This window comes from Tursiops truncatus, chromosome 12, assembly GCF_011762595.2.
Source record: "Tursiops truncatus isolate mTurTru1 chromosome 12, mTurTru1.mat.Y, whole genome shotgun sequence".
Classification (NCBI taxonomy): Eukaryota; Metazoa; Chordata; class Mammalia; order Artiodactyla; family Delphinidae; genus Tursiops; species Tursiops truncatus.
The window spans coordinates 51,243,428-51,820,143 of NC_047045.1; the positions used below are offsets into that span (position 1 = coordinate 51,243,428).

A 576,716-nucleotide genomic window follows, 5' to 3' on the forward strand; every position below is an offset into this window, starting at 1 on the left:
GCACAGTGCATGATGCATGATATATGATCGATACATATTTGTTGAACGGATTAATAAATGGGAACACTGTGAGCTCTCTCAGTAAGGTAGACCTGGGTTAAAATTTTGATTCACCAACTGGGCTACTTAAATCTTGACAAATGGCGTAACATTTCTGATCTTTAATTTCATCATTTATAAAATGGGTTTTTCATAACTACAGTTGTGAGGACTAACTAGAATAACAAATATAGATTGTTTAGCACAGAGGCTGCTCATGACAAGATGATTTCTTTTCTTAGGGATGGCTCATGGATGTGAGTACCATCTACATTTGTATAATTTCCATGTTTACCGTGGTGGATGTATTTGACCAAATTCACATGTTATATAGAAAGCTTATGTATTTCAGTCTACATATCTGGAAGACATATGAATGTGACTAATGTATGTATATATATGTGTATGTGTATGTGTATGTGTGTGTGTGTGAGTGTGTCAAAGGCTGACGTGTTTTGGTTAAGGGAAGAGAAATGGAAAAGTATACTTCATGGGTCCTTGGCAGGAAGAACAGAGAGCAAGGAAAGGTATTTTGCCACCTGGAGAATGAGGTAAAATGATATTGTATGCAGAGCCCCTTCTCTGCCTCCCACATAAAAACTGTCGAAAAGGAGCTTCTCCCTATTACCAATAAATATTTTAAAAGGAAATGAAACCGAATTTGTTTCTAAGTGCTTTATTCCACAAATGCTAACAGGAAGCGAAATACTTATTATTCATGGTGAATGAATTAATTCTCGATTTTAGTATTATGCTTTTTCCAGGAATAGTTAAGCATTATTTGTAAGTGGACAATTATAGATCGTTTATAGTTCATTACTAAAGGGATAAAATGGAGGTATAAAATAGAAAACCTATGTTCTCCTTAAAAATAATGAATGTTCTTGTTAAAATGATCAGATAAACCCACAGTAGCAAGGAAAAAAAAAAAAGCCACAAGAAGAATCCCAGCGGAAAGAACATTCCAGAATTTATATATATTCAATGCTATGGTCCTTATTTCATTTTTTAAAATTTTATTGTATCTACAATGAAAGCTATTTTATTGTATTGTACATCAGAAGGAGATGAGAATGTGCTTAAGGGAATTTGACCCAATTAGTGTTACATTGCTGACCTTTAGTAAAGAATACACCAAATGAATTCAAGAGTAGGGTTGAAATAGATAGATTATACACCACATGTACTCTAAAGGTTCAAAAGTGTAAAAATTTTTACTTTGTGATTAAAGACTTTACAATCTGAATTGCTCATAGCTGTGAGGCATCATTTCAAAAAGCCATCCTTAGGGGAGAAATATAGTCAAATGAAGCTGAACCATGTAACAAAATTAACAATATGCATTTGGTAAGCAACTTCCTTCTAAATGTATTAATATCATCAGGGCTTATGTCTCTTAATGTCTGAAGAAGGTAAAACCTAGAAGAGTAAATTACTTCCACAGTTTTCCAATTTGCATTATTATAGAACTGGTGAAATTATTTTATAAATCACTAAGAAGATATTATCTTCATAGTCATTAAAATTGTTACTTGGCTATCTGGTGTAATTTTTAAGTGAAATTTTAAGTGTAAAGAAAGGAAAAAATCTAGCTGAAAAATAGAGCTAAACAAAATTCTGGGTTTTTTTCCTCAAGGTCAGGATAATTCAGTTTTTACCCCTTGGGAGTACTGCACTAGAGCTAGGCCATGAAGAATGATTCTGAGTACATAAAATAGAGCTGATTTGGAATTAAGAGATTCAGAGCTTAACACAGGTATACCTTATTCACATAGTAAATTTGTTTCTAAAACTATAGATGCATGTGAACCAAGTGGGAAATGATTTATGCATATAAGTGGTAGTTGAACTGGTAAGTGAATAATATTGCCGTGGAATATTTGTACCCATCTTAGCACCAATTGAGTTGTCCAAATTTATCTTTTAGTCAATGCAAGAAGATGTATCTACAGTGGCCCTTGTTTCACTCACAGTGGGCTTAGAAAATATCTTCGGCTACTCTAAACTACACACTATTTTAGAATCAAACTTATGCGGTAAGTTTCTGAAGTTATTTCTATGGGGTGGCTTATCTGATCCTTAGTTCTGTTTCGGTGGCTTGAAAATGTGACACTTACTCATTCCCCAGTGTCTTTGGATCAGATCATCCACACTCTTAACATCTTTTCATGTCTGCTCGAGATCCTGGCATCTGTTGCCCTACTCAAGGACTTCAGAGGTTTTACTTCTTGCATCATTGTCTTTTCCTCTACTGGACCATTCACATCAGCAAACATATATGCTATAGTTTTCCCCATCTTTAAAGCAAAACAGTCAAAAAACCCTTGACATCATATTCCTTTCATATGCTGCCAATTCTTTACTGTCCTCTCTCACAAATCTTTATACATCTCTTTTTAAATATTTGAATTTTTGTGGGCTCCACTTGTTTAATTATCTCTTGAACTCACCCAGTCTTTTGTCTCCACCTCTCTACTAAAGTTACTTTTGTCAAGGTCACCAATAACCTCCATAGTTATAAATCCAAACTTCAGTCTTCATCTTCCTAGACTTCTCAGCAACGCTTGTAATAGTATCTCTCTCTCTTTTTAATCACTGTCTTGCCTTCTGAAATACCAGTCTTGCTTACTTTCAGTAGCTTTACGTGGATCTGATTCATCTTCTCCACAGCTAAACGTGTGTGTGTTTGTGCACACGTGCGTGCTTTTTATCTGTCCAGGATGGAAAGTAAGCTAAATATATGAAAAATCGTACTATTAGACTTGGCTTTATCAGCACATAATATCTATATTGTAGAATTTCACTGATACTAAGAAAGTTTCCCTGCCCCAAAATACGTACATAAGCATTCATGATAGTGCTAACTTGCACTTCCAGAAATGTTCTTTGGGAATTGAAGATTCTTTTGGTCAGCAAGAATCTTTATAATACTCTTGGGATATGTTACTATTGAACAGTTGATATTTTAAGGGGAATAATCTTGCTTTCTCAATTAGTGACAGTTAAGAGAGCCTGCTCTATGGGGACTAGAAAGAAATATGCCTCAGGTAGAGAGTATAATTATTAGGAAGGAGGGGAAAAGTAGCAAAGCTAACTATCTATTTCACAATTTTGCTTAGGGCTGGCTCTGAAAAATGGTCTGTTATTGACATACTATAATTCTTCAACATTAAACTACAGTTTTAGAGAGAAGACCAGCATCCATCTAAGAAGGCACTACTCCTGTGTTTACATAGCAGAGAGGAGAGCAGGTCCTGTCCTTTATTCTGTAATTGGTCCCAAGGCTCTGACTCTCATATTTCTCATGCTTCTCACAAAAGGCATGATACCCTGGTAAAGGACTACGCTGCCAAGAACCGTGTCATAACTTCTCTAAATTTTGTGTAAGAAAAGGGGATAAATATTAAAGTGCCTGAGAAAGTCAACACTCTCCTTGAATTCAGTAAATTCAACCTGTACTGTAATTTACTTAATACTTTTTTCCTGATTTGATCTTAAATTGACTCAATTTCTTTACATAGTCTTACCCTAAGAATTAAGGACTAAGTGATTTCTATAAAATTATTAATGTGAAAAGCCATATGTAATATATAAGAGGGACAATTAAATACATTAAAATATGTAAACTGATAAATGATCTCCTTTGAAAGCAAAGAATATGTCATACTGCCCTTCAGCAAACATTGTGCTACAATATACTACATTTAAAATATTTTGGGGTTTCCCTGATGGCGCAGTGGTTGGGAATCTGCCTGCCAATGCAGGGGACACGGGTTCGAGCCCTGGTCTGGGAAGATCCCACATGCCGCAGAGCAACTAAGCCCGTCAGCCACAACTACTGAGCCTGCGTGTCTGGAGCCTGTGCTCCGCAACGGGAGAGGCCGCAACAGTGAGAGGCCCGCGCACCGCGATGAAGAGTGGCCCCCGCTCGCCGCAACTGGAGAAAGCCCTCGCACAGAAACGAAGACCTAACACAGCCATAAATAAATAAATAAAAATTAAAAATAAATAAATAAATAAAATAAAATATTTTGAATTTTTTCACACGTTAAACTTTTAGAAGATTAACATTTTCTTCAAAAATCTATGTTCCCTTTGACTGCTATTTATGAGTTATTTAGCTAAAAATCAATTAGCAATGAAGCTGTGCATCCAAGCAATTGGAGTTCCTGGATGTAACCACACCCAATCTCCACCACCATTTTTTTCTTTTTTAAATTTTTATTGGGGTATAATTGCTTTACAGTGGTGCGTTAGTTTCTGCTTTATAACAAAGTGAATCAGTTATACATATACATATGTCCCCATATCTCTTCCCTCTTGCATCTTCTCCCTATCCCACCCCTCTAGGTGGTCACAAAGCACCAAGCAGCTCTCTTTGTACTATGCAGCTGCTTCCCACTAGCTATCTATTTTACATTTGGTAGTGTATATATGTCCATGCCACTCTCTCACTTCTTCCCAGCTTACCCTTCCCCCTCCCCTTGTCCTCAAGTCCATTCTCTATGTCTGCCTCCTTATTCCTCTCCTGCCACTACGTTCTTCAGAACCTTTCTCTTTTTTTAGATTCTATATATATGTGTTAGCATACAGTATTTGTTTTTCTCTTTCTGACTTACTTCACATTCTGTATGACAGACTCTAGGTCCATCCATCTCACTACAAATAACTCAATTTCGTTTCTTTTTTAAGGAACCTCCATACTGTTCTCCATAGCGGCTGTATCAATTTACATTCCCACCAACAGGGCAGGAGGGTTCCTTTTTCTCCACACCCTCTTCAGCATTTATTGTTTGTAGATTTTTTGATGATGGCCATTCTGACCAGTGTGGGGTGATACCTCATTGTAGTTTTGATTTGCTTTCTCTAATGATTAGTGTGATTGTTGGCAATCTGTATATCTTCCTTCATGTGTTTGTTGGCAATCTGTATATCTTCTTTGGAGAAATGTCTACTTAGGACTTCTGCCCATTTTTGGAATGGGCTGTTTGTTATTTTGATGTTGAGCTACATGAGCTGCTTGTAAATTTTGGAGATTAATCCTTTGTCAGTTGCTTCATTTGCAAATATTTTCTCCCATTCTGAGGGTTGTCTTTTCGCCTTGTTTATGATATCCTTTGCTGTGCAAAAGCTTTTAAGTTTCATTAGATCCCATTTGTTTATTTATGTTTTTATTTTCATTTCTCTAGGAGGTGGGTCAAAAAGGATGTTGCTGTGATTTATGTCATAGAGTGTAATGCCTATGTTTTCCTCTAAGAGTTTTAGAGTGTCTGGCCTTACATTTAGGTCTTTAATCCATTGTGAGTTTATTTTTGTGTATGTGTTAGGGAGTGTTCCTATTTCATTCTTTTACATGTAGCTGTCCAGTTTTCCCAGCACAATTTATTGAAGAGGATGTCTTTTCTCGATTTTATATTCTTGCCTCCTTTACCAAAAATAAGGTGACCATATGTGTGTGGGTTTATCTCTGGGCTTTCTATCCTGTTCCATTGATCTATATTTCTCTTTTTGTGCAGGTACCATACTGTCTTGATTACTGTAGCTTTGTATTATAGTCTGAAGTCAGGGAGCCTGATTCCTCCAGCTCCGTTTTTCATTCTCAAGATTGCTTTGGCTATTCGGGGTCTTTTGTTTTACCATACAAATTTTGAAATTTTTTGTTTCAGTTCTCTGAAAAATGTCATTGGTTGTTTGATATGGATTGCATTGAATCCATAGATTGCTTTGGGTAGTATAGTCATTTTCACAATGCTGTTTATTCCAATCCAAGAACATGGTATATCTCTCCATCTGTTTGTATCATCTTTAATTTCTTTTAACAGTGTCTTATAGTTTACTGCATACAGGTCTTTTGTCTGTCTCCTTAGGTAGGTTTATTCCTAGGTATTTTATTCTTTTGGTTGCAGTGGTAAATGGGAGTGTTTTCTTAATCTCACTTTCAGATTTTTCTTCACTAGTGTATAGAAATGCAAGAGATTTCTGTGCATTAATTTTGTATCCTGCTACTTTACCAAATTCATTGATTAGCTCTAGCAGTTTTCTGGTAGCATCTTTAGGATGTATAGTATCATGTCATCTGCAAACAATGACAGCTTTACTTCTTCTATTCCGATTTGGATTCCTTTTATTTCTTTTTCTTCTCTGATTGCTGTGGCTAAAACTTCCAAAACTATGTTGAATAATAGTGGTGAGAGTGGACAACCTTGTCCAGTTCCTCGTCAGGAAATAGTTTCAGTTTTTCACCATTGAGAACGATGCTGGCTGTGGTTTGTCATATATGGCCATTATTATGTAGAGGTAATTTCTCTATGCCTACTTTCTGGAGGGTTTTTGTCATAAATGGGTGTTGAATTTTGTAAAAAGTTTTCTCTGCATCTACTGAGATGATCATATGGCTTTTCTCCTTCAATTTGTTAATATGGTGTATCACATTGATTGATTTCCATATATTGAAGAATCCTTGCATTCCTGGGATAAACCCCACTTGATCATGGTGTATGATCCTTTTAATGTGCTGTTGGATTCTGTTTGCTAGTATTTTGTTGAGGATTTTTGCATCTATGTTCATCAGTGATATTGGCCTCTAGTTTTCTTTCTTTGTGACATCTTTGTCTGGTTTTGGCATCAGGGTGATGGTGGCCTCATAGAATGAGTTTGGGAGTGTTCCTCCCTCTGCTGTATTTTGGAAGAGTTTGAGAAGGATACGTGTTAGCTCTTCTCTAAATGTTTGATAGAATTTGCCTGTGAAGCCATCTGGTCCTGGGTTTTTGTTTGTTGGAAGATTTTTAATCACAGTTTCAATTTCAGTGCTTGTGATTGGTCTGTTCATATTTTCTATTTCTTCCTGGTTCAGTCTCCGAAGGTTATGCATTTCTAAGAATTTGTCCATTTTATTGGCATATAGTTGCCTGTAGTAATCTCTCATGATCCTTTGTATTTCTGCAGTGTCAATTGTTACTTCTCCTTTTTCATTTCTATTGATTTGAGTCTTCTCCCTTTTTTTCTTGATGAGTCTGGCTAATGGTTTATCAATTTTTTATCTTCTCAAAGAACCAGCTTTTAGTTTTATTGATCTTTGCTATAGTTTCCTTCATTTCTTTTTCATTAATTTCTGATCTGATCTTTATGATTTCTTTCCTTCCGCTAACTTTGGGGTTTCTTTGTTTCTTCTTTCTCTAATTGCTTTAGGTGTAAACTTCGGTTGTTTATTTGAGATGTTTCTTGTTTCTTGAGGTAGGATTCTATTGCTATAAACTTCCTTCTTAGAACTGCTGTTGCTGCATCCCATCGGTTTTGGGTCGTCGTGTTTTCATTGTCCTTTGTTTCTAGGTATTTTTTGATTTCCTCTTTGATTTCTTCAGTGATCTCTTGGTTATTTAGTTATTTAGCTTCCATGTATTTGTATTTTTTACAGACTTTTTCCTGTAATTGATATCTAGTCTCATAGCATTGTAGTCGGAAAAGATACTTGATATGATTTCAATTTTCGTAAATTTACCAAGGCTTGATTTGTGACCCAAGATACGATCTATCCTGGAGAATGTTCCATGAGCACTTGAGAAGAACGTGTATTCTGTTGTTTTTGGATGGAATGTCCTACAAATATCAATTAAGTCCACTTTGTTTAATGTATCATTTAAAGCTTGTGTTTCCTTATTTATTTTCATTTTGGATGATCTGTCCATTGGTGAAAGTGGGGTGTTAAAGTCCCCTACTATGATTGTGTTACTGTCGATTTCCCCTTTTATGGCTGTTAGCATTTGCCTTATGTATTGATGTGCTCCTATGTTGGGTGCATAAATATTTACAATTGTTATATCTTCTTGTTGGATTGATCCCTTGATCATTATGTAGTGTCCTTCTTTGTCTCTTGTAATAGTCTTTATTTTAAAGTCTATTTTGTCTGATATGAGAATTGCTACTCCAGCTTTCTTTTGTTTTCCATTTGCATGGAATATCTTTTTCCATTCCCTTACATTCAGTCTGTATGAGTCCCTAGGTCTGAAGTGGGTCTCTTGTAGACAGTATGTATACGGGTCTTGTTTTTGTATCCATTCAGCCGATCTATGTCTTTTGGTTGGAGCATTTAATCCATTTAAACTTAAGGTAGTTATTGATATGTATGTTCCTATTACCATTTTCTTAATTGTTTTGCGTTTGTTATTGTAACTCTTTTCCTTCTCTTGTGTTTCCTGCCTAGAGATGTTCCTTTAGCATTTGTTGTAAAGCTGGTTTTGTGGTGCTGAATTCTCTTAGGTTTTGTTTGTCTGTAAAGGTTTTAATTTCTCCATTGAATCTGAATGAGATCCTTGCTGGGTAGAGTAATCTTGGTTGTAGGTTTTTCCCTTTCCTCACTTTAAATATGTCCTGCCACTCCCTTTTGGCTTGCAGAGTTTCTGCTGAAAGATCATCTGTTAACCTTATGAGGATTCCTTGTATGTTATTTGTTGCTTTTCCCTTGCTACTTTTAATATTTTTTGTTCATATTTAATTTTTGGTAGTTGGATTAATATGTGTCTTGGCGTGTTTCTCCTTGCATTTGTCCTGTATGGGACTCTCTGCAGTTCCTGGTCTTGATTAACTATTTCCTTTCCCATATTAGGGAAGTTTTCAACTATAATCTCTTCAAATATTTTCTCAGTCCCTTTCTTTTACTCTTTTTCTGGGACCCCTATAATTTGAATGTTGGTGCATTTAATGTTGTCCCAGAGCTCTCCAAGACTGTCTTTAATTCTTTTCATTCTTTTTTCTTTATTTTGCGCTGCGGTAGTTATTTCCACTATTTTATCTTCCAGGTCACTTATCCACTCTTCTACTTCAGTTATTCTGCTCTTGATTCCTTCTAGAGAATTTTTAATTTTATTTATTGTGTTGTTCATCATTGTTTGTTTGCACTTTAGTTCTTCTAGGTCCTTGTTAAAGGTTTTTTGTATTTTCTCCATTCTATACCCAAGATTTTGCATCATCTTTAGTATCATTACTATGAACTCTTTTTCAGGTAGACTGCCTATTTCCTCTTCATTTGTTTGGTGTGGTGGGTTTTTTCCTTGCTCTTTCATCTGCTGTGTGTTTCTCTGTCTTCTCATTTTACTTAACTTACCGTGTTTGGGGTCTCCTTTTTGCAGCCTGCATTTTCGTGGTTCCTGGTGTTTTTGGTGTCTGCCCCAGTGGGTAAGGTTGGTTCAGTGGGTTGTGTAGGCTTCTTGTTGGAGGGGACTGGTGCCTGTGTTCTGTTAGATGAGGCTGGATATTGTCTTTCTGGTGGGCAGTACCACGTCTGGACCACTACCATTTTATTCTTACATTTTATTTAGCAGTATGAGCTAGGCACTGTGCGAAACCCTTTAAATGCTTTACTATATTATTTATTACTAAATATTTAATCTGTGCAATAATCCTATGGTATGGGTCATATATCCCTTATTTTAAAGATGAGGAAGATGAGGCCCAGAAAATTGAAGTAAATCGTCCAAAGTCACACAGATAATCAAAAGCAGAGTTATGTTTCTAACCTAGAATTCCAACCTCTTGTTGCAGAGCACGGGTTCTAGGCGCGTGGGCTTCAGTAGTTGTGGCACATGGGCTCAGTAGTTCTGGCTCGCAGGCTCTAGAGCCCAGGCTCAGTAGTTGTGGAGCACGGGGCTTAGTTGCTCTGCAGCCTGTGGGATCTCAAACCCGTGTCCCCTGCATTGGCAGGTGGATTCTTAACCACTGTGCCACCAGGGAAGTCCCACAGCTTGGCTCTTATTTGTAAACTGCTGTAGAATTTGTATTTTGATTGCTTGGTTAGTGCTATGTGGGAAGTCATGAGTTAAAGACTGGGTTGTCAGTGATAAAATGAAAAAAGAAAGAAAAAGGAGAAGAGAGAAGAAGAGAAGAGAAAGGAACGGGAAGGGAGGGAAAGGAAAGGAAAGGAAAGAGAAAACCTGAGCTGGGATCAGTTTTGGGAAACTGAATACAAGCCATGTGTTTAACAATAGGGTAATACATGCAGAGCCTGACTTGGCCCCCTCCTGTCATTTCCTAGATGGAATCTAAGGCAGGGTAGGCTTTGGTGTGGAAATATTGTACCAGACTGTGTGGACACAAACTGAAGTGTATTTTAATTTCAGTGGAGCATAGAATTAAATTAATTGAAAGTTAACTCAGAAGGACAGAGAATTATCCATGAAATAAATACTCTCATGATCACTTGGGCAGGACAGCTTTGGAAGGGTAGGAGGGGATAGCAGTTTGATTCGAAAAATGCATTGTCAAAGAACCCAGTAGTTTTGGGTTTTCCTAAAATATAATAATTCCTTGATAATATATTACATAATAGAATTCCTAAAATGCTATTTTGACAACTGGGCCTAACTAGAGATGGGGCAAGGTGTTACTCAGTTTGAAGGGCAATTATTAAGGATATGTATCTGTAATTAAATTTGTTTTAGGCTAGAGTGAAATTCTTCCTTTATCTCATCTGTGGAGTGGGATGCTGACCCTAAAGAATAGATTTCAGGTGTTCCCAAAAGGGATCAACACTCCTGAAAAATATGTCGTGAAAACCCCTTGAACTGAACATATGTATAAAATAAGCTGCTTTGTCTTATAATACTTTGAATATGAACTGTGTTTTTAGGGGAGGGATGGGTAACGGATCTTTTGAAAACATCATTGCACTGATACCATACACTAAATGTCTACGTGCATGTCATAAAATATGAGTAATATTTACAACATACATTTCAAAGAGTCAATGTCCAAAATGAATAAAAACCTCTTTAAATCAACAAGTAAAACATAAGACACCCCAATCGAAAAAGAGAGAGGATAAAAACAGAAATTTGTGAAAAGAAGTAAACATTCCTAAAAAAAACATGAAAAAGTTATCAGGGAAGTGGAAATTAAAATGTTTTTTTTTTTCTCATAATATTAGGAAAAATAAGAGCTTGTTAATATCTCCTGATGGTCATAGTGAGAGAAAATGGATACTCACATGAATGATTGGTAGAAATTTGTGTGGCTTTATTTGAAGTCAACTGGTAGTATTATTATACAATTGAAATGCACCTATCTTTCAACTCAACATTTAGGATACTGATGTCAAAGAAATACATGAACATAAAGAAACACATACAAAGGTGTTCACTGCTAGAGAGGGTATAAAGTTTTAATACATAGTCTCATCTTCATGGAGTTTATTTGGCTGGAAAGTTAAGACATATATAAGAAAAATGTTAAACCAGCATATTTAAGTGTTCTAATTCAAACAATGTGTAAATGATTAGAAAGAAAGATATAGTATGATCTGGGTTTCTCAGAAAAGATTCTATGAAGAAGGTAAAATTCTGGTTTATAAAGCTGTATATGTAATTATTATTAAAAGGTGAGCCCTTATTAATTAGAATATAAGTTCTATTAAGGCAGGTTTTTTTGGTTTGTTTTATTTATTGCTGTTTCCCAACATTTAGAACAGTGCCTAGCATAAATTGGTCAATGAGTACATGTTTGTTAAAGAAATTAAATTACATAAAACATGTAAAATAATGAAAATTCTCAAATAAAGAAGTTTCCAGATGTAAAACTAAGTATTATAAAATAATAATAAACAGTAGAAAAAAATTGCCTCATTAACCCCATTATATTATAGGCAGTCAAGGAATAACACTACCAGCTGAATACAGTAGAGTATTTTGTTTAATTCTCTGTGAAATATGCCTCTAAAAGAATTTAAAATGACAGAGAATTTTTATCATTTTAAAAACAAAGTAAACTCAAAGTAACTCTCAATGGAATCCTAAAGGCACTATGTCTAAGCTTTAAAATAATATTTATCCCTCTACATTCTAAATTAAATTAATTGCTTGCTCTTTTCATAAGTAGCATTGGTCTAAGCTGTCAGTTTAACTGAGTGAAACACTTCATCATTCTGGCTATATCCAAAATCAAACATTGCTGGAAAATTTAAGTCCACTTTGCTCTGTTAAATAAAAGAAGTGCTTGAGATTTCTGTATTTCTAAAAGTATAGATCAAAAGATGTGTTAGCATATGCTAAATAGAAAGGGAATTATCGAATTCTAATATTGAAATCCTTAGAGATGGTCTACTCCTACACAATTTTATTTATCTTATAAATAAAAGCTTAGATGACTCACCGAGACTTTAAAATCAGAAAGACTTGCATAGGAATCAGTTCTGAATATTAACTGTGAAACACTGAGGAAGTTTATAATCTCTCTTGGTTTCAGTTTTCCCCTCTATAAAGTGGGAATAATAATATCTTCTTGTCAGAGTTTTGGGATAAAATAATATATGTAGCATTCTTAGCACTGTGCTTTAGACATTTAATCCCTCAATAAATGATAACTGTTCTACACAGTGGTAATGTTAATTACTATTGTTAGTAGCAGAAATGCTCAAAGTGACACACCTTTCATTGAGTGACTTGTACAGTTGGAGGTTGACCCTGAGTTAACAACTCAGCAATTCTCAGTCTGTTCATTTATTCATTGATTAATGGTCACAACAAATTATTTACAAGTGGAATAAATGATAGCACATATTAAGCAAAAACAAAACATCTACATTAGTATATAGCACATATTTGTAGGGAAAAATTACAAAATTTTAGTATCGGGTACTTTCTCTAACTGACATAAAAGCTTTTTAAAAAAATTTTTAATTAGAGACATGTCACAAGGAAGAAGGAGCATTAATATGGCTTTATGGTGAGATATCAAATTTGATCTATTACATTAACTCACTTTAGAGGCCAAATACCCATTGAATGGAAAAAGTTTAAGAAAAAAAAGTAACAAGTCATCTACAACAAGTGATAGGAGATTAATTAATGACAGAATGCCCTGAACCATCAGAGCTTAAGTGTTAGCATCCTTGACGAAAAAGAAACCTTCAAAACAGATGGTTCATTGGTATGTAGCCATAATAAGCCCCCACCCCCCAAAGTCAATTGAATGAGGGTATTTTTTTCTTCTAAAATGAGAGTTTACCAGTTATACAGTAGTGTCAACTGAGAGCTACAGAATTGCCTAGCCATACCTTAGGAATAAAAGCTGTTAAATGAGGTGCTGCCAATCCAAGACAGCCTGCCTGTCATTATCAAGCTGGCTTCCTGAAATACCTGGCTGCTTCTAATAAGTCAGTGGTCAGGTAGATAAAGCCATTTTTCAGAGAGGTTGGAGCGCTGCGTCCTAGTACCAAATGTATTATCTGCTAAGGAATTATTCATAATTTTGAACAAATTCCAGTTTTCTTTTGTATGTGGCAAAGTGAAGACATATTTGTGGAAGTGTTTTGGAAGTCTTTTGTGCTAATCACTACCCTGTTAGATGTTTATATTTCTTAAATTATTTTAAGGAAAACTTTCACCATTGTCCTTCAAAAAACCCCTTTTCAACAGCCAAAAGAAAACCAGTCCTGTTAGCTTTTGCCTTTTTTCTTATCAAGTTCACACTCTGATATATGGAGTAATAAATAATGATATGCACAAAAGTCAAAAGAAAAATGAAGACAAGCAGAAGTTTTAAATTTTCCACGAATTAGATCCCTTTGAAATTGGTATTAATAGAATAAACAGTTAATAACTGTTAATAATAACAGTTATAATAATAGTAATATCACAGACTAGATGCTGGAACAACATTGCCTTATTGCAGAGGTCATCACAGTCAATAGTCATTTCTTACAAAATCTTAAGCAGTAGGTCAGCAATCACAATTTAATTTTCTAGCAGAATCTGAAACTCACAGACACAGAGCAATAAAGGATCAGATTAACATCATAACTCTTAGTCTTACACTGGGCTCACTGGATTTCCGGGGAAGGTCCTTCTTCATTCTCTCTCCATCACCACCTAGAGTAAGCCTACTTTGTCACACATAAGAACTGTGCAGCTAAATTTTCAACCTCTTCGCAAAATGTCAAAGCTTTCTATGTCTGTATGTTTCCTAGTCTCCTTTGTTTATTTAGGTTTCTATGCCTCCCAGCAGAGCTGCCAGAAGAAGTCAGTTTTTAAAAGATTACACAGAAATGGGAAAGCATGAAGTCAGAGCAATCAAGTTACCATCATTTTTTATTCAGCCACACAAGGGACTGATACTGTTAAGGATCTTAGAATATACTGAGTAGAAAAAGGGAGAAAAGCAGTAGATTCTGCTGAATAGCTATTAAAAAAGGAGGCATTCCCTCTTCTTCCAGCTAAGGGATTCATCTACAGGTATATATTTTATAACTAAAGCTTATCTTCCAATGACAGATTTTTTTTTCAGGTTTTGCATGTCTTGAAGTTTTCATAATTTGGGAACCTCTCTTTTTTTTCTTTTTTTATTGGATAAATTTGACTTATAATATTTATATATAGATAGATATACATATATCTATATATATATTACTTATCCACCTATGAATGAACACTTAGGTTGCTTCCATGTCTTGGCCATTGTAAATAGTGTTGCAATAAACATTGGAGTGCATGTATCTTTTTGAATTAGTGTTTTTGTATTCTTCAGTTAAATATCCAGAAGTGAAATTGCTGGATCATGTGGCAGCTCTACTTTTAGTTTTTTGAGGAAGCTCCATACTGTTTGCTATAGTGGCTGCTTCTACAGTGGCTGCACCAATTTACACCTATGGTGCATGAGGGTTCCCTTTTCTTCACATCCTCACCGACACTTGTTATTTGTCTTTTTGATGATAGCCAGTCTGACCAGCGTGAGGTAGTATCTCATTGTGGTTTTGATTTGCATTTCTCTAATGATTAGTGACGTTGAGCGTCTTCTTATGTGTCTGTTGACCATTTTTATATCTTCTTTAGAAAAATGTCTGTTCAGGTCCTCTACCCATGTTTTAATTGTGTTGTTTGTTTTTTCTATGTTGAGTTGTATGCGTATTTTAAATATTAACACCTTATCAAATATATGGTTTGCAAATATCTTTTCCCATTCAATGGCTGCCACCCAACCCCCAACCTCCCACCCTGAGCAACTGAGTGAATGGAGGTGGCACTTATTATAATGGGGAGTGCTGAGAAAATAGGAGTTTGGTTACTTTCTGGTTAAGTCTGAGATGACTATTAGACATCATGGTAGAGATGTTGAGTAGGAAGTTGACTATGAGACTGGAGTTAAAAGTTTAAAGATCTGGCCTGGAGATCTTTAACCAGCCAAAACAATAGCTGGAGGACTCACACTTCCTGATTTAAAAACTTACTACTGGGCTTCCCTGGTGGCGCAGTGGTTGAGAGTCTGCCTGCTGATGCAGGGGACACGGGTTCGTGCCCCGGTCTGGGAAGATCCCACATGTCGTGGAGCGGCTGGGCCCGTGAGCCATGGCCGCTGAGCCTGCACGTCCAGAGCCTGTGCTCCGCAACGGGAGAGGCCACAACGGTGAGAGGCCCCCGTACCGCAAAAAAAAAAAAAAACAAAAAAAACCACAAAAACTTACTACAAAGCTAAAGTAATCAAAAGAGTGTAATACTGGCATAAAGATAAACACATAGACAAATGGAATAAAATAGGGTACAGAAACAAATCCTCACATCTACAGGTCAAAATATTTCTGACAAGGGAATCAAGACCATTGAAGGGAAAAAGGACAGTCTTCAAAAATGGTACTTAGAAAACTGGATATCCATATGCAGAAGAATCAAGTTGGATCTACCTAATACCATATAAAAACATTAACTCAAAATAGATTTATGACCTAAATGTGAAGCCTAAACTATAAAGTGCTTAGGAGAAAACATAAGGCAGAAGCTTCATGACACTGGATTTGGCAATAATTTCTTGGATATACACCAAAGGCACAGGCCACAAAAGAAAAAATAGACAAATTGGACTTCATAAAAAATTTTTTTAAATTGTGCATCAAATGACACTATTAGAATAAAAAGGCAACCCACAGAATGGGAGAAAATATTTGCATACTTTAATATTTAGAACATATAGAGAACTCCTAAAACTCAACTACAAAAACAACCCAATTCAAAACTGGGCAAAGGACTTGAATAGGCATTTCTCCAAAGGACATATAGTGGGTCCTCTGTTATCCACAGGTTCCACATCTGTGAATTCAACCAAGCACAGATCAAAACTATTTGATGAAAAGAAATTCCAGGATGTCCCAAAAAGCAAAACTTGAATTTGCTTCATGTGGGCAACTATTTACATAGCATTTACATTGTATTTACAACTGTTTACCTTGTACTACGTATTATAAGTAATCTAGAGATGATTTAAAGTACACAGGAGGATATGTATATGTTACATGCAATGACAAACCCACTTTATTTAAGGGATTTGAACATCCATGGATTTTGGTATCTGCTGGGGTCTTAGAAACAATCCTCCTACAGACACCAGATGACAGATGTTTACAAATGGTCAATAAGCACATGAATATATGCTCAATATCATTAGTAATCAGGAAATGTAAATCAAAACTACAATGACGTACCACCTATTAGGATGGCTACTAATCAAAAAAATACAGAAAATGGCAAGTGTTGGTGAGGAAGTGGAGAAATTGGAACTCTTGCATACTGTTGGAGTGTAGAATGGTACAGCAGCTGTGCAAAACAGTATGACAGTTCCTCAAAAAATTAAAGATAGAATTACCATGTGATCCAGCTATTTCACTTTTTGGTATATACTCAAAATAATTGAAAGCAGGGTCTTTAAGAGGTATTTGCACACTCATGTTCATAGCAACATCATTCACAATAGCTAAAATGTAGAACCCAAGTGTTCATTGAAGGATGAATGGAGAAGCCAAATGTGGTATATACATACTATTAAATACTATTCATCCTTAAAAAAAGAAAATATGGGACTTCCCTGGTGGCCCAGTGGTTAAGACTCCACACTCCCTGCAGGGGGCCTGGGTTTGATCCCTGGTCGGGGAACTGGATCCCACATGCATGTCACAGCTGAGAGTCCACATGCCACAACAAAGATCCCGCATGCCACAACTAAGACCTGGAGCAGCCAAATAAATATTAAAAAAAGAAAAGAAAATGTGACACATGTTACAACATGGATGAATGTTGAGGACATTATGCTAAGTGAAATAAGCCAGTCACAAAGCAACAAACACTGTGTGATTCTACTTATATGAGGTGCTTAGAAGTAGTTAAAATCATAGGGACAGAAAGTAGAACGGTGGTTGCCAGGGGCTAAGGGAGGGGAATGGGGAATTATGTTTAACGGTTATAGCATTTCAGTTTGGCAAGATGCAAGGAGTTCTGGAGATGGATGGTGGCAATGGTTGCACAACAAAAACGAATGTGTTTAAATCACTGAACTGTACACTTGAAAATGGTTAAGATAGTAAATTTTATGTTACATGTAGTTTACCAAAATAAAAAAAAAAAGGAAAAACTATGCAGATTGGGCTAGAATTTGGGCATGATTTGGAAACAGGGAGAATTCAGTTTTACATTTTTAAATCTTCATTTTAAATAGCTTTTGTAAGCTTTAAACCTGGGATTTGCTGTTGGATTGTATGTGCGGTGTGAAAGAAAGAAAAACACATTCCCTAAATTGTTCAACCATGAGTATTCACTAAATGCAAAAGAAGGCTTCAGTTTAAAAAGTGGTGGAGGAGAGTTATTGAAGTTAACTTAGTTTTTGGACACTGATGTATTTATCCTAATGATCTTCTGGTTTCTATATTACAGCCGCCTTATTTTAACAATCTACGTCATTTATACTTCTCCCTAATTTTAAAGATTCTAGAAATCTTACAGTATTCCTCAGTGGTATATAAAAATACGACATACCTCATGCCATTAAACTGTAAATAATTCAAGTACGTACTCATATTTGCCTATGATCAAGTAATCCTTTTAAAATGACATTTATATCTGCTCTCCTCAGAAATGTCTCTTACTACCCACTGCTTATGAATAAAGATTCAGCATCTGAGCCTGGATTTGAGGCCCTTCACAATCTGAATTGTGCTCCAGTCTTTCCTTCCACATTAATTTCTCACTATTCCCAAACATAAACGATTTAAACCTCACAAGAACAGACACATCCTATTTTTACCCAAACACAATGCTCCCAAACCTTACTCTGTACTTTTACTCATGCTAATCCCTCTGCCTAGAATTCCTTTCTTTCTCAAATTCAAATTCCCAAACCCTCTAGGATGAAAATTATGAAGTTATTCTCATTCATTTCCTCTTGTATCTGTGTCTCCAGTCACTAAACTACCACAGGATTTGGTGTTTTAATGACTGTGTTTATTCATTCCATGCATATTTATTGTCCTCTCCAATTCAATTCAAAATTTGTTGACTATCTTTTGTGGGCAAGATGTTATTTATAGGCACTTTGAAAATAAGAATCACATCTTATTTTTCCCTCACAACTTCCATAGCATTTGTTTAATGCTCTCAATAAATACTTGTTGAATGAATGGACTAATTAACACACATTTATAGATTTTATTCTGACTCAGATGAGTGCAGTGGATATCATTAGTACCCTGACCAGTAACCCATTACTCACTGCAGCCAGTGCCTAGATGGCGGCTAACATCTGACACATGTGATCTCTTCCTAGACTGGCCCTTGATTGATGGGTGCAACCTGATGTGGAGAAGCCTGGAGAGTAACCATCACCTCATCTAGCTGGTGATTATATGATAAGGGGGCACAAAATACCTTCTCTAAATTGGGACAGTTATAAAGCAACTTACAGTCTAGAGCTTTTTTGTGCCACTCTGCTGCTCACCATCAGGTTGAGTCAAGCCTTTACTTGGGACTACATCTTTACTTGGCTCTTCCCCCTCACTTTTTGCTGCTTTATCCTGAAGTGCACTTCCTCAGTAAATCATGTACATGCAAATCCCTGCCTCAGGCTCCGCTCTGAAAAGTCCAAATAAAATTTCTGGGTGACCCAGGGAAATTGTTACAGTTTAGACCCTTTTGCTTGTGTTTCAGAGGCCTAATTGGGGGGTGATGCTAAGAATTAAACTGAGGCAATATGGTCTAGAGAACACTAACGTTTTGTTTATCTTGCTTTTATTTGCTTATTTTAGATAACATAGCTGTTGAAAAATTTTAAGGTGGATGAGGTTTAGCTACTTCTTTAAAAACCTCATTGTTAAGTTATAATTAGCTCAAGTCTCAATCTAAATTCTACCACATATCAGATATGTATTAACTAAATATTGACTAGTAAGCACACATATAACATGAAAAAATAAAATTAACTATTTGTGAAAACTTTAAAAGTATTCTATAACTTTACAAATGATAAAATAAATAAGGAGTAAAAATACTGACTTATTTTGATTACATGAAGAGTAATATCTTCTCGCCTACCAGGATAAAAGTGACAATACTTAATAAATTTGGATACATGGACAGAGAAACAGTATTAGGGAAATATGGTGAGTTTAATAGTGTATCTTTGGACTTTCCAGAATATAACTGGAAAAATACATGCTTAGCTCAGGCAAGGATTATGAAAGTGGTGAATGTTTCTGGACTAAAATATTTTCTCCCAACTTGAATCTCTGTGAGTGAGCTCAGCTAGGTAAAGTGTGTGAAATGAGAAAGGAAGATTAAACCCTGGGAAATATTAATATTATGGGGCTGGGTGAACCTGAGGAGCCCAAAAGAAGATTGATAAAGAGCAGGTTCTTATGCCAGGTGGAAGATATGTAGAGAAAAGTGAGGCAGGAATCAACAGAGAAAAGATTTCAATGAAAAGATGTTTAATAAATTTAAATTCTCCAATGAGATCCTGATAAGAGTATAAAAGTGTCTACACGAATGGATAAGAGTAGAAGGTGTCTGTTGGATTTGGTAGTTAGGAGTTTTCAGTAATCTTTCCTGGGGTGGACTGAGCCGTGAAAGGGAGATGATGTAATGGAGCAGGGCGTCCATACTCTGACTTTAACAAGCTTGACACAAGCTTCATTCATTCATTCATTCATTCTTCAAAGTGAAGAGTAAATTTAAGATGGTAAAACTCATTCAAAGTTGGGTGGGGAGGCAAATGTTCCCAGATTTAGTGAGAGATAAATTAATAAAACCCAGTATTAGATAAATACCTAAGTGACAAACTTGAAATGGGATTATTAATAAGAATGTGGACTATACAGTAGGCATATCTCCACCCTGTTAAAAGTGGCATTATGTGAAAATCGCTTACCTTTTAAATAGCCCCTGTGTCAATTAGAAAGTGCACTCGAGCACACTGAATAAACAAATGAGGCTACATGCCAGTTTTTATGTTCATATAGTCACTTTTCTACATTAGCACTTTTCAACATGGCTCTGTGTTCTCTTCCTACCCTGGGATCCAAGCTCTTCTCAGAGACATATTAAGGGGAATGAAGAATGATCCAGGTAGCAGGCTGCTTTAAGTGCTCTGACCTTAGGACCATCTCCACAGGGCACCTGCACCTAGAGAGCAAGAATCTCCCTTTACGCCTTAAAAAAAATAATATCTTATTTATTAATATCTGTATGTAGGAAGGAAATGAAAGCAGCTCTCGTCCTTCATACTTCTGTCTCTCTATTTTTTTCTATTTACTTTTTTTCAATTTTTTTTTTTTTTTTTTTTGCGGTACACGGGCCTCTCACTGTTGTGGCCTCTCCCGTTGCGGAGCACAGGCTCCGGACAACAGGCTCAGCGGCCATGGCTCACGGGCCCAGCCGCTCCGCGGCACGTGGGATCTTCCCGGACCGGGGCACGAACCCATGTCCCCTGCATCGGCAGGCGGACTCTCAACCACTGCGCCACCAGGGAAGCTCCAATTATTTTTATTGTGATAAAATACACATAGCATAAAATTTACCATCTTAAACCTTTTTAAGTGTACAGGTCACTGTTATTTAATACATCCAAAGTGTTGTGCAGCCATCACCACCATCCATCTGCATAGCTCTTTTCATCTTTCAAAACTGAAACTGTGTGTCCATTAAACACTAATTTCCCCCTCTCCTGAGCCCCTGGCAACCACCATTCTACTTTCTGTCTCTATAATTTTGACTATTCTAGTATCTCATGTAAGTAGAATCATACAGTATTTGTCTGGCTTATTTACTTAGCAAAAGTCGTCGAGATTCATCCAAGTTGTAGCACGTGTCAGAATTTTCTTTCCCTTTCTACCTTTTTAAAGGTGTATCTCAAGCAGTGACATATAGGATAATGTGACAGTCCGTCTACACATTGATTCTAAGTATATTTGACCAGGCAGTAGACGATATCGTAAGTTCTCTGGAATTTGCCATCTCAGAATAAGTTTTCTTTATTTAATTCTTTTTCTCATGATGTTACCTTTTGTCTGTGGTACAGATTCTTCCCAAACTCCTCTCCAATTCTTTCCCCAACATAGAGTTAAGTAGACCATTTGTGATGTCATATTTACTTTATTTTGTGCATTTTTCCCATTGTAATCCCATTATGATAAGGTGGGGGCCCCGCTGAGGGAATAACCTTAAAAGGTTTATGTGTCATTTCAACCTTCTAAAACCTTACCATCATCTGGTTAAAATCCCAGTGTATTCTTGGCTTACTTCACTTCCCACATTTTACTGATAGTAGCTAACCCAGATAATTTCTCCATCAACCTACAATGGCCATTCAACAACACCATCATTATAAACTAACTTGCTCAGGGATCATCTATAGTAGAAAGTGATGCCAGGGAGCTCTTATAGCTTACCATTTTATTGCATTGCCTTAAGAGTCTGTCTTAACATGCAATATAGTGAGAAAGCCTTTGTCTAAGGCTCAGAGGCCCCAGATTTTAGTTCCACTTCTGTCACATACCTACTATATGCCCTTGTAGAGGTCTTATGATTAAGTTTCTTCATCTTTAAAGGATCAGAATAATACTTGTCCTACTGAACTGATAAGGTTGAGTGGAGACTACCTAAAATAATGTGAAAAGACTTCAAAAACTCTAAAATACAGTAAAAAGTTATGTTGTTGTCATATGTGAAAACAGAAAGGAAGCAAGCGGAGCCTGAACCTCCTATTGAAATTGCAGATATGCCCAAATATATACGATAAGGAGCTGAAGTAAACTGAGGAAAAACTTTTCTTTTTAAATTTACCAACTGTATTTTCAAGCCCCCAGACTTTGGAAAATGGTGTTCTATTTCAACTGCTAAGTAATACCAGCTTTTCAAATACCACATACTTTGGGGGCTCATCCTAATACTCTTTCTGAGTCTTGCAATTCCTGTTTTGGCAAACTCACTAATACGGGCAACATTAAAAAATGAATATAAAGGGAAATGCAGAGCAGGAAAAAAAATGATAAAATATTAAAGTCCAACATATGTTTGCCCGAGGGCAGGAAAGCTTAAATATATAAAATCTAAGACGGCTGTAAGGTTCAACTGTATTTTGTAGAATCACAGATCAATAGCTCTAATATGCATTTTATTCTGTACTCAAAAAAAAATAGCCTGATTTATCCACTGCTGGTCAAACTTATCGAGGAAGCAAAATAAATTCATTAATTATTTACAGCAAAATGTCAGATCTAATACTAAGGGACTTTGTGAGGTCACCTCACCCCTCCCCTACTTACTGGCAGAAAATGCCCAAATATATTCAAAGTACCATGATTTATTTGCTGACTGGTGTTTCTATTCCTAGTTCAAAATATTCCCACAGATGTACATTCCACAGTCTTCCCCTGTAACATAACTCACATTCTGAGATCACTAAAAGTGTAACGGCCTACCTTGATTATTTTATTGAATTTACAATTATTATTGTTAACAAATCGGTAATTTGGTGTAGTAACAACCAACTATGCCTTGTCTCTTCACATAATTACCAATAATTTTGTTACATACACTATATAATTAACATTTGTATGATGTAATTTCATGCCTGTAATTACCTTGTATTTAGTCAAATTTAAAGTGCCATAGATAGGTATAAAGGTCAATAAATCATTTACAAAAATTTGCATTTGAAAATATTTTGATAAAAATTCTTTAAATAAAATATAATATTTAATGTTTAATATTTAATACTTGTTTTGTGTTATGTAGCCTCATGTACTCTAAGATTTATAAATATCTGTCTCTATCACCAGATTGTGATCCCCTTGAAGTTGGAGACTCTCTCATTCAGTTTTGCATTTTTTTTCTGACTAACCATGCTTGGCACATAGCAGGTGCCACCTAAAAGTGTATTGAATGAATGAAGGAATCTTAGATGTTGTAGCAGATCTTCCCACACAACAGATACTGCAATCAGAACCTAATTTTGTTTGAATGCCCATTTTCCCTGTACCTAATCTATACCAAATATGGCAATAAATTTCCCTTTTGACATTGATTGTTCTAGCAATGACTATGTGATCCAGTCCGAGTCAGTAAGTTATAACGAGACTCCACTAGGATTCTTCTGGGAAAGATTTTCTTTCCTAGTGAAAGAGGTAGACATCCAAGTAGAAAGCTATTTGTTCTGCTTGGCCTTTCCTTCGTGGGAAAATAAGTGAAAATGTGAAACTATGGCAACCCCGAGGGCAAGACCTCCCTGTTAGTATGAGGAGGACAGTGCAGCAAGCAGAGGGCTGGGTGTTGGGAAGACAACGCTCCATGAATATTTTCACCTTTTTGCAGAGGCTGGACTTCACGACTGAATGGCAAAGAAACTAGAGATTGGGGATTGCTCCAGGGAGATTTAGACACTCATCTTCCCTGCACTCAGTTGTTTACATTTTAAGGATAATAAAATCTTGGAACCCTCCCCTCCTCTTCCCTGAGAGGATCTGTTTACATTCCAGAGCAAAAGATAAGGGCCCTCTGTCTCTCCAGAGAGGAGAAGGGACAAAGGAACCATCTGTCCTATATAAACTTTGAGACATAATTTCCGTTTCCTCTCCTGTGGTGCAAACACTCCCTTGTATGCACAGGTGGCAGCAGGCTTCATAGTGTGTTGCCTTATGAACAATTGGGAGATGGGGAACCTGTGCAAGATGCTCTGTGAAGCAGCAGTGTGTTCTCTGATCTAGAAGCCCTCATATTTCCTGTCGGGGTGAATAAATACATATACACATAGACTGCCTAATACTGGGTATTTTAGAACATTTTGGGTTAGTATATCAGTCCTGGAATCTCTTATGTGAGAGAATTAAATGTCATTATTTTTAAAAACATTTTTATACAGGTGTTCTGTTACATATAGTTAAAGACATCCTAACTGAAACAGAATTAATCTACTTCTTACTCAGAATCATGTGGTGTAGAAGTTTTCTCTTGAACTCGTTTTAGGATTACTTTGAAAGGACCTCTATCTAATGTATGCCTGGTTTCCTAATTAGGAAATCCATAATATTCAGCCAAATTGTACCCTCTGTTTACCCTATCTATAGCATCATGTTTAAAAATATAAAGTTTGTATTCAGATAGATCCAGGTTTTCATCCTAATTCTAGAATTTATTGGCTATATGATACTTAATCTCTGTTTTAAGCTTCAGTATCACCATTTGTAAAGTAAGCCAAACAATATTTATATCATAGCATTTTATAAGGGTTAAATGAGGTAATTTATGTAAAGTGCTAAATAGAATGCTTGGCGTAGAGTAAGTGCTTAAAGCAGGTAATCTCAATAAGCCAAGTAGAAATTCAACCACCACTACAATCACTGAGAAGTGTGTCAATGTATAATCTAGTTGTATTTTTCAAATCGTAAATGCTTAGCCCCCACTCCTATCGCTCCCACAAAGGGAGACGCTAAATTAAACCTTCAGGGGATAATCCCTACCAGCAGAAGTCTCCCTTACTGGTGGAAGTGTGTCATATAGCTCCAGTATACAGAACCAAAACAAATGGCAGACAATCATGACATTAGCAAATCTGCATTTTTTTTTTTTTTTAGGTCCTCGTCAGCAGGATGATCTTTATACGTTTGTTGACAAGCATCATGCTTCCTCATGTTTCTTCTTCTTCCCATATCTTTCCCATTTGCCTTGGTTTCTAGACTGGTCTTCCTGTACCCTAACTGTGAATGCCTTCTAGTTTGTTAATATCTTTTTGAAATATAGTACAGAGAAATAACACCAATAGTTCCTCTCTAGGTAGCATAAACAATGAAGATCATAAATCCTAGTATTTTTCTTCATCTGAATGTTTTGTTTCTGGAAGTATGCCTACAACTTCACATACTCTTTTAGCACTGCTATAGTAGCCACCATTGGCTCATACTATGCTTGTATCCAAGTTATTTTTCTTATAGGTCTTCTTTAAGCCAAGATCCTATAATGCACATTAGGAATAAATGTAGGCATTTATCTTAATTTTCGTCATATTTAATCTTACTAGTTTTAATTCATTACTCCATCTTATTGAGAAATCTTGTTCATGTTTGTTTATATTTTCAAAAATATATTTCTGATTATATAAATACTACTACTGTAGGAGAAAATCTGTTGGAAATACAAATATAGTAAAATATTACCAAATTTTTTTCTCAAAACACATCAATAAAATTTACATTGCCTAGCTATACATCTTGCCATGTTTCTATGCTCATATATTTATGCAATTGCCTTAATAGGTCACATAGTTTTATTATCCTTTATTTTAAATGTAACTGTTTGAAATATATGTTGGTACTTTGCATGGCTATGTTCCAGCTCTGTGTTATAATCAGCCCTTGCTTTAAAGACAAATCATCCTTAATTTACCAAGTTCAAGTTAAGAAATATTGAGAGGCCAGAATCAGATATAGTGACTTTAACACACACTAGAGCACTCTCTTCCAGACTGTCATCACTCTATTAATCACAGTGTTTGAACACAGATGTGTTTTCACATAATTAAGCTGTCTTTCAAAATATACATCTCCATCATGTCCACAACAAAGGTTTTCATTCAATCACTTATTCATTGATTAAATTAGCTTATGAAAATGGAACACGAGAAAAGTCTATGTATTATGTCAAACATTACACTCAGGTCTACAGGTACAAATTGAATAAAAACATTCTATATCTTGAAAATACAGTTCCCTGGGAAAGAGGGATATTTATACAAATATCTCCGAAGTATGCCAAATGCCGAATGTATAAAAAGTTATGGGAGTTAAGAGGAAAGAAAATTATTATTCCAAAGGGGATTAGGAAAGGCTTCATGTTATTTCAGATACTTTGATCAAATTTCAAATTGCATTCTGGATATAGCTTGGGAGCAGAAGATGGCTGAGTAAAGGATTTTAAACTATTATTACCTTTGAGCAGGAAGAAAATGAAACATAAAGATGAAAAACTCCATCTTTATTATAACCCTAACCCTAACCTTTGAAGAATAGCTGCCCAAAATTCAAATTTGGATCAAACTTAGGACACTACAGTCTGCATATATGTGACTATATCTGCAAATCCTGATCAACGAGTAGAGTCTCCAAAGTCAAACAGTAAGCCCTAGGTTGCGAGATCAATGATGATTGATTTCAGATGTCAAGGTCTGAGGTGTAGGTAGGCTAAAAAGTATATCTGAGATCCCTTAGCTGGTCAGGCAGGGCTGAATAATAGTCACATGGATAAACGATTTTGCAAATCGTGGGCTTTTATTTTGACAGCGTGAAGGATATATGTGTTTGCTAATCACCTATGCAGATGTTGATGACTATCAATGGAAGAGAAGTTTATGTTAATTTGTTCAGAACTCTATTATGAATCTAGTAGAATTTCTCAGACTCTGGAGATGAGATATACCTGCAAGTAAGAATTCTGTTAAGGAGTTTTTGAGACAAAGTAATCACAACCAGGCTGATAGGATTCTTTCCTACTCACAGTTTCAGCAATAGATAGCTTAAACAGAATTGCCTTCATTCAAAGATAATCATCAGAGAGCAGATAATATAGGGATTTTACAAAAGTATTTTAAGAAAAATGGTAGAAATGAACTTTAAAATCCAGAGTAAAAGGGACATGAGAAAACTTCTAAGAGGTATAGAAAAGTTATGAATCTTATTTGTAGTGGTGGTGACTTCAGGTGGGTGTACATCTGTCAAAACCCACTTCCTACTTACACAGTGTCAAGGTCAGTCAGTAGAAAGTGCTTAGCATTTTCTTATTTCCTGAGCTCACAACCCTGGGCATATGCAGTGAGGTAACTGATATTGGAAACTTACTCTTGAGGAAACTAACATGTATAATGAAGAAGTTACTTGCCCATTGCCACATAGCTATAAGCTGTAAGAGACAGATTTGGGATTCAAAGCCAGCCTCTATAACAATGGTGAGTACCTCCTATATATGACACACAATCACCCTGTAGTTCTTAAAGGACACATTAAAACGAGGAACTGTCTGAACTCCCTGAGGAAAGAGACAATCTAAGCCTTGATCATATGTATTTTGTGCTATATTATCACAAAAATACTTATACAGTTATTATTTTCTCTGACATTACACTTGAGAACTCCTGTGTGGATTAATTCTTGGTTTTATATCTAGGGTCTTGAGTTGTTTGGAAATTAAAAAAAAAATAACTTTTCTCAGTAGGTTTTCTAGAAGCCTGGGGGTCATGTATAATACATTCATCATTTCTAGAGCCTTCAGTGCCTGGTCATTCTCTGCTAAAATATTTGCAGCTCAGATGCAACTTTGAATGGACATTTAGGCAAACAGAACCTGCTGAATGTTGGCATAAATCTCACCGCTTGGCACTGTCATGGGGACTGAGAGATACGCCAAGACTGTTAAATACATTTATTTGAAGAGAGTGCTTGGTTTTTGATCAATTGTTGTAGGAATAGAAGAGAAAACAGCCATGGTGTTTTGAAAAGGGAAGAGCTGTAATCTCCTCCTTTGGGAAAAGTGACTAAGTTTCTTGTGGGAGAGGTATCAGATCGAGGAGTCCAGAGAACAACTGCTTATTTTTTTATTTTTTTATTTTTTTCGGTACGCGGGCCTCTCACTGTTGTGGCCTCTCCCGTTGCGGAGCACAGGCTCCGGACGCGCAGGCTCAGCGGCCATGGCTCACGGGAGCAGCCGCTCCACGGCAGGTGGGATCTTAGCGGACCGGGGCATGAACCCGTGTCCCCTGCATCGGCAGGCGGACTCTCAACCACTGCGCCACCAGGGAAGCCCAACAACTGCTTTTAACATGCAGGCTTTTTGGCAGCGGTGACAACAGACCACCTTGCAGAAACAGACAAAAAATCAAATTTAGATGGTCTCTCCTGAGACAGAATTGGATCATATAGACAACAACAAATAGCAGACTTCTTTTTAAGGAGGAAGCACCTCGGTGTTTGAACAAATAGGGCACCCAGCACTGCAAGGCATGAGTTCAAACCTAATTCTCCTGTCTCAACAGCCTTATGACCATGAAAAAGTGGCATACACATTCTGAGCCTCAGTGTGGTCATCTGTACAATGATAATAACTTCCCTACTTCACATCATCTAGTGAGGTAAGATACATGAAAACAAAGGGCAGTAAATGATTATACAAATGTTAATTGTCACTATATTTAAGATGGGTATCTATGATGGAATGATAATATATTTCATTGCTCTTTCACATATATGAATTGGATTTTGGATTCTGGACCAGTATCTAAATTTACAAGCTGAAAACCAGATTTTATTCTTCAATATGTTTTTGTCATCCTATTTAAAATTTTACAAAATTGCATCAAATACCTGCATATATTATAGTTTGTGGAGATAGAGTGTAATGACAAAACTAGAAGGTTTTTTCTACTCACTATTACAAGTAAATTAGAACTTGCTAATGATCATCGGATTCTGTATTGAGCACACTGATGACCAAAGATCAGTTCTGTTGCATAATTAATACTCAATTTTTATTATAGTTCTAACAAACACAATCTTTGAGAATTTAAAAATGTAGTAAGGCATTTCTGGTACTTCCCTGATGGCGCAGTGGTTAAGAATCCACCTGCTAACGCAGGGGACACTGGTTCGCACCCTGGTCCAGGAAGATCCCACATGCCGTGGAACAACTAAGCCTGTGTGCCACAACTACTGAAGCCCGCGTGCTCTAGGGCTCACGTGCCGCAACTACTGAGCCCGCGTTCTGCAACTACTGAAATCCGCGTGCCTAGAGCCCATGCTCCACAACGAGAGAAGCCACCGCAATGAGAAGCCCACGGACTGCAATGAAGAGTAGCCCCCGCTCGCCGCAACTAGAGAAAGTCCGCACGCAGCAATGAAGACCCAATGCAGTCAAAATAAATAAATACATAAATAACTTTTGAAAAAAAATAAAGATGTATTAAAGCATTTCTAAAACTCGGTTTTGTATATATAAATTGAAGATCAGGAAAACTGGTTTCCCTATCTCAAAGAAATTCATGTACAACATTTAAGAATGAATCACAAACAAGTGTCTAAACTAAAACTTGGAGCTCTTCTCTCATTATTCAAAGAACATTTACTTTTTCCTATGTAACAGGCCCTAGAATTTTTCTTTATTATTAAAAAGTTTGGCTTTGTTGATGGTCACTAATCTTTTTACAACTAATTTTCTTTTCCCTCAGAAATTGGAAAACTTATAATCTTTATGTCAAATTTGAATTACCTAGTTTTACCAAATTTAGTCTTGTAAAACAGTACTAAAAATCAAAGTTCTGCACCTTTAGATCTCCTACCTTGATCTGTTGTTAACAGCAATAATACTAATAACAAAAAACTAATAAATAACAATTATAGCTTTTAGAAACATATGAATTCTTCAAAAACAGATGGAATCGTGCTGTATAAATTGTGAAATTAAATCTATGATTCTATTCATACTGAGATTACTTATAACGTCTATGAAGACAGAAAAGAAAAAAAAATCTATGAGTGTTTTGGTAAATTCAGATAACAATACACCTATCAGGACTCCTCTCCCAGGTGGTACTCTGCAGAGCCAATTGTATTCAGTCAACAGAATCATCAGATACTCAGGAAACATCAACTCCCTGCCAGGAACTCTCCAGGTACTGGGAATGCAGCAAGAAACCTAGAGGAAAATATTCTTACCCTCATGGATATTATATTCTAGGAGGATAAGGTGGACAATAAACTAATACTAGCAATTTGTTCAGGTTTTAATTATTCAATAAAATCAGCCAGTTTGGGGGCAGTTATGTGAACACTAATAACATGCAAACAACATCTTTTTCTTTTTTTCTGCCTGGAAATTTCTCAGTGGCTATCTGATTTTGAAAGCCCCTCCCCATTTATCTTTTCTTTGTTTCTTTCATGCCACGTTTTTCTCTTATGTTTTCCAGAATAGCTAGAAGATATTAACTACCTCTGAAGTATGAAGAGGACAAATAACTTGTCAAGGCAACACAGACACAGCCATGTCCCCATATCTGAGCACTCTTACAGCTATGTACGGATTGGCTTCCTAACAAGAAGTGGGTGCACACCTGACAGGGTGACCAAGGAGATTTGTGTGGTGTCGAGTAGGAAAGAAAAGCTTTCCTCCTACATGAGGAAGTTTCATGCTGCAAAGTTATGTGGCTCCAGGTAACGCACCCACTTGATAAAGTAGAGGTGATAAACAAGTAGGCATGGAATGAACAGCCCTCCAGTGAGAAAAAGCAGTAAAATGATTGTATAACAAATAAATTAATTGAAACTTTACTGATTATTTAATCTGTGCTCGTACTGTGCTTTACATACATTTCTAATTTAATCCCAACAGCAATCTCATAAAATGGTTTTTATCATCATCTTGTTCAGATGAGGAAATGAAGAGTGAAGTTAAGCATCTCACTCTTTTTTTTTTTTTCCAGGACCTAAACATTTATTTGACCTTAGGATGACATAGAAAAAGTTTTAGCATTATCTGTGTCATACGGAGACATAAAAACTTTTTATACATTCAAACCTGTTCACTTTTTTCCTTTATTATTTCCAGGTTTACAAAATGTCTTAAAATTTTTTTCCCAACTCTGAAATTATATGAATATTCTACTAACTTTTCTCCTAATATTTTAATATTTTTACATTTAAGTCATTGGAGTGAGAGATTATTTCTATACATGATGTAAGAAAGGAATATGACTTTTTGTCCCATATAAAGCATCTCACTCTTATTTACAAGCTGGAAAGTGGTATAACTCAGCCCCTGAGCTTCTGACCTAATCATTGCCAAACTGTTATATCAGTTAGCATACTGACTATCTCAAATGATAGGCAACTTATTTACATGTGTTTAATCCTATTATTTTTTAATGTCAGATATTATTTTAAAAAATCAAATTTGAGGGCTTCCCTGGTGGCGCAGTGGTTGAGAGTCCACCTGCCGATACAGGGGACACGGGTTCGTACCCCGGTCCGGGAGGACCCTACATGCCGCGGAGCGGCTGGGCCCATGAGCCATGGCCGCTGAGCCTGTGTGTCCGGAGCCTGTGCTCCGCAACGGGAGAGGCCACAGCAGTGAGAGGGCCGCGTACCGCAAAAAAAAAAAAAAAAAAAAAAAATCAAATTTGAATCTGATTTATGTCCTGTCTCGAATATATCCTAATATACCCTAATATGTCTGCCTTCCTATAGCTAATATGACTAAAGGACAGCATCCAGCCCAGCTTCTTTGTGTAAAAATGTTTTTTCTATGTTTGGAATGAATGACTCAGTCAAGTTCTCATTCAAGAAAACTTTATTGAGTGCATATTATGTGTATAGAAATATAAGATAAAAAGTGAACTAGACACAGATCAGCCCTGCAGAATCTTTCACTCTAATAATGGAGATGGCAGAAATACAGCCAACATCACCACTCCAAATGAAATAAAAGACCAGGCTTAGCAGTGAGGATGTAATTAGAATGATTACCTGCCTTTCCCTAAGAGACCATCAGGAACAATGTCACCTTGCCTTACATGGCTCTTGACCACAGTCTCCTTCATCTATCATCATCAGGCTTTTTATCCACACAAACTCCTGTACATTTTCTAATCTCCTCTTCCCTGATCTCCTACACCCAAGATTTGTGACCCTCTAGAACTCTCATCAGCCCTCCAGGAATTCCTCCATAAATTCACCCTCTTTTCTTCACAGATTTTCCCCTGGGACTTATCTACTCTCTGTCCACTAACAACACTGCTTGTCCAGAAGCCTCTCCGGACAAGCGATCTGTGTCAACTTTTTCTCCCATATTCTATGTACCAGAGATCCTAAGAGTAGAATAAAGCCCCCTGAATAATCCTTGCTTCTAAAAGCCCTCATCTATTTTGATGTATAGGCTACCAGGAGATATTACCTGCTACCACTCCTCTGCCAACCTCCCTGACACTCCCACTTACTAATTGAAAAGCTGGGGATCTGGGTCGCTGTCTTGTTATTCCATCATTTCTCCTGTCATCATTCTTGATGAATTAAAAATTATAAACACATATAGAATATTACATATGTATGTATGTGTACACATTCGTATGTGTGTGTGCACATATACCCCCGCATTCCATTTCAGCTTCCTTCTCTCCTGGTCATTATCAATAACAAACATACCACATTCAAACTTGTGATTTCAAACATCTCTCACTCAGACTTCCACTGAGATTTTCAGTTATCTTACTCTTGTGCCCACTTTGACAATGCTTCACTCCTATCAGGACCTCTCATTCATTGCTGTTACCAAGTTCTAATTTTCTATCACCACACTTGTGTCATCATTTCCCCCCACTTTTTTGTCTTAGATTCTATTAACTCAGTCATTCAACAAATATCTGTGGAGCGTCCAAAACTGGCCAGCAGTAAATAGCCTAAGTAAAATCCATGACCTCCAGAAGCCCATGATTTAGTGATAAGAGTCCATCACTGGAATCATTCACCTGTCTCCACTTATTTTTTCTCTCTCCATCACAATTCTCTGACAAAATACCAATCATAGTTTTATCCAATTATTTGCTGGAGCAAATTTCCATGATTGAAAAAAAAAAACAAAAAAACCTAGGGGACCACTCCCAATTTAAACGTATAACCACAGATTTCAGGTAGCCCTTGGCACTGAAATCCTACAGTTTCCTAGTTAGTTCAGTTTGCTACTTTCTGACATAATAATTTTACCATTTCTCCTCTAACTTCTAATACTTAATTCTCTCTCTCCATTTGTAGTTGGTGATCTCACCTTATCTGAAAAGGACAGTAGAAATAACAAGAGACAAAGTATCTCAAGGGATAAACTCTTCCTGCAACTTTCTACACCTAACCCTCCACTTGGTTGTAGGTCCCATCCCTTCTCACTCATTTAAAGACATTGCTTTTGAAGTTTTATTCTCTCTTCTTACTTTGTTTCCTCCCTATTAAATAATTCCAAAAGCATACCAATAAACCAAAATTTATCTTAAATAATGTGAAAACACATGTACAGATAAATAGATCTCTCTCTGTCTTTTTGTCTCTGTCTCTGTCTCTCTACCTATGTCATCTATATCTATAGATACATCTATGTCTATCTATATATAAAATGTCGAATATATAACATATATAATGTTGAATAAATAGCATATAGATATAAAATGTTGAATTAGAATGGAGTTTTTTGCATGGAAAGAAAGTAATTTAAGGGACTAAATCACTCAAAAGTTATCAGCATCTCATCTATCTAGATAAAATGTAAGGTAATTTAATCAGCAGGTGTCACTTTCTGCTCCCTTGCAATTCATTGCCTCTGATGTCATCTCCTAAAAACACCTTTCCCCCCCCCCCCCATTTGGTTCAATTTCTACAGAGCTGTGGGGAAACTCTATTATGCTAATGATGAGACAGATAAGTGGTTTACTTAAATTAGCAAACACATCCAATTACTCTGCGAACTTAACAAGAAAAATCATTATCAACACAGAAGAGATAAGCCCTGTTGTGTGTGTGTGTGTGTGTGTGTGTTTTATCCTTCTTTGGAGATAAAAAAAATCAGTAGGAAAATGCTTCACCATGGCACCTGCTTTAGAAAGGGCAGCACAGACAAGAGAATGTAGTATCTCCAGAAGTTGAGAGAAAAAGTTAAGGTGCAATAGAGTCTCTAAGATTGAAAGGATAGATGGATGGAACTTCTAGAGAAGAATGGGAATATTGATTCTAACCTAAATTTAAAGTTGATTATTATACATAGCTGAAAAAGTTAAAGTCCAAGTAGGAGAGCATCGAAGGAAGATATCTTGGAATACTTACTTTTTTGGAAAACAGTCTATAAGGCCCAAGAAGCATGTGTATTTTTTTTTTAACATCTTTATTGGGGTATAATTGCTTTACAATGGTGTGTTAGTTTCTGCTTTATAACAAAGTGAATCAGTCATACATAAACATATGTTCCCATATGTCTTCCCTCTTGCGTCTCCCTCCCTAGCATGTGTATTTTTGCTGCTCCCTTTCTACATTCCTTTGGTCTTTCACATTAGAGGTTCTCTCTGCTGCCAAAGCTTAAATGCTCTTGAGCACTGTATTGGAAAGGGTTGCTAGATTCTCTGACCTGCTTCCTTGTGACAAGGTCACTTCAGGAGGATGCTGAGTGGGAACTGCCAAGACAACATTATTTTTGGAACAGGTAAGTTGCCTTCTTTAAAATAATTTATTGTTTCTGGACTTAATTCTTGGCAGAGTTTTTGATTCCTTAGCTCCGGGAAAAAAAAATACAAATTATCTCTGAAAGAAAATGTCCTTACCATTTTCCTCTTTCAAGTTTGCTGAAGTCGAAGCAATAATGGTGGAAGACAGAAGCAGGAAAGGAAGGTGGGCTTGAGAGCATGAAGATGTGGCTGTGAGAGTAGAGGAGTGGGCAGGCATAAGCCTTGGCCCGTGCCCAAGAAAACTAAAAGGTGATGCTGGATGTTGGGAAACTCATGACCAGCTAAAGCCTCATACATAGATTCTGATCTGACAAAAACTTCTGGATAATTCTTCAAATCATTTTCCCCCCGGGCACCTTCTGTTTAGTATGCAACCATAAAAGCGTTTTATTACTTAATTTATTATCTCAGGGTTAAAATTACAGTGAAATTATTGAAAAAATAGCACCATTTAGAAAGTTTTTTCACAAAATTTCATATTTAAACCAATTACTTTTAATTTCTATTATACAATAAAATATAATAAAAGCCATTATACTTTTCTTCAGCATTCTAATTTTTATAAATTTGCTAATTATGCTATTCCCATTAAGTGGATATGTTTTTAATAAACAATAAATTCATCTCAGGGCACAGATAGTTATCACCAAGTGACTTTATCTCTAAATTTCTTTTTCTCTTATAAAGCAAATTTTAATATTTACTTTGAGTTTTGTTTCTAGCCCCACTCCTACCCCACAGGAAAACTGGGGGTGTTGTATGAATGAGAATCCATTTTTATCTCATCTCATTCTTATACCTTAATGATTTGCATAGGCTTAGCCTGAAAAACAGCATAGCTTGGCTGTTCCCCCAGCCCTCATATCTTCTTATACCCAATCCTCATAACACTTTCCTTCTGTGATCCTGTTAACCAAGTCATTTCCCTCCTGAGATGGTTTCATAGGGCTATGATGAAAGAAATTTAGGCCTACAGAGGCTGGGCTGGTGATGCTGACAGACATTCTGTAAAAAATGTGAAAGGGTTTTTGGTATTTCCACTTCCAAACTTATTGGGGTAACTGTATGATGTAACTGTCTTTGGAAATTGGAGAACAAGCTTAGCAGAACACTGATTCGTGACAGGAAGGAAGCAAATGATATAAGAACAGTGATCACCACATTATTCTGTTTGGAGGAATTTTCTGAGCAATGGTGAATGAGGGGGAACCCAAGGAGAACATGGCAGGTTTGCTGCATTAAGGAAAAGAGAACAGGTTCAGGTAGACTGAAATGACAGGTCTTTGCACAGTAGACTATCAGAGAGGAGGAGGTACAAAGGAAAAGAGTTTCAATAAATACGTATGGAGTCAGTTCCTGAATACTAATGTATGCTTACATAGAATGGAGTTCTATAATCGGGGTAAATAACATCTGGAGCATTGTAACCTGAGCAATTCCCTGAGCGTTCTCAGTGCATTCTGACCAGCTAGAGTGGAGACTGATCACTGAACACCCAGAACATTTAGTGGAGACTACAAACAGTAGAAGACTAAAATAATGGATCATGAAAGTTAAGAATAAGCCTTAAGGGAAAAAGCTGACCCAATTTGATTGATTGATTTCCAGAAAAAACTTGAACCTTTTTTAAAAGAAGGCAAAAATTCTAGAACTCAACAAGGCAAAAAATATCCAGCATTAATTGAATTTACTAGACATGAAAAGAATCAAAAAAATGTGCCCCATATCAGAAGATCAGTCAACAGAAAAAGACCCAGAAATGACAAGAAATGATAGAATTAGCAGAAAAAGACTTTAAAATAGCTATACTAAATATGCTAAAGGATTTTTAAAATTAGTATAATGATAAAGAAAATGTGAAAGATAAAAATAACAAAAAGGGGGCTTCCCTGGTGGCGCAGTGGTTGAGAGTCTGCCTGCCGATGCAGGGGACACGGGTTCGTGTCCCGGTGCGGGAGGATCCCACATGCCGCGGAGCGGCAGGGCCCGAGAGCCATGGCTGCTGAGCCTGCGCGTCCGGAGCCTGTGCTCCGCAACGGGAGAGGCCACAACAGTGAGAGGCCCGCATACTGCAAAAAAAAAAAAAAAAAAAAAAAGGAATACTTAAAGAAGAATTATAAAATATGTGAAATGAAATATCACTGTGTGTTTATCAGCACATACATATTGCAGAAGAAAAGATCAGTGAACTTGTAAGGACAGCAATAGAAAATTTCTGAGTGGAAGCATAGAAAGAAAATACCTAAAAGTGATGAGCAGAGTGGCAGTGATGTGTGGGACAAAATCAAGTGGTCTAATGAATCTGTAATTGGAGTCTCAGAAGGATGAAGGGCAGTAAAATATTGGCAAGAGCTAATGACTAAAATTTTCAGAATTGATCAAAAGCATAAACTCCTAGAGGGAAACATAGGGAGAACACTCTGAGAAAAATCACAGCAATATCATTTTGGATCCATCTCCTAGAGTAATGAAAATAAAAATAAAAATAAATAAATGGGACCTAATTAAACTTAAAAGCTTTTGCACAGCAAAGGAAACCATGAACAAAATGAAAAGACAATCCTCAGAATGGGAGAAAATATTTGCAAACAATGTGGCCAACTGAAAAGGGATTAATCTCCAAAATATATAAACAGTTCATGCAGCTTAATATCAAAAAAACAAGCAGCCCAATCAAAAAATGGGCAGAAGACCTAAATGGACATTTCTCCAAAGAAGACATACAGATGGCCAAGGGGCACAGGAAAAAATACTCAATATCGCTAATTACTATAGAAATGCAAATCAAAACTACAATGAGGTATTACCTCACACTGGTTAGAATGGGCATCATCAGAAAATCTACAAACAATAAATGCTGGAGAGGGTGTGGAGAAAAGAGAACCCTCTTGCACTGTTGGTGGGAATGTAAATTGATACAGCCACTATGGAGAACAGTATGGAGGTTCCTTAAAAAACTAAAAATAGAAAGACCATATGACCCAGCAATCCCATTACTGGGCATATGCCCAGAGAAAACCATAATTCAAAACGAATCATGTACCACAGTGTTCATTGCAGCACTATTTACAACAGCCAGGACATGGAAGCAACCTAAATGCCCATCAACAGACGAATGGATAAAGATGTGGTACATATATACAATGGAATGTTACTCAGCCATTAAAAGGAACAAAACTGGGTCATTTGTAGAAATGTGGATGGACCTAGAGACTGTCATACAGAGTGAAGTAAGTCAGAAAGAGAGAAGCAAATATCGTATATTAACGCATATATGTGGAATCTAGAAAAACGGTACAGATGAACCGGTTTGCAAGGCTGAAATAGAGACACACATGTAGAGAACAAATGTATGGACAACAAGGGGGGAAAGTAGTGGGATGGGGGGTGAATTGGGAGATTGGGATTGACATATAGATACTAATATGTATACAATAGATAACTAATAAGAACCTGCTGTGTAGCACAGGGAACTCCACTTTGCTGTACAGTGGAAACAAACACAACATTGTGAAACAACTATACCCCAATTAAAAAAAATTTTTTTAATTGGCATTATTGACAGTGGGGGGGAAAATCCTTTGAGGAGTTTGATATGGATTACTTTGAATTGATAGATTTATTTTGATGTAATTAATTTTAATAAAATTTTAATTTGAGAATAGTTTTATATTTACAGAAAATTTCAAAGATAATAGAATTCCCATATAGCACATACCCAGTTTTCCCTACTATTAATATTAACAGCTTACATTAATGTGCACATTGTCAGAATTAATGAATCAATATTGATACATTATTATCTACTGTTATCCATCTTTTATTCAGATTTCCTTCATTTTTGCTAATCTCCTTTTTCTATTCCAGGATCCCAATAATAAAAAAAAAAAGAACAATGAAATAATGCCATCTGCAGCAACATGGATGGACCTGGAGATTATCATACTAAGTGAAGTAAGTCAGACAGAGAAAGACAAATATCATATGATATCACTTATATGTGGAATCTAAAACAAAATGATACAAATGAACGTATTTACAAAACAGAAACAGACTCACAGACATAGAAAACAAACTTATAGTTACCAAAGGGGAAAGGTGGGAGGGGAATAAATGGGAAGTTTGAGAATGACATATACACATTACTATATTTAAAATAGATAAACCAATAGGACCTACTGTACAGCACAGGGAGCTCTGCTCAGTATTCTGTATTAAACTAAATGGGAAAAGAACTTGAAAAAGAATTAGATACATGTATAAGTGAATCACTTTGCTGTACACCTGAAACTAACACAGCATTGTTAATCAACTATACTCCAAAATAAAATAAAAATTAGAAAAAAAGAAGGCTCCAAAAAGACAAAAATAATAAAAAAAGAATACTTATCTTCCAAATGTTGACGTAACATTTCCTGATTTTGGAGTGAGTTTCAGCGGAACTTGAAGTTTCATCACAAGTGGGTTATTAGATAGGCATGGCTATCATGCTCATACTCACTCTACTGCAAAATACTCCTTGACTGAGGGCTCCTATCTGCAAGATTATTTAAGAAAAATGCACAATTGTGACCAATAAAAAAACACTACAGTGGTCCTTGTCTTAAAGTTTAAAATAAAGAACATATCATTTAATTATTTAACAGAAGGGAACAGTAAATGTAACAGAAGAAACTGAAGAAATTTTATTTATTTATTTATTTGGCTGCCTGGTGTGGCATGTGGGATGCAGGATCTTAGTTCCCCGACCAGGTATCGAACCCCGGCAGTGAGAGCGCTGAGTCCTACCCACTGGACTTCCAGGGAATTCCCAGCAGTGAACATCTTAAACACAGTATAAATAATTGGTTTTAATAACAAATTTTATAAAATATAGCAAATCTTTAATCATACTCATATCGTTAAGTTAATATTATTGTGGAAAGTAAAATTAGGTAGATCACTTGATTTTCATTTTGCTAGCTATATGCTATCAAAAATCGCTTCACGGGGCTTCCCAGGTGGCGCAGTGGTTGAGAGTCCGCCTGCCGATGCAGGGGACACGGGTTCGTGCCCCGGTCCGGGAAGATCCACATGCCGCGGAGCAGCTAGGCCGGTGAGCCATGGCCGCTGAGCCTGCACGTCTGGAGCCTGTGCTCCAAAACGGGAGAGGCCACAACAGTGAGAGGCCCGCATATCGCAAAAAAAAAAAAAAAAAAAAAAAAAAAAATTCACATCACATTTCAGTTCTGCTTGGAACAAGCTTGTGATCTTAGGCAAATCAATAAACTGTTGTGAACTTTATCCTGTTTGTCAAATTACTGATTTATCTCTTCAAACCCAAAGTTTCTATACTCATAATATTTTTCTCTAGGCATTTAAAGCTATTCATAACTACTTTATTGTTTTTCAAATCAATATTATTTTATAAGTAAGAAATACAGGGACTTCCCTGGTGGCACAGTGGATAAGAGTCCAAGCTCCCAATGCAAGGGGCCCAGGTTCGATCCCTGGTCAGGGAACTAGATCCCACATGTATGCTGCAACTAAGAGTTCACATGCCACAACTAAGAAGCTGGTGAGCCACAACTAAAGAGCCCTGGAGCCACAAATAAGGAGCCCACCTGACACAACTAAGACCCAGCACAACCAAACAAATAAGTATTTATAAAAAAAGAAATGCATAATAAGCAAGTTTCTTAAACATACATTTTTTAAAAATTTAAGGTAACCAATCATTTCTGAAAGACAAAGTTACTTGTTCCTGTCATTATCAAGTTGATGTTTCATTTACAAAACAATCTCCTCATTAACTATCAGCTAGTATCTTGATTCTTTTGATTATTAATTTAATTTCTAATATATTCTATTATTAATCTACTATGGAAATATTGTGATTATTTTAATCTGGTTTGAGTTTTACCCTCTTAGATACATGAAAAGTATCTTTATATACAAAAAAATTGGCCTGGTAATCAAAGAATAAAAATCTTTCACTCTGTTTCAAAATTATTTTCTCTATTTCAAAAGGCTATTCATTACTTGACTAAAGGTGGTACCACTGAAATTAAATTACAGAAAATGTAACTATGTTGTGGTCCCATTTTCTACTGTAGACATTCCATTTTATATAAAATATGCTATTTTTGGCCATTTTACACAAAATGTAAAGCACGATTTCTATATTATTTCTCAAAATGTGCTCTAAGCAATCATCACACTAAATATGCTTTATTTTTATTCTGTTTTAGCATAATGTTGTAGGAGGAAGTAATAGGAAATAACCAATGAGACAAATAACATTTACCAATTCCCACTCAACAGATGAAAAAATACTCTGTAATTGGATTTATAATTGCAAATTTCAGTAAGATGTATATTAACAACATGGATTTAAGTCATTTTCAGCCTTTTCATTTTGAAGAGCTTTAGCAGAGGTAAGCAGTCTAGCTAAGTCATTTTAGGCATACATGTGATAAGTTCTTTCCTCACTAGACAAGGGGTTAGTTACAAGCTCTAATGGGACTGAATAAAATGAAATGTGAATGGGATTTATCATCAATTTCAAGCAAAGATTCCTTTGAACTAAGAAGAACTAAAGACTGCTTTACATCAAAGGTGCAGTTTTAAAGCTGAGGGTGTTAATGATGTGAATCATGACCTTTTGATTTCTTTAAAATATTTTATATGACTCATAATGAGATTAAAAGTGGGCATTATTTCCAGATATCTGAAATGTAGACACCAGACTCTTGTTACTCAAAATGACCCATTGAAAACTCTTTGCCTAACCATCCTCAGAATTAAAGAAAGTAACAGTTACAAATTAAAATTTCTTCATCTCTCAAAAAAGTTTAATTTCCTCATCCACACCAAATGAAACTTAACTTGAAAAGAAACAAATGATTATTAATTATAAAAGTCTGTGCAGGGGCTTTCCTGGTGGTGCAGTGGTTGAGAGTCCGCCAGCTGATGCACGGGACACGGGTTCGTGCCCCGGTCTGGGAAGATCCCACATGCCGCGGAGCAGCTGGGCCCGTGAGCCATGGCCGCTGAGCCTGCGCGTCTGGAGCCTGTGCTCCGCAACGGAAGAGGCCACAACAGTGACAGGCCAGCGTACCGCAAAAAAAAAAAAAAAAAAAAAGTCTGTGCATTATATTTCAGTCATCAAAAAACTTAACACTATTCTGGCATTAGCAATAGAGTACTGCCATTTAGAACTGTCAATTTAATTCAATTTATTTTCTAGTTTCAAAAATAATTTTATTTTCTTTAAATGAATGTTATTCTGGTTCTAATAGAAACATGGTGTATGCTGAGTTCCCAATCTTGACACTTCATGGAAACTACATGGAACAACTACAAAAACAAAATAAATGAACAAACTAAAAAGGTCCAAAATCTTGTATCTTCAGCAAAACGTGGAAACAAAGAAAATATGAAAACTCAAAACTAGATCTATGTGAAGCCAAACGTATTCCTTTAAAAAAAAAAGACAAAAATCTACTTAACAAAAGTCCACACAATTTAAGCAAGTTTTATATAAAAGAGGATTTCCAAATGATCAATAAATATATTAAAAGTTCTCAACATCATTGGTCATCAGGGAAATCCAATTTACAAGAGTGATGAAGTTTGACTACATACCCACTAGAAGTTAAAATGAACAAAATGACAATAGGAAGTATAAGCAAGGATTGAGGCAGCTGGAAATTTCGTACTCTGTTGTTGGAGTGCAAACTGTTACAACCAGTTAGAAAACTGTTTGGAATTATCTACTAAAAATGAACATTCACATACTCTATAAGGCAACAATTCACCTCTGAGCTATAACACCCCCCCGACCCATGTACATATGTATGCAATATAAGAAACTAACAAGAATATTTATAGCAGTGCTATTACACTGGACAGAAACTGGAGATGTCCAAATACCCACCCACAATAGAATGTATAAATAAATTCTTTGGTATATACATACGTGAACACTATAAAACAATGAAAATGAATAAACTACTTCTTTAGAATGTAAACAATATGAATGAGTCTGACCTGTGTAATGATAATTACATAGAATAGAAACTGGATATAAAGATGAATAATTTATGATTTCATTTATATGAAGGTCAAAACAGTCAAGACAGTTCTTTGATGATAAAGTCAGAATAGTGGTTATCCGGGGATATTAACTTGATGAGATATGAATGAGGCTTCTGCGGCACTGTTAAGGTTCTATATCTTGACCTGAGTGGTGGTTTAATACATGCCTCCAGCTCTCCACTCAAGATGTGCGTAAAAAATACATCTATCTATACTTGTCTATATTAATAAGGAAGCTCTGTATATACTGACATAAACAAATAATTGAAGATACATTAGATGAAGAAAGGAAGGTACAGAACAATGTTTATGATATGTACTGTTTGTGTAAGAGAAGTATCAAAATGAGAACATGTATTAGTTTACCTTTGTATTTTCATAGGATGAATACACAAGAATCTGTCAATGTGATTAGCTGTGGGAAGTAAAGGAGTGGATGGGAAACTGAAGCAACGAGGATGGGGTGAGATGATACTTTCGATGTATACCTTTAATACCATTTTGACTTTGAGCAACATTAATGTATTCCCAATTTTAAAAATATTTTTTCATGAGTAGATGTTCCAAAGATGAAAAAATGGAATTGTTTGCTACATTTGTCCCTCAAAATTGCTGGAATTCACAGCTGTCTTGTCTTTCCTATAAAACAGTGCCTCCTTTTTAAAGAATGTACTTTCCTTTCAGATCATCCCAACTCTGTCCATGATGGCATCAAATATATACAAATATACAAATGATTTGCCATTGAATTCTGAATATGAGAGGGAGAGAGAGAGTTATTTTCTAAGCCAAGACGTAGGCTACTTGTTTTAAGATGCAGTAGTATTTATTTTGACACCGCCTTCACTAACTTACATTGCTGAAACACCTTCAGACCTTCTAACAAATGTTCGATTCTGTGGCAGTGTCTAGGGTGCAAGAGTCAGTTGGTGTTCTGTCTCAGCTTTACATTCAGAGCACTACCTTTTCACAGATATCTTACAAGCTCCGTGGGTTCTGACTCAATGGTTTGAAGGATATTCTGCTGCCACTGATTTATAGTAGCTCCATGAAAAGAACACAAAACAGTGAATTTTTTTAAAGCAAACATTTTTTTGCCAGTGGTGATGTTCCCATTTTTGCGTTTGGCTCATGCCGGTCTGGCTTTCATTTGCTGTTTTAGCTCATGACACTTAGCAATGCTAGGTCTCCAGTTCAGAGCATAGCTGGACCGTTTAATAACAAAACCAGAAGGAGTTTGAAAGGTCTTACCAATATTACTTTCCAAGGTACTTTCCTGTAACTTTCCTCACCAAAGATGAATGGCCTTGTGTGGCAGGAACATTTGTTTTCGTTTCGAGATGAAGAGCTGAGGAACAGAGGAGATGAATGACCAGAGTTACTCTAGAATTAGAATCTGACCTCAAGTTTGAGGACCTTAGGCCACAGGGCTCTCTACCACAGCAGACTTGTTCTGAAAACACATCTGACCTGGAAACTCTACTCAGAGAGATCCTGAGGGATCCCTCCTACTCAGAGGGATCCCAACCTCTTATTAACTTATTTAAGAGAGCTTTGGATGTAATGGGGAAAAAAAGTAAAATGCCCTAATGACCTAATGCAAGCAGTTAGTTCTTGCTAAAATTTCAACATGGAGAATTGACTCAGAAATTGATGATCTTGAAGAGGGCACATGGCCTGGAACTGAACATGGCTGTGTGAGAAACCAATGTTTTTTTCTGCTATTACCACTTTATTAACGTGCACTTCTTCTGAAATTTGTATGACTCTAATTATTAATATGCACTAATTCATCATTTATTTGGAGCTTTCCTTTAGAGTCTAAATGTGTTTTTGTTAGCATCTGTTTTTCTTACTTATTTTGTTAACCTGCATCTTTGGATGCATTGAGATTAATTTAAAGAGAGTTGTTTTCTTTTTATTTGGGGTCTTTCAGTGACTTTTGACTTTTTTACAGTTAAACTGTGTGGAAAAATAAAACTATTTTTATACACACAGGGAAGCATCCACAGGAATTTCTAAATGTTTTATGGTCATATATGATTATTGAAGGGGAACAGGTACAGGGTAGCAGCAGTATTGGCCTGAAAGGAGTAGGGCAAAGAGTGCTGTCTGAAAGCCTGTTCCTGGAAAATTGTGCTGTTTCCACATCTTAATGAGTGTGTAAATTACATAGGAAGTTGATGATGGTGGAGACTTATATGGAGTGACACCGGGTGGGTTATATGCAGCGGATTAGAAAACAGAAGATTCCGGTTCTCAATCTAGTTCTGTTACTAGTTAGCAATCCCTTTGGCACGTCACCTAACATCTTTGAGATTCAGTTTATCTCTAAAGCAAATGAATGCAACTTAAGGTCCTTTTAGGCTCTCACGTAGAAAAAAGTAAGTCTTTGCACACAGGATTACATTTCTAACACCGATTATAATTTAAAAATAAATGTTGAGATGCTGGATAAAGTAGCCAAGATTTGTAATAGCACCCTGAGTACAAAGTTAAAGGCATTTGGGAGCTAGCAGACTAATATTCTAGGCCTGGCTTTGACGCAGTTGGTGACTGGGCAAATTTATGCATTTCTATAGGGACTAGGTTTGTTTTCTGTACTGCCAGTTGGGCTAGATGGTCTCTGAGTTTTCAATCAGCAATAATATTGGCTATTCTCTCTGATTTTTCCAGTAAAATAACTCAAAGAAATAATATGAGTCCCTCAATATACAGTTTTAGTTTCCACAATATTTCCATGAGGAGTTTTGACAGGGATGTACCAGAAGGAAACAATATACCAGCACTTTTCATGGGAATTATTTCGAAAAAGCTTTGCCCCATTATCAGGCTTTATGAAAACTAAATGTAAATTTAAAACCTTAGGTAGTTATTTTCTATAGACCTTCATCTATTAATAAGAGGTAAAGTGTGGGGCAGAGTAAAGAGTTGGGATGGGTAGCTCATACCAATTAGACAAAATGAAGAACTGAAACAGTTATTAACTACTTACATGTTCATGACCAATATGACATGAATTATAGGTGAACTACTAAAGACAATGACTTTTAACCAACGATTTATCTTTTCCTTTTAAAATGTAAAGCACAAACATGAAAGGACTAGAAATACTTTATTTGATGGACTCATACGAACAGATGAGTTTAGTTAATATTTTTCATGTGCTCTTATCATTGTAACTTTAAGCAGATAAACCTTAACAATTATTATTAATATCGTTAACATCATAATTCATTTGTCTAATTCTAATTACAAGAAATTGTCATATTTAACTTTTTTATCAAATAGTTTTCATAATGAGCGTGAAAGAAACAATAAAATAATATAGAAATGCACTCAGAGGGAAAAGTACTGCCACATCCAAAAGTATTATTTCAGAAAATGTTTTTTATGTCATATCTGTATTAAGATATTTTGTCAGTCTCCACAGTACATCTGTGAGGTATAAGGTTGTTTGTCCTGAAATCCCTATTTTACACACAGGGAAACAAGCGCAGTATGTTTAGCAAATTTTCCAAGGCCACATATTGTGTCAGGATAGCGCTGGGAAAAGAATTTATCGCTGATATTTTTCTTATATAGTCCAGTGCCTAACACAGTGCCCTAGAAAGAGTAAATGCTCAATAGTCACTGAAGGAAAAGAATGAAACCATTCTTCTCTATGAAATTGAGAAAACTGTCATATTTGCTCTCTATTCCTTTAGTCATTAAACTGGACAAGCTAGGGCAGCAGTTGAGCAATAAACTTCATCCACTGTCCTTTCCACAAGTTTTCATTATTACATGAAGAGGCTTTACAAGATGGTACCATCTGGTCAGTACTGAAGTTACACACTTCTAGGCACCCCACGTAAGGAGTGTCATTAATCTTGGTTCATTGTACCATTGGCTTTTGTGGTGTAAGTTAGGTCCACCAGCCTGTGGCCAAGATCAACTTTTCACAAAATTCATTATTAATAATTAACATGTTAATTAATAATTAACATGTTACTAATGTCCTACCCTAATGATAGTCTAGTAAAACAGAGTTCTACATCTTGGAGCTAAAAAACTTAGTTGCAGTCCTTGAAAATAAATGACTTGGCTAGTGTCGGCTCTGTCTACTTCAGACTTCGCTGAAGATAATTATAAAGCCAGAAAGAATAACTCAATTTATTTCCTGAGTTAATGTGTCATAAGTTGAATTGCAACTGTAAACATGATAAAGGTCACAGTGGCATGACTTCTACTTTTATTTATTTAATTATTTTGGCCACGCCACACAGCATGAGGGATCATAGTTCCCCGACCAGGGATGGAACCCTTCCCCCTTGCAGTGGAAGTACAGAGTCGTAACCGCTGGACCACCAGGGAATTCCCTGGCATGACTTTTAGAGTTGATAGAAAAATGTGGTAAAAAACACAAGTGTTGATATCACTGGGAGACAAAAGGATGGCAAAACTATAGTAGTTATTCCCAATGATGCATCATCAAAATAAGTTAAAGATTGTCATTCATTTCACTGACACTGGTAACCAATTACCTAAAAAATAAGTAAGACATCTCGTGAAGCACTTATGGTTAAAACGTATTCCTTCACCTCTAATGACATTCATATTTTTCTCTTTTGAGAAATAAAACCTGTTTAACTCCATAGAATGATCCTATTAAAGTGAAATGAAAATACTCTTGTATCTGTCACCCCAATTTAGTGATTGATCTAAAATTTCACCCAGGTGACATTTTCATTAGGGCACAGTCTGCAGAAATCTGACAATTCTACATCTCATTTGCTTATACTTAAACAAATGATTCACCAGACTTGCCTAACTGGATGGTGTATTTCCACTGGAGTGAATGTCCTAATAGTAATTCAAGACAAATCTTAGAGATAAGATTCATCAAACATTTCTACTCCATCTTATCATGTCTAAAGGTCAGAGATATTTTGAGCTCTAAAAGAGCATCATAAGGAACTTAAAGCATTCTTTGGTGCAACTGTTACTCATTTTTAGAGCATAGTCACAACTAAAATAGAGATAGACAGAAATCAAATCAAACTATTAAACATCTAAAAAAAAATGGTTCTGAAGAACCTAGGGGCAGGACAGGAATAAAGACGCAGACGTAGAGAATGGACTTGAGGACACGGGGAGGGGGCAGGGTAAGCTGGGATGAAGTGAGAGAGTGGCATGGACATATATACACTACCAAAAGTAAAACTGATAACTAGTGAGAAGCAGTTGCATAGCACAGGGAGATCAGCTCAGTGCTTTGTGTCCACCTAGAGGGGTGGGATAGGGAGGGTGGGAGGGAGGCTCAAGAGGGAGGGGATATGGGGATATATGTATAGCTGATTCATTTTGTTATACAGCAGAAACTAACACACCATTGTAAAGCAATTGTAATCCAATAAAGATGTTAAAACAAACTATTAAACATCAGCTTACTGGGTAAATTGAGTTTAGACACCTACATGATGCAAAAGAGCAGCCTTTGTATGAGCTCCTACACCCTTTAAACTTGAAGCATAGTCCGTGTTTTCACTTCAAAGTAAATATCTAACTGAAGCCAGAAATTTCATTTTGTCATTGTGTCAATTATGTTTAAAAGACCATTATTAAGTAAAATGTAACCTAATTTGTGAACAACCCTACAGCGAGTGGAAATAGAAAAATATAAGTACCCACACCCAGCAACAAACAAATGACAGATTCTTGAGCGCCAGACCCTCCAACTCGTCTACTTATCATTCGATCCCTTTGCTCACTCTTTCTTTCTACACCAGGCAGGAGGGTAAAATATTTTCAGAGAAATTCCCTGGACTATATGATTTCAATTGCACGTGCCACTCTGGACAAACAGAAGATCCTATTTTCAAAGTCTTAAAGCACTTGTAAGGGCTGTGTATATGTGTCTTATCGTCCTTGTTGCTTCTGTTCTGGAGTACTTGGTTGGCCAGAGCTCTCTCCAGGGCGGTGTGCAGGAGTGACAGGAAACTGAAATCCATAGCCATTGTATCCATCCAAGTAGACACATTGGAAGAAGCTGATGGGGCCTAAAGAATAGAGGATGATGATTTATTAAAACAAGCAGAATGTGATTAGGAACAGAGGTAAAACACTGTGAGGCAGTCTAATACAATACATATGGACATGGGTTCTCCAGCCAGATAGCCTTGGCAACAACCAGCAAGTTCCTCACATGTAAAATCAAGACAACAACAAAAAACCTCACAGAAATATTGTGGAAATTAAATAAGTTCATATATGTGAACCACTTGAAATCCTTCCTGGCACATAATAAGCCATTATTAAAATGATAATAAGAAAAGCCTGGCATAGAAAGTCAAAGTGTTTAGTTTATAGGAATCTAGATGTGCACAGTATTTGGAAAAACTGGTATGTAGTAACAGGTTTCAAAACATGAGCTTATCAATATGCAAAGTAACCAACTCGTGTGTGTGTGTGTGTGTGTGTGTGTGTGTGTGTGTGTGTGCGCGCGTGCGCGTGCGTGTGTTAATAACACCACAGAGAGTCTTGTGATTTGTAAAGTCTTGAGGTTTTCCACTTGCCCTTACTCTGGAGGCAAGCACTCTCCTGAGATGGCACAGTTACTCTCTAGGGCAGTGCCTCCAGATAGCAGCTCTGTTGTCAGAGTAGAAAACAACACAGGAAAGGAGTTAAAGCCCAGCGAGGCAGTGTGCGCATTGGATACGGCATGAGCTCTGGGCCCAGTGAGCCGAGGCTTCCAGGTAGCAGTTTTGTTAAGAGATGGTGAGTTTAGCCCCTCCTCACCATGATGGACCCCTACTGACTCTTCAGTGTGGTCCATTGTATCCATTTGCATTCTGTCAACCAACCACAGACTTCTTGCACATGGCCAGGAAAGAGAATGACAATTGCAGCTAGCGGTATGTGGGATATGGGGGTGAGGGGCGTGCTGGCCAAATCCATGTGAGCCTAAGGGTTTACGAAGTAGAATAAAGCAAAGTGTGTGTAGAAAGAAGCCAAGGAAAGCAACAAGGGATTATTCTGATTTCATCATCCATGATGTCAGCTGACTTTAATCATTGGGTTTTTAGTGATGAAAAGTTTGGAGAAATCTTGAGTTTAGTCCTTCTCCTTTCCACTCTATCTCATCCAGAATTGTTTTCTATTTTGTTCTAGCCTCAGACAGAGGCAGGAACACAACCCCCCTCACCCCTGGGTGTTGGACGGTTACACAGAAGGATGGCAGAAAACGGCAGCACCAGTACCAAAAGGCGAAGAGTCCATCAACAACAGGCTACTTTCCAGCTGAACCTTCTGATCCGTAGGCACTGTTCTGACATTTATTTTATTGATGTCAAATAGTTATTAGTGAAAATACCATCATAGCTGCCTATTCTAGATCTTATATAAAAGGCTCATGAATATCAAACTATAGAATTGCTTCATGGTAAGATGAAAATAGAAAATATTGTTTTGCTACAAGTAAATCCCAAAATGAACTTAAAGTACTTGATACCTTGGTGCTTTTTTTACTAAAATAATGGAATTATTTTATTTATTTACTTCTTTTTAATTAAACCTTTTACTTTGAGATCATTTACTTTGAGATACAGTTGTAAGAAATAATGCAGAGAGAGTCCACGTATCCTTCACCTAGTTTTCCCCAATGGTTAACATCTTTTCAAAATTATACTATAATATCACAACCATGAAACTGACATTAATATAATCCACCTATCTCATTATGTTTTAATATTTATTTATGAAATAAGAGATTTTGAGTGTTATGTGATAAAGCCACAATTTGTTATGAGTAGGTTAACAACTGGGAAAGCATTGCTATATAAGTCAGAAACATGCCCAGATTGACTTTATGGATTTTGCAACCATATCTGAAAGTATTAAAACTGCTTATTTCTTTATATTCCACACAACCTGATTATATGAAGGGTTATAATGAGTATCCCTCTTATCTGTTGCAGAAGCCCCAGCATCTAAATGGTGCCTAGAACATAGTAGGCACTTAATATTTGTTCAATAATTCAAGTATTAATACAGAACAGGAGGCATTTTCTATTATAGAGGACATTTTTCTAATTTCCTTCAGAAATACATCTAAGAAACATTGTAAAACCCAGAGAACATGATTGACATCATTTCCTCAGATAAATGTCTATTCTTTACTTTAAAAGCATTATGTGAAGCAAACTTAGGTTACACCTATTTTAAAAATTGCTTCCTTTAGTCTGTCCAGCAATGATTCTTATGCATATGTGAATTCAAGATGTATTGCTTTACCATCTGAAGAAAAATATCTAATTTAGAAGTACTGAAATAATGAGAATCTTGGACATTGAATTTTGTAACTGCATATGAATACTGATTGCATTCTAAAATCAACGATCCCAAAGATTGAACATTAAGAGCCTGCCATATATCGAGAACAATCCAAAAGAACTTTCATTCTTAGAATGAGTCTCTAAGCAATTGAATTGCTGAGACCTATTTCTACATTTTCTTCTTTTTGATATAAAAAATTTCAGCATATCACTTCAGCTGTCTTTTTACAAAGCAGACAGTAGCACGCATTTAAGCACAGATTCGGTTGGAGTGCTCAGGGTCAGAGCTGTGTAGAACGGTTTGCAATAAGTGCCACTTCCATCATTGCTTTGTAATTCCTCCAAATATGTGCCACTTGCCTGACGCAAAAAATGCAGAACTTCTCTTTGAAATGTAAGAGACCTACTGTAATGTTATTCTTCATGTCTGTGCTAAAAATCTTCTTCTTTTTCTTCTTAAGGGAGTCTAAAGTTTCAATTTATATATACCATCTACAGAATGCCTCAGTAGTTTTAATCTTTTTAAAAAAACTTACTTTTTTGCTTCTTTGTGGAAGACACATCTTCAGCTTCTTCTAGTAGATACAAAAATATGAAAGTAAATAACTTGTACATTCACAGCTATTATACAAATATGTAGGGAACTGAAAAATGCCAAAAAATGCACAGTATGAAAGAAACAGGAGCCACTTGCCCTCCTTAGAATATACTCTAGGTTCTTATTCAGATTCTGTTCAGCCTTTAACTACAAAATTTAGTAGGTAAGATCCAGGAGTAGAAGAGGAGGCAATGAAAGAAAAGAATGGGAAATGTTACAGGCGATTGTTCAGATAGAAACTGGTCCTGATGTTAATGGAGGGCTAGCTGACACCCATTCCTTTCTCAGAAGAGGTTTTTGATGCTCAGAGTTATAATATGGTAAGGATGGAATCTGGCTATGAAACAAACATTTTAGTCAAAATAATTTTAAATTTGTGAGAGACATAAGTTTTAATGATCATCCTTGTCCTGAAAGAATAGCAGCAGGCTAGTATTCTGTATCCTTTCCTTCTCTCATGTGATTCAAGGACTCTTTTGCTTGAGTGACATGCACCATGTGTATATCTAACAAAGGATAATTTGACACTATCCATTTGAACCCCCTTTCCCAGGTTAGAAGTTCTTAACTGGTGTCCACAGATGAACTTTTGCGAGTTTCCTGTAAAACTATGAAATGTTAAGATATGAGTGTGTGTGTGTGTTTCATCTAAAGCAGGTTTTAGATTTCATCAAATTCTAAATGAGTTCAAAAAACTTCCTTCTCAAAGTGTGATCCATGTGCCAGCAGTTTCAGCATCACTTGGGAAACTGATATAAACACAGTTCTTGGTCCCCAACCTCAACTTATTTCATTTTAACAAGATTTCCAAATGATTTGTGTATAAAATTGTTTGAGAAGCTATGGTCTAGAAATTTAAAAAATATATTAAAAGTTATAGTTCTTAATAATTCAATTTTTAAAAAATCTAAAAATTTTAGTATTCAAAAATATCTTAAGACGAGTGTAAATCATTTCATAAGAATCAGAAAACTATTCTCTTGTGTCTTTTCTCAAAGTGCTATTTTCCACACTGTCAATTAATTCCAGACACTGCCACAACACTTATATTTTGATGACAAGAACACCTCTTAGGCAAACTCTTATTGTCCACAGGCAAGTCTTGAAGTAGAACAGCAAATATCTATCATATAACAAGCCAAACTAGGAAGCCAGGAAACCCTTCAGGAAAAAAATGCATTAAATTAAATTAGTTGAAAACCTTACAATACAGATGAGGAAATTTAGTCCTGGAAATACTCGCCTAAGGTCATGTATCTGGTTGTAGCAAATTTTTCTGAGGTTTGAGATCTGTCTTCCTCCCTCCTTTCCTTCCTTCCTTCCTTGCTTCCATCTTTCCTCTATGCTATTGTTGCCAGCATAGGCAAGTTATCTTAGTTTTTCTTAATAAACACATCAATCTCATATTTGAACATTTATGTGAACCTCCTGCTGTCAAATAACATCTCCCCAATCCTTGGTGAAATGATAATTTTGAAATATTGCTATTGTAAGCAGATTGGCCAACTAATTATTCAATAATTACTTGTAAATATATCAGTGTCCACTTAGGCTTCAATATATGGAGATATATATATATATATATATATGTTTTCCAAATAACGTACAAAAACTGTTTGTTTACAAATAAGTCTACCTCTAAACATTGCCTAGGTAAAGCTGAAAACCAGATCAAGAATAGTTAAATAAAACAGACAGAAAAAATATTGCAGACTTAAGAGAAAACTCATAGTGAACTGAAGATAACAATCTTACCTTTAGCTTTCGTTGAAGCTGGTACATCTTCAGAATCTTCTCCTAGAGAGTAAAGAAAGACATATCAATTCATGATCTATTTCTCAGATTTCCCAAAGAGGAAATATTGTATTTAAAGGTTTTTAAGAGCTAGAGGGTCTCTTAATCTATAAACTCAGCATGAAGTGTCTCTATGAATAAGAACTTTGTGACAAATAAGGCAACTTCTCTGACTTGGGCAGAGGGTGGGGAGGAAATAGATGCTGTGCCAGGACTGTGGTCAGCAGGCCAGCGAAGTCTGGCTAGGGCAAGGAGAGCTTGCAGTGACCCTCCCAAACATGCTTGTCCTCCTCTGACTCCTAAAACTGCTTCCCGAAACCACAATCACTTTTGGAATTTCGGGAATTTGAGGTAAATAAATTCATACACGTATGGCAGATCAAGAGGAAAATCTCTGCCCATGTATTTTATTAGCTGACTGACTTCTGACAATCGTAAAGGCAATGAAAAGGCATTAAAAGCTGAACAAAACTCAAATATATAAATGATGACTCTTCAGGTGCATTAGGTGTATCGCTTGGTCTTTTGTGTAGTCTACTTAAAAGGTACATAGTGGAATAATGCAGGAGTAATTTTAAGTCGGAGATCATTCTAATACAATATAATTAAATGATCTTTAAATTTTTATATCAATTTTTTAGCACTTGTCATGATTGGAAAGAGGGTCATTTTTGTATTGTTTATTCAGATTTTGCATACCAGCTGTCCACAAATACAAAAGGGGTAAAATAAGTTAGTATACAAATTTTCTCTAATAGGGAAGAAATGTGACCTTCAGGAAGAGATGTTACTATGTAAAAGAACAAAATGGGAAAAAGAAACAAAATTGCTAGCATTTTTTATGGTGAATTATTAAAGTTTCAACCTGATTAGTTTTTAAAATATTTAAATACAGGCTTAACTCAATTAAATACTGAATTAAGTGACCTAAAACTGTCCTATCAACAATTATAAATCAGGGAATGATTAAACGATATTTTTAAGTAAAATAATACTTATTTTTTAAAGATATCAGTTCTTAGATGAATCAAGTAATAACTATATTTAATTGTGTAGTCAAAATCTGCTAATTTCTATGAAGGATGTTTACAAAATTAAAATGTTACAAGGTACTTGTACAAGAAATATAGATTTTACTTTTGTAGGTAATAGCACACTTAAAACTAAGGCACCTATTCTCTGGATCTATTTGTTACTCATGGGGAAATAAATATGGATAGAATAACAACCTAAGCTTCCTCTCTTTTGCAAAATCAGTATTCTGAACCAGAGTAAACTAGCTACAGGTGATAAAATCTGGCAAGAATGGAGTCACACGTCAATCACTCAGGCTAACCAGGAGAACAGAGGCACAAGGTAAACTGTAAGCCTAGGGCAATTGCCGTAGACATGCAATCTCTGTGTAAGCAACTTAACAGTAACAGTTTACTGATCTAGGAATACTTCATGCGATTGTCACTACTCAGAATACAAAAAATGGAGAAAAGCACTAAATACGTTTACTCTTGTAACTTGTGCCTTGATTGGGCAAGTGGTGGTTTGGACAAAATACTTGACTCTGAATGGATACAGTCATTATTATAAAAGAAGTATAAAATGTGCCAGGGGAATTTTGAGTGACTTGCTTTTGGCAGAGGGGTAGTTAGAAAGACTATGAAGAAAGACTAGATCCAGCAAAGGACAGAGGATAGTTGAGAAGCACGGTAAACGCTGAGGACGGTAGGAGAACCACATCTGGAAAGGTTGGATAAGATCGTCATGTGCAAGGTGTTTACAGATCAGGCTGAGTTGTCTCTATTTAATGTCACGGCAAATGAAGGTTGTTCAAGAGAGAAATAATATTTTAGATGTACTTAGTAAAAACAAGGCTAGAACATAAGAGAATGGATTCAGAGAAAGAAATTGGGAATGCATTTTAATAGTCAACCTAGAAACCATGATTTCTGCAACTAGGAGTCTCTGAAGGAGCTGAGAGTAAATGAGGCTTTCTATGCAGAGTTAAATAGAATTGGGCATGTGTGAGTGAAAGTGATGAATACAATAAGGGATAGCACCATCCACTATTTGAGCTTGGAGGAAGGTAGTGTTGCCATTCCCAGCAAGGAGGGAAACCTAAGAGGCACTTATTAGCTGGGGATCATGAAAAGTTTCGTTTTCTTTGAGTTCAGTTGTGGTGTTGGCCAGTCATGAAATTGCAAATGTCTAGAAAGAAGCAAGACAGAGAAGGCAAGATGTCTGGAAAAGTTTAGAATTGATGTGTATTGAGTTAATGGACAAAACTGGGAGAGTTGAGGCATCACTTTCTTTTTTTTTTGGCTGCGTTGGGTCTTCATGGCTGTGCATGGGCTTTCTCTAGTTGTGGAGAGCAGGGGCTAGTCTTCATTGCGGTGTGCGGGCTTCTCATTGTGGTGGCTTCTCTTGTTGCGGAGCATGGGCTCTAGGCGTGCGGGCTTCAGTAGTTGTGGCTCGCGGGCTCTAGAGCGCAGGCTCAGTAGTTGCGGCGCACAGGCTTAGTTGCTCTGTGGCATGTGGGATCTTCCCAGGCTTGAACCCATGTCCCCTGCATTGGCAGGTGGAGTCTTAAACACTGCGCCAACAGGGAAGTCCTGAGACAACATCACTTTTAATGATAGCAATAATAGTATTTCCTAACACTTACCGCATGCTGGGTCCTATTAAGTAATTTCACATGTATAGCACATTCAATCCCTACAACACCTCTCTGAGGTAGGTGCTCTTATTTTAAATCTCCTGTATAGATAGAGCAGAGAGGGGTTAAGTGCTGCCCAAGGTCATAAAATGAGTGAGTGGCAGGGCTAGAGCATGAATCCCAACTTGCCTGAGTCAGATCCACTTGAATGAGGATTTACATTTATGGCCCAGAGAGAGCACCTATAATGTCCCATCAGTTGTACTAAGCACAAATAGTAACACATTTCACCTCCTCAGCAAATCTGTGAGGAGGGCACTATTATTATTCCCATTTTACAGAAGGGATAATTGAAGGATAGAAAGTCAAGGTCCCAGAGCTAGTAAGTGGGGAAATCAGGATTCATACGCAAGCATTTGGGTTCCAGAGACTGTGTTGTTAACCACTATGCCATTCTACCTTTTGAGAATGGCCTTCTAAACTCAGTACTCTCTGATTCCAGAACCTATGCATTATATTGCTCAACAAGTATCTGCCAACATGCTCAGACAGAGTCAAAGTTACACGTGAGCCATGCACTTGTACAGAGCAGAGATAAAACAGTGTTCCTCTAAGCGTGGCCCTCTGCTCTTCCAACAATCTGTTTTCCTTAAGTGTGGACGAATACACGAGTTACCCTGTTGCCTTTGGAAATGGTAATGACGATGAAGAGGAAAGTATAATATCTGTTCTGTTTGCCTAGCCACTATAAGTAATGTAGGCAATCATATTCCAAATAATGAAGAATAAAAATGTATTATCTTGAGTTTCAAATTGTAGACTCCATCCTATACTTACATAGAAACTTAGATTCCAAAGGAACCATAAATATCAGGAAATCCAACTGTCCATCTAAAGCAGATGTGTCCACTGTAGCAGAGTCATTGAACAAATGGGAGTTCTTGTCTGTGTGGCTACGATTTTGATCTTCTGAACATGTTGGTATTACGGGCTGGCATTTGTATAGCTCTTTATACTCACTGAATTGGAGCTATAGACACAAGTTTTTAAGAGCTATTAGTTTGGGGAGACCTTCAAGATGGCGGTGGAGTAAGACGTGGAGATCGCCTTCCTCCCCACAAACACATCAGAAATACATCTACATGTGGAACAACTCCTACAGAACACCTATTGAATGCTGGCAGAAGACTTCCTGAAATGCAAGAAACTCCCCACGTACCTGGCTAGGGCAAAAGAAAAAAGAAAAAACAGAGACAAAAGAATAGGGACGGGACCTGCACCAGTGGGAGGGAGCTGTGAAGGAGGAAAGGTTTCCACACACTAGAAGCCCCTTCGCGGGCAGAGACTGCGGGTGGCGGAGGGGGGAAGGTTCGGAGCCGCAGAGGAGAGCGCAGCAACAGGGGTGCGGAGGGCAAAGCAGAGAGATTCCTGCACAGAGGATTGGTGCCAACCAGCACTCACCAGCCCGAGGCTTGTCTGCTCACCCGCCGGGGAGTGCGGGGGCTGGGAGAGGCTCGGGCTTCGGAGGTCGGATCGCAGGGAGAGGACTGGGGCTGGCGGCATGAACACAGCCTAAAGGGGGCTAGTGCACCACAGCTAGCCAGGAGGGAGTCCGGGAAAAACTCTGGACCTGCCTAAGAGGCAAGAGACCATTGTTTTGGGGTGCTCGAGGAGAGGGGATTAAGAGTGCCGCCTAAACGAGCTCCAGGGACGGTGCGAGCCGTGGCTATCAGCACGGACCCCAGAGACGGGCATGAGACGCTAAGGCCGCTGCTGCCGCCACCAAGAAGCCTGTGTGCGAGCACAGGTCACTATCCACACCTCCTCTCCCAGGAGCCTGTGCAGCCCGCCACTGCCAGGGTCCCGTGATCCAGGGACAACCTCCCCAGGAGAACGCACGGCGCGCCTCAGGCTGGTGCAACGTCACGCCGGCCTCTGCCGCCGCAGGCTCGCCCTGCATCCATACTCCTCCCTCCCCCTGCCCAGCCTGAGTGAGCCAGAGACCCCGAAGCAGCTGCTCCTTTAACCCCCTCCTGTCTCAGCGGGAACAGACGCCCTCAGGCAACCTACACACAGTGGCGAGGCCAAATCCAAAGCTGAACCCCAGGAGCTGTGCGAACAAAGAAGAGAAAGTGAAATCTCTCCAGCAGTCTCAGAAGCAGAGGATTAAATCTCCACAATCAACTTGCTGTACCCTGCATCTCTGGAATACCGGAATAGACAATGAATCATCCCAAAATTGAGGCGGTGGAATTTGGGAGCAACTGTAGACGTATGTGCATGCTTCTTTGTGTGAGTTTGTCTGTATAGCTTTTCTTTTACCATTTGTCCTAGGGTTCTGTCTGTCTGTCTGTTTGTTTCTGGTTTTGCTTTTTTTTAGTATAGCTTTTAGCACATGTTATCATTGGTGGATTTGTTTTTTGATTTGGTAGCTCTCTTCTTTCTTTCTTTTTTATTTGTTACATTTAAACTTTTAACAATTTTTTAATAACTTTATTATTTTTCTTTCTTTCTTTCCTCCTTCCTCCCTCCCTCCCCCCCTCTTTCCTTCTTTCTTTCTTTCTTTTCTTTTCTTTTCTTTCTTATTTCCTCCCTTTTTTCTGACCTGTGTGGCTGACAGGGTCTTGGTGCTCCAGCCGGGTGTCACGCCTGTGCCTCTGAGGTGGAACAGCCTAGTTCACGACATTGGTCCACCAGACACCTCCCAGCTCCACGTAATATCAAACAGCGAAAGCTCTACCAGAGATCTCCATCTCAACGCTAAGACCCAGCTCCACTCAATGACCAGCAAGCTACAGTGCTGGACACCCTATGCCAAACAACTAGCAAGACAGGATCATAACCCCACCCATTAGCAGAGAGGCTGCCTAAAATCATAATAAGGTCACGAACACCCCAAAACACACCACCTGATGTGGTGCTGCCCACAAGAAAGACAAGATCCAGCCTTATCCACCAGAACACAGGCACTAGTCTCCTCCACCAGGAAGCCTACACAACCCACAGAACCAACCTTACCCACTGGGGGCAGACACCAAAACAATGGGAACTATAAACCTGCAGCCTGTGAAAAGGAAACCCCAAACACAGTAAGTTATGCAAAATGAGAAGACAGAGAAAAACACAGCAGATGAAGCAGCAAGGTAAAACCCCGGCAGACCAAACAAATGAAGAGGAAATAAGCAGTCTACCTGAAAAAGAATTCAGAGTAACGATAGTAAAGATGATACAAAATCTTGGAAAAAGAATGGAGAAAACACAAGAAACGTTTAACAAGGATCTAGAAGAACTAAAGTGCAAACAAACAATGATGAACAACACAATAAATAAAATTAAAAATTCTCAAGAAGGAATCAATAGCAGAATAACTGAGACAGAAGAATGGATAAGTGACCTGGAAGAAAAAGTAGTGGAAATAACTACTGCAGAGCAGAATAAAGAAAAAAGAATGAAAAGAACTGAGGACAGTCTAGGAGACCTCTGGGACAACATTAAATGCACCAACATTCTAATGATAGGGGTCCCAGAAGAAGCAGAGTATAAGAAAGGGACTGAGAAAATATTTGAAGAGATTATAGTTGAAAACTTCCCTAATATGAGAAAGGAAATAGTTAATCAAGTCCAGGAAGCACAGAGAGTCCCATACAGGATAAATCCAAGGAGAAACAGGACAAACACATATTAATCAAATTATCAAAAATTAAATACAAAGAAAAAATATTAAAAGCAGCAAGGGAAAAACAACAAATAACACAAAAGGGAATCCTCATAAGGTTAACAGCTGATCTTTCAACAGAAACCTTGCAAGCCAGAAGGGAGTGGCAGGACATATTTAAAGTGATGAAGGAGAAAAACCTACAACCAAAATTACTCTACCCAGGAAGGATCTCATTCAGATTTGATGGAGAAATTAAAACCTTTACAGACAAGCAAAAGCTAAGAGAATTTAGCACCACCAAACCAGCTTTAAAACAATTGCTAAAGGAACTTCTCTGGGCAGGAAACACAAGAGAAGGAAAAGGTCTACAATAACAAACCCAAAACAATTAAGAAAATGGTAATAGCAACATACATATCGGTAACTACCTTAAATGTAAACGGACTAAATGCTCCAACCAAAAGACATAGACCAGCTGAATGGATACAAAAACAAGACCCATATATATGCTGTCTACAAGAGACCCACTTCACACCTACGGACACATACAGACTGAAAGTGAGGGGATGGAAAAAGATATTCCATGCAAATGGAAATCAAAAGAAAGCTGGAGCAGCAATTCTCATATCAGCCAAAATAGACTTTAAAACAAAGAGTATTACAAGAGGGACACTACAGAATGATCAAGGGATCAATCCAACAAGAAGATATAACAATTGTAAATATTTATGCACCCAACATAGGAGCACATCAATACATAAGGCAAATGCGAACAGCCATAAAAGGGGAAATCGATAGTAACACAACCATAGTAGGGGACTTTAACACCCCACTTTCACCAATGGACAGATCATCCAAAATGAAAATAAATAAGGAAACACAAGCTTTAAATGATACATTAAACTACATGGACTCAATTGATATTTATAGGACATTCCATCCAAAAACAACAGCATACACATTCTTCTCAAGTGCTCATGGAACATTCTCCAGGATAGATCATATCTTGGGTCACAAATCAAGCCTTGGTAAATTTACGAAAATTGAAATCGTATCAAGTATCTTTTCTGACCACAGTGCTATGAGACTACATATCAATTACAGGAAAAAAATCTGTAAAAAAATACAAACAGATGAAGGCTAAACAATACACTACTAAATAATCAAGAGATCACTGAAGAAATCAAAGACGAAATCAAAAAATACCTAGAAAAAAAGGATGAAAACACGACGACCCAAAACCAATGGGATGCAGCAAAGCAGTTCTAAGAGGGAAGTTTACAGCAATACAATCCTACATTAAGAAAGAAGAAACATCTCAAATAAAGAACCTAAACTTACACCTAAAGCAATTAGAGAAAGAAGAAACAAAAAAAAAAAACCCCAAAGTTAGCAGAAGGAAAGAAATCATAAAGATCAGATCAGAAATTAATGAAAAAGAAATGAAAGAAACTATAGCAAAGATCAATAAAACTAAAAGCTGGTTCTTTGAGAACATAAACAAAATTGATAAACCATTAGCCAGACTCATCAAGAAAAACAAAGACTGAAATCAATAGAATTAGAAATGAAAAACGAGAAGTAACAATTGACAGTGCAGAAATACAAAGGATCATGAGAGATTACTACAAGCAACTATATGCCAATAAAATGGACAACCAGGAAGAAATGGACAAATTCTTAGAAATGCACAAACTTCCGCGACTGAACCAAGAAGAAATAGAAAATATGAACAGACCAATCACAAGCACTGAAATTGAAACTGTGATTTAAAATCTTCCAACAAACAAAAGCCCATGACCAGATGGCTTCACAGGCAAATTCTATCAAACATTTAGAGAAAAGCTAACACCTATCCTTCTCAAACTCTTCCAAAATATAGCAAAGGTAGGAACACTCCTAAACTCATTCTATGAGGCCACGATCACCCTGATACCAAAACCACAAAGATGTCACAAGGAAAGAAAACTACAGACCAATATCACTGATGGACACAGATGCAAAAATCCTCAACAAAATACTAGGAAATAGAATCCAGCAGCACATTAAAAGGATCATACACCATGATCAAGTGGGATTTATCCCAGGAATGCAAGGATTCTTCAATATATGCAAATCAATCAATGTGATACACCATATTAACAAATCAAAGGAGAAAAACCATATGATCATCTCAAAAGATGCAGAGAAAGCTTTCGACAAACTTCAACACCCATTTATGATAAAAACCCTCCAGAAAGTAGGCATAGAGGGAACTTTCCTCAACATAATAAAGGCCATATATGACAAAGCCACAGCCAACATCGTCCTCAATGGTGAAAAACTGAAAGCATTTCCACTAATATCAGGAACAAGACAAGGTTTCCCACTCTCACTAGTATTATTCAACATAGTTTTGTAAGTTTTAGCCACAGCAATCAGAGAAGAAAAAGAAATAAGAGGAATCCAAATTGGAAAAGAGGAAGTAAAGCTGTCACTGCTTGCAGATGACATGATACTATACATAGAGAATCCTAAAGATGCTACCAGAAAACTACTAGAGCTAATCAATGAATTTGGTCAAGTAGCACAATCAAAAATTAATGCACAGAAATCTCTTGCATTCCTATACACTAATGATGAAATATCTGAACGTGAGATTAAGAAAACACTCCCATTTACCACTGCAACAGAAAGAATAAAATATCTAGGAATAAACCTACCTCAGGAGACAAAAGACGTTTATGCAGAAATTTATGACACTGATGAAAGAAAGTAAAGATGATACGAATAGATGGAGAGATATACCATGTTCTTGGATTGGAAGAATCAACATTGTGAAAATGACTCTACTACCCAAAGCAATCTACAGATTCAATGCAATTCCTACCAAACTACCACTGGAATTTTTCACAGAACTAGAACAAAAAATTTCACAATTTGTATGGAAATACAAAAGACCCCGAATAGCCAAAGCAATCTTGAGAAAGAAAAATGGAGCTGGAGGAATCAGGCTCCCTGACTTCAGACTATATTACAAAGCTACAGTAATCAAGACAGTATTGTACTGGCACAAAAACAGAAATATAGCTCAATGGAACAGGATAGAAAGCCCAGAGATAAACCCACGCACCTATGGTCACCTTATCTTCGATAAAGGAGGCAAGAATATACAATGGAGAAAGACAGCCTTTTCAATAAGTGGTGCTGGGAAAACAGGACAGCTACATGTAAAAGAATGAAATTAGAACACTCCCTAAAACCATACACAAAAATAAACTCACAATGGATTAAAGACCTAAATGTAAGGCCAGACACTCTAATAGTCTTAGGGGAAAACACAGGCAGAACACCCTATGACATAAATCACAGCAAGATCCTTTTTGACCCACCTCCTAGAGAAATGGAAATAAAAACAAAAATAAACAAATGCAACCTAATGAAATTTCAAAGCTTTTGCACAGCAAAGGAAACCATAAACAAGACGAAAAGACAACCCTCAGAATGGGAGAAAATATTTACAAGTGAAGCAACTGACAAAGGATTAATCTCCAATATTTACAAGCAGCTCATGCAGCTCAATGTCAAAAAAAACAAAAAACCCAATCCAAAAGTGGCAGAACACCTAAATAGGCCTTTCTCCAAAGAAGATATACAAATTGCCAACAAACACATGGAAGAATGCTCAACATCATTAATCATTAGAGAAATGCAAATCAATACAAAATGAGATATCGTCTCACACCAGTCAGAATGGCCATCATCAAAAAATCTACGAACAATAAATGCTGGAGAGGGTGTGGAGAAAAGGGAACCCTCTTGCACTGTTGGTGGGAATGTAAATTGATACAGCCACTATGGAGAACAGTATGGAGGTTCCTTGAAAAACTAAAAATAGAACTACCATATGACCCAGCTATCCCACTACTGGGCATATACCCTGAGAAAACCATAATTCAAAAAGAATCGTGGGCTTCCCTGGTGGCGCAGTGGTTGGAAGTCCGCCTGCCAGTGCAGGGGATGCGGGTTCGTGCCCCGGTCCAGGAGGATCCCACATGCCACAGAGCGGCTGGGCCTGTGAGCCACGGCCGCTTAAGCCTGCGCGTCCAGAGCCTGTGCTCCGCAATGGGAGAGGCCACAGCAGTGAGAGGCCCATGTACCGCAAAATAAATAAATAAAAAGAGTCGTGTACCAAAATATTCATTGCAGCTCTATTTACAATAGCCAGGACATGGAAGCAACCTAAGTGTCCATCAACAGATGAATGGATAAAGAAGATGTGGTACATATGTACAATGGAATATTACTCAGCCATAAAGAGAAACAAAAGTGAGTTATTTGTAGTGAGGTGGATGGACTTAGAGTCTGTCATACAGAGTGAAGTAAGTCAGAAAGAGAAAAACAAGTACCGTATGCTAACTCATATATATCGAATCTAAAAAGAAAAAATAGTGGTCATGAAGAACCTAGGGACAAGACAGGAATGAAGACACAGACCTATTAGAGAATGGACTTGAGGATATGGGGAGGGGGAAGGGTAAGCTGGGACAAAGTGAGAGAGTGGCATGGACATATATACACTACCAAACGTGAAGTGGATGGCTGGTGGGAAGCAGCCGCATAGCACAGGGAGATCAGGTTGGTGCTTTGTGACCTCCTAGAGGGGTGGATTAAGGAGGGTGGGAGGGAGGGAGACGCAAGAAGGAAGAGATATGGGAACATATAAAGAAAGAAAAATTTAAAAAAATTAAAAAGAGCACTATTTCTGGAAATTGTTAGGGTTAATTTTCAGATTTCATGGAATTAAAGACTGAAGGGGTGGTGAAGAATTGGTGGGAAACTTAGTTCAGAAGTGTGGGTGTAAATGGAAGCAGAACCAAAGCACAAGAGCTTCAGTAATTGAAATGGTAAGAGACATTTTATACAAGGGAATCATCTGAAGATATTTGTCAGCAGGGGGAAGAGGATCTCTTAGAGTGAGAACTGAAGATGTGGGATTGAGGGAGCAGGGGAAGCAAGAAAGGATGGAGTCAAGGAGGAACATGGAGTGATAAATCTTGGGAGAAGCAATGCTTCTTCACCTGAGCATGAGAGGGTAGTGGTGGGTAAAAAAGGGAAAAGATTAAAAGAGATTGTAATTTGGAGAGAAGGACAATTTTAAAGAATCCACATTGATAGCATAGACTGTTAAATTTATTTTTCTTATTTTTACAGATAACATTTTCCTGTGTAGTGCCCAGTTTGCTCTGCATTCTCTTAGCAAACAGGATAAATAAATAAAAACTACCTAAATAATGCATGTGTATGTACCAGCAGTTACTGCATGTTTATTTCTACTGGCAGTCTATTCTGATTTGTGCAGAGTTTCAGGAAGTACTCATAGGTAAGCACCTAGGATCCTTAGGCACAGACACAAAAGTAACTTAGCCTGGATTTTTGTATTCTTCCTCACTCTTCTTACTTTATCTAATTCACAGCATCATCTTGTGTCTGCAGAAATATTGAAAGCTCCAAATTATTTTCTCAGCTGATTTTTTGATAGATTATCTGTAAATAGCCTGATAGAATATTATAGTCTAAGAGTTTATGTTTTTTCAAGACATCCTAAGAATCTATAGTAGTTCAAGGCAACACTTGACAGCTAGTCTATTTTAGCTGTCAGGTGTGAAATGCTCCTTCTATACATTCTATTATTTAAAATGATCATGAGTTTTAAAGAAAATTAACTGCTACACTGAGCAATCTCCACAGATTCTTGGAATTGCCCGCAGGGAGTAATAAAGTATGCAGAAACAATTCACATTTGGACTTTTGCATACAGTGAAGCCAAGGGTATTCAATGAAGTATGCAATCCTTTCTGAGTGTCTGTCCCGTCACTCTAGGGATAAGACACAACTGTTTTGAGGGTAATGTCAGAACAACTTACCATCACCAGTAAATGAACGTGGCCACATTTCTGGTACCCGAAGACTAATAATGGACAGTGACAAACATTTCACCAACTATGCCTTATACACAGACTTTCTCTGGGATCTAGAAGGTGTGAGCACTGCAGCTAGTGCCTATTTAGAAGGCTTCGGCCAAAAGTAAGTGCGCCATTATTTTTTCTCCTGGAACAAAATCTCCATGAATTTAAGCACCCATTTTCTAAAAAAGTAGGATTGTTTTAAGTTCACCCCAAAATAAGTGAGATTTTTAAATTATTATTTTATCTCATTGTTTCATCCATTTTGACACAAAATCTTATAAGCAAAGCCTATCTCTAACAAGGGAAGTAACCTATTTTCATCATTATCATCATCATCCTCACAGATAGCAATTAATGATCACTTACTATGCACCAGTCACTTATGCACTCTTTTTTATCTTACTTCATCTTCCCCAAATTTCAATTAGGTAATTTTATTATCACTATTCACATTGAAAAAAATAAGACTACTAAGCACAAAGATGTTAAGCAATTTACCCAAGCTTTTAAGTCATGATGGGAACCCAGTCCATCTGAAATCAGTTTCCCTGTTATCAGCCACTACCCTGTGAGGACTTTCGTAATTCTACCATGTATTCATTGCTAATTTGTTTTTAACAAAAACTACACTGATGTTAGTATCCATCAACATTCCATTGCAGCAAGTGATATCCAATAAGATTCCATTTCACCAAGGGGCCTCCAATAAAAAAGGGAGTCAATCATTTTATCCTGAATTAAGTTTTCATATATATACCACAAGAAGGCATGTTTTCCTTTTTCAAAGGTTTGTGTCTTTATGTATTAACTGAGGATGAGGATGGTTTGGTTTGAAAGAAGATTAAATTGAGGATTCTATGATTAAGATTGTCTAAAGTTTTAATAACAAATTTAATTTTATACAGCTGTTTGGAACGAGGCTATCAGATATTTTACTTTTTAATTTAGAAAAGTAAGGCATGAACCTTGGTTAAAACAAGATTTGTGGGGCTTCCCTGGTGGCGCAGTGGTTGAGGGTCCGCCTGCCGACGCAGGGGACGCGGGTTCGTGCCCCAGTCCGGGAGGATCCCACATGCCGCGGAGCGGCTGGGCCCGTGGGCCATGGACACTGAGCCTGCGCGTCCGGAGCCTGTGCTCCGCAGTGGGAGGGGCCACAACGGTGAGAGGCCCGTGTACCGCAAAAAAAAACCAAAAAACAAAAAAGATTTGTGGGTGACATTAAAAAAACTCTTAGGCACTATTACTTCTGATACTATGGTAGACAATAACGACAACTACAAAATCACATCTTTTGTTGTAGTGCTGCATTCAGAGGAAGTAAAGGAATCTCCAAACAGAATCCTCCCTCCTGCTCCAGGAAGGGGACAAAACCCTGCTGATACACGAAAAGTGAAGTCATCCTGAGGACAAGTGATTATATTAAAACTGGAACACAAAAACTAAGTGTACAAGGAGCAAAGTGGGGGTGCAGGGGCTAAGCGCCCTTATTAGGTCAGAGACAGTGGGATGAACATATGACTGTCCCAGGGGCTCCTGAGAAGACAGCAGTTTTCAGATCTCCTCCAAATCCCACCATAAAAACAGATAGCAAAGGCCATGGACAATATTTATTACAAAATGGAGTGAACCCTAAAGTACTTGTGATTGGGGACAACTGGCCAGTCAAACACCCACCAGGTATCAGTGTTTGCAGAAGAGGAAGCAGGAAGAAACAATGGGGATTCTGAGATACCTGAAAATAGGGAACCCTACTAGAGCCAACAGATATTTTCTGAAAAGTGAGTCAGAACAACTTGAGATCATCAGTTGAAACTGGGAGGGACTTTGCCCAGTCATTAGCAGGTGAGCATAAAGTGTTCACCGTGAGGTCTGAGTGCTGATGCCATCAGGTACCCTATGACCTTGAGAAACTGATGAGCCAGTGTTGACTTTCAAGGCAGGACCCCTCAAATGGTAAGAAGCTGCTAGGAGTGGAATAAAAGTTGAGCAGGACAGGGACAATAGAGACAAAGAAAGATAAGGTCAGATAAAAATGAGGGAAAGAAAAATAAATAGGACCTCATAATCAAAGTCCCAAACACAAAAAGACCATCATGAGTAACAGTCTGAAAAAGCAACAAACAACAAATTTATATCACAAAGTACTTCAAATACTGAGATTTTCTAATTCAAAATTTAATATATATGAAATGTTTTAAGAAATAGAATATAAATTTATAAGGACAAGCAATAGGAGATTGTGAAAATAACAAATAAGATTTGAAAAGTAATTTATAATAAAAATATAACATATAAAAGCTCATTGGATTAGTTAAAATAATATAGAGCTCAAGATATAATTAGTGAATATATATATTAGAACTGATTAAATTCTAATCAGAATAAATATGGCATCGAGACACAAGGAGATGAAAAATCTGAAAGAGATGTTAAGAGAGAACAAATAATATACATATATAACAGATTCCTAATCAGCAGTAGGAAATAAATTAAGACACCATATTTGAAGAAATAATGGCTATGAATCCCCCACATTGGTAAAAGAGAAAAAAATTGTGTCCTGGAAGCACTTCACAATAAAAAGAAGCTCTTGTTCCAATAAACTACAGTGAAACTGTAGCAGATAAAAGGCAAAGAGAAAATATATTTAAAGAAGCCAACTCTGTTTACAATAGCCCGGAGATGGAAACAACCTAAGTGTCCATCATCGGATGAATAGATAAAGAAGATGTGGCACATATATACAATGGAATATTACTCAGCCATAAAAAGAAACGAAATTGAGCTATTTGTAATGAGGTGGATGGACCTAGAGTCTGTCATACAGAGTGAAGTAAGTCAGAAAGAGAAAGACAAATACCGTATGCTAACACATATATATGGAATTTAAGAAAAAAAATGTCATGAAGAACCTAGGGGTAAGACAGGAATAAAGACACAGACCTACTAGAGAATGGACTTGAGGAAATGCAGAGGGGGAAGGGTAAGCTGTGACAAAACGAGAGAGTGGCATGGACATATATACACTACCAAACGTAAAATAGATAGCTAGTGGGAAGCAGCCGCATAGCACAGGGAGATCAGCTTGGTGGTTTGTGACCACCTAGAGGGGTGGGATAGGGAGGGTGGGAGGGAGGGAGACGCAAGAGGGAAGAGATATGGGAACATATGTATATGTATAACTGATTCACTTTGTTATAAAGCAGAAACTAACACACCATTGTAAAGCAATTATACTCCAATAAAGATGTAAAAAAAAGTTCTGATAAAATACTAACCAAAAGAAATCTGGAATAATTATAATATCAGACATACTACACTTAAAAAAAGATCCCTATAAGGAATACAGAAGTTATCATATAAAGATGAATGTTCAGTTCACCGGAAAGATATAATTAAACTAGTATAAAACTTACAAAACAGTTTTTAACATAAAAATTGAAAAAACTATAGGCATAAGCTGATAACTTTCCATCATAGTAGGGGATTTCAATACAGTTTATTCAACTATTGATACTTCAAATATTCAAAAAATTAATGAAGATACAGAGTATCTTCACACACAAACTTGACTCAACGGATATAGAATTGTGCTTCCAACTATTAGAAAATGCACATTATTCTCAATAATATATGGAATATTTACTAAAGCAGACAATATATTAGTTCATAAGATAAGAGCTCAACACATTTCAAAGAATACACCATTTTCTCTGACCAATACACAATTAAGTTAGAAGTTGATTAAAAGAGGATTATCTTTATAATTCCCATAGGTTTGGAAATTTTAAAGTATTTAAAATTCTAAAACTTCCATGTAATATAATAATTAAAAAATTACAATGGAATTAAAGAATGCTTAAAACTGAATGATAATACTATATATATACAAGCTTGGGAGATGCTGTTGAAGTAGCACTTAAAGGAAAATTTATTGCTTGCCATGTGTGTAGAAAGGGTAGAGACTAATAAAATAAGCATACATATTAAGATGTTTAAAAATGAACACAAAAATCTTAAATAAATCAGAATCAAAGCAAATATACATTAATAGAATAGATTAAAATGTATTTATTCACAAAGTACTATACTCTACAGCAGTGAAAATGAATGAACTATAACTACACAGAAACAATGATGAATCTGAGAAGCATAACATTAAGTAAAAAATCTCAGAATATGTCTTATAATATGAAATATATATGAACCGGTGATAAAATTAAGAAAAAAAATCAAAAGAATTGAAAAAAACACACCAAAATTCAGTGTTTTAGTTACCTCTGCCAGGAATCAAGAGATGGGATGGGGAGAGTCCAAAGGTAGAGTCACATTATTTTTAGTGTCTAGTTTTTAAATATACACATATATGTTATTTTGTTTATGTACAATATCAAATAATAAAATACTTTTAAAGAACAAACACTCATGGAACAATTTGAGTTTGTGGAGGAGAAAAGTAAATTCAAATTCTAACATTAATCTGTATGCAAAGTTAAATTACAGAAAAGGATAATCATCTCTCTTGTTAAATCTTCATTTCCTGAGGAATTATTTTAGAAATGGGAAGGTCCTTTTTTTTCTCTTTCTGTTTTTAAGTATATAATCAATCTCTTGGCTTAAACAATGAAAAAGGCAATTATAAAAATAATAATTTATTTAAATCAATGAAGATGTCTTTTTAAAAAAATGGTCAAACAATTTTTATAGACCACAGGGAGAGATTTAATAGTCTTAAAATTTAAGTGTCTGAAATTTAGTTTATTTGGGGGAAAATATTTTGGTCAACATTAGGCAAATCAATTCAATATATAACTGGCATGATTAACACTATTTAAACTAATTTTTAAAACTAAGCAAATAATGTTTCAAGACTTTTTCTACAGCTGCATCTTAATCAGACTATTACGTTTTCTCATGCACTGCTAGAAATGTGACTGGCATATGTTGTGTAGTAACAAAATTGATTCACTTATTTGAAAGTTAAAGTGTTGATATGCCACCATTAGTTAATTGCATATTATTTTTTATTAGCAACTTAAGTAGCCTGAGATAACATAAATAATATGATTTAGTCATGAATTAACTCTTATGGGACTTTTAGGTTGGATTTGATCTCTTTAGAAAAGATCATTATTTTAATTGTTTATAAAAGGAAATTATAGATAATATCAACATAAAGCAAAGCATACTCTTCCTGTGTTTAAGAATTTAAGAGAATTCATTCTTTTTGCCACTAGGTTATCATTTTATAATTCACTGACTCATTAATAGTTTCATGATTGTCTGAAAAAGTGAAATCTTCTTTCAAATGGCAAGAACATGCTTATTAGGAAATTCTGGCTTTCTAAAATTCTTAAAAAGTTTCACTCCTTGGACATACAATCAATAAAAAACAGGTTACGCTTTTTTTGTTGTTTTTTGTTTTTGCAGTACGCGGGCCTCTCACTGTTGTGGCCTCTCCCGTTGCGAAGCACAGGCTCTGGACACGCAGGCTCAGTGGCCATGGCTCACGGGCCCAGCCACTCCGCGGCATGTGGGATCTTCCCGGACCGGGGCACGAACCCGTAACCCCTCCATTGGCAGGCGAACTCTCAACCACTGCGCCACCAGGGAAGCCCAGGTTACGCTTTTATTAATGACAGGTGGTATACTTCGGTTATGTTTAATTATAATCTTTTAAAAGAAGTCCTTAACCTAAGATATACCAAACATGTAAATTAGGAAAAAGACTATTAGCCTTTACATCCATAGACACTTTAATTTTACCTGTGCTTATTTAAATTTTCAGACAAATTTCCAAGGTAGCTGAATTTGATATCTAAAATATCCATCATACTTTAATATTGATGCAAATTACTTATTAATTTACCGTATTTATACAAGAAAAAAATGCAGAACCAAAAAAAATGAATGAGCATTTTAAAAGTTAGAAAGTATTAAAAAACAAATTGCAAATGTAAGCTACAAGGAAGTTGTCTAAAACATGGAAATCCTGACTAGTTCTCTGCTGGGTCTGTTTGAAGTTTTATTAAAAAGTAATTAATTTCTATAACAGATTAAATTTATCAGTATAGCCTTAAAAAGTTAAATTCATTATTTTAATAGCAAAATTAGATCTCAGGGAATTTATAATGATCCAAACCTGTCTATGCAGATAATTTTGGTGAGGTGCTAACAGTAAAATCCTCACTATTTGCTATCAGAGAAAAATATTACAGAAAAAGATGTCAAAGTTAAATTTCAGCACAGAATCATCTCAAGAAATGTTCTTACTACATCACTCGTTTTAAAATACTCATTTTGAGGGGCAAGCCAACCTAGCTTTACTTAAATGTTGACTATTAGATACTAAGAACAAAAGAACTATGGATTCCTATAAAATCTTTTTCCTTGATACCCCAACACCCACTACGATAAATATATTGTCAGTGTCACAGCTACGTCAAGAGCCTTGAAAATCTTCTAGGTGCAAACCTTCCCTTGGCACCATTTGCTTTTTAATAATGTATTTTCTCATTTCTTTGTTTTATTTCATGTATTCCCTTTGGGCAAGTTCCTGGGGAATGATGTTTTAGGATGTACAAGGGTTTTTTTTTTCAAAGAAAAAGTTTTCCAAAGACTTAAAATATTAATATCAATAAGAAATGGTTGCACTGTTTAAAATTCAAAAATATGAATATTTCTTTTGCTTTTAATTTTTAAGGTAATAGATCTTAAATATAATACAATCTCATGCCTCTTGATGTCTTCCTGCAAACTCCATGGAAAGGTAATTATTCATTATATATTTACCATATATACAAAGAAAAAATATAGAATGAAAATTAAATGACTATTTAGAAATAAAAAAGCTACATTCTTTGAAAAAGTAAATTCTACAAAAACAGGCATTGATTAATCCATAATAGTCTGTGAATCATGAAAAATTTGATTTTGCAATGTAATTTTCACTGATGTAATAGAGAAATGTTATTGCATTGCTGATTCTTTTTTATTCCTATAATAAAACTCTAGGTATTTGAGAATCCAGTCCCATGGGATGGTTTCAAGAATCTCAATCAGAGCAAGCCACGAGAATTCAGAAAGAGATACTGCCCCTCTCTTTTACATCAGTCTTTTCCCACATATTAACAACCTCACCCACCCCCACCAAAAAATCTGGTAATGAATTACATTCTCGTGCATTCAGCACCAAAGCAGAAAAAATGACCTATCAGAGGTGGAGGACCTGGTCCTGTTCAGAAGACAAGAGATACAGGCACTAGAGTAGAGAATGTGGTTGGAAGGAAGCAATAGGCTCAAAGCAGGAACTATTTCTTGAGCCTCCTTTAGCTAAAGACAATAAGTAACTGAAAAATAAATAAGAGGTCTGACAAAAGAAAAATTATATAATGTTGGAAAAGGTTCAGGAAAAGAACAATGGTTCTTTAGTTTAAATGATCTTTAGTATGTTCGATTTAATAAGTACCTGAGGCAGTTTTTGATAGTTGCCTCTAAAAAGGCATGTCAAAAAATATGTGCTATAAAAATATAATTTTCATATACTTAGAAACCAACTTATTAAAATGTATCATTCCATGATGCCCTGGACATTTATATCTTATTATCCATAAGAAGCAATATACTTTCTTCCTCACACCTTTCTCTTTTCAGTTACTACTCTTATTCTTACTACTTCTATTACTACTATTCTTGTGAGATTAGACTTTCTGACAATTCCTTCACATTTCACTCCTTTATATAAAATAAGCCACTGCCTTCTGTGGCAATAAGTCTAAAGTTTTTTGGCTTGCAGGTTCTCTACCTCATAGTTTCACCCTACATGTCCTTACTTTTCACTACTTTCTAACACAAGCCAAAGCAATCTTAAGAAAGAAAAACTGAACTGGAGGAATCAGGCTCCCTGACTTCAGACTATACTACAAAGATACAGTAATCAAAAAAGTATGGTACCAGCACAAAAACAGAAATAGAGATGAATGGAACAAGATAGGAAGCCCAGAAATAAACCCACACACAAATGGTCAATTAATCTATGACAAAGGAAGCAAGAATATACAATGGAGAAAAGATAGTCCCTTCAATAAGTGGTGCTGGCAAAACTGGACAGCTACATGTAAAAGAATTAAATTAGAACACTCCCTAACACCATACACAAAAATAAACTCACAATGGATTAAAGACTTAAATGTAAAACCAGACACTCTAAAACTCTTAGAGGAAAACATACGCAGAACACCCTATGACATAAATCACAAGTTCCTTTTTGACCCATCTCCTAGAGAAATGGAAATAAAAACAAAAATAAACAAATGGGACCTAATGAAACTTAAAAGTTTTTGTACAGCAAAGGAGACCATAAACAAGATGAAAAGACAACCCTCAGAATGGGAGAAAATATTTGCTAATGAAGCAACTGACAAAGGATTAATCTGCAAAATTTACAAGCAGTTCATGCAGCTCAATATCAAAAAAACAAACAACCCAATCCAAAAATGGGCAGAAGACCTAACTAGACATTTCTCCAAAGAAGATATACAGATAGCCAACAAACACATGAAAGAATGCTCAACATCACTAATCATTAGAGAAATGCAAATCAAAACTACCTCACACTGGTCAGAATGGCCATCATCAAAAAGTCTACAAATAATAAATGATGGAAAGGGTGTGGAGAAAAGGGAACCCTCCTACACTGTTGGTAGGAATGTAAATTGATACAGCCACTATGGAGAACAGTATGGAGGTTCCTTAAAAAACTAAAAATAGAGCTACCATATGACCCAGCAATCCTACTCCTTGTCATATATCTGGAGAAAAACATAATTCAAAAAGACACATGCACTCCAACGTTTATAGCAGCACTATTTACAATAGCCAAGACACTGAAAAAACCTAAGGGTCCATCGACAGAAAAATGGATAAAGAAGATGTGGTATATATATATATACAATGGAATATTACTCAACCATAAAAAAGAATGAAATAATGCCATCTGCAGCAACATGGATGAACCCAGAGATTATCATACTAAGTGAAGTAAGCCAGACAGAGAAAGACAAATATCATACAATATTGCTTATATGTGGAATCTAAAAAAAGGATACAAATTAACTTATTTACAAAACAGAAATAGACTCACAGACATAGAAAACAAACTTATGGTTACCAAAGGAGAAAGAGGGAGGAGGAATAAATTAGGAGTTTGGTATTAAAATATACACACTACTATATATAAAATAGATAACCAACAAGGACCTACCGTATAGCACAGGGAACTCTACTCAATATTTTGAAATAACATATAATGGAAGAGAATGTAAAAAAAAAGTATATATATATATATGTGTTGAAGTGAATCACATTACTGTACACCTGAAACTAACACAGCATTGTTAATCAACTATATTTCAAGAAAAATTTTTAAAAAACACAAGCCCCCAACTCCAGCCAACTCTTCCTTTGATTGCCTCTATATACTATGCTTGTTTGCCCACTGTGAAATAATAGAAAAATATATATATTAGTCTTTGCTCCTAGTTCCTGGTATAAAGCTCGTAAATCCCTTGGAATTTCCTGGGTGACAGGAGAGTCTTTTGTTCTAATTTGGCAATGCTTGGTGGGCCTCTAGATAGGGGTTTGTCATCAGAAAGACCAAGCCAGATTAGAAATGTGGCACTTTCAGCCTCACACCCCACCCTCCAGGAAGGGGAGAGTGCTAGAGATTGAGTTAAGGATCCATCATGCCTATGTGATGAAGCCTCCATAAAAGTCCCAGAAGTACGAGGTTCAAGAATCTTCTGAGTTGCTGAAGACATCTACATGCCAGAAGGATGGTGCACCCCAACTCCATAGGGACAGAAGCTCCTGTGCTCGGACCCTTCCAGGTGTCGTCCTGCGTATCTCTTCATCAGGCTGTTCATTTGTATCCTTTATCATATCTTTTATTATATAATAAACTGGTACACCTAAGTAAGCTTTCCCCTGAGTTCTGTGATCTGTTCTACCAAATAATTTAATACAAGGGAGGGATGTCATGGGAGAGTCTAACTTGTAGCCAAGTAGGACAGAAGTTGTGGATAACCAGGGGACCTACTATTTTTGACTGGCATCTGAATTTGAGGAGCAATCTCATGGGACTGAGTCCTTAACCTATGATATGCTAACTCCAGTTAGTATCAGAAATGAATTGAATTGTAGGACATCTAGCTGGTGTCACAGAGAATTACTTGGTGTGAAAACAATCCTACTTGCATGGTGTCAGAAGTGTTAGGAGTGTGGTAGTAGCGTGAGAGTAATGGAGAAACACACAGGAGCAGTGAGTTTCTTTATACCCTCTTTTTCCAATTATCCAATCCTAACCATTTTTAAATACAAATCCTGGAGTTACCTCCTATATGAAGTCTGTCCTGACTACCTTTGGCTGTAGGGTAAGAGTACGGAGTGGGATAGTTTCAGAGGGCTTTCCTGAGCATGAAATATAAGCTTTGCTCTTGAATCAGTGAGACAATTCTGTACCCTTGTAATTATTTTCCTTTTTATAAACGCCTGAAGCAAGTCCATGTGGGGCTCTATTACTTGCAGTCAAAAAAATTTGAACGAGATATATGGCAAGTACCACCTTTACCAATTGTCTTGTATTGTCCTCAGTACTCACTAAATGTTGAACATAGCAGAAGCACTCAAGAAACACTGAGATCTGCTCTGCCCAATGCAGTAGCCACCGACCACCTGGGCTATAGGGAATTGAAATGTGACTAGTACAAATTGAAATGTGACTTAAGTGTAAAATACACACACAATTTCAAAGGCTCAATTAAAATTATGTAAATTATCAATATACTTCTATATTGATTACATTTTGAAATAATATTTGTATATAGACAAATAAAATTATTAAAATTGTTTTCGCCTGTTTCTTTTTACCCTTTAAATGTGTCTACTTGAAAATTTAAAACTATGCATGTGGCTCACATGACGTTACATTATATAGCACTGATTTAAAATGATTTGTCTTCTTAAATCCAGAAACATGGGAAGGAAATTTGCTATTTCCCAGAATTTTAGAATTTATAGGGAAATTTATAGTTGTATCCTGTATAATTTGAGCTATCCATACCCAGATTGTGGCATTTCAGAGAGTATTTTCTGAGAGTTTGGTCTCTTTATGTTATATACAAGATTAGATCCATTCCTTACTATGTATTCTTCTCAGATATATAATTATAATTAAGCTAATGAGCATTAGAAAACAACAGCAAAGGAAACATTATTGCTCAACTATATATGCTCTGTAGCAAATTTTTAGTGACTGAGGGCTTAAGGCAGAAGCAGGATTATTTATTCCATTCTACCTCAATCACTGAAAAGACATGTATTGAATGCAAGTCACTTTAATCTTCAGGTTCAAGAACATGTATTTCTGCTACAAGTTATTTCAAATAATGTAGTTTAGTTTTTTGAGTTTCAACATAAATAAGATGAAATAAGATCAAATTCCTGTCAGAGGGTTTAGTACGAAATGACTCAATCTCTGAACACGTTAAAAAATAAATATTTCATGAATTTCAGCTTGAAATTCATACTGTGTGCCAAAGAGAATTTATCATCAATACAAGCAGTACTTACTTGATACTCTTGCAGGTTTTTCTGCTAAAAATAAAGAAAAAAAGTCTTGCTTAACTCAGGTAAAATGCAAAGAAATTATACATCAATAGGCTATATAAATGTATCTAATATCTTTAGACTTTCTTCCTTATTGTTCAGGAGTTGGTGAAGAAATGTAACTCTATTGCCTGATAACATGGATCTTTGTAAGCTGTGACAAAGTGAGAGAGTGGCAGGGACATATATACACTACCAAACGTAAAATAGCTAGCTAGTGGGAAGCAGCCGCATAGCACAGGGAGATCAGCTCAGTGCTTTGTGACCACCTAGAGGGGTGGGATAGGGAGGATGGGAGGGAGGCAGACACAAGAGGGAAGAGATATGGGGACGTATGTGTATGTATAACTGATTCACTTTGTTATAAAGCAGAAACTAACACACCATTGTAAAGCAATTATACTCCAATAAAGATGTTAAAAAAATGGATCTTTGAATAACTTAATTGCTTTTATGTGTTTCACAGCATATTTATGCTTTTTAAACACTCATTAAAATCAGCAGGATCTTTTTTAAATTGCTTTGGTTTAACTATAATTATACCTAACTCCAGTGAAATTGCTTTGTATGATGTAATTAATCTAAATATTTGCTATACAGTTTCCAAATTCCATAAAATATATTATTGAGAATTATTTTCCTTTCACAGATGAATAAAGACAAATAACTACCCATTAGACTATAAAATATAAATCTTAAAAAGCGACATGCAAAATCAGCTTAATTTTTCATAATCATTTATTTATTAGTTTCAATGAGGGATTATAATTCTTCAAATATGTTTTTCCATTAAACTGTATGAATGTAGGACAAAGATATAAAGTGGAATGATTGTCCCAAATAGTATAGCAGACATTCTAACTTTCTGAAACAAAGAGGATTGGTAACATCTATATTCCATTAACATTAGTCTCATTTAGAGGGCTAGGTTTGAAAATATAATTTTTAAGGAATCTGCATAACATGTTTTACTTTGAGACTTGTAGAGTTTCTGATATAAACCTAAGAATTACAAATTTAGAAAAGTTAGGTTAATGCCAACAGAAGAGTTTATTTTTGTGGGGGGGATACTTATGTTTTCGGTGATATTATAGCAGCACATGTATAAAATTGCAAAACAAACAAAATAATTCAGAAAAATGCTTTAGTAAAGCTAATGTTATAATTTTTCCTTTAAAAATACTAGCGTTGGCTAAAGAGACAGGAACTTAGAAAGGAATAAAATAAACATTTATTGAGATGCAATGAACCATTCGTTGAGTGAAGGAATGAATAAGAATGTGCCTGTATTCTCAACCAGCTCTAGGTTGGACTTGTGCTTTCACATGTAACAATTTTTCCCTTCTGTGTATTCATAATATGAAGATCTTAGAAATAATGGACTCACAGAATAGAGTAAGAAAGGAGTATCCATCCAATGTCCAAATCCCTAGAATCCCTTGTGCAGCCCTCTAGTCTTAGCACTAATAGACCACTTCCTTGGGGACAAAGTGGGGTACATTTTATCTTTGGGCTGCTCTGATTGGTAGAAAGCTTTCCCTTATATTTGCCACAGTGTGGTAGGATAGTGAAATGTAATTGAATGGGCTTAAGTCTTTGATGTCACATCCACTTGGAGGCAATTCCTGTCTCTATTATGTAAACACTGAGATGTTAGACTTCCCTTCATCTAGCATTAACTCGGCTTTAAACTGGGAATGATAATTGGTCCTGTACTAAGGAGGAAATTGAGCTAATAATAGGAAAGGATATAGCTACAGGTATTCAAAATAATCCATTTCTTTTCATTCTTCTGGCTAAATATCTTAAAAGGTATCAAGTTTTGCAGAAAGTTCCAATATAAAAATTGTGTTCCTGTATCTTTGTACAAATTTGATATTTCTCTTATTCTAAATGTTACCCCTTAATATTACTGATAATTGTGTCTAGATATGCCCTGCCATTGCAAGTATACATACTACAGTAAGAAACAACAGGGAACCAGTGAAAAACAAGATTCCTCCCCAACACCTGCACCCCACCCCCGGTACACACACACACTAGAGATCTATGTATTTACTATGAATGAAAATTCTTGCTCAATTATGGTATGTTTATTTAGCACTTTAAAATTTAAGGCATTTACGTTTTGTTACATTTTGGATTAATTAGATTCGCCTAAAATTTTATGACCCAGACTACATAATTCAGCTGTACTCTTATAGTTTTATGATAATATCACCAAAATAGGTCATTTTCATTTTAGGTAAAGAACATCTACCTGACATGTGCATGCTGGCATCTGCCTTCTACTACCCACTTTGCATCTACATTGAATTAATTTCAAAGACCAGTATATAAATAATAAAAATATATACATGATATTAGCTACATTTTATGTAGTCATAGATAAAATGAATCTCGGCATCTCGGCTTCCTCTTTTTACTACTCTCTCATTCTTGACTGTAGTCATGCTGTGAAAATCTTTTGCAATAAAAGAGATTTTTCTTCTGGTATGTACTCAAATATCTTATGAAGGTTTAGGTTGTTAATAGTTTCTATTTCTCCACATTTCCTAGTTTTCCACTGAAATGTAAGCTTTCTGCTAGATTTCCTACCTGTCCACTTCCTCTGCTGTTAGCAGTAGTGTATACCTGCTAGACTTCCTTGCTTTAAAAAAATTTAGTGTTAATATTAAACACCAACATAATTCAGGCACCTCCACATCAACATAGCATTTGAATCTTTACAAAGTTCAAGATTACCTTTTGTCACATTGTGTAATTGAAGACTTTCTTTTCTAGTTGGCACTGTATATAAAGAAAATGTAAATTAAAATATGAATTTTTAAAGATGTTCATAAAATTTTGGTTCACTTCATCTCTAAGCTTTAGCAACGTGAGAATAATTTAAATGTTGTAAATATTTTCTTGAGGCTTTAAAAAAATTTCCTTTCTACTAACACCTAACAAAAATAAATGACTGTTTTGTTTGCATAAACAAAGATATAACATAATCAGTGATTTCAGGGTACTAAAATGAATTAGAGCCCATGGACAATGGGTCATTACGATTAACTGAATTTAGGTATAAACCAGAAAAAAAGTGTCGTCTTTTGTTGCTAACAATCTTTTTGGTATGGCTAAAAATGCTTTCCTCATGACTCGATAGAGTATTTCTCTGATGATTAAGGCCTTTTCAAGTTTTTTAGATAACTACATGGAAATCAGTGATTATCATATTATATTATGTAGTTTACTAAATAAATAAACCTAATGTTAAGGAAAAAAGCAACTTACAATACAGCCTCTAACTAGCTGCTCACCAATGACCCAACACATGACTGCATACTGAAGGAGTGGCCTGCCATCCACTGCTCCTTTGACACTGCCATTACCACATAGCCAGGATTATTGACCACATTTCTTTTTTTAATCAGACCAGCAATCATCACATACATAAACAAAAGTTTTATTTAAAATTGAAATAAATTTTGACTCAAAATATTTTGACTTCAGGGCCTTTCAATCTTTTAAAAATTACCTTTTTCTTCTTTAAGATGTTTCATTTCTGCTTTTTCTATAGAGATAAAATGGTAATTAGAATCATATACATATTTATTCATAAGTTTTCCTAAGGTTTGGAATTACATATTTTGTAGTCAATATTTACAATTCAGGAGTTATATGAAAAGAACTTTATGGTGCTAGTTTAGCAATAATAGGTGGAGTTTGCTTTTAGATCTGAATTTCTGTTCCCTTTAGATATCAAATAATAATGCAATTCATACACCCGTTGCATGGGTAACACCAAAATGAGCTGCGATTCTGACACATGCTTTAAAATCAGCATCCGTATTTTCATGAATTGCTTTTAAGTAGTATAATTTGTGTAATTACATATTTTTGAATTCCTGTGTTTTGTTTTGTTTTTGTTGTGTTTTATTTTGGTACGCCGCAGGCCTCTCACTGTTGTGGCCTCTCCCGTTGCGGAGCACAGGCTCCGGACGCTCAGGCTCAGCGGCCATGGCTCACGGGCCCAGCCGCTCCGCGGCATGTGGGATCTTCCCGGACCAGGGCACGAACCCGTGTCCCCTGCCTCGGCAGGCGGACTCTCAACCACTGTGCCACCAGGGAAGCCCAATTCCTGTGTTTTTGTCACTAATTTGATATACATGTCTTAAGACGTCTTTACCTTTACTTTCCTTTTCAGATTTTTCAATTTTCTTCTTCACTAGAGGGTAAAATAACAAGAAACCATTGGTTTATAAAACATAATTTTCTTACTCAATCTTGGAGTAAATATTTGGAGTTGAAATTTAATCCCATAAGTGAAAGGGGGTCAAGGCTCTACTTTTTCAAGATGTGAAGAGAAAGTCTCCCTCCCATGTGTGAGAACATACGTATTTTTGTTACCCTTGGTTACTTGGCTTTGTAAGGCAGAGCCCCCTCCTTTTGTTTTTGTTTTTTACATGCTTTGAAGTAAAGCTAGAGGAAGCCATGCATTTATTAATAAGTTTAAATGAGTAACAGAAAAAACTCTAAACTTTTTATTGTTATCTGTAGGAAATGGGAATTTGATCGGTGCTATGGATGCTCGGTAAATAAACTGTTGAGTAAAAAAAATGTAAGAATCACAATATATCTCTGGGCAAAATGTGGACACATACTTTTTAAAACAGAGTTTTGGTTGATGCTTTTCTTCAACTATATTTATCAGACAAGAGTAAGAAGGAAACCAATATTTAATGATGACAACAACATATGTAGTGGGAATGTTATATATGTTATTTCATTTAATACTTATAACAAGTCTTTTGGGAAGTCATTATGCCTGGTCTAATAGATGAGAAAACTGGGAATCTGAGCTGTTAAGGTATTTTCCCAAATGTTACACAGCCAGACAGAGACTCAAATTTAAATACTGTTCCCACAAATCTATGTTACCTCCTCTTGGAAAGTAAATATTTACCTGATGCTGTTACTTCTGATGTTTCCTCTTTAGAAAAAAAAAAATAGAAAAAAGGAAGAAAAATAAAAGGAAAGAATAGTTTTGTTTTTCAGTAGCGGACAACTGAACTTCATCTGCATGTATTTCCTATTAAATTCCAATAATAATGACAACAAACACATACACAAAATGGCAAATAGACATACTGGTAACTAATATTTCTGAAAACTAACTGGAATCTATTCTGGAAATAGAACCACTCTACAAATTAATCTTAAACAGTCGATTCATATATGGTAGAAAGAATCAATTTGAAGATCTTTGGGTGGTTTTCTCAATTACAATTATAAATCTCCATTACATAATTTTTTTTTTTTTTTTTGGCAGTATGCGGGCCTCTCACTGTTGTGGCCTCTCCCGTTGCGAAGCACAGGCTCCAGACGCGCAGGCTCAGCAGCCATGGCTCACGGGCCCAGCCGCTTCGCGGCATGTGGGATCTTCCCGGACCAGGGCACGAACCCCTGTCCCCTGCCTCGGCAGGCGGACTCTCAACCACTGCGCCACCAGGGAAGCCCCTCCATTACATAAATTTTTAACACGATCTGCACATGTGCATGCATGCATTTATTAAATATTTATAAAGCAACTTCATGTATAAGATGTATTGAGTGCAATGGGTGGTGTTGAGAGATGAGATTTTAAAATATCACAGAAGTAAACTCAACTCATGATGACTACAGTCAGAGTAGTGAGACAAAACATAAAAATGTTATTTGTCTTAGCCTATGATAATGTAGAACCAACCCTTCATTTTGCTCTTTTAGTAAATTCATAGAACAATTATTTTTAAAAATATAACATGGCAGGCTTTAAAAATATAGCTTTCCTCACAAATCAGTTCAAATGATAATATTTTCTATAAAACCGATACATTTAATTATCAGTCTAATATAACTTTTTTGGAAGCTATTTTCAAAGTTCAAGGAAAACTAGTTAAAACATTTTATAAAAATGAAGATGTAAAATAATGTTTCATAAACTAAACAGTATTTGCCAATAATTATGCTGATATTTCATATTAGTATTCTAGTTTTGACTTTCAGCCCTTAATTTTTTAATACCCTTCATATTAGTAGCAATTACACAAACTAAATATACTAGAGATTTTTGCCAACCCAAAGAAAAACTTTAGGCATAACTTCTAGATACACTCTCGATTGATATGCAAATATTTCCCCCCAGGATAATGTCTGGGTCTTAATTTAATAGTACTAAATAAACAGTTTCATAAATTGCATAAAATTTCATAAATTTTCAAAAATTTCATAAATTGTTGCATTCTTACTACCATTTGAAATGCCAAAATAAAACAGTGATTCTGAAATACTAAAACAACTCACCTTCAGCTTTTGAAAAAATATGAAAATAAAAAGCTAATGTGTTAAGATTAAATAATTGAAGACAAGTATTCTGTGTTCTGAACTTTTTTTTTTTTTTTTTTTTTTTGCAATACGTGGGCCTCTCACTGTTGTGGCCTCTCCTGTTGCGGAGCGCAGGCTCAGCGGCCATGGCTCACGGGCCCAGCCGCTACGCGGCATATGGGATCTTCCCGGACCGGGGCACGAACCCGTGTCCCCCGCATCAGCAGGCGGACTCTCAACCACTGCGCCACCAGGGAAGCCCTTCTGAACGTTTTTTTAACCCAGCAGTGACAATAAGAGGAATCTCCACACTGTGTTTACTCAATAACCCCTAACAAAAAACTGACAGTACATAAAAGAGAGATGCAACCACCTTTTTTTTTTTTTTTTTTTTGCACAGGTATTAGTTATGGTAACTCTGTTAATTACACAGATAATGACAACACAAGTCATTTTAGGCATTTCTTCACATACCCTGGTATAGAGTAATGTGTCTAATAGGCACTCAATAAATACATGTTCAAGGATTAATGAATACAATACACACAAATATTCTTTGTCAGTAAGAATCATTTATATAGGTAATGGTGTAATATCTATTGCATTAACGAAATACCATACTAATTTTTACTGCATGTACAATTTAAAGAAACTATAAAATTAAAATTAATTAAATAGAAAATTCTTAAAATTTTAGAATAGTACACTTACGTGGAGTTGGTTTTGGTTTGTCTAAAAAGTAAAGAAGAAAAGAGAGAAAAGAAAAGAAAAAGTCAGTGATCATTTTCTAGCTATAGCTAAAATACCAGCCCTTTATATTTCCTAATTCTGTTTGTTTGACTTAAAATAGGAAAAGACTAAACTTATATTAAAATGAGCAGTAGGCAATGCATTTTGAGTAATTTTTAAGTCATATTGCAATGAATTCCTCAAAGAAGTTGTAAAGCTTGAAAGTATAGGGTCTTCTTGGTCTCTTCTTATCCCTGTAAAGCCTCATATTTCATTTTATGAAAAATGAATGCTCAGGATAAATCTGAACTCCTTACTGTTTCTGAATGGCATAAAAGGTATATTCTGCCATGTCTTTTCAGAATACATATTAATATCAACTATTTAAACTCTTCCAATCCAGTATTTTGAATAAAGAAGCTGACTTTATAAAATCTCAGGAAAGATAAGTGAATGGTGGGTGAAAAACACAAAGCTATACTATCTAAATACATGATTTTTTTCTCCAAAATACCTTGTCTTCTGAAATTATTAACTAAAAGCATTAGTTATGCAGTTTTACATGTAAATATTCATAAAAAAACTAGACAACATTTCATCATGATTGCGAAGAATTTGAATCATCTAAAATTAGGTCAACTAATTCATTAATGGTGGGAATACAAATTAATATAATTTTTTAAAGAATTAGGGATGTCTATAAAAATTACATTGAATGTATCATTGCACTAAAAAAATTTACTAATTTTACCCCAAAGATAAATTTACAAAACTAGACAGGTAGGTATATTTTTTATTGTATATCATTAAAGAAAGCTTGTTAGATAACTTAAACATAGGTCAATCAGAAACTAGTTAAGTAAACTGTATACAACTATACAATAGAATACTATTAATGAAGAAATGCTTTATGTACTGATATAAAAAAATCTTCAAAAATACATTCTTAAATAGAAAAACCTAGGGACAAAGCTGTTTATAGTATGTCATGATTTGTGTAAAAAAAGTGGGAATATATATAATTTGTATATACATATGTGTATATGTCTTTTACATATATTGCTAGAAGGAGACATTAAAAAATAACAATGATTACCTATCAGACATTTTTGGATATTTTGGGAATGAGAATTGGTAGAATAGGAAAAAAGATGAGAGGGAGGGATATTTTCACAGTTAGCCTCCTATATGCCTTAGTGTTGAACCATGTCAAGTATTATATATTTTTTAAATTGAATAATAGTTGTAAAAGTATTAAGCTATTATAGAATGGGATAACTTCTATTTTAAGCAATTAAACCAAGTTGAAATTCATGATTAGTTTTCAGTGAAATATTATATGTGCAATTTGATAGGCTATTTTACAGTATATAAACAGTGAGTCAACATTACCAGTATGATAAATGATATTAATATTGACATCAGTGAAATACTGAATATTTTGGAAGGGTCTTATGAACCATGAAGGCAAATACTATTTTGTTAATACTGCTGTATTATAATAGAATGCTTAGCAATCCATATATATTGGTTATAATATTTAGCCTTATATTAGATAAACTAGATTCTACCACAAAACCACAAGACTAAACATTACGAAGAAATAAAATGAAAGGTATTTATATGTTTTGCTTTAATTTTCAAATTTAATAAAAATAGTGAATTAGGACAGAATATAAACCAGAAAGGCAAAAACACCTGTTTTTATAGATGGAGATTCTTTTTCTTGATGTTCAGTTTTTTCTAGAGAGAGAAATCAAAATTAACTGACACTCTGTAGATTGTTTGCATAGCAAGCAATTTAGTATTTACATATTTGCAGGTGATCCTCAGCATGCCTCCAAAGTCATTTGCATGTAACTTGGAATACAGAAAACATATTGCCATAGAAACACATCATAAACAAGGTCAGGTTCATTCTCAGGACATCCTGTAAGATACTTCGAAGGCGCTAGCCCTCTTAGGGCCATGTGGTGTAAGAAGAAGATAGAATATGACAAAAAGGAGAATAATAATAAGAGGATTTTTCTTTCTTTGCTGAAGGTTGAATCATTCTTTGAGGGTATTTCAAACCAGATGACATTTGCCTTTGGCATTTTACAAGCTCCCTTTTTACCTCTCTGACTCCTACTTCCTTTCTTGCCACATCAGAAGCAATTTGGTGCTGGTCAGAAGCAATTTGGTGCTAGTCATTGGTTTCTTGTTGAAAATGTAACCTAGACTTGCCTTATTCCAGAAAGTGCAACACTTTGTATTTTCATTTTTCTGGAACACCCTCTCTTTTCAGGTTCAGTTAGAACTCTCACAGATGAATCTCAAGTAAATCAAGGACATGACAGCTGTAATCAAAATGTAGAATTGATATTCTTCTCAGCCCTTTGAAAAATATTTGAATTAAAGTACATTTTAGATCTCTCTCTTTCACCAAAAGTGGAATTTCAAATAAAGCTATGTAGGGTAGGATATTTTGAATGGAATTGAGAAGATTTGGAAATATAGCAGATCACTGCCAAGTGTTAGTTCTTACTAATCACTTCCAGGTTTAGTCCTCCTGAACTGTTCTGGTTTACCTGTCCTTTCCTTCCCTCATCCTGAATTTGGAGATTCTCTGAAATCACTACTATTTCCTCCCCATCATCTTGCATCAACAATGAAGTAAGTGGGGAGATGTGGGACCTATGTTGTCATAAGGTTTAATTGGATATTTGTAAATTAGGGATTGATAGCATTCAAGAATGAACTTCCATGAACTTAAGTTGTATAAATTTTAGTGGTAAATAAGCATGCACAATAAAAGAAGCCAATATTCAAGTTATTAAACTGTCATAATAACACTGCAAAAGTATAATAAATTAAAGTAAAAATAATATAAAATATATATTCAAAATACATGCAGTAGGTTCTGGGAGGTGATTATGTTCTTTTTGGGCTCCTTATATTTTGCCGTATCTCCTGAATCACTAATATGACCTCCTAACTGGTCTCACCAAATTCATCTTTGGACCTTGTCAATTCATTTTTCATACATGAACCAGAGAATATTTGACAAAAGCCACTCATATCTTCATCCAAGCCTCTGTTTCACACATATATGTATGAACCAATATCATAATTTTGACACAATTTTGGACATACTTACTACCTGTGACAATGGGCAAATATTCACACTTTTCTGAGCCCAATAGTCACCTTTTAAACTCTACACCAGTAACATCTGTATGACTCCTGACCAATAAAATGGACAACCTTTAAAATCTATACTCTTGAGGAAATTCCATGATTTTAATAAACAAATGGCAAACGTTTATAATTCATAAAATTATGAATAACATCAATACCAAAAACTACCATATAATTAATGCTGCTTATAGGAAACAGATTAAAAACAGTATGTGGTTCATAACACCAAAAATTGTATATCATTTCATTTTCCTTTGTTATTCATTATGTATGTTTAAAAGATTGCCCATTTACCCTAACTTCTTAGTGTTATTTTATAGCCTGTATGGACTCATTCTTTTAGTATTAATAATAGTGATACAACGTCCAAAGATTTCTTCTGTATAATTATACTGAATTATTAATTAGTAGTGAAAGATAAAGATGTTAAATCAAAGCTGCAGCAATAACGTTAATTTATCACCTATAGAGGTACTTTAGCCTTGGGCAATGCTAAAAATAACAATTGGGGAAAAAAACCGAGCAAATTGTTAAAGTTAAAATGGCCAAGCAATACTTTCCAGATTTTATTTTCGTCTCTTACTTGTTGGTTTGGGTTTGACTGTGGAGAATGAAAGAAAGCAAATGACATATGATGAATACAAACCATGGGAAAAAATAACTCTTTAGCATTTGTATTTATTCCTTCTTCATTTTAAGTTCTCATCTTATCTTAAGATTAATCCATTCTCTCTGAACACTATTATTTCACTGTCAGCAAATACATTAAACACACTGCTTATTGAAAAACTAAGATGCACAAAATTTTATGTAAAATTTGAAACAATCTATATATTTGGGACACAAATACATTGGGCTAGTTTCTTCATAATCTTCAAATACCCATATAACTAAGTGAGATGCTTAACACTTTAGGGTGAAAATTAGAGGAATGTTAACTAAAATTATGAGCTAAGGCAATGACTGGAATAGAGTACAATGGTTGTATGGGGTAATGTGAAAATAGGGTTTCTTTCTCATGAAATACAGTCTATAATTTCTATAAATAATTAGTTATCTCCTGAAATCTATTATATTTTCCTCTGAGAACTGTATTCAAATCCCAATTATCATGACTATCTCAGTTAAAAGAAAGAAATTATTTCACAGGCCTTTTCCTTTGGAATTATTTTTAGTAAGAAATGGGACTCCATTCATGGCGGAGGTAGGTAGGATTTCCATCTTGGGATCGAAGGGAGGAGATACAGTGTTTCAAGATGTCAGTTGAGAAGGAGACTTAATTTTGTTCATCGTTTTAGGAAAGAACTTCAGAATTTCAAGAGTGTATACACTCCTTTTTTTTTTTCTCACATGAAATGATGCTTTGATATTTTTGCTTTGATATTATATGTTCTATTGATCATTCTTCAAGGCAGATTTTTAAAAGTTACACAATCATATAAGTCTCTGCGGAGCTCTCGTGAATGGAAATTATTCCATCTATACATGAACAGCAGACGGTTTCAAATTTCTGTGATTTTAAAATTTGAGGAAATGTGTTTTGAAAATGAGATTAAACACCTAAAAATAGTACATGATAATCAATGCATGACATAAATTTCCTTGTGAATTATCTGTAAGCTTAGGTCAATCACACTTAAAAAACTAAAGTATGTCACTCTAGTTTTCCACTGTTACTTTTGATTGAGTATAACTTTTAGTTATTTACAAGAATCAAGAATCTTAGAATTTATGGCACTAAGAGTGCACATACTTCAGTAAAGATGTGTGTGTCTGTGTTTGTGCACATGTGGGTGTGTGCCAACATAACATAGAACAGATACATAGAAGAAAAATCTAAAATAGCTCATTTACCTGTTTTTTCTATTGTGATAACTTTTGCCTGCTTGATAACTTTTTCATCTGTGATAAGAAAAAATATTAACACAAGTGGAAATTTTAAATGTATCAGTACAAAACAGTGACACATTTCAACCTTGATATTTTGTATTTTCTTTGAAATAACACCAATACTGAGACACACTTAGCTGTTTTCCCAATAAAACAGCAAGTGGTATCTTTTATTCAAATTGGATGGAAGCAAAAAAAAAATTTGTCCAGCTGCATATGTCCTTTGCAGCTTTCTTGCCATAAAGGTTTTCCTAAGTCAAATGGTCCCCTAACCCCTAACCAAAGTATATTCTATCCTTTGCCTTCACTGTATTTCAGTGTATTTATCTACACTGAAGTACACATAAAACATGTATTCCCTTTTCATTATTGAATAAGAATAGGAAGAAACAATTTTTTATCTTTCTTGAGCAAGATACCTCCCTGAGAACCCAGGATTAGCCTGGGAACCCAAGTTTTTATGTTGCAAAGCTGGGGAAGGGCAACGGTGGTGCGTTTATGGGATGTCTTCTGTGCTGTATGTTTTTGTAGACATAGTCAAATAGATTTGGGTCAAAGCAGAGGGATTAGTAAAATGATTCTATATAAAATTAAACTTTTCAAGTATTCAGCAGTGAGAATGAATCAGTTAGTCAAATATCCTGATTAGAAAGTTTCACTGGGAAACAGAATTTAGAGTATGAATGTGATCACTGAAATAAAAGAAAGATGTGGCTAGAGGGCAATGCCTTTGTTATACACTCAGAGACTAAACTCTCTCCTTCTCTCAGTATCTCACCTCAAAAATGGTTGCTATTTAGCACAGAAAAGAAAGTAACGGGGTTTACTATTCATTATATCAGGAGGTTCTAAAAGTTGTTTCTAAAGGTTTGCTTATGTCTATACAGACTGCTTTTCTCACCTCCCCATAGTCTGCTTCCGCTTTATTTATTTCTATGGTTTCTGTTGTTGGTGTCTCATATTCTTTAAAGCATAAACAAGTAAAATCAAACTGACTCAAATCCATTGAAAACAGATTGTATAAAGTAAAATTTTAAAAATATAAGCAAAAAGTTTCCTAAGATACGTTTAAAGAAAGTATGCTTTTACCTTTGTAAAGATTCTGGCCTAACTATATTCACAACATCAGGGAAACAATAAAGGACAATATTCTACAGAATAACTGAGGCTTGACACAACTTCAAATTTAAATTCATATTTAATTGGTTTAAATTAAAATTTAAATAAAGTTTCTATTCTTAAATAAAAACTAATTATTAAGCTAGTCTTGGTAATTTCTCTATTTCTCCTTATGGGCAAAGCCCATTGGCTTACCTCTACTTTCTACAAAATGTAGTACCAAGAATAAGAAGATGAAGGAAAGAAGGAAGGATGAAGGGAAGCAGGAGGAAATATTGATTTCCTTTTCTTGGGATTTTTGGAATTCAAGATGATCATGTTTGAATGAGCCATTCTGAATTATAAGTTTTCTAGTGATGTCTTGCCCCAAACAGAACAAAACAAAACGAAATATAGAGACCATTCATCTGAATGCTGGCAAAGATGGTCTTTGTGCTAAGCTAAGTCTGATGGGAAGGGATCACGAGCTATGTAGTTATATCTGGCAGGTCAAGTTCTCAGCATGAACTATTAACCATCCCTAATAACTTTAGATTTGACTCTAAGCTCATCATCCTGTTAAAACTAGAACATTGAGAGACAATTTGATACTACTGTACAAATAACACCTGCAAAATACCTGGTTTACCATGAGAAACAGTCTTTTCTTGTTCTGAAAATAATAAAAAGAAAATCTTTTCAGATATTTAGAAGCTTTATAAATTAACATATGGCGAATTTTCTCTGTGACTGTGGTCCAGTGATTTGTTTAGTAGAAAAAAACTGACAGATTTTAACAAATGTGTCCATGGAGGAAAACTGTTCCTTAATTTTCATGTCATTTCATGTAGTTTAAATAAAAAACTTAAAGGTTTTGGTTGCGTGAAAACAATATACAAAGAATTCTTATTTACATTTAAGCACCTATAATTTCCAAAGCATAGGCTGTAATAAAGTATAAATACTGAGGTATAGATTGCAAATATGTATTATTAAAGATATTTAAGTTTTTTGTAAAAATTCTGTATCAACTTTATAGATAAAATTAAGATACATACTGTGTATTTGAGCTTTTTCGGATGAAGCTAGAAAATAAACATTCATAATTATAAAAATTTCAATTAAATCACCTGCAAAATTGTAGTATTTAATAATAATAAATGAAAGTTTTAAATATTACTAGGCCTAAATAGAAGTTTTAAATGGTATTGGGTTTCTGATTAAAAAAAAAAAGAGGTAAAATGCAAAGTGTTCATATCTGGTAACACATACTCATCTGCAGCAAATAAATGTACTCGGGAAAATAAATAATAAGATAGTAGTTAGGCATTTTTAAGCCTTGATACATTAAAAAGATACATTATTTACAAGAAAAACTAGACTCAAGCTTATGATCAGTTGTCAGGTAAGCTCTGGTAAGAATTAAAGGAATAAGATAGTATTGTATATACATCTAGACTTGGATTCTTTTTTAAATTTTTTTTTGCGGTACGCGGGCCTCTCAGTGCTGGGGCCCCTCCCGTTGCGGAGCACAGGCTCCGGACGCGCAGGCTCAGCGGCCATGGCTCACGGGCCCAGCCACTCCGCGGCATGTGGGATCTTCCCGGACCGGGGCATGAACCCGCGTCCCCCGCATCGGCAGGCGGACTCTCAACCACTGCGCCACCAGGGAAGCCCTAGACTTGGATTCTTGAATTTGTTTTTATTTAAGAATCCTGCTACATAATTTTTTTTTTTTCTCGGTACGCAGGCCTCTCACCGTTGTGGCCTCTCCTGCCGCGGAGCACAGGCTCCGAACGCGCAGGCTCAGCGGCCATGGCTCACGGGCCCAGCCGCTCCGCGGCATGTGGGATCCTCCCGGACCGGGGCACGAACCCGTGACCCCTGCATTGGCAGGCAGACTCTCAACCACTGCGCCACCAGGGAAGCCCTACATAATTTTTTATAATGAAGAAATAGCATCCATAGAGCCTGAGAGTTTTGTTGACTTGCCTCAGGTGAGTAATTAGATGGTACCAGAACTAGGACTTACACATTAAATAGCAGAGTAAACTTGGAAAGATTGCCCTTATTTTAGATCAATGTTGCCTCTTAATAAAATGATTGTTAGTCTGGGACAATCTCCTAGTGATATCACCCAGGGTTTTGAGTAAACCAGACTTGGACACAATTCTAGCTCCAATATTTATTAACGTGAAAATCTTGGAAAAATAACTTTCTAAACTTTGTCTATTGAACTGTTTCCACAGATATGAAACATGGGTAATAATTGTCATGTTGCATGTCTCTCCTAGTGATGGGATGAAAATGGAATCTTATGCTATTCCTCAGCTCTAGCAGATGCTTGGTAAGCTCTTGTCCTCTTTCCCTTCAAATCTCAGTAGCCTATGATTTCATGATTTTATAACTCTGGTGTGTTATCAGAAATAAACTCACAGATTAAACATGATTATAGTAGGCTTTGAAGAACTCCAAGAAATGTCTCCTGAAACCTGGAATCTCTGCTGAGGTTCCCTTAAAGCCATATTCCAGATGTTTTTGCCTATGGAATATCCCCATTCTCACCTAATCCAGTAGTGTGAAACCATATTGAGCAATGGAGTAGGGAAAATAATGAGGATTTGGGAGACTCTGTGTAACTCCCCATTGGTGGGTAGTAAGCCTTTTTTAGTACTAAACTAACAGCAACATTAGCTCTGTAACTAAGAATAAAAATATTGTTACCTGGTTTTGCTTCCTTTTTAACTTGTGACTCTGAAGGGGAAAACAAAAGATAGAAATTTTTAAATCTGAAAAAATAAACTACAGCACAAATTCATTTTTGGACACTATTTTATTTCATTTACCATAATTTGAAAAAGCAGAATTTTAGTAAAAATTATTTTAGTTTCCTACTGGCTTGTCAGTACTGGACTATTGAACACACAGTAGTTAAAATCATGATATGTACTTGTCTGTCACTAAGTTATTGCTACTGCTAATGGATTTCAACCTGAATTTTCTGTTTTCTCAAGATTATTGTTGTGGAGAATAGTCCTAATGTCCACATAAGATAAATGACTTGATGATAGGAGTTGGAAGAGTTTTTCTTAAATATATGTAATTGTGATTCAGAAATTTAGACCGTGTTATGGCTTGAATTGTGTGCCACAAAAAAATATTTGAAGCCCTAATAGAAAATAACTCAGAATGTGACCTTATTTGGAAATAGGATTATTTGCAGATGTGATTAGTTAAGGTAAAATGAGGCCACGCTGGAGTAGGGTGGGCCCTTAATCCAATCTGACTGGTGTCCTTATAAGAAGAAGAAAAAAGACACAGATAGAGACACACCAGAGCAGATGGCTGTGTAATGATGGAGGCAGAGATTGGAGTGAGCCAACTACAGGCCAAGGAACACCAAGGACTGCTGACAAACACCAGAAGCTAGAAGAGATAAGGAAACATTGTCCTCTACAGGTTTCAAAGGGAGTGTGGCTCTGCTTCTATCTTGACTTTGGACTTCCATCCTCTAGAACTGTGAAAAAATCAATTTTTGTTGTTTTAAGCTATAATAATTAGTTAAGGTGTGGTTATATGGGGGTAGAGAGGATCCTTAATTCAGTAGGACTGGTATCCTTGAAGAAGAAGAGAAAAGATACAGAGATAAAGACAATGGGAGAAGAGGTTCATGTGATGACAGAGGCTGAGATTAGAGAGATGCCTCTTCAAGCCTAGGAATACCAAGGATTGCTCACAAAAACCAGAAGCCAAAAGAGGCAAGGAAGGATTCTTCCCTACACCTTACAAGGGAAACATGCCCTGCTGACACTTTGATTTCGAATGTCTAGTTTCCAGGACTGTGAAAGAATAAATTTCTGTTGTTTTTAGCCACCTAGTTTCTGGTATTTTATTACAGCAGCCCCATAACACCAATACAGTTGGGAGACATGAATCAAAATTTTAACTGTTTTGAAAATCATTGCTGTGTTTTCTTTTAAAAAACTGTTTGCTGCCTGCTATAGCCCTCAGAAATGTTCATCTGACTCAGGAGCCCCCACAAAATAGAAGAGCGTGGGCAGCTTTTTTTCTGACAGGATGTCTGTGTTCTATAGTAATCAGCAAAAAATAGTCATTTGTTTCTTCTGAACTATATAAATTTCTCAGCGGTTTCACTTTGTAAATAGGGTTTTTTCCTAGGAACAGGTAGTATAGCTAAGCATATGTTATGTTTGTTTTATTTTAAAAAGTTGTTCAAGAATAAAATTTTAGTATAATATTTGCACTAGAACACATTTGCAAAAAACTATGCTATTCATTATAAATATGGAATGAAATGTACATACCTGGCTTATCTTCTTTTTTTACTTGTGGCTCTAAAAATGAGTAAACATTAGTAATAACGATTATATAAAAATATTTATTTCCTGTACTCATGCATATTTCTTTTACATATTATTGTTCTTTAATCTTCCATATTAATTTTCTTCTTATGATTGCAGCAGATTAATACACACACAAGTAAAGGTTCCTCATTATTAATCACAATAAGAATTTTTGAGAAAAATTGGAAACATGAACTAAGATTTTTAATGAAAAGTTAATGAAATCATACCCAGTGAATGAAGTATAAAGGAAAGTATCAGCATAGCAAATTCTCAGAAACACAAGTAAGACAACCAGCACATTATCTGCACAAAATAGTTAAGCCTTTGACTTTATGCAAAACACACTCAACAACAGAATCAGAGGATGAGTAAAGCAGGCATTTAAGATTTGTTTTTTGTTTTTGGCATGTATAACATACGTGGAGACTTGGGCTTGACTTCTTTGCCTAGAAAAAGTTTAAAAATTATTAAAAACTGAGTCATTCCATTGTTATTGGATCAACATTGTATATGGTAGAATATTATATATTTGAAAATCAAACACTATAGACCCCAACTATCTTTCTTTATTGAAATTTTTACAGGATATGTAATTTAATGTCCCAGCCAAGTTACTAATTGAAAAATCATTTAAAACAATAACAGTTTAATTTCATTGCACCATTAAAATTTTGCTCACCAACTCGTGTGCAATGTTAACTGTTTAATCTAATGTTAAGATGGAAGATACAATTTTATTTTGAGAATTACTTTTAGCCTTTCATTATCCAAGATGAAAAATTCAAGACTACTGCTTTCATTTCCATTATCAATATGTTATCTGTTCCAGTATAATATATTAAATAGCGACTGCTGCTGAATCTGGAATTCTTGATGACCCAAAATATACCATATGCTTCTATTGCATATTGGATTCCTAGTTCAGGGGTTGGCAAATTTTCTGTGAAAGTTCAGATATATATATTTTTTGACTTTGGAGCCATATGATCTCTGTCGCAATTATTCAGCTCTGTTGTTGTAGCACAGAGCAGCCATAAGCATTATGTGAATGAATAGAAATGGCTGTGTTCTAATAAACCTTTACTTACAGAAGCTGGTGGCCAGTCTGCAGGCCATGGTTTGCCAACATCTGCCCTATCCACAGGAAATTTTAACTTTCTTTCTTTTTTATCTCAACAAAGATTTTAACAGTAAACAAAGCACCTTTCTTTGATTCTGAATTCCTAGATTAACAACATCCAATACCTTTCCATAACTGCTCTACTAAACTTCTTAAGAATGCTACCTTTACTTGTTTTTTCCATTTATTGACTCCCATTTAATCATTAATTCACTATCATCTAGCTTCTATTCCCAACATTATATTTATCAGGCATCTCTGATCACTAACTAATTCCCCCTTACTTTCCAGTATCAACGAACATATGTAACTATGTTGATCACTTTCTTCTTTTTAAATTCCTATTCATTTGGCTTCTGGGAAGGATGTACATAACATACTCTACTGTAATAAGATAAACATTTATACCATCCTCTTCATTGTCAAAAGTGTCCTAGTGACTTCCACTTTTAGCTAAATAAAATAGCAAGCACCTGATTAGTTTTCGCACTTGAAACTACAGGAAATAGAAAAAACTATATAAAACATGGTTTTAAAGATATTGGACATCAGACAATAAAGGACAGTGATTTTTAAGTAACGAAAAACAAATGAGGTGTGCTCTATGATTATCCCAGCTTAATGCCTTGAGAAAACTGCAGGCTGTTAGTGCAGGAATAGAGCTGATTTGATGAGATCGAACTGGGTGTCTTGAGAGACCAAGACAGCGAGAGATCAGTGGTCAGAGTAATATAAAGTAGGAAGCTAAAGAGATTAGAAAGAGGGAGAAAAAAAGATTTTAAAAAGTTTGGAGAATTTGTGGAAGGCTCCCTCAAGTCTTCAGATGAGCACTGCCAGCCTATGCGCACAACGAAACTACTTAAGGTAGAGAAAGAAATAGTAATAATACTGTAGCAGTTTATAGTAAGTGTTGAAGCTGGGTAGTGTCAGTCCTTCAGCTTTGTTCTTTTTTTTTTTTTCAGTTTTGTGTTGGCTATTCTGGGTGTTTTCCCAATCCATGTAAACTTTAGAACCACTTAGTCAACATCCACAAAATAACTTGCTGAGATTTTGATGGAAATTACATTGTATCTATAGATCAAGTTGGGAAGAACTGACATCTTAATGTTGAATCTTCTACTTCACAAACATAGAATATCTCACCATTTATGTAGAGATTTTTATTCCTTGATTCTTTTTTTTAATCAGAGTTTTCTTCCCTTCACTTTTTATTTGGCTAATTTCTATTTAGGGCTCAGCCATCTCTTCCTCAGAAAGCATTTTCTGATATGGTTGGACAACTTTTCCCCTTTATGTGCCAACATTATTTTTTTGATATCTTGATCATTGTTTTTTGATATCTTATTCACAATATACTGTAAATATTAACTTAAGTGAATACCTTCCCTTCTAGACTGTGAGATATTTGAGAACAGAGATCATGTTTATTCATCATTGAATCCAGAGAGCTGGTGCAATACATGGTTATGTGATAGGCACTCAATTATTGTTTGTTCATTAGATAAATAAATGAAATAATTAATGAAAACAAGAGAAGGTAAATAAATGGAGAAGTTGAGTCAATGAATGTAGGAGAATATGTGAATTCAGAAATTACATTAGAACACAAAAAAATGTTAAAATTACTACAGGCTTTCTTTGACTTGACATGACTATTCACCTCTCAGCTTTCTGGTACCCAGACAAAGATAAAATGTGCAATCAGTTATACAATTCACACTGTTTTAAGTTGTAAGCAAATAAGTTGTTTAAGAGAAGCACAACAATTCTTGGTAATATTACCTGAGATAAATTTGTTTTATGGGTTCTCAGGAAAAAAAAAACTATAATGCAGTATAATGTAGCAGATAACATCTTCGACAATATCCCCACCCTAATTATGTAACAGTTTTCATAGGACTCTGCCTACTGCTCTCAACATGGACCAAGCACAGTTCAATAAGAGAACATATACACACACAAATTGTGTACAAATATAAGGATGTTCAATTATGCTCTTCAAACCCAACCAGGTTAAGAAAATCTTGACTTAAAAGTTCTGCTAATTCGTACAATCAGGTTGTGACAGATACTGGATAACTATCTATTCCCACAAAGCTGTTCAATAATGAAATCTGGGTTTCAGAGCTGGTTCTTCATGTGCCCTCCCATATATACTTATTTCCAAGTTTAATTTCAATTGCAGTCCTCTAACAACTAATTATTCTGCTGTTCTCCTGTATTCTGTGCTATGGTTTTAATGTGTCCCCCTATAAGAAATGTTGCAGGGCTTCCCTGGTGGCGCAGTGGTTGAGAGTCCGCCTGCAGATGCAGGAGACACGGGTTCGTGCCCCGGTCTGGGAAGATCCCACATGCCGCGGAGCGGCTGGGCCCGTGAGCCATGGCCGCTGAGCCTGCGCGTCCGGAACCTGTGCTCTGCAACGGGAGAGGCCACAACAGTGAGAGGCCCGCGTACCGCAAAAAAAAAAAAAAAAGAAATGTTGCAGTCTTAATACTCAGTACCGCATAAATGTAACCTTATTTGGAAATAGGGTCTTTGCAGATATAATTAGGTTACATGAAGTCATTAGGCTGGGCCCTAACCCCGTATGACTGGTGTCCCTATAAAAGGAGGAGAAGAGACACAGAAATGGACATGCATAGAGGGAAGATGATATGAAGATACAGGGAGAATACCATGTGATGACAAAGAGATTGGAATGATTCACCTAGAAGCCAAGGAGCACCAAGAATTTCCAGCAAGACCAGAAGCTGAGAGAAAGGCATGGAACAGATTCTCTTCCAGAACCCTCAAAGAGAACACAGTCCTGCCTACCTTGATTTTGGACTTCTGGTGTAAGGAACTGTGAGAGAAGAATTTTCTGTTTTAAGCCACTCATTTTCTGGCATAGTTATCACAGCCCTAGGAAACAATACAATTCTTTAATCCAATCCACCACTGTTTCTCTTTGTAATTACCAAGAACATCCACACTGGTCACGCAAACACAGGCTTTTTTCCATTGTTCTTTCAATTCTGAAGCCAGAGAGATTTTCTAGGATGCCTGTCTGGTTATGTCAGATATCACATCTCAGTGTAAACCACGTACTGCCTTTATTAACTCCAGCTGCCTCTGCCTGCTCTATAAGGCTACTGATGAATCTAATTGTTGCATATCTCATCACCCTCTTCTGTACTATTTTGTACTCTATGTTCAAGTTATACTGAAGTATTGTATTTCTAAAAACCATCTTAAGGTCTCTTTTTCTTCTGGGATGTCTTAACTGTTTATCTCTCTGGCTAGAACATTCTTCCTCCTTCTTCATCTGGCTAAATCCCATTTAGTATTCAGACTAGCTCTGGGGTCTGTGGTGAAGTTGGGTGCTCACTTCACTCTCCTTCTCCCATGAGGATGGTGTCTTTTTCTGAGCTGGGCTGCCTTGGGGAAGGGGAATGGCGGGAATGCGGATCTATTTTTCCTACTCTCGTCAGTGTGTCTTTACTTATTTCTTTTCTTCACCCAGGTGTTTTAAGACCTCACCTGGAATCCCTGACTCTTGTGAAGGTATTTTCATGCACAAAGAGTTGTTCAAATTGATGTGTCCTGGGAGGAAATGAACATTGGAAATTCCTATATCACCGTCTTGCTAATGTCAGTCCTAAATATTCTTTAGCTCTTTTATATTCCTAGTTTCATGATCTCATACATTCAGTTATAAGAGTATATAATATCAGTTTAAAATCTGATGAAACTTCACAGGCAAACATATCTGCAGATATATGAATGAATAAAGTGCATGTAAATGTCTGTTTATACATAGTCTAAGACTATATATTTCCTAAGGTCCATATTTAGGCTGCAATAAGCATAAGGACAAGTGTAGAATGTTTGTTGGAGGAGAATTCTGTAAAGGCAGTAGTTCTCAAACAGCAGCATCACCTGGGAACTTAAAAATGTAAATTCTTAGCCCCATCCCTGACCTTCAGAATCATAAACTCTAGGCATGGGCCAGCCCACCAGGTATATCTGACACATGTTGAAATTTGAGAACCATTGTTTGATAACCATGACATTTGTTAACAGCATTCATTTAACAAAAAACTATGGTTATTTTTTACAATTCTGAATTCCATCTAATCGTGTATGTCGTATTTCAGCAAATACGGCTTAATTAAAATCAGAGAAAGCCTTCAATCTACTGAGACATAAATGGATAAAGCTAAAAACAGAACATGCTTATGCTGATTATAGGGTGTCAACTTTTCAATATAGATGACAGTAATAGTATATTCAGATGTTTGTGATTGAGATCTGTAAAGTATGTGATGTGAAATCTACTTTATATAACACAAGAATATTTTATTTTTACAAAGGAAACCAAATCATTGTAACATTGATGTTCTCATGGAAGTGATAATTGGCTCCACATTCAAAGAATACAGTTCAATAGTAAGTAGCAATATAATAAGTATATACATACATAAATATATTTGTTCATTTTAGTTATGGAGATTTTAGTATTTTCTGTTTCTATTATAGCTTTTGTATTTTCTAAATATTTTGAATTGTATTAAAACAAAATGTCAATGCAGTATTTCCCATTTCTACCCTTACACTGCATAGACTTAAAAGAATAAATGGTCATAGTCAACAAATAAAAAAAGAAAGTAAAAGGAAAAAAATTAAGAGCCAAAATATTCTAAAATATTAGACACATGAATGATAAAAATCATAGCAGTTTAAAATTACATACATAAAAGAATAAATAGCCTATCTACATCTATATATATTAAGGAATTTTGAAAGTAATGTCAGACAAAATTAATAAAATTTTGACTTATACAATCAGAAACTACTTATTTCGTAGTACACTGCAACAAGCAGTAGATAAAGATATCTTAAGTGTTGGGTCAAATTCTCATTCAGACACTCATTTACTGTGGAAACTTGACATGGCCATTTAACTTGTTTGGTTCTCATCTTCCAAAATGAAAATAATAATGTAAGAAGAAAATAATAATAATGTAAGAAGTTAGATTAGGTGATTTTTAAGATCTCATCCAGGTCTAAAATAATATATTTACACTAAATATTAATTTAAATCTAAATAGTAAATCATTTAAAAGGGAGATTTACTTCATATTATAATAGAGAGAAATGCAGTCTGAAAGATAAGAAGTAAAAAATATTGTTCACGGCATCCTTTAAATTTAAAAGCAGCAATACTTTGGCAGTATATTGAGATAGTGTTTGGAAAGTTCTTCAGGGTCTATGGTGGTTATGCAGCTTCCTGGTTACATGAACCCAGTGAAATTTATACACAGAAATGATTTTTTTCAGCCTCATTGGCTTTGCATTGTACTAAGTTTTCTAGGCACCAATTATTTTGTTAACTTTCTTGAGGCTGTACTAACAATAAATTTCTATGGAATCTTTTTAGTTATTCAAGCATACTAGCATTGACAATTCTGTTCTCACAATGCCTCCCAGACAGCTATCATACTTTGCCTCAACTGTGTGGTGAGGGACCCTTTGGGTCCTACTTCTTGATGCTCAAAAAGGATTAAAGTGATGCTGATGAAACTGTTAGGCAGCAAGTGCTTTGTTTGCACCATGACCAGGTATAAGAGATTAAAGTTAAGTTAAGAGAGAAGCAGTAGAAAGAGGAGGTTAATCAGAAACATTACTTTGAAGTCTTTTTTTTAATATAGAATTTAATATAGTGCTGATATCACACCATAATTATTCAACTATTCAATCATTCATTCAGCAAGTGTTGACTCAGCATTTAGTACATGCTAAGCACTTCACTCTCCCAAGAATATTTAGTCTATAAGGCTTACCTATTAATTGAGACTGAATTATTATGGACGAGTTTAATTCTGGTGACAGTCATAGAAATTAGATTTGGTTGAAATGCCATGCTACGTTCATCTCTTTCAAAGGGCATAGAAAATTATATCAATTCCAGATATGACATATATCCTTTGAAAAGTTGGAGAAGACTATAAAGAGATAAATGGACTCATTCCAACTATCTTTCTAAGAAAAATGTATATACCACAGTAAATTCAAACTTAATAAATTCAAAATTGAATCATGATCTATTATTCTCTCTTGTAACCAAGTACTCTATCTTGGTAAATGGTACTACCTTCCACCTACATTTCCAACCAGGAGGCTAGAAGCCATCCAACATTCTTCTCCATGCTTTGCCACCCCTATTCAGAGTCCTGTTCATTCCATTTCCTAAGTATACCTTGAGTGTACTTCCATTCGTTCATTTCCTCCTCAGTTTCTGCCTCCATTATAGCCTCAAATATATCATTTTCACCCTCCAGTTTCCTTTCTCACCTGATGTCCTTTCCCTTCTTATCACCTTTCACTGTACCACACTCATTTATTAAGACAGCTCAGCTGTTGTCTCTCTTATGAAGACTTTCTTGACCTCTTTCCATGATGGGTTAAATGCCCCTAATCTGTACTCTCCCTATCCAATGTAAATTATTATCCCTGTATATCGTAATTATTTGCAATACTCTTTAATTATTTACTCATTTGCCTTCCCCAAATAAATTGGTAAGTTCACTAGTCAGGGACTGCAACTATCACCTTAGTATCCTTTGCACTTGTTCACTGTCCACACATAGTCAATAATAATGAACAAGTGATAACTCTGTATCAATGGAAGGTTGCTCTCTTGAGTAATGCGTACACTAAATACATTCTCACTGATGACCCATCGAAGATGCTGCTAAAATATTTGGGAAGGGGTTGCAAAAAAGAGAGAGCTCTTTTAACTCTGTGACCCTTCAATAAAACATATTATCAACAGAAATCTTCCATTTTTTCTCTACAGAGGATATTTTTCACAATTGTATTGTGATCACCTTGCTTTGGGATACATGAAAATAAAACACGGGAAAGTCTGTGCATGGGATTTATTATTAATGTTGTGATCATTTCATCTAAGAAAAGGAGGAAATTATACTATGTTTAGCTGTGACTATTGTGTAGTTTTCGCCTGGAATATAAAATGCATTGGGGAGCATTTTAAATTGATTAGCACCACCAGGCACAAGCATGTTTTAATTATTAAGATTTACTATATTACCCTAAACACCTCCCCATCACATCCTGATCCTTTAAGTGGGTCTTAGGAAAAAATGAGGCAATAAGAAATGAGCCCCCACTATGATGTAGGCTCAGTGAGATTCAATCCTTAGTTTAAAGGTCAGGGCTTTGATTAGGGCATGATTTAGTGGTGGAGGGTTTGTGAGGAGGAGAGCACAGTAAAATGTCTGAGTTTGGATTGGCCTCTTTAAAGTAGGGAGGCATGACCCCAAAGGAACCATTATTTTTGCCATGTTAGGTATTGGTCACATTAATCTCAGTTCCGGAGCTCTAGGATATTCTGTTCTGAAATCAGGGATGTGAGAATAGAAGAGATAGTAGTTAATATTATTTCTTTTCATTTCTACTACACCCACATAAACAGTCTCATTTTCCTTTCTTAAGATGTTTTGTGTCATTGGGAGCTAAATTTGAACAGCGTATGAAAGAAAAGAGAAGATTCCTTATGTTTGTCCACAAGAGAGATCTGAAATATTTTCCTCTGGAATATGATTCAGTTATTAAATATACACCCTCTTTTAAGCATTCCACAAGTGTGGAACATTTCATCACTGGCTTGAGAAATATTTCTATATATAAATATCACTGTGTTAATCTACGAAATCAAAAAACAAAACAAAAATTAGCTAAAAGCATTGTTTTTAAAACTGTACGATATATTGTGTTACAAATAGTATAAGAGCATGTTTATTCATAGAAGAAAGAAAAAAGGAGATTGAGAATAGGTTCAAGTAATTAATAAAACTATAATTAATTAATTATAATTAATATAGCTAATATAAAGCTATAGTTTAGAATAGCAAAAAAGATATAAAAACTAAGCAATACATTAACATGGGGAAAAACTGAATTTTTGTAAATTTTGTAATATCAGAATAACTCACAAATTAGCCTGGAGACAGAAACCATTCTAATCGAGCTGTCTTCTTAAAGGCAAGTGTCTAAAAAGCTCTGGAGCTCTGTTTTTGTTGTTGTTTTTTTTTATTTTAGAATAATCAGATCATCAGCTTCCTCTATGGCAAGTAATAAAGTCTTGGTTAGTGAGTTGCTTTTGCCACACTGAAAGCTCTTCCTCAGTTAGTTTTTAGAGTGAGTTGAAATTGGGAAGGAGAATTTTCAATGACAATTTTATATAAAGGGCAAAAAGAAAACATTTTTTATTCCCATAAATTAGAGAAAGAAGAAAATCTTTCTGTAAAAAACCTAAAAACTAAAAATTATGTCTTTTGAAGGAGTCTAAAATGCATACCATTGAAGAAATATCTAAAGGAGATGAAATATCTAATTATTGGCTCTTTGTTTACACTCATGCATAAGTAGTGTTTAGTAATTTTAAATGACGCTATCGTTATTCCTCCTTTTTCTCTGGATAGAGAGGACTTTCCTAGGATTCATAGACCATGCATCTCTCCTTTAAGCCAGCTGAGAAAAATTGTACCTATCACAGGTTGATTCATAAGCTACTAATGGGACTGTGCTTGACTGATTGAATTGGCTAAGAAATATTTCATCTCTAGAAGATACATTTGACCAGAAAAACTTAAGGCTACAGTACTCAAGGCATTATTATAAATAAAACGAGAAGATTTTAGTACGGAAGTGGTCTACATTCAAAGGTCAAGCAGGAAAAGGGTTATATCTTTTTTCCACAAAATAAAATTTTTTTCCACAAAATAAAAATTGCTTAAATGAAAGCCAATGATTTCATCTCTTTCAGATTTTGAAAAACTGTACCAAATTTTAATTCTGAAAAATTGTCTCATGAACCTATTAGCATAATTTATAGCTAACACACTAAAAGTTTATTTTGTGCCCAGAACCAGACTAAGCATTTTTTTTTTTTTTTTTTTTTTTTTAGTATGCGGGCCTCTCACTGCTGTGGCCTCTCCCATTGCGGAGCACAGGCTCCGGACGCGCAGGCTCAGCGGCATGGCTCACGGGCCCAGCCGCTCCGCGGCATGTGGGATCCTCCCGGACCGGGGCACGAACCCGTGTCCCCTGCATCGGCAGGCGGGCTCTCAACCACTGCGCCACCAGGGAAGCCCCAGACTAAGCATTTTAAATAGAATACTTTAACATTTATAGTAACCCTCATGAGCTCAATTTCTCATTTTAACAAATTATTAGACAGGCTTCCAGGTCCATTAGCTCCATTAAGCTCTTACTACATTTGTTTGTTCAAAAACATTTACTGAGCTCTTACTATGTGCTAGAAACTATTTTAGGCACAAGTAAGAATGAAATAAACCAACAAAAATCCTGCCCTAAGGAACATATGGTCTACTGCTCTGATTTGTTATTCGTATCATCCAGATTTATCTAAGGATTACTTAGATAATCAGTTCAGTTCAAAATAGGTGTATCACCACTCCAACATTTTTTTCCCACCACTGCCCCCATCTCTATTTATATTTTTCTGAGAATAGAATGATAATATTATATTTGAGGTTCTAAATTTGGCAGTAAACTATATCCATGATACATTGGCAAAAGGAAGGTACACTCATTTTATGTTACCTTGAAGTCAAAGAGGACAACTTGTGACATTGTAAGTCATTTGCTCACTGCCTTAGAAATCAAGTTGAGTATACGAGTGTGGTCATTGATATGTTGAAAGAAGCTAGGTCATCCCACCTATGAATTCTGTAACCTGGGAATTCATTTCATCTTTATTTCAGCTTCCTTGCCTGTAACTTGGGCAAAATAATGAAACCTAAATCACAAGATTTTATGAGATCCAATTATGTATGTATGTGAATAAATCCTCTTGATTAATTGATTAATTGCTCCACCAATATTAGTTATTTTTTTCATTTTCCAGGATTTGGATTAGTTGGCATTCAATAAATGCCCTTGGACTTACATAATAAAAATTATTTCAATTTTCTTGATTTACTGTAAGTTTCTTCGTGGTAATAATCCTTCTCAGCATATTATAATGACACATACCTAGTGACTAATCAGCAAACACTAGTTTATAATAGAAACAATGGTTGACCTACTGCATTTACATGGCTATCTGCAGGGATACTTATGAAGTATTTAACACCAATGCCACTTGCTAGCAATTACTCAATTTTCCATGTCAACATAATTTTAATAAATTTTTTATCCCAAAAGAGAATGACTGCTTCCTCCCCCAAGAATTTACAGTACAATTTTTTGTCTTCTTGTTTATGGGAAAAAAAATAAAAGGAAATTTTGAGATAGCAATGCCTGGGCATAAATTTATTATTCATGTTAGCATATCTTCATCGTTCTAATTGCAACACAATCAAACATTGCTTCCAGTCTTCCTTATTTAGTTTTTCTTCTTTTCTAAAATATATGTTGTTATTAATTTAAAAAATTCTATCATCTTTGCTCTATTGCTTCCCCAATCTTTTAAGTAAGTAAATGTGTAAGACATCATTTTTCAAAGTGTGTTCAGCTGAACACCACTATTATATCACAGAAAAGATAACATGGTTGAATAAATATGAGAAACATTGGCTGGAAAAATGTTCAGCAGGTTTTTTACTATCAGATTTTCATAATGTGTTCATATCTATGATGAACTCCAAGAGGTTTTCCCAGACTTATTTAATCTCAAAACTCTTTCATGTATCAATAATTATGGCTAGTCTTCTATGCAAAACACTTTTCAAACTACAAGTGTAAGAAATAACTTATACTGCAGTAACACTTCTCCCTTTACAGTTAGAAAGAAAAACTCTATAACAATAACGTTATTGATTTTTACTCTTAGCTGAACTGTATAAAATTATATGGTCTTTAAAGGCAGAAGGATTTAGTTCAAGGTTTTAAAATTAAAAGTGGTATTATTACACAAGTAGGGAAATAGTACACAAGTAAACTTAAGTAACAAATGAGAGATCTATATTGAAAAGGAAATTGTTTGATTTCCATGGTAATTAAACAAAATGAAATGCTTTAGCTGTTATGAACATAAATTCCCTTATCTCTCAGGTGTTTAACACTGGAATTAGTGTATGCCTTAGTTTTTAGCATTTTTCCATGTATTATTGCCTTTATAGATACTGTAACCCTGTAAAGTTGTAAAGACAGTAGCTGTGAAATCTCTGTTTGATAGATTAGGAACCAAACTACAGTTTCCCTGATGTCACAGCTCCCATTCTTTTTACTCTGCCCAGCTGTTTTCCTAACTAAATGCACTCTCTTTTCCCTTTTTCAGACAAGATTTTAAACTAATAGTCTACAATGTATACAAAATATACAATGTATATTTTCTAGCCCCAATTTCTGACTTCCAACCAAAGGCCTCAAAATATAGTAATTTGGTTTTCCACCCATTGAGCTCCACCAAAATTGCTCATAAGATCATCAGTGACTCCATATTATATATTCCAAAGAATACTTTTCAGTCTTTATCTTACTGCAAATTTCTGCTATGTTTGACATTTTGACAGTTTCCTCCTCCTTGAAATTCTTTCCTCCATGGTTTCTGAGACAATGTCTCGAGCTTCTAAGAGAATTCTCCTCTTTCTCTTTTTTAACTCCTTCAGAGTCTCCCTCTCCCCCTCCATTCACTCTTTACATATCAGTGTCCTTCCTGGTTGCTTCCTCAGTCCTTGCTCCTCCCCAACACACTCCCCTCGGTAGATGTCAATAACTCTCATCATTTAAGCCAGCACACCTTTGCTGGAAACTTCCGAATTAACTACTGTGTTTTCTCCCCAGCTGCCTGCTAAACACACTTCAATGCACATCCCACAGGTACCTCTAATTCGACATGTCTCTCCCACACCTCTACCCCAATTAGATTATAAGTTCTAGGAGGACAGGAACTTGACTGTGTTTACCAATGGGTGTCTGCACTTACCAAATTGTTACCGAACCCAGGTCTGGCTGCTTGCCACTCTAGAGCCAGTTCTCTAGAGAACATTGTTGGTAGGAAAGGAAAGCTTGCTTTATTTCGGAGGCTAGCAACCTGGGGAGAGGGTGGACTCTCCTGTCCTAGAACCAACTCCCGACTGCTGTTCAGGGGACAGGGGATTTTATTTATTTATTTATTTATTTATTTTATTATTATTTTTTTTATGGTACGCGGGTCTCTCACTGTTGTGGCCTCTCCCGTTGCGGAGCACAGGCTCCAGACGCGCAGGCTCAGCGGCCATGGCTCACGGGCCCAGCCGCTCCGCGGCATGTGAGGGGATCTTCCCGGACCGGGGCAAGAACCTGTATTCCTTGCATCGGCAGGCGAACTCTCAACTACTGTGCCACCAGGGAAGCCCCGGGACAGGGGATTTTAAAGGGGAGTTTCAGGCTTGTATTGGCGGAGGGAGGGAGCAGAACAGCACAGGTAGTTCTGACAGCCATCTTGCAATCAGTAATGGGGTGGTCTGATCGGAGTCATCTTGGTTGTTTTAAGTACAGTTAGTCTTTAGTTCCAGGGTTTGTTCCCATTTCTCTGAGGCCAGTTCTTGGAATTGTGGCAGCTTATGTCATGGCTACAGCCTGGTCATCATGTAGTTAACTTCTTCCTCCTGGTAGGGGTGTCAGTATCTATAAGACAGCTCACGGGATATGGCTCAGAATATTATCTGTAGTCCTTAAGGAGGAACTAAAGGTCCTTGACTTTGCTTAATGATTAAACTGTTATTAGTTGGTCTCCTTTGACTGTTTTCCTTTGTTTCTGCATTTTCTCACTTCTCTAATTAAACTTATTCTTTGGCTAAAGTTTTTCCACAGACAAAAGGCAGGCTGAGGACATGGGGCCCAGGACCATAGGGTCCTGCTCCATTTCAATATCCCCTATAATATAATAACTGCTCGACAAAAATTTGTATAATAAATATGTCAAAACTTTACATAACACATATAGCTTCCTTTTGCTAAATCTGCACTTCTCTTGAAAATTCCAATCCCAGAAAATGACATTACTGTCCACACACTATCCCAAGAGAGAAACCTGGGAGTTATCCTGAAGTTTTCTCCACTCCACTCCCTTTTCCATAGTATGGCAATTTTACTTCCTAAATACTTCTGTAACAGCTCTCTTCTTTTCCTTCCTACCAGTGCTCTATGAGAATCTAATAACTCTAGAGGCATTGGTGCAATAGTCTCCTGCCCCCAACAGACTTCCTGAAACTATTGACATCCTCTGTATCATCAGTCTCTGTAATTAACCAGACTGAGCAATTTGAAATTCTAATTTAAGTTGTATCTCATTTTGCTTAAACTCTTGTAGTTGTTCCCAATTTCCCTTAGGAAGAAGGACACAACCCTTACTCGGGACACAGCTGTTCCTCTCAAGCCTCACCTACTCCTATCCTCCACGCAGACCTTTTGCTGAAGTGAAGGTGAAACACTGGTGGCTCTAAATGTTCCTCACTGCTTCCCTCCTCTAGCTGAGGCTTCTGCTACTCTCTCTTGTCTGCAATATCCTCCCCAGGCTTTCTTCACCTGGCTAATCTTCACCCATACTTTGAGACTACTCTTCTATTCTCTGCTTTGGGAATTTTTCTCTGAACCAATAGGCTGGAAAAATAAAACTTTCCTCTGTTTACAGAATTCACTCTGAACAACTTTTTCTTGTTTGTTTGATTTTAATTACTTAGTCCTTTTTTTTGCTAGCATTAGCTCTTTATTTACTGATCTCTGCCTAGATAAAATATATTTCTTGAGAGTTTAAAACCTAGCAAAGTATTTAATGCATGGTAGAAATTCTATAAATACTTATTAAACTAAACTTAGCCATTGATCCTACTATAACTTAGTTTAGTTAATGAAACTGAGATTTAATTATCTCTACAATTTATAGGAGCCCTGCATATTCAAATATCCAATGCTTTCTGGTTAACTTAAAGATGTACATAAAGTATTGTGTGTGTGTGTGCGTGCACACATGAACATGTATGTGTGTGTGTGTGAGAGAGAGAAATAGGGAGAGAGAGAGAGGAGGGAGGGAGAGAAAGAGAATGTAAATTCTCTCTATAATCTATTAAGATCCAGTTAATAAGGTTAATACATATTTCTCTTGCAGGATCACTATGGTAAATTTTAAATAGATATTGAACTGTATTTATTTTATACTATGATAGATGTAAATTAAATAGAATAACCAATTGGAACTAAGTTCTTTAAAAGATATAGGCTAGAGATACTTTGATGACTGATAGGTGTAAGGGCATCCTGTTTTCTTTCACTAAGTCATTCACCTTTGTATCAATATCTCAGCCAGCTGGTAAAATAAAAAGACAGTTTACCCTTGACATACAGGTACTTCAAGCAATATACGTGGATTTATTCCTTTTAAGCTCAAATGAACACACAGGTACAAGCAGTGCCTGTTTGCCTGTGCTGTGTCACAAGAAAGGAAGGGTTGATTCCTCAGTCATTTCATGGATGACCAAAGTTCAGAAATCATCCAAATGAGACAGTGGATGGACAATGTCAACCAGTGCTTAGTTATTGTGAGGACCTTGCTTCTAGTTAGAAAGCAACCATTCAAAAACACATGTACACTTTGCATTAGCTAAATGTATAGAGAGAAGCTTGACATATTTTTCTTCCCTGGAGATAAGGGCAATCTTAGATGTCTACGAATTCTATAATTTTCTTTCTCAAATTTTAACCTAAGAGTCTACGTATCTAACAAGCAACCAGGTGATGCTGATGCTGTTTTGTGGACCACCCTTGGAATAGCAAGGATATGGATGATAGCCTTTTAATTTTTTCTGCTTTCATAGCTCTTGAAGGCACTTTCACATATGTTATATCATGTGATTTCACAATAAGTCTGTTAGATTAGCATGGAATACATTGTTGATGGGAACTCTATTTCATAGGTAAAGAATGAAGGACTCAGAACTTAAGTTTTGTTGTAAATCACTCCATACCTATTGTCCTAGGGTTCCTCTCTCTAAACCATCCTGCCTCTGTTGGTCTTTTACATTTAAAAAACTATCTCTGCATGTGCTATACTGCAAATGCAAGACACATGTCAAAAATAGATTTTTTAAAATAATCATTAACCAATGTCTCCCTTTCTATGAGGATAATTTTGTTGATCTGCTGTGGCTATGGTGGCTTTTGAGTGATTTTCTGTCTCCTCTGAGAAGGAAAAGGCTGCACAGCTCACAGCAGAGATAATATAGGAGCTGAGACACAAAGTTAGAAGAAACCCATTCAACAAACATTGCTATCACACGATATGCTAGAGGAAAAGATGTGCAAACAGACCAAGGCTGGATAATTCATGTTGTGTATTTAAAGACAGAGAAAAGGGGTGGGTGGGAAAGTAAGTTGCCAAGAATGGAGGGAAGATAATTCAAAAAGAGTCATGTACCAAAATGCTCATTGCAGCTCTATTTACAATAGCCCAGAGACGGAAACAACCTAAGTGTCCATCATCGGATGAATGGATAAAGAAGATGTGGCACATATATACAATGGAATATTACTCAGCCATAGAAAGAAACGAAACTGAGCTATTTGTAATGAGGTGGATAGACCTAGAGTCTGTCATACAGAGTGAAGTAAGTCAGAAAGAGAAAGACAAATACTGTATGCTAACACATATATATGGAATTTAAGGGAAAAAATGTCATGAAGAACCTAAGGATAAGACAGGAATAAAGACACAGACCTACTAGAGAATGGACTTGAGGATATGGGGAGGGGGAAGGGTAAGCTGTGACAAAGCGAGAGACAGGCTTGGACATATATATACTACCAAACGTAAGGTAGATAGCTAGTGGGAAGCAGCCGCATAGCACAGGGAGATCAGCTCGGTGCTTTGTGACTGCCTGGAAGGGTGGGATAGGGAGGGTGGGAGGGAGGGAGACCCAAGAGGGAAGAGATAAGGGAACATATGTATATGTATAACTGATTCACTTTGTTATAAAGCAGTAACTAACACACCATTGTAAAGCAATTATACTCCAATAAAGATGTAAAAAAAAAAAAAAGAATGAGGGAAGTTAAACAGGTAAGATGTTTTTGATATGGACCTGACATGAAAGGAAAATATTGAAAAGTCACTGAATAGACGAAAATCCACAGAATTGGTGATCTTTTTAAAATGTCTTTGTGGTGGTGGATTAGACAAATGGAAGCCACATGAAGAAATACGCTGGGGGCAGTATAATGCAGTGGCAATATAATGCAGTGGCAATGAACCTAACACTGTGCCCCTACACATACCCAATTAGAAAATGTAACTAGCATAGGCTTCGGTAGATCTTTGAAGAGGAGATGGAAACAAGATGATTAAGTCATGGGTTTGTATATTTATTCAGGCAAGAGATGATGAGAACTAGACTAGGGTCTTTTTACCGAGAGAGAAAAAAAGGAAAGACCAAATTTGGGAAACATATAACTTAGTACGTACTTGGATGTTGGGTTCTGAAAGAGAAGGGAAAGCTGCAAATGACTCGGACGTTTAAGTCAGTGTAACTGAATTCTGAGTCATGAGTTCCATTTTTTGGGATAAGAAACAAAAGGAAAAGAGAATGTTAAGGGATATTGAGTTCAATTTTAAAACAAAGTGGTGTCCAGGCAGATTAACGATGTGAAGATTTTGATGAGGCAGTTAGAAATGCAGTTACAGAACTCTGAAGATTTTGTTTATGAATATCAGTTTTCTTGATAAATAAGGAAAGTGAATTATTGCTTATTACTTATGCAAGTCTTTTTTGGTTTTAATTACATTACTACTTATAATTAATGTCCATTGCTTCCCGAAAAGAACACTTAGCTATTCTCCAATTACCTAATGAAATGCATGCCCTGTTTGCCATCGTTTTCATTAGGGGGTAAAAAACAAAGAATTTAGAGGCTAATAATATGCCATGTCAAAAATAACTAATTGCTACAATGTTGCTTCAGTTTTTTAAATTGTAGTCATCTTTTGTTGTTTTATTTTTAACTCTGTGGGTTAAATGTTTTCGTTTCTGTCAAAGAAAAAAACTTTTTTTTTTTTTTGAGGAGTAAGAGATGACGAACATGGTCAGATATTATCTAGAGGTCAGTGTAATATGAAGCAAGAAAACTATCCTCTGGGTTTGGCAACATGTTAGTGGTCACCTTTGCAGAAGAGATTTTAGGAGAAAAGATTGCTCACCAGAAGCGTCCTCATGTACACTCAGCTTTAATTTAATCTATCCTTTCATTGTTTTTACAAAGCTCAGGGGAGGATTTTTTCTTCCTCATAATTAAGCTAATGTCCTCCACCTATAGTGTGTATACCAACACTTGTCATATCTGGGGCAGTTCTCTCCAAATTAATATCTCCCTACGGATTTCATGCTCCTCCTCTCCCTGGAATGCTCCACCCTATCATAAACGTGGAAACCACAAACCTAGTTCATTGATTCCACCTGCTGGAATACAGTATTTTGTCTCCTTTTTTTTTTTTTTTTTTTTTTTTTTTTTGCAGTACGCGGGCCTCTCACTGTTGTGGCCTCTCCTGTTGCGGAGCACAGGCTCCGGACGTGCAGGCTCAGCGGCCATGGCTCATGGGCCCAGGCGCTTCGCGGCATGTGGGATCTTCCCGGACCGGGTCACGAACCCGGGTCCCCTGCACCGGCAGGCGGACTCTCAACCACTGCGCCACCAGGGAAGCCCTTGTCTCCTTTTAACAGCAAACTGCTGAAAAAAGTAATTGCTGTTCTGCATCCACTTATTACTGATAAATTCTCTTATTAATTCCTCTAAGCTTCTTTCTACTTCCACCACTTTACTAAAAATGCTCTCCACTTGGTCACAAAATGACAGATTTTTGTCAAATATAATGGCTGTTTCGCAGTCATCATGCCCCTTGACTTTCCTGAGACATTGAGACTGCTGATTTTTCTACTTTTTCTTGAAAGTGTCCAGGCTTTGGGATACTGATACACTGTGTGTCCCGATCTTTCAGGTAACACACTTTCCTTTTTACAAGTTCTTTTACTTTCCAAAGAAGCTGCCTTTCATTCCCTTCTCTTTTCTATCTTTCTGTTTATTGAAGAAACCCTTTTCTCCTTTGGCTTGTAACTCTAAACCTCTAAGCCCATAGATACAAAACCTTGTGTGAGGATTCAGAGTGAATATTCCCGATTTCCTAGTGTCTCTAGGACACCTCTGTCCACACCACTTGCATTTCCTTTGCAACTTCTACATTTCATCACCTTCTTCATCTTTTCGTGCTTGAGACCTTAGAGTCATATATAGCTAATGTCATCAGTTTCCAGCCTTTTCCTGTGAAACAGCTTGATGATTACAAAAGCAGTGATACCACAGTACAGAGAGTATGATTGTGATTGTTGTATTCATATAACTGAAAGGGTATATAACAAGATGCTGTTAATATTTTTCAATGGGTTGCTAGGTCCTGTGATATTTAAAAAACTTAATTCCTAATAATTCCACACAGAATATTAGTCATGGCTATAAATAATATTTAAAGTAAACAGAATTCACTTCCTTAATGCTGCCTCTCTACCTCTCCCTATCAATTTCTCCCACCTTTATAACTCTTAGATTACTATAAAAGTAAGCTTTTACTCATATGGGCAGACGTCATTGCTGCAGTCCTGCCATTTTCTGTTCCTCATGTAGCCCCTGGAATCTCCTTTGGTCCTTGATCCTCTCCTCACTGTCTCCTGCTTATGCCATGCTCATCCTTGCCTCCGGGCTAACTCCTAAATAGAGCTCCCTTTTATTGAATCTGAACCAAATGGCAAACATCAACTGGATTTCTTATAACAACCCTACCAGGTGAGTATTCAATAGACAAAAAAATTAAAACTCAGAAACGTTAAGGAATTTAGGTCACACCCCCAGCAAGTGGCAAAGAGAGTGAAATTCATGTTTTTCTACTATAAAGCTGACTTCTGCCATGCTTTATAATCACCTTCCTGCCTCAGACGCTCTTGCATATTCCTAAAATCCCAGCTTAATCCATCATCTCCCTGAAGTTTTCACTGATTGACACAGACTACAGGAATGTCCCCTCTCTCTAGACTCCTAGAGCACTCTTCACAAATGTAACTAATTATTTGGTAGCCATCTTTCAATAGTTCATGTCTATGTCCTTGAGCATATTCTCTTGGGATGGAAACAATATCTTATCACTTGTTTCTAAACTTTGTATCAACAAGCACAATTCTTGACATATGGCAGTGATATTAGTATAATATATGTTGTTAATAAATTGTTAATTGATTATGTTTTATAATAAAATAGCCCTTAGTGCTGATTTCTCTTTCCTTTTAGGAAGAGAAAAATAAATATAACATAAAAACAGGCATAATTATTTAATGTCAACCAATAATAGGGAATTTATAGTGCATATATTACTATTTTCCATTATATACCAAAAGTAAAATAAAGCATAAAACACAATGCTATGCTTACAGGAAGGGGTGACATCATGCACCTTTTATCTGGCGAGCGATTTTTCGCTGACCCCAGTAAGGGTGCTAACAGCAGTAAAGTAATTTATATACATAGTTTTTCCTTTTCTTCAGATATATCTAAAGTTCAATTATAACTTTTGATGTTAAGACTCAATGTATCATTTTGTCTTTATCATGCATTTTTCTTACTGTTTAAAATTGTTGATTTTTCCATTTATCTTCCAGAGAATGCATATTTTCAGATTTTATAAAGTCACTTAAAATGATTATTTCATTCACTAAAAATACAAAAACACTTAAACAATCCCTTTTGATATGCTGACAATACTTTTCGTAGAAGTGACAATAATTTGGGTTACTATTTAACCTATACACAGAAGGATGAAGCAAGAATTACTTAAATGTAGGTTAAAATTTGTGAAAATTAGTATATGCAAATATTTTAACACCAACGATATGAATGCATGTACATAGTATCACTTTCACTATAGGGAGAGATATAGATATAACCTTTTGCGTATGTAGATACAGACATGTAAATATGTTCATATAGATATAAAATATTTGGTATAGGGTTAGCCCTAGAAAGACTGTAATTAATTGGAGTTTTCCTCAGGAATTTTAGTCTTTTTTTTCCCCTGAACTTTATTCTATGATGTTTCTTCTTCTAACTTTCAACACCTGTCTTAAAAGTGACCAGCTAATCTCTTGTCTTCCTTTCTCGCAGAAACTGTTTGCAGGAAGTCTCTTGTAAAAGTATTCCAATTTTCAAATTAATGGTCAGTAAGGCAATGGATTACTCCTCCAAAGAGTATTTGGATATTTAATTAGCGGGAAAGAAAATAGTTGAATCTGTTATGTTGAACTGTATGAAACTACTGTTTTTGAGGTAAAAGATGTTCGAGTACAGGTGATTCCATAAGGTTCAACCAATTATAAGAATAAGATTTAGGCATTTGTCACAATCCGGCTAAATTCTCTGAAAGTGAAATTGTCCCCTTAGCACTTTGTAAACAATGTTCAGTTGCCCAGTAGATAAATGAGGAGCAGCATATGTTAACAGTTCCAATGCTTTGACAAACGTATCTGAAATTTGCTAACAGAAAACAGAAGCTATATTAATTTTAGCATACTTTTGTGTATGGCTTATTACAATTAAAATATTTGGGGTACACAAGTATTTTTTCAATGTTTTCAGCATTTCAAGGCCTTACACAGCCGGATTGTAACACTGGCCTTGTTCATTATAAACAGAATATATACTTATATGTAAATCTTACAAAGTGTCCTTACCTGCTTTGGACATCTTTTCATCTTTTTTAATTTCAGGTTCTGGGGTGAGACAAACACATACACACACACAAACAAACAAATTGGAAAAAATAAGCATTTAAAAAAATCCGTACTAAATAGAATAATAGGCAGGTTTAATAGATTTTTCTCATTTGTCCTCAGTTTCAATTATAGTTACATACTTTTATCAGTATACAATGGAATATGTATTTATAGTAAACTATAAAGTAACTTAAGCAAACAACATTGGTTTAAATTCCAGTTTGCTAAAAAGTTTTATACTAATCAAGTAATTTGGGATTTTGTCTTTAATAAGAGCCCATCTCTTATAATTCATAAATTCTCTAAGCATTGCAAATAAGGAAATTAGCCAAAATGGCTCAGAAAAAAAATGTGTTGTAATTTTTCCTAATTTGACCAATTTAAGTGATTTTCTACTTCTGACTACATACGTTGAATTCATGGAGCTCCACCTGGTGGTTAACTTAATCATTTCAAACTGGTATAATTATTGTTTTCCGTAGTATTTGTTATTAATTTTATAAAATAAATTGGATTAACTTCAGTATAATAGTATAAACACATTAAAATAAAGGATTGTGCTTTCTTATTTCCTAGGACAATGGCTTTTGTCTAGAAACTCTGCATTCTAACTTAATATCAGTATAGGATAAATACATAGTTTTTTGAGCTATCCAAGTAAAACTCATGACACTACCCCAACAACTGCAATAACTGATATTTTCATGCTCCCCAGTCCTTTCTCTTATTTAAACAATTTTGCCTTGGCCTCATTGTTCTCCTCTCTCGGCATAAAGTCTTGTTTTGATTAATAGAAGGGCTCTGGTACATTACAATTTTTCCTCCCTTCAAACCGCAGAAAAAGTGAGCTTGTGGTTGGGATATTACTGAGTACAGACTTTGTGTCAGGGGTAGTGCTAACCAGCTTTATTTGGGTCTTAGCCTAATGGAGTCTATTTCCTAGAGTTACAGGTTTTTATAAAGCTCATTTGCTTAACTGAAGAATTTTATGTAATAGAGAATTCCATAGCCATTCACACCCTACTTCCTGTACCACTTGAATGCACATCCTGTAAAAAGTGGTATCAGTGCTATTATTGCACTTCCACACTCCCTGGCACATATTTCTCTCTTTTTAGTTGACGCGTTCACTTAACCAGGTAGGACATACATTATTTTAATATTTTCTATGTGCCTTAATGTGGTATAAAATTTCGTCATACGATTTTTAATTAATTTTTGTTTATTGTCTGTATCCCCTCTTTCGATTTTAAGTTCCATAGGGCAAGAGTTGTGCCTTGTTTACTACTCAAATATCAGCATTTGGTCAAATATCTAACACGTGGTGTATGATCAATAAATATTGTTGAATGAATGACTGAACAAAACAAATATAGACAATGAAATATAGAGCAAAAAATATAGAGAAATATGAAATGCTCCCTTCTGTGTATCTGTAGTCCTAGAAAAACTAATTCATGCTTCTAGAGTTAGAGATAAACATTCAATGTCCTAGGACAGGATCCATAGGCATTTTGCTCATCATGTAGAGCTGTCTAATTTGAAAGAGTTTTGCTTCTCACTCTACGCCTGGTTCTCTCCCCTGTCAATCACATTGCCATGTAATCTTGAAGTGGAATCATTTTAGACTTAATGTTTGTCAAAAGACCTTCTGTAAAAAATAAAAGTTGTGGGGAATACTTTTATCAGCTATGAGCACAATACAATCAGAACCAACTTCTACCTTGTTCATGAAATTTTATAACCACTCTTATGATCATTCAGCATGCATGTGGCTGTGGACCCTCTCACGATGTGAGAACTACTGACTTTTGGTGTTATGTAAACAACACTAACATGATAACCACACATGTTATGAATTCTTGGGAAGCGTGGAAAGGAGGCTCTTGGATCTATAATCTGGCTTTTTTAAGCAAGCTCATTTACTTAGTTTTGTGACCTTGGGCATTACTTAAATCCTCAAGTCTCAATTTTGTCATTGCTGCAATGGAGAAAATAATGTTGTAAAATAGATGTGAGAATTAAGAGTGATGTGTGGAAAAAGCTTACTTATTTTAAAATTATGCTCATGAACTTAAATTACATGATCTCTCAAGGTAATTTTCTTTTGTTCTTACAGAACGGGAACTTTACTGTTGAATATGCAAAGCAGGAATTGATAGGTGAGGATTTCTAAGGTGGACATCTCTTTTATTAGCCTACTTGGTCACTAAGAACTTGGTGCCCTCGTTTTGTAGACAGCATTTCTACTGAAGTGTGTCTTTAGTTTTTGAGTCACATATGGATGCCTGTTCTTAGTCTTATAAAAATGACTATATATATATATATATAGACATATTTCATGTATATATGTATATATAGTCAAATAACAACAACAATATATATGTCTATATATATATATATATTTTTTTAAGTTTAGTCAAAAGTCTTCATTGAGGGCTTCCCTGGTGGCGCAGTGGTTGAGAGTCCGCCTGCCGATGCAGGGGACACAGGTTCATGCCCCGGTCGGGGCCTGTGCTCCACGACGGGAGAGGCCACAACAGTGAGAGGCCCGCGTACCGCAAAAAAAAAAAAAAAAAAAAAAAAAAAAAAAAAGTCTTCATTGAGAAGTTTCAGGAAACTAAGGGCAGTATTTGATGCTGAAGACAGATCTGGAAGCCGGGGAAAAAGAACAGGAACTTTTATTTTCACCCCGTCTATACTGCTAAATATTTTTAACCATTGATTATTATTGTATAATAAAATATCTGGTTTCCATAAACATTTTTCACTTGAGCCCTTCTTTCTGGGCTCAACTCACAAGCACTGCAGAAACATAGAATCAAGCAATCCCCAAGCTGAGTGTTTGAAGCAGACAGCCTGCCATTTCATATGCAGCACTGACTTTTCCAGGCAGTTGATTTTACTTATGAAATGTTAATTGCTGGTGGGTCTGGGGAGGAGAGCTTCATTAATGATTTTTCAGTGTCATCAACACTGTGTTCTCAAGTAAAGCAGGCCAACCAAAACTTCAACATGCATGTGCTTGAATTAGAGAAGGGCAGCAGTGGGGATCAACTTTGTTTAGGAGTCTCTGTTCTGTCTTTATAAATTGAAAAGAAAGAAATCTATGCAATATATAAATCCCAAGAATGTGCATTCTTTTAAGAATATCTCCACTATAAATACTTTGCAAGTTAGAAGGTGAATGCCACTGATTTTTCTTTTCCCAATCTTTTTTGTTATCATTATCAAATTGCTTCTTCAGCACGTAGAAGCCTTATATATGTAATAAAATATAATAATAATAATTCTTGGTTTTGCAACTAATGATGTTTTGTATTTTATATATGGCATTAAGTAAGTGTATTATATGCATTATCTATAATTTATTTATATAATATTAAATATTCATTGTTATTAGCTCTCTAACCCCAGTAGAATACAAATTTCATGAGTCCTGGGGTGAATTTTCATTTTCTCTGCTGTATGATAGTGTCTAGATCAGTGCTCTGCACAGACTAGGGATCAATAAATATCTGTTGCACAAAATTTGTTACACGAATGAACAATTATATAATCCTCACCACTTCTATGAAGTAAATACTATTATTACACCCACTTTACAGATAATAATACTGAGGTTTAATACTTGTCTAAGTATGTACTCCCTAATAAGTGGAAAAACTGGTCTTTGAATATTGATTTATTCCAACTCCAAAGCCTTAAACACTTGTACGCACACTGCTATAACTACTATTGATACAGACAGAATGAAAGTTTTAAAATATTTCATGCATAAAAACTACATAGTAAGACACGTGCTACATCTTATAGGTACAAATTACTAACAGAGTCATTAAGATTGTAATTAGCATGAACGATAAAGCCACTGAGGTTTCTATTTTTTTCCAGTCAGTCATTAAATCATGAATCGTATAAACAGTTTCCTAAATTAATCTGGTTAAACTAGGTAAATATACTGAACATGGATAGAAAATTGATAGCTATCTCACTCACTGCTGGAGTAGTATTCAATATTTAGTGGCGTGGCAAGATTTTACATTTAAAAGCAGGTCACCAAACCTATTTATATAAAATATACAAAGGAACTTCAGCATTGTTTTCCCTAGGCAATTGTATGTGAGTTCTGGTCTGAGGGAATCTGGAAAGCCTGCTGGCAAAGGAGGCAGGTCATATTGCCAGGCATGACTCCCAAATCTACCTCAGGTGGCTGTGTGACCTGGGCAATTCACTTCCAGTGCTTCAATTTTCACATTAATAAAAAAAAGGACTGCTGTGAAAATGAAATTGAACACTACGTGTGAAACACTTAGCATCAGAAACAAAGCCAACAGTGGATGTTAGTCTCTTTACTGATATTTGAAATGATTTTTCTTATATTTTTCTACCAAGATGTTCAATAAAATATAAATATATTTAAATAAAGCAATTAAAGTTGTATTAAATGAAGTAATATTCATAAATTTATTCTAAACCCATGATTTTTATATCATTTGAGTAATCATTTGCATTTTTTGATGAAAATCCACTACTATTATAATTACATACATATATACATTTACATTTTACTGTGTCCTCATTGTATTATTTAACAACAAATGGTTTGCAAAACTCACACACACACACACACACACACACACACACACACTTTCATATTTTGTTCTCTGCATGAGGCTTTATTGGATGGGGTAGAGCACTACTGTCACTCCAATCAGCTCGCTACACAATTTGGGATTTGGAAGAACCGTCAGGGAACACATGTTTCTTCTTAACTATGTCTTAAGAGAAAGTGTTTTGCAAATAAGAGGTCTGTTTTAATAGGTAGCATTTGATTTCATCTGCTGTGGACACATTATTTTGTGACAATGGTAAACACAACTGTGAGAAAGACAAGCTTATCTTTCAGTTTGATTTGAAATGTCTTCAGTTCACAGCTTTCCAAAAGACAAAACTGTCCTGAGTTTGGGTGAAGTTACACAGAGAACCAACACCCGACAGCCTCTACCCCACAACTTTTCATCTTATCTCTGCCTACATTTCTTTCCTTCAATATTCCATGGACTGTTTAATATTCTCCTTCCTCTTATTGAACCATGTTCATATGTTTATGAAACCTCATGCATTCTCTATGCTCCTATTTTTCCTGCTTGAGTTTCTAAATTGATGTTATCTTTGGTTGTAAACTGAGGAATCCTTTCATGCATAATAAAGGGGCAAGGTGATGATGTTCTCAAGTAATTGCCCAACTTCATCCAAAGCAAGAGATCATTTTTTGCACTGCAGCTGGAGAAAAACAGACACAAACCAAATGAACAAAAAAACTCTCAGTTTAAAATTTATTTCCCTATTTAAAAACCAAATGGTCTAATGTGAGGCATCTAAAACACTCTAAATTTTAATTTTCTCACCTTCTGAAATGGGAGAAATGACACTTAGCTGATGTATCTGTGGCTGAGATTAGACTGAATAACTGAATAAATATTTCCTGAGCGCTCATGTACTAATACCTATATCATAGATATCCATTGATTGGATGAAGACTTTGGTTTGCTTTGTCTAAGTCACCACTGGAGGCCACTTCACTTTTACTCTTTCCCAGCTCTCCTCCCCAAGTACTGTGAGATCTTTGAGGACAGGGATCTTGTCTTGTTCATCTTTGGAGCCTCAGTGACTAAGATATCCCCAGAATATTATACTAACACTCAAAAATTGTTATTGACACATCGGGACTTCCCTGGTGGTCCAGTGGTAAAGAATCTGCCTTCCAATGCAGGGGACGTGGGTTCAATCCATGGTCAGGGAACTAAGATCCCACATGCTGCGGGGCATCTAGGCCTGCGTGCCACAACTACTGAGCCCACGTGCCTCAATGAGAGTGCCCTTGTGCCACAAACTACAGAGCCCACATGCCCTGGAGCACCACAACTACAGAGAGAAAACCCACTTGCCACAACTAGAGAGAAGCCCGTGTGCTGCAATGAAGACCTGACGCAGCCAAAAAAATAAAATAAATAAATATTTTTTAAAAAAATTGTTATTGACACAAAACAATTTAAGATGTGGTTTCAAAATGCCAAGAAAATCAAATTTATAAGTTTCAGTTTTAGATGATTTAGACCAAAATGTAAAGTGGAATCCCTGTCCCATTAACTAAAACCTTACATGGGTGGAAAAGTCATTTAGAATGGACCCACCAGATACACAACATTGGGGTACATTATCCTCAGATAATTATCTGGTAATTTCACACCCGTTCTCTCTTTGTGTTTATATCTGTGTCTATCTGTCCCTCTCTCACCTCTTATTCCCTTTAGGTCAACAAGAAAAGCAATTATGCTTTATAAGCTTCTATAGGTATAGTTTTAAAATAGCTGTAGTTCGCAATACAAACACTAATGCATGACTCAATGCTTTATGACTAAGTCCTGATTCTGCAACCCTTCCTTGGCAAGATTCCCATAGGACTTTGATGCTCACAAAGAAAGTTTGCTGAGTGGACAGTAAAAACACAAAATGAGCCAGAGGGCATTCTCTCTTTGCAGCACAGAATAAATGCATACATATTCTGTGCCTCATTCTGTCATCATTTCATTTTCGTGATCCTTTGTCTTTTGTATATGCTAAATACAATGTCCCACATTCCTGATAGTGTCACTCTGTCTTTATCTAATCTTTCTTTTATGCCTTGCTATGTGTGCCTCATTATTCTGTCCTTCCCTGAAGCTTCCCAACATGAAGAGTCTGCACTGAAAGAAGTAAGAAATAATTGGAGGAGGCTGAACATATTGTAGGTCACACAGAGAATAGTCAGTCAGAACAAGGTCCTGTGATGTTATTTGAAGATGGCAGGAGAGCTGGTTGGATATATTTCAGGTAATGAACCAGTTGACTTTACAGCATTCAAATGGTTCAAAAAGTTGTGCAAAAATCACTTGCCAAGGTAAATAAGCAGACATTCTTTGTTTTTTTCCCTTATCGAGAGAGTCACCTTTTCCTACTTATGTTTCTGAGCACCAGAATTCATTTTCTTTAACTTGAAGTGAGAATAATCAATTACGTGAATAAAAGGTCAGAGGTCATAGGTATGGCTCATCCTCCAACTGGTTAAATATATAAAAATAATAGATGACCTTATATGAAAAACTTTTTAAATTTAAAGATTTAAACATTTAAATCTTTTTAAAAATGGTACAAGAAAAATAAAATAACAATTTTATTTAAATTTACTTAAACTAGTTATTTATTTAATAAATAAAATACTATGACATTTTAAAAAATTTCCCCTGAAGGAGAGCAGCACATTAGAATATTTGCATAATGTGGCTTGGAGTGACAAGAAAAATGAACATGCAGAGTGAAAGTGAGTCATCCTCTTGAGGGCTTAAATGGAGAGAATACCAAGGAGGGAATATGGGGCTTTACATTTATAATTATCCATATATTTTACATGCATATAGTTGCACATATATTACTGCTGTACATTAACTTTTTGGATGAAGGAAATAAAATTCACAGTACTTGGATACATTAATTTTGGAAAGCCAATTATTAAGGGAAAATTCTGGCAGTCTCAACTACTTTTCTTTCCAAAATGTAACCCCTTTCCATTCATGCTATCAACTTGGCATTTTGGCCTGATGGGCACAACCGGAAAAGTGTTAGACTGTCAGTTGCTACGTAGAGTAAAAGTGCTACTATTACTGGTATAATTTTTATTTCGACAATTCTTCAGGAAAAGAATTGTCAATAATTCTTCTTCAAATGTTTGGTAGAATTCACCATGAAGCCTTCTGGTCCTGGACTTTCTTTGTTAGGAGGTTTTCGATTATGTTCTTACTTGTTATTAGTCTGTTCAAATTTCCTGTTTCTTCATGATTCAGTCTTGGCTATCATATGTTCTAGATATTTATTCAGATTTTCTAGGTTGTCCAAGTTGTTGGCATATAAACATTTGTAGTAGTCTTTTATGATCCTTTTTTTATTTCTGTAGCACCAGTTATAATGTCTCCTCTTTCAACTCTGATTTTATTTATTTGGCTCTTCACTCTTTTTTTTTTAATCTAACCAAAGTTTTGTCATTTTTGTCTATTTTTTCAAAAGACAACTCGGTTTTGTTGATTTTTCTATTCTCTATTTTGTTTAAATCTGCACTAATCTTTATTATTTCCTTCCTTCTAACTTTGGGCTTAGTTTGTTCTTTTTTTTCTCTAGTTCCTTGGAGTATGAAGTTAGGCTGTTTATTTGAAATCTTTCATCTTCTTTTTTAATGTAGATATTTATTGCTATGAACTTCTCTCTTAGAACTGCTTTTGCTGCATTCCGTAAGTTTTGGTATGTTGTGTTTTCATTTTCATTTGTCTAAAGATATTTTCTAATTTCCTTTTTAATTTCTTCTTTGACCTATTGGATTTTCAAGAATATGTTGTTCAATTTCTATGTATTTGTGAATTTTATCATTTAAGTGTGCATGATGTTATCGCTCTGTTTGACGCTCTTTGACTGGATATTAAATAACGACTTTTAAGACTCCCTCTGTTTACTAAAAGAAGATATGCTAAACTTTTAATCTAACAAGACTTCTGTTAAAATTAATTTCTTTTTTAGTAAGAATTTTTTGAATTGTAGCTCTCCTGATATATGTGAGATGACAGTGACCCCCTTTAAGGAAAGAAAGCCTAATGTGACACCACCTCTCAGAGGTGAAAGTGAAAGTCTGCATGTCATGTTACACTTTCTGTCAAAATGTCCTAGGACTGTCATTTACATTCAGCACCACAGGCCTGAATTTTGGTTGTTCGGTGGAAAACAAATGATGAAATTCAATGCATAAAATTGCAAAGCACTAATAATATTCCAGCACATTACTAAGAGAGATCATTGTTGCTTTAAATGGTAAAAGAAAAACCACATTAAATATACTCAAGTGGTTATTTGAAACCTATAGTAAAGTAGAAAATTCAATATTAATGAAATGAGAATATAACTTTAAAAAATGCATCTTTTCCACATGCTGCCTTCCCCACCACCATTATCTGTGGCCACACACTGGCTGGTGCTACACTGACCATGTGGAATGGGATGATGAAAAAACAATACCTGGAAGGACGAAAGAAGAGAGAGGAAACTCTTAAGTAGATATTTCCAGTGTTCAAAGACTCAAATTATCATCACGTGTTTTTAGTGGAAACCTAGATTGTTTTTCATTCATATATACATTCCACACACATTTCTACTGGGGAAAATTTTGCACCGCACTTCCTAATAAAAATGTGGAAATTTATAATATTCCTGTCTGTCCCTCATTTTTGATATTTCTATCTTAGTTTGGCAAAAGAACTGTAACATCATTGAATGATTGAATTACTTGATGGCATCCAATCTTTTCAATTTAGATATTTATATAAATGTCCCTTGCAATCAACAGTCAGATCATGTTGAAGAAATCTACAGTTCTTTTAAAGAAATAAATCAGTTTCGCTAAATCCAAAGGAATGTCATTAGTCTTCACAATTAATTCATTCTTCAAATAATACAATGTAACAACATTTTGCTGCCTATTGAACATTTAACATAACCGTAAAAATTCTCTTGCAAGCAACATATCCTAATTTACATATTATGCCTGAAAAACATAAAATTGTATATAGCACCAAAATAACTACCTAGGTGACAATAAAAATAAAGTTTTGGATATGATGATATTTTTCTGAAGTGAAACATAAATGCCTTAATAGGTTTGGAGTCCATGTTGCTTGAAATACTTTCTTAAAAAAATTAAGTACATACATGGCTGAGAAAAAAATCATGCCATGCTCTCATGTTTCACTAAATAACAATTTTGTTTAATTTAAATTTAATTGCAAAGTTAGAAAAATATGACTTTAGGGTATTTTTTCATACATTGCTACACTGACTAATGGAGCTTCTCCTTGAGTCCTTCATTGCTCTCACTGAGTCTCCTGTCAGCTTTCCCCTCCTACTACTCTCCCACATCTCCTCCAACTCCAGTGCATGCTTATAAAAGTTCACCCAAAAGTTTTTTTTCTCTTTAATAAAAAATTCCAGTAAATTGGAATTTTTACCACTAAGTGTCTGTATATTTGTCAATAGTTCACGTAGATCTTCTCTTCTGGGTAAATGTAGAAACAGGCTCTATTTGAACATTCAACATAGCAGGTATACTTCATGGTTTTACTGCTTCACTAATATGTTCATTTTGACAACAAGAAATATTAGACAGTTTGGAGAATGACACCACACCCATAGAATGTCTTGGGATAATTAGAAACTAAATGTATTACATTGGACTTAACATATTTACTTATGTTTTAGGGAACATAACTTGTTGCATGGCATATCAGAATCCACATTCCTCTGAGCCTAGTATAGTAGGAAGGCCAGAGGTGCAATAAGATGCACCTTAGCAAGATCACAGTGCTTGATTTGGAGATCAGCGTTCTCAGGCTGGCTCTGGGGCAAATTACAATAACTGAAAAGTTTCTTACTATTTCAGTTTTATTTACCTACAAGATGATGGTTTTGGACTATAGTTTATCGCTAAGTTACTCTTAGCTATAAAATTTGTTAGGATTTTACTGTATCTGAACTTACAGAATGGCAAGCTATCACTGAGAAATTTTAAGTATTTTTTTGTATCTTAAATCTTTGGTTTCCCATGGCTATTTCTAATAGGATCTACCCTGGGATATTTACAAAATGTAGATTTTCCACTATAGACTCACGGAATCAGAATAGCATAGGCATTTTTCAAAGTTTTCTTAGTATTTGTGACACGGCCACTCTTTCCTTTGTTGTTTCATAGTACAATTTAGAATTTTTCCTTTGCTCAAAAACAGAGGAGGGCATATAAAAGTTAGAGTTTTGAGAATATGAAAAATAATGATATACTACTTTATTTCAAATAACTGAATATGCAATAGGCAGATCAATGTGTTTTCACATTTCATTATAGAGTAATACCTTTTTCCTTTAGGGAAGCTGGAACCTTCACTTCTTTTCCCTTAATAGGCTCTGGAAAGAAACATTGAACATTTATTTGAAACCAGTATCAAAAGATGTAAGAAGACACATACAATGGAGTCAATGAGCTAGCGGTAAGGTGAACCTGGATGGAAATGATATGATGTTTTCTTTCAAAAATAATTTTAATCATAGACAAAGAAACAACAGTATAGAGTACAACGAGCTGTTCTCTAATCACTTCTATTTAAAATAAATGTAAATTGTTGAATGAGGTACAATCTATTTGTTCATTTAAGGGGATGTGTATTTGGATGAATAGGAACTTGCTTTATCTGTAATTTTAAAAAACACATGACTTCAGCATCTAGAAGTCTTCCAAAACTGTTATAATCAGCACTAACTTAGTTTATTTCTTTCAGGCTATGTTTTTTCAAAAAAATAAACAATCAAATGGAAAACTCTGCATATATCATGTTAATGTGGTATTTTAGTCATCAGACTCAAGTCAAACAAATTTCAAGAATAAGATTTAAAATAAACTTTGAGACAGTTTCATCTGTGAACTCCCAATGTCTTAAACATGTGGTCCTTAGTTAAAGCAAATCAAGTAAAACCTCATTTATCCTACCAGGTTCAAATACAAAATGAGTCTAATCATATCATGCCTTCCAGACATATATATGGGTCTGGAAGACATGATAAATATGATAGATTTATCATATTTATGATAAATTTGATAAAATATATGATGAACTATAAAATATATTTTTAACCTATTAAAAATAAAAGCTAAAACCAGTTTTCTGCCTTTTCTGCAACATTAAATCTCAGTATCTATTTTACTGACAAAAATGATTAATAATGCAGTGAGGAAGGAAGCAAAGAAAGAAATCTATCCTTCCAGCCCTTTTTTCTTTTCTCATCTGAGGTTTGGGGTGGAAGGCAAAAAATACGGTGGTGGTGCTTGTGAATGGACATGCCACTCCAAGCAATCGCTTAGAATCCACTGAGTTCGGGTGGATTTGGATTGTGTCAAGAATGTATTCTGGTGTTCCACTGAAAATGCTGTGTCCCTCAGAGCAAGATTTTCTTGATAGATAAACTAGATCCTTAAATATCCATAGGCTTGTAGACTTTTTAAAAGTGGCTTTGGTGGCAAAGGAGTGTCCCTGTTGCTACTTATTGTGTTAAGAATAAATAACATCAATTTTTTCTGTGTATTTCAGCATGTGAAGATGATATCAAGAACTATGAATTGAATAGACACACGGAGAAGCTTCATTAACTTTTTTTTTTTTCAGGCTGACAGGGGTAATTTACTGCTTTGCATTGGCTAAACCAAAAGAATTAATGTATCGTGAAATGAGAAGTGGTGGTGGGGACAGATTCCTGGTGGAGTGGGAGAGCACAACGCCTGGAACTTCACATTTCAAGATACAGCATGTTGATTTAAATGGGTGTCTGTACATGACTGTGTGAGATTAAAGTAGTTATAAAGAACAAGACCTAAAGAGAGGGCCTGTAGACTGCTTCGATTTTGGTGGAAAAAGAAGGAAGGGGCGGAAAAACAGATATACTTTTATAGGGTATATGAAGGTTGTAAATCCAGCACCTTAAATTTGAAGAAAGTCCTCAGAAAATAGAAATAATTTTTATTTCCTAGTTTGCTAATAGGAAGATACCTTTGCTCCCAGGCTGGGTCATCTCCTGCACCAACTTTCCTGCATCTCATTTCTTCTCAGTGTCCTTTTGACTTCAAGGGGTTTTGACCTGATTTAAGAAGTCCACAGACTGGTCTGAGTGTCCCTAACTACCCAGGGATACCAAATATGACCAAAAATGTGGAGACAGTGTTATATGGGAATTCTGCACTAGTAAGGATTGAAACATTGTTGATTTAGGTCAGCTATTAAGGCCTTTTTCAATGCATCTATCTTGTTTGTCAGGAACAAAGCATTGGAGAGCACATTTTTTGTGTGTGTTGTTTTTACAAATATGGTAGTTTCTTTGCATTTGACCAACAGCCTACAGGGAGGCTTATGAATCTTGATTATCAGGATCTAGAATATGTTTAAAGGTGCTGGGATATTTCTTGGAACTCTCAAAATAATCTGGTAGGAGGTTGTAATGGAGAAAATGTTTACAAAGAAATAGGCAGATCATTTCAGGTTTTACACCACTCCCAGACACAAAGGTAATAATGAACTAGGGTGAGTGTTCGTGATGAATAAATCATTGGGGATCAGTTTCAAAGTCATCAGCCAACTTACCCTATTCTTAGCTCTAGCTTTTGTTTGATGAGTGGGAACGGCCAAGAAAAAGTATGGTGAAGACAAAGAGAAGCTGGGGGAATCATCAGGTGCATGGTCCTGAGCATCAGAATATGAAAGAAGATAAGCTCTGCTCTGAATTCTCTGGCACTAGATCCAAACATATGCAAGCCTGAGTCACAAAGCTAGTCAATAATTCTAATGTCCATCATATTACGCCGATGCCAGAGGAACCTAAGGGTGCTACTATTGCATTCTCAATAGAAGGTAATTAGTTAACCTCCTTGTTGCCTGGTTATGATTTGGTTTGCAGTTTCTTGGACCATGGGTGAATCTTGCAACCTCAGATAAGTCAGACTAATAAGAAGCAAGTAGCGAGAGGATAGTGGTGGATGCCAGAAGGAATATAACCAATAATAGGGCTAACTAATAGGGTTGCCTGGTTTCTGGATGGTCAGGGCTGCATAAGCAGGGCTCTGCCCTCTTGAGTGTGTACAGAGGGCTTACATGAGTCCACTAGCCCAGGAAAGTCAGTAGCTGAATCAGCAGCAAAAGGCAACAAGATGTGTCTTTCTCTTGCTCTTTGACTTTGGAATAATCATCCTTAGCCCTCTCTATACCTCCTTAAATAAAGACACAAGCCTAATGATGTTTCTTTAAATGTCTAATTTACTCATGGTTATCACATCCCCAGTAAATATAGCCCCAAAGGATTTCCGTGTAATAATTCTGATTTTTGAAATGTAGCATTGCTTCAGTATGGGTTCTAATATATACATGCAGGTGGAGTCTATAAGAGACCAGCAAAGGTAGGCAATCTTTAAGTTGCTCCAGTGAAATAAGAGGCTATGTAGCAAGTGGAATTGCTGCATTCTGATTCTGCCACAGTTCAGCAGCAAGCTTCAATAATCCTCTCCAGAAACAATAACACTGCAGAGGTTAAGGTCACTGAAATTTTATAGGTAATACTACAATTTTTTCTTTGATTTTTGTATATAATGAAAATTATATTCAGAAAATAAAGGAAAAGTGACAATATAATTCTTCTAAAATTGTACCCAACTTGTATATAACAAAGATATTTGAGGGCATTAACACAGCTTGAATAAAAAACGAGGTTCATTTTAAATAGTTCCAAATCAATAATGATATGTAGTAGACCTTTATATACATGATTTTCTAGTGACTGTGGAGACATCTTGCAAATAGTAGAGAATTTAACGTTGAGGAAAAAGTGTTCCCTAGGAAATTGTCTGCAATTGTACATTAATAACAACAACAACAACAACAACAATAATAGAAATTACAGGAGCCTACTCAGTAAAGTGGTCAGTGTGGATATAAATTCTCCCAGATAGGGACTTCCCTGATGGTGCAGTGGTTAAGAATCTGTCTGCCAGTGCAGGGGACACGGGTTTGATCCCTGGTCTGGGAAGTTCCCACATGCCACAGAGCAACTAAGCCTGTGCTCCACAACTACGGAGCCTGTGCTCTAGAGCCCGCAAGCCACAACTACTGAGCCCATGTGCCAAAAAATAAATAAATTCTCCCAGATAATGTTTTCTGGGACAGATGTTTACAAGTACCATTTCCAATTAGTTTAGGCTTCAGCACAAGTGAAGTCTTTAAGTAGTAGTTTAAATTTTTGATAATCATCATTGCCTGAAAGGTCATTTTAGAGGTAAGACCCAAATTTCTGTTGAGTTGTTTTCATAGTGGACAATAATATATGGTTCAAGTATTCCTGTGAAATAAGTGCTCACCAAAATAAGTATATTTCATACTGCATTGGAAGGAGGGAAGGTTTAGATTTTGCATGTATATATGGATTTTCCTGGTAGTGTGTTTCAATAATACCTTTAGTTCTCACACAAACAAGGACAATGTTTTTGTTAATTGTCAGATAAAATGAGAATGGAGGTGAGAAGGAGTCTTTCTCAAAGAACAAGTAATCACTGGTGAAAAAAGGGACTGAGCTCCTCTGTGGGAATTAAGGAAAGTCACCCCAATAGTAAAAGGACTAAGACTATTTTCCACATCGCATATCCAGTTTGTCTATAGATTTTCTAACTTACGTAATGAGCTCTGCACTCAAAGCAAAGGTGCTTTGAAGAATACAAATACAGGGCTTCCCTGGTGGCGCAGTGGTTGGGAGTCCGCCTGCCGATGCAGGGTATGCGGGTTCGTGCCCCGGTCTGGGAGAATCCCATATGCCGTGGAGCGGCTGGGCCCATGAGCCACGGCCGCTGAGCCTGCGCATCCGGAGCCTGTGCTCCGCAACGGGAGAGGCCATAACAGTGAGAGGCCCGCGTACCGCAAAAAAATAAAAAATAAAAAAAAAATACAAGGGCCCTATTTTAAGGAGCAAGCAGTATCTGTGTTAAAATGAAATAAATGGGTGTTAAAATCCAACAGACTTGACTTTGATTATTGCCTTTGCCTCTTACCCATAGTGTGACACTGAGTAATTTAAATTACATGTACCTCAGCTTCCTCCTTTACTGAAATGGTGATATCAAGCACAACTTGCAGAAACAAAATATATAAAGTAGATTGCAATGTGTCTGGCAAAGAGCAGATGCCCTGCTTCTGTGCTTCTCCCAAACAATCCTCACACCTTTGTCTGGCTACCTCTTCATGCATCATACTTGAATTTAATATAACTCTTCAGGAAAGCCTTCTCTGATTCCCCAGACTTGATTAGGAAGTCGATAGAGATGGCTTGATGCTTTATGTGGACATTATTCTTAGAAAGAGGTCTGGGATTTGAATGGTACTTAAATAGGAATGTCATGCTCTTTCATAGCAATAAGGAACCTGATAAGACAAAAGCAGACAGAGCATGACTAGGAGTCTTTGAAGACAGCAGAATTCAGAACTCCAATTTCCAAGTCTTCCTCTCTATTCCTAGCTTTGCCATCTTTGTTTTGCCAATGATTAGCAAGTGTTTGGAAAGATTATGCACTAAATATATAGTTAATGAAGGACAGAAAGGAGAGAACCAGAAGGCGTGGAAGCAAACCCTTCTTATACTCTATTTTCTTTCTAATCTTTTTTTATCCCTTCCATTCTTTTTAAAAAATCATTTTTCTGTTTTTTTCTTTCAGAAATTGTAATCAGAGCACTTTAAGTCACAGTGAACTGAAGGAAAGTATTTAACAGACAGGTAAATAAATAAAAGTTTTCAAATATATGAGGGTGTCCTGTGCAATTCTGACCCACAAACCTGCAAAGAAGTTGACTAATGTACTGTGGACACATTCAGATATTTTTGCTAATAAATTTCTTGTGTTATGTTAACTTGACTCTATTACCTTTATCCTTCAGAACTGAAGACGTCTTTCCGGATTTTTCTTTTCTAATTTCTGCAAGAAGAATCATAGGGAGGAAAGGTTACAAGGAATAATGAAGAAAAAATGGCAAGTTCTTTATGTGTTATGTTTACTGAGGCTTAAAGAACCAGAGGGGCTCTGCTTTGGTATTCAAGATACAGGTGTCTACTGGGATAAATTGCTTGTAACATATTGAACTAAATATACGGAAGATAAAAATAAGCCCTGAAATTATTACAAGGGGCAGACTATGGTAGATACAAGAATGTACAAATAAAATACCACGGGCTTTGGAAAAAGAAGGTATGATAAGAGTTATAGCTAACACTGTCTACTTACTATGTGTCACAGGCAATGTTCTCTACTGTTTAGTCATTCAACGTTCACAATAACCCTCTAAGGTTGGTAGGTCTTGTTATTATTGCTACTTTTCACATAAAGGGATTAAATAACTTTCCCAAGGTCATGTAGCCCTTAAACGGGAAATCTGGGATTTGAACTAATGTCTCTCTGAACTCAAACACAAATATATTGGCTCTGGTAGCTCAATGATGGAATCAGGAAAGGCTTTGGCAGGTGGTACTGAAGAAGAGCTTGAAAGCTGGAAAGGAATTAGACCAAAAGAAATGAAGCTGAAAAGACATTTTACGACAGAAGAGAGAATGGGGAGGCATGGGCTGGACAGTCTGTCAGTTTGGGTGTGTGAGTCACTTGTAACCAAAAGAATACAGTAGAAGTGTTGCTGCGTGACTTCCTAGGCTAAATCAGGAAAAACCATGTAGTTTCTATCTGCTTCTCTAGCTCTGGGGGAAGCCGGCTGCCATATAAGTACTCCAACTGACACCGCCAGGTTGGCAAGACCAAATACAGGCAATCCAGTCAGCAGCCACAGCTGAGCTCCCAGCCAACAGCTAGCATCAACTACCAGCCATCTAAGTGAGCCATCTTGGACATCCAGATGTCAGTTACTTTAGATGTCTGCAGCCCAAGCCGACATCTGATTGTAATCACATGAGGTATCCAAGTGAAAAACTGCTCAGTTGATCCCTCCTGAACTCCTGATTCTCTAAATCATGAGCAAAGTAAAATCAGCTGTTGTTTTATATCACTAAGTTTTGAAGTGGTCTGTAAGCAGAAACAGCACATGAAACAGCTAATAAACAACAAAATACTGTACCATGCACAATATAAGTTCTCCAGTACAGCTATACAGAAAACAGAGAAATGATTAATTCTACTTTTAAAACTGGGGAAGGATTTTACTGCATTTGGGTTTAGGTTCCTCAGCTGACTAGAATTTCACTGGTCAGGAAATAACAATTTAACAGTATATCAGGGTGCAGGATGTAAGTCAGGTGTTTTTAAAAGCTGAGGATCTTACAAAAAAAGAACTCCTGGAGTTCTTACTTGGTTCACAGAAAGATAATCTACCACCAATTGACATATGGAATATAGGTAACAGAGTTCTTTGAGGAAGACATTATCTTTGTTTTGAATAAATTGTGCTTCATGTGTCAACAAGATACCCAAAAAGGAAATGTCTTGCAAACAGTTGGAAATACGGGCGAAGTACACATTACATGCAAGTGTTGCAGAAGCAAATCAGCTTGAAGTCTCATTTACAAATGGAAGCTATCAATACAACCAGTAACATGATTTTTTTGAATGCCCCAAACAAATCTTATTTGCTTTGATCACGTAAACTTGATTTAGTGAATAAACTAAGTATACAAAGGCAAAATAAATCCGAAAGTTAAAAATTGTTTTCTTAATAACATATGAAATTAAAAGAAAAACTGATGTCCTGTGTTACTTTTTACCTGCATGTTTTAAATCCAATCTCATATAATTTGCCTATATTGATATATATTCATATATTGGTAATATAAATTTTATCAATTTTGCTATTGCCAGATGTTTAAAAATGAATACCACACACAAAGTGTGATCAAAAGAGCTATAAATAGCAAGCTAAATTTTAAATAATTTACTAGATAAAAACTATTCATTTAAAGAGAAAAATATTCAATTTCAATAAATCCAGGTTTTTTTTTTAAAGTTAGGAACCTGAATATCTAACCAATAAAAAGAAATAGAAAATAGCATTTACTTTTTCTTCTAACATTATCCTCTAAAAGATAAAATGTATATATAATAATAGTGTTTCCTTCTACAAGGTTTTTGTAAAAGGCCTATGAAACAGACAAAATAAAAAACTGAAATAATGGACAATCTTGTAACAAAAGAAATCAGCACTGGAGTTCCTCCTCAGCACATAAATATTTTGAACCCCAAAAACAATGTGTTTAAAGGAAAGGGTATTGATTAATAATATCTTTGATCTAGCTATTAGTTATTACTCATTGCTCTGAATGATCAAATTCAATATCAATTTATTATTAGAGACATTAGGATATTAAAAAAAATATTTCTGTTGAAGTGTTTTGGCTTGATGTCAATGTCAAGTGTAGCTAGATTGTAAAAAAGAAACTGAAATTGGAGGGTGTAAAAGATCCTAACAGAATCATCAGGCAGCCCAGATTTCCTGGCTGTGTGAAGAATCAAACTCAAAATTCTTAACCTTTCTTTCCCAGCTAGCTCTACTGAAGTGTTCAAAAGTATCACTTCAAAAACTGTGGTTCTTTCCTCTTTCTGAAGATATGTAATTTGCCTGCTGATATGAGATATTGTTTCATGAGTATAATGAATAAGATCAAAGTATCAATTTTTTTTTGGATTTTTCTTCTGATGGAAAGAGTAGCTTTAAAGAACCATATGGAGAGCTCTATCCGTAAGTTCAATGACAGATAATTCCTCAGACCATGACTACTAATGTACATCACACAGCACCAAAAATGTCAAAATTGTTTCATAACATCTCTGTTGCATCCTAAAGTGATACTACCTTGTTCCTAGAGTGGTTCAATTGTGATTAGTTGCATGATTTTTAAATATTTAATATGTGAATGCCCTACATGCCTCTGTCATTGTTTTATGTTCATTTGGACATAATTTTGACAATCAGGGATATTTTAGAAAAGGTATTTTATAGCATTTTTGTATCTTTTTCAAACTCCAAAATATGTTTCATAAATAAATACAGAGAAAAGAATTTTCAAGTAGTCTAAATGGTTTAGCATTCTATGTTTATAATCCCCATGAGAAAAAATAAAATATTTTGATATTTTATGCAATACTAACTTTGAATGCTCCTGAAAAGATGTTGTCAGGGTTTAATTTTACTCAGGACATTGTCCATTAACTTTGTAATTAAGTATGACTTGGTCGGGACGCCATTTTTAACTTCCTTTTTGCCTTAGTGATGCATTTAATCATTTCCTGGTCTATAGACTAAATAACCTGGCACACATATTTTTAACATTTTAAAATATTTTTCTCTAAAAATCTGTTTAAAAATTCTCAATTTAAAACAACTCCAATTCAATTATATTTATATGTTGGTGTCTTTTTTTTAAAAAAACTTGGAACTTCATTGTATTTCTTAGTCTTTATTTTTTAATTTAAAAAAAGAATATAATTTTGCAACCTGTCTTATCCTCTAACAGGACATTCTAATTAAAGAGTACAATATAAAATTTCTTTGAATGACATGTTAACAGTGTTGTTAGTACTTGAAGACTATGGTAAGGTATTTCTCAAGAAACTGTAAATAAGGGAATTCAGAATGTTTTCTGAAAGTTAAGCTAATAATCAATACAGAATGTGGAGAGTTGTGGAGTTCTGAAAGCACCAATTATATAATACTATATAACACTTTGTATATGCATCTCTGAGAAGCTTCCTTCAATTACTCAAGCACTGTGTTGTTCTAGGCAAGCTGGGCTGTGTTAACATGTTAAGACTGTGACATGGAGCATGGCATAGGAATTCAAAACAACTAACAGATATAGAACTTGTCTAATGTGTATCTTGCAATCACCACGGAGATGGAAGTTTTGTCCAATGGACTAAGTATTCTAGTCCTTTTGACAAACTCTTTCCTATAGTAATATAGGTCTTCAAATTACCTTAGCTGAGGTACTTCCTGAAATCATCTAAATACTCTTTTCCTTTGACTGAATTCTGATAAAACTTTATAATTATGATGCTTTTACTCTGTGTAGCTTGGCTGCAAGAAGAGAATACTTTTCAGAATTCTGGACTGTACCTCAGTGGGGTATATTTTACTTTATCTGTAATCGGCTCTTTTAGAAAGATCAGCAATATGCAATTATTTAAAAAATAAATTAAGCACTCCTTTATATATTTGGGAGCTGAGATAAACTAGGACACCCTAGGCAAATAATTTGCTTTCTAAGCCCTAAAGAATTTGTTTTTCAAAGAAAACTTCATTAGCTATGAATTTTTCTCATATAATCACGTTCAACTTAAGATATCAAAGTTCCCATGTTTTCTTCAAGAAAAAAATCTTTTTAACAAGACTGTAATTTCCTTGAGGGCAGGCAAAGCTAGGTCGTGGTCATTCCTGTATTTACATATAATGATGAAGTGTTGTTTTGTATGGTTAGACACTTTTACATAAAATCTTGCTATGAATGGGATGTTTGTTTCACCCTGATATTCATATGTTAAAGACTAATTTAAGATTTCCATACCATTTTTTAAAATTAATGAACTATAATAATTTTTAGAGTAGATTAAGGTTTATAGTAAATTGAATGGAAAGTTCGGAGGGTTCCCACATATGTCTTCCCCTAATACACCCCACCTTCTCCATCATCAAATCCCTAATTAATGTTGTATGTCTGTTACAGTTGATGAACCAATATTGATACATCATTATCAACCAAAATCCACAGTTTACATTAGGGTTCATTCTTAGTTTTGTTCATTCTGTGGATTTTGACAAATGTATAATGACATACATATACCATTATAGTAGGATATAAAATAGCTTCACTGCCCTAAGAATTCCCTGTGCACTACCTATTCATTCCTCCCTCCCCCCAAACCCCTGGCTACCACTGAACTTTTTACTATCTCCATAGTTTTGCCTTTTCCAAAGAGTCATGTAGTTGGAGTTATATAATATGTAAACTTTTCAGATTGGCTTCTTTCACTTAGAAATAGAAATTAATGTTCCTCAATGGCTTGATAGCTCATGGCTTTTTATCACTGGAGAAAATTCTTTTGTATGGACATACCAGAATTTATTTATCCATTCACCTATTGAAGAAATATTTGTTGGTTTCAAGTTTAGCAACCATGATTAAAGCTGGAATATTTGTGTACATTAGTTTTCAACTCATGTGGATAAATACCAAAGAGTATGACTGCAGGATCGTATGATAAGAGTACATTTAGTTTCATAAGAAACCACTAAACAATCTTCCAAAGTGGCTGTACCATTTTGCATTCCCTCCAGCAAAGCGTGAGAGTTCTTGTTTCTCCACGTCCTCCCCAACATTTGATGTTTCAGTGTTTTGGATTTGAGCCATTCTAATAGGTGTGTAGTGGTATCTCATTGTTTTAATTTGCAATTTCCTAATGATGTATGATGTTGAGCATTTTTTCATATGCTTATTTCCCACCTGTATATCTTCTTTGGTGAGGTATCTGTTCAGACCTTTTGCCAATTTTTAAAATGATTTGTTCATTTTCCTATTGTTGAGTTTTAAGAGTTCTTTGTGTATTTTGGATAACAGTCCTTTATCAGATATGTATTTTACAAATATTTTCTCTTATTCTGTGTTTTGTCTTTAAATATTCTTGACAGTATATTTTGCAGAAGTTTTTAATTTTAAAAGAGCCCAACATATCAACTTTTCATTTAAGGGTTGTGTCTTTGGTGTTGTATCTAAAGAGTAATCTCCAAAGATAAACTAGATTTTCTCTTATGTTTTCTTCTAGGAGTTTTATAGTTTTATGTTTTACATTTAGGTCTATGATCCACTTTGAATTAATATTTTGAAAAGGATGTAGGATTCGCATCTAGATTCTTTTTTTTCCTTTTTGCTTGTGAGTGTCCTAGTACCACTTGCTGAGAAGACTATGCTTTCTCCATTGAATTGCTTTTGCTCCTTTGTCAAAGATCAGTTGAATATTTTTGTGGATCTATTTCTGGGCTCTTCATCTTGTTCCATTGATCTATTTGTTGATTCTTTCACCAACATCACAGTGTGATGACTAATGTAGCTTTATAATAAGTCTTGGGTGTCAGTCCTCAGACTTTGTTCTTCTCCTTTAATGTTGTCTTGGCTATTCTGGGCCTTTTATTTTTCCGTATAAACTTTAGGATCAGTTTGTTGATATTCATAATATCTGTTTGTCAATATCCATTGGAATTTTTATAATGATTGCATTGAATCTATAGATAACTTTGTAAAGAACTTACATCTTAACAATTTTGAGTCTGCTTACCCATGAATATAGAATAGATTATTCTTAGATTTATATCTAAGTTTTTCCTTTTTTTGGCACTAATGTAAATGGTCTTGCATTTTTTATTTTGTTCATTCCAATTTTTCATTGCTGGTACATTCGAGAACAATTGACTTTTGCAGATTAACCTTGTGTCCTGCAACCTTGCTATAATCACTGATTAGTTCTATGAGATTTTTATTGATTCTTTAGAATTTTCTAAATAGATGATCATATCATTCAAGACAGTTTTATTTCTTTCTTCCCAACTGGTATGTCTTTTCTTTCCTTTTCTTGTCTTACTTCATTAACTAGTACTTCCAGTACAATGTTGAATAAGTGTGCTGAGAGGGGACATCCTTGCCTTGTTTTTTATCTTAGTGGGAAATTTTCTAGTGCCTCATCATTAAGTATGATGTTAGCAGTAGGTTTTATTGCAGATGTTCTTTTTTTTTTTTTTTTTTTTTTTTGCGGTATGCGGGCCTCTCCCGTTGCGGAGCACAGGCTCCGGACGCACAGCCCCAGCGGCCATGGCTCACGGGCCCAGCCGCTTCACGGCATGTGGGATCTTCCTGGACCGGGGCACGAACCCGTGTCCCCTGCATCAGCAGGCGGACTCTCAACCACTGCGCCACCAGGGAAGCCCAATTGCAGATGTTCTTTATCAAGTTGAGGAAGTTTCTCTCTGTTCCTAGTTTGCTGAGAGTTTTTATCATACATGGATGTTGGATTTTGTCAAATGATTTTCTGTATCTATTGAGATGATTTTGTTTCTTGTTTATCTGGTTGATGTAATGAATTACATCAATTTATTTTCAAATGTTAATCCAGTTTTGCTTACCTAGAATGAATCCTACTTGGTCATGGTATATAATTCTTTATATACACTATTTAATTTGATTTACTAATATATTAGACTTCAATGAAATTTTTTGAAATCTTTAACAGCACTTTAAACTTTGTGATGGATATGTGCATATAAAAGAAAGTTGAGGTCTGAGACTCTCAAAGAGGCTTTGGTTAGAGTAAAAGCAAAAGCCAATGCCATTTTAACAAACTAGAAACTGTCCTTCCTACAGTGCTTAGCAGTGTGACAAAGTGATCCCCCTGCAGAACAAGAACCCCAGGTCTATTTAAGTTTCTTCACTTGGGAGCAATATGTTAGAAGAAGAATACATTTTTTTTGTATTTTGAAAAGGTAAACTTGATTCATTCAATAAATATTTATTCAATGTCTCTTTTGGGCTCAGAGCTGAGAAAAATAAGAAAAGAGGGTTTCATGGAGTTCAGTCTATGCTGAAAGGCATCCACGTAGACAGATTAAGTACAATGATAGAGACACATACACAGGGCTCTGAGCTCATAGCAGAAGGACTGACAAACTACCTGATGCAATAAGAAAAGACCTCACAGAGGTACTGGAATCTGTGATCAATCCTGAAACTGGATATAAAATTTGTCATCAAAGAAGAATTGGAAAGACATCTCCAACATAAGGAACAACATAAGGAAAAATGGAGTGTGAAAGTTCATGTGGCTGCCTCACTGGATGTACAAAGTCGGGGAGAAGTATGTGAGCCAAGGCTGGAAAGTCACAGTGAGGGATGGTGATAAAGAAACCAGCAGTACCCTGCTAGAGAATTTGAATTTATATCCTGCCAATGATAAGGAGTCCTTAAACATCCTTAGTCCAAACATTTTTTTCAGTCATTGTGTCAATGAAATTAAACTTTTGCTCTTAAGAGTATATTATATATACTGAACTGACTGACAATACTTAGAAAGTCATTGTTATTTTGTTTGGAAATATGCCAAAACTGAAACCATAATTCAACCACAGTTTGTTATCCACATTCTCCTGTCTCCTGAGACAATATCTTCTTCTGTTTCATTTTTTATAAATTCTTTTGTACATATGTGTCATGGGCATAATTTCTGCATCCTGTGTTCCATTATTAGTGATCCTTGTAGCTAAATTAATATTTAGAGAAACTTCATGTCATTTCATTGGATATTCAATAGTATGCTTTGCTCCAGCAATGTACTTTTTGAAACTTAAGTATAATTTAAGTGTATATATTGAAATTCAAGTGAAGTAAATACTTCAAATATTAGAATTCTATTTAGTAGATTTATATAATACTTAGAAATATTTTCATTTTAGAATCTGAATCTGACATTTCTGTTTATACTTTGGTACAGATTGTACTTGCAATCAGAAAAGTAAGTTTATTCTTCAGCATTTGGGTCAAAGTTGGAAACGTCTCAGGCAAGGGAGACATTTCTTACAAATGAGAATTAGACAATATTAGGACTGGAAAGTTCTGTAGAGAATGCTTAGTAAAACAATCTTGGCTTACAAAAGGAGATTTACGAAAAAAGTAAATACCCTAATGTCACAGAATAAATTACTGGAAGAGATAGACCAAGCCTTAAGTTTTATTTTCAGATAACTGTACTATATTATTCAAGCAGATTAATATTTCTAATCATTATTAGTTTTTATCAGTTATTTCTTTTCAAGGACCAGCAATACAAGTGCTAACTCCAAGCTAAGAATTGTTGACCATGATTTTTATTGCCAAGACTTTTAACGAGACTACAGATGCTCTTTATGAGTTATCTGACCTAGTATCTCTCTTTCTTATATAAAAATCAAGTGAAATAAAACCCAAAATTTGCAAGTCAAAATGATGAAGAAATTTTCTAACTTATATTTTGTCATTTCATAATTCTAAAGGAGTATCTGAATTGAATTTTCAGGTTTTAAGAATTGCTTTTTATTTAGCATATAATACATCATCATTCTATGAAAAACTGGGGCAGTAATAATCAATAAGGTGCAAGTAAATTTTATGTAGAATGATGAAAAATTTTTTCATGTTTATGCCTGAAATTATTTGACCTATAATGTGTACTTTAATTTACAATTAGAACAAAGTAACAATGCATTTTTATGTAGGGCTAATGATTTAAGATAATATCTGCAATTTGATTTTTAGAGACTGTAGCTTAAACTCCATTAATTTATTCCAGGATATGACATGGCAATTGATTTTAAGCAATTTTATTCAAGATAGTGTGTATTGTATTCCAACTCTTTTTTTTTCCCTAAATAGGCCTTTAGCAGAAAATCAATTTATAAATGAAAGAAAAAAGTCAGTAAAAAAGGGATAAAAAAATTCTCCCAAAACAATCTTTGTTCTGGCCACTTAGCTTTGTAACAGAGCAGCTTATAATATACTTTCTATTAAAAATCCCTAAGGGAAAAAAGAGAATAAACCCATATGTGGTTTCAGAATAAAAGCAGGAGTGAAAGTAAATATTAATAGAAAAAAGAGACATAATTAGCAGTTTAATGTCCTTGAACTTGCAAAGAGGTGTTTTCTTGGTGTGTTATGTGGTAAACACTACAATGCATTTCTGCAGTCTTTTATATAATCTAGCGTAGAGTGTCAAAGGAACAAACAAAAGTCAATTTTCTCTCTGGAGAACAAAATCGTAATCTTCAAATATCTATACTGAGTAATTAAAATAGTTTTTACTTGCCAAATCCTGGTTTTGGTGATCAAAATTCTCTATGAGGAAAAATAAGGTTTGTAAGAGTTTTCATTATAAAGAGGATGAAAATGGTCTTTTGCAGATTTAAGGATTTCTTAAAGAACCATCAATCTAATATTAAGATGTAGACAATGATCAAAAATACACTTTATCTGAAGTGCATTGTCATTAAATTCAGAAATCATATGACAACTTTTCTTCATATTTACAATTTGGGCTTTAGGAAATGGTTTATAACTGCATTCCATTAGTTTACATAAAGATTGTTAGACATTATATCAAGACAAAGTTTTAGAATTATAAGATAGATGAAGCAAGAGCACATGCATGATGTAAAAAGTTTGTTGCTTTTAAGAACCTAAAAGATGGATACAATTGCCATTAAGAAATTACTTTGATGAATCATGGAAGGGATAGAATATAAACAGAGTAGGAGTGACACACTACCCCTATGTAAATTGTGTGTTCTGGCAACGTCAGGTAACTTAATTTAGCTCATCTAACAGCCAGTTCCTCTGACTCCAGAGTTTAAAAGGTAACCTGGTGGTAAAAGTAGTGACCCCAGTATGAAACGCAGGGGGAGGTTCCTGGGGTAATGTTATAGTTTTACTGTTCTTCTCCATGAAATGGCCACAGTCTCTAAGGAAAGGAAAGGAAAAGATAGGCACAGAGGTCACATTAAGCAGAGGAGTGGTTCAGTTTCATGATAACTGAAAAGCAGAATTATGCATGACGGAAACTGGAATGTGGGCATTACAATTATCTCTCTGTGTGACTTGTGCTTGCCTATAGTATATCCTGCATAAAATAAGAGTGATCAAGTTACACATTAGTTTATTAGAGAAAATGGATCATTAATACAAGAACCATTAATTTCTGAGGGAAAGGTACAGCATGAATGCATCTTTTAGCATTGCCTCCAAATCTTGCCAACCTCACTGGCACACATTGCTCCTTTACCGGGCTGAAATTCTCTTTAGCATTCAATGACATTCCTACCAATAAATGAATCACATGAACCAAATATTGCATGGCAGGAGGTGGTACCCTGTAGGAGATCAATGCAACAATACAAACTTTTTGAGTGTGTTGTGAATCAGCTGTGATAGGGAGGATTTATACCTGTCTATTTATTAAAGTGATGAAAGGAATGGGGAGGAACATGGTGAAAAAGAAGGGACTAGAAAGAAATTTCCATACATGAGATCATATGATTATGAGAACATTCTAAAATTATTAAATGAAATAAAAGTAAGAAGTAGCAGTGAAATGTGTTATGTGAGCAAGTGAGATAGTGGAAAATTGCAAAAAGTTCTCTTGAAAATATATAAAATATGTAAGCAAGCAGAGTACACTCATTTTTACAAGCGTTGCATGAGCTCTGTATGTAGACCATCTTCTCTCCAAAGCCCACTTGATACTCCTCACACCCATTCCCAGCGCCTAGTCTGTTGTGGGCGCTCAATAAATATTAAACAACCAGAGCACAAACTATTGTCAAAAGTTTGGAATTCACAGGAATCAATACTATTGTTATTATACTTTAACATTTATTGAGGGTCAACAGCATGACTTAGTCCACATGTGCAAATAGGTTATTTTATAGTCACATATTAAGCAAATAATTAAATACAATATGTATCAACTACACCTTCAGTTTTACTACATTGATCTTAAATGTAAAATTGTTTCTCTCTTTTTTTATAGTGTTGACACATCATGAAGTATAAACATTTATTATTTAAATAAATACGTTTCTCTCAGAGAAATCATTACTCTTAGATATTATTAATGTTCACTTGAAAGTATGGGATCAATCTACAATAAATACACATCGCAGATTCTAAATAGACCAGTACATGTACAAAGAATAGAAGAATCTGAAAAGTGTCTGAGGACAATGACAAACACACAAACCATGTAATATCAGTTGGGTTTCACTTGTTGTGACAATTTAAAACACTAATACAATTATGTAGGGTACCATTGTTTACAAAATAGCAACAAAGGCAAAGAAAAACAGAAAGTCTTCAAGTGGACACAAATTACGGCACTTACGAATTTTAAAAGATTTCTTAATTTAAAGCAAAATATAAGTTTTATTACAGGAAATGAACTGCATTTGATACATTTATGATCCATATGCTCCAATTTTACCCTTAATAAAGTGATTACTAATTGTGTTCAAATTTATTCTTGGTGGTTAATAGGTACTCAAATTCTATTTAATCATTTTTCATGAATATTTTTGTCATGTTTGTACTTAAGTGGATTTTGAAGTGATTTTTAATTGTTAAGAGGATGGAAGACTATAACTAATGTTTCTGTAATGAAATTTTCAGTTTAATTTTGGGATACTAAAATATCCAAGTTTATAAAGTGTGTTTTCCCTTAACATTTGAGTCTTAGAATCCTAGAAATAAAAGTCTTTCTAGACCAGCCTTCTCCTATAGCAGGAAGAGCCTTTATATTCTGATATAAGGGACATACTACTTAAAAACTTTGTTGAACATAAATTTTTTTGATTCAAAGGAATAGAAGATCATCTAATTCAGTTCTATAATGTAAAACCAAGAAAAGTGAGGATAAGCCCTTATGTTTCTATATTTAGACATACATTGGCCTAATTGGGCAATTATTAAATTTTCTCTCATTTTAAGATTTTTTTAAATTTACAATATAGAAGGTGCAATTGCTAAATTTAATTTATTCGATGTCTTTATCCATATGATGGTTCACCACATGCTGTTCTGTTATGTAAGAGTACCATCTACAAAGATCATAATAATGATATAATTAATGAATAATGCATATTTAGTTATTAATTGCTCTACTTTTTTTACTTTAAAATGAGAGTAGTTAGATGATTTAATCACTTATCCTGGTTTCTGAAATATCTGGCAATCTTTGCTATCAGAAATCACATTTGATTTACTAATATATCTTAATTGTACAGTACTTAGAGGCACAGATCATCGATATCTGGATCACCTAGTATTCTTTTCTTCAACAATTCCTCTATGTTTTCATTCAACCCACAAGTATTTTTTGAACACTTCCTACATGCCAGCACTGTTACAGGCCCTTAGAACAAACTCTTAAAGAAAGCTTTAAGTAATATCATGCACAGGTGTGAATGAAAGAAAAAGAAAGATGATATGCGAATGATTTGATTTACTACTATTTTCTTCACCTTTTCATTGTTAGATTGAAATCACTTTGAAGGAAAAATATTAGAAACAAGGAGATGCTGGGACTCCAATCTACAACTCATATCATTAAAGTTAGTTGTCTTGACTGGTCTCCTTCCCTACCACAGTAAGTAAGAAGTCACTTCCCTAGAGTGACTGCTTTGATCCTCTGGCTAGTAACAAGCAAATACTATGAAAAATTTTCTTCTGAGAGAAAACAAGATTGAAAAAGAGAGAGGGAAATTGGATTTAGGGGGACAGGTCAATTTTGAAAAGTAATACTGAGGAAAAAGTACACTAAAAATGAGAAATTAAATATCAAACAATAAATAAACCAAGCTTAATGAAATGTGATGTACTCTTTCTAGATATAATACAAATATATAAAGACAAATCTTCATACAGTAGCACGTGTTGTGATGTTTTATCTTTGGCATTCCTTGGCTCTCACTATAAGGAGAGCAACATGTATTGTGGAAAATATTTGTGTCTCCTGATGCTTCTAGGTAACTGCTTTCTAAACAAGAGAAATCGTTAATGGTGTCTGTGGTGTGTGTGGGTGTGTATGTGTGTGTGTGTGTGTGTGTGGCTTTAGTGTGGGAAAATTTATAAAGAGTTTCTTAATACTCAAAATTCTGGTCTAGCCAATTTAAGATCTTTATGAGAAGAATAACTAAAAACCACATGATCCATCATGAATTAAAGATAAAATAGAGATACTTTTTTGGACTTTTGCAGAGGTTAGATTAACTAAATTTCAATTTTTAAACGATATGAGGTCTAGTTCACTAAATTACATAAACATAACATTTATTTCACCTTTCACTATATGAATTTTCCATAATGTAAAGTTTAGCTTAATTGATGTTTCCCAAGTACAATTATAATGCAGACTAAGTTCAGAGTTTCAGTGTACACAGTTTTACATAGATCACTCAGTGTATTTGAAATCTATTAAGAATTATGAGTGTCATAGTTTTTCCCTAGTACAAGTCCATAGCTTAAACCTTAAATGAAAATAACTCTTTATAAACTATTTAACTGTACTTCAAAGAATTATGAACTAGTTTTAGATTATTTATACTTCTGAAAATAACTAAAAACTATATAAGGAAGAGAAATACACAATAGTCAAAGCATCATCTTATGTATAAATATTAGAATATTATGATGAAATCTGTAGAATGTAATTGATTTATTATCACATAAATTCCTTGATTTATTAAAATCACAAAATATATATTTTCATATAAATTATTAGTCATAGATATACCATCGCAAAAGTATGCAAGTTATCCAAATACCTTATTTCTTATGATTTAAAAAGAATGAATTATAAAATAATCTGAAGGAGTAAATTCACATCCCTCAGAGCCATTTCCAGTCTCAAAACTATTTGAGGCAACATTATAGAATTAACGAAACTGACACCAACATGAAGGTAAGAACACATAAACAATCTGAGCTTAATCAGTTATATGTTAGGTACTATTACTAATGTGGACATTTTATATTCTAGTCAGTCTTCTCTTAATTTGCTGTGGCTATAAAAACAATCTGCAAATGCTGTAAGATGAGTAACCAATGCCTGTATACTAGAGGGGAGAAAAACTATGAAGCTTAATGAAAGCAAAAGGTTTTGATTCTCATTTATATTGAAGCTGATTTTATAAGGAAAAATGCCTAAGTAAATACTATATACTTGACTAGGAGTTTATATTTTTTCATATCCTTTTACATACGTTTTCTTGTTTGAACTCCACATCTTGTCAGACAGGTAGGTCGGGTATAATTAACTCTATTTTTTAGAGAAGAAATTTAGGCTCAGAACCTTGTCTAGGTCAACAAGTTGAAACTGGGATCTGTGCTCCTAGAGCTCTACTTTATATTTCAGAGACTGAAGTATCCACCTCAAAAAGAAGTTGACAGAAACATTTTATTGAATTCTAAAAGTCCAGGTAGTCCACAGAAGCCAAAATGAATTTGAAAACTTATTCAGTGTGATTTAATGTGATTTTTCTTTTGAAAAACCAAAGGAAATAAATGCTTAATGAATTTTTTAACCTTAGTTTACTTATCTGAAATGTGAGGGTTTGAAGGATTTTCTTGATATATATATGTAAAAATATCTAATTTCTGATATTAGGAATTTGTCTCAAATTTAAGAGGAGAAATGATTTTGATTTCATTCTTGACAAAATTATTTCTAGTTCCGATTTCATCTATTTATTATAATAAATAATACATATTATAATATTATAATACATTAAAAGCCAAAGAGTGGGGGGAACAAAAATTAAAATTATTAGCACTATGAGCTCTGACAGAAGGCCCAACATCACTTCAAACACTTTTATTCTACTCTGCTGTAGCATTTTTCTCAAGCATATTCTAAAATGATATATTTATTATATAGCTGCATTAAAAAAAAGAAAATGCATTATTTATGGCATTATGGTTTGTAACACTGAAATTTTAGACCTCTTGGGAGAATCAACTGCTGAAGTTGTAATATAAACGCAAGTAATTTACCTGTATTGCTGGTTTTTTGCTTTAACATACTACTTTTCAAGCAGTAGAAATTGTTTTTGCATAAACAGAATTGTGTCACCTCTATTCTTTAAACTATGATCAGTCAGGTGGTGTTAAAACCACAAATCAAACAGAAAAAAATGTCTACCAATTGCCCTGGAAGATTTCCTTATTCCCAACAATCTTCAGCATTTCTCTTGATGTAATTAAGCAGTCTGTGGAGCTTCCCTGTTCTGAACTTACACTCAAAGTTTAGTTATACAAAAGAACAAAAACCCAGATTGCCACCTCACATTCTCCCTGGCACAGAAAAACATGCAAGGACAGTGAAAGAGAGCAATCGATTTAAAGGTTATTGTCGTCCGCCTGTCTGAATCCAGTGCTTTCCTCCTCATGTTGTTGTCTTTCTAAAGATAATGTCAACCTCCTTCATTTTTTTTTACCTTGCTCCACTGTCTTGGTTGTTTTCTCTTCCTTCTTTCCAGGTACAGCTGCAAAGCAGAGATAAGGTTTAAATAAAATTCCAGATGTAAATGCTGCTTCTGCTCAAAAAGGCATTTTGTAACTCATTCAAGGCCAAAATTTTCTTCTAAACAACCTATTTTAAAGCTTTTTCAATATTTCTCACTTCTTTAAAATCCAACTGAAACCTACTATTATAAATCTATTCTTAAAGAATTAGAGAAAAAAAATAATCCCTTGCCCTCTTCTTACTAGTCTTTGCACACTGTTTTCTATCTTATTCTTTTATACTCTGCTTTGATAAACAAGCTTTATGAAGAATTCCGCTTGACAGGATTATGATTAATCGATTTACATTCCAGGTAATTGCTGGAGCCACTTAGCGTCTTGAAAATGTCAACTAGATGCTCCTTAAATTCAAGCTTAATGTTGCTTAATCAACTCAAAGGACAGTGTAGTCATGCTTGAGATTTGCTTAAATATTAAATGAAGTCATTCCAAATCACAAGTAACCAAAAAAGAAATAAGAATTTATCACTTAGGTGCTGTTTCCCATGAACTACTGAGATTTTACTACTCTCGGTGGAGTATTATCTGCTTACCTTGTTATACATCCAAGAAATAGAAATGATTCATACAAAATCAGTGTACTGAAATAACTGATTCAAGTAAGGATCTTCAGAGGACATTAGCAACTATTAGATGAAGGATGAATGGGGAGCTGGATATTGCCGTCATACCCAGGTATCACCCCCAAGAGTTGTATGGGGAAAACTGCAACTTGGAAATGAAGAAATGTGATTGTCACCAGCTTAACCCACTGAGGAAACTTAAAGCCACTCATTCACAATAGGACATCCAGACATTCTGTGCTTCCTCATGACATGCAGTGTAATGTACAACTGTATCACCTCTGAAGTATTCTTGCCAAAGGAGCCAACTGGAATCAAGTTAAGCCAAAGATTAAGCTTTCAGGTTAATCAAATATATGATATAGAGAACATATTAAATAATATTCTGAAGAAACAATTACATAAATCAAGTGTCTACAGAGTAAATTATCATGATCTTTTCAAAAAGTTAATGACATGAACTAGAGACAGAGTAAGGGAAAAAATGACTTTTTGATATAAAACTTGCTAAATTCACTCAGTTGTAATAGTTCAACTGTATATTCTTTTGAATTTTTCAAGCAGATAATTTCACCTGTGAATAGTTTTATTTTTTACTTTTTTATTCTTGTACTGATTAATTCTATTTCTCACCTTATTGCACTGGTTAGAATATCCAGTACAATGCATAATAGAAGTGCTGATAGCAGACATCCTTGTCTTGTTCCAATTCTCAGGGAGAAATCTTTCCATTTTTCTCCATTGAGTATAATATTTGCTAATGGTTTTTGTATATATCTTATCAGAATAGGGAAGTTTCTTTCTACTATAATATGAAATATATCAAATGCATCTTCTATGATAAGTATAATTTCCCTTTATTCTATTATTCTGATTAATTACATTGAATTTTGAAATTGCAGTCTAGAAATAAAACCAACTTGGTTCCATTTTGTCTTTCTCATATAATATCAGACTAGATCTGCTAATATTTTGTTTAGATCTGTGCCCTTATGTTCACAAGAGAAGTTAACCTGTATGTTTCCTTTCTTTTTTGTTCCTTGCTAGGTTTTTGTATCAAGGTTATTCTAGCTCCATAAAATGAGCTCCATAAAATGTTTCCTCTTTTTCTGTTCCTGGAAGGTTTGGTACAAGATTGGTGTTAATTTTTCCTTAAATGTTTGAAAAACATTCACCGGTGAAGCCACCTGGCTAGACTTTTCTTTGGTGACAAAATATAATTAAAGATTCAAAATGTCAATTGTATTAAAATTTTCAAACTCACTGGGAAATATTTCTATTTTTTAATTATCTGCAGAATCTGTAATGATGATTCCTTTTAATTTTCTGATATTAATGTTTTGTGTCTTCTCTTTTTTTCTTAATAAGTTTACATAAGGGTCTATCAGTTTTTTCAGTTTTTATAGAGAATCTAATTCGGATTTATTGCTTTTTCTATTGTACTATTTAATTTCTATTTCTTTAGCTTCTGCATTTACATTTTTTATTTCTCTTTCTTCTTTCTTTGGGTTTCATGAAAATTCTAACATAAATTAAAAATTATTTTCTTCCTAAATGTTTGCTTTTCAGCCTTTCTTCTTTTCTAATGAATATTTTTAATGAGTATAAATTTCAGGTAAACACTGTTTAGGAGCATCTCCAGTTTCAGTGTGATATTTTCATCATAGATTAATTCAACATATTTCCAAAATCACTGTCATTTTTTCTTTGGCCCATGGGATATTCAGGGATGATTGCTTATATTTCTTACAGCATCTAGCATTGTTTCGGACCTAGCAAGTGATCGATATATATTTGCTTGGTGATTAGGTGTATTAATTGAAAAATGAGATTTGATAATAAATATTCTGAGTTAGATCAGTTTTGGTATTAGTATATTTCCTGAAAGAGGAGAGATATTAGGTGTAGCCAATGAAACATGAAAAAGGCAAAGAAGCAGGAAAGCCTTGTGTGTGCCTAGAGGAAGTGAACAAGTGTAGCTGGAGCAGCGGGTTCCCATAGAAGAGATATGAAATAATCTAAAAATAGATGAGGTCAATTGCATAAGCCCCTGAATTCCAAACTAAAGAGTTAGACTTTATTATAATTACTTTAAGGAGCTAGTAAGGTGTGTGGTACATTAGTCTCCTCTATGAATGCTCTCTCTCAAATCAATGTGAAAATCAAACACTGATCATTTTTAATTATAATAGAGCCCTGGGCATATAGCCTTATTCATAATTCTTTTATTCTGAAAACTCAGTATGAATATTGTATAGGAAATATGTATTTTTCAATTATTTTGTTTTAATCTTCTGAAGAGTAAATATCTTTCAGAAAACACTGGATTGTGACTTACACACAAAGACCAAGTTTTTCTACAACAAAGACCAAGTTTTTCTTTTCCAGTGGTGAGTTATTAACTCCTTGCACTTGTATTAAGTAGAGGAGGCTAGTCCCCTAAACCAGTTTTTTTTTAAATTCAGAAAAGGTCACTGAAAATACCAATTATCTATACAGAAAACATTTTACGTGAAACGACCCTTTCATTTCTGATTCTGATATAAAATTCATCAAGCCTAATTCTATGGAGAGTAAGTATTAGGAATAAACAGTTCATCTAAGTTGGATTTTCTAATTGCCTGTAATCAAAGGAAGACCTTAATCAAATTCTCCTTCTATGCTATAGGGTACATGAAACCTCCTTTCATGCTGGAAATAAGAAATTTCCATTTGTTCTACATTTGGAGGTGTTTATTTTAGAAAAAAATGTAGATTTGTGCTGCACTCCTTCAGTGACCGCAACTAATATTAAGGAAGCAAAGTAGCTAACATTCTTATAAAATGATGCCTGGATTATGGATAGCCCTGAGATAAACTGTAAGGTGGATAAATTGGTTTTCTATAATTCCAGGGTTTTTTTTTAATTTCTTTATCGCTGTTTAATTTACCTGCAAAGTTCCAGCTTATACCAAACTTCAATCTCACTTTTATTACAAGGATACCAAAAAGACGCTTTCTCAAATTAAAATTATTGGTTTTAGTATTTATATCTTACCATAATATTATTGAGGTAACACTGATTAATAACGTTATATAAGTTCCATATGTACAAGATTATATTTCTACTTCTATATACACTACAGTATGATCGCCACCAAAAATTTAGTTTCTATCCATCACTATCTCTTTTATTCATTTCACCCTCCCCTGCCCTTTCCCACTACTCTGATCTCTGTATCTACATGTTGGGTTTTGCTTGGTTTGGTTTGTTCATTTATTCTGGTTTTCTGTTTGTTTTTTTATATTCTACATATGAGTGAAATCATAAGATACTTGTCTTTGTCTGACTTAATTCACTTAGCCTAATATTCTCAAGATCCATTGATGTTGTCATAAATGGCAAGATTTCATTTTTTATGACTGAGTATTATTCCATTGTGTGTGTGTGTGTGTGTGTGTGTGTACCACATCTTCTTTATCCACTCATCTGTTGATGGGGACTTAGGTTGTTTCCACATCTTGGCTATTGTAAATAATGCTGTGATGAATATTGGGGTCCATGTATCTTCAAATTGGTGTTTCATATTCTTTGTATAAATACCCAGAAGTGGGATAACTGGATCATAGGGTAGCACTAGTTTTCAATTTTTTGAGGAATCTTCATACTGTTTTCCATAGTGGCTACACAGTTACATTCCCATCAGCAGTGCATGAGGGTTCCCCTTTCTCCACATCCTCACCAATACTTGTTATTTCTTGCTTTTTTGATAATAGCTATTCTAACAGGCATGAGGTGATATCTCATCGGGGTTTTAATTTTAATTTCCCTAATAATTAGTGATGTTGAACATCTTTTCAAGTACCTGTTGGCCTTCTATATGCCTTCTTTGGAAAATTTCTATTCAGCTCCTCTGCCCATTTATTAATCTGGGTTTTCTGGTTTTTTGTTGTTGAGGTGTATGAGTTCTTTATATTTTTTTGATATTAACCCCTAACTGGATATATGATCTGCAAATATCTTCTCACACTCGGTGGTAGGGCAGGTTGCATTTTCATTTTGTTGATGGTTTCCTTTGCTGTTCAGGAGCTTTCTAGTTTGATGAGTCCCATTTATTTGTTTTTTCTTTTGTTTCCCTTGCCTGAGGAGACACATCCTGAAAGATACTGCTATGACTGATATCAAAGAGCATACTGCCTATATTTTCTTCTAAGAGTTTTATGGTTTCTGGTCTTACATTCAAGGCTTTAATCCACTTTGGGTTCAATTTTTTGAGGAAGGTATGAGGTAATGATCTAGTTTCATTTTTTTTGCATGTGGCTCTCCAGGTTTCTTTGCTCCTTTTTTGTAAAAATTTCCACATATGCGTGGGTTTATTTCTCGGCTCTCAATTACATTGCACTGATCTATGTATCTGTTTTTCTGCCCATACCATGCTGTTTTAATTACTATAACTTTGTAATATAGTTTGAAACCAGTGCATGTGATACCTCCAGCTTTATTCTTTTTTCTTAGGATTGCTTCAGCCATTCAGAATCTTTTGTAGTTCATATACATTTTAGAATTTTTTGTTCTGTCTCTGTGAGAAACATCCTTGGGATTTTGGTTGGGATTGCATTGAATCTGTAAATTGATTTAGATAATATGGACATTTTAGCAATGTTCATTCTTCCAATCCATAAGCACAGAATATACTCACTTTTTTTGACTGTCATTTGCTTGGAGTATCATCTTCCATCCCTTTACTTTAGCCTATGTTTATATTTAGAGCTGAGGTGAGTCTCCCAGGGGTAGGATATAGCTAGGTCTTGTTTTTTAATTCATCCATCCACTCTGTGTGTTTGACTGGTGAATTCAATCCATTGACATTTAGGGTAATTATTTACAGAGGAGGACTTAGTTCTGCCATTTTATCTTTTGTTTTCTGGGTTCCCGCTTTTCCTTGTGTTTCTGTCTGCCATGTGGCTTTGATGGTTTTCTATGATGTTTTGTATCTTCTTTGGATTTCTATCTTTGAGTTTGCTAATTCTCTCTTCCATATCATATTCTCTTTCCCAATGCTTTCTGATGCATTCTTCATCTCATTTATTCAATTCTTCAGCTCCAGAATTTCTGTTTGGCTCCTTTTTAGAGTTTCAATTACTTAAAGTATTCCTTCTGTTCATTAATTTTATTCCTAAGCTCATTGAACTGCCTTTCTGAGCTTTTTTGTAGTTCATTCAGTTTCTTCAATCAGTTAGATTGCAATATTCTGTGACTTTAAGTTTGGTTTCTGGAGAATTATCATTTTCTTTTTGTGATACTGTGTTACTGTGGTTCTTCATGGTGCTTGATGTGTTGTTCCTCTGCCAGTGCGTTTGAAGTACTGAATACCATTTTTGTTTGGGTAAAGCTTTTTTTTTTTTTTTTTTTTTTAATTCTAAGGATTCTACAGGTTAGAAATTAGAAGGCTTTCTTTTGTTTTCCAGTAGGTGGCACTATAGAACAAGTTTTTGGTTTCTCTCACCTGTGCTGCCTCTGGTTTTATTTGAGAGTCAGCATTTTCTGCCCTCCACCACCTGTATCAGAGGTGTCACCCAGTGCCCTTGTTACTGTTGCTTGTGCCTCTGGGGTAATTGGTACCTTGCTGCTGTTGGTATTGCTGGCACCACCACCTGGGGCATCAGGATGGTGGGTGCTTCTGCCACATCTGGGCTGTCCTGATTTGCAGGCTCCAAGGGGTGGGTGGGGTGCAGTTGGAGTTGCAAGTGCCTCTATATCAGGTATTGTCAGATTTGTGGGCTTCACCACTGCAGGCAGGGAACAGGGGGCTGGAGTCGTGGATGGCTCTGTGGCTGGAGGAACTGGGTCCCAGTTATCTATCAGGAGGCTAGAGTCCTATGTATTGCTTCCCTTGCTGCTTTTGGGTTCTCTGGGGCTGCAGGCTTTGCTGCCACAGCCAGGGGGCCACGATTGCAGGGACTGCCTCCACTGTTTCCCCAGTTCTACCTCCTCGATGTGTTCCAGTCCATCCACCTTTAGATGTGCAGATATGTGGAATTCTCTGGCATTCTGATGGGTTGGGCGGAGGCTTATTGTTGAGTTGTTAATATTTCACAGGTTGCAGATTGAAGGGGAGAGACAAGGAAGCATCTTATCTGCTGTGATGCTGACATCGCTTGCTTCATTCTAGGCTCTTATTTCACTATGTTTCCCTCAATTTTCCTTGAGGACTCAATTCTTTCTTTCCCCTTAACACCACTCAACATATGCCCATTAGTTATAGGGGCTTGCCTGGGTAGTGAGGCTTCCATGGAATTGGGGTATGTTAGAATTCTGGTAAAGAGTGGAGAGTGGTAAGGAAATATTGTGCAGTTTGAAATATCACCCATATGACACATACATTACTTCTGGTATATACATCTATAGGATTAGCATGACAAACTATTATTTCCAAGGATGTAAGAATGTAATGTTACCTGCCCAAGGGTTATTGCCTGGGGATGTCAATGACTGAAACAATGGAATAAATCACTGATTGTGGAAGACAAAGTCTTAAATCTTGGATACATATTCAGGTGGAGAGACAGGAAAGAGAGGCTTCTCATCATTTCTCAGACAATGCTAACAACTCAATCTATTCACAAGGCCATCCTTTCCGGCTATCATTTTCCCTGAATCTTACTTGTAGTAAATTTGGAATTATAAACAATATGGTATTATTGTAGCATACAAAGTATCTGAAGATGAAACTGGAAAAGGATATAGGAGCCAGATCTTGGAGGACTCTTACATCATTTTAACAAGTTTGGACTTTATTTTATAAAAAACTGGGAAAAAATAGAGTTTTAAATTAAGTGTGGTTTATTCAGTTTTATGACTTTGATAATATATGTTGAGGGGTTTCTGCTAGGATGAATATTAGTGAAATAAAAATAAATATGTGAGGACAGTGTTTAGATCATTACAGTGGTTCAAGAAAAAGATAATGAAGACTTGAATTAACATGGAAGTCATAGTTATGAATAGGAGGAAGTAAACTCAAGAAATATTTAGGAAACAAAATCAGCAGAACTTGAAGATTCTCTGAATAATCACCTGAAGGCTAGAAAGAGAAAATTAATCACCCTCAGATTTCTAGGGAAGTGGAGGGTGGATTGTGGTTTCACCAATGATAATTAAAAGGAAGCTGGGAAAAGGAAATGAAGAGTATAAGTTAAGACACATTGAATTTAAAGGTGTTTATTTGACATTTGAATATACAAGCCTGAAATTTTCAGGGAAAAGCTCTTTGCCAGAGAAGTCCTGAAATGAAGACATAGAATTGGAGATCTTCAGGATAAAAGGCAGAGTTTTAACCTTGAGAGTGTGCATATCTCACGAAGAGAGGCTATAGAATAAGAAGTTCAGAGGATTAATGATGGAATCTGGGGAACACCAATAATTAAGGGGAAGCAAAGAAAAACACACAAAGAAGTCAGAAATTAAGCTCAGAGAATATGGTGAGAACTAGGAGACTGTTGTCATGCTCACCCAACAGGAGAGACGCTTAGAGAAAAGACAAAGTGGTAAATGCCACTGAGACATCCAGTGTGAGGACTGGAATGGTTCCATTGGTTCAGCAATGATAATGTCTTCAGCATTGGCCGTATTATCGGAAGCACAGTAGGAACAGAAGCCTCATCTTTGTGGGAGATAAGAAGCAGTGTTAACACTCCAACATCCAGAAGACCAGCTAAGATACAGAGGAGAGAAAATAGTAGACAGAGATATGGGAATCTAGAAAAAAGTAATTTTAAACTGAGAATAATATTTCCAAAATTAGGAATAAAGTCAATAAGGAGAGGGCTTCCCTGGTGGCACAGTGGTTGAGAGTCCGCCTGCCGATGCAGGGGACACGGGTTCGTGCCCCGGTCCGGGAAGATCCCACATGCCGCGGAGCGGCTGGGCCCATGAGCCATGGCCGCTGAGCCTGCGCGTCCAGAGCCTGTGCTCCGCAAAGGGAGAGGCCACAACAGTGAGAGGCCCGCGTACCACAAAAAAAAAAAAAAAAAAAAAGTCAATAAGGAGAAAGAACATAATGCCACCAAAGAGCATGAATGACTGATCAAGAAGGACCCAAATGGAGAGACTGGTCTTGAGGAGGAGGATAAACACTTTACCTCGGAGATTAAAACAGAAATTGATATAGACTAAACAAGAACCTCAAGCTACTATCCTATTTATCATTTTATTCCTAACCAATATTCTTCAGCATCAGTGTCTGTATCTTTCACTTCATCATCCCTCAATCAATTTGTCATCATTTAGCTTTTAGTTGTGCCACTCCCCAGAAAATTCTCTTTTGAACATCATTAATAATTATCTAGTTGACAAATCCAGTGACTTGGTGACAACCACTTTGTCATTGAAAGCGTTTATTTTCCTTGGTTACTATGAAATTATAACAATTACATTTTTTTAACCTCTGATCTTTCTAGTCACTATTTTCTGCTTTTTCTCTTTGACTCTCCTTGCTTTTCTTCCTGCAAATGTTCTCTAGCATTCCATCCCAGACCTGTCCTCTCTCGAGAACAGAGAACATCCCAGACCTGTCCTCTCTCGAGAACAGAATCCATGAAAAGCTCATGGATTCTTACCGTTTCCACCATTAACCCACGCAGAGGACACCCACAGATATATCTCCAGTTCTGTCACTCTCTGGAGCTCTAGTCTGACATTTAGAGCCACCTACTTGCTACTTGCATGTGCCACAGTACTATAATTTAAATATGTCTAAAATTAATCTTGTCTTCTCTCACCAAACTATTTTTATCCTTCTTCTTCATTTTTATGATAAATACCAACAATATTCTTCTAGCACCCAGTCTGAAAACTTATTATTGTCATTAAATACTTTCTGACTTTTCCTCTTCCAAAGCTGGTCGATTGTCAAATTCCACTGAATCTACTTTATAACCGTGCTTATAAAATATCCCTTCTTTCCAATCTCATAACTAATATCAGGTCCTAATGCACGTTGCCTACATTATTGCCAAAGCTTCCTAACTATCCTGCCCTTTCCTAAAGCAAATACCTGAGTGTTATTTCCTATACTTACAATTTTTCATTGACTCCCTATTGTCCATGCAGTAGAGTCCAATTTAAAAATCAGGCCCCTTTACTGAATTATTAGCACAGGTTGTACTAATTCATACTGTGTTTTGAGACTCTTGTTATTCCTCATACACATCCTGCAATTTCCCACCACTTTGCCTTCCTCTGTTACCTATGCCCAAGATACCCTTCCAACTAATTATTACATAACAAAATTCTATCTGTTATTTAAGGCTTGACTCTAAAGTCACCTTGTATAATAAATGTTTTGCTTTTCCTCAGGTAAGAATAATTTTTAAACTCCTACGGCTCTTTATCTGTATTTATCTCTTTACCCTGTTGGCTTTCAAACATGAACTATGATAATATGGAAAACCTTTAGCTGATAGCAAAAACTAAGGTCCAAACAACTCAGGGACTCAATAAAGATTCATATTTTTCCCTATCTTTAATTGCTCAAGAATAGTATTAACATCTGAATATTTCCTTAAGTTTTCACATAGTATGTGATCCATAAATACATGTTGAATGAAAGTGAAAATGATTTGAAAGCTGCAAACCAAATATAAAACAGTAAGAGGATTATCATATTGATGATTAAATACTATATATCTCCAAAGAAAATACGACTTAAAAGCAGGCTTAAGATCAAATAATTATACTAGATATAAATTGGCACACTGTAATTAATTTAAAATATTATCTTTTAACTTTGAAAATTTTAAAACAATCAGAAAATCAGTAATTTCCACTTAACATTGCACACATGGTCCCTAATTCAAGCCTCAGTGTAGAACAACAATTTCCAGTATCTTAAAAACAAATAAAGAAAACCCAAATCACTATCTTATTCTACTTACTTAAAAGGGACTAAAAGGTGGACATCTTGTAACATATACGGAGTTTTGTGGAGATTAGGGACTGGTTACTAAATGTATGATGAAGTAATATATATTTTCATGTGTGATTGATTGTCAGTGAGGAGGAGGAGAAATGAAAACTACTTGACCAATGAGAAGCATCTCCTTTGACTTTTATATGTAACTTGTCAAATTGGTAAAGCTCTACCTGAGTTTCAAAATATTTATGATGGCTTTGGAAGGAACACTTGTTTCTGTTCATTCTACAGTTGAGAGGAAATCTAATATGCAGTCATATTTAAATTAATGATTGAGGTATGAGATCTAAGACAAACTAGAGTCAGAGTAATTAATGCCAATAGTTTAATTTCATAAAACGTTATTTCTCTCCTTATATTTCACTCTAAGCCTAGCAATCAGGTCTACTTAATCCCAACCAATATGTCTGGCCTCACTCTAAACTCAGAGACCATTCTTGGTTGAATATTCCAGTGAATTCACTAACTGATGGTTCAATATCAATTCAGTATCTCTGCTCACTCCTATTTGACTTGATTAAACTCCAATTTATGTGTGCTTGTATTTCTGCCCTAATATCTAGGCTCCAAGTGATTCAGAGTCTGTGCATGGGTCACTTACTGGTTATTGAATTTTTCCTTTTTAACTCTGTCTCCAGACCGTCTTCACAATCAAGGATTCCCTGAGGCTCAGTATCTGAAATCTAATTCCAGATGAAACCCATATACTGCTATTTGGACATCCACTGGTCTCACCCATGGCTGAAGATCTTGAACACAATTTTGTCTCACTTTTGTTCTTGCTTTCAACACATATAGATGTCCTGACCTTACATTCACTTACTGGATCCATATACCCTGTATCCATGCCTAGATTGTGACTTCCTCTGAATCTATATTTAGACTCTTAGTCTTGTCATTGATACCATGGCATTATCCATCCTGAAGCACCCAAGTTTTACCCACACATTCCATTTAGTGTTGACAAGAAAAATTGATTTCAAAATAAGACACCATAAAAGAATGAGATATATTAATAGGGACTTCTGATAAATTCATGGCTCTGCTACTTATGGAAAAACTGATACCTAGTAAAAGATGTCAATGAAACATGTATCGTGATACCTTACCTCAAAAATGACATCACACATATATTACATTACTAAGAAAAGAACTATCTAGGAGACAGATTTTATTCCTATCTACTATAAATTCAGAATAATAAATAGAGCTGTATTTGAAAAAGGGAAGCAATTAATCTCAATAATTCAATTGCTTCTAATTAAGTATTATCTTATAGTAGTTTATATTTTCCTTTAAGTATCATTTAATTTTTTGTCTTTCATTAGACATACATGTGTACTAATTTATGCATTAATTTATATAACTAATATATATTAATTTATATTTTAATTTATTAACTAATATATAAACTTATATCCATGTATTCATTTATATCCATATATATGTTGCTTGGGATTGAGAATGTGGATATGTCTCATATATATTTTATAACTCCCTATAGTCCTGATATATATTCTCTTATAGAGCAAATGCAATAAAAGATTTTTTAAGGAGAAAAATGTGATGCCATTTTAGTGGCATGTATGTGAAAGGGTACTCCTGTTGTGTGTGTGTGTGTGTGTGTGTGTGTGTGTGTATGAGTGCATGTTGAGGATAGGGTTGTTAAACTGTGTCTTGAGATTCCTCCAAAGACATTGAATACATTACTGATTTCATTTCTATGTGTAAAACAGAATCACAAATTTCAAAATTGTTCCAGTTTGTTTTGAATAGAGAATATGTAAATGTTTCATCATATTGAATATTTTTAACATGTATTAATGTTCTTAAAGATATTCTTTAGAGTGTCTACTGAGAGGAGTCAATATTCACGTAATAGTTGCTTCTGATTAGACACGACAAGAGGCATAGCTTTGAAAACTTAAATTTAAACTTAAATTTGATACTATTCTTGCACAAAGCAAACACTGTTCATGTAAGTTCTACTAGTCAAAGTTTCGTTTGCTCAAACGCTAACCTTATAGATCAGTATATTGAATATGATGCTCTCCAGATGACTGGGATCCCATTGAGCTTACACAGCAGCATTTCTTCAATTTTTCAAAACTAAAAGTGGGTTTCCATATCAGTGAAATAGTAAAATCAATAAACAGAGCTCTTCTTAAGCACTAAACAATACATTGAGTTAGCATAAAGAAGTTATAGTCATGACATCTTTTTCTTTAAGCTGCACTTACCTTTTTTAGTTGAGGCAGCACCAACCTCTTCTTTGGCTCGTTCAGTTTCTGTAAATTCAGAGATTGAAAATGAGAAACGGATATCAGACATGTGAGGTCAATATCTTATAGTATTCTAAGTCAGACAAGACTAAAACTGCCCAAAGGATAAAACGTATGTGGCACCTGAGAGCAAAGCAAGCAGCAGAGAAAACCACGCTAGAATAAGCTTGAATTTTTTTGTAACTAATGAACTTCCTTAAATAAAAATGCAGAAATTCTCTTTCAAGATACAATTCTGGTGGTACTAAATTTTATGCTTATATAAGTAGTGACCATAAAAAAGGTGGCTTATTCCACAGAATTACACTGGAATACTAATTTATTAGTTTATAGTCAAATCTTAAATAATGCATAAATTGTGGGGAAGAGCACTTGAAAAGACTTCTTTGTTTAGCCTTTAACTATGGGGAGGGCAAGCCATAATTGACCTCAATCAATTTGCTTTATAATATAAAATATTAGCCATAATGTTACAGAAAATTCCATTTGCATATTGCTTTGAAGAGAGAGAAAAAGAAAAAAATTGAAAAAGGCCAAAATGGCTTCTGGAGTTTCTCTGAATATCTAGTGTGGAAGACAGGAAGATAGGAGAGCTCTTCCAAAAATATAATCTGAAATGCTGGTCCTAGTGCAAAATGTTAGACCTCAAATCAAGGCTAATTAAAGTGGAAGTTTCTTTGATCCATACGAAAATTAGAAAATGACAATGAGCTGGTAAATTTTTACAAAGTTTATTTACTCATTTTATTAGCTTTTGATTATTCAAGGCTGTTGCCCTTGGACACCTGTATTTGTATTTTTAGTTTTATTCTTACTAGTACATGTGTATAGTCCCTGTTACTCATATGCACTCACTCAGCAGCTGAGGCTCTAGGAACAACCAGTAAACAGGGGTCTTCATGCCCCCTTGTCCTCCCTGTGCCATAGACCTTGGGCTGTGAGAGAGATCAGATGTCAGGAGACCTTCACATCACTTTCAGGTTTTAATTTCACAATATTAGATACCACAAGCTTCACTATTTGAGCTCAGGCAAGAAGTCATGTAAATAAGACTTCTTCAGGCTGTTTCAAGACCTGGAGCTCCAGGACTAAGCAGATCCCTGGCTGTTATATAGCTTTGAGGAAAGACTTTAGACCAGTGGTTCTCAAAATTGGCATGCATCAGAGTCACTCAGGAGGGCTGTTAAAACACAGATACGGGCCTGATTCAGTAGGTCTGGGGCACGTCCTAAGAATTTACATTTCTAGCCAGTTCCCAGGTGACGCTTATGCTGCTGGTCTTGGCCATATTTTGGAAACTAATTACCACACTTCCCCTAATACACAATCAGGACTAATGTCCCTGAAATCCCCAACCTTGTTAGCCTCAGGTACTACCATGAGCCTAGGCTTCCAGCAGAAAACAGTCTATATGGCTTCGTATTTCTCCTAAAAACAGACTCTTTTCCAAAGTCCTTCCACTGAGTCATCTCTATCATAGCACACATCCCTAAATGCTCAGCCTCTTCTCAAAATGTGCACTTGACTTTCTTCCTTTAACCAAACTAGTTCCCTAAGGACACTACATCCCTTACAAATGGTTTTCCAAAATAGAGACAGTTCATTTTTCCCCTATATACCAAAGGGTCTGGAAGTGATGTATATTTACTTCTTCTTTTTAACTAAATTAATAAATGATGTTTATGACTTCTCCTTACTTCTTATTACTTCTGATGGATTGTTATCTCCTTGCTTCCTCCAAATCTCAGTTCTTTTGAAGTCCACAGTATCAGGTTGCACCGGCTCTGTCTTGCTCTATTGCTGACATTAACCAGCATTATGCCTGTGTCCCATTAATTATTGAATATTTCTATACATAGTTATCTGCTCCACTATTACTACTGTGATTTTTCATTAGGAACCACTCTCAACCCAGGCTTCACACTAGACCAAGCTGGGGAGTTTTTATAAGCCTGTGAGATTCAGACGTAGTAGATCTGGGGAGGACTACAGAGCTTTGAGATTCTGAGTTAATGAGTCTGGGATAAGGTAGGCCTGGCTATCTGTCTATTTGTAAGCTTGTCAAGATACTCTATTATTTAACCAGGATTGGGAGTCACTTATAGACACAATCCATACAACCATGGGATCTCTCATTTCCTTGACCTTCTCACTTTTGAAAACTGGAGACCCCACTTCTCTGATCACTACCAAAAGTATCTTGGACTTTTTCTTTGCTGCCAAGACTTTGATTTCAAAATTCCTATTCCCTGCCACCACTCTTCCTGTTATAGTTCACTTACTCACGAACCTTCTCTAAGTAGTTTCTGACCCCATCAATACTTTCATTCCTTTGACCTTACCAGTTTCTCAATGCTCCAGATCTCCCTTATGTCCTCACTTTTCTTCTTTCAAGCTTATATTTAAATAAACCATGGTTAAATCATTCACTTATTGTTTGTTTCCATAGTCATCTGGTATATTAAGTTTCTAGGGCAGCCTTTAAGTTATTAGGTGGCTAAAAACAACAGAAATTTATTCTTTCACAGTTCTGGAGGCTAGAAGTCCAGCACTAAAGTGTTGCCAAGGCCCTCTGAAACTTGCTCTGAAGGCTCTTGGGAAGAATCCTTCCTTGCCTCTTCCTAGCTTCTGTTGGTTGCCAGCAATCTTCGGCATTCCTTGACTGTAGCCGCATCACTCCAATTTCTCCCATTACGTTCATACGGCTGCCTTCCTTCTGAATGCGTCTGTGTCTCTAAATCTCCCTCTCTTTAAAAGGGCATCAGTCATTGGATTTAGGGCCCATTCTAATCCAGTATAGCCTCATCTTACCATGATTACACCACTAAAGACCATTTTTTGAAATAAGCTTGCATTCACAGGTACTGTACTAGTTAGGATTTCAACATATCTTTTGAGGGGATGCAATTCTATCCACTACATGTGCCAAAACAGCAAACCTACTCTATGCCTGCCACCTGAGCCGCCATCCAAACTGCAGGAAGGCCCCCATCTGCTGCAGATCTGACTTCAAATGTCTAGTCACAGTGTGTAACAGAGTGCCCAGCACTGATCAGCAATACTACCACAGACCTAGTGAAGTTACTTTCTCATTTTTCTAGTCAAGTGGTTCATGAATACCCCTCCTTTCTCAAACTTCCAACATCCTGTAACATAAAAGCAAGTTGCTGTTGGGATCTTCATAGAGAAAGTAGAAGCAGACTAAGCTATCTCATCTTTTCACCACCTCACCAGCACATACCAGCACCATTCGTCTTCTTTCCAGACCCATAGGATCATCATTCCCTATTTAATACCAATTCCTCCAAATTTGCCCTGCATCCCAACTCCTTTTGCATAGACAATGACGTTACTCTTGCAAGTACTGCCTCTCTCTGCTACTTCATCTGCTTTCCACTTCACTGATGCTTTCACATCAGCTCAGAAACACAAAATGTCACCGTTTATAACTTCAGACCACCACGGCCTTCGCTCCTACGTGTCCCCTACCTCAACTACCTCATCTCTCTGTGGTCCACCATGGTCTCCAGAGAGCTGCTATACTCCGTGTCACCACTTCTATCTTCTCATTCTCTATTTTTTAAGATTGTTTCATTGTGAAAGATATAATATAAATGAAAGCTATAAAGATGTATAACATATGTGATAACATATGTACATATTTTAATGAATGGCAATAAAAAATGCACATCTTTGTAACCCCCTATAAACTTAAGTAATAAAATATCACCAAAGACTTTGAAACCTCTTACTTGTCCTATTACCACTGCATACCTCTCTCTTCATCTCAGAATTATCACTGTCCTATATTTTGTATTAATAATTTCTTTATTTTCCTGTACATTTTTTATTACATGAATTTACCTCTAAACAAAGCTAAGGACATTTTTTACAGATTGAATTATATTGTTTAGTGATATAACTATATAAATTGACTTATACTTTTTAATTCTTATAATTTGCTTCCTTTAAAACGTGTGCTGAGACTCAGTGTTAAAACTGTTTAACAAGATGGCCATTAGACTTGGGTAGCTTTAGTGCCTTTGGTGGTCTACCTAAACAAACCAAAGCCAGAGTCAACTAGATTTATCTCAAATCTGAGTGATACTCAAAAGCAATTATCATAAGCTAAACAAACTAAATTATTTAGTTATTTAGCCAAATGACTAATTTTCCCAAATAAGACAATATATGTTATAGTCAGTTAAATATATATTTTTGCTTTGCTTCCATGTATTCTCTATAAAAACCTTTGCCCTACCCCCCAATGGTGGAGTGCCCCTCATCATTTATCGGTTTTGTTACTGCCCTATTTGATTCATTGTTTACTTAAATAAATTGTTTAACTTTTTATACAAGCCACGTTGATATGAGGAACTGTAGTTGATTGATTTAACTGCTGTATAGTATTCCACTTGTACGTATTCTACAAATTATGTATCCATTTTCCTGCCAATGGACACTAGGTCATGTCCTGTATGTGTTATAAAATAACGCTGCTATGAATATTCCTGTATATGAATCCTGGTGTAATGTGCAAGAATTTTCTTAGAAGTGAAATTGCTAGGACATAGCATGTGTCTCTGTTTAACTTCACTAGATAAAAGCCATATTTTTCCCCAAAATTTTACACTAACACTGTATGTGAGAGTTTCTATTGCTTCATATCATCACCATCACCAGAATGAACATTTTTCTCCATTTTTGGTCAATTTGATATATGTAAAATAGTATTGTGGTTTTAAGTACATTTTCATTATTACTAAGAGGTTAAATATTTTTGATATGTCTATAGGCAATTTGTGTCTTGTTTTGTTTTCTTTTTGATCCTAACATATCTTTTGCTCATTTTTTCTATGCATTAGTCTATCAAGTTCTTTCTCTTTTTGTTTTTTATTTTTAGAGTTACTTATTTTTCATTACTAACCTCTAGTTACTTATATATGCTACAAATACCTTTTCCAAAATTGTAACTTGTCTTTTATCTCTTTATGGCATCTATTGATGAGTTTTAAATTTTACTGTAATCATTTTAGTACATTAGATTTTTTGTTTACAGCTTGAGTTTATATATATAATTTTTATGATCCAACCATACTTCAAGAAAATATATACATATATCTTCCTATACTTTTTTCTTTAAATTAATGGCTTGTTTTATTTTTACCATTTAAGTCCCTGAACCATCTGGAGTTGATATTTTGGAATTGTACAAAGTAGGAATAAATTACATTTTTTTTTATTTTGGCAATGAATACCAACTACATCAGCAACATTTTAAGATAATCTCTCTATTCTCTAATTATTGAAATGGCTGCTTTTTCTTATATCAGATTTTTGCTCAAGTGGAATCATTTTAGGTCTCTTTTTGTTCCTGTTTGTCCTTTGGAAAACTTGTTTAGATCTGCACCAATACCATGCTCCCTTGAAAACACAGTATCATGACACTGTTTTATTAATAAGACTCAGGTCACAAAGTACTTGTCTCAATAGTCATACTTCATACTTATTTTGCTGTACTCATTATTATATTTTCACAATATTAAAATTTATTCCTGATTTTCTATTTGAAATTCTCTCTTCCTCCTCTCTACTTCCTAATGTCTAAACTGAACTCAGATTCTACTTCTGCAAGTTCTCATCTATATAGCTTGGATCTCTTTGAACCAAACTTGATAAATGTTCTTAAGCTCCAAACCATGACATTTTTCCAATTTTGTGCTGGCACTCAGTACACCAACCTTGGCTCTATACGTGGGATTGAACAAGAAGCACATCTTGGCCTAACATCTAAGTCAGTCCCAGGTTTCTCACAGTCTAGTTTTCCTGGCACTTAAACCTCCCCAAACCATCCCCTGGCATTGTATCAGTACTATTTTGAGTTCATTCAGTCAGCATCATCTGTGATTTGGGTAGTGATCATATAATTTATTATCCAAACTAAGCAGGTGAAAGAAGGTGTTAGTAATAATTATTCCAGAATAATATGAATAAACCCAGATTTCCCTAAACAACTGAGATACCTGTCATATATGTCATCCAACCTGTGGTCTAGACACACACCCCTGATATCAGATCTACTAGTTCAGGCCCATAGATCTTTCCCCCCAGCAATTTCCATGACAGAATATTTAAACTATGTCGAAAAAGCCATGCCACTTTCTAACTAACATAAGCTGTCCCCAAATAGTCTTCTAACATCATAAAACTAAATAAATCCAAAGGGGTTTTATTTTTAAATTCTGCATACTGGCTTCTCCTGAATGATCTGACATATATTACTAGATCAAGAGATAGATATGTGACTCACAAATTTAGGTATTGAAATGTAGTTAAGGTGATAAGCAGAGTCAGGCCTGGTGGCTGAGCGTACCACAAAAATCTAGTGTAGTGTTAAAACCAAGGAATGAAAAATGCCTGACCATTGTCATTTAATTCAAATTTAGGCCCACAATTAAAAATAACTAGACTTTGGCCCCTGACCTGGTCTTTGGTGTCTTTTTCACTCAGAATTCAAACTGACCACAGGTTGGTCAAACATGCACATGGAATGCATGATCAAAGCCCTATGGTCCTCGATATGAGGAACGAAGTAATGTATGGTAGTGCTTCCCAAGGTTTTGAGGAATACTGGTCCTTGAAGTGTTCTTTGGAAAAAAGAGGGTGATGTGGTCAAATATATTTGCTAAGCACTGTCTACTACATTCCCTCTTGATTCACCAAGAGGAGTGTTAAAGATCTGAAATGCCTGTGAGTCTTGGTCCTCCTCCTCCTTGGAAATGACTAATCATATCATCAACCCCTCTGTCTCTATCCAATGTGGCGGTGGGGGTGAGGGAGTGTGTGTGCAGTGGACTGCAGGGAGAACTGGGTGTGTTGAGGCATTTCTGTACACAGGATGATAAAGGAATCTGTGTTGACTTGCGGAAATAGTAAATCTAGATTTGGCATCTCTATTGGTCAAAGGCACTCTTCCTCCATCCCCATAATCCCTGACAAATAACTTTACAAGTGGAGTCATTAAGTGCCCTCTGTAGTGCTTGCTACATCATTGAACATGAAGGGCTTCCCTTTTCTTCAAGCTCATGGTACCATGAGAACATCCACCCTGTACTGATACAGTTCCCAAACTAGTCTGTGTCCTCTAGTGTTTTTCTTACAGTGATTTTGGTTTCTTAAGACCTAGAGCAAACAGTTCCACACCACAAATTCAATTCACATTCTTGTTATCTCTTTAACTGAGTGCTAAAGACAAATTACCTTTTACTTTTTCCATGGGCTTGCTCTAGTCCTGTCAATTTCACCTATCCTTTTTAATTCAATACCATGAAATTGTATCACATAAATACTTAATTTATGTTAATTAAACTATACATCTCACTCTCTCATTTGCTCTCATAATTTAAGATAATGTAAAATCATATCCTAAATATTCAGGTTATACACACAAAACTATGTGTCCTTACTATGTGGGTGACAGAAGGAATTTTCAAGAGCATTTGTAATGATATGCCTTAGGCATTAACTTTATAAATAGCTCACTGTATATAAAAGCTATGTAAATATTCTTCTGTTGTATGATTTCAAGACCAAAAAAAACCAGTTCTTATTTGGGGAAATGGATGGTCACATTGCTAGCAGAGATTTTAAACAATTTATGAATTATCTCTAACTTTTGTACTGGGAGATAATGCCCATGTCAAGTCCAAATCGTTCAACCATACAAGGGATTGAATATTAATTCTTTTGAAACCTTTATACTGGGTCTAAGATGATTTGGCAACCTAAATTTGTTAATTTCCTGCAAAAGATGCTGATCTCTTCAAAACTTGATTGGAGAGTGTTTCATAGATAGCAGAACTTACAGGGTTTTTTTTTTTTATTGCAAATGAATATTTTTATCTAAATGTCACATTTTTCTAGGAAGAAAATTTTCATTTTCAGAGTAATCTTCAATCTAGAGTCCTCTACCAGTTCTGCAAAATTATCGGTTTTGTTTTATATATTTTCTTGATTATGCATTTCTACAGACTAAGTATTAGCATACTAAATGCTCTGTAATATGAAGTTCTAATCAGCTTATATTCAACTAAAAATTGTCATGAAAATATAACTGGAATTTTAGATTCATGTTACACCTTTCCTTAAGGTCTACAATGTCTACGTAAACATTTCCAACTGCAATTTTTTTTAAAAGACACCAAGCTACTCAATATTATATTTTCCAATTTTTTTCTGATATATTCACCAATGATATACCCTGTCTCAAAAATCTGACAATAAATAAAACATGCATTTGTTTTTTGTATTAGTACCATCATTAATACTTATGCAACTCTAAATCAAAAGGAAAATGTAAACATATTTACATAATGCACAGAAATGAGGTTTGATCTTAAATCTTATATACAAAGCTTAGAGAAGCTAAAAGAATATTTTTTCTAAACTCAAATATACGCCATTATGCCTAAATTTTCATGAATGGCCATCTGTTAGATACTTCATTGAATTGAGAAATACCAACAAAGAAAAAAGCATTTATCCTTTAACGTATTGTCAAAGCCACTAATGATGCAAATGCCATGGTATACTATAGTTGTCAGTCAATATTTATTCTAAATCTGAGGATAGAAGTCTTAAAAGAAAATTGTGATATTGCAAGAGCAGTACTTAAAATTGTTGGGGCTTTCCTTTTCATTAAAGACACAATAACTTTCATAGTAGACAAATTATGTTGCCTCCTGGTTTGATCAAGTGATTAATCACTAGGAAAATTTTCTAATGTGTTTAAGAAACTGAAAACATCACTTATCATTCTGCAAAATGGGAAACAAAAATATAAACAACTCAAAAAAGAGGTTATGACCTGGACAAATTAACATTTACAAGTGAAAGCTCTATAGATAAATTTTAATAAGAATTGATTCACAGAAAAGACAAGGTTGAATAATTATGCATATCTGTTTAACACAACAAATAATCAGAGCAAGAAACATTTGATAAGTCAGCCTAAAATATTAGCATTAGCACTGTCTATAGCAGAAGTTAAATGAGTAAGCTGCTGAAATATGCTTTTTGTTTTCTCAAGTTTTAGTCATCATACTTGCTTTAACTTGTTTTTCACTTGGAGCTGTTAAGGACAAGAAATAATAAGGTCTAAGTCAGTTACAAGTCTCCTTGGGTCTCTCTCTAAAATAGTTTTCTAAAATAGTTTTTTTTTTTTTCAAAAAAACTATATTATAACCTTGGAAACTAAAGAAAAATGTAGGTCTCAGGAAGAAAAAATACAACGCTGTGCCATTTTCTTTGATAAACTTTAAATATATGCCATGAACCATAGATTTCTTTTCTGATATTCATATAACTTCTCCCAACACAGAATGCTCATTCACGACTCATTCATTTTGTTTTCCATTTTAAATTATTTAAGAATCTGATTGGTTTTATATATATGCCAATGCAGTTTCCTTAAAGTCTACAAAATGGTATGAAAGGAAGGAAGTGAATCGATAAATTATCCAATTGTTTCAATTTTAAAAACATAGTGAATTACAGCTAAGTTGCTACACTGTAATCACACCATGAAATGAACAGATAATGATTTCAAGAAATTTAAATTATTGTATTTTGTCAAATTTAATATTGGATAATAATGTTTAGCTATTAAAACTCTTAAAACTATTCTATCAAACATTTAGAGAGGAGCTAACAGCCATCCTTCGCAAACTCCTCCAAAAATTGCAGACAAAGGAACACTCCCAAACTCATTCTACGAGGCCACCATCACCCTGATACCAAAACCAGACAAAGATGTCACAAAGAAAGAAAATTACAGACCAATATCACTGTGGAATATAGATGCAAAAATCCTCAAAAAAGACTAGCAAACAGAATCCAACAACACATTAAAAGGATTATACACAAAGATCAAGTAGGAGTTATCCCAGGGATGGAAGGATTCTTCAATATACACAAATAAATCAAAGTGATACACCATATTAACAAACTGAAGAATAAAAACCATATGATCATCTCAATAGATGCATAAAAAGCTTTTGAAAAAATTCAACACCCATTTATGATAAAAACTCTCCAGAAAGTGGGCATAGAAGGAACCTACCTCAACATAATAAAGGCCATATACGACAAACCCACAGCAAAACATCATTCTCAATGGTGAAAAACTGAAAGCATTTCCTCTAAGATCAGGAACAAGACAAGGTTGCCCACTCTCACCACTATTATTCAACATAGTTTTGGAAGTCCTAGCCACGGCAATCAGAGAAGAAAAAGAAATAAAAGGAATACAAATTGGAAAAGAAGTAAAACTGTCACTGTTTGCAGATGACATGATATAATAGGTAGATAATCCTAAGGATGCCATCAGAAAACTACTAGAGCTAATCAATGAATTTGGTTAACGCTGCAGGATACAAAATTAATGCACAGAAATGTCTTGCAATCGTATACACTAACAATGAAAGATCAGAAAGAGAAATTAAGGAAACAAACCCATTCACCATTGCAACAAAAAGAATAAAATACCTAGGAATAAACCTACCTAAGGAGGTAAAAGACCTGTACTCAGAAAACTATAAGTCAGTGATGAAAGAAATCAAAGATGACACAAACAGATGGAGAGATATACCATATTATTGGATTGGAAGAATCAATATTGTGAAAATGACTATACTACCCAAAGCAATCTACAGATTCAATGCAATCCCTATTAAATTACCAATGGCATTTTTTACGGAACTAGAACAAATCATCTTAAAATTTGTATGGAGACACAAAGACCCTGAATAGCCAAAGCAATCTTGAGAAAGAAAAACGGGGCTGGAGGAATCAGACTCCCTGACTTCATACTACAGTAATCAAGACAATATGGTACTGGCACAAAAACAGAAATATAGATCAATGGAACAGGATAGAAAGCCCAACGATAAACTCACGCACCTATGGTCAACTAATCTATGACAAAGGAGGCAAGGATATACAATGGAGAAAAGACAGTTTCTTCAATAAGTGGTGCTGGGAAAACTAGACAGCCACATGTAAAAGAATAAAATTAGAACACTCCCTAACACCATACACAAAAATACACTCAAAATGGATTAAAGACCTAAATGGAAGACCAGACATTATAATAAAACTCTTAGAGGAAAACATAGGAAGAACACTCTTGGACATAAATCACAGCAAGATCTTTTTTGACCCACCTCTTAGAGTAATGGAAATAAAAACAAAACTAAACAAATGGGATCTAATGAAACTTAAAAGCTTTTGCACAGCAAAGGAAACTATAAACAAGGCAAAAAGACAACACTCAGAATGGTAGAAAATATTTGCAAACAAATCAGTGGACAAAGGGTTAATCTCCAAAATATATAAATAGCTCATGCAGCTCAATATTAAAAAAACAAAAACAACCCAATCAAAAAATGGGTGGAAGACCTAAATAGACATTTCTCCAAAGAAGACATACAGATAGCCAAGAGGCATATGAAAAGTTGCTCAACATCACTAATTATTAGAGAAATGCAAATCAAAACTACAATGAGGTATCACCTCACACCGGTAAGAATAGGCATCATAAGAAAATCTACAAACAATAAATGCTGGAGCGGGTGTGGAGAAATGGGAACCCTCTTGCACTGTTGGTGGGAATGTAAATTGATACAGCCACTATGGAGAACAGTACGGAGGTTCCTTAAAAAACTAAAAATATAATTACCATATGACCTAGCAATCCCACTACTGGGCATATACCCAGAGGAAACCACAATTCAAAAAGAAACATGCACCCCAATGCTCATTGCAGCTCTATTTACAATAGCCAGGTCATGGAGCAACCTAAATGCCCATCGACAGATGAATGGATAAAGAAGATGTGGTACATATATACAAAGAAGTATTACTCAACCATAAAAAGGAATGAAATTGGGTCATTTGTAGAGATGTGGATGGACCTAGAGACTGTCATATAAAGTGAAATAAGTCAGAAAGAGAAAACAAATATCGTATATTAACGCATATATGTGGAATCTAGAAAAATGGTACAGATGAACCAGTTTTCAAGGCAGAAATAGAGACACAGATATAGAGAACAGACGTATGAACAGCAATGGGGGAAAGTGGAAGGGGGCGGCGGATGGGATGAATTGGGAGATTGAGATTGACATATATACACTAATATGTATAAAATGGATAACTAATAAGAACATGCTGTATAGCACAGGGAACTCTACTTTACTTTGCTGTACAGTAGAAACTAACACAACATTGTAAAACAACAATATCGCAATAAAAAAATTTTTTTTTAATAAAAATAAAATCATTTAACCAAAAAAAAAAAACACTCTTAAAACTGATTAGACCCATAGTCATTCTTTATGTCTCCCCATTATACGTTTCTCTGATTATGTTCTGTTTCAGCTTTCTGCGTATGTACGTAAGTGAGAATATGTGTTATGGCTCAGTTATGGGAATGTTACCCCCAAACACATAATCTGTTCTCTGTTCTCTGTAAGGTAGACAAAAACATTCGTTCCTTCCCATAGGTGAGTAATATCAATGTTAATGTGAAGTGTGTGATTATTTCATATTGCAAATTATTTAAAAGTCATTCATATTTATATGTTTTTAAAAATATGATTATCCTATTTGATATTTCTCTTTTCATCCACTCAAACATTTTCAAGTTCCTAAAATGTTCCTGACATTATGATAGGCACTCTTGGATAAAGATATAAAAAACAATTTTCATATTCTAATTTCTGACTGTTTAAAGTGGAAAAAAGAAAAGGTAATATGATTATAAGAGTATGTTAAGTGTTTTTATATAGAAAAGAAAATGATGCTATGGGAACTAGCTGGAGAAACTCCTAAATGGATTAGGGTTTTCTGAGGAAGTTTTACAAACCTGGAAGAAGAATAAGAAATGTGGTTTCGAATCTGCAGTTTGCTGTGGTCTGTGACAGGGGTGGGAGTATAGTTGAGCTAGATTTGCATGGGTATTTACATAATATTGTAATTGCTATTTTAATGTATTGCCAAGGTAAATGCTATTTCCATTTAAATATAATATGATGGGAGGGGTGACTAATGGACATTATATGAGGTTATGACAGCTTACACACACACACACACACACACACACACACACACACAATCAGTACAGTTCCTTGAGCAGGAGTTGCATTTATTTTCATTTGAAACAACAAATAGGGCAAGTTAAATCCAGACACCTTTAAGAAAATCATTTGGTATCTACACCTACTGCATTCTTAGTTTCTGTTTGTTTGTATATGTGTTTTTCTGCTTGTCTGATTGTCAGTTCACTTTTTTCCCCTCATTCGAATGTAAATTGACTGAAGACAAAATCTACTTCTACTCTCATTGCAACTCCCCTGAGTACTCAAGATGTGTCATTAAATAACATTTTGAATAGAGAGAGAATATTTGCTGGAATTGAATATTTCATATTTTCAAAACAAAGCAATGTCAGATGCACTTATAATAGAAAGGGTTTTGTTTTTATTTTGGTTTCTGTTTTCTACCCTAAACTGTAAAATAGTGCTTCTCAAACACTGCTTTGACTAATGAACTGGGGATCTTAGGAAGTTGCAGATGCTGATTCAGTAGATCTGGGGTGGGACCAGAGATTCTGTATTTCTAACAACCTCTCAGGTGCTCCTAATGCTGCTGGTTCACAGAACACACAGTGAGTAGCAAGAGTGTAATGTACTATTTGGCCCCCATTTTCTAACATGGCATTGGTGTTAACCGTATGACAAGAACTTGGAAAAGAGACATCTCATAAGATGGAAGGGTTTCCTGCCCTTTCCAGTCATGGCCCTTACCCCCGTCTGAGGGTACATCATTAATAAACCTTGGACATCAGGTAGAAAGACCCCAGCAACCCCAGTCTGACTCACCTGAATGTTCCTTCTTTGGTGGCTTTGCTGTATCAAACAAGAAAAGAAAAAAATTCAACATTTTATACCATTTGATCACATTTCATTATTCAATTGCAAGTTTTATATCTTGAAATTAAGAGGATAGAGGAATTTTAAAAGTTACCTGGTTCTATATGTTTTTCTTTCTTTTCCTGTTCTGAAACATATTATTTTTGTTATTATTATTCTTCCAATTTTATGTGTCACAACTTAATTGTCCTAACACAAAGAAACATATATGTCTAGTGCTGTATTGCACCGATAGTAGCTGCCATGAAAAGACTAATATCCGACGTGTATTTAAAAAGAGTTTTCCCAATCTTCCTCTGTTTTCCCTCACAGAGCAGCAATAAAAATTATTCTGGATATTAGAGGAATTAAAATTTTTCATGGATAATAAACTAGAAAGATAAAGTAGGGTCTATAAAGGATGGAAAAATTTTTAATTTCCTTTCTTACTAGACCAACATGAAATAAATTTGGGATAAAAAGTAAGCATAAAGGATAATTATTACATCTGTTTTAAAATAATTCTCAGATAAGGATGAACAGATTTCCTCTGGACTTTCTCTTCTAAGGTGAACTTTTCTTATATTGAAAAGGTATATGTTTAGCTAAGACAAAGTCTTTGCTGAGGCAGATTTACGACGCTAAAAATAGACTAAGAATTTTCAGGGGGAAGCAAAACACACTTCCCTTGTTTTTAGGACAAATGCTCCTTATAGAGTATTTTTCATATAGTGTTCCTTTTTAAGAACCCACTTTTGCCAATGTTATATGAGATGAAGAATCATTCTGGCCTCAAAATTAAGCTGACATTTGTATTATAATAAGCACTAATTTTATATGAAGTGTAGGTACTAATTTTATATGAAGTGCTATTTTCTACATTTCTATTCTTACTTATTTTGCCTTGACAAGCAAAATTTGACAAGCTTGTCAAATTAATTTAAATGATTTTCAAGAAATACTTTAACATAGACACATTATTATCTGATTTTTTAAAGAAAAAGAGATTTCTTCAAGTTTCATTTAATGAATATATTTTGGAGACTAGAAGATGTTTATGCTGAAAGAATTCTAAGAACTATATTTTAGAAACATAGAGTGTCATCGAATTTCCTATGGTTATCTCATCAGTCTCTCAAGTGTACAATTTTGTTTACCACGCTTGTACTTGTGAAGGTATAATGAGCAATTTATTCACTCCCAAGATAGCAGGCAGGCAATAAAACAAATAAAACGAATGGCCTGACCAAGTGTTACAAGTCAAAGGGAAGAAGCATACGTGACTTAGCTAAAATTAAACACAGGTAAGAACATTAAAAACTGTCTGGAAAACATGGAGTAATTAAATGCATTGCTTAATTTATTGCTGAACTGAACCACCAATTATCAAAACATTTCTAAGAAATTTGTAAAGTAATAACAATCAAAAAAATACTGGAAGTAGCTTTGGGTATGCACCAAAATCAATTACCAACTATCTGTGAGATTTCAAAGTTAAAATAAGGGTCTTCCAATCATATCAGAAAGGAACTGTATAAGCAGAAAAATACCCGTGCTAATTTGGGATGATGTGCAAGAAAAGGCTGTCAAGTCCATTTATTTTATGGGATAATTCAAGATGTAATTATTGAATTATCTTAATAAATACAAATTAATTCATGCTTATACCTACAGGGACTGCCAAATCATACTTATAATTGATTTTTTTATTTGGAAAAAATTATAGCTCACTAGAGTTAGCAAAAATATATACAGGAAGAGTACATGTATACATAAATACATGTACTCTTCTCCCTCTTTTCCCTACCATGATTTTAGACTGCAAAAAAAAAAACCAAAAACACAAAAACAACCAACTTTTAAGTTGTGGTAACTAGAAAAGAAAAAGCAAAATAAGAATATAGGGTTGGAGATGTATAATTGAATAAAGCAATCTTAAAGTAAAAACAACAACAACTGAATCCAGCAAATTCAAAGATGCGACAATAACAACAAAAGCAGGTCCAGATGATAAACTAGAGCAAATAAGTTAATTTGAAAAGAATTAGTAGTTGTTTAGAGGAAAATTCTTTTTCTTGTCCTTATTACTGCCCAAGTCAATCCACAGGACTTCCCAAGGAGGGAAGCAGTTGGAATGTTAAATGAATGCCTGGGAAGGCATGTTTATTTATTAAATATATCAATACTCTGAAGATTGTCAAGGAGCTGCAGTGTGTCTGTGGGAAATTTTAATCATATAGACTGTAATAAAGCAAGGGCCTTGAGGTTACATATATATTATTTAAATACCATTTTTCAAATCTCCAGTTGTCCTCCATTTCCCTGCTGGTGCAATGGTTTATAGAGTGGTTTCTGTATCAGTGTGCCAGTGCCCATATCAGCAGCTGTGCACACACATGAATCTGGTAGCGAAATACCACATAGTTCTCTATAGACAGATTGCTCCCCTTGGCTGAGTTGTAGTGTACCTTCATGATTCTCTCCATAGGACATTTTAGAGCACTTTTATGACATAAAAGGTCAAATGTCCTGACCTTTGCAGGACCAAAATGCATGTAAATCTTTTTTTTTTTAATTGGTATATATTTTAAAACATGTTTTTAATTTCACTAGGATTTTTTAAAGCTCTGCATACCTGGAAATGGAATGATTATTAATGGCTAATTGAATAAGGTTAAGTTGACATTATTTGTTTCTGTTTGTTTTTCTTCAGAGAAGAGTACACATTTGCAAAAGACTCAACCTCAAAGCATCAAGCTTTACTGAATCATTAGCAAGCAAGCTTTAATAATGTGTTATAGCAACAGTGGATGCTGCCTATGTTATGCATCCCAAGCAATGCAGTTTCACAGAGCTCATAGTGTTTGTAGGGAAAAAGGACACTGTTATGGACAAAATGTCATATATCATGTGAATATGCCAAAATATTTATGGATTACAAGAACAAAGAAAACAGAAAAGAGATTGTAAAACTAACCTGAAAAAGAACTTCTGTTCTATATTCTAGCTACAGAACTAACCAGATTACAGAGACTAAATTTCCACTAACATAATACAGTTTTGGTTAATGGAATGAAGTTATATTTTTTGGTTAAGGCTGTGGACAATGTTATTAGACGATTGCACGAATTTGAAAAAGGACTCTAAGGAAGAGTGCCATGCTTTTCAGTCCACTCTGATCACCCCCTCCCCAGGTTGTATATTCTTTCATTCTGACAAAAAAAAATAGAGTTCACATGCATAAAATATAGAAAAGGGAGATTCAAAACCGCAAGGCTAGGTATTTCAGCAGGACAGTAGTAGCAGTAAATAGAAAAAATATATAATTTGCATGCCTTTCCTTACTTTTTCCCTTGGGTAGTTCTGTTGAAAGAAATATAAACAGAAAGCCATTGCTCATGAAACTTTCAAAGATAAAGTATAGTCCCTCAACACATTGATTACACTGTAACGTTTCCTACGCCTCCCCCCATTCTCTCCCCTTAAATTTCTCAGTGTTGCTCAGAGGTATTGCTGATTATCATAGGTGTTTCCATTAGTTAATTGTAAAACATTATTTGACAATGAACCTAGGATTATACTGTTTAACTATTTTAAATGACTTATATCTTGTAGTCTTCTTAAATGTATATGAACACATAAACACCCTGTACACATAAACCCTTATGAGCAAATACAAAAGACACAGGTATACTTGCCACATGATTTATGATTTTATTCAAGACTTAAAGGAACTACTCAGTTCCATCGATGCTGGTATATCCAAGATTAATTAAATTTATGCTTTTTAGCAAAGTAAATGCTTGTTACTGAACATCGTTCAATTTCTTGTCCAGCAAACATTTCTTTGAAAATAATTACTGTGAAAGGTAAACATAGGCAGTATTTATTTTTATCACTGCCAAATATTTCTCATAGCATTATTGTCAGGAAAGATTTGACTCTCTCTCTTTTTCTTTCTTTCTCAATATTCTCTCTCTCTCTTTTATCCCATATTAAGTTTTTTCTTTGGTGTGACTCCTTTAAAAAGGAATGCTGCTTGGGGGTTCATTAAATACAAGACAGAAAAAGGAAATATTCCCAATACCTTCTGCAGTTGTTCTTGTTTTCTTGGAATCTGAAAATACAAATATAAATTACTGACAAAGCAGATAAGAAAAATCAACAACTGATAAGCTCACAACAAAATGTCCATACACTCTGAAATCATTTTCAATGAAATGGATTGATTGCATGTTGTATTTCTAGAATATGGGGCTTAAAGATAAATTATTCTGTTTTTGAGAGGAGGAGTATTAGATTAAGGCAAGAAGTGAGAAACTTTTGATGTATAAAATATAGAAAAAATACAAAGGAAAATATCCACATCTAATTTGCATAGAAATTACATTGTGTCTATAGCAGCTAATGACCTTTTAATAAAATGTCAAACTGGGCAGATATACTGTCTGTTTCTATAGAGATGGGTTGGAATCCATGAATTTAGTTGGCAATTTCTTCATTTGTTCAACCTATAGCAATCCTGGTGAAATGTATTGTACTCTCCTTGAATAATTGATGCATTTCCAGTACAAACATTAACTTATTCATATTGTAATGAAAAAGAAACAGGTGATGATGGCTCATGGGTTACTGACGAACATATCATTTATTTAGTAACTGCTATGTAGTAACACGCATTCAGTGGTCAAAAGCCATCTATTCAATTTTTAGTCTTTTGGGTGTTCAGCCTATATCTGAGAAATTTATTATTTCCAGTATTTTTATACCATGAAACTCTCTGTTCCTATCACTTGAAATTAAAAACAAGTGTTTTTTTAACTTGTTTATTTTAGAATGGAGGCATCTTAAATTTTTGCTTAGAATATTTCATTCTGTATATTCTGTTTTCTTTCTTTTACCTCTTCTGTAACTTAGTTTTGAAATTATCTGAATATTGCTGAAATTAGAATCAAAATAATGAACTATGAATTTATGCTTGCAAAACATAAACTGTTCTCTGGCTGACAATTATATGGCTTAGAACCTAGAGCAATAGATATTCACTAACAATTTGGAAGTTAATGAATCTGTGTGCCTTATAGTGATGTAGATGGATCATGATTATAGTTCCACAATGAAGTAATGGACCTAAAATGTTTGAAGATGACAGTGAGTAGGAGACTGTTCACAACAGGCAGTTAGATACTCAACTGAATTGTTTTATGAGAAAATGATAATCAGTAACAGTAATAGTGTGGTGAAAGTAATAACCTACTTCCACAGAAGTAGAAGCTGAAAACACATTTTAGGAGAGCAACTTGGGGAAAAACATCTAGAAAGTCATTTAAATGAGCATACTTTTTGACACAGTAGTTCAACTTCTAGATTTCCAAGGAGAAACATGCAAAATTGTCATAAGAAAATCTTATACGAAGATGCTTTGTGACATTGTTTTATACCTCTAAATAAGGGGAATATTAACCAGTACCCTCCGTACAGTAGGGGAACTCTTCATGGGATTCACAGTATATCCACATAATAGAAAAACATAGTCATTAAAATGATGTTTTGCAACGTCTTCTTTCTGAATTTCTATTTTTTCTGTAATTGGGTTTTGTTTCACGTTTAAGAGAAAAAACAAACCTTATTTTTTAAAATAATATATCCTTGAAACTGAACACTTATTGAGTAAACATTTATTAAACACTATTATGTCCAGTATGCCTTAGTAAGAAGAATTTTTGACTAAATTTTTCTTAATACCTGTCACCTCACCCCAAAAACCCAATCTTTTTCTTGCTATTCATTTTCTCATCAAGAACTGTAATGAAGTGGACCAAATTCATGATCTAAAACAAATGTGCTTTGCAAGCAATTTCTCATTTGTTTCCTTGATGAGTAATTATCCTAATTAGGTAAGCAGGTAATTCAAATATTAGAAAAATATTATATAAAACAATTCCATATAAGAATGTGATAAATGTCATCTATCATCTTACTCATATGTCTAGCTATTTATTAATAATATGCAGTGGCCACTCTTTTGGAGATACAGATTCTCCTACCACGACAGATGAAAGTCTGAAGTGTATAGTTCAATGGCTAGCACGACTTATCAATTAGTTTGGCTGCAGTATACTGGGATAGGATTTCTGCCTGTCCAAGAGGTTCTGTGATCCTTGCTGAGCAATCTTTTGAGCCCAGAGTACAGCCAATATGCAAAACACAGACATATTATGGTGGGCACCTACAGTTGAAATACAACTGAAGGTAACGCTTGGGAAGAATGTTTGAACAGACAGAGGCTAAAATGTGTCATATTAGGACAAGATTATTTCCAGCCCCCCTATTTTTCAACTAGATGCTGGCATGGGGTAGGGGCAAAAAGCTTAATACAATATATGTAAGTCTGGAATGCCTGTTGTTTTTAATCTGTTTTTCTTTTCCCTGGTAATAAGAATTGATAAATATTGTATTAGATATCCATTGTTCTGTAATAAAAGAATAAAAATAATATGAAGTCCAGGGTCAGGTAAAGTACATCACTTACTGAGATAAAGAAAAGTATTTCATAAAGTAGAAATGTAAAAAAATAAGTCATGATCTAATCAAGCAGGTCTTTAAAGTTCAATATATTTGCTGTAAGAACTGGGAGCTGTAGTGAAATGCACTTAAAATGTCATCATAATTTCACGACTTTTGGTTAGGAGTCAACAGAGTAGCAGACTTACACAAGTAAATACCTGAGAAACCAAAATATATAATGCTTAAAATTGAAAGATCACATACTGACCCTAAAGAGCTATTAGTCCCAACACTTAATACTCATGCTATTAAAATTCATTACGTGCTCCCAGCACTCTGCTGAAATGGCTTGAAAATATTATAAAGCCTTACTTGGTGAATATACCTCCCTAAAGGCCATCTGCCCAATAATCTGAACAACAGTCTTCTATTAAGAACATTGAGACCCACAGCAGCTGATTGAAAAGCAGTGATGTGTTTGCAATCTGTTCAATTCATCACTCACTCAACTTTAGCGATGTATCAGGTATGGTCTATTATGTTCATGAATGATGCCAGAGGAAAATGAAATACCAATTCATATTGAAGGGAAAAATTAACTCTCTGATAGTCTAATAAATCAGGTAATGAAGTATGCCGTGTGTGTGTGTGTGTGTGTGTGTGTGACTTGCCAATTGGCATCCTTATTCAATTACAACAGAAACTTTGCATTGTTCTTCAGCATGATTCCTCTTCAGATCTCAATGATGAAGTCCTAGAACTTAGGACTAATTCTCACATGCATTCAACTCTACTTGGCCTTGCCCTAAGTTACAGTAAATAATAAATCTCATCTGGCTAGTTCTCAATGGAGCTGTATCCTTCAGAAGATAACCTGTGTTGAAAAACCCACAGGCTTGAGGACTTCCCTGGTGGTGCAGTGGTTAAGAATCCACCTGCCAATGCAGGGGACATGCGTTCAATCCCTGGTCCGGGAAGATGCCACATGCCACAGAGCAACTAAGCCCACGCACCACAACTATTGAACCTGAGCTCTAGAGCCCGCGAGCCACAACTACTGAAGGCCACGTGCCTAGAGCCCGTGCTCTGCAACAAGAGAAGCCACCGCAATGAGAAACCCATGCAAGGCAATGTAGAGTAGGCCCCGCTCGCCGCAACTAGAGAAAGCCCGGGTGCAGGAACAAAGACCCAATGCAGCCAAATATAAATAAATAAAATAAATAAGTTTATTTAAAAAAAAACCCCACAGGCTTTCCAACCCCTAGGATTTCATCAACAAAGCTGAGGTTAGTTGAATGAGATCTACCTAGATCTGCTAGTGCAACTCAAGTAGCAGCTAACGATCATATACACTTAAGATAAAATTGTTAGTAACTGACTATAAATTCCCAGACCTAAAAAGCTCACTATAATACAACTCCCAATTTGAAAAAAAAATCGTTTCTTGCCTGGGATATGAAAATTTGAGTGCCTACTCTTACTTCTTGTGGCTATAATATTTATCTTAAGAGTCCTAGATATTACTGATTCATTCACAGAATAAATATTTGTTGAGCAATGTACAAACTAAGGAAATGTGTTAGTTCCTGTAAGGGATGAAAGTGAATTAGACATGGTCCCTTCAGTCAAAAGTCTTAAAGTCAAGTAGAATAGAAGGAAAATGATGCAAGTAATATGAAGTACAAGGGGCATGAAATAAACAATACTAAGGAAGTACACAAAAACTCTGAAGGGAGATTATAAATGAAAGAGAAATTTTTTTTTTTTTTTGCAGTACGCGGACCTCTCACTGTTGTGGCCTCTCCCATTGCGGAGCACAGGCTCCGGACGCGCAGGCTCAGCGGCCATGGCTCACGGGCCCAGCCGCTCCGCGGCATGTGGGATCCCCCCGGACCAGGGCACGAACCCGTGTCCCCTGCATCGGCAGGCAAACTCTCAACCACTGTGCCACCAGGGAAGCCCCGAGAAAAAATATTTAATTGGGAGGTTCAGACAGACATCCTAGAACAGTGGTCCCCAACCTTTTTGGCACCAGGGACGGGTTTCATGGAAGACAATTTTTCCATGGACGAGGTGGGTGGGGGATGGCTCAGGCAGTAATGCAAGTAATGGGGAGCGGTGGGGAGCAATGGGGAGCGGCAGATAAAGCTTCCCTCACTCACTCGCTGCTCACCTCCTGCTGTGCGGCCTGGTTCCCCGGGGGGTTGGGGACCCTTGTCCTAGAGGGAAGAGAATTTATCTTGAGCCCTAAGAACACTGAGTATTCATAGAAGGAAAAGGAAAGGGTAAGATCTATTATGATAATAGAAGGGACAATGGCTAGACAGCATATTGTATCTGTAAAATTGAAAGTGACTTAGTATGGATGAAACACATAATATACAAAGGAAGAAACTGGGTGGGAGAGTAGGGTACAGGTTCCACCACGGTGCCCTGGTGGCTTTGCACTAGCTATATATGCCATTCAGGCAAAGATCTGAACCACAGCTAATTCTGAGTCTGGCAGGATGTCTTGTGATCCTTCAAGAACGTTAAGGGGATGGGAGGCCTATGAGGACTTTCTATGAGGTCATCTTCCACATGCCTCTCTGTCTCTCCTGGAGGTTGTCATAAGACAACTTCTCATCACCTCCTGGGTTCTCCTGCCTAGAACCCTTTGAGAACAGACCTGGAGACCACTGGCTGCAGTCCAGATTTGAGTCCTCAGCAAAAAGCTGTCCCTAACTTGTGCTGAATTATCTGGTGTGTTGAATTTTTGGTGTGTGGGACAAGGACAATGAAGAGCTGGCACCTTTAGATACCCTTGCTTTTGCTGGCCATGAAAGTAATAAACTGTCTCAATTTCAAAAGAGATCATTGTATTTTTACTGGTGGAATTTGTCAGTCCTTGGCTTTGACTTTGCCTTGATATGTGCTTGACAGGAGGTCAGGAAACACTCTGTGGGGACTTAAGTTACAGATTAAGGCTTGTAGACTATGTTCTGTGGTCAGTGTGGTGCCACTGACTATTTTAAATAGGTAATGACATAAAGTGTTTCATGAAGTCAGTTCAGTATTTTGGAAGAAAATATTTAGGGAAAACATTACAGGCAGAATGATTATTTAGGTCAGAGATACTCAAACGTTTTTATCTCAGGACTCCTATAAAAATCTTAACAATTGTAAAGGACCCCAAACAGCTTTTATTCTATCTATGACATTTATAATTTTAAAAAATAAAGCTGATAATATTTTTAAATATATATTTATTAATCAAAAAATTTTAAACCTGTTACCTGTTACCATAAATATACTTTTTATGACAAATATATTTTCCAATACCAAAAAAATGATGAGATGAAGGACTTTGTTTTACACTTTTGTGAATCTCCTTAATGTCTGGCAAAGATAGTTGGATTCGCATATCTCCTTAAGCATTCATTCTGTTGCAATATCACACACTGTGTAGCTTCTGGAAAACTCTAGTGCACACTCATAAGAGAATGAGAGTGAGAAGGAAATGATAAATCCATATTTTTATCAATATAGTTTTGATCTTGCAGAACCACTGAAAAGGCCTCAGGTACTTCCAGTAGTCCTTGACCACATCTTGAGAACCTCTGATTTTCAAGACTGTTTCCCTGGTTCACGCAAAAGGTTAGTAAGACCAACATGAGGTCACAAATGAGGATGTGAGGTCGCAACTGAAGGAATGGAGGCTGTGAGTGAAGATTAGCTTTTCTGATTACTTTAGGATGGATTAGACAAGAGAGTTTAGTCAAATTAAAAATTCCGGAGGACTAAATTTTAGTGGCAAAGGAAACACAGGAGTCAAAGTTTACACTACAATTTGAGTCCTGGTGTCTGCAAAGAGAATGGGATGACTCTATAAGAAGAAATAAAGGAATAAGCATATGTTTATAAAGAAAAATATAATTTGATTAGGACTTTGACTTTGGGAACCTGATGGACAGTAGGAACGTGTGTTAATAAATCACAAGGAAAGTGTCTGCCGAGGGAGAAAGAGTGGCAACTTCAGTAGAAAAAGGCTTCTCATAGAAGGACCTCAGCTGAACATTTATTCAGAAACGTTACTCTACTTAGGCTAAGATATGCTTGCTCTGACACCAAAACCGCTAACGACAGTGAACTTGATGGGCAAAGCTCAATGGAGCCAAGGGTCTCTCTTGCTAAGTTTTGCGAAAGAGATTTGATGAGACATGCTGTAATAAGATCTTAATATGAACAGCAAATCTTCAGAGTTCACTAATGCAAGAAGTTCTTTGTGGCCTGATGCCTGCTTATCATAAAGAAGTTCATATGCACTTTGATTTCTGTATTTTAAAATTCACCACAAAAACTTCTCAAGAGCATTCTAATTAAATCCCTGAAACCCCCCTTATTCTCTTTTTTTTCAGGAAAGTTGTCAACCTTTAGTATCTTTGACTATATCCAAAAAGGTTGAACGTGAATAAACTTTGTGTAAAATAAAATACTGAAAATCCAAATTGTATGCCACCTGATGATTTGTATTAAACTTGCCTCATTTGAGGAAAAATGTGCTTCCTGCCTCTACGGAAAAGATTTCTATAATCTTTACTGAGATCATTGAAAATAAGAAACAAGAGCCAAGAAGCTTAAGTCCATATACCTCCTCTGCTTTGCTTAACAGAAGATACAGAGAGGGAAATACGAACTCGTGAAATGTAAAATCAAGCCACTGCCTAGAATAGCTGGCCATTAAGCCTATTCTCCTGCTATACATTGAGAGCAATGAAAATTACGCTGAATAGTTTTTACGTTAAATATCATCATCTTACCAATTTAAAAAGTTTTCCAGGGCTTCCCTGGTGGCGCAGTGGTTGAGAGTCCGCCTGCCGATGCAGGGAACACGGGTTCGTGCCCCGGTCCGGGAAGATCCCACATGCCGCGGAGCGGCTGGGCCCGTGAGCCATGGCCGCTGAGCCTGCGCGTCCGGAGCCTGTGCTCCGCGACGGGAGAGGCCACAACAGTGAGAGGCCCGCGTACCGCAAAAAAAAAAAAAGTTTTCCAAACAAGAGATGAGAGATAATCCATAAAACCCTTTGGAAATGACAATTTAATAATAATGATGATGATAGTGATGACAATATTAAGAAATAGTCAGGAGTATATGTTTTATGTATTTCACAGCTGGTGATGTACACTGGATTACTTGAGTCTCCAAAGGCAAAGCTCTGCTTGGGCTCCCCAGGCTCTTCCAAAACTTGTCCATCGCATATGGACAATTTTTCAGAAAAGTGAAAAAAGCCACATAATTCAGGAAAAACAGAACCAATCATAGCAACGAGGGGAAAAAAATACGTATAAAGCTTATAGCTGTGAATTGTGATTGGCTACGGCTACTGTTTCATATACCCAGAAGTCTTCTAATACTTTGGTTTGAATGCCAATGAGTGGAAAAATAACTGTTCCTATTACTCCTTTACCTAAATCAAATGGTAAATTGTTCTTTATTCAGAAGAAGGAAGGATGGAGGGAAGATAAACATCTTTGAGCACTTACTATCTGTCAAAAGCTGTATCAGGAACTTACTATCTCTTTTTTCTTGTAAGGTCTCTGTATACACACCACAATGTTGATCATATAAATGAGATAATTTCCAAAATGCACTGAAATATTTGCTATGTGTATATGGGGAATTAATACTGATTTCTATGCCTTTACAATAAACACAGTGATATGTATTAGTTGACTTTTATGATACTATGTTTTTCTCTCCTAGGTAAGTAATAACCAACTAAAATATTTTCTCCTTCTCAGATCTATTGACTCTTAGATTCTTGTTTAACAGAAGCAGAATGTGACTCCCAAGCTATCAGGACTATGTAAAATTCTGATGATACTAAATATAAAATATAACACTTGTTTTCTTATTTTTTCTCAGATCATATGAACACTAATTTAGAATATAATTGTCATTTTCAAAGTCATAAGTGATTGCTTATATCTACATGCCATTGCCTAGATTAATAAACAGTAGTGATAGCTAGAGACCCTATCTAAGAGTAGTCAGGCTGTGCATTAGAAACATCTCTAAATAGAGTGACAGTGACTTAGAAGGCCTTAACATTCCCATCAACTTGAATAAAGTTTAGACAGTTTTCTTCTTGACTATAGGCCCCTGACCACCCTTTTAGCAGAGCATTTACTTTAGAAAACTTGCAGTTGTAAATTCTTTCTCTGTCCCTTTGAAACATAAATCTTCTACAACCAGAAATATCTTTCTCAAGATCTGCAAGACATCACTTTGAAACATAATCATCAAAGGAGATAGCAGTCCTATATCCCAGTCTCTGTGGAAGGGTAGGAGCCTAATTTCATAGGAAATTAAAAAACCCAGATGGCCTCATCACATTGACCAGCTCCCACTCCAAACCCACCAACATCTTCCAGTGCTTTTCTACGAGCTCATACCAGAACTTTAAAACTCTCATTTTTGTTTCAGCGGAGTTGAGCTCAATTTCTCCTATTGTAAACAGACTTGACCCCTATCGCAATAGTCTTGAATAAAGTCTCTCTTGCCTGTATAAGTCCATCAGGTGCAGTCTCTTTTTGACAGCAGGGAATAAATGGCTCCGTATCAAGACATCCTGACAAAAGGACGTGGAGTGCAAGTGATGGACTATGATTTATTTTCAACATAATAGAACAAAATAACACCAGTTGCTTGTCAGTGTCAGAGATATAAGTAGTCAATATGAGAAAATTGGTCTGTATTTTATGTATTTTTGAAATTCGATAAAATTGCTAATGAAATAGGAGGCCCAGGATTTTGAGAGGTTGTGTTTTACCCCCTGTATATTGAGAAATATTAGATTAAAATTACTTTTTAAAAAAGTAGTTCACCCTTTAGTGTGAAGTGATGTTCTAGAAAAAACACAGTCACACAAAATGTATGCACATAATAGCTCCAAAGTAAACACAGACAAGCTGGCAGTCAAAATTCAACTCTGATTATTGGTAAATTGTTCACACAAAAAGCACAGTGGAACTTTGCATAAAACATACCTTCCTTCTTTTCATCTTTTTTAGTTGTTGCTGAAATAAGGGAAAGAAAATAGTGTTAAAACATATTAAATAGCCATTCCTCAGAAAACTGAGAATATGAGGATGTAGTGCATATATTCATAAACTTAGTGGTTATCAATGCACAAATTAATTCATCCAAATCTGAAATAAGAGAATTGAAAATATTATTTCATATAAAGTTTTTCTTTTAATTCAGATATAAACATAAAACCAATAAAGGAGAATAAAAATATATTGTTACACAGACAAGAAGTTAAAATAATAAGTATGTGTTTAGCATAATTACATTTTAGGTTTGTAATTGTTATATCCGACCAAACCACAATTACTTCTAAAATAAAAGGAATAGATCTACGCAAAAAATAGAGTCCATAAATTATCTGTGCCTAGTTACTGAAGAATTATATACCAGTTTATAATTGAAGGTTGATGGGTGGTTGAAGGTTGGTGGGTTTTACTCACTGTCATCTGGAAAGCCCTGTGATCTGTCAAGCTGGATTCTGGCCCAGAAGTTAATCAAAACCAGGGTTTCAGGGTCCAACTGTTTCCATAATGGTTTTGTAATTTTTGTTCATGTGTCCCACTGCTGGCACTCAATTCAGCTCACCTGACTCTAATCTATTTAACTGGATTACAATGGCTGGATGACTGATTTACTGAGTGGGAGTGATTCTTAACTATTTAGCTCTTGTTTTTCACATTGTAATGAGACTGTAATGAACCCTGAAATCTCCACCAAAAAACTATTAGAACTAATAAGTCAGTTTAGTAAAGTTGCAGGATACAGGATTAATATACAGAAATCTGTTGCTTTTCTATGCACTAATAATGAACTATCAGAAAGAGAAAGCAAGAAAACAATCCTGTTTAAAATTGCATCAAAAAGAATAAAATACTTAGGAATAAGCTTAACCAAGGAGGTGAAAGACCTATACTCTGAAAACTAGAAAACACTGATAAAGCAATATGAAAATGATACAAAGAAATGGAAAGATACCCCATGTTCTTGAACTGGAAAAATTAATATTGTAAAAATGTCCATACTACACAAAGCAATATACAGATTTGATGCAAACCCTATCAAAATGCCAATGACATTTTTTATAGAACTAGAACAAATAATCCTAAAATTTATATGGAACCACAAAAGACCTCGAATTTCCAAAGCAATCTTGAGACTGCAATGGCTAATATTTTAGTTATTTTGTTCTTTTTGTTCTCTAATAGATGGGATACTTTTATGTTTGCTTTGAGACCAAAAGGAAAAAAAATACACCGAAATACACTAACACAGATGCATATAGACCCATCTTTTTTTAAAATGAGAAATAAGTTTACTGTTTAAGCCACGCATGATATTGTTATAGCAGCCCAAACTAAGATAACATGTGAATCTACAATCATCTCAGTAGTTGAAAGGAAATAGAAATACCATCTTCCTGGCTCAGTGTACTGTCCCCCTTTCCAAATGTACACCCACCCACCCACAGGACTCCACAGGCACATCCCTAGATTTATGCACAGAGTAAGATCCAATACCCTGGTACATCATGAGAGATAAGTGGCAGCACCACACCAGAGCATCAACTACAGTATCTTGAGATGGGGATTTAGGAAATATTTGATGTAGACCCATCTTTTAAGGCGAGTTCCATTATGGTTCCTGTCCTCACTGGAGCATTTCATTCTCAACAGGTGTCTTCCTAGCTGTTACAACTAACTGATTAAAAAATGATTCCTGGGCTTCCCTGGTGGTGCAGTGGTTGAGAGTCCGCCTGCCGGTGCAGGGGACACGGGTTCGTGCCCCGGTCCGGGAAGATCCCACATGCCGCGGAGCGGCTAGGCGCGTGAGCCATGGCCGCTGAGCCTGCACGTCCGGAGGCTGTGCTCCGCAATGGGAGAGGCCCCACAGCAGTGAGAGGCCCGCGTACCGAAAAAAAAAAAAAGATGATTCCTTATTTCTCTCCTTCCTTCCTCCATTTTGGTCTATATTCCATTCCTGCACCACAACTTATTGTGTAATATCTATTAACTAGATTGATATCCCATCTAAGTTCTAACTGGCTACAGAAAAATCATTGCCTGGATAACATTCCGTCTGCTCAACATAAACCTGCCCAAAAGTGAATCCTCTTCTTTTCCCTGAAGCTCCTTCCTTCCCCTGGGACTTATCACTATGACAATTATAATGATCCTATTCACCAACACTCGAAAGCTCAGTACCATTTTTATTTTTTCTTTGTTTCATCTGTACAGTTTATCAAATATTATGTCTTCAAAATGTTCACCTTACTTGCATTTCTCTAAAGTCATCTGCGCCATCCTAGTTGAGGTTATTGTCTCATGTCTTGATGATGACAACAACCTTTCATAATTATCGCTCTTTATATCTACTTAAGTCATTCACTTACTAGCAATGCTTTTTTTTCTTCCAGTTTATTTTTTAGTCATGCTACAAACTCAAGTCACCCCTCATCCATGAGGAATCCCTCTTACTGAAAATCACTTTGTCTTAATTCTTTGGCATTTATTATCTCTACAATTCAATTCAGCACTACAAGATATTCAATTTGTGTTGTTACTTAAATTTCTCATATCTCCAAATTGTAATCTCCTGTAGTATAAAGACATTTATGTCATTGTCTTCTCAGTGCCTCCAAACTCTTTGTTAAAATAATTTTTTAAGTACTTCCAAAAAAGAATGCTATATCTGAATTATAATTAATATGTACATATATACATAATTTATATAAAATTAGGGTTTAAATAGTTCCTTTGTTATAAAAGTAAAAAAATAAATAAATGAAGAGATATACTCTAACTTTTATCCCACTATAAACATCACTGTCAATTCTGTCACTGTATCTATCAAAATTATCAGTCTCTGCTATAGCAGTATTGCCATTGTGTTTAAGCTGTCTCCACATGGAGTACTTGCAAATATTAATTACTTCTATGCATAATTTAATTACGCAGCTGTGGTGTTATAAAACCTGTCTACGAAAGGTCTACTGAGTATGTGCACAACACAAGTGACATTTATCCCTGTTTGGTGTGTCCCTGCTTTGATGTGTCATTACAATTTAAATTGTGAACATATATATATATAGCCCCTAACTCTTGCCTTGTACACTGTTCTCAATCAGCACTTTCATCTAATCTCATAAAAGGATAGTTTTACAAGTCTTCGAAACTCTACCTGATTATTCACTCAACAATAAATGCTTTATTCGGAAAGCATTAAGTTCTGAGTCTGCCTAATCCAATGTACTTGGAATGTAAAAGCCCATGGCCCCGAGCTCAAATCTGAAGCAGATTTCCAAATGCCTCTTCAATTCTCTCCCCTGAACTCCTCTAATAGGAGGCTGAAGTAACACTAAGTGCCTGCCTCGAGTCATAGTTCCACACCTACCATGACCTTCAGAAGCCTCAGTTAAAACAGACTGTGCCAGGCTATTGTGCTTTTTTATGAGAACATATATGCATTAACTGCAATAATTCTTGAACCAGGTAGTCATTCACTTAAGGAATCCGCTCTGAGCTGCATTTTCATGAATAGAAAACACAAGAGTGATGATAATATTTGCCCTGCTTTTCTACCTCCCATAATATTAATGACATTCCTGATGAGAACTCTTCTAAAGAAGAATCAGTTTTGTTGATCAACCCAATGATCAAATGAAAACTAAAACCTTGTATCGTAGTTCTTAACCATTCTAGCACATATACTTTATAAACAACATGACTGGGTCAAATGGCTAGTCAACCCACTTTACCAATATTTACTAGGATGATTCTGTATGTTGTTGGGTCCAGGATTAAATGTAACAGAAAATTTTGGATCAGATGGAATCATGTCATGTGCTCACCAGACTTCTCAAAGTCTGCTACAAGGGGCTTCTGCACAGAAACAAATGTACCACCACCTAAATGCATCTCCTTTATTGGTCAATGCTGTATAATGTGGCAAAGGAGAAAAAATAAAGATTTTCTCCAGTAAATATTTTACTTTTTCTTTCCTAAGAGTGTTCTATAAAGTGGAAAATGGAGTTAGAGTAGCTTTCTCAAAGGATGTGATTTCAGGTGATAGTTTAAAAATAACATTACAGGAAAATTATTTTAAAGAAGTACTTTTCCCAAATCGATGATTTAAAGAATCAATATACTTTCTAAAGTTCTCTTAAACAAAACCACTTTTGATGTCCCAAAGATATTAGTGAGTGATAAAACAAATTTTCTCAGATGGCTCATAAAAGCTAGGATAATTACTTTGTAGTCATATCTGATTTTTGCAGTCTCGATATACAGATGAAGTAGTATTAATTTAATAACATTCTGACTGAATTTTCTAGTATGACACAAATTTAAATGCATAACTAAAAACATTGGAAATTTTATATATTTGTGTATCTCTATCTGTCCATCATATTATCTTCTATGTATCAATTAATCTATGGTTTATTTTTGGATGTACAAGTAAAAGCTCAATGACAAACCTGGAGTCGAGATACGAATTCTTGGGTCATTCAGTGTCTCCTCTGCAAATGTGGCATTACTCTCAGTTGCACTTTCTCCAATAACTAAATAAATTCTTGAAATGTGCATCTTCATGCAACAACAAAATGTTTTCTATAATAACCCAGCAGATGGTGCTATTCTGCAATAAACAGCTTTGGCTATTGTCAATAAAGTGCTACTATAAGTTTTTTTTTAAAAGCAATAGAATTTTTAAGTGTTTTGTTGCCTACCTTGTGCTGCAACTTTTATTGTCCCTTGTTTGGCTTCTGGGACTTTGCCAGGATCTTATGGAAAAAAAAAAAGAGAGACATAAATAAATTACCATGAAGTACTATTTCAGAAGGATATATAACAACAAAAAAAGGAAAAATTATAAAAACACAAACATAAAAACACTGCCCTTGGCACTCAGAATTTTTGTTAAGAAATGAACACAATTATTAGGAGAACCACTGAGAATTAGGCTTACCGAGACAGAAATAAAGTAACTGAACCAAATAAAATCATAAAATAAAGTTTCCCAAAACTATTTTGCTTCACTGTTAACTGACCATGGAATACTTTGCATTCATTAAGCACCTGAATTTGATTTTTAAATTTTATTTATTTATTTATTTTTGGCTGCATTGGGCCTTTGTTGCTGCGCGTGGGCTTTCTCTACTTGGGGTGACCTGGGGCTACTCTTCATTGCGACGTGTGGGCTTCTCATTGCGGTGGCTTCTCTTGTTACTGAGCACGGGCTCTAGGTGTGCAGGCTTCAGTAGTTGTGGCAGGTGGGCTCGGTAGTTGTGGCTTGCAGGTTCTAGAGTGCAGGCTCAGGAGTTGTGGCGCATGGGCTTAGATGCTCTGTGGCATGTGGGATCTTCCTGGACCAGGGCTCAAACCCCTGTCCCCTGCATTGGCAGGCAGATTCTCAACCACTGCACCACCAAGGAAGCCCTTAGCACCTGAATTTGAAAATCTCAGAATTCTTTGTATATTATTTCTGTATGATTAGCCCTTTGAAATGCATGGAGCATTAAGACATAAATAAAGTGGCTCACTGAAGGTCACTGAGTAACTAATAAGAGAACAAAGCCCAGAACAACCAAATTCCAGGATAAGCTTTTGACCTAAAATGTCATTCCCTACACTGCTGTGGTGCCCATCAACTATAACCATGGCCCTGGACAACAATATGTGTTGTGAGAGTATGAGCAAGTTTCATTTTGAATCTTTCTTCCCTCTTGCCTTAGGGGGGTTGTGTTGGCTTTTTTTTTTTTCTTTGTTCAGAATGTTCTCTTCAAAGAAACGGGGTACCAAAAAAACCTCACTTATACCATAGACATTTAAATATATTATTTGATTAATTAGCATGAAAATAAAGGAGAAATAAAGATTTTTAAAGCAATGGATCATTTCACATTTCACTAAATAATTGTTCATGATTGTCTTTACTAAGTTTTCAATAATTGAATTATCATTTAACAACATGGGAAGGAAGATTTGCTCATTTGTTTTAGGTATTAATCTTTATTTGCTCATTTATCACATATTTATTTAGGACCTATTATTTGTATGTACTAAGCTAGGTGTAAATGTAGTAGTTGATACACACATATATTATAATCTTTCATTTAATTATCATCAAATGTTGATTACAGGTTAATATTATAATCCTAGTTAGAATTATAAAATAACAAGATTGCATCAGAATAACTTGGCCAAGAATCATAAGCAAAGAATCAATGTTTCATTGGCCAAACACCAGAGGTTTAATTTCTAATTCATGCTTTACCTCTTGTTGGTGAGATAATTATTCATTTGTATTATAATCATGATACAAAAATAGTAATTTTTCATTCTGTTTTTGTATAAAAGAAATATTATTTATCCACATATATGGTTTACTTTATTCCTAAATTTATTTCTTAAGACAAAATATCTTTTGTCAAAATTAAATTGAGTCCATTCTACCTATGATCTTTTTATTATTAATTTCTTTTATTCCTGGAGGAACATGCAACTATCATGTTAGTGCTACCTTTGTCACATCTAGAATAGTTGGTCTCAAATCAGAATTAATCAAGATTTATACATAGTGAATTCTAACTAATATATTTCTAAGTATTACTCTACCCTATAACTAGCATTTAGTGGGTATTTAATAAATAATTGGTGAATGAAAAGGTGGATGAAAGGATACAAGAATACATAGGAAAGATCATCAAAAGTACCCTAAACTGCCTAGGTGTTTTACTACTTAAAGATCTCAACATATCAGAGAACTGTAGAGTAGTTCTGATTTAAAAAAAAAAAAAAATTAAAAATAGTTGTCAGTAAAGTACCTTAGCATTTTTATACTCAAATTTCCCCCATCTTTTCTTTTTTTTTTTTTTTAATGTCTTCTTAGACCACTGATTCTTTTTTTTTTTTTTTTTGCGGTACACGGGCCTCTCACTGCTGTGGCTTCTCCCATTGTGGAGCACAGGCTCCGGACGCATAGGCTCAGTGGCCATTGCTCAAGGGCCTAGCCGCTCCGTGACATGTGGGATCTTCCCGGATCAGGGCACGAACCCGTGTCCCCTGCATCGGCAGGCGGACTCTCAACCACTGCGCCACCAGGGAATCCCTAGACCACTGATTCTAAATGAGTTCTCCATGCCTACGATTCTGTTGGACCACCCGGTATACCCAATTGTGAATTATGGAGAGCTTTTCTTAGGGCCTTATTAATAACTTCTCCCATTGATCATTCTGTTCCTCTGTCAGCCTCTAATCTATTGAGGACACATGCAGAGGTGATCAGATTTGACATCTGCTAGTGTACAGTATTTCCATTTTCAAAACCAACGCTTTAAGAAGGAAGCAACTCTGAGACCATAAATGTACATTAAGAAGGCCAGACAGGGCTTCCCTGGTGGCGCAGCGGTTGAGAGTCCGCCTGCCGATGCAGGGTACACGGGTTCGTGCCTCGGTCTGGGAAGATCCCCACATGCCGCAGAGCGGCTGGGCCCGTGGGCCATGGCTGCTAAGCCTGCGTGTCCGGAACCTGTGCTCCGCAACGGGAGAGGCCACAGCAGTGAGCGGTAAAAAAACACTACACAAGAGTGAAAACACATTAAATCTTTACAAACAAGTTTTCAGTATACATAATTTTCTCTCTCCTTTTGATTACTGCCAACTGAAAATGAAACCAACCTTTTACTAGGAAAATTTTCAAATATATAACAAAATAACGAATGTATAATAAGCTCCAACCTCATTGGTGCTCTCAACACCCATTCAAAAATTATCAAGTGATGGCCAGTCTTATTTCCTCTGTATTACTCACTGCCTCTACTACACGCAGCCCAAATGAAAATTTTATTATATCAAATAATTTTTCCTTTTTTCAATTTTTTATTAGATAATTTTTATAGTTACATTTTTGAAATAAAATAGTGATTTAAATAAGAACAGAGGACAATAAGAAAATTCAGCTGAAGTTTATAATAATTCTGAAATCCATAAATAATATTTTGGAGCTCAAAATCAGAGACAGGATGGACCTAGATTTAAGTGTCAGTATATGTCTCCTGGGAATGTTTTAGCAGGAAATTATCAGAATAGTTAGTATTCTTAGCTTCCTGAAACATGTTGTATTTATATAAACAAATTGTCATGAATCAGATTAGCCAAATGTTTTAGTGTCTTCTGATTCCTTAGGCATGAAACAGTCTGACTTAACAAACTGAAAATATATTGAGTCTGCAACTACTTTGTTAAGAAATCAATTTTTGCATATAGGTTTAAATATTAGTTTAATATCATGAACTTTTCATCTACAGGACTCTGTTTATACTCTGACTTCTTTTAATGTGAAGTGTGAATCCACTGAGTTTTCAAATGTAGGGTTCACATAACTTTAACAGCAAGTAGATTGCTGCACTGCGAGTCTAGTATTGGTCTTTGACTAACGGACAGCAGATGAACAATAATAGCATTGTAGAGAACCACACTTACATTTTAAATATTTTCTAAGAAATCTTACAGTTCTTCCCAACCCCAAATCACTGAATTTAAAATATTTTCCAGAAACATTTCTTTAAAAGCCATCTCTTGCTAATTCTGCAATGGTACAAGGCATTTAGACTGTTCTTAGGTGAGAAAACTAAATATAGAAAAGCTGAATGACTTTTACACAAACCGGAAGAAAAACTAATATTTATTGATTCAGCAGTAAACTTTGAACCAGCAATATAAAAACCTCCTTGATTGTTCAAAAGTATACATCCTTTTTAAATAAGATACTAGAAACTAATGACAAATTATCCTGCAATCCAATGAGCTGCTAAATCAAGCTCTAAATTATTGTTTTCTAGTCTTGTAAAATCCAGTATTATTTTTAGGTGTACATACTCCCCAAATAGAGAAAGGTTAACAATTAAGCTAAAACTTACTATACGGTTAAAAGCTCTTAAACTAACTAAGCCTCTTGTGCCTGTAGCTCCAGGAAAGCATATTTCAGGGGCATTGCTAATTTCAGGATGATAATAACCCCACTGAGATGAAATTAATCATGAAGCAGCCTTCGGCCATCCTGTCTGACCAAGAGGACTGAAGCCTGAAAGGAGAGCCTATTTGCTGCCAGATATGCAAATTGCAAAAGGTGCACAGTGCAGAAATATGAATAATTTATCAAAATAATCTGTTATTGCTAGAGGTTAAGAATCTAAATAAGCTGGCAGCATTGCTTACAATAGGTAGCATAATTTAGCTAGACTATTTTTTTCCAGAAAATCTTCTGATCGAGGAATGTATTTTGTACACTATTTGCTTTAGAATCTAAATAGCCTTTAACTTAGTATCATAGCATTATAGAGTTTAATTCAGAAAAAAAAAAGATTCTTCAAGGTTTGCTAAAATATTCTCCTGATTTTTTTCTTAATCTTTAAGAGCACAGACTATGTTTTCCATAAAAACTATTCTAAATATTTCTTAATTTGAAAAAAATAATTTTGATGTTTTAATTAAATATAAGTCAAAATCTACCTACAGTTTCTACACATGTAATCACATTTTTCCTATATTATTTGAAGAGAAGTAAGCTTAGGGAGAAAAGAAACTGGAAAACATTAGTGAGAATATTTACAATTAGAGTAACGGGCATTTCCCCTCATGGCATCATCTAGCTCTCTGAATGTCTAAGAATGGCAGGTTTCTTAAACATTTAACAATTTAGAATTTAGAGTTGAAGATCAAGGTATAGATTTATTTAAACAATTAAAAGAAGAAAACTTTTTTTTTTTAATAAGAAGAAAAGTCTGAATGAGACATGATTTGGCCTTTCACTTTAAAAAATATTTGGCATGAGGCAGAACACTCTATGACATAAATCACAGCAAGATCCTTTCTGACCCACCTCCTAGAGTAATGGAAATAAAAACAAAAATAAACAAATGGGACCTAATGAAACTCCAAAGCTTTTGCACAGCAAAGGAAACCATAAACAAGACCAAAAGACAACCCTCAGAATGGGAGAAAATATTTGCAAATGAAGCAACCGACAAAGGATTAATCTCCAAAATTTACAAGCAGCTCATGCAGCTCAATAACAAGAAAACAAACAACCCAATCCAAAAATGGGCAGAAGACCTAAATAGACATTTCTCCAAAGAAGATATACAGACTGCCAACAAACACATGAAAGAATGCTCAACATCATTAATCATTAGAGAAATGCAAATCAAAACTACAATGAGATATCATCTCACACCAGTCAGAATGGCCATCATCAAAAAATCTAGAAACAATAAATGCTGGAGAGGGTGTGGAGAAAAGGGAACACTCTTGCACTGCTGGTGGGAATGTGAATTGGTTCAGCCACTATGGAGAACAGTATGGAGGTTCCTTAAAAAACTACAAATAGAAGTACCATATGACCCAGCAATCCCACTACTGGGCATATACCCTGAGAAAACCAGAATTCAAAAAGAGTCATGTACCAAAATGTTCATTGCAGCTCTATTTACAATAGCCCGGAGATGGAAACAACCTAAGTGCCCGTCATCGGATGAATGGATAAAGAAGATGTGGCACATATATACAATGGAATATTACTCAGCCATAAAAAGAAACGAAACTGAACTATTTGTAATGAGGTGGATAGACCTAGAGTCTGTCATACAGAGTGAAGTAAGTCAGAAAGAAAAAGACAAATACCGTATGCTAACACATATATATGGAATTTAAGAAAAAAAAATGTCATGAAGAACCTAGGGGTAGAGCAGGAATAAAGACACAGACCTCCTAGAGAACGGACTTGAGGTTATGGGGAGGGGGAAGGGTGAGCTGTGACAGGGCAAGAGAGAGTCATGGGCATATACACACTAACAAACGTAGTAAGGTAGATAGCTAGTGGGAAGCAGCCGCATGGCACAGGGATATTGGCTCGGTGCTTTGTGACAGCCTGGAGGGGTGGGATAGGGAGGGTGGGAGGGAGGGAGACGCAACAGGGAAGATATATGGGAACATATGTTTATGTATGACTGATTCACTTTGTTATAAAGCAGAAACTAACACACCATTGTAAAGCAATTATACTCCAATAAAGATGTTAAAAAAAATATTTGGCATGTTAAACGGAAGGCTGATTCCAGTCAGATTAAGAAAAAGCCTTCTGCCATACAGCTAATAAAACAATGTAATGTGATACCATGGGAAGATGTGAGGTCCCATTCCTGGGGTTGCCAGATAGATATCTGTTTTCGAGGGGTCCTCAATGTATCTGCTTAAAGCAAAGAGGCAGCCCCAGATGATCACTTCAGGTCCCTTTCTACTTCTGTAACACCTTTCCAAAATCCGTGACTATGAACAAAGATACGCGAAAAAAAATACCTATGTTTTGATGGAAAATTTCTTGATTATTTAGTTTTATTATTGAGGCTTACCTTGGTAGTCCTCCCTTACCATAAAATAATTACCCCCTTTTCTTTGATCATGTTTTAAAAGCAAGCATTTTAACCACCAAACTGGATGGATTCTCTTAGGAGAAACATGCTTCCTAGAAGAATTAGGACTCAAGTAGAAACTTGACTTTTTATTGAAATAAATGTTATGATTTGGAAAAATTATTGCATTCCCAATATGAGTGATTTATTTCCTTATCTAAGATCGATTTGGGCTCTTTAAGTGAAACAAAATAAAATTTAAAGAGTCAAGAGTTTATTTTAGAAAACAAGCTATTTTATTATGTATATTATGCATACATATCAAAAAAACAAAATTTCTGGCTGTTCAGCCATATTTTTCAAGTAAAATTTCAGTCTTAAAAATTAAGTGATATGCTGTTGGTAGGTCCCTTAACTCACAACTTATACATACTATGAGGAGTGATTTCCTCACTAAATGATACCATAGAGCATCATGATCTAATTCAGCCCTTAAAAACCACCAGCCCCTATTGTTCTAACATTAGTAAACAGTGTCTGTGAATATTACCATTCTGGTTTTCACTTTTCTAGACAATAAGAAACACACACATGCCCCCTTTTATCTCATTACCCAATTTGGGAATGTTATAAACAAACAGAATTGTTAAGCATAAAAGTAACCGTATAAAAATGTAAAAAAAAAAAAAAAATGAGGATAGTGGAAGCAAAAACTGAGAGCAAAGCATGGTTTATTTTCATTCTCTCACACAATTCTTGGCACTAAGAAGGCATCCAGTCAATGTTTTTGCATGGGTACATGAATAATGATTAGGAGAATGTTTAAAAAAGTCATTGTTATCTGCCTGAAATTCTAAACCAAATAGGTAGCGATTATCCTCATAAAACTGTTCAGACTCACTGAGTCTTTTTTTTCTCTATAATACTGCACATGCCAAAATCTGAAGATGTTATAATCAGCTTCAAAGAGAATCTACATTTCTTGAAAAAATGGCTAGGTTTATAAAATGCAGATCTATTACACTGGAAAATTAGCATGATTTCCAAAAAGAAGGAATCCTTAACAGAGAGTCCTAAATCAAAGCAATCTAAGGAAGAATTCAGGGTTATATTTTTTAAGAAACGCTTTCAGCTAAACTTTGTCCTCAGGTTTAACAGACAATTTAAGGTTGCACAACTCAATTTTATTAAATGAGAAAATACTTCTCCAAATAATTACTGAGTTCTATCACTCACTCTTGCTTCTGTATTGTTTGCATTCATGCTTACTGGGGGCAGGCACAATACTTAAATGTAAGGACTATTTCCACACACAGTCTGGTTAGGGACACTACAGGAAAAATGCCAAATGAAGGGCACAGTAATCTGAGTTTTGGATTTTGGCAATTTTAAAGGAGGCAGGTAAGGCTTGAAGGAGAGTACAGAGCCACAAAGGGGTGAGGGAAAGAAAGTTACAAAGTGAATGACTGGTTAAGTATTCCCGTGGATTATGGATCTATCTGGCTGGGGAGCAAGAGTCCCCTTTGTGTTAATGAGAAGTAAAAATGAAAAATTTTAAATTGTTTAAAGTAAATTATGGGCAAAAAAACTAACCTTGAAATCTCAGTGAATGAGATGTACTTTTTTCTTAGAACATTAAGAGCCATTACACTTTTGAGCAAGGGAGTTACACAGCAATGTTTCGAAGAGATAAACTTTCCGTGATTGTCAAGAGAAAGGGCTTATTCTGGGAGCATAGAAACCAGGTAAATTGTCACTGAAATACTCTAGTTGTAAAATGATAATGTGTAAAACTAGGCAGGTGTTCATGGAATGGAAAGTGGAAAGAAAATAATTAGTTAGACATTTAACAGCTTTCTTTTTCCTCCTCTGTAGATGTGTTTGACATGTACAGAGGAGGAAAAAGAAGGCTGTTTATTCAAATATGACAGGTTTAGGACCTGATAAACAGAATTTGTTTTAACATAATTTATTTGAAGTTTATAACAGAAATACATATTGCGTTTGAGACAATGGTGTAACTTCAAGTGAAAATATTAAGTAGACATTGGGAAAAAAATATGGCCTTTGAAGACATATGGAGATTCTCACATCATCCACATAGAGGTTAAGTTAACATTATGAGAGGAAGAAGGAACAGTTTTTCCAAGGGACAAACAGAAGTTGGCTTTCTCAAGTTGGCTTGAGAAAAATATTGGTTGAAAATGTATAAGAAAAATTCAGATGTTAATTTCAGCAAAGGTCAAGGAAAGAGGATGTTTAAAAAATGAAGAAATAAACCTCAGGATTAAACACAAAGAGAGTTTGTTTTTATATCTAGAGAGTCCCTGGCAACATTTTTGAACACGATTTTGGAATTGGGATGCAAATAGTAGGAAGCCTATTGTTCTGTGCTGGTCTCAGCCTATCAATAACCTATGTTGTATCTGGACAGGGCCTTGTATTCTTATTATGATTGCAAGACACCCTCAGCAATAAAAACAAAAGAGGTTACTTACAGGTCCTGGAAATTACATGGCACACCTGGAGGCCACAAAGCAAGTTCTTGAGGGGAGACAGAGAGAAAGAGAGAGCTAGCAGGCCTGGAGTTCTGCCTTTGTTGGGGTCAAGGGTTGGGCCTAGGGTTTTGCAGACTCACTACTGGTGAATGAAAAACGTAAGAGTGGGAGTTTAAAGCCTGGGAAGAGAAAAAGCAAGCGGTCCAAGCGGTCGGTTATCAAAATAAACCAAGATCTCTAAAAAAAAAAAAAAAGCCTGGACTATGGAAGGTGGGGGGCTGGGGCAAGATGCCTATCTGAGACAGCCATCTAGGAAGTGGTCTAGGTGCCTATCTGAGACAGCCATCTGGGAAGTGGTCAAGGTGCCTATCCGAGACCGCCATCGGGGAAGTGGTCAAGGTGCCTATCCGAGACCGCCATCTGGGAAGTGGTCAAGGTGCCTATCTGAGACAGCCATCTAGGAAGTGGTTTGAAGTGGATGACTCTGAAACCAAAGCTTAAGTCAGGCACTGGCATTTAAAAAAAAAAAAAAAGCCAACTGTCAGGGTTTACACTACATCTGTCTTTAGGGGCTTAAGGTGGGCGGTGACTAAATCGAGGTGGAGGGTGTTAAGTCATTTATTTGACAAGTGTTGTAAAAGGCACTAGAAACAATGTGGCTTGAAGGTAGCAGGAGAATCAAGCAAACGCTGTTTTCAAAATAGGAAACTCCATTTTATTTGAAGAGAGCAGAAAAATACCTGATGGAGAGAAAAATATTAAAAAGTCCGGGAGGTGCGAAAGCTATTAAGGTAGAAAGATCCCAAGATGGTGGAGAGAAAGGCATCTCTTCCTCTGGAAATCAAAATTATCCTATTGAAATGCCAACAACGCCCAACTATTTCCTGTAAGGGTAATATTGTGATCAATGACGAGTACAAGGAAGACGTCCAAATTCAAAATACATTCAATTTAGCTGAAAATGGAATTTTATTAAAAAGGAAAAATATGAGAGAGAAAAGGATAAAGAGAAAAAAACTACTGGAGAGAAGAATTGAAAAAAATGTGAATACAAGCAGTAAATTGTGATAAAAAACAATGACAGTTGAGGGAAAAATGGGAAAAGATATTAGAAATGAAATTTATTATTGAAATGACTCAGGTTTTCTAATGCATAAAATTGTGCTATTAAATATTATATGTAGGTATTCTGATATATCAAGATTATAGGGCAACCTTTTTTATCTCTAAAGCTAAAGAGGACCATTTGGCAAATAGTTAACAGATCTAATAAAGCCAGAGAGCAATATTTGATTATTTTCTTCTATCTGATATGAAGATTTCAACCTTCTTGGGTGTTTACTAACATTCATGAAGAACAAAATACTTGGATGAAGTGATCTAATTTTTGAAGCTATGTACTATAATAGCTGCCACATGTTTGAGGTTTTTTCCCCTAATCTAATATGTAAAGTATGCAGTTGTTTGTTTAAACATGAAGGTGATATTATTTGCTGTTTGTTCCCTCTGGGATGTACGGGAAAATATGCACTACATATTTGAGATGAAATGTCACTGAATGAGTCATAGATAACAGTCCCTATTTATTCTAATTTTAGGGATTGTGGACTTATTGTAATGTGTGATCATCTGTTTTTTAGCACAAATTTGTGTCACAGCTCTAAGAGTTCAAATGCTTTAACTGTCAGTTCGCACATAATCGATCTAGAGAAATAAATGAGCTTCACAATGTTGTCCTCCCAAGAAGGATATTTCACCACGTCGTGCTCTCCTTTCCATCAATGTTAAAAGAAATTATGCACACCTCTCAGGAACAGTAGTCCCCAATGTCAAGCATGCAGACTTAAACTTAAATTGATATTTAGCAGGAAGCCTAGAGGTTCTCTTAACAGCAAAATGACAAGCTGAGGTTACTAAGGACTGACATTGCTCTGAAGCCCACACTTTCACATATTGCGCAAATGCACTGCTTTCCCTGGGACCATACAATGAAGCATAATAGGTCACTTTAGCAGCCAGTCTCTACCTTTGAATATTCAAAATCCACGCTCATATGCACAAATAAGGGAGTTAATATTTCAATTACTGGAGCCATGTACACAGAAGTATTTGAGAGCAAATGAGTGAGTGCTAGTACATGAAAACACCTTCCCACATACTTTGGTAAAAGGCAAGGTATTAATCTTCTTCCAACAAATGACTGAACTGAAATCCACTCTTAGAACTATAAGGTTTCCAAGTAGCCCATCCCCAGCATCTCACAGATGGACTGGATTCCACATGACCCATGTGAAGGCAATGAAAATTTTACAAATATGAACTACTGTACATATCTGAGTTCAGAAACCAAAGAACAGTTTGAAAAATCTATGTTAAGAATGAAATTACAATTGACTATGGAGCATGAAATATTTTTGAGAGGGCTTCCCTGGTGGCGCAGTGGTTGAGAGTCCGCCTGCCGATGCAGGGGACACGGGTTTGTGCCCCGGTCCGGGAAGGTCCCACATGCCGCGGAGCGGCTAGGCCTGTGAGCCACGGCCGCTGAGCCTACGCGTCCGGAGCCTGTGCTCCGCAATGGAAGAGGCCACAACAGTGAGAGGCCCGCGTAATGCAAAATATATATATATATATATATATATATATATTTTTTTTTTTTTTTTTTTGAGAACTTTAACATTGACAAGAAATCTCAAAAGCAGACAGAATGAGTTCCGGTACTATACGATGAGGCTGGAGGGAGGAGGCCAAAAGTAAGGATGCAATAGAGGTTACCATGGTAAATCCTCAGACCAGAGACTAGCAAATAATCAAATATCTCTCAAACAAGCTCACATGATGATGGGAAATTTTAAAAGTCAATTTAGTTTCAAAAACACACTGATATCATGGCAAACTACTGCAAAACGCTATCACAGGAAGGTTGATCATTCCACCAATGGTCCCATACTAATTGCAATCTAACCCAAGTATTCAAGCACTAGAACCAGAGAACACTCATTAGATGACTAATACCAAGAAGGATGTTCTATCTCTTGAACAGTAAGCAGAAACTTAGTGGTGGTGCCTCAGTATTTTGTGCTGAAATGTTTAAAATACTGATTTATCTTGTGACCATACTTGACTTTTTCCATCAGTCCTTGGAATATATATGTCTACTCAAATTTCTAAAAATTTTATTGATTCCTCATCCTTCATTTATTGAATTTTCTAGAAAATCAGATAACTTCAAATGTACAGATTAAAATTTTAATCAGAAAATTTTTAAAACCAAGCAAAAAGCCAACATCGAATAATGGAAGACCAAAAAAAACAAAACCTATGAATATTCTGCATAAATATTCAACAAAACTGTATTTCACAGACATCAAGATTGTATAACACATTAAGTTCTAGAAAGTCCTCACCAACATACTGAAAATCTTACTCTGAACTATTCTGTATTTGAATGAAATTTTTAATTTGTATGCATCCTTAGAATTTCCAAAGTCCTTTGCATAAATTATTTCACTAGATCTATGTCATAACCCTATCAGACAGGCAGGCAGGCCTAGGCTAAGTCATAAATATTCGGATTCCTAGTCCAGCATGTTTCCAACATAGAAAGCCTTTTCAACTCTTTTCAAAATAATGTCATTTTTTTCTTGATAGCCATATGTAAACATAAGCAAATCTTTTTATACAAACGGTTCTGAGTTTTAAAAAAATAACAACAATGGCAGTACTAACAGCTAATTTCTATAGAGTAATGTATAGAAAATCCTATATTATTTGACTTAAACAAGAAAGAAATGCATTATTTCATATAACAAGAAGACCAGAAAAGAAGGATTCCAAGGCTGCCCTTTAATTACTTATCTCGGGCACAGAAATAGTGTTAATATTGCAGTATCATGGTAAATTAGTATATTGTATTACAAGAATATTAATTATAAACAAAAACAATGATATTGATAGAGAATATATTTACCCCAAAATTCTTCAAATATTTAAAATATCAACCCTTATAAAATATTCAAATAATAGTAACAAGTATATTAACCAAAAATAGAAGAATAAAATCTAGTTCTACTCTTTTTTTTTTTAGTTAACTTTGGATTTATAATTTATTTACTTTTATTGAGTTTGGTTGCCTTTATGTGAATTTAATCTTTGAATTGTTCTCAGAATTTTTCTTTTTAAATATTTGAAGTCTTTAATGTATTTTAGTAATTTTGGAATCAGATCATTTAAAGACAATTTTTTAAAAATCTAGATTTTGTTATATGTTAGAAGACTGTCAAAGTACTGAAACAAATTAATTTGGTCTAAGAAAAATCATTCCATGTCATTTACATTCAGTGTTATAAATTACTGTCTCAGTTAAAAGGAACTTGCTGGGCTCAAAAACAGGAACAGAATCTTTCAGAGTCTCTCCTGAGAGCTAACACTTTAGGAATAACTGAAAACAGAGAATGAGTTTCTCTTGTGTATTGATAAGGACAATGGTACCTATGAATTCAACAAATGGCAAATAGCAAAGAAATGCATGCAGAACACAGCATGCTACACACACAAATGTTCATAAGTTATCCTACAATTGGGGCCATGTAGTTGATTTTAAATTAAGATTTTTTTTAAAACAGGTTAGATATGAAACAGATCTAAAGGTAGTAATACATATATTTGATGTTCAAAGAATTTAAACTGTGGCATTCCCAATCCCATTCGAGCAGGCCTTGGCATTCTTTTCTAAAAATTAAATTACATGATGGTTTCAGGTGGTAGTTAACCCCTATGTCCCTGATTCCTAAAGTTAAAATGTGTATATTCCTTTACACAAAAAAGATAAAATGAAAAAGGCACAGTCCTAAAAATAACATGCATTTGTTTCAATTACATGAAAATTTTATAGTAAGCATTTTAGAATTATTAAATTAACTTGTCAATGGTATAACTTATCTTTGGTGTGCAAATCAGTTTTGGACATCTGACACTAGGACAGAAGGCACCAAACTCAGGTAATACTTGAGCCAGTCAAGTTAGATTGTATCCCTCATCCCTGCTCCCTCCCCTTTGCTCTTACCCTGGAGGTTATGGCAATCAGCTGCCTGGGAACAGAGTGAGGAGAAGGGACAGGAAGCCCAGGACACCCCACCCACTTACAGGCTTCCAAGCTCAGGGCAAGCTCAAGCTGAACAATGGGAAACTTTTTAACTGGGATGGGTGTTGGGAGCTTTGATATTACATTGGATTTGGAAGTTTTAAATGCTTGGGGGAAAAGATCATTGTTTTATTATCTGAGCATGACCAGGAAAAATATAGGGTCTTTTTCGGATTTCATCCAAGGGGTAGAGAAAAGCAGGTCTAAAGAGAGGTTTGCAGTGGTAGTCACTGAAAGAACAAAGTTGCTTTCTGCTTACACCCAACTGAATACAGCACGTTTTAGTAACTCTGGACATGAAATTAGCACTGGGGCTCTCCCCATGCCTTTATTTGTGCTTGTCTGCTTCTCTCTTTATCTTCGCATCCAACTGCGTACTCTTTTTCATCCAACCTCAAATACCATCATTTTCTGGAAACTTCCCTGATCCCCCAAGTGCAAGTCCTCTCTCTGTCCTTTGAGCCAGCATGGCACCTCACCAGGACTTTTCTTAAGGCATCTATACCTTCTATGTGTGCTTTCATTGTTCACATACATTTCTGTCTCTCTCCGGAATCTACACATGCCGTGAGGACAGACTTTCCAAATGCATCATTTTTCTTCCCTCATGCCATCCCCTCTCTGTGGATATGCATAATATACCCCCCACAAGCTAAATGATGGACTAAAATAGTAAATCTGTTGAATAAAAACATGTTATTTTAAAGGATGAAAGAACATGGGAGAAGCATGGTAAAGTATTAATTATTTGGTAAAAATGAATTGTAAGAAGGGTAAAAGACTGCTACCTTTTGTGATTACTTCATTCAAAACTGCTGTAAATCTTGAAAACTATAGTAATACAAGTACACTTTTGTACAAAGAAATTATTTTTTCCACAAAGACTTCACCATCAGAAATCAATAAGGAAGTGGCAATATTGTATCACACAGGGGTTAATAACATAAGCCCTAGAGGCACACAGCCTATTTACAAATCCAATCCCAACCGATTTTTAGTTGTGTGACATTGGGAAATAATTCAATAGCTCTCTTGCTTGGTCTCCTCATCTTTAAAATGTATTAAAAATGGTACCTGGTTTCACATTAGGACAGGAGCTAATACTCTGAAAATGCTTAGAAGACGGCAGATAGTAAGTATGTAATTCCCATGTGCTCTGTGCTGTTCATCTGGTTCATCACAACACTGTATGCACAATATTCAATCATCAAAGTTTCTGAATTTAATTGAAGCATCTCAGTATGCATAATACTAATTAAGCACACGAATAAGAAGTCATATTTTATATCATCTAATATAAAGTGGGAAACTCTCATATCTATTTCTTAGAGGGGTAACTTAATGAGTTATTTTGCAACCCACATATATAAATTAACTTCCATACTTACCATCTCAGAAATAGCCATCCACAATCCTTGTCTGAATTTACATGGCAGAACACATTTTTAAGAGTAACATTCTCTGATGAGTAATTTTACAACTAATTTACAAGTGGGATCCATAGAATACTAGTTCTGACAGATGCTCTTACCCACAGAAAGAGTTCAGGGTCAAGAACTCTGAAAAGCATGCAGACAAGATGTTACCTTTCTAAGATTTTAAAATGACAACATATTCCACACTGAAATTCTACAGTAGAGAAACCAATTTAATCTCATTGTTTCCTAAACATATTTGATGATAGAACTCTTCTCTAATATAACATTCCCCTGTATCCCAGAGGAATACACACTGGGCAATGTTACTCTTAGAAATAAAAAGAATAAATATTTTTTGCTTCTCTCTAACACTAATGACACTATTAATACTGCAGAGTCACTTAGTTATGTATTTAAGAGATGCTTAAGGAATACCCATAGCTCCTTGTACGTGTGTAGAATATTTACAGTTTACAAAGCTCTTTAATAAATATTCCTCAATTCAGCCAACAAGATGGATAGTAGTCAGCAATTCAGCTTTCATAGACCCTCAAAAGTAATGCGAATTGGTAAAAAGAACATAAATATTGTATTCAGAAAGGTCAAGCTTTGAATCCCAGCTTTGCCAATTAGTATTTTATACCCTTGGGCATGCTTAGGTTTTCAAAGGCTCAAATGCTGTGAGGATTAAATGAGGTGACATATGTAAAGTACTGAGCACAATACTTTGAACATAATGGATACTTGCAAATGTATGCTTTCTTCCTAGTCACTTTTGAATACCAGCTGAGAAACAAAATCTCCTAGTTATGGATAGCATTTATTAATTCTCCTTAATTTTGAATAGAGGCATGATATTCATTTTACATTGTACCCAGCTCTGTCAGTTAAAATAGAGAAACCTACTTAAAAAAACAGGACTCTGATCTGGTGAGATACGATTAAATACCCAGTGCTGTGCACTATGTTCCATTGTAAGAGATGGAGACTTAGTGGGAACTCTTGGAACAAAATACCTTCCTATCCAGAGGGGCAGGAAGGGATGATATTTTACGGAAATAATAACTGGATACTTTAATATGAATAAAAGTTATTCAAAACATAAGCGACAGAGAGGTGAAGATAAGGTTTTCAACAAAGAAAGAAGCCTCTGAAAGAACAGAAAGTGTAACAGAGAATGGAATGCCTTTAAATGACTGGAGAGAATTTTGTGTGGTGAAGCAGTTATCAAGAGATGAAACTAGACACAGAGCAGGAGAGGCACTGACACCCTTAAATTTGAACTTTATCCTAAGGACAAAGTAAAGCTTCAGCAGGTTTAAAGTGGAAAGTAAAATAACCAGATGTGTAGGCTATGAATCCACGCACTGCAAAATATGTGGTGCAAATTACAGGCTATGCAGAGCCAGTCAAGAAGGATAAAACAGTGTTCCAGACTAAAGGTAATGGCAGCCTGGACTAGGACAGAGGCTGCGGAGGCCTAAAACAGTGGGAAGGTGTGAGAGACAGGGTGGATGAGCAAGCGTATTAACACAGGACACTGTATATATCCTCTTCTGCCACAAGCATCTAGCATCGGGGCAATAAAATATTGCCCAATGTACTTGCAAAATTTACCAAATAATATTAGAGTAAAAGCTGAAAGAATGATCAAAGAAAAAAAATAAGCCAAAATATATTATTAAGCATGACTACGGCACTTACTGTATTTTTCATTTATTGTAGTTTCTCATTCATTGAAACCAAAAGTGTTTTCAGTGCATATTTACTGTGTACCCACAATGTACAGCTAGCAAATTTATAGCAGAAGCAACAACAACAAACAAATACAGGTCAATGGAAAGATATGCTTGTATTAATTAAAAATGCACAACTTTGCTACAATGATAGTGGATTATATCATTGTCTCTATACATCTGAGGGTCATAAATATGACTGAAAAGGCTTTGGGGTGGAATAGGATGTGTAATTATGGGGAATAGATGAAATAAAGAAATGAAAAGCTTAATATTTCTGATGATCACATCCTCTATTTCTTTCCCTTAATGTTTCTAAATAATTCTAAATTTTGCTTAAAATATATATAATAACATGATATCTATTGAATGCAAACATATTTCAGCACTGTGCTAGGCATTTTGACAATGATTACACTCACTACTAATGTAATAGAGGGCCAGATTTGATATTTACAACCAGAAGAGTGCCTGGCACATTATCAGTATTCAATAAATAACTGTTGAATTTATGAATAACTGCTTTATAAGGAAGGTTGATCCTGGGGCCCTTTAAGCAAAGTGATGAGTTTGGATGCTAAAAGGAGAGTCTAGGAGACTGGAAAGACCTAAACTGCTTTTAATGACAATGAGAATTTTAGAATTCCTGGGGGCAATCCAAAAGTAAGGGGGTGAGGACAAGTGAGGAAAAAAAGTCAGAAAGGAGTCAGAGAGATGACCTGAGGCTAGTGAATACCTGGGAAAGGACAACAGACAATATCCAGAGAGCATTAAATAGCAAAGATAGCCAATATTCAGTCTGTATTTGTTACCACTGATTATACACACACACACATATACACACACACACACACACACACACACACATGCTCTACCATCCGTAAACTCCTTTTTTTAAAATTCAACTCTTTACATAAATAGTTTGTGTGAATGGATTTTGTGCAAATTAAAGACAAGTGGTGGTGAGAATAAAGGACAGAATCAAGAGGATTAACAAGCCAACCTACTAACTGAACCAATTAAGTAAGAGCAGGGCTCACAGCCAGAGGTGGTCTTGAGCATACAAAGCTCTGGGATTTTGAAGCAAAGGTGGGAGGGCTTTGGACTTTCACAGGGCATAAGTACATTAGAGCCAGTTCGTACAAGCTTGTGAGAGCCACTAGTCAAATTTTTAGAAATTTCTCCAGCTGGGTGATTTCATGTTGGTAGCTTCAAAATGGTCATGGTGGGATTGTTTACACCATGGAAATGAACAAATGCTAATTCAGTGCTATACTTTTTTCCCCAAGAGTGAGATTACCAGCACTCCATGGAAACTTACCCAGCTCTTAGGAAGCACAGGAATCCTAACTGACCCCTGTGTTAAGTAAAACTACAATTTATTTTCTGTGTCTGGGTTCTCAGATAAATAAAGGAGTGGGGAGCGGGTAAAGGAAGGATCTAGTAAACTAAAAGAGTAAGCTGTGCTGGCCAACAGGGCACCATTAGCCACATTTGGCTATTCAAATATAAAACTAAATAAAATTTAAAATTACGCTTCTCAGTAGCACCAGTCATACTTCAAGAGTTAGAAAACGCATGTGGCTAGTAGCTACCATTTTCAACAATGTGGATATGGAACATTTCTATCAATACAGAATGTTTAGCTGAACAGTGCTCATAGACTATCTAATTTGAGAAACGTCACATTTTTCTTTCTAGGTTTCAAAATCCCCCAGTCATTGTGGTAAGGCTTCCTGGTGAGGCTGTAAACATCCTTCTTGGTCTCCTAATATTTGAGCAAAATATCTGATCATTATTGATTACATCTCTTTACTAACAGATCATGTGCTGTTTTTAAAAGGCTTCAGCCAGAAACTAACAAAACTCTAACATAAACCTTTCAATAACTTCCATGAATGGGAATTTTGTGGTAAAAATTTTAGGAGTTTAAGTAAAATAATACCATTTTTTAAAAAATTAAATTATAACGATAAATCAGAAAAAAAATTTAAAGTTTATATAATGTGAAAAACCATAAGAAGAAATAAAGGGCTTCCCTAGTGGCTCAGCGATTAAGAATCCGCCTGCCAATGCAGGGGACACGGGTTCGAGCACTGGTCCGGGAAGATCCCACATGCCGTGGAGCAACTAAGCCCGTGTGCCACAACTACTGAGCCTGCTCTCTAGAGCCCATGAGCCACAACTACTGAAGCCCGCGTGCCACAACTACTGAAGCCCATGCAACCACTGAAGCCCACGCACCTAGAGCCTGTGCTCCACAAGAGAAGCCACTGCAGTGAGAAGCCTGCACACCGCAAGGAAGAGTAGCCGCCGCTCGCCACAACTAGAGAAAGCCCGCACACAGCAACGAGGACCCAGCGCAGCCAAAAACAAATTAAAAAAAAATAAGAAATAAAGAAAAAATAATAATTGTGATATTAGTAACTAGCTAATTTAAAATTTGACTGCTTCCAGTAGGCTAGAATGCAAAAAATGTCTAAAATGTTTACTAATTCTCTGAGTTAAAACATATCACTGTGTATGTTTATTTGACAGGGGATGGGGTTGGGGGATAAAAAAATCACATTACATAGAAAGTAGCACAGAAAAAAAGAGTAAAAGAGTTAAGAAATCAAGAGATAATAAATAGTATTTCATGGAGGAATGTGTTTTAAAAAATAAAAATCTTTACAAAGTTTGCAATCTATGCAATGAGACTCTGAAAACATCATTTTAAGGGTTTTATCACATAGTGTTCAACAAATTCTCAGTGCTAAGGGTGCTGGTGGAAGTAATGGCAATAACATAAGCACCCCAGGCTGCTAAATCAGGGGTCTTGGAGCAAGAGCTGAGGGAGGGGACAGTGTGCTGAGTTGAAGCTTTGACACACCACCCTGCATTTGTTCCTAAAGGGATTATCAGAAGTGCTTCAAGTGCAGAGACCTGTATATACCTGTACTTTCTGACATCAAAACATCAAACTATGGGCACCACTTTAATTGAGACTATATCTGAAATAATAACTTGGTGACGTACCAGACAATATTGATTACAAGAAAAAGAGAGAGAATTTTCTTTTAAGAGTACAATGCTGTGACTTGAGATTACTTAGGAGTAACTAAAGCACTGAGAAAGAAGCATTAGTTCTTTCTGATACGACTGAATTGATGACTTCACAGACTTGAAAAAAGTAACTTCTGCAAGAATAACTAGGGCACTGTACGGAAAGCACTCAACAACAGACAGAGTAGTGTTTGATATAGCCAGCTGGCAAGTGAATATAGGTCCCAGCAAGCATTCTTCCACATAAAATCGTTATAAATGTTATTGACTTTGAAGATGTCCTGGCCTATTGTGATAGCAAATGTATCATAAAACATTGATGAGTCATGAATGAGCCTTCTACAAATAAAGAAATACGTAATAGTGCCACAATTCGATCTTTTTTATCAAGGATTAACTAAATCCAGAAACTCCCAAGTAATGGTGCAGGTCTCTACACATCCCTAGAGATCTCTGCCGGTGAAGAGTTGTTTATTATTGAGTTGGTAAGTAGAAGTCCAAAGGATTACTAGCTGTCCCTTGTATTCAGTCCATTCTCTCCCTTTTAATCACATATCACAAGGCACCTTTTCAAAAGATTTGCTACACATTCACCAAGTGTACATAATCTCTCTAATCTTCCAGTTCACTATCAGATAAAGAATTAAGGTTAATTTTACATGCCTTATTTGATTTTGGTGAACCCATGCTGGGTCTTTGTGATTAGCACTTCCCCTAGGTCACAATAAATAATCCTTTCCTAATACTTTCTGAAATATTGATCAAGGTTAACATTAAGGTTACAAGATCCTTTTTATTCAGAGTTTTAAAAAATTCTAGACCACTGAAGCATGATTAAAATGCAGAATAAGTACTATATAAGAAACCACTGTACAGGATCTGCAGGAGTACTTGGAAAATATGTGAGTTAAAGTATAAAAATTTTCACATTGCTCTGATAGTCTGAAGTTCACTGTTTAAAAGGGTACTTCCATGGACATATGTTGAATATTAGCAAGTAGTTGATGCTTTCCTGAGATTATTAATAGATAGTAAATGTATATGCAAATATCAGCTTTTCTTAAGTCTCAGAAAAATGAATCCTTGAGCACATATGCTGCGGAGATGAGTTTTGGCTGGATAGGAAATAAGAAAGTATACATGTGAGTTACATTTTAATACACATGTACATATTAGGGAAAAAGTCAACATAAACAAATTGAGTAATCTGCATAATAGTTGTACCAAAATTCCTCTCTTTAAGGATCCTTCTCCCAATTAGTAATGCAAGAATCTTTTGATCACTGCTGAAAAACCAGTACCTCAGGATAGCATTAATACTGATATCCTTCTCCTAAGCAAAAATATAATGACAATAATATAATTTTGCGCACATTCCAGTTTTGTATACATCTACGTACAAGAAACCTTAATTTATATCAAGTTCCTTTTTCAATAGTTACACGACTAAGAAGTAAAACTAGAGAGTTTTAATATCTATGGAGTTCTTTTTCATTCATTCATTCAGCAAATATGTACTGAGCATGTACTCTGTGCCAGATGCCACTCTAGACTCTGGAAACATAGTGATTAAACCCCCAGAAGCTTGCCGTCATGGAGTTTTCAATTCTTCTTAGTAAAGCCCATGTTTGTTGGACATGCCAGAACAGTGCTTACTACAAAGAAGGTATTCAATCAAATGCGTATTGAATGATCCAACTAAACCATCTTTAGGAGCTACTTACTTTTTTCATACGTAACTTTTCCATGAAACAGAATCTGACCTTCAGAATGTCAAGCAGAATAAATAAGACTCATAATAATGATAAATACAGGAACTATGTATTGACTGCTTATAATATACCAGATACTGCACTAGGCATCTGACCTACATTTTCTCATTTAATTTTCACAAAAACCTCATGAAGTGAGAACTGTTAGTGTCTTTCCAGATGAGGAAACCAAGTTTTACCCATAAGGTCATATGGATGACCTTTATCCAGGCAGCCTGAGTCCACAACCCTTGAGATAAACTTCTATGTAACATTAAAACATAGTTATTTCTTTCCTATAAATTTAGTTATATTTATTTACATTTATTAGGTGAACACTATGTAAAAAAATCCATGTGCTAGCCAAATAATCACACTCCAACAATAACTACTACAATAAATAGAACACGATATGGTCTCTCGCTGGATTCAAGGGGATTATAGTCATATACTTAGGAAAGGGAGATGGCATGTCACTGATGAATATACATTAGATTCATTTCAACTGAATAAGAATTTGTCTAATACCCACTATGTGAATGGAATTACATATATAGACAAAAATAACTATCAGTTGGACTCAACTAAAAGATTGCAGGTAGCGCAGAATAGCATCAGCCACTATTTTAGCAGAGTTTCTAAATTCGTTCTAGTTTTATATGTACTCAGTAGATACCTTTACCTAGGGTGATGAGTATTACTGAAAGCTTCCTTACCCTTAGTCCTGAATGCTTTCATTTTTGCAAATACTCTGAGACTGATGTTCACAAGTGTGGCCATCAGATGGCACTAGCCTTTTCCTTTTCTGAAGAGAAGAATTTTGTATGCAAAATTCAGGGACTACAGTGTCACTAGAGGCAAGGGGACAGAGCAAGAGGCAAATTAAACGACTTTTCTAGCCAACAGAGGACATGACTAGTATGTTTATCATTCCTTCTCATTTTTTTTTTCACTTTTGTAATTGCTTAAACTGATCTGTACTCAGACCTTTTGAAAGCTCCCCACTGGACTTGGGATTAAAAACCTTTACAATCCAGGGCTTCCCTGGTGGCGCAGTGGTTGGGAGTCCGCCTGCCAATGCAGGGGACGTGGGTTTGTGCCCCGGTCCGGGAGGATCCCACATGCCGCGGAGCGGCTGGGCCCGTGAGCCGTGGCCGCTGAGCCTGCGGGTCCGGAGCCTGTGCTCCGCAACGGGAGAAGCCACGACAGTGAGAGGCCCGCGTACCGCAAAAAACAAAACAAAACAAAAAAAACTTTACAATCCAGATCTCCACAGCTTGGTGATTTTACCTCTTATCACTCCCTCCTTGCTCATGCCATTCCAGCCGCACTGCATCTTTTACAGTCCCTTGATCTCTGGGACATTTTCAGTTACTCTTTCTTTCACATGGAACTTTTTCCACTGCCTTGTGCTCAGCTCACTCTTTCACTTCATTCAAATCTCTGCTCTGATAGCAGCTCCCTAGAGAGGGCTTCCAAACCACCCTGTGGAAATAGCACCTTCCTCTCTATTCCCTTACCCTCATAATTCTTCCTAGCACTTATCACTCAAAGATGTTATAACACGTACCACTTATTGTCTGTTTCCTTCACTAGACTGGGAAGTTCTATAAGGGCAACACCTTGGTCTTTTCACTGTTACTGCCTAGCATCTAGAAGATTGACTATCATGGTAAGACTCAATAAATGAACACATAAACGAATGAATGAGTGAACGAACATCTAGAAAGAATTACAGAAATCATTTGTCAAGAGTGCAGATTTGCCTTGCACCAATGCCATCAACAGGTTTACTTTCTTTTATACCTGTTTCATTTTGATCTCTTAAAATTTGAAAATTTCTAAATTAACCTGAGGTAAGCAGGTTAAGCATACATTTCAGATGCAAGTATTGTTGGCCTAAACTCCTATATATGCAATTGTGGTTTTATTTTTACACATTTTTACAGATATTAAATTTTTTGACCCCATCACCAGCATCACCGAATCCAATTTGATTTTACTTTCAGCTGAGTCAGGAATGGCTGTCTTTAGGGATGAAAATTAGGCTTTATATTCTAATGCATGAAGGCTAGGAGGAGCAGTGTATATAAATAACATTGCATGAGGAGTTATTTTTGTGATTGTTTTGAAGATTGGAAATATGGTCATAGGGGTTCTTTTAATGTCTATATAAAGCAGAACCAAAAGGTCAACCAATGGGAAGAGAGAAGATTTTTTCCCTCATTCCCCCATGTATCTTTGCCCTTTTGTACTGTAAATTGCATAGGCTGGCATTTAAATGTGCAATGTCAAAGGCAAAGCGCTCGCCTTCAACCTATGCTAAAGGACAGCTGACAAGGGGCAGAAAGAAAAATCCTGCCAAGAGCTTTCAATGCTGAACTTGCCTATCGCACATACTGCCTCTCCAGTTTCTCATATTACAGTATTTACCTTCTGGACAAAAGTCGCCAGAGGAGCGAATTTTCTTCCAACAGAGCAACAGCTATATTCCACCTCTGAGACCAATAACCCCTCCTAGCCACCTCTGTTAAACAAAGACACCAAGGATGATGATCTGAACCATTTCGGCCCTTAAATCACGTTTGTAACAGCAGCTATTTTTGTCCAAGGCTATTTCTACATTCTGCTTATTTGGCTCTCACAAGTAAAATTACTCATCCAGGACTGGGTAGGTGTAATGCACAAATACAAGTGGAGTTCAGACACTAATAAGGACATGCTGTAATAATTTCGACCAGAGGCAACTTGTCATAATGGGTAGGGTAATTGTGGCAGTTATTTTCCTGGTCTAGGAATACAAGCCAGCTGGCAAGGAAGGGTGGATGCTCACACTATTGTCTTCCAGCAGCTCAGTAGGAAAGGGACTAAAAAAATCAGTTTGTGCTCACATCATCAAATATGTCTTCAGCTATTGTTCCACATATTGTGTGTGTTGTTTGTCTGTGGGTAGTCAAACCAAGCAGCTGACAGACAAGTTATTTAATCAAGAAGTTGCTAAATCCAATCATAAAGTTTAAAAAAACGTTTAGCTTTAGAAAGAGAAATTAAGGATTATCTACCCAAGTTTTCAAATTTTTCTTTTTCCAGCTTCAAGGTAAGTGATGATGATGACATTCTTCCATCACCAACACTGACACTCTAAAAGCAGTGATGGTCAAAGAGAAACCTCTTCATGCATGCCCAACGTCCACGGAGGTGCCTACTGAAATCTCGTGTCATTTGACAGAGTGTCCTCTCCCAAGATACTCCTTTCCCCAGGCTGACCCCCAATCTCAACCAAGAGCCATGGATGCTATTCCAACTCCTTGGTTTAAAAAGAAAAAGCAGAAGCCTGGAATGATGAGGGACTTGTTCAAGGTCATGCAGCCAATGGCAGGAGTAGACCTCACATTTAGTCTTCCAACTGCCAGGAGAGTATTGTTTCATTGCTCATGGCTACTTCCTTCATGGGCCTTAATGAGTGCTTTCTTTATTTGGTGTTATGGACTGATGCTTATGCCTCCCCCCACCAAATTCATTATGTTGAAGCTCTAACCCCCAAAATGTTGATATTTGGAAATGGGGCTTTTGGGAGGTAATCAGGGTTAGATGAGGCCATGAGGTTAGGACCCTGATCTGAAGGGGTTAGTGCTCTTATGAGAAGAGACACCAGAGAGCATTCTCTCTCCATGTATATGCACTAAGGAAAGGCCATGTTGAGCACACAGTGAGATGGTGGCTGCCTGCAAGCCAGGAGAAGACTCAGAATGAAATCTACATTGCTGGCACCTTCATCTTACCTCATCACCTCCAGCACTGTGAGAAATAAATTTATATTGTTAAAGCCATCCAGTCTATGGTATTTTGTTACGGTAGCCCGAGCAGACTAATAGATACGGCAGCACAGAATCACCCTAGAATCACCTATGGGCCCCATACCAAGCCAGCTGAATCATAATTTCTCAGGGGGTGATAGAGTCTGGGGCTCAACATATCTAAATCTCTGGGAAAGTATGATTTAAAAACCTGCCTAGATGGGGATGCAATTGTCTATACTGAATATTTCTGAGAATGAAAGGGAGTGTGATTAATAACTATACCATTACAACAGATGCAAACTGATATGTATGTCTCCTTGCTCTTGAGTGATCCTGAAGCACCCCCTTGCTCCCAGTTGCTGACGATCACTGAAGCTTTGACCCCGGTTTTGAAATCAGAACAGAGTTCAAGTTCTGATCCCTTCTTGTATAAGCAGTAGGATCTTTTACTCTTGAAAAAAAAAAAAGAATATGTGATTCTCTTTGCTCATCTGTAAAACGTGGGTGGTAATTTTCGTCCGTTTGTCTTTAGTACCTGAGTGGTTAAAACATTATAATAGAAATGAATGTTGATGTGAATGGGCCAATCTCATATATAAAGGGGAATCCTGAAGTTTTAAGGCAATAATGCAAGCAATAACAATGTGTGGATATCAATGTTAATTTCTCTTCTCTTATGGCTTTAATATATAAAATTACAACTATCTCAAGCAACCTAATTTCTGTTGTGCTGCTTTTGGACAAATCATTTTTAAAGTCAGTTTTTATAGTTGTAAGAAAACAAATGGTTTCCATAAAGTTTAGAAGTGACTCTCCTTCTGTCATGTAATGATGGCAAAGGGTAGCAGCTCAGATACGAGTATCCTTTCAAGTCTTCTTTCCGGTTCTACTGTTTTTCTAGAGGAGATGCCATGACTTTTCTAACAGCAAAACTGTCTATTATTCTCTCAAAACAATTAACACAAAAACTTTTGAATTCAGTGAAGGTCAGAGGATTAATAGACTTTATCTGCAATGTGTTTGAGAAGCTAATTAAGACTCCACATACAGCAGAGGAGACTGGGAATACAATATTTAGCTTTTCTCTACATGACCACTGTGGGCAAAAGTGAATAGAGAAAGACAAAGTGATTTGCCTCACTGACAGAAGGCAAATCCTTTTTAAAGGAAATAAAACTAAAAATACTTCTCTTTGACAGAAGATGCTTCCTTTATTTATTGAACAAATGTATTCAGCATCTGCTTTATACTGGCATTATTCTAGGTTCTGCATGTTCAGTATTGAACAAAACAGATATGGTCTCTATTCTTTTTTTTTTTTTTTTCTTTTCTTTTTTTAGCTTAGAGGCAACCTGATTAACAAAGAAATCACATTAAAAATTAATGAAAAGAACTTTAATTGTGGTCAACAAACGAGAAAAGGGAAATATTCTTTGTTTCCCCAAAACATTATTTAACAAAATTGACTTAAACAGCCAACTTATTGACATGAAAACAAGCGTGTTATTTAAAGTCATCATAACGAGAAGAAATCCATTTCCCTGTAATTATTTTATATTCATCTACTACAATATTCTTCTTCCAGTTAAAAGAGAGGAAATAACAGAGATCTCAAAATTCTCTGGGGAAGATTATCTGCTAAAATAATGTTTTAGCAGATACGGCTTTTTTGTCTTGCTCTGAACCTTGGTTGCCATACAGTGTGTCATTTTTCTTTATAGTGTTTTGAATGGCTATCTTCTCTGAATACATCATGTTGGGTCAGGTTCCCCCTTATCTCTCACCAGCACTATTTTAATAGATTTGAACTCTATAGTATTTATTAAGATCGTTTTCCAACTAGTATTTCTCTTGGTCTTTCCCACCTGACAGGTTAATATTTGTATGCTATGTATACACACATACACATACATCATCATGTCAATCCCTTGTTTTTACACTTTCAGTGGCTCTCCATTATCTGCTAAATGAAGTGTCAGTTAGGTATGCCCTCAAAGCTAATAATCAGCTTCCTTTTTAATCAGTACCTGGCTTCCCAATTTTACTTCTCTTTCTTCCCCATTCTGCTCTCTCTCCATGCTTTATATGGACTTTTCTCCATCTTCTTTCCACCTAACCTATATTGCCCCTTTCAGGGGAACTCAGCCACCAGAGGGAAACACATAACCCAGTTCTGCCCACACATCTAGCATGTGACCCAAGTTTTGCCAAACAGTATATTCCCTGGGAATTTTGAGTTACATGATTTTCCTTGGGATTCAGTGTTTAAAGCCTTAAGCTTACAAAAAATAATCTTGCAACAAGGTGTAGAGAGATTACATGAGACTATAGGTAAGCTATAAGCTGCTGAGAGACGGAAAAAAAGAGATCAAGAGAGAAAGCCATGATAATATCCTTTATTCCTCCTCTTGGACTCCCAAGGAAAGTAATCCAATAAATTATAAACTAGTTTGAATTCATGATGAATCAAAATTAAAATTAAAATATTCCCCACAAAATAGTGGGTACTCCAAATATTTTTTAAATAATTAAATAATTCAAGTCCCCATGATCTTCACATGAAGATTGTAATGGCAAATCATTATTGCTCACAGTTTACACAAGAGTAATTTAAGATAAAATAGTTGAATAAAATTGTGCAAGGTTATGTAACAAAACTTAGACCTAACAAAAGAAGCATTTGATGTTTTCAGTACTTACTCCCTAAGGCTAAATTCTAGATTACAAACCCCTCTAATTTCCTTTGTTTACCTCAGTAATGCCAATCATCATAGGTTTTAACACCTCCTGGATCTATAATAGATAGTGCAAATTATAACAGAGAAGATATGTGTTTTCAAGGGGCTTCCAGGAAAAAAAAAATAGCAAAAAGACGTAACAGGAATCAAGTACAGATTATTATGTAACAGAAAGGATAGTGAACTCTTTCTAACTGCAGTTACTTGAGAAGCTAATACACGTGAAAGCATTATGGGATGTTGTATTATCTCTAATTTGTCTTGGGCTGACTCACTGTGTTTATTTATAGTTTGGAGAGAGAAACATGTTGTTAATTTTATATTCCAGCTATAAAATGACATCTTTTCAAGTTGAAAATCAAAAAGAAAGGCAGGTTTAAACTCATAATAAAATTAAAAGAATCATTTGGGTTTGTTTTCTATTTTATTTATAAAATAAAACAAATGAGAGTCACCCCTACTTTTAAAAAGAAACAATTTAAATTACATCAACACGATGTTTTCTGGCAAGCAAGTGCTGAATAGACAAATATAGTTTCCTTTCTAAGTCTGGTTAAGTATATACATATTGTTTTCCACTCTCTAAAGCAGACTACCATAAAACAAGCACTTAAGAAATATCAGAGAAAAATTATTTTCCTCTTATAAGAATTCATGCAGCAACCTGAGATCCATCAAACACAAAATCCTTGATACAATTTATCTACCTGCTTGATTTGATAGCTTTTATAATGCTATACCTATTCTAAATCTGTATGGAAATTTCATTTGGTAATGAACATATAGGTTGGAAATAACAGAATCCCAGCATAAACTAACTCGGACAAACAGAGGAATTAACTAAATGATATAACCTAATGGCAGGAGGTCAGGGGATGGTAGTTTCCAGGGACACATGGATCATAGGGTTGAAATACCATTAAAATTCTACCTTCATCCTTTGCTTCTATGTGTCAGCATTATTTTCAAGATGGGCTGTCACAACAAGGGTGTAAACATAACCAATGACATTTCCTGGACTCACACTACCTAAGCTGACCACCTTAAAAGAAGAGCCCATCTTTCTTTTGTCCTTTGTAAAATGTCCATGGACAAGACTCTGGTTCAGCTTGGATCATGCATCCACACTCATGGGTAGAGTGGCAGGTACATCAGTGATGATGATATGAACCCTCATTTGAGCTATGTGATCAAAATTAAAGGGGAGAATCATTCACCAAATGAGCAGGGTGAGAAGAAAAGGTTTAAAATCGTGGCTTTTTTCATCTGCATTATATTTTTACAGGCTCTCTACAAGTAAGGAAGAATAACTCATACATTAACTGGCTTTCTGTCTGTGATTGTATTAAAACCACTTGCTAGCTAAAAGACATCACATGTTGATTGTAGCTGTCTTTTTGACAAAAACTTGAGTGAAGCTAAAATTCAATTGAAACCACAAATTAAAATTTGCACATACTTATAAAACCAAAATGCTGAAACTGTTGGAAATGAAAGAAATTTATTCAAAAAGCAAATGATTAGAAATGGCAAGAACATGTGGTTAGAACCTCAAGTTAATGACCTTGCTGCACAAAAGGGCTGCCCTGGAGTTATCAGCAGCCATCAGTTCATGAAGCCTTTTACAGCACTGTGGAGACTTTAGATTTTACTCTGAGTGAGATGGAAGCCTCAATAAAGCTTGAAGCAGAGGGAGGTAGGATCTCCATTGGCCTGCGTGCCTCCACAGCTATAACGTGTTCAGCCCCTTTTGACCATGTAGTATGAACAAGAAATAAACTTTGTCAAAGTTGCTGAAAATTTTAGGTTTTCTGTTGTTGTTGTTATTGTTGTTACAGTATGACCTTGCCTACAGAAATAAGAGATGATGGTAACTGAATGAGTGTAGTTCTTAAAGATAGTGAGAAAGGGTCCTCTATGTCAAAGGTGAAGGTGACAGGATTTAATAGTAGGGTGAGGAAGAGAAATAAAGGAGTCACTAGTGATTAGAGACATTTGTGCCTAAGCAGAAAAAAGAATGATATGGTCATTTATGGATAAGAGGAAGATAGCTGAGTGTAGGGAACACATTCTAGGGTATGTGTATATGAAAATTTGAGTTTGTTTTTTATAAACCATATTAATTTGGGGATGTCTAATAGATATTTAAATGGGGATGTGGAATATGAAAGTGGATAGATGAGTGTAGAGTTTAGGGAGATATCAGAACTGGAGACATACATTGGAGACTCATTATCTTAAAGATGGTATCAAAACCATGGGACTGTATGAGGTTACATAGGAAGTGAATACAGAGAAAGAGACATAGGATTGAGCCCTGGGTTGCTTCCATTTTTAGATGCCAGAAAGAAAGGGAGGAAACAAGCAAAGAAGACCAAGAAAGAGTGACCAGAATGTTAAAAGGAGAAAGTATTGTCCAAGAGGCTGAGTAAAGAAAGAGGGATCAACTGTCAAATGCTCTTGAGTACTGAGAATTCACATTTGGATATGGTATTGTGCAGGTCAGTAGCACCCTTGACAAGAATTGTGTGGGTTCAAAAGCCTAAATACAGTGAGTACATGAAAGACTGGAAGAAGAGTGTAGAAAACCCATAAAGAGTTTAGCTCTAAAGGGGATTTGAGAAATGGGACAATAATCTGAGACAAACTGCCATCAACAGGATGCGTGTTTTAATATATAAGAGATGTTATAGGGCTTCCCTGGTGGCGCAGTGGTTGAGAGTCCGCCTGCCAATGCAGGGGACACGCGTTCGTGCCCCGGTCTGGGAAGATCCCACATGCCGCAGAGCGGCTGGGCCCGTGAGCCATGGCCGCTGGGCCTGCGCGTCCGGAGCCTGTGCTCCGCAACAGGAGAGGCCACAACAGTGAGAGGCCCGCGTACCGCAAAAAAAAAAAAAAAAAAAGAGAGATGTTATAGCATGTTGTAGGCTACTGGGAATGACCAGTAGAAGAAGTCAAAATGAATTTGCAGAGGAAAGAATTGCTGGAGACACATCCCTGAGTTAGCAGACGGAAATAGCATATTGTGCACAAGTGAAAAAATTGTTCCTGTAAGTATGAACATTTTAATATATTGTATTGTATTGTATTGTATTGTATTGTATTCAGCCAAGAAGGCAGAGGCCATAAGGAGATGAATGAAGAATGTCAGTGGATTCCATGGTCAGAGCTCATGAGATCTGTCTTCTAATTTTTATTTTCTAAGGGAACGAGGAAGCAAGGTATTCAGCTGATAGAGAAGGGTGAAAAGGTGAAGAACAATTGTAAAAAGGGGAACAGGGAAATAGTAGCCTCAGAAAGGAGAGAGTGAACTCTTAGGTTTCTATTCCTAAAAAGTAACAGAATCACTTGGCAGCGCCATTTCAGAAGACTCTATTTACTTGAAAAATGTCCACCAAGGCACTGTATATGAGGAATAGTAGAGCAATAATAACAAGTAATATAAATTCCTAGTAATATAAATGTAAATGTAAATTTAGTGAATATACTTATTTTTAGGGAGAAGAGGGCCTATTTCATCTATTCTTTGATAAACTTATTTCACATGTTCAATGCCATGTTTGGTTTTTTTTAATTTGTCCTTTGATTTGTATAACTTGAGTACCTACCCACCTCTACATCACCATAGTATCTTTCAGGACAATTATTTTTATCTGCCTCTGCTTCTGATGTATTTTAGCATTAGTTTTTTCATTCGTTCATCTTTTTGACTTTATGTTCTAAGATTAATAGAGCTAACAGGACTATAATTGACTAAGATAATTGCTCCACTTTTTTCCTGAAACTGAAATCATTTCTGGAACAAAAAAAAGCTTCTTTTGATTACAGAAGTATTATATATGCTCCTCCATGCCTCCTTCATAAGTAACAGACAAACTTCCTAAAACATAATCACAATTCTTATTTTCCAGCCTGAAAACTTTTGCTGTCTGAAAGCTTTTTTCCCTGACTTTTGCATCATAAGTAATTGTTGTACTGTCTCTTCTACTTTAAGCTCATTGTCATTGGAGTTTTCCTTCTGAGATGTTTCAAGGTATTTCTTTACCCTGAGGGCAATTAATCATTTTTCAATATATGTTATATATTTTATTTCCTTTTCTCATAGTGTCCTGGGTTTATTCAGACATTAATAAAACATGCTCTGATTAGATTCAGAATAATGTTTTATGCTACAGTAGATAGACAGTAGAAAGAGTGTGAATTAGGTTATATACAATTAAAGACAGTGAACATTTACTCTGGAATCAACTCTTGACAAGTCTTTTTTTTTTTTTTTTAATCAGCTAGGAGTTTGACAAATGGCCAAATTAAAATCACAATAATAAAAAGACTTCATTTCAAAAGTTAATCCAGACATCAGTTTCATTTAGCCTGATATTTAATTTTGGAAAAATACAGTCTTATAAGTCTCCTTAAATTTAATATAATTATTCTTCTTATAGGATTAAATCTCAGAGAGATACCCACTCTTCTGCTTGAACACTTGGAATAGTAGACTTCACTGACTGAAAAGATTCCCTATATAATCTTGAACATTCCATAGTGTCTTTTAATTTCAACTATTAAGTCCCAAGCCTCAGGGATAATAAAGAGTAAGTACACCTAAATAAGAGGGTACATCAAAGTTATAAACATGTTGATGCCCACCCTGGTTTCTCATTTCCATATTACATATCTACATATCCAAAGTACTCCCTTCTGAATATAATCTGGTTTATTTAAAAAAATCTTTGCTTAAATTAAAGACTCTCACCCAAGTGAGAGTCTAAAACTACAAGGTATAGTGGAAAAGATTTCACTCTTCACTCTAGTCCATAATTTTTTTTTTTTGCAGTACGCGGGCCTCTCACTGTTGTGGCCTCTCCCGTTGCAGAGCACAGGCTCCAGACGCGCAGGCTCAGCGGCCATGGCTCACAGGCCCAGCCGCTCCGCGGCATGTGGGATCCTCCCGGACCGGGGCACGAACCCACATCCCCTGCATCGGCAGGCGGACTCCCAACCACTGCGCCACCAGGGAAGCCCCAGGACCATAATATTTTGATTAATGAAATCTGCAATTTCATTTGCTTTTGGGGGGCCTACATTATATTACATTATCCTATGTTGAGTTGCTTTTCTAAAATGCTTTTGAGTTGCTTTTCTAAAATGCTTTTCACCATGGATGGTAGCTAAAAAAGTTGTCCCTTATACTATTCTGTAAATAAATTTTTAAAAAATGACTACTTGAAAAGAACTCTTACGTTGTTGGGGTTTTTTCCCATGTAGTAACAACTCCATTTTATTGTGATTTTATTATACTAATTTAACTTTGAGGGAATCAACTTCACCCTTCCAATTTCAGTCCAAATATGTTGGACAAAGTTTATTTAATTGTTCTGCTTAAAAGATAGGACCTATGGCCTAAGCTAAGACAATCAGATTATTCCTTTACTCTCACCACAAACGTTAGCTCAGGAACCGGTCCACAAGGACCAATATGACTCAATTCAGGTTTTCTGTTTGAGCTCTCAGGAAGCCAATCTATTCTTTTTCTCATAGGACATGAATAAGAGAGGATGTAGGGCAGGCAGTATCTGATATGGCCAATTTGCAATCACATGGGCCAATATCAAGGAAACAGAGCCTAAAAGTGAGGAGAGATAAATCTCATCCTAATGATATCATTTGACCCCTGAGTCAAATGAACTCGAAGACACTTTACTCTAGAACTGTATTTGGATAAACCAACAAATTCCTTATTTTAGATGGTCTGCCATTTGTGAAAGCAAATATCTTCAGTGATAAAGCACTGTTAAAATTTTATGAGTTCCAGTTTCCAGCCTGTTTAAAACTATGTTAAATGCATCTAGGTCAAATACCTTATTACATAAGTCTGTAGCATCCCTGTTCTAAATTTCTAACAGATACCAATCCACCAAAAGAGACACAATTTCTAGACTCATGCCGTGATCTTAGTGTGAGCCCTTGTACATGCTCTATTGTGATAGTGGACATGGTATATTATAAATGTCTATTTGCCTCTTTTCTAAGGTCTTTGAGAGCAAGTGCCATGTCTTTTATACTGACCTATCTCCAATATTTAGCAGATTTACTTGCAAATGTTATGCACTTATTAAATATTTGTTGAGTGAAAGAAGGAAAGCATAATTTCTACAAGAAAAAAGAGAATCAGACTTATAGTATATGTTCTTTATTTCCTCCTTTCTTATCCCTGTCTGCAATATGATCTCAAAGGAATTAGGAAAAAAAAAAGAAAAAAGAAAAGAAAAGAAAAGAAAAAGACACTAAGGCAATCTACAATCGGCGTTTCCTAGAGTTGGAAAAAAAAAAACGTTTGCAGGTTGCTAAAGACAGCGAGCTTTATTTGGTGAACTTCGTACTGACTTTGCTCCATCACTAACTGGTAAGCATGGCCAAGATACTTAACTGCTCCAATCCTGAGTTTCCCTTTCTATAAAATGGGCATTATAATACCTACCTCAAGAGTTGTTGTAAGTATTAAATGAGAACACAGTGGATAAATTTAACTGTTATTACTATGACTTTAAAATATCTTGATAAAAAGAATTCATATTGGCACGATTTGCTAAATTATTTTTAAAATACGCTTTTGGAATCCCAGGAGAGGCTGGAATTGAAGGAGATATTATTTGGAAATTTTTTAAGCTTTACTTTTACTGAAAGAAAAATCTTGTAGGCTTTTAGGATACAGAATACAAAAAAATTACTGGATATTTTGCTTCTATATGCTTAAATGTATATCTCAGGCCACAAGGGAAACTCAGGCTATGTAATTCCCCAACAAATTGGTCAAAATCCTCCCATCTATTAAAATTTTAAAAAAAGAAAAACTTGTTTCTAATATCTCACTTCCTGTACCACTCTGTGTAATCTTCTCATTAAAATTTAATTTATGGTGTTTGCAAAAGACCACTTTGCTTTAACGTTAAATTATTTTGTTTCTTTTTTTTTTCAGAAAATACTTCATTCTGAATATAAACTGCAATTAAAATAATTTATCTAATACGGGTACAGGAAATACTTAAATATCATTATGGATGCATACAGGGAAGAAATAGTCATAGTCTATTTACTCATTCTTCCTCATATGTATTTCAATCCTCCTTGTTGAAAATACTTCACAAATCATAACACAACTCCCTCATACTCAAGTATGAGGGCTGATTTTGTTTCTGTCTTCAGTGAGAGGGCAGTCTGGATTCTCCATAATAAGCATCAAAAAGACTATTAAAATAGTCACTTTGTATACTAGTTTACTTTTTCCAGGCCTGAATAACTTTTAATATGAACATTTTCCCTTTCTGAATTTTAAAATGTATTTAAAAATTCTTTTTTAAACCAAATGCCTTTATGTCCTTTCTGCATTGAGCCCAAACACACTTTTTCATTGTTCAAACCCAAAGCTAGAACATGGGGGATTATCTCAGAGATCCCACAGCACATTATGACATTAAATCCCTTTTACTATCTCTGAAGCATTTTAGCTTCTATCCGGCTAATCCAGATGTGATATAAGAGGTAATCAAGGATCACAGTAAGTAACAAGTCAGCCGACTTTGCTGTATTGTTTCATTACAAAATCACTTACCCTCAAAAGAATAAGCAACTATTGTCTTACATGATTTCTATGACTAAAAAACACTTGAAAATGGATTCTCTTGCCTTCAAAGAAATTCAAGCATTGTAAATGTTTTTAATATAGTCAAGCTGCCATCATCTGAACTCTGACTTGCAGTCTAGTCTACCTGGGAACTAAAAGCTAACTTGAAAGTAATCTACCGTTGCCCTGTAATTTTGGAGCGCCCCGAAATCAAGGCTTGGAATTACTAAGTAGATTAGGTCCTATTTGTGCCAAATTCCCGACTATTTACCTGTTGAACAATTTTTTAAATAATTTCATCTAGAATATACATTAATATAATTGCCCAATATCAGTAAAAAGTGTGTGAAATACCTGTATATTATAATTGATATTAACTGGGAGATTACCACAGAATATGTAGAATCCCCCCCAAAATTATTCTAGATTTCAAAGTGTCTAACAAATAATGACAAGCTGATGCATTTGTCAAATCTTGCCCAAATGCTTATGTACAAAATTCAAATACAAGATAACTTTCTACAATCAAGTGCTTTTCAAATAGAAAAAGATGGAATGAGCATAAAAAGCTATAATCTTCTCAAAATACAAGTTTGGAAAACAGAATTTTACTCTTTTAAACTGAAACTTAACCATGAACACATATGAAAGATACTATATATTATCTTGCCAATTATATCTGTACATATAAATATTTCAAAAAGTTACTTTTAAATACAAATCAATGTATTTTCATGGTCTGTAATCTGCCATGTAAATTACTTTGAGCTCTAGTAGCTAGAACAACTTATTACAAAAGTTTTATAAAGTAAAACAGATGATAGTCTATGTCTGGTAGGCATAGAATTTAATGATATGTTCAAAGCTATAAGCCTCTATAAAGGATTTTTTGCAATTTCTCAATGACAAAAGAAGATCCTATATAGAGGAATCAAGTAGCTAAAGGTTTCAGTTTGTTCAGGATTTAATAGTATCTGCCCCATACAGTAACTGAAATATTCTATGGTAATAGATATGATTGTGTCATTTAAACAGCACAAGCTTCATGAGCTTTATGCTGGATTAATCTGATCTGGTTAACTTAACGCCACAAAAATATTTTAATGTAAAGTTCTCATGGGGTATTTTAACTGAATGAATGATTCTTTAAACACATTGCTACAATACATTCACAAACTTACCTTTTGCCTTTAAGTGAACATCAACAACACTTAGATATATCTTTTTCTAAAACTGAGCCTTTCAATTCAGAATGTATTTAGTATTGGAGTTTTAGTTTTATCACAACAGCCTCTTAATCTTATATTGTATATCCTTCTAAGATGATCTAGACGAATTCCTCTTCATAACTGGAAAACACCAACTTTTTATTGTTGGAGTGTCTGTGGTGTTATCTCAGAAAAATGCAGATTATTTTTTTCCCCCATGAGCTCATCAAACAATGAATTCTAAATTATCTCTTACATTTCCACTTATACTTCATCCCTTTAAGCATCAATCTCTCACATTCTGTTTATGTTTATCATAAATTCACCTTCCAAAGCAAAACTAAACAAAAAAGACTCTTTATTCCTTATACAGCCACACACACACCAAAAAAGAAAGAAATTCACTACTTTCTTCTCATTTTTGGATTTCCATTCCAATCTGGCTTTATCTCTTCTCTGTGCTTGTCTTTTCTGCCCTCACATTACAACTTCTAAGTAATATTCACCAAGTTGATAACTTCTTGCTTCTTGAAACATACATTTCTGAAATCTCTATTACCAAACTCCTTTGCTTTTCCTTTAACCTCTCTAGCAATTCCTTTCAGCCCCTCTTACTTGATTTTCCATTATCTAATGTCTAGATGTTGGAATTCCCCAGGTCTTGATTCTGTATTCTATTCTCTTCTTCTTCTGACACAATCTCTCTGGGTGATCTCATCTACTCCCAGAACAATAACTGTGATCTATATGGATAACTCTCTCTATGGATTCACTTCAGAATCTCCTCTGAGTTCCAGACCCATATCTCTAATTGACTGTTCAGAGTATGTGGCTGTGGATTAATGTCCTGGCCCTGACATTTACTACCTCTCAATTTTATAATGAGGGTTACAATAGTTTATTTCCTGATTTATCATAAAGATTGAATGAGTTAGTATGTGTAAAGCACCTAAAATAGTTCCTGATACAAAGTTTGGACGATTCATCACATACACCTGAAACAACACACTCAAAAGGAAGCTCTGAATTTTTTCCATCACAGCTGTTCCTATATAGGCTTCCCTATTTCAATAAATGACACCACCTTTTCATTGGTGCACCTATTCTCTTTTCTCCCTCTAACCTATTATCTAAATGAGAACATACTTGTATTAAACACAAATCAAAATATTTTCTCCACTGCTGATACCCTTCAAGAGTTTCCCATTACAATTTTAATAAATTCAAACACCTGCACATGTCCCTGCATATCCTGACCCCTTGTATGTCTTCTCATACAAATCACACATATACACATACCACACACACATGCACATACCATATTCACACATCACACAAAGATGTCCCCACCAATGGCTGGATCCTTCCAATACATCCAATTCCAATTTAAATGTCTCTGAGAGAGCCTGCTGTAACAAGCTTTCTATCTAAATAGCTCGCCGTCCCCACCTATTGTTTCCATTGTCGTTGCCCCAAATTTGTTTCCTCCATGTCCCTTACCCCGAGTTGTCGACATTATGTCTTCTTAGTCACTGTGTGCCTCCCGTATCAAACTGCAGGTCTCGTTAGAGTAGGGCTTATGTTGGTTTATCGACCTTTAAGTGTACTCACCCCCTAGCACAATATAATAGGCATTTAGTGACTATTTCCCGTAGGAAAGCATGCAAGAATAAATGAATGAGTGAATTAGTCCTTTTCTAGCAGCTTATTTCAGAAAAGCTAGTCTGGTTTTTCAGGATCCTTCTTATCATTTATACTTTTATTTAGCTAATTCTTGGGGGAAAAATCATGCTGCTACAGTTTAGGTAAAGAACAACATAAACTACATTTGTGTGTCTTTTGAGCACTTTAAATTGCCAAATTGTATCATGTTGCTTGATTGAGCCATCTTTTTCAACTTTTCGGGGAACTCAAAGATAGGTTTAGTCATTGTACAATTCAGGTCTTCAAAACCATTTCGGATATGAATTTTATCTTCTAAAACGTTTCTGAAAGTGTCTTTATTATAGATACCTTGGATAGCCTCTTTCTACTTCCATTCTACCCTCCCTCCAGTTGGAAAAATTGCAATGCCAAAAACCTGTCTTCTAGACTCCCAGCATGTTTAATTTCATCATTTAGATGCACCTATAGGAGACTGAAAAGCAGGAATGCTTTAGCAAACAAGGTCGCTTTGATGGGAGTAAGTGGCTGAGGCTGGCCTCAACATTTTCAGTATCTAGTCTGTGGGTGCAAAGAGGCAGGTGTGGAGGCAGCTTTAAAGAACAAAGCAGCTTCCTGGCCAATGGATAGTCCTGGGTGCTCAATAATCCAGTGTAGTCCCCTGACATCAATCCTTCTAGTCCTTTCAACAACTGTGTGTGCATCCAGTTCCCTGTACAGAAGTCTCTCTGCTTATATCATCTAGAGTGGTTTGTATATCTAGCACGGAAGTCTGATACAAACATAGGAACATGTTTTTTAAAAGTTTTTATTTCCTTTCTTGTTTGCTTTTTTTTTTTCATAGCATTTCTTCAGGGTAAAACATACCTCATAACATTGTAAAAATATCTTGGTGATTTTTTTTTTTTCATTTCTCTCAATGTTTTTAAACGAAATATTTGGGCTTTTTTTTTCACCATGGACAATTTCAAATATATACAAACAAGAAATTATTATAATGAATCTCAGTGTACCACTTACCCAATTTCAATTCATGGACTGGCGATTTTATATCCTATAAAACCCCACCCACATTTTCCCTAACAGATCACTACCAAAGTGTGATTTACAAGTTTCATGCAGCAGAGGCTCTTTTATCAAATCTTAGAACTTAAGCCTTAGATTCATTTGCACCTATATAATAATAAAATATAAATATAGTAAAATAAAATAATAATATAACATATAAATACATTATATATTCTATAATCATAAATAATATGAAAGTTATTATAAATGTAATAAAATGCCATGATAAAACCCATATATTAAATAAGCATCTAGGCATATTTTACATCTTGTAAATTTGCTACTATTTGGGACTACAGTAATGATATCAGATGTTCTGCCATATTCCTCTGACTACTTTAGGAAGAAATAACATATGTATCACGGCTCTTCAAGATTTCAGGTAATTCTCAATTTTCTCGCGTAACCTTTAGAAATTTTTACTACTTTCATAATAAGTTTCAAACTGGCTATTTCTAAAGCATATTGCTCTCACATGAAAATATAGTTGGAGAATTATTAAACTCTAAAAAGAAACATGAGTTAGAAATCAACACTAATTGAATCTCTCTGTCTCTCTCTCACACACACACATACACACACACACACACACAATTTTGAGTATTTGGAAATTAAGAGCTTGCAAACTAATAATTTATGCATATTTTAATCAGGGATTTGAACTGATTTGTAAGAGCCAATGGTTTTGTGTATTTAAAAGTAAAAATGACATATAAACAAACTGAAAACTGATTCCAAGAAGGACAAGCTTGTTTTTCAACACTTGCTGAGCAGCCCTCCCCTGATGTGCTGTGCAATCACCCAGTTCAGTCTCTGCTTCAATGGCTAAGCACTGGCCTTGCAGGAAGGGATATCGGCATAATCATTCCTCTTGCCAGTGGTGCACAATCTCACTCTGACATGACTGCTGGGCTAATATCACAGGTCTCCCAGTAGCAGAGAAGTATCAGATTTTCCCATCACTCTCTGAACAGAAAAGTGTTGTGCCCTTCCCCTCAAAAACAAAATTCAAATCAAAACCACCACCACACACACACCATTGTGTTTTGCCAAAAGCATTTTTCATGATTTTGCATTTTCACACCTATGATAAATACTTTGACAATTACAATTCAAAACTTTCCTCTGCAAATACTTTAGTAAAACTGATGGCCCAGGAAAAACTTGTTTCTCTTTAGCACTCAATCATATAGCTGTCACAGATACAATGACCCAAGCAACCAGTTTCTCAGCATGATCACGTGGTCAGAATTGTGTTTTCACTTTCTTATGATAAGATACATATTTCACCAGGAGAATAAAGAATGTTTTAAATAAACAAAATAAATGAATGTTCAATAATAAAATTAATAATAATTCCAATGCAAAGTAATCAGTAATCAAGTCTCAAACTCAAGAGAACACATGGCTGTCTCTTCCTGGATATTTTATGAGCCATGCAATCATGTAACTCTCAGTATTTTACAATATTTTTACCCCACTAATAGCATGATGTAGGGATTTCCTGTAATTCCTATTTGCTACTTACTAAGAGTAATCAAGGTCTAGTTTGCCATCTTATAACCTTCTTATTCAGCGTCCTTCACCACATTCTTTTTCCAACGTATGCTATTACTTCCTAGGAAGGGAAGTTTTCACTAATGGCATCCAGCCCAGTCTGCTCTCTCCACACCATGTCCTACCATGAAGCTCTCTTCAACTTCACCTTCATTTAAGCTTACCTATTGACTCAGTTTCTATGACAATGTTTTCAGCTTATTATCACACAGGGAAGATCTAGAAGTCTCATTCACTTTAAGTGTTAACAGCTGAGAGGAATTCATTTGTTACCCCATGCACACAGGCCCTAAGAGATTTGCATTTTAATAGAGGACAATTCTTTCATAACTCAAAGGAATGGAATATCTCTAATGGTGGAATTTCAAGCATCACTGACACTAATGGAGGAAATATTTGGGGTGAAAATACTTATCACCAAACCGTAATACTTGAGACAACTACATATCTTTTCACCTAGATTTAAGCTTAACTTGAATAAAAGCAGATATTCATGCTTGAACAAGAGTAAAAGCAGAACTAAATTTAAGGCAAAAATCTAAGCTGTTTCTTAATAGAATGCATTATTATCTTTGCATTCTTTGCTTCTTATCTTTGCAAAGTGAAGTTATACCATGTATAACTCAATTTCATTATGTCTTGAAAAAGATGGCCTTAAAGTTCTCTTCACCTTCACCAAACTTAGACAGGCATCTTCTTGTCCTTTGGCTCCTGATCTCCCTTTTCTTAGAGCATTTACTTTAGAAAACTTGTACTTGTAAATTCTCTCTCTGATCTTTCAAGATATAAATTTTCTTAAAAGCCTCCTGCCAGTTTTACAACCCATGTGTGCCTTTCTCAGAGGCCTGGGAGCCGCCCCTTTGAAATGTAATCATCAAGAAAGAGAGTACTTCTATCTCCCAGTTTCTGTGGGAGGGTAGGAACCTAACTCCCTTGGGTGCCTTGCTCCAAGTTGTAAAACTACACTCTTGACATGAAAATAAGAGAAAGTTTTCTCTTCTTTTGAGTAAGGCCAATCAGCAAACACAGATGGCCTACAATCCTCCCACCCCTTTCCAGATCTTAAAAACTCTTCTGCTTTTTGTTTCAGTGAAATTGAGTTCAGAATGAGTTCTGGTCTCTCTCCCCTATTGCAATAGCCTTGAATAAAGTCTGCCTTGCGTGTTTAACTTTGTCTAGTGCAAGTTTTGCTTTGACAGACTGGACATGGACAGACTTAAGTACCTATATTCAATTTGTTTACATTGCCCCAAGATTCCTTTATTAACAAACATCCTGAACATAATCTGACTAAGGAAGCAAAGAAAGTACAATACCTTTTTTCTTTACATCCATGGCAGTTTCCTTCTCAGTTTTCATTTTGACATCATCTTTTTCTGGTAGTAAAATGAGAAAATTATAAACATCTGTTTAATTATCATATATTTCAGGGCACATTTTACTGCCATTAACATCCAATTCACCTTGTATAGAGTGATTCTACATTAGAGTCATAGTCATGTCAAATATGAGTGAACTAGCACCTTTGTAGCAGAACATTGGTTTTGGTGTGCTATCCCTTCAGGGAAGGAGCAAATTTTTGCTAAGGTAAAAAAAAAAAAAAAAAAAAAATTCATGACAGTATGAACATTAGATGGCATTGTTAATTATGATACAATTCAATAGTTTTTCTAAAGGACATTAAAAGGAATATATTGAATGTTCCCTGGGCTATCAGGCCACTGCAAGCATGTCAGAAGCTGAGAAATCTCTTGGGCTCATTTGGGACTTCAGATGTGCTATTTGAAAATAACCATTCAAAAAAGAACAAAACATAGCAAACCAACTAACTACTTTCTTTCCCATACATTCAATAATTTTATTTATTTATTTATTTATTTATTTTTTGTGGTACGCGGGGCTCTCACTGTTGTGGCCTCTCCCGTTGCGGAGCACAGGCTCCGGACGCGCAGGCTCAGCGGCCATGGCTCACGCGCCCAGCCGCTCCGCGGCATGTGGGATCTTCCCGGACCGGGGCACGAATCCGTGTCCCCTGCATCAGCAGGCGGACTCTCAACCACTGTGCCACCAGGGAAGCCCAATAATTTGCTCTTTTGATAGACAATTTTATTAAACTAAATTAATTGGATAGTAAACTTCATATTCATATATGTAATCAAGTAAAGTAATGAAGTAGAATTGAGCACCACTCCTAAGAAAGAAAAAAAATAATCAGTAACAAATTTTTAAAGTGTTTAGGCTTGAATCTTCTTTTAAAAATTTATCAATCTCTACTTTTTTGGAATACTAACAAACAAATTAAATATATAAATATAATATATTTATAAATATAAATTTGTTAGTAACAATGACAATAAAATTGTTAAGGGGATTTCTTTCCTAGAAAACAGTAGCTTTACCAGTAATATTACAAATGGATACTAATTAATTTATGTGTTAGCTTTTAAATTCCTTACCTTTCTTTTTTGTTTCAGAAGTCACTTTATTCTCAGCTTTCTTCTTTTCTTCTTCTTTTTCTAGAGAAGAAATTTAAAATATTTCCTTTAGGAAAATTTAGTACAAAAGGAAAATGAAGTTTTGAATGAAGGATTACCATTAAAGTCAATTCTGCCTCCAGATAGTTTTGTGACTTTGAGCAAGTGATTTAATCTCACTAAGCCTTATTTTCTTCATTTGTAAAGTAACAGTACTTCCTTCAAAGTTAGATATGTTTTCAAAGCATTCTGCACAGTGCCTGGCTCACAGTAAGTGCATAAAATTGTGGGCTGCTAATACTGTTTACAAAAAATGAACAAGATAGTTCGAGCTTTCTGAACCAAACGTTTGTCTAAAGTAAGATATTAATGTTGAAAATTAAAATATAATTTCTGAGAAACAATGCTGCAGGTAAGCTAAAAGAATTATTTTTTGTTTCCTTTTCATATGTTCAGTTTCATTAGAAATAATACATTAGGCCATTAACAATATCTATTTTGATTTAACTGTTTTTCAGATCTGCCTCTTGTCGACAGACATTTGGATTCTGGTGACATTTATCTGGCACCATATTGGGGACATAACTTCCACTGCCCTTTCTGAGTGGCCATATCAACCAGCGTGCTCAGACTATATTTGCACCCAGAGGTTGCTGTTAAGTCTGGATGACACATAGAACAGTTTGACAGTTTGTGGTACCTCTAGACTTCTTTATGGATGATTTCTGTTTCAGAGATCTAAGAAAACCTTGGTCTGAGGGGCAGAGGGAACTTCAAATGCTGCCCAGCAATAGCCATGTAACAACTAGACATCCCCGGACATTTTTCTGGTAAGTGTTCTCATTTTAAATAACAAAGTCACGTAGAAGTACACAGTTGTTGAAATGGAATATTCAGTACTGTTAGGTTTGAGGCAGCTACAAGCACAGTTAATGTTGGAAACTGACTGATATTTATCTTCAGTTAGTAATGCGATTTACCTTATATATGAAATACTTTTCTCTTTGCCATTTGTCTCTCCCACTCAAGTATAAAATGCCAGGCATTCAAAGATGTTCATTACCCAGAACTATTATGAGATTGTTACTATGCTGAAGAAATTCAATGTGTACTTCTAGTATCAATGTTTAAGTTGCCTACTAACGATGGCATCTTATTAAATATAGGAATTAATTCATTCCCTTAGGTATAGAGATTTTTTACCTATGAGATCAAAGCCACCACTTTCTTGCAGTGTCAGAAGTATAATTTACAAAGAACCTCTTTTCATGACTCCTAGAGATAAGTTAGTGTTGTAGGGAGAAATATATTCACACTCTGTCCTTTACCTTTCACACTCTGTGTACCTTTACAGCTCATCCAGTCAGAAATAGAAAGTCAAGAAGTCAGATTTTGATAGTTCTAGAGTTAGAAATAAACAAATGGAATTCTACTTTGCCTTTTCCTAAAGGTTTATACATATTAAATATGGAAAACGTCTTTAAAATTCTGAATAAAGATACTTTTGATTTAAGTATCATTACTTTCAGCTTCTGTGGGAGAAATTTTATGTAGCAAGGACTTTTCCATCTTATCTAAATAAATGCATATGCCAGACAGTTGAATTGGCATTTGCTAAACATCACCATCTGATGTCATGTGCTAGGAAAGGAGTTAATTAAAATACAGATTAATTGTAAATATTTCTTAGCCTATATTAAAAATCAATGCCATAGCCACGATAAGATCACAACTTAGTATCCAACTTAGTATCCGAGTCTCTAAGTTTCATAATGTAGATGAATAAATATTTCATTTAAAAGTTCGTGCCAATTAGTTAATCTTATATTAAACTTCAGAAGGAAAGTAGGTATTTGAGGCCAGAAGATGGAAGACATTCTTTTCATTTTTTTAAAAGAGAATTGTCTTGTGTAATAAATTCTACCCTTTATATTAATATAGCTGGGACTTTATTGTGGTGATACAGTATTCTTGCCTTAGTTCAGACTGATTAATGCTTCCATTATACACTCTGCCTGTGATTATGGCCATACACTGAAGGAGTCATGAATAAGAACAGAAATCCACAAAAAGCAGGTATAAATAATGTACTTTAATAACATTTTTATGAATTAGACTTTTAAGCCGTCATTATGGGACTTACTTTATTCGTGGTTAATTCATTTTAAAACATCAACTTCTGAAGATTCATGCATTTCTTCAAGCACGACTGTCTATTCTTTAGGTGATTTGGCAGCAGTGAAATTAAGCTTTTCATTTATATAAGGCACAACAATTTAATTATATCCTACTTGGATATAAAAGTAACCCATGTTTCTTATATGAAAACTCTCCTTCCCTTGACTTTTTTCTCCTTCAACAGTCAACAATACTCCTCCCTTTCCACTTGACTGTGCACCCACATATCCAATTTCCTCCTCATCCTCTCCTCCAATTTGTTTGCTGTTTTGTTAGTAACAGCTAGAGAAGAGTTAGGACATTTTATATCATTGATTTTCAGAGGGTTCACAATTAAGTGTGTCTATAGAGTGTGAACTTATCAGCATACTGCCTTTCTCTGAGAAAAGTGTCATAAGCCCGGAAATGACGGCTCTATCTGGCAGGGATCACAGGAAGGGCTGGCTGAGAGAGAAATCCTCTCCACAATGAGCAGCTCTGAGCCACAAATATGTTATTAGCTTCTGCATAAATTAACATCAGATGAAAGAAAAATTAAATGACTTACTTTTTACTTTCTAAGCCCTTACAATGGGCTTTTCTCTTGCTTTTAAATGTTTTTATGCCATCTCAAAGCCAGAGAATCCACAATAGTTAATTATAATTGTTAAGCTTTTGAAGATGCCTGTTCCTAGCAAACCGAGCAAACAAATGCAAATGCTTCATTTTCATCTTATGTTTGTTCCTTCCCTTTTTGCCTTTCTACTGTACAGATTATCCAAAATTTACATGCTTTTCTTCTAACTCACTCTGGCCAGGGTTGATGTATTCTTGGTCCCAGTCAGGTTCCCTTCATAACAACTCATTCTAGCACACCGCCTCACTGTCACCTTGTTTGTAAAGAGTGGCAGAAGCTGGCCTGGAACCCCAGTCACAGTATGATCATGGAAAATTTCACATAAACAGATAAGTTCAACTACACCAATGATTATCAGAGTTCTCCATTGTTATCTACAGAGGGGAATGGAGCAAGAGAGAAAGCACTGGTGCTAGCATGGATGACCTTGGTCTGAATTCTGTCTCTAACCCCTTCTGGTTGTGACATTGGCAATGTGCTGTGACACACTGAATTTCATTTACCTCTTTAAAAAAATGCAATAGTAAAATCTACCTTGCCGGCTTATTGAGAAGAAACTGAGCAGAAGTCCCCGGACCAAAGTGGATGTTCAAAAAAAAAATGATAGCAATAACTAGCTATTACTATATTTTAGAAACAATCAAAATCTGCCTACATGTATTCTTCAGTAATTTTTCTAAGTGTGACATTTATTAATCTGAGTAAATGCACATTAATTCTTATTTTTCTGTGTTGAGGGAGGCTGTATCAGGAATATTTTATATTGTGAAACTTTAAGAAAAAAATACTCAAGTAGGAATTAACATGTTTATGAAGGGGCACTGTGCTGGAATGAAGTGGATTCCAGTTTCAGTTTTGCTATAATTAGTAGTTTTTGCCTAATGCAACTGTAAGGGAATCTTCTGTCTTCAACCACAAAAGTCAGGGGAATGAGTAGAATGTAGTTAAGTCCCTCTTCACCTGTCTATGCCTTTATTCCCCAAATGAAGTATTTTTTTTCTGAGAACAGTTTTTTTTCTGAGATTTATTGCCTAATTTTTCTGAGAACAGTTAACGTAACAGTTAACGTAAGTGAAGTATTTATTTCCTAATTTTTCTGAGAACAGTTTTCTGAGAACAGTTAACAGTTAAAGAACAGCTTTAAATGTGTAAATAGCTGTTGTACACTCTCTGGCTTTGCTATGGCTTAAAGAATTTTAAAGCTAGAGAAAAGTCCATTTTTAAGCCTTAAAAATGAATATGTTTATATGCATGCATGGATATATGAATACATATATATGTGTATATAATGTCAAGTGATAATAAGGGTCAGAAAAAATAAAGCTTGGTTTAGTGGATTAGAGCATGCGGGAGCAGATCAGAAGTGGCTTTTTCTTTTAAGGTGGAACGGGGGTAAGCCTTTCTGAATGAGTACCATTTGAAAAGCTTCTTGAAAAAAAGTAGAAGAGTTTTGGCTATTGAGGAAAAGACTTCTCCTGCAGAGGAAAAATATCTGCCAGGACCTTGAAAGAGAAGCGTTCGAGCTATATTCAAAGAAGAGCATGGAGACCAGAGTGGCTGGAGCGGAGGATGCAGGAGGAGAGTGAGAAGAGGGGTGGCCAGTGATGTAGCAGGGGCCAATCACACAAGCTCTTGTTCATGATATGAATTTTCCATTTTGTTGTGAGTAAGGTAGGAGGCTGCTGAGAGGTTTCAAGCAGAGTAACTATACTGTGATAAATTACGTTTTAAGAGGAACTTTGGCTGTTGCTGACTGGTTGGAGCCAAGTACCCCACTGGATTTTTTGACCACACTGCGATGAAGAAGACTAAGAAAGTAAAAGGATTCAGTACCAATATCCTTCTTCATGTTTTCCTCTTTTTTCCCAAAAATTTCCTCTAAATTTTATTTGGGACTCTTGAAAGAATGTAACATTATAGAAACATGGTGGGAGTACCTCAGTTTACATTGTGCTTACGTTGCTACAACAGCAAAGCTCTTCAAGGACTTCACTTGAGTTATCTGGCATAACTAAACTGGTTTTTCAGAACCTGAATCCAGTCTTTGCCTTGACTTTTCCTTTAGGGAATGCTGAATTATTCTTAGAAGTCAGCTCTTCTCATTATCAGCTACTAACAACAAAAAATTCACAACCAGAACTTGTAGAGCATCTTCCACTGACTTCCCAGAGACTTTTACATAAACAATTTATTCACTTAATCAACACATGTTTATTTAACCTTATGTCAAACCCTTTGCCAGGGTCTAGAGTTTTAAACTATTCCTTCCAGGAATTTTAGGTATGAGACTAAGAAGGGATAAAGTTTACAATTACAATATGGACTTAGGGACATTAAAGTCAGAGTCTAAGGGAGACAGCAGAGGCCCAAACCCAAGAGCAAAAAGTGTGAGAGCTGCTCCAGGGAAAAATGGTATGTGAATTCTGAACTGAGTATGGCAAGTGTTACTATCAATGCTGGCTGGAGGGACTGAGGTGCCTGCTGAGTGCCCAGTCCTGTCCTGCAGATAAAGGCTGACAACTCTTAGTGATACAATACCATTCATGAAGTAAACGTCCCAAAGAACTCCAGAGCTAATCAGTGTAAATCCAAACGTTTTCAAGATACCAGACTACATACAGTTCTTTAAGTTTCAAAAAAGATTGTGGGGAAGTGATCTCAATAGTTATTTTATGTGATCAGAGCAAGGTAGAAAAAAAATGTATTAGTTTTGGTTTAATCACACTGATTTTAAGGTGATAGGAAATTATACTGTAATAGAATGTTATTAACAGAATACAGCACATGACCTTACAAGCATTAGTATATACTTAGTTCTGAGATAAAAGTCAACACATCCTTCAACCCATGAGAAAATGGGCTCAGGAAAGATGAGTAACTTGCCCAACTTCACAAATCACATAAGTGACAGACAAGGATTTAAAACTAAGGATCACTGCAAACTCTGATCTTTCCTCTACAACATGGAATAAGAAGTTTGAGGTAGACTTATTCTAACAAAAAATTGCAAACGAACTGAGGCACAGACAGAAAAGTGCCATTTTCTACCCTCTCTTTGTGGCACTTATCTTTCAGCTCTCTCAAGCCAAAGTTCTCTGATATAACGACAATTTTTTTCTGTTTCTGAATTTAGTATGCAAAAGGGAATGCAAAGAGAAAGATTATTTGATACACTTCAAATTGCAAAAAAAGTTTCTTATGTTAATTAAACTTCATATTTAAAGTGGATAAGGTAGATTTCTCCCAAACCTTTCAAAAATGATAAAAGCTTTTTAGATAAGTGACTGCATTACTTTTGAATGGATTAAGTTTATATAAATGAAAGTGGCCACAGCTCTTCTTTTTCTTTCTGGTATTTATTTTTCCTCTCAGTGCTTTTACATTTCAGAAAGCAAATGCTCAATTAAAGTTTATTGACCTTTACGCTCAAGTGAGAAGCTCTCAATCCACACAACTCATCTCTGCATAGCTCCAAAGAGAGCATTTTGTATTTTGTTTTTCTTGGATTTTTTCTTTTTTGGGTGCTGCAGCCATTTGGAGATTTTCTAAAAACTCTTCTAACCCTAGTAAAATTTACTTTTTATGCAGAACCATTGCTTGCTCAAGATCTTTTATTGTAAACTTTTCTAATGCGTCTTTCTACAAGGGTAAGGAAAATATAAATATAAGATTCATTTCTAATAGCTGTTCATTTTCAAAATCATATTATTTACATATAATTACTTTTTTCATATTTTTATCTATATGCTTTTTCTACATTTCTCTGTAGTTGGAAATGAATTGCAAAAGTACTTTGTTGCATTTAAAATGTCAAGAATGAATAGAAACATCAGAAAATTGAGCTTTTCCTTTTTGTGACTAAATTATTGATATTTAGGGAAAAAGTTGGTTATCATTCAAAATCAAAATATACATTACTCTAAACTATCATTTCAAAGATATGGCTATTTTTATAACAGGTCTTTGAGAATTTAGGGTTTGAGTTACTAAACAAATTAGAAAGACTCAATTACCCAAAGTTACTGGTACAACTTTTCTAGTTGTAATTGTTTTAATATATTGAATTCAGGTTTATTTCAAATGATGGACTACATAAATTCCCTCATCTTTCATAAATTATACCAAACCATTAACACAATTTTTGTCTTCTTCCTAGTATAAGGTCTATTCTAGTAGATTAAAAATTTTTACACAAAATTCTCACATAATTGAAACAAATATCTGTCACTGTTTATTATGTGAACAATTGCCAAGACCCCTTACTCCATTTGGATAAAACAGATCTGGCTTTAAAGATGTAGCCACTTTTCTCATCGGTTCTAGAGAGGATGAATAATTTCATTGGGAATTCTAATAAACTTATATAATAGAAACATTTAGGTCAAGCTGACACAAATAGCAAATAAATGTTTTATAAAGAAAAACTGGTACTTGTAAACTAGAGCTTTGGAGGGACCTGGTTCTTTCTTATAAAATACTTCAGGAGAAAAGTTTGCTGGCACAAGAGGGTTCCAACTAGAATTTCATAATAAGAAAGCTATTAAAAATCACATTCACTCTTATTCACAAAACTTCTCATCCCTAACTTTCTCTTTTGTCAAAATGTAGGGGAAAAAAACCCTAATTTTTAATACCAGCATGAAAGTTATGAAAGATCTCTTAAGAAGGAAGCTGGCCCTGATCAACAAAAAGCTCCTTACCCTTCCCTGATTCTTGGTTGTCATTCCTTGATCTCCAGAATAAAAATTTATTGCTACTAGACAGTCAAATCAGACAGACATCCCTCGCCATATTGTCAGATGTATAGGAGAAGAAAAACAAACTTCTTTCTCTTATTATGGGAAAAAGCTAATGATTTCCCCCAAAACTATTTTTAATCAATAATGGAAAATCGAGACTATTATAACAAGAGAGAAAAGTTCTAAGTTTGGAGATGCAAGTTTCTAATGAAATATATTTAATGTCTACTAAAATGCATTTATATTTCATAATCTGTGGAATGTATTTCTTTACATTTTCCTTTTTCTTGACACTTTTCCACCTTTTTGTCTTTGTTTCTTTTTTCCCCCTAATTTCTCAACAGTCAGTTGTTAAGACTTATCTACTTTTCCATGATTCTAAGCTGAATTACCCTTGTTCTAACATATTTATTACCCCCAACAGAGCTGAGTTACCTCATGCCTAGCTCTGCACATTGCTGCAATCAAAAGAAATGAGAGTCTAAAATTCCAGGGAGGTTTGAAGATAAGTTTAAATCTTTTTTGAAGTCTCTCAAATAGCTAATGTTGTATGACCCAAAGCAAAATGTTCTAAAGGTTCTCTCCTTACTGGAGCTTCCCAATCCATCACAGCATTTCCTCCCAAAAGCTTCTCTCTCCCAAGGGCACGCTAAAAACTTACTTCAGCCCATGCTGACTCTCCTATTCCCTTCTCTTGACCTTTTTTCTCACTGTCTAAATCTTATATTTTCTTCTGGGTAATAACCCTTCCTATTCAAACATGAATTAATTAATTATTTGAGCCCCTTCCAATTTTTTGGCTCACCCAGCATATCCCGAGTCCTGAGCAGAACATAAACACTCAGGAGCTGACCAGGCATACCTAGAATATTCCTTAGGCAATAAAGTGGAGGAGAAAAGCTGTGAATATTTATGTTAATATTTGTGTCCTCATCACACATGTAAGAAATAATTAAAAAAACACTTTTACAAATCACTGAAAGGTGAAAGTTAAATACAGTTTGTAGTTTAGTTACTAGTGTACCAAAGTTAATCTCTTAGTCTTGGTAGGTGAATCATGGTTTTATAAAATCCTAACATTAGAGGAAGCTTGCTGAAGAGTGTATTAGAACTCTATATATTATCTTTACAACTCTTCTGTAAATCTAAAATTATTTGAAAATAAAAAGTTTAAAAACAACAAAATATTGGAAATATTTCAAGACTCTAAAATAGAGGATTCATTTTTCCCCTAGAAGTAGTGATTAGCCCCAAAGGAAATGAAATAAATATGTAGAGGGGAAAAATGAGTGAAATAAAAGCCTCGAGCATGATAAAATTTTGGAGGTGGAACAAAGTTTTGAGATCATTTATTTCAAAAAATATAACTTCACAGTTGAAGAAGCTGAGTCTCAGAGAGGTTAAAAAACTAATATGAACAATTGAATCTTTAGTTCAGAACTCCTGATCGCTATACCCTCATTTATATGTGGCAGAGAGAAAACTTAGAGGCAGAAGTAGGTCACCATGATCTTCTAATTGACAAGCCGAAAGGTTTCTGGCCAGTTTTGTCTTATCCTTCTCCCTGGGGCTCTTGGCCCTGTTGTTCCCTTTCCTCCCTCATCTTTTCATCCTTGGTTTTCTAGTCTGTCTTCTGATGGTGTTTGTGACGGTTAATTTGACTAGGCCATAGTAACAGTCACTTGGTCAAAGACCAGTCTAGATGTTGCTATAAGGTAGTTTTTAGATGTGATTAACATTTAAATCAGTAGACTCTGACTAAAGTAGATTACCAATCAGTTGAAGGCATTAAGAAAAAAGACTGAGGTCCTCTAAGGAACAAGGAATTCTGCCTCTAGCCTGCCTTTGGACTTGAGAATACAGTATCAACTCTTCCCTGAGTCTCCAGCCTCTGGCACGCCCTATAGATTTCAGACTTGCCAGCCCTCAAAATCACATGATCATGTGAACCAATTCCTTAAAATAACTCTCTCTCTCTCTCTGCCCCCTCCTCCCCTCCCCGCTGTGTGTGTGTGTGTGTGTGCATGCGCGTGTATGTGTGTGTGTACATACATCATATTGGCTCTGTTCCTCTGGAGAACTCTGACTAAAACAATGTTGTTCCCCACATTTTCCTTCTTGGAGGCACTAAACCTCACTCACACTTATGACTGACCTGCCATTCAGTTATATCCAAAACTAAGATTTGTATGATACAGGGTATTTTTAAGATCAATTGTTCCTTGGGAGCTCAATAAGTATTACTGGGAAAAGAAATGTTTCTGTGACCACTGAGTTTAAAAAGAATTAAACAGTTTTCTGACAAGAATTTCACGGCTCTTTTAACATACTTGTGTACATTGTGACTGTCCAAAAAGAAAATATGATGTGGACCCAAAGTATTATGTTATAAATTTTTTTCACTAACAATATCATAGAACTAGAATTCCCCATAACATACTTCAGGAAATGCTATGCTTGGAATAAGCTTATGACTTCAGCCTCTGCATCTCTCTCATTTGTGAACTCCAGACTTCTATCTTCAGTTGTCTGCTGGAGACGACCACTTGGGTGAATCCCACTCAACATGCTGCCTGACATGTGGCAGGGTCTTCATTTTCTCTCCAGGTCCAATATCCACCCTGACCTTTATGGATTGTGTTAACCAAGGATTAACACAACCTCTGGATTCAGGTTAGTTTGGCCAATGGGAGCAACATCAAGAGATAATAGAGCAGGAAAAAAAGAGAGAGTTGGGCATGTATTCTCCAATTACCCACCCTGGCTCACTGAGAATATTATATATATCATTTTACAGATTGTTCATGATGTGTTCTTCTACTAAAGGACATAGTTTTGATTGGGCATCTCTCTCCTAGAGTTACAAGGTTTGGGGGTTTATAAACCACTCTATTCCCCTGCCTCCTCAGGCCTAGGGCTGGTAAAGGCTTCCTGCATTGGCTAGCCTTGGGGTGCTTCACCATAACTCTGCTCAAACCATTATAAATACTACATTCATTAAATACTCTTAATCACCCATTTTGAATGGTCCAGGGACCCTGATGCACCTAGCAAGTCTGAACTCATTATCATCTCCCCAAACCTGTTCTTATTCTTAAGTGCCATTCATTTATCCAGGTCAGATAAGACTTTAGCAATTATGCTCAGCCCTAACTTTTATTGCTGGTCTACGATAATGGAATAGACTGATCCTGGGAGTGACACACCTGGATTCCAATTTCAGTTATACCACTGTTAGGACTGTGTTATCTTGGGCAATTTACTTGATTCCTCTGATCTTCTCTGTAAAATGATATAAATCATATTCACTGCTTGGAATTGTTTTGAGGGTTAAATATGATTGTTTAAGAGAAAAGTCACATAATTTTCCCCCATGAGCAGTAGCCTCCTAAGTTTTTCTTGTCTCCAAACCCCCAAGCCCCACCCCTCACCATCCACACTTTCTATAGCTGACACAATGATCTAAAATGCAAATCTAATCATACTACCCCTCTGCTCAGTTGTTTTAGCAGGCTCACGCAGTCTCTGAGGAAGTGTAAATGATTCAGTTGTGTGTACAAAATTCTTTAGGATATGACTGGGGTCCTATATTAAGAAATTATATAGAGTTTCACGTTTACTGACTAATGTCATAAATGAAATTACCATATTATCTTTACAGATACCAATAAAGAATTAACATAAAAATTAATGATTTACTATATATACAAGAGAAATTTCCTGATTAAAAAAATGATAATGATAATAATAGTAGCTAATGGCTGAGTACCTAATTGTGCTAAGTTGCTATATACCTTGTTTCATTCACTCCTCATAGCAACTTTCTAAGTAAAATAGGTACTAAAAGTAGTATGGTTTATCTGTATTATCAAAATTTATAACTAAAGGTCAATCCCATTAAAAATTGCCCAAAGATATGAGTTTATTTCACCTCAAAACAAAGAAAAATATTGCATTGCCCTAAAGTTCAAGATTAACTGTGTCATAGAGTTAATGGAATAAGAACCTGGGCCAAAATTCAATTTTATTATTTTATGCTTTTTGCTTCTCAGGATATGTCTCAATGAAGAGCTAAGACAATAAAGTTCTCAGTTTAATAGAACTGTAAATAAAACGTTACTAGCTCCTGTAGTACACTGTCCTCGAATGCACCCTATGGTAAGAAATCATCTTGTAGTAAGTTTCCTATATTGCTCCTTTCTCCTCTGCACAAATCCTACCAACTTACTCTTTATGGCCCAATGCAAATCTTGTGATTTCACCTCACAGCCTTGCTTCACACGTATATCATCTTCCTCCTAACTTTTATAGCCCTTATTATCTGTACCATGCACTTTTGAACTCCAGAAAATAATGCTTCATAGTATTATCCATTTCATAGGGACATGCCTGGTTGGCCCAAGTGGGACATCTCTATCTAAGCCACGGCCATACCTTCCTCACACACCTGTGGTAGCTATTTAAACACTGTGCCAAGCCATGGAGTCTTCACTCTGCTCTTAATGTAGCTTACTACTAATGCACCAACCTGAAAAAAATAAGCTTGAAATATCTGGGTGTGAAAGCAGAAAAGACCATTTAAATTCAGTCCCCACAGTTGACAGGTGAAGAAGTGGAGGCCCTAAAAAGTGAATCGATTTGTCAAAGATAATACAACTGATTAGTGTCAAAGTTGCAGTTGGAAGCTGGGATTTTAGTCTTCTCTCTAGAGGTCTCTTGCCCACTGTTGGGTGATGGCATTTATATTATTCACGACTGCAATACTAAGTTAGTACCAGTTACATGTTTATTCAAGAAGATGATAGGGTATACAGTATTCATTCACCTTACTTTATTTGGCTCCATTAATGCCAACTATATGTTTGTAATGGAATATTAAAAGTAATTAAGTATAAGATATATAACTAATAAGAGATCACATAACCTCTTCTTTCCACATCTTTGCCACAATAGATGAGGTGTGGCCATTTTACATTAAACGTCCAGTAATTACATGTGGATGGAAGTCTTTAATTCTTCAGGAATCAACAACATAAAATGTGGTGTTTGGTAGTGGGGGAGAGGGTTGTGTTGACTAGGAGGAAAGAAAAGTTTTCCAGCGTTGTTGATTACAGGACAACAGGATGATATCCAGTAATCGTACTTATACAAAGATTTAATGAAGCAGCTTTTTTGATGATTGGGGAGGGGATGGAAAATGTTGCCTGAAGCTGTCTTGTTTAATCACTGAGGACTCTCGGAGAGCAGTCAGGAACTAATCTCTCCTAAGAAATACAGTTCTGACAAACATTTGCTGATAAACGGGCTCTCACGCTAAGGGTTGAAACCACCTGTGATGTGAATATAATAAGGCACCATTTGATGAAGGGGGCATAGATCTGTCTCATTTGTGGAATATATGGATAACTATAGTGGCCTTTGGAACTTGCAAGCCTTTCAAGACCAGTGAGAGCTCACAATAGACAGAAGAATTAATTCGTCACAAAATTTAACACTGTTGTGAAAGATCGTAAGAATTACTATTATATTGAAGGTGGCTCTCTATTTAAGTTAGTTCCAGTTAAGTTATGTCCATAATAAAATGCAAATTGATAACAATGACCAAAATGATTGCCTGGGGTGGTCATTATACAAGATCTTTTCAATGCTATTGTAGCCAATTTCCCTGGCCAAACGCCAAACATATTCTAAAACATACAGTAGTAGGAGTCAAAGAAAACAACTGATTTAATATACAATTAGTCTTTATACCCAAAGATTCAAAGCAATAGAATTTCATTACAGTGTACAAAGTGTCTGGTATGCGGAGAGGAGTGAAATTCTAGGAAGGCCAGACACAACTTCCAGGCATTAGATAAGTGACCCAAGATAAGAAGTGCACAGATACTTAACAGAATGAAGCCAGTGTTGTGAGAAACTTATTGTTTTAAGTGCTATGAAAGCACAAAGGAAGCTTTTAAGGGCTTCAGAGATGTGTAGAATGCTTTCACCCATAACAAAGTCCATGTTTTTTTTAGATTTATGCTGATAAAATCCTAAATTGTTTCCAATCTCCTGTGAGCAAACTTAATAATCTAGTCCATATATAAGCCCTCCTTTTCTTCAAAACATTAAAATGCAAAATACATTTAAGTTCCCACATTTTGACCTGTTATAACTGTATTCCTCAAATCAAAGGGCATAAGTTAGTGCCACATGTAAGTTCCTTTTTACATAATGCCATTTTCTTGCAACTTGGTCCTAAGGAAGTTCCAGACTGAAATAGTGCATCAAGGACTGTGCATAATCAGCCTCACTAAAAACAGCTTGATTAATACTAAATATGTCCTAGTTCCTAATCAATTATGCTAATGAAGGCACAGGCAGCACATCTGCAAGCCCTGACAAAGCCCATGATCTCAGCATCGCCTGATAACGTGGACTCCTTGGGAAGCTGCTTAGTACCAGCACTCTCAGGGCAGACTGTGTCTTTCTGCAGATAAAAAGTGGATACTACTGACAAAAGCCTTGTAATCCTGCAACACTGTTAGGTTATTTACTTAAACTGTAGTGTTGGGCTCCAGGATGAAATGTAAATAAAACTGCTCTTTAAATATTAACAATAGAACCTAAGGGTCCCACTTAACAAATGACACATTCTTTTCCAAGTGACAGACTGATAGGCAAAACATTTGCTACAGGGTGCTTTATGAATCTCTTCCAGGAGGTAAACTAGGGTCAAATATTTGAATAATCTATCAAAATCTGCCTCAAATTGGGGAATTGGAGCTCCCTGATTTATGTCTGTCTCACAACAACAACAGAATTAAAATCTGATGAAACTTAAAGGTGACACTATTATTTATAGGCTATCTCTTGTTCTGTGAATATTTGGGCAGTGAGATGGTCACTTGTCAGTTTTTTGTCTAATTATCTCAAGTCACATAAGCTATTATAGTCCAAATGCTAAAAGAAATATAACTCTGATCTCTCCCTCTCTCTCTCCGACTATAAAGTTTTTCCAAGTCATTTACTTACTAGCTAGATAAATGATACACGTCGGTAGTCAATAATGAGAGTACTTAGAGTTTTTGAAGCTTATTACCTTCAGTATAAGCTCAGTGATATGTGAGTTCAGTTAAGAAAAATAGGTAACTAATACTAAAATTTTTTAAATATTTAACTCATCAATTATAAGCATGTACAGAAGATGATGCAAGTTGGGAATTTATGGTGTTGGAAAATCAGGTATCACAGAAATGAAAAAGGCAAAATCATTGATTACTGGAAAAGAAATATTTAAACAGCTTATTAAACTAAACAAATTATATGAGGTAAATATTTAAGTTGCTTTACTTATACATTAACTAAGCTTAGAGGTTACCAAGTGCTATGGACTGAATTGTGTCCTTCCAAAATTCATATGTTGAAGCCCTAACCCCCATGTAACTGGATTAGAAGATGATTAAACTTAAATGAGATCATAAGGGTGGAGTCCCGATCCAATAGAACTGGTGTTCTACTGAGAAGAGGAAGAGACACCAGAGTGCTCTCTCTGCTATACGAGGACACAGCAAGAAGGTGGCCATATACAAGCCAGGAAATGATCTCACTAGAACCTAATCATGTTGGCACCCTGAGCTGAGACTCCCAGCCTCCAGAACTGTAAGAAAATCAACTTCTGTTGTTCAAGCCATCCAGTCTGTAGTATTTTACTATGGCAGCCCTTGCAGACTAAGACACCAAGGTTGATCAGGAATTTAAGAAATTATTATGTTAAGAAGAAACTGTCTTTACATAATTGTCACACACACGAAGTAAGTCTGGACCCAAGTGAGTGAATGGGAGAAGGAGGGGTGAAAGCCAATGGAGACAGTGGGAAGCTCACCCTATCTAAGATGATCACATTCAAAAATCAATAAATAAAAGACCCCTGTGGGGCAAATAAATGTGTCTTTAGCTGACTCGGATGGGAGACGAAAGTTTCAAACCTTGGACTATATCTGGACTGTTCTTTAAATATTCAAGAAGCATTGTTGATTTGGACTCTTGGAGCGAGACATTACGTGAACTTTTCATTAAATCATGGTCTCTAATAACCAAACAAATTCTTTTCTTCACATTGGTATTGACACAGTACTAACTTGCAGATTGTATGGGATTTTTATTTGAAACTTGCAACTGCTAATTCATTCAATTTGTAGCTGACCAAATCAAAATATTTTACATACTACATAATAGGTTATTACAATTTACAAGTATAATGTAACCTTTCCCCCAATTCCCAGTGGTATTTCTCTTGCTCTCTTTTGAGCCTTTCTACAATGCTTAGTTAGGTATGTGGCTTGAAACCTTTTGCTTTTTCCCAGACAACTAGCAGTCAGAATTTCTCCATGTGTGTCATTCCAGTCATTCTGAAGGACATTTGGCCAACAATAGGTCATTTAGGTAACTAATACTAAATTGAAAGTATTTTTAGGATTATTCAATTGCTCTCCACCTTCCTCCTAAATCACTAGGGATTTACTATACAGATGAGTTCCTGGACCAGTAGCAGCAGCAACACTTGGGAACTGGGTAAAAATGAAGAATCTAAGGCCCTACCCTTGACCAACCAAATCAGAATCTGCATTGTCAGAGATCCCCAGGTTATTTGTGTGCACATTAGATTTTGATAAACATTGCTAGCGTACTCTTGACTGACATCAGAACACGATATTTCTATCACAGAACTGCATGGAATCTAAAGCACAAAATGTCATGTCTTCATTTTACCAAAGTTGCTGATGTCTCAGAAGACATGAAGTTAGAATCCTCTAACTCCAAAGTCTGCACAGTAATATGATAGAAGGATCTCTGGGTATAGAACTAGAAATTCAGGGCTAGAATCCCAGTCCTGCTGTTCACTAATTTAGCAAAAAAAACCTGCAAGCTTAGATTTTCTAATCATTAATAATGTCTACTTCAAAGCGTTTTGAAATGTCAAATGTGAAATGCATATAAGTAAAGCCAACATAATAATATTCTAAATAAATGTGAGTTGAAGAGAGCACAGCCACAGGCATAATTTGGTCAGGATCTGGCCAGAAAAGTAGATAGAACATGCTGGTATTATAACATAAACTTAGAAAAACTTCACCTGCTCAGCTTCTAAAATCCTTCCCTGGCTGCTGACTGTAATATAAATAAATGTATTGCCCAAAATATAAACGTATAGCCAATCAATTGTTGGGTCTGTGGTCAATGAGACAATGCATCTCTTACCAAGGCATTCAGATTTAATTTATAAATAAATAAACTATTTGAAGCAGGCTACCAAATTCAGATGTTTGGTGTAAAACGGTTGGATTTGTAATAATTTTTACACATAAATATAAATCAAAGTTTCTTAACATTTAATGTGTACAAGGGTCAACTAAAGAGTTTGTTAAAAATATAAATTTTCCTCTCTGAATTGCCAGATCTGATTCACTAGATCTAAGATGTGGCAGGAATATGCATTTTCTAAACAAGCTTTACAATTGATTTTAATGCTGGTGATCTACAAACTATTCTTTGGGGACAGTTGTGTTAAGCCAATAAAATACATTTAAGAAATTCTAAGTTCATCAATATCAAATATAATAATAAAAATTGCAATTGTTATAGTTTTATTCTACATTTACAGCACCTCTCTGTGGTAGTATTATGAGTATCAGTATTTCACTAATAAAGAGCCTGAAAGTTTAGGTATCACATTAAGGTCATCCAGGTAGAAAAGGGTAGAACCAGAATTTGGACCCAGATCTGTTTGATTGTAGAACACAGGCTGTTAATCACTATATTATTTCCAAGGCACAGAGTTACCACCATCTTTCTAAGAAACAAGAAATTATCAACAGGGCTTGGGTCATCTTTATAGGAGGGGTTTGGAGGATATATGAGATGAACTGAAAATCTCAGCCGTTTTCTCGTAGTTATTGGAGATTCATTTGGGAGTGGGTTTAGGGGAGAGAAGATAAATAAGGTATAGAGGAGAGAATAGGTTACATGAGTGTATGATTCCCGATAATGATCATATGATATTTTCTTGAGTTCTATGTACAGGAATTGCAAGGCATATCCTTGTCCATTTGTCCCTATACTTTCTGGCTTGATTTCCAGGGTATGAAGCAGGTCATCCTTCTGGAAGGTGATGGTCACCAATATAAAATCTTAGGAGGAAATTTTTGGTGTTCTAAAAAGGAGCAAATTGTAATTTTTTGGAAGAGTAAACTGTAGCTTAGACATACTAAAACTATTTGAGAAAATATGGATTTTGTGGTTGCTGCTACTGCTATTTTGCTTTGTTTCTCTATATTCTATTTTATCTACAATAGAGACGATCTTTCGAAAAATAAAATAAAATACTTGCCTTCAAGAGCTGGTGATGCCAAAGTGGGTCCAGAAGCTTGCTGTGTTGGTAATGGAGGTGGTATGGCTGGGCTTTGTCCTGTGCACACAATGCAGGAGTAGGTATTGAACAAAAAGTGTTAATAAATTTAATATGCACAACTAAAATAGCTCTAGATCTGTCCCCAACATGCATAATTCATAATCCAAAGTATAATTCATATTATTATGCAATAAGAAAATTGTTATTAGGTGAGATCTTTAAGTGGATACATACAAAGATTCAGTTATCTTCAGAGCCATTTCTGAAAATATTTCTTTTCTTAGATGTATACACAATGTCAAATACATCTACTGGACTTCACTAATGGAAAACCTACATGCAATCAAATAAAGCAATTTATTTTCAATATGCACTTCAAGTTATGGAAACTAAAATCACAGAAGCTAAGAGGAATCCTAATATATAGAAAAATCACCATTTTTTTCATTTAGCTAAAAATTCTCAAATGATATAATAAAGGAATGAAAGAAGGTTAAAATTCATAGGCCTTTTGATATTGAACAGGTACATTTTCTCCTGCCGAAATAAATGACCTGCAGTTAAGTAAATAATGGGCCAAAGGGAAAATATATTCAGTTTTATAGAAACTTGAAAGCTGCCTCAAGTCTCTGGGCTTATTATGCACCATAAAAACCCACAATCGTTTCTGAGTACTTCCTTATCCCAAGTGATTTCTTTAATTAACCAAAAACATCCCAGCCATGAACTGTAAACATTAACTAACATATGATCTCATATGAAATGCTTACAAAATGTTTTATCATTCATTTTCATTCCATAAACTCCTGCTCTGTGTTTCTTTTAAGTCCAAGAATCAACGCGGGCATATGCACCTTCTAAAATCTCACTGACAACTAGATATTATCAAATGTCAGCAGACCTGCCTACTTACTGGAAGTCTTCCTTTTTTATAATTTGTCAAAATTAGTTTGCTTTGGTGAATTGTGCATTAGCAACCTGAGTTACACACACACCACCGTCTGTGGTGGCGAGAAGGGAGGAATCCCAGGCCGTCAAGCTGAGTAGAAGAGGTTAGTCTCCACTCATCATAGGACTTTCTTCTAGCTGTTAGACCCATCCAGGTTGATTCTTGAGCATGTTCAAGTATGCACAAAAGCAAAGCATATTGTTCCATGACATGCAGGCCATATACCTAGAAAAGTATCCATCCATATTAGTATTAATTATTTTCCTCATGAAAGCAAAGATTTGATGGAAACATAATGCAACATGGAATTTCCTTTTTCAGTAAGCAAAGGTAAGGATGGGCAAACTAAAAAAGGAGTTTGAGCCACATTGTTTTTCCCTGGATAACATTTATATACTGCTTACTATGTGCCTAGAACGATCCCAAACAGTTTTGATGTATTGTCATTTAATTTTTACAAGATGCTTAGGATGTAGGTTTAATTTTCCTTTTGCAGTTTTAAACTGAAGTGAACAGGGATTCAGGTGCTCAGCTCCTAAGAAGTGGATTTGAGGTGCCGAAAGCTCCTCTCAGACTTCCTAAGGCAGGCAAAGGGTCATCACATGTAAGGGGTCATCACATATAAGGGGTTCTGCAGCTGGAGAGAGACAGAGGCATGGAGCTTCCACCCTGAGTTTCCACCGTCTTTGTAAGTCAAATGGATGTATACTTGGGGAAATTCACTCCCAAATCTTTCTTGAGAGCTGTTCTTGAAAAACTGTTTCTAAAATAGGATGGTATTTTGTAGTTTGCAAAACCTAGGGAGAATCTATCAAAAGATTGAGGAAGGAGTCAATTAAATAACTAAAGCTTAAAATACAAGTGACCATGAATATATATAAATCGTTTCTGAATACTAAGGCTTTCAAAAGTATCTTCATGGAATCCTGCCTGTTCAAACTAAACTGCTTTCTCTCTTGTCAAATACTTTCTTGAACAGTAGTGATGTATAATCATAGTCTTCATAAGCAATATAGGAATTTATTTTTAAATGTATTCAATTCTTTCCCCAGGGAATAATTCATAATTTAGACTACAAAATATTCTTATATTTTCCTGGAGGAACTATGAGGTCATTATTTTATATTTTTTTTAAATTTAGTGAGCACTTATTATATCCCAGCACTGAAGAACCATTAAACCCCAACTCTGCCTATAAGAAGTTCCCAATATAATGGCTAAAATAGACTTACAGACAGATCATTATAATACAGTGTGAAGATGGGAAATAATATACACAGAGGGGATGTCACAGAAAGATTCTCGCATTTAAAGGCCTAAAAGGAGATTCCCAGGTAAAGAATGGAGGAATAGAGGGAGGGATTCCGGACAGAGAGTATCTGGTGAAAAAAAGGCCTGGATGCCAAAATACATAGAACTATTAAAACGATCAAACTGGTGCTTCTGCAGCATAAAGTAAAATATCCAGTTTATATCAGAAATTCTCTACGACTGTAATCAGTCGTAGAGAAATTCTCTCGCTGTAATCAGCGATATTACGCTCCCTAAAATGGCTAACTGCATGATGGTGACGCAGTGGATGAAGTCGGGAAGTAACACCACAAGAAAAAGAAAAAGCCAGATGTCCATTTGCCTCCATAGTGACAGTGCTAGGTAGCCCTGGCAGGGGAATTACTAGCTCAGGAAAAGTTATTGTTTTGCTAGGGGTCACCAAAACAAATCAGGCATGTCATACTTGAGAATGACACATGACTCTCCAGTACTGACTTACAGAAAAGCCTTCCTTTAGAGAATGCTATTGAAATCAGAGACCATTTTGATATATGAATGAATATATACAATATTATATGAATATAATAATTTATGAATTTATATGAATATAATGTTACATTAATAAGAGAATTTTATAATGATAGCAATGTTGTTTAGTATAAAGACTACATGGTTGTAGTCAAATAGATAAATATGAGAGTTTCAGCTCCAACACTTACAATCTGTGTGAATTTGAAAATTTCATGAAGTACCCAAGCCTTATGGGCCTTTATAAAATAAGGAGAGTTTTCAGGGCTGTTGTGAGGATTAAGTGATGAAGCATCTAACACATAGTAAATACTCAGAATATTCTTTTTCCTACAATGTATTTACAATTTATATTCCATCTAATTATACAAGAGGACTTGAAACAGACTTTTGAAGTAAGAAAATAAAGACATAACAACAGATAAAATTAAACATGACAGAAATAGCAGAACTCATTTACAGGAAAGAGGCTTATCATTTTATTAGGAACATATTTCTTTGGAATTCCTGAAGCTTGTTACTCTCTGAAGGGAGAATTCAGGTTGTTGAAACTTACATTGGAACTCTAAAGGTGCCCTTCATTTTACAAGCTATTACCCGAAAACCCCTCTGACATTCAAACATAGTGAATGGCTTTTTGTTCCTTGACTGATTTTGGTTGGCTTATTTCCATAATACCTGAATTGCATGTTTGTAAGCTGCCAATATTTTACTGTTCTGAGTTTTTTGTCACCCAAGTTGTTATGATTGTTTAGTCAAATTCCACTGGGGATAGTATACAGTGTGCATTCCTTCTAATATTCTAAGTTACAGATGTTTTCTTTACTTTGCTAGAAAAGATGAATGGAATGACTCAGAATCTCAAGTCAAGAAGGAGGCTGTGAGCAGAATTCAGGTAATGTGAAGGAAAAAGCAATTCACTAAAGTTTAATTTACCCAGTTTTTTATCAAAGGAGATTTCCTCGTTCTAAACCATTTCTAGGCAACTAAAGTCTAGCAACTAAATCTTGAAACAAATGTTGAGGAGTTTTTTTATGCTAATGCATGAGAGTTATTTTACCTTGGGCCTCCACTGCATTTTCCTAGAGGTACTGAGTTCACCCAGAAGACTACAAACTCTTTGAAAGGCCTCCTGTGTTGCAAACAATGAATGGCCATAGATCTCGTGACAGAGAAGGTGTCACTCTAGTAAATGACTGCTGAGTTAAAATTCATTTACATCTTGAAAAATTAAAAAGTATGAATAATTACAAATTCCTATCCCAATTCATTCTGTCAGCATCATTAAATCATTTGTGAATCTGTGACTGAACATAAAATGGGAAGATCTGAATTTAGTAAGAAAATTATTGTCAAGTGTGTTAAAGCAATAGTATTACTTTTATTTATTGGCACAAGGTTCCTAGACTGACATTTTTTGTAACATATAGAATAATATTTTCAAAGTTTAGCATTGAACAAATACTAAAATAAAATGAAAATACGGTTTATATTTTAGGCTGATACATGTAATTGTGCTAGCGTCCTTATTAAAATAGGGACACGTTGATCTTCAAGTTTCCTTACTGAGTGTCTCTTTCTCTCCCTTGGATTTTTGGACCACTTACAAAATGGAGAGAAGGGACCGGAGGAATTTAGAGTGTCAACCACTCCTCCCTTTCCCACCCTATTTATTTAAAACAAAACTAAGACACCACTAATATAATAATCCCAGACTCGCGAATCTGACTATGAAATGAGGAATTAGGAATCTGAAGTTCAGGAGTTTGTATGGGGTGGATGGATCAAGGTTTTTACTCCAGTCATAGGCATCTTTATACCTCCCACTTTGCATTCCTTGTACTCAATCTTGTGAAGGGTATACGTAAACAGGCAATCATCACTTAACTGAGGTCTCAGTTGTTTCAAGGTAAAACAAGAACCGTAATGTCTCTTCCAGCTGGGTTGTTGTGAGTGTTCCTGGGCATAACTGTACAAATGACATCAGTGAGGGACCACAGGGAAGACAAAGAAGGACCCTGTTGTTATGGAGCTTACATTAAAGATGAAGGGAGACAGGCGATAAACAAGCAAGACAGATAATTTCTGACCTCAGAAAGGTAGGGACATCAAAACAGAGTGGTGAGGCAGACAATGACTGTGGGAAAGAGATGACACTAAATTGGTTAGAAAAGGAAGAATGGGGTCAGTACTGAGCAGGACTCCACTAACCTATGAAGATTTGTGCGAATTAGAAAAAGTCTCCTTTCTGGGTATGTGCTGTCCAAGGTGGCAAAGTCTGAACAGGAGGGCTTGCTTAGTGCAAAATTAAGAGGCAGCTCTTACCCTGGTCAGTTGCAGCTCCAGTCCGAGTCTTGAGGAGGAGAGAAGAGCAGGGGGCCTTTGTGTAAGTATACAAACTGCAGGACAAGTGCGTAATGTATGAAGTGGTTCTGTCTCCAAGGGGGAAACACTTGAGTTCTGACTTGAACACAGAGAAGCAAACCTCAGAAGAGGTCCGATAGAAAGATTCTTGGCAGGGAAAGGCAAGTCAAAATGCCCAAGTTAGGAGCCAGCCTGGCTTGCTTAAAGGTCATTGGTGCTGGAAAGCAGAGGCAAGCTCATATTAGAGCACTCTCGGCTGTTCCAGTGAGTTTGGATTTGTTCTAAGGGCAGCAGTAAGCTTTTGAAGTGTTTTAGTACGACATGTAGGTTTTTAAAAGATCATCGGCTGCTGTGTGAAGAGACACAATGTTTGCAGAGGAAAGCTTGTGAGAGGCAGCAGAAGATCAATTGGTGACTATTGAAATAACCCAGGTGAGAGATGACATGAGCTTGGTCTAGGTGGTTGCAGTGGAGATTCAGTTGTTTGCGCAAAAAATGTACATGAGTACCTACTCAGTACTAGGCACTTTCCTAGGATATGGAGTTATAGCAGTGACCAATATAGACAAAATCACCTATTTTGTGGAGCTGAGATTCTACTGGGCAGAGAGAAAAAATATCAACGAAATAAGTAAAATGGAAATCAGTATCCTATTAAAAATGTATCAAGGAAGGGTAATAAGGAATGCTATTTAGAGTAACGGGTGGCAGTTTTAAAGATATGGGCAATGAAAAACATAGAAATTATAGATAAGTGGATGGACTCAGAGTACATTTTGACACAAACCCAATAGGATTTTTAAATGAATTTGATATGGTAAGTGAGGGAAAGAAATCAAGGATGACTGACAATTTGGCTTGAGCATCTGGGAATGAATGAGAAAAGTAATACTCAGATAAGGGCAGGAAATTTCCTGTTTACTCAGCTAGATGCTGTTTATGGACTAATTACTTAGTCATTGTTGTCACTTGAATTATGTAGTTTTCAATTTTGCCAGAGGACTTATATAGAAGACACTGAAGTTGAAGCCATAGTTACTTTGTTGGATTATTGCAAAAATATATCATATTGGTAATTAATTTTCAAGATGTTTTTCATGATTTTAGAAAAATTTTAAGCAAATGGATTCTTTAGTATAAACTGGCTATGCAACCCTACTATAGGGTGTTTAAAACACCATAAGCTTCAAGTTCTTAGATCAAAGAGCATCCTCCAGGCCAAAATGTTTCTACTGGAAAGGTTTCTTGGCATCCTGATAAAAAGCTTCCCTAATATTTCCATGTGTTATTATATATTTGCATATTTGCTTTGATGAAAAGCAAGGAATAGTTGCCAAATACATATTTCATTTTTTTTTTTTTTTCCTGCGGTACACGGGCCTCTCACTGCTGTGGCCTCTCCCGTTGCGGAGCACAGGCTCCGGACGCGCAGGCTCAGCGGCCATGGCCCACGGGCCCAGCCGCTCCGCAGCATGTGGGATCCTCCCGGACCGGGGCACGAACCCGTGTCCCTTGCATCGGCAGGCGGACCCTCAACCACTGCGCCACCAGGGAAGGCCCATACATTCTCTTGATTAAAAGTGATAAAGGTAGTATTAGTATGTTTTCTTCTTCATCTCCAATTTATAAGGTAGAAATAATTCTTCCATGGAAAAGCCAACTAAAGAAAGGAAATAAGATTGATTCAAGATCATATCATTGTTCCATTTATCCTTGTACCTTGATTATGACAGAATACCTGATGTCTGGGACTTAACAAAAATAAATGCACAGAATCACACCCATAGAGTTTTGGGGTGTGGAAGAGATCTTTGAAATCAGCTATTCCAACACCCTAATGTTTCAGGTGGAAAAAAATGGTCTCTAGAAGGACAGGTGGCCTAACCAAGGTCATGCTTCAAGAGCATTTAAGATAAAGGTTTTTCACTCCATTTCATTTTTCTATTTATTGAATATTTATTTGGAAGGTGAAGATAAATGCTAATTATTTTATCTATTGGCATAAATGACTCATAACTCTTAGAAGATCTTTAAATATTCACTTCCTAAGATGAAAAGTCTCATAGTTTTCTTCAGTGGTCAAGTTCTATTTAATTAGGTACTAAATTGACCTCAAGTAGCACATTTAGTTACCTGACCTCATTTTGACAATTCTAGATAGACTGTCTAGTGGAAGGTTTTCAAGACTTTCAGAATTACTATTTCTTCACTTTTCCTAAATAGTCCCTTCTAGCTATCCAAATTATATCTCTGTCAACCCCAGAGCAAATCATATTTATACATAAGGTGAGGCAACAGGCAGACAGTAAAGATGGGAGAAACAGACAAATAGGTAATATGAATTGTATGTTTTTCTTTTAGTACAAAGGCCAAAGCTGATAGGAAAAGAGATTAATGAGGCATATCAGATGGACTGCAGTCTCAATTTATAAAAATAAAAACTGTCTCATGTACTTAGGATGCAAATATCCTACTTGCCATGGAGTCATCCAATGAAATGTCTTTCATCTCTTCTTTGATTCCCTCTACCCACTCCCTTCACAACCTTTATGCTCCCAGAGTACCCAGTGTACACTTTATTGTCTGATTCTCAATACATTTGTTTATTTACAAGTCTGTGCTGGGATTTTTTGTTATTGTTGCTGTTTTTGTTTTTTTTATCCTCATTCGACTACAGCAACTTGAGAACAGAATCTGGAATGACAATACATATTTGGTAAAGGAAAATGAATAAAGGAGAAAATGAATGATTATATGAATGAATGAATAAATGAATGTTGCTAAATGCTACTCTGTTATACTGTTTCTAGAGTGTTTGAATATGAACAGAGCAAATCACAGTATTTTTAGTTCTTGGTAGAGTACAAAATAGTTTCAACAAAATATTAAAAATAATAAAATTTTACTTATTTATTTTTTGGTTTTCTATTTTTCAATTATTTATAGTTCCAGACCAAAGTATTCATTTTCTTTCTGTGAGACTCTTTACCAAGTTGTTTATGAGTACCAATCTTTCAATGAAAGTGAAACATTAACACTTTTATCCACGATTAGTGGGAAAAACTGAGCTGAAAGTTCAAAGATTTAGAAAGGTAGCTTCATTAGTTAAACAGCTCAATCAAAATATAACACTTGCAATATATTCTGAATCTACAGTTACCCTCAAGTGGAAAGACTATGAAATTACCCATTGTGGTATATACTTCAAGCTTAAAGAATTATGTCCCTACATATGTAACCTGAATAGGATTTTAGTGCCAGAAGAAACAAGAATTTACTGAGAACACTGAAACCCAAAGAAAATGAACAACTTGCTAAATTCACCTAAGTGACACATAAGTAGGATCCATGAGTGCGGATTCCCAATGTAGTGCTCTGCACAGCAGCATGTTGTCTTTCTGTCTGCATTTATTTTAGAGATAGCAAAGAAGGACAAGCAATGAACAAAATATATGATGAAATCTAGAATAATGTTAAACAATTTCAATTCAGTACAAATGTTATGTTGTTATATTATGCTTTAGAATTCTATAGTCAATGACATTCATAATAATTAAAAGAAAACAGATCTTAAGTGCAGTATCCTATATTATGGCGTAATGATATTTTTAATGGATGTTTTAATCCTTGTTTCATTTGAAGATGATTTGAAATACAAATTAACACATGTTTTCGACCATCAGTTATGTCAATTCAATTTTCAAAGTTACAATTAATTCAAATTAGGTCTCTGAGATGCTGTTCTCCAATGTCAAACATGTTTAACATTCTTTATCAAAATGGAGATGCCTATTCTCTAAGTGAGTTGAGTGACAGAAGTATAACAGTGGCTTATCTTATTAGAAATCAATTTTTCCATGACATATATTCAAAATATTATGTTTAAAATTTTAAGGACATAATTGAATAGAATTAAAAATGGATAATTTTTAAGAAAAATTACAAAATTTCAATAAAATTTTGAGTTGAAAATCTCAAGTTTTATTTATATCCCTAAGCATGCCCCTACCCCCATCACATGCTAACTTTCTGACTAATGAATAATGAGCTATTATTCACTTAATTTAATTGATCATTGCTACTAAAACAAAAGTATCAGTTCTAAGAAGGTTGTTGTCTACCAACCAGGTCATTATAACATGTCATATCCCTAAATATGAGTACATTCAATATATCATAGCTCTCAAGTCAAAATTTAATACTTCAGGTTTTATATTTGGTTTTACTTTTCAGAGATCCAACACACTTTATTGATTTATTCAAAGACTGCAAATCAAGTCACAACAAATTATTGATCATTGGGACTGTGAGTAGCAAACAGAAAGTTGAGAAAATAAGAGAAAAGATGGCTCCCAAGACAAAATCATTACATTTACAAAATGCATTAAAATAACTTTCAAGTAGAATAACAAATTCACTTCTTAAGAGGTAGAAGGCTTGACATTTTTGTAAACTATCTAAACATGGAAAATAAATAATGTCTCCTTCCGTCTCATATCTTTTATGGTTGTTTGACTTGAGGATTCTACCAAAGATGTTACTGACAGAGAATAGCTGGCACAGTCAATTGCTAACTCAATTCCGAAACTACTAGAATCTGTTGTTTTCATTCTCAATAACATCAGGACCTACCAACAACCTTAGAGATAAATCTACTCTATGTTCTCTTCCATCTCAATTTGCTGTCACTCTAACCACTAAGAATAAAATTCACCTAAAAATGTAATGCTGGAATTGGATGATATTTTTTCAGGCCTTATGGCCAACTTAATAGACACCCAGGAAATTTAAAAGTAAACCATAATCCAAGATTCCTCCAGTAATTCTGGTGAGAAGCCATCTGATCTCTTGAGTATGGAGTCACAGTCCACTCTGCTTACACTTTCTATACCAGATTCCCTTCACTGACAAATCAACAAAGGCAGCTAATAGTTAGCAGCAGATTGCCTGCTTTCTTTGGCAGTTGTATTGGCAAAATTTAGGAGTACATGTCAAATTTACACTATAATGGAAATAGAAATTGTGAGTTTGTTTTAAATTACAGAGTAGAGAAAAGGAAGGGAAAAAGAAAACCTAAGAAGCAGTGACCCCCCCTTTTCAAAAAATATTTATAATTCTCCCTATAGTGCTAGAGACAATAAGCATCTATCCGAACAAATTCTGCAACTTCCTCTAGGTTCAATTTCCTCATCTATGAGGTGGGAAACTTAAACCCACCTCCTAGGTTCTGGTGAGAATTCAGTGAATTCCATGTGCAGCACTTAGCACAGTGCCTGGTACACTGTTAACTCTCAGTAAGTGGTAAATCTTTTCTATCGTCAATGTTGTCATCACCATCTCTAATAGTCCCCCAAACTCTTTTAAGGTTAGACACAGAATAATGTCTGGATGACTTCCTGAGTTTTTCTTCAGTTCTAGGCAAGCCATGTTTTTCAAGGTTCATTGTGTATTTCCTTATCTTCAAATACAGGGAGGTACTTTTTAAAGCTATTGTATGGCATTTGAAAAACAGTGTTGCTTCTCTTTTATACAGAGATCTCATACATACAAAATAGAATCAGTATGATACCTTTCAACCACCCCCTATAGCTATTTCCACACCACACAGAACTTGGCAAAGGGACGGAATGCTGCCATTGTCCTATTCTTTATGTACACCTGTAGGAAAATTTCTTTCCTTTTTTTCCCCCATATTGTCTCTAACACATGAAAGTAGTCCATGGTTACAAGCATTTCAAAGAGATATGAAAAGCCTAAGGAAGAACCTAGAGTCAATTAATAAAGAATCTTCTGGTTTTGGAATTTACCTCAGGAAGAGAAAAAAGGGGTTGACATTTTGTTTTAGTGGAGAATTTTCTACTGGGTGCTTTAATAAAGATGATAAAACTCCGTATCTTTTCAACTACAGGCAGGTAACATAAGTTTAAATACTTCAATGCTTGTGCTTAATAGATAAAGGATAAAATGGAGACATGTTAATAATTATTATGTAATAGGCTTAACACCACAATTAAATTCACAAATACATTCTCAACTGAATGACATATCTGGAAATCATCCAACTTCTCTTCCTGTTTTAAATTGTGTATAATTGATATTATTTTGTCATTTAAAAAAATACACACTGCTTATCCAGTGTCTGCCAGGAGGCTATTTATAATTTACACAAAAAATATTCCTCTGGGAAAAAATCATTATTAATGTAATCATTGTCATGAATAATAGAAAATGGAAAAGGTTTACATCTTATGTAACCTCATATAAGACAAGATTAAATCATCAGTTTGGTTTTCACCGGATGTTTCAATATGAGAGTGTTGGTGCTTTTTCTATGTCTATTTCTAAGAGATTCCAGTTGTTACAAACCTTGTCTACCAAACACGTGCTCATTACCTAAACAATGTGAGTGGTTGGAAAGAAAATGGTTTATAGGTGACAGTTTTTTCTTCAGGAGAGCACCATGTCAACCACAAAGCAGAAATATTGAATAAAAGAGAGTAGTGGGGATTTGAGAAATGTAATATAAATAATTAAGTGTGCATGACAAAGGACAGACACTAAAGTATAATGGGGTCTAATCTGGAAGGACACAGTGCGGTATAGATAACAACTACATGAGACATTACTTTGTTCAGTTCTTCTCCTGTATTTATTTCTCACTAGGTATTGTAAATAAAAAAAGTATACCTAATTATATCACTACCTTTTCCCTCTTGGGTTGAAAAAATTGACCACCTAAATAAGGATAAATACTAAACTCATCGTAAACAACTAATAATAACAATCAGAATAAAGCTGAAGATAAACATTGATGAAATACTAGGACCTCACCTTTATCAAGCCTGTTCCAGCCTCTGCGGCTCTTTCTCCTCTAGGTGTTTATAAGTGAGTATAATCTGCATCATATCGTTTAGTCTTTTTTTTTTTTTTGGTTTAGTCTTTAATTAGTACCTTCTTCCACTTTTCTCCCCAAGCTTCTTTACACTGTTCATTGTTTTATTTGTAATAACTTCTGACTAGATCGTTACCTCCTTCTACTTTGAAACTCATGTTACGACCACCAGCAATGAGTACATACGAGGGGTTCAGTAACTGCTGGGAGACTGACAGGACGACTTTCAGCATATCAACTTGGATGCTGAGGAGGTGATAAAGAGGCAAAACATACTATCTTCAAATGTGGAATAATTATTACTACTATGTGGGAATAAACAGTATTAGTGCCTCAACATAGAATATTTTAGAAAACCAAAACATAAAATACATTAGGCTAGAATAGCAGTCATAGAACTGATCAAAAAATCCTGAGTGACTGGTTGAACAGTCTTCAGCCTATAACGTTAATGTTAATATTGCAAAATTCATTATTGTCTTCATCTTGCACAAACATCCTATACGGGAATAAAAGCTATGGACAAGGAATATTTGTTTACCAAATTAGGTCTCTCTGAAAGTAGCTATATCAAACTACTTAGTTTATAATTAGTTATATCAAAATAGGCATGGGGCATACTTATTTCTATGTTTAAAATAGGGCTGCTTTTAAAACTAAAAAATAAAATAAGACTTGCTTAAGAAAAGGGTTAAGAACTATGTATTTAGTTGAATGGTTAGAAAGCCCTAAATTCCTTATTCTTTATCTTCTGGGCCACCCAAATGAACCTTAGAATAGCACTAGGGGAATATATTTACATAATCACTAGAATGCTTTTTTAATCTGCGCTCTTGCATATAAACGACAGATAAGATTATTAAAAGACATGACACATTAATAAATAACACCTAATTAGTTTGATAATTCTTTGATTAAGCCCTAACTTTCCTTGCTTCTCATTCAGCAATTCAAATTATTCTGTATTATTTGTTCCTTTTCAGACTATTTTAGAACAAGCTTTGAATAGTCCCGGTAGGCTACCTGAGAAGGAATTTATTCTTATCTGACAGCAGGTCCATGCCATTAATAGTGACAAGGCCAGACCAAAACGACACTGTAATGCAAGTTCCCCCACAGCAAAGACATTCCTCTAGAATCTGACACCTCTTTCAAAAGGGCTGGAGACAAATTCTGAGAAAGCAAGAAAAATGAAATGTTAGGTCTTCAGTTTGTTCTCCTTACATGTACAAAGAGAAAGTAAAGTGATATGAACATTATACTGTGGGGAGAGAATTCTTCTTATTTACTGGCCTTCTCCCCAAACCTAATGCCCTTTATCACAATGAAGCTGACTGAGAGAGTAGTAGCAGCATCAGAGAAATCATGGCCACTCGGAAGTGCTTGTATCTATTTCTGCACATTCTAGCTATTTATAATGACTAGAATGTTTAATGGATTGATTGAGACAACTATGAAAATTGGATACATTTATCTTAAATAGATTCCCCATACTTCAAATAATCAGAAGGCACCTTTCATGGGGCCAAGTCCAGGAACTATGCACGCCTATAATGAAGGGTAGGCTCTCTCTCTTTTTTTCTCACTTCTGTGTAATTCTATATGCTGCCTGCAGTTTACTGACACACACAGCAAACCCAGCTTTGTTAATTCTGAGCCTCCGTCTCTAGAGATACTACCAATAACTCCTTTAAGAATCTTTACACAAGGCCTATTTGCAATGCTTAGAAACCTGTCATCTTTCTAAATAACAAGATTATTTCTAGGAATGAATAAAGAGGGCTGCTCTGGGATGATCATCAGTAATTTTTTTTAGTGACATAAATATTATACATCATGAATTCAATTCAATAAACATAGCATGTATCTGGCAAGGTATGAGGCAACAAGGATTTCAAGGAAAATGTTTCTTGAAGGTGTATATAGGGCAGTAAAGGAAGACTTGCTAGGGAGAGGATGATAATAATATACGATAAATCGGAAAGATAATAAGAAGTGGTGGGTAGAAAACCGTAATTTTGCTGTATTTGAGCACCACTGCTACCACTATACATCTAAATAGTACATATTATAGTCAGGTAGTGTTCTAAGTATATGTGTCTATGCATGAATTATTCCATTATTACCCTATAAAGTAATATCTATTATCCTATTTTAAAGGAGAAGTAGGCATCACGCATACTTGTTCACTGCTATATCTACAGAATCTAACGTGGTTCGTAGAACTCATCTAGATGACACTTAAACCAAACTCATTAATGCATATAATGCAGGAATTTTTCATATGAACCTCAATATAACACTATAAATTATGTATTATTACCCACATTATATAGATAGTAGAACCAAGGATAGAAGACATCAGATGACTAGAATGGGCAAAATTGGTGTAGTATGCTGTTGATGTGGTTCTAAAAAACTAAGCACTTGGAAAGCTTTGGCCTTTCCGTGCACTTTGACCATCTGCTCATGTATTCTGCAACAATCCCATTATCCACCTCATTGACAGGGGAGGAAATGGAGACTTAAAGAGATTGATTAACTTGACTAAAGTTATAATTTCAAGCAAGTGTCAGGGCCTAGATTTGAAACCATGCAGTCTGGCTCTGGAGTCTGTATGCCTAACCACCTGTTCTCACTGCCTGTAATGTTCATGCATTAAATGGCTACTTCTGAAGAACCAAAATAAAACAATGCAAAACAACAGAAATCAGCCAAAGAAGAAAAGGAAGCAATTACTGTCTGTTAGGTTATAAACAGGTCTGGTTCTAGCACTTTCCTTCATACACTGTGGTTTTGACCAACAGTCACACATATTTCACTTTTCCTATTTATATCTAGACCTCATTTAAGTTTCTACCTCTTGCGTGAACTTAAATTGTCAAGATAGTTTGCAGTATTTTGAGTTGCAATATTAATTTCTTAAGTCACTTACACACAGTTCCCATCACCACCCCCATGAAAAAATGGCTTGTGAAATATGCCCCAACTTCCTTCCAAACCATGTTTCAGACTCAACACTTTAGCACTATTGCACAAATTTTCTTGTTTTCAATACCTTAAGCAGAGGGCTGCCTGATCACTCTCTCTCAAATACTGGTTTTGTGTCATTGTTCTACTTTAAATCTTTCAAAGATTCTCTTCCATGCCAGATATCAGCCGTGCCTGATTGACCAAGTGTCTGTAATCTGTCACCACAAACATCACTTTTTATGCCCCAATGGTTTCTAATCTTAATTTATCCCCTATCCAGTCTGATATCATCATTGTCATATAAACATATCAATTTCACATGCCCTATGTCCTCATTCATTTTCTCTTTCATTCATACACAAAGCAAGCCCTATGTATTCTTCAGCAGTTAGTCAAATAATATCCATTTTTCAAGTTCTAGATGCACATTATCTCTCCTGACACCAGAAATCACGGATGTCTCTCCTCTGAAACTTGTAACATTTAGTGCCTGTATTATGCAATCTCTCAAGTTTAAACTTTTTTCTACTAATTAGTTCCTTTCTTCTCTTTCATCCACACCACTTGTTAAAAGAGAGATCATCTTTAGTATTCTTATGTCCTTTATTGTGCTCAGTTTGGGACTGCTGAGCACGCAGAAGATACTCAGTGCTTGTACTTTGCCTTATTTCACTCTGTCTCCAGGCAACCTCATCTCCACCACTGACCTCTCCCCGAAGCTCCACACTTGATTCTCTAACTGCCTACTTCAGAGCTTTCTGTGAGAATTAAATGAATAAAGTATGTGAAAGTATACAGAATGAACCTTAGTATTTAGCAGATGCTTATCAAATGACATCTGGATTGGAATTTTCACTTATTCCCCTTTTGCAACTGAATACCACATGTGGCTTTAAGAATAAGTGAGGGCTTCCCTGGTGGCGCAGTGGTTGGGAGTCCGCCTGCCGATGCGGGGGACGCAGGTTCGTGCCTGGGTCCGGGGGGATCCCACATGCCGCGGAGCGGCTGGGCCCGTGAGCCATGGCGCTAAGCCTGCGCGTCCGGAGCCTGTGCTCCGCAACGGGAGAGGCCACAACAGTGAGAGGCCCGCGTACCGCAAAAAAAAAAGAATAAGTGAATTCAGTCTCCTACTTCTCCAGCTCTGCCCACTCTAGAGGGCACTCTCTTCCTTTACTTCCTATTTAGGGCATCTTTTTGGGTTTTCAGGCCAACAATCTCTGAATAAGCTTTTACTTTACTTTTCTATGGTATCAATATTAATAAATCCCATATGTCTACTTTTGTGATATTTCTAAAATCAACTTAGTTACCTTCATACTACCTCCCAAGGTCAAGCTTTACTTCCTCTCCTCGGACTTACCCTAATTGGTCCTTCCTATTTCATTCTCTGAACCATCTTGCACAACATTTCCAATCTTGTTTCTCTTTCTAGGTCCCTAAGTGCCAATCAGAGTGAACCACTGACAGTTCCCTAAGTCTTGGAAGCTGAGAGATTTCATCTTAATCCTGAGGGCCTTAGAATTAGGCAGACCTGGGTTTAAATTCTTTGTCCACACAGTGTATGACCTGGACAAAACACTTGAACTCTCTGCCTCAGTTCTCTCATCTGTAAAACAAGGATGATAACACACGACTCTCAAAGTTTTATAAGGATTAAATAAGATTTAGCAAAAAGTAAATACTCAAGAATTGACAATCACAAAACAACATTTCAATATATTGTGATTCTGTGCCTTAATTATTATCGCTTTAGCCTTAAATGTCTTTATCCTTAACTTGATATAGGCATATCCTACCAATTTCTCAAGGTCCATTTCAATTTTTACCTCTTCCACAAGATTTTCTCTGAACTTTCACACTAGGAGCACTATCATTTTGCAGTAAATTTCCATAGTAAAAGAGAAAGCAAAAAAATTTGGGGAAGGACATGTACATACATTATCATTTTAAGAATCTTAAGAAATGAATTTTACAAAGAAATTCTCCAGACTAAAGACCCAAAACAAAACTCCACAGCAAAGTATTTAAATCCTGGCTTGTGTGGCCCCCACCTTTACATTCTCTCCATTGGGTCCCAGTGTACTGTCTGGGTCCACTGAAGCCAATCTTAGTTTTTTTGTTTCTTTTTTGAGCTATTCTCACTATTTGTAGAGACTAATATTCCTTGTCTTATTTTTTCTTATAGAGCTTCCAAAGAAGATCTATAATTAATTATTTTTAAACAATAATTAAAATTAATTAATTTTTTATTTTATTTTTTTAAGAAGATGTTGGGGGTAGGAGTTTATTAATTAATTTATTTATTTTTGCTGTGTTGTGTCTTCGTTTCTGTGTGAGGGCTTTCTCTAGCTGTGGCAAGCGGGGGCCACTCTGCATCGCGGTGCGCGGGCCTCTCACTATTGCAGCCTCTCTTGTTGCAGAGCACAGGCTCCAGACGTGCAGGCTCAGTAGTTGTGGCTCATGGGCCTAGCTGCTCCACGGCACGTGGGATCCTCCCAGACCAGGGCACGAACCCATGTCCCTGCATTACCAGGCAGATTCTCAACCACTGCGCCACCAGGGAAGCCTTAAAATTAATAATTTTTAAACAATAAAACTCATTCTATCTTGTAATTATCATGTAGCACCATTGGACAGTTTAAAAATCACACATTATGGGATACTCATGATCTTATTTTTCTCATATCTTGAACATTTTCTATTTCATCAACTAAGGAATTATTTCATCATTACTCGTCAATTATTCCCAACAATGCTAAGGAGAAAAAATTTAAGAAAATAGAATAATGATGGAATTGTCCAGAAGGATGATGTAGTTGTAAGATAAATCATCATTATCTCATCATTCAGTTTTTTCATTGTGTTGACTAAAGTTTTGCATCATCATTCAAGACGGTATAAAAGCCTGGAGACATTTTTATGGTCTACTTTTAGTTTCATTTAATACAGTTTAGAATTTAGAGTTTTTATTTTCCATCCATTACTGCAAAGAGAAGAATATTGACACACAAAGCTTTTTATTGGGTGAATCAGAAGATGAATGCAAAAAGACAGACAACAATACACTAAACCTTAATGATTAGGGTGAAATTGAAATTGACTGTTCAAGTGAAATTTTAAACTATGAATCTTCACATGACAATGAATTTTCTCAAACCCAACAATCAATGAGTGAACAATATATTTCAAAGGACAAAAAGGGAATATGGTATTCTCATCTGGTTAGTTCTTCAACTGGGACTTTATCATGCAATATTTTGTGGCAAGAACATGAAACATCTCATTTCGTTAAAAGGTTATGTTATAGTACTCATTCATCTTTTATAAAATCTGAGTGCCAAAATTTATGTTTTTTAAGTGTACAAATGCTAAGGAAGTCAGAAGGATTAATAATGTATAAATTTTTCAATTATTGGATTTATCATTCCAATTAATGTTTATAAATCTAATAATAAAAATGTTTTAGAATTATGGAATCAAGATGACATCTTCTTTTCAACAAAATTATGAGCCATCAAAAATTTCAAAAATTCAGCTGTTGCATTTTGGTGATGCAAGTTCTGAAAGAATTTGAAGTAATAGCATCCTAGAGTCTATTAAAGATGTGTTTGAAATCTGGAACTGGTATCTACAAGGTGGATAAATTGTAGGTTTATGCATGATAGTTGACGAGTGGCTTTAGTTCCTTTTGGAAGATGTTTCCAATTCGGAGTGTACACACCTTCAAAACCAGGTAATTGATCAAATAAACATTTAACTTTGCTATGTTTAAATTTTTATCACAATTTTCACCATTCCTTTAATCTTACTTCTGTGAACAATCTTTAAATGATTTAAACTATTAAAAACATTAAGAGGTCCAAATGATAAGTGGAGATAACTATTTGTTGTAGTATCCTGAGATTAGCTTGTACATTTTCTGAACCTCTATTGCATACCTATCAAGTTTTCCTTAGTTATAAAATTATTTGTACTATGTCTTATCTCTTTTCTGGATTATCAGCTTATAGAGAGGATTCAACAAATGCTTACTGAGTAAACATCAAAACTCCCAAAGCTTTTGTTCTGTGAAAATAATTAGATGTTTGGAACTAAAGTGAGTATGTTTTTTAGTAGCAGGATTTTTTGGAGAAGAGCAGAGCAAGGCTAAATTTTACCTACTCTTCTCCAATACAGCCAATTGAGCTCTGAAATACACTACATTAAACCATTGAATAACAGTGACTATAACGCAATTACATTTGACCTCTTCTCAGCAGGATCAAACCAAAAATGCAGTTAAGCACCACTGAAGTTCAAGAAAAGGATCTTAATAAAATGAGAGTACTAACTTATTCCTTGAGGCTCTTTCTAGCTATGGACTTAAAACCCATAGAATTGGAATGTGGGCTGCCAAAGAATACCTTATTATAGTCAGAAAAGATTTTGATAGGTGAATACCTTCAATTTTAAGAGAATAAATGACACAGAAAGTAGAATAAATTACCTTGACATAAATTCTTGGCTCAAGTAAAAGTCAGACAGTAGCTGGAATTTCAATAGTTGGATAATTTTTAAGGGATAAACTTTAGCTTGTATTGAACTTTAATCATAATGGCTACAGAGATGAAAAGCTGAAAAAAAGTGTTAAAATTACTAAGCGAAAGCACACTAGCCCTGGTCCTTGTACTGGACATTTAAATTGATTTCTTTATCTATAGTAAGTATAAAGGGGTCTGTGAGCCATGTGATTTCTTACTCATAGAAATGTGTCTCTTGTTTAATTTGGTTGACTCTGTCCGGTAATGCATGCAATTTATTTGGCCCAAGTGGAAGCTGATGAAGAGGGAGTATGAAAATGCCTAGCAAAATCATGATGTCTCTTTTTAAGAGTCTACCTATAATGAATGAAACTATCAGTAAGCTGTCGCTTAAGAAAAATGTGCTTAGCCACAAAGTACGGAAAAGGAAATTGGAGTTACTGGAAAGTTGATAAAGATTAATAAATCTAAAGGCTTCTATCTTGACCATCTGTACTATAAATTTATAAAAATAAACAAAAAGACAAAAGACACTGTAAATTGAGTCTCAGAGTTGCCACCAAAGTCTGCTTTGACCAGTTTTAATAGTTCTCTTATAAGACTATTAATTTGTGAAGATGTATGCACCCCTATGTTCACTGCAGCACTATTTACAACAGCCAAGATATGAAAGCAACCTAAGTATCCATCAATAGATGAATGGATAAAGAAGATGTGGTGTATATATATATATATATTTTTTTCAATGGAATATTACCCAGACATAAAAAAAAGTATGAGATCTTTCCATGTGAGGCAACATGGATGGACCTGGAGGTTATCATACTAAGTCAAATAAATCAGAAAGAGAAAAACAAATACCACATGATTTCACTTATATGTGGAATATAAAAAACAAAACAAATGAACAAACAAAATAAAACAGAAACAAACTCATAGATACAGAGAACAAACTGGTGGTTGCCAGAGAGGAGGGGTTTGGGGGATGGACGAAATAGGTGAAGGAGATTAAGAGGTACAAATTTCCAGCCATAAAATAAGCAAGTCATGGGGATGTAATGTACACACAGGGAATATAGTCAAAAGTGTTGCAAAAACTTTGTATGGTGATGGATGCTAACTGGACTTATTGTGGTGATCATTTCATAATGTATAAAAATACTCTCAAACTCTAAGGTGCACACCTGAAACTAATATAATAATATTGTGGGTTAATCATAACTCAATAGAAATTGAAAAATAAAAAATAAATTAAAAGAAAGAAAATGACAACTAGACACTTTAGCCCTAGAGGAAAAGTGGGGGTCATCAGCTTCAGGACAGCCCCCATGTGAAGACGGGATCTGTCTCTTTCTCCTTCTCTCTCAGTCTCTCCCTCTCTTCCTCTTCCCCTCCCTCCTCCCTAAAGTAGGTTAGGGGCTATTCAAAATGCATCCTATTACATTGAACATCTACACATTCAGGAGATCTAATGGTGGGGTTGTTAGTTATTGAAGGGCAGCAGAGAAAGTATTTCTTGAAGGAGCTCTTCAATGTCCATAATATCCCTAAAATTACACATTGTAGACATATGTCTACTCTAGTTGCTCATAGTTTTGGCCTTAGTAGCATACACTAATTTTCCAGGTTTAAACAGAATTTTCTTAATTTTTCAACTTAATATAGAGTGTGACACTATAAGAGAATTTTAACTAGATACAACAAAATGATCTGATCCCTATAGTTCATTCTGCCTAATTAAGATGGTCCCTGTAATTGAGGTGGGGATTGTTTCTGGCCATAGAATACTGCATATTTACTGTAGAGAAAGAGCAATTCAGTTCATCTTCAGATAGCTAAAAAATTTTAAGACAATATTAGTCAGAAGTATTTTATTTGATGAGATAAAAAAGCAACATGTGAGGGCTTCCCTGGTGGCGCAGTGGTTAAGAATCCGCCTGCCAATGCAGGGGACACGGGTTCGAGCCCTGGCCTGGGAAGATCCCACATGCCGCGGAGCAACTAGGCCCGTCAGCCACAACTACTGAGCCTGCGCGTCTGGAGCCTGTGCTCCGCAACAAGGCCGCGATAGTGAGAGGCCCGCGCACTGTGATGAAGAGCGGCCCCCGCTCACCGCAACTGGAGAAAGCCCTCACACAGAAACGAAGACCCAACGCAGCCAAAAATAAATTAATTAATTAATTAATTTTTTTAAAAAGCGACATGTGAGACATCATGGCATTAGCACATTTAACAAGGTTTTTCAAATCTGAACTGTAATTTGGGCTACTTTTGAGGGTGGGACAATATTATCCAAAAAAAAGGAAACTTCATCCCAGAGGGTAAAATCAAGTTGTAGTTTAAAAACTCATTACCAATAATTAATAATGAACTCTAACTAAATAATAACAGGTATTCCACTAATCCCAAACAGAAGCAGATGGCAGCACAAATGTTTTATAAATACTGGATACATGCAGAGCAATAAACTTGGCAGGAATTGTTTTATTCTGTAATTGTCAGTCAAAGTCTATCACTTGCATTTTCTCTAAATTAACATGCCCAGATTAAATCTTGTTTCTGATTCCTTATTTTCCAAAATGCAAGCCATATTTAGTGCTTTCTCACTTCATCTTATGTATTGTCTCACCAACAAAAATAATATTATTAATTTTCCTTCTGTACACTTATGAAGCTTTATCTAATTTTTTATATGAAACAATGGGCATACCATACAGGTTTCCATTCTCTAACTTCTTCCATTCCACCCTCCCAGATAAGATATACCGATTTACACATTCTTTTTCTTTGTTTTTTGCATCTTAATGATTACATATTCTTTAATTTCTTATACATTATGGCAACAAACCTTCAAAATCATGAATGTAGGTAGATGAAATAAATTATGAAGGCAACTAGAAAGTCAATAAATGGTATCAAGAAATCTAAAACCATGGCACTTGGGAATTATTTTCAAGAGTTTGAATATTACATAGTGCTAGAGATTTGAACTCATGACTGTTTAAAGAATGTTTACATATGACTTTAGAAGAGAACTTTCTGTATGGCTAGTAGTGTGGAGGCTCAGAACAGACCTCCCCAAGATGTGCCCCTTTGACATGTGGATTATTTTGAGCTAGGGCAACAGAGATCCTATAGGCTCAAGAGGAAACTACTGCCCCTCCCTTAACAACCTATAGGGATTTAAATTGGGATTTTTTCCCCAGAAAAAGAGTTATTTATAGGAGATCATTTTTATCTAAGTGTCCTTATCTGTATGGTAGGACAAACATCTAATTACCTAATACCTGCTTTTCTTTTTATTGTGCTGTGAATTACCCTCCTGTCCTTGAGCGCCCCAGGCCCCTATCCCATTCCCTAGCTCAGGATGGCAATATATTGCTCATTTTACCTTTCTGTCTGTGAACTCTCTGGTATGTGAGGTCTCTGAGCCTCTTGTGTGAGTGTGTGTGGCAGGGCAGGTAATTCCTGTATGTATGAAATTAAATTTGATGTTTCCCTGTTAATCTGTCTCATGTCAATTTAATTTTTAGAACCTAGAAGACTAGAGGGAAGTTTTCTTCTTCCCAGTTGGTTTAGTTGGTAACATAAACTTCCCTTGCTGGACTCTGCTTGCTCCAAGGCTGCTGCAGCTGAGAGATCCTGAAACATCTAACAAATGGTAAGACTCTTTTTAAAAAAAAAAAAAAATTAATTAGCAGGAGAAAATATTTGTAGAGCTAGTTCCTTGTACTTGGTGACCAGTAAATTTGGCAGAGAACTCTTGACTTTATTGATCCATTTCCTCCCAAAGACGGGCGCTGTTTTAATTTGTATCTGTCTCCTTTTGTCTTGTTCTCGGTCCTGAGAGCTCATTTGGCTTTATGACCAGTGAGAATAGTCTCTCTGGGTTCTGCCATCTATCAATATAAGGTGGATGTGCCTACATGCATTTGCCAGTCAGTCAAACAGACTAGGATTTAGAGCAGCTGTAGCCAGTTGGTCCTAAGTACAGGTATCAACCTTGGCTTTGACTAGCATCTCTTTGTCCAGGCATGCCACTTCTCAGGGGAGCTTATCATAAGGGTCCCAGTCCATAAGGAGCCATTTTCATCTCAACCTTTGTTGCTTTGTTAGTGCAGGCCTTACATCATCCTTACTGCCTGTGCAACAAAGATCTTTGCTTTCTTAGATGATTTTTGGGAGTGAACTTTTTGGATCTTATGAGGGCTGCATCTCTTTGCACTCTCCTTTGGGGACACCTCTTGCATCTATGGTTAAACCATAGAAAGACTTATTGGTTTCAATCACTATTAAGATACTACTTGCCAATTATGGGTCCTCTGAATTGGAAAAACTTCTAAATTGGTAAATTTTTAGAGAGCTGTCATCATAAACAGATGTTTTATTGGTACCTATGGGAAGACCAAATTAAAAAGTGAATACAAAGAAATATAATGGCTAGCCTTAAGAACTACCCTAATTAAAAAAAAAAAAAGTCTCAAGAAGCCGTCTCAGCTTTCCCTCATGGATCTTACAGATGCTAATAAAAATATTATGTTAATTAACAAGATAATGAAAAGAGGTTGAGGGGAGAGTCAGGGGACTCTTCCCAACAAGGTGAAATTTTTTAAAGAGTTATTAAGAAATAAAGTAAATAAAGCAAGTATTGAAAGAGATGGAACAAAGAGAAATCAGAAAGAGAAGCGTCACAGGACTCATCCCTGCAACGTGGAAATCTTTAGATAGTTATTAAAACTGAGATTGAGGCAGGAAAGATAGGACTGGGCCCAAGGACAGGCTCCTCATGTTAGAGAAGGCAGATAGCTACATGTGAACAGAGAAAGGGGGACATGGGCCAAATGGCAGGAAACCATACATCTTGTAAATAATAAACAGTGGGGGTCCTTGAGCAGACAAAGAAAAGCAGGAACCTTCAGACTGACAGGAAACCACACATTTTGGGGTGATAAGTGTCCTGGAGGCACACAAAGAAATGTGGGAAAAGGTGGGACTCTCTGGCATCCCAAGGTAACCTTTTGCTTAGTATGTTCTCATCACAATAAAATTAGCCTTGCCGATAAGAAGTTCCCATCATGCACCAATGCCATAACACGCCCCACCAAGATTAAATAAGGAAAAAAATCCCTCCTCCCCTCAGGAATGAAAATCAGGGAATAAGACCCCCAAACCCTCCCTCCCCAATGAATATTCTGCCCCTTCATTTCTACACCCCACATAACCGGCTTGCCAAAAGCAGCTCAGAGAAGCTACTCATCTGATACTGCCAGCTCTCCCTTTGAGAGCATCTTAAGCATCCTACCACTTAAATAAAGCCTTGCTTTGTTTTCTTGACCTCCCTGTCACCTCTGAATTCTTTCTGTGATGAGACAAAACCTACCCTCCAGTAACATCTCTGGCGAGGAACAGCCAGGAGAATTCGGTAAGCCTCAGCCTCTTGCCTCCCTTGCGCTTGAGAGGCTCTGCCTGACTTCCCGCCATTTCTCTCTCTGTCGCATTTTCAGACCAATTGCTGCCATGATGTGCGCGTAGGTCCAACTGTAAAAGCCACTAGGACAGTCACCACGAGAACTCTCCCGCAAGAGGATGAGTCAGACGTGGAACGGACTGCAGAGAGGATAGGTCTGTCCGCCCACCTCGAGGCAATTGCCACGCAAGGGTTTTCGGCACACAGGTAAAGGCATAACACCGCCCCCTCCCCGCGGCTCCCGTTACAGGATTACTATCGGTCCACCTACGCCTATCGTCTCTGCCTCCCTATCTCACTCTTTCCTTTTTTCCTTCTGCGCCATACTCGGCCGGAAATGGGGGGAAAGAAATCTGCCAGGCACTTTCCAACCTCACCGCTAGGTCTTGCACTTCTCATTGTGCAGGGCAAGTCAGGAAAAGTTTCCGGGCCTTCTCACAGGCAGCTAGCGACCCGAACCACAGGAGCTTTGCCCCCTGGGTTTGCCTTATCCACCATTTAACTAACGGTCCTCGGGTTCAATTGTGTGGCGATATAAAATGCAGCCTCACTCACACTGCAGGAGAGTTTTCGCACCGAGGCGGTGCCGCAGTCCCCTTGGGAGCTCCCTCGGCCACAGGCGGTCTGGGTGTCACAGGCGGCGCTTACGGGAGCACGTCCAGGTGGCCAGCATTCGCCGCCGCCTCAGTGCGCGCTCCCGGGGCTCCGCCCCCTCCCCTAAACTGGGCCTGTCCCTGCCCCCGCTCCCCGCCTCGCCCTGGGAGGCAGGGGCCTCGCCCAGGGGTGGGTAGCGCACATGGCCACGCCCAGGGCATACGGTGTCCCCATTGCGCTTGCCTCCTCTGGGTTGATGGACTGGGAGCGTCCTCACAGGGCCGCCGGGCCCTCTGTCCCCTTAAGTGCAGATATAGTGCCTCTGCCTGGTGCCACCGAATCCCACCCTGCACCACTCCGCCCTGGCCCACTGGATGGAGGGGGCGGGGGGACTGAGCCCCAGGGGCGCTGCCCACAAAAGGGAAGGGAAGGGCTTCCCTGGTGGCGCAGTGGTTGAGAGTCCGGCTGCCGATGCAGGGAACGCGGGTTCCTGCCCCAGTCCGGGAAGATCCCACATACCGCGGAGTGGCTGGGCCCGTGAGCCGTGGCCACTGAGCCTGCGCGTCCGGAACCTGTGCTCCGCAAAGGGAGAGGCCACAACAGTGAGAGGCCCAAGTACCGCAAAAAAAAAAAAAAAAGGAAGAAAAAAGAGAAGCTTTTTCACACACCACCTCCCTTAAGGCCCAGGGCCTATTTTCATAAACTTACCACGCTTTGAGAGAAAGGATTGTTCCCTGACTAAATAGGTCCTAGAACAATGAGGCTGTCTGTTCCAGGAGAACGTACCCTGGAACACAGGGATTAATCATTGTACTTAAAATCTATAAAGAAGGGGTTTCCCTGGTGGCGCAGTGGTTGAGAGTCCGCCTGCCGATGCTAGGGGCCATGGGTTCGTGCCCCGGTCGGGGAAGATCCCACATGCTGTGGAGCGGCTGGGCCCATGAGCCATGGCCGCTGAGCCTGCGCGTCCGGAGCCTGTGCTTCGCAACGGGAGAGGCCACAACAGTGAGAGGCCCAAGTACCGCAAAAAAATATATATAGAGAGAGAGAGAAGCCTTCGAGGAAGGCTTACTCATCCTGGGTACCAAGGATGCCAGGATAGGACACAGGCCCCATTAGGACTGCCATAATGGGGGTAGCTAATCCCCATTTTGGCTAGGGTCCATGGACTGCGTGGGCTGGGAGGCCTGGAACCAGCCCTATCTTAGGGAGCCCCCACGGGACCTCCTAAGGCTAGTGCTCCTCTTTGTTACAGGAGCGCTCTCTCCCTGAAGGAACTATGGGAAACACCTCCATCCCCAAGGACTCACCCCTCAGGTGCATTCTGAGTCACTGGGGCAAGTTTCCTCTAGATGCTTTAAAAGAAAAAAAGCACATTTTCTTTTGTAACACAGCTTTGCCCCATTGAGGACGATGAGGCCTGGCCAGAGAATGGAAGCCTCAACTATAATACCATCTTACAGTTAGACATTGTTGCAAAAGGCAGGGAAAATGGGTAGAAGTTCCTTAGGTTCAGGCTTTTATGGCCCTAAGAGAGAACCTGGAGCTATGCAAGTCCTACGTTAGGGAACCTTGCCAGCTGGGAGCCTTTCAGGCTGTACAAATGCCCTCTCTAGTGGCACCCCTGGAGGAACACAAGCCCCAGACAGACGACCCAAGCCCCAGCACTCTTTTACCATCTTCAGCCCCTCACCTGCCCTATAAGCTTCTTGACCTTTCTGTACCAGAAGTGCAGCCAGAGCTGCTTTGCCCCCTTCAGGAAGCAGTAGGCAGGCCTCAGGGAATTACCAGAGTCTACACCTCTTTTTCTTTGACCTCAACCAGTGCCTCACTCACTTGGGCAGATTCTAGGAGGACCCCAGCCGGTGCACCAAAGAATTCCAGGGACTGACTCTCTCCTTTGATCTTACCTGGAAGGACCTAAATATTGTCCTTTCCCACTGCTGCCACACTGAGGAAAAGACCCTGTATTTGGGCACACGGTCAAACATGCTGATGGATTATACGTTGCCCAACTTCATCAGCACCCTGTGAGCATGACAGCAGTACCTCTAATGGATCCCAACTGGGAACCCAATTGGAACTATCAGCCGGGTCAGCCTGGTATCACTAGAAGGGACCACATAATCCTTTGCCTTACTGAAGGGATGAATTGATGCATAATTAAACCTGTTAACTATTGTAAGGTTAAGGAGATAACCCAAGGCCAAGATGAAAATCCAGCCCTATTTCAGACCCGATTGGTAGACGCCCTCAGAGGGTATATGAATGTAGACCCAAACCCTTTTGAGGGACACATTGTATTTACAACCCACTTCACCAGCCAATCAGCCCCTGACATCCATCAGAAGCTTCAAAAGCTTGCCATGGGGCCGCAAACCCTCTCAACCTTCTTATTGATATGGCCTTCAGTGTCTTTAACAATAGAGACCAGGCTGAGGAAGAAAGGAAGGAACAGCATGACTTAAGAAGGGAAGGACAGCAAGCCAGGCTTTTGGCAGCTCTCATGACAAGACCTAACCACCTCCTGGTCACCCCAAAAGTACCAGAAGACCTCTGCCAGGAAAGGGAGCCTGTTTTAGCTATGGGAGCCTCAAACACTGGAGCAAGGAATACCCGGGAAACAGTTCCCAGCCTCCACCCAAGATGCCATGCCCACTCTGTAAGAAGATGGGCCACTGGAAGAGGGAATGCCCCCAGCTCCGAAGGGAGCGAGGAAATTCCCCTATGCTGGTCATGGCAGTGGTTGATTGACGGGACCTGGGACCTCCCAAGGCTCCCGAGAAGACAGTCATCATCGCACGGGAGGAACCACGGGTGACCACTGACGTGGCAGGTCAGTTTGTCCAGTTTCTAGTGGACACGAGAGCCACTTACTCTGTCCTGACTTCTCACACTGGGCCCCTTGCCCCCAAAACCTGCTTTTCTGTTGGGGTAGAAGGTAGGCCAAGGCTAAAACACTTCACCACCCCTCTCACTTGCACCTGGGGAAGGACCCTTGGAACTCACAAGTTTCTTGTCATGCCTAAATGCCCCAGCCTATTTATTGGGAAGGGATTTTCTCTCAGTCTTATTTGCCCTAAAAATTAAAACCAAGGCCTATTAAAGGCTGGATTATGCCTTATGGACAGTCCAGCCCAAAATATTTCCCACAAATTAAAAAACAAAAAACAACTTATAGATCCACAGGTCTGGGCTCAGGGAACCCCAGGGAAAACAAAGTTTGTCAGTCCTGTAAAAATCACCTTAAAAGAGGCTAATAACTTCCCTTCCAGGTGTCAATACCCTCCCTGTCCAGTAAACTCTCTTTTTCTCTGCTCTTTTGCTTCTCAGGAAGTCATGACTCTATCCTAACGGTCCTCCTTGTTATCCACATCGTCACAGCTCCAGCTTACAAACACCCACTATCTGACACCATGAATGTCCCTGCTAAAGGAACTAACTCATCTGACTGCTGGATCTGCCCCACGACCACACCTCCCCAGAGGACCTACGTACGTCTCTTTTAGGACTCCCCACCTCTTGAGGGACCTGATGGGGCTGACAGCAAAATACGCTGGGTTCTCATTTACCACCCAGTGTGGTAAGGAAGGAAGGACTGGGGCAGGAACCAACTGGAAGCCAAACTCTCTGGAACAGATAACCCTCCTCCAAATCGGACGGAAGGATATTTCAGCTTTTAGGCAAAGCTAGCCTCTGTTTTACTGGTATTAGCATCCAGGGACAAGAATTACGATGGCTGAATGAAACATACTACAATCAAACTCTAGTTTTCAGTAATCACAGTTGGGTAACAGACACCAACCAGACTGCCAATATCCAATATGTAGGGAATGTCACTGTCTGGTGGAAGAACCTAGTGACTGGAATAAAGAAAACTAAAACTCACAATAAAAGCATAATATCAATAATAGTTAACAATACACAAGAGAAAGCCAGCATAGGGATTAGACAATATTCAGGACTAATGTTTAATATAACTAATAACTATACTCAGATATACTCCAGTTTCTCCCTGTTAACACTGCTGTATCGAAACCTGAGGTGCCAAGGGAAAAAAACCCATGGCTTCAGAAAACTCCACTTCAAATGATGATGCAACAAGGATTCCAACCCATCCCACCTGAAGATGAGGACTATCAACATCCACTGCACAAGGGTGCTGCCTCCTTCTACTCCCCACTCTATCTCCACCACTGTAAAATCCCCAAGACCCCTATCTCTGACCGACAGCAAGGAGATCTGCACCCACAGGCAGCAGGGACAACGCCCATGCTCAGGTTGAAGCAGTTACAGAAGATGGACCAACGCTTTACCCCTTAAAAGATTTTAAGGGGGCTTCCCTGGTGGCGCAGTGGTTGAGAGTCCGCCTGCCGATGCAGGGGACATGGGTTCGTGCCCCGGTCTGGGAGGATCCCACGTGCCGCGGAGCAGCTGGGCCTGTGAGCCATGGCCGCTGAGCCTGCGCGTCCGGAGCCTGTGCTCTGCAACGGGAGAGGCCACAACAGTGAGAGGCCCGTGTACCGCCAAAAAAAAAAAAAAAAAAGATTTTAAGGGTCCAGACTCCTTGAAGGGGTAATGTTAGAGAAGGCAGATAGCTAGATATAAACAGAGAAAGCAGACAGGGGCCAAATGACAGGAAGCCATACATCTTGTAAACCGCACAGCTACTCAACTGATACTGTCTGCTCTTCCTTTGAGAGCATCCTATCGCTTAAATAAATCCTAGCTTTGCTTTCTGGACTTTCCTGTCTCCTCTCTGAATACTTTCTGTGATGAGACAAGAACCTACTCTCCGGTGACACTCATGTACAGGCATTAGGCAAAAAGGCAAAGCCACTTCATTGTCTTGCACTTAATGAGATCATGAAACATGGAAGAATGGCATCAGCCCCAAGAACATAAATTAGATTCTGATTAAGCTTTATGACATCTGAATAGGGAACCTTGATCACAAAACCCGCAGAGCAAGACCGAGCATGTGCAGTAAAAATGTCCAGGCTTCAAATGACCACTATACAACGTTCCAGGGTGGCGCTCAACTGGTAAGGGAAACCTTAAGGGAAAATAGCTCTCAGGATGCACGTGTGGTGGCTTCAGGAGCCCAGTGCACAAGAATGGATGGATGTGATCATCGCCCCGCCTCAACTTTCTCATCAATGAATATTCTGCACCTAATAGAAAAAACTCATGCCTATTCAAAGGTTAAGATGAAATAAAAAGGGAAATCAGAAAACCCGCGGGGCACTCCTCACTTGCGAGGACACCCACATTCTTCTCGGAGTGCATACTTTCGCCTCTTAATAAACTGCTTCTTTGTTTTTCTTTATGCTTCAGTCTCTGTGTGTTTTCCATTGCATTCCTTGTCCAAAATTCTTTTTGGACAGGTAGAGCAAGACCCTGAACCTTTAATAAAGCCATCCAGCATCAGGATGAATAAAACAGACATTTGATGGGGTTACCATAAAGGTGTTTTTTTTTTTTGCGGTACACGGGCCTCTCTCACTGTTGTGGCCTCTCCCGTTGCGGAGCACAGGCTCCGGACGCGCAGCCTCAGCGGCCATGGCTCACAGGCCCAGCCGCTCCACGGCATGTGGGATCTTCCTGGACCGGGACACGAACCCGTGTCCCTTGCATCGGCAGGCGGACTCTCAACCACTGCGCCACCAGGGAAGCCCTACCATAAAGGTTTTAATATAGCGCTACCAAAGGCTGGGTGGCCAAGGCAGCCCCCTGTTCATCCAGCAACATTAAAGAAATCCAAATAAGTTCGTCTATTTATCCCAGTTTGGAGAAATCTGAAAAGCTGAAAGACATCGATTACTATGAGAATTGTGATCAGCAATCACTAGAGGCAACAGGCCAGTTAATTAAGTTAAAGATCGACAGAGGAGCCAGGATTCCTTGGCTTAACCCCTCATTGGGGGCCCAAAGCCTTTTGCAGAAGAGTGACTAAAATGGTCTGGGGATAGAAAATAGAAGTTTCCAGGAACCCCTTGACACGGTAACCCTACGAACTGGTACCAATACCCACTGATGAAGTTCTGACTCAGGCTACATTTAGATTGAAAGAATATAGAAATGTAAGAGTTGACAGGATTATAAAAAATTGAATCTTTAAAAAAGCTTTATGTAAAGAAATTATGCCAACTTTACCTGAATGCTTTATGGGAATAGTATTATGCCTGGCTGGGAAAATTTCCCCCACCCAATATTGTAAAACCAAAACTTACTCATGAAATCTTAATGGAGGCTATAATTAGTAATGTAAGAGTTAATGGAATTAAGATAAAATTTTACAGGAGAATTGATATATTTGAACAGGCTTTATACAAAACAATTGCATCTCTTTTACCTGATTGTATTATGGGGATGGTCATTTTATCTTACTGGGGAATGTTTCCCCTACCTAGTTTTGTAAAACAATCTACCCTTCAAGCAATATTAATTGGACATGCCAACAAAATTGCCTGAGCAGAGCATAAAAATTTTTTGATTTAAATCATAGTCAGAAGTCTTCCTGATATAAAGAAGCAAATTGAGGACGATGTAGTTGGATGGTTGATCAGCCTACAATCTTACAAATCTTTGCAAAACTGGAAATTCCGTTCTAGAGGAAGTTCACATTCCACCCATTCCTTTCCATAGATCCCAAAAACCTCCGCTATTTAACTCAAAAGGCTAATAATCTCTCTAGGAACTCTTATCTAGATCATCTCCAATTCTTTTTTATTTTTTTCCATCTCCAATTCTTAATACTGAATTTTTTAAAAAATGGGAAGGGGGCTTTTAAAATACAAATTGCTGTATAAGCACCCTTGCCCAAAATTCTGGTTCAAAAAACACTTTTAATGAAAACTATAAGGTATCTCTTTTATGTCTATTTATATATATTTATGTATGTATATTATAGACACGGTATTTTTCTGCCTCTGAGTGGTATTACCAAAATTAATTATAAAAGAGCTCAATTTAACTGGCTTAAAAACACACAAGCGCTATTTAAGAATAGTTTCAAAGATATAGTAGAAACTAAGCCAAATGTTTTTCAGGTTCACGAGAGCTATGATAATTTTTGGTAAATAAAAGCTAGTTTAAGCTTGTTCATTTAATTAATACAGACATGCCTTTAGAGTTATCAGCGTTAAGCACAGTATTATACGTTTGTTCTACTGAGGTTTACTAAAAGTCAAATAAGGTCATATTACCTCTGTACTAAATTTGCCAGACAAACAACTTCAACAGAAACAACTGAAGATGATGGCTAATTGCTTTAATGTTTCCTAAAATTTTCATGAGTAATCTAAGTATGATTGTTAAGAACAAAAGTATTGAATGGATATAAATGAATAAGAATTTTTAGATAACTTTTAAACAATGATTGTTTTACGGTACATCTACTTAAAATAGTTTCCCAAATCTCTCTGGTGACTTGAAACCTTAGAGTTTTGCTAAATTAAGTTAAATAATGGAAATTCACTGAATACCTAGATCATTTCCAAATAAGATAAAATATTGAGCATTAATTACTCAACATAGTTTTATCTACTTTTGTCTTTTTATAATGTAGAAACTAAAGATGTTTGGGTTTCTTAGTAAACATGTCTTCTGCTTTATCTAAGGATTTACTATAAAGTAGCATACGTCTTTAGAAATTATGAAATATATTCATAAATTTGCCAATCCACAGAATGTTAATGTAAAAAAAAGACCTCTTTTTGCCAGAATTTTGCCATTCCAATGTCCTTGTACATGCTAATAGTTGCTCCTGAATCAGAGAAGTAAAAATGGGTAAACAATAGCTGTAAATTATATAAACATTTAGGGCTACGGGAAACTCAGAATGGCCACTTGGTACTTTGTGGCTCTGTGGCAAACCCCATTTTTTGGTTTCTGTATTCCTTCACCCACCACAGTGCGTTTAATATTACTCAAATTGTAAATACACATTGCTTGGGAGACTTCTATGAAATTGTGAAAACAGTCTACCAGCAATGTCTGACCTGTCAGAGGCCTCAGACCTCCTCACACTGAACCCTTTAAACATCTGCAGCTGGACTTCATTCAACTGCAACTTAGTATGGGTTATCAGTGTATTATTGTTATTGTATAATGTTTTCAGGATGGGTTGAAGCCTTCCCTTGGTACAAGGCTGATGCCTTCACAGTGGCAAAGAAACCGTTAGAAAATGTGTTTCTCACTTGGGGTATACCTTTCACAGTCTCTGGTGATCAAGTGATTTGTCCACTTTACTGGGCAAATCATTTGAGCCTTAGGGAAAATCTTGTAAACTTCTCGGAATTATCACCATCCCTGTCACCCTCAATCATCAAGCAAGGTTGACAGAGCTAATGGAACAACTAGACTCAAGCAGAGCATGAATTAATTACATAAGACTGAATGAGCTGACGAATATGATTATAATTTTTATGATTTTTTGTCCAAAGTGTTACTGTTTTTTAATCATTTGTCTTCCAGATATAAAGAATTTTTTAACTTCGCTACTTATGACTTACAGCAAGTTGGTAAATCATAAACAGAATTAAAACATTTATCTTTTTCTCCCTACCTAATCCCTCCAGAACTTGGGAACTCTTAGCATTTTAAGGATTTTTTTTTAATGGCAGTATAGTTATTTGCATAACTTCAATAAGAATCTTTTCTCTTTCTAACAGGACGAAATTGAAAACATTGGTTATATTACCAGGGCTTTGATTGGAGTCTCATATTTGAGGAATACATGCATAGACTCAGATAGGACCAGGCCACTTGAAGGAGCTAAGATTTGCTTTAGGGAACCAGTAAAGCTCCTGGGAACAGCCTGGTGCTTTACTTACAGGGTTGTCAGCAGCCTCACCGGGTGAGTGAGGAAGGTCACTTCCTGGCAAGTGCAGGAATCTCAAGATATTTTGGGGACCTTGAGAAGAGAGGAGTTCACCCAAATCTATATTTGATTTCAGGCGAAGGCTGATGACAATTTCCTGGCTTGACTATCCTGGCTTCAAGAGGCCTTTAAAAGTTCAATCTAGAGATTTCTCATGAAAAGTTCCAACAAAGCAGTTTAAAAGAGTCTATATGACCACTCACTATTCTTACTGTACTTACGTAAATAATCAGACCAAGTTTATTGAAACTAGACTTATTTTGCAAACAGATTAGTCTTAATTTGTCTATATTTGATAGATATGAGGGTGATTTTTAGAGAGGAAAATTATGTTTCAGTGACACACTTTTGTGGTTATTAGATTCTATTGCTGTCCATTGTCTTTTAAAGTTTTGTTTTCTACCTGTAAACTTGACTGCTCCTGAATTCTTCTAGTTTTCACCAATATTTGGCTACAATTCTCCAAACTAAGGTTTCCAATTTTTCTCCCACCCTTTTGATTTGGAATCATTGAGTACTAAAACTGCCCTTTTCCCAAAGCCATGCAAACTAAAGTTGGGCAACTTGATATGAACTTCACAGAAATCACCATAACGGCTCATGCACTGACAATCTTCATGCCTGTTGCTATGGCCAATCAGAAAGATCGCTAGACATATTCAAACTGCAAACCTGAAAAAAATCTATCAGATTGTCACTACCTGCCCCCACTCCATCTGAAGATGTCTCAAGTTGGATGCTTAGAAACTTTCTCAACTGCTTGCATTCAGAAACTGGGCTGATAGTCTACTCCAATCACTATTATTTTTCTTTTGTTTCTATATACTTGTCTCTTATTAAATATCTGATTGCTTTCACAATAGGCCTAACTTTAGAAGCCTCATGAAATGAGACACAACTGTCTCACTGAGATGACCTATTCTCAGGACCAAGAGAGTGGTTCAATGAGATAGAGCAATCTATCAACTCAAATTCTGAACTGTGAAACTTCTTGGGGAAGTTCCAAAGGAGGGAACCCTGGGGGTTCAGAACAGACCTCTCCAAGATGTGCCACTTTGGCACATGGATTATTTTGAGCTAGGGCAACAGAGATCCTACAGGTTCAAGAGAAACTACGTCTCCTCCCTTAACTACCTACAAGGACTTAAATTGGAGATTTTTCCCAGAAAATAAAGTTATTACCAGAACTTTATGTAAGTGGCCCCATCTGTATGGCAGGGCAAACACCTAAGTGACCAATATCTGCTCCTTTTAAAATTGTCCTGTGAATTACGCTCCTGCCCTCGAAAGCCTCGGGCCCCTAACTCATTTCTTAGTTCAGGATAGCAATGTATACCTCATTGTACCTTTCTGTCTCTGACCATCTCGTGTAGGGTTCCTATGTTTATGAAATAATTTGATTTTCTCCTGTTAAGCTCTCTCATGTCAATTCAATTCTTACAGCAGCTAGAAGAACCTAGGAGGGTAAAGGAAAGTTTCCTTCCTCCCCAACAACAGCAAAATTCTCCTTAACTCATGCAGAGGTGTTTTTTCTGGTCCTTCTGACCTGAATCCATTGTTGAATTTTCGGAAAGAAACGAATGGCATTGTGACTCCAAAACTGTGAACATAATTCACTGCCTGTGATAACGCACGGTTATCTGTGCCCTGTGGTTCTCTTAGAAACCGTATTGTATAATCAATTAGTAGCTACTATGAATAATTTAAGTGGAACAAAGAACACATTATTTTCTTCTTCAGATGATGGAATTTAAAAACTCATGCTCATCAAGAACATAGATTCATCTTGTGTGTAAGTAAATAGTTAATTGATATCTTCAAGTTTGGTCTCTTAAAAAAGCAAAATATGTGTAGAGTATGAATTTCTTAAACCATCACAGCTGAAAAAATGGGCAACAACCTGCTACCTAAAACTGAGTTAATGGTATATAGAGATAGGGACTTGTCAATGTTGATACGTTCACTTTATGTGGGATGCTCGCCCAGATGGGCTGTGGTGAAATAAATGAATTAGAGAATAAAGCTATAATAGCACTTTGTTGTGCATCTATTAGATGCTTTATCAACAACTTTGTAAGTTTATTACTGTAATCCCAATGTATGAACGCTGAAGATCAGATGGAGTTCAATGATTTGCTGAAGGTCCAATGCTAGAAAGGGACGGGGTCAAGAATTATATCTGTATTTGTGTCCAAAGCCCTCTCTTTTCACTATATTAAACTACCTTCCTCAATGCTTCCATCTAATTTTATTATGATACTATACACATACGTTAATATTAATCATTTCTACCAAATGAGTAATTTTATTTTTCAGTGTTTTTCTCCTCATTTCAGTTTCTAACCCAATAAGAAAGTTAAAAAAGAAGGATAAGAAAGTAAAAAAAGAAGTAGAGGAAGAGGAGGAAATTAACTTGAATGAGTTACTAAAATTAAGTTTTCCTGAGAGCCAAAGTTCTCACGATCTTCTAATTTTCCAGGACCTAGATGTGTCATATATATATTTTAGATATAACATGCCCTTTTGCCATTATATGCATGAATTATAATTGTACATTTTAGAACGATTTCCATAAAAATAGTTAAGAAAACAAAATATAGTTTGCTTTAAACAATCAGCTTCAATTATTCTAATGTAAATTAGTTCCTACCTTAACAATACCATCTTCCTAGAAATGTTTCCCCAAACATGAACATAGACTATCAGTTTTTAAATCTGAAAAAGGCAGAGTACAAGCAATCAAATTAATTCTTAATTAAGATGTTAGTAAAGAATCCCCTGTTACACTCTAGGCACCACGTAAAGACAGGAGAGATGATAGATAAATTCCTTTAAGTAAAAATACTTCCCCACTGTGTTGACTATTAACACCAGGGTTGACTATCTCCATCAATAGTAGTTCTCTGGAGTGGTTAACCCAAGATCATATGCAAGTGAGAAAATCAAAAAAGATTAAATATTTGAAATATGATGGATTTTAATACGAATTGTGTTCACTACCAAAAAAAGAATGCTTTCATTGTCACATGTCTTTTATTCTAAGTTTACCAAGAATAAAATAAGATGATTCACCTCTTCACTCTAAGATATTATTAAAGATATTAGCATTTTTTGTATATAGAGATATTAGCACGTTTTGCTTTCAACCGACTTTATTTGCAACAGGCCATGCAGTCATAGCAAGTAATATTAAAGGCCCTAATGCCAGTTATTACTTCTGGTTTTCATTGGTTTTATTCTAGATCTGCACATGCATTATGCAACGTTTTTTAAAAATGAGCATAACAGTTTAGTACATAAAAAACAGACAACCTTAGAAACAGACTATTAAAAGAGACAAATAAAAGGACTGTTTGAATACCTGGTTTTAAATCCCCATGGGCAAATATGTCAATCATATATCGACAGAATGCATACTGATCTGACAAAAGTAGAAAGAAAAAAAAGCAGTGAAAAAAATGTCATTGACACCTTTCCTTTTTCCTAGGGAAAGATGTTAAGAAAACAAACAAAGTAGCATAATTCTATTTTAATTACTACAATATTTTCTGTGAAGGAATAATTTGCACATATATGAACACACGGGAAAAATAATAAATTTAAGTTTCCATTTATTCCATACAAAAAGAATAACCTTAAAAATTGAAACAGACTAGTTCAGAGTCATATTATAGTGTTTTTAAAAATCAAAACCTTTTTCATCAAATTTATTATTAGTCATCATATTTAAGCAATTTTTCTCATTGTCTGTATATATACTTCCAGTAATGAAACAGAAGTTTCACAAGAGGAAATTGTTTCCAACTTGGAATGTTTTACCAAATATTCACTCCCAACCCTTCACCTCATTGTCTAAATGAAGCCACAGAATATTTCTTGAAAAGGCAAGCAGGAGGGCTAACCCCTTTGCAACCTGTCAGGGGTCTTCTACGTGGAGATTCTCTTCAATTAGAAGAGGAAATCCAGAAGAACAGACTTACAGCACTAAATAACATGATTCTTAAGGTAATTGATTGGGTAATCTTTATTAGAAGATCATCTTATGATCTTGATTAGTATATGGTCCATGGAAAAAGTAAAAAAAAAAAAAAGAGAGAAACAGCATAGGATTTGAGCTTTTGAGGCAGACTTTGTCAAAAATTATTTCAGGAGTTCGTTTTTTCATTTCCTTCTAAATTAAAGACATTGTACTGAACTTTAAATTTTCATATAACTTTAGATTCTGCCGAGGCCATTCCAATCCAAATTTCAGTTGATGAATCATTCTATAAGCTTTACCGTATCTTCTTTAAAGCTTGCAGATTATTAAATGAATCTTGTTCAAAATGATTTACAGTTAAATGTTTCTAAATAGGCATCTTATTAATTCAATAAATCCGAAGGCAGCTTTAGGATCAAGAGAGTTTATTGAATTTATACAACATGACATACCCTTAAGTGCTTTAAATTATGTATATCAAACCTATGAAATAACAAAACCTGTTATTATATAAATACACACACAAGGATTTTTGTAAACCTCATTGTTTTTAGAGTATTTACAATATTTTTAGAGTAATCCATTTTATTATGAGACTCCGCCTTTGAAAAAAATGTACTTATTGCAGAAGGTGTAAAAATATAATTCTTTTCATTAGTACCTAAATGAGTAGGCCAAAACTCATTAATTTCAAAAATTTGCATGGATTTTGATTGTTGAATTGGGTCTCACTTCCCCACGTGTGAGGTGGGGAGTGGGAGGGAGTTAGCTCTCAGATCAGCCCAAGAATTTATTTGCTCCTCAGTGTACTGGCAGTTATAACAGGGGTTTCTGATCCCAGGACCTGGGAATCCTATGATACAGGAGAGAAGATGAAGGTAGAGAGTATTTTCTCTTTTCTGGGCATAAACCTTTTCCTTAGCAAAATTGTAGAATGAGCCATTTGACTCTAAGATGAAAAACTGTATTTCCCTTAAATGGCAAACTTGAGGTTGGGCAAGGAGGACTTCCTAAAATCAGCAGGCTTTCTCCTTTGTTTCAGTAGTTAATGTGACTGATCATTTTAGATGTGCCCTTCCTACAACTCTAGAAGTAGTTCTCAAAGGGCAATTTAAATATCAAAAAGATGAGGAATTTGTTAAAATGCAGATTTTTTGGCCTAGTCATGCAAAAAAAAACCTTACAATTCGATGGGTCTGGACCCTAGGAATATGCATTTTTGACCAACTCCCCAGAGGAATCAGATTAGACCACACTTTCAGAATCATTGATCTAAAATTGCTCAAAATTTCTTTTCTCACAACGTTTCTAGTGGTATCATAGCCCTCAGCAACAGCAATGGAGAAAGTATGTACCTTAGAAGTTTAGAATGCAGGGACTTCTTGAAATTTGAAGGGTTTGGACTATCCCCCAAAATGAAATATTGTGCTCTGCCCCACGCTGTGATAGAATGTTTATATACATAACATGTGGAATAGTTTATTGAATTAATTAAAATCTTCATGCTTCAGAGATTCTTCTTTAACTGAATGCTAAGAGTGTAATGATGCTATTACCAAATTATTACCAAAGTAAAATGCTTATATTTCTTGTACCAATATTTTCTGGATCCAAAGTCATTTGTTTAATTAATGCACCAGTAGTCCTACAAGTTTCCAATTTAAAAAAGAAAATCTCTTAAGAACTCAAAGAAGGTTAATATTTTTAATCTAGAAAATTGAGTTACACCACGTAGGAGGTTTCTTTTATATTTAAATAATGCTGTGAAGTTGCATTCTAATGGCACCAACATATCAATAGGAAGATAGAGAGTATTTTTACAAAATTTAAAGTTAAGAATTTTCTTTTTTGGCTGCACCACAGGCATGCAGGATCTTAATTCTCCCACCAGGGATAGTACCCGTGCCTCTTGCACTGGACCACCAGGGAATTCCCAAAGTTAAGAATTTTTAAATATTTTAAATTAGGATGTCCATTTCCACCTGTCTTGTGTGTTGACCTTAACAATGTGTAAGAACTCTAGGCAGGTATGTGTTGGGCAGTCCCCAGTGTGTCTGCTTCATCTGTCTAAGGATAAAGCAAAACCAAGTCTTCCTGATTCTGGAAAGTTCATTTTAAAGAAATGCTTCTTTAAATCCAACTCAAATATTCAAACAGGACATTTTTTTCCTAAAGAAAATCTGAACTGTTCTATCATTCTTTCATTGTTATGTGACAATAATTCACATAAGGTAATTTCATATCTCGTCACCACTTCTTATTACTTTTTTCCCCTAATGAACATCTTTCTAGGAATACCACATGCTGTCCATCTCTCCCCTTCCTGATCCTCAGGGACCAGTGATGGATGTCATTCAGCTGCTGCCTTATTGGTATTCCCTGTGGAGTAGCAGCTGAGAGAAAATGCATTCAGGGTGTAGAATGTTAACAGAAAATAAATTTTAAAAAACCTCTAATGAGAATGGGGCATATGTGGTCTGGTGCTCTATGGCAGATTCACATTAGCTACAATTTCTCTGCTTGCCACAAACAGTTTTTAAAAAAAATAAGAAGGAAGAAAAGAAAGAATGAGCATAGCAGTGGGGAGGTTTGATTTTTTTCCTTCCCCACAAATTTGCCAGAGACCATCAGAAAATCAGAGAGCAATGCTTGATCGTGCTGACCCTTCTTACCCTAATTTAAACAGATTAAGAATGGTCCATAAAAACCAGATTAGGTAATATATTAGAGTGTGTTTAAGTTTACAGTAGGCACGTACAAATATATGAATCTTATTCCTGATGCTTTAGTAGAAATAGTGTTTATATATACAATGTTAAAAATAACCATATATGAATGTATATGCATGTATACTATATAATAAAATAATTGCCAATAAGTGTATTGCTGCATGTAAAAATCTGTGTCCAGTGAATAAAAGACCTATAGAAGCAATTTATTTAAGAAGAACTATTAGAAATCTATAGGAAAAGAATGTCAAATTCTTTAGGTCTAACTTAAGCTAAGCAAATAAATAATCCCTTGCCTAAAGGAGAACCAACTCAACAATTTTACTAAATCATCAATACAAGAGTCTCAAAATCAAAGTCACCTCACAAGTAGATTATTTAGAAAGCACTATGTCTTTATCATGTTTGAGTTAAAACTATAATGCAATTAGGTTTTTTTATAAACAAATGCTGTTAAATCATAGCTTAAATTTTTTAAAATGACATATTTATGTGTCTGATCAGCTATTTGAGGTAACATTTTCATTATTTACCTAATAATACATTTATCTAATTGATGGTAGATCTCAATAGAGAGCCTTAATTTAGCAAATGCATTTGTTTAGCTGATAAAATCACATTTGTGCTTTTATTTAACTCTAAGTGATATCTGAATGTCTTTTAATAGATAAATAGCTCTTGATATGAAAATGAAAACAGTAGATTGAAAATGGAAAGGTAATATAATGCTATCTTCAATACTGATTACTGATAGGAATAAAATATAGTATATGTGACCCAGACATATTATTTGGAAATACTTTAGTGATGTGTCTTCATCAATAAAATATGGCCCCCAAATAACTAAGATACTAAAAATGAACATCCAAAAGTGTACTCATATTCCTAGTTGCTAGACAAGTATTTTGGTACTCCCATATATAACTGGAATGAATTTTTACGTACTGTATTTATGGACAAAAAATAAAATATGCTTGGTACGTTTAATCTGGTTTCATGTGATTATTTTCTTTTTTGTGTGATTATTTTCTTTCTTAAAAGGCAATCTAAAATGCAAAGTATTTTAGGATCTTGATAATAATTTTAAATAAGCATATAAGTGAATCAGAAGATTAATTTTCCTGTCTTCTATCACAATAAAATAGTCCATTCAAAATATTTTCTCTTTATTTACTATATTTTTCCTACCCAAATTATTGCATAAATAACATACAGCTTTGTTAGAGATGATAATTAATATTTTTAATTGATTCAAGGCAATATAATCATCTTTAAAATTGAAGAAAGGTTTTTGGGCTCCAAAGATTTAATCACTCATATGCTTTAAATATCAGTATTACTTTAAAATAAAAGAAAATTAGTTAAATTAAAATTTTTGTGGATTACTACAAAAAAAATCTCTTCCTTTCTTCTTTCCTTCCTTCTTTTCCTTTTTAAAATAATTTTCAAAAAATACACCTTTTCCCTCATATAAATAAATGTTTCCAAATATTACTTGTGAATTCAGGGGAAAAAGTGATTCAAAGATAATATACAAGAGTGAATTGCAAAGACAAATGCCATATAATTTCACCTGTATGTAGAATCTTAAACAAAAAGAGTATAGATTGCAAATTTCATATCTTGTTTGTACCTTATAGTGGGGAAAATTATCAGTTTCACTGTCCAAATAGCTTACTCAGTAACAATATTTTTAATTTCTTTAATGCAAATCTTATGGAAACAATTCCTTAATTTTAGCCCTCAAATAAAATTATTAAAACTCTCAGAATAAGGACAAATTTTATTTTGCAACACCCCTAAAAAACATTTATAGGAATAGTCTATACAGAGCAAATCCCACATTCTGTGTGGGGAAGCTCAGGACTGTAGCAACTTGGAACCAGGAGTGGATTTAGGGAAGGAAAGATTCAACAAGGGCCAGAGATGTGTGACAATACAGCCCTCAGCTGACCTCTTAAAACTCCACCCTTTTATGCTTACAAGTACCTTTCTTTAAAGAATATCAGGTTTACATTCCACCTCCATGTAAATGCTCTATTTCTATGAAGTACGGATGTTAAGTTTTACATCACTCTTATTGAAAAGCAGCACAATATGTAAGATACAGAGCTTTCTATGGTGATAAATTTAGTCACTGGACAAACTGGATTTAATAATTCAATGTATATTCTAAATTATATGCTCTTGCAGAGCTACAGGAATGTGTGGATACTTTTTATGATACTTATTCTATATGATTTGAACATACACCCCTTAATAAACTCCTTGAGAATTGTCAGTTTCCTGCATTGCTGTTCTTCAAAGAGTACACAAAGGACAGAGTATGTGTCCTTTAAATAACTTCAGATACTAACTCAAATCCTCTTTTAAAAATGTTTCAAAATGCATCTTTAGATATGTGAACACAGTTTAGTATTTCTATAAACAAATTTTAATTCCCAAATTATTGTATTTCCTTTCAGGTATATTCACTTATACAAGTCTTTTACTCCCACGTGAAGTCTGATCTTGGTCTTTTTTCAGTTTTTAATTTCACTGCATCTGTTTCTTGCCCAATACTCTCCTAGAACCTCTGGCCACCTCCTCTGAATGTTTACCTTTCTGTTCATGCTTGGACACCACTGCAGCATCTTTCTTGTCCTTCTCTTTGGGCTTAGGTGATGTTTTCTGTGCTTCTTTTACTTTTGCAGCTGTTTGCTTCACCTTCTCCTGTTTTGCACCTTTCACTTCCTTTTTAATCTTTTCTTCAGTCTTTTCTCTAGTCTTAGCTTTCTTCTCTTCTGTATGAGTTAAAGAAAAGTTGAATTATATATATATATATATATATATATATATATATATATATATATATTTAACCAATGCATTTCATCTTTCATTGGTTGTTAAGAACACTTTTAAAAGAAAGAGAACAGAAAAACAAAACAATTGTGTCACTGACATAAATACTTGTGACTATCATTTGATTTTTATATAGTTTATGAAGTGGCATGTTAGATTACTAAAAAAATGTAACTAACTTGAAAGTTGGACTCTTTCTTAATTTGTACATGAAAACATTACTTTTTAGGTAGTCAGGAACTAAGTATATCAACAAGGAAGCATTTGGATTCTGGAGGGAAGTATATATATAGACATGTTCAGTGAAAAGCCATGTCCATACCAAAGAGCCCAATAAGAGACCTTTTAAAACGATATGATCATTTTTGTCCACAACTGAAATATCTTAAAAGTCATTCAAGAAACTGAATTGTCAACACAATATTTTTTAAAGGTAACTATTATGAAGGTAAATGTAAAATTATTTGCACTGGTAATGACTAATAGAAACAAAACAATAAAATCCATTAAGGGATAACTCAGACATTCAGTCTCTAATGATGTGACTTTAAAGCGATGGAAAGAGAGCAAAATTAAGATGTTGGCTCCTGCTTATCTTAATTGAAAAATAATAATTCAGGTGACTTTTAAAGCCCTTAAATATATCCTAGAAAACAGAAAGTGCTATAAATTAGCATATATGTGAATATATATGAATTATGATACATATACATATATTCTATACATTCATTTTTTATTCTGATATTATTACATGTATTGGGGGGAAGGGAACTGGGAATATGAACTAATCAGTCTGCGAATCTTTCAATTATTTTAAAAAAGCAATAATAATATAGTACACATTGGTGGAAAGTGTTTGTAATAGAAGTTGCATATTGGACATTATTTATTCTATGGGATCACACATAATCACTAGACTTCATAGTAAGTCTACTATAGTGTTGGACCCTCTAATGTCATTTGCCCATGTAATGGGTAGCCTTTATTGTGACTCATGTTGAAGAATCTGATGAAAATATTATAATCAAGTCTCTTGACTTTAGTACACTAAGCTAGGATTTGAGACTAAGAAAAGATAATATTATGAAGTCCTGCAAAGAGAAGAATGAAAATGCTAATGCTTGATGCTTGTGAAACCACAATATCACCTGTGGTGCTGCATTTAACTGAATGGACTCACACCTCCCAAAGCACTGTTAAACTTCACAGGGAAATCTTGATGCTGTGTTAGGGGTAGGGGATATTTCTATCAAAATAAATTGGGAAACACTTAAGCTAAACTGGTTTCTTTACTATGGAATTTCTCAAAGCTAAAGTGCATTAAGAATCTTCAAGGAGGGAGATTATGCTACACACTGTTTCCCAAAGTTACTGACCATAAAACTCTCATAGAAGCATCACCCAATTACTCCACAAACTTCCAACATCTTTGTGGCTTCTGTGACTACAGTCAACTGGGGATTTTCTTCTACTCCCTTTAAACCTTTTCTAAGTTTCCTTTACTGCTTTCTGCTCCTTCCTACAGCAGACACATACATTTCTATGACTGAAACCATCAGCTCTGTGCAAATGACTTTAAATCAACATCATTCCAGGACCCCACACCAAAATATTTATTCATTTCTGCTTGGAGAGAAAGTTCCTCTGAGATGGCCAACAGCACCTCAGAGTCATACAATCCACATATGTTCACCTAACAAACCCCTCCAGAGAGCCTAGCATGACCTAGGCTCAGAGCCTGCTGCCAGTGGTCTGAAGATTGGCGGGACAATGTTCCTATCGGAGGAGAGCTGACTAAAAGCCTGTGATACCCAATTAAAAAAATATGAAAACAAAACAAAACCACAAAACCCTCTGATATCTGGCTTCATCGTTTCTCCTCTCATAGCATCTTTCCAAAAGTTTCTTCCTCCAGTAGGCTACTTTCTTTCTTAAAAAATATCTCATGTATTTTCCACATGTCAAATATTACCAAGCTATACTGTCTATGTTTTTCATATTTTACACACATATAAAATCCCTTTGTGCTCAATTCATATGCAGCAAATGACTCTGCCATTGGAATTAATCATTTCTTCACCCGAGATTAAATTTGTCTCAACTTTTTTTTAGGTACACGTTATTCCCTACTATTTATCTTGTATTACAGATGGCTGTTCACATATCTGTCTTCCCTACCATACTGAGAGCAACTTGAGGATAGGAACTATATTATTCATTTTTGTAGCAACATAATGTCTAACTAACACAGTGCTTTTTTCAGAGAAAACAAAGAATAAATGTTTATGAATGAACAATTTTGTTCATGTTTATGAATGAACAATCAAGAAGAGAAAACAGTAATTGTTTCACTATGTTCAGATCATGTGTACAACATACTGACATATAGATTACATATGTAAATATGTGTTTAGAAATGGGCTTGAAACAACCTGGAAAATTTGCCAACTGTTTTTTTGCTTATACTTTTTATATGTGAAATTATTATTTTGGTTACCCTAAATGGCACCTAGCTACTTCTTGTAGGTAGCAGTTGATTTAACCTTAGCTTTGTACTATGAAATTAAAGATATGTGAAATTAAGATCTACTTTTAGTGCCATTATAATTTATAAATGAGTAAAGGTAATTTTCTTAAACACAAGACTACATCTAAAACAAATTCTTTTTTTAAAAAACAAATTCATTTTTATCAGTGCGTTTAAGTATAAAAATAACAAATTTTTCTCTATCTATTTTAGACATTTTTAGTGATCTTCATCTTTGAAACAGATAATGTTGCCTCACATTTAAACAAAAATGGGTGAGAACTCAACAATGATGTGGATATAATGTGGAAAATACCATAAAATTAAAGCAACACCCAACTTATATTTATTTTTATCAAACTGGGTAGGTGTTCTTAAATTTTGTACCAAATACTTTTCCTGATTTTTCTCAAAAAGAATTTAAGTGACATCTGCACTTAGGAGTTCATTTAGGAACAAAAAAGCAAAAAGAATTGTCATGTTCAAATCACCCAGCTCAGTTTAGGAAGACACTTAATTTAAGACTTTTATCAAATGGAAAACAAATGGTCTAACCAAAAGAATGACATCAGCATATTTGATCCAACTTTGGAATTAGTAATAACTGTTAGCATCTGAACCAGAATCAAAATGTCTTAAAGTAGGGAAACCGCATTACCCAATAAACATACTAACATACTATACATTTTGGGAGTTAGGAAATAACCCATTTCAACTCTCATTCATTAAGGAACTACCAGTTGCTTAACTTTCTCTCTCTCACTCTCTCTCTCTCCCTCTCTCACTTATATTCTTATTAAAGTATTTGTGATTTTCAGCAGGCCGGGATGACTCATGATGGCCCTTAACGATTCCCACCTTCTGGTATGCATACCCTTGTATAATCCTCTCCCCTTGAATATGGCCTGGCTTATGAATTTGCTGCTAACCCACAGTATGTGGCTTCCATGATTACTTTACATAAGATTGTTATTTCTGTCTTGCTAGCTAATTTGCTCTCTTGCTAGCTGATTCGCTCTTGCTGGGTTTGATGAAGCCAGCAATATTGGTGAGACTCATGTGGCAAGAAATGAGGATGGTCTCCTGCCAAAAGCCAGGAAGAACTGAGACTCTCATGCAACAGGCCTTGAGGTGAATCTTGCCAACAGTCATTTAAATGAACTTGGAAATAGTTCTTCCCCAGCTGAGACTTCAGATGGGACTGCAGCCCTGTCTAACACATTGATCTCAGTTTTGTGAGACATTGTAAAGCAGAAGACTGAGTTGAGCCATGTCCAGATTCTTGGCCCACAGAAACTGTGAGATAATATATGTGTGTTGATTTCAGCCACTAAATTTGTGGTAATTTTTTACACATAAAGAAATAATTAATACAGTATTAAGTAAATATTTGTTAAAGGAATAATGGATGCTTGAAGGACTTTATTTAATTATCTTTGGAAAGAATACTTGATTTATACTCACTTGGGGTTTTGTCTTAGTTCAATTACATACTAGCTTTATAATCTGGACAAATTGTTTTCTCTCCCCAGAAGTAAATTTGTTCATCTGTTAAGTTAGGTAATTAATTGGGATAATCTCTAACATCCCTACTAGCTTTAAGTTTCAATTCATCCATCTTAACTTCAATAAAATGATGTTTGGTTACCTCACGGAAACATTTAGTAAAAAATATATCTGCCTCAAATATCTAATTATTTTACATTGTGTAGATAAACACATTACATTTTGAAAATACATTCCAATTTTTATCTACATGCTTAGACCCTTGAAAATATACTAGATTTCTAAAATATACTGATCACATAAAACCTATATTTTAAAATACGAGGAGGGAGCAGGAGATAAAATGGCCAAGTAGGAGGACACAGAGCTCACCTGCCCCCATGAACACAACAAAAGTACATCTACATGTGGAGCAATTCTCACTGAAAACAAACTGGAGACTGGCAGAAAGACTTTTTTACAACCAGGCCTCTAAGAAAGATACACACAAAATCAGGTAGGAAGAGAAGCAATTAGGTTGTGACCTGTACCTCTAGAAGGGGACACAGAAGAGGAGAAGGATTAACTAGGCTTGCAGATTACCCCCTGGGGAGCGAGCAGTTCGAAACACATATCAGTCACCGCAGTCCTCGGGTCCGACACCAGGAGTACCAGTCCCCTTAGCTGGTTTGAAAACCAGAGGGACTGACAGCAGGGCTGTAAGAAACCTAGACTCTGCTCTGGAAGAGTACACACATGCTCACTTACTCCTGAAACAAAGCAGAGGAAGCAAACTGAACTGTCTGAGATTCTAGCTGGTTTCCAGCGACTACCCCAGCTCATGCCCCAGCCTAAGCTGAGCACCCACCCACTCTAGCCAAGTTTGCTCTGTGGTGCAGTTCTACCCTAGGGCAAAGGCTGCCACAGCTGAGGAGAGTGCATGGTTATAAAGGATAGAGCCGGCTCATCTTAATTGGGTGACAGCAGTCATTCCTGGCACTTATGGAGGCAGCAGATGGGGAGTGGACCAGAATTCTGACTGGGGTGCTGGGGCCACCCCAGCCTGCACCCTGAATAATGCTGAGTTCACACTCCAGCCCCTCTTGCTGCAGCATTGCTCCGCTCTGTGCTGAAGGTGCCAATGCCCAGAGCAGGGAGAGCACACACTTAGAGGGAACAGAGCCAGCTTGGTCCCAAACATCAGGGCTTCTCCTCCAGCAACTTGGGACCTGATCCAGTCTCCAATAGGGCGGTGCTAGCCTCTGAACAGAGGAGAAGTCCAGGCTCACACCTGGCTCTGGCCCTAGACCCTCCATCTCCAGCTCCACATCCTACCACGGTGAGAGCTGCCTGCACAACATGGGGGAAGATGAGACTCATGCTCATGTCAGATTCAGCCCTCCCACCAAAGCCACTTGGCACATGCAGACTATAGGGGCACTCCGACATAAAGACACCCCTTCAAGACTGGGATAGGTTACTGTTTCACCTAATTTCATAGAGATAGTTCAGAAGAGAGAGGAATTTGTTTTAAATGAAGGAACAAGAAAAAAACTCTGAAAAAACATCAAATGAATCAGAGATAAATATTTACCAGATAAAGAGTTCAAAGCATTAGTAATAAGAATGCTAACTGAATTAGTGAAAAGAATAGATGAACACCATGATAATTTTAGCAAGGAACTAGAAAATATAAAAAAGAACCAATCAGAACTGAAGAATATAATAACTGAAATGAAAAACACAATAGAAGGAATTAACAGCTGACTAGGTGATACAGAAGAATGCATAAGAGATCTGGAAAATAAAATAATGGAAATCACCCAATCAGAACAGCAAAAAGAAAAACAATTTAAAAAAATGAGAACAGTTTAAGGGACCTCTGAGACAACATTGAACAACCCAGTGTTCACATCATAGGGGTCCCAGGAGAAGAGAGAAAGGGGTCGAAAATGTATTTGAGGACATTATGGCTGAAAACTTCCTGAACCTGAAGAAGGAAACAGATATCCAGGTACAGGAAGCACAGAGGGTCCCAAAGAAGATGAACATCCAAACATATCATAATTAAAATGGAAAATATTAAAGATAGAGAATTCTAAAAGAGCAAGAAAAAAACAGAGTCGTACAAGGGAATCCCTATAAGGCTATCAGATGATTTTTCTGCAGAAACTTTGCAGGCCGGAAGAGAATGACCTGATATATTTAAAGTGCTGAAAGTAAAAAACCTACAACCTAGGATATTCTATCCAGCAAGACTATCACTTACAACTGAAGGAAGATAAAGAACTTCTCAGAAAAGCAAAAACTAAAATAGTCCATCAAGACTAAATAGGCCCTAAAAGAAACACTGAAGGGTCTTCTCTAAGCAGAAAAGAAAAAGCTACAAGAAATAATAATCTATAGGAAAAGAAAAATCCCACTAGTAAAGGCAAATGTATAGTAAAGGCTGTGGATCAACCACTTAAATAAGCTAGTACAAAGATTAAAAGACAAAAAACTCATAAATTCATCTATAACTGCAATAAATGGTTAAGGTATAAGCATGAAAATGTAAAACATGACATTAAAAACACGAAATGTGGGGCACTCACAGATATAGAGAACAAGTTAGTAGTTTACCAGTTGGGAGAGTGAAGGGAAAAGGGGCAAGATAGGAGTAGGGGAGTAAGAGGTACAACCCATTACATGTAAAGTAAATAAGGTACATGGATACAATACAGGAATATAGCCAATATTTTATAATAATTTTAAATGGAATATAATCTATGAAAATTTTGAATCATTATGTTGTATACCTGAAACTAATATAACATTGTAAATCAACTATACTTCTATAAAAAACATTAAATTTTTTAATTAAAATTAAAACATAAAAATATTAAAAAGACAAATATTGTATGACATTTATATATGGAATCTAAAAAATAATACAAATGAACTTATTTATAAAACAGAAAACAGACTCAGTCATAGAAAACAAACTTATAGTTACTAAAGGGCAAGTTGGGGAGGGATAAATTAGGAGTATGGATTTAATAGATATACTTTTCTATATAAAAACTAGATAAACAAGGATTTACAGTATAGCACAGGGAACTATAGTCAATATCTTATAATAACCTATAATGGAAAAGAATCAGAAAAATATATTTATATATTTATGACTGAATTGCTTTGCTGTATATCTGAAACTAATACAATATTATAAATCAACTATACTTCAATAAAATATATATATAAATAAAATATGAGGAAGCAATTTGAATTTAGTAGATAAGACTGAACTATCAGAACCTGTATTTTTCTAACATCAAACGATTTGTAGACAAACTTAGAATAAAAACTAGTTGATGTAATCTTCCAAAGTTTATAACATTACATTGATATTCTAACTGATTTTTTCTTTGGTGTATTATCAAGACAGTTAAGGCCCTCAATGCTTAAAATATTGATCAGGTTGATGCATTATCCTTCTTGGAAAAAGAAATCCTTAATTTTAGTGTTCTAAAATTAAATTCAAGGTGTAATACTGATCCAAACTGTAAACCAGATATGTTGCACTGGTTTCCTCTTGTTATAGTAACTACCACAAATTTAGCTGCTTAACCCAGCAACCATTTAATATCTTCTGGTTTCCACGGTTCAAAAGTCTTGCCATAATGTGGCTCAAATAGGTTTTCTGCTTAGGGTCCACAGTGCTAAAATCAAGTTGTCAGCTGGGCTGCATTTCTTACTGGATACTCTGGGGAAGAGTTGGCTTCCACACTTACTCAACATGTTGGCAGAATTCATTCCCTTCTCACACTTTCCATGTACCTCCCTCAATTTCCAAGCCAGTAGTGAGGGCCCAAGTCCTTCTGACACTTCAAATCTTTCTCTTCTGCCCCATCTCTATGTTTTTAAAGGTTCGCGAGATTACACTGAGCCCTGGATAATTCAGGATAATCCCCGTATTTTAGTTCCACCTTAACTACTTCTGCAAACTCCTTTTACCATGTAATGTAACCTAGCTCAGGGGATGCCACCAAGGGATGAAGGTAATGGGGACCAAAATTCTGCCCCCCACATATGGGAAAGCTCTTCATTTTCTTCTCACATTTGGAGATGCTCTATTATTTTAAGTATTCAGTTTTATTATTCTTTTAGATATTAAATTTTAAGTGTAAGGCCAAATTAAATTTTATGTAAAGGAAATGGTGAATGCGTACCATCATCCAGCTACCTGCTACTCAAAATGTAATCTTTTAAAGTAAAAAGTATAATTTACCTTTTGCCACTGTCTTTGTTTCTGGTTTTTCTTTTTTCTCAATTTTTTCCTTGTGAATTGCTTTAACAGAAAATTTTATATTAGTATACACTCTTAATAGATTTCAAGCATTTTCTTTACTTCAGTATTATAGCCACCAAAATCATAAGCTAGTTTGAAGATTGATGACATTAATGGGCCCAATTCAGGAATAAAATATTATTAATTTAATAAAAACTGTATAAAACTTAATTTAAAAGACTTGGCATTAAGACTTAGAAAGCATTTTGAAAGCTAGTCTCACCCTCCTGTTTAAAGTTATCATTCTAAGTAGAATTTTAGAATAACAGCTTTCAGGAAAGACAAACAGAGAGAGTAATTTTATAAGAATTTGTTGAAAGATACATCATTTTATCAGTTGGAAGCACTGTCTTTACAATTAAAAGAAATAACTATCAGGACTACAGCTTTGATTAAGAACACTGTGTCTCAACAAGGACACAATTGACTTTTAGGGAACAATTTCTCAGTATGAGGGATTGTCTTATGCACTGAAAAAATGCTTAGCTTCCCTGGTCCCCACTTACCAAATGCCCGTCATTCCAATGACATTTTAACAACCAAAATGTTTCCAAATACTTCCTAAGGGAAGCACCTATGGTTGAGAACCACTAATGGGTTATAAGGTAACCATCAAAGATTACTGATTGAGTGCAACTTCTTAACTGAATGGTACTTCACATGATACCTGAAACATTATACCTTCTAGTTGTTTATGTAATAGATTAATAACAATAATCGATAATTGTTTATAAAACAATATAAATTTATTTTATCAACTTCTATTTTACTTATATAGACTAGTAAAATCTTGTGTCTCTTAATGGTTTAAGTAAAGGAGTTCTGAGAAGTACAACAGTATGAGCAGGTTATCCTCATATTTCAAATGTATTAAACTGCGCGGTTTAGTAGTTTCCCAAATCACCATACATATTTCAACATTTACATAGTATTTATTAGAGAATAATAATGAGAGTTAAAGAAATTATGGAAAATTAAATGATAAGAGATTTTAATTAAAATAGTTGGGTTAAGGAAAGAGCCAAATTATTAGAGTGAAAAATTGGAGCCCTAATTATTTTCATTTCTCTAACTATATAATACAAATACTAATGTCAATCAGTTTTACTTGTATTATAAAAGGAAAATGATGTGCTTAAAATATGTATTTAAATAATTATTCTTTTAAAATACAGTCTATGAATGGTTTCCCCAGAATTTTGGAAAGATGATGTAAGCCTCATAGAAAGCTTAGGGCACAATATCCAGTTGAAGTCCATGAGATCATGGCGGCTGCAGAGTTACCAAGACAGCAGTTTCCTTCCCCTCCAGGGTTTCAGCCTTTCCACCTCTCAGCCTGGCCCATAGTCATCTCCACTACCATTTGGGGTTATGAGTAACAGTTTGGACAATATTCGCTGAAGGAGGGCACAATTCACTCAAGGTCATTGGGCTACAGTATAACTTAGCTCATAAAAAGCAAACTCCTTTAATTGGTATACAGTAAATAAAAGGACACAAGTGTTTTGTTTCTGCTTTTGAATTTGGACAAATTTCCTTCAAATGTATAATTTAGGGGCAACAAATTCTCAATTATTTTTCAATGAAAAGTATTTAGCCATTGTAAAGATGGAAAGAAATCACAAGAAATATCAGATTATTTCATTTAGTCAGAGTACACAGAACCTGATGCTGATAATTCTATATAAGTCAATAGCAGGTAGGAAATGGACACCTGTTTCTAGAACAAAGAAGATGGCTGTATTGAAATTCATGGATATTATCACAAAATAAACATTAATAAAAGAACAACTATGTAATTCATATTTTCAAATGTGAGTTTAGAATAAGGAAGAATGAAGCATGTTTCAACTCATCTGATTCCTAAGCATTGTAAAACATTCTAGCTAAGTGGAATGTTTCACAAAATAAAATTTCTCAGTAGGTTATGTGTATTGTGGATACATAAATCAGCTGAAATTTAGCCTAAATATCCTAGATGTGATCCATTCTAAAACAAGAGCAATCAAATTAAGTTAGAACTTTATTTTACATCATATGTTAAAATAGATTTTTGATGAATTAAAGTTAAATGTGAAATATAAGCCTAATTTTTTAAACTTGAGGAATATTAGTAATTACTGAATTAATCCTTGGATGAAGACTCAAGAGCAGAAAATACCAAAAGAAAATATAAACATATCTAGCCCCATAAAAACTTAAGAACTTAAAACACATACATATATCACACATATGCACTCACACATGTTTATTCACACAGATAGAAACCCTTACATTAACTACAAAACTAACTATATAAGAAATATATTTGTAGGGCTTCCCTGGTGGCGCAGTGGTTGAGAGTCCGCCTGCTGATACAGGGGAAGTGGGTTCGTGCCCCGGTCTGGGAAGATCCCACATGCCGCGGAGCGGCTGGGCCCGTGAGCCATGGCTGCTGAGCCTGCGCGTCCGCAGCCTGTGCTCCACAACGAGAGAGGCCACAACAGTGAGAGGCCCACATACCGCAAAAAAAAAAAAAAAAAAAAAAGAAATATATTTGTAAACGTAACAGATCAGTGATGTACACCCAAATGACACATACATGTATCATCAGGAGAAATGGGCAGTGAGTGTGAAGAGTTATACAAGAAATATGTATCACTAAAAATCACATTCAGATCCCTCAATCTACAAATAACAAGCAATTAAAAGATATAGTGGAAGAAAATATCTCTATTTAAATACTATGCAGCTTTTTAAAAAGAATGAGGGAAATATCTATTTACTGATATGGAAAGATCTCTAGGGTACATTGTTATAAAGACAGAACATAGGACTAAATTTTGTGTAAAAATAGGGAGAGACAATAATGTATATTGTCTTCTAAATGCATAATGAATTTCTGAAAAGATGCACATAGAGCTCATAAAAGCGGTTTACTGTGTGTATGTGTCGGTAGATAAGGAATGGGATCAGAGTGTGTGGGCAAGGCAGGAGAAAGCTTTTTGCAAGGTACCTTTATGTGTTAAACAATGAGTGTGCATTGCTTATTCTAAACAAATAAAAACTAAAACAGTTTTAAGTCCAGTCTAATATATAATCACAGAATGCAAGTTAAGGTAATAAAGTACACTTCCTTACCTATCAAATAGGCAATTATTTTCTGAAATAATATCCTCATTGTTGGCTAAAGCAATCTCAGAATTGCCAGGGGAAAAACTGATACATTTCCAGAAAGTAAATTGGTAACAGTTTGAGAGTCTTAAGTATTTTATTTCCTTCAACCAAGAAATTGTTCTTTTCACATTCAATTCTAAGGAAAATTATCATAATACAATTTTTAAAAATTAATTCATGGTCATCTAAGTTTGGACACAAAGAAGAAATGGTCAAACGGTGACAGACCAATGAGTAAAAACCACAATAAGAACAACTCCATACCTTTCTTTTCAGGTTTTCCTTTTTCTTTGTCTTTCTCTTTGTGTGTAACTGGAAAGAAATACACAATATTTTTCATTTAAATAAAAAGAATAAAAGATAAGATGATTGAATGGCAGTGTTTGATGTCAAAAACTTATCTACTGCCTTTGGAAATCTTTCTTTAACTAGCATGAGGTTTTACACAGGTTTAAATGTTAAAATAATTATAGATATTTTAAATTTCTATTTTTATTTCATAACCAAGGACAAACTCATACCAAAACCAGGTCTGATTGCAAAGACTACCCCTCAACTTTTCCAAATCTTTAACTTCAATTTAATGAATTGGAAAAGTTTTAAAATGTATTATGCTATCTGCCAAAGAAGCCCAGCTCAATACTGGAGGAACACCAAAACTGTGAAGACAAAAATACAGAAAGAATCTTCTGAACCTGAGGCAAAGAACACTCAACCTAGATAGTATATGTTTATCTTCTACAGGAGATTTCCATGCAAGTAGGTTTTGAAAATATACTGGAATGAAACTGGAATGACACCAAACCCTTTCAAAGAAAACAAAATTTAATTCAATATGAGCTATGATTCAATTAATTAATATAGTAGGGCTCAAATTTAAGTTATAATCTTCCCCCATAATTCAGTCATAGCTCTTATCAATGGTACCTCCAATTATCCAAACTAGAAACTTGGGACTCATCCAGGATTCATCTTTTATTTTTCATTTTTGTCCACTTGCCAAGCTTTTGCAATCCTACCTATTAAATATTCCTTTTACCCATCTTCTTCTATCCAATATTACACTCCCTACTTATCATTTATTTACATGAAAATATAGAAAGAGCACCAGCTATGTGCTAAAGACTTCACTAGGCAAGACAGACTTCATCCCTATCATTATGATGTCAACAAGCTAATGGACGATGGATACTAAACAAATAATCCCACAGGTAGTTAATTGCAGTTAGAATAACTGCTGTGAAGAAAATATTCAGGGTAGCATATCAATGTATAAAATGAGACCCAATCTAGTCTGTGTGCTTGGGGAAGGTCTGCTGGTAGAAATGATATTTAAGGATGTGAAAGATGAGAAGAAATTAACCTAGTAGGGGAGTAGGAAGGAGAAAGGGGAAAGAGACCATTTCAAAAGTGGGACTATGATGTCCTTCTTGGGCATATTATTATTATAAATATTATTACACTAATATCCTGAATAGTGTCTTGAACACTTATATTTTGAGTTTTCTGAGTCTCAGAGTAGCCTTTCTAACATGAAAATCTGATCATACCATTGATCTGATACAAGTGTTAGTATCTCCCTCATTGCTTAGCATGGTAATCTGTCACATGGTAGGTGCTATATCAAATATAAAAATATTTCATTGTTTCAGTGATCTGACATTTGCTTATCAATCCAATCTTACCTACCAGGAATTTCCCCTTGAACTTTACATTCCAGTTATAACAAAATGTTTGGGAATCCATAAACATGCCACATGCCCTCCTAATGCCTTTGCATCTCTGCTTGTGCCTTCACTTAGATTTCCCACACCCACATTTCCTCTGTTCCATGTACCCTTTCAGTCCTGGCTCAAATGTCTCTTCCTCTGCAGAGGGTTGGTTGATATCTACTTATTCCATATGCCAACTGCACCATGTGCATAATTCTATCTTTTCCATTAAGTAATAATACAGCAATTGTTCATAAATCTGACTCCCAAGAAGGTGAACTCTCTTTAGGGGCTCTGCCATATTGTTTTATTTTTGTATCCTGGCTCATCACATGGTGTCTGACTCACAGTGGACTCTTAATAGATATTCTTGAACAAGGGAAATTCTAAAATATTATAAGAAGAGCTATTTTCATCTTCTAGTACAATTCTGTTTACTGATGATTTGTATGGATATAATACGCACTGCTTGCTTCCAATCATTTAAATATTTTACAATTTGTTAAAACTTCTTTAAACCCAGTGAGAAACAGAAGAGAAAAAAAAAATCGTAGATCATCTAGACATTATTTTTCCTTTCCGCATTCAACGGTTCTTCTGGGTTTTCTAAGTTTCTAAGTTCAATATAAAAATCTCACAAAATAGGAGCAGGACATCAGCACTCACACATGGCCACAGATAGCTTACTTCGGTTCCTTTGGATCACTATTAATTAAGCTGAAAAGCAAAAGAAAATCTTGGCAAAAACAAAGCCTCTTTTAAAGTTTCTCTAGGGGAAAGGAAGTTTGCATGAGATAAGCTGTGCTTTCGAAACGCTGATTGGCAAGACCCCCAGGAGAAAACCTAATCTGTGTTTCTGCCTCTGTGAAGGACCAGACCTCAGCCACCGCCAACAGCTGGTTGTCCATTCCACTAAAGGATTTTCCGATTGACGCGTGCATGGGTATAAATGGGAGAATTAATACAAAATCAAAAGAGCAAGGGGTCTGAATTCAGGCTCAAATTAGCATATTAATGCCTTATTCCTGTTACCCTGGGGAAAAATCCAGTTCCTCGCAGTCGAAGTTTTGATTTACAGACACAGTGGTGTATGCTGGAATTTCATTATCCTCCTCAGAAATGGTACCATAATACTGCTTAGTGAAGCAGCTGGAACCACATGCTCTAGGGAGCTGTTCAACATGGCAGGGGGCCACTGAAGCTTCTTGGATGGAAACTTCAAACTTTGGCAAGACTGAGCTCAAACACTAAGCTTTGAAATTGCTTTTATCAAAATAGTGCCACCATCAATAACTGCCTTAATAATCCCTCTAAAACAAAAATAATTTGCTGCAACAATTACATTTGCTCATGCATCTCTTTGCTTAGAATTCACAGAAGTTTTCATATGAAAGAAGAAAAAAGTACCTTCCTCGTCACCAGCTCTGTTTGGTAAGTTACATCTTAGCTAGGATAGTTTTAGCTCAGGACAAAATAAGCTTGTTGCACCTGCTAGAGCTTACTTTGTTTGTCATCCTTATTTACAAAAAACAAAATTCCCTTCGGCATGCTGATAATTAAAAACAAATGGAGTACACAAGTTGGAATGGCCCTGATGTTTGCCATCTGAGTTGGCATGGCCCTGCTATTCCTGCACTTGCCCAGACTCTGACCTTTCCCTGGCCAGAACACTCAGCTCAGCTCAACTCTGAAGCACGTCTCTCACCCTCCCCATATGTTCTCTCTCCAGTACTCTGCCAGCTGTGCTCTGTGCTTTCACAGCTCTTGGCCCTGGCAACCCCCCAGGCGGGCTCTGTGTCCTTTTCTGAAGTGTATCAGAGCTCAGAGTGCGCCTGACCCTGGGTTCCTAACGGGCAAAACACGCTCAAGGGGCCAAGCAGCAGGCATTAGGGGCCAGGTTGTCAGAATCCTTTGCAGATCTCTCTGCTCTGAGTTCAAAACTCAAAAGTGTTGGCATCAAAAGTTTTAAAGTACTGATTTGTATAGGCTACTCTATTCTTCAATTGATGGTTAGCAAGAAAATTTAATTTAGTCAAACTCGTATTTGACTTCAGAGCTATTGGACTGGACTAAGCTTGAGTGTCTGAAGCAAAAGGAATTGGATAGATAAGCACGTAACAACTACACCTTTGCATTAGAAAACACTTTGGGGAGCACAGCTACCTGTAATAGATTTTGCTGATTTTTCCTTTAATTAATTTCTCTATTTCTCAGATTTCTGGCACTGCTGTTGAGAGAGGTATTAGCCCTGAAGCGGTCTATAAATTTTAAATAGGTCAACATTTTAAACAGTTTCATAAAATTCATATACACACGTTTCAATTCATCATTTTTTATGAAAGAGCAAGATACATATTCATTTTAAACCATTTAAAATAATTATCCTTTAGCCACCACTAAACAAAAATGCCAGATGTACTCTTGGTTAGTGTATACCTCTGTGTTTCTTTTTTCTTTTTTTGTCGAATTTCCATTCTGTGCTAAGACAAAATGATCTACACACTTTATATGATAATGATGAACTCAGTAGAAAAGCATTCTTGAGTAGAGAAAATTCTCAAAGATTGTATTATTCATTCTTCTTAAAGGAAGAATTTATCATTTTTACTTTAATATAAGTACACAATTTTAGAGCTGATAGGAACCTAAGAGATCTATTAGCCTGAAGTTCTTTGTCCATTGATAAGAAAATACAGCCGCATAAGTGTCCATGGCAGAGTAGAAGAAGAATTCAGTTATTATGTTGCTAAACTAGTACCCTCCCCACAAGATTATGCTGCCTTGTCCATCCCACATCCTGGGCAGACTTGTTCTTATGAGCCGAAGTGTACTGACTAGATTCTCCAAGCATATTATCTACAATCTATCCTACAATAATGCACACACTTCTTTTTCATAATAAAATTACATTTGTTTATGTATTAAAGTGAAGATTAGGCAAATTACCTAAAGTTACAAAGCTCATCTGATACATATGCTTTCAATCACAAAATAGATTTTTTTAATTCTAAAGGATTAGTTTTACTTTCAAGTCTGATTTAATTGTATGGGTAATTGCCCCTTCACCTGGGGCTCCATGGCCATAGTCAGAACCATAATGATTTCCTCATAAGCAAACAATCGCTATGCAGAAGGAGATACATAGCTTTGTATAGGGCCTTCCGTTCTCGTTTTACAGGTTTATCATTCACAGCAGCCAAAGAAGAAAATAAAATATATTTTGTACTTTAAGGAGAAAATTAAGTACAGCTGAGAGAAGGCAAAAGTAAATTTATACAACACAGGCTAACTAAATTAACCTGTGGGCTCTGAGAGCATTTTCACGAAGGGCTCCAGGATATTTAGATACATTTTAACGTCCTGCCCTCTTTGGCTTTTGAGCCTCATCTTCAGCCCTATGCCTTTGCCAGCCTATGATTCCGGTCCTATAATTGTCTCTCAGAAAGGATCCTAAACCAGTCAATCAGGATGACTGTTCTCTATTAACCCTTTTGAAAAATGTTCCACTGACTTTGTGCATGTGATACTGTTATGGGTTTAATTACGTTAGTGAGAAAAGATATGCCGACGTCCTAACCTCCTGTACCTCAGAATGTGATCTTATTTGGAAATAGGGTCTTTACAAGAGGTAATCACGTTAAAATCAGGTCAGTAGGGTGGCTCCTAATCCAATATGACTGGTGTCCTTATGAAAAGGGGAAATTTGGACACAGAGACAAATATGCACAGCAAGAAGGGACAGAGATGCAGGGAGAGCACCATTTGAAGGGAAAGGCAGAGACTGGAGAGATTCATCTACAAGCCAGGGAATGCCTGCAAACGCCCCTGAAGCTGGGAAAAGCCGCAGATTCTCCCTCACAGCCCTCTGAAGGGACTAAAACCTTGACTTTGGACTTCGAGCCTCTCTAACTGTGAGACAATACATTTCTGTTATTTTAAGCCTCCCAGTTTTTGGTACTTAGTTACAACAGCCCTAGGAAACGAACACTAACACTAGTCACTGGGCTTCTCTTGTGCTCCTTTAACCAAGTTCCCACCTGGTTCCTTGAGGACTGACCCCTGACCTAGCCATCTGAGTTGGCATCTTAGTTCCCAGTATGGTGTTTGGAACAAAGTAAGTGCAATAAATAAATTAACGTGTATTATTGCCTAACAGCTATAGCAAGTTTTTCTATTTACACCATCTGTCTGCCAGGACACTCCCCCGTTCCCACCAACTGGCCCACTCAGATGTTAACTACATGCCATTCATCAGCACACACTCTGCTGTGTAAATTTCCTCACTGTGCCTGAGGGGTCAGCTCTTCAGCGAAACACCTGATAACCTAGGTGGATGTAGCAGACACCTATTGCTCTGAATGCCTAAAAGGCCCTACTTTTGGCTAGGAGCCATCCTAGAGAGAAAAAATTCTCTCATCTAGTTATATGTTTATCACCAGGTTCTAGTCTTTTCTGGTTTACTCTGTTCTATGAGTATACTGACAAGTTTAATAGTTAAATAGAAGCCTAAACGGTGTCCGAAGCCAACAATAAAATTTGCAATTGAAAAAGAAACAAGACAATATGCAATAAAAGAGTAACCACATGGAGGGAAAAAGCAGAGGAAAGTAAAAAAATAAATTACTATTTTTCTCTGGAGAACTGAGTTTTGCTTGTATCTTTCTTTTTTTGCACTTTCCAAATTGTCCAAATTAATCTGTGTTACTTTAACCTATACTATTATACATTTATTGTGGGTGTTTATGATTACATGTTACAGATAGTTTTTGTTTTAATATGGAGCTCACTGCCAAATTCTTCAATTGCCTCTGACCAAATAAATTTGACGTTACAATGGCCCAATTAAAGCCACATAATTGTATACACTTGAAAATAAACACAGATTGTCAAAGGAAGAGTTCTCCATAGAAATCAAGTAAATATTAACAAAATAGAGAAAACGAATGCTTTATTAATTCATTCATTAATTATTTCAACATGCATTGAATGTGTTTCATCTGTTTGGCACTTTGCTAGATATTAGAATGATTTTTAATTTAATATAAGGACACAAATTCAGAGCTGATAGAAAGCTGAGAGACCACCGAGCCTGAATCTCTTTGTTCACGAATAAGGAAACACACAATCGTAAATGTCAACATCAACCTAGAACATATAAAAAGACAAACACAGTTCCTGCCCTCAGTGAGCTTGATCAATATACTCACAATTAAAATTTGGTGTCAAAATGCTTTAAAGGCTGAAAGCAAGGATGTAACTGTAGCAAGGAGGGAGTACCTGAATGCCCACAGAGTGAGGGACAGCAAAGGAGGCCTACTGAAGGAACAGATGTTCCATCTGAGAATCAAAGAAATGAGCAGAAGCCTGCCAAGTGGCCGATGGTCAGAGAGAATAGGTATATAAAAGCACAGAGTTATGAGACAGCAGCAGTGCTGGCTTAGGAATTGCCCAAAAGTTCAGCCTGCCTATGGCATGGGAGGTGTTGGTGGGATGTGGAGTGAGGTGGTGAGGGGAGCAGGGGGAGAGCTGGGAATGCAGGGGGTGGATGAGCTTGCAGAGTAGGGAAGGTAAGTGGCAAAGTGGACAAAGCTGACCACTGGCTATCTATCAGTGATCATATGATGAGGGCCTTTTATGTCATGACAGTGTGGCTTTTATCTCTAAAGCACTGTGACGACAACAAATGGATTTAAGCCCGTGAGCGTGATTAGCATGGCTTTCAGGGGTTAATGCAGGGAAATCAGTTAAGAAGTAACTGTCATAACCTAATTGGGAGATGACTGTAGAGGGGATAGTAATGGGAGAGGAGAGGTGAGAATAGACTAAATTATAATTAAAAGAGAGGATGACAAAGGGCCATGCAGGATTGGACTTTGGTATTGAAAGAGACCAACAAGTCTATGGCAGGGATTGGAACTCAAATGCCTTCAGAGATAAAGCAGATAAATAAATGTCTACTCCAGTAGTGATGAGAGTGGAGGAGATTGGTGCAGGTCCCACCTAAAGACATCCAGGTATAAGTTATGTTAACATACTGGTTGGTCAAAGAGAACCTCTGTGGGATATACTTGAACTCCAGGCTAGGTGCTTAATTGAGAATATTAATGAGATGGCTACTCATCTGAAGAGGTTGACTTGAATTCTAGCCTTACCTCCCAAACATTAATGGAACCAGGATGGAGTCTGCACATGAATATATATATATATTTTTAAACCTATCCAGATGATTCTAAAGTCCAGTCAGGATTGAGTACCACTACTGGCCAAAATGACTCCTGGCTTTTTAGCTTGAATAACTTGGGTGAATCGTGATGTTAATTTTCAGGACAAAGAATATGGAAGGATGAAGACATTTTGTGTGATAGAAGTTAATACATCAGCTTCTGCATAATAGATCTCTTTATACTCTGATATTTGCTGGCTTCTCTATAATCATTTCGGTTTACTATTACCTTGGATATAATGCATCTTTTCTTATAAGAGTTCAAAATGCTTTGATAACAACTTAAATTCCTAACTATCCATCATATATAACCATAACTGACAGAATGTGGCATAGAGAAAACATGTGTTTATCTAGACATAGGAACAGCTATGAAACCACATTTATTTTCACTGAACTACTTGGGAATAGAAAGCAGGCATTATTCTATTCTACCTGTATGAGGAAACTAAGCAGTAAAATGAAATTTTTGTTCATATGCACACAAAAAATTGTGGAAAAAAGTATCTCTGAAGCCCATTTCACTGTTGAACAGCTGAAGCTCCATTTTCTCTTTCTTGGGAAACATTCACTTTCCCAAACTATATTTGATCTATTCAGGAAATATATTCAGGTACCAATCTCTAGCCCAGCCTTTGAGGAATTTATTTTAAACTTCAGCCAAATGCACTGTTTTAATTATGCAACACTCACTAGTTTAAAAAACCCTCTCTACAGCCCACTGCTCAGTCTTTTAACAGCAGGATTCTCATAGAGCCAAGTCCAAAACGCAAATGGTACCATCTGCATCACAACATCCACTCCAGGAGCATTGCTATTAAATTAGTAGTACAGTCTGCAAGATAAAACAGCAGACTCCCCAATCATGTGGAACCAATTGAATTTCTGTTTAACCTCCAGCAGATAGAAACACATAACCAGTTCAGTGATGGCTAGCTTAGTCAATCCGTACCCAAGAGCTGTGTCCAATTTCCCTGACCAAAGGAATTAAGAACGAAAAAAAAGGGAAAAGGAACAGAAATAAGACATTAGTTCCCTGAGTACAAATATAAATAGGTTTCAGTTGAGTAAACTTCATTGTCCCTGGTTGTATAAGGATTGGCTGACCAATCTGGAACTAATTCAAATATTAGGATTAAAGACATAATATCTGCAGAATGATTTGAGCTCTTCACAAAAAGGAAGTTCATGAAGTATATTAAAAAAGAAAACATGGTATTTTAATGTAGATTCACATATTGGTATAATTTCAGGTTAATTAGAACTTCTATTATTTGAAACTATTACTGGCAACTTTGATGTTTGTGCAGGTAATTTTGTACTAGTCAGTTTTTGACATAATAAATATTAGACAACATTCAATTTTTATCCTAGGAAAATTCTTTCATTTTCAGCTCTATCACACAAATACAGTAATAATGAGATTTTAATTTTTGTCTTAACTCACCCAGTATCATGTGAGACTGACCATTGGGGAAACTTGGGCATATTTAGAAACATGTCCTATCGAATGTTTGTGCTTCCTGTGAGTTTTCTTTTTAAGTTTTATGGGTCACTCTTAGAAAAGTGATGCTTGTAAGATGAGCAAGACATTGCTGGCCATTAGTAATATCCCTCTAATGCAAGATTTCAGTTACTAGATTTAGTTGAGTTGAAAAGGATATTAATCATAATGTTGTCACTGTCCATCTACCCCTTGAGTCTGAGTAAGCAAGCTCTGGGGCCATAGCAGTCTTCAGTGAGATAGTATAATGACTGCATTTCTATGACAAAGATTTTAAAGGTATAGCATGGCATAAAAAAATTCCAGTTAAAAAAAATTGAGCTCTGATCTATTATATTAACTGATTAAAGAAGGAAAAATGTTTGCTAATAAGTCAAAAAATATGTTTGTGGTACTATCTCAGTAAGCAAAAGCCAACTGTATCAATAAATAACTGAAAGATTGTAACACATTTTGAAGTTATTTTGATTCCAGTAATTAAATATTATATATTTATACCTGCGGTTTACTTAGAAGTAAACTTACTTAAACACTATCAACAATTAAAGCAAAAGAGCACAAAATATGAAAACTTTCCATTCTCTCATGTAAATATACAAAATATATATCCTGAATAAGAATAAGAATAAACACAAAATTTAACACTTACCTTTAGTTTGTATTTTCCTTTCAGTTTTTTCCTGCTTCTCAGTCTTTTCTTTGTGTATTTCTAGGAAAAAATAGGATATACTTTTAAAAACTCTTTTTGAAAATGTGCAAAATATAAATCATAGCTATGACCTAACCATTATAATTCCAGCATGAAGTCTAAATTATTTTAGCCAACAAATTTAAAGGTATCTAAAAGGAAAGAGTCATTGTAACATATTGCCACATAAATCCCTCATTTACTGAAACAAGGAAAAAATTGGAGTTACCTAAAATTTAGTTATTGAAAAAGCTTAAAAACATAAATCAATAAATGTTGCCACTGTTTTCAGTGCTAAATCTGATCACAAATTATAATTATGTTCTATTTCAATTACTCTCAATGCATATTAAGACTCCTTAGTAAAAAATATCATTTAGATTTAGGACGATTTAGGTTTTACATATTAAATTAAGAATTTGTGAAATGAACTGTAACAACTATCTAATAGGAAATATATCTCAGAAGTATTGACTCTAAGCTAAGTTTATAATCAAAATTTGGCATTGCATTTAACCAATAATTACTGCATGAAGATATGACACATTTCATAGAATGTTAGTTGTTACATTTTTTCTAAATATCAGGTTTTAACAAATATATTCAATCTGCTGCCAGTTTCAGTAAACATACATTGCCAAGGCTTAGAAAATAAAGTTAATTCTGAAGTTGCAGTTAATTTGGATAGAAGTAAATTTGAGATTAGAGTTTACAAATATGATTACTACCTCTGAAAAGTGACTTAATCTTAAATACCATGGTTTTTCTTAGAAAAATGCTAATGAGTTTTACTTATTTATTTATCACAACTTTATTCCACAGATGGTCTGAGATGGTGCTAATTACTGTATATATTCTAAATTCTCCATTTGTAGATTTGAATTTGCATTTTTATAATTTTTCTAGAAGTCTAAAATCAAGACCAACTATAGGAAAATCCTAAATATCTTCAGAAAAGACAGTTACTGACTTTCATTCACCAGTTAAAGAGATAATCACCACTGTGAAGATTTCCTCCCCTCCTTTTCCCCATTAATCAGTCATACTATTTATAAGGCCACTCCTCTACCCTTATCTCATCCTTGACCTTGAAAATGGCAATAGAGATACAAAAGAGTTAAGATATTCAATTACATTTGTGAAAAAAAGGCTTCAAGGTACCAGGAAAGATATCCCAAGGGCTTAGAAACATCCAGCTTCCAGCTTCTCTCCTTCTCCTCATTATTATTAGTAGTAATCTCCTCCCTATGTCTCCAAATCCTACTCCAAAGCATGGTTCTTCATCTTAGCATTATTGACTTTTTAGATTGGGGAAATTGTTATTTGGAGGTGGAGTGGGGCTACTGTAGAGTATTTAGCAGCATCCCTACTTACTAGATGCTTCTAGCCCCCATCCCCATCCCCAGTCATGACTATAAAAAATGTCTTTAGATATTGTGAAATGACTCCTGTTGGGAACTTGTATCTTTAGAGCAACAGTCCAATCACTCTTTGTCACTGTCTAGACCTACATTTTCCAATGCAGTGTCCACTAGACATGTGTACATATTAAGGACATGATATGTGGTTAGTCCAAATTGAGATGTGCTATAAGTGTAAGTACATAATGAATTATGATGACTTAATATTAAAAAGAATGTAAAATACCTCATTAATAATTTTTATATTAATTACATATAGAACGATATTATTTTGGACATATTGAGTGTGATGGTTTTATTTATATGTCAACTTGGCTAGGCTACTATCCCAAATCATTCAAATGAACACTAATCTAGAAGTTGCTGTGAAGGTATTTTGCATATGTAATTAAAATGCCTAGTTCATTAACCTTAAATAAGGTGGTTCTGGATCATCTGGGTGGGCCTGTCTGATTCCACTGGAAGGTCTCAAAAACAAGTTTGAGGTTTCCTGGGAGAGGGAAGAAATTCTTTGGGTGGATGACAGCGTTGGTCCATGCCCGTGGGCTCCAGCTCACCCATGATCTTCATTTCTTGACTGCCTGTCCTATGGGTTCTCATTGGCTCAGCCAGTCCCCACAACCACACAGGCCAATTCCTTGTAATAAATGTCTTAATATACCTGTATAATTTCCTACTTTTGCTTCTTTGGTTAAGCCCTGACTGATATTTGGGGTTAAATAATACATGTTATTAAAATTAATTTTGTATTTTTCTTTTTACATTTTTTTAATGTGGCTACTCAAAAAATTTTAAATACATATGTGGCTCACATTATACTAGTTTTAGACAGTACTTGTCTGGTCCTAGGGGTGGGCAAATGACCTTTTCAGGTCATCTACAGGGTTAAATCTTCTACAAGTTAATTTAAAAAAACCCTCAGAATTCTCCCCTGCCAATACCATTCTGCTTCCTCCCTCCTATTTAAACAAACAGAAGCTATGGAGAAGATTGGGGCCTTGTATAACTCAGCCTGATAAAGTAAGTAAAATGCCAAAGATTTAGAGTAGTCTTTGCATGTGCTAAGGGAATCATCCTTAAGAAATAATTTCTTACTCCTGTTAGGGATTAATTTGAATATAGAAATGGGATGAAATTTTCTAAATTAAAAATTTATATGAAATGTTACATCTATTGTGATTGAAAAAGGCCTTAAATATGTCATTGAGAATAATATTTTTCCTTTAGAGGTGTGTGTGTGTGTGTGTGTGTGTGTGTGTGTTTATATTCCACAGATATCCACTGGGTACTCAGAGGAATAAAAGAGAGATTCTAGAACTCATACAGGAAGATCAGACACGAGTTAGAATCTTCTGAAGGATTAGGTTCAAAAGGCCATTCTGCCTGGGTAATCCTGTCAGAGCCTCGTAGCCTAACTTAACTGGGGAAATACACTGTTTAGACAAGGTGGTGGTTTATGGAATTAGACAATCCATGTTGGTTCATGATGGGGTTTCCTGCAAGGTAAGTGAAAGCTTGCACATCAGAGAACAGAAAAAATAACAGTAGTAGAAGAAACCTCGGTTCCCCTTAGCCTTAGCTCTTGTGCACCCAGCAGCAGCCGACCAAAAGGGAATGAGCTCTAGATTATGACCAGAATTGTAATGAGCAGGGATCCATCCTGGAGGGGAAAAACATAAAGTGAAAGAAGACACATCTCAAAAAGATTGGGATGCAGATCACCACTCAGGAAAAGGCAGGAGGGAAACATATTCCCTCCACTTCTTCCCAAATACACGAAAGGGAGGTAACCTTAAAGTGGGAGGTAAGTCCAGGAATGTTGGTTACACTTCATAATAAGTTTCACTTAAGCAAAAATAAAAATAGATGAAAGTAAAGGAGAATTAGACTTTAAAAAATGATGATAATTTTTATGTTCATTGGTGACATTGGCCTGTAATTTTCTTTTTTGTGGTATCTTTGTCTGGTTTTGGTATCAGGGTGATGATGGCCTCACAGAATGAGTTTGGAAGTATTCCTTCCTCTGCAATTTTTTGGAATAGTTTCAACAGGGAAGGTGTTAACTCTTCTCAAAATGTTTGATAGAATTCGCCTGTGAAGCCATCTGGTCCTGGGCTTTTTTTTGTTGGGAGTTTTTAAATCACAGATTCAATTTCAGTACTTGTAATTGGTCTGTTCATATTTTCTATTTCTTCCTGGTTCAGTCTTGGGAGATTGCACCATTCTAAGAATTTGTCCATTTCTTCTAGGTTGTCCATTTTATTGGCATATAGTTGTTTACAGTAGTGTCTTATGGTCCTCTGTATTTCTGTGGTGTCGGTCGTAACTTCTCCTTTCTCATTTCTGATTTTACTGATTCGGGCCCTATCCCTTTTTTTCTTGATGAGTTTGGCTAAAGGTTTATCAATTTTGTCTTTTCAAAGAACCAGTTTTTCTATTGTTTTCCTCGTCTCAATTTATTTCTGCTCTGATATTTATGATTTCTTTCCTACTACTAACTTTAGGTTTTGTTTGTTCTTCTTTCTCTAGCTGTTTCAGGTGTAAGGTTAGGTTGTTTATTAGAGATTTTTCTTGTGGGATTAACAATATACACACTACTATATATAAAATAGATAACCAACAAGGACCTACTACTGTATAGCATGGGGAACTATACTCAATAGTTTATAAAACCTGTAAGGAAAAAGAATCTGAAAAAGAACATGTATATATATATATATATAAAACTGAATCACTGCTGTATTCCTGAAACTAACACAACATTGTAAATCAATTATACTTCAATAAAAATAAATAAAAAATGATGACAATATATTTCAGAGTGTTTATTTTTTTGTTATAACAAAATTCTTTAATAAGTTTTATAAAAATGAATATTTAAGAATAATTTTTTCACCTTGAATTGTTTTCCTTTTCCACTCCCAATGAAAATACAAAATTATCAGCACCCACACACATATACACCCAAAACTACAGTGACATTCTCTACACAGAACTATATTATAGTTTAAATTGCTGAAAAATCAAGACAGTTCTAAGAAGTGGTTGCAGGGATGGGTTTTTCTTCCAAAAACAGCTGATATATAGGGAAGCAATTTACATAAAGTTCTGGTCAATGGTTGTCAAAAGTTTCTTAAAGGTTGCATTTCAACTAAAAGAGGATCCAAATTAAGGTTCTCCCTACCCTCACCTTCCTTTGCTAACACCGTTTCAAGGAATATTTTCTTCCTGCTCCTAAGAGAAAATAAATTTGAACTTTTAAAATATTCTGAAGTTTTCATGCACAGTTGGAATTTGGGGCAAATGTGTCCAGACCAGCCAGCATTTTCTATAGACATCAACAAAAGCAGGCACTGGGGATTCTGTGCTTTGGGGACAAACCACGGTACAAGGATCCTGGCAGGAAACACGTGCTGAGATTCCTCTACTCTTTCAGAATTTTGGGGGCTGGGGCTTTTGTACCTCGAAAGTTCCCCCAGGGTCCTACTCAATTTCACAGTCTCAAGAATAGTCCCAACTTTCTATTTTCCTGATTCTGCACTTCAGCTTTATGTAAACTAAGACAGCCCCACTGCTCTGGGCAGATCCACTCAGATCTCTTATAAGTGGGAGTTGTGGATTAAAAAACACACACACACACAGACACACACACACACAGACACAAATCTCTACAGCTCATGATGAAATATAATGACTTACATAGACGTTGTTTTGCAGGAACATCATCAACTATTTTTAACTGATGATCACTTGAAGACTGTTAGTATCTCTGTACAGGAAGTGCAGACAAGCACAGCTAACCTTGTAAAGTCATACACACATACATTTCTTTGCTTACAGAAGACAAAAGAAATTTATTTCTGATGATTCTGAAAGGGAGCAGATTTCACTACCTCAAAATATATCTCTTTGGCATAAGGATTATTTTTCAGCTAAATGCAATCAAAGCCCAGCAGGGGCTTCCCTGGTGGCGCAGTGGTTGAGAGTCCGCCTGCCGATGCAGGGGACACGGGTTCGTGCCCCTGTTTGGGAAGATCCCACATGCCGCGGAGCGGCTAGGCCCGTGAGCCATGGCCGCTGAGCCTGCGCGTCCGGAGCCTGTGCTCCCCAATGGGAGAAACCACAACTGTGAGAGGCCCGCGTACCGAAAAAAAAAAAAAAAAAAAAAAAAAAGCCCAGCAGGAAAAGCTGTTAACCTTCCCCTCAACTGCCTAAATTTACATTGGAAAGGGGTCCTGTACCAAGGAGAGAGCTATTACCAGAGATACCAAGAAACTTATCTGCATAACATGGCACTCTGTTTTCCAACCGCCTACTCTCCCTTCCTGTGAATAGCCTTCCTTCCATTTGTATACTCAGACCCCTCCTATTTTCCTTAGCTCAGGATGTTATTTATATATGTCTCAATTACCTGGCTGCCCTTTGAGTCTCATATTTTTATGGGGCTCCCGTATGTATGAACAACGTTTATTTTTCTCCCGTTAATCTGTCTTATATCAATTTAATTATTAGACCAGCCATAGAACCTAGACAGGAAGAAGGAAAAATTTTCTGCGCCTACAATTCAAACTTAAGGATAAATTAAATGTCTCTGCATGTTTTATTGCAACATTACATTTTCTTTGGGGATTGTATTACATCACTATGGTCACTGTCTCTGGCTAACAGATGCCCAAAGAATCCAATGTAGCCTCTACACAGTGTGCTAGTTCTGTCTCCTTACACTTTAGCCAGGAAATGATGACCATTCAGGCTCCTGCCCAATTGAGTAACAGCATGATACCAATTTAGACTTCAGAAGGATATTTTTCTCATAAGCAGATGATGCCTAATTTTTTACCCTCAATTATTCTTGCCCACAAAGAACTATTCGTGTAAGAATGGAAAATTAAATGTAAAAGTCAAGTCAGTAAGTGGAAATTTATTGCCCTATGGTTTTCGGCAAACTTCAAAGAAAAATAAAATTTCTTATATTAATACTATCTTCTAGTTATTCAATAATTTCTATAGACAGGTAAATGCCTCTACCTTATGCAACATAACAGTAATGTATAGTAGGTTAAATTTCATTTAACCTTTTGCATTCTTTAAGAACAGTTCACTTAAACTGAACCAATTCTGGATACAAGGGACAAAGAAGGTCAAAGTGGTCATTATTTACCTCCAAATGTATGTGCTTTGCCAATAGGTTAGAGTCCAACCTGAGAACATGATAAGTCTCAGCAACAGATTCTAGTTGGAATGATAAGCCATTTTGGTAACAGTAAACCTCAAAGATTGTTTTGTGGCTTAGAAAGCACAGAGGTCAAAGTATCTCAATCCAAGTGTGAGACTGTCCAAGGTCCTTAAAGGTACAATGGTCAATTTGAATTTTGATAACTGGAGAAGGGAAAAATAAATGAAGAGTGACAGCTCAATGTGTCAGGAAGCAATGAAAAGGATCCCTTTGTTTTCCTGAGTTATTGGTAACCTTACCTAATGTATCAGTTCTCCACTAGTGTTTACTCTGTCCATTATGATATGAGGGGCACTCAAGAGAAGGGGCAAGTTACTTCCAAAGAAGATGGGAAGTGTATTCTGACTTCTTTCACTAGTCCTGGTTTTCCCCTATCCCCTTTCTCATTATCTGTAGGGAAGTATATGTGAATATGAGAAGTGGAGAAAAGAGTAGAAGTCTCCTTTTAGATACTTATTGTTATTATTCATCTCCCATTCTAAAACCAATACTTCATCATGCTAGGCTTTATTTTATTTTATTATTTTTTTGAACATCTTTATTGAAGTGTAATTGCTTTACATTGTTGTGTTAGTTTCTGCTGTATAACAAAGTGAATCAGCTATACGTATACTTATATCCCCATATCCTCTCCCTCTTGCATCTCCCTCCCACCCTCCCTACCCCACCCCTCTAGGTGGTCACAAAGCACCGAGTTGATCTCCCTGTGCTATGCCCCTGCTTCCTACTAGCTATCTGTTTTACATTTGGTAGTGTATACATGTCAGTGCCACTCTCTCACTTCATCCCAGCTAACACTTCCCCCTCTCCATGTCCTCAAGTCCATTCTCTACGTCTGCGTCTTTATTCCCATCCTGCCCCTAGGTCCTTCAGAACCATTTTTTTTTTTTAGATTCCATATATATGTGTTAGTATACCGTATTTATTTTTCTCTTCCTGACTTTCTTCACTCTGTATGACAGACTCTAGGTCCATCCACCTCACTACAAATAACTCAATTTAATGCATTTTTTTAATTAAAGGAACTCAAAGAATTTAAACTCTGGTTTTCATGCTTTATAACTCAACGGTGATAACCAAAAAATATACCCTCCTAAATCAGGCTGTTTTTCTAAAGTCTAATGCCAAATAAGCAATTGGGTTAGAGTCCAATGTTTCTGAAGAGGTATTAATCTCAGCACCAGACTTGTGAAGTGCTGGGAAACAAGAGAAGCAGATATAATAATGTATTCTTTTGCTGAGAAAAAATAAAAAATTAGTATTATTTAGAGTATTCATTATTTCTGGATTGCAATGGTCATTAAATGATTATTTGAATAATTGTCGTACAAAAGATGGCATAAATCAGTAGTATTCTAGTGTAATTAAAAATGCATTTCGTGGGCTTCCCTGGTGGCGCAGTGGTTGAGAGTCCGCCTGCCGATGCAGGGGACATGGGTTCGTGCCCCGGTCTGGGAAGATCCAGTCTGGGAAGATCCCACATGCTGCGGAGTGGCTGGGCCCATGAGCCATGGCCGCTGAGCCTGCGTGTCCGGAGCCTGTGCTCTGCAACGGGAGAGGCCACAACAGTGAGAGGCCCACGTACCGCCAAAAAAAAAAAAAAATGCATTTCATTCAGAAAATCTAGACATACATAAGCTATTAAAAGATCTATACAAAAATATTGTCATTGCTGGCATGTATTAAAATGCAGCTTAGTGTTTAAGATAACTAATGCTTGAGTCAATCTGCTTCATTCAAATTTAATTCTCATACCTACTAGTTGTGTGAACTTCACTTCCTCATCTGTAAAATGAGGTTAATAATAGTACCTACCACATAGATTTACATGCGGATTAAAATAAGTTAAAATGTAAAGGATTTAGAGCAGCACCTGATATCTGATAAGCATCATATAAAATATTGGCTATTATTATTATTACTTGTCTCCCTCACTAAATTCTAAATTTGATGAGGGCAAAAACTATGTCTATTTTGTTCCACAGTAAATTTTCAATAATAATTGGTATATACTAACCACTCGATAAATATATACTGAATTAAAAAATAAATGTTTAAGCAAGATTATAAGCTATCAACTCTTGCACAATATAGAAAGTTGTGGTAGATAGTATCTCACCAGTTCTTTAAGACACGACGCACAAATGATTCAAACACTAAAATGAGTGTGGTTGAAAATTTGGGACAGTAAAATGTTGCATTTCTTAACCTTTTTACTTTCTATTAGAAATGTTGGAGAAAGTTGCAGAATTTTACTATTTGTGGAAATTTAAAAATGTATGTGAAAGGTATTGTAAACTGCAACACTTGTACAAAAGGTAGTAGGGTTTTTTGTTTGTTTTTTTGTTTGTTTAAAGTAACTTTATTCATAATTGCTAAAACTTGGAAGTAACCGAGGTGTCCTTCAGTAGGTGAATGAAGAAATACATTGTGGTACCTCCAGACAATGGAATATTACTCAGCACTAAAAAGAAATACACTATCAAGCCATGAAAAGACATGGAGGAAACTTAAAAGCATGTTACCAATGCATTTTTAAAGCATTTCTTCCTACAGTGATCAATATGGGTGCCAATAAGTTAGGGTTTTTTAATATTGTTTTTCTGGAACACTGTAAAGCTAAATAATAATAAAATTTAAAACACTGTGCATTTTTAATACTTTGCCTTAACTTATCCACAGATGTTTATATAAAATATATCCACTATAAATTGACATTATATAATTGACCATTATGCCTATAATAAAATATTGACAGTCAAATATCATGTTCACTTCAACAGAAAAATATTGGGACAGGAGTTAAAAGTGGGATATGCTATTCCACCTAACTTGAAAGGGTTCAAAATTTCTATTTCTTTTGTTCTACATGTTAGGTAGTTAAAACAAAACAAAACAAAACAAAACAAAGATTACCAGTGATTCTCAACTCCGTGCATCAGATTCAAATGATGTCTTAACTGGACTTACTTTTTTCCACAAGAGACCAAACTCTCGTGATTTTGAAAAACGGAACGTACAGAGTTGAAAAGAATCTGGAATACATATAAACCTAACAGTTTCTCATTCACAGGCTTCTCAATTACACACCCAATCTTATTTCCAGATAGGAATGCAGCAACCCTGAGATTATTCTTGCTCCAACAGGAGCTACTTAAAATGGTTGGGCCTGAGTCGAGCTGTCTCAGCCTTTCTTTTTTTTTAAATTTATTTTATTTTTGGCTGTGCTGGGTCTTTGTTGCTGCACGTGGGCTCTCTCTAGTTGCGGAGAGCGGGGGACTACTCTTTGTTGCGGTGCATGTGCTTCTCATCGTGGCGGCTTCTCTTATTGCGGAGCATGGGCACTAGGCACGCCAGGCTTCAGTAGTTGTGGCACGCGGGCTCAATAGTCGTGGCACACAGGCTTAGTTGCTCCACGGCATGTGGGATCTTCCTGGACGAGGGCTCCAACCCGCGTCCCCTACGTTAGCAGGCGGATTCTTAACCACTGTGCCACCAGGGAAGTCCTGTCTCAGCCTTTTTATTCTCCATGATGTTGGCACCAAAATTTAATCCCTTGCTTTCATCGGCTTGCTCCTTCAGGCTCCAGTGTTACCAGTGTCATTTCCATCACTGTGGTTCCAGTTTGCTTGCCTTGATAGAAATGAGCTCTTTTGGGCCCAGGGTTCACTACAGCTGCAACTCCTTAGAGAAGTAAGTCTCTGGATCATTCATCATATCTCTCCTCAGCCTTTTTCATTCTGATCCCATCACCAAGCCTCACTGTCTGCTCTCTCTGCGTTTTGCCCCTTGTCCTCACAGGTCTGATCAATATTGGGAAAGACAACCAGAAGATAAAGCAGTGAGTTCCTTGAGCAGCCTGAGGGCAATATGCAGCAGTGCAGTTATGGAGCTGAGTTTTAATCTAGACTTATTTAGAGGAGTAGTCCAAAGATTAATGTATCTACTTAACAGTGTTACTAGGGCCAACCTGGTAACCAGTATTCTGAGGCTACGAATTTTAACAAGTTTAGTCACCTTTCCATTCTCCCTCCTTTTTTCACTCACAGTATTTTTCAGACACTTAAAGTTCTGCCTGGGGTAAGGCACCGAAGCTGCCAACAAAGATGGATGTAATGAAATCTCTGGCACAGAAACATGTCCATCTATCTTACTCCCAGTGACGTGATACAACCTTCTGAATGGCCTAATCCTAAAGTCTTGAATATTTATGAAGCTCAGATTCCCTGGTTCTTCCTTATTCACCCTGACTGCAAAGAGCTAATGTGGATTTCAATAAAGTGAGAAAAATACACAATGAAAGAACTGAGTTTAAATTTACTGGGCTCTTTTCAACCCCAGGAGCTTTAGGGAAATCTTAAAGCACGATTATAAGGAGAATGTAATTTGTTTTGCTCTAAGTAAAGAAGAGCTTCTTCCTCTGCCATTGGCATGCATCAGGAACAATTTCACAGAATATCAGCCTTCATATTTGGGTCCTGTTCAAACTTTAAGATGGTTCCTTAGTTCAAAGAGCAAGTAGTTGGAAAGCAAGGAAATTCAACATAAAGTACAGGGGATTTTGGCTCTTTCCACAAAGGCAAGTGATAATTTAGCTCATAAGGACACCATGTCCCCAAAATTGAAGATCAATTTTTCCTTCCCAAAAAAATGAGTATGTATGGGTCCGAAGGACTAAAAGTATTCTTTCTTAACTTTAAAGCTAGATGTCAGAAAGTGACATTATAAATGTAATTTCTTGTTAAGAGACTATTATTGTCTCCTAAAATTACATATTTCAAAGAACATAAATGCTGTAATGATTATTCTTACATACAGACTTATTATAGACTAAGGTTTAAGTAAGAATAAACTGTAAAAAGAGATAAGTATATCCATTACGTTGCACTTAGAAATGTTAGTACAAAAAATTAAAAAGCTCTATCCCCAGTAAAAATTATACTTTTATGAATGTTTACATAATCTGGAAAGTCCACATCACATGAATGTTAATACAGAACTATGAAAGAAAAATCGTATTAGGTTTGTGAGAAACCAGTATCTTTTTTTTGAAAAAGAAATAGAAAAATGCTAAGCTGCCTATGCTGAATAGACATATATTTTTAACTTTGTTTTAAAATACACTGTTTATTTAGCTCCTCTGCCCATTTTTTAATTTGGTTACTTGTTTTTTGTTGTTGCTGCTTTGTTTTGTTTGTTTATTTTTTAGATTCCAAGAGATACAGAGAACAAACTGGTGATTACTGGGGGGGTGCGAGGAGAGGGACAGACGAAATAGATGAAAGGGATTAAGAAGTGTAAACTTCCAGCCATAAAACAAAAAATCACAGGAATGTAATGTACACATAGGGAATATAGTCCATAATTTTGTAGCAACTGTGTATAGTGATGGATGGTAATTGGTTTTACTGCAGTGAACATTTCATAATGCATAAAAATACTGAATCACTATTTTGTACACCTGAAACTAATATAATATTGTATGTTAATTATAACTCAATAAAAATTGTATAATGTAATAATTTAGGATAAAATGATATTGCTTTATGTTTCAATTGTAATTCTTGCTTTAGGTATATTTCATCTAAACTTCGGTGCTGCCGCTCACTTACTTTGAAAATGTTTGCTATGTTAACTAATGGGCAAAGCCAGCCTTTGTTTTCAAATTTTTTACGTAAATCAAACTTACCCTTTTTCAAAAAAATATAATTTTGCTTTTCAGTTTAAAAAAAATTTTAGTGTGTATTTTGAGGAAATTATTATGAAAGTAATAAATTTTGCAACATATTTAAATTATTTGGATTTAATATAATACGTTTATTTTACAATAAGTTATAAAACAAGACAAACCAATATTCTGCTGCACATTATTTTACTTGAACTAATGTCAGGTACCATATAAGTAAAATTTTTAGTTGTTTATGGAGCTAGGAGTATTTTTAAAAATTTGATATTCCTGAAATATACATGTTAGGGGGATACCAAATTTTGATGTTTTACTTTTGGGAATAATTTTTAAAGTTGCAAATATAAAAGAAATAACTCCAATAATTTTGTTAGATATCATGATAAAATTTTATAATTTATAGGCAAAGTAGAATATATATTAAATGTATACATTTACATATATATATTTATTGAGCAGCCAGCTGGCATATAGTGGGGTTTTTTTTGTTAGTAGGAGGTAGAAAATACATATAATAAAAAACGTATAACGAATAAATGATACATAATATATTATGTATATATATACATACAAACATCTATATATATATACACATACACATAGTGTAATGGTTCTGCAAATAGTATATAATTTAATTTTTTGTCAATAGGAGGTACAAAATATTAAACATTTTATATTAAATGATATATGATAAGGTTTGACATCAGTTAGATAAGTATTTCATAATATAATTAATTACATAAGGTAAGTTTTACATTTCTTTTTGAACAATACAGAATTATTCTGAAATGCATCAGAAATGTGACATCCATGGGTTTATTCAATGCATCGTTAACAGTCTGGTTGCCTTAGAAATATTCAGTTATATTTAAAAGAATTAGTGTCACTAACCTACACTGCTTTGATTGTTTCAAAGTAGTTTCAAACCAGTGACACTTCCTAGGAACAAATATTGAGAATAACTGAAAAGAACTGCTTACATTTAAATTTTTAAAAGCCATTTTTAGCTTTCAGTATTTCCTATGGATGTTCTTTCTGTTTTGCTCTCAAGGGAGTCTCCCTCAAGAGCAATGCACTCTTTCACATTATTCAGCTAAATAAAAGGCAAAACCATTAAATGAAACTTGCCATTGTTCCCATCTCCCCGCTCTACCTTATCTCTGACTTCAGAACATCCCATCATGACACAGAACACCTGAGTATCAGCACCATGCCTCTCCTTTAGCAGATATATGCAAGATAGGACAGGAAGGCCTATTGGTCTCTTTGGTTGGCATTCTAGCAATGTGAAGATGTGTGAAAGACACTTCTTTATCTCATAACATAGAAGAATTACTATGATAACCTTGGATATCTTCTCAGGCAGATCAATTTTAGGAAAGAATACAAATGTAATTTGATTCCTTTGATGCTATCCTCACTCGTTTATCCGTTGGAAAGTGTGGTGTTAACATGTCCGTGATAGGTACCCTGGTGTGAAGAATGCTACTCAACAGGCTGATTCTAGGTAAACAAAGCACACCCACCCTACATAGCAAAGAATTGTTCCAGAATATATAATTTACAATGGTATTGGTTTTCATAGTTATGTTTTAAGTAATTATACAATAAAAATGTAATATTTTACAATGATTCAGTGCCTTCAGCCTGCATCATGGAGTATTTGAAATAGAATTTAATATTTAAAAATTTTGACAAGCTGAAAAGTAAATATGCATGAAGAATGTAAAGACACTAGGTACTACACTTAATACCCTAAAGCTATATTTATATATAACAACATAAGCCACAGAAGAGCAGATTCAAAAATTTCAACCATATTAATAATCTGTTTAATAATCAACCAGGCAACCCTGAGATTATTTGACTGTACTGTTATTCCATATCAAATTAAAACTGCAAACTCCACCCATAAATAACAAGGTAGCTAAATTTTTATTTTGGTAAAAATAGCAATAACTGGACAAATGAAACCAACATTTTAAGCACATTTAAATAAAATGCTTCATATAGATACAGAACAGTCGAATAAACAATGTCACAGCCTGATAATTAGGTAATATAAAATGGCTAAATATCATTGAATGTGTCTGAATGGGAAAGAGTACTAATGAAGAGACTAATAAAGACTCATTTAGACAGGTGAAAATCAAATATTTTAAGAGGATATAATTCTAGATTATCAAAAAAAACCTAAAAACTTCTTAAACCACAATTTTAAAATATAGAATTTATAAAATAATTCATCATAAGATAGAGATAAGCTCATGGAGTCTCTTCCCTAATAATAACATTAAAAATATACTTTTAAAAGCAGAATATGTATTAGAAATGCTTTGTAAAATATCACATACTGATTTAAAATTCATTGTTTCTATGACTCTACAAAAGAAAAGGTTTTAAATAAAAAATAATTGTAATTAAATATATTTCTTTTATAACTAATGTTTATTACAGCCTCTGTACCCAAGGTAGGATGTATAAGATGTTGCTTTAAATGTCCACTTTCTCATGTAACTCTGTAAATAATAATATTAAGAAAATATATTCAGGTGATTTTAGTCAATTCTCCTTTTAGACATTAGTGTACATGGTTTTAAATATATATATCCTTTAGGCTGCTTTAACTAATGATCATTACTGACATTTTTTAAAAGTATCTTAAACAACTATTTAATAGTTTTTCTGTTGATTTGGTAAAGCAATACAATAATTTAAAAACAATAATTAAACAGTTTTGCGTGTATTTGCAATTTATGCTAATCATTTCATAAAACTTAATTTTAAAATAATCCCACCAGAAAATTCAAATAAAAAGCAATGAACAGATTCTATATTAAATACTAGATATTGATTTATGGAGAATATGATCTTATATGATATTCTTGTAGAATTTATTTTATAAATAAGAAAATATTTGTTTTTCACTCTTCCATATCCAAATGGAATAAATATATATACAAGTTATAATTTCCAGACCATCACTGGTAACTCATTAGCTTAAACTTTGACTATGTTCTGGGCAGTATCCATTGGAGATCAGCTATAAAAAGACTCTGCTTTTTACCTCAAGAAGTTTATAAACTAATCTAGATTCTCCATACCTGGATTTGATGACTTAAGAATGTCTTGAGTTCTTGGGTTCTCACCATGGATTTGTGAGTAGGGCAACCCATCCTTTCTGCTCTCAATAGCTTCATAAACACTTTCATTTCTGAATGGCGGTTCCACACTTGAGTTTCACTACTTTACCTTTTACTGGGCAAGTTACAGATACAAATTTTCCAAATTAACATACACTAAGTAGATTTTATCCCAAACAGTGAGGTTATCATCATCGGTCAGGCAAGCCCGAAGCTCCAAATTTGGATGCTATTGCTTGCTCACAGTAGGTCTAGGGAGATAGCAACAGAGGCCAGCAAGTTCTCCTCTGTAATAAATACTCCCAAGAGCTATTGCCCAACATGTGCAGCAATAACTAACTGTATTAAGTCTGGCTTTTATGTTTCTATCTCATACCAAATATACCTCAGGATGGTATCCTTTGCTCCCTATTATTCCTTCTAGACATAATTCCTACCCCTTCCTGTAAAAATCTCTGAGGCTTTTGCCCCACAGTTATAACCCCTTTTTCCCAGTCATATTGCTCCCATCTTTTGGATTTATGATCATTCCATTCAGTGACTGACGACGTTGCTTATTCCTTCAAGGAATCCCTGTAAACCACAGCCAAGCACACCCAGATGACTCTGCTGCTTTGGGATGACACATAGCACATACCGACTGCATATGCCTGTGCCTTCAAGATTATTATCCTCCACACTATCTCAGCTCCCTGTCCAATAGATATCACCTAAAATTGAAAAATAATACTGACAATAACATAAGAAAAAGAATAAAAATTTAAAATCTATATATTTGGCCACAGTGAGAATAATAAAGATCATGGGCATCCTCATCTTCTGGGCCATTTAGAAAACTATAGAACTCACCCCTCATTCCTGCAATTCAAATTCACATTGATCAGTGTGTAGATTGATTTGCACATCTACTGAAGAAGGTATTTATTAAATAATCAACTTAAAAATGATGGGATTAGCTTCATTGGAAAGAATCGAGTATTTCTTTTCTTAACTATAAACCTTAATCTAACCATTAGACAAAAACTCTACATTAAAAATAAATTGTCTGTAACAAAGTAAAATCTATTTAAGTTATGGTGAAAATCAACATTACCATAAAAGAAAAATACTTTTTTTCAAAGGTCAACACAACTAACCTTTTTTTTTCAAGGGAGGCTCCTCTATTTCTCCTAAACCAAGGCAAAAACAGTAAATTAGAAAAACTTTCAGCAGAGCATAATATTGCCTATTTTCCCATTTTCTTTCATTCATTTTTAAAAAACCATCTATTAGTTTTGATAATAGTAGTTCATATATTACTTTGCCTTCCAAATTCCAATTTTTAAGTATACACTTTGCCTATGTACATTTATTTGAGATAGTTTCACTTTTATGAGTTCAATAAAATTGTGGCAGTGATCCAAATTATACATTATAGTTCGTATATCATGTTCATTTCAGTCCTCTATTGTTCGTCTCGACCTTTCACAGGAGCCAAAGAATACAAATTCAGACAAAGTCAGAAAGGACTAAAATAATAAGAGCTTTCCTGGTAGTCAAGGCTGAATATGTAATTTCTGATGAGTAAGGCTGATCTTAAAAATGCCATCTAAAAAGCAGAATTACAACGCTTTGTTCTTTTCACATCCACTCAATAGCAGTTTACATGTGGTTTAAGTTTGTTATTTCCTTTTGATCATCAATACATTCTAGAGAGTAAATAGTTTAGTTGCATAATTGTTGTGACATTTAGAATGTGTCCCTCCATTCTACACCTCCATTTGATTCAATTAATTAACTTTCATTGTGATTTTAGTAGGATTGCCTTCTCTATTTGACTGTAAATATGAATTATATGTATAACGTATTTATACGTATATTTAGTTTTCAAACTTGGGAAATAGCAGCAATTTTTTGTTCCTGAAGAAGCATATAAATGTGTTTCTATTGTGGTTCTGTAGGATCATATAATAAGTCCCTCTCTACAATAATGCTACTCTAATGCAGCATTTGACATCTTTGACATAATGGCAGATAAGCTATAAGATGAAAGCCATATAGAGACCAATTTACTGAGTTTGGCAGCCTGTTGATAGGCTATTTGCACTCTGAAGTGTATTCATTTTGGTTTAGCCTGACCCAAGTGCTCATGTGTGCTTAAACTTAAGCAAACTATTGTAATGCGTATCAATCATCGGTCCTAGCAGTTAGATATATTTTTATGCTCTTTGTACCTTTATCAGTGTCCTTGTCTCCATCATCATCTTCTTCATCACCCTCAGACGAGATGATGTCAGACAACAAAGAAAAGAAGCCATAGACCCAGTCCGTGGTTTCCTCCACAGCATCATGTACAAGTTTTAGAGGATCTGAGCCAATCTTGGAAATAGAGCTTGCTAAAAGTAATTAAAAACAAAGAGAAGTTTTGTAATCATTCCCAAAGAAACTAAGAAAAGCTGCTTTTCCTGATTTATTCTTTTAACACATTTGAGTTACTTCTAGTAACTTCAATGGATAGAATTAGGAAAAACTGAAGTCTGTAAATCTTCCCTTTCTTATATCCTAGGAGATATAAACTGTTTGTGAAATAAAAGATTAAATAATAAAAATGCAAGCAAGAAAACAGACACATTAGGGATTTCCAATATGTTGTTATTCTCATTCTAGTTACATGAAAGTTGCTCTGAAGGGTTAAGGGTAGCCTTTAAGATCTGATTGAAGAGGTGATATATCTAGAAATATGGTTTAAGTTGCACCTGATTTTTCATCAATCTGTAATTAAATTTTTAGATTTATGTTTTCCTTAATTTTAAAAACTAAGCTTTTCAGGGATTCTTCTCCCTTTGACATCTTAAGGGACTAGAATTATATCAACATATTATACTTTCTAAGGGTTAAGTATGCCAAAATTAGGTTTTTACTCTGATTGAGATAGGAAGTCATTGGAAGGTCTGAGCAGAGGAAAAAGTGATTTGATTTATGTAACATTTGCCATGTTGAAGATTGAAAGAATGCCTGGTTGGAAACAGGGAGATCAGTAAGAAGCCAAATGAAATAACCCATAATCCAAGGGAAAGAAGATGGTGATTTCTATATGGGTGGTACCAGTTTGTGTGGTGAGGTGTGATCAGATTCTGAGTGTATCTAAAAGATAGAATTAATGTATAGACTGACAGTATGGCTGTTGGATGTGAGAGAAAGAGAGGGGTGTGGAATAACTTCAAGGTTTTTGGTTTGAGAAACTGGAAGGATGAAAATACCATTTACTGAAATGGGGAGGACTGGAGAGAAACAGGGTTTGTTGCCCAGAATATTTAAGTAGCTGAGTTTTAAACTTGTTAAACTTGAGTTGTCTATTGGAACTCTATGTGGAGATGTAGACATTTGTATAGCTCAATATGTTCTACAAAAATGAAGTTCTAGCTGAAGACGGAAACTTGGAAATTCAATAAAGAATAGAAAGCATTCAAAGCTATGACACTGAATGTGATCACTAAGGGAGTGGACCTAGGAACACACCAACATTTACAAGACAGTGAGATAAGTCAGAGAGATGAGGAAGAACCAGCAATGGCTTCTGAGGAGAGAAGAGAGACAGACAGAGACAAAGAGACACAGAGGGAGATTAATTGAGAGGCAGAAAAAAAGACAGTATAATGTACTAGATATCAAGTCAAGAAATTGTTTCTGTGAGGATAAAGTGAGCAGTTGGCAAATGTTGCTGATAGGTCAAGAAAGATGAAGACTGAGAACAGAGCTTTAGATTTAATGATGAAGATGTCACTGGTGACCTTCAAAGGGCAATTTCAGTGAAATACATTCAAGACTAAATGGGAAGAATTTAGAGGTAGTAAGTATATTTTACTGTAAAATGACAGAGATTGGGCAATAGTTGAAGGACTAGAATCATAGTGGGGTTTCCATTGCTTATGTTGTTCAAGTGGGAAGAACGTTCCATTTTTATGTTGATGGGTAAGATGCCATAGAGAGGGACAAATAATATTAGAGATAAGATTTCTGGGGAAATTTTTAATTTCAGAGGATTCACGACCCATCACAAGGATGCCAAGTTACAACTGGTCTCAGGGAAACCTACCTCCATGATTCAGTGACAACATAACTTTACTCTTTGGACCTTATTTCACTGCATTCTGGAGAGTGTCATGTGAGCAAGATACGGTAGTCTGAAAGGTGAGATTAAACCTTAGAGAAAGGAAATGAAGTGGAATTTTATAATTGCATTTGAGAATTTTAAAAGAATTATGTGTAAGGAACTGGACTGGACTGGTACCATTAAAGGCATTTTTAGCACTAGTATATTTTATATCTAATGGAAGAATATTGCAAATGGGATTTTTATGATCTGAATAGATTGAGACCATTTCCCCATTCCTCTTCTTTCTAAGTGTTCACTGAGGAACTTAACAATAAAATCCAACAAAATAGATATCAGTTTAATTATCCTTATGCTTAAATGCACTATATATACACTTTGCAGACATGTATATTGCCTGGTTCTAAGATAGTCAAACCAGGTTATTTTCATGAAAAAAATATTTTGCTACCTTGAGACCAGCTTCTGATTTTCAGGCACATGGAAAACAACTTTAAAAACACATATAGATATGGATATAGATATATCTTTAAAAAGATAGTAGTCCTCAAGTTAATTCTTATTCCTTCTCTAAGACATCACATCCAAATTATAACAGTGGGGATAATATTATACAATGCAACTAAACCTTTTATAGATGTTTTCTTTTTTAATCGTACTTCTCTACCTTTCATGTTTCCATGAGTTAAATTACATACATTAAAACAAGGATCATCATAAAAATGGTAGTAGCTAACACTTTTAGGGTCTATATTACCTGCCAGGTACCATTCTAAGAACTTTATGTATACTAACTCACTTTTTCCTTTCAAAAACCCAATGAGGTAGACATCTCTATTTTAAATATAAGAAAACTGAGACAGAGGGAAGTTAAATAAAATACCTAAGGCTGCATAGCTAGTAAGTAACGGAGCCAGATTTTGCACCATCCAGGGTATGACTCAACTACTATGCAATACTGCAATCAAAAAGCAAACAAACAAACAAAACCATGAATTTGCAATTGGTTCTGTAGTAAGATGTTGAATGAGAGATTCTGGGAGGGCTTTTCTTGCTTTTAAAAGGGGGAACAAGGACTTTGCTGCATGAGAATATAAAGCCTGGAACTGCTATAGCAGCTTATAACCATGAGGACTGACTCACTGAGGAAGGCAAAGGCTAAAAATGAAAGAACTTGAGTCAAGTGCAGCTCTCCTACCTAGCGCTGAACTATGCCATACTGAAGCCAGAGACAAAAGGAAAAATCAGTAACAATGCTTCTGTCTTTAGTTAAAATTTTGATATTTCGTTCATCCCAGATTTTTGCATTAGTTTTTTTGGGGTTTTTTTTGCGGTACGCGGGCCTCTCACTGTTGTGGCCTCTCCCGTTGTGGAGCACAGGCTCTGGATGCGCAGGCTCAGCGGCCATGGCTCACGGGCCCAGCCGCTCCGCAGCATGTGGGATCTTCCCAAACCAGGGCACGAACCCGTGTCCCCTGCATCGGCAGGCGGACTCTCAACCACTGCGCCACCTGGGAAGTCCTCATTTTGCTATGTTTAAATGCCTTCTTTTATAAATGAGTGAGTACCAGGATATTGCCATACTCAATAACAGATATTATATTTTAAAAGTATAAAAACTTAAAAAGTAGTTGTATGTAATCACCTGCCCTGAATTACATAAATGAGTTAACTTCAAAATCAAGCGTCTCTGCATAGATTTTCCTTCCACTAGATTTTTAACATAGACCATATACAGAAGTTGAAATTCCCTGTAACCTTTTATCCTTACCCTCAGTGAACACTCCTCAGAATATGGCAAAATAAAAAGCTGGATTCATAAAATTCCCATGGTACTTCTAATATTCATCACACTATGAAAGATTTTTACTTATGTCTGTGGTGTTGGGGCCTGAGGACAAAATAAGAGGTACTCAGGAAGAAAAAATGAGCGAAAAGTAAAAGAAGCAGTGGAATCTGGCGCCTGTGAGGGTTGAGAGAACACACTGGAAACTGCATCAGTCCTAAGACCTCCAAACCCTTCTCATGGAGTTAAATATGTACCTAGGCCAGGAGTGAAGAAGCCAAAGGAAGCTCTGGGAGGTGCTGGGGTCGCTTCAGGAGCAGCTGCTGTCCCATGCCAACAAGGTGAGTCAAGGGATCAGTGACAACCGGCGTGTGCAACTGCCCCTGGTCCCCTGCAATGACCTCCCTGGTCATGCTTGCCTCTGCCTCTCAAATCTCTCACACAATGATCCTTCTGGCTCACACAAACCCACAACCATGCAGGGGAGGGAATTCTAGAAAACATGGTTTTATCCTAGCCAAAATGACACAATACAAATCCATGACACCTAGCTTCAATAGTTACCATTTTACCAGTTTTATTTATATTTCTTCTCTCCCACATTTATCTTTTCTTTTTTCTAGTTTAGTAAATATTTTAAAGCAAATCCTAGATAACTAAATTCTTAATCCCAGATCCATAAATACTTCAACATGCATGTCTGTTCCATAATTTGTTTGATAGTTTCTTGTTTGAGGCACAAAAAAATGTCCAAAGTAAGTTTTGTATCTTTCTTTTGCCAAGTATGGAATCAGCCACTTCTTGGAGGAATCACAGTTCCTTTTATTGGGAAATGGTATTTTGAGACCAAAATTTGGTCAGCAGGGGTGCTCATTGAGTTGGATTTGGCCAAGGAATATGAAATTTCAGTCATGTGTTTACACTGACATTTCCAAGTAAAATCTGGAATTTTCACACACCATTTTTGCTATTAAACTCACATTTCTTCTCTTCTGTTGAAAATCTGATTTCTTAATGATATCAACTTAATTAATTACTTCATTTTTTCCTACAGTATACCAATAACAATTTCAAATAAAATGACGGCAATACTACTAATAACAATAAAAACAGTGAATAGAGTTTTAGATCTCTTTTCATTTCTTTTCCTCATTGAACTATATCATACTAAGGACAGAGAGTCAGAATTGTATGTTTTAAAGTTATTTAAAGTAATTATTTTCTCTGGTTATGCAAATAACTTGATATAGATTTAGGTTCATTTGCTTCAGTGCGTTTTCAAATTTTAGTGATTAATTTTAATTATTTAAAATTTTTTAAATTATAAAATGACATTTACAAGTTCCCTAAGTCAAAACCATTTAAGAGCACATATTAAGAAAAGTTTTGTTGCCATCCTAATCCCTTGCTATACTGTCCTCTTCTTTTGACAGCTACCTAATTTTGTTAATTTTGGCTTATACTTTCATTATTTCATATATTTATTTCATATACATATTTATATTTAAAGGAAGACATCTAAAATTTTAAATAGGGGAATAATAAAATGAGATTTGCCATTTACAGTAATCTGGCCACAGAATGAGAAAAGAGGAAGAGGCAAGATTAGAGGCAAAGAGTAAATATATGGCTAGTGTAACAATTTTGGGGAAACCAAGGCAAGAGTTCTAGAGACAAGGTACAGAGTATAGAACAGAATCAACAGATGTTTGGAAAGTAGAATGAGTTCTTTTTGATCACTGAACGTTCATGCGTAGTGGGGAAAGAGGAAAGTATGTGAGGAGTCCCCCTTTTCTGACTTAGGAAACTGGTTTTGTAATCTAGGAGGCTGACCTGGAAAGAAATATTGGGCTGGCCAAAAAGTTCGTTCGGGTTTTTGTACCATTGTATGGAAAAACCCGAACGAACTTTTTGGCCAACCCAATATAACCAGCTCAGTTAGGAATTTTGAGTTTGATGTTCCAAATGAATGTCAACGCAATTAGAAAAATGGAGAGAGATTAGGGTTAAAGATATGGACTGGGAAGTCATTATGTGTGAAAGTCAGTTATAAGCAAACTTCTGGGTGAGTAGGTCACCCTGCATCGGCAGGCGGACTCTCAACCACTGCGCCACCAGGGAAGCCCCCACATATTTCTTTAAGAGTGATAAGCCCTTTTATAAAACAAGATCTTCCTGAAGCAATAACTTGTACTTCTCTGTTAAATTAATTAAACAAGGAGGCCATTAGACTGAGGTGGCTCTAATACCTTAGCAGCCTTTGACAGCAAACAAAACCTAAGCCTTTAAGCGTCTCAAGGTTAAGAAATCAAACCTAGGACAACAAGTCACAAAGAGCCAGCTAGCCTTTCCCAAATAAGGCAAACACTTAAGCTGTAGCCAATCAAATGATTTCCTTGCTTTGCTTCCGCCTCTTCTCTGTAAAAGTTTTTCCTGAACTCCTGTCAGCAGAGTGCTCCCTAAGCATTTTGGGTTTGGTGCTGCCTGATACAAATCAATTTTTGCTTATATTCTTAAAATTCTGGATATGCCTCAGTTTATCTTTTAATATCCCAGATAAACACAGATTCCCAAAACATTGTCATTTTCTCTTTCTCTCCCTTTCTCTCTCCATCTCTCTTATCTTCTTCCCCTCTCTCTCCTACCTCTGATCTCCGGATACTGCCCATATTAGATTGCAATGATCAGGCTTCTCCATCCTTTAGTGAGAATCATACAAAAAATAAAATAAAATGAAGGGTGAACACAAAGCTCTTGAAATGCATCAGATTCTAAAAGATAAAACCCATTTGAATTACAATTTTGAAAAAAATAAAATCCTTGCAGATGTTAGATATTTAGATGAATTTAAAGAAAAGAAAAACTAGGATCCTGATTTAAAAGCAGTTTTGGTGAGCTAATTGTTTTATTGACTGCACAAGGAAATGACTGTCAGTTTTCTAATCTACATTTGAATAGTCATAGTGTAGCTCCAATCCTTGCCATTCAACATCTGAGGCATGAGCATTTTCCTTCTGATTTTTAACATTTTCTCAATTGAAATTTTCCCATACTCATCTTTACTATTAACTAACTTCAGTATTTTAGAAATGTGCACTTGTGTGGAACCCTAATGAAATTAAACACAAGCATCTTTAGTTTTAATTGTGTGACTATTTCAATATTTAAAAGTTTCAAAATATGTTTCTAAGTTGTCCTTTGCTGTTCCTCAACTGCTACTTTTTGAGGCAATAAGAAGCATTAATGCAAATAGATGTACATTTCACCTCTCTTTCTCAATATGACCCCAATCAACCAATTTTTTGCTGGCAAAACTGTGTTGCAGGTGTTTAAGCCTGGAATATTTCCAGCTAGCTGGAGCTAGACCCATGTCAAATAAAGGGCATTTTACATTCTGAAACAAAAATCACAAACAACTTTTGGCTTCTTTTATTCATGTCAAGCATCTGTATAAAAATGGAAGAGTCTTACTATAATTTTATTAATAATCATGGTGTGGATGTTATATTAATTGAAAAATTAACTTTCCTTCCTCCTCTTAAAAATGTATATCTTAAGTATAAATACAATCCCAGTGTTACATGTATTAACAAGGAACGAGAAAGCAAGTTTTCTGTAGATTTATAGATTTCTATAGATTTGTTTCCAAGCTAATAGGATTAATTTCCTGGTAGCACAAGAACAGTCAAAATATCATACTACTCCAGTTAGATGACTTACTTGGATCATTATGTTATCAATTTAGCAGACCAGTGAAAAAGAAAGATATTAGATTTGGGATTCATACAGCAGTTAGCATATCCTGACTACGTACTGAATAAACATGTATTTCATCAAGTCAAGGATGGGTTTTGGAAACTCTTGACTATATTATATATTCTCTTTAGTTATTCTATTGCTCAGTGTTAGCCAAAAAATAATTTTTTAAAAATAAATTTATTTATTTTTTATTTTTGGCTGTGTTGGGTCTTCGTTGCTGTGCACGCGCTCTCTCTAGTTGCGGAGAGCAGGGGCTAATCTTCATTGTGGTGCGAGGGCTTCTCATTGCAGTGGTTTCTCTTGTTGCAGAGCATGGGCTCCAGGCACAGGCTTCAGTAGTTATGGCACGTGGGCTCAGTAGTTGTGGCGCATGGGCTTAGTTGCTCCGGGGCATATGGGATCTTCCTGGACCAGGGGTCGAACCCTTGTGCCCTGCATTGGCAGGCGGATTCTTAACCCCTGTGCCACCAGGGAAGTCCTCAAAGAAATAATTTTAAAGTTTTTTTAACCACGTTAAAATGGAGCATGTAGGGCCATGAATTATGTTCTTACTATATCATATAAAAATAATAAGCCATTTCAGAATGGCTAGAACATTCCCTCAATGTGAAAATAAAATAGAATACTTTAATCATTGGATTACTATTGTGTAATTGGTAGAATCTATGTATATTCAAATGATATTTAAAATTGGAAATCATGTAGTCAATTCATCTTTTTGAAATATGACTATTCATCTTTCTGAAACATTGAATAAGCTTAAAGTCATGAAGAATAAATTAAAATAATACTAACTACAATTTATCTAACAATTACTATGTGCCATTCAAAATTCCAAATGTTTTGTATATATTAACTCATTCAATGCTCACAGAACCATATGAAACAGATACTCTTATTGCCTACAGAGAAAGAAACTGAGGCACAGGGAAGTCATGTTCCCAAGGTTACACAGCTACTAATTGGAGTCAGGACTTCAACCCAGTACTTTAGCCCCCAGCGCCTGCATTCAACTAATTCACTTGGGTCTTGAAGTCCACGTGTTCTTTTATTATTACTGTTGTGTAGTTTTGCTTGTTTGCTTGCTGTATATGCTTAGCAAATAACTCCTGTTAAGCTCATACAAATTTTACTAAACAATGTGTGCCAGGCAATAAGCAGGTTAACAGGAATATTAAGATAAATGAGACAATCCTACCTTTGAGACGCTTAAGGTTCAATCAGAGAAATAGAGGTTTAAAAAGTAAATCTTAACACTATCAAAATCATCATAAACTATAAAGAACGACTGCTCATTACTTAGCATTCAGAGTGTAAAAAACACTACCACCTTTTCCTTTATTTATTTACTTATTTATTCATTCTTTCATCTCAACATTCATTCAAATGTTTATTGAGCTCACAGTGCTAAACACTTCTAAGCACTAGAAAAATCAAGCAAATAAAATAGACAGTCATTTTCTTTGCAAACCTAACAGATCAGTAGAGAAGAAAGATATTAAGTAAGTAACCACACACAATCAAATGTATGTAACTTGTAATAAGTGCTGTGTGTAAAGAGTAAATGATATAATGGGGAATTAGGATAGAGTGACTTGATTTACACTGAAAGTTCAGGAAAGGTTTCTCTAAGGAAGTGAATCCAAACACAGCACTAAAAGATGTTTAATAGCTGGACCATCAAAAAGTGGGGTATTAACGTACGGTATGATTTATAATTGTATCCATCTAGATACATGTATAAATATAAAGTCTCCTTTGCTAAGGTTCAAAGGAGTGGTATAGAGCATTGGTATCAAAGTTGGATTTCTTGACCTTGAAATCTGCCACCAGCAAAAACCTGGAGCCCAACATCGAATTACCAACTTTTTATTTTGTAAGAAAATGTCATTTAAAAACTGTAACAGAAGAAATATCTGTCATTAGCATCATTTCAAAAGAGAATTTTACGACCAAAAATGTAGGAACAATAGAATTAAGGACACATCTTTAAAGTGGATATATTTTTCTTTATCTTTTTCTTCATTTCATGAAGAATCAACAAACTCTGATTAGGATCTGGGAACCATTGGACTATAAAAACTTCTCTTTCCTTGAGGTGTTTATAAGCAGATTGGAATTAGGTAATGAAATGCATCCTTATAGATGTAGTGACCAAGAAGACCAAATAGGCCTGGGACATTGAACAGAAAATGTAGGATTTGAGATAAGACTTGAATCAGAATAAGAAGCACAAAAATATCAGCTATTCTTGAAAACTCAGTACACATGAGAACTGATAAAGTCTAAAATGTTGCATTTAGTGTCCCAGTTTTCCAAGTCTCCTAAAATGTAATAACATATTCACACATATGCAGTCACACAGGCATTTCTATATACACACACACACACACAGACACATATACATATATATATATAACATTAAATGTTAAATTTAAACATTCTGATTGACTTTGGGTCTTCCCTGAATCACTTTGCTCCTCTAAACTCATAGCCTGACAAACAGTACACCTGTTTTACTGGGCTAAGTGCCAGGGGAAAAAAAATATCAGGGAAATTAATTTTTAAGAGCAGTAGATAAATGGCACACCTCATTAGAAAGTCTATTTAAAAGGCACATCAGGAGATGTCTGCAAGACTTTCATAAGAAATTGATGCTTCCGACCATCATATTCTTGCTGCTCTCTTCTCAGATTACTGATCTTACTTCCTGGTAATAAGACTCAAATTCAAGTTGCATTTAATGAGTGCCTCCTATGTGCCAGGCAGGTATGTTTTACATAGATTATCTTATCTAATTCTTTCAAAATTGTTTTGAAATAAGTATATTTTGCGGAATGCCTGCAAGAATTACTAAACGTGCTTTGAGACCCCCTGGTACAGCCATATAATGATCTTCCCTTCTTATGGATGAAGATGCTAATAAATTATGACCCTTGTTTTTAGGTAAGAAAAGCCACAAATTACTACAATTTATTCACGTACATTCTGACCTAGAGGAAAATCATTAACACGCACCAATAACTAAGTTTGTAGTCATTTCTTTAGAAATCCTACTTGCTCGCATTTATTGTTTAGAGAGAAAGTTGTCTCTTTGTAAATAAGGCAAAGAAGTCTGTAAGGAATGTCAACAAAAGATCACGAATTCTGACCCTGAAAGAATCATTAAACTATCACAGCACCCCACCGTTTTCTGGAAGGACTTCCTGGCTGAGTCTACAGAAGCTTGGGGGCGATGCCTCTAGCAGCCTTTGTGACCGCCTAGGCTCAGTTATTAAGGAATGAACATTACTCTGCCCCTCCACCCCAACTTGGGGTTTCGGAAGACATAGTATCCAGGTGATCAGACACCTTGGTTTTTGCCTACTGTCCTGAGGTAAATATTCATAGCTTTCCATTTCACACTCACAAGTGTCCTGTTTTGGATGATAAATTATATAGTCATCCTATGGGGTGGTTTTGTGTGCTGTCAAGTCACTAAACTTGAATTACATTTCCCAGAATTCCCTTACATGAATGTTCCAGGTAACAGTTGGGTACAAGAGAAATTTGCACAAGCTTTGGAAGGCAAAATAGAAGTAATAGCCATTGTTTACTCTCTGAAGGTTGATATAGGGCAGGTGCTGTCACCTCTCATGCACATTATGGCAGGTATGCTGGCTGGTCTTGACGTGTGACAGCAGCAGGCTGCATCTCTTCCAGTTCCCACTGACTGGCCCTCCTCCTTCAGCATCTCCTTCAGCAGGTGGAGGGCACCAGCTTATATTGCAGCTCGCCCACGTCATCGTAATTTGAGGTGGTGAGAGTCAAATGAGGGTTCCAGGTTGTCCTTTGTCTCCCCTATTCTTTTTCCATCTGCCTTTTTCAGTGATGGGGTTCAGGACATGCTACCCCAAAATGTGGCACCTTAGCATATTGAATATTTTCAGCTGAAGGAATGGAAGAAATAGCATGTGCAAGAAGAACCTTCTGACCCTCCCCTAAAGCAGGTCATAAAGCCCTCCTGTGACAGAGGCCCTCCCTACACCCAGAGGAAAGGAATGTCCTTATCCTCAAATGCACAGAGGAATCTGAATGAACAGGACTTACTGTGTCCCCCAATCTGCTACACTTAGCTCAGACCCTTTTTCGTCGTGTCACATTTTTTCACCGCTTTCCACTTATCACCAAACCTAGCATAAAAATGCTCAGGTTTAACTGCCTCTTAAGGGCTTCACTTCCTTATGAAGAAAGGCTCCTATGTCCCATAAAGCTTATATTAAATAAACATGAGCTCTTTTCTCTCATTAATTTGTCTTTTGTTAGAGGGGCCCCAGCCTAGAATTTAGAAGGGGAGAGGAAAAAGATATTTTTTCTCCTCTACACTATCTTCCACTCTGCTGACTTCTGACCCTGTACCAGATAAACTGCAACAGCCTCACCTAGACTGCTTAATCAGCTCCCATGAATGCATAAGCCATACAAAATAAATTCCCTATTTTACATCACTTACAGTGACTCTACTCTCATCAAAGTCTGACAGATAGACCATAGCATTGTTCGAATAGTATTTTAACATTATGTTTAGTAAGAAATGAAGGGTAGGTGGAATCTCTTTCCTAGTATCTGATTTTTGTGTCCTAAAATTTGTCTTATTTGAAAAGATGAAGTAAAGTCACAAATTTTGCAGACCAGAAACCAAGCTGCCATCCCCATTTTACAGACAAGAAAATATAATTTCTTAGTCATGCTAATTTGTAGGTTATAGAGATATCAGTGAATCCAAGTCTTCTGAAATAAGCATATGAGTGAACCCAAGTCTTTTGAAATAAGCCAGTTCTATTAGTGCTTCACAAGTAGATTGTATACAGATCAACCAGATCAAATTCAGAAAATAGGGAATTGTGAAGATTGGCTAGAGGAGAATCATTCTTCTCAATCCCATATAGTACTTGCTTATGAAAATAGGTTTTCATTTCTATGTAAACATTTTTTAATATCTTGGAAGCATTCACCTACTTTTCTCAAGTGTCAGAGCCCAAGGACAGGTGCTCTCTCTGGCTTTCAGAGCAACTATTTCTAGTATGTTTTCTTGTACCACCAACCTTGTTTTTTAAACATTAACGATACATTTTTCGAAGACTACTATGTGGTACAAAAGGCTCATCATGGTAATAATATTAATCCCTGGTAAATGTTTGAAATGTATCAGTTAAAAATAGCATTAGAAACACAAGAGGATCATTTACATTTTGAAACTCTTAATGAAGCAAATGGTATTTTTTCTGTGAAAAAAACATTAAAAAGGCAAGTTAAAACTTAATAAATGGAGAAAAGAAATCAGAATTTTAATACAAGTGGATGTATCCCATTCAACCAGTGGTTAATACAGGTTTTATGCTATAATTATATAATGTCCTTGAATTTATTATACTCTTTTGGTTCTAGAAGTTGATCATTCAAATTTTAATTTGAATTTCTTATTTGAAGAATCAATATATATGTCTGGAAGAATTTTAGCTTTGAGACTTTTTAAAATTTCAAATCCATTGGAGAATATTTGTCTTCTGAAATATGGCTTCAGGTTGCCAGCCATCCCAACACACCATCTTTCTCTTTGCACCTGTTGTAATTACAATCTTTCTTTGTCAATTAGAGTACTGAATGGTACTTCCTTAGATCTAAGTATTTATCTTAAGATACATAACTTGGCAATATAACTTTCTGAGAGTAAAATATGTGGTAGCCAGCCATCACAGTGGCCCCCAGTGATTCTTGCCTGTGGGCATTCCTACCATTGTATAGTCTCATCCAACACTGAATAGGGTTGACCTGTTATGACCTAAAGGATTTTGCAGAAATGGCAGTGTGGGATTTAAAAGTGTAGGTCATAAGGGGCATTGTGGCTTCTGCCTTGCTCTTTCTCGAGCCACTCAGTCTAGGCGATGCCAGTTGCCATGATGTGAGCAGACACCAGCATTAACTTAAAAGCTGAATGAGTGAGACATCTTGCCAACTGGTCTGCAACCCCAGAAAAAAAATTTCAGATGTCTGCAGCCCCAACCGAGGTCTTCACTGCAACATCAAGATATACCCTAAGCCAGAACCACCGACATAAGCCATTCCCAAATTCCTAAGCCACAGAAACTGTGTGGAGTGATAGATGTTTATTATTTTTTTAAACCTCTTACTTTTCTGGTAATTTACTACGCAGCCATAGATGACCATTACAAAATATGACAAGTATCATTTTTTTTTTTTTTTTTTTGCGGTACGCGGGCCTCTCACTGTTGTGGCCTCTCCCGTTGCGGAGCACAGGCTCCAGATGCTCAGGCTCAGTGGCCATGGCTCACAGGCCCAGCCGCTCCACGGCATGTGGGATCTTCCCGGACCGGGGCACAAACCCGTGTCCCCTGCATCGGCAGGTGGACTCTCAACCACTGCGTCACCAGGGAAGCCCGACAAGTATCATTTCATAAACATATTTTTTTTCATTCTAATTTTATTAAATGTACTTATTAGTTTTTAAAGTGGGTCAAAACCTGTTTGACTGGATGAAATAAAAATTTTATGATAAATATTTCTTTCTTCCTAAGGTAAGGAATTGTTTCAAAATCAAAATATCACCATTATTCATTCCTTTAAGCAATATATAGCAGAAAACTTGCTATGTGACAGACACTCATGTACAGAGATGAATAAGAGAATTTCTTCCTTGAATAAGGTTAAGTTTTTGAGTGAGATGGACAAGTAAACAGATATTAACAATACAATGTGTTAACTGCTGATAATACAGGTGCCTGTAAGGGACTAAGAAAATGAAAGCATGGTACAGTGAATTTTTCTTAGGAAATCTGGAATTCTTTCACAAAAAAGGGATGAATTCATCCTTCAAGAAAACTGAGGAATGAATCTCTTACTAGTGATATTAAAATGTATACAGGGGAGACCTTCAAGATGGCAGAGGAGTAAGACGTGGAGATCATCTTCCTCCCTACAAATACATCAAAAATACATCTACATGTGGAACAACACCTACAGAACACCTACTGAACGCTGGCAGAAGACCTCAGACCTCCCAAAAGGCAAGAAACTCCCCACGTACCTGGGTAGGGCAAAAGAAAAAAGAAAAGACAGACACAAAAGAATAGGGACAGGACCTGCAGCTCTGGGAGGGATCTGTGAAGGAGGAAAGGTTTCCACACACTAGGAAGGCCCTTCACTGGTGGAGACAGGGGGTGGGTGGCAGGGGGAAAGCTTCAGAGCCACAGAGGAGAGAGCAGCAACAGGGGTGCAGAGGGCAAAGCGGAGAGATTCCCGCACAGAGGATTGGTGCCAACTAGCACTCACCAGCCCGAGAGGCTTGTCTGCTCACCCGCCGGGATGGGTGGGGGCTGGGAGCTGAGGCACGGGCTTTGGAGGTCGGATCCCAGGGAGAGGACTTGGGTTGGCTGCATGAATACGGCCTGAAGGGGATACTGCACCACAGCTAGCTGGGAGAGAGTCCAGGAAAAATTCTGGAACTGCCTAAGAGACCACTGTTTCGGGGTGCACGAGGAGACTGGATTGAGAGTACCGCCTAAACGAGCTCGAGATGGGCGTGAGCCGCGGCTATCAGCACAGACACCAGAGCTGGGAATGAAATGCTAAGGCTGCTGCTGCAGCCACCAAGAAGGCTGTGTGCAAACGCAGGTAACTATCCACACCTCCTCTCCCTCGAGCCTGAGCAGCCCGCCACTGCCAGGGTCCCGTGATCCAGGGACAACTTCCCTGGGAGAAGACACGGCACACCTCAGGATGGTGCAACATCATTCCAGCCTCTGCTGCCACAGGCTCGCCCCGCATTCCATACCCCTCCCTCCCCCCGGCCCGAGTGAGCCAGAGCCCCCCAATCAGCTGCTACTTTAACCCTGTCCTGTCTGGGAGGGAACGGATGTCCTCAGGTGACCTACACACAGAGGCGGGGCCAAATCCAGAGCTGAACCCCGGGAGCTGTGCGAACAAAGAAGAGAAAGGGAAATCTCTCCCAGTAGCCTCTGGAGCAGCAGATTAAATCTCCACACTAACTTGATGCACGTTGCATCTGTGGAATACCTGAAGAGACAACGAATCATCCCAAAATTGAGGCAGTGGACTTTGGGAGCAATTGTACACTTGGGGTTTGCTTTCTGCATCTAATTTGTTTCTGGTCTTACGTTTATCTTAGTTTAGTATTTAGAGTTTATTATCATTGGTAAATTTGTTTATTGATTTGGTTGCTCTCTTCCTTTTTTTTAATATATACATATATTATTTTTTCCTTTTTTTCTGAGTGTGTATGTGCATGCTTCTTTGTGTGATTTTGTCTGTATAGCTTTGATTTTACCATTTGCCCTAGGGTTCTGTTTTTTTTCATCCTTTTTTTTTTCAGTATAGTTCTTAGCGCTTGTTATCATTGGTGAATTTGTTTTTTGGTTTGCCTGCTCTCTTCCTTCTTACTTTCTTTTCTTTTATTACTTTTGAATTTTTTTATTTTTAATAATTTTTTTATTTTAATAACTTTATTTTATTTATTTATTTTTTCTTTCTTTTTTTTCCCTTTTCTGAGCTTTGTGGCTGACAGGGTCTTGGTGCTCCAGCGGGGTGTCAGGCCTGTGCTTCTGAGGTGGGAGAGCAAAGTTCAGGACATTGGTCCACCAGAGACCTCCCAGATCCACATAACATCAAACAGCAAAAGCTCTACCAGAGATCTCTGTCTCAATGCTAAGACCCAGCTCCACTCAATGACCAGCATGCTCCAGTGCTAGACACCCTATGCCAAACAACTAGCAAGACAGGAACACAGCCCCACCAATTAGCAGAGAGGCCACCTAAAATCATAATAAGGTCACAGACACCCCAAAACTCACCACCAGATGTGGATCTGCCCACCAGAAAGACAAGATCCAGCCTCATCCACCAGAACACAGGCACTAGTCCCCTCCACAAGGAAGCCTACACAACCCACTGAACCAACCTTACCCACTGGGGGAAGACACCGAAAACAATGGGAATTACGAACTTGCAGCCTGCGAAAAGGAGAACCCAAACACAATAATTTAAGCAAAATGAGAAGACAGAGAGAAACACACAGAAGATGAAGGAGCAAGGTAAAAATCCACCAGACCAAACAAATGAAGAGAAAATAGGCAGTCAACCTGAAAAAGAATTCAGAGTAATGATAGTAAAGATTATCCAAAATCTTGGAAACAGAATGGAGACAATACAAGAAAAGTTTAACAAGGACCTAGAAGAACTAAAGAGCAAACAAACAATGATGAACAACACAATAAATGAAATTAAAAGTTCTCTAGAAGGAGTCAACAGCAGAATAAATGAGACAGAAGAATGGATAAGTGACCTGGAATATAAAATAGTAGAAATAAATACCGCAGAGCAGAATAAAGAAAAAAGAATGAAAAGAAATGAGGACAGTCTCGGAGACTTCTTGGGCAACACTAAACACAACCAACATTCGAATTATATGGGCCCTAGAAGACGAAGAGAAAAAGAAAGGGACTGAGAAAATATTTGATGAGATTATAGTTGAAAACTTCCTAACATGGGAAAGGAAAGAGTCAGTCAAGTGCAGGAAGTGCAGAGAGTCCCATACAGGATAAATCCAATGAGAAACACTCCAAGACACATATTAATCAAATATCAAAAATTAAATACAAAGAAAAAATATTAAAAGCAGCAAGGGAAAAACAACAAATAACACAAAAGGGAATCCCCATAAGGTTAACAGCTGATCTTTCAGCAGAAACTCTGCCAGCCAGAAGGGACTGGCAAGAATATTTAAAGTGATGAAAGGGAAAAACCTACAAAGAAGATTACTCTACCCAGCAAGGATCTCATTCAGATTCGATGGAGAAATTAAAACCTTTACAGACAAGCAAGAGCCAAGAGAATTCAGCACCACCAAACCAGCTTTACAACAAATGCTAAAGGAACTTCTTTAGGCAGGAAACACAAGAGAAAGAAAAGGTCTACAATAACAAACCCAAGACAATTAAGAAAATGGTAATAGGAACATACATATCGATAACTACCTTAAATTTCAATGGATTAAATGCTCCAACCAAAAGACATAGATCGGCTGAATGGATACAAAAACAAGACCTGTATGTATGCTGTCTATAAGAGACCCACTTCAGACCTAGGGACACATACAGACTGAAAGTGAGGGGATGGAAAAAGATATTCTATGCAAATGGAAATCTAAAGAAAGCTGGAGTAGCAACTATCATATCAGACAAAATAGACTTTAAAAAAAGACTATTACAAGAGACAAAGAAGGACACTATATAATAATCAAGGGATCCATCCAAGAAGAAGATATAACAATTGTAAATATTTATGCACCCAACATAGCAGCACCTCAATAAATAAGGCAAATGCTAACAGCCATAAAAGGGGAAATTGACAGTGACACAATCATATTAGGGGATTTAACACCCCACTTTTACCAATGGACAGATCATCCAAAATGAAAATAAATAAGGAAACACAAGCTTTAAATGATACATTAAACAAGAACTTAATTGATATTTATAGGACATTCCATCCAAAAACAACAGAATACACTTTCTTCTCAAGTGCTCATGGAACATTCTCCAGGATAGACCAGATCTTGGGTCACAAATCAAGCCTTGGTAAAATTAAGAAAATTGAAATTGTATCAAGTAACTTTGCTGACCACAACGCTATGAGACTACATATCAAGTACAGGAAAAAAATCTGTAAAAAATACAAACACATGGAGGTTAAAGAATACACTACTAAATAACCAAGAGATCACTGAAGAAATCAAAGATGAAATCAAAAAATACCTAGAAACAAATGGCAATGAAAATACGACAACCCAAAACTTATGGGATGCAGCAAAAGCAGTTCTAAGAGGGAAGTTTATAGCAATAAAATCCTACCTCAACAAACAAGTAACATCTCAAAGAAACAACCTAAACTTACACCTAAAGCAATTAGACAGAGAAGAACAAAAAAAGCCCCAAAGTTAGCAGAAGGAAAGAATTCATAAAGATCAGATCAGAAATAAATGAAAAAGAAATGAAGGAAACAATAGCAAAGATCAATAAAACTAAAAGCTGGTTCTTTGAGAAGATAAATGAAATTGATAAACCTGTAGCCAGACTCATCAAGAAAAAAAAGGAGAAGACTCATATCAATAGAATTAGAAATGAAAAAGGAGAAGTAACAACTGACACTGCAGAAATACAAAGGATCATGAGAGATTACCACAAGCAACTATATGCCAAGAAAATGGACAACCTGGAAGAAATGGACCAATTCTTACAAAAAAAGCACAACCTTCCACGACTGAACCAGGAAGAAATAGAAAATATAAACAGACCAATCACAAGCACTGAAATTGAGCCTGTGATTAAAAATCTTCCAACAGGGCTTCCCTGGTGGCACAGTGGTTGGGAGTCCGCCTGCCGATGCAGGGGACGCGGGTTCGTGCCCCGGTCCGGGAGGATCCCGCGTGCTGCGGAGAGGCTGGGCCCGTGAGCCATGGCCGCTGAGCCTGCGCGTCCGGAGCCTGTGCTCCGCAGTGGGAGAGGCCACAGGGGTGAGAGGCCCACATACCGCAAAGAGAAAAAAGAAAAAAATCTTCCAACAAACAAAAGTCCAGGACCAAATGGCTTCACAGACAAATTCTATCAAACATTGAGAGAAGAGCTAACGCCTATCCTTCTCAAACTCTTCCAAAATATAGCAGAGGGAGGAACACTCCCCAACTCTTTCTATGAGGCCACATCACCCTCATACCAAAACCAGACAAAGATGTCACAAGGAAAGAAAACTACAGGCCAATATCACTGATGAACATAAATGCAAAAATCCTCAACAAAATACTAGCAAACAGAATCCAACAGCACATTAAAAGGATCATACACCATGATCAAGTGGGGGTGTATCCCAGGAATGCAAGGATTCTTCAATATACGCAAATCAATCAATGTAATAAACCATATTAACAAACTGAAGGATAAAAACCATATGATCATCACAATAGATGCAGAAAAAGGTTTGACAAAATTCAACACCCATTTATGATTAAAAACCCTCCAAAAAGTACACAGAGAGGGAACTTACTTCAACATAATAAAGGCCACATATGACAAACCCACAGCCAACAACGTTCTCAATGGTGAAAAACTGAAACCATTTCCACTAAGATCAGGAACAAGACAAGGTCGTCCACTCTCATCACTATTATTCAACATAGTTTTGGAAGTTTTAACCACAGCAATCAGAGAAGAAAAAGAAATAAAAGGAATTCAAATCAGAAAAGAAGATGTAAAGATGGTACTGTTTGCAGACGACATGATACTATACATAGTGAATCCTAAAGATGCTACAGAATACTACTAGAGCTAATCAATGAATTTGGGAAAGTATCAGGATACAAAATTAATATACAGAAATCTCTTGCATTCTTATACACTCATGATAGAAAATCTGAAAGAGAAATTAATGAAACACTCCCATTTACCATTACAACACAAAGAATAAAATACTTAGGAATAAACCTACCAAAGGAGACAAAAGACATGTATGCAGAAAACTATAAGACACTGACGAAAGAAAGTAAAGATGATACAAACAGATGGAGAGATATACCATGTTCTTGGATTGGAGGAATCAACATTGTGAAAATGACTATATTACCCAAAGCAATCTACAGATTCAGTGCAATCACTATCAAACTACCAATGGCATTTTTCACAGAACTAAAACAAAAAAATTCACAATTTGTATGGAAACACAAAAGACCCCAAATAGCCAAAGTAATATTGAGAAAGAAAAACAGAGCTGGAGGAATCAGGCTCCCGGATTTCAGAGTATACTATAAAGCTACAGTAATCAAGACAGTATGGTACTAGCACAAAAACAGAAATATAGATCAACGGAATAGAATAGTAAGCCCAGAGCTTAACCCACACACATATGGTCACCTTATCTTTGAAAAAGGAAGCAAGAATATACAATGGAGAAAAGACAGCCTCTTCAATAAGTGGTGCTGAGAAAACTGGACAGCTACATGTAAAAGAATGAAATTAGAACACTCTTTAACACCATACACAAGAATAAACTCACAATGGATTAAAGACCTAAATGTAAGGCCAGACACTATAAAACTCTTAGAGGAAAACATAGGTAAAACACTCTATGACATAAATCACAGCAAGATCCTTTTTGACCCACCTCCTAGAGAAATGGAAATAAAACCAAACATAAACAAATGGGACCTAATGAAACTTAAAAGCTTTTGCACAGCAAAGGAAACCATAAACAAGACTAAAAGACAACCCTCAGAATGAGAGAAAATATTTGCAAACGAAGCAACTGACAAAGGATTAATTTCCAAAATTTACAAGCAGCTCATGCAGCTCAATATCAAAAAAACAAACAACCCAATCCAAAAATGGCAGAAGACCTAAACAGACATTTCTCCAAAGAAGATATACAGATTGCCAACAAACACATGAAAGGATGCTCAACATCACTAACCATTAGAGAAATGCAAATCAAAAGTACAGTGAGGTATCACCTCACACCGTCAGAATGGTCATCGTCAAAAAATCTACAAACAATAAATGCTGGAGAGGGTGTGGACAAAAGGGAACCCTCTTGCACTGTTGGTGGGAATGTAAATTGATACAGCCACTATGGAGAACAGTATGGATGTTCCTTAAAAAACTAAAAATAGAACTACCATACGACCCAGCAATCCAACTACTGGGCATATACCCTGAGAAAACCATAATTCAAAAAGAGTCATGTATCACAATGTTCATTGCAGCTCTATTTACAATAGCCAGGACATGGAAGCAACCTAAGTGTCCATCAACAGATGAATGGATAAAGAAGATGTGGCACATATATACAATGGAATACTACTCAGCCATAAAAAGAAACGAAATTGAGTTATTTGTAGTGAGGTGGATGGACCTAGAGTCTGTCATACAGAGTGAAGTAAGTCAGAAAGAGAAAAACAAATACCATATGCTAACACACATATATGGAATCTAAAAAAAAAAAAAGGTCTGAAGAACCTAGGGGCAGGACAGGAATAAAGACACAGACGTAGAGAATGGCCTTGAAGACACTGGGAGGGGGAAGGGTAAGCTGGGATGAAGTGAGAGCGTGGCGTTGACATATATACACTACCAAATGTAAAACAGATAGCTAGTGGGAAGAAGCTGCATAGCATAGGGAGATCAGCTCGGTGCTTTGTGACCACTTAGAAGGGTGGGAGGGAGACGCAAGAGGGAGGGGATACGGGGATATATGTATATGTATGGCTGATTCACTTTATTATAAAGCAGAAACTAATACTCCATTGTAAAGCAATTACAGTCCAATAAAGATGTTTCAAAAATTAATAAATAAATAAAATTTTAAAAATAAAATGTATACAGTACTTGTGATAAACCAGGTTCTGTCCTAAACACTCCAAATATATTCATTTGTATAATTCTCTTAATCTTATTACATATGTACTATTGTATAGATGATGAAACTGAAGCAAAGAGAGACTAAGTGACTTTTCTGATATCACAAGGGCTATAAAGTTGCAAGATGTGGATTTAATAGCAAGGAAATGCAGCACCAGAGTTCACATTCTTAACTACTTTTTTACACTTTCTGCTATACTGGATCAGGGAACGAGGGAAGGATGGTATGAGCAGAGGCAGGGAGGAGTGAGAGTGTATGTTTTCCCAGGCAAAGAAAACAGGTGAGAGCAATAGGAAGTATGGCTGGAAAACGGGGTGCATGAGCGGAATTACAAGATGAAAATAAAGGGCTAAGCCAAGGATTTGAATTTCATGCCAAGGAATTTGTACTTGGCAGAAATACTCAATGAAATTTATGTTTTATGAAGATACCTTGGGGGCAATGTTAAAGGGGAGAGGCCTGGATGAGGCAGACAAGAAGAAACTGCATTAGCCCCCTCAAAAGAGAATCAAGGTCTGAAGTGTAGTAATGGAGACTGTGGTAATAAGAGGAGGGAGCAAATTTATGAGGCATAAGAGGGTTGGCTGGCATACAGTGTGGTAACTGATCAGGTGCCCAGCAGATTTAACAGATGACTTGCAGGTTTCTTTTTGCAGGAAATGGATAGATGGTTAGGTCATTAATAAATATATAGAACTGGAGGAGGAGTCTTCACAAAGACGATGTACTTAGCAAACACTTCTTGAAAGAAGAAGTGAAGTAGTAGTAATACAGAGGTTATTTTTCCCCTATCAAATGAAATGCCAGGAACATATGCATTATCCATAGTAACTAATTACAATGGTCCAAGGAAGCTCTACTGTGGACTATGTGCCTTACATTTAAGTAATCTAATCTGAAAATTTAATTATAGGTAGCTGCTCATTTCATCAAATAATTAAGAACAAATTCATCAGTAATTTATTTAGTATACTTATTAAAATATTAACTTTACAAATATTAGATTTACACACAATTCTTAAAATACATCTACTGTAAAAATTGAAGAACTATATTATATGACCATATTTGGTTCTAAAATTTGAATGAATAGAATTCTAAAAAAGAACAGATGAAAAATATCAGTCAATATAGGCTCAAGGGAAATGAAATTTCCTGGAGCAATGTAAACAACTGTTTTTCACTTAAAATTCTAGGTCATATTTTATATTATAGGCATTTCAACTGTATATTCTTTTAAGAGTCTGCATTACACAACATACCAAAACTATTGCCTACTTAAAGCAGAGGTTTATGGCTCTGGATAAATAGCCCTTTTGCTTTGGTTGACATCATGAGACTTAGCTCTACCTGTTAGATGATGCTCACTTTAACCCAGCTACCAACAGTACAGGGGGCAGAGTTATCTCAGTCACACCTCCATATCAATAAACCCAAACTATACAGTTTTTTGACTTTGTGTTATTCATACTTGCATTTCTTTTAACATAGCCATTTCCTGGCATATGTAGTAGATACTTGACAATAATTGTTGAATGAGTAAAATACCATAATGGGAAGTAGAGGATCTCTCAGTATATAGAATGCAACTTACAGTATTTATAGTTTCTGAGTTCTACCGATTCCACTCTTACTGAAGAAAGAACAGGTAGGTTGCAGGGTGCACAGGGCAAATATGAACGAGCACATTAAGAAGCTAATAAAATGTTTTTGCTTATGATACAAAGGCATAAGCATAAACTCATTCATCTATTCATTTAATAATTATTGAGCACCTGACCGATTCTTTCCCTCAAGGAACTCACATGCTCAATAGAGCATGTCAGATGTGGAAATAGACAAATATAATTTTAAAAAAACAGAAAGACCTTGAACAAAGAGATGAACAATATACTCAGAGATTGGATAGGCCATAATGAAAATCTAAATTTCCTCACTTGTGATATTCCTATTTCACTCCGAATCTATAAGAACACATGGCTGGCTGTAGTATCGCATTACAAGTAATTCCTCGAAATTCCTTTTAACATTCTTTATTTTTAGGAAATCAAAATAGGATGTTTTAATGGGAGGAGCAAAGAGAATGTCTGGGAAGGAAACTTGGAGCCAGATAGTGGGGGACTTAAAAATACACAATTTTCCATTTGTCCAAAAGTGTTTTATTTGGGTTGGGTTTGGTTTTATATAGCCGAGTGTAAAATCCACAAATTATCCTTTATTAATGATTGATAAAGTCCCTATTCCCAAACCAAATATCCACCAAGCTTTGGAATTGTTATCCTCATGAAACTATAACATTGAGCTTTTGTTCAGCTCTTCAAATCAGGTTTCATTTGAAGTCTATGAGAACAGACAAAGATTAGAAGGAAATGTGAAGATGGGAACTAGCCCTTAGTGGCCCTCAAGCATGTTTGTGGGATGCTTTGTTTATCTGCAGGGTGAAGAGAAACAAAGCCAGAGCTGGAGAGAACTCTGTTTCTTTCCATTTAAAAGCCAAACTTCTGCGGTACGGCAGACACTAACACAACATTGCAAAGTAGCTATACTCCAATAAAAATTAATTAAAAAAAAAAAAGAAAAGCCAAACTCCATGGATCTTACCTGAAAAGTTTCTGTAATCCACTAAGTCAAACATAACAATGGCCACAGCTGACCACGTGATGATCAGAGCAATGACCAGAAGCCAGGCTGCTGGGGAGCTGAATGTTGTCACTATATCTTCTGTGACTGTCCTCTTTATCACTTTTCCAGGGGATTTGGGCACAGATCCATTCTTGCTGTCTATCACAGTTGTGGTCGTAGATGCATTTCCTAATCGAACATTGGAAAAGGAGAATTACAATTTGGAATTTCATGTCAAATATTGATGACAAAAACCCCTTCCCCACAAAACACAGACTGTATAGGTATATATAGCTCTTTTATAGCATTTTCTGTGGCAGAATACACCTCTTTAGTGGTAGAGCCAAACTCCCTGCCCGCTACCACATTTCACTTTCTCAGCATTTACCCTCCACCCTGATACACATAGGCCCTCATAATCAGCATTCCTCGCCTCCCAAGTTCCATAAGTACTGCCAGCCAGGCCACAAACTATGTCATAATCTTCAATCATTTTTGCATGTCCCTTACTGCCTCATATACCCAATACCATCAAGGGCAATGGCTTTTTTGGTCAAGTTGCTTTTTAACCTTTTTCTTTTATTTAGGTTCATATGTCAGGTCTAAATACAAGCAAAAATATCCCCTCTGGGAGAGAAACAAAATCAGTGATAAAATAGTTCAAATGGATGAAATTTCTTTTGGATTCTGGTTTAACAGCATAATTGACCCTCTATTAAAGCCATTAATTTTTATTTGTGAAAGGGGCATAGAAGATCTAAGAGATTAATGTTGGAAAATCTTATTATATCCAGAAACTTTTTATTTCTGCTTACAAAAGTCTACACTTTCAGTTCATGACTGAAAATTCAAAAAATATAAAAAATAGCAAAATAAATAAATAGATAATTATTTGGGTTTTTTATTAAACAATAGATTGACCATCGATAATTATTTGTATTCTCACCATGCAAAAAGAACTGTTGACATATTTTTCTATTTATACCTACTTTTCTGTACAGGCAAGTAAATACATAAATATGTTTTATTTATTTCTGACAAGTCATCAACACACTCTCCGTTAGTTTTTTTTACTAGGCAATATATAATAAACATGATTTCTTGCTGTACATATTCCATAAAATACCACTTAAGTGGCTGCATGGCATGTCATTCCATGGCTACGCATAATTTAGTTGAACAGCTTTCTACCCTGGGACATGGCAGAAGTTTTCTCAGCACATATTAATGATTTTTGTATAAGGAGAATTTCCTAAATATAGAATTTCTGGGCAAATAATATAATCACTTTTATATCTTTTGAGAATATATGTATATATTTGAAAATTAGTTTATTTTTGAAAATAAAAATAATTTGTTTCCTTATCCTTGACAACCCTGGGTACTACCAGTATTCAAAGTATGTTCAATCACACAGGAGGAAAATTCTACTTCATTTGCAATTCTTTGATTGCTAGAGATAAGCTTTTTTATATGTTTATTTTTCATTTATATTTCTTATCCTGTGAAGTTTTTTGTTCATTTTTCTATAAACCTCCTTCTGGTGGTTTATAAAGTTTTGTACACATATACATATATACATAATGTATATGTATATATTTTGTATATGTGCATATACATATATGAGTGTGTCTACGTGTAAATGTACTTACATGTATGCATGTGTGTATACATATATGCTTATAAATAAACACACACATATAGGATAGTACCACTTTATCTAAACTTATGTTGCACTTTTTTCCTTCAACTGTTTACTTTTTCTTTCTATGACTTTTTTTTTTTTTTTTTGCGGTACGTCGGCTTCTCACTGTTGTGGCCTCTCCCGTTGCGGAGCACAGGCTCCGGTCGTGCAGGCTCAGCGGCCATGGCTCATGGGCCCAGCCGCTCCGCAGCATGTGGGATCTTCCCGGACCGGGGAACGAACCCGTGTCCCCTGCATCGGCAGGCGGACTCTCAACCACTGTGCCACCACGGAAGCCCTTTTTATGATATTTTTATGTATAGAGTAAACATTTAAAAATTTTGTAACTCATTTTTCTTCTGTAAAGTTGCTGCCTTTGCATAACTAGAAAACGTCCCCTCAATGGAGAGCAGGCATATATGACTATATTGACAAGCCTTGACTCATAGAAAGTTATCTCTAGAGGAAACTTAGAGATTATTTGGAACAAATATATCATGTGTCATTTAAGAACAATTGAAGACCAACCAGAAATTACACAGATGTGGAGTAAATAACTGAGTACTAAAGAGAAAAAATACCCCTAACAATCCAAATATTTTTGCCAAAATTACAGCTTAACAATATATTTCATATACTTTAAATATGAGCTACTTTGTCTACAACAATTAAAGAATTACATATCAGGGAAGAGAAAATTTTGATTAATCACATTCTAATATACATAAGTAAATATTTTCAATTTTATCTCTAAATTACATTCCTAAATTTTTTTTAAAAAGCAAATTTTCAAACTTCTTTGACATTAAAAATTAAAAACAAATTTTTCCACTCCCAACCGGAAACTTCTTTGACATTTTTTACAAAATGAATTTCACCTAAATGGAGTTACTCTTAGAATAATCTTCGCCATTATCATCATCACTATCATCGTTACTTTGGCCACTACTTCTACAGGTAGGACTACAACCACTACTATCATGATAAGGAAGGGCTAGAAGTGCAAGATTAACCTTAGAAACAAAGGCTGAGGGACTAACTCCTCGATAAATGCAGACATTTATTTCCACTTAATAGCATAGACATTAGGCTAAGACAGTTTCAGGGAACCAAAAAAAGAATGCTATGACTTCCTCCATGTCTTTCCTAATCAATTTATTTATTGTAATACAGGAAAACAGGGACACATACTGTAATTTATTCATATTAATGGATCCTGTTTTGCCCCATTAACAAAATTAAGAGAGATGATTGATAACAAACTTATTTTGTTATTGTACAAATGTTATCAGATATGTAACTGAATTCTTTAAAGTACAAAAATAGTTTGAACCCTCAAACAGATGTGTGCACTGCGTACTTAAAGTATAAATTCAGTTCATAAGACAATTTTTAGTTGTTGACAGAAGAAATTAAAATACCACATGCAAAATTAAGTACTCTAGTTAATAAAGTTTGCTTCATTTCTTTACCCATAAAATGGTACTTTCCTCCCCTATATAGAAATAAAATAAATGACATAAAATTCTAGACTGACTAGGGAAAAGAAAATCAAATGCATTCTAGTGTATATATTAGTAGGTATTAATAATAACCAAACATAACTAATACAACTATTTTTAGATGACAATGGTAAATCTAGGCATGTATTTTTAAGAGTAAAAAGCTGATGAGAAACATCAGTGGTAAAATCATTTAATTAAAATTTTAAAACAACTTTAGGTATAAATTAATAATAGTAACAATGAATCTCCTTTCTTCTCTGAAAATCTATGTGAATACATATCCCAAGCTCTAAAATTCAATTTAGTTGAAATGATACCAAGATGGAAAAATAACTGTAAAAAACAGATTTCAGTTTGTACCTGAGGTGGTGCTCAAAGAAAGAAAAATTAGAAAGAACTCATATCATATCCTCTCACTGAATTTCGTGCCAAATTCCCATCACTTCTAATGGCAGTTCTGAAAATGGATGAATGATAGAAATACTTTGAAATGCGATTCAAGACTCAAGTGGGGCTACAAGTGAATCAAATGATTCGCAGGACAGTAAGTGAATTATAAGTGTGTAGGAGAGGCCCACGTGAAAGCTGATATGTTGCTAAACTCCAGTTTTTTAACTTCTGGAAGGCTTCCTACTATCGCTATATAGAGAACATGGGAAGAATTGCTTTTGCTCTTTAGATTCACTTCAGTGAACTGTGTGTAAGAGAGTATTTCTGCAGACAATAACATACACACCTGCTTGGTATCTTGAAACTGAATAAATAAACTTACTGAGATTTGATACAAAATTAGTTGAATTCTGGTCCCATTTTTAAAAGAAAAATTTTTATGGGATAAGAATTTCTACATTTTTTCCCTTTTTTATCAGGAAATTGAGAGAGTATATAAATTCAGGAAGTAATGCAAGTTCAGAGTTAAAATATGACTTTTAATTTTTTAAAGAACTGATTTTAATATAAATTCTAAATTTTATTTCACCTTACAGTCCTGCCAAAACAATTATGGTACAATATTTTAAACAAATAAAAATGACAAAGTTAACACTAAACAATTTTTAAATCTTTTCTATTTTTTTTTCATCCTCACATTCTCAAAAATTCCACTTAAGAATTAATCAAGATTCCAAGGTGATGAAAACATTCTGAGTATCCAACAGCAAAACCATAAGCAATTTGAAAGTAACCTGAAGGTTACCCTGCTTAAGGAAAATTATGTGTTGCCTTTGTTATGGAAACACACTAGGTTGTAACTTTCAATTTCCATTCAGATTTACTTATAGAAGCCACACAGTGCCAAGAAGAATAAAATTGAGGGGAAATAAATTGCCTTCTCTGACAGCTGGTCAAGATATATGTAAAGAATAGAGTGTGTAATCTGAGATTATTTTATGTTTGAGAAGCACTTTGGAGATGAAAACAGCTAGTTATTGATATGGTGGAAAAATGAGAGGTAAATATTACCGAGAAATTTGATATGGGTGATGTTTATTTTTTATAAATTTATTTATTCATTTATTTAATTTTTGGCTGCATTGGGTCTTCGCTGCTGCACACAGGCCCTCTCTAGGTGCAGTGAGCGGGGGCCACTCCTCATTGCGGGGCGCAGGCTTCTCATTGTGGTGGCTTCTCTTATTGCAGAGCACAGGCTCCAGGCACGTGGGCTTCAGTAGTTGTGGCACATGGGCTTCAGTAGTTGTGGCTCACGGGCTCTAGAGCGCAGGCTCAGTAGTTGTGGTGCACGGGCTTAGTTGCTCCACGGCATGTGGGATCTTCCGGGACCAGGGCTCGAACCCGTGTCCCCTGCATTGGCAGGCGGATTCCCAACCACTGCGCCACCAGGGAAGCCCTGGGTGATGTTTCTTGAAAGTTGGTGTCTCACAACTGGAGCAGAGCAGCGAGGATATGTGACAGTACTTTCCATGCCTACTTTTTCATTCCATTCGTTTTGATTTCATACAAATTATTTTGATTGCCAGGTAGCCAGAATCAGCTTCAAAAGAAGTGGGGATCTGCACTGCTATATTTAACATGGATAACCAACAAAGACATACTGTAGAGCACAGGGAACTCTGTTTAATGTTATGTGGCAGCCTGGATGAGAGGGGAGTTTGGGGGAGAATGGATACCTGCATATGTATGGTTGCAGGTATGTATAGGTACCATATGTATGGTTGAGTCGCTTTGCTGTGCAGCTGAAACTATCACAACGTTGTTAATCGGCTATACTCCAATATAAAATAAGAAGTTAAAAACAAATAGTTCAAAACAAAAAAGAAGTGGGGATCTGGCTGAAGGGCCAAGAGACTCTGCTCCATAAAGTAAAATTACGGCTGCTTATGTAGTAGCTCCAAAGACCACAGCCAGGTTATGCATTGGAGAATAAATCATAAGTCTCCTGAAAGAATTCACTTAACCTCATCATGCCTTATTAATCAGATGAGGAAAGTGCCATGCCCACTTGCCCATTATTATTCCTATGGGAATAATACAATACAGTCTTTTCTAGGATGCTCAAGGAAGACACCTATATTCTAGAATGGTATAAATAAAATATTGCATATTCATTTCATAAAAGCATTAATTTGAATTTCACAGTTAACTGTGCGATGTGGTTTGTAGAATACTCTAACACTAAATTTTTTCTTCAAAAATTAGAGAGCAAAGGAGAGCAGGGCAGTATATACTATCAGTGAAAAAAAAAGTTATTTCAAAATTATATTAAGAATGTAATTCCCAGTCACAAGAATGACCTTTGCTATATTTTTAAGTGTTCCAGAAAACATGCATATAAGTAAGAATTTTGGAGAAACTCTACTGAAAAGATCTTTAAGCAAATAAAGTTGAAAAGTGAAGAATCCATCTTTTAAATTGCATATTTTATTAATCCTAGTGTTTGAAGAATGTCTGTGTATCAATAGCAAAAACAAACTTATAGTTACCAAAGGGGAAACGTGGCAGGGAGGGATGAATCAGAAGCTTGGGATGAACACACACACACTACTATATTTAAGATAGATAGTGAGAAGATAGCACAGCTGTTACAATAGCTGTTTGCTTAGATTGCCAACACCATTTTTATCAGATAAATTATAGGTAGCAAGTTATAAGATTATCAGTGAGGAATGAAATTTTCTTTATACAGTTTTTTATCTCAGCCACTAAAATATTTTTATTTTACAGGAAAGACATGAACCTATTGATATGATGCAATCCTTACTTGTAGTGAACTATGCAGAATAAACAGGTAATAGGATGCTTCTGCTACATTTTAGGATCACATACTCTTTTGCCATTGCTGTATTTCCCCTGACAGATGTGATGAATCCATGCTGGCAAAACAGTAGTTTACAGACTTAAAAAAATTAGTTTCATTTTGAGAATTTTTCAAGTGCTCTTTTCTTGTTGTACGAGAAAACCTAAACGACTAAACTTGATTTTAGGAAGTCAACCTCTGTAAGGACAAATAAACTTTATGAAAATAAATGATAAAAAAAAGATAGATAACCAACAAGGATCTACTGTATAGCACAGGGAAATCTACTCAATATTATGTGATAACCTATATGAGAAAAGAATCTAAAAAGATGATATAGGTATATGTATAACTGAATCACTTTGCTGTACACCTGAAACTCACACAACATTGTAAATCAACTACACTACAATAAAGAAAAAGAATGTCTATGTATCATATACATAGAAATCTGTGACAACTAAATTATGCTTTTATAGTATAAACTGAATGAAAATAGATTTTGAGAGGCAAGTTAAATCATGACAACTCACAAAAACAATCTTTATCAAAATAATCCTAGACATTCTAATTGATATGTATCTAATATTGGTAAACCATAGGAAGTAACCTAGAGAAATTTTTAGAAGAATCCAGATTCTAAGCACTTAAAGAAAAGCTATTCACTCTCTTTCAAGGTAAAAATTGCTTTTGTCTTAAACCGGAAACGGACCCCCTGCCAATTTCAATCATGAAAGCCCTAAACTGCCATCTCTTTCCCCAGATTTAGGGTATGTGATTATTGTAATATTTCAGAGGATGATTTGGCCACCTAATCTACCTGCAAAGATGAAGAGATATACACCTATATTTTGCGTTATCTAGCACTCCTTGCTACCCACTCGCTCCCTCTACCCTTCCAGGAAGTGAATTTCTTTTTCCAGTAGTGGGATAGAAAGTGAACACTCCCCTAACCCCCAACCATAGGGATGGGTCTTTAAGACAAGCCTGACCACTTAGAACATTCCCTCTTGCCTAAGACTGTGAAGGGATGGGGCAATCAGAGTCCTCCTCAGTTTTCTAGGAACTACTGGAGTTATACTCTCTTTCTGCTTGGTTTACCAAGCTGGTGGGGTCTACCAGTAGCCCTCTAGCCCACCAGTTGAAGAATCTGCTGCAAGATAGAAAGAGGTAGAGTCCAGATACCACTGTGTGGGTTCATGGAGCCAGCTGTGTTTACAGTCAGATTTATCTCTGGACTTCCAGTTATATGAGAATATAAAAACTCCTTTAATTTGGTTGTGTTTGCATTACCAGCCATCAGAAGTTCTGACTGATGCTCTTGCTTCTGCTAGGAATGTAAATAATTATTTTCCTTCATCTCTGTCATGAGGGGTGATCAGTCAGAATGATCTAAATATCCAGATTCCTTTTTATAAAAAAAATTATTTTCATTTTTGAAAGAAAATCTCAGATCTCACTCTTATTTTTTGAGTGGCTGTGTTGTCTTGGTCGTAAACGAAATGAGTTTTTTTGGGGGTTTTCAAGGTCAAATTCTAATATTGAAGTACTCCTTCTAGGAAGAGCTCACTTGTGTTCTGGTTGAGTGAGAGGCAGGATATCTCCCTCCCTGGGCAGTGGGCCCTCGCTGTGACCTGCTAGCCACTTCCCAGTACTCCTTACTGCCAAGTAATAGATGTCTCTTCTTGTATTAGTTCCGGTAAGCCTAGGTTTCCCCTACCTTTTGAACTTTTCATTTTCAACTTAGCAGTTACTCCCCATTCAGGATAATTGTTTTCCTACAAATAGTAATCTGAATTTAAAGGTGAAAAGCAATGGTAAGTGCATAACTAGAATTCACTTTTTGAAACAATATGTATTGAACTCTTAACACATTACAGGTAAAATACATTGGGTTTTACTAATCTAACTTGGGCAAGGATTTCTGATGAATTCCTTTTTTTTCTTTAAAAAAAAAAATGGTCTTACTGAAACTCCACTTTTAAAAGCCAACTTTTCTTTCAAGAATTGCCTCAAATGCCTCACTTCTTTTGAAGTGAACACTACTGTTCTTCCCTATGATTCTATAACATTTTTTGATTAATACAATGATATGGGTGAAATTATCCCAACTCTTGTATAGTTCTTTGGTTTTCAACAAAGCCCCAGGTTGGAAGCAAGTCATTTACCCTTTCATAGAACTTAGCACAGCACTTTTTTATACAGCGAGGCCCCAACAAACACTTATTAAATGTGAAAAACTTCATAAGTTTTGCTAAGGGAATCAGCTAAAGAAAGTGTCATGTTAAATAACATCTATTTCTACATATAGAAGGATGTGTGGTAGGCAGTGATTTCTATCCAGAAAAATAAATACAAATGAAAAAATATTTTTATGACATGATAAAATGTTGAATTGAGATGTACGTTTACTGATAGAAGTAAAAGCATATCTGTTCAGAAATTTTGCCATTTGCAGCAACATGGATGGACTTGGAGGGCATTATGCTAAGTGAAATAGTCAGACAGAGAAAGATAAATACTGTATGATATAACTTATATGTGGAATCTAAAAAATACAACAAACTAGTGAATATAGCATAAAAGAAGAAGACTTGCAGATATAGAGAAGAAACTAGTCGTCATCAGTGGGAAGAAGGGGGAGAGGGGCAATGTAGGGATAGGGGAGTGGAAGGCACAGACTATTGGGTGTAAGATAGGCTCAAGGTTGTTTTGTTCAACACAGGGAATACAGCAATATTTTGTAATAACTATAAATGGAGTACAATCTTTAAAAATTGTATAAAAATTAAAGTTAAAAAAACACACCTGTTCAGGTACATCTCATAAGAAGTGGGAAGTTTAGCTGGTCAACAAAATTAAGTCTTCCACAGAGGACAAAAGACTAGTGGGGCACAGAAAAAGATGTGCAATCTCTTTGACTAAAAAAAAGCATGTATCTACTAAATAATGTCAATAATTAAGCAGAGACGTTCCTTTCTAATGAGGCAATTAAAACTAGCATCTTGAACATTATTAAGGTTGATAAATCTCCAAAAGATGCAACAACCGGGAGAGGTTTCTACAACCAGATTAGGCAGAATAAATGTGCAGATGAATAAAAATGCTGAGGATCAATTTACACGTGACGGTGCATTTTCTTAGTCAGCTGGGGCTGCCGTCAAAAAATACCACAGACCACAGATGGGGTGTCTTAAACAACAGAAATTTATTTTCTCACAGTTTTGGAGGCTGGAAGTCTTAGTCAGGGTGCCAGCATGGTCAGATTCTAGTGAGGACTCTCTTCCTGACTTGCAGATGGCTGTCTTCTCACTGTGTCCTCACATGGCAGGGAGAGCACAGTAAGCTCTCTACTGTCTCGTGGTATAAGGGAACTAATTCTATAAGGAGGGCTCTACCCCCATGACCTAACCTAAACCTAATTACCTCCCAAAGACCTCATCTCCAAATACCATCACACTGAGGAACAGGGCTTTGACATGTGACTTTGGGGGGGGGGAACACAATTCAGTCCGTAGCATGCATGTTTCCATCTGATTATTTAAAAACTACTCAAAAGAATATTAATATATTTAAGCGTAATAACCATAGTTATTTTAATAGAGCTATATCTTTCATACTAAATTAAAGGAAATCATGGCTATGGAGCCGTACTACCAGTACATGCCCAAGTAGCCCAAATCAAAATGTCAGTGTGTACTACACATAGTGGGATAGTTTAGGGATGGAAATTAATTAACAAGACCCATGATGTGACTTTTTTTATGACAATGGTTTTGACATATTCAATCAGATTCATTTTAGGAAAATAATCCATCCTGACGTCATGAACCCAGAAAGTCTCATGCAAGAAGATAAATCATTTTAGGGCCTGATTTTCTGAGTTTGAAGTTTGGGTATGGAATTGACAGAAAATCTCCCAAATTCTGTGGATTCAGTTTTAGGCAAAGAAAAGTTAGACACTGGTTCCTAGCAAATATGATTTGAACAGGACAGACATAAGATCCATGAACTATATTCAGTTCTTTTGAGAAATTAACTTTCTAGTATTTTACATTTGGGTTGACACATTTTCTTCCCGCGCTAAATATACATAACTGAAATGCTTTTACCTAGCCCCAGCAGTCTTCCTGCTAAATTGCCCCATTGTCATTGAATTACAAACCCAGTGAAATAGAAAAGGACTGAGTAGTGACCTGCTATTTCAATTTGGAAAAAAATTCTAAATTCAGTGCTTCAAAATCATTAGCTTTCCATGATTTGTTGGCTCTAATGTGTGTTTTTTTGTTTGTTTTGTTTTTTTGTTTGTTTTTTGCGGTACGGGGGCCTCTCACTGCTGTGGCCTCTCCTGTTGCGAGCACAGGCTCCGGACGCGCAGGCTCAGCGGCCATGGCTCACGGGCCCAGCCGCTCCCGCGGCACGTGGGATCTTCCCAGACCGCGGCACGAACCCGTGTCCCCTGCATCGGCAGGCGGACTCTCAACCACTGTGCCACCAGGGAAGCCCTAATGTGTGTTTTTTACTTTCTTTTCCTTACAGACATTTTCATGGAAATTAACTCTTCCTTGAGAATTAATCATCTGCTGCTTTTACCCCACAAGGAGTAGTAATCCTGTCATTCTGGTGTCATAGTAGCTTCTACTTTATTTCCATTAAGAGAGTGTGACAGTCCCCCCAAACCAAAAAGAGCACACTGCATATTCATACTCTTTCATATAAATGTACTCGGTAATAATAATAAGGACTTCATGTATTGTTTCTGCTTAAAACTATAGTCATATAAAATGATTGGTTTCTCATGTTGTATCAGCTACTTTCTGGAAATTTAAGGAAACACAAGAACTAAGACCTAAATTTCTTTCAAGTTTACTTCTCTGGGTGAGTTTTTAGGCATTTGTTTCATGAATCAACCTGCTTTATTTTTGATATACTTAAATATAAATAAAACTAGATTTGTGCTTTCTAGTTATAAGGAAATTTGTATCCATTGGATGGAAAAGTAGTGATAATTCAATAATATTTTCATAATATTCAGTAATATTTTCATATGTACATGTATATGAACAAGGATATTTTAGAGTATATAACCATTAAGTAGGGACATAACTGATTTCATTGAGTACCCCAGGGGTTTTTAAAATAAAACTTATAATGAAATACCTTTATTTTCATTAGTAATATAAATTGACACTTTCTATAGTCACTCCAGAATTAATGCTATTGCCATAATTGGATTAAAAGCAGACACATAGTTTTTTTTTTTTTTTTTTTTTTTTTTGCGGTACGCGGGCCTCTCACTGCTGTGGCCTCTCCCGTTGAGGAGCGCAGGTTCCGGACCCGCAGGCTCAGCGGCCATGGCTCATGGGCCCAGCCGCTCCACAGCATGTGGGATCTTCCCAGACCGGGGCATGAACCTGCGTCCCCTGCATCGGCAGGCAGACTCTCAACCACTGCGCCACCAGGGAAGCCCAGACACATAGATTTTTAAAAAAATTTTATTGCAGTATAGTTGATTTAAAATGTTAGTTTCTGCTGTACAGCAAAGTGAATCAGTTATATATATACATATATCCACTCTTTTTTAAGATTCTTTCCCATATAGGTCATTACAGAGTATTGAGAAGTGTTCCCTGTGCTATACAGTAGGTCCTTATTAGTTATCTATTTTATATATAGTAGTGTGTATGTGTCATTCCCAATCTCCCAACTTATCCCTCCCTCCCTGCCCTTTCTCCCCCGTAACCATAAGTTTGTTCTCTACATCTGTGACTCTATTTCTGTTTTGTAAATAAGTTCATTTGTACCATTTTTTAGATATGTGATATCATATGATATTTGTCTTTCTCTGACTTACTTCACTCATTATGACAATCTCTAGGTCCATCCATGTTGCTGCAAATGACATTATTTTGTTCTTTTTTTATAGCTGAGTAATATTCCATTATATATATGTACCACATCTTCTTTATCCATTCTTCTGTCTAGAATTTTTAAATATCTAATAAAGTAAAATATTTAAGAATTTTTGTGAGAAAAAATATATGCTTAGAATTGGAGACCATTATAATAGGATATTACTATATTTTGTTTAACTTGAACCCAAATCTTCATTAAGCTATTTGAAAGGTTTAGACAGATCAGAATAATCTAGCTCAAACCCTCATCTTTCTGAACAAAGTCTGTATATCTCATGAAGAAAATACACATATTGCATGAAGAAAATGCAGCCTGAAAATTTAGAGAGAGAAGATTTGCTGTGTGGTTTTTTTTTTAAATCATCTAATCTATAGGGGAAAAAAAGCAGCTTCCTGTGCCTTTCAAAAGACTTCCAAATGAGCTTGAAGCTCTTTTATGTATTTCTGAAAAGAACATTAAGGTATCCATGCCCATATTTCAAAAATGCAAGCAATTAGGTAAACACAAATAATACTTTATACAAATCTTTCTTCTAAGGAGCACATAGGGTTTTTGAAACAGCTGATAAAGCTGCACACATGACATGAAAGGAAACTGAAACAGAGGCGTTAAAGAGAACCAGTTTTCTGAAGTCTACTCATTATTGGAGTTTTCAAAGTATTATGTATTGCTTAGTCCCTAACATCTTCATCCTCTGAATTGTTTGTCCAAATAGACCTAAAATTGATCTTAAATTGTATGTGAAGAAGATGCCACTCATTGGCAACTAATTTCTCTGGGAAATTAAAGTTCTGATACAAAACAATTTGAAAAAGCAAACAGATAAACAAAATGATGAATGGTTGAACTTTTTCCTTCTAGCTCCTTCACACCCATCAACATTTCAGTTTTTATTGAGCAGAAGAGCAGTCACTTTGTCGAGTATTCTGGAGATAAAATTATATCCTCAGTACCTCAAGGAGTAAGAAATAAATGGAAAATTAGGTCACTGTCCTCTAAGAAGCTACTTGGTATTTACTGTCAGGTGCACTTGACTTTGGTTTTGGTGTTAAGCACTAGGAGAGTGGAGCCACTTCCCTCAGAGTCAATCCAGGGTCAACTCTAGGTGTTGGAACTGTCAGTATTACATGGAACAGTGAAATTCCCTAACCTATCATTTGAAAAGCTTATCCAAATAGGATTTTACTATTGACAGACACATATTTCTGACCTTAGATCACCCAGAGCAGTTATTTCGGTGGAGTGAGCATTTTTATAGGCTTTATTTGACTAAGCTTATTCAAGCATTACAGCTGCATTAGTATTACCAAGTCATAGCGAATTTGGTAAAATAAGCTTTATAAAATTGTGTTTGCCCTATAGCATGCGTTTTTAGAAACTACTAAGCAGCTTTCCCTTGAGTAACATAGCTCTACAGTTATGCTCTACAAGATGCTTGCCATCCAATGTCTCCCTCCGTTGTAGAAGAGAAGAGAGGTGAGAAACAATTTAGGGATCATTTTTCTTGCATAAAAAACTCACTTTCCTCTTTAATTTTATAACAAAAAGCATTAAATATTCAAATATGAATATTAAACCCTTTGATTCAGTATTAAAGGAGGTTCTTCAAAGATGGCATCAATTCTATTCTGCATCTTACTTCTGAGGAAGTGTGCCTCCTAAAAAGACTCCACAGATTGTAAAAAGAATCAGATCACAAAAAAATTTGCTAAGGCAATTTTCAGGAGAAAATCATAATGGTTAATACCCTAGTCCTAAAACTGATCATAATTATGTTGCTTTAGGCATATATAGCATCTCTGCTCCAGGGAAATTAAAGATATTCTAGATCAAAATAAGTCTAGAATAATAAAGATAAAATTAAAGACACTCACACAAGCCAGATTTTCTGGATATACATATGTATGTGTGTGTATATATATATATGTATATATATATATAATTTTATTTATATATAAAATTTCCTGTGGAAAACTCAGTCATTTCAGAAGCCACAGTGACTCAAAAAGAGCACTTATGTTCCAAAGTTCCAAAGGTCACTGTGAAATTGTTCAAGTGATGGCTTCTGGTAGTAATGTTCTTGATTGTTTTTCTTCTGTTATAGAAATGTTAGATTAAAAAATATGTGTATGTGTATGTATTTTGAAATTTGTATGCACAACTAAGCACGCACACACACACACACACACACACACAAATATGGTAGGTTAGGCAAGCATATGCCATCTACATATTTTAATGAAATGATAGACCATCAAAACCCAAAGTAACTGCAATTAGGTCAGATACTTAATTACTTGTCCAAATTATTCATTTTTCACTAACTTGAAATATTAGATCCTTTTAATCAGATATTTAACTGTTAAATAATTCTATCCTCTATGCCTTAATCCATAAACTATAATGTAAATAAAGACTACACATTTTATTTTTTGCCAAAAGAATCAACATGTATGAATGTTACGCTTTCAGAGAAAACTTTCTCGTAGATTATGGGCTTTGTATGATTTAATTATAACATGTCATAAAAAACTTAATGATTGCTAAATTAAAATATTTACAGTAAAAATGTTTCTTCAAAGAATAACCCCTTCCTTCACCAATCCCAGAAAAAGAAAACATTCGCTCCAATAATTTAAAAATGCCGGAAGCATAAATGCAATTAAGCAGAATAAAATCCTGGCTGTAATATTTGCTGATTGATCCTAAGAAAATTTACTCAACAAAATCTACCACCCTCAGTACTCACAATGTGGGGAATCCTTTCAGGTTAATAAACAGCTTAAAAGTCATACAGTGAAAGGTCAAAAAATAGATTTGAACCTTTTTTAGTATTATTTAGATAACATATCTTTAGTATTAAAAAAAAAAAGCTTTTCAATTTATCACTCAATCGTGAAGAATTCTCAGTTGCCAAATGATCAGATCCCATTCTCTAACAAGAAGGCCTAAAAATTGCAAAACCCAAAACAAACAAACAAGAAAAGTAAGTCTAGAATATGATCCCAGCCCAGAATATGCCTCTGTAATACAGAAAGCGTTAAGGTACACAGTCTGTGAGAACCACCATTCCTTATTTATAAAAATGACAATTTTTGAACCCATAGACTCCATAGTACTACCAAAATGTTTATAGCAAAATAGCAACATTTCCTGGTGTCCTACAAATTGTTTCTCATGAAATTGAAAATAATCTATAAAGTTTGTCTTAATTATGTAAAGCAAAACATTTTAATGAAATCACTTATTAATTTATTCAGTTGTTCATTTGTACTTCTCACAGACCTTATGAATAAAAGTCTTTTTTAAAACTCATTATTCTGGTGCCTCTTATGAAATAGTATTTTATTATTTTTCATATGGCCCTTTCTATAGTCACATAATCCTCAGATTCTATGACCTGTAAAGCAAGCCATTAGTGAATGGGACAAAAGCAATTTGCCCTGCAATGGATCGTGATGAAAGACTGAATAGCTGCTAAGGAGACTTTCCATAAATAGATTTGCAAACCTAAATGAGAAATTAAAAAGCACTTAAGTATTCTTTTTGTCTTTTTTTTTTTCAATTTTTTTTCTTTTTGTCTTTTTTTAAAGATGGCGTTTGTTCTTCTGAAAGGAGAGAGTAATCAGAAAAGGACTTGTCAGATTATTATCTTTTTAAAGACATAAAGAATATACCACAGGTCAATAGCAAAAGGTTGGGGATGGAGCATGAACTGGGCACTGGAGCAGAGGTGACTGAGGGACCTCTTGGACCTCTTCACTCCACCTGTCTACAAGGCAGTCAGTCTCTGCAAATGTAAATCAGGGACCACCCTTCCCTTCCTACAATGAACAAGACCAGCTGAGAGTGAAAAAGTGATACTCTTAACTGTAGTGCTCAGTAAGTGCCATGAAGGGAACGTGACCTATAGCGTAGTCCTAAGTGGAATAAAAGGGCTTTTATGCAGGTGACACAAAACCAACAGATCATATCACTGTCACCTCTACCTTTGAGGCTCTGTTATCTACCCTAACCCTAATAATGACAAAAAGCATGAGTACAAAGAATCGCACACACCAAGTCTCAGGCAACTCTGTCTCCCATCACTCATCCCTTCAATTTATATACTATGGCCAACCCAAAGTTTCTGTGATTCCTGGGACACACTGTGTCTGTTCTTTCCTCTGTGAATGTGAGTAGTCTGCAGCCTAAGACAGAAATGACTTTATCCAGTTGTCCACCTTACCCCCTACTCCCTCTGCAGGACTCAATTTTATTGGAACACAACCACACCCATTTGTTTGTGTGTTGTCTTTTGTCTATTTCTATGATTTCCTGCTAAGGTAGCAGAGTGGAGTAGTTGTACCCTAGACCATTTGGCCCACCAAATCTAAAATATTTATTATCTGGCCCTTTATGGAAAAAGTTCGCCAATTCCCTCTCTTTGAGGAGAGTAACTGACAAAGTAAGAACTTAAAAATATATGTTAAGTGGTTTTAAAATCAGGAAGCAATTTAAGCTAGCATTTAAAAAATACTAATCAGGCATAGGGGAGGCATATGACATAGTGACATAAAAGTAGGGTGTAGATGGAACAGTGCTGGCTTTGAATCCTGGCTTTGGTCTTTACCGGCAACTGTACTTTAGGGTTCACCTATAAAACCAAAATCATTAAAACTACCTCACAGGATTGTCATGAAGAATGGAGTTTTTAGCACAGTGTCAGGCACAATAGCTTACTCTTTTCCCTCTATAACTAACCTTCCTTACTTTATTGTTGATAATAGTGATAAATATGTTTCCATAGAAATACGGCTTCTTAAAATGTCTCTCTTAGGAGGAAAATTACTTCAGCTCCATCACTCTTTTAGCTCTGTACATGGCATTCTGAAGTACTGAGATTAAACCGCTTTTTCATGTATATGGTAATCGGGGTTATATAACTGAGAATGTAAGCCCTGGAGGCTTAGAGGTTCATTTCTTTGAAGAGACTTTGCATTGCAAAGTATACAACTGATGTTCAACTCATTCATAGCTACCATTATAATAAAGCCAAGAGATGTAAACAATTCAGAAAAGTATTTCTCCAATGAATGTTCAGAATGCATAATGGATAAAATCATGCATTTTCATTCATATGAAAAACCCATAATGTTTTTAATGCATTCACCACCAATTACAAAAAGCACAGTATTGCAGTTTTTGTTTATCTCTGCTATAATTTGGTGCTATTCTTTATTCTAAACAGGCATTAGGTCCCAAAGGATTTTTTCATAAGGTGGTTATTTGGAGCACAAATGTGTTTCCCCATTTTAATTAAAGAATATTATGAAGGTTGGTTATGGTCTCAGTATGCCAATCAAAACCTTTTTAATATTATGCAGCTGAACTGTTGTACAAATAAAACCGTAGACATCCTCATGCTTTTTAACATGTTTATATATTACCTACATGAGGGCCTAGTCAGTTTAAGCCTCAGATCTTTCAGAAAGCCTTAGATATCAACTTCCAGGGTGACTTAAATGTCCCTCCTGGATGCTTTCAGACCACCCTCTTTGTACATTTATCTAAGACCTACCTATGTTATATTACAGTTGCCTGTTTATGCTTCTGAGTCTCCAACTAGAAATGTAAGCTCCTTGAAGCTTCTCATATTCATTTGTCTACTTCTAGTGCCCAGAGCAATGACCAGCCCTGGGTAAGTATTAGTGAATTGATGTGCCGACCTGAATATCAAATGCCTCACGGTGCTTCTTACGTTGGAGATGCTCCAAACTCGTGTGCTGTGTGAGAGAATGAACCCCTCTGTGCCCTTTGTGTTCTCAGGCCCAGGCCGTTGCTCCCAGGGCACATTTTGCATCTGCTCCTTTACCACCAGATTATCACAGTGTCTGAAGCCTTGTTGCCACGTCAAGAAACAATGCCTTCCCTTCCCCCTGAACCCACAAGGGGTCTGCAGGATGAACACAGATGAACCTCAGCCACTGCCTGCAGCTCTCCAGGAGGAGGGACCCCAGAACAGTGGAGTGCTTTACTGGAAAGGGCACCAGTGGGGGTGAGGAGGGGGACAGGGAAGGGATTTAGGATCAGACAAAGAGGGCCAACAATGGGTCAACAATGGAGTGAATGGGTGGAGAGTCCTAGCAGTGGGGGCTAAGGAGAGGGCAAGGAGGCTTTGTTATGGGAAAATGAGGCAGGGGTGGAAACAAAGTTTGGGGGGACAGGAGGGTGGTAGCTGTTCTCAGCTCTTTTGCATCCTGAGTCTTGTTTAGGTGGAGACATACATATGGGGATGGGAAGAAAATTCAGAGTTTTGTGTAAAAAATATTAACAAGTCTGGTGGTGAAGAAGATGGCTGAGGAAAGAGAGCAACTACCATCATGTTCACAGATAATTATAAGTATTGTTGGGAGGTGTTCATAAGTACAGAACTAACTCTAGTGCCCCTTTTTTGCTTTCTAAATATAAACTCTGGAGAGCAGAATTTTCAGTTCAGCACAATTTTTTCTACTAAATATTATTATATGCATTTATGGCTCTTTATAAATTTTTTAAGACTAAAATAATTTATTATTTGTACTACACTTATCAGTTGAATAAAACGAACACAACTGAAAAATTCCAAATATGAAAATATTTTTTAAAAACTGTGCTACATCCACTTGATTCCTTATCCTTTCCTCACTCTCTTTGCTAACCATACTTGAAAAGTTTATTTGCATTAGTATACAAGGCTGGCTATGAAAGGCTATTTGAAGTATAGCATAATCAAATTTGAGATGATGAATATTAAATATTTGCATATAGACTTTTAATAAAGACCTTAGTACTAAAATTATATATTTCCTGGATGTACAACATAGACAGAATTCTCATTTTGTAAGTAAAAACATGCATTGCCATTGGCAATTCTGACTTCTAAGGGCCAAAATCGATCAGCTCTTTAAGAACAACATAATGCTTTGTTACACCATCGTTGACACTTCTGCTTACTCTTGCTGCATGCATGCCTAGCCACAAGGATTTAAGAATAAAGTTGCAGCCCTTTCTGTACCTTCGAAAGCAGGTTTCATCATGACAGGGACTACGTTTCTTCAACATTAAATCAAGTGTAACAGAATCAAAGAATGGTGGTCTTGGCCAGGGCCCCAGCTACTCTAAATGACACATTTGTGCTAATCAATAGAAGTGTCACTTCTAAGCATTCGCAACTGCTACACCAGAGCTCAGGGCACACTGAATAGAGAACACGCTAGATTTATACTGTGAAAGGAAAATCCAAATGGAGTTGGTATTGGTAAGAGAGCTCTTTAAAAAGGAGCCAGGGGCTTCCCTGGTGGCGCAGTGGTTGGGAGTCCGCCTGCCGATGCAGGGGACGCGGGTTCGTGCCCGGTCCGGGAGGATCCCACCTGCCGCAGGAGCGGCTAGGCCCGTGAGCCATGGCCGCTGGCGTCCGGAGCCTGTGCTCCGCAACGGGAGGGGCCACAGCAGTGAGAGGCCCGCGTACCGCAAAAAAAAAAAAAAAGGAGCCAGGAGGCCACTGAGGAAGTGTATGACTTATGCACTTCTCAGCCTGGATGGAATCTGAGCTTTGTCCACTTATGGTCTTAAAGCAAGCATCCAGAACATCTGCCCAGTGTTCCAGATACTTATGGACACTTACCCTAAATCACTCATCATAATCTATCACTTAAAGACAAATATGTCCTCTCTTGCATCAGAGTCAATCGTAATTCTTGTCAGACAACTTTCACAACCTTGTGGCTTTTGCCTTTATGAGCCCCTCACTCTTTCTTCCCCAGAACTCTCTTGGTTTTACCTGATCTGTATTTCCCAAATCGCAATTCCTAAGACTATCAAATAACTCTTTTCTTATTTGCAGCCTTATGCGTTCCTTGGTTGATAACACCCTTTCTTGCTTCTTCGACCTGGTGTTCGTCTGCAGGGCATAACTTGTGGCAGTCCCAGTCTTGGTCAATATGGACAGGGGAACTGTAGGTCAGAAGGTAATAAATAACCATTCAAAAAGTTTTTGTTTGTTGGGCTAACAATATCATATTTTGTGCAACACTTCAGAATTTGTAATGCCAAATTCACATGTATTATTATCAACTGATCTTCCTGAGGGAGACTGGGAAGCTAACCCCATTCTCAGTTGAGAGAAGAGAAAACTGTTGCTCAGAGAGATTATGTGATAAGTACTGCAAAACAGTGGTGTCAAGACTAGAACCCAGATAGTTAGACTTAGTTCTATCAGCTTGAACTAGAGTATCAACAATAATAGCAAATATCTACCGAGGTAACTATATGTCAGGCACTGGTTCTAAGGGCTGGGAATACAGTCCCTACTCTCATGCTGTCTATATTCTAGTGAAGTGAAAGTACATTTGCATATGTTTTCAAGGTCAGTATGAATAAAAAGAAAAGGTCCAAGTTTAACTAAACCTATTGCCCTTCCCCAACACAGCTAACTCCAGGAGTTACCCTGCGTCAATCTATTGCCAAATGAAGGAAAAGGAATGAAGATGCTGTTGGCAACAAAGAGAAACTGAGCTCCATAAAGTCGTAATACTTACTATAAACTTCCCCCACCCAGCACTTATGAAGGTAGACTTTGGAAAGGGCAGCTTTCAAAACAAGACTCTCATGATTTCCATATGCCCTATGGACTGGCGACCACAGTCCAGGGTAAAAGCCTCAAAACAGCAACAAAGGCAAAACTTAGTCATTATATTATTTCTCCCATAACAATGACTTCAGACTATTACTTTAGCCAAAGGACAGTGATTATATTTAAAATAAGCATGCAATTTAAATTTATAAAACTGTACAGTAATACAAAATTAAAATTTGGCTTTAGGATGTATTATTCAATTTAGCATCACTTCTTATTTAAATTTCAGATATCTAGAACTCACATCTTTGTTATTCGAAAGGCTAATGTATAACAAAATTGATAGCTCATGGGGCTATTGAAATCCAGTCACAACCATAATCCTATGCATTTTGACTTTTTTTTTTCTTGTATGGTGAGTCAGCCCAAAAGAAATTAGAAAGGTATTATAGAAAAGAAGCATGCTTGTGTTTCTGTCCAAATTTGATTTTTCATGAATTGTAAACATAATCTAAACTAAGATCACAGACACACATCTGGAACTAGGAATGAACAGCCTTATTTAGTCTTATCTGTGAGGCCGTTAGGAAAAAGGTAACCACTTGATTTTGTCTTTCAGACCAAATTCAATCCACATCTTATCTTCTACTAACATTTTAGTATAATAAACTATGTTTAAAGCTATTTCCCTCCTTCCAAAATTTCTTTGTTTTTATACTTGTTTCTTTCTGTATTAAGGTCTGTCATGATTTGTCAAGCTGTCTTACTTTGATATTATATTTGGTTTATTTTACCTCATAGCTTAATATTATAATATGAGCTTAGTTCACTCATTTATTAAATTATTCCCCCAATATTCTGTGTTTATTCATTCGTACATTCATCCATCAAATGTCTGTTTAGCACTTAACTTTGTTCCAGGCATTGTTCTATGTTACGAGAATACAAAAGATGGATCTAGACTCTGCTCTCCCTAATTTGTAAAGATTTGACATTTTTTACACTTTTCTTATTGCCATTGTCCATCTTCCACAGATTCTGAACTCCTTGCTGAGATGGTAACTGGAAACTCCCTTGTGTATCTACTTTGCAACTTTGTTTAAAAATTTGGATCTTTTCAGAAATATTTACCTTGAAGCACACATTTCTGAAAGTAACATTGGGAATGAACTGAAGTTATCAATTCAAATGTATCCGGTATTAATTTTCTTAAATTCATCAACTGCAATAATGTATCCACCCTACTGATATTCTTCTATATCTTATTAAAGAAAATGAGACTAGAGTTAATGCTTTTATCAAAAGAGTAAACACTGCATCTATCTGAAATAAATTGCTGAGTTCTCAGAACATTGCTAAACAAAGTTAACTGTTGAGCAGTTATCATAATTTCCTCCTCTTTCATTTTTTTGATAAATGTATATTGAGCATTTACCATGAGAATCAAGTGTTAGAGATAAAATCAGACAAGACCCAGTCCTGTCCTCCGTTGCTTAGACAGTGTTGAGGAAAACAGACAAGGAACCACAATCACAGCTCTGCTTTCTAACTGTGGGAAGGTGTCTTACACAAGCCACTGTGAGAACTTAGTGTGAGAAGGACACCTAAGCCAGGCAAAGGGACAGCATGTGTAAAGCTTAGAGGATGAAAGGAGGCTATACTTAAGAAACTGCAGCTCTATTCGTGTAGCTGGAGGCAAAGGCACTCATAGCAAAATGAAGAGAGAAGAAGACAGAGATAGGAAGGCAAAAAATACATTTACAATGTCTGACTGCCCAAATAAGGAAGCTGTACTTTATAACAAATAACACTGTAGGTCAGAGCTGAATTTTACACAAAAGGCTCTTGATCATATTGGCATTCTGCAAAGTTTATGTTAGCAGGGCACAGGATTTGAGGCAAGCCCCAGAAACTGAATGAAAAATTTTGTAGAAATCCAGGTTTCTTTGAAAAGAGGCTGAACTCTGGGGATGGTATGAGGAATGGAGAGAAAGGGAAGGAATTCAGAAATATTCCGGAAATAGTATCTGCATGATTTGACTGCTTTGGTGGTTAGAGTCGTGGGGAGGGGAGGATTAGAGGGGAGGGAAGGCCAATGATTTGGTTATTAGAGTTCTAGCTCTAGAAAGTAGGTAGATGGTGTCAGTCACCAAGACAGAATATTGAGGAAAAGAAGCAGGTTTCCTGGGGGAAATGATGCATTAACAGTCACAAGAATAGCTTGATAACTATTTGGAGAAAATAATGGTCATACCTTAGCTTTTAGCGTTTTATAATTATTAATGAATATGCCAAACATTTACACACATACACATATATTTCAGTGCTCGTATAAGGGGATGCAATGTATATATCATTGTTGACTAGATTTGTTTACAACAGGGTTCCCCTATCCCTGGTCCACGGACTGCTACGAGTCTGCGGCCTGTTAGGAACCGGGCCGCACTGCAGGAGGCGAGTGGCGGGCAAGTGAGCGAAGCTTCATCTGCTGCTCCCCGTCTTTCCCCAGCGCTCGCATTACCGCCTGAACCAACCATTACCCCCACCCCGCAGCACCCCATCCGTGGAAAAACTGTCTTCCATGAAACCGGTGCCTGGCGCCAGAAAGGTTGGGGACCGCTGGTTTACAAAGTTTTAAATTTGAGCAGTAAGATGCCATCACTGTGACTCGTAACCAAGTAGCCAGATAGTATGCTGCTTTCTATTCCAGTTTCATTCTAAAAGACCCTTTATCAAAATAAAGATTTTAATCACTATTTCTATTAAAGTCATGCAAAAAATATGTATGTATATATAAACTCTTTTCAAGGCTGTACAAAACTCCTTTGAACATATTGGAGAGGAATAAGCTGATATTTTAGAAAAGAGCATGGAATGATTGACATAATACTTTAGACTATTAATATGCTTCAAAACCATTTAATGCTGGCAGTAAAAATAAAACCTACTTAATAAAAAAGAAAAAAGATTGCATTCTAAAGAAATAAGTAATTGTAAATTCTGACCTTAGTTTAAATAAACTTTTATGCCACAATATGTTTTAAGCCTCCTATTTTATTTTTGATGGTTAATGTCATTGAGTAAAACTTTCAATTTTAACTTTCGGTGACACAGGGAGAATGGGCTAATTATCACTGTGAAAGACAAAGCCCAGTAAAAGCTCATTAACGGAAAATAGATCCTTTCAAAGGTCATGGTCATAGGTCAATGTGAGCAAACTGAAGTTTATGTCCAAGTTTTCCATGAATAAGCAATTTGCTGAATATATTTATAATGTAAGCAAGATAAAAAGGGGACATTTAAAAAAGAAATCATTTAGTGTTAACAGAAAAAGAAATATTTTAATAATTTAAATATAAGCTTTATTATTTTAAACATAATCAAATACTACTTATTATATATCTGAAAAATATTTTAATTTAATTGTATAACCCATCCACACATAAACATGAGTTTTACACAAATGCATACACACATCTGACCAAATCTAGACTTTTATTAAATACAGTATGTTTTTCTCTTTGCTTTTGTTTTCCTTTTTACTTTGTTTGTGGTATTATTTATTGTCTCATAGATTTATATATATATGAATATGACTATGTCCAACTTTTTAAAAAATAAATTTTAGATTTTCAGTCTTAGTTAGGAAGTTCCTCACCACTAGGCTTTACATATAGTGTTCTAGGTTTTCGATCAAGCCTTTTTTGTTTTATTTTTTATATTTAAGTCTTTAGTTATTCTGAAATTTACTCTTGCATATAATATAAACAGAGGGTTCACTGATATTCTGCTGGATATATAACCAGCTCCATGCACTATGTATTAAATAATATATTTTTATCTTTATTGAAATATTATCTCTGTAATATGTATAATCTATAATATTATTTACAAATATTTTTATGTGCGTAACCCAATTTTTCAAAGAATATAGCTTCATCTAGCCAATCACGTCTATAAAATATGAGTTAGATGTACTAGCCACATTGGTTCTAATAAGTATTGTAATAAGTGTATGACTATTAAAATAGACATGTTAATCTTTATGTAATGTAAAATCATCTTGTGTACCATTAGTGGTACATGTGCCACATACTGCGAAATACTAGACCAGACACTAAGATGCACTAGAACCCTGGGGTCTCTGGGAGTGCCCCAGGCAGCACTGGATAAGCTTGTGCTCTGCCTCTGCCTCCACTGAAAGGGTCTGGAGAATTCTCTTCTTATAAAATAATTTCAAACATCACAAAGTTTTTAGAAACAGCCACCAGTGGCTTCTTAAAAACAAACTATTTCAGTTATAGTACTATTGGATTATTATATTAATTAGAAATTACTTAACTGATTCATTCTCATGAATTTTTCTTTAATGTAGTTCTGCTTCTGTTGTAAGGTATGTGGTTCCAAATCCTGCTAATTTGGAAATCAGAAAGTAAATATGGTTGACAGACTAACTCAACTGGACTTATAAAAGGAGCATCCATGCTAGATGGATATAAACTCCCTATTGTTGGTAAAAGATAAATTAGGTTGTCAACGTTGATATATGCCTATGGAGAAAATCAGAAGGACCTCAAAAAGGACTCAAAACTGCTATCATATTCTTGCTCTCCACACACAAATTATATTAATTTATAAAATATTATGTCAACATATACGGAATGTAGTTTCAGGATAAGGCCACCTGCTATGACAGGCAAGCATCAGTGGTCTCCCACAGAGCCTACAATCTCTCTTTACAGGAATTGTGTTTGAATTCACAAATATCCTATTATATTTGTCTTGTTTCAGCAAGATTCTCAAAAATATCACATGCTTCCCATATAGGAATGATATCTTATGAATGATATTTATACACCAATATCATAAATTCTGATTTACAACCTGAAAATATTTTTATTTTTTAAGAAAATATTGAATCCTATTTCTTGTTTACTGATAAGTTGCTCGACAACTTCACAGCCTATTATTGAGTTGGCCAAAAAGTTCGTCCAAGTTTTTCTGTAAGATGTTACAGAAAAGCCTGGAGGAACTTTTTGGCCAACCCAATATGTTCTAAACATCTAACTTCATTAGGGACATATTCAGGTCCATGCTTTCAAAATAGCTTTTACTAAAGAGGTAAGTGCCAATAAGATGCCAAAATATACCCCCAAATTTACTGACTGCAAGTGAAAATAATGACGGCCTGAGATAAATGTAGTATTTAAGAGCACAAGCTTTTACCATTTAGGCAAATCATCACACCTCTTCAACATTCATGCTTCTGGTGTGTAAATCATGACAATAATAGTAGCTATCTTATGGAGCTGTTACAAGGATTAAATGAGACAATATCTAGCAAGTTGTTAGCACAGCATCAAGTACATCATAAATGCTCAAAATAGGATTATTATCATTATCATCATTATTTACTGAATCAGACATTTAACTAATCTGAGCTTCAGTTTTGTCTGTAAAAAAAGTCAACATAAAAATACCCATTCTATCTTACTAGTTCATTGCAAGTACTATCAAAAAGGGCCTTATATGAAAATGTCAGGGAAAGCCCTTAAGTGACATATAAATACTTTCACCATTAGGTTATTGTCACTAAATACCAGTGAATCCATGGGAGAGTATCGTCCAGTGGTGAATCACTAGGTCAGGCCTTCAGGACTTCATTGTTTTCATGTTTCAAGCATTTAGTAAATGGTGATTTCCCTATACTTACATTTTTCCAATTCTAACTAGTGTAAACATTATCTATGGACTGGTGTTCAGAAATACGTGAAGAGTTATTTCTTATATTCTGTCTTCCTTAACACAACTTATATTTAGTGTACTGGATTATCACAGAATAATGAAGAATCAAAGTATGTTTTTTAAAACATGCAAATTCGAGGGCTTCCCTGGTGGCGCAGTGGTTGGGAATCCGCCTGCCAATGCAGGGGACACAGGTTCAAGCCCTGGTCCAGGAAGATCCCACATGCCGCAGAGCAACTAAGCCTGTGTGCCACAACTACTGAGCCTGTCCTCTAGAGCCGATGGGCCACAACTACTGAAGCCTGCGCGCCTAGAGCCCGTGCACTGCAGCAAGAGAAGCCACGGCAATGAGAAGCCCATGCACCCAAGGAAGAGTAGCCCCCACTCGCTGCAACTAAAGAAAGCCCATGCGCAGCAACGAAGACCCAACACAGCCAAAAATAAAATAAATAAATTTATATTAAAATAAAACTTTAAAACATGCAAATTTGAAAAGCTTTAGAAAACTTCTCAGAAAAAGTTCCAGGGTAGAAAGCTTAGAGAAAAAATTATATTTTAAAAATTGTTCTTTTAAAGACCTAAATATAAGACCTGAAACCATAAAATTCCCAGAAGAGAACATAGGCAGAACACTCTTTGACATAAACTCTAGCAATATTTTCTTGGCTCTGTCTCCTAAGACAAAAGAAATATGAGCAAAAATAAACAAATGGGACATAATTAAACTTAAAATCTTTCACGGCAAAGAAAACCATTGACAAAACAAGAAGACAACTTATGGAATGGGAGAAAATATTTGCAAATGATATGACCAACAAGGAGTTAATATCCAAAATATATAAACAGCTCATATAACTCAATATCAAAAAAACATACAACTCAATAAAAAAATCGGCAGAAGACCCGGTTAGACATTTTTTCAAAGAAGACATACAGATGGCTAACAGGCACATGAAAAGATGGAAATCAAATCAACAAGTTAACACCTCACACCAGTCAGAATGGATATCATCAAAAAGTCTACAAATAACAAATGCTGGAGAGGGTGTGGAGAAAAGGGAACACTTGTACACTGTTGGTGGGAATGTAAATTGGTACAGCCACTATGGAAAACAATATGGTGGTTCCTCAAAAAACTAAAAATAAAATTACCACATGATCTAGCAATTCCACTCCTAGGTCTATATCTGGAAAAAATGAAAACACTAATTTGAAAAGATACATGCACCCAAATGTTCATAGCAGCACTATTTACAATAGCTAAGACATGGAAGCAATCCAAGTGCCCATCAACAAATGAATGGATAAAGAAGATGTTGTATACACACACACACACACACACACACACACACACACACACAATGGAATATTACTCAGCCATAAAAAATGAAATTCTGCCACGTGCAACAACAAGGATGGACCTAGAGCGCATTACGCTTAGTGAAATAAGTCAGACAGAGAAAGACAGATACTGTATGTTATCACTCATATGTGAAATCTAAAAAATAAAACAAACAAATGATTATAACAAAACAGAAATGAACTCACATATATAGAAAACAAGCTAGTGGTTACCAGAGGGGAGAGGGAACGAGGTGCAACTTAGGGGTATGGGATTAAGAGATACAAACTACTATGTTTAAAATAGATAAGCAACAAGAATATATTTTATGGCACAGGGAATTATAGTCATAATCTGGCAATAACTTTTAATGGAGTATGAGCTGTAAAAATACTAAATCACTGTGCTGTATACCTGAAACTAATAGAATATTGTAAATCAACTATACTTCAATTAAAAACCTGGAAAATATTAGAACAAAATGGGATAAGAAATAAATCTATAATACAATAGTTTCCCTCAAAAAATTAGAATAAAATAAAGTTGGGTTAAATGAGGAAAATGTGTCAATATACATCAAAAGCTTAAAATCACATACCTTTGAACCAGTAATTTAAATATTAACAAAGGGATTAATTATGAATTATGCTGAGCAAAGATATGACTATTTCCATATTGTTTATAATAATGAAAAAAATGTAAGCAATTTAAATACCCAACATAAAAGGACTGGCTAAATAAACAATGTAATGAAACACAATACAGCCAAGCAAATGCTGATGAAAATATTTACTGCAAGAAAAAGATGCTCAATACATTTTTATGAAAGAAATCAAATTACAAAACATTACTCAAAATATTACCTTTATTTCCTTACTTTTATACCTAAAAATATATTACTCGTATATTTAAAAAAGAAGAAATTTACCCTGCCAATGTCAAAGTATTATTTCAAAATAATTAAAGTGTTTGACACTTTATTAATTACATTAGAGGATTAAAAAATTGATAAGACACAGATGAGGCAAAATTGGGAAATCAATCACTTCCCCCTTTGTTCTTCTCCCAGCTGACTTGTAATTGGTTCTTTATGATTTTCCTCAAGCATCTCCTCTAAACGGAATCCTTTCCTGGCAATGTTCCCACTCTGGTCTCTGGCTATACTATGGGCTGGTATCTCATTTATATGCTATCATGGTATGATATGCAGAAATCTTAATCGTTCTTACATAAAGTTCATATTTCTCATTATACTACATTAAAATTCCTGTTTGTTCTCCCCATTAATCTCTATCACTATCACATTCTACAATATCTAGTTTTAAAAGAGGTGCTCAATACATGATTGTTCAAAGGCTAAATGAAATATAAGAAACTTTGAAATAAAAGAGCAAAATTCATACTAGAAATCATGAAAAAAACTTCTTTCAATAAGTTAAAGTCACAAAATCAATTATTCAATTAATTAATGTTGCAAACCGGAGAATAAAGTGTTAAGTGAAAACTGTAAATGCTCTTACACACAGCTTTAAGTTTTATTTGTCTAGTTGATTCTATTAACAGAATGATTCCTTACATGTAATAGTTATTAAAGGTATCCAAAAATATACTAAAGTTTAACAAGTGCCATTTCTAACAACACCTTGGTAAATGCCAAGGTATTTAAAATGTTAAATAAGAAAGAGTTGAAAATGAGCACATCAAAGAGCACCATAGCTAAGTCATAGCCAGGAGCCCATTGTCACTGTGAATTCTTTTTCCTTAACACAGGTTTCAGCTTCAAATCAGGGCCCCTCTGTTGCTTCCTGCAGCTTGATAACATCACTCACGTGGAATAGGGAGAGCTTTCAGTCTGATAACTGTCGTTCAAGATGCCCACATATGCACTCACTCTGCAATGATTTATTGACACACAGTAGCCACACTACGTGTCAAGCATTTTGCCAGGTACTTGGGATCAAAAAGTGAGCAAATTTCCTTACGGTCTCTGCCTTCATTGGGCCAAGACTAGTGAGTAACAGAGGCATCTATTAAATAACCATACAAATGGAAAATTGCAACTGTGATAAATGCTACAGAGGAGATATATGAATGCTGTAAGACCCTATAATGTAGACATAATCACAGACAGGGACAACTGAGATAAAATCTGAGGGATGAGTAGAACTTAATTCATAACAAGGACACAAAATCCTACTTTTTCTTTTTGCCCAAGTATGGGGACTTTCTGGGAACAAGGTTAAAAATCTAGTCGCTAAGGCTTTTCACAGTATATGACAAAAGAAAAACTGTCACCCTCCCCTGACCATCCAGGTGGGACTCCTGGAGTCCAAATACACCTAGGAAATCAGATTTCAACTTGAAAATGTTTTGAAATAAAAATGTTGATGAAATGACCCACGAAACATTTGATGTGGTAACCAGAAAAAGTAGAGCAAGAAAACAATTTTCCTAGTTAATTCAGCACTACATAATCGTACAGAACTGGCCAATCCTCACAATTAGGTCACTGTAGAAACTGTATTTTAGTGGTACAAGTCCTAATCCATGAGAATCTCACATTTCCAGAGTGAAACATCCCTCGGAACTGTGAAAATTCCTTTGTCCTGTTTCTAGCACTAAAGTTTCTTTTAATTAAATTTTCCATGTACCTAAATGTTGGAAGGGACTGAAATGAACTGAATCCAAATATTATGGTCCCTGGAAAAGCAAAACCATTTATAGATAATTAAACAAAAGCATATTTCACGTCTTAACTCAGCCTCATAAGATTTAAGTCTTTCAACTAAGCCTGATTAATAAACAGGTTTCTGACTTGTTCAACTGAAGAGCAGATCCTGAACTGCAGAGGCTGTGGCAGACAGATTCTAAGATGGCCTGTGTAATATCCATCTCCAGATAGTCATGCCCTTGCATAATCTCCTGTGGAGTGTGAACATGACCTGGAACTAACTTCTAACCAACAGGAGGCAGCAAAGTGAAGGGATGTGTACATTACTACCTTACATAAGATTGTGACACCTGACTTGCCTAGGAGACTGTCTTTCTTGCTGGTGGTCATGTTGTGAGTCCTATGTGGCAAGGATAATAAAAACAGCACCTAGGAATTGACAGCAACTTCCAGACAACAGGTTCTTCCAGGAACCAGCAAGAAACTGAGGCCAGTCCTGCAGTCATAAGGAATGAATTCTGCCAATAACCTTGTGAGTTTAGAAGTAGATCCTTCCCCCATTTAACCCTCAAATGAGACCTCAGCTATTGTTGACACTTTTATTGCATGTTTGAGAGACCTTGAAGTAGAAGATCCAACTAAATCATGCCCAGACTCCTAACACAGAAACTATGAGATAATAAATATATGATAATTTAAGCCACTTTGTGGTAATATTGTTACACAGCAGCAGAAAAGTCAAGGGCCTGCTAAGCTGAATTAAACCTAGAAAGATGCAATTTACCTTAGTTATTTGTACAAGTTCTTAGAGCTGGAAGAATTAAATTATTTTAGGAATTTCATAATTCTTGTGAAATATGAAAATGAGATTAGTATGTGAAAGAAAATTGAAATGTCAAAACTTTATGTATAATTGTAGGTTTTACTGTAAATTTTAAGTCTGAAAAGAATGCCAATAATTTTAAAATTGTCAAGAAAACCAGACTGAGAAGAACAAAAGTTACACTATATTCACAAGATGTGAGGGGGGAAGAAAAGAACAATGAAACAACTGTCCCTACTGCAATCTGTATAAGTTAGAGGAATATTATAATCTTTATTATCTGAGTAAAGTGAAACAAAATAATTTTTATATATTACTGATTGCATGTGTGTATGATTCATACATACACCAACACAGATGTATGACTCTTTGGAGCTCCCATAAAGTTGCTTGATCGATACAAGAGAAAATAAATTAGTGTTTATATTGTCCTAGTATGTGTCAGGCAGTGTTGGGCACTTTCACATACAGGCATATCTCAGAGATATTGAAGGTTCAGTTCCAGACCACTGCAATAAAGCAAGTCACATGAATTTTTTGGTTTCCCAGTGTCTATAAAATTTATGTTTACACTAAGTCTATTAAATATGCAACAGCATTATGTCTGAAAAAACGACGTACATACCTTAATTTAAAAAGACTTTATTGCTAAAAAATGTTAACCATCATCTGAGCCTTCAGCGAGTCATAATATTTTTGATGGTGGAAGGTCTTGGCTCAATGTTGATGGCTGTTGATGGATCAGGGTGGTAGTTGCTGGAGATTGGAATGGCTGTGGCAATTTCTCAAAATACACAACAATGAAATTTGACCAATCTCTTAGTGCTATCTTTCACAAATGATTTCTCTGTAGCATGCAGTGCTATTTGATAAATTTACCCACAGAACTTCTTTCAAAATTGGAGTTAATTCTCTCAAACCCTGCCACTGCTCTATCAACTAAGTTTGTGTAACACTCTAAATCCTGCGTTGTCATTTCAAGAATCTTCATAGCATCTTCACCAGGAGCAGATTCTATCTCAAAAGACCACTTTCTTTGCTCATCCATAAGAAGAAACTCCTTTCATTCAACTTTTATCACGAGATGGCAGCAACTCAGTCCCATCTTCAGGCTCCACTTCTAATTCCAATTCTCTTGCTATTTTCACCACATCTGTAGTTACTTTATCCACTCAAGTCCTGAACCCCTCAAAGTCATCCATGAAGGTTGGAATCAATTCTTCCAAACTCCTGTTAATGTTAATATTTTGACCTATTTCCATGAATCACAAATACTCTTAATTGCATTTAGAATGGTCCATCCCTTCCAGAAGGTTTTCAGTTTAGTTTGCCCAGATCCATCAGAGGAATAAATATCTGTGGCACCTATAGCCTTATGAAATGTATTTCTTAAATCATAAGATTTGAAAGAATGACTCCCTGATCCATGGGCTTCAGAACGGATGTTGTGTCAGCAGGCATGAAAACAACATTAATCTCCTCCATCTCTCTACACTTGGGTGAACAGGTGCATTGTCAATGAACAGTAATATTTTGAAAGGATTTTTTTCTTTTTTCTGAGCAGTAGTTCTCAACAGTGGGCTTAAAATATCCAGTAAACCATGTTGTAACAGATGTGCTGTCATCCAGGCTTTGTCGTTCCATTTATAGAGCACAGGTAGAGTAGAGGTAGCATAATTATTAAGGGACCTAGGGTTTTCAAAATGGTAAATGACCATTGGGTTCAACTTAAAGTTACCAGCTGCATTAGCCCCTAATAAGAGAGTCAGCCAGTCCTTTGAAGATTTGAAGCCAGGCATTAACTTAATCCTCTCTAGCTATGAAAGTTCTAGATGGCATCTTTCTCCAATAGAAGGCTGTTTAGTCTACACTGAGAATCTGTTGTTTAGTGTAGCCACCTTCATGAATTTATCTTAACTAGATCTTCTGGACAACAGCAGCAGTACTTCTACACTTGCTGCTTCACCTTGCACTTTCGTGTTATGGAGATGGCTTCTTCCCTTAAACCTCATGAATAACCTCTGCTAGTTTCAGACTTCTGCAGCTTCCTTACCTCTCTCACCCTTCATAGAATTGAAGAAAGTTAGCGCCTTGGTCTGGACTAGGCTTTGGCTTAATAGAATGTTGTGGCTAGTTTGATCTTCTATCCAGACCACTAAAACTTTCTCCATATCAGCAGTAAGGCTGTTTTGCTTTCCAATCATTCATGTGTTCACTGGAGTAGCACTTTTAATTTCCTTCCAGAACTTTTCCTTTGCATTCACAACTTGGCTGTTTGGTGCAAGAGGCCTAGATTTCCACTTGTCTTGGAATTTAATATGCCTTCCTCACTAAGCTTAATCATTTCTAGCTTTTGTTTTAATGTGAGAGACATTCCTTTCACTTGAACACTTAGAGGCCACTGTAGCATTATTAATTGGCATAATTTCAATATTGTTATGTCTCAGAGACTGGGGCACAGCTGATCAGTGGAGCAGTCTGAACACATATTTATCAATTAAGTTCGCCATCTTAAATAGGTGCTATTTGTGGTGCCCCACAATAATTACAATAGTAACATCAAAGATTATTGATCACAGATCACCATAACAAATATATTAATAATGAAAAAATTTGAAATATTGTGAGAGTTACCAAAATGTGACACAGAGACAAGACATGAGAAAAGGCTGTTGGTAAAATGGTGCTGATAAGACTTGCTTGATGCAGGGATGCCAGAAACCTTCAATTTGTAAAAAAATGCAAATTTGCAAAGGGCAATAAAGTGAAGCTCAATAAAATGAGTTATGCTTGTATACACCCTATAAACTGTCATTATTATCTTTCTGTTGTAGATAAGAAAACTGCACTTCAGAAACATGAGTCACATTGTGAGTACAAGGGAGAGTAAGAGTTTAAATCTATGACTCTCTGATCTTATACAGTGTTTTCACCAAACATTCTCAATACACAGAGTTGGTAGTTAGTAAGCACAAACACATCATCAAGGCTGACATTCCTTCTGATTGGCTTGGGGTGTTCATTTTTATGTCAGTGCCTTTGCTTTGTCTGTAAATACATGTTTGAAATATCACATCTACACCTTCTCAAAAAATAGTTTTATTTGAAATTTACAGGTTAGAAATTAATATGACTAAAAGGCTGAAAAATAGTGTACAGCATATGGAGAAACATCTTTTTCTCTTCTTGGCTCTTCCAACTTAAGTAAAAAGCCGAGAACAATGTAAAATTAGTGTTCTAAAAGACAAAGGGTCACTATAAAGAGAATGGTGACCTGCTATTTTCAAGTTCAAAAATAGAAGAGGAAATTGTGTTAAATCTTAATAGGAGAGATTTAGGTGAGGACATCTTGACACAAGTATTATTATAAAAATAGCTAAGGAAAATGTTGAGTACCCTTGCATGAAAATATTTAACTATAAGACAGATATTCATTTTCTTTGACATTTCTTATAGTATATTTCTGCTTAGGGACAGGAGAAAGACTTGAAGTAGTTTCCAGGCACATAATTTTATAACAAGAATAACTCTTGTATTTTAACATGAAATTGCTTGAAATGACCTTAAAAACTGTTTCAATTCTACTTTCTTACAATTCTATTTTATCATAATGGTATTTCTTTCTCATCATAGAAATAAAATCAATAACTGAATCCAGGATAAGGGTAAAATTAGATGCACTGAATAACAAGGAAAAGTGGTACATTTGGTGAATAATGACCTAAAACAACTATGAAAGGCAATAGCATCATTCTTCACTTACGGAGGTATTAGAAAATGTCAGACACTGAACAAATCTAAGGCTCATATGGTGCCAACACATGTGTCCTAGAAAAAAGACTCATGATTTGAGGATGGGCAAGTGATGCCAGAATTTACATGAAGAAAGTCCCAATCTACATTTATATCAGGAACATTTTTAGTTCCAATTGAAATAAACTTAGAGATTTCCTAGCATTCATTTAAATAAATGTATTTAAATATATATTTGCAAGTTTTATGTTTCCTAATTATTATAAGGAATTCAAAACTTATCATCTTAAAGAGAAAACATAATCTCTTTCAGCACTAATCAATTAATGTCATCAACATTATTAATCAACTATTTTATCTGCTTAATAACCTCATTTATTCAGTTTGATTGAAACGCTTTTAAAAAAGGTAAGCATAGAGACAGCTTACAGTGTATTATAAAGAGATACATGTCTAATCTTTTTAAAAGTGTGAAACCTAAAGCCAAACACCCAGTGATATTCAATAAATATAAATTGGTAATAATTATTAATTTTTAAGTGTTAAAAAGCATCTAAATAAACGTTTGTATCCCTTTGTAAAATCTAAATCATCATTAACAACATAGAAATATCATTAAAGGGTGAAACAATTCTTTTTAAGATTTGTCGGGTTTGAAACTATTTGGCACTATATACAGATAATAAATATGAGTTGTACGGCACACAAGTAACCCAGCATTATGAACCTTTCTTCTTATAAAGATTCATATGCACTCTTTAAAGAGTCAAAGAAAAAATAAATTTAAAAAAATTCTTTCTCCTTCTGGTCTTCTCTCACAGGATATCCATTGGTTTATTCACTTCAGCTGAAAATTAGATGCTAAAACCAAAAGCGTAGTTTTTCTCTAATCATCCCTTAAAATACTCTAGATCTTCTTATGCAAATGGAGGTCCATGTACAAGCAGCATCCTCATCATCTGGAGCATGTTAGAAATGCATATTCTTAGGCCTCACCGCAGCCCTACTGAGTCAGAATTAGCCTTTTAATAAGATCCTCAAGTGACTCATACACACATTGAAGTTTGGGAGGCACTGGCTTAAGTGTGTATAAATCACTTCAAACTCTCCACCATTCAAAGAACATACGAATGTTACCATGGGACAATACCTAGATATTTTTTTAAATAACCTCAAGTTGACCCTTTTAATATTAATTCAGAGATAAATGAAAAATTTAGAAAAATGAGGTGTATTTACAAAATTATTCTAAAATAAAAATATTATGACTTGCTTCTGAACTTAAGCTACTATTATATTTAAAATAAATGTTTTAAATACATTTATCAAAGAACATCTATCATGAAATAATAATTTTTTATGACACAGTTACCAAATACTTTCTCTTACTGCTTCATGCACAGTGTCTCATGAGACACTAGGAACTCAATATTAATTAAAATTAAAACTTTAAATTCACATTTTATTCTCTGCATCATAAGATAAATACATGTACACTTTGTATTTATTCATATGAATTTATACTGTATAAATTCTGTATAAATATTATGTATTTATGGTTTCTCACAACTTTGCTTTGCTGTTGCTTTCTTTACTTTCTAAAATTTGTCCTTTAATATTTATCAACAAAGATACAACCACCAGCATTCTGCCCTTTAATGGACATTCAGGTCAAACTAAGGAAAACTTCATTTTCATGCAAATCTAACTTTTGTTTACTTAGTTCCAAATTTTATTTTTCTAACTTTTACAACTTCAAGAACTTTAATTACATCATTTTTAATATCTGCTTGAATCCCACCATGTGATCGCCTTTTTTTCTTTAATGGGTTTTATTTGGAAGATGTTTCAGCACAAAGATTGTGTCAGTAGTTTAAAATCTGCAGAAACTTTATGCAAGGATACATTAGAAGTCTCAAACGAAAGAAGGAAAGTTTTAAAATCCGAATATAAAAGGAAGGCATGTTTATTTTAGTTTGGACAGCAAGCGGAGTAATCTCACATCTTTCACCTACCTCAAACAGATCATGTTTAGCTGACATGACTGTGGGTTCCATGAAATTAATCTCTGACCTGATTCTTTTTTTACTGCAGCAGTGTCAGCTTTCTATCCAGTGGAAAATGTAGCTTCCTAGTGTGTGCAAACCTGGAAAGGTGAAGAATACCCATTCCAAAAAGGGCAAAGTGTCCTGATTTAAGAACCAAGAGAACTTTTTAAAGAAGTTTACTTTATAATTTTCAAGGCAGTGTGGACAATATGTCTTACATATTGTGTATAGGTAATTAAATATACATACATGCAAATGCTACTGATTATAGAAAAAGCCATATTTTGTGTTTCATAAATGGCATAGAATTGAATGGAAGCAGACTAACTGTAGAGATTTTAAGAAGAAATAAATATTGCACAAACTATAACCCTCTTTCCTAAGATTTTCAATTATCCATTTCTGAAAAATATGAACCAAAATGAAGTGCCTCTCTATATTTGCTGATTATTAGAGGGAAAATATTACTTACTAGAAAACTCCATTTATTGGAAGGAAAGTCAGCATACATTTCTACAGAAAGAATAAGCCAGTTAGTCATTATCAGAAATAAGCCAGTTAGTCATTAACAATTGTTAATTGTCCCAATAATGAGTTCTGTAACCTTGGAAAGAGGGCTCCTTTTTAGCCTCAGGTTTCTTATACAAAAGGGAGACCTATTTTTTTAATTTAAAAAGGGACTTTTATAAAAAATTCTTGTGGAAAAAATTTGCGGTTATTCTATGTCAGTTTTTTATAAGCCTTCTGAAAATGTGTCTCTTAGTGCATAAGAGAGAGTTGCAGTAATCAGATAAACACAGTATATTAGGTTTCTACTGCTGCCATAATAAATGACCATAAACTCAGTGGCTTAAAATAACACAACTTTATTATCTTAGGGTTTTGTGTCACAGAAGTCCATCATGAGCCTCCAGGGGCTAAAGTCCAGGTATTTGCAGGGCTACACTCCTTTGTGGAGGCTCTCAGGAAGAATTCATCTCCTTACACTCTCTGGCTTCTACAGGCTACCATATTCCTTGGCTCATGGCCTCTTCCTCCATCTTGAAAGCCAACAGTGGCTGGTCAAGTCTTAACATCACATATGCCTCTGACCACAACCAGGAAAGATTCTCCACTTTCAAGGACTCATATGATTAGATTAGACCCGCCCAGCTAATACAGGATAATCTCTTTATCTCCAGGTCCCTAATTTAATCACACCTGCAAATTCCCTTTTGCCCCGTTAAATACACGTTCACAAGTTCTGGGGATTAGGGCATGGATATCTTTGAGGGCCATTATTTTGCATACCATAACTAATATTCTCTCTACTCTTTATCAGTAGACATTTTGTGAGCATTTCTCAATACAAAGTGTCGCTTAGGCCTGCTTAGTAGAGCAAAGTATTGTGTGGGGATCTTAAACATTGAAAGTTGCTTAAATTCCCTGGCCACAACCAGTACACTTTTAAAGCATTTTTGAGAGTTTCAGATGACAAAATGAACATGAAATGGATAAAATTAAATCTCTGAAGCAGACTACCTTTAAAGACAGGAGGTCCTGATCTAAAAGCAGGAAGAGTAGAACTGGAAACTTAAGTCTTGCCTGAATGTGAAAAATAGCAATATCTGAATAAATGTCATTAAAGACTTACTAAAGCTTGAGTCCATGAATAGGAATGTACCAGGAATCCTAGAAAAAGGGAGCCCGACCAGCAAGAATTTCGTCATCCTCACCAGTGCCAGCAAGGAGATCAACATGCAGAACCTGGTGAGGATGAGTATTCTGGTCATCAGACATAAGTTTTCTACGTCAGCATAAACTCTGGGAAAACAGGGACTATTTTTTGTTGTTACTGGCCCAGCTCCAAGCACAACGATTGGCAATGAGGAGACATAATATTCAATAAATATTTTTGAATATTTTTTATGCCAGGTTATGCCAGGTCTAAATGATAATTCTTGAGTTGCTGCTTATACAGCCTCAGATACATTGGGGATTAGTTCTTTTTTAAATTTTAATTTATTTTTTATTGAAGTATAGTTGAACTACAATGTTGTGTTAATTACTGCTGTACAGCAAAGTGACTCAGTTATACATATATATACAGTCTTTTGCATATTCTTTTCCATTATAGCTTATCACAGGATGTTGAATATAGTTCCCTGTTCTATACAGTAAGACTTTGTTGTTTATCCATTCTATATATACCAGCTTGCATTTGCTAATCCCAAACTCCCACTCCTACCCTCTCCCACCCCCCTCCCCCTTGGCAACCACCGGTCTATTCTCTACATCCCTGATTCTATTTGTTTCATAGATAGGTTCACTTGTGTCATCTTTTAGATTCCACATATAAGTGATATCATATGGTATTTGTCTTTCTCTTTCTGACTTACTTCACTTTGTATGATAATCTCTAGTTGCATTCATGTTGCTGCAGATGGAATTATTTCATTCTTTTTTATGGTTGAGTAGTATTCCATTGTAAATATGTACCACATCATCTTTAGGGGATTACTTCTTTATCTCTCAGAAGTCCTTATATTCTACTTATTCTCTCCGTGCTCCTCCAAATACCCATCATATATATCTCATAGGACTAGGTCAATTTCTACAGAAAAACAAGCTGGGACATTTCTAGTAGATGCTCATTGAGGTCATCCTTTCTCCATGTTTTTCAATTAGATAATAATAGAATTTGATAAGCTAAATGATAATACACATGCTACACAATTTGAGTGAACAAGGTATCTTCTTCATGCCTAATTCACCTTTTCATCACAGAGCATAGTGCCATGAAATAAATATACATTGTCAGTAGAGCCATAGCATAATAAAACTAAAAAAAGAGAAATGATCATAGCAGTATTGCTCATAAAAGCACCAAATTTAAAAAATTCCAACGGATAAATAAATTATGACATTCATACAATGGAATACTGTGCAGCAAGAATAACATAAAGTACAGCCACATACAACAAAACAGATGAGTCATACAAACAGTGTTGAATTAAGGCAGCAAGACACAGAATAACACATGCTGTGGGGTTTCATTTATGCAAAGAACAAACATGGCAGAAGTAAATTGCATTGTTTATAGATGTGGAGGTTATAAAACTATAAAGCAAAGCAAGAAGATTTTTATTAAAAGAGTAAGAATAGTTTTTCCTTATGGGAGAAGGGCTGGAGAAATAGATGTCTCGACTGGGAAGCAAAGCCAGTGAGAGTCAGTCTATTGGTGGGCAGATTGGACTATGCTTCAGAGGTGATGGCAGTATTGTTTTCTGATCTGGGTGTTGGTTTTGTGGATGTCAACTCCATTAATGTTTAGTAAATGTTATATAAACATATATGATTTATGCAGCTTTCCATGTCTATATTTTACAAAAGAATTTTAAAGAAAAAATTAAAAACATTTAAAAAACTGTGATGACTCATGTTATTTCTTTTCACACTGAATGGATGAGATGGCGTGTCTTTTGAAAACCAAGTGGAACAATATTTTTCAAAAAATTAAGTCAGAAAGAGAAAAACAAATACCGTATGCCAACACATATATATGGAATCTAAAGGAAAAAAAATGGTTCTGAAGAATGTAGGGGCAGGACAGGAATAAAGACGCAGATGTAGAGAATGGACTTGAGGACACGGGGAGGGGGAAGGGGAAGCTGGGACGAAGTGAGAGAGTGGCATGGACAAATACACACTACCAAATGTAAAATAGATAGTTAGTGGGAAACAACTGCATAGCACAGGGAGATCAGCTCTGTGCTTTGTGACCACCTAGAGAGGTGGGATAGGGAGGGTGGGAGGGAGTCGCAAGAGGGAGGAGATATGGGGATATATGTATATGTATAGCTGATTCACTTTGTTATAAAGCAGAAACTAACACACCATTGTAAAGCAATTATACTCTAATAAAGGTGTTTAAAAAAAATTGCCACAGTTACCTAATTATTTATTCACCTGTAGATAGTGCTCTTGTGTATTTTGGCTTCTAGATCAGTGTTACGTAACAACATAATTTTAAGTAAGTTCCTACATGATTAGAAGACACATTTGCCCTTTTGGTAGTGTAGCAAAGGATTAAAAACACATCGGAGGTCCCTAAGTAGACTCAGAATTCAATATGCCACGATGTAGGGTGACTATCAGGTAAAAAAATGCAATCCACCCTCAAGTTTATAATTTAGCTTCTGTTAAACTATATGAGGCAATTTGCAAAGTACTGACTTTCAGTTTACCCATTAGAGCTGCTTCCACCTGTGCCTCTCCTCAAATTATGCTGTCATTTCTCAACTCATTAGCTCAAGGACATACAAAATAAGCCATCACCTTTCACTGATTTTTCTCAAGGGGAAATTGTGTTATTGCATTTAGTTTGTGAATCTCTTTGCCCCACACTTCCTTAAAATTATCCTGTTTTTATCTTTCTACTATAGAATTACAAATAGCAAATCAAGGCAACCAAACATAATTCCTTTTCAGAAAGGATTTCATCCTATTCCAAATAACTTTCTAATCATTGAACAAGATGGCTATCTTTAATATTCATATAATAACTCTTAGTTGGTAACTGATTAAAGACTATTAAGAAAACATTCCTAGCAATGCAAATTCTTTATATTGACCTAAAAAGAATCTTCTGTATAAAACTGGAAGATAACTAAGCCAGGAATTTCTCATAATTGAGTACTCTGATGCTAGCTCCTTCACAACTATTAGCACCTTTGCTCACTTTGTCTTAGATTCTTGTTTGTTGTTAACTGGGGTGTGGTTTAGCATCTCTGTTGGAAAATGTTTGGGATTGTTTGTTCAGTCAAAATTATGGTGAGGGGTGCTACTGTATGGTAATTGTCCTGCAGTGTCTGGGAGAGGCTTTTCCTGCCCCAAATGTCAGTAGAGTGTGTCTTCTCCAGCTTTGATTCCCCAGCATAGATCATGAGGGCAAGATGTTTATTTAATGAAAATATATCAAATAATTGTTTGTTAAATAAATGAAACTGGGGCTATTAGCATCTAGGGATTTTGGTGAAAAACTTCATTATTTGCTTTTCTTTTATGTTCCTGTCCTTTCATTTAGAAAGATCTTTCAAGTTTTAAGTTAAATTCTACTTCTTTTTAACAGTTCCTGGTCAACCAAGTCCATCTATTCTCTTGCTTCTCAGATTTCCCTGATAATCATATCTCATAACCCTAATTTGTTTATTTGTTATCTATTAATTTATTCTCTAGCTGTTTCATATATGTAAATATTGTCTACTTTAAATTTGAAGAAGAAACCAAAAAATCTATCTCACAATTTTTATATTTATAATTTTATCTGTACTTCCTTTAGGCAACTTAGAACTTCCGAACTTGTATCATATAGTTACTTATACAATTATTTCATCTTTCCTTGAGCACTAGATTTATATATATTTCACATTTCACCCTCAGACCTAACAAAGATATCCCAAATATATACAAGTAAGTACTTCTTAAATGAATGAACATCCTTCAAGATATCAGAAGTTTTGCCCCTCTGCATCCACAGTTGAATAACAGAGTGATGGGACAAAGATAAAATATCCTGTTCCAACTCTATGACATAAATCACAGCAAGATTCTTTCTGACCCACCTCCTAGAGTAATGGAAATAAAAACAAGAGTAAACAAATGGGACCTAATGAAACTTAAAAGCTTTTGCGCAGCAAAGGAAACCATAAAGAAGACCAAAAGACAACCCTCAGAATGGGAGAAAATATTTGCAAATGAAGCAACTGACAAAGGATTGATCTCCAAAATTTATAAGCAGCTCATGCAGCTTAATAACAAAAAAACAAACAACCCAATCCAAAAATGGGCAGAAGACCTAAATAGACATTTCTCCAAAGAAGATATACAGAGTGCCAACAAACACATGAAAGAATGCTCAACATCACTAATCATTAGAGAAATGCAAATCAAAGCTACAATGAGGTATCACCTCACACCAGTCAGAATGGCTATCATCAAAAAATCTAGAAACAATAAATGCTGGAGAGGGTGTGGAGAAAAGGGAACCCTCTTACACTGTTGGTGGGAATGTAAATTGATACAGCCACTGTGGAGAACAGTATGGAGGTTCCTTAAAAAGCTACAAATAGAACTACCATATGACCCAGCAATCCCACTACTGGGCATATACCCTGAGAAAACCATAATTCAAAAAGAGTCATGTACCAAAATGTTCATTGCAGCTCTATTTACAATAGCCCAGAGATGGAAACAACCTAAGTGTCCATCATCGGATGAATGGATAAAGAAGATGTGGCACATATATACAATGGAATATTACTCAGCCATAAAAAGAGACGAAATTGAGCTATTTGTAATGAGGTGGATAGACCTAGAGTCTGTCATACAGAGTGAAGTAAGTCAGAAAGAGAGAGACAAACACCGTATGCTAACACATATATATGGAATTTAAAAAAAAAATGTCATGAAGAACCTAGGGGTGAAACAGGAATAAAGACACAGACTTACTAGAGAATGGACTTGAGGCTATGGGGAGGGGGAAGTGTAAACGGTGACAAAGCGATAAAGAGGCATGGACATATATACACTACCAAACGTAAGGTAGATAGCTGGTGGGAAGCAGCCACATGGCACAGGGAGATCAGCTCGGTGCTTTGTGACCGCCTGGAGGGGTGGGATAGGGAGGGTGGGAGGGAGGGAGACGCAAGCGGGAGGAGATATGGGAATGTATGTATATATATAGCTGATTCATTTTGTTGTGAAGCTGAAAGTAACATACCATTGTAAAGCAATTATACTCCAATAAACATGTTAAAAAAAAAAAAATATCCTGTTCCAAAACACCTGGGTACTGACAGCCTGTGTCACTCAAAGATAGGGACCCATGCTAGAATCATTCTAGCCAAGACCTACAAGACATTTCAAATCTAGAGAGACTGGGCAGAAACTTAATAGTTAAACCTGTCTACCTAATTCAAGAGATAGCCGAAATGATCTGGCAACTTTCAAAACTATATTATTATTTCTAATACAACTCTTCCAGTCACTATGAACAAAGTCTCTAAAGGGTTCTGTGAATTTATTGCTTCAATCTAGTTATATCTAGATTAAAAATTCCTGGTCACAGCTTCTGAACCTCGGACTAAGGATCATGTCTCTTTATCCTTTCCTTGAAAAAAGCTTTTCCCTAGCATCTTTAAAACCCTCTTGCCTCGCTTCAGTGTTTAATTCATTGGCCGTATAATACACCTTGACAAGACCACCGGCCTATTAACACTAGTTCTTATAGTACTTAGAACAACACTGATCATAGAATTAATTCTTTGCAGCTGATTTCTCATTATTACCCTGAAGAAACTTATTTAGTGAATACCTGTCTCACAGTTAGCATTATCTCATTATTTCTTCGTGAACTGGAAATAGGGATCCATAAATACAAACTAAGCTCAAAGTGGAGTGTTTGAGGATCAAAAGCAACAATGGAAATACAAACAGTGGGAGACCACTTAAATAGGTGAGAAAAAACCCAAAAAAACAGGGATCAAAATAAACAACTAGTTTAAAATAAATCAGGCACGTGAGACATCCAACTTTTTCAATACTATAGCAATAGGGTCCCTTAACAAAAACAGGGGATTTTTACCAAATTTCTTAGCCAGGTAACTCCACACCTTGGTCACCCTAGGGTTTCATCCCGCAAACCACTAATTCTCAACTACCACCCATTTCTTTTTTTCTTCACCTCTACATTGAGCAAACCTACTCCTGATCTCCTTACCTCTTGGCCAGCCATTTCACCTTCCCAACAACGGCATGTGCACTGTAAATGATCAGAGTCAAGAACAGGACACTATCATTCTAAAGTTATTTTCAGCAAGTTTCAATGTGTGCTCACTGATCATAAGATATATGAACAATAGCATGACTTTGTTAAACCAAATTAAACACTCATCATTCATAAATCCTTACTGAAGTCATATGTTTTTAAATCTGTCTACTCTTAGTTTTTCTCTTTCCTGCTTGTTTTTTAATCTACCATATTAGAGTCAGCGACCTTGTGTTATTCTTCTTCATGTCCCCATTGTCTGGCATTCAGCCTGGTATGTAATATGTGCTAAAATATCAACTACAACTGAGCTTTCGATATGACCTACTGCTTTATACATCTACTTATAGGTTGATAGTTAATACCACGGAGTCTAAAATTTTGTTATATTTCAAATGGATGTACTTTGTTTGCTTTTCTCTAAATGCAACCCCTAATACTTCTACAGATTTAAATTCATAAGCATGGAGTTTTACCATCCTATGGTAACTTATAGATTTTATAGTACACTCTTTTTCCCCCAGGCAATTATACATAAGTTAAATAAGAATAACCACAGACAAAAATAATAGCTCTAGCGCTGAATGTCAAAGTGTCACTTAATATTTGCCATTTTTGTTGTGACATTGTATCAAATGTCTACCACAAACAGAAAATTCTCTTAATCACATGATGATTTTATTTTAAAAGGCAACAATAAATTTTCCAAGGAAACCTTGCTAAAAATGTATTTTGAAAGTAGTATAAATAAGCGGAAACTGATTCTTTCACATCCGCAAGCTCACTAATGCCCTCGAACATTTTTAAAACAAAATTTTAAATATTAAGAGCTCTTTCTTTCTTTAATTTTTTTCAACGTTTCAGTAACCTGTGTCATGGAGAGGAAATGATGCAACAAATGAGTAGCAAGGATAAAACAGGTCTATCACAGTGAGTTCTAGCCTCATGCTGTGTGAAAAACAAACCAAGTTTCCCCTGTACAAAGCAGGTTGCCAAACAATAATTATCTTTGTTCTTCTAGGTTAAAAGATTGTATCTTTAAGTTGTTTAAGGAAAGACCACATGCCGCAGCCCCTGTCACAGAAACTAAGTTAGAAACTATCTAAACGATATATATTTAAATGTAACATTCAACTACTTTATAAGAGAGACAGACTCTGTGGTTTATGAGGAAACAGCTCATTTACATCCCAAAGGATCTCTCAAAATCATAAATTCCATGAGCCTTTGACAGCTTGACTTCGGGCACGGAGATGTGGAGATGTTTGATCTTTAGAGAGCATAACTTGTAGAAAGAGAAGCAGGACTTTATTCATTACACATTTGCCAAGGATATTCTTTTCAACTTCCTTTGAAGATGGAAAATACTATCATTTTGGACGAGCAAGTTCATCTATTTCTGCATAACCCTCACTTGGGGCAATACATTTTTATGTGACATTCAAATAAGTGCTTTCTATCAGAAATTATGCATGGTATTCATATTATCCAGAGAAAATAGGAACTGGGGAGAGCAAAAAACTTAACTTTGATGGATCTTCCTAGAACTTTTAAGTTGAATAGAACCTAAACTCCATAAACTTGGAATTATTGTATGATGTTAATGCATAGTCACCAGATGAAGTTTTCCCCCTAATTTGCTCTTTCTAAATGTGTTACTTTAGATAACATACATTTTTAAAATACATTAAGCATGTCCCCAAAGCGTTTCTTTTTATTTGAAGGAAGAAAAGAAAATAATAATGCTTTAAACTCTGTAAATATAAAACCAAAAACTTAGCTGGAAAATCTAAACTATCTATGCATTTTCTTTCAAACTGATATATTCAACCCAAAGGTCAATGTAGATGATTTTAAAATTGCTTAGTTGTACCATTTTAGGTTTCTCTCATCTTTAACATTGTTAACTGATTAAAAATGCAAACAGCATTGGAGGCTTTAACTCTCTAAGGATTCCTAAGCCTTTAGAATAATAGCTGGAATAGCCTCAATTCATTTTTGTATTGTAAAAGTAGAATGATTTTTAAATTACAGTCCCAGTGATGACCAAAAATAAATAGGAAAAAAATTAAGAAGTATTTAAGCTAACAGAACATTTTCCATGGGTACTGTGTGCTTAGAGATGGGCTGGGGGGAGGGTGAAAGAGTCAATATTACAAATAATAACAAAAGGAAGGAAAGGAAAAGCTATACGGAAAAGCTTCGTAATGAAACCCGACTAGAGCTAACACTACAAAGATATACTTTCTGTCCACTTTCACTACCTATTTTGCATCATGGATGCTTTGAACAGCTAAAAAAATATATATAATTTGCCAATTAGCACGACCATGTAAAAGTTGGAAAATTTCCTCTGGTCATATTATTCACTATTAACCGAGGTTAGCCAACTAGTGTATGTCCCTCCGCCCCAGACCACCTATGGTTAAGTAGTGAAGCTAGTGCTTAAACAGGATTTCTGACTTGAAACTCCACACACTTCCTACTTTATCACACTGCCTTTAATTATTTTAATGCTGACTTCCCTCAGTTCCACACTACTTTTTCTCTCTGATTTTTAATTAACTATATAAGTCACTGTTTTTCACACTTTCTTCTCTTTTCTAAATTCAACTTGACCAGTAAAGAAGATGATGTTTAGAGTCGGTCTGATCAGTTTTATGTAATATCTGCCTTTCAGCCTTTCAGAATTTCTGTGATATTTAAAAGACATATTTTTGCAAGACGTTGGCACTTAATAAACATGATGTTCCTGACCATAGCAATTTTTAGGATTATTTTTCTTGCATCATGTTGACTCCTTAGGTTTTTAATTTTTCCTCAGGTTTTCACATGGACCATCTCAAAAATGATCTGTTGCTCACTAATTTCTCTAATTAATGTCACTAATAATATTGAGAAATGTTATGAAACTAAGCAACAGATTCCCACATTATAATGAACATATTTGAAAATCATTATTTCCTGGTCTGTTGTTAGAAATGTAGATTTCTGGACCCCTCTGTCTAATATGAGCATTTTTTGGTTTCCATTTCAGTAACTACAGACTGTTCAATTAGGGGGTAATTTGCACTTATGAATAAATTTGGTGGCCAGTAGAGTCACTGACCTTACATGCATTACAAAAATTATTTTTCTTAAAGTTATTTACTTCACTACATCAGCTCTGTTCTTTTCCTTTCTAATTATTATGGAGAAGCTTGAATATTTGCAGAAGTAGACAGAAAATTATAATGAAACTCCATGTACCCATCATCAGTCCCAATGTAATCAATTCCTGGCCAATCCTACCCCACCCACACCTCATCTACTTTATTCTCTGGCATACTCTGTAGAAGCAAATTTCAAGCATATCATCTCATCCATATTTGAGTACGTGTATGTCCAAATAATAAGCAGTTTTAAAATATAACCACATATATACACTAGTATGTATAAAATGGATAACTAATAAGAACCTGCTGTATAAAAAAAATAAATAGAATAAAATTCAAAAAAAAAAAGAATATAAGAATCTGGCTAAAATCCTTCTTTTGACATTATTTGAACTTATTCTGCCAAATAAGAAGTCTTGTCAAATCTTGACAAAATATGAATAAACTGAAAATGTGTTTGCTTGTTAGAAACATATATGCTCATTTTGGAACATGTTGGTATTTTTCAAAAAGATAATAAATCATTCTATTAAAAAATAAAATAAAATATAACCACAAGATTATTATCCCACCATAAATATGATAATTTATTAATATCATCTAACATCCAGAGTCTATTAAATTTCCAATTATTTCATAGATTTTTTTTGTTTTTTGCAGTACGCAGGACTCTCACTGTTGTGGCCTCTCCTGTTGTGGAGCACAGGCTCCGGACGTGCAGGCTCAGCAGCCATGGCTCACGGGCCCAGCTGCTCTGCAGCATGTGGGATCTTCCTGGACCGGGGCACGAACCGGTGTCCCCTGCATCGGCAGGTGGACTCTCAACCACTGCGCCACCAGGGAAGCCCCCTTTTCATAGATTTTTTAAAGTTTGTTTGAATCATGATCTAACAATTCTATACCTTGTAATGGGTTGCTCTGTTCTTACGTTTCTTTTCATCCACAGGATTCCTTGGCATCTCCTTATGTTCCTAGTAACTTATTTGAAGGAACTGGGTTGTTAGTGCTGTAGAGGTTACCATAGCCTGGATTTTGCTGACTGCATAATATGGTGTAATTTGTAACACAGTCCTCATCCTTCTATTGCTTGAAAATCCAAGGCGGTGTTATTTTTCTTTCATTGGTTTTCTTTTCTATTTTTCTTTTGCTTTTTTCCCTGTTTTGTTTTGAGTCAGAAGAGTCAGTTCTAGATATTTCTTTTTTCTTTTAAATAAATTTATTTATTTTATTTTTGGCTGCGTTGGGTCTTCATTGCTGTGTGTGGGCTTTCTCTAGTGGTGGCAAAAGGGGGCTACTCTTCATTGCGGAGCATGGACTCAAGACGCGCGGGCTTCAGTAACTGTGGAGTGCAGGCTTCAGTAGCTGTGGCACGCGGGCTTAGTTCCTCCGCGCCATGTGGGATCTTCCCGGACCAGGGCTCGAATCCATGTGCCCTGCATTGCCAAGAGGATTCTTAACCACTGCACCACCAGGGAAGCCCTAGATATCATTTCAATGGTTGGTTATGTTTTGCCTTATATTTCACCAACATTTTGCCTTTTTGTGGCTTCCAGACTTTTACCCATGGGTCTTTGCATTGCCCTCTATCGCTACATAATGAGAAAATCCAATCTTAAAGGACCTGAGCACAAGTCTTTTCATTTCACTGTGCCTCTTACCATCATGGTTCTCCTCTTCTGAATGTACTGGCTTGTCAATACCAATTTTAAAATGTGTTCCTGGGACTAAAAATGATATTCTGTCTGTGGTCATTGCTTCTCTTGATCAGGAGAACATAACCCAGAAGTGATTAAGCTTTGAATCTAGTGCTTCATCCTCTTCCTCCTCCCCTACCCCCAAGTCATCTCCACTTAGGCCAGAGTAGCCACTTCTGGTTTTGGCAAGATAAACACAGATATGGAGGTTGCATCTTCTCCTGGTCTTAATTTCATCATCTGTTGCTCTGGGTTATCTAACTTGTGTGCATAGTTATTAAACATTCTGGCTGTGAATTTAAAAATTTTTTTTTTCTTGAGAGCAACGATGGGTATTCTTACGCAAAGCAGAGCAGTGCATAAACTAAATGACCATTTTTGCTCTAAATTTTGAACGTCAAACCCTCTCAAATGTTTGTGACAGAAGCAGTAAAATGTGGTTAAACTAATAGGAAAGAATTCCTTACATAGTACAATAACCCTTCTGAATCCTGAGGTTGTATAACAGCTTAGAAGTTGAGAGTTTGACATCACTTCTCTAACTTGAAAAAAAAAGAATTTCCTTTAACTACGTATTCTAGTAAATGCTAATTTAATTGTATATAGGCTCTCTACCAACTTGAACCTATTGCAGAAAAATTTGTATTTTCCTATATTCTGGAGGTAGTTGGACCCAGAGAACACAATTATATGAATGTTATTGTAAAACATAATTTGACTGTGTGTTAGTTAATTGGCAATTTGAAAACATTATCTATTTTACCAACTTTTTAAAAAGTCTCCATGTTTTTCACAAAGCTATTAAGAATTAACTAAACTTTACTGTCATCAAAATTACTCAAAAAGTATTTTTACACAGTGATATATTCTATCAAATAGTTGATGAAATTGGTAGTCGAAAGTTCATATGAACCTCAGAAGGGGAAGCTAACTATGGCATTTGTCTAGGAATAACTGGGCCTCTGGAAAGAAGGCAGAAGGCTATTTATAACTCTAAACCTTAGCACTGTTTGAGTCAGATCCAGTCTGGGGCCTGATCTAACCTACCCAATGTAGCAGGGGCCAAACCAGAACAGGGGTCTAGTACAGGTCCCTCCCAACCTCTGAATTAACACCAGGCTGACTATTAGTCTCACGCAGCAAAAGGAAGTATTTAACATGCCTCTGGAGTCAGAGATCTGAGTGTGAATCCTAGCTACACCATAAATAGCTGTGTGAATTCAGGCAAATTTCTAACCTCTCTAAACCTCAGCTTCCTATTCCATAAATAGCAATAATAAAAGTATCTATCTCATTTTGCTGTCCTGAGGATTAAATGGTCATGTTACATTTGACATATAACGTCTTCTGAATAAATATCAGTGGTTATTATCATTATAATTATTAATTTATCATAGCTAGAATCAAAGATATTGTTTCCCTAAAGTCCTTTGGGGTTCAACTTTGTTCTAATTTTAGTTCATCTGTTACTCTGTACCTGAAACACAATTCCATATCTAACATTACTTCCTTTCTTCTGTCAGATGAAGTAAGCCAGCTTGGAATATGCACTGAAAATCTATGTGAGGAACTCAGGAAGGTTTACAGATATGCCGTGCATTATAGTTGAGTAAGCACCACAAGAAACATGAACTCTATCCTCAGACCTCCCCCAATTATCAGTGACCACGAGAGAGTTGTATAATCTCCATGACCTTCAGTTTTATAAAAATTGAGGTGAGGACAGTGGACTTAAGCTTTCTAAGGGGCTACTCCAGCTCTGTCTTAAGTACTACAAGGTGTCTGCTTGCTTTGTGATCAATGGATGAGAAGAATCATCAGTATATGTCTAAGGCTACTGACGCAGTGCTTACATTTCAATAATGGGGCAGCAAAAGAAATATAACAGATGAGAGGAAAGAATATTCCAGGTTGATGGAACAACTTGTACCGAGGCTCTGCACACAAGTACACCTCTTATAAAAGACTGAAAGAAGGCTATTGTAGCTGGCGCACAAAAAGTAAGAGTCACGAAGACAAAATGAAAGGTGTGTAGTAGAGCAGCATGCAAGAAACTTTGGATGAACACAGAGAATGACTGTGGTACTAACCTTAAAAGGTAAGCTCATCTGAGTTGTCAGTCTAATTATCATTTGAGAAATATGATTAATAAATCATTCCAGAAAAGGAAAAAAGTACATAACTAATGCGATGTTCAGATGACAAATATCCTATGAACTGTTAAGGCCAGGGAGTAGGAAATGCCCATCACCTAGGAACTAGATGGCGTTTTTACATTTTTAATTCATTACTAATTCAATGATTTTTTTTTAGAGGTGACAACAAGAGGTCTTCCAAGTACCCTTTAAACTCTCCACGGGGAGAAGACAGAAACATAAGTTCTATTCCATAATCTGGAATTTTCCTGTAAAAACATTTATGAATCAAGTGCGAAGGTCTACAGAGCATAACCCACAGGCAAGTGAAAAATGTTTTGGCCAAGTGACCCGAATCAGCTGGCAGTTCATGCCCCATGCAGAGGCAGGGAACATATTCACAGGTATCTTAATAACTTGTGCAGGGCTAAGTGAGACATTTTTACAGATAGCTATCTTTAAGACCATCTAAAGGTCACACGATGCAGCATATCTAAGGAATAAGAAAAAATGCTATTTATATTTAGCTAGCAAATTCTGAACTAAAATTGGTAAAGAGGAAACCTGATATCCTCTTAGAGAAATGAAAAAACACAAACTAGATTTAAGGGAGCTGGCTTCTAATCTTGGCAATACTGTGGTTTTGAGCAAGTCTCCAAATAAGAGAGTTACAGTTTCTATTTCTGCAAAATGGAGATAATAATGCTAACTTAATTGAATTCTGTGAGGTTTCAATAAGTACACACACATAAAGTCCTGAGCAAAATACCTGATACATAGAAATCTCTCAGTAATTATTTCTATTAATTTGGGGGTACTAGACTAAATTTCTTAGTGGAAGATGCAAGTAAGACAATTCTCTTTGTAAGTAGTGACTGAAAATCTTAAATTGTGAAATGACCATATGCCCATACTAATGTCTACCCAAAGAGCCAAAACCACACATTCTCTTTTTTCAGTTGTCTGATTAAAAACAAACCAGCTCAGCATTAGACTTGGAAGCTGTGGAGAGCACCACCTGTCTGATTTGCTTACAGCTGTCAGAAGCAAATTTTAGATCCACCTCCCAAATTTTTACCCCAGCTAGAAATGGATTGTGCCCGTATTCAAAACTCTTTAGTTGTCTTAAAGATAGCAAAAAATATATATATAATTATATATGTACATATATTTTGCATATATTATATTTGGGCAAAATGATTGCTATCATGGTCGAATAATAAAAATGTTTTAAGGTGTGGTACATACCTTTTCAGAATAAGCTTTAAAACAGAAAAGCATACAGCTTTTCAGAATAAGCATGAAAACAGAAAATATTTAATATAGATTCATCATGTAGAGGTAAAAGACATGAGTGCATGAAAAGAATCAGAATCAAAAGCTTAATTACTCTATTTTTAAAACCATACTGATTTAAAGTGATTTTGTGCAATTCCAAACCTTGTCTCTGAATACCCACCAACATACATACAAAATTTTTAGGTATATAAATCTTATATGTGTGTGTGTGCATATTTATATACTCGAGTTAGAAAGGAAAACAAATTTAAGATCTCCAATTTGATATGTCATAAAGCAAAATGCTCAAAATCAGTTCTCTAAGTTTCAACATTAAATGCAACATTTTAAGTTCATCGTGGTCTCCAGCCTTGCGTGCAAACCTTGTAATTTTTGCTAGGTAAGATACCAGCCCTAACACTGCATGACCATAGCTATTTATAGAGGTATGGGTGACAACTGTTAACTAGTTGGGCCTTTGGCATCACAAATAGCAGTTTCCACATGCAAAATTTCAGAGAAACTTCTTTTCACTCCCCAACACACACATCTGACAGCCTCTCAGCTCCCAAACCCATTTCTTTGATCCCATATAGAATCATCCACCAAGAAAACTATCTAAAAGCAACATTTTAAGAGGACATATTGACCATCAATGGGACTGTCAATTTCCACCTTTTTCTTTTCTGTTTTCCTAGTTGATACTATTGGAAAATGCTAGCAATACCTTCAGCCGTGATCTCAGTCATGGTGGTTGGAGAAAGGAAAAGGCAGGCAAAAGTTCCGGTCAAGTGGCCCTTTGCAGAATAATTTAGGTTTGGAGAACTCTGATAGGGGGCTCTGTGTGAAAGCGTGAGGGCTCTTCCTTTTCCTGGCTGTTTCTGCTGCTCCTTTGTTGTCCTGTTGAACTTTGTCTCTTCTCTGCAGAGTTCTCCCCCCCTGGAAACAACCTGAGCCCTTTCCAAGCAGCACTTGTGGCTCAGGCAGAAGTATCAGCTTCGAACAAAAATAGCTTCATCTCCCTAGGACTCTTCAGCACTTTTTTTTTTTTGGCACTCTAAGGGAAACACACACACACCAGCTCTCCAGCCCCAAAGAGAGATAGGCCAAGAAAAGGCAAAGGAACCAGAAAGTACCGTCTAAGCCCCTACAGTTTCCCTAAGATAATTACAGATTTGGGGGTCTATGTCAGAAAACATGAAATAAAGAGTTGAAAGTAATCTTATCCGTGATAGCTCAGATTTATTCTTAGTGCCCTTAAAGCTCAGAACATTCCTCATCCCCTTATTTGGTGTGGGGAGGATCCTGTAATGTCTACCCAAGGCAAAGGGGAGGGTAGTCTTGTCATTTTCTCCAAGTTGACTCCCTATTGGTCTAAATCCCTTTGGCAAGTGCAGTTATTTATATTGGGCTACACTTAAAGTGGCAACTATTAAATCCTAAGGCTTTCCTGTAGGAGATTAAGATCGTCCAAACACTGGCTAATAAGAAATATGCAATGTGAAGTTATATTGACACTTGAGAACTGATGAATTACTAGATTCTTCATTCTTTTTAATACTTTCATGAAAACAAAGTACCTGAATTTATCTATGTAAGTAAAAGAAAGGGAAGGTGGCATAAAGTTTGGAAGCCTACAGCTCATATTTTAGTAAAAGATTTCAACTTTTCTCTATTTCAACTTCCAAAAAATAAAATAAAAAGGATCATAGCAGCTAACAATTAGCCAAATTGGCTGATTAGCATTTCACCTTCCCACTACTAGACAGGTGTTAATGAGCAGAGAAATATTCAATAGCTGGCAGTCAGAAGGAGGAGTATCAAAGGGCATTGATAATCACACACTCTAGCCAATCTGTGAATAATCAGGGGTTGACTACACTTACCTTTTATTTTACTCTCATATTCAACCTAACAAATGTTTGTGGTTTAAACTTTTAGCCTTAACTTTCTGGCTTTGATTGTCAGAACCTCTTGAATTTGCATGGTACTTCAGAATCAGAAAACAAAGTCACACATGTTGTTTTAATATTTGAGACTCAGGAGAGTGCTACAACAGCTATTTCCTTTGCCTACGTGTTGGCAGCTCTGTATCTGCTTCCACAATTCCTACAACAGGAAGTGCTCATATACCAGCTGAATAAATGGGTTAGGAAGTAAGCAATCTTAATTCACAAAAGAGGAAATAATTCCGGGTAACTCTCATGATTTATACAAGATTCTACACCTAGGGCTGGGCTTGGGGCTTTTGACTACAAGTCTGATATCTTTCCAGAGAAGTGAGACTTTGTTGCAGACAATGCCATTTGTAGGCAAAGGGAGGACCACGAAAAATTAGGTCCACCAATGGATGGAAAGATGCAAACTCCTAGCAGCAACCCCCTGGAGCCCTGGGTTGGTGCCTACTTTTTAAGGTGGGGATGAGGAGCCCCCAAAAGCAGAGCTCTCCTCACTTTGCCCCCAAAGGCATCTCCTTTCAATATCACCACAGTGCTTCCAATTTGAAGAAAACATTGTGCTTTGAATCTCCATTTGGCAGTCACTTTCATAGTCTTTCACTGTAGTTAACTGATGAAATAGTAATTCCTTATGTAACTCATTAAGAACTTAAATTAAAAAGTTGAAACAAGACTAGAGAGCAAGACCAGTGATTGATGTTACTCTTAAATTCCCAAACACTAATTTCATGTCATACAGACTAGAAGGAAAACGAAGAGTAAAAACATTCTAGCTAAACATGTTTATAGGATAACAAGTTTTAACCCATTTATTGGATGAGTTTATGAATTTTCTTAGACATTAAGAAATCAGTATATTTCTCATTTAGAAAAGTTACTAGAACTCTTTCAAATTATTTGAAACCCAATTCATAAACTGTCTTTGCGTTTCAAATGGAACTCTGAGAAGCTTTCCGAAGTGAAGCAACTGACATTCTTCTAAGACTACACATCTCATTCTTCAGGACAAAGAACAAAATATTACAAATAATACATTTGCCTTTCTTCATTTTTTTGGTCTTCTTCATTTTAAACAGGTATTCACTTTAAAGGAACACCAGTTCACTGGAATCTTTCAACATGACCTAAAAGTGGTGGTTCTCTCTTCTCAGTGATAGCTTCTGATGTACTTTTACATTGCTGTAGGATCAGCACAGATAGGCTTATCCTGGTTTTGCATATAGGGACACTTGTTCCTGTGTGCATTATTAACTGGCCTGGTCTTTATAAGTCAATGGCAAACCATGAAAGCTTGTTCTCCTAGAAAATGTTTCATTTTGTCCAAGCCGCTTCTCCAACCTGATTATACTGATCATTACGTCTTGTGATTTTCTCTAGATATTCTAAATATTCAAGTTAGCAGCCAAACACATTCATTCTTAGAGCATTAAAAAAAAAAAATCTGGCTGCTCTGTCAACTATTATCATAAACTAACAATCAGTAAGACATATTCTATATTTGACTATGAACAAGATATTTTCATCCAAACTGAATTTCAGAATGTAAAAATATTCAGGAGGCAAGGAGAGAAGTTTTTTGATGATTTTTGGTTTCCACCAAAAAAAATCATAAAATAAAACAAAATTAAAGAAAAATTATTTTAAGACCATACTACATTGTTTTGTTCAGTGCCAATTTGTGTTTTTTATAGAGCAGTGAGGAGAGATATAAATAGAGGTAAATAGCTATTTATCATCAGTCACCTGTTTTTCAAGGACTAGGGATTTTTGAAAGAAAGTGAAGTTTTAGGGTTACTTCTCAAGATCTTCTGTTTATTAATTTACAAACATAAACAGCTTATACTTGAAAAGCCTATACCTAAACTGGTGTTAAACAGAAATAAAACAGTAAGAAATGTGTACAATATTATATGTTTAAACTGAGTGGGAGTAAATTTATGGATATTTAATTAGGATAGAAAGTGCTCATTCCTTGGATCTTAAAATAGTGATAGGTATAACTTTTATGTGTGTCTAAGTTTTCAGGTTCATTTTAATAGAAGACAAAAATAAATAACCAACTAGAATGCTTTTGGGAAAAAAGGGGGGCAGCTACTGTTATACTGCTTTGGTTGAAGTACCTTACAGGGGAAATATACAAAAGAGAAATCCTTTCTTTTAACTTTGTAGGCGAAGAAAAACAGCGAAAACTAGGTATGGAAAGAATAAATACTGGATTAAACTTTAGAATGAACAAATATAGAAGAAACTAGGATCATTGAAAGTGAACTTAGGGACCACTGGATTGTATTTACTTTCATCTGACCTTGAAATCCCATCACATGACCTAGAAATTCCTCTGAAGCTCACTTGATAAACAGTCTTCAGAATCACAAGAAAAGCCTCAATTGAACTATTAGTTCATTAATCTTACTTGATCTCAGCTTTGCTGTTCACTTTATTTTAAATTGTTTTGTGTTCTGTTTGTGTCATGGAAAATCTCCTTCTGTCCTCATTACTTTCTCTAACTGGCCTGTGCTCGCTGCTTTAACCAAAGGCTGAAAGCCATTCCATAGGTTTGGCTTTACCAACTGATTATTTAGGAACTGTGTAATCCAGCTCGTTTCAAATGACAAAAGGCCTTCCAGTGCAATTAAAAAACTTTCCTCTCTTTAACCCTGACTCATGAATAGCTGAGTCTCCGATATCAGGCTTCACACACATTTGGCTCTGTCAAACATTTCTCTCATAAATTTGCCTACGTCAATCCAGTCTTCAATTGAGAAAGGCAATGGATGCTCCTTTGTTCTTAAAGACTCCTTTCTCTGAAGAGCTGGCTTCTGTCCACTACCACTGCCCTCTTTATGAGGACTGACAACATCCCGCAGTAGGTGGCCCCTGTGGAGTCCATAATTCAGACTACTGCTCGCTGCTCTGTAGTCTATCACACATGACCTTCACTCTGTGGTCCTGGTTGCTATTCAAAAGCAATTTATGATTTATGTTTTTTTTGTTTTCTTATAAAAGCATCAATACTTTTCTTATAAAAGATAAATTATTTGCTGATCAGTTCTTAGATACAAATTTTTCTCTAAAAATAATATAAATGGATATTTCTATTAGCTAATTTTGAAAAAATTCACAATATCATCATCTCGTTCTTTACATTTTGATGTTTTGCATTATCAATGATATAATCTGTTATACCTGTATATCACAACTGAATACCAACTAGAGTCACTAACTTTGCGAGCTTACTTATAAGTAAGGAAATAACAAACTCATTACTTCCATTGTGCACTCTCTCTCTCTCTCTCTCTCCACACACACACACACTCTTTACTGTGTCCTCAGCACTAGGCTAGGTTCTAGTGATATCAAGATAAGCAATACAAGGTTTTGTCTTCAAGGAACTCACAGTCTAGTAGGAGAGTAAAAACGGTATACCAAAAATTATGATGAGACTGGTAAGTTCTAAGTACAGTAAACACTGCATTGGATGACAGAAAAGGAGTTTCAATGCAACAGGAAAGGCTTTAAGAGTAAGAAATACTAGAATTGGGTCTTAAAGTGTAAGAAATTATTTAAATAAATGATCAATTGAGGATATATCAATACTTTCCAAGAAGAGGGAACAACTCCAAAAATATTATAAAGGTTTAAACATAATGAACTTTAAATACTTCAGTAATCCCTTCACAGGGTACTTAGAAGGGAGCTCCACAAGAAAAAACAAGAGAATAAAAAAGAGCCAGATACTTAAGTGTCTTATAAGCCATACTAAGATTTTTGGACTTAACTCTAATTTAGTATGACACTGAAGTATTTGAAGCAAGAACATGAAATAATCAAATTTACCTTTTAGAAATACTGGTCAACAACAGTGATGATTACAGCTTCCTTAAGACCATTTCAAACGAGCCTTAGAAATAGAAGCCAGATTACAGAATGTGGGGCAAATGAGAAACCATAAAATGAAAAGAGAATCTAGAATATACTTCAAAGAAGCTTATATAAAAAGCAAAGGAGTGAAATGGATTAGGAATTAGAGGGGGACACTAGGTACAGTAGGAGTTTTTTTTTAACATCAAAAAGCTTCAATCATATTTTCCTTTAAAGGAAGGAATACAGGAATGAGGGAGGAGTGATTAATGATCTAGGAGAGAGGGAAGATAAGGAATACAGAAAAATCTTCAAGCAAATGGGAGTGTAAAGTTAAAGCTAATGTGGACAGTACTTTTGAAAAGAAATAAAATTCTTGGTAAAGTAAAAATAATTAAAATGGGATAAATGTGGATAATGTTTGACATATGAAAGGGGAAAAATGAAAGGAATTCATGCCTGATGGCATTATTTTCTCTGTGAGCCAATGTCATCTGCTGAGAAACAAAGGGTTAGAGGTTAGAATGACATCTTGAAGAAAGTTCTAAAGGTTTCAAAAGGCTGCAGAAGTAAAGAGAGAGGCAGCTTCTTAAGAAGTGCAGCGTTCTACTGAGAGGCCAGCGAGGTTTATAGACCATAGTTTGCAGTAACAAATCCATTTATATTAGTTAGTGTAATCAAAAAGGGAAAAACAAAAAGAGTTCCAAATACACCTCCTCTAAAATAAAAACGTATTCCTCTCAGGTTAACAGTTCCAGGTTAGGGGGCATCTATAATGGCAGCTCTGTCATCTTTATGTGGCTTCCATAATTGTTCTGGTTCTTGATACTCCAGCTGGCAAAGGCTTGCAAGGCTATATGGGTTAAGGCTGGAAGTAGCATGGAGCACTGTTGCTTCTACTCCATGGTGAGAACCTGATTCTTGGTCATACCTAACTGCAAGGGGGTAGAACTGAGGCTGGCCATGACATCCTTCTAAAACCCTATTCCTTGGATTGGATCTCCACCACAGGACTATTTTTGAGTTCTCTGGAGCCATGTCAATAGTTGAGCATTGGAGCAGAGAAGTAGGTAGTTGGACTGAAATCTGTGGGCAAGTGTGGCCTTTAAGGAAAATTTTAGCTACAGTTAAGCCAAGGCAAGGATATGGGGAGTGCAGTACAGAGATGACAGTTTGGGAGAAAATACATGATTGAAAAGGCTTTTATTTTAAGTAGTATCTAAGGATTACAGTACATGTTTATAAATCAATCTTTTTGCATTCAGAATGTGTATTACCCTTAACTGCTAAATACATGAAGAGTTGTGACATACTATGAATATTCATGTGAATGAATTACAAAGACATACCTACCAAGATTAAATCATTTCAAAAGATTGTATATCAGGGCATTTGACTTCCATTTTGATAAGCAGTTTTTAAGCATTTGTTTATCCGAATCTCTTCTCTCTCTCTCTCTTTTTATTTGGGGAAGGGAGAGTACTACCATCCAAATGTGCCCCTGCAGAGTATTTCATCAATTCAAATTAAAGATGTATTTTACAGTTGTCACTGATATATGACTTTGAGAATATGAACTGCTGTATAAATGTTAAATGTTCCCATCCTCATGAAAATCACATTTCACCTCAGAGCCATGTCTGGTTTTGCTATTCATTATTCATTTGAAGTCAGAGTTTTCCATTTCCAATATTATAATTAATCTGAATATTATTAAATGTTGTCACAACAGCAGATTGTCAGCTTTCCTTGACCTAACGTGCATTCACTCTCATTTTAAACATTTTATTTTTATTCTTAATCTCCTTCAAAACAAAACAGAACCATTTGCTCTGTGTCTCTAATAATTCCATTTAACAAAATAGATCCGTTCCTCTTTCTTCACTCCATACCCTTTTATTTAACAGGAGTTACTTTCTGTCTTACACGCCCCCAACAGTGTCAGCCTGACTACCTGAAAACCAAGACATGTAGGATTTGCATTAGGAAGAAAGTACGTGTTTTGTCAACTTTACACCCCACACAGAAATCGTGGGCTCTAAGTTTAGAATAGAATTTCAAACCAATATAAGCGGTATTTCATGCTGGGAACAAACTGGAGTTGTGAAAGACACCGGGGGTATAAATTCATGCTGTCTTGGCATAGTCAGTAAGTTGAACATATGGCTGGATATAAAGAATAACATAGGGGCTTCCCTGGTGCCGCAGTGGTTGAGAATCTGCCTGCTAATGCAGGGGACACTGGTTCGAGCCCTGGTCTGGGAAGATCGCACATGCCGCGGAGCAACTAGGCCCGTGAGCCACAACTACTGAGCCTGCGCGTCTGGAGCCTGTGCTGCGCAACAAGAGAGGCCGCGATAGTGAGAGGCCCGCACACCGCGATGAAGAGTGGCCCCCGCTTGCCACAACTAGAGAAAGCCCTCGCACAGAAACGAAGACCCAACACAGCAAAAAATAAATTAATTAATTAATAAACTCCTACCCCCAACATCTTCCTAAAAAAAAAAAATAACATAGAAAGTATCCTGGTCCCAAAATGTATCACCCAGTAGGGAAGCCTGTTATATACAAATCAAAGGTTCAGTCCTATCATTTAAAATTGAATTTAAAGTTTTCTATTAAAAGGCAAATAACATTTGGAATACAAAATCAAGTTAGCAATTGGAAGACACATATCCATCATAGTCAGAAAAGCCACATTTTTTGACAATTGTGCCATTTTGCAGCACTGCTTATTTATCAGAGCATCTTTTCCCACAAGCCTGGATACAGTCTTGTAACCCTCTCCAATACAGCATTCCATGTAGCCACTACAGTTTAGCCTAGTTGGCCCCGCTTATGAACTTAATAGCCATGCCATGAGCTTGGCAAGGGATTCAGAGGGATGGACTGAGAGGGTTAAGACCCCACTGGAAGGACAAACAGGGGCATTTCCAATGCCAAACTTCAAGAACCTCTAAATTTGGTTTAGGGGCTTCTGTACATAAGTGTTCAGCATTATAATCTGCAGAGACAATCAATTCTGACAATTCACTATTTCATTGGAACTATAAAAATCAGCAGTTACTTCAGCTGGTTCAAATTAGAAGGATATATAATTTTGTTTTTGCTTTGGAAATGTTGTGGACTACAGACACGTTTGATTTAGTCACTGATTGCATTTACATTCCACTGGATTAATCTAGTAGCATCATACTTTTTATTTTTAACAGAAAGCTTAAAAGCAAAGGAATGGAAAAGAAAAAAATGTTATTATAAGAAAAAAATTATTAAGCAGCTATTCACAGGCAGGGCACTTATTTCAAAATGTGATTAGTTTAGTGGTGTGTAGGACATGCAAGTTTGTAGTTTTAAGGATCTTAGAAATAGCTGAAGCTAATTTTATCATTTTACAGGGGAGAGAACTGAGTGTTGGAAAGACTAAATAACTTGTTTACATTCACATATTTTATTACTGAAAACCTGAACTAGGATCCAGTTGTCCTCTCAGCCCAGAGCTACCTACATATTCCTTATCCAGGTTTTTTTCCATATCTAGCCTTTTGGGATTTGAACTAGAGCCCCATTTACCATAAATCCTAATTTCCTCTGTCTATTCTGAATCCAGAAAAAGAGGTGGATGGTCTTACATATCTTTGAATCCAGGAATGTAACAGTATCACCAATACTTTCTCCATTTTTCAGTTCTGTTCTTAAATACATATTTACTTCACTCTCATGTGATTGAAGGGGCATTTTCCACATGGGCATGGCTGCAAATAGTCCCCACTTCACTCAGGTCAATCAAGATTATGACCCCAGAAGAGAGATAGTTGTCTTTTCCCAATGTGTGTACATAAATATTATAGGGAAGGGCTCTTATTGGTCTGGCTTAATCACATCCTCAATTAATCTTTGTGACCAGGAGAACGGGACACTTTGATTGCCCCAAAGCAATCTTTTGTGGTTGGAGTGGCTCAGTACAATAATTGGCAGCCTCATCAGAAGCCTCCAGGATATGGGAGGGGTGGGGACACAGAGGAGCAGTTGCCCAAGGAGGAAGATGCTATTGTCAGAAGACAGTGAGGAATACTAAGCTGAACAAAATAAATGTCTCCTCTTGCTCATGACTATGACTGCAAACACACACACACACACACACACACACACACACACACAGAGTCATACATACTTCTTCCCAGATATGTATACCAATACAACAATCCCATGTACAAGTAAAAATACACCCACCTCTTCCTCTAAACAAAAAAAAGCATGTCACTTGATTCATCTCCAGGTGATGAGAAATATCTTAACCTGGTCTATATATGTTTTTTAATAATTATGAGTCTAAAGTTAAATAATAAATTTAAATAATCTATACTCACTATATAATGATGGGAAGAGAATAACCTCCTTAAAATGAAAAGAAGTAACATAGTTTGTCCCTGGTCCAGAATATCTTGCATACTTTGGAAGGGAAGAAGGACTAATTTGTTGTTTCCATTTTCCTTGAAAATAACACACTAATGGTGCCATCATACCATCTTAGGATTGTAGTCTCTCCTTAGCAAAATCCTCAACCTCTTCTCTGTATTCCCTTTACCTTTGTGCTTTCTCAAGGATTGGTTTTCCTTTGAAGATAGCTTTTCTCACACAGCCTGTCAAGTAGGCGCAGGATCTTCTCTTGGACCTCAAGGCCTGGAGGAGTTTTGGGTGTCCTTCTTACTTCTCATTATTTTTTCCAAAAGTTTTCTCCTCCTTACTCCAAAATGCATGCTTTTACTATCCCTTTTCTTGTCATTACCATCATTTTATGTCCCAGTAAGCTTCCTCAAGAAAACAGGACTATTGGGCTTCCCTGGTAGTGCAGTGGTTGAGAGTCCGCCTGCCGACGCAGAGGACACGGGTTCGTGCCCCGGTCTGGGAAGATCCCACATGCCGCAGAGGACCTGGGCCCGTGAACCATGGCCGCTGAGCCTGCGCGACCAGAGCCTGTGCTCCGCAACGGGAGAGGCCACAACAGTGAGAAGCCCACGTAAAAAAAACAAAACAAAACAAAACAAAAAAACCCAGGACTATCTATAAAGCCCCCACTGCCTCATCTATTTGCACACCATTGCTTACCCCAAAAATTCCACCCAGTAGGAGATGCCCACAGAGGCCTAGGAACTGCAGGTTGTTGGGAAAAGACTGTGTGTATTAATAGAAATAGTATTTGAACATGTATTATACAGCAAGAATTGTGCTGAGTGCTTTTCACAGATTACCTCATTTTATCCTAGGTGTCTTCTCCACTTTTCTCTAAGGTTCATTAGAGCAAGGGCTCTGTCTATCTTGCTCACATAGTCATATCGTATCTCTAATACCTAGCATAGTGTCAGGGCCTTGATATGAGTAATAATGGAAATAATAAAAGGATTGAAATAGAACTGAAAATGAACTTGGGTTAAAAATATAAAATGACATCTCTTTCCCAATATTTAGTTGAACCTTTTAAGCTTGGATTATTTTGAATGGTTTTATGTTTGTCAAAAGGCTTCCCTAATTGAACTAGAATATTACTGTTAAACAAACATGCCTCAAGAAATTGGATTCAGTTTCAGTGGTTTTCTTCCTTATCTGGTATAATGGGTTTATATATGAAAAGTAATTCCACTTCTAGTAATGTCAGATGAGGTAATTTGTACCAATTCTCCCACCAAGACAACAAGAAAAGCTGGACGAAGTATTTTTAAAAGCTTATATTTTAGAACTAATAAAACAATGAAGATTGGTATAATACAGTGAGGATGGAGGCTCAGCTTATGAGCGTCTCTTTCCTTGAGGTTATGTGTTATTTCAGAAGGGGTAACTGAAGCTTAGGCTGAGCTCCACTTTTGACAGTCTTCAGGCACTAGGAAAACGGAGATTTGGAGCACAGGCTCTCACGAAAGAAAATAGACTTGATGAACAGCCCTCACTGAAAGGCAGTACCTGTGAATCCAAAATTCACCAAAGGGTGAATCCAAAATAGTCTTCCACAGGGACTGCAGCTCAGCCTCATATAATATTAAATCTAAAAATTATATTAAGATAATTCTGAAAAGCTATTTCCCCAAGATACCTGGCCAAAGTAATAATAAGTAATAAATCCTTTCTGGAAGAAAGTAATATCCTAGGGCATAGATTATTTCTACCAAGTGTTTGCAAAGATAGTTGGAAGACACAGTTAAAAATATCCAGGCAAAGAGACAGAAGACAGCACGAACCAGCAGAAGCAGAAACAACAGGCATCAGTAAAAGTCTACAAAATCCTCTGATATTAGAGATATCAGATATTGATTTTAAGATAATTGTGTTTACTATTTTCAAGGAGATAAAAGACAAGATGGAGAATTTTGAAAGAGAACAAATAACTATAAAAATGGAAATCATAGAACTGAAAAAACACAGTAACTGAAACTAAGGACTAATTTGATAGGTTTTAGAGCAGATTAGGCACAGCCAAAGGCTGAAGTCTGGAGAAAAGACTGGAAAACATAAATGATGGTGTATAAGACAATGATGATTGAGAGAATGTCTATCAGGTGTACAAATGGAATTCTCAAAAGACAGATAATATTATAAAAGATAATGACTGATAACTTTCCAAATTTGAAGAATGTCATCAAGCCATAAATTCAAGAAGCTTGAAGAACCTCAGGCAGAATGAATGCAAATAAACCACTCTCTTTAATGGCTGAGTAATAGGACCTAGTATATAGCACAGGGAACTCTGCTCAATATTATGTAACTACCTAAATGGGAAAAGAATTTGAAAAAGAATAGATACATGTATATGTAACTGAATCACTTTGCTGTACACCTGAAACTAACGCCACATTGTTAATCAACTATACTTCAATATGAAATAAAAAGTTATTTCCTGAAAAAAAAGTAAATAAACCACTCTCAGGCACATCAGTAAAACCAGAGATAAAAATGGAAAAATAGTTTTAAATATAGCAACAGAAGACTAGAAAGTTTACCTTAAAAGATGCATCAGCTGAGACTAACAGGTGACTTTTATGTATAAAAAAATTTCATGATAACCATGATATCAAACCAGACATGAACATTACAAGAAAGAAAAATTACAAGTTAGCCAATTTCTTTATAAATATAGATGTGAAAATTCTAAACAAAAATTAATAAACCATCCCAGCAATATATAAAAGGATAATACATCTATATCCCATTTGGATTGATTCCAGGAATATAAATTTGGTTTAACATTTGAAAATCATTGATATAATTTGTAACCAAATAAAGGAGAAAAAGTATATGACCATCTCAATAAATATAGAAAAATTATTTTATGTAATACAATATTCTTTCATGTATGTGTGGGTGTTTATAATAAGAATCTTCTTTAATCTAACAAATGACCATTACACAAAACCTACAGCAACCAACTCATCTAACTGTGAAATGTTGAAAGTTTTCCTTGCAAAAGTGGGAATAAAACACAGACATTTCTATTTAATATTGTACTGGAGCATATAATAAATAATAAGGAAATAAATAATATAATGTTAAAAGATTTGAAAGGAAGAAATATAGCTGTCATTAATCATCACTGACATGATTGTGCACATAGAAAATATACAATAGTCTGCAGATAAACTATTAGAATTAACAAGTGAGTTTAATAGCTAAAAACCTATAAAGTCACTTTGGCAAAGCAGTATTATTACTAATTCTACTCTGAAGCACATACCCAATATAAATGCAAACACATGCACCATATGTGCCACAAGAGATTTCTATAAAAGTGGTCCTAGCAGTATTGTTAGTAATAGCCAAACACTGAAAACAAACCCAATACTCATGAACAGTAGAATGGAAAAATTGTGGTATATTTATACACTGGATTACTGTTCAGTAAAGAAACTGAACAAACTACAACTATGTGCAACAACATGAATAAATTTCATAGCCTAACGTTGAGTAAAAGAAGCCAAACAGGAAAGACTACATAGCATATGGGCATCATTCTATTTGTATAAATTTAAAAAATAGGCAAGTGTAAATTATAACACTTGAGAATGCATGCTTAGGTGGACAACTATCAAATAAATCAAGGAAGCAATTGCCATTTAGAAGGAGTCTATCTTTTAGAAAGAGAAAAGGATTACTATGGACAACGAGGGGTGGGGTATGAGATGCTGAAAATGCTCTATTTTTTGATCTGGGTGATCACTGCATGAGCATTTATTTGCTTTGTGTTAAATCACATATATATTTTTTCTACATGTACTATGTATTTTATAATTAAAATATTTTTATTAATTTTATTGGAGTATAGTTGCTTTACAATGTTGTGTTGGTTTCTACTGTATAGCAAAATGAATCAGCTATACATATACATATATCCCTCTCTTTTGGATTTCCTTCCCATTTAGGTCTCCACAGTGCATTAAGTAGAGTTCCCTGTGCTATACAGTATATTCTCATTAGTTGTCTATTTTATACATAGTATCAATAGTGTATATATGTCAACCCCATCTCCCAATTCCTCCCAGCCCTTCCTTCCCCCTTGGTATCCATACATTTGTTCTCTACGTCTGTGTCTCTATTTCTGCTTTGCAAATAACATCATCATCTATACCATTTTTCTAGATTCCACATATATGCATTAATATACAATGTTTTGTTTTTCTTTCTGACTTACTTCACTCTGTATGACACTCTCTAGGTCCATCCACGTCTCTACAAATGACCCAATTTCATTCCTTTTTAGGGCTGAGTAATATTCCTTTGTATACATGTACACACACCTTTTTTTTTTTTTGCGGTACGCGGGCCTCTCACTGTTGTGGCATCTCCCGTTGCAGAGCACAGGCTCTGGACGTGCAGGCTCAGTGGCCATGTCTCACGGGCCCAGCTGCTCCACGGCATGTGGGATCTTCCCGGACCAGGGCACGAACCCGTGTCCCCTGCATCGGCAGGCAGACTCTCAACCACTGCACCACGAGGGAAGCCCCACACACCTTCTTTACCCATTCCTCTGTCGATGGACATTTAGGTTGCTTCCATGCCCTGGCTATTGTAAACAGTGCTGCAATGAACATTGGGGTGCATGTGTCTTTTTGAATTATGCTTTTCTCAGGGTATATGCCCACTAGTGGGATTGCTGGGTCATATGGTAGTTCTATTTTTAGTTTCTTAAGGAAACTCCATACTGTTTTCCATAGTGGTTGTATAATAATTACAATATTTAAAACAAAATAAATGAGAATTTTTCAAACTGGACCAGGGGCATCAAGAAAGCTAGTAATGGTAATGATTTAAGGACAGGACCAGGATTAGGATGAGATGAGCAAGGCACTCACCTTGGGTGCAAACTTTAAGGGAGGGCAAAAAACTCACTAACTGTAAGTAAATAATCTTTTAATGTATTAAAGAAGTAGTATCAATGCAAAAAATTCAGGATGAATGAAATATCAAAAGGATCAATAGGGCTTCCCTGGTGGCGCAGTGGTTGAGAGTCCACCTGCCGATGCAGGGGACACGGGTTCATGCCCCGGTCCGGGAAGATCCCACATGCCGCGGAGCGGCTGGGCCCGTGAGCCATGGCCGCTGAGCCTGCGTGTCCGGAGCCTGTGCTCCGCAACGGGAGACGCCACAACAGTGAGAGGCCCGCGTACCGCAAAAAAAAAAAAAAAAAAAAAGATCAATAACAAATATGAAGACAGGATCAATACAGACCAGGCACTGTTTTGTGCTTTGACCTATATTAACTGATCTAGTCCACACAGAACTCTATGAGGGGGCTTCCCTGGTGGCGCAGTGGTTGAGAATCCGCCTGCTCATGTAGGGGACACGGGTTCGAGCCCTGGTCCGGGAAGATCCCACATGCCATGGAGCAACTAAGCCCGTGCACCACAACCACTGAGACTGCGCTCTAGAGCCCACGAGCCACAACTACTGAGCCCGTGTGCCACGACTACTGAAGCCTGTGTGCCTAGAGCCCGTGCTCTTCAACAAGAGAAGCCACCGCAATGAGAAGTCCGTGCACCGCAACAAGAGTAGACCCCCGCTCGCTGCCCGCGCGCAGCAACAAAGACCCAACGCAGCCAAAAATAAATAAATAAATAAAATAATTTAAAAAAAAAACTCTATGAGGTAGACTCCATAATTATCCCTTATTTTACTAAGAAGGAACCTGTGGCACAGAGGAAAGTATTTATTTTCCCAAGGTCATCCAGGCAACCTATGGTAAAGCCTGAGTTCGAACCCAGTTCAAACTCAGAAGCCATGCTCTTAGAGACAGAACTACACTCCACCTGCCGGTTTGCAAGAGTAAGCGAAGGCAGTCAGATCGTGACAGCCGGTGATCTCCCATGGGTGATATTAGCTCTGACTCCTTCTACTGAGCATATGCCCTCCACATAATTGTGATTATTGTGTTCAGAGGACAGATATAATTAAAGGTAGAAGATTAGGGAAATCAGTATAATTGGGGACCTTACAAAATTGTCATGAAACCTCTCTTTTCTTAAGTGTGATTCCTGTTGTGTGGGATATGCCAAGCAGCCAATAAAACCTCCTAGAGTTCTTGCACTCAAATGATTCCGTCTCACTACTGTAATTCACGCTACTCTAGGACTCCTGTGAGGGTCAGATCAAGTAAACTTAATATCTGATAAACATAGTTGAATTAAAAATACAGATTTATATCAATTAATTTGAAAATTATACCACAGTACGTTGCTACACTTTAAAAGCAGCTTAGAACTGTACAATTCTTCAGGCTCTTTTTTATAAGAATGAGGGCCAGTGTGGGGAGCACGTGGTGTCAGGTTTTATTTACCTTCTGAAATGCTAACTCATTAAACAAATGTCATCATTTAGACTGTTGTTTTCTGTTGAAGTAAGCTCAGTTTGAGCCAATAAAAAACAAGTCACAGAATCAGTTTGGGGAAAGTGCACAAAGCAGCTTAAATTTCAAAGGTAGCTCAAAAATTAATGACTCTTAGTTCCCTCAAGGTGCAACAGTATGCTTTGAGAACAGAGAAAGAAATAGAAAAAAAAATTAGGGAACTAAATAATTCCAATGAATATTAATGAAAGATGGGCACTTTTCAGGCAGAGCTTTGTAGGTAGAAAGGAAATAGAATTTGTAAGAGAGTAGATTTCAATAAACAGTTATTTATAGATATGGGGAAATGAGTTCTGCTGAATTTCAATCCTTAAGCTGTGACAATGTCCATTTTTTTCAAACAAGTCAAACTTTTTGAGAAACAAAGCTTGCTATAGGCTACCAATATATCTCACTGGAACATAAAAAATTCCATTAAATAACCACTTTTAAAAATCTTTTCTAAATAGTCAGTTTGATGGTTTCACAGAACTATAACTCTGAGCCTACATCCAGAATCTTAAAAATTGCCGTTAAGTCTTTAGCCATCCTGCTTTCTGTTTTAATCAAACTATGGCATAAAGTATCACTGCAAAAAAATGAGAGTTCTGTTGCAGAAATACTCTCTCTATGACAATGATGGGAGTAGAGTTGAGAAAGTGAACTGAAAAGCTGATTTGAAACTCTCTGCACTCCATCTAGAAAGGTGGTGACAGAGTTAAGGTAAGACTCAGGGTATCAATCACAGCAGGAAAAATTATAATTAAATGTTTTAAAGTACCATTGTGAAAAAGTCACAGTTTTCTATTCTAAACTTAAATTAGCAATCTGTGAAGCAAATTTCTCTGAGGCTCATTTTGAAAAATTTTAGAATGAAAATTAGTAGACAAAATGTCAGGTCCAAAACTTTAGAAAAATCTTGGTGATACTCAGTTGGGCCCCAGAGCCTTTTAATTCATCTCTTCCTCATTATTTTTCTGTAACAAAAGGAGTTATCTTTGACTGTTAGTGTTTCCATGCAACCATCTTTGACTGTTAAAGCCAGAGATGGGTCTGTCAGAGCTGTCAATATCTTTCTGTGTTTGGGATTTCAGCCTTTCATCCATCTGAACATATAAATGTAGAGCTTTTGTGCTTTGCAGTTCTGATTTTTCATAAGCATGAATGCAAAAGAAACTGAGCTAAGAATGGCAGCTACAACTCTTCTTACAAAAAAAGATAATGCAAAAAGGGCCAATTTTTAAAAGAAGGAAAACGTTTGGGACATAAGAGGTTTTGTGACTCTAGCAATATGTTTCTCTTTTCCGAATTGTTACTCATTACTGTCAATCATCATCCTATCCTATAACACTAGATCCTGTCACTCGCTTTTCTAAATGCAAATGAAAAAACATCCAATCTTGAAAAACATCCAATCTTCAAGTTCATTTTAATTAGTTCTAGGTTTGGTGTTTTTTTTTTCTTCCCTGCAATGAGATCTAAGGACATACAAACAAAAGCAAGTAGTTACCTAGTTTTCGTTCAGAAAATGAAAGCTCAAATCTTCCAAGGAGATATGGTAATTTGTCCTGAATGTTGGGAGACTGTAATGAGCTGTGACCACTCTTTCCAGGAAATGGGTGATGGTCACTGGGGCGTACAAATATGAACCAGCATGAAGATCCAAGAGTCCTATGGAGAGACATTAAAATTTCCCACCATTCTACTTCCATAGATTCTCCTTCCTTCAGCAAAGAGTAGTTTAGTCCTATTCAGGTACTGTGCTAGGCCTGGGGATAAAATGTTGAACAAGTCACAGTTCCAGCTTCAAAGCGATGAGGGCCTGTGAAGAAGCACTAGACTAACACGGGTGAAACCTGTGAGGTTCCCTGTGTCTTTACCCCACATTCACTCCTAGAGGGCAGGAGTCCATTAACATATAACAAAAAAAGAGTCCGTTTTTTTTTTTTTTTAAACATCTTTATTGGAGTATAATTGCTTTACAATGGTATATTAGTTTCAGCTTCACAACAAAATGAATCAGTTATATATATACATATGTTCCCATATCTCTTCCCGCTTGCGTCTCCCTCCCTCCCACCCTCCCTATCCCACCCCTCCAGGCGGTCACAAAGCACCGAGCTGACCTCCCTGTGCTATGCGGCTGCTTCCCACTGGCTATCTACCTTACGTGTCCGTTTTTGAGAAGTGATTAGAAATTCAAAGTCTTTCAGCTGTTTCATTTTGAAGGCTCACAAAGACTTAGAGTTTTACCCACACATTGACTATATGGGAGAGGTTAGTGTGTGAGAACATGGGGTTCCCCTTACCCCACAGAAACTAATGAACTGGATCAAACTAGATCGCTGTCCAGCCCAAAGCCCCTGATGGTTTCTCACTGCAACCAGAATAAAGTCCAAATTCTTTCCCTGACTGTAAGTCTCTGCATGACAGGGCCTGAATACCTCTCTGTACACCTCTTTTTTACCCCTATGACTAATGCTGCTGTCATGAGAGTTTCCTTTCTGCCTTCAAATATGCCTGCCTTGTTCTCATGCCAAGATACTAGTGTGTTCTTTTGGCTTGGAATACTCTTCCTCCAAATCATTGTATGGTTGCCCTCTCCTCACCATTCAGGCTTCAATTCACAATACCCTAAACTAAAATAACACCCTCTCATTTTCTTGTTTGACTGCTCTTAGCATTCAGCTGTACCTGAAATTATGCACGTCTGTGTGCTTATTGAGTGTCCCATAATCCTGTAGGCATTCCATTTTCTTCACTTCTCTATTCCTAGAGCTTCAAGTATTGCCTGTTCTCACAGTGGGTCTTCCAAAAAATATTTGCTGATTGATGCACTGACTCATTTATGAGAGAAGAATGAGCAGGAGAGTTTCTATGGGTACAAGTGTTGGGCAGAAACAAGAAATGTATATTAATGTTACTGTAACTTCATTGTAAACAGCCTAAAGAAACTCATCATATATGAGTTACGCAATTCACTATGATACATGCTACAAAGGGAATAAATTCAAATTTTGAGAAGTGAGAAATACCCAGGAAATAATGACATCTTAGCTAATATTTCAAAGATAAGTAAGATATAGCCAGATTCTGGAAGAATAAGAGATGAAGGGGAAAAGCCAATCCCAGCCCCTCCCCCCAATTAAACTGAATATATAAAGCTCAAAGAGGTTTGACATTTATCAAGAAAAAAATGAAAGACAGTGAAACACAGAGTAATGGCATCATATTTGCATGACAAATAAGTGGGAAGGTTGAGACTGAAAGCCGGGAATTGAGTTAGAGAGCTGTTGAAGAAATCCAGGGGAGAGATAACAGCATTCTTCAACTGGGGTAGATCCACAGGGGATGGGTGGAATTGGATAAAGCAGGAGATTCAAAGTTGTTATAGAAACAATAGGACTTGGTTAAATAGGCGTGAGAATGAACAATGGGAGTATTTTTTACCCAATTTTCCTTACTAAGCATTTGGATGCATGGTGGCTTCAGTAAATGACAGAGGACCTTGGAGGAGAGGCAGGTTTCAATGTTCTTGTTGAGCTTAATTTGTCAGAGCAACAGCCAAGTGGAGCCAAGGGGGCTATTGGATGTACATGTCTGGGAAGATGCATTTGTGAGGTGGCCTAGAAGTGATAAAGTCATGGGAGTTGCTGAGGTCATATAGCAATAGTAAACAAAGGGATAAAAGAAGGCAAACTCAGGTGGAACCCTATAAAACACCAATATGTAATACATTTTTTTTTTTAAAGGAGAAAGGGCCAGTTATGATGTCTAGTTAGAGCAGTCAGAAAGATAGGCAGAAAACAAACTGTGTGAATTACAAGAGCCAATGAAGGAGAACATTTCACTAAGAGTAACTATTCAACAGTGTCAAGTGGTAGGGAAGATCTCAAATTAGATTAGGTTTCCAAAGTGCCCATGGTATTTAGTAAAGTTGCTGGTTACAATCACAAGAACGTTTTAATGGAGTGGTGAAAATGAAAGTGGGTTCCAGGAAGTGATTCCAGAAACCTGACTAGGAAATGGGAGGCAAAATACGGCCATAATGAGTGGAGAAAATAATGAGTGGAGAAAATACTTTAAAGAAATTTAGCCATTGTTGTGAGGCAAGTGAAAGATTGGAGTAGAAAGAGAGATGGTGAAATATTTCGTTTATGTTGGAAAGTAACTTAGAATATTTAGATGCTGATAGAAGAGAACCAGTGAGGAGAGTGGTTTTGAAGATATAGGCAAAAGCTAATTAATGGGGCAAGATTATTGAGGAGGTGGAAGGAATGGCTATGTAAGACTGAGACAGATGAATTATGAGAAGGGACACTTGTTTCTCATGAGAGGATTATAAAAGGAAAGAATATGTGTAGACCAAGTAAATTATACATGTGTGGAATAGGAGAGAAAAATAACCAGAAGAACACAGGGAGAATGATGGTATTGATGATATGAATTTTTCAAGGCACCAGCGTATGTTAAGTCTGTGGCTTCCTTCAGTAGGGCTCATCTGCCTGAATATAGAAATAAAAAATGGTAGTTATATTGGACAAGATTTGGGGGTTTTTGAGGATTCAAATGAAAACGCAAGATAGCAAGCTAATTAAAACTGGTTGGAAACTGTGATCATATGGTGGACTGAAAGTAAAGTAAGGAATAAAGTAAATGTTAATGTAAAGTAGAAGGCAGTTAACAGGCTGGCAAAATTCCAAAGAGTTGAATATTCTGACTTATCTTACTTCTCATTCTCTCTTTTTAATTCCTTCCAATAAGGTTTCATCCTCACCACTCCATAAAAATTTTCCCTGTGAAAACACTCATGATTTACACCTTGCCAAGTATCAATGAATAATTCTCAGTCCTCATTTTCCTTGATCCCTCTGCAGCATTTGACACATGTTGATCATTCTCTCTTTCTCGAAATTCTTTTTTTTACTTGCATTCCAGAACTCCACACATCTTTAGATTTGCTCCTACCTTATCAGCATCAATTTCCCACTCTATCACCTCTATTTGAATGAGAATTTTGGAAGCATCCAGAGCTGAATGATTAAACTTCTCTTTTCTTATTCCTTAAGTGATGTCAACAAATCTTAAGGGTTTAGATACCACCTATTTTCTGATAGCTCCCAAATTTACATCTTTAGCACCAATTTATTTTATTCTCACTCTCCCAACACTTGAACCTATTTAGACGTTTAAAAAGCATCTCAAACTTAAGCCATGTAAAACAAATTCTCAATCCTTACCACCAACCCCATTCCTCCTTCAGTTTTTCCAATTTAATAAATAGCACACCAATTACCAAGTTGCTCACACTAAAAACTTAGCATGTCATCTTTGAATCTTCTCTTTCTCTCACATCTCATATCCAAACCATCATCATATAATATTGGTCTTTCCAGCAATATGTATTAAGAAACATGTGGTGCCCATCCAAGGTGTCAGGCATTATTCAATGAGTTCATTTTTATATGGTTAAACTGTTCCCAACATAAAGGGGCTTTGGTATTTAGATGTCCATAACCCAGAGTTAACCATATGAACTTGCCTTATATTGGGGAATGGTATCCCCTAAAATATAAAACATGACATTTTTCAATTCTGGTTTAGTTCTTCCCTGAGATTGGACCTTGGTAACCCTAAGAGAAAACAAATACCGATGTCCAGAGTCATTTAAGGTTTGGTTGATGGGCCATTCATGTGGGTTCCAAAGTGATAGCTCCAGTTTCTGAAGTTCCACTGGCATTTCTTTCCTCTAAAATGAAATATCCTAAAGCTCATCAGTTGCATCCTTATAGTGGAGACACTAACCAAGGTAGCCCAGAAGTACTGAACAAGAGCAATTGTCCACAAATCCAACAGTTGGATTCATTTTCTAAATTCGAATATGACTGTGCCCATAGGAGAAAAACATTCGAATCAAAAGCATTGGTATGTGGAAAGAGGGAAATAAAAAGAAGGCTTATACAGTCCTAGTCCCAAATCTTGGGAAAGCTATCCACAACAGATATCATCTGCTTCATTATCCTGGCTTTTGTCTGGTTAATTTTAGTTTCAGGCCTCTAGATGACTGTGAAGTCCAAGTAGGAGGTGGCACCTTCTTTAAATGAAAAACATGAATCTATGAGTCAAGGTCCCTTGGTTTAGTGGTGCAAGAGTTAGTTAACAATACCTGGTAAAGTCCCTTCCAACAAGGTTGGAGGGCATCTTTATGAAGATGTCATTTCCAATAGATATAGCCTCCAGGTTGGAGACCATGAAGCTGTATGTCTTTATCTCCCAGGAGCACAGTGTGGAAAGATTGCTCTATAAGCTGTGAGTTAACTTTAAGGTCTTGATAAGTTCCATATAGTAGGGTAACAGGTTTCCTTTTAACAAATTCATACACACCTTCATCTAATCTCATGGGTCTGCCAGTAAAGGTTTCAAATGGTGTTAACCTAATTTTCCCAAAGGGAATATATCTCAGGTTAAGTAAAACTAAAGGCAGTGCTCGAGGCCAAGACAGCTTAAATGACTCAACAAATTTGGCTAACTGAACTTTTATAATTCCATTAGGGTGTTCCACCAGTCCTGACAACTGGAGATGGTAGGCACATGGAAATGTTGTAAAGAAGGCAAAATTTTACAAACTGATTGACTCACTTTTCCAGTAAAATTGGAACCTCTTTCACTGTGGAGTTCAGAGGGTATTCCTCAAGTGGGAATAACTTTTCCCAGTAAGACTTTAATTACTGCTGTGGCCATGGCTTTGTGACAAGGAAAATCTTCCATCCAATGAGAAAACATACAAATCATTACCAATACATATTTATAACCCTGAGATGGTGGCAACTGGATAAAATCCATTTGTCACACCTCAAAAGGTCTGGAGGGTAAGGAAAAATAACCCATGGAAGTTGGATGGGTTTTCCTGGGTTACGTTTGGGACAAACTTGACAACTTTGGTATATGTGGCAAGCCCTTTTAAGAGATGGTTTACAGTGGTTTCTCTCTCTGTACTGGGAACCAAGGTGAGGTGTTTTATTTTTTGTGAAAATATAAAACTATGTTCTTTCGACTGGAAAAAAAAATGTTTTCCCCATTGAACCATCATATTAGTGTTCCAGTGAATCAGATTAGGAATATATTCTAGGATAAATTTTTACAAACATTTATGGAGAACAGGTCTACCATTTGGTCCTAACCAAAGGTTTCTCTTGGAGTCATGTGTAAAATCTTGTTTGATCCAATTTTTTCAATCTTTCCAAATGGAGAGTTGTTTTGCTTCTAATATTTTAGTAATTAATTCATATTCTGAATTTACAGGTAAACAAGTTATGATTTTGGACTTTTGGAGGAATGCCATTTTGGCAGCAGTGTCAGCCAAATGGCTTCCTTTACTTTCCTCCATGTCTGTTGAGTTTTAATTTTTAAAACTGTCCATGAGTTTTAATTACTGCCAAGGATTTAGGCAGTTGCATGGCATCTAAGAGTCTTACCACATAAGAACTGTTGTGAGTTTCTGTCCTCAGGAGGTAGAAACCTCTTTGTTTCCAAAGTGTGCCAAAATCATGGGCAACACCAAAAGTATACCTACTGTCAGTATATATATTAATAGTTTTATCTTTTGCTATAAATAAAACTCAAATTAATGCATAAGGTTCTACATGTTGTGCAGAAGTAGCTTCTGGTGTGGTGTCAGCCTCAGTGACTTCAGTTAAAAATACTATAGAATAGCTGGCTCAGCAGCAACCAGACTCATCTTTTATTTTTTATTTTTTAAAATATTTTATTTGTGTACGTTATTGTTTTAAAAGCTTTTCTACACATTATTTAGGTTGGCCTTCAAAATAGTCTTAAAGAGGCAGGTAGCACTGTTATCTGATGTCATTTCAGAGGCCCATATATAAGAAGTCATTTGCACAAGGCCATGCCACTATTTGAAGTAGAGAATCTCTGACTCCTGATAAGTCTCTTTCAATTCAACTCTGTTTTTCTGATTTATATAAAAAGTTACACAGGCACAAGAAACTTCAACAAAGTCATGTCAAAGAAGAAAGGAATTGATAGTCCTATAAAGGATGTGAGTAGTAAGAAATAAACTGGAAATTTAATTCATAGGAGTCAAATTGGTAAACCATTTATGCACATATTTTCTCATTTATTTCTTTTTTTTAAATTGGGTTACAGTTGTTTTAAAATGTTGTGTTAGTTTCTATTGTACAGTGGAGTTCCCTATGTGCTATACAGCAGGTTCTCATTGGTTATCTATTTTATACATATTAGTGTATATATATGTCAGTCCCAATCTCCTAATTCATCCTTCCTCCCCTTCCCCCACTTGGTGTCCATAAGTTTGTTCCGTATATCTGTGTCTCTATTACTGCCTTGCAAACCAGTTCATCTGTACCATTTTTCTAGATTCCACATACATGCGTTAATATATGATTTTGTTTTTCTCTTTCTGACTTACTTCACTCTGTATGACAGTCTCTAGGTCCATTCACATCTCTACAAATGACCCAATTTTGTTCCTTTTTATGGCTGAGTAATATTCCATTGTATATATGTGCCACATCTTCTTTATCCATTTGTCTGTCGATGGACATTTAAGGTTGTTTCCATGTCTTGGCTATTTTAAACAGAGCTACAGTGAACATTGGGATGCATGTATCCTTTTGAACCATGTTTTTCCCCAGATATATACCCAGGAGTGGGATTGCTGGATAATATGGTAATTCTATTTTTAGTTTTTTGAGGAACCTTCATACTGTTCTCCATAGTGGCTGTATCAATTTACATTCCTACCAACAGTGCAAGAGGGTCCCCTTTTCTCCACACCCTCTCCAGCATTTATTGTTTGTAGATTTTCTGATGATGCCCATTCTAACCAGTGTGAGGTGATACATCATTGTAGTTTTGATTTGCATTTCTCTAATAATTAGTGATGTTGAGCAGCTTTTCATGTACTTTTGGCCATCTGTATGTTTTCTTTGGAGAAATGGCTATTTAGGTCTTCTGTCCATTTTTTGATTGGGTTGTTTCTTTTTTTTTTTATATTGAGCTGCATAAGCTGTTTATATATTTTGGAGATTAGTCCTTTGTCTGTTGTTTCATTTGCAAATATTTTCTCCCATTCTGAGGGTTGTCTTTTCATCTTGTTTATGGTTTCCTTTGCTGTGCAAAAGCTTTTAAGTTTCATTAGGTCCCATTTGTTTATTTTTGTTTTTATTTCCATTACTCTAGGAAATGGGTCAAAAAAGATCTTGCTGTGATTTATGTCAAACAGTGTTCTTCCTATGTTTTCCTCTAAGAGTTTCACAGTGTCTGGCCTTACATTTAGGTTTTTAATCCATTTTGAGTTTATTTTTGTGTATGGTGTTAGGAAGTGTTCTAATTTCATTCTTTTACATATAGCTGTCCAGTTTTCCCAGCACCACTTTTTTTTTTTGTGTGTGGTACGCGGGCCTCTCACTGTTGTGGCTTCTCCCGTTGTGGAGCACAGGCTCCGGACGCGTAGGCTCAGAGGCCATGGCTCACGGGCCCAGCCGCTCTGTGGCACATGGGATCTTCCCGGACCCGGGCACGAATCTGTGTCCCCTGCATTGACAGGCGGACTCTCAACCACTGCGCCACCAGGGAAGCCCCAGCACCACTTACTGAAGAGGCTGTTCTTTCTCCATTGTATATTCTTGCCTCCTTTGTCAAATATAAGGTGACCAGATGTGGGTGGGTTTATCTCCGGGCTTTCTATCTTGTTCCATTGATCTATATTTCTGTGTTTGTCCCAGTACCATAGTCTTGACTACTACCTTTTAAATAGGAACCATGAGTAAACTAGATCAGTTCAGTGTTTTCAAGAGGCTTCTCCTGCATATCATCAGGAGTTGGTCAATCAGCATCAGCCATGAGGGGCTTCATCCACTGGAGAGTGTAGAAGGGTAGTGGGATTCAGGGTATTGCAGTGGGGCATAGTCACATTAAAAGGAAACAGTAGAAGAATTCACAGGAGGTTAGTCTGCTAGTGGAAAGATGCTGAGTGTGGTAAGAATTAAGCAAGACTTCCATGCAATAAGGTACATAAATGGTCAGTGGAGACCCCATTACAATTTCTTCTACATGTTGCAATAAATTGGCAGTGGCCACAATGGCTCTCATGCAAGACAGAAGACCTTTAGCTACTGGGTTTATTTGTTGACTGTAATATCCTATAGGTTTATGGTGGTCCCCATGGCATTGAGTAAGTACACTGAGGGTATTTCCTTTTCTTTCATGGACAAAAAAGAAAAAAGGGCAGTTGTTAATTAGGGTGACCTAAGGCAGATGGGTAATGAAGGCTGCCTTTAATAAGGTAGAAGCTCCTTGAATTTCTTTTGTCCAAATAAGAGGTTTGGTCTGATCAGCCATAAGGAGGGAGTATAAGGGCTGAGCCATGGCAGAAAAATTGGAGATGCAGTTTCTACAGTGTCCTGCCAGTCCTAAAAATACTCTGAGTTATCTTTTGGTTTTGGGGCAAGGAAAAGTTCAAATACTCTGAATCATATCTGGATCTAAAAGGAGATCTTGCTCAGTAATTAAATGGCCTAAATATTTGACTTTATGTTTACAAAAGTGGAGTTTTTTCTTTGACAACTTCTGTCCTTTTTTGCTAGTTCTCAGAGATAATGGAGGCTATCCTCCAAGGATGCTTCCTCTGAAGGAGAGCAGAGAAGAAGATCATCCACATATTATAAAAGGGAAGATTTTTGAGGGATGGTGACATCAGCAGTATCAGCCTTTAAAATTTGCAAAAAATAAGTTGGGCTTTCAGTGTAGCCTTGAGGTATAACATTCCAAGTGAATTGTTGGTTTTCCCAGGTAAAGGCAAACAAGTATTGACTCTCAGGGTCAACAGGGATGCTAAAGAAGGCACTATGGAGGTCTATCACTGTAAAGGTTGTGCTCTTTGGAGGTATGGCTGAAAGTAGGATATGAGGATTTGACACAACTGGGCATTGGGGTATAACTGTGTTAATGGCTCTTAAGTCCTGAACAAACTTAAGAGAGGATGAGAGTGGTAAAACAGCTTGTACGTGGAACAATCAAACCTTGTTTAATATATTCTTTAATCATGGGTTTGAATCCTTGAATAGCTTCTGCATTCATGGGATACTCGTGAATATTTAGCAGAGGCTTTCTTTCATCTACCTGAATCTTTATGGGTGTTACAGAGTAAATGTAACCAATGTCAATAGCATTCTTAGACCAGATCATCAAGGATGGTATCTATGAGAGGGTTAGAATCAGCCATAGAGACTAAGAAAACTGGAATTTTAATAGATGAGTCTCCTGGAGAATTGTGAGAATCGGGGTCTCCTTCAATATGTAAAAATATTTCCCCCTTTTGGAAGAAGGAAATGTAGGCTTTATGAGCCTCTAAGAAATCTCTCTCCAATAGGTGGATGGGGATAGAAGGGAATAAGAGAAATGGATGAGTCCCTTCAATAGTCTCTAATTGAAAAGGGACTGGAAGAGACTTGAAAACAGTCACTGGTTTGTTAGATACTGCCACCACTTTCACAGCTTCAGTATTCCAAGGAAGGGGAACAGACAGGTTGATGGGGTTAAGAACTGACAAGGTGGCCCCTGTATTTACTAAGGTCTTAGTAACCTCATTCCCAATGGTTAAGTCAATTTTTCCCAAAGAATTTGTTAGGAGCATGGGGAAACTCCCCCTTGTCCTGGGAGAAGCCCTATTGTTGAGAACAGCCAGGCAGGAACTTGTGAGAATGCCTGTCATTTTTAGGGTATTGATTTTCCAGTAATTGTTTAAGTTTAAAACAGTCTTTTTTCCATTGGCTGAGACTTCTACAGTAATTGCAAACCTCCTTTATTTGTCATTTATTTTGGGGACAATGAGGGTTTGATTTAGCAGCAAGTTGTAGTTGTAAATGCATTATTTGGGTTGCCTGAACTTGAGCATTTCAAGCTTTTTCAGCTTTCTTTTTTGTATCATTCTGAATAGCTCAGGAGAGCAGTTCAATCGCTTCTTGGCCTTTTGGCTAAGATCAAGTGTAGCAGAGCAGTTCAACATAGTTTACTAAATCATGAGGTTGCATGGTGGCCCAATTAAGGTATAATTTTCTAATTTGTTGTCCAAGATCTTCCTATAAACATTCAAGGGCAGAATTTAAAAGTGTTGAGGTTTTATCATTAATTTTATCTATGCCAGAATAGTGTTTAAAGCCTTTCTCAATTGTATTATAATAAAGACGGATTCATCAGGTTTTTGGATAACTTTTGGATTTTTTTTCAGTCAATAATTTGAGAGAAGGCTTCGGAAATTTTATCATGAAGCTGTTTTGTTAATTTAGAGGCTCATGCATAGCAGTTTGTCCCTTACAGGTAAAAATATTTGGTTCATCCCCACCACCTAACAAAATCCATTTTTTAGCAAGACCTTCCCTACTAATATGTGGATAAGTTGATAAAGATCAGAAAATCCTGGCTCATAAGTCCGAACCGTAAGAAGGAATTCCTGTGCAAAAACCCACTGGATCTTCCTTGGGGCTTAGGAAGTCCTTAACAATTACATGGAGTTCAGCTTTAGTCCAGGCAATGTAAGAAACAAGTTGGTGACTCTGGTTAGGGCTGTAGACTGGCTTGGTTAGGGCAGGAGAGTCTAGACTGGCTTCAGAATCATCTGGATAGGAGTTATAAAAGGGAAGTCTGGCAAGAGAAGGTCAGAGGGGGAAGGGGCTTAGAGGAGCAAGGCAGGTGCAGCACTGGCAGGAGTAGAAAGTAGCAGCAGGGGGGCATTAGGAGAACATTTAGAAGTTTCTTTTAGTTTAGTCAGTCACTGAGACGATTCAGAATTAGCCTCAGATCATCTGGAATTAATATACTGGAGGGAAGCAATTTTGGAATTGCAACTTGTTTTGAGGGCTCAAAATGCCAACTGAAATAAGCTTCCCATTCAGGTTGCTTTGTCTTACACTTTTTTCTAATTGTCTATGCAGATAAACTAATTAAGGAATTTCAAGGAGGCCTAACTTGGCCAATTTAATTGTAAATCATTCTGGATACTACAGTACAGTGAGACAAATACTCGTAGGACAAGGGCCCATAGTGTTTATAGGTAAAACCAGCAGGAGTTCCAGAAGGAGGCTGCTCCACAGCCCTACCCTTAGAGAGTGAACTTTCCTTTTTCCAAGAGTAATTAATCACCAGACCAAAATGGGAAACAAAGTTCCAAAAACAGAAGCCAGCACAGAGGACACCCAAATAAAGTAGAGCCTCTACCAAGACAGAGGGTTCATTCCACAATCTGGGGCCACCAAGGAAATGACAGGGAACAATGGATTATTGTAGATACCTTACTTGAATCCGTGGAGTTGTCAGAGGTTGGAGGCAGGGTTGGGAGGGAGGCAGAGACTACACAGGTTGTTTTGTATCCCACTTCTGACACCATGTATTGTCAACTAAAAATACAGAAAACTGCTAATAAGAAAAAAGAATTTATTTGGGGTCTTAAGAATTGCAATTAAGATGGGACCATTCAAAAAGCACCTCAAATATGCTCTGAAGGGTGTAGAAAATGACAGAGGTTTATAAAGACAACAGACAAAAACATTCAGGAGAAATTACATAGGAGGTTACATTTACAGAACTACAATTGGTGCTGGCAGGCATACTCTCACTTGTCAGTAGCAGACTGGTTGCTAAGCTGCAGTTTCTAGGCAGTAAAGAAAATGAGTTCCAGATGGCCTGAGGATGACCAGGTCAAAAGTTTATATTGCATCCACTGGTGGATGTGTGTAGGCTCCGTCTCCCTAATGGCCTTCTAGCTTCATTTTTGATCCCTTTGACATAAGTGACTCCACTTTGTTGTTCATAGTCCACAATAGGCAGAAAAAATGTTTTCAAAGTATTAAAGATACCACAAATAGCTAGCTAACATAATAGATAAGTTGGGGAATTATTTTAGAAGAGAAAAGGAACACTTGAAACTATAAGAATCATACAAAAATTATTTGAATCTGTCCATTAATGTTAATAAGTAATCTGAGTGAGTAAAATTTCCTCTTCTTACCTATTAACTTTTTACAAAGTTACCAGCTCAGAACATCTGCTTGCATAATGGGTCTTTCCAGTGTTCTTGAACTAAAATGTCAATTGGCAGGAAATATTTAACATTTTTAAATGCCTTGAAACTAGGGACTTGTTAATCATGTCTCCATTTTTCTGTGTTGTTACTATTTTCTTCTTTGAATAGTTCATTTTCCTGAAGGCTACCTAATTAACAGTCAGGCATTGAATGCACGCTTAGTATTAGAGTGATATAAAATCTATAATTCTGACAGTAACTCCCTAACATCTTTATGCCAGTGCTATTGAAAGTCAGCTTCCTGAACTCTGACTGTGGTTAGAATGAATGCGCTCTGACTTCTTTTCATATGCTTATGTCTCTCCAATCAAAAGTTGAAGTCACAGAACACAAGTGCCATTTGTCCAGGCTTTGGTTAGTTGTCTGCCATGCTTGGAAAGAACAGGGCACAGACTGCTTACAATAAAGACCCCAAAATTATATGGGGATGCAGCTCCTGATAAAAGGGAGAAGGCCATTGCATGATCAAAAACAATGAATGTTCACCATTCTCATGGAACTCACAGTTCTTGTTAATGAGTCAATTGCCATAATATAGCACTCTTCACAATTTGCAGCTTAACAAGTATTGCTTGCTCTGGACATTGGAATCTTGATTTTCTCACTAAGGTGGGTTTCAAGCAGCTCAACTCTCAGATATAACAAGGCTTGGAATATTTCCTTAACTTGTAGTTTTTATGAAAATGACAAATAAATCTTGATAATGAGTGAAACAAAACTCTGGTTTTATACATTCCACGTTTTTTAGCAAAGTAAATTACGGAGCTGCGTATGTGTGTGTATACACACTTGCACACATATAATTCTGTATATAAATATTTTACAAAATTATGCATCTACAAATCAGCATAAATATTCTTTAATGGAATTCTGATATAAACTTCTATTCTCCTTTACTAATAACTAGATGATAGTTGTTAACCAAAGTGCATCAGGGCTTGCTACTCTGGTTCAATTTGGACTCCTAGTCCTTTTTCTTTGCCTTTGTTTGCTGGTCATTTTCAGTATATTATCAACATTGAGTTCCCTTTTGTTTTGCAATTGGATATCATTCTCTTCTGAGGCCAGTTGCTAAGATCATAGTCTTTCACCAAAATTTATTTTAAATACTGGATCATTATGAATTGAAGTGCATGAAAAGATTTTCTTCTTTCCAGTCCATTATGAATTGCTAGGTACTTGCTTTATTTCTTAACAAAAATGGATATGCGATGCTACAGCTCTTTTTTTCTAGCCTGAGCAACCTAAGATCAATAATTTAGCATACCCAGTAGTATGGGTAAATCATTTAACAATCTTTGTTTTAGTAGAACATTCGTTTCCATTTTTGAGTTCCAGGTTTAAAAGTAAATGTATCACTTGCCAATACCATAGCACTTCCAACAAGTGCCACTGAATACTTTCCTGATCAAAGTACTCAATGGTAGTATAGGTAACTTAATTCATTCCCTGTACTGAATGTCCTATAGATTGTCTATTATCATCAAATACTACTTAAATTATTTAAAATATAAAGGTATGTCAGGCACCTCTCAGATTCTCTCCAATTTTGCTCATGCAACTTTCCCTTTGATAGTCCATAAGACTATCAATTAAACTCAAGACATTCAGTTTATAGCTACACAATAAAACTTATCTGACTGAATCATCTTTTCCAAGAAACAAAAAGGAAGAGGTAAGCCAAACTTAGGCACTAGGGTTCTAATATCAATTTAATTTTTCACATGCAATAGTTTATTTTGTTATCATACACAGTCCCAATGTTTCATATATAAAATGCAACTGAATGGATTAGATGCGTTGTGATTTTCCATATGTTTTAGCCTATTTTTAAAGTAATCTGATACTTATAAAAGATTCATTTTAATTGTAGACTATGGTTAATCTTATCTTTTTACTTTGCAAACATTAGGGTATCTGGTCAGGAGGATCTTAAAGCCTACCATAAATTGTACCAGATGACAGCATTTGACACTTACTGGTAAGGGAATAAACATATTTTTAAATATAAAAATAAATAGAAACCCATGCCAAATTTTGTAAATGTTCATTATGGCATGATTTTCAGGAAAATATTAAACATTACAGTGGTCTAAAATAGGTATGAATTTTTCTAGGATTAGATGATATAAGACAAAGGATTCTGATATACACATTCCTAATCTTTAGCAAAACAAAACTTGCCAAAACAACAACAAAAATTACAGTGGAAGCAGTTAAAAGCAAAGTATCTTATGTTGATGGTTCTTCATATATAGTGATGTTAATTGAAGCATTAATACCAGTTTTGGACCAAATAAATGTTCAAAACTATATGCATTTGTAGAATTGAATCTTTAAGAAGTTTTAATAACATATGTGGTACAGGAAAAAATAATAATATGAGAAAGCATTCACAATTATATTAAGTGAAAAAGAAGCATGATTAAAACAATTTCTACAATACCAGTATTTATTAAATAGATTACACATTTACTTAGGAATAAAGGCTGATGGGAAATACATTAAATAACTAAAATAATAATTATTTAAAATAAACACATCTCTCTGTGAATGGGATATATATGACTTTCATTTTATTTCTAATATTTTCCTAATTTTCTATATGAATGTAATTTTCTGATGTGAAAACTACAGAGGACATTATAAAGCAAATAAATTCTTTCAATTTTAATTCCTAAATGTTATACCTCTATAATAAGGTTTATATATAGTACATAAAAATGTATTAAACTACTTCTCAAATAACCTTAGGTCTAAAAAACAAAATCTATCTTTTAAATCAGGTTTCCCTTATGACACAAAACCTTTCATTACACTCAAAAATAACATCAATGAAAGCACTTCTAAATCCACCCCCTCTCAAAAAAATGTGTGAAAATACCATTCATTATCTGTTACATACATGTTAAAATGTACTAAAAACAAAACATATACCTATGACTTTCCTTAATAAGAACTAGCCAACAGAAAACCCCTCTAAGGTATCTTTAGACATATTATTTAATTTTTTGTTAAAACAGTTTAAAACAGAATGTAGAATTCTCAAGATTGCTGGCAAGACAGAATTATTTCAAATTCTTTTTATAGTTCTTTAAAATAAACATTTCTTATCCAAAATATAATTGTTTCAATCTGGGATCATTTAGATGCAAGCAACGAGAACGCCACACAGCTTGAAAGAGCAGTATTTATCCGAAAGATTTTAAGTCACTTTCTGAGAGTCTAGAGCAGAAAGCAGAGGTCTGTTTAAGGTGGAGGGAGAGGGCAAGTTTGGAGGAATTGGCAGTGCAGAACTCTCAGCCCATCTGCTTCCCAAAAGCCTCTGATATCTGGTTCTCTGCACACTCACATCTTGATTCTTTCTCTGCCAGCAGATTGATGGTATCTGGTTTTCTAAGTACAGTAGCCTCAAAAGGCCCAACATGTTCTTAGATTTTAAATTCTCATGTATACTGAGTTCCAATCTCAAATTCTTAGGTCCTCTTGCACTGTTGGTGGGAATGTAAATTGATACAGCCACTAAGGAGAACAGTATGGCGGTTCCTTAAAAAACTAACAATAGAATTACCATATGACCCAGCAATCCCACTACTCGGCATATACCCAGAGAAGACCATAATTCAAAAAGACACATGCACCCCAATGGTCACTGCAGCACTATTTACAATAGCAAGGTCATGGAAGCAACCTAAATGTCCATCGACAGACGAATGGATAAAGAAGATGTGGTACATATATACAATGGAATATTATTCAGCCATAAAAAGGAATGAAATTGGGTCATTTGTAGAGACGTGGGATGGACCTAGAGACTGTCATACAGAGTGAAGTAAGTCAGAAAGAGAAAAACAAATATCGTATATTAATGCATATATGTGGAATCTAGAAAAATGGTACAGATGAACCGGTTTGCAAGGCAGAAATAGAGACACAGATGTAGAGAACAAACCTATGGACACCAAGGGGGGAAAGCAGGGGGGCAGGTGGTGGGATGAGTTGGGAGACTGGGATTGATATATATACACTAATATCTATAAAAGAGATAACTAATAAGAACCTGTTGTATAAAAATAAATAAAAATTAAAAAAAAAAGATTGCTTTTGCTTTAGCTTAGCTCAGAACCAGCAACTCAGCCATGCAGAGAATATTCTCAAGATCAAAGACACAGAGTGAAGCATCCCCACTGTCTAGGGGCCAATGAAGCCCACACAGACTGGACAGTCCATCAAGACAGAGGAGTCAGAACCAAGAACCACCCTCCAGCTGTGATGATCTGGGGGCAGAGCCTCAAGTGCATTTCCAGCTCGTTCTGTGTCTTATCTATTATGGGACCTCAGCTAGGTCCAAAGGCATCTTTTAAGATAAAGCTTTTTCAAAAAAAAAAAAAAAATTCTTGGGCTGAGAAACTGATTTGCACTGCATGGGTAAAGTTGCCCCAGGGACACACTCATGTACAGAATTAGTTCACAAAACAGGTGGAGCTTGCAGGATATTTCTACCTCTGCAGAATATTTGTGCATGCAGAATATTTTTATGACATTTGCTATGAAATGATGACCAATAGCCAAAAGCAGATACAATAAATGTATTATGTGTATGTTTGTATGTATGTACATATAAAATATGTATATAGGATTTATATAATTTATTACTGACAAGAACAAAACCAACTCTTGTACAATTCTTATATACTTTATATGCAAACAAAAGCACCAAAAATTAATGTACATCATAAAATTTCATAATTGAAAAAAAATATTTTTCTAAATTTTTGCTCTAAATTGTATTTGCAAAGATTTTAGAGTTAAGAGGTACGGGCGGTTAAAATGCATCTCTACAGTTACATTGCCAGAGTTTGAATCCTGACTCTATCATTAATGTGCTGTATAAACCTTCAATAAATTACTTAACCTCTCTGCCCCTCAATTTCCTCATTTGCTAAATAAGGGTAGTGACAGTTATAGGATTGTCCGAAGGATTAAACAAGTGACTATATGAAATACTTAAACTCTACCATCTGGCACACAGGAATTTAGTACATTTTAATTATTAAAATTTTGCTGTATACTTTCTTTTCAGATGCCTGTGATCTCAACTTTCTTTAGATATGGACTACTAACATGTCCATTGTTTGTGGCTATAAAGTTGATTACATGGAAATTGTTTAATAAAATGAATTTTGGGGCTTCCCTGGTGGAGCAGTGGTTGAGAGTCCGCCTGCCGATGCAGGGGACACGGGTTCGTGCCCCACTCTGGGAAGATCCCACATGCCACGGAGCGACTAGGCCTGTGAACCATGGCCACTAAGCCTGTGCGTCCGGAGCCTGTGCTCCGCAACGGGAGAGGCCACAACAGTGAGAGGCCCGCGTACCGCAAAAAAATAAAAAATTTAAAAAAAAAAGTAAATAAAATAAAATAAAATAAATTCTGTAATTATCTTCAGTCTCAATATAAATATTAATTGTAAAGCAAGTATATATATAGAAATTTGCAGCACAAATTAAAGTAAATTATTTTTTAAATGCTTTACTGAATCATAATTTCTGACTCTTAAAACTCATACTAATTTTAGATAATGTGAGAAATAGTACATAATTAGGGAGCAAAGCAGGTCACTGATAATCTCAATCCTCAGAGAGAATTACTGTTACATTTTCCATTTAGTCTTTCATCTATACATGTTTATAATTTAGTTGAGATCATTTGTACATATAATTTTGTCTCTTGCATTTTCACTTAATGTTAATAATGATTTAATAAAGTAGAATAATGATTTATATAATTACCTTATAATCATATTTTTCATGGATTTGTAAACAGTCCAATTAATGAATTGTTTAGTTTCTAGGCACTTTCTAGGCTATTTGAGGGCTCATGAAAGTAATGAAAATATTTATACATTTTAAGCAGTTATTTATTCAATACCTAATCCAGAAAGCCTACAAGAGTACTTTATGCTACTAGACTTAGCTTATTCACATTCTCAGAGGTTCCCCAAAGACTTCTATACAAGATATCCCTCACGCTTCCTACTGCTTCCTGACTTTCTAAGACATTATTACACATATTTTGTAAACAGAATACTGATGATCTCCCCAAAGAATTCTTTAAAAAAATATTAATTTTACACATACTCAGTTATCCCAGGATATTCCTGTGTGAGAGGAGAGATGGTCAGAAGAGTAGAAATCTTCATATTTAAGACTTCACTGACATGCTTGGGTATATGTTGTATTAGTTTCCTATTATTCCTATAACAAATTACTACAAACTTGGAGGCTTAAAACAACAAAAATTATTTTTCTACAGTTCTGGGGGACAGAATTCCAAAATCAGTTCTTAGGGGTTAAAGTCAAGAAGTCAGTAGAGCTGCTCCTTCCAGAAGTTTTGAGAGGAGAATTTGTTTCCTTGCCTTTATCAGTTTTTAGGGGCTTTTTCCCTGGACTTGGGGGTCCTCCTCCATCTCCAAAGCACATCATTCTAAACATTTTTTTCTGTGATCCTGTATCTTCTTCTCTGTGACTCCTTTCACATCCCTCTTATAATGACCTCTGTGATTAGACTGGTCCTTCTGCATAATCCAAGATAACCCCCCACCTCAAGATCCTTAATCACATCTGCAAAGAACCTTTTGCCATAAAGGTAATTTCCACAGGTTCTGGGAATTAGGAAGTGAACCTATTAGGAAGGGGGCCTTTCTTTAACCAACTACATATTTTAGTGACTTATTCTCTTAGCTAATTCCTATAGTACATTTATGGACTCTTTCTGCTGTTATACATTGATTTCTCTTTTGGTAATATCCATATCTTTACCCCAACTATTCATTTTGTTCTACCAAATGCAAATTTTAATTCATACACCACACCCAACAACTACCAAAAAAAGAAAAAAAAAAAAAGAATGTGATATACTATACCTATCTCCCTGTTTAGAACACATAAAACTATTTCCACAGTTCAAATATTTCAAATAATGCTGTGATGAATGTCTTTGAGCAAAAAGCATCTACATTTTAAATTATTCTCTTAGGAGAGATTTCTAGAATTATTGGGTCAAAGGATATAAATATTTTATTATTCTTAAGAACTATTGCCAAATAACTTTCCAAATATGTTGTTCTAAATGATATTCCCATAAGTAGAGTATGTTCTAAATGATATTCCCATAAGTATCTCATGACACACTTGCTGTCACTGAGTCTTTGCAATTAAAAGGCAAAAATTATAGCTAACTTGCTAGGATAAATTAGAAGAGATGTTGTTTTAGTTGATATTTTCTTGAAGAATAATTATAGTGATTATTCCTTTCATTTTTTAACTGTTTCTTTTTTCCCCAAAGTTGTATATTTATGGTTTTTAACTTTCATTTATTTCTTAACATTTTTTTCTCATTTAGAATGAAATCATCTGAGAATTTCTAGCAAAATATTTTGTTCATGTATAATTATTCTTGTAATAAACCAATTAATCCCATTTAGTAGTACTTTATTTTGAAGTCTCTGTATTTGTGAATGCAGTAAATATTCTGGTATGATAATGAATTTTGTATTTTTTTTCTCACCCCATCATTTCATATCAATCAAATCTTCAATATATTAAAACATGGTCTGAGCCAAAGCAAAGATTTATATCCAAAATTCTTAAAACTATTAAAGATTAGGTTTGATAAAAGCTGAATGGAATTTTATTCTAGTGTTATTTATTCAGTTTCACAATTCTACTGTAACTGATATTTTTCTTTAAATATTTTAATAATTATTATCAACTTACCTCACCAAATATTATTTTGTGTAACATCTTTCAAAAAATGATGTATACGCTATAAATGTTTTTAAAATTTGTACATTTATAAATAAAATTCTCATTATCTTTCTGCCAGATCTCTTTTTTTTTGCGGTACGCGGGCCTCTCACTGTTGTGGCCTCTCCCGTTGCGGAGCACAGGCTCCGGACGCGCAGGCTCAGCGGCCATGGCTCACTGGCCCAGCCGCTCCGCGGCATGTGGGATCTTCCGGGACCGGGGCACGAACCCGTGTCCCCTGCATCGGCAGGCAGACTCTCAACCACTGCGCCACCAGCAGATCTCTTTTAAAGAAACTATAAAGTTATTTTTAAAAATTATTTGGAAATCCGGTTTATTTCAGATAACTTATTGAGAATATATACTGGAGGAGATAAATTATACTATTTTTTACTGTTTTGAAGATTATGTCTAAAATTACAATCTTGAATACATATATTTTATGCTATGAAAAGATAAAGCTTTTTTTTCTATGTAATCCAAGAACTTATGATGAATGATAAGTTAAATTGGTCTAGATGATATGATATTTATGTAATTTTATAGTAGACTCTAGTAGTAGCCTTACTTTATTTATTTTGAGATGGCTATTCCCGTATCGCTAATGTAACATTCTAAAGGAATCACATTTTGGTACATTTTAATCATGTAATATTCTATTTTCTTGTTCATTTCTCTATCTTACTGGTAAAGAGTTTCAAAAGAAATTCTGAATAACAGTAGATTGCTTTCAGAAGTTTGATTAGTAAAATATGAGCTCATGATATATTTATTATACCATATTTTGACTGATGGCAAGTATATTAGTTTCCTGAGATTGCAGTAACAAATGGCCACAAACTTGGTAACCTGAAACCACATAAATTCATTCTCTCACCATTCTGGAGGATAATAGTCCCAAATCAATTCCACTAAACCAAAACAAATGTTGGCAGGGCAGGCCCCTTCCGGAGGCTCTTCCAGCTGCTAGTGGAAGCCCACATTCTCTGACTTACGGTTATATCACTCCATTCACTGCCTCCATCTGCATTTCACCTTTCCTTCCATGTATGGATCAATCTCCCCCTGCATCACTTTTAGGAAACATGTGATTGCATTTAGGGCCTAGCTGGATAATCTATAATTACTTATCTCAAATTCCTTAATTTAATCGTATCTGCAAAAGCACGTTACCATATAAGGAAACAGTCACAGGTTCCAGTGATTAGGATCTGACATCCATGGGGGGCCATCTTTCAACCCACTACAACCATATCCCAACTGACCTTCCAGTATATTCGAACCTCCATTTATCCTTGTGTCAAGGAAGAAAGGATTCAGGCAAAACTCTCTAATGGTCTTATGTTTTGGAGGGTAGGTCTGGTGTAAGACCCTTGGGTGCTACATAGAAAAAGAGAGAGACAAAGCAACAGAGACAGTTTTCTTTTATCTTGAACTATTGGTAGCTAATAAAATTTACTGCTTTCTGGAGTTAGGGTAAGATAGGAGGAGGAAACGTTAGTACTAAAGAATATTCTATTTCCCTTGTAAATGTGAAATGTTTGTTTCTGAAAAGGGAATATTTTTTCCAATGTGAAATAATGCCCTCGACAGCCAGCTTGGAATTGTAATCATCTGATAAAAGATTTAAATGCATACTGTGAAAATCCAACATTATGTAGTTTACATATATTAATCACTCATTTCACGATAAAAAATAAGTATGATTATCTCAAATGCTTTTCTATGCTTGAAAATAAAAGCAAACTATTTTCATCTAGGTATTCAATTAATTTATATCATAAAATATGAAAATTTCTAAAACTAGCTTAGCCTCTATTTCTATAATCTCATATTTTTCCTATTTTATTATTTTTAAAAAGCTTATGAAGGTATATTTATCCCTTTTTGTGTATATGTGTAATACTTTCCATATCTTTATTTAACTAATAGAGCTAGTATTTTTTATTGTGAGAAATTCAAGTACCTCTGTCTCAAGGCCTATCCTTTGGGTATCTCAGTAGCCCATAATAGTTACAAAAGAGCTTGGCAAAATGTGTCAAGACCACATTCTCAAACACTACAGTAGTTTTCTTCTACAAAACTATGCCCCCAAAATACCATTTTAAACACATAATAGCCTGTGTCTGAGATAATAAGACTGTGACATAGTGACAAAGACAGGTCAATTTGAAGAAGTGAGTACTTCTCTTCTAGCTTTTCCCCCTTCTTCCTGACATACTGATGTCTCAAGGAGTGTATTGGGAAACTTTATGGAGCGTATGTCATGTAACATTTGGGCAAGGAAACATTTTTCAGAGTAGTATCACACTTAAAATATTCTTGGGGATGATTTGAATTGGGGACTTTATTTCTGCCAAGTTCTCCAATGTCTGTGCATAGTTTTAATCCTAATAAAAGAATAAACCAATCATAAGTCTTTCTTGATACAGCTCTGGCAATTAATATTCATATTCAACTTAGAGACATTTTCCCCACCACAGGCAGCCATTTGCTGACATTTCAACTCAGAGATCTGGAATTGCGGACAATTGGTATCTAAATGAGTTGTGACAGCTAGAAGAAAAACTACTGTTTTAAAATTTTCTTTCGTATGTCAAATAATTTCATTACTTAATTTTCAATGACTCATTTAATGGCATTTTTCATCGTGATAAAAGTAACACAATCCAGAAGTTGGTCTTTTGACATGCAATGTATTTTGACATAAATCAGAAAAAGTATTAAAATTTTAAATCACACCACATTGTGGGTCTCTAGTTTACTGTTTCTTTATCATTGGATTTCTGCAATGTAAAAGGTCTATTCAAAATATTGGAAAACACTGACTTTTCTAAGACAACATGTTCGATGGTTATTTATTTTGTAAAGAAATTGAGAAAAGTTTACTCACTAGGATTCCCTGGAGATGAGTGAAGAATGTGGACATTTGAAAAGTCCTGGCTGCCAAGTTGTCTCTAGGAGAAATCAATTGCAGTGCATAGCTTGACTACAAATTCTAGAATTATTTATATAGCAAGGAGGGTTCTATATTAGGAGTGGGGCTTTTGAATGGTTATGGAACTATATAAACCATGAGGAGGACACCTGCCACAACAGATAGAGGAAGCAAAGTTGAAGTCAACTGGAGGAAGGAATCAACATACCTTGCAAAATGCTGTAAGACAAAGAATATTGCCTACCATCTGGCTAGCTCTACAAGGATTAAGTCATTACCCACTGCAGTCCCTGACCTACAGTATACCTCGAAAGGAATTCAGGATGAAGAACAGGATAAGGTACTCTGTGCTTTGGGAAAACAGGCAAAATAGGCTCCTTAGACAGTTAAATAAATTTCAGGAAAAAATTTAATGAACCTGGATTTCTTGCATCTTCTCATACATAGAAAAGTACTAAAATCATGAACCAATATACCTGTTCCTTTTGACTGGCAGTAACTTTCTACTGAGATGTATGCTTGACTGCACATATTCCTTAGCCAAAATCATACATTTAAAAAAAAAATTAGCCCACATGATCTGTCTGCTACCGTTGCTTGCAAATATTCTGTGAAACCTCAAAAATCACAATGTGCTTGAGACAGAGTATCTGCCAGTTCAGCAAGAGGCATATCTAGTCAGTCTGTTTGAACTCAGGGATGGAGACACTTGGGAAGCTAAGAAAGTAAGATGAAACCAGGGGATTTAAATAAGCCACCACATATCCTTTTCTCTGTGGAGAAATCACACCATATCTGAGTATCAATCTGCCTTTCAAACCATATAAAGCTGCTGAAATTAAGAATCATAGAATGCAAAAACCATCAAAAAGAAACAAAGATTTACATTTAAGAACATCTTTTACAAGAACAAATTAATGCAGTATTTGGAAGTGAAAAGGAAAAATCATAGACTTGTCAAAAACCATCAGATGACTATAAGCAATAAAATTTAAGAATTTTCAGGTTACAAATAGTACTTTGATATATTAGTTAGGAGGAAAAAATATATATCCATGGAGCAGATTGAAAATACATCTCTAACCATACCTAAAAATAAATAAATGATAACAGCTTGAGATGTCCTGTAGTTCAGGAGTTAAATATCCCTTTCACGATGGGTTTGGAGCGTTTCCCCCATGTTATAATGGTATTCTTGCAGTTCCGTTGTTTTTAGAAAACTAAGAAGGTAAATAACAAATTGGAACGAGCTTCATTCACTAGAGAACCTTCAGAAACTTTACTTAATATCACTAGATTAAGGTCTTTTGAAAAAGAACAGACAGTTACTAGGTTTACTGTTTGCTGATAAGAAAAGAGGATTGCCATTTCATTTGCTCTATTTGCATTTTTCTTAACTGGTGCACTTGAAATACCCACAGCTGAGAATGTGTTGCTTTCGAATTCAAATAAGAGGAGGAACCATATCTTCCTCATCCAATATTCATTCTATTTCTTTATTGACTCCTCTTTCTAAATAGCAGGTCAAATTAGTATCTTTTGCCCTTACACAAAAGAAAGGGATTGAAGTGTCAGAAATTTACTGCTGATCCATAACCCAGGGATCAGAAAACAGAGCCCTGGTAACTCTTGGGGGTTTACACCTGCCTCTAATTTAATCACCTACTGTGACTGTTGCTCAACACCAAAATAACTCAAGTAGTCTTCATCTTCCAGGAAAAAAAAGAGTAATTTTTAAAAAGGAAGCCTACTAAGAGAATTTCAACTACTCTGACACATCTCTAAGAAAAAAAAAGAACTTAAAAACTATTTTTCAAGTGATTAACATTGATTAATTCACAGCTAAAAAGATCCTTTGCATAATTTTAGAATATATAATTAACTCCATGATTTGTCTGAATACTTCAGACATAAAGATTTCAGTTTTTTGAGGTTTTTTTCCCCCCATGAATCAATTTACTACTTATACCCATACTTAATGTAGCTGAACCAAGGTGCTAGTGGTCTGAGCAATGCTGGGTAGAGGGAACCCAGAGAGAGCAGAGGTTAGATCAAGAGCTTTGGGGTCACAGATCTGAGTTCCAGTCTTGACTCTACCATCTACTTTGTGACTTTGGACAAGTCATTTAATCTCTCCAAGACATTGTTTTCCTTAGCTGTAATTTGGGAATAAAATTCCAAACTCACAAGGTTTTATAATTATCAAATAACATCATTAATGTAGGCTATACACTAAGCCTGTGACTGAAGCAATAATCCTTTTCTGGTATAATTACTGTCATGATAATGATGTTCAATGTTTTTATCATGGAAATTATATAGATTTCAAGGTTATGTTAAATTCATAGAACACTAAGTGTTTTATTTCGTATCACAAATAGTAGACTGTAGAAGCAGTGAGGGGTGAAATGAGAAAGGCAACTAGAGGACCTATTTCTCCAGAATGTCTGCTCACTTCTGAAAAGCATGTGCCTACTGACAGCAGGAATAAAAACTCATATATGTTTTGCAACTCACATTTGACAAAGCCTTTTATGTATATATCTCTGTTTAAGTTAGTGTATAGCTAGGAGAGACTTATGGAGAATACTGGGTAAACAAAGAATCAACAGAAGGTACATGGGGCTGGCAAACAAGAAGCAGAAAAGAGATGAGTATCTGGGAAGTTACAACATCAGCACAAGCAAACTCCATGAATATTATAATAAGTAGTAAGTGGGATTATTATAATAGTAAGTGAATGCTTACAATAATAAGAGCTAACATTTATTGAACGCCTAGCTGAGGCAGATCCAGGTTTAGTGAGGCCAAAAACTTGCATGATTTGTGGAACGATTTGCAAGAAAAGAAATGCAAATGTATAAATACAGGTTTAGGGACAGAGCTTTGAAAGCAGTCCATGCGACTGAGGGGCCCTGAAGCTTAGCTTTCTTAGCTTCTTGGTAAATCTACTTCTGCCTGCTTACTATATGCCCAAGTCAATGAAGAAGACGCTATAGCAAATGACACGAAATCAAACAGCTTCATTCCATGTCCTGGTTCCATCTATGAGCTCTATCAATCTGGGCAAGTTTCTTTCTTTCTTTCCTTTTCCTCTTGAGCCTAATTTCGTACTTTCACAGTGATGCCCAGGTAACTCTGCTGTAGTGAGGTTGAAAATACATTTTATATACATAGTAATATATACATAGTAATTGATACGTAAGCTTAATCATCATAACTATTATTATTAATAGTTATTTAATAGTTTTTATCATTATTAATAGTTTTTATCATTTTACTTACAAGAAGGGAAAATTTGACCACCATCCATATAAAAAGTAAAATCAAAATTTATTTTATAAATTTTTGAAATCTAGTGCAATTAAAATAATTGCTAAGCTAAAAAAAAAAAAATCAAGCAGATGCAGTCCCAAATTTGACTGCAAATTCCATACTCTTAATCATGATACAATACTCTCCTCTCTTCAGAACTCAGAGTGGAAGTGGATCTTCTGAAAATATCTAAAAATTTAAACAGGAACCAAAACAGTGTGGTTTTTTAGCACTCTCCTTTGTTTCTGTGTAAATAGTTTCAAAGAACTAAACCCTAGAGAAGATATTGCCAACTTGCGTTCTCAATTCATCAACCAAAGCAATTCTAAATACCAAGAAAATACAGCTGTAGACATGCTTAGTGAAAATTCAGATACTGCACTGCTGCTGAAGAGGTTTTCTTGAATCTCTATGTATTCATAAATTTCACTGAGGTCCAGAGCAGTTCTTTCCCAGCATTTCCCAGCATTTTTCCATTAAGGAAGATCACTTCAGTTCTAAATAAGCTTTCTTAGAAAATTGGCATAAAATATTTTTAAAATAGTAAAACTTTAAGTTGTCTTCAGCTTAGGAACGATGCAGAGAAAGTGTAAGAACGTATGTGACTATTGTATAATGAAAGACACCTTACCCAGGTCAAATCCAATATAGATTTTGCATTTGCAAGCTTCAATATTGTCAAAAGGGCCAAAGGTAAATATGTGCTCATAAAACTTATGAGACCTCTTAGAAAGGAAAGAGTGAGAGTCACAAAGCATGGATATCACAAGCTTGTGATACTTGCAACAGATAGCCTGAAGCTTACCTTGAAATCTATCAGTTAATACACTTCAGAACCACACATTTTATGTGCTTAGGGCAGTATCTGGCATGTGGAGTGAGCACTCAATAGCTATAAGTTACAGTGTCTATCTTGCTACTTTAAATACTGTTCCTTCCATATACTGCCCTAAAAACACAAAGCAGTTCCATGATCAATATTCCAGGTATTTGCTTTCGATTGGTTCTCTGCTTATTCTCTTTCTGTGGTGTCTTATTAATCCTGCTTCTTGGTTCCCAGGGCCTATATCCCACTTAAATCTTCCTTGATGGCACATTTAGCTCCTGTTCTTGGTTTCCAACAACTCTAGTTGTACACTTTTGTCCAATCCTCTTTTTCTCCAAAGTTTATTCTAAGGAATTCAGAACACAGACCACAAGGTGATGTCCAAGATGTTCTAACTCTTATCAAGTCTCTGTCCATCAATTGTACTCATTGTCTCTAACCAGGAGAAGAAGCCATCTGGTCCTGGGCTTTTGTTTGTTGGAAAATTTTTAATCACAGTTTCAGTTTCAGTGCTTGTGATTGGTCTGCTTATATTTTCTATTTCTTCCTGGTTCAGTCTTGGAAGGTTGTGCTTTTCCAAGGATTTGTCCATTTCTTCTAGGTTGTCCATTTTATTGGCATATAGTTGCTTGTAGTAATCTCTCATGATCCTTTGCATTTCTGCAGTGTCAGTTGTTATTTCCCCTTTTTCATTTCTAATTCTATTGATTTGAGTCTTCTCACTTTTTTTCTTGATGAGTCTGGCTAATGGTTTATCAATTTTGTTTATCTTCTCAAAGAACCAGCTTTTAGTGTTATTGAACTTTGTTATTATTTCCCTCATTTCCTTTTCATTTCTTTCTGATCTGATCTTTATTTCCTTCCTTCCTTCTGCTAACTCTGGGGTTTTTTTGTTCTTCTTTCTCTAATTGTTTTAGGTGTAAGGTTAGGTTGTTTATTTGAGATGTTTCTTGTTTCTTGAGGTAGGATTGTATTGCTATAAACTTCCTTCATAGAACTGCTTTTACTGCATCCCACAAGTCTTGGGTTGTCGTGTTTTCATTGTCATTTGCTTCTAGGTATTTTTTGATTTCCTCTTTGATTTCTTCAGCGATCTCTTGGTTATTTAGTAATGTATTGTTTAGTCTCCATGTGTTTGTATTTTTTACAGATTTTTTCCTGTAATTGATATCTAGTCTCATAGCGTTGTGGTCAGAAAAGATACATGATATGATTTCAATTTTCTTAAATTTACCAAGGCTTGATTTGTGACCCAAGATATGATCTATCCTGGAGAATGTTCCATGAGCACTTAAGAAGAAAGTATATTCTGTTGTTTTTGGATGGAATGTCCTTTAAATATAATTAAGTCCGTCTTGTTTAATGTATCATTTAAAGCTTGTGTTTCCTTATTTATTTTCAATTTGGATGATCTGTCCATTGGTGAAAGTGGGGTGTTAAAGTCCCCTACTATGATTGTGTTACTGTCGATTTCCCCTTTTATGGCTGTCAGCATTTGACTTAAGTATTGAGGTGCTCCTGTATTGGGTGCATAAATATTTACAATTGTTATATCTTCTTCTTGGATTGATCTCTTGATCATTATGTAGTGTTCTTCTTTGTCTCTTGTAATAGTCTTGATTTTAAAGTCTATTTTGTCTGATATGAGAATTACTACTCCAGCTTTCTTTTGATTTCCATTTGCATGGAATATCTTTTTCCATCCCCTCACTTTCAGTCTGTATGTGTCCCTAGGTCTGAAGTGGGTCTCTTGTAGACAGCATATATACGGGTCTTGTTTTTGTATCCATTCAGCCAACGAAGACTGAAATTCTTAGGCACTTGTGGTCAGAATGCAAACTCTCACAGGAACTTTGGAAAATAGTCTGTCAGTTTCTTGAAAAGTTAAAAATAAACCTACTGTATAAATATAGGTTCATACAAAAACTTGTGCATTAATGTTCACAGAAGCTTTATTTGAAATAGTCCCAAACTGGAAATGCCCCAAATATCCATCAATAGGTAAATAGATAAACAAATTGTGGTATATTCATTCAGTGGAATACTACTCAGAAATAAAAGAACTAGCTATATTGATACATGCAACAATGTGGACGAATCTCAAAATCATCATGCTCATTGAAAGAAGCTAGACAAAAAAGAGTATATAGTGCATGGCTAACTTTCATAAGATACTAGAAGATGTAAACTACCTAGAGTGACAGAAATTAGATCAGTAGTTCCCTCGGAATTGCAAGTAGAGGAAAGTTTGGGGAGGGTGACAAAATGTTCACTTGATTGTGGTAATGAATTCATGGGTGCCTGTATTTGTCAAAACTCACCAAATTGTATAACTTACATATGTGCATTTATTATATGATAATTCTACCATAAAATTCAGGTTATTTGACAATTATTTGCCAATTCCACAAGAGCTACCAGATTAAATGTATTAAAAAGTGTCTTTAGGAAAACTCGGCCCATCTTTTACCTCCTTCTAATGAAGAATTAGAAATTAAGATTAAAACTACTAAAATATGTAGTTCATGTATATGAAGTAGAAAACCTTACAGATGTTTTTTCCTTTCTTCTTTAAGGCATAAAAAGGGTTTTTGGAGAAGTTGGTTAGGGGCTGGAAAGTTGGAGCAGAATTGAGAGAGTAATGTGATTTAAAGTGGCTCTTTGAGAAAGCATTGGAACACCATTTCTGCAGAGAAGGCTGGGACACATTCCAGGAAGACCTGGAAGAGAAGGAATACAGAAGAGATCTGAGTAAAGAGGACAGGAAAAATTGTAGGATTCTGATAATTTGGCCCCATCTCTGAAAGCCATCCTAAATTCAGTCTGTGGATGAAAAAGTGGCAGAGATCATAGATCAGGAGAATTCTGTGAGGAGTCAGTGCTCAAGTTCCCAGGAGCTGTGTGCATCCAGAGAAACCACTTAACGTCCCCAAACACGGAAACAACTAGTCTGACCCAGCTGCCTGTCACACAGTGGAACCAGGGAGCTACTAGAGCCTTGAAATTTCACTCAGCTATAGTATGAGTAAATAACCACTTGATTGGTTCTCTGTGTCTAAGATGTCATTATTTTTCAATCACATCCCAGGATGCTCAGAAATACTGTGGGAATCACCAGGCACATATCAGGGTGGTGGCAGAGAAAGCTTAAATTACCTATATATTAGGGCCAAACCGGGACAGGCTAGAGCATTCCAAACTTGGAACAAGGGGTCCTATATAAAACTAATATATAAAACAAATTATATATAAACTATATATACTTTTTCAATCTAAAGTGTTACTTTATTTCTAATTGTTATTTTTATTTTATAAAATACTGAGTTATGTTGATGTCTGGATCTGATGCACTTAACCCAACTGGTCAATTGAAATTAAGAATCTAATGGTCAAAATGGTGAGACCAGTTAAGCAGCACACCTTGCAGAGTCCTGTCTGAAGCTGCCTTCTGTCTAGTTCTAGTTCAGCTTCACATTTCACCACTGTATGATTTTTCTTTGTCCTCAGATACAAAACACTCATTCTTTTGGGTTAAAGTTATTTTCCAAGTCTTTGGAAAATTCCATTTTCAGTAGGATTAAACTAGATTTATGAGTTTATGATTACTGCAGGGCTCTATCTTTGCAATGAAAACACACATACACAAAACAAAAGCCACTCAATCAAAGAAAATTCCATAGAACAAAATTATGGGATGAAATATAGAAAAATCAGTCATGTGGAAAGAAAACATACATATCAGAGATCAGAGTAGACAAAAAGGTAAAAATAGAACTCTAGATTGATGAATCATGAAAGATGGTAGATCATGTATTGTTTCTGTGGTTTTCTGTCTTCAGAACAATGATTTCATGCTTTTATATCATTTTATGCTACTGTGGTCTTGTTTTGAAAGAACCATTCAAGTTTCTTATTACAAGGTTTAATATAAATGGGAAAAAAACCCCAAAGGAATAACCCTATTCTCACAGATGTTTTTACACCAAAATTATTGGCTTCAAAGTATTACTGAAGTATTATTTTACATCAGTTAAACACAGTATCATTTAAGTATGATATTTGAAACTGGGTGAGTGTTTGGTCTCTTATAATTAACTACTAACATAGCACATTGTTTTGGAAAGTGCATGGGGATTTAGATGTATACAAAGTAGTCATTTTAACTCTGAAGTTCATTGTTTGATGACTCAAGGCAAATTCATATTTTTTGAATCCCATTCATAACCCCAGGATAATACTACTTATATTATGAGATGTGTAGTGAAATTTTAAGGTGATAACATACCAAAAGTCTACCAAAGGTGATAACATACCAAAAGTCTGGGTGTAGGAAGTGTCACTTCCTACACCCAGAACTCAGATTTACATTTTCAGAATATTTGTTGAGGAGTTTTTTTATGCTAGAGAATTAGAATAAACTTATTTTTAGAGACACTAGGAAGGCCAGCATGTACAATTAGCTATATTATCCATCATGAGAGGTCAATGAGCATTTGGGTTTTTTCCTCTTGCCTCAAAGATTAAGAGGCTGTGCTGCTTGTCTCCTTACCATTACAGAGGTGTAGAAATAGCAGCCATTCTTCCATGATTTCTAAAACTGCACCAAGATGAGAAGGGATGTCAATACAGAGTGGTAAAGTACACAGCCTCTAGAGTTGGCTGCCTGGAACTGATTACCAGCTCTATCATGTGTTAACTCTGTGACCTTGGGCAAGTTTCTCCACCTCAGTGCCTCAGTTTCTCATCTCTAAAATACATCATAGTATTGTTTGGGGTTAAATTAGTTAACATACATAAAGCATGAATAACCATGCCAGGCACAAAGCAAGCACACAAAATATAATCGCCATTATTATTTCTTGTGTAGTTTTCTTAGCCTCAAGCCAACAATTAGCTTTCACTTGAAAAAGGAATGTAATATCCTACCTCCAGTCTTAATATTAGAAATGTCAGTGTAGATAGGAGATGCTACGCATGCAACTGTTCTGTCCTCAAGCTTCATTATTCACTGTGGAAGAGGAGAGCCAAAATAAGCTTTCAAGGAGAAAAAATGTTGATAAACACAAATGGTTTTCTTTGCTGATAGTACAAAAAGCATGTTTTTTTTAACTTGCTTTTTAAAAAAATTTTGAATTCTTGTACTGTGATGTCCAAAAACAAAGCTAAGAAAACAGGTCATGGAACCAGTTAGGGAAGAAATGAAAAGTAGGGAGGAGGAAAGAAAAAGCTACTTCTCTATATTTAATATAATACTTCTGAAAAAACAGTGAAGAAAGAGAGGTGAATAGTCGTGATTCTTTTCTTGTACACTCTATTTTCTACCCATCAGTATGTCCTGTCAGCTCTTCCTCTGAATAGATTCCACATATGTGGTTTCCCACTATCTTTGCTACTATTTCTCTGGTCCGTACCTTCATCATTTCTCCCTGGATTTCAGTAGCACCACTTACTGATCTTCTTGACTATTCTTGTCCCCAGAGTATGTCTGCCACACAGCAGCCTGAATGATCTTTCTAAAGTATAAATTATATCATTTCACTACCTTTTTTTAAACTGCAGTGGCTACCAATTACTATTCAATAAAAATCTGAACTCTGTGTCATGTCCTACCAGGTCCTCTGCGATCTTTTCATAGCCATTTTTCTGGCCTCATGCCCTTCCACACTCTTCCTTACCTACTTCTCTCCAGCCACTGGCCCTTTCCCTCATCTTTGGAACACATCATGCTGTTTCCTGGATCAGGGCTTTTGGATTTGCTGTTCTTCCTACCTGGACTTCTCTCTCCCAGATCTTCACGCAGCTACCCATTTCCCATTATTCAAACTCTTAGTTGTACCTTGTCGGAGAGGCCATTCCTGATCATCCTAGCTAAAGCAACATTCCCTATTATTATTTATCTTCTTCGTAATACTTTTCAGTACCTGAAATCATCTTATTTATTTTCAGGTTCACTATCTGTTCCCTTCAATTAGTTAAGCAGCTTGGAAAGAGAGCTCAGTCTGTTTTATTTCTGAATCTCCAACACCTAGAAACAATACATACTTGTACCCTGACTGGTCGACCCCAGGTACCAAGAGCCTGAGACTGATGGCCGCTCACTGCTGGTGCTATTACATCATTGAAGCCCAGGCTCCTTCTGACCTTTACCATCTCTTCTGCCCTTACACTTATTTTTTAACCAAATAATTACTTTAAAAAACATGTGGTCTCACTTTTTAGGAGAAGTAAAAATACTGTATGTTCTCTTAAACGTTATACGGAAGTCTGTGACACAAACCAGATGGATCTCAGTGATTCTGTGTCCCTGACCTAACAAGTTACCTCCATTCTTGGCTAAATGCTTATGTCGAAGGTATGAAAACTAAGTGTTAAAATTAAAACTCAAGAATTGATTGTACAAAAATAATTTAGATTGCGTGGAAAAATACACTGTTAGAAAACAAGAAATTTCTCCAGGAAAAGGAATAACAGAAGACCAATGAGAGGAAATTGATTTGAAGCAAAGCAGCTGCATCTTCCATCTGCACTCTCACAAGAGAAAACTCTAAACACTACATTGCAGCAGAATTTTTTACCTCTCAGTCATGAACACAAGAAAAGCAAATCCTGCTTCTATAGTTGGTTTATAAGAATCATTCCTTCTGATTTTAATGGGAGGATTTCAGGGAGGAAGTATCAGACATTTAATACAATTTAGCATACTGAAGCAAGGATCCCAAGGGGTAGAGGGGTCTTCTGCAAGTGTACAGTAATATCAGCACCAGAGAGCAGAGAGCCTTTAATAATAAAGATCACAGAAGTTTAGATACAGTTATTAGAATGAAGCAATATAAGATGGATATTCCAATAATGATATGAAGAAAACACAAGTAAAATGATCTATTATCTGTTCCGAGATATAAAAATATTTGTTACGTAAATATAATCAAATGGGCTTGTGAGTTGAATTGTAGGATTTATTGAAATTAAAAATAAATTAATAAAGTGATTAGGTAGCCTGGATTACTTAGATTTTTCTGCTTATTCCAGGGATTGTAGCATATCTTGAGTGGTGAATTAGTGCACAAAACAAGGTTCCTAGCTTCTGCTTGGTAGCACCAACGGACGGGACACAATATTATGCCCTTGGTCAAAGTGAAGTAGAGGGAAAGATGTTTAAAAATGTCATGATACAAGTTTGATGGGAATGAAATAACAAGGTGATGTAATACTGAAGAATCTCTTTTAACTAACTAGTATTACCCTAAGTCATGAAGAAGAGAAGTTTTGGTAGAAAATGAGATGACTTGTTACATATAATTTTAGTTTGAGGTGTCAGTGGAGATTTCAAACTGTTTGTCCAGGAAGAGCTAGAAATGAATGTCCACAGAACAAAATCAGCAAGTAAGTATTTTTAATAAAGATTTTTGGATTGCTTTGCATTTTAAGCATATCATAGCTACCATATGTGAGCACAGTGTAGGTTGGAAGCTAATTTCAATACCTCTTTTAACCATCACAAGCATCCTGTAATTTAAGTATTATCCCCATGTCACAGACAAAAATGGGACAGAATGAAATGAAGAGTCCTTCCCTAAATCACACAACTAATAACTAACAGAACCTAGAGTTAAAATCAGGCCTTCCCATTCCAGTTTCCTGCTCCATCATTTACGCTACAGCTTATGGGGACAAAGAATGAAGAGAAAGAAAGGAAGGTCAAGGAAAAAACATGGACAAATTCATGACTCAGAATTATGTTAGCATGAATTTTCAGTCAGCATAATTTTGAGAGTTTATCCAGCAAAGTCTGGCAACCTGGGAATAAAATCTGAAAAACAGATAGTGGAGTGATTTACCGTTGAAGATCAGCCAGTTGCCACAAAGCAAGTTTAAATATACAAGGATTTTTTTAAGGTGGTAACGAGTGCATCCCTGGAAAGTTAGTCTATGTTTGCACAGAGGAAGGTAAATCTACAAGGTGACTGATAGACTATTAGAGTTTGAAAAAGCTTTTAGTGCCATCTTCCCACTATCGAAGCTCAAAGTATCCGATTTTCATTTTCTTAGCCTCTTTGGATTCTAGAGCACAAGATGCAATGGAGATTTCTGAAACTGGTTCTGCAGGATTTAGGGCAATTCTGCAAGCTTCCTAATATCTTCTCAATAGGTTTCACTTCAGCTTAAATTAATCAGAAGTCTGTGGGTTTGTTTCCTTTCTCTTATTGACTAATACAGTGTTTGATCAATTTTGGTTTTATTTTTCTCTGCCCTTCCTCTCATCCTAATCCCTTAAAATCACAGAAAGTATTTACAATCAATAGAGGATGTAACCAACATCAAATAAATTAGGAAATATTCTTAGAAGAGAGAAAATTAAATGGCATTGGCTTGATAAGAGTAGAAGAACCCATAAGCTTAAATGACGCTCAGGAGGAAACCATTAGAAATGTTCACAGTAAGAGCAGATTCAAAGATGTTCATAGTTAAGAGTACAAGTGGAAAGAGAACTGGCTTTTGAGTACAATCATCTGAGCAATTAATAACTGCACTATCCACAGCAAAACTGGTAGGCCAAGCAGTATTTCCTCTCCTTCCTCACATATGAAACCCTGGCTGTTAGGAGTTGCATTCATCCCCAGGCTAAACAATCAGACCCGCAGTCTAGAGGAAGTGAACTCCCCGTCTGGAGAGGGCTTCTTAGGCATGTGGGTGCTGGGAGAGGAGCAGAGGAGAGGCTGGCAGAACGCTGGGCCTCCACATAGCGAAACATATTACAGACTCAAGCTGAAAGCACGGCAGGGAGATAGCTTTTCTGCTTCCTCCACACAGTCCCCTGAAAATGAAGCTGGACTGTCAATATTCCCCATCCAGTTACCCAAAGCCCATAGTCAGCTCTTCATCTCACCCAGAACATCGATCTGGCTGTTGAAGCTAATCCATTTAGCCAAGCACAAGTCCAAAGAAAGCATAACATGTCTTTGTAGTGTTTGTATGTAATCTGATACCAGTTATCTATACTTTATATCTAACTATTGAATGAATGACCTTTTATATAAGAGTTTCTGGCACTAAAAAACAGGTTTAAATCTATTTAATGCTCAAAGGGATCTTCCCAATTTTTCTGAAATTGCCCAAGATCAATGTTTTCTAGATTTGCCTTATCTCAGTAATCACTGATGGAACTTGTAGGGACACACACACACTCCTGGAGTCCACTCCCGACCTACTAAAATCTTCATTTTGAGCCCATTGAGGGGTTCAGAAATCTAAATTTTAAATAAGTGGTCCAGGTAATCCTGTGATCTTACAAATTTGGGGAATACTGCAAAATATGGTACTATGTACAACCACAAGCAAACCTATTCACCTGCCCGTCACTTACCTACACACAGCATTTCTGCTGTATAGAAACCAACCTTCAGTGAATTTTTTCATGTCTGCAGTTTATTAATGGTATAAAGTGTTTAAAAAGTAGGAGTGATAACTTCTAGAGGGATTCAGAATTTAAATTTACATTTCAATTCTTTTGTTAACCATTATTATTGTTCTCAAACTTCAGGAGGCATAGAATCATCTCAAAATGATTAAAGTAGAGATGCCCAGGCCCCCCAGAGTCGCTGATCCTGTCTGTTAGGAACAGATGGAATCTACACATGCAACAAGCAATCCCAGGTGATATTATCACTTTCAGGCACGCTTGCATCCTCCTCTTACTTTCTATGTGTCTCCCAGCCTACTCCTCCTCCTACCACTTACCTATCTTTTTTCACCTTATCTTCTCCTCTGCTTTTCCTGCCTTATCTAGTTTTAATTAAGTGACAGAAAATATGATGTAACACTTAAATGTCACATATGTTTGGGTGGAGATTATCAGTACTGTTTGCAAATGCTCTTTGGTTTTATCACCAGCAAAATAAAAAGCATTGAAAGGATATCCTCAATGATTTCCCTTACTTGAAACAGGAAAACAAGTGAAAACAAACTGGCTAAGAATAGTATATCAAAGGCTCTCATTCTTAGCTGCACATTAATATCATTTGAGAAGCTTTTAAACCCACCCCCAGAGATTCAGATTTATTTGGTTGGGTATGGTACCAGAAATTGGTATGGTCTTTTAAGTTCCCAGGTAATTCCAATGTGCAGGAAGAGCTTAGAACTCCCAAATTAGGTTCAGTGGAAGCCTATGCAAAGGTAATGACAAGGAAAGATATATCTCTGAGATCGAAAAACAATGGAGGGAGAAAGGGACTTTAATGAAAAGAAGGAAGAAAAAGATATAATTATATATAACTGATGGAGGAGAAAATAGAGAGAAAGAAGGGCTGTCAGGGCAAAGAGAGAAAGAAATCAATGAAAATGAGCAGTACTTCCTTAATACCAGCTAAAAAATAAGGAGAGTTTAAGTGCGATTGAGGGTAAAGTATTTTAGATGGATTACAGAGGTGGTAAAAGGAACATTTATTGCTTCCCACTCCAAAAATAATGGAAAGATTACAGTCCATTTCTCCTTCCAGACTAAGACCCAGAGAGAAAAAGAACAAAAGTCAGAGCATAACTAGAGATGTTTTTATGAATGCCATGCAAAGTGTGAAAAAAAGTGACCAGCAGATGGATAAATACTTTGCAATAATAAACCTTGAAGCTTGGAGCAGAGAGGGACAAACTAAACCAAAGTCAAGAGCACAATTAAGGGTAAGAAAAATCACTGCCAATAGTATTAGGCCTGAGAGGCCTCTAGAAAAGGTCATAGAAGGTTTACATTAAACATAATCAGAAACAAAACCAAAGGAGAAAATGAATAGAAAGGTTTGCATTGCCAGAGTAATGGGAGGTTAGTGCCTATTGTTTCGGAAGGACATGCAGAAAGGACATTGCACAAATATTCTTTGTTTCAACAATAGAGATATTTCTAAATTGGTGGACATTATTAAGTATAAAAAGATAAAGGACAAATATTGTTTAAAATCTGCAAAAAAAAAAAAAACCCAGAAGAGCAACCTCATTCTTGGAAAAAAATGCAGGATTATTTTGCCTTATGCAGGAAGGCAAGATGACTAATTTTTAAATTCACTCATAAGAGAGGACACTGAGGACAAATATTGACTTTTCAATTCTGGAAAATCAACTCTTCCGAACGGGTCAATTTGAGATGACTCTCCCAGAATAGAACTTTTAATTCTAAATTAATGACACTCTTTAATGCAATGAAACAGTAGTGTACACACACAGACACACACACACACACAACACACACACACACACCCCTTTGCCCATCTATTAAAACCTTTTATTTTCCTGCTCTTCACCACCCTTAGCCCTTTATTCACAGTCTGACGTTTTGAAAAGAGAGTATTTGTAACAGTATGAAACATAATAAAAAATAAAATTCAATAATGCATCAAATCAGCTGAATAAAATTGTGTTACATAAGTTACAGTTCCATTTGTTAGGTGACTTTGTAAAAATTTTTCATCAAGCTAAAAATGTAAGAAAAAAGAAATAAATGAAAAAATGAAGAAATATACCATTAGCACATACAGTTTTTGTCTTCCAAATATAACGTTTTTGCTTGAGATATCAGATATATGGGATGAGTAGGGCAAATGTATGTGGAAAAGTGCTTGTTTTGAATTCCTCAGTGTGTCTAACATGGCTTCTGGGGCTTTGTTGTCCATTTCCTCTCTTGTCTGGGTTTAGAAAAACCACTGGGTCATTTTAAGTCCACCTTTTACTTCACACAATGACTATCTGGCACTAATGACCACTCCATACTTAAAACTCTTTACTTTCTTGTGTTTCGTGGCAGTTCTTTACACTGACACCCATTTTTCTTCTCTGGCCATTCTCTATCAGTCTCCGTCCTGATTTTTCTGACTTTGCATTTTGTGGGCAATATCATTTAAATCAATAAATTCCAATACCACTAACGATCATCAAATCTATACCTCCACTCTAGGCCTCTCTTTCATCTCCAGACCCACATATCCAGTTCTCTATTGAACATCAGCACCTGATGTGGAATTCAGTAATATTTCTTTGAGCACATCCTCTTTCCTCCAATATTGGCTCCATTTAAAGCGTATCTCAATCATATTAATGACTGTAATCCAGTTTCCCAAGGTGAAAATCTTGCAGTCACCATATGCTGAAGTTGACCATATAATTTAATTTTTCATTAGAACTAGGATATGTTTGATAATGAAATGGGAACTCAGTAAATATGCTGGTCAATTAGGATGTTCAGTTACACTAGAATTGTCTTCCCTTTACTTAAACTAATTGGTCACTGAGTCTGGAAAACTTCTTGATATTTTTCAAGCCCATTTCCTCTTATTCAGGTCCTGATTATCTCATCTCTAGACTATTTCAGGCTTAACTCATCTTTCTGCTTCTAACAATAAGTGCTTTTAACACTGCTGTTGAGGTTAGTTTTCTAGATCCCAAATCTGATTATGTTATCCCTTGTTTAAAATCCTTTGCTGTCTCCTACCTGCCTTTCAGGATAATATTGTACCTCTTTAATATAATATATACATGTAAGCCCTAAATTATCTAATTCCCAGCTACTTTTGAACAATAGATTGTATAATAGTTTAAAAACAGAGCCTGGTGTGTGCCTAGGTTGCAGAAAGCTAGAATGAGCACTGTTATCTCCCAACAGTTAGAAAAATCTGGATTAACTACAAAGTCATAGCTTTTATTGACTCCGTCAGATTGCTGAGGTTATGAGGCAATGATGTAATCTGAATCCCAAAGAGAGGCAAGAAGAAATCCAAGAAGAGATGGAACGTAAGGACTTTCTCACCTGAGGAATAGCATGGGAGGAAGAAGCATTATCTACCAATGTAAGAAGATAAGAAGAAATCAGGTTAACAAAAAATCAATGAGTTCCTATAATCAAGTGTGGACTACTATGACAATCTCTGGAAGTTCTAGATCCAAGTGGAATTTGCACACATCATAGTTTCTTTTCCATGGACCTTCATTCATTGCTTGTAAGAAAGATTGAGAGACCAAAAAGAGCCCCCCAAGGTAGTGCAGACATGAAGAAGGAGATTGGCCATCACTGAGGGAAAGGTATGGAACCCTATACCCCTACCCTCAGCCTTCTCACATATGGAGCAAAAGTCTAAAGCCACTGGGGAAGGCCAGCAAACTCTGTCACCTTTAGGGTACAGGTGAACACCCATTGATGTTATAGGAAAGATAAAGGGAAAAAATCCCTCTACATTAGAGAAAGCAGCAGAAAAGAGTCTGAGACCCAGCATCCTATTGTAATACCACTAGCAAAGGGGGAGAAAACACTCCTAACAGATACAAGTTAGACTTTGACTGACGTGGGGAGAAGTTAGACTTTGGCTGACGTGGGGAGAAGGGGCATAAATCCTCCCCTGGGCTCAGGCACACAGGATCTGCTTAAGATCGAGACTGGACTGGAACGACAGAGAATATGTCTATCCCTACTGGAAGCCTAAACTATAACAGGTAACAGGCTACAAAAGTCTGTTGCTGCAGTAGGGGAAGAGCATGTGGAGAGAGACAGAGAGAGAGAGCGCGTGCGCTCCCTTTGTTGTACAGGCATTCAGACTACTGAGGGTAGAACAAAATCACTGAGGGAGGAAATAAAACCTTGTGGTACTCTAGCCCTCACCCTAAGCACAAGGCAATGCTAGAGGAGACTGAAGCCTGTGGCACACCGACATTAATCAAAGCCAAAACAAAATGCAAATTTGGCTCAGCTTCTTACTGGATTGACTCAATACCCACACTAATGGCCTGAGGGAAGAGTGCCCATTTCTTCTTCACATGTAACACTTCTCAGGTCTAAATGTTATTTACCTGAATCTCTACTGGTTTACACATTATGTCCATCATGTAATAAATAATTATGAGACACACAAAAAAGCAAGGGGAAAAAATATAGTCATTGTCAAGAGACATAGCAATCAGAAGAAGCAGACTTAAAATGACCCGGATGTTGGAACTATCAGACATAATATTTAACATAATATTATTTATGATAATCAAAAAGTAAAACAACAAGAAAAATGTCTACCCACCAGTGAACAGATAAACTGATTATGAAACCCACATAATGGAAGCTATTGAAGCAATAGAAAAGAAAGAACTTCAGATATATGCCACCATATGGATGAATATCAAACGCATTTGTCGAAATTCCTAGACTGTCAACACTTAAAAGTTGAATTTTATAATATGTACATTTTACCTCAAAAAAAGCTGAATTTGAAAATAAAATCAGGGGAAAATTTCTGTCTGCCTGGTTTTGAATCTGACTCTACAACCTATTAACTATACAACCTTTATCAACTTACATAGCCTTTCTCTGCCTGCATTCCTACATCTATAAAATAGGGAAAACAATGAAGACAGGATACCTACCTCACAGAGTTCCTGTAAAGAGTTAAAACATGTAATATACATAGAACAAACTACCACTTAAATATTTGCTATTATTACTAATTTTCCAACCTCATCACCCACCAATGCCATGTGGTAGCATGAATCTAGACATTCTAATTAAGATTCCTCTAATCCATCCTATAATTTCATACCATGTTTTTAATATTTAACTTCTTGGAATGTGCTTTATCATCTTACCCACAATTCCCAGCAGTACAAACTTCTCATCATTAAAGACAGAGCTTATATGTCTTCTCTGTAGGCCTTCTCTGCCATTTTCCACTGCTATCCAAGTGAAGGAGATTAATTCCCACTCTTCTGTAATATGTATTTCCATTTTTACACTAATCACACAATACTGTAATTATTTTTTGAATATTTTTCTCCTCTCATATTATGTCATTGAATAGAAGCCAAATTGTATTTAATATTATGTCCCAGATCTTAGTTCAGGGCATAACATGTGATAGATGCTCAATAAATACTGGAATGACTGAATGGATAGAGGAATCTATTATGGTTCACTTCAATCCTGCTGGTAACTATTAAAATACCAAGATGAAAGAAGCACCATAGAAAGAAGTTATCTGGAATATCAGAGCATGTAAAGTCAATCAGTACAATAGGACATGCTCCTCTTAGAAGCTGGAATCTGCAAGAGGCCAGGAATTTCAGTGATGGATTAGTGATCATGTAAGTGTCAAATATCACAGCAGGTAGAAGGAAAGACCCTTAACAGACTACTATAGGCAACTAAACAGAATCCAGTACATCAGAATCAGACTGCAAAAAGGCTTTGCGAGAGTCTGTTTCCATAAGCCTGCTGAGTAACCCAGGCTCTCAGCCTTACTAGCTTTATTGACTTGGTTTAAGTTAGACTTGGTCAACTTAAGGCTTGACAGCCTCATTTGCCTCTTTCTTAGAAAAGTTTGGTTGGTCCTTATCATGAATGTGTACAGTGCCAAGATCTGCCTTCACCTTTATTTCAGTCTCTAGGCATGACCTTGTTTTATGTTTCTGAACATTTGCAGGAGGCTTAGGGAGGTTACTGCCAGTAGAGGCCAGTGACGGATCACCTGAGGGCATGATACAATGCTACGATGCAGGTGCAAAGCTGTGAACTAGTGAGCATGTGGTATAGTGAAGAGGCAGAGCACTTCAGGAGCTGAGTAATTGCAACACACGTGATTCTGAAAACATGAAATGGTATATTTTAGTTCATGTGCTTAAGAAAATCCAGAAGTGACTCTCAGGGGGTGTCTGTTACCCCCAGTGACACCTCTGCTAAGGACATGTCAAGAAAAGCCTTTGCTGGGATGAAGGAAGCGGCTCTCACGGAAACTCCCAGACATACTAAGAGTCTATTTCTTTCTACCATCATTTGATCCTTTCCTGTCGAATAAACTGTACTCCACAGAAATTTGGAATTGCATTTTTATCCTGCAGCAGCTCTGCTATCCTTCAGTGGGAGAATATAGTCATTTTCTCATAAGATTCTCTTACCTGTGGTTATTAGGCTGACAAAACACTCTAGACCAGTATTTTGCAGATACTCTCATCTGGGTGAGACTTTGATTCTCTGATCTATATTAGAGGTCAAAATAGTTCAAAAATTTAAGCATTTGGACAGGTAGAATATATATTCAGGAACTAAGGAGCATACAGGTTTTGGAAATTTATATATATATAATGCTGAGGCCTAAAAACTCTTGCTATCTGATCTCAGGAACTAAAAATATTTGGAAAGCAAACAATACTTTTATACATTATCAGTTTGGACAGATTTCTTGTGTAGATCAATATGCAACTTATGTTTATTATTAAAGTATAAAATATTTATTTATCTCCTCTTAAATGTTTGGAATTAAAGATGAGTGAGATTTTTTCTGTCAATGTTGAGCTCACAGTCTGGAGTAAGAGGTGTTGACTGCTATGCTGAAGGGCAAATGACAATATGACATAGTCATATATAGTTAGGGCTAGTCGTCAAGATGCCATAAGGTGACCCTGGTTTTAAACCAAGTTTATCTCCCAATAAGGTGTTTTCTTGCTCCAGCTAAATTTAGTCATATGTCAATGTGTCTGTGAGCTATGAGCTGTTAGCTACTAGAAGTTTAAGAAAGAAATATGCCCACAGGGATTTAGGTAACAGAGGTCAAAGCATTTGTCAAAATTTTCCTGAAATGAAACACTGATGATCTGAACATTTCCTTGTATATAAATTTTATCTCTAAAGAATTAAATACAACAATAATTATTGAACTCTAGTTAATGATATGCATGCTGAAGTGTCACGTTTGCAACTAACTTTGAAATGCATCCCCCAAAAAGATAAATTGTAGGATGGGTAGAGGGACATGTATGTGGTAAATCCAGTATAGTAAAAGAGTAACTGTAGAATCTCAATGGGAGAATATTACTGTATGTTACACATTTTAATAATTTAATTTTGAAAAAAAAAGGGACCAGCCAGGTCAAGAGTGGGAGCTAAGGGGAGCTATCATAAAATAAAGCTCAATAAAATACAACAAAGAGACTTAAGTCTGGTACCAATTTGGCAAAGAAGAATTATCCCATCTATAAGATGAATGTGAAAATCAGATTCCAAGATACAAATCTGGGTTTGAAGCCAATAAAAGTCGATCAAAAAGCAAAGACAGAAGTTCACAGGAACACTGATGGACAGATATTACTTTTTTTTCTTTTTGCCTTAGACCTTGTCCCCGAGAGCATGTCTTTCTCAATTTTGAATGCAAGGTCTTCTAAACCAAGCATTTCATAAACATACTTGAACAAAATTTCCTAATTAACATATATTTTCTGATTGTATATAATGCATCAAGATAGGCAATCATGCTTCATGATAAGCTTCCAATTGGATAAAACTCAAAATCACACTCTATCCTTAAAAGAAATCATTTCAATTGGGTAATAAGTGCTCACAATAAGCAGTTTTCCATGATTACAAAAAAAAAAAGTTCTGATTGGGAAAATATGCTTACTATAGCAAGCTCTACGTAGCAGTTACATAAATTGTCCTTCATTTCTCATCCAATATACAAAATTGTTAGCTTTCTATACTTCTTATGTGGTTGCATGTCCTTCTCTGAAGGGTCCCATGACCTGGGTAACAGAGCATAGATAAACAAAGGCAGAAACAGGAGGCATGCTGAAAAATGGGCAGAATTATTCCCCTTAAGTCTCTCCTAGCTATGAAAAAGCTCTAGAATGTTTGGGATTAAAGTCCACCTGATATTCATTTCTTCTTCCCCCTTCCTTGCCTGGTATGAGGTTGATTTTCAATAAATGTGGTTAAATGAATGACTGATATAATTGGGAATCAGAAAGTTAAAGGGGGAGATGAGTCCAAATTTAGGGAAGAATAGTACTGATATTAATAAACATATATTTGGTAATAGAAATAAAAGAAAACATGTAACAAGCATGTGTAAAAAATGGTTATGGTAAGTCAAGAAGAGAATTAAAATCAAACAAACTTTAACTTATTGCTGGAACTAATGGTAAAGATTTAAAAGAGCAGTGTTCAGTTTCAACATTCAACCTCTTCTTTCCTCCCCAAACGCTGTTACCTGCTTCTTCCTCTCAACATCACAGTGAACTGAACAAAGAAATGAGCCAGAATTTAAGACAATTATCTGCAGGAGCAGCAAAAACTATAAAGGTCTTACCAACAGGCCTGAAATGTTGATTAATTTCGGGGAGATATGAGGCTTGTCAGCCTTATAAGATAAGGTTGTTGTGCTGTCAGCTTGTTACACAACGTGAGCAAAAGCTGCTCAATGAAAAAGTGGGCAGTTTTCATCCAGTAAGTGTCTGTGTTTGTCCGGGCCTTGTGAGAAGCAAGCTATGAGGGAAAATGTGGAGGGATCCAAGGGAGGCTGGGAGAGCCATCAGATCAGGATTCAAATCTGACCCTGAGTGAGGAGAGAGGACAGGAAGGAAGCAATTGGGTGGAAACATCTTAGACTGAAGTTCAAAGGAAAGTTCATTTCCACAAGGCTGTTCAGGAGCCAAAGGCTGCTGTCCCAGGATTCCTGCTTCTCTAAGGAACAGACCTGCCTTTGAGTCCCTGCCACTCTCTCTCATTGGCAGGAGCAGCCTGTGGGGAGTGTGGCTTCCATTAAAATGGGGCAACAGATGTCAGAACACAGCAGCTGGGGCTCTCCGTGAGCTCTGCTCCTCGCGGCCCAGGCCTGACTATGCGCTCTCACGGCCTCCACGGCCCACACTTGCTCCACCCCACAGATTCAAGGAAATCTCCTCCATTGTCCCCATGGGCCTCTCTTCCTCAGGAAAATTTTAAACAATGTCAATAATTTGAATTTTGAATAGGGAGGTTTGTGAGAAGAAGAATAGATAGCCCCAGCCTCTGCAGTTGATCTGGGGGCCACCATTGTTCCCCATTCTCCTCCTCCTCCATTATTTGTTTCCGAAGCCCCTCATCCCGGGCTATCACCTTGCCAGTTAATGGTGTTGTGTACATGGTATGACCTAAACCTTCATTTCTGAAGGCAGTAAGCTCTTGACAATTAGCCTCTTGGTCTGGTGTTGCTGCACTTGTCCATTCACAGTTACAGTGGGGCTGACTCCCATTTGTAAGAGCAGCCCTACCTCATCCTGGGATCAGTGTCAGTTTCCCATGCTGGTGACTCCTCTTCTTTCCTCTGGGGCCTGGGAGCAAAGAATCCTAAGTGCCCAGGCAGCAAACAGCTTGTACCTCGATGGTGCCCACAGTATACAACTGCCATTAGGAGGCACGGGAACAGCATCTGCCCAGTCAGAATCTATTGCTTCTTGCTAGATGAGACAACAATTTCTGGTGTGATAACAAGTATTACTTTTGTGATATCTTTCGGACTTTTTCTTTTTAATTGGAATCCTAATGCCATAAAATCACTTTGGAATGAGCTATAATTTTCCCTCCTTCCAATGCACACTCAGATTGTTGAAAGAAATAAATGAAATAATGCACGTAAAAGAGATTAGTGGTTGACACAAAGTAGGACTAAATAAATATTGAATCTTTATCCAAATCTTTCCCGATGATAAGCTATATTTATAATGAACACTGTATTTAATATTGCTATTATAGCATCAGTTTTTCATTTAACACACAATAATAACAATAAAAAGCCAATTTGTGTCACACACAGCGCTTGGCATGAGCATGAAAAGGAAGGGGTTGCCTTTAAAACATTTAGCATTGAACTCTGCGTTCTCGTGCCTCTCTTTTATACTCAGTCTATAAACATGCCACGGTGGCCCATGGCTTACACAAATAACTTAGACCTTACCACTCAACAAAAAGTTAAAATATCCTTGAACATTTGAACATACTATTATTGAAATGAGGGCATTTGTTTTTTTCAGGAGAAGTTACCAAAAAATGCATTACCCCAGAGTCATTTCATTATATTGTTTGTAGATTGGTAAGTGGCACAGTTTTCAACTAGTTCATAATGGATGTTTAAATTTGCATCTAGATGTTACTCATATTTTGGATATTTAATAAAGCAAACAAGTATTCATCTTCCTGAAACTTTCTGTATTAAAAATATGGGATTTTTTAATTTCAGTGGCTGATTAAAACTTTTCACTTTATATCCTCTGTGGTTTACACTGTCTGATATTAATTAGCAAGAAATCATTAAAAAAGAGTGTATAGTATATCTCAGTGAAAAATCAGTACCATTAGTAACACCAAATTCTCATTCCCCAGAAGCAAAAAAAAAAAATAAAAAAAAAATATATATATATATATATATATATATATATATATATATATATATATATATATATACTTTTTCTTTGGTCTCTCTTTTGGCCCTGTCACAATATCTTGAATATTTTGAATATTTTGCTTTAAATAACGTTCCTACCATGGCATTCTGTACAATTACACTAAAAGCTCTATTCTTATTAAAAAAATCAGCTTTGTAGCAGTGTTTAATTTACTGGAAAAAAAAAGACTATTTGAGCAATGAGAAATCTCCTTTAAACAAAAAAATATCAGTTGAAGAAAAGAAATAAACATCTTAAATCTTTACAGTGAAAAGGTGAGACAAGGAGAGTCAGAGGAAGAAGGATAAAAGAATGGGCAAGGGAAGAAACAACAGGAAATCAGAACATAATTATTATGAGATATACAATGTTGGGGACATTTTCAAAGAACTTTTATTCCATGTTATAGTTCAAACTTAGCATATAAATAGCAAGTTCCAAAAATGGAACTTTAAACTATTTTCTCAATTATTGGTTTGGAGTTTGGAAGGGATGCAGTTCTGAGATTGTGCCTACTGACTAAAACATAGAAGGGGCCAGGACAAAAGGTTTTTGGAGGCTGACTCCAAAGAATTTTTAAACTTTTTTGTCACTTTTGAAATGGATGGTTTTATTATCATTTTTATAAATAATCCACTCTTCCAGAAATATTAAAAGAATAATTAATTTCATTTTATTTTGTACATTATTATTTTCAGGATAGAAAAGTAGTGCTTATAATTTCGTGACCACAAAATAATAAATTAATTTGTATTACACTATAATGGATTGGGACCAGCTCTAGGGACTGAGCAAAGAGGGCAGGTTTTATGGGTGCCCTAAGGGAAGAGGCTCCAAAATCTTACTAATGAATACATTTCCCATGTCAGCTGGCCGTGGGACCTGAAATTCTCAGTAGAGTCATTGTCAAAATTAAGGATTCCAGAAAGCATCAACAACAATGCAAATATTTCACCAGCAGTGAAAATACTAACCTACTATCATTAATTTAAAAAATTATAAATAGCTAGCTGCCACTTCTTAAAATGCATGAATTTACTGAAAAGACATGAGAGGGAAATGCAGAAAGAATGTGTCAGGTCAGGTGTGGACTCAGGATACTGAAATAGCTTCTGAGATTGTGAAAGTGTTAACAAATAAATCTGTGTTAGGTATTGTCATCTGGCACCTCTGTGGAATGTTCTACTCTCTTCCTGTTTAATCCCCCCACCTCCTAAATCACAGGGGCTGTATGGCTAAAAACTACATTTCTCAGATGCCCTTGCAACCAGTTTTCTGGATGAGATTAGCTTCCACCATTGAGATGTCCTCATTAGAGTTTAGAAAATGAAGGATGTGGGGGTCATTCTTCCTTATTTAGTGGAGCAGGTCAATAAACAGAATGCAGCAGATGTGCCACGTGCAAGAGCTTCCTTGTCTGTCTACATCATTGAAATAGATGTGGGTGAAATGCCTCTGTGAGGTTGGCAGTGGTGCAGCACTTTCCTGACCACGAGGTGGCAGTAGCACTTCTTGACCTCTAACTTCTCACTCCAGAACAATTTTGTAAGCACCTGAATTCTGGTACTGAATTCCTTTCTGCTTAAAAACACTGAGTGAAAAACAAAAAACAAAAAACAAACCACTGAGTGCTTCTATTCCCTGCCATCAACACTGACAAACAAGCTCCAAGGAGTCAGGAATTAGGAATACTAAAGAACAAAGAAAGAAGGAAAATAGATGCAAAGCACCTGTAGCAATGCTAGCTAAACAAAAGAGTTGCTTCAACCAGGGAATTTATATGTGCCACTTAATAGGAAAGTAGCCAATCCCCATGAAATACAATTAGAATCCTATGGACACAGTAAGGAGTGTAAGAGGGCAGCTACAAGTACAGGGTATTTGGGAGAGGCCGACTTCATCTTAGCTCTGGATCTGAAGTGCCCGCCTAAGGGCAGTAGACTTAGATGGAATAGAGCAATAACCTGGTAGAAGGAAGGAGCAACGTGTGAGTAACTCACTCTCTCCACATGCAGCTTGTGGCTTGCTTGTATAGTTAAATATTAGAAAAGTTTGGCGCTGGGTAAGATTTTTCATTTATATGTCAGCTTTGACAATTCAACATTTTATGGCACTGATTGATAGCAGTGGCAAGATTATCTTTCAAACTTATGTGTTAAGAATGTTTTTGTTAAGAAAGGGGGAAGAAAACTTGGAAATTGAGGCCTAGGTCTCTTGCTACACATCTTTGGTAAGAAGTGGTAAAACCCTTATAGAAGATTCTGGGGACAAGTCTTACCAATTGTCTTTGGAGGAAATAGACTTATCCCTAGGGGAAGTAGCTAAGTGGATAGACAGAGAATTCCAAGCTGCTACTGGCATCATTTACGAAAACTAAATCTCTAAAGGGCCAACTAGAAAATTGGAACAGAAAGAAATCAAACTTTTTTTAAATTACTGTAATGCCTTTTCTTCTTGTTCCTGTCGTCACCTGAGCATATATATTTATTCACAAAGTAACTTGCTTATGACCGTTGATCATCGAAAAGACTACAAAAGTAGTCAAGGGCCGTGACCAGATGTCCAGGACATCCAGAGAGTAGTCTGTTTGTTAAAGAGCTAGGACACTTTATGGAAAAGTTCTGCAGAGGCTGGTGATCCCTGCTACATAGATCCTCAGATTAAATAAGGGTGTCTTTTTTTTTTTGCGGTACGCGGGCCTCTCACTGTTGTGGCCTCTCCCGTTGTGGAGCACAGGCTCCGGACGTGCAGCCTCAGCGGCCATGGCTCACGGGCCCAGCCGCTCCGCGGCATGTGGGATCTTCCCGGACCGGGGCACGAACCCGTGTCCCCTTCATCGGCAGGCGGACTCTCAACCACTGCGCCACCAGGGAAGCCCAGATAAGGGTGTCTTATCACTAGTTCTAGATACTGATGAATGGAAGGGATTATTTGGGTTGATCACAGATGCCCAATTATCTGCAAACATTTGTGAGTAGTCTCATCAAGATGGCAAATCAACTAAATTGATGCAGTGGGTAAAGGTGAGAGTTTGCCAGACTTACTCTGAGGGCACAACTCTTATAGTCCCACTCTTTCCTTGACTAAGAAATAGAACCCTCCCTCTGAAGCACAGGAATATGTATTCTTAGGTTGTCATATGATGATCAAAAAGAGATACCCAATTTAATGCTAGTAACTGACCATGACAGAAGCTGTGAAGGGGAGTTCTCCAATCTCAAGCATCTTATGTAGCCATGCTCTTGGATGCCAAGAAATTATTCAGGTGACACACCTGATTTACTAGACCTGTTATCATTCATGGTTCTAAATAATGAGAAGATCTGTGATATCCAAAAGAAAGGTGGTACTATATAGGTGGAGGGAATTACAAAAGAATAAAAAGAACAATAACCAGCTTTATTGGGTGGGCTTTTAGAAGGCCGCTGAACAGTGTAAAGAAGAAGGGGGAAATTGACAGAATCCCTACCCAAAAACTCATAACATATTGTCATCTTTTGGGAGCTAAGAGAGCATCTTCAAAGCTAAATTTGACCCTTGCTCCTCAAAAAAAGGCCCCTTCAAATTCACGCCATATATTGCAGCTTGGATAAATTCAGATTTGCCTATTTCAGGATCAAATAAGGTATAGCAATGTCTGCCTGTTACCACGTTTTAAGTGGACATGGTTAGTATTGCTTGAGTCCTTCTTGGTAATAAATAATAAGCAACAACAATTACCTTTTTGGTAGTAAATATTAAGATGGTAGCAAGAGATCACTACTTTAAATAAGAAAATGGTTGAAACTAGAGTATTGATTCCTATTAACTCTTTTTTTAAACAGCCATATCTAACTTAATAAATAAGACGGTCTGTTCATGGGACCAACATGGAGACAGACAGACTAACAGGGATTAAATAAAGAATTCCCCTTTGGATGAGATCATGAGAAGAAAGAAGTTAAAAGATCTACACATGCTTGTGTCCCAGGCATTACACATCAAATGCTTTTTCTGCATGTATTAAGATGATCGTATGATTTTTATCTTCTCTTTTATTAATGTAGTGGTTGTTGAACCATCCTTGCATCCAGGGGATGAATACCACTTATCATGGTGGACGTATCTTAATTTATTGTCGAATTCAGTTTGCTAACGTTTTGTTGAGAATTTTTGCATCTGTGTTCATCAAGGACATTAGCCTACAGCTTTTGTTTCTGGTAGTGTTCTTATCTGGTTTTGGTATCAGGCTAATGCAGGCCTCAAGAAATGAATCTGAAAGTGGTCCCTCTTCTTCAATTTTTTTGGAAGAGTTTGAGAAGGACTGGCGTTAATTTTTCTTTAAATGTTGGGTAGACTTGACCAGTGAAGCCACCTGGTCCTGGGATAGAAAAAATTTAATGTAATCAGCAAGTGGATCTTAGTAGCCCAGGGAGAAGATTGTAATGTATGCTAGCGGTGCTATTGGTACCCCCGCCCAAATACCCCTTAAGGTGAGGAGTACACATTCCCTAGCTTATGTGAGTGTTAGCAAATATCAACTCACACCTGCTCCCCTATCTGGAGAATTTCCCTCAGCCAAACGGAAGCCAGTTTGACTGGGAGGCTACAGGCCAGCCCCATCCATCTCCCTGAGGTAGAACTTGGCCAAAGACTTTCAATCGACTGCTCTGCCTGCCTCTAGCTGGACTAAATCTATAGTACCTTTCCCTAAAAACTTCACAGTGATATCACACTAGGCACTCTCCAGACCCAATTCTTTTCCCCCCACCATATCCTGCTTCCCTCACTTTCTCCTGAGAGCGTTCCCACAAAAGCACATGTGTAAGAATCCCTATATCAAGCTTTGCTTCTAGGCAACCTGACCTGTAAGGCTTGGGAACAAAACATAATAGGAATCTGAGCGAACGAGGAACCACAGGAGTAGCGTGAAGGCAGGCAGACGGAAGGCAAATTTTCTCTACTCAACCATTTTCCATGGGTTTACACTAAAGAGAGTCAGTGCCACTGGACATATATACAACGAAAGTATACAAAAATTACTGAGGAAATGAGTGAATTATAAACACAGAAGCAAACTACTATAACAGCAACATAGGCAGGTGGAGCGCCCTGGGGCCCCAGGCGGCGCGGAGAAGGCAGGCAGCCCCGCCCCGGCAGCCGACCTGGCCCGCGGCCCTGCGCACCCAGGCCCCGGCCCCGGCCTCCACATCCACAGCCCGGCCGCTGGTGCCTAAGACCACAGAAGGCGCTGCTGCTGGAGCTCGAGGGACTGCAAGAGGAGCCGGTGGAGGGCTTCCGGGTGACTCTGCTGGACGGGGGCGACCTGTACAACTGGGAGGTGGCCATCTCCGGGCCTCCCAACACCTACGACGAAGGCGGCTACTTCCAGGCGCGCCTCAAGAGCCCCATCGACTTCCTTACTCCCTGCCGGCCTTTCGGTTCCTGACCAAGCTATGGCAACCCAACATCTAGAGACCGGTCCGTCACTCAGTTTGTGACCCACCCCCCCCCCCGAGCGGTGAGCTGCCCTCGGCGCGGTGGGACCCCACCCAGAACGTCAGGACCACCCTCCTCAGCGCCACCTCCCTCCTCCACCAACGCAGCGCCTCACCTGCCAACTTGGACTCCTTCGTGATGCGCAGGAAGCAGGAAGCGGGAAGCGAGCGAAGGCAAGACCGGGAGCGCACGGACGTCACTCGCAAGCAGGTCCTGGGAACCGAGGCGGAGGCGGAGCGGCGCGGCGTGCAGGCCGAGTCCTGCGACTGGCCGAGTCCTGCGTGACGACCGAGGCCCCGGCGCCCACCAGGGCTCAGAGCTCTTGCACAGGACGACGACTACGAGGGAGTGCGGTGAGGCCGAGGCCGAGGCCGACAGCTGCTTCCGGCACGACGAGGACGACCCGGGCAACGAGGGGTCCTGACACGGCGTTCCCCACGTATAGACTTACAAATTTTACCTCAAAAAAAAAAAAAAGGTAATATAAATATCTTAGTCATATTAAATAATTTACGCCTCAGAATGCTGTTGCGAAATCTTAGAGCAATCTCTTATGGCCTTCAACTACAGCTTAGCGATTATCACAGTTTCTGTGAGTCGTTGGTTTAAAACCTCTGGATTAAACCCATGCAAGGCTCCGCTCTCACATGTATATTCCCTATAAAAGGATATACCCCTCAGTTCTTTCGCACACATCCTCAAGAAACTACGTGTATTTAATAGTTTTTTTTTTAAATTAATTAATTTACTTTTTGGCTGTGTTGGGTCCTCGTTTCTGTGTGAGGGCTTTCTCTAGTTGCGGCGAGCGGGGGGCCATTCTTCATCGCGGTGCGTGGGCCTCTCACTATCGCGGCCTCTCTTGTTGCGGAGCACAGGCTCCAGACGCGCAGGCTCAGTAGTTGTGGCTGACGGGCCTAGTTGCTCCGCGGCATGTGGGATTTTCCCAGATCAGGGCTCGAACCCGTGTCCCCTGCATTGGCAGGCAGAGTCTCAACCACTGCACCACCAGGGAAGCCCACTACGTGTATTTAGAAATCGTTTACAGACTGGTTTTCATGCATGTATTTTTTTTTTTTTTTTTTTGCGGTACGCGGGCCTCTCACTGTTGTGGCCTCTCCCATTGCGGAGCACAGGCTCCAGACGCGCAGGTTCAGCGGCCATGGCTCACGGGCCCAGCCGCTCAGCGGCATGTGGGATCTTCCCGGACCGGGGCACGAACCCGTGTCCCCTGCATCGGCAGGCGGACTCTCAATCACTGCGCCACCAGGGAAGCCCCATGCATCTATTTTTTGAACTATAAATTTTACAATTGATTTTCGGAAGTTGTGATGGTTAACTTTACATGTCAACTTGGCTGGGCTATAGTACCCAGTTATTCAGTTAAAAACTGAATTAGGTGTTGCTGTGAAGACATTTTGTAAATGTGGGTAAGATCTGCAATTAGTTAACTTTAAATAAAGAAGATTATCCTCAATAATCTGGGTGGGCCTGAGCCAATCAGTTGAAAGACCATAAGAGCAAAACTGAAATTTCCCTGAGGAAGAAGAAATTGTCACGAGACTGTAGTTTCCAGCCTGTGAGCTGGCCTTACAGATTTTGAACTTTCCAGCCCCTGCAATCATATGAACCATATGCTTGAAATAAATCGCTGTGTGTGTGTGTGTGTGTGTGTGTGTGTGTGTGTGTTGGTTCTACTTCTACTTGTTTTGTATTATTGGTTCTATTTCTTGGAGCAAACTGATACAGAAGTTATTTTTTTATATAATAATATATGGTCTAGAAGCAACTAACATAATAATAGCCTCTCTCATTAGTTCAGTGCCTTGAGAACTGATTTATAGAACACATCTGCAAATGCTTGTCTGCCAATCATCAATTAGTCCAGAAGACAGCAGAGAATCTAATCTTCGTTTTTAGGTAAGTGGTTCAAATATGTTGTCCTGCTGATATATCATTGTATAAAATCTGGAACATTGTCTCTGTTTCTCCTGTTTTTAGTACTTATCTCTAGATTTGTGTGTTCCTCCGGAAGCTATTGATAATTACAATCTACATTTTGAATCTGTTGTTTTAACTCCATACTGCAAGTCACATATCCACCTTGCAGACACAAGACTTACCTACTGGCCACAGCCCAATATTTATCCCATGACACAGCCTGATAACTCCACTAGATCTGGCGTTTTCTGATCGACCCCATCTAACAGCCTTCCATGCCTTGGTCTTATACTATGTCACAATTAATTAGTTACATATTGAATAAAATGCTGATACTGTCAACTAACTCTTATTCAACATGGATTTATGGTGTTTATGTATCATAGTATTGTATAAATAAAAAGGCCTGTTTGAGAGTCTTTAAATGAGGTATTCTAAGTTTATCAATTTTACAATTATTATAATGAAGTAAAATATACATAATGGTAACACTACCATTTAGTGTTTTAATTTAATAGATTAAGTTTAGTTTCAGAAAGCCCTCAATTTAAAGTATGTTAGAGATACCACTGTTAACAGCATTGATTTTAGGACTGTAGGTATGTGTGCCATTTGAGAGACTGTCAGTTGTTGGATAATTTGCTATGTTATTGTAACCCAATTAAAATAATGAATCATTAGATTCTATAGCCAAGATACAGGACTAGAGAATGAACACTCCAGAGTCCTGGCTTCATTCCCAGCTCAGTCAATATCTATTACAAACAAATAATCTCACCTGCCTATTTCATTTTCTCCATCTATAAATCACAAATGCTTAGAGTTACCAAGTTAAGCCTTCAGAGCAAGTTGTAAAGATTAATAAGTTAATGGTTGTAAAGCTGTAAATCCTCAATCATAAATTATTATGCAAGGGTTCTGATTATGTAGTTACTGTTTAGGTAAACGACATAAAATCATATTTAATCTTGAAATAACTGAGCAGATAGAACTGCTGATATAATACACACAGGCAATGGCTAGCTTTTTATTTGCATATTTCCAAGATATATTTGAAAGACATAAAAAGGCAATGATTTGCATATGCTAGCACAAAGGTGGAACTGAGAGTAAGTTCATCATTTGAAAGTTTGAGGTCATTATCTGATGTAAGAAAGTTGTTATCTGACATAAGTCAAAATCAAATACAGAATTTAGCAGTTGGCTACAGGACTAATGCTTTAAACTGTCTACCCATAGTCCCATAACAATTTTACTTCTCTGAGAAAAATGTATACTCAGTTCTGTGAAAAATATTTATGATATAGAAGAGTGACTGTGAGGAAATACACCAAAAATGGCAGTGAAATTATCAAGTTTTTATTTTCTTTTTATTCAATTTAGATTTTTCTCAATTTTATCTTTCAGTCTTCATTTCCTTAACATCTTGAGGAAAATTCATCAATTTGTGATGTGCACAAGTTAATCAAAACTTCTGCTTTATTTTTATGATGCCATTTTGACAATCAGTTTATCTATTTTCATTTGAAATGATGTCTTTAGCACTTTATTCACTTAAAACTTCTAAATACCTCTCACTTCTGTGCTTCAAGAAGCATGAGAATTTTTGAAAATCATCTAAAGTAAAATTGAATGTAAAAATGAGCTATTTTTAGTCTATGACATCTTGCTCCTCTGTTCTCTAACAACTTATAAAATAAATTATTCCAGAAATGTGTATTGACCTCCTACAATATTCCAGTTGCTGTATATCAAAACTAAATTCTCTAGATTTTTGGTTCACTTTGATTTAAAATATATTTGAGAATTTATTGTGGTATTCTTTGTAATTTGTTCTAATGTCTTTATCTGCAATGGCAAATACTTAGATTGGCTTTCTCAGCCTTTATTTCAGCCATCTTCTATTTGAAGAGGTTGGCAAGCTAAAAGTTATATTTCCCAGACTTTCATGTAACTCAATTACTACTAAATAGATGCACTTCCACAAAAACTGGAAAGTGCAAATGAGACGGAGGTAATCCTGTGATTTCTGGCTCTCATGATCTGTTAGGAAGGCCATGCTTTCCCTTATTCCATTGTTCGTTTTCAAGAAACAGTAACAGTAGCAGTGACTTGACCTAACCCTCTAATCCGTAGTTTCCAGATTCAGGTGTTGTCTATTCTCTAATTCCCTTGTGTCTAGAGACTGTTGTGAGGGTGACCACAACTTCAGACCTAGACTGGTACAACTGATGGTGACATCAAACATGGTAGCTCCCTAGTGGGTCAGTTTTGTATTGTTCTTGGAGCCATTCCAAGAGCCCCAGCCTAGGAACTGCTGGTTTACCCCATCCAACAATTTTGCAAGCACTTAAATCTCTGTATTTTATAATAATACATCATGTTTAAATATCTAGAGTGGTTCAACATTAAACCCTGCCTGATTATTTTCTTTAGCTGTTGTACCAATAATACTCACTGAAATATATAATAACAGAATTATAAACAAAACAAAACAAAAACACTTTTAAAAAATTTCCCCTCCCTCTTCATGGGTAAAGATCTTTACTTATTAAAATGTCTACTTAAGGTATATTTTCAGTCTCTAATTTTAAATAGATAGAAAGGTAGATAGATAAATAGAACACAATCTCCTGTAGCACGAATATAACAATCCTAAAAACACCAAGCTTCATGCAAGCAGTTTCATAATTCAAAATTCTGCCCTATGATATGTCACTGTTCAGTCCCATTGAAAAAATCTGGACTTTCTCTGGTCTGGTTGCTGAATTGTCTACTAAAATATTTTAGCATCAGTAAATGCCTATTAAAAACGTCTTACATTAATATGGTCCATTCATCATAGTAAAACGGTGCTGATACATTACCATCAACTAAACCCCATCCTTTATTCAGAGTTCTTCAGCTTTTCCCTAATTTCCTTTTTCTGTTTTAGGTTTCCATCCAGGATTCCATGTTGCATTTAGTCATCATGTCTCTTTTTGCTTTTCTTGGTTGTGAAAGTTTATTGGACTTTGATTTTAATGAACTTGATAGTTTTAAAGGTTACTCGTCAGGTATATTGTATAATGTCCTTCACGTGATGTCTGTATAATGTTTTTCTCATGGTTAGACTGGGATTATGGGTTTTGGGGAGGAAGATCACAGAGGTAAAGTGCCATTATCATCACAGAGTATCAACATGACTTCTCACTGTTGATGTTAACCTAGATCATGTGGCTGATAATATTTGTCAGGTTTCTCCACTACTAAGTTACTTTTTCTTTCTCCCTTTAGAAGTAAGTCAGTACGCACAGTCCAGATCTTAAGGAGTGGACAGTTGTGCTAAGTACAGTAAGTCTACACAAATTAATTGGAATTCTTCTGTAGGGGTAGATGTGTCTATTCTCCCCCATTCAGTTATTAATTCATTTATTTATATCATTATGGATATTTATTTCATACTTTGGGTTATAATCCAATACTTTATTTATTTTGTTGCTAACAATTTTTCAGCTGTGGCCATTGGGAGCTCCTTCAGTTGGCTCCTGTGTCTTTTAGACATATCCCCATTAATGTAGCTTTTTTTCCCCAAGTACTTCCTCACTTTCTGACACCAGTAGATGCCCCAGGTGCATCTTTTATGTTTCCTGCACCAGTCCTAGAACCAGTTACCTCTCCAAGGAGTCATAATTTCTTCAACTGGAGCATGGTATTAGAATCCAAAATCTGGGCACTGGGTTTTCTTATTGCTTGTTAGGGTGTTGTTGCTTCTAGGCCCTTTCAGATGAAACATATGTATGTATACTAACCTGTGTATATACACATGTCTATATATATTTATATAGATAACCATCTCTATCTATATTAAGCTAAGCATGACTTTATACTGATACCTCTAACCCAAATGCATTATCAAATGGCTAATTTTAGCCTCCTCACTTGCTTATCTGTAACCTCCCAACCCAATAGTGAGAAACTTGGCTTCCACTATCTGCCACCCATTTACTTAATTGTTCAATTCCAACATATGCAAATAATTATTTCAGAATTGTTAGCTCATACCCACCACGGGAAACAAATTTATCCGGTAGTGTACAGTTACATCACAGTTCATTTTGCCTTTAGTCATGAAGTCTCCACTTATTTCCAAAGTTGCTTAAGTCAACCCCTTATTCTCCCAGCCTCTTCAGTGAGATTGATTTATTCATTTGTGATACCGTTATATTATTTTTGTCACATTCTGCATTACATCCAGAGATCCTCCAACCTCCTAAATGATTTTTTTATTTTGATACATAAAGTTTGCTCTTTATGTTGTAAAATTCTATGTATTTTAATACTACGGTCTTATATGTTGTATTCACCATTACAGTGCCATGCTGAATAATTTTTCACCTAAAAATACTCTGGGCATTACCTGCCGACGTCATCCTGTCCTCTGCCAAACCTCTAACATCCAGTTGTCTCTTTACGATCTCTGTATTTTTTACCTTTTCCAGAATATCATATAATTGGGATTATACAGTATGTAGCTTTTTTAGAGTGGCTTCATTCATATCACAATTAGATACTCTTTTTTGCAGTAGATGTCTAGTTATTCCAGTACCATTTGTTGAAAGACTGTCCTTTCTCCATTGAATTACCTTTGCTCCTTTGTCAAAGATCCGTTGGCTATCTCTACATGGTTCTATTTCTGAACTCTATTTTTATTTCTTTTCATATCAATTATACTTTTTTAAAAAAAGTTTATAGTGGTTGTTCTAGAGTTTACAATATACATATTTAACTAATCTAATTCTACCTTCGAAGAACTCTATACCAGAGGGTTCTCAATTGCAGAGTATACTTAATGGCTCCCTTTCATCCTGTATGATATTGTTTTCTTTCATTTCACTCATCAATCTGTCTTTATCAGAAGTAAGTTGCTACTGTTTTTAGCAACTACTATTTAAGCAGTTATCTTTAGATCAATTAATAGTAAGAAATATAAATATATTTTTTTGATTTATTTCTTCTCCTATATTATTTTCTTTCTGCTTGAAAAACTTTAACATTTTGTACAGGACAGATCTGCTGGTGATGAGTTACTTCAGTTTTTGTTTGTGTGAGAAAGACTGTTTCTTCACAGTTTTGAAGGATAAGTTCACTGGATATGAAATTCCAGGTTGGTGAATTTTTTTCTCTCAGCACTTTAAATATTCCACTGTGCTTTATTCTTGTTTAAACAGTTTCTGATACAAAGTCTGCTGTAATTACTATTGTTATTCCTCTATAGGTAAGATGTTTTCCTTTGGCTTTCTTCGAAAATTGCCTTTATCTTTGGTTTTCTGAAGTTTTCATATGATATGCATAGGCTTATATTATCTTTGAATCAGTCACATCCTGCGGTACTGGGGTTAGGACTTCAACATATACATTTGGTTGAGGACACAATTCAGCCTTTAACTTCCCTCTTGACTTTGGTTTTCCCTAAATACCACCAGAGACAGTTTGTGCCTTGCAGCTTGTTCAGCTGCAATCCACTGTTACTAGACTAGACCCTATTGGTGGGTGGTAAGGTGTGGAGGAGGAACAGTGTTCTATAATCTTCTGATTAAGCCTCGGTCTTTTAGTGAGTCTGTGTCTCTGGTCTGTGACCATCACAAGTATTTCTTCTTATGTAGCTCCCTCCTCTTTCAATGAAACAAGAAAGCTAGAGAGGGCTGAAATGAGAGGAATACCCCACTCCGTTCCCATGGCTCCTTAAAAGGAAGACTCCAAAAAAATCATTTCCCCTGAGAGAGCAGAACTCTGTTACAGAGAAAAACATGGGTCTATTTCACAAAGGTTATTCTTCCTCTACCTCTGCTGGAACTAAGAGGGGATATTCCTCTGACTTTCACTGTGAATAACTGGTGGTGTTTTTTGGAGTTAAAAGTCTATGAATATATGAAGCCCCCCTCCCGCCACCAAGACTGGGGCTCCAGGAGTTTCTTGCTCTCACACTAATCCATACTCAGCTTCAAGCAATTTGTCAGCATTACCATTTCAGGGTTTCTACATGTTTATAGCTCTAGCCACTTCTGTCCAGATAAGCAGATTCCAGCTGTGATTCTCTGGATTTGCCCTTCTCTCCAGATTTTGGGTTATTGTCCTGTAACCTCAATCCTTTGATGGGTTTGAGAAAAGTCAATTTCAGTGTGTCTGGCTTTTTCTTGTTATAAAGACAGAACTGATGATTTCTGAACACCTTACATGTTAAAGCAGAAACCAAATCCCCGAATTAACTTTTTATTTGCAATTCAGAGGTCATTTATCAGTCTTCATCTTCCTTAATATCTCTGGGGCTTTCCTTAGATGATCATTTCCTCTTCCATTGCCAGTGTATAAACTATTCCAAGTCTGGGGTAAGAAGCTTGTACCAGAATATAAATCTACTAAGCACATGTTTAGCTCAGCTGAAATTTTTTTTTGTAACAAGACTTCCTTGACGTAGAGGTAGAGTGTTGTTGCACATTCTCGCACAAGTCCTCTGCCCTGTCATGGACTGGTCACAATCAGTTTGTTGACTAGCCACTTAAAGTAGAAATTCTCAGTCTGATATACAGGCATATATTTTCTGCTACTACCTACATTATGGAAAATATGAAACATGAATTCCCAGTTTATACTTCTCTCTTGACATCTTTGTTCTCTGATTCTGACATATAGGTTACCTCCCAAGCCATATACATAGGCCTGAGAATGGTGATACTGTTCCAGTGCCAATATTCATCATTCTTTTGATATGTATCCTAGGATAATACATTCCTCAAACAACTTAATTGCCAAAATGGACATTTTTCCTGTGTCTGAATGGGAAATGCTTTATATTTTATTGACAGGACTCAATGTTATATCCTATATATTTAATATATAGTGTGTAAGTGGAGTTGTATGTTTTATCAGTAGTCAAAATATATGTTGAATTTAGGTCACTTAAAATTTATAAAATTGTAAGCTCATGGATTCATTAACATTTATGAAGTATTATTAGTAAATATTAGTAGTCAATTATTCTTCTTGCCTTTATAACCTAAGAATTTTATTATTATTATTTCAAAGTTTCAATATTCTAGAACATTGTTTTTATAATGCCGTTATATATTGATAAAAACAATATAGGCAACCAAGTAAGTAAAAATATTCTAACCTTCCAAACTAAAAATGTCTGATAGAGTCTGGAATATTTCCCAGAAAGAATCCATTGAATGCAGGTTACCATGGTGATTAGCAAAAATGTGGAATGAAGTTCATTTCATGATAATTGCTACATATTTGCAGCTGAAGTACATCTTTCAGTTTCAGTCGCCAACTTTGAGACCGTAATAATAGCTCTAGAATCTGAGTTGTATATTTAAACCTGTAATATTGTGCAGGGACTTATCTAATTCTATGGAGATTCTTTTTCTGTGGTGACCAACATGGTAATTTTTAAAAGCTTATCCCTATTTATTGGGATTTCTGTGTATAGTTAATTGAGATTATGTTTGATTGATTCTTAAAAAACAGAATTTATAACGTCCCCAAGTCAATTTAAAGATAAAAGGAAAGTGTTTTATTTTAAAATCCACCCCTTTAGGAAGAAAGCTGAATTTATTTTTTGAGGCAGCTGAATGCTCCTGCTTTGTAATTATTTCTGAAGAAGTTCATGGTCTAATGCCAACTTTTGTGAATTAATAATAAGTTTTGAAAAATGTTGCCAAAATCAGAAAGTTGGTGCTTTGAAAGCTATTTTAACTCTTTGGGGCAAAGTGAAAATTAAATATAAAGTGTAACAAATTGCTAAGGGATCTGTATGTGATATTGTAAGTATATAAATTAACCCAGTCAAAGATTCTTTATTTTTTTTATTATTTATTATTTATTTTTAGCCGTGTTGGGTCTTCGTTTCTGTGTGAGGGCTTTCTCCAGTTGCGGCAAGCGGGGGCCACTCTTCATCGCCATGCGCGGGCCTCTCACTATCGCGGCCTCTCTTGTTGCGGAGCATAGGCTCCAGACGCACAGGCTCAGTAGTTGTGGCTCACGGGCCCAGTTGCTCTGTGGCATGTGGGATCTTCTCAGACCAGGGCTCGAACCCGTGTCCCCTGCATTGGCAGGCAGATTCTCAACCACTGTGCCACCAGGGAAGCCCCAAAGATTCTTAATAATAGTTGCAGAATAGCTATGTCAAATTTACTTTGTTGTATGCTACCATTTCAAGTCTGTGAAATGCTTTTATTTTAAAATATCTGTTTTTTCTTAATTCTTACAAAAACCCTCTGAATAAAAATAATATTAAAAAAATAATAATGTTCATTGAGGACTTACTCTGTCACAAACACAATTATACATATACTAACTCATTTAGTCCTCACAGTAATACTAAGAAGTAGGTTATTCTTATCTTCATTTTATGGCTGATGAAACCAAGGCACAGAGAAATGAAGCAATTTAGCTGGTGTCACACAGTTAGGGTGGAATCAAATTCCAAGTTGGTAACTCTAATATCCACACTCTTAACTATAATGCTATACTGCTGATCTGAAGTATTTTTATTCTCAATTTATGGAACCAAAATTAAAGGCTCAAAGAAGTCAAGTACCACCAATGTTACATAGTTATCAAATGGCAGAAATGGAGCAAGACTTTGTTTTCTGATTCTAAATCTAGGAAGCACTCCATCACAGCTCGTGGTCTTCTTCGGCTTGAATGTAAAATTAGTGTCTTCTACCTGGCTAGTCGGGAAATAAAACAGGCTAGTTCTAACTGCTTGTTAACAGTTATAGGCTTCAGACTGGACTCCCCTGTGTCATATGTTTATCGTATTTGTCCTTTCCAAATATCAAATATATATTATAATACATAAACTATAGCATTTATTATTTTTATTCATGTGCCAGGAGACTAAAGGGAGCCATTGTTACCTGCTATATTGTTATAGATCACTGGTATATGATCAGTGATTATATACGATATTAGTTATGTATCACCGACATATAAAGATTAAAACCCCAAATGAGCAGCTTGCCATTATTAACAACTAGTTCACCACTTAGCATTTCTTTTTTTAAAATTTTGTTTGAAAGTAAAAGGAATGACTTTTCACTATTGAGAAACCTATGGAAGTCAGCCTTTACATGTTATAGGAAATTTTCTGTCTGATTACAATAATCCTTTTAAAATTAAGAAAAAATGAAAGGAAAGTGTAACATTGCATAGCTTCAGAGGGCTGAGAAATTAACTTTTTCATGTGATTAGCAGAAGGAGGAAGGAAGAATATTAGAATACCTTAATTTGGTCTCTAATAAATACCTCAGAAGTAACCTTACCCATGAAGTGGTTCAAAAGTCTGGCATTGAATGTGTGTGTGTATTTCTGTATGTGTGTGTTTCTGTATGTGTAAAATAGGAGCAACTGAAACTGATGTCCAAATCTTAGAACATCAAAACTAACAAACCAAAAAAGCCTATATATCATCCCAACCTAGTAGAACGGTCTACTCCAAGAAGATACAGTGGTTCTAACGGGAAAGAAAAGCAGTTATAGGGGTCATAGGTGAACCAGAGGAACTGAGAGCTGGCTTGTGACTCTAGCAGACATATTTAATAGAAATACTTTAAATACATTTTCGTGTTGTTTTAAATTTTAGGTTTAAATCAATAATAATCATACACAACTAATAATTTTTGATTCTGCAGTATATTTCATTACATTAAAATAACAGAACACCATTAAAAGCCTTCCTGGGCTTCCCTGGTGGCTCAGTGGTTGAGAGTCCGCCTGCTGATGCAGGGGACGCGGGTTTGTGCCCCGGTCCGGGAGGATCCCACATGCCGCGGAGCGGCTGGACCTGTGAGCCATGGCCGCTGAACCTGTGCGTCCGGAGCCTGTGCTCTGCAACGGGAGAGGCCACAACAGTGAGAGGCCTGCGTACTGCAAAAAAAAAAAAAAAAAAAAAAAAAAAAAAAATAGCCTTCCTTACAGGGATGGCTTATCCCACATTTATATAAGGGTATTTGTTTACTCTGTGCTCATGATTAGATTAGTATGTATCCTAGCAGCATAATTATTTAGCCATATTTAAGAAGAAAATTAGTGTATTAGAACAAAATATAATAAATGCCTTTTTACTGATATTAAATATATTTATAAAATTTAATCACAGCAGCATGCATAATAGTGAATTTGATAACTCAAATACTAAGATTCAGAATCCTTAATCTTCACAGTGAAATAATTGCAAATGGGAACTCTTTTCAGTACTTACGTAATAAATACTTTACTTTGGAGAGTGCTGTGATTGTCTTATCATTAGTGAAGTAATAGGCTAGCCAGTTACTAAGTGTCAAAGTCCGTGAAACATTTTACAAATTAGTCCTCACTGATATATGTAAGTATTAAAACTCCCAAATGAGCAATTTGTCATTTTTAACAACTAGTTCTTTACTTAGCATTTTGTTTTTTTAAAAAAATTTTGGTTGTTTATGCCCATAGAATCCTTATATGGTATTTCAATTAGTTAAATTATGAAGATTCTTCAGAAAAGAGTGATTAGTATGAAAATGTTTCTGCTTTTATCCTGCCCATTTAGCAAGAATATATCGATTCCTTATGGTTTGGGAAGTATGGGATACACTTACCATTGTCTGAGAAAATAATATAGACTATTGTGACTCCTCAGATTTGCCAATGAGATCTTAATATATAATATTCCCTATAAAACACATTAAAATACAATTGAACATGTTAATGCAATGACTTCAAATGTTTAACTGATTCAATAAATACAGGACAGAAATTATAATATTATTATTTTTAAATTTTATTTTTATTTATTTTTGGCTGCGTTGGGTCTTTGTTGCTGCAGGCGGGCTTTCTCTAGTTGCGGCGAGCGGGGGCTACTCTTCATTGTGGTACTTCCAGTAGTTGTGGCGCACAGGCTTAGTTGCTCTGTGGCATGTGGGACCTTCCCAGACCAGGGCTCGAACCTGTGTCCCCTGCACTGGCAGGCAGATTCTTAACCACTGTGCTACCAGGGAAGCCCTATAATGTTATTAAAGTTAATTTCACTACTAAAAATAAGCACTACTATATGCCTCGTTATATTATTAGCATGTCTAGATAAAGTTACAAAATTTTTTTTCACAGCCCAAGATTTACTGCTGATGTCGCAGATAATAAAATACTACAAATTCACGTCAGACTGTGGATAGTGGGAGGTCTCCAGACGTACCCATTAGCTGTATGAGTCATTCCCATGCACCCATCTCACAAAACTGTGATTCAAATCTGTGCCTCATCAAAATCACAAGTGAGTACATATCACTGGCCTACTATTCACAGGAATAGAAACTCTAAGTGTTAAACTGTCATATGCCAAATATATGTTTGTAATTGAGACAGTTCCAGCAGAAAAATATCTTTTCTGAGCATAAATAATTTAGTTGGCAGAAAGAAGACTTTCATGAAACACTCAAAACAAACAGCCTCTGAATTACTACAAAAATATAGTACACATTAAATGGTTCTATTTCTCCTATAAGATTTTTCTTAAAAATCACCTCTTCTGTTAAGTGTTCTTGACTTCTCTAAACAAATTAACCACTTCTTCCAGTCTGAATATGTTTATTTAGCATTTCTCAGTATCTGTTTCATATTATTTTTCTTATTGTGTCTACCCTCAGCTAGAACTTGGGAATGTCAGACAACACTGAAATGTCATATTCATGTTTGTATTTCCTAGCACATTGCCTGAAATATATCACTGTCCATCAGATTAAGTCATGCACTGGAAGCTCTGCTAGGCATAGGTTACTGAGCACAAATAATTGTCCTGTCCCTATTTGGTCCAAGAAGACACTTAATCAGGTGTTGTCTGTGGATTCAGTGTGAATGGTGGCATTTAAGTCCATTTATGTGAGATTTATCACATACTCTGGACACCGTGCACACACATACACAGAGATGACACGTAGAAGTATTATGATTAGAAAGGTATATGTTGATATGGCAGTAGAAGATCCCCTTCAAGAGGAGATACTGATAGTTTATCTTTGTTTTCTGGTTTCTCTTTAGATGAAAGGTTTGTGTGTTTATACTTTCACAAAAGACATGGTACTGTGACATATTTCATTATTCACTGTGGATTTATGTATTATATTTCATTTTCTGTCATGATTCAGTTACATTTTTTCCCTTCTGCAACTTCCGTATGTCAAGTTGTGATAGCAGGAAGCATTTTGATTCTCCCCCACCATGATCCAACCCCCTCTACCAGTAGCTTCTGATTGCTAGGAAGGAATGATGATTTGGACCTATTGGGGCACACAGGTTAGACACACTCTCTACTACCAAGTCCTGGCACCAGATCCTTTGTCACTAGAGATTCATTTTCATGATTTAATGATTCCTTCTAGTTTTTCAAAATAAAACTACTCATCAGAGAGGAATTCATACTATGAAGGAATTGATCAGATCACTTCCTTTCTGGATTGAAGGAATCTTAGAACTTCCTCAGAGGACTTGTCACCAGAGGAGTGCGTGACTGTTGCAGTTCAGCCTTATCTTTCCTGTCCTCCTGTGCTGGTTAACTATGCCATTTGGTTATTTTCAAAGCATCATTAAGAAGAAGGGCTCCAAGTGATCCGTTTTCAGGATATTTTTCTTTTATAGTTATCATAGCAAGTAGCATAGTGTTACACTAATTGAAAAAATTTGATAATTACCTTTTCATCAATTAATGAAATATTTGCCCTCTTTCAAATATCAAAGGATTTTCCCTAAAATTTTTATTGTAACAGACACGTAATTCTGAGATGATTTTTTTGTTAAGAAAGTGCTTTCATTTTAAACTCCAGAATTTTGACGCTTCATTTACCAACTATTCAGAAATCCTGCTGAGTTGGCACTTGCTTGGCAGCCTAGATGCAGTGGCACTATTGTAGAACCACTTAGCTAATTTAGAGAGTTGTACAGTGTAATTCAACATGATATTTAAACAATATAGAGGCTTTTCAGAAAAGGAAAATATGAAGATCTGAATTTGTGTCCCACCAAATTATACTAAATATTGATATAATGCCACACAAACAGGAAGACTTTTGCCATTTTTCTTGTAAACCCTCATGAGAAATCAGCATATCTGTCATTTCTTTCTTTGAACTATTTTCAACTTATGTTCTTCTCAGCTATGAAATAATGACTAATGAGCACTTTCTGGTTCTAAAAGGGTTAAAATGTATTTGGTTATTTTCAGAAATACTTTCCTAAAGCCTTCATTTTCAAGATTGGTAGTAATAAGAAAAAAAGAATACATGCACTAACAACATAATTTTCATGGATGATAGAAATTGGGGGTGGGAAATCAGTTTTGTACCACTATAAAATTTAAAATATGTATGTAACTTTATGTCTGGTCTTGTAAGTGTTTTGTCAATTATTGCTTCAGTAGGTCAAGGAGTTTGATATATACAGAGTTCTAGTGGCAAAGTGTTTTAGATGGCCAATTAGCAGGAGGAGAAAAAATAACCAATTTTTCATAATTGAAGCAATGTCTAAGTGAATTGTCTAGTTATTAAAGATAAAAATGTTATTTATGTTTATAACATTTAAAATAGGGTGATGTCAAATTCATTCAATATACAAAAATATATTAAGTGTCTACTATGTACTGGGCACTGTTTTAGGTCTTGAGGAAACTGCAGTGAAAAAAACATTTAAAATTCCTATCTTTGTACTTATTTATATTCCTGGGAGGTAATACAAAATAAAGATAAACAAATAAAATGGCTACCTTATAGAGAATAAACGAAGCAGAGAAAGGGAATGGCAATTAACTTTAAAATAAGCTAGCCAGAATATATAGATGAGATTTTAGTTAAAGTATTTATATATTTGTTGATATTCCATATGATTTCTTCAAGTTCTTAGTGACCCAGCTGAGCTAATACATAGGTCTCTTCATAAACTCTGTAAACTCCAAAGATGATCTTGAAACAGGATCTTTACTGTTTACCAGAGTCACCTTCAAAATTTCTATGGAAACAGCTCAGGGCATGAAGAGTGTGGTTTTCCTGATCCTGGGGATGATGTTAGCTGCTAAAAAGATGGTGCATTTTTTATTCAGCAGAATCAAGAAAATTTGTCAAGACTGGTTGTGGGGATGGAGATGGAAGTATGAAATATTTTCTTTTCTGATATATAGAGGTTAGAATTTGCTACTTGTTTAACCACTGGATGCCATCAAAAGTTAATAAATTTCCATAAGCAGTAAGATTAAATGAATTTCTTTTGCATTTTGAAACCTAGCTCAATAATGATGGACTAACATTAGTGGAAAAAAAATCAGTGTTTTGAAATAGAAAACTTTATGAGATAATAAGAGATTTATAAACTGAAAATGTAATAATAATGAGCTTAAAAAGATGAAAGAGCAGAAAGATCAGTGCCATGATGCTTATAACAGCGAAATCTTTGAGAACAAATTATTTTATAATTTAATCTTTTGCAAAAAGAAAATTCAGAAAACATTGTTTTCATTTATCATAAAAAACAAGTTTGTTTTAAATCTTAGTTTTATCCATTCCTTTTAATACTATTGGCAGAGAGAAAATCTAACTAAACTCAATGTGGAATGAGCTCTTACTCTGACATAAGTTATGAGTTAACCACAAATAATAACAATTATAGTTGACATTTATTGAAGGGATACCATGTGCTAGATACAATCACAGATGATCCTTACAAAAACCTTATAAGTATTGTTTTATTGATGAAGAAATTGAGGCTCAGAAAGATTGTTACTTCATCAAAACCAGACAGGTGGTAAATGACGGAGATAGGAATCAAAGTAGATCTAGAGTTCATATTCCTAAACTATACAAGTCTGACTTTTTAAGCAATATCCTTGAATAAACTGTTACAATAAAAAAAAAATTGAAATAAGCTCTAGAGGAGCAAAAATGGAAAGTAAGGAACCAGTTGGGAGACTATTTCGTGGTTAGACCAGTCAGGGGTAAAAGCAGTTTAGACCAGGGTTGTAGTGGGGAAGGCTGTGAAAATTGGTCAGGTGTAGAATACATTTTGAAGGTGGAGCCAATAGGATTTGCTGCTTAAACTTAAGTGAGAGAAATATAAAAAGGAGAAAAGAGAGAGAAACGTAAGTCCAAAATAATATTTTTAAACTGAGATTAATAATGCAGTTCCCTGCTATGAGAACACTTGGGGAGGAGCATGTTTGATAGAGGAGGATGGCCATCATGAGATGAAGATGGTTAAATATCCAAATGGGTATGCCAAGAAGGCAGCTATATCTAAAAGTCCGGGGTTCTGAGGGGTGTTCAGACCTGGAGATATACGTTAAGGAATCAGTGACATTTAAAGCTGTAGGAGACATCTTAGTGGATGAACGTGAATGAGAATAATCTGAGAACAAAGCCTTAGGGACCACCTGAATTTAGAGGAGGAGAAAAAAGATCTCACTGAAGAGCCTGAGAAAAAGGGATCAATAAGGGAGAAGGAAGATCAGAGGATAACCTTGTCATGGGGCCTGTATACTGAAGGGATAGAAAGAAGATGCAAATGGGGAATAGTCCTCTTGCTCCTCAGTTGTCCTCATCAGCAACACTTTCATTGTATATAGAACATTTCTTGCACATTAAAGCAAGAAGGTATCCAAAGATCCCTTTAGAGGAAACATTTCACCTTTCTTTTTTTATTTAAATTTTTATTGAAATAATTGTAAAGTCTAATGCAGTTGTAAAAAATAATAGACAGACATCCTGTACCTGTTACCATTTCTCCTCATGACAGTTGTCTTGCAAAACTAGTACAATATCACAACCAAGATATTGACATCGATATAATCCACAAATTTTGTTCAGATTTCCCAGGTTTTACTTGTTGTACTCATTGTTCTCTCTCTGTGTGTGTATTTTGCTCTGTACAATTTTATGAGTTTATATATCTGCCACAAGAACCAAGATAAGAATAGCTCCATCACAAGGATCCTTTTATAACCATCACTAACCCCTGGTAATCAGTAATCTGTTCATTTCCAAAATTTTGTCTCTTCAAAAGTGTTATATAAATGGATTTGTACAATATGTATACATTTGTGATTCGATTTTTTTTTTTTGCTCAGCATAATTCCCTGAAGATTCATCTGAGTTGCTTCCATCTATCAAGAGTTCATTCTATTTTATTGCTGAGTAGTATGGACGTACCACCATATGTTTAACCATCTACCCATTGAGGGACATCTGACCTGTTTCCTGTTTTTAGCTATTATGAATAAAGCTGCTATGAACACTGCATATAGGATTTTTTACAAAGGTAATTTTAACTTATCTGGAACAAGTGTTCAAGAGTATAATTATTGTGTCATATGATAACTGCATGTTTAGTTTGTTGTGACTCTGCCAAACTGTTTTTCAGAGTGGATGTACCATTTTACATTCCCATCAACAATGTATGAATGGTCCAATTTCTTTGTATCCTCACCAGCATTTATTGTTGTTGCTATTTTTTAATATTAGCTTGTCTGATAGATGTATAGTGATATCTTATTGTGGTTTTTAATTTGCATTTCCCTGATAACTAATGGAGGAGAATATCTTTTCATATGCTTTTTGTTGTCTTAGCCCATTCAGGGCTCCTATAACAAAATACCATAGAAAGCGTAGCTTAAGCAACAAACGTTTATTTCTCATAGTTCTGGAGGCTGGGAAGTCCAAGATCAAGGTACTAGCAGATTCAGTGTCTAGTGAGGGCCCACTTCCTGTTCATAAGCAGCTGTCTTCTCCTTGGTGTATCCTCACATGGTAGAAGGGTTAAGGAGCTCTCTAGGGTCTCTTCTGTAAGGGTATTAAACCTATTTATATGGGCTCCACCCTCATGAGCCAATTACCTTGCAAAGGCCCCACCTCTGAATACAATTACATTTGGGGAATAGGTTTCAACATATGAAATGTAGGGGGACATAGTTATTCAGTCTATAACATTTGTCAACTGTATATCTTTTTTGGTGACATGTTTGTTCATCTCCTTTGCTCATTTTCCAGTTGGATTTATTATAATGTTAAGTTTTAAGAATTCTTTCTATATTCTAGATACTAGTCCTGTATCAGATACATCTTGAAAGTATCTTCTCCCAGCCTGTAGTTTATCTTTTCATCCTCTTCACCCTGCTTTACAGAGAACAAAAGTTTTAATTTTGATGAGGTTCCATTTTTCAATTTTTTTTAATGGATTTTTCATTTGATGTCAATTCTAAAAACTCTTGGCTCAGTTCTAGGTGCAGAAGATTCTCCTCTCTTATTCTTCTAAAAGTCTTATAGTTTATGTTTTACACTTAAGTCCATGGTCAACATAGAATTAATTTTTGTATAAGGAGTGAGGTTTAGGTCAAGGATTTTTTTTTTTTTTCTTTTTGCCTGTGGATGTTCAGTAGTTCCAGCATCATTTTGGGGGAAGCATATCCTTTCTGCATTGAATTGATTTTGCACCTTTGCAAAAAGTTGATTGTGCATACTTATGTGGTTCTATTTCTGGGTTCTCTGTTCTGTTCCATTGATCTATATGTTTATCTCTGCACTGTTTCTTTGCTGAGATGTTCCATTTGCTTTAAGATAATATTGTAATTGATTCTTGAAGCATGGTCATGTTGATTGATTTAAAATCTTTGTCAAATAATTCCAACATCTGATTTATCTCAGTGTTTGTCATTTTGTTTTCTTTTCTAATTCAAGTTGTGATTTTCCTTGTTTTTGGAATGATGGGTGAATTTCATTTGCATTCTGCGTTTTTATTATTTTAGGAAACTCTGGGTCCTATTTAGATCTTTTATTGTTTCAGGCAAACACTTTTCTTTAGGTTTAGCATGCAGGTCTTGGTCTACTTTTGTGGGCTGTGGTTCCAATGACAAAGCCTTGACCATTTTATTTTGGTTTGCTTGGTTTATCTTGTGGCCTTGGGTTACCACTTGTTCCTGCTGGTGCCGACTGTGGTTTAGGAAGGGATTTCCCTAGTTGGAGCTGCCTGTGGTCTCCTCGTGGGTGAGGGAGGTCTCGGCTCTATTAAGGTGTGAGATATAAATATTTTCTTGACTCCTGGCAAAATGGGTCAGTATATAGTGCCCCAAGATTACAGGAATAGGAGCCACAAGTTCATTCATGTGGAAGAATCTTTCCCCTAGAAATACCTTCTTTCTTGTTTTCACTTCTTTTTTTTTTTCATTTTTCATTTTTCTTCATTTTATTCTAGTTTTCTTGTGATTTTGCCACTGGAGTACTTAGGAAAGGACCTTTGGAGTACTTAGGAAAGGAAGCCCTGCTCCCTTTCCAACCTTCCCAACCCTCCTACCCACACAGAGCTCAGCCATTGTAGAGCTCCTTTGGCCGGTCACCACTTGCTCCTGTATAGACATTAAAGCAGAGGAGGGGAAGTTTATGTGTATTTTAAAATTTTGCAATGGAGAGTTTATATTTCTAGTGCGGAATATAAAAAATAAGCACACACAAAAAATCTAATTTCAGATATAGTAAGTGCTATCAGAAAGAATAAGACAATGTATACACAGTGATTGGGTGTGTGCATGTGGCTTAATCAGTAGACTTCCAGAAGGGCCTCCGAAATCCTATGGTCTGAGGTGGTTTTGAACTTGCTGAGTTTAAGGGATAGGAAAGAGGGTCGGTGGGGCTTGAGTGTAGCTTGCCTCACAGCCATGGTACAAAGCAACACTATTAATCAGTACATGCCTCTTTACCAGGGGTCAGGTTGGTTTATCTGACTTCAGCACACCAGCACCAACCTATTTCAGACCTGCTGAAATTAACCTTCAGAGCAGACCTTGTTACCACAATGGTTTTTTGAAGGATGAGTGAATTTCAAGTGGCTTTTAAGAGCACCATAGCACTTAGGTACAAATGAGAGTAAGCAGGGCTGTGAGACAAGGGAAATTTGTATTTTTAAAAGGGCAAAAAACAAACAAACAAAAACCCTTGGCATCCTAGAAAAACAAAATGATCCAAAGAACTGAAGGGATTAATAATAGAAACAAGATAAAAAAAACAAATTCAAAATTATTTTGAATAATCAATCATATTTAGAATGCTGTGTATCATGATAGATAGAGGCCACTCCTATCACTCCTATCTATAGATAGTAATCACTCCTCCCTAACGTATGCTTGGAAACAGCGTCCAGCCGTGGATCAGTTTTTTTATCTAGGGCTGTTTTAATTTGAGGTTGAATAATAATTTAATGTATGACAAAGACATGATCAAAAATATATCATGAAAGTAATCATGTTCTGCACTTCTGTATTCATTTAAAATAAAATTTTTCTGTGAATTCTTTATGTTGTTTATAGCGCTGTAAGAGCTTGACCTATATAACGAGGAATAAAAAAGTGTAAGTTCATTTATTGCACAAACCTTTATTGAACACTAACTATATACTAAACACTGTGCTAATTTTGTATACTTAATCTAATTTAAGGTCCACAAAATGCTTTTTAAGTACATATTACTATTACCTTTTTTTTCAGATGATGAAACTAACCAACCATTAAAAACGGCTGGGTAGGAATTTGAGTGCAGGTTATCTGAATCCAGAATCCATTCTTTATGACCAGGTAATATTTCCTCATTCTATAATATTATTAGTTTCTGATCTCAAGGTATTCAAATTAATGGAGAAGTCAGACAAATGAAAAATGACAATATGTTATAAAAATATATATTCCATAGGGTGCTACAGAGGCATTTGGGAGGAGTAAGCTAGCTAAGAGAGGAACTTGTCAGAATGGATTCCTGAAGAAGAAGGTAGAGTAAGAATTGAGACTTGAACAGCAAATGGAAGTTCACCATTAGAAGATCAGGTTGGGAAAGGCATTTTAGGCAAGGAGATAAAAATATCTGTTATAAAAGTATGAACCTGAGAGAGAAAGCACTGGGGAAACGGAAATTTCTTAGGGGGAAGAGTAAGAGAGATAAAGATAATCACATTATAGATGGCTTCATATATCCTGTTACAGAATTGTTAAATGCTAGCTGCTGTTTGTAAACATTTATGTTTTACAGCAATGTAGAAAATTAATTGAGAGAGAGAAACCGTATGCACATGGGAAATAATAAGCAACTGCACTAAGATACTGGCAATTTGGATAGAGAAGTGAGAGAAGATTCAAGAACCCTTAGGAGGAAGAAGCATTTTGACTTAGAGAATTAACTGATGGAAACCCAAAACAGAAGGAGGATGTAGGATCAAAGAAGAGATTTTAAGAGAGCAAAACTTCTGTACTTACATGCTAAAATGCAAGAAGTACTGAAAACACACTGCTATGGAATTTGGCACACCTAAGCTCAAATCATGACTCCAGTTTCTAAATCATAAGATCATGTGCAAGATACTTAAATTCTACAAGCCAGGGTTTCTTTATCCCCTTTCTTAATGCCTTCCAGTCAGTTCCTGTGCGCTCTCACTTCTATTTCTTAAAAACAGTTTGAATCTGTAACTTATTAGCCTTTCTGTCCCTTTATTACGTCTTGCTTGAACTGCAGAATGCTCTTAACCGGTATTTTTGGCCTCTAATCTCTTGAAAAATAAAGAAAGGTAACAATTTTATTTAAAGAACTCTGGCTTCAGTGTGGACAATTTGTAAAGGGAGACAAAACTTTTCTGGGGAAACTAGCTGGGGTTACTAGAATATTCTAGAAATGGCTTGATGATTCAGAAGCCATTAGATTAGAGAGGAGGCCATAGAGGTGCGCAATGCGGATGGATTTGGAAGAGAGAGTTCTGGATGATATGGGAAGGGAGAGATGTGTGAGAGATTACTCCTTGATTTCTCATTTGAGCTGCTGAATGGAAGAGGACTAAGTGGGACAGGAAGTTGAGTTTGGTCTTGGATAAATTGATGGTGACATGACTTTCAGAGATTTAAGTGGATGTACAGAGAAAGCAATTGAGTCTGATTCTGAGTTAGAGCTATATATGTAGTGTCACGAGTATATAGGCACCTGTGAGAGTATTAGATTGTCAAATAGTGAGTATAGAATATCAACAGACTATGACATTCGAAATGCCAATGTTAAAAAAAAATTATTGGTAGAAGTGCCAATATTTAATGGTAAATAGAAGAGGAGGAACCTGCAATAAAAAGTAGCTAGAAAGGAAGAAGGAAAACAAATAATATGGTGTCATGGTGGCTGCCAGAAAGATTGTTTCTGGAAGAACAGAGTAATCCACAACATTGAGAGATGCTGAGCAGTGAAGTAAAATGAAGACTGAAAAGGACCCATTGGATTTAGCAATATGAATGTCATTTAAGGGCATTAGTGGGTAGTTTTCCCATGGAGTAGAAAGTGAAGAGTGGGTTGGGGAGTAAGTTTGAGATGAGGAAAAGGAGAAAAAGGAAAAACAACATAGGAGAAGTTGAACCGTGAAGAAAAGGAGAGAGAGAGAAATTTTGCTCTCAAGGAACACAGTTGATGTAAGAAAAGAAGGCATTAAGTTGTGATGCCCATCAGTGCCCCGCAGAGCCGTATTGGTCTGAAACAAAAGCAAAAATGTGCATCCCTAGTACACTTAGCAAAATATCCTCCCATATTTTGAAGCAAGGGTTAAGAGTTAATAGAAGCTTTACAGTAAAATATAATGACTACATGTAAAGCTCCATAATTCCCAGTCTGTTTACACATCATTGTCAATCCTCACAAACCCACCTGGACGGGAACTTGGGAAACTCCGGCTGGTTGGAAGATTGTTATTTGTGTTGCACAATAACACAAAGTCATAAAACAAACAGCCTATCTTTATTTAAAATTTTGATTTTTTGTTCATTATGACTTTTAAAATGGTACATTAAAATATCACTTATGTTGATTACTGAGTTTTGGACACCCCTTTAAAATTTGCACCTGAATTGACTGCCATTATGGCCTCGCTTTAACACTGATCTTAGTCTAAAGGCAAGGGCATCTGGTCTGACAATTATGATTAATAGTGGAGATAATGGGGCTGGGACTACTCATGACAATTTAGGAAGTATGTTAAGTGCAGACAGTCCTTAGAAAAGAGCTGTAAATAGTGATGATATAGCTAACAGGAAAGCATAAATTAAAGGAACATTCATTTGTTCATTCAAGCAGAAAACATTTTAAGTGTTCAAAACACTAACTTGCATTTTAAAACCTCCATATTTACTTTATGACACAATTCTTTTTCTAAGGAATCCTGTGATCTAATTGAATGTATTTTGCTCCCACACTTTGTAGGTAAGAAATCATACTTCCATGAGTTGAAAAACCTCAAGTTACAGCATAGTCTCAAGTCAGAAAAAGGACTGATTTATAGTGTAAATTAATTAGCACTTACACTAAGTTTGGGTGGAAGGCTATAATTCAGTGTCATTTTATTATTTATTTTGAGTCATGTCAATAAAATTCCATCTTACGACAGAGGTAGATGCTTGATTATTTCTTTGGTGCACAAAACACAGTAATTGTACATATGCATTTTTCCTTAGCACGTGATTTTGCATTTCATGAAGCCTCAGAGTACAAACTTTTTTTGCTGAGGTCCTTTTAACAGTATTTTGAATGGTTTAATTTCATTTTGCTTACCTGTATTTCACTAGAATATACTTTGGTGTTTAACAGGTATATTACAAGTCAAACTTGGATCAGCAGATTTGATACTTTTATGATTCTCATTCTGAGCTCCTGCTCTACCTATGTACATAATCTGTGTAGAAGAGTTATGTATTTAAGGAACAGGTGTTCTTTTCACTAACTATATTCCTATAGTTTATAAATCAAAACTATTCAAAATTGTTTGCTTGGGTATATGCCTTCTTTCCAGTTTCTTCTAATTTTTATGCATATTCTAGATTATTGATATATATAATTACACATATTCCTAAAAGTTAAGTCTTACTTAACATCCCAAATGAGGAACCTTTAAAATTTACTCCCTTGTTATATCTGACATTGTATTTTCAAGGCAGTATGGCTTTGGACAGCCCAGCATATGTCCTTCCATTTGCTGGCATTTAAGGGGGTCAATAAATAACACTAATGTCTTCTTCTCTTGTGTTCAAAACTGGTTGAGAGATTAGCACAGCAGTCAGACAGATGGAGATAAATATTTAACTTTTTATTTCTCTGATAAATGCTCATTTGAAAAGTGTGTCTTTAACTCTGTACAAAATGGACAGTGGTACCCCAGAATTCAGCAGACCTAGAAGTTGCACTAGACAATCCCAAACCACTCCTGGTTATGACATAGAAAGCAGCCCACTTTCTTTTCTATGTAATCTATCAGGAAATTCACAGCTCCTCCCTGGAGGGGAATAAATGGACATACAAAGACTAGGAGTGTTTCTTAAAGTGTGGTCAGAAGATCCCTGAGGACTTTCTTTTAGAGGTCTGAAGCTACTAGGTCCTTTTCAACTATAAGTCTGTGTGAGACTGGATCCTTTTCATGTACTTCAACCAAAACAATATATTGCATCCAAGGGAATGAGAAGCAAATCTGAAGACCCAGCTATCTTCTATTAAGTTCAGACATTAAAGAGATTTGCAAAAAATGTAAAATGCATCTCACCTCGCTAATTTTTTTGGTTTGAAAAATAGTTATTTTATGAAACTATGTTATTTATATTAACATATAAAAAGTTTATTATTGCTATTTTAAATGAATTAATAACTAAATTTTAAAAAACTTCTCAGTCCCTTATATAGAAAATATAACTCATGTAAACAAAAGTTTTTTGGTGTCCTCAGTAGTATTTAAAAGTAAAAAGTTGGGACTTCCCTGGTGGCGCAGTGGTTAAGAATCCTCCTGCCAATGCAGGGGACACAGGTTTGATCTCTGGTCTTGGAAGATCCCATGTCTTGGAAGATCCCACATGCCGCGGAGCAACTAAGCCCATGCACCGCAACTACTGAGCCTGCGCTCTAGAGCCCACAAGCCACAACTACTGAGCCTGTGCCACAACTACTGAAGCCTGCGCGCCTAGAGCCCATGCTCCACAATAAGAGAAGCCACCACAATGAGAACCACGCACGGCACAAGGAAGAGTAGCCCCTGCTCACGGCAACTAGAGAAAGCCTGTGTGCAGCAACAAAGACCCAATGCAGCCAAAAATAAATAAATTAAATTAATTAATTAAAAAAAAAAAGTAAAAAGTTATCCTGAGGTAAAACATTTGAGAACCATTGCTCTAATGGAAGAGCCTCCATCTGGGAGCATAAGGAGTGGGAAATAACTATCCTTTGTTCCTTTTTCTCAGCCTGAGGTATTAAACAGGGGTATTTGCTTCGTTGCAGGCTATTGTTTTAGATGCAGATGTCCTAACCAAAAGTATAAGTATTTGCTAAACTTCTTTTTGAACAGATCTTGGTAGTCTTCAATGTTAGCTTATGGTAGATATTGACTAAGACTCTATCCTTGACCAAACTCTAGTCTCCTTTGAGCTCTCTTCTTGACTAGGTCTCATAGGTGGGCTTCTGTGTCCATCCTTTGTTTGCCAGACCTGCATTGCCAGACCAGTCTTAGCAAGAATTCTGCTAAGTCAGTTTGTCAAGAATTCCCCCACTCTTAATATCTGATCAAGTTCCACATCCCCTAACCTCCTTTTATGAGTCCTTGACCTGCCTTTAGCAAGAACTCTATAAAGGCAATTTAGCAAGAATCTTCCTACCCTTGATGTTTCCTCTCACTAAGTTTCCATCCACTGATCCCCATCACCCTGCACCTTGCCTGTAAATTCCCATTTGGCCTAATTGTATTTGGACTTCAGCCTGATCTCTTTCCCTATTACAATACCCCATTGCAATAGTCTTGAATAAAGTCTTCCTGACCATTTTAACAAGTGTTAGAATAATTTTCTCTTTAACAATATCTGGGGTAAACTTTATTTAAATTTTATTTGCTGACTTTGCTTTTCAGTATTGTGTCTTTGGCTTAAATTGAGGGACATTATAAAAACAAATTGCTAAAGAAGCAGAAGGTTTCCCCTGAAAACTTTTGCTTCTTAACAATTTTCATACAAAATGTAATTGAAGTTTTTAAAATTACAATATGGTGGCATCTTTGATAAGTCTCAGGAAAAAGGTCTCAGCAACAAGGAACATTATACTTATTTTAATCTGTTGCTTTTCCTTGCATCGTAGAGGTTGTCAATCGAATCCCTATCATCATCACTCTTTTTGATGGCTGCTAGAAAGTTTAGGCCAAATTAGCAATCCTCCATTAAATGTACTGCCCAGCATAAGGAAGTTGTTGTTTGCTAATCTCATTCCTAGTATATTAACTCCACTCTCATTTTGCTCTCTCTTCATATCCATTTACTCTCTTACCTACCCTCTTATTTTGTTTGCTTTAGTTTTTAAAGCCATGTTAAATCTTTTCTAGAAGCTAGCAGATTTTCAAAAAATGGTTCAAAAATAGCAAGCTGAGTAAATCACATGGGCTAAGAAAGCAGTGGTTTTGAATTCATCCTATCTGTATATTATATGTTAGTTATTATTTTCCCCATATCCTTGGGTCAAAAAAGCAAAAGAAGAAATGAAACTATGTAAATTTGCAAGGCTAATGTTTTTATAATAATTAAACGTGGGGACCTTGGGGGTTCCCCCCCCCATAATTACTCTACAATGCCTCTGTCACAGAGTGCTGCAACTTTTTCATTTGGAAATTTTTCAGATCAGTGATATAAATGCAAATATAAATGAAAAGACTTAAAATATTCTTCCATATTGGCCTTTTTTCTCCCTCTACACAAAAGGTATTTATTTCTTTATTGAAAAACTCATTACATATGCTTATGCGATGTCAATTAGCCATGGTGAAACAAGAATTTTATGTTTGAGCTACAATGAATTTCTAAGGAAATCTGTTGTTTGCCAGGCTGAAGCTGCAATTGGAGAAGATCCAAATCATTACCTAAATTTACATCCTATTGTTATGCATGAATCTTTTTACAACTTCCTATAGGGTATTTAGAAATAAACAAAAGTTTTTTTTTTCCTCCTTCTATTGTGTTAATACCTTTTTATGTAGCTTGCATTTTGGGGTAAAATCTAAATTAGAAAAGAAAAAAGCAGAAAAACTAAGTCTCACAAGGAACTCTACCTGGAAAGAAACGAAATTGGCTGGTGGGAAGTAGCTTCCTTGTGGCATCAGAAGGGGAACCAAAACCAAAAGTAACACAGTAAATTCTTTGCTTTGCTATGAGAGTTTGTTTGCATTGTTTGGGAATTATTTTGCCAACTATGTCTCTACATTTTTTTGCATTTGAAATCAATTCTTTAAAAATACTGTTAATTTATTTTACAATGAAAAATCAAGCAATTGAGAAAATACCATAAAAGATTACTGTCTCACGTTGTGTCCCCGAGAAAACAGACTCTGCCACTGAGGTTTGTGTGAAGGAGGTTTATCGGGGAGGGCACTCCACAAAAACACTTTTAAAGGCGTGAGGGCAGCAAGATTGGGCAGAGGGAGAATTTGACTGAGATGCAGGCACAACAGAGGCCTCAGCCAATCCCACAGGGAGCTCTGGATCTAGAGTATTATCGACCTAAAGCAAATAGACTGCCAATTATTTCTTCAGCAGAAAAAAAAAAAGTTTATTTGGCATCAGCAGAGAATTGTAGTACAAGGTCTGTAACCTTGGCAAGTCCCTGCATGCCATGCTGAGGGAAGGAGAACTCTTTTATAGAGGGGAAAAGAAGTTGGGAAGGCTGTAGAAAACAAAGAGTCCATGGCTTTTCATTGGCTGAGTCCTTGTCAAAAAAGAAGAGGAGTCTTACCTCTTCCTGTTGGGCTCTGTTATTGTCACAGGATGTGAGAACTCCCACTGCCCGCCTCCTGACTCTATTTAATTGAGGTTTTTGTTTATTAATTTTTACAGTATACCTTCAGAGTTGTGCCAGATTATCTCAAATCGAGGCAAGAGCCAGGCCTTTGTACCCTCAACATGGTCCAGTCATTAGGTGAGTGCCGACTGGTGGAGGGGGGCATAACCTTGCGCCAGGCAGCTCCTTTCAACTTAGGGCCATTAGTGGGAGGAACTCAGCTCTGAGTTGTCAGCAGGCAATGATCTGGGCATCTGGGGTGGTGGACTTGCTAGGGGGTGGGGGTGGGGGCTAAGGGGGGAAACCTGAGTGACACATTGTAGCATCTGTGAGCTGCTTGCATCCACTTGCTCTGTGTAAGTTCAGTCTATCTAGGAAAAGTTTCTTCAGGCTTCTGGTTGGTCTCTTTTCCCTGGGAGATTTGCAAGAAGAAGATTAGTAAGATAAACTATAGTTCCTACTACTACAGCTAGTTTTGAGGCCACGCCTGATACTCATATTTTTTCTCCTCTTCTGTCCATTCTGGATTTCCTCTGCCTAGTAACCTCCGTGGGTCTGGGTGCTTACCTGGTAGGGTAACCTGATCTTCTTCTGGAGGTATCTTTGCTCCTGATCACCATACCCTTATCAGGCTACGGCTGCTGCATTTGTCAAGTATCTCTCACAATCAGGCAAAAAAGTTCTAAGAGATATGCCAGTGGATCACATGAATGCTAAACACTTTCTTCCTGATTCCTTTACATAACAAGAAGCCTACCTCCTCCTGAGTGTCAGGGTTAATTCCACCTATGAGAATGGTGACTGGGTTCCTTCCTCTCCTTGCAAATGGTGCCCAAATGACCAAGCTGCAGCCACAGTTCAGAGTTTAACTGGACATTTGCTATGTTCCCTGGTGGGACCAACACATCTAGACCTGCAGAACCTAGACTTGCAGGCGAGGGAAGACACATTCACCAAGTGACTCTCTGGGAGTGACAGTAAGCAGGGCTACTCCTACTTTCTTCCCTGGGCTCCCAGACCCAGACACAAGTATTCTACCTACTAGGGTCACAGAACCATATAAGGGTTGTTAATTTAGTGTGTACAGTACCAGCCCCCCATTATCCGCAGGGGATACATTATAAGACCCCAGTGGATGCCTGAAACTGCAGACAGTACCAAATCCTACATATACTATGCTTTTTCTTATACATACATACATACTTACCTAGGATAAAGTTTAATTTATAAATTAGGCACAGTAAGAAATGAAAAACAATAACTAATAATAAAACAGAACAATTACAACAATATACCATAGTAAAAGTTATGTGAATGTGGTCTCTCTCCCTCTCAAAATATCTTACTGTAAAAATTTAATTCCTTTTCTATCTCAGTTAAGCACCTAATCATTCACTGTGGCTGTAACTTTTGCAGTTTAAGGTGCAACAGCAAAACTAGCACAAATTTCTTTTTCCTTCTTTACAATTTCATGGATAAAAGATTCGTTCTTACCATAGGTCTTAGCAAGTTAGCATACGATTTTTTTTCTTTCCTTATTAAGTGGAGAACTTTCATATTTCCACTTAAAAGAAGCACTTTACAGCTTCTCTTTGGCATATGTGAATTTTCAGCATCACTACTCTTGCATGTTGTGGCCATAATTAAGTGAAATAAGGGTTTCTTGAACACAAGCACTGCAGTACCGTGACAGTCAATCTGACCGCTGAGATGGCTACTAAGTGACTAATAGGCAGGATATGTTGGATGAGGGATGATTCACTATACGGGCAGGACAGAGTGGGATGGTGTGGGTTGGTGTGAGATTTTGCCAGACTACTCATAATGGCATGCAGTTTAAAAGTTACGAATTGATTATTTCAGAAATTTTCCATTTAATATTTTTGGACTGCATTTGACCATGGGTAACTGAAACTGAGGAAAGCAAAACCGTGGATAAGGGGGGAACCACTGTATACTACATCCTGGAGAATGATGCCCCATCCTTGCAGGATATAATATCCAAGGTGGCACCTCAGCTATGACTTCAGAGGCTTTTCCATCACTCTGTCAGACTGACAGCTTCTGGGAGGTGCAGTATGTGGTAGGACCAGTGGATCCTGTGGTCATGTGTCCACAACCTCACCCAATTTGCACTCAGGTGTGTTCTTCAGTTGATATGATTATATAAAGAATTTCATTTAAGAGGGTCAAACATTCTCTAAGCCTGGAATAGTGGTGCTGGCTGAGGCCCTACTGACAGAAAAGGGTTGAAAGTAACCAGATTAACCCCAATTGTATAGTGGCTCTTTTGAGAGAATGGCATCATATTGGGGGCTCAGCATTAGCTTCTGTCACTGGAAAATTGGATGTTTGACAGCCGCTGAAGCTAGATCATCTTTGGTAAGAAGGGAGCCCATGCTGTAAGGCCCAGTCAGAGCCTCCATTCCTACCACCATGGGTACAACTTACCTGTGCCCATTGTGCCAGCACTGAGGTGGCTGATGACAAAGGCTAGTTGATGTCACCTGGCTGAATTATTTTGTCACATTGGTTATTTAATATATTTTCTGGTGGGGTACTCTCTAGAGGGCTTGAATATGTGATACAAAATACTTCAGGTCCACTCCCATCCATTCATCCACATGTCCCTTCCCTAGACCTCCTTGGCCCTGATCTCCAAATGTTTCTCCTTTCCAACAAACTATCTTCAAATGGCCATTGTTCCATATATTCTAACCTCAGACTACTTATCTTTCATTGCAAAGGGGATGACCAAGTGTATCATCCAAAGAAGTGCCTACTGGGGAGCATTTCCTTCAATGCTGTCTTTCTGGCCCTCCCTTGAGCAGAACTGGACTATAGCTATTGTTCATTTTCAGCTCGTAGACATATAGCAAGCCTATTCATCCCTAAAAGTGCTCAGTCATTTTCCTCCTGTCATTTGATCCTATGAGACCGCTGCCCCTGCCATATGGCCATAGATGTTAGCCAAGGGAGTGGTGCCAGTGTGACAATGGTAAGTGACATGGGAGTCTGGTCCGCCCGTTTTTGCAACTTACTTTGCCTTTGGGCCCTGCTCATGCCTGATCCTAGATGTACCATTTCTTTTTTATAGTGGATTGCTGCTGGGCTAGCCTAACATGCCTTGATGCATCTGACAACTTCCAGCTCAAGATGGGCAGGTGGTGCAGAATAGTCACTTGATATTCCATGGTCAGGTGCTCCATCGTAGTCCCTAGTAGCAAACCAGGGGCTCTTTTTGAATGTCATATAATTCTTTTCTGTAGATAACATGGCTTTGCTTCAGAACTCCATGTTTACATTGTAATTCTTTCACTGGAGCTAACCTCCACATGGCATCTTTTCCCATCACAGTTACCTCTAAAATGATAGATGCTGCTGTGTCCTAGGGCTTAAATGGCAGGTCTGGTCATACTATTGCCTAGATCTACTATTAAGAACTTTCCTGGTCTGGGCCCCACTCAAAGCTGCCAAGGTTTCATTGTCACTTGGTAATAAGGCTAGAGAAGAATTCCCAAATGAGGAATATGCTACTTCCCACCAGGCATTGCGCCTCCTTCTTATTGGTAGGAGTTGCAAGATGCCATACTTTGATCTTCACTTTGAAAGTGATATCTCAGAATGCTCCAGACTACTTGACTACTGAAAACTTCACTCAGGTGGAAGTCTTCTGATTCTTCATAAGTTTTCTCTCCTGAGTCCATTCCTCTCCCTGTGCTTTTCCCTCATGGAACTCACCATTGCCAGCCTTTTGTCCCTGTGCTCTTCGTATCACAGTCACCAATATTGCCAAATCCATTGGTCAGTTCTTAGTTCTCATTTTACTCAGTCTCTTGGCACCATCTAACACACCCAGGCGCCTCCCTTCTTCTTGAAAAATTTTCCTCACTTGGCCTCCAGGACACTTTCTCAAGTGTCTCCTAGTTTACTGTTCATTTCCTGTCAGTCTCTTTTGTCTATTCTTTCTCATCATTCTGACCTCTAAACATTGGAAAGCCCTAGCGTTCCCTCTCAAAGCACTTTATACTCAATTTCCAGATGATCTCCTCTAATTGTGTGGAATTAAATACCATCAGTAATTTGATAACTCTCACATTTTTAAATTCTTTTGGGGAATTTCCCCCTAAATCGCAGCCTGAAATATCCAACTGCCTTTTCAACATCTCCACTTGAATATTTAAAAGACATCTCAAATTCAAAATAATCAAAATTAAACTCTTCATTCCCCTTCTCTGTGTTTCCCCTCCACTCCTGAAAAAAAAATTCTGCCTATCCAGTCTACCTTATCCTCACAAAAGGCATTTTCATTCATTCTCCTGGCTGCTGAAGCCAAATGTCTTTGGGCTCTCCTTGCATCTTCCTTTTTCTTACATTTCACATCCCATTCATTAAAACTTTCTCTAAATTCCTGCTTTGAATCATACCTGATATATGAATATTTTCTCTCCCATCTACCACAAATACCCTGGCCAAGCCACCATCATCTCTTGGATTGTTGGAAAACTTCCTAATTGGTCTCTCATCTTCCTCCCCACTCCATCACAATCTATTATGTACCCCAAAGCCAGAGTAAGCCTTTTACAATATAAGCCAGATTATGTCCCTCTAAGATCAAATTCTTAAATGACTTTTTATATTTGGATCAGAACAAAATTTAAATGTATCAGTATAGCTCACAGAGCCATACCTGATTTCGTGCCCTGCTGTTTCTCTGAATTAATCTCCAAACCCTTTCTTTCTCATTCACTCTGCTTTAGTCTCAGAATTTCTTGCACACTCCAAGTCTACTTCCACTGCAGGGCTTTGCTCTTGTTCTCTCTGCCTGAAATGTTCTTCCTTACAACTTCTGAAGTCTTTTTAAATGCTTCTTTATGAAAGATGCCTTTCCTGACCACCTTACATAAAATATACCCTATCACTGTCTATCCACCTTGTCCTCACTTATTTTTCTTCCATCATGCTTACTGCCACTTGATATACATTTATTTACTTCCTTCCTTATTTATTACTTATCGTCATTGCACCTTTCTAGAGTATAACATAAAACATAAAAACTAATCTTCTGTATTCTGTTTAATATGAAATAATTGTGCCATAAATAGTACCGAACACACAGCAGGATCTTAATACATATTTGCTGAATAAATAAATGAAAATAATTCTGTTATTATTGAAAAAGTGAACTCACGTAAACTTCCTTTCAGACATGGAAACAAAATGTGTAAAAGGTTATGTAGGTGTTTGTTTTTTGCAGTACACGGGCCTCTCACTGTTGTGGCCTCCCGTTGCAGAGCACAGGCTCCGGACGCACAGGCTCAGCGGCCATGGCTCACGGGCCCAGCTGCTCCGTGGCATGTGGGATCTTCCCGGACTGGGGCACGAACCAGTGTCCCCTGCATCAGCAGGCGGACTCTCAACCACTGCGCCACCAGGGAAGCCCAGTAGGTGTATTTTTATGTTAGATATGTATTTTAGAGTATTTCACATAATTTGATTTTATTGTTTTTTATATTTTTAAGGATTACAGTAATAACTAGATGAGAGTTTTAAATGTTGTCTTTCACAGGTAGATTTATTTTTGCTGTATACTCTTTATGTAGTAAATGTGATATCAAACTTATTCCATCTAATTACAATAAGAAGTCTTTCTAGATAATCAGATTTCAGACTGATATTTTCAAAGCATACTTTAACTTCCCAAGGAATAACTAGGTAAATATAATAGCAAAAATTACCTATACTACTTACTTACCTGGTTCTTCCTTGAACCAGAAAGAGGATAAAGGACATAAAGTGTGGAAAAATATAGCATTGGGTTAAAAATGGTAGAAAAGAGGGGGAAAATGATAACTGCACATTATACCTCAACTCTAATTAAAAAAGCAGAAATATAGATGAGAAATAAAAATAATAAATGAGATAAATTTAATTAAAAATTTTAGCTTGAAATATTGAGCACCTCCTATGTGCCAGAAACCTAGAAGATGCTGTTTTTAGTCTGCTCTAGCTGCTATGACAAAATACCATAGACTGGGTGGCTTGTAAACAACAGAATTTATTTCTCGTAGTTCTGGAGGCTGAAAGATTAAGATCAGAGTGCCAGCATGGTGGGTGAGGGCCTTCCTCCAGGTTGCAAACTTCTCCCTGTGTCCTCACATGGTGGAAGGGACTAGGGAGCTGACTGGGGTCTCTTTTATAAAGAGTACCAATCCCATTCATGAGGGTTCTATTCTTATGACTTAAGTAAGCACCTTCCAAAGACCCCACCTTCTAATACCATCACATTGGGGGTTAGGATTTCAACATCTGAATGGTGGGGTGGTGACACAAACATTCAGACCATAGCAAATGTTATACAAACATATTCTAATTTAAGACTCATGATCACTATATGAGGTAGATCCTAATATACTTTCCCATTTCAGAGATGACTACTCTAAGAGAATACAGTGAATGGCCCAAAGCCATTTGGAAGTCAGGATTATCAGCCAAGTTTTCCTACTCCAGAGCATGTTATTTACCACTCTGCTAGGGGATATAATGTGTTAATTCTGAGCAGAGTATTGGGAGCAGCAGTCTCTCATCTACCGGATATCATGTTACTTCAGAATTTACCCTTACTTGGGTGTTCCCTAGCTCAGAGATCTTACTGATGCAGTTACACTTACCTATGATTTAACTATAGCAGTTTTAAATTGATGATAAAGGACCTTACCCTTGATTATAAAGGAGAGCTGGAAGTTATTTTATTCTTAATGTTATGTAATATGTTTGAATCTGTTGTTATTCTAGCAGATAATGCATTAAAATATTTTTGAGCAAACGAGTGAAAGTCCTGAATATTATCGCGGTTCAAGTTGGTTAAGGGAACTGCTCAAATGGAAGAGAAATACAGCCATTCCCCCAAAGTTAGAAACAACTGGGTAATGAAGTGCCAAAGGTGTATGTTCCTAAATTGACATTTAGGCCTTTATTTTTTAACATTAGGATACCCAGGACGAGGAAGACAAGATGAAATTTAAAAAGCGTTTGGAAACTTCCTTCAAGGCACAAAGACCAGAACTAAATCCTTTGGTGACACAAAGAAGTAAGATTTGGTCCTTGGCCCTCAAGATACCTTATTACATTAAATTAATCTTTGAACAATCTAACCTTATAAACATACGTAGAGTGAACCCATACTGGTCCTTGGAAGGGATTGCTTTGTGATCAGAGGCCTTAAAAAAGAAATTATGTTGCCTGACATGGGCAGCTCGAATCATTCATTATGGCATAAGTTTTGATGTGTAGCATAGGCTGTTTTTTGTTGTTCTTAGTCTAATAGTTTCAGGCATGAAACGTTAGCCACATGAGGTCACTGTTGTTCATACATGAATAATACCTACTGTATAAATCTTGATTCTCCTGGTTGAATGGTCTTGGGATCTATGACTTGAATAAATAATATGTGTGTGGTAGTGGATGGACGCAGGGTAGCCTATTCTGTAAAGCATACTTTAGGAATTCACTGAGCTTAGTTATACTTCTTTACAATTAAGGACTTATTTTATGGATAAATCAGCAACTACTTTGAATAAATCTAAAATTTAAATCTTTAGGGTAGTTCAGCTAAGAAAAAAGATTTAATAATGTATAGAAAAACTAACTGTGCTTAGACTAATTCTGAGATTATCTGCATATGAAAGTCTTAGTCATTTAGTCTTCACTGGTGGTTTTTAAAGAGCTTGCTTGGTTTCATAGTCTTACATGCAGTCAATTATATGGAATATCTTTAGCAAGATAAGAAGTAAATTATTTAGATAGTTTATCTTAAATCCATGGGGCCAAGACATTGATTGTGCAAAAATAATAGTTGCCAATATAAATTGTTACTTTCTCATAGTTAGAGGTCCATTTTGAAGTAAGGCACTTCAGAGTTATTGAATGATCACAGAAATACTAGGCTTTCCAAACAATGGAACATCCTGTATACAATGTATATATACTAGAGGATATCACTGAAACAAAGTCCAACTGACCCTGCTTAGAAGTGACCACTTGCTTGTTCTTAAAATTCTCTCTTGTTCTAATTTTTCTCCTACTTCACTAGCTGCTCTTTGTCTGTGATACCCCTAAATATTGGTATTCCTTATGTCTCCCTTGATCCTCTTCTCGTCTACTACCTCCCTAAATGACCTGATTCATTTCCATTTTAAAAATACCATTTGTATGCTGATAACTACATATATTACACCTCAGCACCTACTACATTTCTGGCATAGTGGCGGCATGATGGATATTTCTTGAGTGAGGCAGTGTGTGGAGTGCACAGGTATATCATGTGTGCCCCAGCTCATGTATCAGTTATTTGTGTTGGGGTACATTAGTTCACTTATGTGTTGAGACTACAAGAAGAACCATACAAAATGAAATTCTAACCTATGTGGAAGAGGAAGTCCCTAATAATCTGCTCTATGTCAATATTTTTTGAAGGTCTTTGGTAAATCACATAAAATATGCTATCTTATCGCATAAAATATTGAGAGTCATAGGGACTGGTAATGAATTTCTTCCTCCACTTGATCACTTTTTCATATTCCTGTCCAGATTTTCTAATATCCTTCCCCAACTCTGTTTTCTCAGCTGCCTTCAGAGCTCCACTGTGAAATAGGGTACTTTATTTCATGTACTGCCTCTCAAACATTAATGAGAAAAAGGATACGTATTGGGATAGTGTCACTAAGATGCTTACATTCGTATTATAAATATTTCTTTTGATTACTGGCATCTGTTTTTAGGATACTTTTAAAAAACAAATTTACCAACTTGATTCAGTGGAGACATGAATGATGGAATCTTCATGAAGATTAGATATATATAGGAAAAAAGGAAAATTATTTATTAATAAGAGTATCATCTAGCATGTTAATATTAGTATCATGTGAAGTAAAACTAATAGACATGTTAATAGAATAAAATGGGTCTGGTACTTCTTCAGGGTATTTTCAATGTTAGAGAGTCTACCTAACTGTTCATTTCTCTTTTATGATTAGTAGGCTAATTAATTTTGAAGAGCTATATTTGGCAAGCTCTTATTAAAGTAGGAATATGTCAGCTTGATTGTCTCTTTTATGGGACCAGAGATGTCTAATGAGAAAAATATAACTAACCTCAGATTTTGCTAAAGTTTTTTGCCTAATGAGTTCATTCTGGCTGGTTAATTCCAAGACTTACTTCAGTCACTAACTGTTCAACTTCCTGTTACTATAAATTATGAAATATCGAACTCCTTATTTCTTGCTACTCTTCCAAAAGGTTCAGTTCAAGCCTGTTTCTATTTATAAGTTCTAAGCATTAAATTTTCCTTCAGTGTAACATATGTTGAAGTCATAAATTAGGGCACTTGTTTGTTTTGGTAAATATATACTTGGAAGATTGATTGACACTTCTTAGGGTTAATAATTGTTAGGACATTATAATTATAGGGACTAATATTTTGTGTTCTTTTCTAATACCTGGATGTGGAGTGAACAATAACATATAATAAATCTTTTTTGATTTGGAAAATAACTTATTCTTTTCCTGTTTGGTAATAAATATATTCCCTTACAAAAAGGAACATCCTTCACTTTTTTTTTTTTGTGGTACGCGGGCCTCTCACTGTTGTGGCCTCTCCCGTTGCGGAGCACAGGCTTGGGACGTGCAGGCTCAGCAGCCACGCCTCACAAGCCCAGCCGCTTCGCGGCATGTGGGATCTTCCCGGACCAGGGCACGAACCCGTGTCCCCTGCTTCGGCAGGCGGACTCTCAACCACTGTGCCACCAGGGAAGCCCACATTCTTCACCTTTCAAACCAGTACCATCAATTAGAGACAGAACATAGAAGCTGGCATCACAGATAACAGCTGTCCTTCAAGGCATTCTTTTTTTTTTGTTAGTCACAGAAATTAGTGCTAACCTAACTGAAATCTAATTAAGGACATTGGGAGGCAGCAAAACTCAGTCTTCAAAGATTGTTGATCATTAACGTGTGTGTGTGTGTGTGTGTGTGTGTGTGTGTGTGTGTGTACTTCCCAGATTGCAGGTAGAAGAAATAAGCAGATGCTACTCCAATACAGCTATTTATTCTACGATTTCTAGATCGCAGTTGCCTGTTTTCTATTTTAGTGCATAATCAAAATTCATATGCTGTGGTTGCTGTGAGATGTATCACATGCACTGTGGTAAATTCTATTATTCCCAATTATATGCTGCCCTCTCTGTAAGAGGTTATAGTTCCATGCTCTATCGACATTAGTTTGGCCATGAGACTTGCTTTGGAAATGATGTTGCCACATCCCAGCAAAAGCTCTGAGAGCCGTCGTGTGGTTCTGCCATTGATCTTTTTTCTTCCTGCCAGCACACAAACAGTATTTAACATGAGTGAGCTTTATTTAAGTTGAAATATTGGAATAACAATAATGCATTCTACACAGATAAGGCCTGACCCTTCAGGTAGAAAAAGACATATGAAGAGAGGCTATAGCTGACCTGCAGTTGAAACATAAGCAGGTAAGAAATAACCTTTTATTGTTTTAAGCCACTGAGAGTTTTGGGTCATTTGTTAATACATAATAGCTTAGTGAAAGCTGACTAATACATGTACATATAATTTCATCATTGTAGGCCATAACCCAAATCAAGTGCTATTCTACTATATCTGCTTAATTCTCATGAAAATAAACACATCAATTAATATATTTTATGGTTTCAAACGTTTAATATTAGAACAGAATGTAGTAAACCTGGTCAGTTAGCAGGAGCATTTACAATTCTTCAGATTCCAACCCTCCCCCCCATTCCATTCAATTGAGAGTAGATAATTATCCAAAAAAAAAAAAGGCTTGAATGTTCAAATGTTTGCATATATACTTTCCTTTTGTACCTTATTCAGCCTTGCTCAGTTGTTCTCAAACAACACTGCAAATAGAAATACCTTAAGGGGTATGTACACAAAAAGTAGTATATTTATAAGTGGTTTAGAACCCAACATGTAACAATGTTGTAACCTCACTGTATTACAGTGTTACAACTAATATTTTGTATGTTGTATCAGTTTAGTAGACTTGAGTTTATATGAGGCAACTCTTAGAAAAAGTGCAATTTAAGAAAACACATTTTCAGTTCTCAAAAAAAAAAAAAAAAAGCCAAAGTTAGACCCCAGTATTATATTATCCAATGGAGCACTGTGGCAGATTACACTTTTATTTTTTTCGGTACGTGGGCCTTTCACTGTTGTGGCCTCTCCCGTTGTGGAGCACAGGCTCTGAGGCCATGGCTCACGGGCCCAGCCGCTCCGCGGCATGTGGGATCCTTCCGGACCAGGGCACGAACCCGTGTCCCCTGCATCGGCAGGCGGACTCTCAACCACTGCGCCACCAGGGAAGCCCCCAGATTACACTTTTTAATGTAATTATCTTTCTAAATTACAATTTGGTTTCCAGAATTTGGGCCAGAATGTCTCCATAGTCCTTTGCCAATTTAATTGTTGCACCAGTTGTGTGCATCTTGAGATTCTTGTAAAAGATTCTCTTTGTCGATATGCAGAGATAAGGTCATTTGTACTATGGAAGGCAAAAAGGAGTAGAAGATCTTACATACACTTTAGTTCATGTTCTTTAAAGAACAATAATTACCAAACATGTCTCCCATTATACCCTCATAGTTCTTCAGTTTTTTCAACATTGTTTCAATAGTTATGAGTACCTAAAGTGAAAAGACTTGGGACATTTGGAGATATAGAGAGCTTATATTTAAATAAGAGAGAAAAAAATACTTTCATGCTTCAACAGAAAATAATCTGTAGTAAGGATCAAGTGGATGGCATAAATACACTAATAAGAGAAAGCTGAGTGAAAAAAAAATGAAATAATTAAAAAATTGACCTTTGAAGGATGGGTTGGATATGAAGAGTGAATGGAGGGGCCCCTGTTTGATAGTTGTGCTCTTTTAAAGAGGAAGAGTGAAGGATTTGTGGGTATTTGTACTCTCTCAGTTATTCATGAGCATTTGGGTCAAAGACCTCTAAGTACTGAGTGACCATATAATTTGTCAAAACTGGGATACTTTTGAGAATTAAAGTGGGCATTATTAAAAATTATCTTGGAATAATGCACATTAATTATGTTTGGTTTGACTGTTCTTTTCAAATTACAAATTACTCCTTTCTTAGTAGCTTTGAAATCAGGCACACAGAACCTTTGAGTTCCAAGGGTTTTCTTGTTGATTATATGGTGCAGTCATACAGCAAACTGACGTAACAAATGGAACCCAGTCTCCTGTTCTAAGAGCATGGAGGGTGAAGGTGCCTCCTTGATTTTAGTCTAATGAGCGTGGACTTTGGAGTCAGAAAGACATGAATTCAAGGCCTAGCCTACCACTTACTATCTGTGTGCCTTTGGGCAAATTATTACTCTCTTTTAACCTCAGTTTTTCCACAAGAGATGTATAGTGCTTTTAGCGTAATGGTGGTCAAACAATATATGTCCATGTGCAATATTTTATATTATTAATCTTACTACTTTCCAGCAATTCTCTAACTCATGGCAGCAAAAAGCAACAGATAAAATATTTCTAGCCCTGACTTTTTCCCTTGAGACCCATACACATATATCCAGCTGCTTACTTGACATCTCAACTCAGTAGTCTAAAAGATACCACAAACATATGGAAACAAATAGAACCATTTGTGCAAGATAAAACTCAATTTGATCCTCCAAAAGTCTTCCCCATCTCTGGATATTGTACCCCTGTTCACCCAGGTGCTCAGGATAAATATGTAGGAGTGATCCTTAATTCGTAGGGTTGCAATCCTACTCACTCCCCATATGTCGTTTGTACGTAAGTGCTATTGACTCTAGCCCCTGGGATTTCTCAAGTCTGGCCACTCCTACTCCCCAGCAAGGACAACCCTGAACAAGCAGCTGTCTCATGCCTGAGCCACTGCAATTGAGTTTTATCTGCTGTCTTTGCAATGCTTTCTACCAAAAGAGCCAAAAGGAAATTTTAAAAACAATTCAGATCACATGCATTCCTAACTTTTAACACTTCAATACATTTTTATTTCATTTTCAAATAAAACCTTCTTTTTAAATTATGGCCTACAAGGTCTCCTTTCCTGGTCCAGGTCCTGCCAACCTCTCCAGTCTCACTGTCTCCTGCTTCTCAATTCCCATCTATTACATTGCAGTCACTCTGGTCATCTTTCTGCCCACTGGATTTGATAAGTTTCCCCTCAGGACCTTTGAAGTTTCTATTTCTTCTGTATGGAATCCTTTCTCCCTGATACGCTCATGACTACCACTTCACATTTTTAGGTTTCATGTCAACTTTTATTTCCGTAGAGAGGCCTTCCCTCACCATCCTACCCAAAGAAGGATTACCCTATCCTTGTAACACATTTTATTAAGTATTGTTATCACTACCAGCTAGCAGCCTGTGTATGTATGTTGTATACAATGATATGTTTATTGTTTGTTTTCCCTCAGTAGAAAGTAGACATTCACCAAGTCTTCAATAATAGCGTAGAAAATAAATACAAGCCTTCACCTAAAACTTTCAGACCAAAGCATAATCCTGAAGGAATAAGTAACTGAATCAAACAATATATGTCTACAACAACTGTTGCTTGGTGTTGACACAAGCTTAATAAATAGTGTCAATTGAGAAATAATTCAATAAATAAGACAAAGCCAACGTAACACCTTTATTACTGATAAAGTTGGTATTGGAGAATATATCTGCAAGAGGGTGAGACTCCTGATACTGAACTAGACAGTCTTGTTTAACAAGCCTCAGGCATGGCTGAATAATCAGAGCCTCCCCATACAGGAGCCAGTATGTAAAATTTAGGGCCTGGTGCATGTGGGCATGCTGGCTCAGAGTGAGAAGTGTCTGGGCTGCACTGGCCCAGCTTCTCCTTTTGAACTTACCACTCGGATTAAGCCCCTCCATCTCCCCTGCAGAGGGAGAAGTGAATGGGAGGGCAGAGCTAGGCAGCAGTGGTATAACCATGGAGCTTTCACCAATGGACAGAAACATAAGTGGTGCAGAGGTGCCTCCTGCCCAGTCTGTGACCAACATTGTAATTTTAAAAATGTATATATTTTATTAGATGAATGCTAATACATTACCTTTTTTCATTCTTAACTGTTTTAAAATTTTTTCACTAATCATGAGAGTCAAGGAGGTAGAATATAGTGTTTACTATTCTAGACCAAGATGAAATAGCCACAACTTTAAGGAAAATTAGTGATCTTTAAGGATAACTTTCAAAGATACGACCTTTGGGAATTATAATAAGATGAACATTTGAAATGTGTTTCAGGTCACTATTTTAATTCTATAGGCACTTATATGGAAGCTGAAATGGAGAATTACCCATTTTTATTGGAAAATGATTACTTTTCATAACTAAATTTGAGAGTTGTGCACTATTTACCTAGTGTGATAGCAGACAGTAAAATGATCATTATTAAAAGAAGGTCTTAGCTTCAATTTTCTCTCCTCTAAATGTAACAGAATATATTGAACTTGTAGAGTGCTTTGAGCTCAGTGAGAGTTTCTGTTAATAGTACTATTTTTTCAAGTTTAAAACTAAAGGCTTCCAAAATTTCTTTGAAATTTTATGTTTTCAAAGGTTTTTAGCACCTATAAATGGAGATTATTACTTTTGCAAAGCATTGTGATGGATGATTAATGAAGAAATTAGTACAGTGTAAGTTTTAGGGAGTAAATGAGGAGTTTGTTGAGAAAGGGCCGTGACACATTACTTCAATCTCATCCCTAGAGAAGCATCAGTACCATTATGTTGTTCCTGCTTTTCCTGGCCATTTTGTGTCCTGCAGTTACTCGTCAATATATCCTTGACTTTCTTTGTCAGATGCTCCTACTAAATAAATCTCATGCCATACATCACTTTCTCTTTCCAGCCTCCTGGTCAAGTCCAAGAGTGAATCTCATGCATTACTTCTGTGATCCCTATTAGGCAGATCAGGAACTCTTCCCAGTGCTCTTACCAAGCAGTTTTAGAACAATCCTCTCTGAGCTTGCCTCTCCCCCTCCTCTGACTACTACAGGATAGCAAAATTATCTCTCTCCGGGCATACGTGATACTGATTGTTAGCTTATCTTAATCCAGTATCTGGTGTGAGGAAAGTATGAACCAACAGGATGCCCCACCGACCCTGGTCAGCAAAGTACTAACTGTTGATCCTGGAATTTCTGCTGAACTCCACTAAGGCACTGGCCACTCTATTTGAATTGGGAGATTGTCACCAGACCCTGAAAGAAGTTCTAGATAACAATGACTTATTTAAGAGAACAATGAACACAATTCTTGGTGTTCTAGGCTCTAGGAATCCCTATATACTTTAAAGTCCAAGTGAGTTAATCTGGCTACTTACTTAAGTGTTCACTACCAACTATCTCAGGAAAAAAATCCCAGGTGTTGCAATAAAAATACTCAGTGGTGTGGATGGCGGTCTCTAAAATAGGCTGTCCATTTTTCTGGATCTAGATTTGGGCACTAAACAGTGGAAGGAGAAATGATGCAAATGACTTCTGTGGAGAACCAGAACCACGGATAAGACCTGCATCTGTTGGCAGTGCAAATTGCACCAGAAAGGATCCTGGGTGCTTATGTGAGTTTAGAATAACATCACTAGTGTGTCTTCAGTCCACAATGTGTAGTAGGAGTTGGTTTGAATCTGACCTTCTCCATGGATTGTGAGTGATATTATAAACATTCTTTGTAGGATACATGGCTGTGTTTATTTGCCTATAGCAAATATTTTGGTGCTGTTTGTTTAGCATGCTTGCAAGTGGGGGGAAGCATCAGCTTGTTGGGCTTTCAAGCAGAACAGTTTTTACACATTCCATAGGTTTAAAAAAAAACGTTTTTCAGGCCTCAGACATCTTAGATGTAAGCTTATATATGATGGTGAAGGGAAGTGAATCCACTATCAAGTGCTGGTAATGGTAAATTAGTAATAGGTTTGGGATTAGAATGCAAGGGTATAAGATTGTAAGAGAGAAAGTGGGAATTGAAAAAATTTAAAGGGAAATACATGTTTTTCTGTAATTAATTTAATATTGCCCAGTAATGCCATGCAAGCGATTACCACCCTGAGATCTTGGAACATTTTATATTATTTCATTAAATTTTTCCAGCAATCATATGATGTAAGTACTAAGTTATTGTCCCCATATTACAGATAAAGTTACACAGAGTTAGAAACATTAAATGAGATGTCTAACGTTCCATAAGTTATAAACAGCAAAGGGGTCTATTGAAGGCAGGGCTGGCTGTCTCCAAAGCCTGTGTTTCACATGTTGCCCTAGCTTGGCATTTATATTGTCTCTCAGGAAGTCTGTGCTGGAATAAGAGAACTGGACTTTGAGCCCTACTCTGACTCTTCTCACTCCTTGATCTTCTTCAAATTGCTTAATCTCTTTAAATTTCAGTTTCCCGGTCTATAGAATGGGGATGTCGATGATCTAAGATGTAATTCAGATAATGATTTCAGATACAGTTGTGAGAAATGAGTGAGAATAAAGTGATTTGCACAGTGCTTGGAACCTGATAAGCACTCAATAAATTGTAGAAGAAAGAAAGAAAGAGAAAGAAAGGAAGGAGGGAGGGAGGGAGGAAGGAAGGAAGGGAGGAAAGAAATTCCTTTCCAAAATTCATTTTTACTTGGTTACAGTTTTCTGAAGAAAAATCCACTTTTAAGACCTCTTTACAGAAACCACTATTTTAAAATATTTCAAGCATAAGACAATATGACAATTTTGTCACCATGAAAAATGTGAAAACTGTAATTAACATAAAGCATTTCACAAAAGTATGTGACAGTATAAATGTCACTTAGGCAATCAAATCTTGAAATCCTAAAGGAGAAAGGGAAAAGGAAGCACTTGGCATTCCATCTTCACAGGAACCATGAAATGTCTATCATAACTTGATACTACTATAACCCTGCTAGAATAAATACAAACAACTCTAAGAACTATAAACTCCCAATAGTTTCTGTCTTAAATTAGTTATAGAAATATTTCCCCTCTTCCTCCACATCATAAACACATTCTATAGTTTATTATTTTAAAATGGCACTTCTTTAGTCCAACACTGATAGCTAACTAAATATTGCCATTGAAACAGACACATTTAATTCCTACCTTTTCATCCAAATAGTCTCATTTTAATGGGAATATATTAAAACCCAAATAAGCTCTGTGTTTATTCACGTCTGAGTACATTTAAGCTTAAGGTATAATGAAGTTATGGAGACAAAAAATGTGTTCCGTGTTTTACTTAGAAATGAAGCTCATGATATATTTGGATCTGAATATGGTGATACATATGTGACTATAACAACTGATAGGAAAAGTGTATTTTTTAAATTCCTAGAATTCACATATTAAAATGTTTTGCCAAAGGATCTGTAGGTATCAAATTTATCATATACATTTACTTTGGCAAAGGTTTGAAAAGAACAGATGAAATGCAACTCTCTAAAATGTTAGGTTAAAAACAATCTTCTAGATGTCTTGGCCTTAGTATATACAACATTGAGCAGTGATTAATGGCTTTAGTTTTTCGTGGCTTCCTACACCCATACTCCCTTCTTTCCAATCCATTTTATGTACAGCTGCAAGGTGACTTCCTAGGGCACAGCTCTTGTCTTCTCTGCTCAAGAACTATAATAGGCCCCTTATTGCCTACTCAGTAAAGTCCAGCTCTTCAGACTGACATTCAGACTTGTCATTGCCCTCTTTTCTCCTCCAGGCACCTTATGTTGCAGCTAAACTGACCTATTTTCTGAGTCTGGATCTGCAATTTTTCTACCTCTAAGACTTGAGCCAGCTTAAATACTGCTGCCAATTCACACAGGTGGCAGTAACTTCCCTTTGTCAGAACTGCCATAGCCCTCAGCCCTCAACTATACTGACTTACAGATCTTAATAATTTTTTTTTTTGGCTATGGTAATTTTTAGACTGTCTCCTAAACTTCCAAATGTTAGTCCCTAAAGGCAATATGTGTTCCGCTCAACTTGCAGCTGTTAACAAGTACAGTGTTTTTGTTCCCTTTCTGCTGGCTGCTCGCTCTCTGCATTCCATCTTCTATTAGTGTCCCCTCGTCAAAGAAAGAGGATGTCATTCAGAGGAGGGTTCTGACTAGGGAGCGAGAAGAGAGAGAAACTCACAACTTTCAGCCACTGAATGAATGGGGGAAAGTAGATTTGTGGCAGAAGTTGGAGGAGCAGATAAAAGGAAAGGTGTTTCACAGTCTTTTCTCATCTGCTCTGGATGAGGCTGAAATCCCTGCATGGTGGATGTAGATTGAGGGCAAAGTCTAAAGGAGAATTGTTTTGCCACATTTCTCACTCCCACAACCCCAACAGGGGGCGGCAGCGCCACAGTAAAATTGGCAAGGTGATGTGACTGGAGAGAGTGAAGGCCTGGGTACAGTTCTCCAGTGTCCCCTGGACTCCTGAGTCATGTGGACAGTATCCGGAAATTCTCTGTGGTCCCACAGAGGAATCTTGAGTCAGGCTGGCAGTGCTGGCTGACGTACAATGACAATGTCGTGATGCCCAGAGAACTGGTTGTTGGGCTGAACAGTATTATGACTAATGAGAATTTTATTATGATTTGAAGTTAGTGCTTATGTGGTTTTGCCATGAAGGCATATGTGAAGACAAAAATAGTATGGGAAGGGGAAATCATTGGGCATGCCCCCCCACCCCCCGCCAAGACTATTATCAGAAGGTATCAAAGAACCACCCATATTTTCCACAGAATGCCTGGGCAAAGCCTCCTGGAAGCATCTCACAATCACTGTCTTCACTGCACAATTCCAGGATGGGCAATGGAGGCGGAACGGATTTACGAGGAAGTCGTGCTCCTGTACTCCAGCTCACAGCGAAAGAAGGAACACCAGAAGTGCCTGCCTCTTTCATCCACCTCCAGGTTTAAAAGACAATTTAAATTCAGCATTCCACCTTCTCCCTCAAAAAGGGAAAACAAACATTTGATTAGAATACTGTATTTATATTACTGAACACCTTAGCTATAAAAAAGAAACAACTGTGTTTAGGGATTTATTTTTCTTCTCTTCAGAAGCTCAGAATATACCACCCTGTTAGGATTTTGAATTAATCCTATTATAAGTAAGTACACTACATCTACTTTCCTAACACTTCTCGTTGTCACTTTCTAATATTGTATTAAATTAGTATTTATTAGGGTTGTAGAAGGATAAACTGGGGAAAGCACAGCAAATAAAGAAATTGTACAGTAATTACATTATCAGGAAAGATACTTTCAAGCTGTGCAGTAAATCTTAATTACATTAAAAAAATGTAGAGTACATATTACTACTGCCTCACTAAAAACTAATCATTTGTTTAGTATTACTCTATTGAATGGTTTAAATACTCCTCATCTTGTAATTGTAGGAAATGAATCTCAGCTTTTAATTGGCTTTTGAGAATGTGAAGTCATTTGAATGGATGGAATATATTTTTTCTACTTCCCTTCTGCACAGAATATGAAACTCAAATTATTACTAATCAATTCTTATTCTGGTTAATTCAGAGCACCACTTTCTTTCATATTAAATCCACTGGTTTCTCTGAGATATTAGTATAAAGTTAACTTTTTGATTGTGACACTAGCATTGATATCTAAACTTTAATTTTTACTTATTTCAATTTTCAAGAAATAGTAAGTTCCCTTTAATTATGATTTGAAAACATGGTTTGAAAACATGGCCCTCCGCTTCTCTGACATTCCTCCACTCATGGGGGTGGGCACCTAGGTCTTCCCCCCTTTAAGTAGGGTGGGCTTGTGACTTCCTCGGAACGAACAGACTCTGGTGGAAGTGGAGCTGGGTGACTTCTGAGGCTGGGTGGTAAAGGGCAGTACAGCTTCTGCCTTGTGTGCTGGCACCTTCTGCGTGGAGCCCTCGGCTGCCATATAAGAAGTCTGACTCCTCTGTGGCAGTCATGCTGTGAGGAAGCCAAGCTGCAAGAAGGGCCACATGTAGGTGACCTGCTCTGCAGTCCTGGTCTTCAAGTCCTTCCAGCCCATGTGCCAGGTGTGCGAGTGAGTGAAGCTTCAGGTGATCTCTGCCCCCAGCCACAGAGCCATTCCCTGTCTTGGAGTCTTTCCAGCTGAAGCCCCAGCGTGGAGCCGAGACACTTCCCCAACTGAGCCCTCTCCAAATCCCCGACCTACAGAACCCTTGAGCATAATAAAATCACTGTTCAAAGCCGTTACATTTGGAGTGGATTGTTACCCAGATATAGCAACTAGAACTCCTGGCTTATCCTTACACTTATTTTTCAGCTCTTCGTGTTGAAGAAAAAATCAGCACAACTTAGAGGAAAATAAAAAGATGACAATACAGATTTTCCAATCTCTGATAAATATTTTTTTCCTAAAATTGCATGTCTTTCTATGAGATAATTTATTAAAATAATAACTGAGTCTTATTATTTGTAAAATAATTGTATTAATATGCCTTAGAATACCTCATAATATGATTGAAATGTTAAAATACTCAAGTTAATGTATGCAATTTATCTCCAGCAAATAGGTACTGAAATCTCAGCACATTGATGGTACTTTACTTGATCTTATAAGTAAAATTTACATAAATTACAAATTAAAATAATTTAATTTAGAAGGATATAACCCAAGTGGTATTTCATACAAAAACATGACTGGTTACGCACTGACCATAACACAGCTCTGTCTTTATCATGGCATAATCTGTCATTGTGGCTTATCAATATCTCTGGAGGCCAGCATTTTGGTCACATAGATAAATGGATTTTTATTGCTATGGTCTGTACTATAGAACCTGTCATTAGATAACATTATTAGAAATGGACTTGAACTTTCAAGAGGAATCATCACAGGAAAGTGAGAGTCAATGTGATATATTTTTAGGCCACAGTCCATCTTAGCATATTTACTAGGTATTTAATAAATAATTAGTGCATAAAAGACACACAAATTAAAATGGAAGGTGAAAAAGTATTTGAAAAATGATAATATTCGTTACTGATAAAGGCAGAGGGGATCTGGCATGCACATTCCCTACAGGTGTAAATCTGTAGAAATCCTCAGAGGAAATCTGGATTTATTTATCAAAAACATCATAATTTTGCTCATTCTTTGTCTCACTAGTTCACTTCTAGAAATGTATAATAAGGAAATAAAACATAGGTGATGACATGCCTACAAATTTAAATATTATAAAATGTATAATATTGAAACATTGGAAGCAAACTGTATTGGTTTTCTATTGCTGCTATGAAAAATCACCAGAAATTTAGTGGCTTAAAACAGCACATTAATTATCTTACACTTTTATAGGTCAGAAGTCTGACAGGGGTCTCAGTTGGCTAAAATCAAACTGTGGGCATAAATGTATTCCTCCTGAAAGCTGTGAGAGAGATTCTGTTTCTTAGCCTTTCTAGCTTCCAGAGGACACCTACATTCCTTGAATCATAACCTCCTTCCCCCATCTACAAATCCAGCAATGGTGCGTTGAATGTCTTCTCATCTTGCATCTCCTGACCCTTCTTTCGTTATCCTTTCTTTCTCCCCACCCCCAAGATGTTCTCAGCTTTTAAGGGCCAAGTGATTAGATTGGGACCACCTGAATAATCCAGACTCTTCTCCCCATCTCAAGGTTCTTAATGTAATCATGTATTCAAAAACCTCTTTTGCCATGTGAAGTAACATATTCACAGGTTCTAGGGATTACTGTGTGGACATATTTGAGGGGCCATTATTCTGCCCACCACCAAGTGGGGAAAGTGGGGGTGGGTGGTGGTGGGATGAATTGGGAGATTGGGATTGACATGTATACACTGATATGTATAAAATAGATAACTAATAAGGACCTGCTGTATAGCACAAGGAACTCCACTTCGCTGTACAGTAGAAACTAACACAACATTGTAAAACAACTATACCCCAATTAAAAACAAAAAAACAAAAAAAACTTGTATGTCTAAGAAAAAAATATGAATTAAATAACTGGGATACTTGCTTACATTGGAATGTTGTGTAGTCATTAAAGCTGTGTTGTATGCAGAATAACGATACCTAACAATGTTAAAATGTTAACTATGGGCCAGGCACTGTTCTAAAAGCTTTACATATATTGACATTACTTAATGCTCCCAACAACCTTATGATATATGGGTATTATTACTCCATGCCCCCTTTTATAAAGAAACTGAGGTACAGAGAACTAAGTGATTTGCTGAAGGTTACACAGTTGCTAAGTGGCAGAGCTTGGATTATGAAGTCAAACTGGCTGCAGAGTCCATGAGTTTAATAGTTAATAATTTGGACATATGTTCTAATCTGTTGTTAAGTGAAAAAAAAGTAGATTAAGATATATTACGCATGATATAATCCCATTTTTGTACTTTCTGCAAAAATGAAAGATTATCTCTGGATGGAAGGATTATGAGTGATTATTTTCTTTTTAAATTTATTTTGAAAATACTGTTTCCTAATAGCTGTTATTTTCCAAACAAGAGAAAAAAACATCCAAGTTTGAACAAATATACAGTGAATTAAATGTTGGTTTTGTGATTGTAAAATTAATTGCTGCCTTTATGTTTTCAAACTATAATGAATGGAGACCAAGTAAAACTCAGAGTGAAATTGCTCAGTGGTGTTACAAAGCCAATGTAACACATTCTCCTCATAGAAACAAGATAATTAAAAATAGCTGTGCCACCAGACTAGTCAACAAAAGCCCTTAGCACCTTACAGAGCTGAATAGTATATAACTTTATACTCATATACTATATAGTACATGACTAAACAAAAGGCCATTGCCATTCCAACTTGAGGTGTCTCTCTCCTTCACGCACATCTATGGGACAGTTGGAATTCTCTCTCAAGTCTTTTCCACTAAGGCTCCAAAGATAACAGGAAATAGAATATGAAGGGCATGGCCACCTTAAGGAATGGAACTTCAACCCTAACTACAGCACATTTTCACAAGGCAGGCATAGCGTATATGCTATCTAAAAGATATGATGTGATTTAAGTTTAGAGGTAATGAAGTACGATCTCAGTAAAGCTGCAAAAAAAGAGACAACTAAGTTTGTCATCATCCTTATAAATATTTTTAAGTCATCACTTCTGTACGGAATTCTAAAAGAATGACAAGCAAGTACAGTAAAATACCAATATGAAAGTACACAAAAGAAAAGCAGATTTTGATGTCCCACAAACATGCCTTCACCACACTCTAATTCTGCCACAGAGAACGTGTGCGTCTGTGATCAAGACATAGTTGTCCCCCTTTATCCATGGCGGATGTGTTCCAAGACCGCCAGTGGATGCCTGCAACCACTGATAGTACAGAACCCTGTACACAAGGGTATCTTTAAAACGAGCATTGCACCAACTTACCAGTTTCCTGTGAGTAATGAACGAGATGATATAGGGGCAGCACGTAAGGCAGTGGGTGCATGCAGTAAATGCAACGGCAGGTGCAACACTGAACGCACTTCTGGTTCACTCTTCTGAGAACAGTGACAATGATGTCAGATCAGGAATAAAAACTCCTAAAGACTGCCTTCTGCTGGATTTCTCCAGAGGCAGCCCTGACACAGGATTTGAGTGAAGTGGTTTATTGCTGAGTTGATCTCAGGAAGCACCGGTAGAGCAGTAGGGAAATGGGGCAGGGAAGGGAAGGAAGCTAATTCAGAAGGCAGGAACGAGCATGCCTCAAGGTTTCACAACTCTGGGTTGAGAAAGTTGGGAAATTTATCCACCAACTCCCATCCATTAATGGGTGAAGGTTGCTCTTGAGGCTGTACCTTCACTCCCAGTCAAGCACCTCCTGTGGGCAGAAAAAGCCTGTAACAGTCCCAGGTGCTTGCAGAAAGAAGATGGGCATGTTCTAAAGGGCAAGAATCCAGGGACTATGCGTGGGGTGCTGAGAGTCAGCTACAGACAGCGTTATGTTATCCTTTTACCTGTAGAGCCTAAAGGCCACTCAGGCTGTTGCTGGTTGCAGGGAAACCATTGCAGGATTATAGATGAATCCACAGAAATGCACTGTTGCAATTATGAATTTTAAAAGGGAACAGAATGATTTTCATAATATGGCAACAGCTTCTTTAAGCATTAGAAAGCATTAACTTACAGATTTCTTTTTGCTTGGCAATACAAAATACCTGCACCCCCAGCAGCTACTGGACAGCTAACCTGTGTGTAAAAACAGAATAACAACGAAAAGAAACACTTGCCACCAGACACCTCTGGCTTCAGTTTCACCAAGTATTGTGGAGCAGCTATTACTTGTTAGGCCCTTCCATGGGTAAGAGCACATATTGGGCTCTCATCATTTCATTAAACTTCGAAAGACACTTTTCAGAGAAAAGGCCATTTACAAGTGGGGCGATTAAAATCGGGCATTCTCATTATAGTAACAAAATATCCACATTCTACAAATTTAACAAGTCAACAAGTCAAATCTCTTTTCCACTGTGTACAGCTGACAAATCATTTCTGAAAATTCAGTCCCACGCTTCTGGGGACTAGGGTCCCTATGCCCTATTCAATTTATTTATATTTAGTCATTCTGATACATCATTATTTACTCAAAGGAAGCAATCATTTGGGGTCCGTATTTGTGGTTCCCAGCATAATATTATCCTACACAAATACCATTTTCTCAGTAGGGCCAAATCCCACTTGCTAGGGAAAGCTCTTTGCTTGATGTGGTTTCAACAGTCTTAATCTCTTCGGAGGGTGTGGGAAGATACTTGCTATTTAGTTTCCTAAACCGTTCTCTTTAATTACCAATCTTGCCCCTTCATACCAACGACTCAGTACCTCAGCGGATCTCTACACCACACCTTCACTTCCTGGGAAAGTTAGAAATGATTTGACAAGCGGCTCAGGTCTATAAAGAAAACACTGACCCTTGGATCCCGACACCCAAACCCCAGGGGACGCCACCTGGACCAGTCTGCTTCGCTCTTCATCTTTTCACCCGCAGGTGGCAGCAACGGGCTCCGAAGCGTGTGTCTCAGCAGGTTACCGGAGCCGAGGCATAGCTTCTGGCTGGCGTTCTAGAGCGAGGGCTGCAGCATCCACCTCCAGGAATCCACATCCAGCCGGGACGGACCCTGAGGCTGAAGTACTTCAGTTTTGAAATTGTCTCTGATCCTTACATTTCTCGAGTGAAAACAAACAACAGTTTGAAGCAGCAACGACAACTCATTGCGTCCCTACTTCCCCCAGTTCCCAATTTTCCTACCAACTCCAGCAGCAACCCGGCCCCTTTTCCGGAGCAGGGTCTGTTCCGTAACTCTCTACGCTCCGGCCCTTGCACATCCTCGGGAGCCGGGTGCCGGGCGGCTGGCAGTGCGTCGGCAACAGCTGCGTCCCTTCTCCTCCGACCAGTCTGCCACGCGGGCTTTCCGGCCGGTCGGGATGCCAGGGCTGCACTCCTATTTCATCACCCATCCTCCTTCCCTAACCCTCCTCTTCGTCCCTTTTCCCCCAAACACACACAGGCACACAAGCTGCTCGGTCGCGCATAGTGCTCCGGGCTCGGCTGCGGGAGCAGGACCTGCACAAGCCCAGCAAGCTACGGACACGCCGCCCGGACTCTTCAGCCCGCGGGCCCCAGTGTCCCCACCGCCGCAGCCGCCGCTTCTGCGTCGCTCCTTCCCGCCTAGACACCGCCGCCAACAGCCCCCTCGGCTGCAGCCTCGGCAGGGCTGGAGGAAGTTGACGCTTTGGGAGGGGGCGGCGGGGAGCAGGTTGAAGGATTTGTTGTAGGAGGATTAACACATCTGGGCGAGGGGAGGGGCAGCGCCGCTGCAGGACGCGGCGCGGACCCGGCATCCCTGCGCGCAGCAGCCTCGGCCGCCGCCTCCCGGGACCGCGGAGCCCGGACGCCCCCGCCCGGCCCGCGCCCCGCCCCCGCCCGCTGGGCCCCGCAGCGCGGGGCGCAGAGGAGCCGCGGGCGGCGCAGGGAGGCGGGCAGCGCCCCGCGCACGCTTCTGCCACCCCCGGAGCCGGCGCGCGGAGAGCGCCGGGCGAGCGCGCGTCGGGCGGCGGCCGCGCTGGGGGGCGTGGGGCGAGGCGGCGCGGGGAGCGGCGGGGGCGAAACTTCGAGGCCAGATGCCCGAGGGCGCGGCGGCGCTGCGAGGCTGCCGCTGCTGCCCCTGCGGGCCCCGGGCGCGTCTCCGCGGGCGGCGCTGCCCGCGGCGCGGCGTGTGCACCGAGCAACTGAAGGTATGTGTGGCGGGCGCGGCTGGAGCTGCCGCCGCTACCGCCGCCGCGCTAGCAGGTCCTAATGCCTGTCACTTCCCAGGACGCTGGCAGCTGCAGCCCGGAGCCCACGAGCCCTCGGCAGGTTTGCCTGTCCTTCCCCGCGATCTGATTGGATAAAGTGGGGGCTCGACGGTGGCCGACGTGGGACAGTTTGGCTGTGGCAGGGGTCTCGGAAACCATGGGTTATTGCAGTGGCAGGTGCACGCTTATCTTTATCTGTGGCATGCAACTGGTAAGTGACACTTGGGTCCTCTTATTCTGTAACGTGCCTTTGAGATAGTGGGCAGGGGAGTGCAGTAAAAGGTCTGCCATTGATTAGAACGGAAGAAAAAAGAAAAGAAAAGGTGACAGATATATTGCCTATATTTAAAATGCTTTCAGGGAGACGCACTGTGGGGTACAGGACAGGTGAGGCCTTCCGTCCCCGCCTATTTCTTTCCCTCTGAAGACAGTTTGGCAGGTGCGGGTTAAACTTGTCTTTAATTTCTTTAAGCAAAGCAAGAGGTAGCTAGCTCTTGTTCTTTTATGCTTTGCGTTCCTATTAAGGTAACAACGTGGTGGTCACATGTAATTTACTATACAGGTGTTAAAACAAGAGAAAAAACGGAATTTTTGACTTTTCTTCTATGTAGTAATTTTTGCAGTATCTTTGTTTCTTCATTGACGTGTATTATTTTTCAAGGAATATATTGTCTTATAAGTATAATGCTCTAACAAACCACTGTGTAGTGCAGATGGTATCCTTACAGCAGTCTGATCTACAGGACACATTGAGTTTTAAAAGTATGTAGATTGAAGAGAAATACTTAGATGAACTCAGGGACAGCATTGCCATAGACTGAACCAGTAGCCTTGAAATCACAATTATTACAAACAATTCTAAGGAAAAATATTATATCTTACATTATCTATGTAATTGCTCCTGAAATAGATACTGTTGTCTGATCCCGTGGGTTGGAGAATTATATGTACTTTTTGAGGAATGTTGTACAGTTGCAAAGAGGCAAGGAGCCAATAATGGAAAACGTCACGTCTCTGAATTTAAATTCCCTAAGGGCAATAGAAGGAGGGGCTGAGGATAGTTTAGAGGTGAAAAATAGACCACCTTAAGTGCTTAATTTGAGGTAGGAGGTACTTGCTCACTCCGGTTATCAAACAGCTTTCCTTGGAAAGTATAAATTAATCTGAATAGCCACCCACATTTCCAACAATTGTTTCATAAAGGCTGAAAGGACTACAAGACTGGAGACGATATCTAAGAGCCCAATCAGTAACCGAAAGAGCAAGAATTTGCTGTTGAAACTGATAAGTGTTCTTCATTGTTTATCAGTTGTCATGAAGCCCAGGAACGGTTGTTGTTGTTTTCTTTAATATTTAGCTGAAGCAGTGCTTTTAGTTGTATATTGTCTCAAGAATGTTTTTCTTTCCCAGGAAAGTTATCTGATAATGTATATTTTGATCTGTGAATTACTTCTGCACTTGGTTGTAAGAAAAAGAAGGTAGAACTATAAATATAATTTTAAGAATGTAACATTTTCTCAGTGACATGTAAAACAGTTTATTTTTCTGTACCACATATTCGGTTAAGTTCTGCAATAAAGTTTTTTTTTCACTCTTAATGATAAAGCTGTTCAGAACAACGAGTTTACTTTGGAAAACCACCAGGAAGGCCAGGTGTGCCAAACTGTAAACATTTTCAAAACATTCTTATGTTCATATATGATTCAGAAAAGAATACATTTGCTGATTCACTGTGTAAAAGCATAAAGCTGTGAGAATGGGTGGGTAAGAGCACTCTTATGCTCTTTTCAATTTTGAATTTTAAAAATGTGATTTAGCTTTTAATCTGTTAACATAGTAGGGCTTTATTATGGTAGATGTAGGCATTAGATCTATATGGCATTTCGTGTGATGAATACAAACTCAAGAACTTAAACAGTTTTAGAAAAACATAAATGTACAAATGGGAAGCTTAATATACAAAGTAGCATAATAAGGCTAAAGGTGTGTGTGTGTGTGTTTGTGTGTATGCATATATGCAATGGTGTGTTGGAGAGGTGTTATGTCACTTATGAAACAGAAATTCTGAATCAAAGCTAAGTTCTCTAACAAAATAGAAGTAGCAGTAATATAGAAGTTCTCAATCTAAGCAAGTATACATTTCAATCCTAAGAGGTATTTTAGGCTCTATAAGAATCATCTGATTTTTCCCATTCAGACTTTTTGTACCACCAGGCTAATATAATTAGCAGCCATGTTAATGCAGATACAGAAGAAAAAACAAAGGACGAAAAACATCCAATTGTTTTAATAGGGTGAAATGATCACATTTAAAGGACTCCAGAGATTCCTGTTAATTGTTGTTTCATATAAATATAGAATTTAATTTTAAATAAAATAATTCTTTTGCAACTAGTTGCAAAGCACTGTACGTGTGCGTGCGTGCGCACGCACGCACACACACACACACTAGGTGGGTGTTTATGTTTTTCTTTGTTCTTGATAGCTCTTTGAAAACTTTATGTATCTTTGAGCTATTATGAGTAAAGTTTGTTTCATAAGTAGCCAGGTTTCCGGAATGTACCACTGATTGCCACAAAAGTTCGCCTAGTTTTGTTTACTTCTGTAGTGTTTAGTGAGCGTTCTCGTAACATTTAGGTATTTTTTTGCAGCTGGACAGAAAATCTTAGATTTATTAAAATTAATTGAAGCCAAAATTTTCTGAGATAGAAACTTTATTAAGTTTCTTTGTTAAGTAACTGTTAAGTCCCTAGAAACATTTGACTCCAATTTTGTAAGTAGAGTGTTTGTATTTTAACTAGACTTAAAGCAATATTTATGTCTGTGTAAACTTGCAGCTAACCTTAGAAGGAGATGAAGTAGCTTTAGTATTGTGGCAATGGGAACCTCATTCATCAGTATATTATCAGAGCAGACACAGTGTTTTGATCCTTTAACAAGCGAAGGACAGAGACAAAGGCTCCAGAGAAATTTACTTGTCAGGATTCTGTATCTTTGCTTTTAATTATGTTAAATGTGCATTTAATTTAATGTTTGACAGACAAGTGTGGATAAACATCCATTCTTTTAAAAATCAGGAAATCAGTTTATAAGACAAAAAATTAGAATTTCATACTGTACAGATTTAATATAAAACTTCCATTTATATGAAAAAGTGTCTGTCCATTTTATGAAAAAGTATCTGTCTCTATATATCATACATTAAAATCTTTGAGCTGAATGGTTACTCCAACTTCAGATTTTAGGGTGATTTCTGTGAAAAAGCGGTGTGATCTCTGGAAACAGATTTGCTGCATGTGCAGAATCCAGCGTCTAAGCTCATAATCTGAAGAATGTTATTTTATTTTTATCATTGCTGTCCTTAATGCTCAGAAACTGAAGATGTTAGTCACAAAAGGCATCACTGCATTTGCAGTGGTGGATATGGTGGTACAGGACAAGAACAATTTAACTTCTTATTTAAAACTTTCAGCAGTTTATGAAAGAGTTTTTGCTATTTTTTTTCTTCGAGGTTTGGTTGAATCAAAGAGTACTTTATATAAATGTTGAAAAAAATGCTCAAAACTCAGATATTTCTCAGTGAAAGATCAGCCATAATATGGAAGAGCATAATTTATTTTAGTTTGAAAAGACAGCTTTGTTTTCAAGTAAAGAAATTAGAAATCGCCCACATTTTTGTACATTAGACTCCTATATGGCACAAAGCATATGTATCATAAACTATTGAAAGAAAGTATAGATTTACATTGAACAGATTAACACTTGAAAATGCCAGTCTTGCCATGTGTTCTATGAAGTATTGCTAACTTGGAGCAGGTGCAACTAACAATTAGGTTAGTACACATGTGCAGCTGCCTGGAGAAGCTCATTTGAAACAATTAAGAATGATCAGTTGTTTTCTACTGCATAGTTTCTAAGCATTTTTGGAGGTACAAATTTATTAGAGAAGGCCATGAGTATATACGTGGACTAAGAAAAAACAATTTTATCATAATTATGGAGTGTTTCAGTGGTGTCGATTGTGATTTTATGCAGTGTTCATAGTTACAAGGTCTTTGGTTACTTAGAATAGAGCATTGACACGAAGTGGCTTGAAGAGTGCCGGTAGAATCTTATGATTTTCCTAGAGTACTTTTGACAAGTTTGAAAGTTCTCCAGAAGTGTAGAACGTTATCTCTCACAACCCTCCCTCTCAGAGAATTTAAAATTTTAGATTCAAATGCCATTGGTAATAAAATCTTGAGGTCATTAATCGATCTGATTCGTGGAGAAGACTAACAATTTCCACATAATATTTCAGAAACTTATTATGGAAAAATATGCTAAGAGTTTGCTACGTTGTAAAATAATGATAAATTTCTTCCTTTTAAATGTTTTCTGTTTTTGCACCCCAATATTGTCATGCATGTTTTCGTCTTTAATTTACTCTTTCGTTATAATTCAGCACTGCTCATCTCTAATGTTGACCAAAAAAGGATGTAGAAACTTCTTCCAGTGCCCAGCTCTGCTTCTTGGTTCACAGACCAAGGGCAACTTCTTTTTTCATACACCCAAAGTTGCGGAGAACGCTGTTTCCCCTTCTTTCTCAAATAAAGGCTTGAATGGGCAACATCTCCTGTGCAGAATGCCAGAGTCATCTCTGGCTTGAGGCCCATATATGGACAATGGCCCAGATATGCAAATGGGCATTGCCACCAGCTTTTCCCTCTGATGCTGCTTTACTTTGGGGTCCGATTCTCTACTTGCCCAGTCAAGAATTTCAGAATGGCAGCCAGGGACTCCTTAAAATAGGAGGTCTTTATTTCTTGGTGTGTTTCTTTCCTGTGCGTGTGTGTACTTGACAAAAATAAAATCTGAGACAGAAACACGTTTTAACATTTCTGCGTTTATACTGGAAATAAAAATATTAAAATTATGGGATCATTAAATATTTGTCTATACAGTTGTCCCTTGGTGTTTGCAGGGGATTGGTTCCAGGACGCTGCCCCTCCATGGATCTCGCCTTTGATCCTCAAGTCCCTCATATAAAATGAGGGTCAACCCTCCATTATCTGTGGGTTTCACTAAAATTTCAAGGGATTTATTTCAGTTATTTAGTAGAATTTCAAGCAACTCAGTTTAGTTTTTCCAGAAATAGGTTTGAAAGTAATATTGCTAACAATTGCTTCCCTATTTCCATGCCTTATAGCACACAAATATCAGAAACCAAACATACACAGGAGAATTATTTCAGTTCTATTATTTCACCTGTAGAATGAACTCTTCTAATTTTGGTCCCTTTTTTCCCCCTTGACTATTGTGTATTTTAAATATAATGAAATATATAGACCATCAAGATATGAAGTATTTAGGGTTTTATTTTTCTTCATAACAACAATAGAATTAAGTACTGTATTTATACCTACATCATTTCTATTGCATGGAAATAGAAGTGTATGAAACATTTGTACCAACCCTAGGAAATTGAAGAACATTTAAAAATCATGAAAGCACAAGATAAAATTATATCATTTTATTTTTGCAGATTAAGGTGGGAAATAAAATTTATAAACTGGTTTTCTCTTTTAATATCTCAGGTGTGTTTAGATTTGAAAGCTCTTACTATTTAAAGGACGTAGTTGCTTCATCTTCCTGAAATCAGTTTTCCTTTTTTTCTTTTTTTTTTCTTGCTTAAAGTCTAAAATGAGTATCGTGTCTGATAGAAATGGTCCTAACATTTAATCTAATGCAAGCTATAGACTGTCTTTTTTTTTTTTTTTTTTTTTTTTAGCCTGGAACAGGAATAGAGTGACTTCTAATGCTAATAACTTTTGCCTTTTAAATTATTTTGGATCCTACATGCAAATTTTTATCCCTATGAAAACAATTTTTGAAAAGTTTACAAATAAACTGATTTTTATGTGCACTTTGAAAAAACGTTCGTCTTTATAATTTGTTATACTTTCAAAATCCAACTTTGTAAAATACTTTAAAAATAATGAAAACGTTAGTATTTATTGGAAGGTATTTCTGGCTAAATGCTAAACGTCTAAACATGTGTTTTTTTACTGATTCCCTTCCAATAATCCTATGAAGTAGGTAACAGATATTAATATCCCCATTTTACAGAGGAGGAAACAGGTTCTGGAAGTTCAAGCAACTTACTTAGGTTACCCCCTTAGTAACTGGTAGAGCTTAGATTCAAACTCAAGTTTAACTTGACTTTAAGCCTGATGGAGGTTTTATCACTGCGTACATTGCGTCCGTTGCATCCATGTTCACCATGGAACATGAAACGGTAGCAGTAGCTTACATTTGTTTTACTAACAAAGGCAGTATCATCTACCTATTGATTCCCGATCAACACAAGACTAAGCAGGCACAGAGAAGGCTTGATGCCAGGCCCCTATCGACACCTGGCTGGCCCACATGGACTTGGGGTTTACCATCTTTGAACTGCCAGTGTGTGGACTAGAGAATCAAAGGAGAGGGTGCCCCTGCAAAGTTAGTGTCCCTGGCTGTTCCCACAAGATTTCACATGTGCCCTAACACTGCAAAACACACTTGTCGTTGTACCCTAGAGAAATAACCCCTCATAGTGAGGCTGTATTTCTGTCATTGTTCAAGGGTAGAAAAAAAAGTTTCAGCCGCTCTGCATTTCTGGCTAACAGGGACTCGGACACTTTGAGAGGTATGTTTTAAAAGATTCCATGTGAAGAAAAATGTATTTATTTTTCTCACATTCCTATTATTTTTGAAGCCAAACCCTGATGAATGGCTAATGCAGAGTAATGTTATTTGCCTGTTGCTTCTATTTTTTTTTAACATGTCCCAAATCCTAAGTCCACCTAGACCACTATTGGTGAGGATATTAGTTAAAATTATTGTTGTTGGAAATAACTTCAAGTGATAGGTTATTTAAAATATGCATTGCATTGAACATCCTAGAAAATTCTGGAACTGTGGTGTGTGTCAGAATCACCTGTAGGGCTTTTCCCATACAAATCAATAGGCCCCACCCCAGTGTTTCTGATTCAGTAGGACAGAGACCTTAAATTTGCATTTCTGATGAGTTCCCAGGTGACACTGATGCTGCAGGTCAAACTTTGAGAATTACTGGTCTAGAACTTAGGTCTTCACTTAACGTTGTTGCAGGAGTGTGTGAATCTGTGTTTGAAATTCTTCAACCCAACTAGATAATTAGCTCATTTCTTCCTTTTGCCTGTTACTGATGTGAAAGAAAACTTCTCTTCGGGACCAAGTGTGCCTATTTCTGACTTCCAGCTTAGTTCTATTCAGAAGTTTAAGTAAGGGAAATGGAAGGTCTTTTCAAGCATTTGTGTCTTTGCAATGAATAGAGAGAAAAATCTGAAAGGGATTCAGTGCCTCTAGTCTATACCTTCTATGCCTGGTAATGCTGGAGTGGAATTGGTCCCTTCAACTGCTTCTCTTTGCCAGCCTAGCCCCTCAGTCTGAATTTCGGAATAGCTTCTCGCTGTGCAAAACACAGCCCTGGGAGAGAGAGAGAGATCTGAGGAAATATGCTGAAAAAGCACTGGACTAAGTGAGAAGGCAGATTTTTTTCTACCCTGTCTAGCGCTTCCATACGGGACAACTAAATAACTGTGACTTTGCTCAAGCCATTTATATTCCTGGGTGCTGTTTACTCATTTGGAAAGTGGGGCAAATAATTCCTGACCCATTTACCCTACAGAATGCTTAGAGCATCTGAGAAAATGTGCTTAAAGTTTACATGAAAGAGCTTCACAAATGTGAAGCTTTATTGCTGTGTTACTTCTGATACCTAGAAAAATCTCTGTAATTATTACTAGTTTAATTTTTAAGAACTGTTCATCTAGTGAGACTGGGAGTAGTTGCAGGGACGCCTATATATCATTTGACCCGTGGCCCTAGTTGCAAAAACTTGTTTCGTTGTAGAAACATTTTTTTCTTCACCTATCCATCATTTGGGGTGGGGGCGGCGGGTATATGAATAAGGATTACAAAGTAGGTGCAAATGGTTTGAAATAGATAAACAATATGCTTATGTGTGTGATGTACCCACTTTAAGTGTTCTTTAAGAATTAAACTTAGATTTCACAAAGCAGTCAGAATTCTGCTTGGTCAGGCAGCATTCCGTGGGTGCTATCCTGCAAAACGCTCCCCCTCAAACATGAGCTGTGAGATTAACTATGTCGTGGGGTAGAGCATTATCGTCATCATCCTCTCTCCTGCCCCCAAGGGACATGATTCATGTTAGTGTATCTGCTCGTGCACTAAAGAACCCCCTGCTTAATTCCCTTTAAGTCTGCAAATACAAAGTGTTTGCAACAAACCAAGGAACCTCTTTTCTGATATCCCCTATTAACCTTGCATGGAACTAGTATTTTCAGGAATAGTTTTCAGTGAAATACTACTCTAGGCTCATGATGCAGTCTAAAAGTTAATAATATTATTATCTAAACAATACTTAATGACTAAAAATTCAGTATGGAAACTCTTAACCTATTGAACAGGTATTTAACAAATAATAATACATAAAGATGTTTAAGAATATCAAGTATTAAAAAAAGAATATCAAGTATTATTATTACGTAATTAAAGTAAATGAAGGGAAGCTTGTTTTCAAATACTTGACCATTTTTTTAATATGTTTTACTTGAGTTTCTTGCAGTTGTGTTTTGGCCACTAAAATCACAACCCTCAACTTTGAAATTCAGTCAAGTCCAATTGCTGATGTTGCAGAGAGGGTGACATGTTGCAGGTTCCAAGGATGTTTGGAGCTTCAGAACACCTAGGAGAGGGCGTCTGCAGAAGCACTTTCTTTCTTTTTTTTTTTTTAAAGGAAATTCTGTTCTCAGATGGATTTTTTAAAATCTTTATTTATTTATTTATTTGGCTGCATCAGGTCTTAGTTGCGGAACGTGGGCTCTCTACTTGCTGCACGTGGGCTCTAGAGTGTGTGAGCTTAGTTGCCCCGCGGCATGTGGGATCTTAGGTCCTCGAACAGGGATCGAACCCGTGTCCTCTGCATTGGAAGGCGGATTCTTAGCCACTGGACCACCAGGGAAGAGCCCAGAAGCACTTTTAGAAGCAGTGGCTGAGGAGCAATGCCTGTATCCTACATCTAAAACCAAACTCAGTCTTCCAGCATCATACCCTAAATGTTTGCCTTTGCAGGGCAGGTGGTGAAGAGTCCTCATACTGACTTTTGTTTTCTAATCAATGCATACACTCAAAAACAGTAACACATTAAAAAACCCCAACAATGCTGCATTCTTTGAAAACAAATGAGTCTTGGTTTGGAATGGAGGAATCAAATCTCTCCTGCTAACAGAACTCTTTGTGTGCATCTGTATGGTGCTAATTACACAATAGAATAAGGAGGTATTTCAAATCCTTTAACTGACAGCTGTGTGTCAAATGATGGACGATCAATTTTATGTCTGAAATGTTCAGTGGTAGGGAATTCATATGACCCTCTTCTAGCCATAGGAGATCTACAAGGCTAATCTTCCAGAGTATCATTTTTATAAAGGACATCTCTGATGCCACTGAGAAACAAAAAGTGGGGAGGACTTCTACAGGCCCCAGTGAGCAGAGAGCACTAGAGCCTGGTGGTGTGCTGCCTTCTGAGGTCTTGGCCCTTGGAGAAGAGCTCTTTCTACTGCCTCGCCTTGAGTACCTCCTTTGTTACAGAGTCTGCAGTGGTGGGGGCCAGCTTGCTCCTGGAAGTAATAATTCATCCCTGGGGACACAGTGATTCAGACCTCATTCTCTTAATCTGTAAAATAGGGATCATGGACTCTACAGGACATGTATCCAAGTGCTACCTATTTGCTCCACTTGATTACTCTGAGGGACAGAGATGAGATTAGGGTCTTACGGATGTGTTTAACTCTGGTTTTTGGCAGCAGTGAGGGAGCTGCATATCTGTAGGATTTGGAAGCTATTGTAGATTTGAGAATACACAGGTGGTATATAAAGAGCCCTGGGTCTTTTTTTCTTCTTCTTCTTCTTTTTTAATAAAACTTGCTGACAAATCTGATGATAGTGCATCTATAACTTGTGATTTCCTAAAATATAGGAGCTATGTATAGGATTATGTATTCCTTACCCTTACCAATAGGAATTAATAGAGTTTCATTTTTGTCCATCTTTCACAAAATGCAGTTCCATTTTATTCAAACAAAAGATGGTAGTTATATTATGGCTGTTCAGTAGCATTTATGAACCTGAGTTTTGCTTTTCTTTTAGCCTGGTATGAAAGGTTTTCAACTTTCTTCTACAGGATGGGGGGCAGTTGGGGGCAGGGGGAAGGGGAGTGTCTGGCTCCTGGATGTCTAATAGTTCACAAGCATGTAACACTACTTAAGATGATATATATTTTATATTATTTTTATTTTTAAATAAATTTATTTATTTGCTTTTATTTTTGGCTGTGTTGGGTCTTCGTTGCTGCACATGGGCTTTTCTCTAGTTGAGGCGAGCAGGGGCTACTCTTCGGTGCAGTGTGCATGCGTCTCATTTTTGTGGCTTCTCTTGTTGCGGAGCACGGGCTCTAGGCGTGCGGGCTTCAGTAGTTGTGGCACGTGGACTCAGTAGGTGTGGCTCGCAGGCTCTAGGCGTGTGGGCTTCAGTAGTTGTGGCCCACGGGTTTCATTGCTCCGAGCATGTGGGATCTTCCCAAACCAGGGCTCGAACCCGTGTCGCCTGCATTGGCAGGTGGATTCTTAACCACTGCGCTACCAGGGAAGCCCAAGATGATATATATTTTAAAGGACAGTCTTGTGAAGTCTGTGAAGTTAACTGTGAATTTATTAATGAATTTTCTCAAGACATCTGGTTTTATCTAAAACATTCCTGGGAAGTTCCACAGGTTCTTAAGATCTATGGGACAGTGCTTTCCCAGTTTACCATTTTATAGACCGTCTCAGAATAGATTTGCTTTTGTTAAAAAAAAAAAAAAACTGCCCTAAAAATCAGGCACATGGCATAAATTCAGTTTATGTTTAGTAAATGTAAATTTTGTAACAGCAGTGTTTGGTGACCTTTAATTATATGCCTCTCTTATTTTAATCCTTAGGGGAAACCTGTTGGTTTTCTCAAGAATGAGGTAGTAATGATCTCCTTGTTATTGCACCTACTTTGTACGGTTTTGTTAAGAAACATAGTGACCTAAAATCTTAGCTTTTCCCTTACATTGAGAGAAATGAACCCTAGTGAGTCTTTTTTTTTTTTTTTGGAGATTTATATGGCAATTTGATGCAGAGTTTATACACAAAATAGTTTTGTTGCACGTTCGCTGCTGTTAGGCCCATCTTTTAATTTAATCTTTCCTAATGTGAATAAAAATGTTATATATTGAACTTTAAGGGGAATAGATGGATGAGAAATGTTAACAAAGTCATAGACAGAGGCAGTGATCCTAATGTATAGGAGGCATGTCACATTTTGGGTTGAAAAGTAATTCGGCAACAGTATCTTCTTTTACAAAATACATCTCTCTGAAAGTCTTTCTGATGTGTTTGAATGCAGCCCTTAGATGGCCATTACCAGTCATGTGTTGGTAATGAGAGCCAGGTGTGCACATTGCCCTGCCTTGGGGTGTTGGGTGATGGAGAAGACCCAGTAAGACTCTAGGAATCAACTTGGAGTTGATTCCTAACCTGCAATGCTGTGTGTTAGTTATGATCATTTTAAAATAATGAATCAATCAATCAATCAATAATGGGAGGAAATTAAGCAATTACTAAATCAGTTTATCAAGTAGGATTTGTGGAACGTCCACACATGAATAGCGTAATGACATGTACTGAATAAATTGTGTCTGTTTCTACCCTTTTGGCAATTAGGACATGATCTAACTGGAATGTCAAGCTGTGTTTTGTAAATTGATCTAATATCTAGTGGTTTTAATAATTGAAGGTTATTTTAAATTGCAACCTGATCCTTATTTATTAGTTTACTAAGCCATCCAATTTACTTATTATGATAGTAGTTAAAATGTTTTAATGTTCTCTGTTCATTATGTGCTGTTAAGATCACATTTATGCTGACAGCAAATCAGATCAGTGTTAGTAAAAAGTAAATGTTGATGTAAACTGGGCCAACATGATCCATTTTTCTAAAAATGTGAATTCATACAGTTTAAATTCATATTATCTAATTTGAGACATTATTTAGATATTCTGAAAATTTAAAAATACAGAAGTTAATTCTGTCTTTATGTTTCAGATCTGTGGAGTAGTAGTTTTTACCTTTTTTGTGAATCACAAGCTCTTTTGAGAACCTATTAAAAGCTATGAACTCTTTCACCAGAAAAATGCCTGTACAACTAAAGAAGATTCACAAACTTCTCAACCTAGTCCATAAAACGTAGGTGAAAAATCCCCAATAAATTTTAAATTTCATTTATTTTTTCTTGTGGCGGGGAGAGTGTCTACCATTTCATTAAGAGCTTCTGTAGTAGTAATATTTATTTGTTTGTTTATTGAAAAATAGTTGATTGCTTATCAGTAATTAAGTTACTTTGAATTCAAGAACATTTGAAGACATATATGTATATATGATATATACTACAATATATTGTTAAGATATATGCACACATATGTAAGTACATATATGTGTGTTTGTAATACAAGGTAGGAGAAGCCAAGAGTGGATTTTGGGACCTAATGAAACTTAAAAGCTTTTGCACAGCAAAGGAAACCATAAAAAAGATGAAAAGACAACCCTCAGAATGGGAGAAAATATTTGCAAACGAAGCAACTGACAAAGGATTAATCTCCAAAATGTAAAAGCAGCTCATGCAGCTCAATATCAAAAAAAACAAACAACACAATCCAAAAATGGGTGGAAGACCTAAATAGACACTTCTCCAAAGAAGATATTCAGACTGCCAACAAACACATGAAGGGATGCTCAACGTCACTAATTATTAGAGAAATGCAAATCAAAACCACAATGAGGTATCGCCTCACACTGGTCAGAATGGCCATCATCAAAAAATCTACAAACAATAAATGCTGGAGAGGGTGTGGAGAAAACGGAATCCTCTTGCACTGTTGGTGGGAATATAAATTAATACAGCCACTATGGAGAACAGTGTGGAGGTTCTTTAAAAAACTAAAAATAGAACTACCATATGACCCAGCAATACCACTACAGGACTACTTGGCATATACCCTGAGAAAACCATAATTCAGAAAGAGCCATGTACCACAATGTTCATTGCAGCACTATTTACAATAGCCAGGACATGGAAGCAGCCTAAGTGTCCATCGACAGATGAATGGATAAAGAAGATGTGGCACATACATGCAATGGAATATTACTCAGCCATAAAAAGAAATGAAACTGAGTTATTTGTAGTGAGGTGGATGGACCTAGAATCTGTCATACAGAGTGTAGTGAGTCAGAAAGGGAAAAACAAATACCGTATGCTAACACATATCTATGGAATCTAAAAAAAAAAATGGTTCTGATAAACCTAAGGGCAGGACAGGAATAAAGACACAGACTTAGAGAATGGACTTGAGGGCATGGGGGGAAGGGGAAGCTGGGACGAAGTAAGAGAGTATCATTAACATATATACACTACCAAATGTAAAATAGATAGCTACTGGGAAGCAGCCACATAGCACAGGGAGATCAGCTCCGTGCTTTGTGACCACCTAGAGGGGTGGGATAGGGAGGGTGGGAGGGAGATGCAAGAGGGAGAGGATATATGTATACATATAGCTGATTCACTTTGATATACAGCAGAAACTAAGACAACATTGTAAAACAATTATACTCCAATAAAGATGTTAAAAAAAAAAAAGTGGATTTGGGTAGTGGAAACAAACTAGACCTTTGTCAAAGATACTAAAGGATATGATACCTGAGAGTAACAGATAGTTGTGTAGATCCCTACAGTATAATACAGAATGATAACTGCTGTAAGAGAAGTAAGAATAAATTACTGAGCAGATATGGGGGAAGCTACAGGTTTTCTCCTCATAGGCTGATCTCACAATGTATGAAGGGCTGGTGTAAGGTAGGTAAGATCTCTATAGCTAGAGACTGGAAGAAAGAGAATCCCAGAAGGGAGAATGATAGTAGCAAAAAGGTAAGAATGAAAGGGCATATGTGTGGTACAATGAAGAACCTGACACTGGCAAGTAGGGGAGAAACGGGAGAAGAAGCAGGGAATGGAAGGGGTAGCGGTGGTGCAGTTTGTGGGTGGACTTGAGCACTTTTGGAGGGAGTTTAATCTTATAGGATAGCATTTGTGTCTCTCTCGAAGTTAATTGTCAAAGTGAATGGCCTGATTCCCCGCAGTAGAATAAGAAACAACGTGATGTGAGAGTAGGGTGAGGTTTGGGGCAAGCCCTGTGGGGAATGTGAAGGCAAAGCAGCAACAAATTAAATTGATTGCTAAATTCATTGAAGACCTTAGCAAAACTGGGTGGCGTGCATTTGTAGGGGAACCAGATACGTCTCCATCATTACCCAACTTTCTCAGAGTTGGGATGGAAAAGCAGACAATGGAAGTTTCCTCATCCTTAGATTGAACAAACTGAGGGTCTGTGAGAGCTCTAAGCTATGAGAATAGAATGTCTGACCAACTGTAGGACTGGATGGGAAAGATTGATGTCAAAATGGGAAGGGGTAGTTCTATTACTGGAATCTCATTGCAAACACTGGAGAATAAGGAGTTGGGTTCAAAAGAAGGGAGATAATAGAAAAGGTGGGAGAAAGGTGGTTGGTGGGAGAGACGACAGATATAGAAGTTTAGATCTTGGAGAGGAGTGATGTAGAAGCCCCTGATTGGCCACCAAATTAGATGGAAGGTTTAGTTTTCTCAAAGGATGAGAGGCCATGAGGTCCGGCTGTTAGAAGAACCATCATTCTGTATTTTGGCCTTAATAAAGATGATCAGAAATATGGGACTGAAAAGGAACACAGCCAGGAGGGAACAAGGGTGTTGTGAGGATGGTAGATGTTTGTAATAATTTGGGGAGAGTTTCGTTTAACCAGGATGGTTAGGGAGAGTCAGGAGGCAGCTAGGATGAGGAAGATGAATTGGGAGGGACGGAAATGTTTGTTCAATGAGTATGTGAGCCGAGTGACTAAGGAAGAGCAAAGGTAGGCTTCAGGCAAAGCACTTTCTCAACTTCAGCAATATTGCCATTTTGGACAATTCTTTGTAGTGGAGGCTGTTCTGTGCATTGCAGGATGTCTAGCAACATCCCTGGTCTCTACACACTAGATGCCAGTAGCATATTCCCAGTTGTGACAAGCAAAAATGCCTGTAGACGTCGCCAAATTGCAAAATAGCCCCCTCATTGAGAACCACTGAGCTAAAAAGCAAGGTGCTAGAAAGAGCACTTAGAAATAACAGCAGGTTTCCTTCATAATAGATTTTGAGTTGTCCAGAGGACAGTGGAGGTGATTGTGAAGGGAAGACGAGCCTGGAGGCCTGGTCGCTGTGGACCTGAGGGTCATGCCTTGAGGAGCACCGTGGCCTGCGTCACAGCCATCCCCTTGATCTATGGAAATAGAATCTTCAGGGAAGCAACCTAGCCATCCGGACATTTTGAAAACTCTCTAGATGATTTTATTGTGTTTCCAAGCAGGTATATATTAAGGAGAGCGGGCTAGTGGACTAACAGCTATGAAGTTATGGAGAGCAACAGGAGGAAAGACAAAGGAGACTGGGAGGTAGGTTGAGCCATACATTAGGGAAGGGGAGTACCGAGTAAGCCTTTGTGGGCATATCGACTGGAGAGACAACACTGAATCTAGATTTATCTGAAAGCTCCCTTTTATGGTCAATTATGTGTTCAACCAAGCTTTTACTTTCTTGGCTGTTTTGCTCAGTTTAGTTTGAGCCAGGTGGATGTTATATAAGACTCAGTGAATGTCATCTTTCCTTTGGTGCCAGTAAAGACTGTTGATGAATATTTGACACTTTTAATTTGTCCTTTCCCGAATCTGCTAGTCTGCTAAATGCAGTATGTATGTCTTTGTGAAATTTCTTAATTAAGAAAGATTTCAGGTAGGAAGTATACATTGATTATAAGGTAGACATGTAATTGTTTAAATGGAGAGCCAGATGTGAGAAATTTGGGGTCAAATTATGAATTTCTAATTCAATAAAAGATTTGGATAAGAGTTAATAATATGATTATAACTTCAAAAGTAAACTTTTTTAAGATTAAAGAGTTGGGTAACTTTTCCTTGCTTTTATGGAAATATGCACACACACACACAGACACACACAAATGATAACTACTGCCCTTCAGGAACTTGCAATTAAAAATTCTTAAACTATTTATATTCCTTTGGTGAGCCCCCAAACCCAAGAATATTCAACAACCATTGTAATATTTGATATCCTGATTTGCCAGAAGGTCCATTTTTTGCTGAAGAAGTATAGTGAAACAACAGAGATTCGTCTTTTAAATTATCCTGTCTTAGATTGTATAATGTCTCTTTTTCCAACTTGATTTCTTTTTAACTCAGTCTTTTGGTGGACTCTAATTTTCATGCCTAGAGAGAGGGGAATAAATGATAGATTTCTTGAAGGTCCCTTTAACTTGATGGTTTTATGATTAAATTTTACATTTAAAAATTGCCTTTTTCTGGGAGATCCAGGCCTGAAGGTGCTTTTCCAGCTCCATATTTGTATGGAGAGCAATTAATATAGCATATCATGCATTTTTCTTTAATACAGTACAGGGAAAAATAGCAGTAATAGATGCAAAAAAAACCTTTAATAAACTTGGAAGTAGGTGCATATGAAGTTTTTCTGATTTGCAGTGATGGTGCAATCCTCCTAAAAGTATACTTGGATCCTCTGAAAATTTAGGTGTGTGAAAATGGTGTGTGTGAGGGGGCGGTGGGTGTAGTGGGTGTGGGATGAGAGCAAGGGGGGAAATAAAAATGATGCTGTTCATAGGAATTGACTTGGGTGTTCTGTTATATGTGAGAAGAGGGAAGTGGGTTATCTTAGAATACACTCTGCACTTCTTAGTGCATTGTTCTTCTGGATGTGGTAGGTTTTCAGCAGGTCTTGTTAACTGGATATCCACAGTGTTCAGGGTGAAAAGTGGAGCCCACTTAAAGGCATCCCACATAAAGGCATCAGTGCAGAATGAAACAGAGGCAGAGAAAGGAGAAGCGTACTGTGTTCAGATGAAACCCGTGGAAGTTTAGGTAGGCCAGATTGCAATTATCTCCCACTGGAATTTAGCCAGGACAAACATTAGTGCATGTTACTTTCCCTCTAGCCTAATTAAAGGATTGTTGAGAACTACCAAAGTTGGCTGACTTGCAATAGTCGGTGCCTGCTAAAATTTGTAAGTTATAAGTACTTAACAGTATGACCTGATTTTTATGCTGGGGTCATCATATTAATTAAAGTTTTCCAATCATCTAATTAGAAAATACAGTCTGAACCGAGTCTGGAGGATTCCCAGTCTTACTTCCTAATTTAAAGGAAAGTGGAAACAAAGAACAGCTCTCAAAGCAATGCAGTGGAAAGCGAGACTCTAGACATGCCTTGAGAGATGCCCAAGACCAGCAGGGTAATTATTTAGGATGCATTTCCAGTAGAGACATTAAAGGGACACCAGTGAGCTAGCTTTTAAATGTAGAAATCTGTGCCAGCCCCCAAATTAACTCTTGGACTAGAATATGAGTGCACCATAGAAAGCTGGAAGGCATGACCAACACGACTGATTGAAACTAAGCAATTTGCTCTTTGATGTTATACTTTATTCTTTTCAGCTTGAATAATACTTTGTCAAAATAGCAGAAACAGAAGTAACAGTCTTAAGACTCTAGATGATTACCTGACACTTAAAAACATCTTCTCTCGGAAAAAAAAAACAAAAACTAGATTGTGTGTTTTCTAAAGGTAAGGTCCTATAACTGAGATGTCACATGTAATTCCTTAAAAGCCTAGAGTTTAGTTGTCATCAGTGTCTTTATATTCATACCATGCTGAGAACAGTGCTGTATCTAAAACAATAAAACACTTTCAAAACATTTATTAAACATCTGTTATGTGCCACGTACTGGACTAAGCAGAAGGCATTAAAAGAAGGACAAAAAGGATGTGGCCAATGCAAAGACACATGGGTCAGTGGCTGTCTGGCAATTGAGTAATTAATCATAGTTTCTCATTCTCCTGCTTAAGCAGCCAAAATCGACTCAGAATTTGTCTGCAGGCTCTAGAAAATGAAGTCCTGGTACAGTACTTCAGTATTACAATAAGTACTGGTAGTTATCTCTTCACAATAGAACAAGAAGGATAGAAGGGAACTTTTAAGTTTTGTTGGGAATTTATTTTTTTTAATTTTTATTGGAGTATAGTTGCTTTACAATGTTATGTTAGTTTCTACTGTACAACAAAGTGAATCAGCTATACATATAGCCCCTCTTTTTTGGATTTGCTTCCCATTTAGGTCACCACAGAGCATTGAGTAGAGTTCCCTGTGCTATACAGTAGGTTCTCATTAGTTATCTATTTTATACATAGTATCAATAGTGTATATATGTCAATCCCAATCTCCCAATTCATCCCACTCCCCCTTTCCCCCTTGGTATCCATACGTTTGTTGCCTAGTTTAAAAGGAAGCTGCCTGTATTCTAGTTGTCTTGATCAATTCTCTAGACGCATGTCTGTAGGTGCATTTCCCATCTATATGGCAGTGGCAGTGCACAGCATTATGGGACACAAATGCTCCCTCAGCCTTGCCATGCTGACAGTCCAGATGCTTCACAGCTGAATAAGTCATGCCAGCATCCAGGGGGCTCTGCCCAGCCAGCACCCCTCCGTGACAGCCATCTCGTACATCATGAGTGTGGGTCACAGGGAAACGGAAGTGTATTTATTTATGCCTCTTGTAGCCAAATGAACTTTAAAAAATTTGATACTTGCTTTGACATTAATTGGGATATTGTCGCCAATCATTTTCTATTTAGCAATACCCCCTCAGCAATTTTTATTTTGTTTAAATCCTATAAGAAGATGCGATCTACCTTAATATTTAAAAGTTAAATATTATATCTGTTCTTCTATAAGAGACTTTTAAATAATAAGTGTCAAATTAAAATTGCAGCTTTAGGTCTCACCCAAGAAGCAATTAGAATGAATATATTGTAAACATAGAGGAAAAGAATTCTAGCCATTTCAGAACGATTTGGCCTCAAAAACAACGCAGCTGATGGTTTATATCAACAACGTTGCTCAGGATTCATTTTGGCCATTGCTACTGTGTTTTTAATGAGTAATATTTCATGCCAGCCAATCACATTTCACTAGATCATTATATAAGTTGGCACTTTACAAGAAAATAAAGAACACTGACCTGAAAGGGTAGAAGTGAGACATTAATGTATCCAATGGATATATATATATATATATATACACACACACACACATATATATAATTATATACATATATATCTCATCAGTTTTTTTTTCATTGAGAAATTGAAAAAACCCTTTAATGAAACCTGGCTTCTTCATATTGTCCCTCACTGTTTTAGATCAGGCATCTTATTTTTAGTTTGGAAGATGAAGCAGCTGGTTCAGGCCAGGTGCTATGGTACTAATATTGATGTAAGATCTTGCTCAGATGGGTAGTGCAAAGGGAATCATTGTCCCTTGATTTCATCATGCTGTCTCTCAAATTTATTTTTTGATCTGGCATTTGACTTTGCATTATACCCAGAGAGTTGGAAATCACTAAGTCCTGCAGCTGCAGAGTATATATAGATACAGACCCTGTAATGTTACCTCACGCACCCAGCACTCACTATTAGCTGTCTCTGTAAATGGAAGATTCTGTTGTATAACAAAAGCTGGTTATTTTTCAACGTATGGTAAGAGAGGCCTAGAGTTTGAACCCACTGTGGGTGTGTGAAAGGGGATGGGGTAGAGGGCTAGGCCAAGGGGCAGGGCTATGGGAGGATTAGGGAGCCATTAAGTTAAAAAATACTGTTTTCTTATAAAGTCTCCTCGACCCTTCGGTGTATGGATAAGGCGACTTTAGAATCTGATTATGATTTTTAATATTGTTCTTAAAGCTGGTAGGAGTAAAGCTATCTGAAAACCAGGGAAAAGTTAGGCATAGAATTAATTAAATTTGAATATTTTTTCTGCCATCCTTTTTTTTATTGATGATTTTTTATAGTGAGAATATACATAATTGAAATAAAATAATCCCTTAAAATAAATAGCTTTTTTTTGAATTTTATTTTATTTATTTTATAAATTAACTCTTTTAAAGCCTTATATGGAATTAAAAAGTACTCCTTGGAAAGTATTAATTTTCCCTGTTACTACATTTAATGAGATAATTTACCGCTTCCAAGTAAGTGATTTACACAATGTCATAGTTCTTTGCAGTGGGATAGCTGTGATAAAAATTACTCGCAGGCTTCTGACCACTCATTTTTCTGCCTCGGTTGTCTCTTGATCTCTTCTTTCTTCCTAAATTTGGGCATTTCTGAAGGCCTAGCTCTAGTTTTGCCTTTAGAATGATACATTTTGTAGTGGATAAATCAGTTGGTCAATAAATATTGATTGAATACATGCAATGGGATTTGTACAGAGTTTGGTGTTATGGACTATGTAGGGAGAAAAAACTTTCCTCCACCCTCAAAGGTCCATGGCTGGGTCCGGAAATTAAACTAACAAAGACAGATGAACAGGAGAAAAAACATCCAGATTTATTTCATGCAATTGTATGTGACACAAGAGCCTTCATAAGGAAAAGAAACCCAGAAGAAACAGTTCAGCCTGAGTGTATGTATGCTAGGTTTGAAAAATGGGCAGTTGTGTAGAAATATGACAGGTTAAGGAGTGTGAGATAAGTGTAGTAAAATGGGGGAAGCGTGGTAAGGCCAGTTTGTTGGGATTCTGCTTGGCGTCTTTTTGTCTTCATAGATAAGGATGCTCTTTTCCTCTGGGTATAGGGAGGGCACCTTCTACATGAGGGTTTTATGACCTGTTTCAAGGGAGAAGCCTGAGGTGAAAGTCAGAATGACTTTGCTTCTGCTGTTTTCTCACACTCCTTCAGCTTAAAATATTCAGTAATGCCAAGGTGCCCTATTTGGGGGTGGCATGTCCTGAACCCCATCAAATTCAAAAAGGAATATAACGACATGGAGCTTTCCTTCCATCTGGTCAGCAGTACTAAAATGATTAGACTATCTCAGGGAGGGTTCACTGATGTGGTAAGTCTAGTGGAGTGTTGAAACATGGAGAAAACTTAGATGATTTAACATCAGAGGTAGTTAAGATGATGGATTTTGAAGTTCAATGTAGTTTTTAAGAATTCAGCTGCTGGAATCAGATTCTCAAATGCTGCCTCTACACTTTGTGTCACCTTGCACAAATTGCTTCACCTCGCTCTGTACCACACTTTCTTAATCTGTACAAGGAGGTGGATAATAGTATTTACCTCACTGAGCTGTTGGAAGAATTAAAATAATTAATACATGTAAAATGGTTGTAATGGTAACTGGCACCTGTTAAACACTCAATAAATGTTGCTTTTGTCATTATGAAGAGCTTTGAAACCTGACAGGAGTTTACATTTTATGAGATAAGTGACAGCCAACATAGTTTCTTTATGTGACATGTTCAAAGCAACATTTAAGGAAAAATAGGTAGAAAGTGTAGGACCAATTCACATGGAGGAAAGCTCTAGTCAGGGAGACCACTATTAAGCTGTAGAAGGACATTCAGGTTTTAAGATAATGAGAGCCTAGGATAATAGCTACGATAGAAATGATGGTAGCAAAAACCAAGACCTGTATTTTCTTTGCAAAATGTGTTTGGCATAAATGTCAGTACCTCTGTAATTAAAACAGTATCTCCAGGTCATTATGAAGAAATAGAAACTTGGTGCTGGCTCCCATCATGTGGTAAAGAGTGACAAGAGAGGGTGCACAGCTGATAATGGAGGAACTTAGGAGAAGTAATTGTTGAGATGGAATGACAGAGTAGTTGGGTAGAGTAGTGGAGAGGGTTCTCAGGGAGGAAGGGGAAGGAGTGACTCTGTTGGGAGGCCTTCAGTTTGGGAGTGGAAACCAGTTCAGTGAGAATGAATAAGTAAGAACTTGTTTCAAATTCTTTGGCGCTTGAAGTGACAGTAGTAAAGCGATAGAAATGTCCCCCACGCAATTGCAGAATTTATTTAGAGGTCAAGCATAGTCATTCAGATTGGGTGTTTTCTGGCTAGTGGGAAGCAAGAAGTGGGCTGGCCACTGTGCTTTCAGAAATGCCACACATGGGGTTTGGAGAGGAAAAGGAATTATTGGAGAAAAAAGAAAAGAAGTACTTGGAGTAGTTGGAGAAGGATCAGTTAGTGTATCCTCAAGGAATGACATAAGAGTGGGGTGAAGGAGCACCCAGAAGGGTAACACCCTGAAGAGAAAGTTGAGCAGAAACAGGGCTAGGTCAGCATTCGGATTTGAAACTCGGGGAATTTTTGATAAGGCTGTTTTATTAGAATGGGGAAAATCAGAGTGAGGGACTCAGGAGGAAATAAATAGTTAGGAAAAGAAGGCAACATATATAGACCATTTCTTTTAGAAGTTAAATACTGAACTGGGAGGTAGAATCCTTGGGGTTTAGTTCTGGATTTGCCGTTAACTGCGTGACTTTTGACAGTTTATCTGTTACTGATAGAATTTATCTGCACATAACTGAAAGTACTTATTTTTACATTTAGGAAGCACTTTTGACTTTTTGAATAATCATAATGTGTATAGTAATACAACACATAATCAGGATCCTAAAAACAAGTGAAAGAGACCCCTGAGCATCCAGGCAGACCCATCTCACAGAATCCATGCATGAAAGCCCATGCACTGTACAAATAAGTGATGGAAACCGTTATACATGACATGACTATAATCTGGTATTATAAACCACAGCAGACCATTTGGAGGGGCAAGGTGAAGAAAAGAAAGAGCTTTATGGTAGGTACACTGATGGCAACGAAAACTATATTACCTAGTAAAAACCTAAAGGGGCAAAATATAAGTCTAGCAAATATAAGAATTAAAATGTAGCAGTTTGGGGACATTTTGAGGGGAGGGTACCATCAACCCTGATTCACCTTGCTTTATCTTTGAGGACCTTATTATTAGGAGCTTAAAGTAGTTTACAGTTTAAAAGTTACTGTCCCAGAACCCAGTTAGCAAGTGAAGGGTTTGAGTTTCAGGGCTAGATCTCCTGCCTTAGAGACAGGATAGCGGGCTGGCTGCCTTTCTGCTTCTCTGCCTGAATGAAAAGTTGAGTTCAATGTGCTATGTTTCAGAAAGCAAGGAAGTACATGATATGCTTTTTGAAAGATATCCAGTCATTAAGACTAAACAAAAAGGATTTTCAAAGAGATTATCGTTTGGGAAATAGCAATTGAATCCGAAAGATATTCTAGTTTAGAATAGATTATTGACACTAATTAATTGACAAGGTTTATCTAAACTTCTGTTTTCAAAGTATGCTAATATATTGGCGCTGATTTTGAACACAAAATTAGGTACCAGTGTCATGTCCTAATCCTGAGAGAATGCTGCGGCACCTAGCCCCAAATTTGCTATGTATTGCATATCAGTCTCTTATTGTTGACAATGGATCATTTTTTTCTCAGATACTATTAAAGTGATCATTAACAATATTCAGGATGGGTTAAAATGGGCATATTCAACTGCGCTAAAGCAAAATTCAAGTTGAAATTTGCTTTGAAAAGCACTTAAACTGACTCTGTTGTATATTTCAGTAACTTTGGTTGTACCAAAGCACCTTATTTTGCGATCTATTAAAATCTCCCACTGTGTGTGTTTAAAGATTTCCTTTGCTTTAAAAACAATGATAAAAACCCTTATGCAACATTCAGAGTGATATGTGTTTTCAAACAGCAGCCCATCTTATTTCAAGAGATGGAATAAGTATCATTAAAATGGTAACTCAAATCAGTTAAAGCACTTTTGTGGAAGATTTAGATTAAAAGTGATTAAGAACCGCTGTGGTTCGCTGATAGATGCTATTTTGTATTATATTAATTTCCCCATTTAAAAATAGATGACTGCTTTTAGTGCCTTAGGAGAACATTCAGTATCCCCTGAAATGCATGGATTTAGTGGGGTGATCCCATTATATGGTGTCACTGGCCTGAAAAGAAGAACACTGCTGATCGAAGACATCTCAGCAAGGCTACTCTCTCAGCATCAACAGACCCATGACAAAGACTGCAGGAAAAAGAAAGATTTATCAGCTTTTGCCTCCAAAATGGCCAAGAGAAATTTGAAGAATAAAAATGTAACTAGTTGAAAATCCTCACAATGTTGTTTTGAACAGAGCTGGTTGAATGTTTGGTGTGGAAAGTGTTAAAAATCTTGGCAAGAGATCAGGCAAATTGAACAAGTGGATTTCCTGTCCCAGATGTCTACTGTGCCCCAGAACAACTTTGGAATAGCTTTGCAGCTTTTATTCATTTGCTTAATTTAGGCTTCTTCTGGGACATTTCTTGCCTATGTATGTAAAAACCCGATACAATTCAACTACTTGATAGATTTTGTTTTTAGTGAAGTTAATGTCAACCATTTAACAAAGGTATCACTTGCATTTGAGCATTTTTTTAATGAGGTGGTGTTATGATTAGCATAGTAAAAACCAGACATATTTTTAAAATGTTTTTCCAAGATCTTTCATATTTTGAAAGAGTGAAGGTTAAATCTAAAGTGAGGAGATGAAGATAAAGGAAGAAAAGAGAAATTTAAAAACAAACACAGCATTGCTGTCTATTAAACATTTTTGGTCTGTAGAATTAGGCCTTCAAAACATCACAGGATGGCAGCTTCATACATTATAAATTGCAAAGACATATTACAATTGTTACTAGAAATGAAGTTTAAGTAAAAAAAAAAAAAGATGAATTGCTAACCATTTAAAAGATTTTCTCATATTTTAAAACACTGATGGGTAACACACAGGTACCTAATTAATTCTGTATGTATTATTTTAAACTTTGGTGGAGATTTCTGATAATAAACCGCGGAAGCAGAAGGCTGGAGCACCGGGGCTCACCCTCCCAGGCTGCTGGTGTATACCTGAAGGCTCCTATTCCTTGTTATTGCTGAAGAAGCAGCAAGTGTTTGTTCTGCTGTTGTAAGTCCAGTGGTATTTTTTGCAGGACAGGGGGAGTCTGCTCCCTGAGGGAAAAGTAGACTGGAAGAGGGATGTTTCCTCTTCAACTTGATGCTTGGTGGCCAGCTCTCACCCTAGGTTAGAGGTTTGAATTTGGAAGCAATTAAAAAGTAATCTCGGGCTTCCCTGGTGGCGCAGCAGTTAAGAATCCACCTGCCAATGCAGGGGACATGGGTTCGAGCCCCGGTCTGGGAAGATCCCACGTGCCATGGAGCAACTAAGCCCATGCACCACAACTACTGAGCCTGCGCTCTAGAGCCCATGAGCCACAACTACTGAGCCCACGTGCTGCAACTACTGAAGCCCACGTGCCTAGAGTCTGTGCTCTGCAACAAGAGAAGCCACCACAATAGAAGCCCGTGCACTGCAACGAAGAGTAGCCCCCCGCTCGCCGCAACTAGAGAAAGCCTGCGTGCAGCAACAAAGACTCAATGCAGCCAAAAAAAAAAAGTAATCTCCATTTTCAAGATGCAAATACTATCGAATTATAACTTGTGGGTCTTTTTCTTTTCTTCTGAACATTTTGTGGAACCTCTTCAAAGTATAATTTTACTAATGGCTCTTTGCATCAAGAAGCTACAATTATAAGAAAAAGTAAAGTTCTAAGTACTTCATTAGAATTTATTTCCCCTCTATTTTAAAATTAAGTGCATTCAAATCTATTAAGTAACTGTCACAGTTGAAAATAATCTTGCCAACATGTAGTGTATGTGTGTTCTGTTTTGTGATGGCAATATCATTAGGGGTATTTCTGAGAAATGTCCAAAAAAAACGTGTGTGAGCATGACTGTTCAAACTATTAAATTAAAATGCTATTTTAATGGAAAAAAGGCTAAATGATTGCACCAAGGTTCTCACTTTTACTTCAGCTAATTTTTAAATTACCAGTAGAAGAAGTGCATTTTGTGAAATGAAATCTGCTATACCTCTTCTTTTGTTGCCTAAAAGGAAAGACTGTATTTAATTTTCTGCAAAGTTTAACACTGAACTAAAAATGTGATAGGCCAGATGTGACACTAGGGTAAGGATGAGAAGATAATTGTGATAGGCTGTTATGATTTATAATGGCATAAACTGAAAAAAATTTTTCAATCCCTCTTTTCTTTATTTTAGATTATTTAGGACAGCCTACTTCCTTTTGTAAGAAATTCTGCTCAGGACCAATCAGCTAACCTCCTATCCTAAGTAACTATTGGAAGCTTTCTCTTGTACCTGTAAACCGGAAAGGAATCTGAAAAGCAAATGTAACTAATGGTCCATAAATATGAATTTTAAAGAAATATGGTAAAATCTTTAAGCTTTAAAAATAATTTAAAATCAAATCAAGAGATTTGAATAGGGGAACAAAGTGTTCTTTGTTTAAATCTCCTACCTTCTAAACTTTGCCATGGAACTCTAAGCCAGGGATTTGTAGAAATGTTTTGACCCCTGCAGTAGTCTTTACTATTAAAATAAAATGCAGCTTGCTTTGCCGGCCATCCCTCAGTCCACTTTAATTGTTTATGTTATCACTTGCATAAATATACTTGAATTACTTCAGTAAGTCCTTCAAACGATTTTCCATTCTTTGAAGTAACTTGTGGTTTTTATATCCTATTTCTTCTACATTCCTCGTCTCTCACTCTTACTCTCCCATTAAACTTCCAGGAGAAGTAGTGGATCATTATTTCTCTCTCTTCATTGTTCCTGAGCATTTCTCCTTTCACTGGGAAACACCGCTATTCTCCTGAGTAATACAATGAACAATTTAAATGTAAACCCTTATGTAATAGAGTTGCTTACTGTTATTTTAATTCAGTTACAGAAGAACTTCAAAAATGTGTTCATACTCAGACACTTGTAGAATTAGGAAATCAAGAGGAAAGAGCGGACATTATGGAGCTATTTCCCTATCACTTTCAAAAGAAGCAGGATGATGTCAATATCCTGTAAGGTCTGGGATTTGATCTTACTTACCCTCTTGACAGGCTAATGACTTACTCTCTTATTGTTTTATGGATGTTATTGGAAGACATGAGACTTCTGAGTCAGAGACAGAAATTCATTATGCATAGCACCACAAGCAGCATGAGCTTCATTATGTGAATTAGAGCCCCTTGCGTCCAAGTCCCAAAGAGGGGACAGAAGGAGAGAGGACTCCATGGGCCTAACTGGATGCTACACGCGCAGTAGGTTTGCATCACAACTGAGTAGCACTGAACTCCCTTTACCAGGGCCCCTTTCAGATAGGGGAGGCCATGCGACTGGGTCTGACCATTGGGCTATATGGAGAAGTAATGTGATTTCTTACCAAGGCAGGGGATGCAATTAAAGAAACAGCATGTTTTGCGACACAGATGACACAATGGAGAGAGGCCAGGGGAAGAAATGGTTAGAACTTCAATTTCTAATTATTTTAATTTCTTTTTAAAGGAAATGTTTTGTATGACTTTTATTATGTATACATTGTTATTAGTGTGGTGAATATAGATATAAATAAATCCATTTATATATATACATATATGTGAGATATGAACTCAAGTAGTTTTAGCTGATAGGTATGTGTGATAAAAAACATTTTGAAGATAGCTGACTCAAAAGATGATTTTTTTTTAATTAAACATATTTATTGAGTGTCTACTATGTGCTTGGTACTGACCTAGGTGTTATAGTTACTTCAATGAACAGAACAAAGCTTACTGACTCTCCTGGTGTTGGACCTTACATTCTAATGTAAGTTAGGGAATAAGCAATGTACGGAAGATAGGAAATAAACATGATAAATACATAAAGTATGTATTATTTTAGAAGCTAAGTGATATGTTAGAAAGAAAAAGGAAAGCAAGGTAAGGGAGCTAAAATTTGCTATGTGAGCCATATTATGAAGGGTTATCAGTATGCAAAATTCTTTACCTGGCCTAAAAGACCATTCTTACCAATTCAATGTTTAATTCTTTATGTTTGCCATGAAATTTCATTTTTCGTTTGATTTTGCTTTGTTCTTTCTTTGGAATGCCACTCTCTCATGCATGATCTACTTAACTTTTGTTTAACCTTCTGTGGTCCTGCTTAAATATCATCTCCTCTCTGAAGCCTTCCCCAATGCTTCCACACTTCCTCTGCACTTATGGAGTTCTTAAAACTTGTACTTAATGAGTACTTAAAAATGATACTGGCCTATCATTATTTTTCTCCCTCTACCTCAAAACAGTAAGCTTCTTGAGGGCAACACCAGGTCTTATTTGGTTCTGTTTACTTGGTTAGTCAGTGTTTGTTGAATAAATGCACACATTTTAAATCATTGGTTAAACTTAATCGAGATGCATAAAGAAGGGTCCTAAATTGTGTTGGTGAAGTTCTGAAGAAGCTACAGTGACACTGTGTTGCTGACTAAAGATCATTTGTATGGATAATTTATACAGGAGAGTATAAATTTGAGTATTACTCAAATAACAAAGGATTCAAGTTAACAATAGCTTGTAGGAAAGAGTTTAGGATTCCGGAAGTTTTCCAGTGGAATAAAATATGGTGGTGTTGGTTTGCAACCTTGGGAGTTTCCCGGGTGAAGTCTGAATCTGCCCCTGTACATGGAGGGCAAGGAGAAACCAGAGAAAGAGACAGACCATTCTAGATTGGTAGGTGGCAGGTTTAATGAGCAAGGGGACTTACACAGTAGGCTTGTCTTGGGCAACCACAAGATGAATAGATCTCTGTACCCGCTCACCAGAATCGTAAGAGTTTATGTAGGGGCCATATGGAGTTCAGTCACATGTACCATTTAGACGATCTCAATAGCACATTACTTTCTCAAGGCTGTACCCTTGAAGTAGCTCCTAGTGCAGGAATGGTGGGCAGAGCATACATTCCAAGCATAGGGGAGGAGGCAAAGAGCCTCTGATTGCCCAGGTCCAGCTTGTAGGTTAACCAGCAGTCATGTCCCCTCAATAACCTCCAATAGGTGGTTATAGTGTTAAACAGCTCATAAAAGCCTACTTCAAATCACAAATGTGAAACAAAGTTCTGACGTCATTATTCTATGCCCTTCCTGCTTAAAACCATTAAATTGTGTCTCATCACTTCTGATAAAGTCCAAAATCCTTAGTGTAGAGCCTAAGGGGTTCCTGAATGACCTCATCCATACTTAGCTTTTGGTCTTCTTCACTCACCCTCCCTCCCCTTACCATATTGTCACTGTTTCACTTCCTCAAATGTCTCAGCATCTTGCTATCAGGAGCTTCATGCTGTACCAGGCCAGGAATAGCCTGCCCTCCCACCCTCACCATAGCCAGCCTAACTCCTACTAAGCCTTTGAATCTCTGCTTAAAAGATCCTCTGTGAAACTCCCGCTGACTTTCTGGCCAGGTCGAGTCCCCTGTTATATGCTACCATAGTGATCTTTCTGAGGACTTGATAAACATTGCATCTGTATGCCCCACACTGTGTCTGGGATATAATAGATGATCAATAAATATTCGTAGAGTAAATACAGGCGACTTAACTGTCACTGAATAGATACTTCTGGATACCAGTAACCATTTAACTATACCAATACATGTATAAGAAGAAAATGACTTTATACTTCTGTCCCGAAGTCTTCTCTACTGTTGAACTATCTAAGGGTCTCTCCCCTTCTAAACTGTATTTTCTCCTTAAGCAATCTCATCTGGGCCTACAGCTTTAATTATCACCATTACCCAGATGACTCTCAAATTAAAATCTTCAGTTCAGTATTCTCCCTTGAGCTCTAGATCTGTGTATCTAATTGTCTATCTGACAGCTTCCCATGAAAGTATCAAACATATATCAAGTTCCATGTTTTAGTTAAGATATTGCTAGCTGTTGTAGCAAATGTAGTCCAAAATTCCAATGGTGTAGCACAATAAAACTTGATTTCTTAGCCCAATTCAGAGTTTCTGGTGGGCATGCAGCCTTCTACATGGTAACTTTTAGGGAAACCTACTCCCTTTTACTTGGAGTTTTACTCTCTTTTAGGGCTTGTAGACTTTTGCATGAGGTCAGTGGTTGAGGAACCAAGAGGCGGTAAAAATCACACCTGCTTCTTAAGCTTTGTGGCCCAGTACTATTGTTCGTACTCCCCTAGTGAGCACTAAGCACGTGGCCCTAGCCAGATGCAAAGGATCAGGGACGGCTGGGAAATATAGTCTTTGAGCACCTAATTCCCACAATAATTCTCCACTATGAAATAAGCATCAATTTTTGGCTGACAGCTAGTCACCTCTGACACATTCAACATGACCAAAATTCAGCTAATTTCCCAAAGTAACTGAACAATCAAGCCAACAGACAGATAAACCCTGGCTCTCCTCCAGTGTTCCTTATTTCCAATAATGCCACCTGCATAAGCGGGAGATACAGGTGTTGTTCTCAACATCCTCTTTTTTTAGATTTTTCATCAAAGGGGACTATAATTTGCTGCTTTAATTAATCACCCCAAATCTGGGATTAAAAGAACTTTAAAGGTTAGGTAAGTAGGAGTCAGAAGCCCCAGAATCATCCCTGACTCTTCCCTCACCCCATGTGCAGTCATTACCTGGTCCTGTTGGTTTTGTCTCCTAAATATATATTGACTGGGTTCATGTCTCTCTTGTAGCCAGCCTCCTCTCCTGAACTGATCTTCCCCACTTGTCCTCTGGCTCCGCTTTGTCTTCTTTACACAGTGGCCAAAGTGAACATTTAAAATGCATATCTAATTGCATTATCTCCCTTGCTGTTAGCACTTCAAAGCTGGCCTACCGCTCTTAGCAGAAAGACAAAAACTCTTAACATAATTTACAAGGGCACCGTTATCCTGGTTTCTACCTCGGCTTACTTTTGTTAGGATTTTCTATCTTTTCTAGCCACACTGTCTTCTGGTGTTATCCATGCTCTAAGGCCTTATTTTCAAAATTGTTTCCTCTTTTTCTAACCTAGTTAACACTTACATATCCTTGATAACATTGTAAAGTATCACATTCTCAGGAAAGCTTTTCCTTATCTCTCTAATCAGGTCAACTTCATCCACTGAACAATTTTAAAGCAACTTGTATTTCTGTTTTGTAGCACTTGTGACAATAAGTTTTCACATTTCCTTATGTGATTATTGGATTAATATTTGTGTTTGACGCTAGATTTTATTTTCTCAGTGGGCAGGGGTTGTGTTTTGCTCGATTTTTTTCTCTCCAGCATTTATATCACTGCCTGACAAGTGGTCAGTGTTTAATAAATTTTTTTGAATGAATGAGTGATTTTGTATACCAGGTGGTGTTATCAACTGAGGGATGAATGGCCATTATCTTTGCAGGTGTATGGAGATATTGATTTAAGAATTTAGAGCATCCCTGATATTTTGAAAGCTACAGGATTTTCTACGTTGCATATTTAAGATTTCTTTATGGAACAATGCAAATCTCGCAAAGTTTAGAGCATAAAGACCAGAAATGAATTTGTTTTGCTTAGCGATTTACATCAGATCTTTACATGGTTGAAACTTTCTTTTGTTATTCATCTCACTGGGTTTCCTAGCAACCTATGTTGCCATTGTGGTGGGACATTCTACAGATAGTGGCATCTTTAGTGTCTTTCTGAAGTATTGCGTTTATCTGTCCTGAAATTATATACTTGCAATTGCATTTCCTAAATATGTATATCTATCTATATGTATATGTTCATATTTATTATACTTGCTGAAAATAGTATAATATAAGCTTATTAAATAATATTTAAATCTTTTGAATCTATGATTCTCAAAAGTCA

General features: G+C 36.3%; 1 protein-coding gene and 1 pseudogene across 9 annotated transcripts; one reads left to right on the top strand and one right to left on the bottom strand.

Moving 5' to 3' along the window:
- Positions 1-45,743: 45,743 nt before the first annotated feature.
- TRDN (triadin) lies at positions 45,744-419,208 on the bottom strand. 9 transcript variants are annotated; one of them, XM_073789551.1, is made up of 41 exons: positions 418,975-419,208; positions 364,822-365,031; positions 340,315-340,476; positions 339,238-339,270; positions 322,577-322,636; positions 312,753-312,800; positions 309,273-309,332; positions 300,750-300,932; positions 294,803-294,862; positions 256,978-257,055; positions 239,055-239,114; positions 237,915-237,974; positions 194,676-194,729; positions 189,907-189,936; positions 180,458-180,487; positions 179,716-179,733; positions 176,486-176,518; positions 176,341-176,367; positions 171,504-171,530; positions 162,359-162,406; positions 149,515-149,562; positions 133,389-133,439; positions 127,802-127,852; positions 116,777-116,815; positions 95,307-95,333; positions 94,846-94,875; positions 93,245-93,274; positions 91,579-91,605; positions 91,161-91,193; positions 89,387-89,434; positions 88,116-88,133; positions 86,051-86,095; positions 84,335-84,355; positions 82,224-82,250; positions 81,447-81,485; positions 80,796-80,831; positions 80,018-80,062; positions 77,237-77,257; positions 53,314-53,355; positions 51,497-51,532; positions 45,744-48,686 (listed from the first exon to the last, which is right to left on the bottom strand). In XM_073789551.1, the coding sequence occupies exons 1-41, from the start codon at positions 418,994-418,996 to the stop codon at positions 48,547-48,549; spliced, it is 2,157 nt and encodes a 718-aa protein (XP_073645652.1). In that variant the 5' UTR covers positions 418,997-419,208; the 3' UTR covers positions 45,744-48,546. The 9 variants fall into 9 exon arrangements, with proteins under 9 accessions (XP_073645652.1, XP_073645650.1, XP_073645651.1 ...); XM_073789549.1 differs by having other exon boundaries at positions 51,497-51,535; XM_073789550.1 differs by having other exon boundaries at positions 77,237-77,260.
- Positions 419,209-487,778: 68,570 nt separating this feature from the next.
- Positions 487,779-490,047, top strand: LOC101324612 (ubiquitin-conjugating enzyme E2 R1 pseudogene; annotated as a pseudogene).
- Positions 490,048-576,716: the final 86,669 nt, after the last annotated feature.

What these genes read in the sequence shown, in the direction of transcription:
- TRDN (XM_073789548.1), bottom strand. Translation starts at nt 418,996, where the DNA reads ATGACTGAGATCACGGCTGAAG. An exon ending in ACCAAAGAAGGAACATTCAG is followed by an intron (nt 171,531 to 176,340) that starts GTGAGTCAGACT and finishes TGTCCTTAACAG; the next exon opens with CTCCAAGTGAAAAACAAGTT. An exon ending in AGTCAAGCCCAAGTCTCCAC is followed by an intron (nt 94,876 to 95,306) that starts GTATGTTATACA and finishes ACTCATTTTTAG; the next exon opens with AGCCACAAGTAAAAAAAGAA.